This window comes from Desmodus rotundus, chromosome 7, assembly GCF_022682495.2.
Source record: "Desmodus rotundus isolate HL8 chromosome 7, HLdesRot8A.1, whole genome shotgun sequence".
NCBI lineage: Eukaryota > Metazoa > Chordata > Mammalia > Chiroptera > Phyllostomidae > Desmodus > Desmodus rotundus.
This window is the reverse complement of record NC_071393.1, coordinates 107,384,198-107,960,913: the sequence shown is the minus strand read 5'-3', so window position 1 is coordinate 107,960,913 and position 576,716 is coordinate 107,384,198. Positions and strand designations below refer to the sequence as shown.

The 576,716-nt window shown below is 39.2% G+C and overlaps 2 protein-coding genes across 2 annotated transcripts; one reads left to right on the top strand and one right to left on the bottom strand.

The window, feature by feature from the left end:
- Nucleotides 1-12,280: 12,280 nt before the first annotated feature.
- On the bottom strand, nt 12,281-85,254 carry RHOJ (ras homolog family member J). The gene is made up of 5 exons (XM_045202071.3): nt 84,596-85,254; nt 31,304-31,362; nt 22,445-22,609; nt 20,341-20,436; nt 12,281-12,686 (listed from the first exon to the last, which is right to left on the bottom strand). The coding sequence occupies exons 1-5, from the start codon at nt 84,840-84,842 to the stop codon at nt 12,540-12,542; spliced, it is 714 nt and encodes a 237-aa protein (XP_045058006.1). The 5' UTR covers nt 84,843-85,254; the 3' UTR covers nt 12,281-12,539.
- Nucleotides 85,255-167,907: 82,653 nt separating this feature from the next.
- Nucleotides 167,908-413,067, top strand: KCNH5 (potassium voltage-gated channel subfamily H member 5). Its single transcript, XM_024567911.3, has 11 exons — nt 167,908-168,144; nt 185,206-185,329; nt 192,724-192,830; nt 197,613-197,741; nt 206,516-206,631; nt 210,303-210,695; nt 240,926-241,352; nt 324,419-324,618; nt 351,354-351,606; nt 362,526-362,722; nt 412,120-413,067. The coding sequence occupies exons 1-11, from the start codon at nt 168,072-168,074 to the stop codon at nt 413,065-413,067; spliced, it is 2,967 nt and encodes a 988-aa protein (XP_024423679.1). The 5' UTR covers nt 167,908-168,071.
- The last annotated feature ends 163,649 nt before the right edge of the window (nt 413,068-576,716 follow it).

Genomic DNA, 576,716 nt, shown 5'->3' with positions numbered 1-576,716 from the left:
TAAAAACATAAAGCAAAATTAGGATTGATAGTCAAGGAGTGGGACTTGAGGTGGACATCTGGGAGCAAAGACCATGAGCAAAACCCGGTCCAACCTTTGTATCCATTTCAGTCGCCAAGAAGGTCAACTCTGACATGAAAAGTAGCTGAGTGCCCTGGGCCTGTGCTGGGGCGGTGGGTGGTGATGGGAGTGATACTGGGCAACACCGCTTGGGGGTTTTCAACACGTCCCTAGGAACGTCCCTCAGGAATTTTTGAGAGAAAGGAAACTTAGGGGAAATGGGCAGAGCACATAAGGGCTTGCCAGAATCTGAGGAAAGACCAAGCGTCAATAAGCGTCCTGGCCAGAAGCAAATGAGACACTGCAGTGGGGGATTGAGGGGAGTTGAGCAGAGTGAGGGAAACCGACAGGGGCTGTGAAACACATCTGAACGCCTGTTTAGGAGCAATGGGCAGCCCTAGGCAGACAGAACAAGAAGAGGATGTGATTATCAGACCCCAAAGAAGAGCCTTGTAGGAAGGGGATGCATAGGAAGATGCAGCCAACACCACATCAAGGCCTGGTGGGGAGGAGGCTCGCAATACCCCAGCGTCACTCTGCTCCCCTGCCTGGATCATCTGCTGAATCCAATGGGAAGGCAGAGAGTGAGGGAGCCCATTGATTCCGTCCACAAATGTTGGCCTCCTGGGAAGCAGGTTGTAGAAGGGTTGGAGAGGGGATCTAAGGGGCAAAGGAATGAAATCCAGCATAGCTATCTTTTGGGAAGCTTAATGAGGCTGTTTGCCCCAGGCAGTGCTGTGGGCCGTGGGAGCAATGAGGCATGCCGTAGCATCACAACTACTATGATGAATTGGGAGGGGATACACATGGAAAAGTAGGTACTGGCTAACACAGTATGACACCATTTGAGAGGTGTGGAATTATGGTAATGTCCAGGACCGTGGGATTAGTTGGCTGGTAAGAGTAATCAAAGCACTCGGGGCATGGTAAGAAAGCTGAATTTGAAAAGATTCTCTTCTCCTAAAGCTGGAAATCAGGCCTAATTGGGAGTGCTGCTGAATTATTAAGAAGGCTGGACACACCACACTAGCCATCCCCTGTACTTAAGTCAAGGGCCTCCTAGGGAAGGAGTGGGGCACAGAGGCCTGGAATGGGGACAATTAGAGGATGAGGCTGAGTTTCCCTTGCAGAAGGGGCCACTTCACCTTGCCAGAGATCAGCCTCCAATGCTTGGAGGTGCCATCCCAGGAGGATGCTTTCCAAGGCTGCCCTCCTCAAACACTGCCCACAACCCCTGTTGGTTCTACTTGGACAATTAGGGTCAAGTCTCAGGATGACCCGGCTGGGGAAGGACCTTCCCAGTGATGGGAGGACTGAGATTCTCTACTGAAGCTGCCTCACCAGTTGACTAGTGTACACAGTGATCAGTCGAATGAACTTGGGGGTGGATCTGAGGGTGTCAGACTGGGATGGGGGGTGGGGTGGCAGAGTATAAGACTGGATAAGAGTTTCGTCACATGGAGACATTCTCTCATGACTCAGGATTTCATATCCTCAAAAGAACACCTGGATCTGGTCCCCATGTGCTGTTGGATGACTCCTTAAAGCTTGGGGAAAACAGTGGCTTGCATTAATGAAGAGAAGATGCCAGCACTGTCCTGGGAGAGTATTTGAGGACAAAAGACCCAGAAAGGTGGGTCTTCTAGAGTGGTTTATTACATGAGACCAGAGAACTCGCCAGCTGGCTATGGTCATCTGGCGGGTCCTGCGCACGCACCCTTCGATAAAGCAATATAAGGAATGCACCGCTGAGGGGCGCCCGCGTTGTAGGAAAGCTGCACAGTGGCTGTCCTTTGTCGATGGGGTTTGATGGCAGGAGAAACTGCCCTGAAACTGGGCTTCTTGGTGTCAGCGGAAGGGACAGGGGTCTAGAATAACAGAGACCAGGTGGAGACATGCAGCTGTAAGAGGCAAGGTGACCATAATTGCTGTACCTGGCAGCAAAGCTCACGGCAACCAGGGGACTCTGATGGGCGGGGTCTGTGGGCCGTACCTAGTCCATGGTGCTCAAAATACTTCTACAGGAAATACATATTATGATTAGAAATGTTATTAATTAAAAGGAGGAGACTATGTCTGTCGGTGCTAAACTTGAATCTTTTCAAATTTCTCACTTCCCATTCTCTTTCTAATTCTTGCGTTAACTCCACTCTTAGGCATTGTTGTTACCATTCTCCAGATGATGAAACCAAAGCTCAGAAAGGTCAGGTAACTTGCCCCAGAACAGACAGCTGATGGACAGCACGGGCCAGGTTTCCTTGACCTGGAACCCAATTCTCCCCATGGGAGCATGATGCCTCTTTGGAGTGCTCCTTCCAGGTCAGTCCTGCCTGGAGAAGCCTTTGAATTTACTGATGTCTGCCTCGCTTTCACCATTGATGAACACGTTTGCAGTTCCTTCTGGACCTGGCCCAAAGCAGACTTGGGTTGTTTTATGGAGATTGCAACTCTTCTCTAGTTTCTTGCCTAACCTCTAGGAAGACAATGTTTTGCTGAAGCTCAAATCAAAGCTTACTTCAGGAGAAACTGAGGGTGAAAAGGAGCTGAGCCTCAAAGGGAAATTCAAACAGACTGCAGAGTTGAATGTGGTGTGCTCGCACCTCGCACCTCGTTTCCCAGGTAAGGTGAACTTGGGGTGCAGGGGAATGATGCTTCAGTGCCTTTGAGGGGAGCTCTAGATAGAACTCTCAGCAACTCATTACTCTTGGAAATATGTTTATTTTTGCAGTTAACAAAAGGTAAGGAGAAGTTGAATTTCCTAGGTATTTCCCCACTATGAGAGCACTTTTGAATGAAGAATATAATTTCTCAGAGTTCATCTACTTCTGGGTTTATTAGCTCCACTCATTGAATTCCATTTCCCTTCTCCCATTGGTTAGGAAATGAATGAGGCACCAGGAAAGTATCAAATTCTGCTCAGTGACCCAATGAACTCCTCCAATTAATTGGATTTTCAACTTAATAAAAAACATTCCTGAGACAACAAATGAACTCTATATCTAATTGAAAATAATGTAGCATGGTAAAACAAATTGTATTTCATAAAGTTTTCTAAGAAGGACTGCTATCTTCATTCAGGAGATGTTTTCTCAAAAATAATGTGCACTTTATCCTTTTGGCTTTCTTCAAAACATTAAATTATTAAGAAGTATCTTTTAGACCATTCTTTAGCAAATTCTGCAAATTTTATTTTCTGTTGACATTTTCTACTAGCAAAACAGTTCACTGGAAGTTCGGTCCTCATTTGCAAGATGGATCTTCTGGTGTTTCTTTTACAGCAATCTCCCTTTGTTTTAATGAGTGTGATTGTTTGCATTTGGAATGGAGAGGTCAAGCGTAATGGGTGGTTGTGACCCTGGAGTATGCAAAGCGGGTGCTGAAGCCCTCTGAAGTGGGGATGTGCATTAAAGCAACAAGAAATAGGGAAAGGATGAGAAAAGAGGAGCTCATGAAAGCACTGTAATTGGTAGGGTAAGGCAGAGACTTGTAACGAATTTAGGGGGATTATTCTATTCTCTGTTCCAGGTCCTCATTATCCCAAGTAAAGTAAACATTTCCTAAGCTTTTTGGCTTTATATTTGACTCTAAGTTCCTCCAGGTGTGCCATTTCTTTAGCCCACTGGGTAATTGAGTTAACAACAACAAAAAAGGCTTCCTGATACACAGAATCGATTACATGCTTTGAACTTGCTTGTTAAAAAATGGGGGCTTCTGAAGTAATGCAAACCCCCAATAAAACAACTTCCTGAAAGCCAGCCGACCAACCAAACAACATTCCCCCAAAGAGAAAAAAAGGATTTTGCTTTAACAAAGAATATCAATGTTACTAAAATGAAAATGGTAACTTTTGGTGGGGGGGTGACGTTGAAAATAGGATTTCCATCAAGGAATAAATGTAAATATCCCTGAGTCTCAAATAACATCATACAACTTAAAGTCACTTGAAAGAGTATCTGTTCACTTAGCATATACTATGTACACACAATAAAGGATATAGGTACGTTGTGAACAGTCATTATCTTGAGGAAGTATACATGCAGAATTATGCACTTAAAATAGAAATTCAATCCTGTTCATTTGCAAGTTCTTCCTACAGGAAATGCATGAACAATTCATGCTTTCTTGGTCTCACTGCATTGCTCGAGCAGATTCCTGGGATGACTGCAACATGGTGAGGTGCACCTTGGAAGACAGGCAATCTCAGCTCTAGGCTGCTTTAAACTTCCATCTTCCATTTCCCTCTTGGAACCTGCATATTGAAATGGAACTATTTGTGGGGAACCAATGTTACTAAGTGGAATTAAGATATCCAGCATTTTAAAAGACGTTGCAAATGTTTTTAAGAGGAAGATTTTGTTCAGCTTTTGGCTCCTGCTTGAGCAAGCTCAGAAGCTAACGCTGAAACATCTCCCCTTTGAAACATAGCACCAGTTCAAAGTCCAGTTGAAATCGGCTGCAAATTTCAGCATTAACAAAATCCAAGCCAACTTCCGGACAGAGCCAAAAGGAACTAACGTAGCATCAGTTCACTCATGCCAATCTCTACTGTCAGCTGCAGACAGGTGGGGAAACAGAAGCAAGATGACTCTGATCAGGGTTTTTTTCTTCTTTAGCACTGACTTATTTCAAGGTGCTTCATTCAGTGGAAACGTTTTTATTCAAATGAAGAGAGGCCCTCAGATATCTTGCACTGGGATTTCATGTTACTGTTGCAAGAAAAAGTCGGTGAATCAAACATTAAAAAAATTACAAGTAAATGGATTTTGAAGGGAGATTCAATATTGATGCAAGTTTTCTTGCCCTATTTGTTTCTTAGGAAGAAGATAAACAGACTTTATCCTGTGGCCAGGGGAAGAAAGTGAACGTGAGGGTGTGCCGTGCTGTGCAGGCTGTCGGAGGACAGGCAGTCCCTGGTGTAAGAAACACTTTTTGGCAGCTTGCACCAGTGGTTATGAGCAAGAAAGCAGGGATGCATTTGCGATGATGAAAATGATCTTTGGTAAGACTCTGTTTTTGGATTTGACTAAACCCTTCCAAGAATGCTAGCCATTTTGGGTAGCCACACTGCTCCCAGACAGAAAAGCTGTCCCAGGTTAAAAGCTTTTCACTTTAAAAGTATCTTGGGCACACGTGCGTTCCTGAGCCTAGAGCAGGAAGGAAGACTCCTGATTCAAATTACCAAAGTCAGAACTGCCTGCAGTGCACGGGGAGCCTGCTTCAGGGAGCAGAGGCGGTCCTTCCCAGAGCCCGTGGTGCCTTAAGGACTGCGTGTGCCCAGTGACAGCGGGTCCTTATTCTGCCATTTTCAGGTACAGAGAAAGTGGTAATCCTTGTGCACTTTCTTTATTTGTTTGAAGGTAGGCACGATTTGCCTTCAGAACTTCTTTAGCAGCAGTGGTACTCAAATTAGATGACAGGCTTCAGTGCGTGTGTGCGCATGTGTACATTTTTTAAGGGCTCTTGTACACAAGATGAGATGTGGGCGGGGAAAGAAAGCCTGGTTCCCTGGGATGTTTACCAAAACATGTGGAATAAATGAACACAACTCCGATCTGTGCCCAGGACAATACACACAGAAATCTGTGGAATGCCCTGTTTAGAGGACAAGTTGTTTGCAGTCCATCTTTATTCTGGTGTCTAGAGCACGGTGTCTTAATGAAGCTTCACTGAAAGTTTTATGCCACAGAAACTTGTTTTATCTGCGTTTTATAAATTCATGTGATATGAATCTTCCTTATTTCTCCATGGAAAGCCATTCTAGGGGGGCATTTTTCTCTCCTTTATAAACACGAGAAAGACTTTCAGAACAGAAGTATTCAATCCTTCAGAGTTAGCAGATCTTTCCAACCAGATGCTGCTTTTCTCTTTTGATTCCAAAATATGCCTTTTCCTTTTCTGCAGCTGGGCAGCACATGACAGGAAAAAGAAAGGACTTCCGAAAGCCTTATTATCTATCCCGTGAATGTGAACAATCAAATATTAGCCTAAGGAATACCCAAAATGCAGCATCTGAGAGTCAAGTGAAGCTGATGGTCTCATCATCAGGCCGTAGCACGTCCGGGTGTACGGACTGGTGACAGCCTTGGGTGTCTCACAGATCAGCGTTCTCACATTTTAATGCACACACAAGTCACCTGGGGTTTTTTTAAAATGCAGATTTGGGTTCATTAAGCCCGGACTGGGCCTGAGATACTATCCTAATCCTGACTAACTCCCAGGAAATACACACGCTGTTGGTTCCTGCACTGCACTTTGAGTAGCAGAGGGCTAGACAATTTTTCCGTTCTAACAGAGGCCTGGGGAAGGCAGTTGCCTTGAGTGGCTGCTGGAGACACCCTCGGATAAAACAGAAATGGCAGTAGGGGAAAAGACAAATGACTTAAAATTCAGAATATGGCACAAAATAAAGTTCAAAGTTAAAGAGTACGTGAAAGAATATTCCATTAATTATGATAAGTATACGTTGAAAAGTCATGGCCTAAGAAACAGATTGCAAGAAAGCCAACCGTGAGTAGGCTAGCCCTCCTCCCTCGTCCTATCATTTCCTCTGCGCAGATTGCATAGGGAGAAACATGGACTGTTTCAGCTGGGATGAGATTCTGCTGAGTGTACTCAAACAGCAATTACTGTTCGCTCAGAACAAAAAGCGGTTTAAGCTGGGTGATGAGAAGAGTGTGGAATTTATTAACCTCCTGGCCACGGCTCCTCTAGAAAGGGACAAAACCCAATTCCTTAAAAAAAACTGATTTAAAGCATGTAGGTGGTGATATTTTTAAGTGTGTATTTACAGAGCTTGGCCACAAATATATCGTCCTGCCATGAAAGAGTTTCTATTATTTCTCCAAAGAATTAACATAAACTCAAAAGACTGACTTGTTCAGGGTCCCTGGGAGGCTACGTGTGCCACAGTGGCTTCTAGAGGGACTCAGTTCTGGGCCTTGGGGACTGTCTCCTCAGATTGCCCCAGACATCATATCCCCTAAGACACTCATCCCAACCTGTTCACCAAAGATAACCGCATAGACTGGAAGGCTTGGCGGACATGGCTGAAAATGCAACAACATTTCTTCAGCTAGAGAATGCCATGAAGTTTCTGAGTCACCAGAGAACTCAGAACAAAATGCAATTACCAGAGTAGAACATGTTGAAAACACATGCACAAAAAGACTCTGGATTGGGAAATAATACTCCCTAAGGAGGAAAAAAATAGATTGTGACGAAGATTAATCATGCATCTTTTACTCTAATTTCCTGTACTGGAAGTTGAAAGCCAAGAACTGTGGATGAACTTGCATCCCACGACTTCGGAGATGAGCCAGCCCCACCTTGACTCATTCTGCCCTAACCCAGAGAGCTCTCCAAGGAGAGGGCCAAGCCCCTCATGCCCGGAGTGCCTCGTGTGGAGCTGGGCACTTTCATTTCCTTTCTGGTCTTTGCTGGCCGTGGAAGCACCATGAATTGTTGCTTTATCTCATATTTTTGTACTCCATTATTGCTGCTGTGCATTTTAAATGCAATCTTTCCATTTAGATACATTTCACTGAAGATAATTAAATACCATTCATACAAGGAACTGTCTTTCCAGCTATCTCAGTCATCCTTTTCAGGTTTTACATTATGTTCACTCCCAAGGAAACTTTCAAAATAATTTATTCCCTCATATTTCTTGGTCAGTTTCCCTTCACTCCCTGTTCTATGTTAACAGAGAGAGTGTGAGGGTGATGATCTGCATGCTTGTTAAAGAGCCTCCCTCTACCCTTCTAATAAACAAACAAACAAACAAATGAAAAGAAACCTAAACAGCATTGTCCAGAATTTTGTCTGGTTTTAACGAATCATGAGGTAGAATTATCTAGGACTATCACACAGCTAGCCCTGTTGGTTGCCTCTGTGTAGACACCGAGAAATGTGAAATGCTCTTCGCATTAACAGTCCCCTTTTGTTCCCTGTGCCTGAGGGACAAGGCGGACATGAACAGTTCTCTGGGAGAATTGTCGAGTATGTGTTTTTTGCCTTGTATGTGGTTTCAGTTTTCTCCCCATTCTCTAAATGTTTCCTTTAAAAAAGTAGCTACCTTCCGTTTAAGAAACTTAGTTTCCCTGACCTTCTCTTTTTCTCTGTGTTCCTAATGGTCCTTGAAATGAAAATGGTTTGTTGAGTTTCCCGATTTGTACTTGGGACTCCTACTCAATGATTCTTAAGAGAGTAACTGGTGACCCGTGGTTTTCTCTGTTGAGGGAGAGCACACACTTTGCATTCTGGCATCTCAACATAGGGGTAGATTAAAAACCAAAGGCATGCATAGTTAGATAATTGCCTCCAGCATGGAATCAAGCATTCTTTTAAAGCCAAAACCTCAGAATCCAATCTTCCATTACTTTGGTCTCCTGGATGTGTTTGCCTTTAGGAATGCGATACTACATCGTTAAAGTATTACCTCACGTCAAATATTTCTTCTTGAAGAGTCTCCACATTGCGAGTTTGTTGCTCACAAAAACTTAACACTCTAAATAATGACTTTTTTTGGCTTCAAATTCTGGGTTTAAATTTTCTCCTAAAATTGTGAATGTGGTTGTGATTGTTCCTTTACTACTATTTAAGTTTTATTTCCTTTTGGGTGATTCTATGAAAATTGTGTATGGTTATGTCCACTTCATCTGGCACTTACAGACCAGAATCTTCCGCACGGTTCTTTGTATACCACAATCAGACACATTGTTATCGAAGTCTCGGGACTCATACTCCCTTCCTGGCATTGGTACATGACCTATTTTTTCCTTTCTCAGTTTGGTGCTTCCTGGTTTAGGGTTGCTGTAGTTAATTGTAGTTATTCAGTAACTTTTCTTTGAGTATAATTTTTCTTTGTAGAAATTAGCCCAGATTTCTTACTGATGACATGGCTTTGACTTATGTCTTAGTATTTCGTGTTTCTAAAACAGCCCAGATAGTCCATTAATTCTACCAAACAACCAATCTGATTGAAAAAAAAATCTGTCAAACTAGTTATCGGAACCATTAGATTGGGAATAGGTTTCTGAATACTGTGCGATTAAATTGGGATTCTATTACATTGTATACTATGGACTCTAGGCACGTCATGTGTCAATTCTTATCTCTATGTTATGACTAGTTTGATGGGTTATCATATTTATAGTGGCCTAAGTTGTGTGTTTGAAATTCGGCTGGGATCTGTAGGAAAAACAGATGCTATTCCAGTGATTACACCTACAAAAGTCAAACTTACTGTATGTGGTAACAATATAGTACGGAGTTGAAGGGCACTAGGTGGGAAGTAGAAAAGCTGAGATCTGTCCCAGCTCTGTCACAAAACGTCTTCTTTAACCATCTAGGCTTAAGTTTCCTCATCTGTACAATGAGGGGATTGGACTATAGCTCTTCTAGCTCTGAAAAGTTAAGACTCTACCTTTAGATGGAGATCGGGTTATCCTTTCTTGACTTTGGAAAATGGTGATGACCACTAAAGACCTGTCTTCAGATTTCTGTGTCCCTTATCTTTGGTTTCAGGTTAGCACTGTATTGAATCTTAGGGCCGAAAACACTTTTTCAGGAAATGAACTATACATCTTGCCATGAAACAGGATAAGTGATTAATTTGGTGTCATGAAATTAACTCATTTTGGTTGCTTTGTTCTCCATTATTTTATTCAATAATTAGCTCCTAAGAGCTCCAGGAGCCTGTGCTCCACCCACACACGAACAGTCTCCCCAGGTTCTTGTTCCAGGAAGGAGTGTGACCTTCCCACTGTGACCAAGTTAATTGCTGCAGCCCACTGGGGAGGTGGTGACCTTGGGAACCACTTACCTGTCGAGTATACACATCTAGATGAGTCTCCTTGGCCGAGCAAACGTCCTGCTCTCAATTTTCCATCCACATCAGTGAAAAGTGAGGAGCAGCCCTCTAGCAAGATGTAACCATGTGATAATGTAAGAAAACTGGCTAACAGTACTTCACTTATTACAGAACTAAATGTTCATTATTGTTTGTAAAGGAGGAATTCATAACCTCTGCAGAGTTAAGTTTTATACATGGTTGATTTCCATTTACAAAGGCAGAAAGTCCTTGTTTTCTTGTCAGGCTCTGACTTACAAAACTGTTTTCTTTTTGGTTGGTGTGTGTGTGCATGCGCGTGTGTGCAAGTGTGTGTGAGTATTTAAGAGAATGTTTAGCAATTAGATGGGGGAGAAGGGAAATAGAATTTGAAATGTGAAAGAGGGAAAAACACATTCAGAAACTCTAAAAAACCAACCAACCAACCCCAACACACTGAGGGGGTGTCATGGAAGGCCTTGACAGAGAAGACTCCCACCATAAGCTCCTGTTTTTATGCGCTCCCTCCAGGGGCAGAAGGGCCTAGAGAGGCTGGATTTTTCTAACAGAAGGCATGTGAATCTGGAAATTCTTGAACTAAAATTGGTGTAATTTCATGCTGCAGGGAAGCATTTTGCTTATGCAATTGAAATAAAAAATAAAGTGCCTACCTGGGTGTTTGTAGGATAATTGTCAGCAAGTGAGACTAATTAGAAGCCTTAGCAGCCTGTAATTAAAAGCTAGAGAGTAACTTCCTCTGTGACAAAATATCCCTGGACATTTGGGAGAGTCGTACGGAAAGGGCCTTACAGAAGGACACGAAACCTTCTTGGGGGCTTTTTCTCCCCCTAGGCCAAAGTCCCTGTTCTGTGCAGCATGTCGCTTTGAAAACGGGATAAATGGATCCAAAGCTTTGTACTCACAGATCTAGCCCCTAAACTCACATCTGGGCCAATGGCTATGGGAAATAGGGAGGGGCAGTATTTCAGTACCAGTTGTACTTGGAAAATGTCATTTACTGCTAAAAGGAATGGGAGTGTACATGCGGGAAGCTGAGAAAGTACAGTAGCACCCCCCCCTATCTGTGGGGGATAAGTTCCAAGACCCCTAGTGGATGCCTGAAACCAAATCCTATATATATTATCTTATTTTCCTATACATACATACCTTTTCACTTGAAGGAAGCACTTTACAGCTTCTCTTTGGCATGCCCAAATGGCCAACATCACCACTCTTGTGCATTGGGGTCATTGTTAAATAAAATTAGGATTCCTTAACACAGGCACTATGATACCCTGAGAGTTGATCTGATGGCCGACAAGACTCCTGAGTGACCAGCGGGCAGGCAGCATGTACTGAGTGGAGAGGCTGGACAAGGGGTGAGTCATGTACTGAGCGGGATGGGGTGGATGGTGTGAGATTTCATCACAATACTCAGAACAGCAGGAAATTTTAAACTTATGAATTGCTTGTTTCTGGAATTTCCACTTAATATTTTGAGACCACAATTGACTGTGGGTAACTGAAACTGTAGAAAGGGAAACCACAGATAAGGGGATGGGGGGGTACCTGTACTTTCAGTTGAAGCAACAGAAAAATTGAGGCACCTTGCTTACCTTTGGGGGACTTTCAAATGCTTGCTTTTTCATGCCCTATGGCCAGACCCTTCATTTAGATCAGGTTCTTACTGGGCATGGGAGAAAGTGTGAAGTCGGGGGAGGAAAAGGGGGTGCAATGGGGAAGAAAAGTTCACTTTGCTGAATGAAGAATATTTAAAAAGATAAGTGTGGCATATTCTCCCTCCAATAATTTGATTGAAAAGCAAAAATACAACTTTATTAAACACAGTTCATTCTTAATTTGTCATGACAATATATAATACAGAAAAAATAAGGCTACTCATCAACGTAAGCATTTCTAGGGTGAATCTTTGGCAAAAATGTAGCCTGCGACCATTCAGATAGCGTTTTCTTTCAACCGGGTTCAAAAACCATGGCTCTGAAGTTTCCAAAAGTTCTAAGTTTTCTTATATCTTCTCATAGTCAGGCATTCAGAGGTACAAGTTGGTTCTAATAGCTTTGGTAGAAACAGGCTGAAAATAGAAATGAATATAAAACACGTTAGGCTAGTTTAGTATGGATTTGTAAGGCGTGAGTAAACTGGTAAATTAGTAAATTTCTTAAAATAATACATATGAATGTAAGACACGTAGGAGGAATAGCAGATGCAGAAAAAGAGGTTAGTGTCGTTTCCCATGTTTTGTAAAGGACATCAAGGAAGGCCACCGGAACAGGAACCTAGTGCCTCTTTTAGTTTTCCTGCGTCGATTCCTATCAGCTTCACGTTCATGGGAGGGACAGATGCAAGACAGGCTTTGACTTTGTTCCAACGTGTCAGCAGCGGCACTGGCTGAAACCCCGGCTCAGCATTCTTGCAGAGTGTGCAATATGGATTCTTCTGGCTGGTAGGGAAGGCGAGGCAGTCGGCTGGCTAGTGGGCTGTGCTTGGGGGTGCTCACGGGGCGGAGAAGGAGCCTCTGTGTGAAGGGACTTCCTCTCTGGTCGTGTTGTCCTTATTGGCTTGAACTTGGTTGTGGAAGCTGACTGCCATTCTCACCCGTAGATGGGGTGGAGGTGGGTCTCCGGCCAGCTCAGATGATTGAACAGCAGCCGTGACACTCGGAGCAGTGTTTCTTCTTTTTCTTGGGGTGGAAAATGGTGAGGATTGCTTCATCAAACACCGCTTTGAGGCCTTTCTGAGTCAGGGCCGAGCATTCCAAGTAGCACTGTGCTCCGATCTTCAACACAAAAGAGAGAGAGGCATGAGAGGAAGGACAGAGAGAGAAGCACGGTGATGTCAGCCCTCTGCCCAGCCAAGTGCCGCTGCTGTGTGTTCCACAAACAGCCTGGGGGTTGGTTCACATGATGCTTTTTATATCTTTCATTTCATTTTGCCTCTGCTATCCTGATTTTTTGTATTTTAATATATTTTTTACTTTCTGTCTTTAACAGTGGGTGGTTCTGGATCCCTTTTGGTAAGCAATAAATTCCTAAAGTGATCCATAACCTTGTATTTCTAATATCAGAATATTAAAATATAAAAATTAATAGAGAATCTGGTAATCAGGATGCTCACAGAAATCATTGAGGATGGTTGCAGAATAGAGGAAGAAGTAAAGGCTATAAAAAGTGAAATAAAGGAAAATATACAGGGAACCAACAGTGAAGGGAAGGAAACCAGGACTCAAATCAAAGATTTGGAGCAGAAGGAAGAAATAAACAGTCAACCACAACAGAATGAGAAACAAGGCTTAAAAAAAAAAATGAGGAGAGGCTTAGGAACATCTGGGACAATTTTAAATGTTCCAACATCTGAATCATAGGGGTGCCAGAAGGAGAAGAAGAAGAGCAAGAAATTGAAAACTTACTTGAACAAATAATGAAAGAAAACTTCCCCAGTCTGGCGAAGGAACTAGACATGCAAGTCCAGGACACTCAGAGAGTCCCAAAGAAGTTGGACCCAAGGAAACACACACCAAGGCACATCATGATTACATTACCCAAGGTTAAAGATAGGGAGAGAATCTTAAAAGCATCAAGAGAAAAGGAGACAGTTACCTACAAAGGAGTTCCCATAAGGCAATCAGCTGATTTCTCAAAAGAAACCTTGCAGGCAAGAAGGGGCTGGAAAGAAGTATTCCAAATCATGAAAGGCAAGGACCTACAACCAAGATTACTCTATCCAGTAAAGCTATCATTTAGAAAGGAAGAGCAGATAAAGTGTTTTCCAGATAAGGTCAAGTTAAAGGAGTTCATCATCACCAAGTCCTTATTATATGAAATGTTAAAGTGACTTATCTAAGAAAAAGAAGAATATCAAAACAATGAATAGTAAAATGACAACAAACTCACAACTATCAACAACTGAACCTAAAAACAAAAACAAACTAAGCAAACACCTAGAACAGGAACAGGAACAGAAATGGAGATCACACAGAAGGTTATCAGCATGGAGAGGGAGGGGGGAGAATGGAGGAAAAATGTACAGGGAATAAGAAGCGTAAATGGTAGGTACAGAATAAATGGGGGGGGGGAGAGGTTAAGAACAGTATAGGAAATAGAGAAGCCAAAGAACTTATGTGCATAACCCATGGACATGAACTAAGGGTTGAGAGAGAATGGTGGAGGGAGGGGATCCAGGGAGGAGGGGGAGAAAGGGGAGAAAAAATGGGACAACTGTGATAGCATAAAATGTACACAAAAAAACTAAGCATGAAATAAAATTGTTCTGTTTGGGTCTAGATATTATGTACTTTTTTTTTTGCTGTAAAGAATGATTACTATATGAAGGAAACTACCCAAAGAAAAGATGTTGGATCTTGAAGATCTATTTTATGGCTTTCATTTTGGTCCTGGCTTAAACTTTGAATTAGATAATTTTTTTAAAATAATGAAAAACAGTTGGATGCAAGAGAGGGATAAAAGGAAAAATTTTCCTAGTAGTGTCGTGAAATGTCATTTGCTACATGTTGGGATTGCGCCCAGCGCTCGATATGAACACATGTGAAAAGCACATTACTCTAGTGAATGTGTCATCTGAATGACTGCTTGTAATGCGCCAGCTCTTGTCAGTCATCCGGCAGAAAGTACCCAGAAAGTGCTGTGGGGCCATTCTATCCAGAATACCTCCCCACGGATGATCACAACCCTCAGTGGATTCTGGGAATCACAGGAGAGCTGGGCTGAGCTCCGCTCATCTGTGGGTTCTGGGCCGTCTGGTCCCACAGGATGGGCCAGTGCACCCTCGGTTTGTCCTCCCCCACAGCGCTGCTGACAGTGTGTGACACACTGCCTTTTGATGGTACAGGAGGAGCCCAAACTTGTCTCTCCCAATTCAGACATTTCTGAAGACAATGAAAGAGTAGATCAAGGAATTACTGTGCAACTGGGTTATTATAACGTTATTTTGTTCTCATAGTTCTAGGAAAAGCAGCACAGTCAGATTAGGGTGTGATCTGGGAAATGTGTGTGAGCAACAGAACCCAGTTATAAGGCGAGTATTGGTAACCACGTACCAAATGCGCTGAGGATCAGAGAGAAGGTTTCAGCCTTGTTACAGGGATTGCTAAAAAACAAACAGACACCCCCCTCCCCAATGCCCCCAAGCAAAAGAGTCCATTTACACCCACGCGGATGTGAAATGGAATACTGTCTCAAGGAAATACTGCTTTTCTTATGGCAGTGAGTTCCTCCCTCCTCTGAGCAAAGTGACCTGAGCAGCCAAATACTTAGAACCAGCCTGTAAGGGCTCGGGATCTGCGGATCCTTGTTTAGATACACGTGTCGGCAATCTGGAACATCCTTCACCAGAATGATTTACTTCCAAAAAAGAAAAAAGAGAGAGAGAGATTGAGGAACGTAAACGGAGAAAACACTTTCCTAATAATTTATAATACCTAAAATTTTGAAATTAATGTGGGAACCATATAGCTTTTGTGAGTCCTGTGCAAAGAGTGAAATGATTTTTTTCCTTTTTCCCGCTTATTGAGAGGGAGTCGGCATACACCGCTGCGGGAGGCTAAGGCGCACAGCATAATGGTCTGACTCAGATACACTGTGCCGTTAGCGATGTGCCGTTACTGTTCGCTTGTTTTCTGCTTATAACATTAGCTGTTTATTATAGCAAGTTGGTACAATATAAAAACAAGTCTTACTGTCCTGAATCCTGGTGTTTTACAAGCTTATCCCAATGTATACATTGTGGTACCCTTCTTTTTTCATAAAAAGCTATGTAAAATGATTTTCCCTTTCCTTAAAAATCTATTGTCCCAAACCTAGGAAATTTACAAAACATACAAGTATCTGACAAGAAGAAATAAAAAAGAAACAAACCAACAAACAAACCCACACTGACTAACCAAGCGGAGAAAACCTAGTCCTTCTTCCAGGCTGTCCTGGCAGAGGTGGGACAGGGTGCAGAATAAGATAGTATGTAACTGGAAGGAATAGAGGCGGAGGGGTTTTTCCCACCGTAGACATGTCTGAGAGGGAACACGGATTCAATAACTACTATAGTTTGCTGAGCTAGACCTCACGTTCAATCAGCTAATTTGTCCACAGGAACCTTATGAAGTCAGTCTATCACCATCCTCCTTTGCAGCTCAGAAAACTGATGCCCAGTGAGGTTAGGTAGCTTCCCTCAGGCCACAGAACTAAGAAAACGGCTGAGATTTGAATTCGTCTGTCTGCAGAGCCAGGGTCTTCTTAACCGCTCTGTCGGGTTGCCTCTAGCAAATGTAAGAAAATGTGGCTGAAAGAGCAAAAGTAATGAACAAGGGGAGAAGGAAAGGGAAAGTAAGACATATCCTATACATGGGGAGGAGAGATGAGGTTAGTGGAATGAACAGAGTCAGCTGGACTCCAAAGAAATGGCTAGTAGCAGAGGAGTTCTTTATTTCTTACTTAAGAATTAGAAAAGATACACAGGGGAGGGCAACTTGAGAGTCAAGAAAAAGAAAAAGAGTCTAGTGGCTTGTGCAAGAAAATCCATCTCCACAAGTCAGAACTGTGATCAAATTGCTGAAAGAGGAAGAGCGTCTCTAACGGATAGATTTGGTGTTGACTTCTCCAAGACTAGAGGAGTGACTGCCCTCCCGGGGTGGGTAATGAGAGTGCGGAGCCTGAGGGCAGACAACATGACAGGGTGGGTTTGTGGAGAGCCGAAGGTCTCGCATCTTGTCTAAAAGACAGTTGAAAAGTTGTAGTTGATCTGAAAATGCTGGCTAGTTTTGCCAGATCTGTTGTTGTAGAAGCCAGAAATGTATATATTTATGTAAAGTTTCCAAACTGGTCAATGTTGGCCACTAACTCACATTAAAAATACCCGTGTGGACTGGTCAGAAGATTTGCAGGTTAAATGTGGCCCATCGCTCACCAACATGCTCCTTAGGCTTTAAGGGAGGCCTTTGCATGTGCTGCTCGCTCTTTTTGAACATTTCCTCCCCAGCCCCCTAGCTTTGTCCACCTGCCAAATATCCTTGTCCTTAAACCGGACTCAGATGTCCACTGCTCCAAGCATTTTCCTCTGAATCCTTCTCCCCTGAATGCGCCCAGCACTCCCTCCTCTCTGGTGCTTTGCACTTGTGTGTTGTACTTATTCAGTTGGCTCGATTTTCTTTGTCTCTCTCCTTTTCTAGCCTGTGGGCCCTTTGAGGGCAGGGGCTCTCTCTCCCTCATCTCTAAATGCAGACCTCAGTGATGAAGGGACAGGTTTCAGTGAGAACAGGAGAGAGAGGAAATGACTGGCGTATAAAACAAGTCAGGACAAGAGTGTTCGGGACTACGGTTGGTGAACACGGTCGAACATTGATTACGGCATTTTTGCAGCAATTTTGCTGCTTTAAACCTCACCGGGAACTGTTATAAACCCAGCAAGAGTGAGAACAACAATAAATAAGGCACAAGGTGAAGAAGATGGCAGGAGCAGGCAAAAAGAGGCCAAAGGCTGAAAAAAGAAAAATGGTAAAGTGTTTTTTATCAAGAAATGCCTTAGGAAGTATGAACTTAGAAAATCATATGTAGGTTGTAACAGATGGAATTGGGAAAGAGAATGCACAAAGAATTATAATCTCAGAGCTGAAGTGTGACAAAGCTTCTGGCACATATTGCATATTCGATCGATTATTTTTGCATAAATCTAGCAACAGGGACATACACAAATGAGCAACGGATGGGAAAAGTAGGCTGGAGATTAAAGAACACAATGATGAAAGAAGAGGGAGGATCAAACAAGTATAGGATAACAATGAGTATTTATTATAAATTGATACAAAGTATGTAATTTTGGAGTGCAAAGAATTGTAAATATGCACGATGTAAAGATGTCCTGTAAAAATAAAATGCCATCTGAGAGCAAAAAGAAATGATAGATGAAAAATGCTTTGGAAATTGAAAAGTATTGAACAAAAGGAATCAGATATGAAAACTCTGAATTCAGAAAGTGTTTAAGTTATGGGGAGAATATGCACATTAAAATATTGGGCTTCACCATATGAAAAAGAAGCCCCAAACCTAAGGCTTTCCTTTCAGATTATAATAGAAGGGGCAGGAGAATGGCTGGTTAAAGCTCACTTCCATATCTCCGCTCTGCCACCTTCTAGTGGTGTGACTTTAACTACCCCCCGAGTCTCAGTTTTCTCTAGGAGAGTGGGGATAATAATATGCACACCCCAGGGGGTTGCTGTGAGGACTAATTAAGACAAGACATGCAAAGCACTTGGCACGAAGCCTAGCACTGCAAACACTCCATAAATGCCAGCTGTTATTATAAACTCCTTGATAGGAAAGTCAGGGAGCAGAGAAACTTAAAGCATCTCTATAATTACACGAATTGTGATAAAACAAGTTAAACTCTTGCTTGGTTTTCTTCTAAATTGGATTTTATAAGCTAAACACGATTCTCTCTGTATCTGAGAGCAGTTGCTAGGAGAAACTGGCAAAAGGCAATAAAGTGGTGAACTCAGCCATTGTTCCTAAAATAACTATGACATGAGATGGGAGGCCTTGGAACGACTTCTTTTCAGAGGGAAAAAACAACTTCCCAAATGAAGAGTCAGGCTAGGACGCCGATGGTGGCGGGAGATGGGCCCAAACAAAGCAAGGGACGCAGAAGCCACACTCTTGCGAACAGCTGGTGCTGGGCCTCCAGGACCTCCTTGCTGTGAAAAATGTATAGCTGGGGATCACATGCAATTATTTATGGAGCTATATCTTTATGTACCTTAATAGGATAATTTAAACTGGATGTTTGAGGAAAAGAGAGAAGAAACTATAGATGTGTACCCATTTTATAGGAGGAAAAAGAAATGGTTGGAAGAGACAGTTTACACAATAGTCAGGTGCACAGGTGTGATGTCCACACAGCTGGAATAGAATCGTTTATGTGATTATCAGCTGCACGACTTGAACGTGATTATCTTTCTAAGACTCTGTTTCCTCATCTGCAAGATGAGACAAACACTGTCTGCTCAGGAGAGTTGTATCATGAGGCTGAGATGGGACAGTGCAGGCTTGTAAAGTGCATAGTATACTAAGCACTCTGTGAAAGGCTCACACGGGTAGTTCTGACATTACTAATTCACAGAAGTAGGAAGCATTCAGTTTCTCAAGTATTTGTAAGATGTTTTCATGTACCATATCCATAAAAACATAACTTTATTGAATTGATTTCTATTCAGGTGTATTGTTTTGGTACCTATAAAGAAGTTTTAGTAAGAGGAATGCATACACTTTTGTAAATGAAGCATTTGTAGTTAATTAATTTTTATTTATTGATTGATTTTAGGGAGAGAGAGGAAGAGAGAGAGGGACACAGAGAGAAACATGGATTTGCCGTTCCACTTATTGATGCATTCATTGATTGCTTCTTGTATGTGCCCTGACCAAGGATTGAACAGCAACCTCAGCATAGGGGGACGGCACCCTGACCAACAAACTACCTGGCCAGGACCTTAATTCATTCTTGTTCAGTTTAAAAGGGTGACTCCTACTCCTCTTGGGCATGCATTGGCAGGGTTAGTTACTTTAGAAAGTAAAAGAAATTTCTCAAACCTCTGGCCTAGGTTGATAGATTTGTGGCTAAATCAACAAAGGGAGGATTCAGGTTATGAAAAAACATGTATGATCCTTCTCTTGCAGAAAGTACCTTATCCCTTGTATTTATTTTTTGTGTCTGCTTTTGCATACATTTTGGTGGTAATCGGGAGACAAAGATTTGGTGTCTGGCAAAAACTTATAAAGTATTCCCCCCGGCCCCCCAAATCACTATTCATGTGAGGCTCTCAAGAATGAGAAAGGTCTGTTGAAAACAATTCCAGCTGTGAGCAAGTTGCTATTATCTGCAGCTTGGATTTTCCAACTAGTTACTTTTCGGTCTATCTTACTCTTCTAGACGCTGTTTGTGACATAAGCCAGCTTCTCTAAGTGGTTACACATTATTTGGTGAGAAATACTGAACAAATATAAGCCTGCCAGGTGCTTTACCTAAATTTCTCCCAAGAAAACCACAAAGTGCCTTTTATGGGGTCATTTAAATGAGTTACACCGATAATAACCAGTGAGATTTACAAATACTTATCTAATGACTCTGTTTATTCATAATAAGTGTGGCAAGTAGATATTCTAGAGGTTGCTAAATCAAATGCTAAGTGCCTCAGCTGTTTGAGATTCACCCAGTTTCTTTCTTAATGAGAAACAGATAATGCCGGCTGACAAGAACGCGAACCAAATGGTCCCTCCTGGCCTGATTACAACAGAGGGGAGAATATGAGGCAGAGAGAAGATTCCGAACACAATGCACTTCAAAACCAAAAGCCTCCGTAGCTCACGCATTCCAAGGCATACACCAAACTCTTCTCAGCGCACATTTAAAATTAAATTCACATCTGACCGTACCGCTTTTGCAAGCTTCACACCATGCTCGTACGTGAGAGGTTTTTCTTTCATATACAGCAAACGGGCCAAGGTTTTGGGGTCATCACGGAGATCAATCTGGCAAAAAACACACAAGTGATAAACTCATTCCTTTCAGGCATGACCAGGTATTTTAAACTCTGACATAAGAGAGATCCTCCCCCTTAACATCTATGAAGTTGCCAAATTTTCTTTAAGGAAGCCCATATGCATGCCCCTATTATGTCTAAAAATTAAAGTGGCTTCTTTGTACATGTGTGCATCAGGCTTTTCTTGTCCTCTCCCCTTCAAAGCAGTTACCCTGGAAGCTGAGGACTTTCTCCAATGATTCTGTGGCTGTCTCAGCTGTTTTTGGAATTTGCCATTTATTCATAGAGCATTCTTACAGGGCAGGGCGTACAAGATCAGTTTTATTCCTTTACAGTGATGCTCATTTGATCCCAAATTATACCACTCATTTTAAATAGTTACTTCCTGGTAAAATAGATAGGATTTGTTTCTAAGTTTACCCGAAGGCCATAGTGTAGCCTAATACATAAAACGTTAGCTTAATTCTTTTCTCCTGAAAGAGTTTTCAGAGTTTTCTCTTGGCTTAATTGTTTTGGCTTTCCTAAACCAAACGTTACCCTCAGAGGGATGAAGCTTTGCTGCCTGTGAGGATGTTCTAACAACTGTGCTGCGGGCTCTGAAGGCAAGTCCCGAAGAGGCGCTTCCAGAGAGTTTGCTCAAGGAGTAAGCATTACTCTTTTCAAAGGTGCTCTGAAAATAGCATGCATGTTTGCATTAGGTTTTATAATTTAATTAAATATTTTAGTTGCTTTACAATCTCACTGTGTATGAGAACCCACACGTCCGTGGATGGGTGTGACCCCAGTGGGTACGTGCAGGCTTGTGCTTTAAAGAAAAACCAATATATTCCTATATTAGTCTCCTACTTCTGAGCACATTGTGCAGCTTTACTAATCTGTGTCGGTTTTTGGTTTTGGGCTTCAATTGTTCAACTTAGCACTGGAGTCATAGAGAGATGTCCACGTGCCCCATCACATAACGCGGCAGCAGGGTATCTGGGCTGCATCAATACGGCCAGACATTGTTATCGGTATTCAGGGCAGAGGACTTCATTTAAACAGATAATTAACTTACAGAGCAGAGTCATCAACCACATTATTATTTATAAATGTGCCAGCTATATGTCCATGTCTTCTCTAGAAATTATTTTTTCTTTCTTTTATGTTTTTTTAAAAATTTATCTTTGTCAAGCAGAATACACAGTGAAAAAGAGAAAGCAGCAACCTATGAAACAGACAACGGAGCCCTTCAGTATTTTTCCTTTCTATGTCCTTGGGATTGTAAATTAGGTTGAACATAGCAAAGAGCAAAATCTATTTAAAACGATACACACATACAAAGTTGGAACAACATTTAAAACCTTTGTGCAATTGCTGTTGGAAATTCAAACAGTGGACCTTTATTAGCTTTCAAAACACTTTTAAAGGCTTTTACAGTTGCAGTTTTGTTTATCTGGTCTATCTGGTTTCACTTTTGTTCTAAGTTCTGGAAGACCAAGGGGCTTAAAGGGGATGGAGAAGAGTGAATTTCTGAATTCCCTACCCGAGAGTGTTACTAGGGAGTTCCTGTCATAATGTGACCGTTCTGATTGCTGGGGTCATTTTGACATTCGCACCTATTTTGTGGCTTTCAAACAATCATGGGTTTCAGGTATGAACCATATTAGGTGATAGGTGTAATTGACATCCCCACGTCAATCCTCTGGCTCAGGGCTGCAGACGGGTGCCTAGTTCAAAAATTACTTTGTGATTTAAAATAAAAAGTCGAGAGATTATTTTTTAAAGGTCACACCAAAACTTCCTGCCTCACATTAAATAGCTCTACTGTCTTTTTGACTATGGCTAAAAATTATGCAGATCTTAAGAATGTGCTGCTCATGGGATTGGTGTCTCTGAGATTCTCTTCTATAGGGTTTGGTAGACTCGGGTGTTCAAGAGATCCCTAAAGGCTCTTCCTCTTTTGCCACCCTCCCCCATTCTGCCCACCGTGCCCTGGCAGCGCCCACGTTTTGTCTAACCTGGGTCCCTATGAGGACGTAAGGCACGTGAGGCAGGCAGCCCTTCAGCTCTGGGACCCATTCCTCCTGGACATTGTGGTAAGAGGCAGGATTGACAACGGAGAAGCAGATCAAAAACACATCAGTGTTGGGGTAGGAGAGAGGCCTCAGCTGGTTGTAGTCCTCCTGTGGGAAAAGCAAAGAGTTTGTGCAGCCTGGGTGAGGTGGGTGCCATGCGGTTCAGGGAGCGACACGGGCAACCTTCCACTGCGACCCGCTCCTTCCCCCGCCCTGGGACCTGGTGCTTCCTTATATTACTAGAAATTGAAGAGCCATCGGTTAGAAAGACCTTTGTGTTGTGTAAGGAGATTATATATTGCTCTCTTTTACGATGAACTTTCAAAGATATAGTTTTTAATAGCTTTAGTGAGATAATTTACATACCATAAAATTCACCCATGTAATGTGTATAATTCAATAAAGATTATTGCAATTCTACTATCACGTTGCAACTGTGTTGTATGGAATATGGATTTAAATTAGTGGGCCATTGGCCAAGGCACACGAATTCTCTCCTTTACAATTTTTAAAAATCGCATTCAAATTTAGCATTATAGAAAAGCTAACTAAAATGCAAAACAAGAGTTGTTGCCAAATCAGACACCGAAATAGTCGAGGAAATATACTGTGTGTGGGTTTAGAGCTCAGAATTTGGGATTTGTTTCTAAGTTTACCCGAAGGCCATAGTGTGGCCTAATAAATAAAACGTTAGCTTAATTCTTTTCTCCTGAAAGAGTTTTGTGCTGTGCTAGTGGAGGTGGTGAAGACACAGTGAGACAGTGGGCCATCTGAACTCTGGGAAAACGTCGGCAAGTACCTTTTGTCACATACAAAGTGGATGAGGAAGTTCCGAGGTAAAACCTGCTATTTCAATAGAAGATTTTATATATTTTCATAGAATTTAGTAACATATAAGCCAAAAGTAATTTTTTATGTATTTGTACATACTTTTACTACATATGTGTGTATACTCTGCATACCTACATGTCCTCACGCACCACAACAATACATGTTCACACACACCAAACATGCTTTATACATATATACATACTACAAACATGTATGCATACAAGTACATAGGTACAACCAAACATCTATGTCCACACTTATCATATACATTTGTACATAGATGTGGAGCAACATGTGAATTCATTTTTTTATGACAACACCTGCCCTCTGCCACTTGCTCCTCCCTCTGGACTGTCAAACAAGCCCCACTTATACTCTGTCCACAGCAAATATTCCATAAGTACTGCTGACTGATGAGCTGACACTGGTTCTTCAGTGACCTGCAGCTGAGTACAGGGCTCTTCCATGGGCCACTTACTGCGGTAGAATCGCCTGAGGAGTTTGAGAACAAGGTGATGCCCTGTTAGCCAACCGCTTGCCTTTACCCTCTCTCCTACTCTGGGACCAAGTAAACTGGAATCTCTGGAGAGTGGGCTTGCGTATCTGGGCTTTCTCACTTCGTTGGCCTGGAGCTGAGAACCACTGACTTACATCGTCATCATCATCTTCACCACCAACCGAAGATATATCAAGGGTTTATTCCTAAGGGCCAGGCCTTGTTTCAAGCACTTAAATGCACTATCCTGTTGAATCCTCACCACTGGAAAGATGGTACCACAATATCCACATTTCATAGAAGAAGAAGTTAAGCTTAACAGAGAGGTTTGGTAATGGGTAAATATCACAGAACTATTCAATATCAGGATGGGGTAATTAGCCTGAATCCAACTCTAGCTCTTCATTGTGACCACACTATTTTCTTCAGAATTTAAAGTGGCAGGTTAAGCATTTTCTTGAATATTCAGTTATTCATGAATCTTAATACAGACTCATGCTTTTACGTAGGGATCTAAGAAATTTAAAGACGCCTGAGGTATACGATCTATTTCATAGTCTGCATCTATCAGAAACTACCACCAGATGGCAGCAGACACCGTATATTTAAAATATCAAAGCCAAAACACAAAACAATTGGGGAGAATGTCACAGCTAGATGATGTACTCAATAGGAGCATATAACTGGTCGTTTGAAAGGATCATGTTTATTTGATTGTTTCCGCAGAAGCTATGACAGGAGTCCCTCCAGCGGAGTGACTTTGGAGTGGGTCCTTTCTCGGGCCTATCCTGCTCTGACTTCTGATCTCTCTGCTGTGGAAACCTTAGTCTTGCTGGGCTATTCCACTGGAAAAGACTTACTGTATTAATTGCCTTGTCTAGCACTGTTAAGAATGTGTTATGGATTATACAAGGCGAATAAGAATTGGAAAGCCAGTTGAGGGAAGGGAATGAAAATAAGGGAAACAATTCAATATGTGGAAGGGAGATGGGTGAAGATTTTCTCGTTCTTTGTTAGCTCTCTGATAATAGAATAATGTAGAGTATTTGTTTGACTGAATTGGAAAAATACAGTTTCAGGGTTGGAGGAGGTCTTACAGATCAGTTAGTGCAGTGGCTCAAGAAAGTATGGCCCCTGACCGGCAGCACTGGAATCGATTGGGAGCTCGGCAGGCACGTCCACTCCCAGGCCCCACCTGGCCCTCCTGAAGCTGAGGCTCTGGCGGAGGGGGCCTGCACCATCTGCGTCTCAACATGCCTTCCAGGTGACTCTGTTGCAGCTCAAGTTTCAGAACCATAGGTTATTGAGCTTCCCTTTCACCTCAGCCAATTTTATAGTTTAAGAAACTAAAGTCTAGACAGACTAAGCGATTGCATTGGGACTACTGAGCAAACATACCTTTAAAGAAGCCTCATACCTGGGCCAGCTGGGCTCCTTTCAGCCCCCATTTGCCACTGGCTGCAGCTGTGAAATGTGGCAGGGGCTTGAGGGTTAATAACAGGAAGCATCCCCTGAGGGCTCAGAGCTGGGCAGTGGGAGCTTGAGGGATCTGTGCCAGTTGATAACTTAAGCGACTTGTGTGTGTGTGTGTGTGTGTGTGTGTGTGCGATGGAGCACTTTTTGAGCCTAGGTTGGAGGCTGAGAGAGGGAAAAGGGCTGTGAGGAGTGGATAAATAGTATAGCTTGTATTTGAAACCGAGAGTGGAAGACCAGTGCTTGAGTGCTTCTTGAAGAGACAATGTTTTAATCTAAAAGAACAACTCAAATGGGGCTTTGTGGGGGGTGCAGTTAAAGTGGACAAAGAGGCTGGGGTGAGAGTAGGGGTGGGGAAGTGAGGGGGTGGGTAAGGAAGGATTTGGGGCAAGGTAGGCTTTGACTACTTCCCACCCAACTTCACCCCAAAGGCAGGAGAGTGTTTGGTTTGAAGGCAAATCTGCTGTTCTGGGGTGACTGTGGGAAAATTTCAGGCCCAGCTTCAGCATCAAATGCACAGGTGAAGTGTGACACCGTGAGACCAGCCCTTCTCAGACTTTATGTACATTTGGACCCCCTGGGATCTTGTTAAAGTGCGGATCCTTCTTCAGCAGCAGGTCTGGGACGAAGCCCAAGAGTTGGCATTTCACACGGTTTCCGGCCGTGCTGACACTGCTGGTCCAGGGACCTCACTCTGAGCGGCCAGGACAGTTGCTCTGTGTACTCCTCCCCCTCCCCCTGCCCCTTATCCCTCATACCCACAGTTAAGTGGAAACAGAATTGCTCTCAAGTCTTCTTGGGTTTAGTGACATTTATCCCGGATTTTCAGCACGCCTCACTTTCATGTTGTCCCATAAGTACACTCCTATCTGTCAGGCTTGGTCTGGAAAGTCTGGGCAACGGACCTAGGGCGGCAGTGCAGCACAGCGCCTACGAGCATGGGCGAGGGAGGCGCGTTCTCCAGGTTCCAATCTCAGCGCTGCCTGTGACTAATGTGTGATCCTGAATAAGTTCTCTCTGCCTCAGTTTCCTTACCCATAAAATGAGGTTGATAATAGTGCTGACCTCATAGGACTCTTTATGAGCATAAAACGTGTCAAATTTGTAGACCTTTTAGAACAGAGTCTGGAATATAGTAAGCTCTGTAGTGGTCAAGAGCCCATCCTCTCTCTGTCCTGTGTCAACAAGAGCTGCTGTGTCCCAGTCCTCGTTGGGTATCAGGGCTGAAACTGAACCGAACTTTCTCTAAACTGAGTAGTAATGAGACCCACATGTTTACATGCTCTGGCTGAATCTCTGATAATGTCCCTACAGATTCATTTTTCTTAATTTGGGGACAAGTAAGACGGTGTCCTAAGGTTACCTTTACCAATAACTTGTTGTGTGGGCAAATTGCTTCCTAACCCCTGATTTGCACGTTTCCAAAACCACATTAAGAGGCATGTGAGCAAGAAAGGGTGAGTTGCTCATTGAGGAAAAACACGTGTTTTGAGGTTTTAGGCAAACTTTCCATAGAGGATTGATGCCAGGTTCTGTGCTCCAGATGGCCTCACTGGGTGAGCCAATAGCAAAGGGGAAGCCTGGTACCCTTCCAAGTGGACCCTGGGTTGCCAGTAATGCACCCCAGATGCACTTGCCCCACTGCCTGTCTCTTCAGTACACTGGGGGCAAGGGGCCTCAGAAATCAGGGCCAGTGACGACACGGTGTGCAGCCCTGGCTGAGGGGAGCAGCCGATGGCCTTCCTGATCCCACGCTCCGACGGTCACTGGTGACGGCTAAGCTGCTGTGGGCTGTGGTTTCTCAGTGACAGTTACCATTGTGTGTTTCCCCTATGGGGCTTGTGTGCAGAGGACTCAGGGGATTACCCTGCTGAGAAACCAGGCCCCTGACACCAAAAGATTCTTGTTCCTCCCTGGCAGGGCCACTAACTACCACTTTTGCAAATGTTGCCTTTGAGATATGTCCATCCTGGAGTTTGGCCCAAGAGGCCACAATTTGAGCAGGGCTTTGCCCACGCTGCTCACGGATGCCAGGGTCCAGTCAGAGAAGGATGCAAGATGTCTTAGTACCACGGCTGGCTCCAACTCTAGATATTGGGCAGGGGGTGGGAGGGTGCTGGGCTCAGAGCCGTGACCTGGGAAAGACCCCTCTCCTAGTTTGGCACTCCTCCCCTGGCGAATGCCCAGGCTCTGCTCCAGCATCCCCACCCCAGCATCCTGCTCTCACTTGGTCTCCCATGACGCACTCTAAACAAACTGGCCTGTGAGCACGTCATGGAAAAGTCAGCTCTTGGACTCCTTGTAGCTGAGCCAAAGCTCTGAACTCTAGAGATCCCTTTGAGAGAGACTTTCAGTAATGTGCTCCAAGGGACATGTGCCGAACAGGATGAGCTGGCAAGATGTAAAGAGATCTGGCTTACAGGCCTGGCCTCATTGCCTCCCCAGTGTGAGCTGAGGGCTAGTAAGCAGAGCCACCTGAGAAAAAGCCCTCACTTCATTGCCTAACCTAATGTTTGGAATTCTACCTAACAGATGAACTAGAGTTCTGTAGACTTTGTCTTTGAAGGACTTCACTCCAAGTTCAAATATTAGTGTGTTCCGGAGTTTTGGGGAGAGAGCAAAGTGTCATAGCTGCTGCCATGTGCTGCCAGTATGTGCATGTGACTTCGGTGACTTCGTTATAAACTGTCTTCAGCAAATGCTTGGCTGACTTGCGAAGGCTGGGGGCGGGTCTCCGACGGGGCCAGTGAGGTGTGCAGTTGTGTCCAAGGCTGACGAGGGGTGGCCAAGCAGTGGGGACCTGGTCAAATGATTTTGTTCAGGGGTAACTTGGAGGGTAGAAATAATGAGTTCCTATCACTTTACCTCTCAGAACACTTGTGCTTCTTGAGGTTGGTTTCATCAACTCTGACCCACAGTTGGCTCAAGACAAAGGAGAGAGACACTGCTCCTTGGTTTATTCATGAAAGAAAGTCTAATGATTCACAGCAATATGGAACTCTGTAGCAGGGTTCAAAGACTTATTTTCCTTTTTCCTTTTTTGCAGGGGCAATCAAGTTTGAGATTACCTCTTTCTTATTAGTAACTCTGGCCAAATAAGTATTTTTGAGTTAGTTACAGATGTTCCTTAGCTATGTGACTATAGCAACATTACCAGAGTATAACTGAGGAGGGTGGACTATTCTACCTGAGGCAGGGAATGGAAATTTTGAGACAAGGCTTCTAAATTAAATTTGTTACGGAGTCTTACTGGCAGAGTCATAGAACCATGGGAATCAACTCAGGTAATAGTTATTTCCACCACCTTTGAATGTTAGGAGCTGTGCTTCAAGCACCAAAAACTTCGAGAGTACTGCTTCTCAAATTTTAATGTGCATAGAGTCACCTGGGGATCTTTTAAAATAAATTTTAGAATTTAGTAGGTGGGGCCTGAGATCTGCATTTCTAATAAGATCCCTGGTGACGTCAATGCTGCTGGTCATTGGCCCAGACTTTGAGTGACAAGCTTCTAGAACGGTGGTTCTCAAAGCATGGTGTACAGACCAGCAGCAGAATCACCAGGAAACCTGTTAGAACTGGAAATTCTTGGACCCCACCTATAGAATAAGGAACTCTGGGGCTGGGCCCAGTGACTGGTTTTTTTTTTTTTTTTTTAATTTTTTTATTTTTATAAGGCCTCCAGGTGATTCTGATGCCTGTTCAAATTTGAGAACCACTGGTCTGCAAAATGAACTACTTGTCATCCTTTAGTGTAACAAATTCTGACATTTAATAATCCTTTACTGCTGAAAGGTCTCCCTTAGGTCCAGCCTCAAGTCATTTTGCTTAATTTCTCCATTTCTTTTAGGCTTTCTTGGAGTTCATCTTTTAAATGTCCTAATCACAGAATCTGAGGCCTAGAAGAAACTGTAGGACATGTTCCAATTCCTTTTCCTCATGTTTTATGGCCCCGTGCAAACCTTGTCTACCTCTGAGCCTTCAAGGTAGCTTCTGGGAAGGATTAAAGTGAGAATGAAGTTGAAGAAATACCTAGAACCCATTTGTTATTGTATTTTATCACCCCTGTCCCCTTTGTCAGAGGACTGGGTCATTAAAGACGTTCTTTCACTGCCTTAGAGTTTCAACTCCTATACTAGTGTTATTTAAAATTATTTTCTATAAAGGACAGAGCAGTAGGAAAGAAAAATTAAACTATACTAGAGCTTTTAAACCATTTTATTGAATTTGAAATTAAATAGAGGCCTGGGGATGTTGTCCTGGGGGCAATTAATGCACAGGAGCTAACAACCGCCACAGATTGCTGTAGGAGCAGGGAGAGCCGATGGGCCTGAGGGGCACAGAGAATGTTTTAGAAGACAAGGGGAACAAAGAGAGTCAGGCAGTAATTCTTGCCATATTAAACTGTTCAAACTGGATTTATTATCTGTAAAATCTTACTGTTGGGGAGAAGGATGTAAACTCCTCTGCCTTTAAGGCTGTGAGTCCCTGATGAAGGGGACAGCCCAATGGTTATGTGATTGAGTTAGGCAACTCCAGCCCAAAGAGCAGTATTCTCCTAGTGCTGAAATGCTTTCTGGCGGAGGAGTAGCTAAGTGTGAGCTGCCCCGAGACCCTTGTACTTAGTTCAAAGGAACCAAACCAATTTTCTGGGCATCTGGGAGCATCCTTTCTTAGTTGTGTGTCTTGGTAATGATGTGAGTGAGCTCCCCAGGTCCAGAGAGGAGCTGGCCCCAACAGTCATCTGCTGATGAGGGGAAACTGGATGCTCTTAGGAGCCTTGGGTCTCATGCTAGATTTTCCAATTTCCCCACTGTGTAGACCTGCCCAACACCAGCCTTTGACGGTCCACAGATATTTCTATAGTGGTCCTTGCAAATGCATACAGAGATCCCAAAGAAAATGTCACTTACTATTTTTTTCTAGAATGGAGATTTCAAGTTGAGCAAAAAGACATATCTCCAGATAACTGTGAAAAAAAGGCCTAGACGAATGTGTAACTATAAATAACAATGACTAGGAAACTCACAGTGGGAAAGAACATGGTCAGACATTCACTCCAAAGGACTTAAGATGCAAAACTAAACAACCCGCTGATTTTGACCTAAATAAGTAAGCCAAGACATAAGGTAACACAAGGTCTATCAAAGAAATTGGCCTACAGTGATCGATTGCTTAACCACTTCCCCTGCAACCCATGAACTTACAATGTTAGAAACTCTTCACAATGGCATGTAGGGTATGAGGAAGGAAAAATAAAGTGGCATTTTCATTCAAGTAGAGCGTGTGCTAACTGATTAAGTGTTCAAGGTTCTAGTTCATTGCCTTACACTATTGGTTGGCCTGGTTTTCCAGCTTGAAGAAACATATCTGACACAGTGAGAATATTTCAAAAATCTTAGAGAATTTAGAGATAACCTCTAGCCATTTGGAGGTTGACCTTCACTTTTGGAAAACATCTAGTTCTGGATTTTCTTCCTCCCAACACTTATTCCTTCTTCCTCCTACCACCCAGCTCCCCACCCCCTACCTCTTTCTGGACCTTTGCACAGTTCATGAGACAATTCAAAGAAAGGTGGGCAAACAATATTACAAGAAAAAAATGGGTGAAACTCATATTTGTGAAATAGACTCAGTAATCCTAGATCTGGAGTTGACATGGGTAGGAAGAGTCTAGAACGGAGAGTCGTGGCCAAATATATTATTTTGGTTATTGTCAGTCATCAATCAATGAATGAATCATTATTTGCCTATCAACACCTTGAATCATGTAATGGTTTAATTCTTTGTAATTATAAATATTTTTATGATATTAAGAATGTGCTTTGGTTGTCATTTGGGTAGACAATGATCAGAAGAAGTAATCTCCATTGAATATCTATTTATTCAATATCTACTCAGATATTGAATGATATCTGAATGATCAGAAGAAGTAATATCTATGAATGAATCAAGATAATGAAAATGAATCACGATAATAATAAATGAAGGTAATGAAAACGTACCTGTCCCGCGGTGTCATACAGTCCAAGCAGGTGTTGCTTGCCTCCCACTGTCACGGTAACTAGAGGAGGAGAGGAGAGGAGAGGAGAGCCCATAAATACAAGCTGCGATCAGGAGCCCTGACGTTTCTGCAGGCCAACATTTCCCTGGACAGCGAGGATAAGCATATGCCCCATCCATGTGTATTCTGAACCAAGGTGGCAGCATGATTTCCAAATGAAAGACAACCTTGGGCTTTCATTTGGAAATCAGTGACAGTAGACGAGCTAAGCCAAGTCCAAATTTCTCAAATGAGATGAATATTACTGGAGCTGCTAAGGCTCTCTGTAGGCTGCTCATTGATCCTTGTTAGCCCTAAAATATCAAGCTCATGAAGGAAAAGAATGCTGAACTTATTCTTGGTTAGGTTCTCTTCTCCTTTCCTTTGGTTTGAGTCACCTTTCAAGACACAGAGTTGTGTAAACAATTTCTCTGTTAGAAATCTCCATTTATATCGGTCTTTGAAATGTTAATAACCCCCCCCAAAAAGAATATTAACCCACATGCATATTTTATAACCTATAAGGCAAAGCAAATAATGAAATGAGATGGAATTCATATTTATTTTAATAAGTTCTTTTTAAATTGAGTATTCCTGTGCTTTAGCTCAACTGATTCATTGCAATGTTGAACCTTAGTTGAAGGAGGACATTGCTGTACAGGTTCAGGTTCACATGCTTGAAGGGTGTATATGGAATGAAAAGTGGAGAGTCTGACTTACAAAGCAGGCTTACTGCTTTGTGAAGCAATTGTATCCAAAAGTGGGACTTGATAGAGGGATGCCAACCGCTCTGTACATGTCTGGAAAGGAAATAAACTCTCAATTTGAAACTAAACTCAGATTGAACAGATTGAATGCAAGATTAATACAATTCTCTTGGTGAGTGGAAAGATCAAATTTAAATTTCAAAAAAAAAATCACTTTTTGGAAAAGAGAAGTAAAATAATAAAGGCGAATGTGTGATTTTTCTTAGTTTATTGGAAACTGTAAATGCAATGTAAAGCTGATTTTTAAAAAATTGACTTTATTGGGGTGACATTGGTTAATAAAATTATATAGGTTTCAGGTGTACAATTCTATAATACATCATCTGTATATTGTATTGTGTGTTCACCATCCCAGGTCAAGTCAGATTTTCGATGCTTCCTACTATTAGCTGTGCAGGAAATGAAAGATAAACTAAATAAGCAACCCTTCAAAGCCGTATTTCCAACACATGCCAGCCAAATTCTCTAGTCTGCAGCTCGGAGTTGCCGATTTGGGACTGATTTTACTTTTGTTTTCAGGTTCCTGGGCTGCATGTATGCAAAGTACTTCTTAATGGCTCATTCTTTGCAAAGCATTTGTTTAAAAGCATTGCCTCCACAGACACTGGGAACAATGTTTCTGTTTACTCAGATCAACGTGTGTTCAGCTTAATAACATGGTTGTAGCCATTCAGATGACCTTTAAATTTGTATTTTAAAGTGTTCACGTGAACCCAGCTCCATCCAACCTTAGGGACAACGCTGACAGAAGAGGGGATTTTAAGTATTTTTACTTCCTTTCAAATATCAGGCTAGCAATGGAAATGAAGCTGAGACCACGCTGCCTGGACCTCTCCATCCTATTCTATTTTCCTCTTCCTACATACTTTTGCTTAAAAGTCCAGCCAGATGTTCCTGACATCGGCCTAAATTAAAAAAAAGTTTTTATTTTATTGTATTTTTTCCCCTGCCTAAATTGGTTTAGTGACCAATTCACTGCCTAGTTAAGGATCTGGAAGAAGGGGAAGAAATCCAGCACATGGAATTTTCTGCCTGGGGCGAGCTGGGCCTCCTGTTCTGGAGACCCCCTCCGACTGTGCCTCCACACACAGGCCCAGAGCCATCCGTGGCGTGAGCACCAGAAGCTGAGTCACCCTCGGGGCTCCACTGGGTACTGCAAGTATTCCTCAGCAATGGCTCTGACCTTTGTCACTGGAGCCCTGAAGCTCCTGTGTGAACTTTCTCAGAGAACAACCATTGCCTCCCGCCTGCTCGTCCTCAGGATGCACCCTTTCTCTCTTGGTAGATTTTGACTGCAAGAGCCGTACCAGGCCCGAGGCCAGCACCAGCCTGGGAAGGGTGGGCTATGGGCTGAGAGCCTTCTTTCCTCTCTGGCCTTCCTTTCCTCCAGGGTTTGTGGAGCTCCTGGACAGCTCAGGATTTGGGAGTAGCAAGACTCCTGCCCCGAGGCATGGAGAGGAGTGGTTTATTGGCAAGGTCTGGGTGTGATGTAGCAAATTCCAACCCAGGGAAATGCGGAGGGGCGTGGGAGCTCGCAGTGGGGTAGTACTGTGCGTGCGTATGTGTGTGTGTCTTGCGCGTGCGTGCTGGGGGGACCTGGGAACACCGGAGGGGCACGGCTCCATGTGCGCACAGGAGCTGCTGGCGCGTGGTCAGGGAAGGCAGTTCCTGGCCGTACCTGAGCTGAGTCCCCGGGATGGCCTGGAGTTACCCAAGGTGTGTTGGAAGAAGGGATAAGGGTGCCCCAGGAGCTCTGTGGGTTGCGCTGGGGTAGGTGGTGCAGGAGAGGTGGACATGCAGGCTCGGCACACTAATTTAGACTTGACTTTGAAGGTTTTGTTTAGCAACAGAAGTCCCGAATTCTCCTTCTTCCCGAAGAAAGCGAAAGAGAAGGAATTAAAATAATTTCCGTGGGTTATGGCAAATGGTGACAGGAGGGAGGGTGACATGTTGGGGTGGAAGCGCTGTGACTTTCAGCTTTGCTGCACAGTGGCTGTGTGCGGTCAGCTCAGCTGGAGGAATCCAAAGCAGGGGACCAGAGCCTGTGGCCCTGCCTCTGGAAATCACTCCCCCCACCCTAAAAGCTAATGTTGTCTTATTTAGTTTTTCTTTTCCTTTATGTTTATTGTTGACACTATTACAGATGTCCCCATTTCCCCACCCCCCCTCTTTTGGCCTCCACCCATACCTTACACCCCCTTCCCTCTGGCCCTTACTACACTGTTGTCTGTGGCTGTGAGTTATGCGTATGTGTTCTTTGGCTAATCCCTTCACCTTTCTTCTCTCATCTCTGCCCTTTTATTTTCCCATTTCATCGGAAAGAAGATAAGTGGATCACTCAGTTGATGCTAGAGAACCTCTAGGGAGAGCCAGAGACAGATCCAATCGTTAATCACAGATTGTGGGTTGTCCAAATGGCTTTGTGAGTCCCCTTATCTTGGACTAGCAGTGGATGCTTATTGTTGCCAACAGGCTGCAGTGTCCTCTGAGGCCTCTCAGTTTGGAAGTGAATCAGCCGCAACAGCACAGAAGGCAGGTGGGCCCTAAAATGCTAATGGCAAATGTAGCGAGGTTGAAAGAGCAGGATTTAAGTCAGATGGTTCTGCTTTACAATCCTATCTGCTATTCACCTTCTGAGTGACCTTGGGAAAGTCACCTGGCATCTCTGAGCCTCTGTTAAAGTGAGGATAATATTATGTAACAAAGTGAATACTTGTGGGGAGGCAATTAAAGAGAAAATGCCTGGCACACAGTCTGGCCCATAGTGGGTGCCGAACAATTGTTATTTTGCCTCCTTCAACAAATGCTTATTGAACTTCCTTTAAAGACCAGTCTGTCTCGCTCTCCACTGTATACCCCGTGCACATTAACTGGCACATAGTGGGATCTTAATATTTGTGAATTACTGGTCACTTTCTACCCTAAAGATAGTTATTTAGTTCTTTGTATTCTATCGCCCACTGGACAGGAAGACCCTGAGCACAGAATTTTTATACCCAATGTCTCACATAGTACACAGCCCAGATCCTGGCGGACGTAGTAGATACTGGGTACACAGCACAGAAACGGAGCACCAGGGGCAACTCAGGCAGAGGAGAGGCCTCCAAAATGGGCAGACCAGCAGCGTGAAGCTCCCTGGCCAGACACGAACTGCTGGGAAGTGCCTGCAGCCAGCGAATCTGCCTGGCAGCCAGTGGCCAGGCTAAAGTCCCAGATCACCTTCTATTCTCAGAGCAATTATTAGAGTTGTTTTCTGAGTTTAGAGAGGTTTTAAAGAGAGTGGCTGATGGCTCAGATAGTTCTCTCCATAAAGTGTGGAAAGTTGTCAGTGACCTGTTAAGTACGTACAATGAAGGCCTTCGTGCCAAATCCTTTAAACTCTTTGCTTCCTGGGCTTCTTCTTCGTGTAGACTGAAGTGACTCATTTTGTGAGCTGAAGTGAAATCTAAGTCATGGGTTTGGTCTCTTGGAGGTCAGTTAGTTTCACCCAGAGAAGAAGTGCCCCAGGCAGGAAGACCTGAGCTTGCTCCCCTCAGCACTTCAGCCACCTCGCACAACTGTGTGTCTTTTGCAAACCTGGATGAGGATGTGTTGATCATCCCCTGTACACCCGCTCAGCCCACCAGTCCGGCCCATCAGCAGCACTAGGAGCCTGGTTCCAAGTCCCTTCCTTAATGGGTGGTGGGCTGGCCCTCGCAGCTACCAAGAATGTCTTTTGAAATCGATGTTACAGATATATGATGAATCACAAGAACGCGCATGGTGAAAACGTCAGGCCAGTTAGGAGGAAGCCTCCACATGCCCTTCTGTTCCCAGCACATAAGACAGCTGTGTGCATCACTTATGTCGAGTGTATTCTCTTTGGCTGGTAGGATGAAGCAGACCTGACTAGGTGTGTGGGTGCAGTACCATAAAGGTGCTACTTTGGAGGAAGAAACACTAGATTATAGATATAGCATGAAATGGAATTTTAAGAAAGTAACATGGCTCTCATGTAAATATAGGATGAGGGTATATCAAAGATTTACTCACTCAGTAATGAGAGACCTAGTAAGCTCATAAATCTTGTTCAAAGAGCATTTTGAGGAAGTGGGCCTATATAAAGGGGTGACCCCAAAACACCGGAATTACCTTTCAGAGGGCAGGCCCCTTGTAGTACAGACGACCCTGCTAAGTAAGTGTTGTAGGAGCCCTTCTGTATCTGTATCAGCTGGTGTGGTTGTGAGAGGCTGCATTCGGCTTCTGTGAATTTTTTTTGAAGACTCCCTTAACACGTTTGCCCATTTCATGATGGCTGATCTAGGGGGCTTCAAGAAATGGGGCACTTAGATGGAAATCCACAATCCTGACCCCCAACATACTTGCTGACTAGACATCTTCAGCAGCATCCACTGACCTCGTTTGTTTCCCCCCCTCTCTGAACTGACCCTCATCCCCTGCTCTTCCTCCTTTCTAGAAGATCTTGTCTGGGACAGTGACTCGCCTAGCTCCAGTGCCCACCCTTTGGGGCAGCCTGTATGTGTGTGACCATGCAAACACACATGTACGTTTTATAAGGAACCAACCCAAAATAAGTCAAACACAGTCTGAAACTAGACATAAACAATACATTTCCGTAAACATGAATGGTGGTGAACTCCTTCCTGGTGTGCTTTCATCCTTCGCATGTATGCAATCCCCTTAACATGGCTTAAAACCCTTCTCACTCGTCTGCACAGCTCGCCTCAGCCTGCTGTTTCCCTTCTCTGCAAAGGACCCTTCTTGTTTCCTCTGTGTGTGTGTGAGTAAAATAAGTGCTGCTTGGGGAAGTCTCTTACTTGATGTGCTGGCATGAGGTCCTGTTTCTGTAGAGCAAAGACTGAGGAGGAAAATCCAGTGGGCTTCCTGAAAACCTGATAGGACTCTGGGCTGAGGGCTTGCTTTTGTGAGGTCTGCATATTCTTCCTACAGTAACGAGAGTCCATATCAACAGGCTAACATGAACCTTCCCTCCCTGTTCATGTTCTTTGCTCTGCTAGGTATGCCTGTGTGACAGGGCATTTGGCTTGTAGTTGTTCCACGTTGTAACTGCCCTGGATTTTAAGGTGGGAGAGCTGTTTGGAGCCCTTGACTTGCTGTGGAAGAACTCTAGGACCTTGAGACAGCCACAGCTCCCTATGTCTCAATTTTTATTTTTAACTGGCAAAGTGCAGTTTATTTGAGGATCGGAGGAGGCCATGAATGTGAAAATTTTGTACAACAATGCTTACCCAAATGCAAGGTGGCATCACTGAGCGAATGGCTTCTTACATAACAACACTTTTGGGAACAGAGCTTCCTGGAGTGAAGTTGCACTGGATCTAGGTGTGGGGTGGCTGTTCAGGAAATATCTTTCCTTGCCAGTACTTGTTTGGTGATGGAAGAGGATCAGGAAGGCGGGTGAAAGAAGGAGAAGGGGGACTTGGAAATGACTGGGGGTGGGGCCACACCAAAGACAGAGCCTTGATTCCATGACATCCACATCCTGGCATTTCAGAGTCTTGCTTGGCCTTACTCACCCTTCCTCCCTCAACATTCATCTGGTCTCTGCATCCTGCCCATTCTACCTGCTAAGTATCTCTAGAATCAAACTCCTCTTTACCATCCTTGTAGCCATCTCAATGCAGCCCCTCACGCCAACCTTGTTCATTGCAAAAGGCTCCAAATCCACCTTCTGTTCACCGGGCCCCATCTTCTGTGCTGCTTTGTCCTCGCGGCCACCAGTCCACACAGCCATGGCTCCTAATCATCTGCAGCATACAATTCAAATGCCTTCCAAGAGTGTATGAAATCTGTGTAATCTGGCTCCTGGTTTACCTTTCTAGATCTCTTTTTTTTACTGTCCTACAATCCAGACCGATTGCAGTCTTTTATACTCATGATGCCTTTGCTTAAGCTGTTCACTCTGGAATTCTGGAAAAGAAATTCTAGAATACTTTCCCTACCCTTGTCAGCCTGGAAAACTCCCATAACCTGGAAAACTCACTTCCATACTCCTCTTTGATGCCCGCCAAATACCTTAAGCCTCTTTTCCATGCTTACTTGCCCATTGGGTCATAAAGTGCTGTGTGGTATTTATTCTCATGTCCCAGCATCTAGAATGGGCCTGGCATGTAGCTCCATAGATACTGGTCAAGTGGCTGCACAGCGCACTAAACTCCAGCGCCACTGGAGGTTTTCTTGGAGGCATCTGCTTTCTCAAGATTAGTCTTTGGCCTTTTCCAAAAGGTCACCATGAGGTTTTCTGGACACTAAGTGGCAGGATGGAGTCACCAGCAATGCCGTCCTGCACTACAGCTGGCCTGCCTGTTCTCAGGGGGTGCCGTGGAAATGTGGTTCCACTTTTCCAGGCAACTTTCCCCAGCTATAGGGCTGCTGGGCTCCAGGCCAGTGGGGCAGGGCCACTGCCAAGGTGTCGTCCTGAGGCTCACTGTGGCCGCACAAGTGATAGTAGTCAGGCTCCCTGGTGGTAGCCACAGAGTCCAGGGGAGCTGTCCTTTACTTAAGACGTGGGAAAGAAGTGACTGAATTATAAATAGCGCCTGAACATGGAGGCTTGTGGTCTGCAAACTAGAGCATACTTTTGCAGGATCCCCTGTATAAAGAAATACTTAAAAAAATGTCAGCTCCTTTAGTTATATTCACATATTACTAGAGACTCACAAAGTCAAGCTGCTGTTGAGGTATGGTGAAATAAGTAAATATGTTTCATTTTATCCTGGACTTTGACTTGGCGATCTAAATGTTTTGTAGCAGCCACCGGGGGAGTGAGTTAAAAACACAGATTCCCTGGTTTCACACCCTACCCCTAAGATTCTGAGGAAATAGGTCAGGGGTGGGGCGCCGAAGTCTGCATTTTTATCACACTCTCCAGGTGAGTGATTCAGACCTGAACCTCAGTTTCTTCATCCTTAACGTGAGAATAAAAACTCAATTACTTTATAGTATCCAATCCACTGTAGACAGGTTTTGCGAACCATAGGTGAAGTAATATAAAGGAAAAGACTTAAAATTTATAAAACCTTACACAGACACTTTTGGTCGTATCTGCCAGGCGGTATGAAACCAGGCGGTGTGTTTGTAACAGCACCCCCGTCCCTGTCTGGAGGTAGTCACAGAGGAAATTCAGACACTGAGGTGACTGGAACAGTGGAACAGTGTGTTCCTATCAAGAGTTTTCGAAGAATTATTAGGCTCATAAAAATTCTATCAAGAACCAGCTATAACTAGTTAGAAAATATGATGGGAAATATGATTTTCACTACAACGACAAACACTATAATGTGTCTAGTAATGTGCGAGACCTTTACGAGAAACCGCGCAGGAAGCACTTTGCTGAGATCATAAAAGAAGACAGATGGGAAGCAACCCATGGTCTTGGGTCGGAAGCTCTGCATTGTAAAGGTGTTGTACCTCCCCAGTTTAGTAAGTGTAAAGTAATTCCAGTGGGAGTTTTGAGTAGGGAACATGACAGAGGGATTATCTTTGATACATAAGGGTGCTTTTTAGTCAGTAAGGGAAATAATTTTCAAAAGAAAATAAAGAATTAGGCAACTTAGAAGTAAAAGGCCAATGAATACTAGAGTAAAAAACAAATCCAAATTGGACAAGATGCAATCTTTGGCCTACCCAACCGATGAAAACCATGACATCCAGTGCTGGTGAGCATGTGACGAAGCAGCCTTCACGCACCACTGCAGGAAGTGTAGGTGGGCTCACGTTTGCTGGCAAAGCGCTAGGCAGTATGGATCAAACGCCGAAACGTGCATCTATCTCTGACTCAGCAAGCCTGCTTCTGCAGTGTATTCCCAGGAATAGTCATGCAGGGGCACACCAACGTATGCACGTAAAGGCTGTTCATCAGGTGTGTATGATAGCTAACAGGTGGGAACAACCTAAGTGTTTAATAATTGGGGATTGGTCCTCATCAGTTATGGAGCAATCTTACTATGTAACTTTTTAAAGAATATGGATGAAAGTGGTAGAATATTGAGGATATCATGCTAGATAGTAGAGATAAAATTCTACATTGCATAGGTAAAAATATTTATAGAAAATGCTTTTAATTTTTTTCCATACTTTGTTACCATGAACATGTAAATCAGAAAAAAGACATTTGGGTGCCCAACAATTGTGGTATGTTCTTCTTATTACTGTTATATACAGATTGGACTCAAGGTCATCAAAGTTGTCTCCCGGCACTTCAATTCGACCATGGCTCCTTGGTTCACTCTCCGATTTTGCCTTGGGTTTGCCCAGATTTGTTTTAGGCGGTGGGACAAGCATCTAGTTTTAGGAGTAGGGCCGCGCGATGAATCGGTCTGCTGCAGTGGAGTTTTATCAACTGTGCATGGCAGAGCAGCTTATCTTTTTCAGAGAATTATGATGAACCAACCACTCATGTTTTACCTATACTTGCTTTTCAAAGGTACCAAGGAAATATTGTGCATTTGAAGATGCTAGGATCTGTCAAAACATATTCACTGTAAACCGACAGAAGCATCTGAGCTGTAAAGACAACAGCAGTAAATTCGTTCTAAAGAGAGCCCTTTCTTGACAGTGTCTAGGCCTCGCAAAATGAACTAGCCAAGTGAATATTTAGAGTGTGTGTTTCTGCTCTCAATGACTTATTTTCCCAAGTATTGTGAGATTATTTGGAGAACACGAGGCGATTTTTCTGTTTTCTGCATGGTTGTTGTCCTAGATTGTATTTACTTGTCTGTCTTGTTGCCCCTCAGGATCCTAGGATTTTCTGTACTTGTGGGTTTTTCTCCTTTATTTCACTTATCTTAGTCTGATATCCCTAGCCGGAATGGGTGTTCTTTTCAGTTATTATTATTATTATTATTTTTTACTTCTTAACAAGTGTCAAGAAATATTATCTGCTGGTTAATTATGTTTAAAGAAAGATGTACATATAACAGTTTGAGATAACACCGTCCTTGGATTTTTTTCTGCGGTGAATATCTGGAAGCCCATTTTGTAACTTTATTAAGTATTTTCTCAGAATTTTGGATAGGGTAACATCTACCATTGTTATGCCCTTGTTCACATATTTTTCCCAATTGTGTTTCCTCAAACAGCTAAAAATAAAAGTGTAATTTTGGGATGCTTATTAGCAATGTAAGTTCGTGGCTAGCCAGTCCTGTTAAGGAGAGCCAGTAAAGGGATGTGCTGAGTATTGGCTCCCGGCAGAACTCGTGGTACACATGGCCACTCAAAGCTAGAAGGCCTTCTGCTGCGCTTGGCACCTGGGGTCAACCGGGGCAACAGATTAGCAACCTGGGGCTTTGAATTCTTATTCTTTTTTTTTTGCTGATGCTTTTCCATTAGGTTTTAGGTGAAGTACAATTAATCTAGTAGAGTTTCTGTTGATTTTCAAAGATTTGAAAAATTTAACAGGTAAGTGGGGCACCATGTGGTATGGTCTTAGTGTGATTTCACATTCAAGGACATACCACACTAACGACCCAAAGTCCTTATAAACCATTCTGGCTTTAAGTGAAAGATTAAGACACCAAAGGGGAATTCAAATCATAGACCATAACACTACTTCTTACTATCATCTTCTCAGTATTTTTCATAGCCTAGTCCAGCCTCGAAGCTTTGCCCCTACCCTCCATTCTTCACCACTGTAACTATACCTCCTGTAAATATTTTAGTCTTTTTTCTGCCAACATAAGAAAGTCCAGTGTTTGGCTGTCTCTCTCCTTTAGGGCTTTGGAAGAGAGCGAAGCTTAGCAGTGAAAGGTGCTTTCTCTCTTCAGCAGAAGTGGGGAGGATTTGGGGGAAGGGAAGGGTCATAGACATTTATAATTTAATACCCTTTTGTGTGTCTTGGACACATTTATAATGCAGGTAATTATAGGTCAAGGGGTCATTTGTCAAATTCTCTTAGGATACTTAGCATCATGTCTTTGTCCTGGAAACTATAGATACTCAGCAGTTTATACTACCACATTGTCAAGGACACTCTGGGTCCTTGGGACTGCAGTCCCTGCTAGACCAGAAGGTTAAAGGCTCAAGAGTAGAAAGGGGAATTAGAGACAAGATGATGGTCCTCTTGCATCATCACTAATTGGTCAGAAGAAAGATGAGATTGTACCAGCGGGAGCCATGTGGACGTAGGATGCAGACTGCATGCGTGGAGGCCTGTGGAATCATCTTTACTAGATCAGTGCCACCCTTGTGAAGTCAGGCATTTGGGACCTTGTGTGGCAGTGGAGCTGTAGCAGAGGTCTGTTCGGTGGTTTTGCCAGTAACTACAGAGAAATTGTAATATCAAAGAGGAGAAAAAGAAGGCAGATTTGCTGGAGACAAGGAGTTGTGGTAGGAGTGAGAAAGAAGATGGAGACGAACGAAGGGACTTGGGGAGGGGTGGATGCTCTAATTGGAACCAATCTTTGGAAGCTCAGTGTGGGCTGCACTCCAAGGCAGACTCCAGGAGCTGATTTAGTCTAGATATCTAGGCTATTTGGGTTACCTTAGGAGCTTCCATGATATCTCTAGGGTTGCCCTGAACTGGCCTTGTCACCCAGGTTGCTTCTGACCTGTGGCCTCTCTGTACTTCCCTTATTCTTGACCTGTGGTCCTCCAAAGGGAGAACCCAACCTGTTCTGAAGGGTTATGAAAGTCTTGGTTTGAGCTGGCTGTGGCAGGAAGAGTGATTGGGCTGGGGCTTGGCTCTTTAGTGAGCAGCTGTCAGGGACTGGGACTGGGTGATAGAGACTCTTGTCATTTCTGTCCAGCCTGTTCTTTTCTGTGTGTAATTACAGGCTGCTGAGCCCTGTCCTCCATGAGGGCCCTGGTAAAGGAGAAATGGTAGACCGAGGATGCTGCAGAAGACTGCAGTGTTGGCGTGGTGAGGAAGGTTGCACCAATATGTCTATAACCTTTACTGCAACTTGGGTGACCCCCCTTGTGATGCTGGTGCCTCTCCCTCCCCTCCCATCATGAATTTCTACTAAGGGCTGTGATAGTTAATCCTACATGTCAACTTGACTGGGCTGGGGTGTCTAGATATTTGGTCCGACATTATTTTGGGTGTCTCTGTGTGGATGTTTTTGGTTGACAGTAACATTTCAATCAGTAGACTATAGCAGATTTCCCTCCATAATGTGGGTGGGCTTCATCCAATTAGTTGAAGGCCTAACTAGGAAAAAGAAAACCCTGACCTTCCTGGGAGTAACAGGGAATTCTCCAGTAGACTGCTTTTGAACTTGGTCAGTGCTGTCGACTCTCCTGGGTCTTGAGCCTGCTGATGCACACCGCAGCTTTGGACCTTCTGGCCTCCATAATCATGTGAGCCAATTCCTTAGAGTAAAAGTCTCTTCCTCTATACTTGTATATTCACATCCTATTAGTTCTGTGTTTTTGAAGAACCTTGACTAATTCAAGGGCTAAACGCACAATCTGATCTACAGGCTCTTGGTTAGAGACAAGTGTCTAGCACAGTGCTTGGCCCACTATAGGGATTCAATAAATAAAAGGGTAGTCACAGAGTTTGTTAGGTGAGACCTGGTGCCAGCGCCAACTGATGTGTTGTGTGGTGAGTGAAGGACACAGAAATGAGCTATCAAAGCATGAGGCTGATGAATTAAGGTGCTAAGATGATTTTCAAATGCCTCGCTCACCAATGACACAGACCACAGACCATGGTAGAAGAGGCATCCCTTAATGAAGTCAAGGCAAGAGCCACTTCTTCAGGCACCAGGAAATGTGTCTCCAATACAGAGATAGAAGAGATAGCCCATGAAGCGGTGGCCCTTCAGTTGAATGTGACATGGGAGAGGACAGGCCTGGAGGAGCAGTTTTCAGCCCCTGCCACCATTAGAAGATACACTGGAATCCCAAGGATGATGGGGAGAGATGGGGAGTTGGGCCTGGGTGGTGTTGGTGGTTCTTATTAGGTAGAGTGCAGACTCTGAATCAGTTGGTCTGGGTGGGGCTTGAGAATCTACATTTCTCATAAGCTTCTAGGTGGTGCCCTTGCTGCTGGTCTGTAGGCCACACTTATGGGACAAGGCTCTCATCTGTCTTTAAATGTGGCTTCTTTGAGCCCATCAGGTGGTTGACAGATAGGAAGTATAATCTGCTAAAGAAGTGCGGGAAGGAGCAGAGTCTGGACAGCAGCAGCAGGACTCACTCTCCTCTGCCCACTCCCCGGTCTTCAGAAATTAAGAGGGTGGGCGGGTCATCTCCGTGTAAGTCCTGCAAAGAGCCCAAGGCTTCTGCTCTCAGGGGGCCTCTGAGAGGGCTGCCAGTTTCCTCAGTGGAGGTTTCAGGCCTGGAAGGAACTTGGGCCAAAAAAAGGGACTGCAAAATGATGAAATTATAAACAAAGTAATTTTGAGGCCCGGAAAATGTTGTCTCACTCCCCTGGGTCATTGCTGAGGGGAAATTGACCTCAAAATGTGAGAGAGTGAGGCAAGGGCGGGAGGCAAGCAATTTGGGCAAATGAGACCATAAAAAGGGCTGATTTTCTCAGTCATTTATTTCAATATTTCAGTAAATTGTACCCAGCAGCTTGGAGCATAATAAAAACTAATGTGCTTTCTTCTGTATGGGGATTTCTGAGTATCTTTTTGAAGTTCTGTGACCTAATTTATGAAAGTGTGCTCCTGGACCTTAGGAAGTGTTTGCTCTTGCTGGTCTGTCAGGCCTCCGTAAGGGCCTGCGTGGTGGGCATGGTGGACATGGTGGACTTTACCAGGAGCAGCTGGTAGAGTCAGATTAGTTCATGTTCTCGGGCAAACTCTCCTCATCCCAATGCCTCCTCCCTGGCACTGTAATTGGTATCCTTCTCTCCTTTTCTTCCTGATCAAAATCTATCTTCTTTGCTTTTCCACACACACCAAAGTTCTGTAAATGATTAATAACGGACTAGACTGTGAATTCCTTACATGAAAAGACAAACTTCTAAGGCCCAGCATAATGTGTTGAAAATAATGGGTATTCAGTGAACGGGTATTTGTTGAATGAATGGATAGCTTTAGGTGTGACCACCCTCAAAGAGGGTATACATTTGAAAGAGGGTCATGCCAAACTGCTACAGCTCTCAGTGGGATCTCAGCAGCTGGTAGGCTGGCGGGGAGTTGGTGGAGACCTGCAGCTTTCTCAGCACTCAGGAAATCACAGCGGGAGATCCTGGTGGTACGTTCTGGTATGGATGCCAGGAGATGCGATTGTTGAACTGAAAGTGATCAGTTCTGGAAAACAAGGAAAGCTATTGAGCCCATGGCCTGGGCTCACTCCAGGACAGACAGTGATGGAGTCTTTGCCTAATTCCCTGCACTGACAATTGACACAACACTGATTCAGTTTTGAGTGACAAAAGCAGCCATAGAGGGTGTCAATTTCAGGGCCTACAGGGTAGGGAAGAGCAGCCCAAGCCCTTGACCCTAACCACTGCCGGGGACTGACTGGCTGCATCACCACTCTCAGCACCATGCTGCTGGGAGGACTGTGGGGAACGGTGCAAGAGCTGTGGTCTCTGCTTTCAAATCTGACTTCCCAGAGAAGCAACAGAGAGAAAAAGAGAAAAGCACACCTGCTAGTTACATTTCAGTTAAATATAAACTTAAATTAAAATTAGTGAGAATAAATGAACATCAGCTATACCTCTTCAGACAAATCTAGTTTCTAGTTTTCCTTTTTTTTTTTTTAAATCATCAAATTGGCTGACCCTTGAGTGAGGGATTAGCAAAAAGTTTTCTCTTAAACTTTGGTCCGAGGGTCAGGTCTTCTGCCTCTCTGCAACGTATGGCATTAGGAACTAGTTGTTTTTGTTATATGACCCCAGGAAGAGTGAGAAGGGGGTAGCCCATCACTAAGTGCTGACCCATGTCAAAATAGAAATGGCTGGAGGAAAGCAGAGATTGGTAGGCAAGACGGGGTCTTTTCAGTGGTCTAAACCAGTGAAAAGAAATACTAAAGGAATGATTTAAAATATCTAAAACCTGTGTGCTTTTGAAGTACAGTTGACCCTTGAACAGTGGTGGGGGTTAGGGGCGCCAGTCCACTTATACTTGAAAACCTGTGTGTAACTTTTGCTCTGCAGTCAACCCTTCTTACCCAGGGATTCACAGTTGGGAATCTGTGCTTGGGTGTGTGAAAATACTGCTTTCCATCTGGGGTTGGCTGAATCTGTGGATGCAAAACCCATGGATTTGGAGGGCAAAGTGTATTTATTGAAAAAAAATCTGCCTATAAGTGGACCCACACAGTTCAAACTCATGTTGTTCAAGGGTCAGCTGCCTTTAGGTGAGTGTACCTTTAGAAAGAAGATGAGGGGATTAAGAATTGGCATTTGCATGCCCTGGCTGATGTGGTTTAGTGGATTGAGCACTGGCCTATGAACCAAAAGGTTGCCAGTTTGATTCCCAGTCAGGGCACATGCCTGGGTTCGGGTCCAAGTTCCCGCTTGGAGGTGTGAGAGAGGCAATTGATCAATGATTCTCCCCCTCTCTTTCTCCCTCCCTCCTCCTCTCTATAAAAATAAATAAAATTTTTTAAAAAAGAGAGAAAAAATTGGCATTTGCAGGCAAACTGCAGCTGAATGCTCATGATTAATAAAAAAAATGTATCTATTGACTATCCCTTTGCATGACATTACCCTGGATTCTGAAGGGCTTTCACGTTGAGAATTATAGAGGCCTAGACCTTTTGGTCAAGAGTAAGGAAAGGCAAGTGGAATAAACAATATGTATATATAAATCAGAGTGAGGGCCAGGGCTAGAAAAATTGTCTAACAGTCCAGCCAAGTGCTTATTAAACAATTATAGGGAATTTCCTAATTTCTCTGTCAAACATTACCTCTTTACATACTGGTCTTAAGAAATGTTTCCTATCCCATCCTCATGTATTTCTTCTGGTGCTGCTGCATTTCTGGGGAAGGGAGAGGAGGTGTGAAGGGCAGGTGGGAAGTGCTAGGAGTGTGTGTGTGGTGTGCAGTGGGCAGGGAGGGTTTGGGGGACCACAGAGAGGGTGGTGAGTTCCAGGCAGGAGGAAGAGCAAAAGAGCTTCTTTCATCAAAGCTGCATGCTAGACGGCTGTTGGTTAGGAAGCAGTGATATTTTTCTTAGAGTTCAAAGAAGCTTTCGAAGTATCCCCGGACTACGATTCCAAGGTGAAAAAGTATTTTCTGTCATGTCTTTGGACTGAACTGTTGGGATACATGAATTGGCTTGAGTGGATTGGTACCAGACTGGGAATGGTTCTTCAATATGGTTTTAAACACGTCCCCAATTCATACTTTGGTATTCCACAGGCACCTAATTATTTAATGCAGCGATTTTCAACCAGTGTGCCAAAGCACACTGGAGTGCTATGAGAATTTTTAAAACGTGCAATACCTGACTATTTAGTCAGGGGCACTGACCTCTTTTCCCTTAGACTGTCAAATAAAAAAATGACAACAGCCAACACAACAATAATATATTTTGGGGGGTGCTGCAGAACTTTAGTAATTAGTTTATGTGTGCCATGAGGTAAACAAGGTTGACAATTGCTGATTTAGTGTAACACCGGTGGGTAGAATAATCCCCCCCCCAAATATCTACCTTCCAAAAGGGACTTTGCAGATGTGATTGAATTAAGGATTTTGAGTTGAGGAGATTGTCCTAGATTGTTACTCGGTGGTCAGAATGGAAGCCGAATTTGAAGGGATGTGAAGGAGGCCATGAGCCAAGGAATGAGGGCAGCCTCTGGAGTCTAGCTGGACGAGGCAAGGAATAGATTGTCCCTAGAGCCTGCAGGAATGCAGCTCTGCCCACTCCTTGATTTTAGCTAGTGAGACACATTTCTGACCTCCAGAAATGTAAGGTAATAAGCTGTCATAGTTTGTTACAGCAGCAGTAGAAAACTAACACAGGAAAATTTGTTATAAAATATCTACTAGCTGAAATACATGCTTTGATGTCATGATGTTTGGGGAGAGAGGACATCCTTTCCCGTGGCTTAACGTTTCCATGTGAAGGGCATCACTCAATGTTAACACTCCAGACCTGACTGTTCCCGGGTGAATGATTTGCTTGGTGAATTTGGGAGCAGTAACGATCATGCATTACTCCACTTTTCCCCCCTTCCCTTTTGAATCTGTCTGCCAAGGAATTAAAAGCTCTGCACGTGCTCTTTCTCTCTCTCTCTCTCTCTTTCTCTCCCTCTCCCTCCATAGGCCTTTATTTTCAGTGCTTTTTGTGGTGGATTAGGAAGCTCACTGTTACCCATGGTCCTAAGCCAATTGTGGTCTTTTTCTGTTTGACTCTCATTTCTGTCTCTCTAGCAGGGACGAGAGGTGTCATTTACTGAATCCCCTGAAACATAACTCATCGCATAGCTGCTCTCTCTTTTCCTTGAATAACTTATTTGCCATTATTTAATTTATTTACTCTGTCTTACTTACTTCTAGAGAGTAAAGATGGCCTATAAAGATGTTATAATAAATGAGGAGCATAGGGGAAATGAAGGAAGGATTCATTGGATGAAACTGGAGTGAGGTTAGAATACAAAACACGTGTTATGAGAGTGTTCTGGTGCTGACAGCAGGTGAGCTTAGGCGGGGTATGTGGTCACACATTTGGCTCTGAGCCTCTTATCAGTCAAAGCACAGAGGGAAGCCGAATTGGTTAATGATTTGTAGAATCATTATAGAATCAAAATCAAATGATTTATGGAATATGGAAGCAAAACACCAACTGGTTGCTCAAGAGAAACATAACTATTCCTAGAACTGAGACTGTGAAAAACTCTCCTGAGGATCTTTATAAAGAGAACACTTATGGGATGTAGTCATCTTGACTATCTAAACTGTTTCTTACCGTATTCCCCACTGTACGTAAATGGAACTATAAAAGCACTTCTTCCATTGATACTGAGAACTTATTGAGAATGTACTCTGGGTTGGGGCAAGGTTGGTGCTGGGGCAAACACGGTGAGCAAAGCAGAGTCATTCTTGTCTTCAGGGAGCTTATGGTCTAGAGGGAACCAGGTACCATACCCATAATGCCACACTCTGAAGATGTAAAATCAGGCACTCAGGGAGTGTTAAACAGGGGACTCACTTTAGATTAGGGGTCAAGGACAATCTCTTGGAAGAAGTGACATATAAGTTGAGACCTTAGCAATGAATAAAGTAAGCAAAGAATGTGGTGTAGTGGGAAGAGAGCAGGTGTGGTGTGGGGTGTGTGCGTGTGTATAGAACATTCTAGGCAGAAGGAACAACACATGTAGAAGCCCTGAGATGGAAAAGATATGTAGGAAATGAAAGGTCCACGTGGCCAACCTGTACTGGATGAGTTGGGGGATGGGAGTGAGCAGAGAGTGGCCTGGGGAGCTTGTGTATTCTGTGGCATAAGCAGTGGAAGCCTTTGAAAGTTTTTGAGGAAGGAAATGACACATTATATTTTAAGAAGCTCAACTCTGGCTGCCGTGTGACAGTAGTCTAGAGAGAGTTGGGAGACCATTGCAGGGGCCAGGGTGAAGATGACGGTAGCTTAGGCCAGGTGGTGGTAGTAGAGATGTGGAGATGCGCCCGTGGTGGCTGGGAGAAGAGGAAGCACAGATAGGTGGCTTGCTCTTGATCTAGGGAATGTTTCTCCCTATTTCTGAACTTGATTTAATTCTAAATCAATTTTAAATTTTTCTTAACTGACTATAACATTGAAATTAGTTTCAACATGCAAATTAGGCATGTTGCCTAGGAGAGACATATCTGCATCTCGAACAAGGTTCTGCGTAGAGCAGTGGTTCTCAACCTTGGCCATACCCTATACCAGTGATAATAGAATTTCTGCGGTGGAGACTCAGGCATAGGTATATTCTAAAGCTCCCCAAGGGATCCCATTGTGTGGCCAAGATTGAGAACCACTGATTGAGAGCATTAGATTGATAATGAGGTGTGACATGTGAGGTTAGAGTTAAATCCAGCATTCAAGGTTGTAAGTAGGTAGAGAAGGAATATTTCTAATAATGCGAGGTTTGAATGGACCACTTACAGTTTTCTTTAACCAGCTCTGTGTGGGGAAAATTGAATCACGATTAGCCAAGGAAACTAACATCCTTGAAAACATTGTATTTCAGCATCTCTTGTTGAATTTTTCTGAAACCTTGAACTTTATTATATTATTATTATTTATTATTATTATTATTATTTTATTTGAAACCTTGGACTTTAAAGGTGAATTCTTAGGCACTGCATGAATCAAAGTGTGGGCTAACTGGAAATGAAAGGTTTTGTTTCTAAATCACTGCCAGAGGCCATTAGTTTTGTGCACATAAAAACTGCTCAGCAGCAGTTTTTAACAGGGCAATCAGCCTGCATCCTGTTGCTATGGGAAGATTCCCAGGGCTATACACTTATTAGCCTTTAGATATCAGAAATGATTCATGCATGCACTGACTTGGTGGATTCCCATCATCCTGCCAATTCTTCAGAGGCTACTGAAGGCTTCAATACAGAGGCTTCAATAAGGACAGGGAGTGTAATATATATATCTTGTTCCTTCCAGCATCAATTTCATGTCTTCCTCTGTTTCCTAAAAGTGCCCTGAGCTTTTCAGCATGATGCAGTGGGCTCTGACTGGTCCTAACGGTGAGCTGTGATTACCATAGGCCTGTCACATATATCCCTGATCACATTAATTGGTTGGGAGTTGGTGCATGGCCCAAGACAGAGCAACTGGGACCAACAAGACTCAATTCCATGTCTTTTATTTGAGCTATTGAGGAATGGACCATATTTCTGGCTGGGAGTGAGTGGATACAGAGGTAGCTCCAGAAGCTGCTGGTAGCTATTTAGGAACTGTGAAAAGAGTTCTCTCTGAGAAAGGAGCTAGTCCGGAGAAGGGAGGGCTGAAAGATGTTGCGCGAGTCACGTATAAAGCTTCATCGAAGCCAGGACTGCCCTTGTAACGTGCAATGATGTAGAAACCATGGCTCCAGCATGACCATAAATGCTGAGTGAATGAACGGTAAGCAGAGAAAAGAGAAAAATGTTAGAAAATAAAAATCAGTATTGAGTGTATGTAATTGCAGAAGAAAAGACCATTATCTAAGAGGCCAAACTCTCATTACTTTTCTGACTCCAAAATCTACTTAAAATAGCAAAATATGGAATTTCCTTCTGATTACTTTATGATGACAAAGGGAACTAACATGGAAAAGAGCAGTGATAAATAATAACTCTGGCCATGGGATGGGTGGGAAGGGGCAAATCCTTTTTCCAAAACACTAGTATCGAGGGAAATATGAGTCAGATTTAAGGCGTGCAAGTCAATGTCTTCTCAAACTGAAGTGTTTGATTATTTCCTTAGCTTTCAAATGGTTCACTTCATTTAATCACCTTTTCCTTGATTTAAATTATCAACATTTTGCCTATATTTGGATTTGTAGAATCACCATATCACGAAATAAAATATGTTCATATGTTTTAATGTAATAATAGAAAGATAAAAGTACCTAGTCAATGACCTATATCATAATTTGTTATATGATAATTTATGGGGGCTGCAGCTACTTTAAGAACTCACACGACTCCACTCCAGGAAGACAAACAATTCAATAAAAAAATGGGCAAAGGACCAGAACAGATACTTCTCTGAGGACCCAGAGACATATGAAAGGATGCTCAGCACCACTAGCCATCAGAGAGATGCAAATTAAAACCACAATGAGATACCACTTCACACTGGTCAGAATAGCCATCATAAACAAATCAATAACCAACAAATGCCAGTGAGGTTATGGAGAAAAGGGAATCCTAGTACGCTGTTGGTGGGATTGCAGACTGTTGCAGCCACTGTGGAAAACACTATGGAATTTCCTCAGAAAACTAAAAATGGAACTGCCTTTTGACCCGGCAATTCCACTGCTGGGATTATACCCTAAGAACCCTGAAACACCAATCCAAAAGAACCTATGCACCCCAATGTTCAGAGCAGTACAGTTCACAATAGCCAAGTGTTGGAAGCAACCTAAGTGACCATTGGTAAATGAGTGGATCAAAAACTATGGTACACTTACACAATGGAATACTATGCAGCAGAAAGAAAGAAGGAGCTCCTACCCTTCACAACAGCATGGATGAAACTGGAGACCATTATGCTAAGTGAAATAAGCCAGGAGGTGAAAGACAAATACCATGTGATCTCACCTATAAGTAGAACCTAGTCAACAAAACAAACAAGCAAAAAAAATATAACCAGAGACATTGAAATAAACAAACTGACACTAACCAGAAGGGAGGTGGGAGGGAATAAGGGGGGAAAAGGAGGGAAGGGTCATCAAGGAACATGTATAAAGGACACATGGACAAAGCCAAAGGGAGGTAGGATAGAGGGTGGGAGGTGTGGATGGCTGGGGTGGATGGGAGTGGTGAGGGGAAAATAGAGACAACTGTACTTGAACAACAATAAAAAAATAATAAATAAAGAAATCTGTCTCATTTCACACATAACATGTGGATGAGAAAATGGCAAAAGAAAGGTCTACCAGTGACCTTTCTGATGATTTTTACCCAAGAATGTATTCAAATATGGGAAAGACACAATTTACTTTTGTAAATGGGGGGAAAAAAAGATAGCTTGTATTTGCCAATAGGCGTGTAGGAAAGAAGGAAGAAGAAAAGACAGATACCATATGATTTTACTCATATGTGGAACCTAATGAACAAACTGAACTAACCGGCAAAATAGAGGCAGACTCATGATAGAGAGCAGCCTGACAGCTAACGGAGGACAGGAGGGTGGTGGAGGGATTGAGGAAAAAGGACTCCTGGACAGGGACAAACAGTGTGGTGATTGCGGGTGGGGGGCACGGGCAGTAAAAGGGGACTATGTGATAATGGAAAAAATACAATAAAAAACCAGAATGATAAAGAGTAGGTAGAATCTGCAAAGGGCAAAAGTTTTAATTTCAAATTTCATGCTTTGGAAAGTCATTTACATTTGGTGAGCAGGTGACCATCGTTGGGGAGGCTGCTTCAGAGCTACTCACTAGCTGTAGCACGTACCCTTGTAAGCCCACTGCTTCAGAGGCTTGTTGGGGGTCTGAGGAGACAGTGTGATCCTGAATGTCTACACTGAGAGAACCTCAGTGTATTATTTCAACACAGTCTTCGATCTGGCTACTCCATCCTTCACTTAACGGGACAATAAGGGCCAACAGCCATATGTCTGTTGGGAGCCTCCCTGATTATCTCTAATTCTTTCTGATCCTAGCCTTGTTCCCTTCCGATTCTGTCTCCAGACCTGTGACATGGAGCTTGGTAGAAACCCAGTTAACAGTTAAAAGGACTTAATCGGTCTATTCCTACTAAGGGCTGGCTCTAAGTCTTCTCTTGTAAACCTGTAGCAGATTGTGATCTGAATTTGTCAAGCTGCGTTTGCAGCTTGGAGTATATTCCCCTCATCCCTCAATGTTTAGGTTTCTAGGCTAGCCCACAATAGCACATAATAAAAGCTGAATTTTTATGAGTGTATATAAAAAAACAGCAGGAAGTTTTATTTTTTAATTGAGTTTATTGGGGTGACATTGGCTAATAAAATTATATAGGCTTCAGGTGTACAATTCTATAATACATCATCTGTCTATTGTATTGTGTATTCGCCACCTCAAGTCAAGTCTCCTTCCATCCCCATTTATTCCACCTTTTCCCTCTTCTACCTTCTTACTCTACATACTGTTACAGAAAAAGAATTGTTAGCAATGTGCCTTGAATCTTAGTGGTGAAAAAAAAGCTAGGTGTAAGAAATAGGAGGACAATTACAGGACAGCGACCAGCTAACATTCCTGCGTACTTGCTAAGTAGGCACTGTGCTAACCTGCTTTACCCAAACTATCTCATTTAGTTTCTCACTTTAACAGTGAAGGAAAGAGAGCCTCAGGGTAAACAGTTTCCCCAGGACACATGAATAGTCAGAGTCTGAGCTGGGATTGGAATGTTGGTTGGTCTGATATAAAAGCCCAGGCTTTACCAACTATGTGGTTTTTGTAGAGATTCTGGAGAAAATTCTGGAAACTTACCATGCTCTTGATGTCATTGGCTTATTATTAAGCCCAATTTTCCTAAACACTCAAGACTTTTTTGATTTTTTTAAATTGTGTGTTGTGCTCTTTTAGCTTACACATGAAATGAAAGAGGAGAAACTACATGAGAAGTATTTTGAAGACCAAGATGAAAGGTGGGGTTAAAGGTGAGTGGTGAGAAGTGAGAACATGAGGAGAAGGCAGGAGGGGAAATGGGTACTTGAGAAGGTGATAGTAAAGGGATATGGTGTTGGGCCCTTCCCTGGAGTCCAGCACAGTCCCCTTGGTTGCTGCCAAGAGAGAGCTTAGTGGGAGGGGAGAGGGAGGAGTGAAGTGTAAGATCTCCTAAGCTGGGTGTTTGAAACTTGGGGGATCCTTGCACTAACTATGGGGTCTCCTTTAGGTTTATGAAATGGTTATATATCATCTAGTAGTAACATAAGCTCCACAGTTGATTGGTGACAAAACCAGGATTAGAATCTAGGTCTGTGCCAATCCAAAGGCTTGGTTCTCACCACTTTCTTCTTTTGATGTCTCTGGTAGTCTGAGTTCCTATGTGTGACTGCGGATGTCTGGGTGTCTTTTTCGATGCTCCTGCCGTTGGTGGTTATGGATTTTATGTGTTCCAGACTCTTCATAAACATCTACCCATGCAGAGATCATAGACCCAGACTTATACACTGATGTACACTTAGGTTAGGTTTGGACAGTTTAAAAATGTGCATATTTTCTAAATAATATACTGTGTGTGTTAGTGTAGCCAACTGAGTCTTCTACTTTTCTTTCCAAGGAAGCAAAGCCATCGTGGACTTTCCATGATTGAGTTGACACTGTGGCGACTCAAAGGTAAGGCAAAGTGAAGGTGAGAAAGAACAACACTGAAGGAGTTCAGGTTGTGTCGGTACCTTAGTGCATGCAGAGCTCTTTAGAGCTAGGAGGGAACACTGTGGGGTTGGTATGTCCACAGATGTGATTGAGGTGATGAGGAAATGTGTTGTTTTTGGTCATGCAGTGACTTGATATTATGTTGTGCTGGATCAATTATTTACCAATAATTGATAAATTATTCAATTTGTTCTTTGTGTGTTCACTATTATACTTTTCCAGCAAGAATCTGAAGGAGTTTGCTAAAACAAATATAAGGTTTTTTTCAAGTGAGGAAATCAGGGTGAAAATAAAGTTAATAAAGGGAAAATTGAGTGATGGCAAAGAAGATGTTATTATACAGAATTTACCGTCTAAGCTCCTGTACACTTACTAACGAGAGGTGGGCATAAAGTTGGTCCTGAGGCTCACAGTTGACGTGAACAGAGTCAGAGGCTAACTCACAAGTCTGTATGAGGCTTTTTGTAGTTAAGGGCACTGATGTGCAAAGACAGTCACACAGCTAGTAGGTGCTGGACAGTGTGTGTAAGTCCCTGTCTGCCCGACCCCAAGGCTCATGCTCTTTTCAGTGAGCTGTGCGGCTCTTGCACATGCACAAATACCCATGTGTGAGTGGGCTCAATCAAAGATGAGGGCAATGACATCAAAGCTAAGGCTTTGCATGCCTGAAAACTCCTTTGTTTGTGGAACATTAATTTTCATGTAGTTTTATGACCTTGGGAAAATTAATTAATGTATTTGAGTCAGTTTCCTTGTTTTTGAAATGGGGACCTTAACATCTTTGTGTTACTGTTGTAAGGGTTGCAGATAATGTGTCTATGAACCGCTGATTTAATGCCTGATTGAAATTTGACAGGTGTTCAAAAATGGTAGCCATTAGTAAATTCCAAAGCCGCGCACTTTTAACCAGGCATTACCTCGGTTTGATCACATTTGTAACAGTTTTACTGATGACGAGAGTAATAGCAGTAACAGCTAAAATAGATTGCCTCCTTGTAATGTGCTAATAGCGAAGCACTTATTTCTGAGTGTGTGGTGTCTCACGTATTCCTCCCCAAAAGCCCATGAAGTCAGAGCTCTACCATCCCCATGTTAGAGAGGATGAGACCGAGGTGAGAAGTTAACAGAACCATCTGTGTGGAAAGTGAATGTTGTATGTACTCTGAGTAGGAATAGGTGCTGTTAATCAATTGATGTTAGTCAGTTGTAGGAGTTCATGGATAAAACATGCATGTACCCTTCTAGCATCACATCAGAGATGGCACCTTTTATGCAGCCATGTAAAATGATTGCTATTTTCTCAGAAGAGTCTGTGGCTCTCACAGAGTTATTCAAAAGCAGAGCGCCACTCCAGAGTAGTCACTGTTATTGCTGTGTTCCCCTCATTATATTTTAAGGAGTCATGAGTTCATCCCTCCTCAGTTGCTGTGGGGTGCTTTCATGGCGATATTTTTAAGGGTATCCTTGCCATTAGGAAAAATACGATGTGAGTCATTGGATCAGAACCATTACTGGTGCATCAGAAATACCAAGTTGCATGACAGCATTGTCATTCCAAAGAGCAGGGGAGTAGGAGGAGCTAGCTTTGGTTCTCATGGGTGGATCATTCCAATAGAGACACCAGTTAATAGTGCCATCTGGGCTACCTGGAGACACACAGGGAAGAAATACTTTTTTCCTTGGCTTTTCTTAGGGCTTGTTCAGATTGGGAGTGGGGAGAGACTGAAGTTATATTTTATCACCTTTTCCTTGGAAGTTTTTTTTTTTCAGTTCATTTTTAGTTTAAATTTAAAAAGAATTATGAGAAGCTGTAAGCACTATAGTTCTCCATTTGGACACCCCATTGTGTTGAATATTTCTGTGTCGACAATATACATCCCCACGTCCCCTGGAGTACAGCGGGGTCTCTGTGTTTGGTGACGTGGATGACGTACATATGCCCTCTATTGATTTGAACTGGAAAAGTCAATAGCAAATGAGTCCTACTTTTGAATTGTTTGTCAGAACTTTTCATTTATATAAACATAATGTATGTAGCAAATAACTGTGGCCATTTCATTTTGCATCTCTGACTTATCTGTCTCGTGTAACTAACTAAAACGTAACTGCTTGCAGGGGTCTGTGGACAATTGAATTTACTTTGGATGAGAGCTTATGGATTTTTCCCACAAAATGGGAGTGGGGAATGGCTTACTTATAGGGAACTATGGTGAGAAACTTACGGTGATTGCTAATGTAAGCCATTCCATCAGCACTGGGCTTCTCGAACAGCATCAACTCCCAATAAAACAACCAAATAGCACTTCATTTTCACATTAATGCAAAGAAGGGTACGTTATGGGATGGAATGCCAAATTCATAAGGATACTAGAGATAAAACATGGGACTTCAGAGAAAGTTTTTACTTGCCATTGCCGGGTGTTCTCCCCTGCATTCCTTTCCCACTCGCCACCATTTCCAGTGGGCTCACCTCCACTTTGGGCTTACCATTAAAGGGTTTACTTTGTGGTCATTTCCACCAAAAGAGTACATTTGGTGGAAAAGTTTGAGAGGTACTGGTGATTCTACCATGACCCTTTAATTCACTTGAAGGTAATGGGGTCTTTAGAAATAGTATCCTCAGAGCATTTATTCATTTATCTTGATGATGGACTATGGACTTGATGATGGACTTCAGGCCATGGACTCTCCTGGCCTGAATATAAATTAGCTTGACGTTGAGCTACTGGATCAACCAGTGCCCACAGGGGCTCACTCCTGCAGACCCCTTGCAGGCCTCAGGCTGACTCCCCAGTCAGCCCTGAGTGCCAGCCTGCACTTCTGTCCTCTTCAGCTCTTAATGCATAACTAACTGCTCTGCAAAGTTACCTGGGTATTGATGTCCCTGTCATCGACAGAGCTACCAAAAGCACATAAAGGTAGTTAATATGAGTGTCTTTTGCTCATACTTGCTTTTCTTTATATCAGTAAATGCTAAACCCTTTGGAGTGACCAAAACAGCCGACAAGTCATTCTTCTGAATGTGTGCCCAGAGACAGGGAGAACAAGTATCTGTTTAAAATATAAAAATGAAGCTGGCAAGTTGTTGATGAGATTTGAAATCTTTTCTCTCTTTCGCTCTAGTGTTTATGACTGTATCAAAGACCTGGGAGGATGCTAAGGATTTTTGGTCCTTACTTTCCCAGAAGCCTAGAGGATAGAGGATCAATACAGCTAGGATGCTATTGCATTTTTGACTTGCTGTTTAAAATCCACATCAAAAAAATAATGTATGTGTCCCATGACCGTGGGACAAATACACACAGGGCGTGGCCTCCCGGTGTGCTTGGCCTGTCCCTGAGCAGCATTCGGTGAGCTGCTCTGGCACTGATGACCTCAAAGGAACTTCCCTGCACAACATCCTCGATGGTGGGGAGTTATATAGATTAGTCATGATTTTTTACGAGCACTCTGGGAAGAAAGCAAGTGAAATATTGAGAGAGGACTTGCCAGGGGCTGAATTGGAAAGCAAAAGCTTTAGACACTTAGTCCACCGTTGAACACGTTCTTAACAGAATAGTTTCAGTCTCATGGAACCATTATGGGAAAACAAATACAAATATCCTGTGATAAATGTCTTAGTTACATGGAACGAGTTGAACAATTTTCCTTGAAAATTCTAATTTCATGGGGAAAATCCCGATGCAACTTGATTTTATTATTTTTTCTTGTTCTGTAAAACTGCTAGGTGTTTGTGAAGCATCCACTGCGAGACTTAATAACAAGATCCTGAAGAGGTGCTATGGTCCGTGGGCTTGGTTGTTTTTTCTTGACAGCTGGGTATTGATGGGTATTGATCATCTGCTTCCTCCCTCCCTCACCGTGTCTGTCTTGTGTCCAGTGTAAATATTCTAGTATCTTTCCATTTACTCCCTATTTCTCTTCTGCTGCCTGGAGCCTTCCACATCTCCAGCCATATCATTTTTTTTCCCTCTGAGATCAATCAACCAGCAAGTATTTATTTGTTATATTGTTGCTGTAGCAGGCTTTACAGGAATTAAGCTATAATTCCTAAAGGAATGGAGAAGATTTCAGTCCAAATTGCTCTGCATGACAACTAATATAGTAATATTTCATGCCAAAAAGTACTTAATGGTTTTGGTGAAAATGATAAATACCTACTTTAGAAAAGGATAGGATCTTTACATGTGGTTACTTTTAAACACAACCACACTTAGGCTGTTCTAGAAAGAAAGTATATTCACATACTCTGAATATTAAAACATGTATGGTTTTGTTTATTTATGAGTAACCTCCCAGCCTTTGTTTCTTTCTATTAACCAAATCCAACTCCTTCAGGGTTTTTCAATGGCCCTATTTTCAGTTTTATAAGCTACTCATTTTATCATTCTTCCATACTTTCAGAGTACTTATCGTACAGAATAAAATATAAAATTCTGTGACACTTTATAAAGGAAATGCCAGAGCCATTGCCCCTGAGGACTGGAAATAATAGCATTCAGATAGCTGCAAGGTTTCTATTTTAGTTCTTCCGAATTTCACATCTGGTCTTTCAGCATAGAGCCAACTTGCCTGATATTCTCCCCTTTCTGCTGCTCTTATTTCCAGAAAATATCACACAGATTGGTAAAGAACTTTTTCGTCCTCTTCCTCTGCTCATATTGAGAGGTCTGCCATGTATCTGTCCTGCAAGTAGACAGCGGTGACCATCACAAAATTACAGCCAAGGCACCCAGACCTGACTCTCTTAGCCCCTGAACCAGAGACAAGCCCTTGACAGGTGCAGTAGGTCGGTCAGGTTGGCTTCTGACAATTAAATTAGCAGTTCTAGTCAGTAAAAGGGTTTGGACTGCTGACTTCTAACATTTTTAGAATGATGGGGGGACCACAGAAATTCTGTGAGGCTCCCCCAGAGTTTCTCTGGTAACATGGGTCAGATTTGTTGGATGAGCTCTTCTTTCTATTTCTACTTTAACATGATTTGCTCTTTTTTCAAATCCGTTGCAGTCAGCAGTGTGGAAGGACACAGAAAGACCATGGGCTGAGTTTGGGCTGCCATAACCCCCGGCACCCAGCCCAGGGTGATAGCGTGCTTTTATTGTCTGAGCAAAGGATGGAGTGTCAACTCCGCTGCTTCTCCTGTGTAAAGCGGCTGTGAACACGTTTCCTAATTGTGTCGTATTGTTCTCCCCTCCAGAAACGAAGAGATCACGGTTACCTCCCAGGATCACCATGAAAAGGTTCTGGTATATGTGAACGGTCTCATCACAGTTCCTGAGGCAGGACCAGTGGTCCATAAACTCCAGGATGGTTGTATTGTCATTCTAAGCAGGACAAAGTACACAGCTCAAGACTTGCCCCGGCCCTGGTTTTGAAAAGCTCATTTTACACCATGTAGCTTTCTAAAAGGGTCTGGTCTAAACTGTTTTTCCTATGCCTGAGGAAAACAAAGAAACAGGTGGATAAGCAAGCAAAATACTGAAGTTACCTTTAATAATGCTTCTAAGATGGACTTCAGCTTTCTAAATATACCTGAATCTGCAGGTTTTTTTCCTCCTCATGTCTTACTTATGAGTTACCAAGAAAAAATTTTCCCTCTGTGAAAGATTTGTTAAGACATGATCTCCTGCTGGTGGAAACCAAGGCCAAGAGGTGGGCCCATCAGAGTGAGTCTAAAATGTGTCATGGAACGTAGCCTGCAGCTTGCCAACGCTCAGGCGGCTGTAGAACCAGCAGGATGGAGCAGGGTGGGCGAAGAGCCAGGCTTCCGCACCAAGGAAAATTCCTTTCACACCTAAGTCGTGCTGGCTGGAGAATGAGAAGCATGTGAAAAATCCCTGGACCTCACTGTGCTGTGTGCTAACAAGACCAAGTATGATAGAGATGGTCTGGTGATACACATCAATTAATTCAGCCTAACCTTCAAATGCAGTGGTTCCTAATAAAATCGGATTCACAAGAGGTATACCCACATTTTCATCAGCCTTTCTCAGTTCTGTCTCCTGTTTCTGCCGTATGTGGATACACTGGGACAACCAAACAAGGCATTCCCCTTTGGAGCTGGATCGGGCGGAAACTTAACAAGTGTGTGGTTGGAGTTTCTGACTGACTGATCGCTGACTGAGTGCCGCGTCACACACCCTCTCTTGCTGTTGGCCTAAAAGGGAAACCAGGAGAATGTAAGAAATAATCGTGACTCTCAGGAGCAGATATGTTTTAATGTTTAAAATTAAACATTCGCAGGAACTGGTATTGATCTGACATTCGTACTGTTTGTGTAGAGTACTTTGGAAACTAAAGGAAATTATTCTTTTTAAGTTTTAAAGTCTTTTCTCATGAGATAAACTGAGTTGGTTAGTGTTTTGTCAGATCATACTTTCGAGGTTATGTCATCTTTCTTCCTGCTGGCGAACAATAGAGAAACTCTGATTTTTTCCTCTTGCTCATATTTTCTCTTATTTCTATAGGCAAACTACATCTCATGAAACATCATCTTTTGTCTACTCAGTGTTCATTGAAATAAAGTTTCCCACTGTGTGTGTGTTTCAAACTTCTTTCTACAAAGAGAGAGTTCTGGCCCCTTCACTGCTTTTTGGCTACTAGGAAACATTCCATGCCACATGCGGACTTGGGAAAGACTATCCCCAAAGGCATTCAGCTGAGTCATCTGCCACCACAGCTGGTTCACGTAGCAAGTTTTGTTGACAAGGCTTTGTTAGAGGCAAAGGTACTATGTCATTCGATTCACGAAACTTGTATCTTCTATGGGAACCGGCAGCTTCTCTTGGAACATGCTGGCCATTTAAGAGACTTTGTGGAGTCACAGTAAGGAGAAAGGATGCAAAAGGGGAGATTTGACATGCGTGGAGAAATGCAGAAACAATTTAAACTCTTTGTGAATGCTGTGTTTAGCTTTTAAAACATTGCGATAATGAAGAAACATTTACGAAGGAAAATTTCTTTCATGTGTCTCAGATGTGCACTTTTGGGAAAATATTTAAGCAAAACAAGGATATTTTTAAAGAAAGTGATAAATATTCATTTTGATAATTCCTTTCTGTGTGAAAAAATTCTAAGCTCAAGTCTTTTGGTCGATTCTAGAGTAGGATTAGAGAATTTAATCTTCTAATTTGAACACAGGTCCAGATATAATAATCAGAAACAAGTTGCTTCTGTAGTGCCAGCTTTAACAACACCCTTCCTTATGACTAATGCGAAATGACCATCTCAATTTGAAAAAGTGTGTGTTGTAGCACAGGCACAATTAGTACTTTTTTAAAAAAAACTTCCTTTAAAGAGGATTTTATCCCAGTATTTTATTTTGAAAAATTTGAAACATACTGAAAAGTTGAAAGAATGAACACTCTCTATCTCCCACCTAGATTGAACAGTATTAACACTACGTCACATGTGCTTTGTCTTCCTCTCTACGCATACAATTATTTCCCCTTGAACCATTTGAAAGTAAATTGCAGACATGGTGGCATTGTACCCGTAAGTACTTTAGCAGCATCTCCTAAAAATAAGGACATTCTCCAAATAATCATAATGCCGCTATTGCACCCAAGAAAACTAACATTAATTTCCTCATAGAATGTAAAGTAATTCACATTAAAATGTTCTTATTTTCTTTTTTAAATCAGGACCCAATCAGGTTAAAACATGGCATTTAATCTAGAGTGGTCTCTACTTTTTCCCTTACCTAAGATATTGCCTTTTTTTTAAAGAGTCCAGGCCAGTTTTCTTATGGAAAGAATCACATTCTGGAACTAGTAATAGTTTTGATATGCTTTATCACAAAAGAAGCTTAGGCTTAAGAACTTACTTCAGTATATTAGTAAGGAGATAGTTACCAAAGTGGTGAGTGCTTTCACAGTATAGCAGCCCCAGGAGATTTAGATAAGAAAGAATAGATTCGGCAGGAAACATAATAGTATTTTGGGATCATGATGTTTCCAAGTTTTCTGGTTTTTAAATATTCTAAATCAAAAGAAAGGCAACTGATTTCTTTACCAGGTCATCATTCCTCAGTGGATATGTTTAGCAAATGGCCAGGAATGCCAGTTTGAAGCCTGCAAGAGTAGCTATGGTTCCAGAGGCCAGTTATTTGTACACAGTGGATGGAAATCTGTGGGGACAGGGAAGTTTGCCTTTCTTTCCACATGCCCAAGTTCACATACATTTTTTAGGAAAAAAAGTGAGAAAAATTATCTTACTTTAATGGTTTATTTCATTTGTTCTAAACCCTTTCATGTTCAAACATGAAAGTGTGTGTATGTGTGTGTGTATTAACATCCAACAACTTCAGATCCGAGCAACCACAAAGCTGGCATTACTGTTACTAATACCAGTAAGACACTTCCCTTCTATAGCACATCTTTTATTTTGAAGTGAAGGGATGGTTTGTAAATAATGCAGACAGTATTCAGATAATCTCTTTAGTTCTCTCTTTTTTTTAATTTGTCCAAAGAATTTGTAAGCACCTACAATGTGTCAAGCAGTGTATTGGGGATGCAGAGGCAAAGATAAACAATAGAACATGATCCCTCTTCCCAAAGGACCTGTGAAGGAGATAGAAATTTCATAACTGCATGACTGGATATAATAAAGGGGCATACAAGGTGCTATGTGCTTGACATTCCATAAAGATTTGTTGAATAAATGGATGAATGAAGGAAACATAGAGGAGGAATCATCTAGTAGGACATTTGGGGAAATAGAGAAGGTTGCAAGAAGAAGATGGAGTTTCTGCTGGGTCTTAAAGTAGGTCCAGGAGTTTTCCACGTGGACAAGGATGGTTGGACGTACCAAACGGCTGTACAATCACGGAAGCAGGAGTATGAGGACTACACCTGGTTCAGTTTGGCCCAATCTTGGGATCACATGGGCTGCTGGTGAGGGGATATGGTTGAAAAGAGGAGTCCAACACAGAAAATGAAAGCATTTTAAGCCTTTCTGGAGATTCCTAACTCTGTTCTAGAAATGGTTGGGAGTCACTGAACGACTGAGTGGAGGATGGGCATTCTTGGATTTCTGTTTGGAAAATGTCTCCAGTCGTGGTATGGACAATGAGTTGAAGGGGAGAAGGCAAGCTGGTTAAAAGGTTCTTACAATAGTCCAGGGAAGAGACAGTGAATAAATCAGTGACAGGTAGAATGGAGGGTGATTTGGCCTATTGGCCCGTTGTTACTTTAGCTGTTGGGTAGAACTCTGCATATGCATTCAGGGACTGAGAACTGTGATGAATTTTCTAAGGGTTAGAAACAAGTCTGCCTCATGTTATTTCAGTTGTTACCTATTATCCAGTTTCAATTTGACTTCTATAAGCAAAGAGATCACATTAGTATTTTTGCTTTTTTCTGTTCTCAATTATATTTTATAGCTTTTAACATTGAGATATAACTCATATGCCATATGCTTCATCCATTTAAAGTGAACAATTTTTTAAAAAGTGTACAGTTCTATGATTTTCTTAAGTATCATCACAGAGTTGTACAACCATTACCACAATCAGTTTTAGATTATTTTTTAGCACTCCAAAAAGAAACATTGTACCCTTTAACACACACTCCCCGCTTACCCCTTTCCCTAGCCCCTGACAGCACCTATCTACTTTCTGTCTCTACGGATTTGCCTACTCTAGACATTCCATATGAACAAAATCATACAATATGCTGTCTTTTGTGACTGGCCGCTGCCTTCACCTTTGCTCATGATTACAGCCAGGGAGTTGGGAATGGACCGAGAAGTAGAGAAAGCCTTTGAGATTCTCTCCCCTCTGAAGGTTGTAGAGAAGGTACAGTTGCTTAGAGCTGCATAAGAGGTCAGATAGAAATAAATACTTTTTCAGTAAGGATGTCACTTCTAAATTATCATAAAATATGTAATAGTATTTCCATGCATCAAATCTTGTTAGATGCTCTATGTACATTAGCTTATTTATTTCTTATGACACATCCATGAGGTAGGTATTTAATTTCTTTTGCAGGTGAGGAAACTCAGTATGGGCAACACATGACTTGTTTCATATCCTACTTTGTATAAGCTCCAAAGCCATACTGTTGACCATGGAGAGAGAATACAAACCACCTTATTTTTTTCTTCCCAGGTAACTTTCCTATCTCTTTTTTATGTACCACTTTCTTAATCTTCATATTTTCTTCAACCTGGAATGGCTTACCTATCCTTTGGCTACTGGCCTCACCATTTAAAGGACTAAGAAAACTCATGAAAATATCTCTTAATTCTTAGAGGAACCAGGAGATGGTAGAACCAAAAATCTTATAGTTTCCACATCCTTTAGATAGGTTGGTGGTAAACTCCATTTGGAGAGTGTTTCCTGCTTGATCATGTAGCCAAATGGGTCAGACTCACTACTTGAAAAGCATAGTCATTTTTAGAATTATTATAATTACAGAAGTCATGTTTTATTTATTATTTTCTGTCAGTGTTGTACAAGGAACATGATAATCTGACTTAATGTCAAGCCAACTATGGGTTATTGAGTTAGGTTACAGACTGCCGTGAAGAGCTGCCCACAGGGCGCCAACTGTGCAGCACCTGTAGGTTCTGCATCTGCCAACCCTCCTTAAACTGTTGTGCAGTGGAGTGTCTCTAAGAAATAGCCTGTTGGTTTTCCTCGTTGCCCACTTCCCAGGCACCCAATGTGTCTTTCTTCCTTCTGATGCTGTCTGACTACTCCTTGGGGTGATAATATAGCTAAGTGTAGGGGAAATAAGATAGATTTTCCTATCCTGCATTTAAGTTTAATAAGCACCTATGAAAATTAATCTTTTCAAGAATCAAAAAGGAAGAAAGTGTGCCCAGATACCCAAGAATGTACAAATTTACTGGAGGCAGGCAGTACTAACTCTCTAGCTGAAAATAATTTGATGAAACTCACAGCGTGGGAAGGCTTTAGCAAGAAAAATAAAATGTAGGTCTAGAAGGGACCCCAAGAAATCATTTCATATCTTCTGCTTCAGGCACATCAGTGTCCTAACCATCTACGTACCACGACTTTCTGTTCTCTTTACGAAGAAATCCTTGTATACGTACACTCCCTAACCCATATCCTCATTTCAGTGTCTTATGAACCAAACCAACTAACAGCAGTCTGTATTGGTTTAACCTGTGGACTTTTTGTGTTGTGCACTCATCCCTGGACATTGGGGAACGGACCATAGTCAGGGCAGATACAGTCTCTGAGATGAGATGTTACAGAAGGACACAGAAGTTGGATCAAGTCCTCTCCCACATGAAAAAAGCAACAATAAAAGCAAAAGCCACTGACAATTATTCAATGCTGATGCGTACGTTGACATATTGGCTACCTTAATCCTCACATGTCCTTGAAGAAATAAGTTCCGTTATATCCTCATTTTACAAGTGAAGGAACTATAGCTTAGAGAGTTTAAGTGAGGCCAAGAGGAAACTGCCACTGAAAGACAGAGCTGAGTGTCTGATTTAGGTATGTTTGATCCAAAGGCTGTCCTCTTGACTGCCTGTGTGCATCCTTTCCTACCATGGCTATGCAGCAATAATTATAAGATGAATTTTATAAAAGCACGACTAGTTCTTTGCCCACACAAGCAGGAAAAACAATAGTTCAAGTGCGGCATGTTATAAAGAAAGTAATTTTGATTCATTTGACTAGCAGTTAAAGTCACCCAGCAAGATGGTTGGGTTCACTGAATTATGAAACTGTTCAAATTTTCTGTACTTATTTATAAGTATGCTCTGATATCCATTATAAAGGACTCAAAAAATCAGAAGGAAAAGGTAAAGATGAATACAAAAACAATTGTTGGAGTGAAGAAAGGACCCAGATATAAAAATAACTAGAAAGCGAAAGCATTAAGCTTTGTAAACTATAGTAATTTACTTAAAAGATACTTGTTGAGTGCCCGGCACTCTCTTCAATGCCAGGGATAGAGCCCTTCATCTTAATGGATGGTAAAGGAGTGTGCTTTGTAGTGCATGCATGTACGTGTGCAGTATATTATGTGATGATAAATTCTACAGAAAATAAAGCAGGAGAAGTGGAAGTAGTTTATTATTACGCAGAGTGATTGGGAAGACCTTGCTAATTAAGTGACATTGGAGGAGATCCCTGAAAGAAGTGAGCAGACCAGCCATTTGGCTGTTGGGGACAGAGTGTCAGATAGTGGAGTCAGCAAGAGCAAAATCTCTAAAAGGGAAATTAATTTTTTAAAAGAATTTATTTATTTTTATTGAGAGGGGAAAGGAGGGAGAAAGAGAGGGAGAGAAACATCAGTGTGTGGTTGCCTCTTGAGCGCCCCCTACCCGGGACCTGGCCCACAACCCAGGTATGTGCCCTGACTGGGAATCAAAGCGGTGACCCTTTGGTGCAGTTCTGGCACTCAAGCCACTGAGCCACACCAGCCAGGGCTAAAAGGGAAATTTATTTACAAGGAACAGCAAAGAGACCAGAAGGAGTGGAGGAGAGAGTACACTTTTAAAAAAATACCGCTAATATTTTCCTTGTATCCGAGTACTTCATCCTGTACCTCCCATAAAATGTTAAATAACAATGGTAATATGGGAACCCTTGCCTTATTTCTGACTTTAGTGGAACTATTTATAGCCTTTTCTATAGTATGATTAAGTATGATTCTGGCTTTTGGACTGAGATAGATATATAAACAAAATACTCATATGTTTAAGTGGTCTATTGCTGCATGAGAAGCTATACCAAAGTTTAGTGACTTAAAACAGTAATCATTATCTCATGTTATGTGGGTTTACTGGGCTTGGCCGGGCAGCATTTTTACTTTGCAGTATGTCAGTAAAGGCTGAAGAATTCTGGGGGCTTGACATGGTTGGAGCTTCCAAGATGGCCCACTTCTATGTGTGGTAGCTGGTGTTGACTTGGGGAGCTCTGCTGGGGCTGTTGACCAGAGTGTTTTAATTCTCATTTTGGTCTTTCCATATCGCTTAGGCTTCACAGTGTTGACAGCTGGGTTCTAAAAGAAAGGAAGTCCTGGGCTTTAATGTACCAGAAAATCAGTTCCTCTTCATTCTCTTGGTCTAGAGGGTCACAGGACCAGTCCAGATTCAAAGGTTGGAGAATGAACTTCACCTCTCAAGAATGGAGTGACATATTTATAGAGGGAAGGGAGAAATTTGACAATGGTCATCTTTGGAGACCATCATATCATCAATTACCTATTTGGTTATTATTTAATCAAATTGTAATGATTAATTATTATAATGCTTTTTCAATCTCCATGAAGATGATCATAATATTTTTCTCCTTAGACACATTAATCAGATGAATTTTATGAATGTTTTTCCTAACATCAAAGTATCCTTAAATACTTACAAAAAACCTCTTTTGCACATGGCTTTATCTGGTTCTTAATGGGGTCCTTAGTTTCTCTAATCTGAACCTATTCTCTTTTCTGGGTTACTTTATATACATGGGATATAGACCTTTTCTCTTTTAGGTGAGTCCCTCACCTTCTTCGTAAAGAGTATATTTTTGTTGGCAGTTTTTGACACCTATTACCAGTAGGTTCTGTCTCCTCAACTTCTTTCTACTCCCTTCTTTTCTTCTGTGAATTCTGCTGTTTTGGCATCCTTTTTTTTAAAAAAAAGATTTTATTTATTTATTTTTAGGGGGAGGGGAAGGGAGAGAGAAAGAGAGTAAGAGAAACATCAATGTGTGGTAGCCTCTTGCTTGCCCCATACTGGGCACCTGGCTGACAACCCAGGCATGTGCCCTGACTGGAAATCGAACCAGCAACCTTTTGGTTTGCAGGCCCATACTCAATCCACTGAGCCACGCCAGCCCACGCTGTTTTTGGCATCCTTTTAAAAATATTTTGGAGTGTATGTCCTGGTTGTACGGAAAGTATAGTTTGTATTTTTGTTTTCCATTTTTTCTTTTGGATGGTTTTCAGGAAGAGGAGAAAATGGGATTTATGCAATTATGGTTACATCAGAAGTCCCAATGAAATATGATTACTTTTACAGAAGTAAATATAAAAATATTAAATTGATTTTCACAAACTCTTAATAAACATTTTAGAGTTTAAATTGCTTGAGAAGTAAAAGATTTCAGTATTTATGGCGCTGGGGACAAAATTATTGTAAGTTAATTATTTATCTTCTTTGGTAGCAAACATAACCCTCTCCTGGAAAGCTAGAGGCAACTTATATTGCTCACACGAAAATTTTTCTCCCCCCCAACTTCCATCTATAGCTTAAAATGTATAAATGATAATTGTATAAGTGATAAGAGTTAAGTGGTAGTTGGATGCAATTGGGGGAAATACTTTTTCTTAATGGGGTTCAGAGCCTGAGGAGGAACAAGGCTGGGAGTTAGCAAGAGTCCCCCAGGGTGTGGGATAAGCTGAAGCATGCTGATAAGCATGGTTCAGGGATAACCTGAACCATATGGTTATCACCCTTATGGTTAAGGGTGGTAACCATAACCACCCTTAATGGTTAAAGGGTGACCATTAACTTCAGAAGTCAGAGAATGCTGGGGAAATCAGGAAAGAAGCAGACAAAGTCTTCCAAACAACCAACTTCTGTATCTATCCCAGGAGGGACTAATTGTACTTATTAACTACTCTGAATTTGGTATAAAGTAGGCCTGGATTTTCCACTGGGCAATAAATTGTTTAAGGTACATTACCAACAGTAAACAGTAAAATTACAATTATGTCTTTAGAATAGAGTGTTTTAATATCCAAATGTTCTTCTTGTGAGTCTTTTTAAGGTAATAAAAATGGATTTACATGCTTGATTAGAAATGATTTCTCTGGTACTACAGCTGGATGATTTGGGCTGTGGAGACCCCCACACCCCTCCCCACATCTGCTGCCGAGATAATGCCAACAGTTCTGAGTCATTCCCACCCATAAAAGGAACAAGCAGCCTGCATGCACGAATTACAGTACACGAAGCAGAGACCTCCGGTTCTGAGCCCTGTTTCTGGCACTCATGAACCCATATTGCTTAGACACATGTGAAGGAATAAATAAGGATTAACTGCATTCCTGGAGACGCAGTACTGGAGAAAGAAGCTGTGTTTGGTTTTATGTCTTTGCTGTACCTTGTGGTTAATTACATCTTATGTCATTCTACACTTGTAGTGCCTTTAATAAATAAAATAATTTATTACTAATAAAAATAGCATTTGATATTGCTTTCTAGCACACAAAATACTTTCATGTACATTATATAGTTTGTAATTTCTTAGGGATGTTTGGCTAGTACAGATTCGTTACCGGGGGAACCTCACAACGTTGTGACCAAGAAGACAGGTTACTGCCTAGATATCTGGGTTCAATGCAAAACTTCATGTTAGAGCAATAGTCATGGTAAATTTGCTCAATAAGATATTTTTAGAGGTACTCAAACTAGAGTAAAATTGAACTATAAGATGAAACTATAGAAACTTTTAAAGAGTGTTTATGGATAATACCACCTTCTCTTAAAAACAACCAAAACATGTTGAGGTCATTTTGTAGGAATGAGACTGAACCCTAATCTGGAAGAGCAGAGTTGTGTAAGGGAAATACCCTAGGAATATATTAATATGCACATCCTTCCTTCTGTCTCTGTCTCTCTGTCTGCTTCTCTCTCTGTCACGCACACACACGCACACACACACGGCTCTTTTCTAGGGATGTCCAGCTATCTCGTGTTGTGTGCCTGTGCTGACTCAGTGAAACAGGTCTCCAGGCAGCTTCCGCTTTTAAACAGCACTTCTTTTGGGGAGTGAGGTGGAGTTACCTCGTCAGGGACCCCAGGGACAATGTATTTCCTCTGCTGGTCTTCATCCCTACAATATAATAATCTTCTTGTTTCTGAGACTTGATAGTAAAACAAGGAAAAAAAAAGCAGAAATTTGGAGAATAATAGAGGAGGATCGTTGTCTGTACTGAAGAAAGGATCCTTTTGGATCCTAGTGGGAAAAGTACAAGGATTTGAGACTCCTTGAAGAAGTACACAGAAAAATTTTACTTAATTTTCTCTTTCCATAAATTTGATAGACATTGCTCAAGGGTAGACTTGGATTATTCCTTCTGAATCGCTGATTAATTCACCAAGGAAGACGTATTCAGCCCTTCTTCATTCCTCTTATATCACAGTGTAATTTCCATAACTGAATTATTGTGGTTCTCACATATACCATTAAAATATTTCTTAAGTTTTCTTTCTTAATAAAGGATGGCATTTAAATGGTATTAGCGGGAAATTAAGTTAATCAGGAGCTGCTTGTCAAGTTAATATATCACTGTCTTTCTTTTAGAAGAGGGGCCTCCCTTTCACATAGAATTCACCAGATAAAGGTACCTCAGAGGGAGTGGAAACTCACATTCACACCAAAGCAAGTTTAGGACCCTTAAAGAAAAGAAGTTGGAGAACATGAAAAGATTAAGTAAGAGCAAAAACAATTCTAGCGAGTCTCTTTCTTGAATATGTCATCTATCTTTCAATAGCAGATTATCGATTTTAAGAACCACTAAAAGAAAAAAAATTGTGCATTAAATCTTCTGCAGTCACCATTTTCAATTACTTTGCTTGAAGGTTATTGGTGCCCTTTTACAAAGAAATAGAAAATGTGAACAAGTTCTGATGTAACAAATGGATCATTCTGTGGGCTGCTTCTTCTCACCCGCAAACTGCTCCACGTGGTGCTCTTTTTCTCTGGGCTCTGAGTTAACTGCAGGGTTCGTGAAAGTAAGGAGACTTTGGCTATGGAAGTGGACTTAAATGTGTCTGTCAATGGAACAGAAACCCCCTTCCTCATTTTACAGGCAGCAGGCTTCTAAACTGTTCATGACATGGTCAAAGGTGGGTAAGTGGAGGCAGCGATGAGGTCAGACGGGAAATCTACAATGGACTTGCCGGCTCCTCGTTACAGTGAAAGCAAATAAAATGTATCCCCAAAAGTCGTGTGGACCTTTGGAGGCTACACATCAATTAATCTGTTTTACTGACCCCTTCCACAGCCTCCCCACTACTTTAAGCTCTAACACTTGAATATCAGTCAACATTTTGGAAATGATTTGAGGACCCACATGTATAAATAGACACAAGGTGAAGTAATCTCCTTTCCTGTGTAAATACTTAAGGTTAGTTGATAATACAGTAGGGTCTAAAATAAGTTATGACCTCTTGTAGATACTTCAGGGTTTATTTATAGCTTGGCACCTAAGATTTCTTTCTGTGTCCAGAAAAAGCCACTGAGTTCTAGAGGACACTGGGCCTTTCCTTCTGTGAAACTGGAATTGAATTTGTGATAATTGGTGAGTTGCTAAGTAGGATGTTTGGCTGATGTGCACAACTCTTAAGAAGCTTTTAATGTGTTAACTGGTAGGAAGTGAATGAAACATAAAAGTCATTCAGAATGATTTGTAGTCTACTCTATCCTAAATCCTTGTAGGACTAGCTTCTCTGTTGCAGGGGCAGAGTGAGTGCTCAGTTCAATAAAACACACTGATCTATGGTAACCACAGGGACCAGCATATTTCCTCTAACACCAAAGCATGTGTCAACTTAAGAGCGCATTAATTTCCTAATAACAAGGGGGTAATAGATAAGATAGTGGTATTCAAAAAGATTATGTAGTCTAGACCTCCACACCCTGTTCAGACTGCACCTAACCATTCCTACCAAAAAAAAAAAAAAAGTTACAAAAGCTACTGTGTGCTGGTTGTGAATTTGAAATATAACTTGTTTGTGATTGACTTGAAGTGAATTAATGAGAAATTGCCCTCTAAAAATGGGGAAAGAACAAGAAATATGTTTAACGGGAGGTAGAAAGATCTGGATGTATTTATTATCTGAGAATGACAAGGATGAAAATTTCCTTGGTCTTCAAATACATTAAGACCCATTATTCTGAGGATGCTAATGAGGGTTTGTCCAGCTTTGTTGGACTTGAGAGAGAGGAAGTGGCTTTGATTTTCAGCCTGATAGATTCAATTTACTTAAAAAGGAGGATGGTATGGAGAGTTCTTAAGAAGGTAAATGAATTAAATGAATAGAGTAAAACCTCTATAGCAAAGTTAGTGCCTAATATTGACACTTAATATTGAACATTAACTCTCTCTCTCTTTTGAAAAGTTTGGTTAAAACCTGTTATTGAAAATTCTTAAGCCTCTTATTTATCACCTTGAACTATTGCAAGTGTCACATGAAATTACTTTTAGTTGAGGAAAGCAGCATGCAGGACTCATAGTGCAAGCTAATCCAATATGAGCAGAGGGGAGAGAAAGCAGAGCCATTTCTCCCCTAGCAACTCTTATTTTGACAAGTATAAAGTGCCCATTATTAATATGTATGCAAATGTTCATTGAATTTCCTGCAAGCATACTAGCTGAAACTTAGTCCACTTTGTAGCAAATGAATGGGTTGCAATTTGTAATCATCATTCATAATTCTTAGAAGGTTTATACCTAATATACATTAAGGAGATTATTGACTTCTTGTTTTACCTCATTATTTGAAAAAAAAGTTATACAGTACATGCTTTATGAGTTTAAATTTCTCTTTTTTGCCTGTAGTATATGGTGGGGAGAGAAACCTAGCTAAATCACTCAGCATTCACAAGTTTGAAATTTGGAAGGTTTTTTTAGTAGTAACTTATTTTTTATTTTATTGTTGATCAAGTACAGTTGTCTGCCTTTCCCTCCAACCCCCCACCCCCACCCCAGCCATCCCCACCTCCCTCCCCTGATTCCACCCCCAGCCTTGGTTTTGTCCATGTGTTCTTTATAGTTTTTCCTGAAAATCTTTCTCCTTTTCTCCCCATTCTCCCCTTCCCCTTCCCCTCTGGTTATTGTCAGTTTGTTCTTTATTTCAATGTCTCTGGTTATATTTTGCTTGTTTGTTTGTTTTGTTGATTAGGTTCCACCTAAAGGTGAGATCATGTGGTATTTGTCTTTCACCACCTGCCTTATTTCACTTAACATAATGCTCTCCGGTTCCATCTATGCTGTTGCAAAGGGTAGGAGCTCCTTCTTTCTGCTGCATAGTATTCCATCATGTAAATATACCATAGTTTTTTGATCCATTCATTTACTTATGGGCACTTAGGGTGCTTGCAGCACTTGGCTATTGTAAATTGTGCTGCTCTGAACATTGAGGTGCATAGGTTCTTTTGGATTGGTGTCTCAGGGTTCTTAGGATATAATCCCAGCAGTGGAATTACCTGGTCAAAAGGCTGTTCCATTTTAGTTTTCTGAGGAAATTCCATAGTGTTTTTCACAGAGGCTGCACCAGTCTGCATTCCCACCAACAGTGCACGAGGGTTCTCTTTTCTCTACATCCTCTCCAACATTTGTTGTTTGTTGCTTTGTTTATGATGGCCATTCTCAGTGGTGTGAAGTGGTATCTCACTGTGGTTTTAATTTGCATCTCTCTGATGGCTAGTGATGCTGAGAATCCTTTCATATGTCTCTGGGCCCTCTGTGTGTCCTCCTTGGAGTAGTGTCTGTTCAGGTCTTTTGCCCATTTTTTAATTGGGTTGTTTGTCTTCCTGAAGTGGACTTATGTAAGTTCTTTATATATTTTGGAGATGAAACCCTTGTCCAAGGTGTCATTGGCAACTATGCTTTCCCATACAGTTGGTTCTCTTTTCATTTTACTGCTGTTTTCTTTAGCCGTGCAGAAGCTTTTAATTTGATGAGATCCCATTTGTTTATTCTTTCCTTTATGTCCTTTTCTCTAGGGGACATATCAGTAAAAATATTGCTGTGTGGAATAGCTGAGGTTTTCCTGCCTACGTTCTCCTCTAGGACTTTCATGGTGTCATGACTTACATGAAATTTGGAAATTTTGGAAGCAAAACCTTTGGAATTTTTTTCCTAGAAAAATAAAATAGTTTTATCTGTTGTAAACAAAGCCAATGCAGAATTTCTGAATGCATGTTCATGACGCTTAGGGTATATCCTTTTAGGGTGTGGGAGGGTCAAATTCAACATAGAAAATTGTCCTCACATTTCACACAGGGTGCTTAACTTCAGTATAGTGCAGTGGCTAAGACTCTGAGATGCTTGGATGTCCTTCATTTGCTCATTCATTCATTCATTCATTCAGTCAGTCATTTATCCAGTAGACATTTCTGGGTGTCTGTTGTGGCTCTTTCCCAGGCACTGGGGACATAAGAGTAAATGAGACAGAAAGAACTTTGCCTTCATGAAGTGTACATTCTAGAGGAAGACAAGCAATGGGCAATTAAATAAACAAGACAGTAACTACAGAGGAAATAAGCAGGTTTTGAAAGGGAGCCCAATTTAGTCAGGGTGGTCTGGCCTCACTGAGGAGATAACATCTGAACCAGGTAGAGTTGAATGCCACTTCTGCCACTTGGCCGTGTGCTGGCTGACAGGTTACCTCTCTGAGCTTCAGTTTCTTGTCTGTAAAGTGAAGATACTTACTACCTGGAGATAATGTGAGGCTCAAGAAAGATGGCAACAGTAACACAGGGCTTGACACGCTAAATAATTAGCTAATTACTATTTTTATTTATAACATGTCAATATCACTGAAGTTTTGTCCAATTTTCTAATTTGTTTTAAAACAGATGGAGAGACTCCAAAGCAAGGCTTGGTCCTCACTAGCAAGGATGCTTGTCAACTGGTTGTTCAGATACGGGTGCCTGAGCCCCAGTTATGAAATTTCTGCCTCTTCCATGATTTACACGCTATCTCTTTCAGGAACCAGATTCTAGTCCAAGTACAAACTTCTTGGACTCTGAGAAACTGAATTTTAGGCGACTTTCCATTTTCTTTGTTTTTTTTCTCCTTTTCCCCAAAGCATGAAGAACAGAGGGATTTGCAGAAGGGGAACAGATGTTTTTGTTCATTTCACAATCATAGAACTGGATGGATACGGCAGACCAATAACAGCATCCAAGACAGAGATGTACCAAACCACCCCAAGGATTCCAGGCTCTTTCCTGTTTTTAAAGACTCCTTTGCTTCAGAGAGTAGGTGTTCTCTGATTTCCTTCAGTGACCCATCTGGAGGTCTTACAGTCGTGCTGATTATTGTTTTACAGACGGCAGGGTCAGCCAACAGCCACTCATACTTACGAAGCTTTGCTAATCATGACGGAGGCTTTTCTGCCAGCAGAGCATGCTTGGTGCACCCAAGTTTGCCTGCTGCTGTGGTTTGCAGTTCCCACTTCTCTCTCTGCTGAGTCTCCAGGGCTTCTCTCTCCTCCTCACGCCAGCCTTCTCCCAACACTCTCTGGTTCTCTGCATATGTTCTCTTTCTTCCAGGGTCCCCCTATGCCCCAGCCACGGGTACAGACCTCATTGCCAAGCACTCTGGTTCCTCATGGAGGTATTTGCTAGCTGTTTTTGAGCAACTCTGAAGGCCTCTTCTAGTCTCACACAATTTCTCCTGTTAGAAACTACCAAGTCAAGAAATTATATGTATGTATTTTAAATTGCTTTTTACTGATTGATGATTGATTATAGAATTGTTCCTCTTAACTTGATTTATAGGCACTGTTATAGCACAAAGAAGGGTTTTCTGAACTTGCTAAATTACATTAGATCAAACTATGTGAACTTACGATATCCAAATGGTTTTGAACTATAACACGGGAGTTTCATTTGATCAGAAATGCCTAAGGTGCTTGTAGAAATTTATATTTACAGCTCTTTTTCTTAGTGGGCCTAGTATATCAGCCCTGGCATGGAGCGAAGAACCTGCATTTTTAACAGGCAGGTGTTTCTGATGACTGGCAAACTGAAGAAATACAGGCATGCCATTTGTAGTTGAGTAAACACCTAATTCCATGTAGTGCTTCGGGCACTTTATGTTGTTTATGTGGGTCTATTGTGTTTAATGTAAAACCTATAAAAATCTGTTCTCTCTGGGCATATAGTTAACCTCTCTTAAAATTATGTGTGGCCAAGGGTCTAACTTCCCTCCAGTGAAATGTGAACAGGACTGATAAAGCTGCCTGTGGACCTGGCCCACCCACCACTCCGTGTCTTCTCTCCTTCATAGTTTCATCTTCGGCTGTCTACATACAGGGCACCACAAAGTCCCAAGCAACAGCAGAGTTACAAGATGGAAAAAAGTTGATCTATGAGTGACCACTTGGAACAAACGACCTCACCAATATGAATCTTGCTCAGGTTTGTCATATGGAAAGAACTAGAATTCTTTTTTTTTCTACTTTATTTTTTTTATTGTTCATTCTATTACAGTGTCCCAATTTTTTTTCCTTTTCCCCCACTCCACCCAGCCCACCCTTCTCTCCCATAGTCAATCCCTTCTCTGTTGTCCATGTCCATGAGTCATTCATACATGTTCTTTGACTAACCCCTTCCCTTCCTTTCACAATCCCCCTTCCCTCCTCCCCTACTATAGCTATCAGTCTATTCCATGTTTCCATGTCTCAGGCTCTAAGAAATAGAATTCTAATAGTTTAAAGCACTGCGTACTTGAATCCGTTTGTTACAACATCCTATCCTATCTGGTGAGCTGCCATCATTTAAAAAACCTTAAAAAAGTTTTGGCTTAGCCATTAACTGGTAGGTGGTAAAAAAAAAAAAAGCACACAGAAAACAAAAAACAGAGCAGCCTGGGAAGATAGAGATCTGTGTACTATCTAACTATGGAGAAATGTTCTGCAAAACTGTTGTCTGTGAAACCTGGAAGGTGAACCTAGTTCTTACAGAGTCTATTGTACTAAAAAAAACAACAACAACAACTGGGAAATGCCAGAATTATTATTGTGTTTAGCCAGATGTTAAAAGAAAGAGCTGAATTTGTTTTTTTTAAAGCAGGGGTTGGTAGAACACATATTTATGGCCTTTCAGAGTTAGAAAATTGATTATTTTTGGATCCCACAAATAGGAGATACAATTAAGAAAATATTTGAGCAGCAAATATTCATTTAAACAGGAGACTCATCTCTGTGTCAAAGACGAAATCCAGCCTATCATCCTCCCATCTAAGTCTACTGCCTCCTGCGGCCTTCAGGTGGCTATTGTTGATCTGGCTGGAGGAAGCAGACAAATGAAGCATGTTTAAAAAGTATGTGTACGAAAGACACACTTCAGTTTTGGGTGTGGTTCCTGACACAAGGAACTTGCCAGAAGCCCAGTAAGTTTTGGAGATTGTATTTCCAAACAAACTTCAAGCTTGGACTAAATGTGCTTATGACTATAGTAAAAAAAAAAAAAACACTTGAGCCCCCAAATTGCACAAGTAAGAGACAGGCTCTGAAGTTGTGCAGCCCCCAAGGAAGACATACTCTCAAAGACCCAATTCAGATGTGAGTCCTAGAGCATAACAGACAAGGAAGGAAAGCCTTCCAGAGAGCCTCGGGGCTGGGGGGGGGGGGCGAGAGTCAACAGTGATGGGTGAAGGGATTCCTCCCAGAGAAATTAGGATTAATTCAAGAAACTTCCCCCACTGCCAGGGAAGAGGTCTTCCCTGGGTTTGCCACCAGGGGCCTGTAATTGCCAGATGTCTCATTCTTCCCTGTCCTGAAAGGGGGTTTGAGTATTTTGGTTATCCCATCCCCATTCTATTGATGTCCGAGGGGTGATGGTGCATATAAGGCAGATAATTAGCCTTCTGTTGGACCATAAGGAGTCACATCTCCATTGAATGGAAAGGACAATGTGTCACCTGCAGATGCCAGACTTTGACCTGCTTCAGTCACAGAATGGGATCCTGGGTAGTTCCTCTTAGGAAAAAGGTGGATTTGTTTTACATATGGGAAAAAGTGTACAAAGATATTTGGTGGCTGGAGAGTCTGCTGCAGACCGAGATGGCTGGTTTCCATCAAAATCCATTCTTCCCCCTTTATTTCCCAGCCTCAGGTAGAGTGAGGTGTGGCCTTGTCACTAAGTTGTCACCTGTGGAGTATGACTAGAAATGATGTCTGTCACTTCCAGACCTAGTCCATAAAACTTTCCACTCAAATTTCTCCATGTTCTTTCTCATTATTCTGGTTGGATGCAGATAACTGTGAGATTCTGGGGATGGCAGGGCCGTAAGGTGGAAGGAGCCCACATCCGTAAATGACCACATGGAGAAAAGCAGCCCCACAGACTTAAATAGCTGCCCAGGACCATAACATTCATGAGGAACACACCGCCATGGTGTTAATCCCTCACACGTTCGGGTCTATGTGTCATAGCAGGTTAGTGTACCCTGGCTAACACTGGCTTTGTGATTAAGGTTATTAGCTAAAGCCTATACACTGCTTAATTGTTTGTTACTATTTCATGACCTTCACTTGCTCCATTACAAGGTACTTAACCTTGGGAGAATTGGGAAATATCTTTGTGCCTCAATTTCTTCATTAGTAAAATTGGGAAAATAATAGCACCTCATGGGATCATCACGAGGAGGCAATAAATCAATGTACAGAAATATAAATGTGCCTGACAGGCTGGGGAGGCATATAGCTGTTATTATTGTTGTTAATACACATTCTTGTGGCATTTGAGTGCCGTAATTAATACTACCTCATAATGAGATTGGGACCGAATAACACCTAAATAAAAGCTGCATTGTGAACCAAGACAAAATGCTGAGTGAATTCACACATGAACCAGCTCTTTTTGTTTCGTGAAGATTGAACACATCCAAAAAGTTCGGAGCATTCAGCAATGACGCCAGCCCACTCTATGACTCACAGATGGTCCCTACTGAATTCATGATGGGATTTATCCTGTGTTCCACCCAGAAAATTAACTGTCTGGATTCTGTGAACTAACCCAAGGGTGGTGTGGTTTTTTGTTTGTGGGAAGGTAAATTTTCCACCTTGTCAGAACCTGTGTCCTTGCACAGAGGGTAGGGCGTCCATACATCCTCGTGATCTTGTGCTTGTGACTGATGAGGAAGATGGCTTCTGCTGCATTTTCTTCCCTGCCCTTTGCTGAGAAGCCTTATGTTTGTTGTCCACCTCCTTGGTGCTTTTGTAGACCAGGCCACCTCTATCCGAAAACAGACACCCACTGTACTGAACGCTCTCTGAGCCAAAGTTGCTGTTTGACTCACAAGAAGAGAAAGAGATGTCAGATTTTGAGAAAGCTATCACACAAATAAAATACTGTTTACCCGAAGCCCAACCTAAACGGGCAGTTAAGTAGGAAAATTTATGATGCATTTCCTAGCCCAGACAGTGAAAGGAGCCAGGCCCCATGGTACTCAAAGCCTTGGTCACCAGGAGCCTGTCCCCTGCAGCCTGAATTGGTCATAGTCCTTGGTTTGCAGCCAGATACAGCTGGGGTGCAGGAGGGTTATGGATGCAGACGCAGTTTCTAACCTGGGAGAGCATGGCTTTCCTTGGGTCACTTTGGTCACAGATACTTAATTTTCTTTTTTTCTTCTTTCTTCTTCTTTTATACACCTAAGAGAAGCAGGTCAGAACTTCCCACCTCTGCAGTACACTTTTGCTTTCTGAGTTTACTGTCTATCCCTGGCGTCTCTGCACTCAGTTGCTCTCATACGTAGTGCAGTGTAGACTGTGGAAGGAACTCCGCGTAATTCCTGCCGCTATACCTTTGGTGTCGTCTCTACAAGTCCAGAGGAAGCATTAGACACACACCACACTGCCTCACAAAAGAGATCTGGGGGGTTGGGTCTCTGCGAGTCTGGGTTTTATGTGTTATTGCACTGAGAAGGGACGGAGTGAATGATTCCCTGGCCCATTCTTGTCTCCTCTTTCACAAACTTCTTTTATATTTTTGTCTCAAGTTAAAAACCTGCTGCTCTATTTCACAGTCCCAAGAGAGGTGTTTTGGGTTTCCTTTTGTCTTACAAAAAAATGAATCTCACCCATTCTTCAGAGACTCTCAGGTGTTTTCAGCCAGAACAAAAGAGAAACTACTGAGTAAATATTCCCAAATGGGCAGAACTGTGCCACAACCGTTTATAGGTCTGGAGCTTTGTTTTTATTCACTTTTTATTCTTTTACGTTATTTTTTCCCCATGTGAATTGGACTCCCCCTCTGCTCTGGCCATTAAGGTTGTCACTGAGTCTACCTGGAACCAATCACCATTTAACTAGGTGGAAAAAGTTAGAATTGACTTTAACCTCTCTGTGAAAACTTCTTTTTGTATCACTCAGTTGATAGAGCAACTAGATTCCGCACCCCCCCCTTCCATGAATTGTGTTAATTTCCTGCATAGGCAGCCTAAGTTTGCAAGTAGTGACTTAAAAATGAGATCCCAAACACAGGTGCTTTCAACAAACTCTAGGAGGGATGGGTGATAGAAGGAAGCACTGCCGACAAAATCAGCTCTAATTCTGAGGGTGATGGAAATGGTGCAGGAGGTGCATCTTCCCAGGCTTCACCTGAGTGGGATTATTGCACACACCCATACACATAAACATACAAACCACTGACATAGTCTAACTCAGCATGCAGTCCGGCCAAGCTCAAAATGGAAGTGCTTAGCCGGAGTCCTTTTATTGTCATGCCATGTGAGATATTAATTGACAGTACTTTCTCAGTGAAGGGTCTGCTGCAAAACTCAAAGCTAAAGATAGGGTAAAGATAGGATGGAGAAAGAATGCGGTGGTTCCATGGTAGGCTGTGAAAGCTCCAGCGGCTGTTAGGGCATCTTCAGTCTTCCAGAGAGGAGGAAGCAGGGCACAGAGATATTTCTTAGGTACACTTGTAAAAAGCAAAAGTGGCCCTTTCTATCATCATCCTACTGCCCCCATTTTTAGTCCTAGTTCTCAGCTGAACTTGAGACTGCTCTGGAAGATGCTCTTTATATAAGAATTTAAGTGTTTGAGTGTGCCACCCAACATGTAGGCAGGCTTTTGGATATGTGGAGGAATTTGAGTACATCTCATTTGTTACCAAGTGAAATTTACACATTTAGAGTTACATGTTTGATAGATTTGATATTGGACATTTAGGTCAAGAAAATTCAGTGATGTATTACAGTTCCAGTAGAGATAAAATAATTATTTCATATGTGAACAAAGTAGATCAAAAACATAATACGTGTATTAAATATTTTTATATGTTCATTCCTAAAGAGATATCTATTGGACCAGCAATTTGCTCATTTATTCATCAGAGTTTCATCGAATCAGGAAGTGCCTCGACACTGCAGGGCCGAAGATGATTAAAACACACTAATCCATTTATTCACTGACTGCCTATGTATTGAGAGTCTATATATTGAGAGTCTGGGCTCTGTTTTAGAAGATGGGGACAGAACGGTGAATAAGACAAAGTCCTTGCCCTTATGGAGTTTACATTTTAGTGTGGATAAAAGTGGTAAGAAAATAAATAGAAACATAATGCCAGGTAGTGTGAAACATTATGCCTCTCTTTAGCTTGAACTGCAATGTTCTAAAGACTCAGTAAACCAGTTGCATGTAGCTTGTCATTTCAGAATAGTCTGGTAGGACCCACATATTGGACACTTGTTGCTTCTCTACATGGAGAAGAGAGCATTCGATTTCTTACAACTGGCTGTAGATTCTCACATGACTGTGTGGAAATTCGGCTCACGTGTTTAGAGGATGGTGGTCAAAGGAGGTAGAGTCTTTGTGATGGAGGAGATACCTCCATTGATGGAAATGTTCACGTCATTACTATTCTAGATGCATGCGGCTCATGTCTTCATTTCCTCTATAGTCTAAGTGAAAGCACATGACAAGATCACACGCTTAAAAAGGTACAAGGTATAAACTGAAGCAATGATGCTTGGCAATGCCTGCTGTGTGCAAATTATTGCTTTGGGTGTAGTGGCTGTGATTTCTTGAGAGCTAAAATCGAATAGCCAAAATCTATAAGAAGCTCTGATGCTCATAACAAAAAGTATGTACACAATTGAAATTTAATATAATTTGACCCCAGGGGTGGTGGATTTCTAATTTTTTTAATAGGCTGACTTTACCTATAAAGTTGGTTTTATTCTCTTTGTGACACTACACTGTAATTGGTCCGCCCACTAGATGGGGATGGGATACGTAATTTTCAAAAGCACTTGAAACCTCTCCCTTCAGTAGATTTGGGGTTCCATCTTTCATCTAAAAGTTTTTGGAATTAAGTACTGGCCAGTTTTCCTTTTTTGGCAGGAAGAGGGTGTAGATTAAATAACCTTTGCTAAAATGTTTACAGGTCAACTATCCTAATAACTTTCTTAAATTGCAGACCCCCTAATTTCATATTTCATTTTTTCCCTCAAAGTGAAAGCATACCTGTTCTTCTCTTTATTCTGTTCTCATTAAAATATTCTTCTCCAGGCATAGTCATTATATTTTTAGAAAAGCATAAAGGAGTCAGTATTCAAATTTGCTTTTAATTTCTACACATATAGAAAAGCCTGCTAGGAAATGGATACTATGGTTCTCTCCTTGTCTGCTGTGTCATATTGCCATAAATCATGTAAATGGGGGAGGGGACTTAGGTGATTGTTTAGCTCTGGAAAAGAAGCTACTTCCTGCAGAAAGAGGATTTCGAATGGCTACATACCAAAGCCAACACACACACAGGTTTCCTGTGGGCCATTTCCCCATTGCTGAATCTGACCCAAAGCCCTGGTGAAGGAAATTTTCCTCTTACAAAACCTCCAATCTATGGATCCAAGTTGATCACCAAGCTGATCACTATGTTAAAAAAAAGTTATAAAATCTAGGCTATTGTAAACTTCTGAAGAATTTAATGAACTTGCTTTTAAGAAATTCAATAAGATTTGTTTTGGAAATTAAGAGAAAAAGGAAGAGTAAAATGGAAAAGTTTAGATAAGGTATCACACAGATAAGCTGTCCTACTATAAACTTTTGAACACTTAAAAATAATACACCTGAAGAAATTAAATTATGCCTATGGTATGTCAACTGTCATACTTTAAAATATTTTATCCCAAATTTTGTTCTTTGGGGATGTATTTTAAAGTGTCTCCAACTCTATTTTTATCTTTATTTTTACTTTTTAAAAACTATCAATTAAAAATGTCTCTTTTCCTTCAAGATACAGATTGCCTAATAGATATTTAAACTCTTATAATACTTTCCTCCTGCCCACAGTCCCAGGGAAATTAAAGTACAGTGGTACAGAACCGACCGTTACAGAAAAATGAAAGCTTGAATGTTTATTAATTACAGCATTTTCATTTATGAATGGCATGAGATGAGTATAGGACAGTGGTGGCAAGAACACGTCTTTCACCAGCTGTGTGATTAGTGGAGTTGTTTTTGGTTTTGTTTTTTTTGTAAAAAACAACTGTGATGCAATTACACTACATTTTAAAATGTTCACAATAAAAAGTTGATAGATCTCAGCACATGTTGAGTAAAATCTCTGGCCCTAAAGCCTAGAGGACATTTCAGGGTACGTCCCCAGTATTATTCATTTGATTTAAGGGGGTAGAAAAAGTGTTATGCTACAGATCGATGTACAAATTTTTCTCATAATAATTGCAGCGAAGTCCTTGGTTGCGTGTTAAGCTAAGCTACCTGGCCTGCACCCAATACTGACATGAGAAATCAGCCAGGCCCCTGTGCAGTCGGGGTGTCACCTCCTGCATCACTCCCCCCGTGTGCACAGACAGATCTTCACCTTTTCTTACCTGCATAGTGGTCAAACACAGTGGGCACATACTCCTCTGGGAAGGCATCATTGGCGTAGCTCATCAGCAGGCAGGTTTTTCCCACAGCGCCGTCCCCCACCACCACACACTTCAGCATCTTCTTCTCCTCGCTGCCACTGCAGCTGCAGCTGCTGTCATTTCCCTCCTTGCAGTTCATTCTCGCGGCTCCAGCTGCTGTGACTGTGCTGTTGCTGTTGCTGAGTCTCCTGCTTCTCCCAAAGCCCATGAAACGGTGGGAAGCCAGAGCCAGGCTGAGATCACTTTGCCTTACTTTGGGTACCTGGGACCATGCAGACTTGTCCGAGGCAGCTGGCACATGCCCTCTCGCTTCCCATGCTGGTGAAGAAAGGTAACACACACTTGGGAGAATTATTAAAAGGGTCTGTCCCTTTCCCCTATCAGATTGAGTTCAGAAACCCTCATTTTCACCGAGTTCTAGAGGCTTCCTAGAAGTCTGGAAATTTTTAACAGCCTGAGGGTTTCACTCTGCTCTCCCCTTCTCCAGCCTGGCTGAAGACAAGGTGAAATTTTGCTGAATCTTCCCCATTTTCCACTTCACATCTAACATGGAGGAAAGCTGGGCTTTTTAATGGAGTTTTCCCCTTGCTTCCTCCAGCTTGCCGAGTGTCAGGAAATCATGGGTTTCCTGCTGCATTCCATATTAGGATCAGTGGGCTGGGGAAGGCTGCAACAATGGAGCTCTGTGTGTGCGTGTTTGTACTTCTGGGGAACACTGCCAGGACATGGAGTGGGAAAACACTAGGGGTCCCGCTGCAGACTCTAGCTGTCAGACTTCCTGTTTCGTCCACTACTGGGAGGCTGTTTGCCTGTGGCTGGCTGGGAAGAGGCTGACGAAGGGATGGAAACTGGGGAGTACTGTCTGCCACAGAAACAGGGGAATGGTTTAAGTGAGCAGGGAGAACCACACCAGCTGTGCAGGATAACATATGACATCATCCCTCACTCAGTCACCGGTTAAAAGCTCTGTAAATTAAAATGGACTGTTCCTCACGAACTTAAATGAGAAAACTTCAGCAATTCCTCCCAGCAATAAAGAAAAAAAAAACCACCTCCCACAGTTACATTGTTTCAAAGGGAAACATACATCATAGGTGTAGTATGTGTGATCAGGTTTATAAGTTGCCACAGTTGAGCACAATGCTCAAACAAATGTGTATTCCAGACACAAACATTTTAACGGTCATAGCACATAAGAAATCAATCAGATGTGGGACATTTGCATCTTCTTATTAGTGAGTAAACATGCGTGTGCTTGGCTCACCCTTACTCTTGGAAATGAGAGTGTGGGACGGCTCTATTGGTTTGTTTTAGGCTCCCAAGTGCTGCTTTTACTTGGACAGTTCCCTTTTTGTTTAGTCCCATCCCCTTGGGTCAGCCTGGCCCTCTTCAATTACAAAGGAGCCATTGGCAGCTAATTGATTTGTCTGTCGGATCACTCAAAATGAAGCCCCTTGGAAGCTCTGTGCTTGTTTAATGTACTTGGTCCTAAAAAAGAAGTGGAACTCTGCAAATGACTTTGACAAACGGGTCAAGCTCCTTTTTGATGGGGGAACTCTGTCTTTGAGATTTTTGAACACTGATTTTTTAACTATTCAGAGTATTATCTAATTGATTTGAAGATTTATTTACATACTTATTTTTACTGTGGAGAGGGTGGGAAAGAAGTCTCTCTCTATATATATCCACATATATATGCTACTAGATAATACAACAGATACAGCCCCAGATTCTTCTGTTTCGGATTATAGTAACATTTGCCATAGTACTTAATGTCCCGATATCTTTCCTATGAAGGGTTGGTGTTTCAGTCAGGTTATTGTGCACCTACTAGCTTATGTTGCCATAACAAATGACTCCCAGTGCCCAATGATATAGAATAATGTGTGTTTCTTGCCTATGTGTCTATATTGTGTATTTTCATCACCTGCATTCAGGCTGGTGGAGCAGCCACATTGGGAACATTGATGGTCACCGTGGCAGGGGACACTGATGTGGTGGGATGGCACTGGCTTTCAGTGCTTCCTTTTGGAGGTGGCACAGCTGTCATTCGTTGTAAAGCAAGTCACATACCCTAGCTAGGTACGACAGGGTCAGAAGTATAATCCTACCACGGGCCAGGAAGGAGAGAACTAAATATTGGCGAACAGCCTAAATCGATTAGAGATGGTTTAGAAAACCAGAGCTCACTTAGTTGAGGTTGAGTTAGCCATGCAAAAGTTGAATGGTTTATGCTCAGTGCCATTCTGAAGCATCTGAAGGCACCCGTAACTGCATGGGATTTATATAACTGTATTTTCATCTAGTCTACCCGAAACACTGGAATAAGTCGTAATGAAACTGCGATCTGACGACTTGGATGTTTCTTCTAGGAAATAGGCTCAAGTGTGAAAATGGCAGCCAAGTATGTCTGTGCAGGTGAAGGAGTGACTGACAGTGTCCTAACTCCATCCTGAAGATGAACAGGACCTCTCTGAGCACAATGTGATGATGCGTGTTTGGCAGACCATTGACGGTGTTCTGCCTTTGACCTTGTCCCTGAGATGAGGCAATAAATGTGGCACGGGGTAAATTCGCCATTCAAATATGGAGTTCTCTCAAACATGGCTGCCCAGCCGGTATTCCCACATTACCGGTACGCTACGGCCCAGCCCCCTGACCACTTGGTCTAAGAAAAAATTGAGAAATTGGATCGGATGAAATTTTGCTACATCCGTATATAGTCTAAGCCTAGACACAGATATTTACGTTCATGCCGATTGCTCTGTGGACTAGAGTGAAGGATGCTTAGGAGACTTGCTGCACCCGGTTATGGGTCTTTTCAAAGGATTGCTACATCTGCCAGATTGGATTGTATACAAAGAAGGGTCAAGGCTATTGAGAAAGTTGCCTATATTTCTCAAAATAAACTTGTTTAATCAATCTTACTGCCCCCCCAACTGAATATTTATAGGGAAAAATATTTGAGACATTTTAGTACAAATGGCAAAAAAGTTAAAAATTTAAAAGCCTGCTCATTATATGGATCACTTTGTCTATGTGAGAATAAATCGTTTTAAATATTAAAGGATAGACCTGAAGCAGAGTAACAGAATTAAAAAAAAGAAAAGACAGTTCAGCATTGTTCTTATAGGTCCATGAGTTCATAGAATTGTGATTACTTGTCCTGGCAGAATGGTCGAGAATATACTTGAACCGCAAATGTTTATAGGTACGCATTTAGAAGTGGCATGCAGACCATTCGCCGAACTGTTCTTTACCAGATGCCTGTACTTTAGGGTCCTGGGCCAAGTGAATGACTAAGCAGCGGTTTCAAAGCCATTAATTATTTGGTTTACCTCAAGCACCAAGTTTACACAAACTTACCAGTACATGGCGGAGTCCCGCTGAGTGGCGCTTCCTGCTTTTTCTAAGAGATTTTAAGTCCTTGGCTCTGTCCTGTCCTCTGAGCTTTGGCTTCACATGAATTTTGCCAAAAGCTGAGAGAACATCTTTGTGTATAATTCTGACTCCTCTGATTGTTTCCAGTTTTAGTGTAACACACAAAAAAAACCCCAAACACACAAACAAATAAAAAAAACAAAACAAGAGCCTGGACTTTCCTCCTGTTTTTTTGTCTTTTGTATTTGAAACTCGAAGCTACTCAGGGAAATAATGCATTGGATCAGATACTCTGATGCTGGATCAGCCTCTGCAGAGGAGACTGCTTTGATTCCTGTCCGAGGATGTGGGCTGTGCTGCGGTTACTATGATCCTGGGTGCCCAGCCCAGTCACCCCCATTCCAGAGGAAGTGCTCTCTGAGGCTAGTACGGAAGTGAGGCCTCTACTGGTGGTGGATTTGGTGTGAGGCAGGAGGGGCTGCTAGTTGCAGGAGTTCTGACCTAAATCTCCCACTGGGCCTAAACCTCAGGATTAGTCGGGACACTTATAAAACTTAACAGACTGTCCTGGGACTAGCCTGTCCAGGAATCGCCCTTCTCCAGGGGCGTGGGTCATTGCCATCAGGGACACTCATTCCTTAAGCCTTTCCTTAACCCCAGAAACAATTCTACAGTCGACGCTGGTGTAACCTAGCTCCTCTCACAGTTATGCTAGAAAAATCGAACGAGTGTTCTGAGAAGCGGAGTTCTTTTGTGAGGCAGTAGTGTTAAACCCAGTGTTAAAGCCATTAAACCCAGGGAGGCAGACTCTCTTCAGATGCCACCCAATTCCCCTCCAATGCCAGGGTAAGCATGGCGCCCGCTCTAGCTGAGTCTGGACACGGCCGATGAATCCTTCCCAAACCTGTGCTCCAGGTGTCTGTCACAGACTGATTGGCATGTAAAGTAAAATCCTTTCCTAACCCTGTTCAGCCTTCCCCAGATACAGAAAGCAACTCTTCCTGTATAATCAAGGAAGAAAGAGAAAAGGGAGATGGATCTTCTAACATTTAACAAGCAACTGTTGTGTGAAAACTTGTGCACACTTCCTACATTCAGTCCTGTCAAATCAGAGGGGTGGGCGTCATGACTCCCAATGTTCTAAATGGAAAAAGTCGCGGGCCCACAGTCGCAGAGGTGGGAGGTCAAGTGATGGAGCGGGATTCATGTCCAAGTCTGAATCTGAAGGCCACATCACACTTGCTCTTCAAGCCTTTGGAGAATCATTGTTAATAATCAATTAGTTGTATGATTTTAAATGTATAATGTAGGGATGGGTAATGGCTGGGAATAATTTCACAGTTTACTGTGCATTTATTAATTCCTGCAACAGATGTTTATTGAGCACTTCCCAGGTACTGGGGGTATTGTGGTGAACAAAGCAGATAAAAAAATTATGGCCCTGTGGAACTTACATTCTAGTGGGAGGAGGTAAACAATTAACACTGCACATAGTAAGTGTGCAAATTATCTTCATAGGCGATACGTACTATGGGAAAATAAGGAGACTGTGGCAAGAGGAGGATAATTGGCCTGGAAAGAGGGGCAGGTTCTCAAAGACTGAATGTTTAATAAGGAGTGTCTGATACGTGGGGGAAGATTATTTTATTTTATTTTTTTAAATAACTTTAATTTTTTATTGTGATTCAATTACAGTTGTGTGCCTTTTCTCCCCATCCCTCCACCCTACCCCAGCTGAACCCCCCTCCCTCCCCCACCTCCACCCTCCCCCTTGATTTTGTCCATGTGTCCTGTATAGTAGTTCCTGTGGGGAAGATTATCTTAGACAGTAGGACTAGCCTGTTCAAAGACCCCAACATGAGGGTATCCCTAGAATGTTTGAGCTCCAGGGTGCCTGGAACACAGTGAGCGAGGGATAAAGTGATGGAGGGCGCAGATTGCCAGGCTGAGGAGCCTCTTAGGTCATGGTATGGACTTCGGCCAAGTGTGATGGGGAGCCACGGAAGGGCTGGAGCAGAGGAGTGAAAAAGGCTTCATTGCTGAGAATTTGGTTTTTTCCCTGGAACATGATGGTGTTCCTCACCAGACATATGGAAAAACAAAACAAAACAAAACAAATGCCCAGATTATGTATTATTGGGGTAGATTTGAAAATCCTAAGTGCTATAGGAGAACCTGAAGAAATGCTCTCAGAGTGGATTGGGAATTGGTTCAAACTGCTAACCGTTCAACTTTTCTGTGTGATGTGTTCCCTGACTTAGCACCTGACAGAGCTTTGAAAGCGGTCTTCGGTAAAAAGTCACGCTGTGATTTTTGGATCCTCTGCTTAATTCAGTGATGAGCTCTCTGAAAGACCCATCCTAGATTGCCATTCCTGATGTCCACAATTGTGACTTAAGATTTTAAAGTTTATTGGAAATGAAATATCAGAAAATAAACCATCTAAATGTGGATGGAAACTGATCTAAGTTGACATGACATTGGATGCCTTGGTGAAACAGAAGTAGAACAATATTCTACTTCTCAGTTATACATAACCACTGTTGTTTTATTTTTAAATTATATTTTTATTATTTAATATTGAGGTGAACCTTTGTTTCTTTTCTTAACCTAAAATTCATGACACTGTGTCACCTGACTGCCCATCAAAAGCCAGGGTTACCCTAGGCTAGATCACGCATATAGCCTTTGGAAAAATGTTTGGACCGTGTTCAAGGGTCCTGGGAAGCCACTGGGAAGCCACTGGCATGTGGGGAATGACATGCTCTTGTCCGTGTTTTTAATAAAGATCCTCCAGTTGTTGTATTAGGTGGAGAGTTACAAATGTGCAATTGGGGAGATCAATAAAAGGCGGGTGTACTTGAGAGATGATGATTGCTGGGACTGAAGTGGTATCAAGGTAGACAGTAATATCGAACAATTATTGAGTACTTACTGTAAGAATCCTATGAAATAGAAATCAGTATTGGTCCCAACTTTACAGATGAGGTAACAGGCACAGTGAGGCAAAGTACTAACTTATCCAAGGTCACACAGCTCTGAGGTTGGAGCTTGGATTTCAATCCAAGTAATCTGATTCTACAAATTGTGACTTTAGTCTATATTACCTTGCCTCTCTTAGATGGAGATGAGAAAGGAAGATAAAGACGTATTGGAGATAGGATCAAGAGGATTGGTAACTGATTGGCTGTGGTGGTGAGGAAGGTGATGATGCAGAGGCGACACCCATGTTTCTCCCTGAATCGACTACAGGAGTCAATATTTATTGAAACAGATTTGGAGGGGAAGATCAAGAGTGCAGTTTGGCACGTACAGGTTACGATGCCTGTGAGACAGCTAAGTGAAGATACTTAGTAGGCTGTGGCCCATGTGGCATTGCAGCCAGGAGAGTTCTGGGCTGGAGGTACCCTCTGGGAACCAGCAGTTCACTGGAAACTGTGCCTGTGCTTTCAGGTGGCCCCCCAGCGATGACGTAATGATAGGTAACAGGTCCCAGTGCTATGCTGATGGAGTGGACTAGTAGAGGAGCTGTGGATCTTTGGATCTGAGGTGTGCTGTATATTATAGTATGGACTCGTGCCATCCAAAGTTTAGCTTTCTGGATGTAGGTGGTTAATAATGTTCACTGGAAACAGTCTCACGCCTCAGACATTTCCAATGAAACTACTGTGAAAGAAAAGCACTCTGAAAAAAAATAGCCACTTCAACCATGTGCATGAATACTTAAAATTGTCTCTTTAATGAATAGCTCTAAGGATCTGTATTCTTAGTTTGCTAAGACATAAACATCATTTTTTTAAAGTTCTAGACCTCACCAATATTATTAATCAAGATAGTATTGAAAACAATAACTTATTTTATGTTTTAATAACCTCATGTTTTAAAAGTTACATTTAAGCATTTTTAAATTTATTGAATTTAAAGAAGAGTTACAAGAATAGTGCAAAGAACTCTTATAAATCCTTTACCCAGATTCACCAATTATTAACACTTTGTCACATCTGCTTTATTATGCCTCCTCTCTTCATACGTACACAGTATTTCCAGAACCTATGCTGCAGACATTATATTCAATTACTTCTCAATACTTAAGCATATATTTCCTAAGAATGCACTCATTTAGCAAAGTCAGGAAATATAACATCTTGGTCATTTGCAGTTTATATTCAAATTTGTAAATAGCCATAATTGCAAAATAAAAACAATTATTTAAAAAGTCCCCCAAATCCCAGATTTCTTCATAGCAATTTCCCCCTTAATAGGGGATCCAACATTTAGTTATCCTGCCTTTTTAAATCTCCTATAGTTTGGACAGTTTCTCAGACTTTGTCTTTCAAGGTGTAAATTTTGAAGCACATGGGCTAATGTTTTTAAAATGTGTCTCACTTTAGGTTTGTCTGATGGGTCCCCAGGGTCAGACGCAGGTCATGCATTTCTGGTAGGAGTGCTATGGAAGTGGGGTTGTACTGTTCTCAGTGTATCGTGTCTGGAGGCAAATGAGGCTGTTTTACCTGATTTTTAACGATGTTGTCTTTGGTACTTGGTTGAAGTGGTATTTGCCAAGTTTCCCCACAATAAAGTTATAATAACATTAATTAGTCTAAGGCAGTTAAATTTTAAGGTAAAACTTTCCCCCTAAAAGCTATATTTTATAACAAGATCTGGTTTGCCAATTGCCAGATCCCTAGGAGGGAGATGCATTAGGAATCTAGCAGCCAGCCAATGGGATCCAGGACCGATATTTATTTGTTTAGTATCTGATGCTCTGATTTACATCTCTCAATCATGCCACAGGGCTGAGTTGGAGGGGTGGTGGTACAAGATCATGTTCACGATGTGGTTCCAGCCATTCTTAGAAGAGAACATCTGGTCTTAGCACCACCCCAGCTTTCCCTTACAATCCAGTTCTAAAGAGAGGCTACCTGATTTTTATTCAATGTGCACCCAAATTATTTTATATAAATTTTCATTGCCTTATTTTCCCCCTTTACATGGATTCTAATATTCTTAATATCCTGAAATTGGGTATTAGCCTTTTTTCCTTGTCTCTTATTCCCTACATTTATTAATCTTAGAATGCCAAAATAGACCTTAAAACATCAAAAATCTACTCATATAAACATGAAGAAATATACAACTGGATTTATTTTCATTTTATTCTTGAATTAAATGATTATTCTCTCAGTCCTGTTACCAGTTTTAACACCAATTCTGTAACAACCACTAAAAGCAACATATTTGTGTAAGGCTTTATGCGTATTTCAATCCATTTTTATTTTATAAACTTCTAATGAGTCATCCAGTATGAATTTTGGCAGCCTAGTGTAAAATAGTACAGTTCTGTGATTTTCCAGACTTTGGTAACATCGGGACACATTTTGCCTTGTTCCACATCTCTTCAAAGCTCCCAACAAGTTGACCAAAATTCTTGCTGCTTAAGGACAGTAGATGAGATTTCAGAGAGAATTCCTTCCGGGCATAAATATTTAAACAAAGCATTTGTTCTTAATTCCCTCCCATAAAAATTAGCTTTCCAGTTCTCTGTTTCTAGTTATTTAACCCTCAAATGAACTTCATTGGGTTAAAGACAATAAAGGAAAATTTATTCCATTTAATCATTCCATGATTGACCCCCAAGCTAATGGAATGAACCACAACACAGAAAGTGTGTTTTATGCTGTTAAGTAGTGTATCAAATTCAGTAAAAAAAAATGTGCCTTATTTACAATTAGTAAATAAAAAGATACTGAATCTCCAAGTTGAAACAGGAACCTCATTTGGCCAAGAATTGAAACTGTACACTTGAAAAACACACATTGCTACCATGAGCAACTGCTCTTAGGTTGGACGCTTCGAGTGCTCTTAGAATCCTTTCCAACTAAAGTCACAATTGTGTAAAGTATTTTTTCACAGCCTCGAATACATTATGCCGCGTAATAAATTATAAGAAATTCTCTTTCACGACATTGTTTTAGACTATCTTATAGTGGTCAACTTCAGCAAGACAGTTTTCCTGTTGGGGAATACTGAAAGACACTAATAATTTTTTAAAATTATTTTATTGTTGTTCAATTACAGTTGTCTGCATTTACCCCCCACCACTCCCTCTCCACCCCAGCCATCCCCTCCTCCCTCCCCTGCTTCCACCACCCTTTGGTTTTGTCCAAGTGTCCTTTACAGTAGTTCCTGAAAACCCTTCCCCTCTTCCCCCCATTATCCCCTCCCACCTCCCCTCTGGTTACTGACAGATTGTACTTAATTTCAATGTCTCTGGTTATATTTTGCTTGCTTTTTTCTTTTGTTGATTATGTTCCAGTTAAAAGTGAGATCATATGGTATTTGTCCCTCACCACCTGGCTTATTTCACTTAGCATAATGCTCTCCAGTTCCATCCATGCTATTGCAAAGGGTAGGAGCTCCTTCTTTCTTTCTGCTGCGTAATATTCCATAGTGTAAATGTACCACAGTTTTTTGATCCACTCATTTGCTGATGGGTACTTAGGTTGCTTCCAGCACTTGGCTATTGTAAATTGTGCTGCTCTGAACATTGGGGTGCATAGGTTCTTTTGGATTGTTGTTTCAGGGTGAAAGACACTAATAATTTTATAATGTTCCTATCATTTCCCCTTTATAAAAATGAATATCAACAAATTCCAAATTGGCCTCAAGCATTATTTAAAACTAAGGCACAGAGGGTTTATTAATTAGGTTAAGACTAAGATACCATAACAAAGAAACTGTGAATAATACTGTGATTTGAAGAGCACAGAAGCATATTTCTCTTTCTGAGTCTAGGCTGGTGGGCATGTTGGTTCTATGTACTTATTCAGGACACCATGTTCCTCTCACTTGCTCCTTTACTATTTTCTAGGATGTTGTCTGTTTTTGCTTGGTTGAAATGAGGCTTTGGGCCCATCCGTGTTCCAGTCCTTCAGAAAAGGAAGAGAACCTGAAGAAGTGCATGTCTGATGTCTTTAAGGTCCAGACCAAGAAATAGCACACAATTTGTCCTGCTTACCACATTACCTTCCTTAATCACATTATTACTAAATGTAAGGGAGGCTGGGAAATGTAGTCCAGCTGGGCAGTCTTGTACCCATTGAAAATTGTATTACTGTGGAAGAAGGGGTGGGCATCTAGCTCCCCAGAAAGGCTGGGTAACTTGCCTAAGGTCACACAGCTAGTAAGTGGAAGATCAAGTGGAATTCAAACCCAGGCAGTCTTGTCCTTTAAATAGTGGCCTTAAATATTGTTTCAGTTCTCATTGCTGTATAACAATGATCATAAAATGTCTGTCTGTTGGCTGGGTGGTTCTTCTGTTGCCTACAGACTCTCATGTGGTTACATTCAGCTGGTGGACTGGTTCAAGACTGGGTGCAGCTGGACCCAGTCAGAGTGAGGCACCTTCATTTTCTTCTTGTGGCTTCTTGACTAGCTTGGCCTTCCCTTACAGCACTGTATTCTCAAGGAAGCATTCCAACAAGGAATGTCTAGGAGCATGGATATGGAAGCTGTAAGTTCTGAGAAAGTCTGGCATTGGAGCCACACATCTTCACTTCTACTGCATTCTTTTAATAGAATCAAGTCAGAGGGGCCAATGCAGATTTAAGGGGGTGGAGGCTCCAGAGCTTTATGAGAGTAGTGGAAAACTCTGATGTCAATGGGTATATGGGGTGGGAACTACTGTTGTGACTATCTTGCTAAACATTTTACAAAAAATACTAGGCAATTCCATTTCTCAAAATCCAGGACTGATGAGTGCCTAGGGAAGTTACGGTCCGAGAGACGCTCTGATTCAGTTTTGAAATTCAAATAACAGATTTATAGGATCTGTGGTCTTCCCGTTTTCATTCTGCCCTAGGGGAAGATCATGACAGAAAGTGTGCAGGGTTAGGTTAAGAGACTAAGAAAGAATGGTCTTGAATGGGCCATTGCTTTCCTTTGATATAATATGCTACATCTGAAGTGAGTTTAAGGAACTAGGAAGCTTCATGAGTGGATATGTGTTAGTTTTGTTCTTAGACAGCACTCCAGGTTGGGAATGAGCTCATCTGGGGAAAACAGGAGAAGATGCCCCCTGAATTAAAAGACCTGGATCTTAGGGCTAGGATGCCTCTAACTTTAGAAGGAGAGTCTGTGAGAAGCAGAGAACCTCTCTAGAGCAAAGTAGAGGGACCAGAGTTGTTTCAAGTAAGAGTCAGGGATCTGGACAGCAGTCAACAGTGGGAAGTAAAATTCACTGGGTGTGATGGGCAAAGGGATCACTTGGGACTGGGAGCATGGAAGACGAGGAGAGTGAGAAGAGCTGAAGGCTCACATGGAAACCTGAGATAAGTGACTCCTGAAATCTGCATGGGCGGTGAATGTCTCCCATTTACACTCACATCCTTAGAGGCAAATTAGTGTTAAGCATGTGGTAGATACTCATAAATGTTTATTTAAGTAAAGTGATTTTAAACTGAAGAAGTGAGAAAATTCCTAACTAATAAAGTCTAGCATAGTGGGTGTTAACAAAAAGGAGACTAGTTGGTAGTGAATGGTCAGAATCTGTGATTTTGAAAATTGAGGGAAGGGGGGATTTGTCTCTGCATGTGATGTGGGGAGGGGTGCTTGAAAGAGCCATGGTAGCTTTCTGCTCTGGTCTCTGATCTGATGGGGAATACAGTCTCTATGTGCCCGTTCCTGGGCTCTTGTAGGACATAATTTGACTCTCAGTAAAAACCAAATTCATGAAACAGTGGGGCATTTTAAAGATGCTTTACTAAATTGTATAGCTAAATTTCCAAATCTCGAAGGTGGATGTTCCCAGTTGTGCTATATTACTGATTTTCAACTAGCTCCACATTTTTAAGTCTCTTTCAGTATGGCCATACTGTTCTTAGCACCGATTCTGTGCTTCCTCTTTGTCCTCAGGTTTATGTGTGCTATCAAATCTAACTTTTAAATTTCCTCCTTTTTTGTCACTGAGGTTTATCACTTTAGGCAAAGTAAAATTCCCTGTAGGTTTTAGTGAGTAGCATTTTTAGCAGCTGTTAGTTGGAGCTTATGTTATACCGTATAGTGTTTAAGATTTGTTGATTATATCAACCCAAGAACAAAGATGCAGCCTGAGTTTTTGTATAAATTGCCTTTGGAGTTCCAATACTATATTGCAAGGATATATATCAGAATCAGGGTAGAAAGCCTTCTCCTTCTGGTTATGATATAGAAGAATAGTAAAGATATTTGCTCCTGTGGTAGCAATCACTAAAATCCCAGATAAAATTAAAATTATTCTTGTATATGCGAATAATGAAGAGAGTGACTACAGGGAGCCTTGAAGAACTTAATGGGGGAAAAGTAAAAACAAAACAAAACTATTATATTCAGTGTTTTTTTATACACATTGTCTAGAATGCAATAAAATACAATAACAAATTGAGAAGTGAAAAATAGCAAAAGTATTTGACTTATAATTAAGAAAAAAGTTGACTCATAATTAAGAGCCACAAGACACAAGTTAATATATGACTTAGTGAAATTGTCAGGCAAGGACATCAAAACATCTATCATACATATTTAAAAATAATTTATAGAAAGGATGGATATAATATGTGAAGAGAGGGGATTTCAGGAGAGAAATAGAAATTCTAAATAAAAGCCAAATGAAAATGATCAAATTTAAACATGAAGTTTCTGCAATTAAAAAATAAATAAATAGTATAGGGTTAAACTAGATTGGGCATGTGGAAGAAAAGATCAGTCAATTTAAAAGCATGTCAGTAAAAAGTTACTCAAAAGAGGCAGAGAGATTAAAAAAGGTTTTAAAAAAGTGAGCTGTAGGGTAGGATTAAGCAGTTGACAGTAGTGCTGTAATTGGAGTACCAGAGGAGAGAAAAGAGAAAATAGGGCCAGGAATTTTCCACATATGATGAAAACCATCAACTCATGAATCCATGAGGCTGAAGAAACCTCAAACAAAAACTCACCTGGATGGTCTAACTCCTGAAAACCAATGATAAAGAGAAAATCATTAAAGTAACCAGATAAAACAGCCAACGATAGAGAAAAATCAAAGCCCAAATTGGATCTTCGAGAGGATGAATAAGATCGGTGAACTCCAAGCAAAGTCAATGAAGACAAAAGTCCTCCACAAATTATTAATAGTGAGAATGAAAGACTGAACAAAACAGATCTTAAACATTAAAATTATGGGAGAATATTACAAAAAACTTTGTGCTAAGATATTTTACAATGTGATTGAAAAGGACAAGTTCCTTGAAAGACACAACTCGTAAAATCACATAAGAGATAGAGACTATAAATAGGTAAAACACTAAAGAACAAAATTGGAATTACATTATCTGATTTCAAAGTTAACTATAAAGATACCGTAATCAAGACTGCATGATATTATTAGATCTATAGATCTATAGATCTATTATAAGAAACTGGACAAAAGACTTGAATAGTCATTTTACTAAGAAGGTGTGAAATAGACAAAACATAGAAATGGTCAACATCATTTGTCATCAGGAGAATTCAATTGAAAACCACAATGAGATGCCATGTCACACCTACCAGAATGGCTAAAATAAAAAGACTGACAAAAGCCCTGACTGGTGTGGCTCAGTGGAATGAGCACTGGCCTGTGAGCTGAGGGGTCACTGGTTCAATTTCCTGTCAGGGCACATGCCTGGGTTGCAGGCCAGGCCCTGGTTGGGGGTGTGGGAGAGGAGCTGATTGGTGTTTCTCTTGCACATTGATGTTTCTTTCCCTCATTTTCCCCCCCCCCCCTCTCTACGAAAATAAATAAATCTTAAAAAAAAAAGACTGACAACATCAGATGTTAGTGAGGGTGTGGAGCAACTGGAACTCTCATACTTTGCTACTGGGAATGTAAAATAGTACAACTATTTTGGAAAAAACTTTGGCAATTTTTTAAAATAAAGTTAAATGTATAACTACTTTATGATCCAGTAATTCTGCTCCTGGGTATTTTGCCAAGAGAAGTGAAAAGTGTATGTTCACAAAAAGATTTGTATTAGAGAGGATGTGGAGAAAAGGGAACCCTAGGGCACTGTTGGTGGAATGCAGACTGGTGCAGCCACTGTGGAAAACAGTATGGAATTTCCTCAGAAAACTAAAAGTGGAACTGCCTTTTGACCCAGCAATTCCGCTGCTGGGGTTATACCCTAAAACCCCTGAAACACCAATCCAAAAGAACCTATGCACCCCAATGTTCATAGCAGCACAATTTACAATAGCCAAGTACTGGAAGCAACCTAAGTGCCCATCAGCAAACGAGTGGATCCAAAAACTATGGTATATCTACACAATGGAATTCTACGCAGCAGAGAGAAAGAAGGAGCTCCTACCCTTTGCAACAGCATGGATGGAACTGGAGAGCATTATGTTAAGTGAAATAAGCCAGGTGGTGAGGGACAAATACCATATGATCTCACCTTTAACTGGAACATAATAAGTAGAAGAAAAAAGGAAACAAAATATAACCAGAGACATTGAAGTTAAGAACAATCTAACAATGGTAGGGGGGAGTGGGGAGGGGACAGTGAGGAGAGGGGATTACAGGAACTACTATAAAGGACATATGGACAAAATCAAGGGGGAGGGTGGAGGTGGGGGAGGGAGGGGGGTTCACCTGGGGTGGGGTGGAAGGATGCGGAGAAAAGGCACACAACTGTAATTGAACAACAAAATAATTAAACAAACAGAAAAAAACAAAAAGATTTGTATAAGAATGTTTATAACAGCTGTATTTATAGTAGCCTCAAACTGAGACTAAACCACATGTCCATACACAGGAAAATAGAAAAATACTCATACAACGGAATACTGCATAACAATGAATGAATGAACGATTGCTAATTGTAATGTGGGCAAATCTAAGAGCTATAATGTTGAATGAAAGTAACCAGCCAAAAAAGAGCCATAGTACTGTATTATTTCTTTTATATGACATTCAAGAACAAGGACAACTCATCTACAATAGTAGAAATCGGAATAATTATTACCACAAGGAGGTGACTAAATGGAGCAAAGTAAACTTTGTAGGGTGATTGAAATGTTCTATTACTAGATTGGGGTTAATTGGGCTTATATAATTTCAAAATTCACCAGAATGTACACTTAATATCTCTGCATTTCACTGTGTGTAATAATTCAATTAAAACAGAATCACAGTAAGGAATTGAATGTTACAAAGAAAAATAAGAGAAAACGCTCTTGTAGCCCATGTTCTATAATACAGTAGATAAAATTTGTTCAAATTTAACCTGGACTGGTAATTTATTTTATTTAACAAAAGTGTTTTGAATACATCCCGTGTTCATGAGGCATGTTCTAGGACCTCGCAAACAGAGCAAAAAGTAGCCTGGCTCCCATACACTTTACATTTTAGCAGAGGTAAAGAATGTGTGGGGGTGGGGTGGAAGAAGAAGGAAAACTATAAACAAACAAACAAACAACTCTATACATAAATGATTTCGGGTTTGTGCCATGAAGAAAACTGACTGGGAGGAGGAGGGGGGTAGAAATATTTTAGATCAAGTAGTGAATGATGACTTCTTTGAGCAGGTGACACGTGAGCTGAATCTTAGATGATAAGAACGAGCCACCGTGTGAAGATGTGCAGGAAGAGGGTTTGGGACAAAGGGAAGAGCCGGAGTGCTTGCCCTCCAGTGACCGTAAGTGTGGCACATTGAAAGAACAGCAGGAGGCCTGTGTGACAAGAGCATAGCAGGTTAGGGAGTACATGTGGGCGATCTTGTATCGGCTCTGTATGCTATATGGATTTCATTGATTGTTTTGGATATAAATATTCCTAGTTAGTATCCAGATCATTTTCTGCATATAGAGTTTGCATGGGAATATGCTTTGCAAACTGAAAATAACTAAATACTGGATAGTTTTGCTATTATTTCTTAAGTATATTTTATTGATTATGCTATTACAGTTTTCCCAATTTTTTTCTCCCCTTTTTCCCCCTCTTCTCTGCACCCCCCACACCCTCCAGCATTCCCCAGCACTGTTAGTTCATGTCCATGGGTTGTACATATAACTTTTTTGGCTTCCCCACTTCCTATACTATTCTTAACCTCTCCCTGTCTATTTTGTGCCTACCTATTATGCTTCTTATTCCCTATACCTTTTCCCTCATTCTCCTTCCCTCTTCTCCCCACTGATAACCCTCCATGTGATCTCCATTTCTATGATTCTGTTCCTGTTTTAGTTGTTTCCTTAGTTTGCTTTTGTTTTTGTTTTAGGTATGGTTGTTAATAAGTCTGAGTTTGTGGTCATTTTACTGTTCATAGTTTTTGATCTTCTATTTCTTAGATAAGTCCCTTTAACATTTCATATAATAAGGGCTTGGTGATGATGAACTCCTTTAATTTGGCCTTATCTGGGAAGCACTTTATCTGCCCTCCCATTCTAAATGATAGCTTTGCTGCATAGAGTAATCTTGGATGTAGGTCCTTGCCTTTCCTGACTTTGAATACTTCTTTCCAGCCCCTTCTTGCCTGCAAGGTTTCTTTTGAGAAATCAGCTGATAGCCTTGTGAGAACTCCTTTGTAGGTAACTGTCTCCTTTTCTCTTGTTGTTTTTAAGATCCTCTCCTTATCATTAATCTTGGATAATGTAATTATGATATGTCTTGGTGTGTTCCTCCTTGGGTCCAATTTCTTTGGGACTTTCTGGGATTCCTGGACTTCTTGTAAGCCTATTTCCTTCACTAGATTGGGGAAGTTTTCTTTCATTATTTGTTCAAGTAAGTTTTCAATTTCTTGCTCTTCTTCTTCTCCTTCTGGCACTCCTCTGATTCTGATGTTGGCGCATTTGAAGTTGTCCTAGAGATTCCTAAGCCTCTCCTCATTTTTCTTGAGTTTTGTTTCTTCATTCTCTTCCAGTTGGATGTTTTTTCTTCCTTTTGTTATAAATTGTTGGTTTAAGTCACGGTTTCCTTCCCTTCACTGTTGGTTCCCTGTATATTTTCCTTTATTTCATTTTAGGTAGCCTTCATTTTGTGACTGAATTCAACCATTTCTGTGAGCTTACCAGTATTTTGAACTCTGCATCAGATACGTTGTCTATCTCCTCATCGCTTAGTTCTTTTTCTGGAATTTTGATCTGTTCTTTCACTTGAGCCATATTTCTTTGTCTCTGTGTGCCTGTTACATGCCTTAGTTACATGTGTGCCTAAGGGGTGGAGCCTTAGGTATTTGCCAGGGCAGGGCAACCCTCTTTACTGCATTGGGGTGCTGTCTGTGGGAGAGGGGTCAGAGAGGCAACAATGCTGCTTGCTTGGCTCTCATCCCACTTTCCGTCACTTCCCTCCCTTCCCACAAGTGAATTGTGCCATTTCAGGTGGTGATTCGCAGGTGGGTGGGTTTGTGTATGTTTTAGGACCCTGTCAGTCTCTCCAACAGACTCTGGTGTGAGACTGGGAGTTTCCCCTGCTGCTGCAAACCCCACAGATTTTTACAGCCAGGGGTTTTGAGTCTTTAGATTCCTGCACCGGAACCCTGGGTTTCATGGTTTTCTCGCTCCCCTGTTGTTCCTCACAGCCTATCTGTGCATGAATGTGGGATCACCTGCATGGTCCACCACCTTGCCACACATCCTCTCCGCCCTGGCTGCCTGTCTCTGCCACTCCTGCCAGTCAAGGAGTTTCTTTAACTCCTTGGTTGTTGGACTTCTATGAAAATGATTTTCTAGAAGTTCTGGTTCTTTGTTTTTACATTGGTTGTTATCCTTCTTTTGGTTGTGTGAGGAAGCAAAGCATTTCTGCCTACATCTCCATCTCGGCCAGCACCTAAAACAGTCTGTTTTTGCTATTATTTTTAATTGTTAAATATCTGTATGTTTTATCAATGAACCCTACTTGTAATAACTCTGCTTTTATATTGCTTAGTAATCTATGTTATAGTGGAGCAATTAGAAAACCACAGATAGAGTAAAAGAATAAAAAAAGTAAAGCCCTGCGGTTGTCTTACATAATTCTGGACATAATCATGTACATTAACCAACCATGGTGTAGTGTTCTTAAAATTGATAACACTAGTCTATTTCCATGGCACTTAGTATATATTACTTTAAAGGCTACATAGTGAACTGCTACACAAACATAATGAATCTTGAATATTCGGGTTGTTTTCTACTCATCATTATATACAAATGCACATCTTTGCACTCTCCCCTAATTATTTTTAGGGCCGATTTCTGGAGCTTATGTTCCTTTTGATATATCCTAATTGACTTTCCCGGTGTCTGCTCCAGTATAATGACCTGTTTCAGTGTAACTTTTTCCTTTATAAAAGTTACCTGGAAAAAAATGATTGTCTTTCTATTGTTTCATAGGCACATTCTAAACCAGGAAATGTACTGTTTTGGATTTTATGGAATCAAATCCAAGACAAAAGCTTTGTTTTGAAAAAAGGAAAGGTTATGTGATCCAGCGGAACAGTCATGGGTCGGGTTGACCAGGATGCTTTCCTCTTCCTGTTTGGCTCTATGTTACTGGAATCATTATGTGGTTGAATTATGAGGGGAAAGAAGGAGTAGGAGATTGTGACTCATAGGATGAAGGGAATAGATGGAGACAGAGTCTAGGAACAGGGCAAGGGAAATTGAATGAGCCTGCTGTGGTAGGAAGAATAGTGGCCTCAAAGATGTTCACATCCTAATCTCCTGAACCTGTGACTGTGTTACTACATGTGGCAAAGGGAATTTTGCAGATGTGATTAAGTTATGGATCTTGAAATGGGGAAATTATCTGGACTATTTGCTTGGGCTCAGTGTAATCCTGAAAGTTGTTGACTGGAAAGAGGAAGTTGGGAAAATGGGATTCAGAGGAGTGAAGGTCAGAACCATGTGATTGCTGGCTGGAAAAGGGCGGCCTCCAGAAACTGGAAAGGCAGGGAGACCAGGTCTCCCTGAGAGCCCCCCAAAGGAACCAGGCCTGCCCACATCTTGATTTTTAGCCAGGGAAATCCATTCTGGGCTTCTTACCTCCAGAACTTGAAGACAATGAATTTTTAAAAAATATATTTTATTGATTATGGTATTATAGTTGTCACATCTCCCCTCCCCCTCAATCCACCCTGCACACCCTCTCCCTCCCACATTCCCCCCTATAGTTCATGTCCATGGGTCATACATCTAAGTTCTTTGGCTTCTGCATTTCCTATACTATTCTTACCCTCCCTCTGTCTATTTTCTACCTACCATTTATGCTACTTATTCTCTGGACCTTTTCCCCCTCTCTCCCCCTCCCACTCCCCTGTTGATAACCCTCCATGTGATCTCCATTTCTGTGGTTCTGTTCCTGTTCTAGTTGTTTGCTTAGTTTGCTTTTGTTTTTGTTTTAGGTGTGGTTGTTAATAACTGTGAGTTTGCTGTCATTTTTACTGTTCATATTTTTTATCTTCTTTTTCTTAGGTAAGTCCCTTTAACATTTCATATAATAAGGGCTTGGTGATGATGAACTCCTTTAACTTGACCTTATCTGAGAAGCACTTTATCTGACCTTCCATTCTAAATGAAAGCTTTGCTGGATAGAGCAATCTTGGTTGTAGGTCCTTGTCTTTCATGACTTGGAATACTTCTTGCCAGCCCCTTCTTGCCTGTAAGGTCTGTTTTGAGAAATCAGCTGACAGTCTTATGGGAAGTCCTTTGTAGGTAACTGTGTCCTTTTCTCTTGCTGCTTCTAAGATTCTCTCCTTATCTTTAATCTTGGGTAGTGTAATTATGATGTTCCTTGGTGTGTTCCTCCTTGGGTCCAGCTTCTTTGGGACTCTCTGAGCTTCCTAGACTTCCTGGAAGTCTATTTCCTTTGCCAGATTGGGGAAGTTCTACATTATTTGTTCAAATAAGTTTTCACTTTTTTGTTCTTCCTCTTCTCCTTCTGGTACTCCTACAATTCAGATGTTGGAATGTTTAAAAATGTCCTGGAGGTTCCTAAGCCTCTTCTCATTTTTTTGAATTCTTGTTTCTTCATTCTTTTCTGGTTGAATGTTTCTTTCTTCCTTCTGGTCCACATCATTGATTTGAGTTCCAGTTTCCTTCACATCACTATTGGTTCCCTGTACATTTTCCTTTGTTTCTCTTAGGATAGCCTGCATTTTTTCATCTAATTTGTGACCAAATTCAGCCAATTCTGTGAGCTTCCTGATTACCAGTGTTTTGAACTACGCATCTGATAGGTTGGCTATCTCTTCATCACTTAGTTGTATTTTTTCTGGAGCTTTGATCTGTTCTTTCATTTGGGCCATTTTTCTTTTTTTTTTTTGTCTTGGCGTGCCTGTTACGTAAAGGGGCAGAGCCTTAGGTGTTCATCAGGGTGGGATAACACTCATCGCTGCACTGTGACATTGTATGTGGGGGAGGGTCCAATAGGGAGTGATGGCGCTTGCTCCACTCTCTGCCGGTTTTCAGTCACTCCCTCCGCTATCCACAATCAAATTGGGCCCCTCTGGTGCTGCTTCCCAAGTGGGTGGGTTTGTGTGCATTTTAGGACCTTGTGGGTCTCTCCAAGGAACTCTCATGTGAGGCTGGGAGTTTCTCCTGCCACCTCAACCCCCACAGGTGTTTTCAATCGGTGGTTTGAGGCTTCATTTCCCCATGATGGAACTCTGGGTTGCACTGTCTGTCTCCCAGTCCACCAGCTGCTGCCTCGCCAGCCAGCTGCAGCTTTGCCCACGCGCCACCTCGCTGGGTCCGCCAGCCACAGCCTTGCCTCGAGTCCTCTCTGCTGGGTTGCCCGTCTCCACCTCTCCTACCTGTCAGGATGAATGTTTCTTCTTTATCTCCTTGGTTGTCAGACTTCCATACAGTTCGATTTTCTGTCAGTTCTGGTTGTTTTTTGTTTTTAAATTGTTGTTGTCCTTCTTTTGGTTGTTCGAGGAGGCACAGTGTGTCTCCCTACACCTCCATCTTGGCCAGAAGTCCTAATTTGTTTTGTTTTGAGCCACTAAGATTGTGGTAATTAATTACAGCTGTAGTAGGAAAGCAACAAGTGTGCCAAATTTAAATGCTGGTGGTTCATGGGCTGTGCCTTGAGTAGTGAGGAGCTAGATGAACTCTAAGGCTCCTTCTAGCTTCAGTGTTTTCTGCTGTTGATATCACCAACCTGCTGGTTTACCAGGCTGTGTATGTATACCTTGCAGTTTGCGTTGACTTTTTCTTCCTTCTCATTGCCTAAATCCAGTCTTTTTTCACTGATTCTGTTTCCTTTTGGAAAATGTCTCTTAAGTGTCCACTGAATCTAAATATGTTAGAATGATTGAGAAAATTGATAAAACTACTCAATGATATAGCCTTTAAAAATTGTGAAGAAGTATATAAATGTCCAATCACCATGCTGCATACCTGAAACTAATATAAAACAATAGCGAATGTTAACTGTAATTGAAAAGTAAAATTAAAAAAGAAGTGTTAACATGACAAATTTGTAAAATTTGTAAACCATGAATATATCACATATGACTATTATATCAAGAGGAGAACATACCCCCTGCCACCTGAGCATTCATATACAGAGGATAAAAGGGTAGGAAGGAAGTGCCCCAAATAGGCTGAATTTGGATGGAAGAAATATGGTTCTCCCTAGGTATGTATTATTTTTTCTTTTCTATAGTTTCTTCAATAAATATGTATCATTTGGAAAATAAAAACATTATTTAAAAAATTATCAGATTGGAATCCTGCCAATGTAAAGGTATTTCTGGAACCCTGAGGGATGGTTGTCCTCATTTCTCTTAAGTATCTGTTTTTTCCTCATTTGTTATCTTCAGGCTTCACTGACAGAAAAGTCCCTACTCTCCAAAAGGATTTTTCACTTTATCTCCCCTATGAACAGAAATTATTTCCCCCCATGTCTAGCCTGATGGAAGGGATGAACCTCTTTCCTAACCGATAGCATGGTGCAGAAGGCTGGTCCCCACACAGCCGTGTCTCACTTCTAGCGGCTACTGCGGGCTTAGGCCCAGAGAGCTGACACTATACAGAATCCTTTGTTTTTCTTTTTAATATTTTATTTATTTATTTTTAGAGAGAGGGGACAGGAGGGAGAAGGAGAGGAGAAGAAATACTGATTGGTTGCCTCTAGCATGGCCCCAGTTGGCGACCTGGCCTTCAACCCAGGCATGTGCTCTGACCAGGAATTGAACTGATGACCTTTTGGTTTGTGGGATGTCACCCAACCCAATGGGCTACACCAGTCAGGGCTGTGCAGAATCTTGCCCTGACTTCTTTGGGGTCAGCCTCATGTGAAAGGAGAGAGAGAGGCTGTGGAAGGATGGAGTGAAATGTCCAGAAGCAACTTGAGATACAACTCCACAGCTGGGAGGTAAGCCAAGCAGCCAGCCATGTCCATAGCTGCTGAATTTCCAAGGGGAACAGAGCTATAGCACCAGATGTTACTTCCAGAAAAAAATTGCTGTGTGAAACTTGGCCTCTGAATGGTGCATCTGTCTAGCTTATCATCCACTTGGTCATAGATAGGAAAAAACAAAGAAGGAGCGTAACTTGACAATGAAAAAAAGTCATGATATATATATATGTCCTCAGCAAAGAATTCATTTTGCAGTTTCTCAGATTTCTCAGCTTGAATTCATATTGAAATGTTTTTTCCTGGGAGGAAAAATGTCTGTTGACCAGCTGCTAACGCATGCTTTGTTTGATTCTGCATTCTATGTCCCATAAGGTATAATGAGGAGGCTTGGTCCTACCTTAGAGGACTGAAGAAAATCCCTTCCCTTGCTCCAGATTCTAGATCTTCCCAGAATAAACCATCTCTTACTATTATGCCACTGTACTTTCCAGGTCTGCTGGGTGTGGATGATCAGGTTGTTTACTGCCTGAGGCTGGCTGAGTGATGAATAAGGAGGAGGCTAGAATCTGGCCTGTGTTACATACACTAGGCCTGTGCCTTGCACAAATCTGTGTTCAGCTGGGAGGAGTAGCTTTTTATAAATAATACAAAGATGCTGCCCACTTGCCAAGCACTGTGCCCACAGCTTTACCTCTGTGCAGATGGATGCTTTTTCCTGCGTGAGTGTTATAAAGTGTTGTATGGGCTTATAGCCCCACCTGACCCCACCTCAGGCCTTCAAACTGGGACCACTGCTAGCAGTACCCAAGTTCCAGGATGGCTCCATCCTGACCACAAACCAGAGAGAGCTTGTAGGGTTCTGCCCTGGTCTGGCCCTGAATTTGTTTCTCCATTCTGATCAGGAAGATTTTGCCCTGAGACCCAAGCTCTCCACTTATACATGAGATAGATTCTTGTCTTATTTTCGGAACTAAATTGATATCTCAGATACATGCCTGGCATCTTGGTCCCTTTAGAGGTAGGGACCTGTCTTAGTCTGGTCATCTGCATGCCAGGTATTTGACAGTTCTCCTGCTGTCCCGCCTGGTCGATGCCCCTAGTTTCCCCAATTTCTTTTCTGCTCAGATCTGAGAATGTGACCCTCTCCACGATGAATCTCCTTATTCCACTGGCTTGGGCGCTTCTGCCAATTTGTGTTATGTTCTGGAAGTCAACAGCTGCCTGAACCACTTCCTAAATCGGTTGCCTTAAATCCTCTGCCTACTGTATTCTGTTTCTTTGGCTGAACTTGTCCTTGAGGCCTGGCTCTCTCCATTGGTAGGTCTGGTTCAATGTCTTTTCTGTCCTAAGCTGCCTCATCCTGCTCAGGGAAGAGGGCACATACCTGTCCATCCTCTGAGAAGTAGCACTTAGCTCTTGGAGGGGATAACTTTATGTAAGCAAATAATCACTTATCTGTTATAATGAATACTCCTTCCTAAAAATATCTCCCTACGAGGTGCACAGTGTCTGAATTTCTGCTAAAGGCATTGCTTCCTCTAGGAGTCCTCTGAAAGGGTCAGGGACAGTGACCAGTCAGTCACAAAAGCCTATGGCCATTAGTTAGTAATATCATTGTCTTTCCTGATCGTAGGGATCCAGGGCAGCAGGCTGGCGCAAGAGGTCAAGGGAGAGCAGAACAGGAGGGACCTACAGGGAACATGTAGATGTAAGTGCTGAAGACAACTTTCCCCATTTTCCTGCCTTTATCTGGTCCCAGTTGGGGGATAGCAGCTCACATAACTTTAGGCTTTTGTGGTTTGGCACATCATGGGTGTTGAGAGAATATTGGACAAAAACATTTCCCTTTAGGGTCATTGGAAAAAGAAACAGAAACAGGATTTAGGTATTATTTGGAAATGGGCAGAAAAGCTGAGGAATGAGCCATAACTGCACCAATTCATAGATTATAATGTAAAATAGAGACCAAAAATACAGCCAGTGTCAGCCATGAGTTAGGAATAAAGGTCAGCAAAAGGATGCTGGGTCACAGGTAACTCAACTGGCAGTGAGGTTGCACGTCATGCCCATTAAACTTTGACAGGCTGGAGTACCTCACTTCCCCCATGGAAATAAGGGCAGTAGAGGCTGATGGGAATTGCTTAAAATCTGATTGATAGGCCACTAAGCAGGAGTTGAAAACCTTCAGCTGATTTTCTTGAAGCATTAGGGTTGGGTGGTGGAAATTAACCAACCCTGGGAGGTGGTGATGGGAGTGGCTGGAACAGGGCTTTGCTCAGCCAGGACTGGGTTCTTTCTAGTCCTGGCTCAACCTTTTACTAGTTGTCTGTGCTTGAGTGCTTAACCGAAGCCTCACTGTCCTCATCTGTGAACTGGACACTATGTCAGAGTGTATCGAGAGAACTGCATGGCATCATGCTGTTACATGATATGATGCTATGATGCTCCAAATAGGATGTCCAGAGGAAGGTTATGCATGGTGCCTCTGGGAGGAATTCTCTATTTTCCCATAAAACAACCTGGAATTCCTGTCAGCAGTTTCTGGTATGTCCAAAGAGGTCAGAACACTTTCATTTTTGAGTCTTCTGGGATGTGAAAATGTGAAATATAGAAGTAGATAATATAGTTTACATGGTTACATTTTACAAATCTATGCTGTTCACGTACACACACACAGCATCATCCGATATGATTGTGTTATTCATATGATCCCGGTGCGCCATAGGGTGGTTTGGAAGGGACCCAAGTTTAAAGTTGTTCAGGGAATGTCTTTCAGTTCTGTTTGTGTCTTCCTATAACTGCATGTTTAACCTTATTTGGAAATAAAGTGAAAAGTCTAAATTTGAGGCTTGGGCCATTGGCCCTCCCAGGCCCTCACATGCGGAACCCCGACCGCCAGAGAAATCTGGGTGGCACAGACCACTGTTCTGTTTCGGCAGATAGAAATCCCAGAATGTCTGCTACTTTCCTGTCAGTGTAACACACGTGGTTTAGGCTGAACTTGTCTTGTTTCTGGAAAATCGTGGTGTGGAAAAAACCCCAGACCAGGAGTGAGGTTAGAAGGTTTGAGTCCACGGACCAGCATTGGCAGATGAGGGGAGGTGCTTCTGTTCCCAGGCTTCGATGCCCTGTCCTTCTAAGGAGAGGGCGAGGATTAGATCTTCCTAAGGTCTCTGAGCTTCTGTGACCTCGTGTGTGAATGGAGTTTGCATTGGGCATGGGATACACTTAAAGGCTGACATGATCTAGCAGAGTGAAAGATTTGATCTCACAATTTTCAGACCAACTAAGTTAACTATAAATGTCAATAAGTTGGTAGTTAATCCCTCCATTAATTATAATGATTCCTTGAAATAATCAGTTAGTGGTTATCTTCAGATCTCTTGGTTTCCTCACAAGATCTACAACATCCGGGGAAATAGTGAATCTGGAGATAAAGGGAGCAAGGAATCCAGTGTGAAAAGATGGACAGTTGGAAAGGGACAGGTCTGGGGTAAAACCCAACAAGGTCTTTGGTTACAACCCCAGGGCCCCATCAGATGTTTCTCCGTTCAGCCCTTACTTTATTTTCCCACTGGGCTTCTTTTTTAGCTTTATCTTCCTCTCTACCTATTTTTGACCATCCACTTATTCCTCTTTTATCTTTTCCTTTTTTATAAGTTCATGGTTTATAGTGTAATGACGTAAATATATTGTGAAATGATTACCAGAATAGTTAACACCCATCACCTCATACAGATGCAAAAATAAAAAGTTTTTCCCCTTGTGATGACAACTCTTAGCATCTACTCTCTTGCAGTTTAAAACTTATATGATATAAGGTTTAAAATTGCCAATGCTGGAATATTCTCGGACAAGAAGAAAATCACATCTGTGAAACAGTTATGACTTCTTATTGTTTCTCTCTGCCAACAGCGATCAATTGGAAAGTAGAAAAATATTTTCCAGTAAATAACTCACATGTTTGGATGTGCTTAATTGTTTACATGAGAGATGAGGAAAAAGTGTAAAACTTTATTTAAAGGGAAAATTAAAAGTCTATACTTAAGGCCTTCTGTAAAAGTGAATAATGCATTAAAAATAGGAAGACGTGTGTTCAGGGGAAACCATTAGAAAGGAAAAATAACTATGCTGTGATTTAAAATGTTTGAGAGATAAAGAATATAGCAAAAGATATTTAATAGAGTTAATTTCTTTAGTTTACTTGAATAGCAATATCTTTTAGCTGGAGGAACAGATTTGCTTATAAAACATTATTCACATAAGTTATTCAAAGATAGTGGGAAATTGACTATGATTCTAGATGAAGACAGAATTTAGGGTGGATTATGGGTGTGGCTATAGTGGTTCTCAAATTGCACCCTTAAGAGTTTTATTCCTTTAGATCCTGAAGATCTTCTGTTCTGAAGTCTCCAGTAGAAATGCAGATATTTCTGGAGGGTATGTTCCTTTATGTCCTTTATGGCTTTTTTTTTTTTTTTTTTTTTGAGGGCAAGGCAGGGCCTGGAGGAGGAGACAAGGGGGCATAATCCCCTGTATTTCACCAGTGTAGCTTGAGGGCTGTTACCAGGAGCTGTGTGGAAGGCTAAAGGCTGAGACACAGAACAATGACTTTTTAATTCAAATTCAGAGGGTTATCTTGATCAAAAGGGCAGGGAACTCATTCTCGGAGAGTGAATGCATAGATTCCAGTGAAAGGAGTAATGACCCCAAGCGCCTGGAATACTTGGCATCACCATTCATAGAGGTTTCCTTTGTTCAGAACTGAATCCAACCTACTGTTTAGAGAAGTCACTGAGTGAATCCGGGGAACTAAAAATTCAGTTCGTGCCTTTGCCTACGGGGTTACTGGGTATCTTTCTCCACCTAGTGGCCAGTGCCTCCCAGTCACAAAGCTAAAAGACAAGTGGTTATTATGGCAAGGAAACAAGTAAGGTTTTTTTGTTTTGTTTTGTGATACTAGGCTTTTAAATCCTAGAAGGAAGATGGTATTTAAGCATATGTTTGGCAAAACCAGTGGGCGTGTTGATGATTAGGTTGGCTTGCAAAGCTTCCAGTGTTCAGAGGACATGCTTTACATTCTAGTGGAGCACAGTCAGTGAAGAATGCTTGCTGATTGAGTCATACAAATGGAATTAAGGGTCGAGGCCAAGTTCGTCATATCAGATTTTTACACCGTAAAACCCACCGTTTAAGGACAGGGAAAGAGGAGAAGAGATTTAATCTTTAATTATTAGTTTTATGTGAATTTTTTAATATGAATTTTGGGTTATCAGTCTCAGTTTTGATCTAGTATACTATAGGTGCTCAATAAAAGCACCCGTTGAGTTGAATTTGATAGATGCTGCTGCACCTCAATTTTTATTTTATTTATTTATTAAAAAAAGTTTCATTTATTTATTTGTAGAGACAGGGGAAGGGAGGGAGAAAGAGAGGGAGAGAAACATCGTTGTGTGAGAGAACCATCCATCAGCTGCCTCTCACATGCCCCCATCCTGCACTGGGGACCTGGCCCACACCCCAAGCATGTGCCCTGACCAAGAATCAAACCAGCAACCTTTTTGGTTTGTAGAATGATGCCCAACCCACTGAGCCACACCAGCCAGGGCTGTACCTCTCTTTTTAAATTGCTCTTATTGTTTCTGCTTTCCCAACTAAAATCATATTTCTTTAAAAACAAAACACCTTTTAATAATATGCATATATTGAACAATTTTCATTGGTCCTGGCAGAATTTGACACTGTTGAATATTCCTTTTTTCTAGAAACTGTTCACTTCCTCTCTCCTCTTGTTTCTGTGATACCACCCTCTCCTGCTTGTCTCCTACTTCCCTGGCAGCACTATTTTGTGTGACCTTTCCAGCATCACCCTCCTTTCAAGGTCTCTTAACACTACCATGGCCTGAGGGCCTATTCTTAGCCTTCTTCTTTTCTCCATCAGCATGTCTTCCTCCTCGATCACATAGGAACGTTGGTCTCTAATGTAGATGCGGGTGGTTCCCAAGTCTCCATCTCCAGCTCTTACCCATCTCTCCTGAATTCCAGACCAGACTTTCTGTCTGTCTGTTAGACAGCTGCACCTCAATGTCACGCAGGCACCTGGAACCCTGTGAAATCCTAACTGAGCTCATTATTTTGCACCCTCTGCTGCTTGCACGCCTGCTTGCATTTCCTGTGTGAGAACCTGTCATTATTATTCAGTATTCAGGACCTGAAGGACGCATGGTGTTTGTTTTCCACACATACTGGGCTTGGTATTTCATACAATGTATCAGATAACTTCTGAATCTACGCCTTATTCCTATGTCAGCTGGGTGTTAGTGCAGTTATGGTGGAAAGTTCTGTGCCTGTTGCCATCTTCTTAGTTCAAGGACAAACCTCCACTTCCCTGCCTCAGGGCTTCCTCTGAAGCTGGGGAAGGCTGGCCAGCCAGTGAAGGGCCAGCCAGGTTGTGAGAAGTTAAAGCTCCCAGGAGTGAACCTCAACAAATGAGGAGTCGGGGTTAGTGGGTGAATGCCCCAAGCTTCCCGTCCTTCAGAGGCACAGTTTTGAGTGCCATCTTTAAGGTACTTCAGAAGGCCCCCTGCAGGGTTAAGCCCTGGTGGCACCATCAACAACGTGTGGCTAGTTGGCTTGACGTTTCTCTCTCCCTTGCCTCATCTCCCTGCTCCTGGGGAGCACCTCCTTAACAAGCTGCCTGAACCCGAGTTCTGTCTCAGGCTCTGCTTTTTGGGAGAACACAAATTGAGACACACATGTAGTCCTCACAAAAGGCCTTCCTTTGGGACAATACTATCTTTAGCTCCATTTTATAGTGGAGAAACTGAGACACAGAGAAGGTTAGTGAACTTGACCAGGATTATTCATCCTGCTAGTTGAAGAGCTGGAATTTGAGCATGGGTAGTCTTAACTCCAGAGCCTTCTGGCTGCTAAAACTGAGACCTACGGGGCAAGGGAGAGAATAGCTGGGTGAGTGTAACTGGCCTTGATGTCCACATATCATTGTCCCTTCAATGGCAAGAGATTTTGTTTTCCCCATCTTTTTCCAGTGTGGTGATGAGAATTCTCAGGAGATTTTTGATTTGATGTCAGTAGAATGGGAAATTCACAATTTAAAAGAACTGGACATCTCAAAAAAAAAAAAAAGTAGATGCGTATTTTGACAACTTTAAAGGATGTTAATGTTTTACAAGGAAAAATATGCATCACTTCAGAAACTTTTGGATACTTGAAGTTAATGCTTGGATGTTCTGTGAATCTCTGCTTTAAAAATAGAGGCGTCCAAAATGTTTCTACAAAATGAATAATCACCTTCATTGTTAAAAGGCATTTTTAAATGTAGATAAAATGTGACCATTTAGCCCTGGCTGGTGTGGCTCAATGGATTGAGCACTGGCCTGTGAACTGAAGGGTCACTGGTTCGATTACCAGTCAGGGCACACGTCTGGGTTGTTGGCTAGGTCCCCAGTAGGGGGTGTGCAAGAGGCAACCACATATTGATGTTTCTCTCCCTCTCTTTCTCCCTCCCTTCCCCTCTCTCTAAAAATAAATAAAATCTTTTAAAAATGTGATGATTTATATTAATGTGTGACAAGAATTTTAGAAACATTAGTGGTTCCTCCTGTGATCTTACTGTTTCAGACAAAAGGAGAAGGGTGGGAATTCATTTTACTTTAAAGCAACAGATGGGTTTGGGGTATTTTTTGAAATTGGAAATAGAACAAGGAAAAGGAACCATGTGTCGCCTTGGGTGCTTTAGCTATGCGATCTTCTTCCACTTTCAACAATCCTGTAAATATTCTTGTCATGTTTCTCATTCTACAAATGAGGACTTAAGTTGAAGGGATTGGACAAACTCCCTTTAAATCATAAGTTATGAAGTGGGGAAGCTGGGATTTAAACCCGGGTGAGTGGCTCTTCACACCATACTGTCATCGCATTGCCTGGGACATAGAATGTATGATCAGGGTGTAAGGATTTTGTAAATGCAAATTGATAATGAGAAATCAAAATGGATAAATCTTTCCAGGTTATGATATGTCACCTGAGGCAGAGGATGTGGTATAGGATATGCTCAAGTACCATTTTGGTGGACTTTAAATTAATGCAGACAACGACCTCCCCTGGAATAGCTACCTCCGAATTTCCTCTAACAGTGTTCCCAGTTTGGAGCTGTCTTTAGAGCACAGCATCTGAGTTAAGTAGCAGTGACAGAGACCAGATGGCTCTCAAAGCCTGAAATATTTACTGTCTGGTACTTTATAGAAAAAGTTTGCTGACTCTTGTTCTATACTGTTTGGTGGCTGAGGGTGAGACTTGGAGCATTGGTTTCCTATGGCTTCATTCTAAAAAATCCTTAAAATATTCAATGCAAATCAGTGTACACCCAAATACTAATGTGCTTGCACATTTTGTTTATACATGTTACATTTGCTTCTGTACTTTCAAGTTAACGCTATCTTGAAACTTTTATCTTTCCGAGTGGGCTGTAATAGTAGAGAAATAAGGATGTGAAAACTGAATTCATACCAGGACTGAGTCATTCTTTGAAAGCAATTTCCCTTTGAAAGGGATCAAATTAACAGTGGTAATAATGTTGTTGTTTTAGGTATTAGTTTTATTGATTTTCTGTTTTAACTCATTTATTTCTGCTTTGCTTTTGTTAATTCCTCCCTAATGCTTTCCTTTGGTTTACTTTGTTATTCCCTTGAAATTTTTTTGAATCCTATGCATTATTTATTTTCATGTTTTAATGATGTATATATGTAAAAGCCAGGAGTTTTCTTGTGTTCATTGCTTTAGTTGTAACCTATAGGTTTTGATATGTAGTGTTTTCATTACCATTGCTTTCTAAAAATTCTGTAGTTTCTCTTTGCATTACCCATTTGTCTTATGAGATCAGGAATTTTTTCTGAGGTAGAAGAGTCCTTATTTTCTGAGTTTGTAATTAATTGCTAGTTTTCCTTCATTATTATTAGCTAATATTATCTATATTCTTTTTACTCTTTGGGGATTTATTAAGATGTTCCTAGTTGACTAATATGTAATCAATTTTAATGAATGTCCCATGGGCACATGAAGACACGATATGTTTTCTATTTTCAGCTACAAAACATGGTAATATATCAATCAGATTTCCATTACTGATTATGTTGTTTAGGTATTCTGTGTTCTTACTTTTGTTCAAATTGATCTTAGGCAAAGAAACATAAATGTAAATCTTTCGTTAGTATCTCATTATATCTTTCTGTAATTTCTGTTTTATGAAAGTTGCTACTCTGCTTTTTTGTGTATAGATATTGAGGGAAAAAAGAGCAGATAATTGGGGAAAAAACCCCAAAATAAAACAGCCCCTGAGAGCTGACAGTACCTGTCTGACTCTCACAGCCAGGCAATGATGTTCTGCTGTTGAATTCACAGTTTCACAGAATAGCAACATCAGACACATGTTGACCATGATAGGTTAGAATAAGATGAAATAAGACCATTCCACCATCACATATGAGCAAAGGCAAAAATAAGAACATTGTACAAGTCAGAAAAATGACCACACATGTCTGCCTTCCCCAGCTGACACGAGTGACTGCTGTTTCACTACTGTATTAGTGAGGGTTCTCCAGAGACTCAGAAACAATAGGATGTCTATAGATGTATAGAAAGAGATTTAGTGTGAGACACTGACTCACATGGTTATGGAAGGTGAGCAGTCCTATGATCTGCTGTTAGTAAGCTGGAGGCCCAGGAAAGCCAGTGGTGTATTTCTGGTCCAAATCTAAAGGCTCAAGAACTTGGGGGCCAATGGCATAGTCCTGGTCTGAGTCTGAAGGCCCAAGGACCAGAAGCACCAATGTCAGAGGGCAGGAGAGGATGTATGTCCCAGCTGCAGCTGAGAACAAATTCACCCTCCTTCTACCTTTAGGTTCTACCTGTGGATTGGATAACCCCCATCTGCATTGGTGAGGGTGATCTTCTTTACCCAGTACACAACTTTAAATGCTAATCTCTTCTGGAAATAACCTGCACTGATGCATATACCCAGGAATAATGTTTTACTAGCTATCTGGGCACCCCTTAGCCCAGGCAAGTCAAATAAAATTAGCCATCACAATTACCAATGAAAGCTTTAGCCTTATTGTGAATTCTCACCTCCTAGATGAAATAGCATTAAGATACCTGGTCAAAGAATTGTTCCCACTTGGAGACCCCACCCATCCAGAGCTAAACCATACCTCCTTAAACCCTCCTCCCAAACACCCAACAGGCCCCAATCCTGTAACAAGCCCTGCATAACTCACTGGGACACCTGGGCTGTGGCCTTCCTTGTTTCAACAGTGTCAGTAAGCTCTATGTGGTTGGTGGGTGTAAAACACGTAACTGTTATGTCTTCATTGTGAATTGTACCCTTTAGAGACACAGTACCATTCTTTGTCTCTTTTGATGCTTGAGCTGAATTCTACCTCGTGTAATATTATACTTACAACCTCTGCTTTTTTGTGTGTTTTCCTTTACTTTTAATTGCTTAAAAGTAGTTTCAGGCATGTCTGCTGTGTACAGTATAGAACTGAATTCTGTTTTGTGATACTATCTGAAGACCTTTCCCTTTTAACAGCTCCCTTAAGCTTATGTACATGTATTGATAGAAAATGTATGTTTGGTCTACTGTCATTTCATATTATGTTTTATGGTTTATTTATAAAAGTTTTTACAACTTTTACTATATGTACCCCTTTTTTGACTATAGTCTTTTTGACTATAGACTATAGATATTTAGGAAGTTTTAATTTTATCTGATTAAAAAAAGATTTTATTTACTTATTTTTAGAGAGAAGGGAAGGGAGGGAGAAAGAGGGAGAGAAACATCACTGTGTGGTTGCCTTTCACGCCCCCTACTGGGGACCTGGCTCACAACTCAGGCATGCGTTCTGACTGGGAATCAAACTGGTGACCCTTTGGTTTGCAGGCTGGCACTCAATCCATTGAACCACACCAGCCAGGGCAGGAAGTTTTCATTTTAAATTCAGGGATTGCCTTTACCTGATACTCTTATTCCCCTCTTATTTAAAATGATAAATATTCCCACATGAGACGTAATGAAATTAATTTCTGTTCTGTTCTCATACTTCTCTCTTCACCCTCTAATTTTAATTAATCAAATTCTCCTTTCAGTTTGTTGGAGTTTGTCCTCTACAGGTTTCCTAAAGAAACTTCCATGTGAACAGTATTTCCTGAACTTTAGAATCTTGAAAGCTATAGTCAGTTCTGCTAGTTTGCAGATTCTGTATTTGAGAATCGCTTACTTGCTAAAACTTATTTGTGAACCCACCTTCACGCTCGTGGTGACTTGCGGTCACTGGTGGGTGTGCGCAGTGTCGAGCAGTTTGTCACCTGACGTGCTCATCCCAGGAGAGGGCAAACGTGGCGGCACTTTGCCCTCTTGTTCTAGCTCTCATCTTGCAGCCTATTTAGCACCATCTTTTTTGCATTTATGTGCTTTTCTTGGTGATTTCACTGTTTAAAGTGGCCCCGAAGCATAGAGATGAAGTGCTGTCTAGTATTTTTAAGTGCAAGAAAGCTGTGAAGTACTTTTTAGAGAAGGTTACCTTTGTTAGATAAGCTTCATTCAAACATGAGTTACATGCTGTTGTCTATGAGTTCAATGTTATATAACCTTCTAGTCCTGACTTTAAAAATATGTGTTTTTATTTAGTCATTTTCCCCTCTTTTTATTTTATTTTTGATTTTCTCATTTCAGTCCTCTATATCCTTACTGTGCTTTTTATGGTGTCTGTTCTTCCTTTAATTCTTTATCATTTAGTCTTCATTTCTGAAATGGCTTTGTTTTTTCTACTATTTCTTTTTTGAGTTGAGTTTTGGCATTTCTCCTTTATAGTCCCAATTGCTGCATAAAGGTTTAACATTCTTAATTGGAATGTTAGGTTGTACTTTTTATCTTCTTTATGTCAGTAGTTTTCTAGTGTTTTCATTGTTTTGAAATTGGCCAAAGAACTTACATGCTCATGGACACAGACAACAACGGTGTGAAGGCTGGGGGCAGGGCTGGCTGGACAAGGGCAAAAAGGGAGGAATGGGGGACATCTGTAATAGTGTGAACAATTAAAAAAAAGAAGGCTTTCTTGCTCTTGTCATCTTTTATTTTCTTTGTAATATCTTCGTGTGAATATAGAGAATGTGTCTTCGTTGTTAATCATGTATTAATGAGATAGGATTTGTGATATTTAGCAGGAGGTCTTGTGGAAGCATGAGACCAGGGTAGATTCTAGGCTTCATAGCCCAAGGACCTCCTCTTCTGTTGCCTTAACAAAAGATTCAAAGTAGTCCTCCTCTGTGGTCCCATCTTATTTCTCTCATCAGCCTTGGGCGCACCTAGACAGTAATCAACAAGAGAAAAAGCCTTCCAGGACAACCCACGCTTTTATAATGCTGATTTTGCTGGCTCCTTCTGAGATTATTCCTCCTCAGGCCTTCTCTGCACTCCTTATCCCTCCCTTCTGGGTCTGCTCCATCTTTGGGGAGCGATTATTTGCAGTTTGAAGTTTTCTGATTTTTCTGTCTCTTAGTTTCATTGAAAATAAAATTTATGAGTTTATTTTTCATTTTCCTTGCTGTTCTTGATGGTGGAAAGATTCAGGACTAAGCCGCAGCTGTGTTCTTACCAGACTCAGAACTCTTCTGGGTTGATGGTTCATTAGAATCAGAATCAGTATGTACGGTGGCACTTGTTAGTCCTCAGGTTCATTTGGGCCCCAGATGTGATTCCTCATTTCCCACACCTGCAGCTTGTTCTCAGGCCACAACTGAGATGCTACCCAAAAGTTGCTTATTCCTGTCTCTATCTGAAATTCCTGTTGCCACTTAAAATTTTTGTCTCCAACCTTGAGATTATTGCCATTTGACACTATGCCGTGGAATCGCTTCTGTTGGTCTCATCTTCCTCCTAACCAAGTTTCTTTGAGTAGCAATACATGTTTAAGCCTTTCTGGCTTGTTTCACACCTTCCTTTGATGACTCTCAGCATTTGTTGTACTTTCCCAATTTGATTTCAGACTAGTTTATACCTTTCTTTACCAAATCACAGTGTTATCTCCCATGTTCTGGGCCCCATATAGAGTGTACGTCCTTCAAGGACAGGCCTTTGTCATGTATATATTTTGTGCCTATCTCAGATCTTAACAGAATCTGTTGGTTCACAGCTATTCCATAAAACTGCTCAGCAGCTAAATCATAGTTTCATATAATATCTCCTTTTAGTTGATTTATCTATGGTTTCTCAAGATTATTTTTTTAGATGTTATTGGTGTTCAACCTGACTTTAATTCTTTCCGTAAACGATCTGAAGCACAAAAGCTGCTCCAAGGATGCTGTGAAAGCTGTCGCTATCAATTGCCCGTGTAGTGCTATAAAATAGGTTTTCCTGACATTTTCTCATGACCTTTAACTTCAGGGATTTATAATTGCAAAAGTGAAGTAGAATGTAAATCAAACTTCAGAAACTCATAATGCTGTTTTGGAAACAGAGCTAGTGGTGTACTATGCAGAGTTAGTGGTGTACTATGTTGCAACTTGGAGAAAAATGAGGCACTGGGGCCATTTGGTGTTTTGACTGGGGTGATGGTGATGGTCATCCTGCCGTGCAAAGCAGCCCTCATATGTGTTCCATTAACCTTCTGGGGTTGGTCGTCCTGTGAGCAGATTAATTGCAGTAGAAAGTGTGGATGGTTTATAATGAAACTCAATTTATTCTGGGAATGAAGACCATATATGAATATTTTTCTTCTTGTATTTCCTGATAGAACAGACAGGATAAATGGAAAGACAAAGATAAATGTTAGGAATATCTAGAAGTTGGTCCTCGAGGTTGATTGCAAGCCCTTTGAATTACATTTCTGTTGACATTAAGGCTATCTCTTTTGTCATAGATTAGTGTTCCCTCCTTATTCATACAAAAAAATTAAAGAGAACATATAAATATAAAACATGTACTTTTCATTAATCAAAGATTTAATTCATCTTTTTTGTAGACCTTAAAAGCCATAAATTGCTGGTGGGAATTAGAATTATGTAATACAGCTGCTATGAAGTGGGTGGTCTTATTTTAAATGCATGAAAGTTTTTATGGAAATCTTTATTCTCATGCTAGATGAGGACTTGTGTGATGGGTGATGATCCTTTTCCAATGAGAATCTTTCTTTGTGTATAAGCCTAATTTTTCCTTCTCTTGGTGGGAATGAGAAAAGTATTTGGTTGGAATTATTAGCCACGGAGAGGGGAAGAAGGTGCATCCAGGTGAAGGGAGATGGAGCTAATTTATTTTGGTAATACAGTTAGAACTGCAGTGCTGTGAAGGACATTAGAGATGATCTGTTCATGATTCTTAATGTACAGGTGACAAAAACAGAGATTTAGGGTAGGACCGGACGTGCATGAGGTCCTACCAACAGTCTGCTGATCAGGGATATAACCAGGAAAGCTGCTTATTATCACCTCATAAGGGTCACTACCCACACTCAGTACTCAGGCTGTTCTTCAGTAGTGGGAGTTCCCCTAACCCTCAGGGTATAGAGGAAGGGTCGATGGGAGGAATTCCTGCTTAGGGTGTTCCATGACCCAAGGTGACTAGGGCATTCATACTTTTAAATATCTAATGACAAGGTACAGTAGGTCAACTGAGCACCTACATGGTGCCTCATTCTCATGCAGGCTGCCTGCCAGTTCCCCTCCAGCTACCTATCCTCGCAGTGGTGAGCCAGGTCCCATCTCTAAACCAGGGGCGCAGCTCACATGAGATTTCCCCAGAGATAGAAGTGGAGGTAAAGGCAACACTGATTCTTTTTTAAAAAAATTTTTATTGAATTTATTGGGGTGACATTGGTTAATAAAATTATATAGGTGTCAGGTGTACAATTTTATATAATACATCATCTGTATATTGCTGAATTTTGCTGACTAGTGCCAAGCGGTTTGGGTGTCCGGTATTTTAAAAATGTGAAAATTATGAAAATGATATATAGTTGAAAAAATTTAAATATCATCCAAGAAATCTCTTACTCTACCCTCCCTTCTTTGCTCCATTGTACCCCCCTGACATCAGACTGATGACATTTCAGCTTTTTCTATGTGTATACAACCCAAAGCATTAGGTTTTTGTTTTCATAAAAATGAAGCTCTATTCTGCATCCCTGATTTTTCATCCTCAACAATCTCTCTTGGATTGCACTCCATATAAGTACCAAGCTGTTGCATATAATAGTCCATAGTAAGAATATTCTATTATATAGTGTAACACTTCTGTGTATTATTGCCTCTAATTTTTTACTCACAAGTAACCACTAGAATGAACATACTTATCTACGTGAATGTGTGTGAGCATTTCCTTTTGCTAACTCTGTAGAGGCTGAATATTTTGTGGTCAATGCATTTAGGTATTTAAAATTTTTCTAGGTATAGTCAGTTCTTCCTGAGATTTGATGCAGAGGTGAAAACCAAAGTAATGGGGTAGATGTATGCAAAAGTCTGGAGTGTGCTGAGTATCAAGAGTCCACAGGTAGAGAGAAACTAAAATGACTGGCTTCTCTCACTCAGTTTGAAATTCACTGAAAGTGGCTCTGAACCAGAGCTCCTCAAGACCATTCTCAGACTTGCTGATTTGCTAGGACATACAAGATTCAGAAAAGCTGTTAGGCTTCCAGTTGCGGTTTATCACAGTGAAAGAATACAGATTACAATCAGCAAAGGTAAATGGCAAAAGGGTGAAGTTCTGGAGAAGTAGCTTGAGGTTGTCCTTTCCTGGTGAGGGCCACAGACAGTCTTAACTCTCTCCGCCATGCTGTGTGACCACCTGCACGAAGTGTTGCCAACCAGGGGAGTTGCCTGAGCCTTGGTGTCCAGGGATGTTAGCTTCATGTTTCCAGTCAGTCTTAGGCACAGAGCACCTGGGTGTCTGACCTCAGTGACTCAGTTCCCAGTCTGTCCGATGTCAAACTGGTACAGCATGGCCCAGAGCCTCAGGCAGACAAGGGCATGAAGGGGGGATGAAGCAAAAAAGAAAAAAAAAAAAACCCAGAGAGAATTCATGGACACAGACAACAGTGTGGTGATTGCTGGGGCTTCGAGGGATGGGTGGAGGTGGAAGAGGTATGGGGGGGGATAAATGGTAATGGAAAAAATACAATAGAAATGCAAATAGAAACAAAAATCAAAAAAAGACATTTATCGTAAGTCACATTGCTAGCACAAACCATCTCGTCAAAAGGATTGCAGCCCGGCTCAAAACTTCAGGAATATAAAAAACACTCTTGTCTGGCAGATTGTTCTAAGGACTCAGAGGCTGTGTCTCCAGACAGGGCGAATCTTCCTGAGGCCAGGCCGTCCTTTGGAATGCACAGGTCTTGAGTGAGCAGGCCCGAGTTAACCCTTTACTACACAGCCTCCTTGTCCTTTATGGGAGTGATTCTGTGATCATAGATCTTGATCTATGAAGATATTAAGCCTCGGAGAGAAGGAGATACTAAGGCCACTTCGAGGATGTTTAATCATTTCTTTATCTTAGGGCTGAATAATTTCTATTGCTTCAAAAAGTGGAGCCATAATGCACATGGTGAAGCCAGTGTCTGACCAGGGCCGCCATACTTGATTTGAGTTCTAGGCTAAGCAAGTCCTGAATTTGAATCTGGAGTGACTCACTATTCCAGTAAAGATCAGAGATTTGCCCATTGGTGCAAGACTTTCCTGGGATGGAAAGGTAGTGATTTGAGTCTGAGGGAAGCTGTACTTTTGAGGTGTTTATCCTTGGTATGGTACGGAAGAAGTGATGTTAGCAAGTGCTCAATATCCAACACCAGTTATTAAAAAAACACAAACATTTGTTGTATACCTACTATGTGCAGGCACCATGATATCCAAGTGGGGGCAAATGGCGAAGATGTTTAAGCTACCCAGTCTGGTACTTTGTTACAACAGCCCTATGAAACCAGCGTACCTCCAATATCTGCCTCTTATGGCATTTCATGGGCCTTTCTATTTTTATCCTTGTCTTATATTTTTCTATCCACCAGTCCTTCATTAAAGTACATGTATTTCAGTCAAAACAATAGGTCAATACCATGTCATATTAAGTAAATAATTGGATAGCTGGGAGGTAGAATGTAGCCTAGGAGTCAATGAAGGAGAAAAATACAGAATACATTAAGTAGAACAAAGTCCATCATGAAAACACAGACCCATTCAAGACTATTCAATTTCAAGTAGGTCACTAGTTGGAATAATAAAGAGGGAGAGAGAGAACTGATTTTAAAATCTTTGTCCTGGGGTAGTTTATTTCTTCAGTGAATAGGTGACTGAAACAATCTTCTATTGTATTAACACTACATTACTGAAATGTTTTGACAGGTAGTGATTTTATTTTTGTTACTGTCAATCTGAAATAATATTTTTGATCAGTTTTCCTTCTTGACATGAGGTGCTCCCAGTTTGATTCCTGGTGTCTAGTAGACATTCATGCGACGTGGCTCTTCCGTGCTGAAGCAGGATCTTATTGTATTTTTACCACCTTTGATTCCACGAATCGTTGTGACACATGAACATTTACAGTCCCCAGCATCGACTGCATCCAGAGCTGCTCTTCCTTTCCCTACCAACCTCCAGGGTTTCACACTGAGGGCTGTACCTCTCAGGATGAAATGCACTGCTCCTGTGATCCTTTCCACCTTCTCCCTAGTTAGTTGTTTCCTTGAAGTTGCAGCCTCCCGATGTGAGTGGAAAGCGATGTGGTACCGTTTGCGCAATCTGCAGAGTGGTTTCTCGAGTGAACGACTGCTGCGGGAGAGAGATTTGCTCAGACTTTTCCATTAATACAAAATCTGAATTTTTGATCCGATGCCAACAGTGGGTAGAGTGGGCGTTATATTTGCCATCTCATTTTGTATTCTCTCCTTTTCTGGTATCAAACTCAATTTTTTTTTCTTGAAGAGAAATACCCTTTCTCTAGTATCCAGGGCTTATATGGTGTGGGAACAGGGAAGCAATTATATCACTAGAGCCCATTTTCCCAAAATGATGCCTTCTCAGAAAATCAGATCCATTGAGAAAGTGGGCAAGGTGTAGCTTTATGTATTCTCACTCTCCTGTTGGTAGAACCTGGCAGTAGGTGATGCTGTTCTACAGTCCCTGTGCTTTCAAAGGAGTGCCTCTCCCCTGGTTCTAGGGGTGAGGCAGGTGGCTGTGGCAAGGCAGATCAGAGCATTGCATGTTTCCCTGGGCAGCAGTTATTTATTCAAAGATGAGATGTGACCAAGGCACAGCCAGCCAGACAGAATGTTCCCAGGCTGAGAAAGAGATAGATGTTACTTTGTTCTGTATCTGAGCCCAAGAGAATATGATCCTGGAGATGGTAGGGGCCACCACATGCAGCCAGGGATCCATTCAATTCAGCTAACACAAGAAAAACAGTTAAAACACGAACAGGACTTGAGTCCTAATGATTTTATACAATCCTCTAGGTTAGTCTCTGCCTGAACTTTTATGCTAATTTGAGTTGGATTTCTCTTATTTGGAAGCAAAGAAGCATCAGCTGGTATAGTGGGAAAGTATCTCTCTACCTTGTTTTTGGTCTTGTTCTTATACTTCTGGTAGCAAAGCGTGACCCATAACTCACCAATTATTTCTTATTTTTACTTTTATAGCCTCACAGCTAGTTGAAATTCCTTTCAAATTCTTAAAATAAATGAAGGCAGCCCCAGTTGTCTCTTTCAGGTCCTTGTAAATATTTAGTGGGAGACTGAGTGAGAGTTAATGAAGGGACTCTAAGATGTATTTTAAAATGGAACAGTGATGCTGATGGCTGAGCTTTACCATATTCTCCATATTCTCATTTGACAATCTTTCCCAGTCATCTCATGCTGATCCCTTATTAATTAGGCTTCTTCTTCTTCTTCTTTTTTTTTTTTTTGTTTGTGGGGGTAGGGGGTTTGGCCTCATGTAACAGAAAAACCAAGTGAGAGTAGCTTATCTAATTATTTTTTCTCATGTAATGTAGGGTTGGAGGTAGGCAGGTAGGGATGGCAGGATGTTGTTAGGAACCTATCTTTCTACTCAAATATTTGAAGCATGGATTCTTAGTCTTAAGGACTCAGGGTCTTGACACAGAATTTGAGACAGAGAAGAAAAAGACCAAGGAACAATTATCATGTGTAAGCTGAATGAATCCTTCAGGAGAGCCTTCTTGGAAGTCCTACTGAATGACTTCTACTTACTTCTCATTGGCTCAGGTTGTCACATGGCCACCCCAAGCTGCAAAGGCTGGAAAGTTCAATTTCTTAATTGGATACATGGGTGCTCTTAATAATGGTATTCTTTAGTAAGAAGGAAGGGGAGAGTGGGTGTTGGGCTGTCTCATCTATGAGAAGAACAGATATTGATTGAATAAGTAACTGGAAGTCTCATCCATGGAATCCATAATGCAGCAACCCTTTCTGACATACTAACTGCCCTGTATATTCCTGTGTTTATTGGTGGTTATAAAATTCTCTGAATTTTTTTTTTTTTTGGCCTTGTGTCTCTTACAGTGCTCTGTCTGCTGAAGTCTGTAAAGCTCACACACACTCATATGTTGGAGGATACCAGTGGACTGCCTGTTACTTTTGTTCAGGATGGTATTTTACATATTTACGCCATGAGTGGGCCATTGGTGTGCTGGGTGAAGCCAGCTCTGCTATCCCTTGAGAATTGGTTAATTTTTCAGAAATTTGGTAAGTGGGCTGTTAAACAAAGCCAAAATTAAATAGTAAATTATGTAAACTTAAAACAAAATGAATTACATTAAGAAAACAGGAAAAAATACTGAAAACTCATCATTTCTTTAAAAAAATTTTTTTTAATCCTCACCCAAAGATATATTTACTGATTGAGAGGAAGTGGGGGGGAGGAAAGAGAGAGAGAGGCAGACAGACACACATGGACATGAGAAAGAAACATTGATGGGTTGCCTATGTACACATCCTGACTGGGGATCAAACCTGCAACTTTTTGGTGTGTGGGACAACGCTCCACCCAACTGAGCCACCTGGCCAGGGTGAAAACTCATCACTTCTTAATTATTGTACTCTGTAATTACTATCTATGTTCTTGACATTATTGGTGTATATTCTATCTGTATGGTAAAAATTAAATTAATAGTGTGATAGTACATATCTCTTCCCAATTTTGCGTGAAAGGGTATCATGTGGGTAGCTGGAAGGGCCACGATGGGAGTATTTATACTGTAGAAATCAGTAAACACTGAAAATTAAGGTTTGAGGTACTTTTGTTGATCATTTATCTAGACCTAAAAAAGTGATGGAGAAAATGTTAATAATTCAGATTAAACTTAAGTGTGTAGTGTCTCCAGCTGTTTCATTGTGAATGGCACGAAAAACTAAGAAAATATTCTTTCAGTGTTAGGAAATTATTATCTTGTTCAGCAAAGTTCACATAAATGACAAGTGTGAAATTTCAACATCTTAAATTGTTTCACATTTGTCTTACTCACCTAACAGTAACCAAAACATTGACCGAAGCCATCAGAACTGTGCCCAGAGCGCTGGTTGTTAAACATTCGCCAGCGCACAGTGGCTGTAACCTGGGGGAAGGAAGTCACATTCTTGACTTCTAGAGTTGGTGCACATTAGAAAGAAACATCAAGAACCCGCTTTACTTGTGGCGCAAGAGGCAGCACAGCATCACTAGACCTGGGCTCTCCCTTCTGCCTGCCTCTAGTGCCCAAATTGAACCTGCCTCGCACCAGGTTCGCTGACTCACTTCTTTAATATTTCTTACTTTGTGTGTGGTTTTCTTAAATCCTGTTAACCTTATTTAATACTTTAAACAATAGATGGATTGTAGTTGACCTCCCATGCGGTGTGCTTTTCAGACAATCACTAGCACCCACATAACCAGAAAAGCCATTGTTTCTGCTGCCTGTCACCTACCAGGCCCAATAAGCAGAGACAGGGGTTGGATTTTTATGGGCGCTTTATTCAGACGATTGGCAATCTGCAAAGATGGAGGGTTTGTACCCTAACAGACCATCTTAAATTTATTTTAAACCAACCCTTTTTCTAAGGAGGAGAAAAGTGTAGGTATGGGGATTGGAATTCATGGAAAAAGTTAATCAAATAAAAAGCTGCAGCATTCTTTTTGTGGTCTTTCCCTGGGTCCTCAGGGAAGGGCGGCTCACCCTGGAGCACAATGGCTCAGATCCCATCCTGATTGCTTGCAGTCCTCCTGAGACACAAAGGTGGAACTGCTCATTCATGGTCTCCTGGCTTCAAGGTGGGTCACACCTTCAGTTCCTGAAACAATAGCTTTTAACACCCATTTATTACTAAGCTTATTAGCTATTACCTGAAACTAAAACATTTCCAACATTTGAGCCCCCCATCACCAGTGCCTCTTATCTTCCACTACTTACTGGGAGGTTGGCATGGGCAGAGCTAAGAACAAGCATGCAAATTTGTGTTACACCCACCATATTAAGCTGAATCCTTATTACAGTGTACCTGGGTGCTGCAGCTTCTCAAGGAGTTATTTGCTCTAAGGGAAAGTATTGAAACCAAGTTGAAGTTTGGAGTTGGCTATTCTGAAGATAAGAGATGCAGCAGGAATCTTTAGAACACTGAAAGGGTAGAGAAAATTGGGCATGTTCCACCAGCTCAGTAAAATAATTTTACTGAATCATTTTTCTTGCCAGCTTATGATATTGTTAGCTACTAAACTGGTGGTGTTTTTCAAATAAAGAGAGACAAATCTCCTTAATTTAGACGCCACTAGTATGTAATTTGAACAAAGGCTGGTTTGGAGTTTACCTGTATGCCATTCCTAAAGAACAAAGATTACTAAATGAATAGTCAAACAAAAAGAAGGAAGTAAGAGTACACAAAATTTTCAAGTTCTTTAGCAGAATACTTGTAAGTATTATATGTTACACATTTATAAATTATATTGGAGAGGGTGTAAGAATCAAATCATGATGGGGCTTTCAGGGCCTCTGAGGAGCTGAACTTCATCCTGTAGCTGTAGAAAAAATTGTTAAGAAAGAAAATAACTGTTTTGTTTTAGAAATATTATTGTAGTTGTAGGAGGGAGGATGGACTATAATGGGGAGATATACCGCCAAAAGATTTACTACAAATCAAAACAAACTAGATAAGAAATAATGAGAGAATTTTGCAGGAAGGAAGGTGGAAAGGAGTTGGTTTGAGAGAGATTTAGGTCTTGAAAATGACAATATTGGCAACTTTTGGGGAAAAGGATGTGGAAAAGGTACAGGGAATAAGAAGCATAAAAGGTAGGTACAAAATAGACAGGGGGAGGTTAACAACAGTATAGGAAATGGAGAAGCCAGAGAACTTACATGTATGACACAAGGACATGAACTAAGGCAGGGGGCGGGGTGGCGATGCTGGTGGGAGGGGGTTGCAGGGCAGAGGGGAATAAAGGGTAGGAAAAAATGGGACAACTGTATAGCATAATCAATAAAATATATTTAAAAAAACAGATAAATTAGAATAAGGTTAACTATGTTACTAAATAATATTTGGCTTTATGAAAGAACTCAGCACAGAACAAATAGCCAGTGATCTCTTCAAAGACAAGAGAAAATTTTATTAAAAAAATTTTCTTTGTACAACTTTACAGCTCTCGTACAGCAAAGGCCCATCAGCCCCACACGCAACACTTAGTGTCCCCACTTCTCTGAAGCCCAGGACTGCACCGCTATATCTCATTTCCTGTAGCTGAAGGCAAGGAGGGGCACACACAGAGGAGGGTGCAGACACAGGTAATGAAAAGAGATTAATAGCTTGTGCAGGTAGTTGGGTGGCTGCTTTAGGGGAAGCTGAACACTTGATAGGATAAAGATATTATGATAATGATGGTCAAAATCTGCCCAGGGCAAACAGACTGCTTTTATCTGTGCTACTGTTGGTTGGCAAACCATTAGACTGATTTTTGTGTCTGTTTCTTTATTAATTCTCCATTAAACTTGGATAATACTATGATCATAAAGAAGCAAGCTTAAAATTAGAAAAATTTTTGAATTTACTCTGAAATCTTATGGCACTATATCATAAAGGAGAAGAAAAAGCAAAATCAAATTTGTCAAACCTAGCCATTTTGCCAGGAAAAATTGGGAGATTCATAATGTAAAACAAAAACATTCTATTTTGATAGTCTAAGATTCGGAAGAAATGGGGATAAAAGACTCTAGGTCTTAATGCTCATTTAATAACTAGTTCAGAGTCTATGTTTTAGGAATGCGGAGTGAAGACTCGCATTGTGAAATGGGGTGTGTTCTTTGGGAATGCCGGTTAGTTTCTCACCTGGCCCTTGTTCACCATGAGCTTTATAGACTGGAGGTGCACTGTGTTGTTTAAAGCTTTTGCTAAATTGGATTTTTTCATATGAATCTTATAGGGGGATTTGTGGAATCCTTTCTAGATATGATATTCCATTATTGTAAAAGCTTTACTCCTCTTATCTTTGCAGTCAGAGGGTCAGAATGGACTGCATAGGAGGATTAAAATCAGCCAGCCCAGGAGCAGAATCAACTGGGATGTGGATTACACAGAACATTTTAACCAACGCTGGAGGTCCTGGCTTGCCGTTATCTATTACCTCTGAGATTTCAGAAAATGTTCCAAGAACATCATTTGGAGGAAAGCAGATATCAGATGTAAAATTCCAGTTGCCACCAAGGCTGAACTTACATAAAATATTGATTTTATTTTCAGGAACCACTTAACTTAAAAAAAATAATAGTAGAAAATTTTTTTTAGTTCTTCCTGCATTGGTGAAATAGGGCTCCACCCTATACTCTGCTCTTCCCCTTTTGCCTCAGAGGAGCTCCTATCCTTTCCCTAGCATCCTAGGTAACCTGTAAGTGAGGGTCTGGGCAGTGTCCAGCCACGCCTCTGAGCTGGTCTCGCATCCTGGGGCCATCCTACTGCCTATGGTGTTCTAATAGGAAGTTCTAGAACTGCCTGTCATCCCATGTGACTAAAACAGACCAGTCCCTTTGTTACCAAATTTTTATTGCTAAAGCTTTGGTGGGAAAATGTTAACTCAATATATTAGTAACATGGTTTGGGATTAATATAACACTTTTTCTCTAAACTGTTACAACCTAAGAACTGTATTGGCCTGCCATTGGCTGGTGAATTAGTAAGAGTACCTCTTTCCACCTCTGTTCAAAAAGACAGATGTTTTCTGTGCATTTATTTAAAGTATTAGGAAGTTGTAAATAATTGAAGTATTAGTAAAAGACGGTTGCTTTAAAAAAAGAACAAATTACAATGAGCAGCATCTGACTATTAAAGTATGTAGAATAATTTACATAGATGGGAAAATAAACCTCTATCTGGGAGCTGATGCCCCAGATAGAGGGAAAGAAAGAAGGAAATAGGCCTTTGTCCTCTCTGGGTACGTAAAGTGGGAACCTAGAGAAGGTGGTCCATTATTGAGCAGAACACATGGGTGAATCTTAGAAAACCAGTGATGTGCTCAAGTCAGCCCACAGAGAATGGAGAGCTAAGGTGTTTTGCAAACTAAACAGGGGGATGAGTCTCCAGAGGATTCCTGGAGGAGGAGAGCTGGGGAGCAGAGAAGCACGAAGTCTTCAGGGAATATTGAATGTTCAGATTTCGTTAGCCATACAGTACATGGCACGCAACCTTCATGCCTTGTGTTCTGGGTGGAAATCAAAGAAAAGGGGGCTGCGTCCTTTCTCTGCCTCAGGATAGGAAGGGCAGAGTAAGTGTTACTAAAAAGACAAAAAGCAGCCTCTTCGACCGTTTCCGGCCTCCCAGTCCTGCCTCAATTATGGGGAATCCCTGGCTGGCATGGGTGAGGGAGCCCCCTTTCACTGCATGAGGGACGGTGGTCGGGAAAATGTCTTTGTAATCTCAAAGTACATCTGAGTTACACTTGGCGGTAGGTGCCATCTTGTTAGGCATTTTCAAAGGGAATTCTAGAACTGGTAATGAAGACTATACTTAGAGAATAGTCTTTGGAGCCACCCTGACCTGGGCTTGAATCTTGGATCTGAAAATATATGAAGTCCATATGACTGTGGGCTAATTTTAAGACTTAAGACAAAGTTTGACTTCTCACCTATGAGATAAGGGTGATGATACTTTTCCCAAGGCGTTGTACTGAATTATATAATATTTGTCAAGCAAGTGGCACTGAGTCTGATACATGAGAGGTATGCAGTCATGGCACCTTGTATTGATGTCAGCAGATTGGGCTTCTATAATTAAACTTCAGGACGTGCTTGAGCTGAGGCACGAAGAATCATGGGAGGTGGCTCATGTATTTCTCTTCTCCCCTCTTTTCTCCTTTTTCATCTTCACTGTCATCTGAACCCCCGGTTCTGCACTGGCGCTGATGGGGAGTAAGAAATGAAGTCGGGAGGTAGTTGCAGGTGGGTAAGGAATTACTAGCAGAGAGAACAAAAGGAAAAGACATGCAAGATGGGCACTTGGTCTTCTGGTCAAGGCAGCACTTCCTGTGCTCATTTGACTGATAGAGAGGGATGCTCCCTCTGCCTGACCCCATCCCAATCCATCCCTCCCCCTCAGGGTAGCTCCCTATACCTCTGTCTCAGGCACTGTGCATTTCTAACAGATGCTTGTTGGATGGAGGTGTGAGGAAGGACCAGCCCATCCTGTAGTTATTGGGTCCCAGCTGCAGCGGGCTCACCTCTCAGGTTGCCCTGCTGATTCAACAAGCAAGCATGTCATGGCTTTCCGTCCATGGTGTCCGCTTCTGCTCTCGGTGGCCATTTCCTGCCCCCTCTGGGTCCCATGTTCAAGCTTCACAGAGGTTTCTCATGGTTTTTGGCCTTCTGAGTTCTGTGAACTTCTTCCTGCTTTTGGGCATCTCCAAGGCTCAGTTCAAGGACGAGAAAGTCAACACTCTGTGTGTGTCATTGTTTCTCCTAACTCCCTTTGGAAATGTTCTTTTTTGCATCTGTGATTCTGTTCAGATGTTACTCAGCCTATTGAGACATTTAATTTTGTAATAAGTCTTTTAGATTTGAGTCTTCTCAGTATTGTGGAACCTTACATTGGTTACATTGAATATGTAGGAAGGGAGGGATGACTGATTTCAGATAAGGAGAAACTCCTTTAGGTGCTTGCTCTGTGTATTGGAGAGATATTTTATAAACTGTTAAATGAATCATTTAAAAAACTCTTGCAAATTGTCCCACAGTATAATTAGAGGAAATGGCAGAGTGTCAAGCTTATCACTAACTCTATACGACATGTATTACTAAAATCATAAAGGTAGAGGTATTATGACTTTTTATTTTAAGATCACAATAAAATATTCTCGATTCAAGAAAGAATAGAACCTAATAAGAGCCTTCATCACGATGTGCAAATAAGCTGTCTCTAGTGGTGGCAGAGGTGAAGAATGTGGCAATTCGGTTGATTTTGTTTCCTTTCTCCAAGGGAGAGTTTGATCACCGAAGGCACTGTGCGAAGGAAAACATTGTAATCACAAATCATGTTTTTATGAGAAACAGTGAAAAACCTATTCAAATTGGCTTTCTTGCTACATCAGCTTCTCTGTGCTATGAAACTTCAAAATGTAATTACTGGGCCAAGCAAAGACAATGAATTAAAAAAAAAAAAAGAAAAAGGCCAAGCAACCAAGACAGGCACACTTCCCAGTGTTTCCTTGGTGATGTGTAATCTGTACCGCTCCCACAAAACAAATAATCCTTTGGGCTTCCTACACAGTAAATTAAATATCACTAGAGAAGGATTATTTTCCCTTAATGAGTAATAATAATTGTTCTGTGCTGGCTTTTCATGGCCACTATTCTCCAAAGAACTGATGATCTGTACTTCTGTTACACTTTTGGGTTTGAATTTTTGATTTTAATTTTTATGTTACAATATTTTAATGAGATTATTTCCATTCAAATGAATTTATGAGACTAGAGGACATGACAGTAAATGTTAGCTGGGTGGTTTACAGATCAGCTGTGTTATCTTGGTCAGGTCATACTTTCATTTCCTTACCTGTAAAATGGGAATAATAACACTTAACGTATGGAGTTTATAGGAGGTTTAAAAGAGATTATGAATGTGAATGTAGTTTTTAAAGCATGATGCAAAATACAGATATTTTAAAAATGATTCATAATAAATAATAATCACTATTATTTGAGAAATGTATTTCTATCACTTACCGAATACTCTGGCTTTTAGAACATTCTACCTGGACTCAATGGAATGTTTACCAAACACACACACACACAGTGTTAACAGTACTTGTTTCTAGTTTGCGCTTCCACAGTAGCTTCCTTTTGACAGCTCGGGCACATCCCACCCATGAAGCGTCTGAGGGAGAGGAAGTTTGATGCTGTTCCACACACCCTACGGCCCTCCCCTGGGATGTCAGCCCTTCTGTGTGTCTAGCTTTGTGAAAACATCTTTCTCAATAAGTGACCTAAATGACAACAATTTGTTTACTTTTATGAAATGGATCCAATTTTGGGGGACTTGGTCTACCATCAAGGCTCCAGCTTGGGCTTAAGATGCTATGTTCACTGACAGCTCTGAACACTGTCATTCTGACTGCGTCAATCGGCGTCAGGGCCCAGGTTCAGGTGGTTCCAGTGGTCTCCTATGTAGCATTTTTGCCCTTATCTGTGATCACGGTATCCCAAAGGCTCGAGTCAGTCACTAGCCGCAAAGGTTAAACTTGGTTAACTCCTTAGGTTTGTTGGTGGGACAAATGGCCTTTACAAGATGAATACCAATGCCAGTTGCTTTTCTTGTTGTTCAGTTGCTCTCCCCCAAGTTCAGGCAGTCTTCAAGAAGCTTGTTCTATGAATTTTGTTGCTTTGGTTTAGGCTTGTGAACCCCTGGACATTGTAACAATGCTCTTTTAAAATGATCGAGGCCCCATCTATCTGACCTGGGACGAGTCACTACAAGCCTGAGTACAGTGAGATTCACCATAGTTTAGAGACACCACCTAACCTAGTGATTAAGAGTATCTGATCCGCTCAAGAATGTCATACAAAACTGGAAAATAAAACACACCACAGCACCATCAGGTTCTTTGAGAGTTTTCTTTTATGTTCAGTATTGTGACTTTGTAGAACAGGGTCTCTCTTTGATCTCTCTGTAAAAAAAAAAAATGTTTACAGATATATTCCACGTGTTCTGTGGGAATTTAACAGATCCTTATGCTACAAGTTTCAAGTTGATGAAATATGAACTCTTTAAATCTATGCCTTAAAGTAAAATGTCTCACAGAGATAAATTGCTAAGAAAGATATACTTTAAACTGAAACTTGTGATCTATTTTCATAGGAAGACAGCCAGGGTTATTTTGACTTTAGATCATCTTATTCTGAATTTCTAAATATTCTCTGTGGTTTTCCAGGCACTTGTATGCTTTTGCCTCCATTTATTCTTCAGTATTTTTTTCAGTATGAATTGGTAGCCTACCTACTTGGGAAGTCATACCTTGGTGAACTTAATAGTACCTTTCATTCTTCTTAGATGAAGGGGACTAACCTTCATTGAGTAAGTAGGTGCACTACCTACATTATCTTATTAATCTATAGGAAATGCATTCTTTTGTCATTATACAAATAAAAAAAAGAAAGAGAGGTTTAACACCTTGTCCCTGCATAACTGTAAACAGACTAGTAGACGACAGAACCTGAATTTGAATTTAGCTGTTGGACTCTGAAGTTCATGAACTTTCTACTATACCAGATGTGGTAAGAATGCTTTAAAAAATCATCAAGTTATAGTGAATTACCACAGTGTACATAAATTTAATGTGTATATTTCATCATGGCCTGCCAACCTGCAAGTAGAGAAAGTTCGGTGAGCTAACTCAAAATGCCAGTATGCTTTGAGACCGCAGTTGCATAACCTACACATGGTCATGGTCTAAGGTTCGCCTGCACCCCTGCTTAGTCAGCATGGCCATGGTCCCCTCGCATGACTTTGGGAGCAGAGATCTCGTCTTTAGGTGTTTTCCTCTGCTGACATCTTCCTGCAAGGGTATCATTGCTAAAGAATGCAAACTTGGCCCTGACTGGTGTGGCTAGGTTGGATTGAGTGCCAGCCTGAGAACTGAGTGGTTGCCCAATTGATGTGGATTCCGGCCTGTGGGATCCGTGTGCTGTGGCAGCAATGGACAAATACACACGGACTACAGAAATCCTGTGGAGAAAAAGGAATGGCATGGCCACTCTCTAAGTGAGAGAGAGGGTGAGAGGGCCAGAGAGAGCCCGACCCCTGCCTGGACAGGCTTTTGTTGCTTTTCTGGGCACATTACATGGAGGATGGTCCTCATTTACTATGCACAGGTTCACTGTAGGTGATTACCTTTTACAGACAACAAAGGAAAGAATGCTGCTAATTACTTCAAAGAGAAGGTTGTTACAGCTCAAGGGGGAAAGTGGTTGAACTGGTTACACTCCATACTTGGGAGGTTTAGCACAGACCTTAGGAAGTTAAAGATACTCAGTAAACATTTGCTGCCTCGATTCAGGGTGAGGGAGTGTTAGCAAAAGCAAGTCTCATAGCAGCCTAGGTACAATGCAGGCCTGATTCCCCACGGGAGAACCTGTCCATGGGTGTGGGTCCTGCCTGCCGGACCTCACTCCCACTGGCTTTTCCGAGTGGGAGCTGGGCTACCTTTCCCACGTGTGGAACAGTTCCCTATACCCAATTTGATTCATGGTTGAGACACATGCCTGGGATGCTGGCCAGCTCCCCAGCTGGGGGTGTGCAAGGGGTGGTCGATGGATGTTTCTCTCCTTCTTTCCCTCTCTTTGCCTCTTTCTCAAAAAAAAAAAAGAATACAAATTGGAAGTTGGAAAACTCTAGGTTACCATGAATATTGGTCCTGTTGTGTGACTTTTAACCACCATGGGACTTGAAGTACATAAAGTTAATGTAATCAGCATGAGATGAAGCCAGTGGTCTAGTTATGGACAGTTTAGAAGTCAGCGCTCAGGACCCAGCACTGGCAGGGGTCCAGTTCCATCTCACTTGGAAGCAATAGGAATCACCAAGTGTGAAACAAAGGCAGGATTAGGCCTCTTCATGATCGCTCAGGTTTTACACAGAAGATTGTAATAAACAGGGACTTAGGAAGTGGAGGCTTTTCAATGGCTCTGAATTAGTAAGGTGGTATATAGCTAAAATAACCCGGACAATCTGCTGTACAAAATTGTTACAAATCTGCTTTTGCTGAATGGAGAGGAACTGATCACATAAAGTATAGTGGCTTCTTGGCAGGGGACATTATATGCACATATAGATTGGTAGACAGGTGGATCCATTGATTTGTGTGTAACATAGAAAAATTAAGAACTGTAATAGTGAAATGGAATAAGTAGTACTAATATCTGGATAAGAAGTTAAAGGACCTCAATACCTGTGGTGACTCCAATGAGGAATTAATTTTCCTGGCCTCTGGCTCTTTGGTGCTTTTCATCCTTCATCAGCAGAACAACGGATCCATGTTTTCGTAACTCTCAAAGAGTCAGGAGTCAGAAGTTCTACTTTTACTCCTGAAAGTTTCTCCACCTGCAAACAAAATGGTAAGTCAGAGGATCCCTAGATCCCTGTAAATAGCACAGGATAAATGGAAAGAGCTAAGATTTAAACACCTGACCTATGTTTGAGTCCTGGCTTCATTCCTTTCTAGCTATGTAACTCCTCTGCGCCTTGGATTTTGTCTGTAAAATGAGAGTGTAATGCTGTTTCATGTGGTTGATGGAAATATTAAATTAGAATAACAAAAATGGCTTAGCACATTGTCGATAAGCAAGGGTTTTTTTTAATGCCCTCTTTATGACTCTTGAGGACTAATTTAAATACTAAAAGTTAGTATTATTCTTACTCTTGACTTTAACAGTTCAGATGAAACTGGTGAAACATTGAATATTAATTACATGGACCCATAGACAAATTCATTGCAACTACATTACAATAAGCCATGGTTAAGAGAGAAGTGTCTCACTGGGCTGCTGTGGAAATTAAGTAAGTAAAATATTTAAAAGTGATTTGTTGATTCCTCCATTCAAAATATATTTAGCGAAACAGTCTGTGAGCCTCTGCCATGCTGGGTGTGCACCGGTGTGCAAAACCTGAGGAAGCTCCTGACTTCAGGAAGCTTATAGTCCAGAGAGGGGACACTGTTGTGGTCAAAGAAGCACACTGAAGGGGTGCTCTAAAGTCCCTTGTCTTGGGGCTTAACTAATTTGGAGAATTAATCCAAAGAGATACTGAGTACGGCAGGCTTCTGGTTACTCAGTGTGAGTCAGGGGAGTGCACGTGAAGTGAAGTTCTTTTGGTTTAAGGAATCGGGAGCTTCACTCAAGACTCTGCTCACCCCAGGTTTATCATGGAGATACCTGTGAGCGGTAAAGAAAAGCAGTCAAGAACTGAGGTCACCGTGCAGATGTGAGGAGACCCTCTGCCTCCTCACGGCCTGCCATGATCTCTCAGCTCATGGAGTCTTGTTTCTTGCTGTGGGATTTTTGCCTTATAACATTGACTTTCCATGACCCACTAGACCCTAACAAGATTTCCTGGCTTTGTTCCAGCTTGTACTCACATTAGCAGCCTCATTATCTTAATAATGTCTAATTAAAATTCCTGAGAGAGGCAACTTGGATCAACTCACCTTTTTTCTTTGGGTCACACGGAAGTCCCTGACCAATGTGCGGAATGCTGCTCTCCAGTCAGGGGCACATTTTTATTCCTTCTGCTGTGGCTGGGGCTGCTGGACTCTCAGAGGAGCAGCGAGTAGGAAGGCCCTGGGGTGTCTACTGTGGGTCAAAAGGCCTCAGCTTAAAGCCTGGATATAATATTTCTCCAGACCATCTGCTTCCTATACTCACCAAGCAGCCTTCTGTTAATGTACGTGTCTCCTCAGGCACTTGACCTTGAGAACACAAGGCTGTGGATAAGTTATGAAGGGAATGGTTGCTGGAATGTAATGGTCGCTCCACTGAAAATTAGCACCTGGATATTTGATCAGTAGACTCTATTTTTTGTTGTCAGTGACCACCTTCCTGATCAGCTTTAGGTGTAATGACAAAACCGAATGTGCGAGGTGGAGGGTAATACTCTGAGACGGTAACCTCTCCAAGAACCAGGTTTGTTCTTGCAGTCTTACTCACTCTCTCAGTATCTGAGGGTGGCCGCACTATTTCAGTTCAAATCTGAGAATTAATTAATACTTGAAATCACCTCTTTATACAAAAGCAGTACAAATAAACAAACAAAATATAGCAAATAAAAGCAGCTGTAAGCCTGCCACTGAGAAATAACTACTATTTAAATTTTTGTGTTCATCATTCCACAAAGGGGGATTGAATGTGAGAAAAGTATATGGACTGCTACATTTATAAATTGTATTATTCTTTTCATACCTTTGTAGCCTGTTCACCTCACAATATTTATGGAATTTTTTTTCATTTCTCTAAGTGGTCACCCACCATATGTTTCATGGTTAAGGGCATCCTGTTATATAAACAAAACAATCACTTCCTAAACTGTTGGGCAAGTAAGTGTAGTTCTTGTTATCACAGACAATATTGTAACGAGTGATTTTAGCTAAATATTTACTAATCTCCATGAGATCTTTTTTCAGGTACCTAGTAGTTTTGGTTGATGCCCTGCCCAAGCCCCCTTAAATAAACAAGTACATCCAAGCCCCCGTGACTGTGTTTTGGCTGCTAAGGACTCACAACTACTCTCTTTGACCAGACAGATAACTACTCTCAGCCAATGGGAAACTGTTTGCCAGAAAGGTTACAGGTGCAACCACTGGGGGAGTTGCAGCCAAAGACGGACCAACTGAGGGCACAGAGAGACCAACCCTCTGGATTTCAGGGGGGCAGTTTAGGCCCCAGAACTCACCTTTATCCTTGCTTGACTCTTTATTCTACTGGAACTGCAGTCCTTACTCCCTTAATACATTATACTCACTAGAGTCCAAGACTCTGGCTCTCCAGGGAACATGAACTAAGACAATGATGAAAACTTAGATGGTATGTATAAGAAAAAGGGCATCCATGAAAGACCATGGATTTTTAAAAAATTACTTCTTTATTGAGAATAAAATTTACACAATATACTATCTACCCTTTTAAAGGGATTAAATAAATCAAGTGTTCTAAAATAGTCACAGATAAGTTGAGCATCACTGCAATTTTTGAACATTTCATCACCTCAAAAAGAAAACTCTGAACACTTTAGCTGCACCCCTCTATCCAATGATCCTCCCCAGCCCTAAGCGAGAACTGATCTACTTTTTCTCTTTTAGATTTGCCCAACTTGTATATTTCATATAAATGGAATAATATGACATGTGGTCATTTGCAGCTGACTTCTTTCACTTAGCATGTTGTCAAGATTCATCCATGTTCATATTAAAATTTCATTGGTTGATTGACATCAATCTTAATAACTGTGTTTTCCTCATTCTAGTTCAGATTCATGCAGTGCATTTACACGTTTAGGATTGCTGATTTCCTGGCAAATTGATCTGTTTACTATTATGAAATGTTCCTCAAATATATATTTAAAAGTTTTATATATATATATATACATATAATTATTGAATTTGGAAGTTCTTTATATATTCAGGATTGAAGTCCTTTGTCAGAAATTATGTATTGCAAATATTTGTTTCTGGTATGTGGCTTCCCTATTCACTTTTTTAAAGGAATCTTTTGATGAGACGAAGAGTTCATTTTGATAAATTCTAATTGACTATTATTTTTATTTTAAGATTTTCCCTTTCTATTTCCTAAGAAATCTCTCCTTATCTCCATGTCTCCAAGAAATTCTCTTATATATTTTAAAATTTTGTTTACTGGCTTTATAGTTTTAGCTTTTACCTTTAAATCTGTTATCCATCTCAAATTATTTTTGAGTTGGGGATTGAGGCTTAATTTTTTTTTTCATATGGATATCTACTTGTTTTCAACATCATTTGATTAAAAAAACCAAAAAAACAAAAAACTTTTCTTTGCCTATTAGGTTGCTTTGGCACTTCTGTTGCAAATCAAGTGACCACAAAATTTGGGTCTATTTCTGTGTTCTCTGTTCTTTGTGTGAGTCTCTTGCTTTGTCCTTAGGCCTGTTCTCTGAGCTCAACTATAGTGCTTTATAGTAAGTCATAAATTCAGGTAGTTTAAGTTCTCCAACTTAATTCTTCCCTTCCCAGACAGCTTTGGATATTTTAGGTCCTTTGCTTTTTCATGCATATTTTAGAAAGAGCTCACCAGTTTCTACAAAACATCTGCTGGGATTGTAATTAAAATTGTGTTGAATTGCTATATCAATTTGGTAATAGTGCACATCTGAATATTTCCAGTACCTGAACATAATATATTCCTCCATTTATTTACTTTATTTTACTTCTTAAATCTCAGCAGTATTTTAAATTTTCATTGCAGGTGTCTTACGTCTTTTGTTACAATATTCCTAATTATTTAATTTTTTGATGCTCTTCAAAATGATATTTAAAATCCTTTTTTTGCCCCAGTGGCTTGCTGCTACTATATTCATTTTATTTTTATATATAGACTTTCTACCCAGAAGCCTTACTACATTTATTTAGGATCATTAGGATTTTCTACTTAAGCAGTCTTATAATCTGTGAATAGATTGTTTTACTTCTTTCTTCCCAATCTTTGGGACTTGTATTTACTATTTACGCCTCTTCACACTGGCTAAGACTTCCATCCAGTGTTGAATAGATGTGGTGAGAGCTTATTATAAGTTTGGAATGCCGACATCTAAATGATTAGTGAGAGAAGTGTTGAAATTTGCATGGATTTATACATAAAGAAAAAAAAAGGCGTACACATCCTCTATTGCAAATTGTCACCTAGATTAAATTCACAAAAACTAAAACTAGAATTTGAGGGTTTTTTTGTTGTCTTTTATGTAGCAAATTTATTCTATGTCCAGATAACAGATTTATTTTATTAACAAATTGTTCTAACTGTGGTTTTTGAATACTCTTAAATTACTTTGAAAAAAGGATTATTTTTTTAAAGTCAGAATGTTCAAAGCCCTGGCTGGTGTGGCTCAGTGGATTGAGCATGGGCTGTGAACCAAAGGGTCGCTGGTTTGATTCCCAGTCAGGGCACATGCCTGGTTTGAGGGCCAGATCCCCAGTAGGGGCCACATGACAGGCAACCATGCATTGATGTTTCTCTCCCTCCTTTTCTCTCTCCCTTCCCCTCTCTCTAAAAAGAAATAAAATCTTTTAAAAAAATGTTCATAGTTACAGTTACTTGTTTAAAAATATCACATATAACTATTGTTTTATCTTTGGACTTATGACTTATGTTCTTGTCTTTTCTGAGTAGTCTTCTTGATTTTGCCATTTCCAAGTTCAAACCCTAAATTCATAATAATAAAATTATTCAGATGGCTTTTATGTTGAAATGATCTTGGAGTTTCTTGGAATGGCCACTAGGAAACACAAAGATTTTCTCCTTCTTTATCTTTATAAAAGAGAGTACCTAGGAATAATTATGCTTGTTTGACACTCTCTGCATTTTAATTAATTCGAAACTATTGTGAGAGCTCTTTTGTTTTCCAGACATACAATAAAGGAACAGTATGCAAAACCAACAGATCAAGATGGAGTTTTAGCCTTCCTAAGTTATTTATGCATAAATAAAACGTGTTAATATGAATAGATCTCAATGATTGTATGTCTTTCATATTGAAATAAACATTATCACATTCATGTAACAAAGGCTGACACTATCTCCAGAAAGATTTTGTTTCTAGGTTTTAATACTCTTGTAAATCAGGGACAATTATAACACAGTTTATAGGATAAAGTAAAGGCCTGGAGTTTTGTCAGTTTTCTTATTTTTCATAATATAATCTTTATCCCAGTATAATCAGTGGCTAAATCTTTATAAAATTGATTATGTGTTATAGCTCAGTAGAAGGTTTCATTCCCTTCCATGCTGATACAGTTAGTTGTTATAATAAATTAACTGGAGTACTTGGCATTTGATTTTATAATCCACAGAGGTTTCTGCCACTTTTTTTACATTCAACTAAAGACCTCTGATGTAAGATTAAGATCTAGAATGTGTGTTCTGGAAGAAATACCAAAAGAATCTGAGTAAGGGACTACAGTAGGTTCTCTCTCTCCTCTCCTCTCTCCCCTTCTTCTCTCTCTCTCTGTCTCTACCTTTCTAGACCTTCCTCACCCTCTCCACTGTCTCTCTGACCCTCTCAGGATGCCACTCTTGGAAACCTGTGACCATGTTGTGAGGAAGCCAGGCCACATATATCCAATATATGGCCAATATCTCCAGCCAAAGTCTCAGTCCATGGCTGGGCACTAACCATTAGACAGGTGACTGAGCAAGCATTCAGATGATGACAAGCTGATGCCCAGTAAATCCATGAGCAGTCTTCAGCAAGCCCCTGCTCAGATTACAGGTCCATGAGCAAATTAACTGTGGGACTAGTTTATGATGCTGTCATAATAACTGAAATTGATTTAAGTGCTGGCATATAGTAGCAGGAGCAGATAATATAGGCAATACATTTATAGGTATCACTGATATTACCACTACCACAAGGTGCCTGAGTCAAGATTTCAAGAGGTATTTGGTTTCGGAAGCAGAAGGACAACATAAAGCATAAATCTTTGGCACAAGACATAAAGCATAAATCTTTCGCACAAGACACCCAGATTCCAAGAGCCACTGATTGTCCTGAGCTTCTTTTCATGTTTTTGTTTTTAATCCTATTTTTTATTGTTATACCTTTATGAAAAAAATATTAGTAGGCAATGCTCTTCTTTTGACAATGACCAGATATGTGACTAATTCTTTAAAAACTACAAAGTTGAACAACTCATAACCAAATTAAGGGGAAGGCCAATTGGTTGTCTAAGGAGGATTCAAATAGATTATGGGAATATATGGGATATGCTTCAAATTTTAATGAAATCTTTGTCACTGGAAGTAGAAATCCACAAAAATGATTTTGATATATTGGAAAATTATTACCCAGGGTAAGTACTACAAGAAATTTGTGGAGGACCATTTCTACATACTGGAATATACATGGAAAATACATAAACTAAGCATAGCTTAGTCAATCTGTTCAATACAAACAGGTATAAATATTGTTTAATTTGAATTTAGTTGATTAGCACCTTCCCCAATGTCACGCTGTTCTGAGCGAAGCCAGAACAGTGGTCTGAGGACTAGAAGCGGCTCCAGTTTCTGCCTTTGCCTTCTCTCCCTCCCTTCCTTTTTTCCATCCTTCCCTTCTTCCCTCCAGTGCCAAAATGGCTGCTTTAATTCTTTTTTCTTTTATTGTTGTTCAAGTACAGTTGTCTGCCTTTTCCCCCTACCTCTCCACCCCACTCCAGCCATCCCCACCTCCCTCTCCTGATTTCATCCCCCTTTGGTTTTGTCCATGTGTCCTTTATACATGTTCCTTAATGACCCTTCCCCTTATTCCCCCCGTTATCCCCTGCCACCACCCCTCTGGTTACTGTCAGATTGTTCTTTATTTCAATGTCTCTGGTTATATTTTGCTTGCTTGTTTGTTTTGTTGATTAGGTTCCACTTATAGGTGAGATCATATGGTATTTGTCTTTCACCACCTGGCTTATTTCACTTAGCATTATGCTCTCCAGATCCATCCATGCTGTCATGCAGAGTAGGAGCTCCTTCTTTCTTTCTGCTGTGTAGTATTCCATAGTGTAAATGCACCACAGTTTTTTGATCCATTCATTTACTGATGGGCACTTAGGTTGCTACCAACACTTGGCTGTTGTAAATTGTGCTGCTCTGAACATTGGGGTGCATAGGTTCTTTTGAATTGGTGTTTCAGGATTCTTAGGATATAATCCAAGCAGTGGAATTGCTGGGTCAAAACGCAGTTTCATTTTTAGTTTTCTGAGGAAATTCCATAGTGTTTTCCATAGTGGTTGCACCAGTCTGCAATCTCACCAACAGTGCGCTAGGGTTCCCTTTTCTCCACAACCTCTCCAATAATTGTTGTTTGTTGCTTTGTTTATGATGGCCATTCTGACTGCTGTGAAACAGGATCTCACTGTGGTTTTAGTTTGCATCTCTCTGATGGCTAGCAATGCTGACTGTCTTTTCATATGTCTCTGGACCAATATAAAGTCAATATGCTTTAATTGTAAGCTTCATAATCTACCAAATAGGTGAGAGGGATAAAGCTTCTTCTTCACAAGAGTGTTAAGCCTTTTCAGAGCTCTTTAGTTTTAAGTAATATGGTCATCTTTAAATCGATCATTGTGGACAAAGTGGATCGGGAATGCTGACTGACAAACTAAACAGACTCCTCTCTCCTAGAACTGGTGGTGTTGTGATTGTGCTGATATATTGTATACCATATGACTGATTTGAACGATGAATGCTGTCAAAGGAACTTAGGGTACAATTGAGAAAGTGGGGGGAGGCTACTGAGGAACACATTATGAAGAGGGATGAACAAATGCATACCATTCATCTCCTGAGAATTTCCTTGTACTTGGCACTGGGATGGTGAATACTATTTGCTTGGCAGCACTGTTGGCTCGCTGTCTGTTTTATAGGTAAAACCTTGGACAGATGAGAATGCTGAGAGGTTAGGAGGGGGATATTCTTTTTTTGAACATGCTAAGGAGGACATATTGCTAGCATTATCTTGAATATTGTTGAGAGAGAATGAACTTGCTTGTAATTTAGAATAGTCTTTCATTTGATTGTTGTTACCATGGGTGGCTACGTTTTGTTAGGTGTTTGTCACCTTGGGAAGACACCTTTTCTCCAGTTAGGCAGTGCTTTCTGTTTCCTTCCATATGGGATATAGTTTAAGGCAGAATGGATTTTGAGCATTCCTGAACAAAGTGAGTGGAATTTTTGAATATGACATATGGAAAATTGTTTTAAATCTTGTAGGTGGTTCCAGCTTTTTAATCCCTGATTTTATTTGAGCCTGATTCACCTCATTTCACATAAGACAGAGTTATTTGAGGGGTTATTAAATATTGGGCTGGCAAAAAAGCCCGTTACTATTTTTTCTGTACTATGGCTCTAGTAGTGCTTAGTTGTCTTTAACTTCATTTGAAACAATTTTGTTAGATTGTGTTGTGACAGCTGTCAGATCAGCATGCATTAAAAAAAACTTATCAAAATTGGTAAATTTTGTGCAGTCATTTTAATATTGAAGATGGAAGGAAATATACATTTTCAGTGTATTATGCTTTATTATTTCAAGAAAGGTAAAAATGCAACTGAAACACAAAAAAAAGATTTGTGCAGTATATGGAGAAGGTACTGTGACTGATCGAACGTGTCAAAAGTGGTTTGCTAAGTTTCTTGCTACTATTGACATTTTGGCCAAATAATTCTTTGCTGTGGGGTTGTCTTATGCATTGGAAGATGTTTAGCAGCACCCTTGGCCTGTACCCATGAGAAGCCAATAGAGATAGCTGACATACTCAAAATATCCAAATCAATAAAGTTATTGGTGAAAATGAAAAATGTGTCTTTTATTTTATGGAAAAAACTAAATGGACTTTTTGGCTAACCCAACAGATTATAAAACTCTATTCTGTTAACCAATATAATCTCACTCTCTGTAAATTTCATTCCAAGTTCTCCTTCCCAAGGTTCCCAAGGTAGTAGAATAAAAATTTCTTCATTTTTTAAAATTACATTTTGCTCAATTTTTCCATATTTTGAACATAAAGCATAAAAGTATGTGTAATGTAGTATCTATTTTATAAAAAGGTAAAAGTAATTTGTTAATATTTATTTATGATTATCAATAATTATTTTCTAAGATATTTCTGAATATCTGGTTCGAATTTCACAAAGAAAATTTGAGACATCAACAGTAAATCACAAAATAAATGGGAATCTTACTACCGAAGTTTTAATTTGTGGATTCTTATCATGGGCTGAATTGTGTTCCCTCAAAACTCATATGTTACTTATAACATCCAGTACCTCAGAATTGTGATTGTGTTTAGAGATAGGGCCTTAAGAAGGTGGTGAGGTTAACACTGCGACCCTTAAGGTGGACCCTAATACAGTCTGACTCGTATCCTTATGAGGAGATGAAATTGGGATACACAGAGGCACCCGTGGTGTGTGCAGGCAGAGGGAAGACCATGTGAGGGCACAGTGGGAAGGTGGCCATCTGCAAGTCAAGTGGTAAGCCCTCAGGAGAAACCAAACCTGTTGACCTACACCTTGATCTTGGACTTCCAGCCTCCAGAACTATGAGCAAATAAATTGTCTGTGGTGTTTTGCTACTGCAGTCTTAGCAAAGTAATATAATCTTCTATAAAAGCCAGGTCATTTCCTTATGAGTTTATTGAGGTCAGGGAATAAGATGGATTCATCTATGCCTCCTCATCATCTAACCCAGGCTGGCCCAGAGAAGGTGCTTGGGAAATGTTTGCTGAATTGAATTGAATAAACACAAACTATGTTTTGATCACGGCAGTGGCGGAGCAGCTGGCTGCCAGTCTGTCTCTTCAGCTTTCACCTGAAGTTTCCAGACTGTTGTTTGTCTGGTTCTTCCTGAATGGAATGACTGTTTTTGTTCTTTCTGATTATAAAGACAGATGTAAAAAGTATACACCCACATACACATATAAATATGTGTTCATAGTAAAAATAATGTGGTAATGCATTTTAGTATGAAAAAGATAGTAAAAACCCAGGATCCCACCACCAAAAGTAACCACTGTTCAGATTTTGTTTTTGGTGGGGGTTCATATCAATTTTGTTATTAATTTACCTCTCTCTAAATGACATGTTTTATATAGCATTTGTTGTTTACATCACTTTGTATCCGTCTCCCTCTCATCACTTCACCCAGACCCCACTTTCCTAGGGTTTCTTTAATACCCCAGACTTTTCCTCACCTGAGGCCTGTTAGGTGAGCTCACCCCTCCATCTGGACTGCCCTTCCTTCTCTTCCTTTCAGGCATAGCTTCTTTCCTTGCTGTAGCTTGCCACTGAAACATGACCTCCACAGAGAGACTGTTTTGAGCACTTAATCTGAAATGTGTCTCCCTGTACTTTTTTCTTTGATTTTAGTCTCTTTTTTTCCTTTCTTAGAACTTCTTTCACTTGCAAATATCAATATTTTACTTGTTAATTAGTTTTCTTGCTCATTATTTGTGGTCCTCTTCTACAAGTCCATAGGCTTAACTCCACTCAGAGGCTGAGGCAGTCTTGGGACCCATGGAAATATGTCCCCACCAGATGTGGTCTTGCTGCCCCACGGCCAAGGGGCAGTGACACTGAAATGACTGCCAGGGCTCATCTTGTCTCCTCTCCCCCGAGCACCTCTTCCATATGATGAGGCTTCTGCTTCCAGTTTGAGTTTGAATTTCAGTTGCCAGCTAGGACTGATGGTTCCTTAACTATGGGCCATCCCAGCCCCTCTCCCCGAAACTAGCCTTGTTCCCAATTCCATCCCCAGCCATTGGCTGGAGTGCTGCCTCTAACCCGACAGAGTCCTTCTCTGCTTGTCCTCCCTGACTGTTTCACCCACCTGACACAATATATTGCCACTATTTAGAGTTTCTACCATCTTTCACTCGCAGGTATAAAGGATAGCTTACATGGGAACCAAGCTCACCACTGTCCCTTTGGATATTAGGATTTGAACTGTTTGCTCTCCAGTTTCATTGGAGCCAACCTATGGAAAAAGGAGTCTGTAGCCAAATAGTTCTGAATTTGAATTGTGGTTCTGACGCTTACTAGCCGTATGACCTTGGGCAAGTCATTTGCTTTTCTGAGTCTCAGTTTCACCATCTGTAATGTGGGCATATATAGTATCTACCTTGGAAAGGTGTGAGGACTAGCGATTACCTATGACAGCAGCTAAGGAAGAGCCTAGTACTCAGGCCTCCCCACCCTGCCAGCTCTAGCCCCTCTGTTCTAGAGTCTGGCTGCCCGTGATGCAGATTCTGGCCTATGTCCACAGAGTTGCGTGGGCTGTTTCAGGCTGTTTTTTCTTTCTTGATCTGAGTTGAGCTGACTTTAACTTTCTGAGTTTCTGTTTTCTTTTGGCCCATATCTTTTAAACAAAAAATCTTTTTTTTAACTGCCTCTGGTGTACACATCTGAGCCACTTTGATCTATTTCTTTCTAGCATAAGAGCCATTTGTTCGCTTTTGAATGTGAGATGCATGCCATAGTGTTTTCAAAGGACCCTATGGTCATCTCCAGAGAAGATACTGGCCTGATCTCCCAGAAATACTATATAGGTAGGGCGAATGGCTTTTCATTAGGTTCACATGCAAAAAATGTTCTTATAATAGGGGGCATTTCTTGCCCAATTTTAAGGTTATAAGAGTTTTTTTATACTACAAATGGAATGGCAACAGAATGGCCCTTTATGATAAGAATATTTTTTGCAATGACTTTTTACATGCATAATTTTTTTCAAGGTTACAATTAGAATTACATGACCATATGACTTCTCTGGAAGGCATAAAGCTGCTCCCTGGAGCACAGTCCCTTCAGACACCTTGGCATGAGTAATTTGAAAAATGGCTGGGATCCCATATGTTTCTTCATTCTGCCTAGACAGCGCTGACATTTGGGGATTTTATTCTTAGAGTTTGCCTCTTTGAACACGTTTGGTTCAATTAGCCTACTGAAGCTGAGGTGGCATAAACTGTTTTTGAAAGTGGCGGTACCATATTCAGGACAGGATGCTTGAGACACAACAGATGGGCTTGTGATCAGGCTAGATGACCATTTATCAAATTTAGAGTAAACTTAAGTGGATCCACAGCATCTAACCCAGTTTCTTAAAAAGTAGATGCTCAAGAAATGCTGGTTAAAAGAAAGAATGAATTATAAACAGCTAGTGGCTAGAACTCTGCTGACGTCTTAGGGAAAGGAGAAAATTGAAATGAGTGGGAGATTATTTAACTTTAGAATGTCAGATGTACTACAGAGTAAACTGTTGCTAATTTTATTTCCTGAGACTTAAAGGTGAGAACAGCTTTGCATGATAGGGACTACTATTTACTGAATATCTACCATTGTGGCTGCCCCTTGTTTTTGCCCAGCATCACTATTCTTTTTGGAGAATGGTACCCATCTCCACAGTCAGTGAGATTATGAAATGTGCTAGTGCCCAGCACATGCCCCAAGCTGAATCAGTTCCTGTACTACATTCTCTTTGCAATTGTTCTTGGTGTGGCCATAGACATGGGACACAGGTAGACCCCATCAGGGTGGTCCTCTGGATTGATAGTTAGCTATTCTGAAAGAGGTTTCTATTTGCATTGGGATTGTTAAACTGAGAACTGGTGAATCTGGGAACTAGCATTGGGTAAATGTTCAATTGCTGACTCTGGCTGACTTTCAAGAAAAAAAATGTATCACATATATATACATGCAAACATATTTAAATATATTATAATTTCTACTCATATAAAAGGCATGTAGCACATAATTATCAAGTAACATTAAAATATTCAGCATTCTTTATTGTAAACTCCATGCAGCCATTGACTCTCAGAGGATACTTTCACTGATTTTTGCCTGACTGTTGAGCTTGTGGCCAATCTATGGTTGTCACTGATCACACTGCAGTTCCAACATGAACGTTGGCTGGTATTTTCACTTAATAATAAGAATGAAACAATGAAGATGTATGCTAGAATTCACATGCTTGCCAATGATGTGAGTGGCTTTTTTGTTGAATTGGAAAATAGTTTTTGAACACTGGTGGAATATTTCCTCAAATATTTTGTTGTTATTTACAGTATGCTAGCCATACACTTGAATACTCTTAAATTTAATCTGAATTATTTATAATCTGCATCTTCTCGATCATGTTCTTAGGTCTAGATAATCAACAAAGCAATAAACCAAACCCTGATTTGTAGCCTTAGTCTGTTTCCATGACTGACTTCAAGTTTCCAATGGGACATCACTGAACATGGGCTGGAAGTTGCTGTGCAGTGAGCAGCGCACCGCTGTAGAGAATTTATGCTGCACACACACAATAGGCGTCAAGAAGCCCAAGAGCATAGATGGTTGTAAAATGTAGTAATGTAATTAGGAAACAATATGTTTTGAGTATTGATTGCCTTATTTTTAATACAATTCATTTAATTGCAAATTAATATAATTTAATTCTTATTAATGACTATGTTTAACAACCTAACCACAAGATCTCTGAAGATTTGAAAGTTGACTCTCATAAGCTGGTCCCAGCACACCACTGAACATGGGGCTGTTTTGGGGTAGACACTTCCCCCACCAGGTGGAGAGCGGGCCTGTCTGCTGAACAAAGGCTGCTCCAGGGAAAGCCGTACTGAGAGAGACCAAAGAAGGGATCGTACCCAGGGGTTATCTCAATTTTCTTTTCTGCTCTAGCTAGATGGACAACTATTATTATCAATACTTCCATTTCTTTTTTTAATGTACATTAATTTTTAAAAATTAAAAAAAATTTAATTGTCATTCAATTACAGTTGTCCCAATTTCCCCCCCATTACTCTCCCCTGCCCCCTCCCCTCTGGTCACTGTCAGTTTGATCTTTATTTCCATGTCTTTGGTTATATTTTGCTCACTTGTTTGTTTTGTTGATTAGATTCTGGAATACTATGCAGCAGAAAGAAAGAAGGAACTCTATTTCTTTTAAAAAAAGATTTTATTTATTTATTTTTGGAGAAAGGGGAAGGAAAGAGAAAGAGGGAGAGAAACATCAATGTGCGGTTGACTCTTGCAGGCCCCCTACTGGGGACCTGGCCTGCAACCCGCGCATGTGCCTTGACTGAACCAGCAACCCTTTGGTTTGCAGGCCTGTGCTCAAACCACTGAGCCACACCAGCCAGGGCGGAACTATTGCCTCCATTTTACAGGTGCAGTATTTGGGTTATTACATGCTGCCTCACTGAATCCTCAGAAGAGTCTATAAGCTTTCTGGATACCTGTTTTTCTTTGTTCTCATTTCCCTGATAAGCTATGAGAATAGACTTGCTCTGAGGTGGGTTTCAAGCCCAGTTCTGTCTGACTGCAAGGTAGCTCCCTCAGCTGCATTCTCAGCAAATGCAGGGTTTCTTAGCAGTAAAGAGATCAGCATCTATACAATGACTAAACTTCAGGTCAAAGAAGAATCTGTTCACTGGCTTCCTCTACTTCTCAGCTCCCTCCCCAGTCTACGAGGGTCCCTTGATGCTCCTTTTCTGTATTTCTCAGGTACTTCACCATTTAATCCTCATGTTCTCTCAAGCCAAGAGATTTTGGGGGGTGAGTAGAAGCACAGGAGGGAGGGTGGGTTTGGCTGGGGTGGGGGGGAGTGGTGGGGAGAAAATTCAGACAACTGTAATTGAACAACAATAAAATTAATTTAAAAAAAATTTAAAAAGATTTTAACAGCTTAGGGAAATAAAAAGTGGCTCCTCCCCACTAAAGAGAGTCAGTTCTAACCTTCTTTCACAGATGAGCAAACTGAGGCATAAAGTTACATGCCAGCCTCCAGTCACGCAGGCACGCAGAGCCAGACACACTGCCCTGCCTTCTAACTGATGCCCATTCCCTCTGGCTGACTGCTGGTAGGAAAAGAACTTGAAAGTACCATTGTGCCTCCATAGATGAATCTTTCAAATGCCAGAGGAAGTTATGCTTTGGCCATTATTAATGCCCCATGACTCAAAGTGTATGGGGCATGATAATCACCTGGCAAGTTTATCACCCTTTCTGTCAATACCTGCAAAAATCATGCCTGAATTTCAAAAGAATTATCCTGAGTAAAAGGAGGCAGAGAAATAGGAGCACACACTGTTTTATTCCACTTGTACACCATTTTAGACAGTGAATTAATCTATAGTGACAGGAAGCAGATCAGTGGTTGCCCGTGGACTGGGAAGGAGGGTGGACTATAAAAGGGGCATAAGGAAACTTCTGGGGTGATCGATACGTGCAGTACCTGAATGCGGTGACTTTTAACATTACATATGTCAAAACTAGTCAGATTCTACATTCTAGTTTTAAAAAAATATTTCTTTTTAAAAAATAATTTAAGAAATTTTCAATAACAGGTGACATATAATATTGTATTAATTTCAGATATATGATTATTTATGTAACTTACAAAGTGCTTACCCCAGTAAATCTAGCACCCACCTGACACCACACATAGTTATTACAGTATTATTGACTGTATTCCCTGTGCTCCAGTTCTCCATTTCAAATATGTGCAGTGTACTGCATGTCAGCTATACCTGGATATTTTATGTGGGTATGTGTGTCTTTTCTTCCAGCCAGACTTTTGCATTGTTTTTCAATGATCTACTTAAACATCTGACAGTGAACCTTGAGTAGAAACATCAGAGTCAGTAGTAACATGAAATATTAGTAGGTGAAAAGAAAAAATTAAACCCCGACCCTGTAAATCATTAATAAGTCATAAAATCTATAGACTTTTCCCATGCTTCTGCTTACAAGTCAACATATATATTATAGAAATTGATGAATATATAATATTTATCATTATATATATTTTCCACTGACCTGTACTTTTAAAGATCTTTCCCAAATTCCTATATAGTCCTTGATTTATCAATTTTTAAAAAAATTCTACTGCTGAGCATATGTATAATACAAATACATCCACTTGCTTTGTAATAGACATGTATAAGAATGTTATAGCAGTGCCCTGGCCACGTGGCTTAGTTGGTTGGAGCATCTTCCCATACATCAAAAGGTTGTGGGTTCCATTCCTGGTCAGGGCACATACCTAGGTTGCGGGTTCCATCCCTAGTTGGGGTGTAAAGGGGAGGCAACTCATCAATGCTTCTCTCTCTCTCTCCCTTCTTCTCTCTCTAAAATCAATAAAAACATATCCTCAAGTGAGGATTTAAAAAAAAAAATGTTTTAACAGTTTTATTTATAGTAGCTCCAAGCTGAAACTCCCCCAAAGCTCATCAATAGTAGAATGAATAAATTGTGATATATTGACACAATGAAATACTATACAGCAAAGGGAATAAATAAGCTATAACTATACTCAGTAATGTGGATGATTTAAAAAAATTATTAATTCTATTAGGGTGACATTTGTTAATAAAAGTATCTAGGTTTTAAGGGTACAGTTCTATAACACATCATCTGTATATTGCATTGTGTGTGAATTTGTCAATGCAAATGGAATTTTGCTTATAGTTAACATACCATGATCTGCCTGCTCATTTATTCATATCTAAATATTTGGGTCACTTAGGTTTACTAGTAAGAATACATACTTTAAACCATTTTTGTAGATTCAGTTTTTCATTTGAATTATCCCCTGGCCAATGTGATCTGGGGGAAGGACACTGAACGAGATGCCAGAGCACTGAGCTGGCCTTGACTTGCCACTCACTGGCCGAGGACCTTCAAGAAATCCCTTAGTTCATCTGGGACATTTTTAAGAATGTGAGCAATAGGAATAATTATACCCGTTCTGGCAATCTCACAAGGTGCTATTGAGAATAATGACACATTTATAACTATGGTTATTATCCATTAATTTTTTTGGCTGTGTGTTTATTGGATTCTGTATAGATCCTATCTTGTATAGGTCTGTGTTCATACCAAGCAGATTTTGAAGAAAAAATGTTCCCCAATAAGATTAATTATGAATGATTTTTCTTATTCTTTTAAATTCTTTATGTACATTATGCTCTGTGTGTGCAGGTAATATAGGTTTGACGTGATCAAACCTGCTTATCTTGTTATTTTTACTTTCCTATGCTTTAAAAATAACTTAGAAACCTATTTAAGTAGTTTTAAGTGTTTAACTTGGTAGCATATTTGGAATTTATTGTGGTGTATGTTGTGAAGTGTGGGTAGAAATTAAAACTTTTAATTCTGTACTAAAAATTTCCCCAAAGCACTGGATAATTAACAAATCAATTTATTTTTGTGGCCTGCATGTTCTGGACCCTGAATCAGAGCTAAAGAAACACATAAGGAAGATGCTATCTCTGACCTTAGGGAGTTCACAGTGTAGTCAGTGAGGGGGTCAGATAGGTAAAACCAATAATAAATGTGATATAATTTCACTTTCTCTGCTTCCTGGGTGACCTCTAGGGCGTGCAAGAGTCATTTTATTATGTTCATGTCCACATACCCACAGCGGTCTGGGGAATCTCTCTGTGCTAATTAATGGCCCATTTCTAGCCACACAACGGCTTGTTCCCCTCTGCAGTCTTACTACCTCCCTCAAATTCTACCCAGGAGATGGGGCAGACCATCCTGTCCTGACTCCCATAAACCTATTGGTTTTATTGTTTGTTTGTTTGTTGTTTTGCTTGGAAATCCAGGGCTCTGCCCACATGGCAGCAGAGGCAGGACTTTCTTCCTCTGCTTCCTCTCCAGCATGTCTCCCTTCCCTTAGCACAGGGAAATTTTTTTCTCATTGAGGCTGGAAGTGGGAACATATGAGATAGCTGGTTTGTTTGTTTTTTAATCTCCTCGTCTGAGGATATTTCCATTGATTTTACAGAGAGATGGGGAGAGAGAGAAAGAGAGACAGACGGACTTCTGTGTAATAGAGAAGCATTGATTGGTTGCCTCCCATATGTACCCCAACTGGGGATTGAACCCACAACCTAGGTATGTTGTGCCCTGACCTGGGGGTTGAATTCACAGCCTTTAATTGTATGGAAGGATGCTCCAACAAACTGAGCCACATGGCCAGGGCTGAGATAGCTAGTTCTTGTTAATTTTTTCCCAGAACTTTTGGGAAATAGTATGGTGCAGTGGTTTGACAGGATGGCTAAGAATCTGGGCTCTGAAGACAGAATACCTGGGTACATAAGCCTCGCTACAGCACATACACATTTTATGACACTGTGCAAGTTTCTTACCTCTGCCTCAGTTTCATTTCATTAATTAAATGAATAGTTTCATTTTGGTAATTTAATAGAGTAATTTTACTCTATTAAAATTAAATGACTAAATAAGAAATTGCATGTACCTAGAACAGTGTCTATCACCTGGTAAGAATACAGATAACCTTTATTGTAACAATTTTCTTTGTCTTTTAAAGATCTTATTTATTTGTTTTAGACAGAGGGAAAGGGAGGGAGAAAGAGAGGGAGAGAAACATCAGCGTGTGGTTGCCTCTCACGCACCTCCTACTGGGCACCTGACCTGGCCCACAACCCAGGCATGTGCTCTGACTGGGAATTGAACCAGCGACCCTTTGATTCGCAGGCTGGTGTTCAATCCACTGAGCCACACCAGCCAGGGCTTTTTAAATTCAAAATCCAGGAAGAAGTGAGCATGGTGAGGAGTGATGGTGCAATGACAGCAAGAGAATAACAGTAAATATGAGGGTGGGGGAGTATTTATTAATGTTTCAAAACTATCCTCCTCATATGCAGGGTTCTCTTACTGAATTTATCCAATTTTGACCTTTTCTCTCCTCAAAGCATCTATTTTTCCCCAATTGTGTTATAATGGACATACCACATTATATTAGTTTCAGAATACAACAAAATGATTTGATATTTGTACATTGTGAAATGATCAGCACAAGTCTAATGAACATCCATCACCACGCGTAGTTACAAGTTTGTTTTGTGACGAGTTTCCGAAGCATCTTGTGTACCAATTACACACAGATGCCATCTCCTAAAATGTTATGCCACTTCTTCCCTGAAGACACATCTTTCATTGCTTCAGAATAAGCCTAAACTCATTAAGTTGGCCTTATATGTCCCTAACTGTTCCTCCAATTCTATCTCCCATTTCTCTTTGTTAAGTCTGGATTACCTACTTTCTGTCATATATCATACACTTTTCTATTATTCTGATGTTTTTTCTAGTTCTCCCACCTAGAAAACCTCCTTCCTTCTCCCCCTCTGGGGGCACCCATCAAGGGAGCAAATAGAAGCTGAAATCTAGCCCATAATCATCTCGCCAACTGGTGTCCTCCCTTGACTGTCCAAGGAGACATCTTGTCCCAATCTCACAAAGATGCCGGAGTGGCCAGTGGCAGCTCTGGTGAGGTGACGCCTAGGGTTTCAACTGTGTTTGTCATTTGTTTTCTTGTTACAGTGAGGTAGTGCTTCAGGAGAGAGAGAACACTGTGCACTAGAAGAAGACCCAGGAAGGGCACTTGACCAAGTCTTGGAGAGTCAAAGAAGGCCTTTTGGAAAAACAAATCTAATCTATGATCTGAAGACTATGCTTGGTGATAGAGGACATAGGTGAAGGAACAGAGAGAGAGCAGGGTAAGTATAGTTGACCCTTGAACAATGAGAGGGTTGGGGTGCTGACCACCCCCCACAGTTGAAAATCCATGTATAACTTTTGATTCCCCTTAAACTTAACCAACAGCCTACTTTGATCAGAAGACTTTGTGTCAGTTAACACGTATTTTGTATGTTATATGTATCAAATACAATATTCTTCTCATAAAGTAAGCTAAAGAAAATGTTATTGAGAAAATATATTTATAGTATTTATTGAAAAAATCATTTAAAAGTGGACCTGTGCAGTTCAAAACTGTGTTGTTCAAGGGTTAATTGCACAAGGAGTAAAAAGGAGGGTAAAGGGCAAGGACTTATGACAACGTGAGGTTACAATGGGGAATGATGAGACTTGAGACTGGATAGGTAACAGGAGTCAGATAGGAAAGGATTAAAAAAAGGGTAGTTAAGGGCTTTAGACTTTCAGCTGAGGGAAGCGAGGAACTTAGAAGGGTGACATAAAGATTTTTGCTTTTTAAAAAAAGTATATTTTATTGATTATGCTATTATAGTTTTCCCAATTTTCCCCCCTTTATCCTCCCTCCATCCTGCACTTCCCAACCCTCCATCATTCCCTCCTCCTTAGTTCATGTCCATGGGTTATACATGTAAGTTCTTTGAGTTCTCTGTTTCCTATACCATGTTTCACCTCTCCCCGTCTATTTAATGCCTACCAGTTATGCCTCTTCTTCCCTGTACCTTCCCTGCCATTCCTCCCTCCCCCTTCCCCTCCATTGAAATCCCTCTGTGTGATGTCCATTTCTCTGATTCTGTTGCTGTTCTAGTTGTTTGCTTAGTTTTTGTTGTTTTTCTTTCTTTCTTTTTTTTAGGTTCATTTGTTGATGGTTGTGAGTTTGTTGTCATTTTACTCTTCATATTTTTGATCATCTTTTTCTTAGATAAGTCCCTTTAACATGTCATATAATAATGGCTTTGTGATGATGAACTCCTTTAACTTGACCTTATCTGGGAAGCACTTTATCTGCCCTTCCATTCTAAATGATAGCTTTGCTGGATAGAGTAATCTTCATTGTAGGCCTTGCCTTTCATCACTTTTAATACTTCTTTCCAGCTCCTTCTTGCCCACAAGGTTTGTTTTGAGAAATCAGGTGATAGCCTTATGGGCACTCCTTTGTAGGTAACTCTCTCCTTTCCTCTTGCTGCTTTTTAGATTGTCTTTGTCTTTAATCTTGGGTAACTTAATGATGACATGCCTTGGTGTGTTCCTCTTTGGGTCCAACTTCTGTGGGACTCTTTGGGCTTCCTGGGACTTCCTGGAAGTCTATTTCCTTTGCCAGATTGGGGAGGTTTTCCTTTATTATTTTTTCAAATAAATTTTCAATTTCTTGCTGTTGTTCTTCTACTTCTGGCACCCCAATAATTCAGATATTGGAATGTTTCAAGTTGTCCCAGAGGTTTGTAAGTCTCTCTTCACTTTTTTGAATTCTTGTTTCTTCATTCTGTTCAGGTTGGATGCTTATTTTTCCCTTTTGTTCCAAATGGTTGCTTTGAATCCTGGTTTCCTTCCTGTCACTGTTGATTTCCTGAATTTTTTGCTTTATTTCATTTTGGGTACCTTTCATTTGTTCTTTTATTTTTTTGACCAAGCTTAATCATATCTGTGAGCATTTTGATTACCAGGGCTTTACATTCTCCATCAGATAGGTTGTCTGTCTCCTCATCGCTTCGCTCTCTTTCTGAAGTTTTGCTCTGTTTTTTCATTTTGACCCTATTTCTTTGTGGCACCTGTTAGGTTGTAAGGGCGTGGGTCTTTAGGTATTCACCCGGGCAGAGCAACCCTCTTCGTTGTGCTGCAGCTCTGCCTGTGCAGGAGGGGCCAGAGAGAGAACAGTGCAGCTCACCTACTCATCTCTAGCCCACTTTCCAATGGACTCTCGTGTGAGACTGGGAGTTTCTCCCACCTTGGTAACCTCCGTATTCCACAGCCAGCTCTGAGTCTCAGTTTCCCTTTAAGTCAGCCCTTCCCATGAAGCCTGTTCCCTCACCACAGCCAGCCCCGCCCACATGGTCCACTGCCTGGCCTCTCTGTCCGCAGCCTTACCAGTCTGGTTGTTCTGTTTGACTGTTTCTTCAATTCTGTGGTTGTTACAGTTCCATGCAGTTTGATTTTCTGGCACTTCTGATTGTTTATTGATTTTAGATTGATTGTTATCCTCCTTTTGGTTGTGCAAGGAAGTGAAGTGTTTCTACCTACACCTCCATCTTGGCTGGAACTCCAACCAGACTTTCGCTTTAGGAGCTTTAGTTATAGTGCAGGGTGGAGAATGAATTGAGGTGGAGCTTGGAGATGGAGATTGAGAGAAATATGGCAGCAAATACAGGAAGCAGAGAGACAGGTTTGAGGACTCTTGTAGTAATCCAAGTGAATAATGAGATTCTGGTGCTGTTTGTTACTGTGTCATATCCTAATCTATCCTAACCGATACAGATTATTAACTTGCTTTAAGTACAGGAAATTAGGGGGATAATAATTCTCAACCCTGACTGCATAGGAGAGGACTTGTCTTCCAGCAGTGCCAACAAGGGTAGTGACAAGCAGCTACTTTTCAGAGCTATATGGGAGGTAGAATGAGCTGGATTGGAGGTGGGGTAGTAGAGATGCACTGGCATTTCTGAGTGAGACAACTAGGTGGATGGGGGTGGTGCTCCTGAGATGAGAGACACTGGAGGGGGAGAAGGTCTGGGCAGGCTACAAGATCACGCACTTGTTTTGGATATGTTGAATTGCCATATAGAGAGATCCAGTTAGCACATACATACATGCGTCTAGAGTTGCAGGAAAGAGATCTGTATTTTGGAATTCAGAAATCTGTGGATTTCTGTATATTTGCATCTCCCCTATCAGAATTAGGGCCAGAAATCCCTGTTGCTGCAATCTATGCAACAAAACATATCAATATTCACAGCAAATGGAATAAAGAGTACAAATAGCTTCATGACAATTCAGGTCAGGCTTTTCTGGTGAATTAGTCTGTGATAAATTTATGAAAAGTTTAGGATTTCAGAGTTCTGCAGGTTCAGAAATGTGGATACAAGACTGTCTACCTGTACTATCTCAATTAATTCTTCCATCAATCTTATGAGGTAGACACTAGCACTATTCTCTCTCTCTCTTTTTGAAATCCTTACCTGAGGATATGTTTATTGATTTGAGACAGAGAGAGAGAGAGGTGGGGGGAGGGGGAGGGAAACATTTATGTGAGAGAGAAACATTGATCAGTTGCTTCTTATATATGCCCTGACTGGGGATTGAACATGCAACCTTTTGGGATGAGGTTCCAACTAACAAAGCTACCTGGCCAGGGATATTACTCCTCTCTTTTTACAGATATACAAAACTCAGGGACAGATAAGTTAACTAAAATACTGAGGTCACACAACCAGTACTCAAAACCAGGCAGTCCAAGGTATGAAGAGATGAGTGGAAACAGGGTCAAATGTCATAGGCAGGTAGAGTAAAATAAAAATGAAATTGCCTGGATCTGGCCATTCAGAAAATGGCTTTTGGGAGGCAGTTAGGAAAATAGTGGAGTGGAGGCCAATCTGTGGTGGGTTAAGGAGTGTGTAGGAGGCAAGGAAGGAGCGACACCTACTACAGAGTACTCTTCGGAGAATTGACACGAAGGGGTGGGAGAGATGGAGCAAACGCTAGAGCAAACAGCAAAATTAAGGAAGTATTTTTAAAGCTTATAAAATGTTGAAGAGAGAGGAACCAGGAGACGATCAGTAAAGTGAGGTCCCTGCAGGGTCACAAGAGAAGAGGATCCCGAGAGAGCGCTGGTGAGGTGATGGAGAGGGAAATTGCTTCCTGCTCACCTGGAAGGGAAGGAAGAGAGAGCCCAGGCAGGGAGTCTACTGACGGGCAGCATGACCCATTCTCTGGGAGTCACCTTCTGGGACATCTGAAGTGTGAAGAGAGGGATTTGAGAAAGCTGCTGTAGAGTACGGAAGGAGAGTTGAGTGGGGATGTGTAGAAAGACTGGGCTGCATTGAGAAGGGCAAGTGGAGTTTGAAGGCCTTGACTTTACGGGGCATCAGCCTGGGGGTTTTGTGATTCCCTCTCGAGATGTTCAGCAGCTGCGAGTATGGAGAAACTCAGAGCTGGGTATGTTAGGGTTGGCTCTTTTGCTGGGTAGGTGTAACCTACCCTTGGGAGTTGAGGATCTTGACACAGTATCTCTAGGACAGTGATTTTCAATCGGTGTGCTGAAAGAATTTTTAAAACATGCAGTACCTGACTATTTAGTCAGGAGCACTGACCTCTTTTCGGTTGGACTGTCAAATAAAAAAATGACAATGGCCAACACAACAATAGCCATCTGGTGTGAATGAATCAAAATTATACCTATTTTTTTTGTCAGATTGGCTAAAATATATTTTTTGGTGTGCCACAGAATTTATTAATTAGTTTATGTGTGTCACGAGGTGGAAAAGGTTGAAAATCGATGCTCTAGGATGGTGGTTCTCAACCCTGATGCATAGTGAAATCACTTGGGGAACATTAAAACTATTGATGTCTGAGTCTCGTGCTCAGCAACTCTGATTTACTTGGTCTGGGGGCTATGGCCCTCAGATATTGGGATTTTTATAAGCTCCCCAGGAATGTGCAGGCAAGGAATTATCATTCCCCTAACTTCCTGTACTTAAAGCATGTTCATAACCTGTGCAGTCAGGATAGACTAGGTTGCAATACAGTAACAAATAGTGCCCGCATCTCAGTGTCTTAACACAACAGACGTGTAAATCCTGGTTGTACAATGTCAATGGCAGGTCTAGGTAACTTCCGTACAGCTGTTTTCCTTGCGTTGCTCAGTATTCCATAGTCATGAGGCAGAGGAAGAGGAGCACTGAGAACTGAGCCCTGGCTCTCACCTGCTTTCACACATCATCTCCATTCCCATTTCATTGACCAGAGCTAGTTTATGGCCACTGCTAATTTCAAGGAGGTGGAAAAGACATCTGGATATTGGTGAACATTAGTAATGATCTACACCTACAGCTTTCACTGGAAATAAAAGTAGAAGGGAATGAAAAGGCCTATTTACTTTACAAACACTTATGGGGTACTTGTTACATGCCAGATAGCTTTTGAATATGAACTCATTTAATCCTCATAACAGGCCTATTAAATACGTGATTTTTATTCCCATTTTATAGAATGGGAAATTGAGGCTAAATAACTGGCCTTAGGCCATATAGTTAGTAAGCTGCAGAGGCAAGATTAAATTCTAGGCAGTCTGGGTCTAGAGTCTAAGCATTGAACCTCTCTCTGTGCAATATTGCATCTTTTAAAAAAAGATTTTATATTTAGAGGGAGAGGAAGGGAGAGGGAAAGAGAGGGGGAGAAACATCAATTGGCTGCCTCTCACCTGCCCCCAACTGAGCACAGAGCCTGCAGCTCAGACATGTGCCCTGACTAGGAATCAAACTGGCAACCTTTGGTTTGCAGGCCAGCACTTAACCCACTGGACCATACCAACCAGGGCCAATACTGCATCTTTATTCTGCTTTCTCTCAACTTAGATTCGTTGGGGGTGGGGAGATTGGGGAAGGAGGAAGGTTATAAGTTTATAAGTATAAGTGTGGGACTTGGCGCATGCAAAGGAATTGAGTAGTGTCGATATTTCACTGCTAGAGCTGTGGTAGGGCTCTGGGGGGAGGCAGAGAGTGAGGCTTGGGGAATGGGCTGGGGAGGAGGAAGTGGTTTGAGCTGATACCACTGCTAACGAGACCAACCTGGGGGCCAGGATGGAGAACAAATTCTGGCCATTTCCTTTCTTCCTTCCTTCCATTCCTCCATCAGAACCGCCTATTTAACATCCAAAGATTGCACCTTAGACCTTTGCTGAAATTACCTCAGAAACAGAGCAGGGATAGGGAGAAAAATTATTTCCGTGGTGGGTTCTCACAGGAAGGCCATTTTCACATAAGGGATCAAATATTGTCAGGCTGGACTTATTTCTAATGCATTTCTGAGCATTTACATGTAATTGTAACTACTGACGAATAAACTACATTTAAAACTTCTCTAAGAAAGGGTGCTTGATAAAAGAATCCTTCAGCAAACCAGTGGTAATTACAAGCCATCACCTCCTAATGTATCAGTTTTCTGTCTTCACTTTCATGTTTGTTGCTGTTAAAGTGGAACACACCTGCAGTTCAGCTAGCTTTCGTTCATTTCATGGCTCTGACTTGGGAGTCAGCAAACACCCCTGGGTATTGAACTCTTGGTTCTCACAGACAACACCGTTCTAATTACAGTACCTCAAGAGAGGAGGAAAGGGCAAATGATTCTGCTTTAAAATGGAACCTTTGCAATAAAACAAACAAAAAGTAGGCCTCTGTGTGACATTGAAGCTTTTAGATTCCTGTCTCTCTCTGTCTCACCTGTTAAGTCCTGTGGTTTGGTTATAACTAACATATGGACTCTGTCTGCAAAATGCTTTTGAAATGCTGTATTGGCGCCTTGCTGCAATCTGCCAGCACCTGCCTTAGGGCCAGCAAGTCCACACATTGCTGCTCTATTTTCTTAAACTCTATTTTGTTTATGAGCTGTTTTAAGTTGTCAGGGGTTTCTCTTGTCTCTAGTGCTACAAAATGAATGATGGCAATAGAGATCACTGGATGTTGCTGGGTATTATTACACTAAGCCAAAATCAGGTTATTTTCTATTATTTACAAGGAGCTCTGGCTGTAGGGTCAGGAGACCCAATTCTAGTTTTGATGAAGCCTCTAAAGCACCATGTCATTTTGGATAGGTACTTCATTTCTCTGAGTCTCTGCTTCTTCCTCTGTGAATTGAAAATTTAAACTAGCAGATGAAGAAAATCAAGGATTTCATACTTTATAGCTACCATTTTTTACAATAATTAAAATAATCCAAAAGCTGTAACACTAGGCAGTTATTAAGGACAGAGAAGAAAGGGTAAATGTCACTTTAATTAAATCTGCAAGTGGAAACGAATGGGAAGTTCTACCAGTAACGGTGTGACTGTGTCTTAATGGGGTCCTCAAGAGTTTCCTCTTTGGGAGGCGTGAGCTAATACACCCACAGAGGAGTGATTTAGAACAGGGATATTTATATTTGATGGGAAATGCTGGGAAGCCAAGATTTTATATCAATAGCCAGAGGCAAGAGTGGGCAGCTAGCTGGTGAGGTACAAAATAACATACAGAATTGAAATATTTCCTATTTATGTTGATGATGGATTTATCATATCATATTAGAAGTCTAGGGTAGCAGTCTATGAATCATATTGGTGTATATTTTAAAAAGATTAGCTTGCCTGTTCACCACCCCAGTCTCTGAATGGCTGATTAGCCTATGGCAGCAATTTTCAAACTTTTACAAAAAATCTCATGGCACACATAAATCAATTCCTAAGATTCTGCAGCCCACGGAAAAATATATTTTGTGCTGATCTGACAAAAATAGGTATAATTTTAATTCATTCACACTGGATAGCTATTGTTGTTCTGGCTATTGTAATTTTTTAATCTGAAAACCTAAGGGAAAAGAGGTCAGTGCCTCTGACTAAATCAACAGTCAGGTAGTACACATTTTAACAATTCTTGCAGCACCCCAGTGTGCCGCGGCACATCAGTTGAAAATCACTGGTGTAGGACCGTGATCGGTCTGCACAATAGTCTACTTGCCATGAACATAGGTCACACAAAATTCATCTGAGGGGAAAATCCAGCTGTTAAGGATGTCTTTGCGGTTCCCCTCTGCTTCAACTGCAGGGAAGGAGCTGTAACCTCAGCTATGTCAGAGGCAGGTGAGCCACAAGGGTCCAATCTGTGCCTGAGTCCCTTGTTATTCAATTAAAGTCACCCACGTATTCAGAAGACATTCTAGCTGTAAGGGAAGAAACTTGCACCACCAGCAGTGCTTTGGGTAGAAAGTTCAAATAGTCTAGTGTTATGCCACAGTCTCTTGGTTTTTTGCAGAAAGAATTCTAGCAGAGCAAACTGTTCTTTGCCTCCAGTCAGTCTTCTGGGTTTGCTCAGCTGCCAACTGGGCAAACAGGTGGACATTTCCAAGAGCAGAGGGAACATATGACCCTAAGCTAAAACCTGGATCCTGGTTGTGCATTGATGTCTGTCCGCCACAGGCTGGGGCCCTTTCCTGGGGGTGCTCAGGAGAGAGAGCGATGGTCACTGGAGGCCAGGGACTGGTAATCTAGGCAGCAGTCGCCAACTTTTTTTTGGCACCAGGGACGGACTGGTTTCATGGGAGACAATTTTTCCAGAGGGGTGGGGGGTGGTTTCAGGATGATTCAAGCATATTACATTCACGCTCAGCTCCTGCTATGTGGCCAGGTTTCTAACAGGCCTGGACTGGTACCGGTCTGCAGCCCCGGAGGTTGGGGACCCCGAATCTAGGGGTTCCAAATAAGTCAGACACTGCCCCTCCCTTTTTTTCCCTTTGGGTCCTGGTCTGGCACTGAGCAGATGTTTCCTCATACACCAGCCCAGGGGTTCCTGCTGCCTCTGGGCAATTTAGCCTTGACTGTTTTTAACAGGGATTACCTAGCATACGAGCCTATTCTGACCTATGTAAAGAGGACTATCTGTCCAGCTTTCCTTTTGCCTTCACTGCTTCATGCTTCCCCTCACCACCAGCCTCTGACCATCTCGGTGCAGCTTTGGTCCCCACTCGTTGACCCTGCTTATGCAGTTGCCCTTTCTGGACAGGCCCAGATGGAGCTTCCCGAGAGGAATCCTTATTCAGATTAGAGTGTGCTTTTCAGATTAGAGTGTGCAACATGTTTGCCTGGAGGGGGAAAATCCACCCGTTAAGGATGGATTGTTCTAAGGATGGATAGAACAGATTGTTGCCCCTCGCCCTGCCCTTGGCCCTTGGTTCCGGGTTCCCTAGCACTGGGGTATATAGAGCCCCATCACCTGCATTTCTAACAAGTTCTCAGGAGGTGCTGCCAGTGAGGACCACTTTGAGAACCACTGTCTTAAGGAAGAAAAGCTGCTGCAGCATGAGCTTCCCTTTTCTCCACATCTCTCCCAGATGCATTCACATGTATGCCATTGTCCTCTCTCCACGGTAAATTCCGGCTTTTGGACTCTGTTTCTAACGGTTGCACTCCTCACTCCTGTCCCCGGTTACGAGTGGATGGAGGGCTGTTAGAGACGGATCCTGTTCGCACCTCCAGCCCTGCTGAGCTTTGCTCCCATCGCCTTCACTGGTTTTCCACCGCAACTGATGCCCGCTGCACCCTCTTTCGGGTGTGAATTATTCACCCTCTTTCCCTGCTCCTTGCGTTAAGTGCAACCTTTTCAGCAACTTCGCAGCCAGGCTCCCCACTCGTCTCCTGCGCTCCGCAGCTCTGGGGAAGCGCCCCTGTGTGGCTGCTGCTCTCCTTCCCCAGACCCAGCCCTAGGCAGACCCTATCTGGCTCGGACCCCGCCGCGTGGGGTAGGACCGGTGCTGAAAGCTCCTGTGTTGAGCTTTGGAAGCCGAAGCCGTTAGGAAGGGGGGTGGGCATAGCAGCGTCAGGTGGCTGCTGTGCGTCCAGTGCACCGCCCAGTCAGTCCTTGTTCCGTGCTCAGCCTCAGCGAAGCGGGAGCACTTGCAACCCAGCAGACACGTTTGAGGCTTGGGACCCCACCGGGAGACGCTGAAATGTGATCCCTCCGATTGCCCATTGCCCTCTCCGGCATCCTGCCTGCTTCTCCCACTTCCTCTCCCACTCCACGGCCCCACTGGACGGCGGGCATTTGCCTCGATCTCCAGGGAGAGAGGAACGGACACAAGGCGCACAGCCCCGCAGAAGTTGGGCTCCGAGGGGCAGTGGTGATCCAGCTGCTGCAGAAGGGTGGGCTGGGGCAACGGAAGAAGGAAGGCGCAGGAAAGGTGTCTGGGTCTGGGCTGGCAGTGACTGGAAGAGGTGATTGAGTTGGCCCTTCCCGCTCCCCTGACCTCGGGGCACCGGGCAGGGGGAGAAATGCTGAGCCCGCGCCCAGGCGGCGGCCACCACGGCAGCAGCCTCAGCAGTAGCTTGAGCATCAGCACCGGCGGGACAGCGACAGCGGGGGCGGCGCAGGCGCACTGTGCCCCGCGGAGCCTGCAGTTCCCGAGCCCCGTGTGCGGCACCGCCACAGTCTGGGCAGCTGCGGCCGGGGGAGCGCTACTACCATGAACTGCCTGGTCCTCCTCCCCAGAGCTGCTCATCCGGGTTGGGCTGGAGACACAGTCAGGGGACCCCGTCGCCGCCGCGCCCCCTCTTCTTTCGGCTCCATCTTCTCCTCCACCTTTTCCTACTCTTCCTCCACCTTCTCTTCCTGCATCCCCCCCTCCCCCGCCGCGGATCCTGGCCGCCGCTCTCCAGACCCAGGATGCCGGGGGGCAAGAGAGGGCTGGTGGCACCTCAGAACACATTTTTGGAGAACATCGTCAGGCGCTCCAGTGGTAAGAAGAGTTGCAGTTCAGAACACCCCTACTTCTATCCTGCCCACGCGTGTGCGCCCCCCATCCCATCCCTCTCCCAAAGGGGGCGGGGGATGCAGACAGCCCAGCCTGGTGGCTTCAGTGACTAGCTGGACCTGATTTTGGTTGGGGGTGGGAATGAAGTGGTGCTGGAAAGTTAGTTGTGCCTCCTCCTCAGGACGTGCTCACCCCGCTCCCACCTGTCTAGAGCCAGAAACAGGAGGAATCTATTGGGGTGGGGGGCGGGTAGGGTGCAGGTACATCTGGAGAATAGTGTTGAGTTTCCGTTTGGTGAGGGCTGTATTTCTTGTCCATCCTCTTTCTACATTTTCCCCCCAAGTAGGTTGCAGAGGCTGAACAAATTCTTAGAGTTGAATCTCAGTGCAAGGGCTTCCTTCAAGTTGAGAATGGCTGCGAAAGTGGATACTTAATAAGATTTTGTCTCTGATTTGGCTTTTGGGCCCAATGGGCACCGCTGGAAGGACCCTTGTGCTAGGGGGAGTACTTGAAGTTGAACCTAATGAAGAGAATACTTGAACAATGGGAAGACAATTACTATGGTCAAATATATGTTGAAAGTTTCTTTAAAAAAATTTGCATTGGCTTATAATGGTTCATATGATATTTGACTTGACTTAAACAGGAGAAATGTAGAAGGGGAGCAGTAGCTTCTGTGCTTTTAAAGTAACTAGAGAAAGAATGTTAAAAGTGCCATTTTTACCTTGATACTGATGTGAAGGTCTTCTTGCCTTAAATTGTCTGTAAAATGCCATCTATTTATGCATTTATTTCCTCCAATATCCTCTGAATGGGGATGGTTATATATTTCACACTTGAAGACCTAATAAACTTTTGCGGTTTACTGAAATCTCTACATCTTTCACTTGTTTTTAATTCTTTTATAGAATTTTCAGTTTTAGAAGGTAAAAGATAGGTGAAGTATGCCCCTGCCCCCCTCTTGGGGCTGGTATTCTGTTTTTAAATCCCTTGCTGGGAGAACTGTGAGAGGGACATTTCTGCGTATTGGTCACAGTAGAGCTTGGACCAAAGCAGTTCAGATCTTCTCTGCAGTTCCATAATTGTTTGTTTATTCATTCGTTTATTCATTAAAACAATATTTCAGGGGAGTGTCTTATACAACAGATACTCTGTGGGGTCCTTTGAATAAAAAAGTGATTAAGAAACTTCTATTCTGAAGAAGTTCCCTGCCTAGTGGGCAAGAGAGAAGCACACTCAAATGCTAATAAACAATTAAACACAATTATGCCCTCCCTGGGTTGGTAGCTTCGATTATATTAATTCTTACATTAGGATCTCCTCTAAAACTGGGCTTGCACATATTTCCCCTGGTTTTGAGACTCTATACATTTAAACGTCTCGAGCTGTTTTTCATAAAGCTCTGACGTGTGACTTTATTTCTTCCACAGGGGTCAACATCTGGTACTCTACAGTCTAGAGTACACTTTTTGGGTTGGATCTAATTTTAAAAAACCTGTAATGTTTTTAGCTATTCCAGTGTGATTTCAAATGTGTTTTTGATTTTTTCATGATGATATAAAATATAAATTTATAATAGTAGGCAATTTCTATGTTTATTACCTTCTTCAGTTAATATTTTTCCAGACCTAACGAGGGGTTATTATTGTTAAAACAGACAGTTTGGGATATTTAAAGGCCCTTAGAATCAGTTAACATACATTAGTCTTATTTCAGCTTTCTCATCCTCTTGAGTTATTTCAACTCCTTGTATTTTGCTCTGTGAAAGGACTTTTCAAAATAAAGAATAAAACCTATATAGGTTCTCGATTGCTCTGCAGGGCAACCAGAAAGCAGATGATAATTCCTTGGCTGAAGTTTCCTAATACAGCATCTTCAGTTGAAACTTCTTATACAGATTGGAACTATGAGTCAGTTTTTAGATTAGCTTTTATTTCAGATATACCATGAAATTAAGACTTACCTTGTGTGGCTTAGAAATACTTGCTTTTGTTGCCTCCATTTTACATCTTCCATCTAAGTTGGTGAATGTTCTATCTTTTTCACATGTTCATAATTGCTTCATTGGTTTAGTGTTTCTTTTCATGGATAACACCAAGTGCAAATGAAAATTGATCTGTTTTGGCATTTTACATACCACCTCTAATTGCTTATGGCGAACTTTTAATGCTGCTACTCAAAACCTCTGAGCTTTGTTTGAAAGATGTCAGATGCCTGAGGTGAGTATATGTGCTTGTGTATGTAATAAATACTGGGAAGTCTCAGAACCACTTTTACAGGTGCTAAAATTACACCTGTAATTTTTAAATTACACATTCATGTGGGAGTATCCCATAGGGACTGCCATTTCTATATGATTTGGCATAGGAATAGATCAATTTACTCTGAGAAATTATTTAATTGGGATTAACAGAGAAAATTCCCTTCAGAATTCTCAGAGGCAGATGGAGTTTGTCACAGTGAAGATTTCATTATTCACTAATTTAACAACATTGCAAGTGAAGTATTGGTAGAGTTTTAGTGGAAAAATAAAAGAAAAGGAGGGATAACTCCCAATATATTTAAGAATTGGACAGATAGGCTGGGATTGTCTTAGTCCATGAAAGGCTTCTCTTTCTGATACAACATCATTTTCTTGTTTTAGTGAGTCAGATGAAACAGAAACATATACATAGAGATGCACACAGACTAACATCCAGACTGACATCCACCTAGACACAAAGATAGTGCAGAAGAAAACACACTCTCTCTTGCACACAAAGACAGATGTAGAAAGTAATAGAAATACAGAGAGGAAGGGAGGGAGGTGAGTTGGGGGGGAGAGAGAGAAGGAGAGAAAGACACACACACACACACACACACAGAGGGAGGGAGATAATTGAGATGAGACATGAAAGGGAAACAGACACAAAGAGAAAACAAAACATCAGGCACTTATTTGTCCATGGATATCAGTAATGAGCTGAAATCTCAGCCAATTAGAAATCCATCAGACAACTTCTTGATGATGCTTTTAAATGTGAGGAGTTCCTAATAAAATTTCAAACTCCTCAGTTGCAATTTCCCAGAATAATGGTGCTATATTCTGAGCCCCAGAGTAGCACTATAGCCTATTTGCTGTTATTTCCCACCTCCTGAGATGGGATTTTTATTTTTCTTATTTAGTTGACTCAGTCTGTTATGGGCAGACATTTCAAATTATTGCTGGTGATTCTTAGTCTGTAAAATAAAGTAAAATAAAATCAAATAATGAGGGCTATTGAATAAGATGGATACACACATACTTTAAAGAAAAATCCCAAAATATTAAACGTAGGGAATTTATTTAGTTTTAAGATAAAAGACCAGATCATTTCAGACAAATAAAAGGAATTACAATAACTCTTGGCATGTGATTCTAGTAGGTATAGAGAGCACATTATTAGCCCAAGAAGTTGTAAAGGTCGAAAGTGTAAATACATTTTTTAGATAAGTTGGTAGGTAGGGAGAGTTTGGGAACTATGTGGCGAGTTCATCACATCTGTGCAATGTCTCACAGAGGGTCTCTGGCCCCAAGTGCTTATCGACCAAAGCTGTGTCTGCAACATTGCTAGGCTATCTTCACTCATTTAAATTTCAATTATTTATGCAAGCTGTTCATCAACATATACTGGGCTGTAAGGAGCAAGTACACTTGTGGGCAAAGGGAAAGTCACTGAAATGGAACAATGGTTTTTAGAACTATTAGATTGGATTTTAGACTCAAAAAACCAAACACTTCCAAGGCCTTCGGTGTGTTCATGTCTTTGGGCAGCATATTTTATCAGATGTTGTCTTTGACTCCTCGACAAATCAGCAGAAGTGGTTATTTTGGGTAACAGTGGACTAGGTTGCCATTTTGAAAAAGTGTAACTTTGAAAATAGTGTATATTTATTAGAAATTGAATATTGTTCTTTAATATTTTGAATATTATGAAAAACGAAGAATGTTTTTCTCTTTAGAGATAAAAGGGGCTCAGGAAAGAAGACAGTGGAGGTAATATTTTATGAACCACTTAACTTTCAAGAGAAGAAGTTCAATATACTCAATTTCTGTTTTTCTTGAGATACCCAGCTGCACCAGCAAGTTTTTTACTCAGTTATCTTTTGCTCATAGGAATATCCAAAATTATTTTGTGCTGTAATTCATATTTGTAAAAACATCTAAAAAAGAACCTATAGGAGAGGAAATAAACTAGTGATTTAAAAACAAAAAAGGAGTAGTAACTTTTAGGTATTATCTAATTTAAAAGAAATGGTGAAAAAATGGGTATTTTGGGTATAAATTTCTTGGTATTTTCTCTTGAGAGATTTTCTTTAACATTTAAATCACAATTTAGGAAATATTGTTAAACTCACATAGTGTTTTAGAAGCATTGGTTTACCCAGTCTTATAATGTATCACTTTCACTACTAAAAGATCAAAGAGGTTAAAATTATACTGACAACTTCCTAAATTACATCCATAAATAAGCCAGAGGATTGTCTCTTGCTTTAGAGCCCACATCGCGTTATATAACGAATGCAGTACTTTCCTGACTATAGAGCTGTTTACCCCAGGGCCCTCTGGGCTTCATTCGAACTGCCCTCTTTGCCTATCTTTTGCTTGATTCCAGAAGTAGGGTGTGTATGAAATCCATGTGCCTAGCCATCTTTTAACTGCCCTACTAACAGAACCATATAAAACACTATTTTTTGATAGAAGGGAGCAGCTATGATTATTTTAATTGACAGAGATTGATTAGATTTCTAAAAAGAAATCCCTTCATTTAGTCAATTATTTACCTTTGACTTTCATCGTTAATAACAGCTATTTGCTAGCGTGCACCAACAAGCTTCCACATTCTCCAGTGTCCGGCCTAGGCAAAGGTCGTGCCAATTGTTCTCCAAAACTCTGTAGTTAGGACTTACCACAAGAGGTCACTGTAGGTTCTGTCACAGGTGAGCCAAGTAGTTAATTTTGTTCTTTTCCTGTTTTTTTTTCTTTTTTCTTCAGATTTGATTGGAAGTTAAAATCAATGTAGTTAGTTGTTGCTTCACGGAGAAAATATTTAAAATATACATAGAAAAGTAAAACCAAGAAAGGTAGTCATTGCAATCTTATTGATGGTAAATGTTTTGTGACTGAATGGGATGTTAATAAAGACAGTTTATGCAAAGGAATAAATTTAAATAAATTTTAGACTCGTAGAACATTTACTTTGGCAGATGGACAAAATTTTATTATAATAAATCCTTTCAGTGTGGTGGTAAATATGTGAAATATAAGGAAAATGACATATAAATAAGGTTTGTACTAGAAAGATGACTATATAGATGACATATTATATTTCAGTAAAATTTGCCCACTAGCCTATGTCTTGGTGTAATTTATGTCAAATTGGTGCATCAGTCCATGGGAGTGCTTTGCTTTTGCTGACAGTTCACAGATTTATGGCTATTTACCTAGGATATGATTCTAGTAGTTTTCCGTTATCCAAACTTTTAAAATAAAAGGCAGAGCTAAAACTAATACTTTTCAAAGTTCTTCAAACTTACTAAATTACCCCCCAAAATATGATTGGAGGTAATATTACTTTAAGTGGTGTTTCCTATTAATCAGCAAATCTGAATCTTGGACTTAGAGATTTTTGGGGGGGGCGGGGGCGAGGGTTAGAAACTGCATGTTGAAATGTGCTTTGAAATGTGCTAAACAAAATTAGTTTTAATGGGAAAATTAAAGTGTGGCATATGGCAATTATATGAATAAAAGTGCTGTGTTGTGAAATAAAATGAACATGAATAGTAAGTCACAACCCAAAACCTAGTGGCGGTTGTTGTGGAAACTCGGGCTAAAGAAAGCAGTCCTGATGTGCTCTGTGAAATGGGTATTTATGAAACATTTTCCCTTTACCGGAAGCAGAGTCGAATTTTTAAAAAGGCCATCTTATATTTTTGTCACATACACACAAAGGAAAGAAAATGATAACTGTGAGGTAATGGATAAAATAATTAGCTTGATTGTGCTAATCATTTCACAATGTGTACGTACTTCAGACCATTAAGTTGTACAACCTGAAATATATACAGTTTTTATTTGTCAATTATAGCTTAATAAAATTGAAAAAGACACCTCAGTGTATCCCACCAAACACTCTAACTGAATAATGGATGGCATGACCCCTTTTTATCATCGAGCAATGAATGAAAAGAATTATTTAATATCCTTACTTTATGTAATGTAGAAGTTAATATTGGAAGGTTTAGTCTTGAAAAATACTTGATTGAATGAGGGCAGTAATAATTTAATCTCATAAATCAGTGTATGGTTGAGACATTTTAGTATTTGGCTGTATGAATTACTCTTAAAATAGACACATCTGTATATATTCTAGATAGTTGTTTTACGATATATTAAGTTTTCACAAGGAAAAGGTAGGAAAATTAAATAAAGAGCAGAATAATTTAGATAAGAAAGTGGTTGAAAAGCTACATGAAATTTCATTGAAATGAATTTCTTTCTTTCTTGGGAGAAATATAAGTACTATGTATGAAGTCCTGTTGATTTCAAGAGATAAGCGATTTGAGATCTGAGCTTAATGTACAATCATAGCAGTTTCTAAAGGCACTGACACATAACTGGGAAGTCACGAACAAGTTGACATATGAACTAAGCTCTGTAAGGATTTGGGTCATACATGCACATGCTTTAACATCCTCCACTGTGAAGAGCACACAGTCCTAAGTACTAGTTGAATAAATGCTTTCTGATTTTGTCTCCTAAGTTAAACAAGTCCATAATGGACTTTCCCCTCAAAACAATGCTGCTTAAATCTGTTAATTAAGCTTGTATAAGTAATTGCATAGTTTAAAACATTTCATGAATGCGTACATTTGAAAATGGAAACTGCATTGTAGAGGGCCAATCAGATGGGTTTCCTGAGAGCGTGAGAGGAGAATGTGTAAGGGATCTCATGCTCATCTGTTCCAACTTGATGTACAGCTGAAATAGTTTCTATCTCTTTGTTCAAGTCTCTAAGGGCTTAAAAGCTCAACTACTTTATGCAAGAAAGGACTTGTTAAAAGTCTATATATTCTTATTAAATTATTTTAAAAACAATTTTGCAGTTAGGAGTTATTGATGGTAAGTTTTATCATTGAGAATCGATCCTCTCCAGGTTAAGTATTTTCTGAGTGTTTTGCCCTAAGGGGCAGCTTACAGTCCTATACTGTATTTGGTGGGAGAGGGAAAATGGATTTGACTATTTAGAGACTGCAGAGCCATGGTCGGATCGCCAAGTTCAACTGAAATCAAACAACTCACTTGGACTGAGGGGCAAATTAACCTTTATCCTGACCTTTTCTATAAGTCTTTTTTTGCCTGCTGGTATGTTTTTTTTTTTTTATTTGGGGCAAATTAAAACACAATGAGTTTATTTTCTTATATTAGTAGCATTGAGAGAATAGAGGAATTTTTTGATGAAGCTTAAATAGTCCCAGAATAAAGTGTCTTAAAAACAACTCCCATCCTTTTGCTTCATCCTCATATTCTTTCTAGTTAATCATTTATTAATTCGACAGAAATTTGTTGTGTGCTTCCTGTGTGCTAGGCACTGATCTAAGCATTGGGGATGCGTAATGAACACAATGATAAAAACGATGTTTCTTTTTTTTTTATGTGAGGGCAGTGTACACAGTGGTTAAGAGCCATAGGTTCTGGGGGTTTGCATTAGAGTCCTGGCTCTGATGGCTTACTTATCTGTACCTAGTTTTCTCCTCTGTAAAATACAAGTAATAATAGTATCTAGCTTATGGTGTTAAGAGTGAGGATTAAATGAGGTAGTACGTGTGAAGTCTAAGAATAGTGTCTGGCACATAAGAGCAGTATAAGTATCGGTGCTGTTGGTTTTATTACCACTGAGATGTTTAAATCTTCGAATGCACCATCTGTAGTTGTCTTTACTTCTTGGTTGCATCTGTTTTCAACCTATTTCTGTCTATACCATATTGTTGAAGTTTCCTAGAAGGTTACATGCAAATGAACAAATGACTCCAAAGGCCTTTTATTTGTCCATACTTTTCTGGCTTTGCAGAATTCGAGACTGTGCTCCCTTACCTTTCCGTATCCATGCTCACCTTTTGATTTCATGTCTTGCACTCTCTCCTGCCCTTTTTCCTGGGTTCTCTTTCTGTTCCCTTTTTCCTCTCCTCTCATCCCCTTCCCTCCATGCTCCATGCTTCCCTCCCTCCCCTCTTCTCCTCTCCTCCCTTCTGAAGAATGAATAGTTACCCAGGTTCAACCTTCAGCTGTCTTTCTTATGTCTTCACCCTTCTCTTAGAGCAAACTTACCTTCTGTGCTGGCTTTATTCTCTCTGTGCTCCAGCCCCATATTTCAATGGCCTGTACAATTTCTCCTCTTATACTTCTCACAAGTCACCTAAAACTCCATGTGGCCAGAGCTGAATTTAGCATTGGTTTTGGCTTCAAACAGACTTAATTTCTTTGGTATTTCCCCATTTCTGTCAAAGGTATTGAGGCGTAACATCAATCCTTAGGGGTAAGGTTTGCCATGTTCTTCTTTTATACCCCCCGTAAGTGCTGTGTGCAGAGTGAGTGCATTTATGCCCATTCACTGTACTGACTCGTATCAGGGCGTGAAACATGTCCACAACTGACGTCATATGCAGCCAGTACATATAAATATGATGGACCAAAGAAAGAATGTCAGGTGGAAAGAAGAGAGTTGGGCTTGGGAACAAAACATCTCCTCTGAGAATGAGGAATGAAAGGTATAATACATTCTCCTATTTATTCCTAAAGTAGTCTCTCCCTCTACTGGAGCACCTCTGGTCAGGGTAACTGGTAATCTTTCCGGAACTCAGCAGGGCATTTCCAAGCTCAGTGGACGGTGCTCTCAACAAAGCAAAGGCGTTTCTATCTTGATGACACAGACTTCTGTCCTGCAGTGACATACCAGGACTCTCCAGAATTATTAAAACTGCTGGAAAAACTCAGTAAAGCCACAAATGTAGCAGGTCTTGTACTGTGCCTCATGATAGGAAGGGTTTAATATTATTTTTTTTTCTATTTTCTCTAAGATAAGGTTTGGGTAGGTTCCCTCTCTCCTTCCCTCCCTTCCTTCCTTTCTCTTTTATCCTGAAGAAAGCAAAGTATTTAGAGTTGAGATTTCCATAAACTGGTGGATCTGATCTTAAAAGCAGTTGGATGCACTTTATCAAGGACTTAATTAGTTGGAGGAAAAACCCAAAAAACATAAAACAAAACCAAACAGACACCCCTTCTCTACTCAACAAAAACCTACTAAGAGCCAAAGAAACATCAGTTCTCTTCATGTCAGCGACTGGCAGTGACTGAAGAAGCTGAAGAAGGCAGAAATGTCAGCCTCTTTTGGTGACTGGCCCAGTGAAATCTGGCCAAAGGAGAGAATTGCATTGAATTTGTAATCTGTATCTTGCCCTTGAACAATTAACTCCTGGTGCATAGATAATAGAAATTAAAATAAAATAGGACAAAGCTTTAGAAAATTAATTGGATTGTCAATGCATTCAGAAAAGCTTTGCTTATTTTTCTACCAGGTGGGCAGATTAGACTAGTCTTTTAATTGAAATTCTTCATTAGTTATCTTGTCATTAGTGTTCAATTGCCTTAAAAGGTTAACTTCCAAGAAAATGTATAATCCCTTCAGACACAATTCATTTGCAAAAAAAAGGTTTGTTTATTCGCAGGATTGAAAAAATGCTGCTGAATCATTAAGTGTGTAATACTTTTTCCCCCTGATAAACACATCTTGACTTATTTAGCTTTTATCTAAGATTATATAATTAGTGAATGTCTTATGGCCTTAGGTATTTTAAGAAATTTTATTGTAATAAAATCCAGTATAAAATTGTCATTCTCTGTATTCATGTAAAGGGTTTTTGTTGTATTTGGAGACTATATCTCTAGGCCATATTGTGGTTATATTTTCCTTCTGATGAGTCTGACCAGTGTCCGTTTTAGAAACCCATCTTCTCATGAACAAAACACCAACTATTAATAGTACAGACTTTGAATTGTTGAACTTTTTTGTATATAGAAATATTTTTATAACAAAATTTCTAATATTCCTACCTCTAGATCTTAGAAATATTCAGTAGCTTACGCATTCTGAACTACTTCGGCTAGATGGAAAAATAATGCCATCAAAGACACACAGGAACTTAAAAATGTACCTTTGATCTTGCAGGAGATGAAACATGGAGGCATATTTTTAACTTTGATGACAGCTGAACAAATTTGAATAAATTAACAGATATTTTTTGCATATTTCAAACTCCCACAGTGATGGTCTGCCTAATGTTGGTAATATTATTATGTAATAATTAGTCTCATTGTGGAAGGGTACAAAGTGTATGTGTCGACACACACACACACGTACACACATTTCCTTGAAGAACTGAAGGATAAAGGTGTGTTGTAAGGGCAGGAAAGATACCAGCCTTTTATTCTGTTGTTGATTTAGCGGAAGTGGGCAGTGCACCTCCCAGATAACAACAGGGTGGATGTGGCCATGACGTACACATTATTTATGCTTTTATTTAGCCACCTGTGCCAGGACTTTAGCCCAATTAAAATGTGTTACATGTGCTTCAGTAATGGTTTTGTTGTTACTGTTCTATGAAACTTAAATATATCTATAGATATAGCTCACCCAGAAGACAAGTTTAAAAAATAATATCTATTCCACGATTTAAATTCACAAGTGCAGGGAAATCTGTTTAGGAATATATATATATATATATATTTTTTTTTTTTTCTTTTAAAAATACAGTTTATTTACTTATTTTTAGAGAGAGGGGAAGGGAGGGAGAAAGAGAAGGAGAGAAACATCAATGTGTGGTTGCCTCTTGTATGCCCTGCACTGGGGATGTTGGTCCACAACCCAGGCATGTGTCCTGACGGGGAACTGAACCAGCAATCCTCTGGTTCCAGGTCAGCACTCAATCCACTGAGCCACACCAGCCAGGCATATATATATATATGAACTAACAGAATTGTCAGTTCTTTGAAGAGGAATACTTAGCATGATTCTTACCTATATTCTTGACAGTGTCTAACATTGCTCTAATAATTATTGATTCCCGTATGACTTTACACAGGAATCAGAATTGTTACATTTGATTTGATCATTTGACAAACACTCGTGGGTGTACAGTGATGAACAAGCAGACGTGGTCCCTGACCTCGTGGGACTTGGAGTCTGGTAGGGAAACAGGCATTCAGGTGACTCATATCAAATATATAACTGCAAATTTTGAGCATTTTGAAGGAACAGGGGAGGGTGCTATGATTAAGGGTAGGAGGGACTCATTTCTATTGGGAGATCATGTCAGGGGAGGCCTTTTTAAGGAAGTAGTGTTAAAGCGAGACCTAAAGTAAGAGGTAGCTAGATGGTATGTGGGTGGAGGAATATTTCGGGCAATGAGAAAATATGGGATCAGTCCTAAGGACAGAAAAAGAAAATGGCTGGCTGAGTTTGTGAAGCTTAAATGCTGGTGCAGTTGGATTGCAGTGGGCAAAAAAAGAGTAAGATGGGAAGGAAGGGTGGAGGGAGACAGTTATGGGCCTGGCTATTCAGGGCCCATAACTGAATATTCTAGTGCCCTGGCTTTTGCATTATATTCTAGTGCCGTGGACAGATCTGGCTAGAAGGGTTACTTGTTGTGTAACGACAGGTTGGATTGGAGGGAGGAGGAGTGATATTAGGGGACCAGCTTAGGAGACTCTGACAATAGTCCAGGCAAGGGATGACGGTGACACGGCCTGGGATGGTAGCAATAGAGATGAAGAGAAGTGATTTGTTGGTAGAGTCAGTGGGGTATTGAAGGCATGAATGAAGAAGTATGAGGATGACTTTCCAGATTTTGACTTGAACATGTGAGTGTAGACACAGGTGGGGAAGACTTCCCTGAGAAAGGGGAAATTGGGAGACAGCCAGATTGGACTGACACTGTAGTGATCACCTGTATAATCACCTTGTCATCTAGCTCCCCCTTTATTCCCTTGAAGTAAAGAAGAATGCAACCAAAGGGAGCTTAGAGTGACTGTGTCCAGAGGTGATGTCTGTATTCTACTTACAGACATTCGGAAAAGAGTATCACAGGCCAGGCAATTAGCTTAGTCAGTCTGTTCTTGTGGATTAGAAACGTGTAGCTTCAGATGTTAATAAGAGCCTGATTTGGATGAGAAACAAAGTAAATTGTTAATAAAACAAAAATCCTAAACCAAAACCTAACTTTATAATGAATATTTGACAATCAGCATTGTTGAAAATATTCAACAATGCCCCCTTCTACCAACCTCTTAGAAAATGTTAGTGGTTATTGCTACATGGATTTTATTGTGTTGCTTTTAAGCTTCAAATTTCCCTTCTTGGTTGCTGATGTTGGGAATGTGCATTCTTTAGCTCCTTGAATCGGAGGCTTGTGGAGGTTGGGGTAACACAGGTCCTTCCTCAGGGAAGGCGGATGGTCTGGGAGAGCAGCTTGAAAGAGCCCGAGCCAGGCTTCCGGTTTCTGCCTGCACTCCACCTCTGCTGGAGCAGCTCTGTGCCTGGGTTTTAGGGTTTTTGGAATAAAAGCGATGATTTCTGGCTGGTGTGCTTCCCCAAAGGTAGGACTAAGTGAATACAATCAGAGGAGCATCTGATCGGCTTTCCTTAGAAGTAGTCTTGAAAAACTTTGGAAAACTGTAAAGTAATGAAAGTGTTTTATTCAGTGTTTTGGTTTCTTTTTGTGAAGTTCTTTGCCTTCACCTCAACTCCATGTCTTCTCTCCTTGTCAGCACCCTAGAATTCTTTTGTGTGGCTTAGCACTTCTGAAAATATTTTAAAACTTCTCTGTGCTAGTGCTCTGAAATATGTCCCCTAGGGTTATTTGCATTTAAAAGGAGGAGAGGATGGGAGGGGGAGGGGAGAGAGAGATGTAACCGCCCCCCCCTTTACCCATTGTTAATGTCCATGAATTTCTGGATCAGAATACACAGTTTTCATAAAAACAAAAAAATAAGCCAAAAAACTGTCCAATCATTTCAAATACAGGTAGTGTAGGAGCAGCTCAGAGGAAAATGTTCTTTTCTTGGAATTGCTGTGGAAAGGGAAGAAATATTTCACATACTTTTATATTATTTTCGTTGGCTGAATATAGCCTTCTTCCAGAAATTCCTATCAGCCAGGATTATTGACCTCAGAGTTTGCATATGATCTTCTTTAGGAACGGGATTCATATGCAGGGGTACTGAGTTGAATGCAGTTATTTTCCTACTGTCTGAAGGAATAACGCTGTAAAAAGGAAGTGTTTCCTTTATGTTACAGCAAAACAGAAGCTTAGACAGCAGTTCAGAAATATAGTGTGATAGAACAGGAAGTCTTAGACAGTGAGGCCAGGTTCTATGTTTTTTCTCCCACCAAGACACCCTTTATCTAAGTTTGCTGAGTTCTTTAACTTTCCTGACCTGCCTTCCCATCCATAAAAAAGAAGGCAAGGATGCACAAGATGAATGTATTCATGAACTTGGGGATCACCAGATGGTCTTGATAAAATGCAGGTTCTGATTGACCAGGTCTGGGGTGGGTCCCAGATTTTGCTTTGCTAATCAACTCCCAAGTGATACCGATACACACTTTGATTAGCACGGTACTAGGTGAAAGTTTTCCAAACCTGGCTGAGCATGAGGCTTTCCTCTCTGGCTGTATTTTGTGTTGTGCCCTGAGGGAGTCTGTTCACTGTGCCTGCATTAGGATTTAGCAATCTGTATTTTTGATACTCATTACAGGATTCGGCTGCAGCTGCCAGCATTTAGGAATGATTGTGGCAATGAATTAGTGCTTCTCCACCATCGCTACATGTAAGAACCAAATGAGAGGATTTGAAAACACATATTGGGTTGGCCAAAAAGTTCATTTAGTTTTTTCTGTATGATGGCTCATTTTTCTACAAGTCTTTTTTAAAAATATGTTTTTATTTCACTTGAGTAAATGCCTAGCAGTGAAATTTCTGTGTCATACCTGGTATTTCCCAAATAAATCATTTTCCAAAGTGATCATGCAATTTTATATTTGCATTAGTATTTTATAAAGAGTTTGAGTTGTTCCACATTTTCATTAACATTTTGTACTGTTAGTCTTTATAACCACTCTAGTGGTTGAGCAGTGATATATTGTATCATTGCACTTTTAGTTTATATTTCCCTGATGCATGGTGATGGTGAGCACTTCATTGTGCTTATTGGCCATTGTATATCTTCTTGTGGGAAATGTCTTCAAATCATTTGCTCATTTTGTTAATTGGGTCATCTGTCCTTTTGTGTACTCGGGATAGGATTCTCAGATGCCTGTGTTGTGACTATTTTCTCTTAGTCTGTGGATTTCCTTTTTATTTCTTCATAGTGCCTTTGAATGAGCAATTGATTTTAATTTTGATGATGTTTAATGTATTTATTCATATATGCTTTTATGATGATTACTGTATGAGTCTTACTAAGAAATTTCTGTCTTCCTCAAAGTTGCAAAGATTTCCTCCAATGATTTCTTTTTTAGCTTTTATTTTTGTATTTAGGTCAATGACCCATTAAAACTTTTTTATTTTTTATTTTTGTACGTGGTGTGAGGTAGAGGTCATAGTTCAATTTTTGCTTATGTGGATATCTAGTTTCTTACTTTCTATTTTCAGCAGTTGTAGTGTTATCTTCCTACTGTGGCTTTGTGTTTATCTTGCTTGAGGTTTACTGAGCTAAGATCTGTGGATTACTTTTTATGCTATTTGGAAAAATGCTAGTCACCATTTCTCCACGTAACATTTGTGCCTTATTCTGTCACTTTTCTCTCCAGACTAAACTACATATATTTAGACTGCTTGATATTGTCCCACAAGACATCTTTTAAATCTATTACTCTTTTTTCTTCAGTTTGCAATAACTTGCATGGATATGTTTTTAAATTTGCCTTTATGTTTTTGTGGTCTAATTTACTGTTAAACCTGTTCAATGAGTTATTTTTTAATTTCAGAGGTTGTATTGTTTATTTCTATGTTCAAAGCATTGACCTCTTAATTACTTGTTTATCCTGATTGTTGTCATAGCTCTCTGCGTTTTTCATGTCTCATGTTTCAATTGTATACTGAGCATTGGGTTGATACATTGTGGAGAGTTTGGATTTTATTATTTTCCTCTGAAGAGGGGAACATTTTATTTTAGCAGGTAGTTAAATTATTGGTGGGTCATCTTGATCATAATTTTAGCCGTGTGTGTGTGTGTGTGTGTGTGTGAGAGAGAGAGAGAGGGGGGGGGGGGGAAGAGGGGAGAGGGAGGAAGAGAGAGAGAGAGGGACTTCTATGCTTTTAATCTTATTTCCAGGTCATAAACCTTTATCCTGGAACTTACTTCTTACTCCTAAAGCATGTAAATCTTGAGGAATTTACCAAGTTTCTTGAGCTTGATAGGACTTGAACTCTGAAATGTATCATGTAGCCTTGAGGACGTAGTGAAATTTCTGCCGGCCTCTTAGTCTTCTAGTCCTTTCTAGGGTTGATGAGTTCCTTTGCAGTCTTATCCTGTGTGTATACAGTTCAGGTCACAGGTAAGGATTTGAGATCAATTCTATATAGGTTTATGGCTCTATATGTCAAAGCATCTCCTACTTTCACTTTAAGCTGCTCTGGCAGCCCCAAATTGTGACCTTTCACTTTTCTGCTTGAATTCTGTCACCCGTGAACTGTACAAATTGGGAAGTGCTCACAAGGGAATGGACAGTTAAATGAATAGCTCATTTGATAAATCTTTTATTCAAGAGTTTGTATTTTTCAGTTTCTGCCTACCTTTGTTTGGTTTTTAGTGCCTTGAAACAGATTATTTTCTCATATTTCGTACTATGATTCTTGATTTAACATCCATTCTGCTAAATTGTAATGGGTTATGTAATAGTTTTTCTTAACGTGTAAGTTTGTTGAGAGTAAAGGGTATGTTACATTGATCTTTATCGTACCCCATTTGTTGAATTGCTTGTGATTTTTGTGCAGACCAACTGTGAGTCAGGATTTCTACTCATCCTACTCATCAAGTTTTCTACTCAGAAGTTAATTAATCTTTTCAGTACACTACTCTGAATATAGTTCAAAGGAGATTATTTTAGGTAGACATTTTGAGTATTTTGAAATGTAGTATTTCTTTAAAAATTTGTACTGCTAAAATATTTATTTGAAGAGTAATTTTATTTTTCTGTTTTAATATTTTAATTTTAATTCATTTTATTATTAACATGTTTATCATGTTATCTAAATATTGCTAAAGTTATTGTCTAAGACTATTGTATGTTCAGCCAAGGTTGATACAAAAGATTATTTTTGTATTTTTATACATAAAACAAAAGCACTTCTTTATGTAAAATAAACTGGAAATGTTTCTTTATTTAGACTAAAGATAGTTTCCAAATTTTGTTGTAGCACATGGTTGAAAATAATGTATTTGAATAATTTTATTTTAAAGAAGAACTCTACAATGTTATTTTAAATTAGACTTCTTAAGGTCAATCAAATTTGTTCCAGCCTGTCCAAAATTCTATTAATAGAATTTTTGGAGGAATCATTCAAGATTGCCTCAGTTATTAAGTCTAATATTCTCATTTTGTGGAGAAGTGACTAGCTCTGATACCTGTCTTTAGGTATAATTATTATAGTCATTAACACTTATTTAATATTAACCATACTTTGTTTTCATAGCTCAGAGTATACATGAGTAGAAAGAGGTATTATATAAACTGGTTTCTCTTCAATGGAGTTTTCAGTTTATATGCAGATCTTGAACTTAATGCAGGTCTCATTTGATGATCTTGCTAAACTCATTGTATGTCACTTTCAAGAATAGGTTTTATCATTTGTACCATATTACACCATAGTTGCATTTGTCTATCTTTATGAATTTATTTTTTTGATTACTTGAAAGAAGTACATTGCTGAATGAAGCTAAAAATCTTCCTTTTTTTCTTTCTTCTTTAGAATCGAGTTTCTTACTGGGAAATGCCCAGATTGTAGATTGGCCTGTAGTTTATAGTAATGACGGTTTTTGCAAACTCTCTGGGTATCATCGAGCTGACGTCATGCAGAAAAGCAGCACTTGCAGGTAGGTAATAGAACAGCTCAGGAATCTTTTCTGAAATTTAATGCTGAATGTGTTTAAAAGGCTTAAACTAACTTAGACTCACAGTGATATAATGGTATATAATACACATTTGGTCTTCAAACCAGGTCCTGGCACAGAGCTCCTGAAAGGCTTCCAATTAAGATAATAAAGGTGTCTTTTGTTATGTTAGTGAGATGACTATTGGAAAGCCCTTAGGCATAACCTGAGGAGCGGGGCTGGGTGCTGGGGAAATCAACCACATGATTAGAGGGGTAGAACTGTCAGCACCCCCCACCCCCGTTGTATGAGGGGCTGGAGCTTGACTCAGACAACATTGGCCAATGATCTCATCCTTTGAGAGTATGTAATGAGGCCTCCATAAAATCTTGGAGTGGACTGGGGGGGGGGGCGAAATGGGACAACTGTAATAGCATAATCTATTAAAAAAAAAAAAAACTTGAACAAGGTTCAGAGAGCTTCCTGGTTGGTGGGTATGTGGGGGTGCCGGGAGGGTGGTGTGCTCCTCACCCTTTCTCTATACCTTGCCCTGTGCATTTTTTCCATCCGGCTGCTCCTGAGTTATGTCTGTTTTAAATAAACCAGTAATTTGATAAGTAAAATGTTTCTATGAGCTCTGTGTGCTGTTCTAGCAAATTAATCAAATCCAAGGAGAAGGTTGTGGGAACCTCTGATTTGCATGTCCTCAGAAGCACAGGTAACAACCAGGGCTTGTGACTGGTGGTATCTGACCGGGGAGAGGGGGAGGGTGTGCATCTTTTAAGACTGAACCCTTGACCTGTGGAATCTGATGCTATCTCAGGGTAGATAGTGCCATAATGGAGTTGAGTCACAGGACCCTTGGTTCTGAAGCTTAGCCAGATATGAGAAATAATCTGTTTAAACATCTCCTTCTTTTATTTATTCATTCCCAGGCAATCCTCATTTTTCTCTACCAAATCATTCTCACATCGAGTCTTCACTCTCAGTCCCAAAATTAGTAAACAGAATGATAATAAACTACCATGGCCTCTCATGGAGAAACTCCTTTGGCAGCACAGATGCCTTTTGTGCCTTTTTATCTGTTGGGTAGATATTAGCTCTTGGGCTAGCATTGCTGTCAAGGTGCACATTCTAACTTCTGGGAGGTTAAGGTTTGTATTGAGCATCTCTGTGCCCTTATGTCTCAAAAGGGTTTAGGTTAGGAAAAGGTTAGTTTTACGGTAGATCTTACCTATGGAACAGGCTCTGTGGAAAGTCTAGGGAATATAGATTCTCCCATATCCATTTCCCCTTCTTGGATGTTGGACATCCCATCATCATGCCAACGCCTGGTTTCAGATGACGTCTTTCACCTGAAGGTTTTTATGATTCTCTCAGCAAGATGTGGTTTCCCTTTCTCACTCCTAAGAATTCACCATTTGGCATCATCGTCTGGACTTAAACTAACTCGCTTTCCTTTTCTGTTGGGTTCTTAATTGCTATTGTTTTTGTTGTCATTTTTGTTTGCGTGTCTGGATCTACTGTGAAGTTCTGCTGCCCTCTCTTCTTCCCATATATCTATGCCACCCCCACCCCATCCCCAGCCTGTTTTCTTTGGCAGCTACAATTTTTCCTACAGAAGGTTCATTTAAAAAATGCTGGCATGTTTTATTAGTATATTCTATCTATTCTCTAGGAGAGTTGCTTTTTCCCTCCTACCGCCAGTGCCACGTTATACATGTGTCGAAAGGAAGGAACCCATCTCGTTCACTTTTGCGTGCACTGTAGGACACAGCTCAGTATTTTGTCAGCATTTGTTGAATGAGATCAGCTCGTTTTGCAATAAACCCTACCCTGGGTCTCACATGCCTGCATATAACATCCTTGTATTTATTGTATTGCATCCCAAGTGTTACGGTATTTAAAGTGGTCGAGAGAGCAGAGAGCTTTGGATTATGTTATGCTTTTTCATTTTTCTTCGTGGGAAGATGTCTCCCCTTAACCCCTCTTCACTGTTTTTAGAGATTATTTTCAAAATGGTAATTTTATTTACATAAACAGTTATCACTTGACTGCACAAAATGCCCAGTGTGCTTACACAATCTAAACATTGCAGGAAGTTTAGTGTCCTCACAGACAAGGAAGACTAGCATCTGACATGTGAGCAAATGATACCCGAGCCCTCTCAGGTGTTCTGAGTGGCATATTTGTTTTAATGCACTCCCCCTTGAAAATTCCTCATCCCTTTTAAAAATTAAACTATACCCATTTTGTGTTTATTGCAGCAATTTTTAGAAGAAGCAAGATCTAAAAATAATCAAAGTGTCCTGTAGTAGATTTGTTAAAAAAAATATCATGGCAAAGCCCTAACTTTCTAAATCATATGTTAGAAGGATAATGCCACTGGAAAAGCTGACAACATATTATTAAGTAAAAAACAACAACAAAAAAACAAACAACCAACCAACCAAGCATAAAAACCAGTTTATCACCAATCCAAAAGAACCTGTGCACCCCAATGTTCATAGCAGCACAATTTACAATAGCCAAGTACTGGAAGCAACCTAAGTGCCCATCAGCAAACGAGTGGATCCAAAAACTATGGTATATTTACACAATGGAATTCTACGCAGCAGAGAGAAAGAAGGAGCTTATACCCTTTGCAACAGCATGAATGGAACTGGAGAGCATTATGCTAAGTGAAATAAGCCAGGTGGTGAGGGACAAATACCATATGATCTCACCTTTAACTGGAACATAAGCAATAGAAGAAAAAAGCAAACAAAATATAACCAGAGACATTGAATTTAAGAACAATCTAACAATAGCCAGGGGGGAGTGGGGGGGGAACAGTGGGAAGAGGAGATTACAGGAACTACTATAAAGGACACATGGACAAAATCAAGGGGGAGGGTGGAGGTGGGGAAGGGAGGTGGGTTCAGCTGGGGTGGGGTGGAGGGATGGGGAGAAAAGGCATACAACTGTAATTGAATAACAATAAAAATAAAAAAAAAACAGTTTATAAACCACTATCTGTATCGAAATAAAAAAAATAGTAATTCATAATTTTATAATATCAAGAGGCTAAGATTTATTTCTTTTGTCTTCTTATTTTTTTCCCTTTCTTGTCCTTTCCAACCCTTTCTCCATGAGACCAGGTGCAAAAAATCTAATTAAACATACTCTTCAGTTTGTCCCAATATTATCACTGTCCTCTTTCTGGAAGGCTCTCTGTTTCATTACTTTCCCACTTTCTTACATCCCCCATCTATAGTTACTCACTATAGCGTGTTTGTTGTATGTCTTCTAATCTAACTTCTATTTGTTTATTGAATATGTGTATTCTGAAATGTGTTGCTTTGTGTTTGTTTTTAGGGCCCATAGAATTCGTACCATGCAGTAAGGTTCACAGTTTTTATTTTTGTCACTCCACATGCTTTCGAGATTTTTATGCTGCTGTATGACAATCTGTTTCATTATGTCTGTTGTAGACTGCTGTAGGCTGCAGCCTTCACAGCCTCCGTTTTATCTACTTTATTAGTCATGGTCTCTGACTTCTGATATTTTGCTACCTCAAACAACTTGGAGATAAACATCCTCATATACGTCTTGTGACCCAATGTGAGAAGCTGTCTGTCGCTGCCCAGAAATGGGATCACTGGATTGTAAAAACATACACAGAATTCGCACACTAACCGCTGCTCTCATTGCTGTTGAGTGGCCCTCTCCTTCCACTCTCACCAGCCACGAGCGAGGGGTCCAGTTTTCTTATACCCTTGTACTTCATAGTAGTATCTAAATTTCTATTTTAATGAATCTGATGTGTTCTATTTATTGTCTCATTCTTATTTTAACTAAAATGAAAAACATTCTCTAGCCCATTTTATTGTCTGATAATTGCATTCTGTGCCTTTGGATTGTTTGGCTGTTTGTTGAAGGACACAAAAGTTACTGCATTTGTAATGGCGATGACAGGTTTTAGGGGAGTGGCATGTGAAAGCTCTTATCTCATGACCCTGACATTCAAGACGTACTATTTATTGTAGCTTAGGTAGAAACCCCATCAGTGTGCATTTTAATCTTTTATTAACCTGAAACTGTCACAGCCCATTCTGCACTGTTTCGTAGGATAGAGGGGCGACAAGGGCAACCATGGTGGGAGGGAGGGCTGGAGTGGGTAAATGCCTTCAAAATCATTTTTTTCCCTGTAAGGGCCCAGTAATAATAATCCTTTGCCCAAGCTATCAAATTAGGGAATGAAGCAGAGATATTAAGAGACAATTTATTGGATGTATTTCATAAGTAGTTTTATTAACACAAGATTATCTCAGCCAACAAGAGCACATTACATATGATGGATGTCAGTCAGTGTGGTTCCCTTTGGCTGTGGGCTCTGCTTTACACAGTGGCCCTGAGCAAAGTGTTGGCGGAGCAGAGGTGCCTCAGTGATGCTCACGCTCCAAAGGTTAGGGATGTCCAGAGCTATCCCTAGATTCCCTTAATTACATGTCATGTGTCTACTCCTTATGACTCTACCTGAGTCCTTTTAAGCCCATATAAATGAATGGGTTGTGAAACCTTTTGGTTACAATCTATTATATAAAGAAATACTTTGAATTATTCCAAACTGTGTTCTCATTTGTTTCTAAATTCTCCTTTTATTCTTCCTCTCAGACTTCTTTTTGAGCCTTGGACTATAGGTCTCAGCCCACCCTCCCATTAACTTTGCAATGTTAACTTTACTGTGGTGGCTGGTTCCAAGCTGAGGACCGCATTTACCAACTAACTGTGTTACGTCAATCTGTGCAGTTTCTGTGATGAAGCGTTTGCTAGTCTGTGAACTTCAGTCTGAAAATAATACTGTTCTTTTCTAGTGGTGACTGAATGCAATGTTTTAGTTCAGGAACATTGTTTGGCTGTTAGCAGATTAAGGTAGCTAGTGAAACTGATGATTAGGTTACACTTTTTTTTTTTAATTTGTAAGATTCCTTTGTCCCTTGAATGTCTATCAGCATTATAGCCATCCTCAGTGTGAGGTATCATAATAAGGCTTGTTTGTGAGAGTTTGATGGCAGAACAAGGGATCCAAAAACAAGTAGTAAATCCTGCTATAAACCAAAGTCACCTGTCCCCAGAAGTTTCCCAGGGCAGACTATGCTCAGAAGATGTACTGCCAACTGTTCAGGCAAGCTGGTTGTGGCTTAGGCCAGGCCGCGGGAAAATTTCTCCCTTACTCTCAAGATCAGATCTTACCATCACTTAGTTCTGTGGCAAGAAAAGTGGCCAGATTATCCAGGAGGAGACCTGGAGTGAGTTTATGCTTCAGTCTCATTGTTTAGCAAAGAAAGAAGACAACCAAAAGAATGTGCATCTCCCATAAAAACTCAGTGACCCAGTGACCCTGCCCATCAACAAGTGTCGCCCAACCCCTGTCCGGGAATTGTAGAGAAGCAAGGGAGTGGGGTTGGGCTGAATGGGCCTTCTTCTAACCCCACCCTAAGCAGCATTCCAGGAATCACTCAGCCATTGTACCACACGTTCCAATTTGTTTGCTGATGAGGAAACTAAGAGTCGGAGAGGCTACAGCACTTGCCTGTGAAGTGCAGTCCTCCAAGGGCAGTGATTCTGTTACTTCGTGACTACTCAGTATTATAGCAGAGACAGATTGCTTCTGTACGGCAAATTTGTCCTTCCAGTAAAACAAACAGTGCAGTTGTAGAAGTCATTTATAATATTGGTGAAGCAATGTAAGAAATAAGAGACTTTGGAAAAAAGTATTCAGATTGTAATAGTCTGGGACATGTTTCTTAGAATGCCTTTATATTCTTAGCATAGGAGATTTTAGCATTGGGAGGGCTAAAATAATGAAGAATATATTATAGAATTTTCATTGTTTATTTGAGAAATTGTGGGTTTTCATCTTCTCCAGAATTTTAATTGAATCAAACTTGTGCTATATCTCTTCTTAACTAGTATTACTACATTAATTTTCAAAACAGTCTCTCTTTTTAAGTTGTAACTTAAATTTCAATCCTATTAGAGTTTATTTTTTCACAATTATTATCCTTGTTGCTTGTTACATAATAGATTTTTTTTTAAACTTTTTTCTGTTGACTAGTTGTCAATACTGTGTTTTAGGTTATTGAAGTATAGAACCCTGGCATTTGGCAATAGAAATAAATTGGTTTTTCTTTTTTTTCCTTAGGACTACAAACATTCGGAAAAATTGATTGTTCTTTGACCTTTAACAATGTCAAAACATTGAAAACCCTCTTAATGTTGGTTATAAATATATGGAAATAAAAATATATGTAAAACTAATATTTAGTATACTATGGTTCAGGCCATTAGAAACACTGAGAACTAAAGTGTTTCATTTCTTTGCAAAAACTATCACTAGTCATTTGAACATGTCTTGCTTTCTTGTAATATAACAGGACATCTTTCCCCATCTCTTTGCAAATGGTCCTACTCCTTTCTAAGCCTGAATCAACTTGAACTCTTTTATTCTCCCGTGGTCACTGTTACTGTGAACTATCTCCTAGGGCTCCTTTAATGTGAAGTTTTTTGTTTTTGTTTTAACTTGTGTCCCTTTGGGAAAACTTAATCCTTTTGTGCCAATGACTTCCTTGGTGGATGTTGGTAGGTTCACCTTCCCTAAGTCCCTCTGGCGGCAGATGCCGAGTCTCTCAGTGGCAGTCCTGCCAGTGCTCCCACATTCACCTGTGTCTTCTTTCAGTTCATTTATGTGCAAATCAAACTCACCTGCAGCGTGATGATCTTCATTTTTTTTTTTGATGGACTTAAATCTTTGATGGCTACTTCCTGCTTTTGATTTCCGTGTTTGTAAAATGTCAAGTGGACTTATCACTGGGAAACAAGGAGGCAACCTAGCGGCATGCTTTGCCTCCACGTGTGAATTGAGTAACAGATGCACAATGACCAGTACTGACAGGCTTTGAAGAAGTGAGGCGATTGGCCTCTGATCACGATGTGTTATGTGTTATTTACCAGCGCTGTGTAGACTGAAGAGCTAACAGCAAAGTTTGAACTTTATGCCATTATTCACAGGTCATATTCTATGGTAACTGAAATCTGCATGGTGCTGTTGGGAAACTGGTGTTATTTAACTACACCGTAGTAACTGAAATATGTGCATGTAGGAACTGTGGAAAGCGAGGATTCCACCTTGCTTTCTCTTTTTCTGTAAGTTTGAAATAACTTCAAAAGCTAGCTTTTAGCAAGAAGTTTAACAATCATGATCAAAATATGGTTTAAACATTTTAGTTCATTTTGTGGGAGCAAGATTATATTTTGCTGCTAAATTTGATTACTTAATCAACAAAGACAATGATATGATTTTATGTAGCATTTGAAAAGCAACACAGAACTGAAACGGATTGTTTTTTCCCCAGTTTCATGTATGGGGAATTGACTGACAAGAAGACCATTGAGAAAGTCAGGCAGACTTTCGACAACTACGAGTCAAATTGCTTTGAAGTTCTTCTGTACAAGAAAAACAGTAGGTATCTAATTATCAATAAGATGTGCCAACTCTTTATTAATGTTATGTTTTGGTAAGTGGTAGTTGAGCTGTAGCGTAGAGAGTTATAAAACTCTGTTCCTTCTCCTGGCAGGGACAGGGGATGCAAGTAAAATTAGATAGCAAGATTAATCAATGATTCTGGCTATGAAGAGCAGCCTGGGATGGAAGAAAAGCGTGGTGGATTTTAGATGTGATTTTCTGTCTGTGCTTGTGTCAGGTGGCAAAATGTTTTGTAATTAATACTCATGGTAACAGTTCTATAGTTATGTGACAGCAACTAAAAAGGAGAGAAATTTATTCATGTCTTCTTTGGGTTAAAAAAAAGGTGATTAGTATCATGGATAAGTGTGATTACCTATCTATATATCATACATTGATAACATGTGAACATAGGGTATCTACTTGAGGTGAATCTTTACTAATGTAGCCTTTTGCTGGACTCAGGCTATTTTGTGTATAACTAGTGGAAGTTGTCATTACTTTTAGAAGAGGCCATTCATATCTGGTAAATCTGTATTGCTTGTTATGAGCTATCCTGTGGGTGAGATTTGGAAGTGGTCAATTGTCCATTGTGTAATAACCTATGACCTATGGTATGGATTCTCCTCAAGGGTATGGCGGAAGAACCCGACCAAACAAAAAACCAGCTAGTATGCTCATCAGCCAAGACTTCTTTCTAATTCATTTTCTTTGAATATTTACTTTTATTTATTTTTGCTGCTTTTGCAAATTGACTTTTCTTTTAACATTTTTAAAAAGACTATTTTTTGCTGTATTTTTTCCCATTACCATTTATCACCCCTACTTCCTTTTCCATCTCCACCCACTACCCTGCCTCCCACACACCACGCTACAATCCCCACAGTGTTGTCAGTGTCCATGAGTCCTTTTCCTTTTTTGCTCGATCCCTCCACCTCTTATCCCTGAGAGCTCTTAGCCTGCTATGATTCTGTCTATGTTTTGTTTGTTAGTTCAGTTTGTTCATTAGATTCCACATATGCATGAAGTCATATGGTACTTGTCTTTCTCTGACTGGCTTATTTCACTTAGCACAATGTTCTCCAGGTCCATCCATGCTTTGCCAAATGTAAAATTTTCTTTTTTATGGCTGAGTAGTATTGCATTATGCAAATATACCATTTCACCCCAAAGTAGCAGACTATATGTTCTTTGAGTTTTTTTTTTAATGAACAGATACTTCATAAGCTGGATCAATTTATTTAGTGTTATTGATATATAATGGCAAAGCCAATTCTGATCCTTAGTGGGAATTGATGCAGTTTGGGACACACTCTAACTTCAGCACAGGGACTTGTTCCATGTTCAGTGAGTGCCTGTTGGATCTTGTGGGGCATAAATTATTCTTTCTAATTTATCTCACACACTTGTTCCCATTGGAATATTTGAAATTGAACTTGTTTGTCTTTTTAAATTAATAGACCATCATAGGGATAACGACAACCATGGTTATTGCTTCACAGTAGTGCACTCGGCAATGGGAACACAGCCTTTAGTGGTTTTTAAGGAAAGTCTTAACATCTTATCTTTCATTTTATGAATAGAATTAAGGCTGAGAGGTATTTCTCTTTGAAGTCAAACCCAAATGTCTGTTGGCTCATCACCTAGAAAACAGTCCATTTTCAATGATCAGCTCTATCCTCTGCGAGAGAAAAGTCAGGCTGTGTTTTTCTCCTTTTTTTAAATGAGGCCCAAATACATACTGATAATTCATAGTAAGATAATAGATTCTTACACCAAAATAGTAGATTCTTATGCCAAAATCCCCTTCTGTGTTCATATACTACTGGTATCCCTTACATGACTTAGATATATGTCTCAAGTTTAGCAAATAATTTAAGAACACTCCATATTACTAAGGCCATATCACTCTGACCCCTAAGCAGAATAAACAAATCTTTGCTTGATTTTGAAGCATAAAAACCTGTTCATAGTTTCTGAGTTTCTCAAAAATACCTCGGTGGAAATTCTGTCTGCTTATATTCTTTAAGTCATGTTAGCAATAACTTGAATTTTACATCTCCTCAGAAGTCTCCTTTTGAGCTGGTTTAGATTGTCTGCTTTATTTAATGGCTTGAAATAATTATGTGACCTTTGTAGAGGCCTGTCTGGTTCTTTTCAGATAAGTACATATATATATTTATCTGAAAAATATACACATATATATTCTGCTTAGAGCTAGTAAAAGATAGAGCCTATAGTACCAAAGATTAAAACTCCTATCTCCTTTCTGTGTAGTATCTGCATTGATATTTTTCCCTTAATATGAAGGAAAAATATTACCCATGTATTGTAATGGAGTTCTACTATACTTACAAACAGCTTTAAAAAATCTTGTAAATAGTTAGCTGAAAGCTTTTCAACAGCAGCTGAAAAGAGTGTATTCTTGTGACTTTGTAAAATGTTAATAGAAAAATTCACATGTCTGTAGAAAACTGTTTTGGAAATGCCTGAATGCCACCTCCTCCCAATACTTTCATTAAGTAATTAGGTTAAACACCATTTTGCAAGTGGGGAGATTGAGGTATCCTATTTAACATGTGTCACGACTGACATTTCAGCTTGCAACCTCTATTCTTCAGACCTATTGCTCTGATTAGCAGGGGGTTGTTTCTGCTGCTGGCAAAGAAACAGCAGCTCTGAGATGATGATTGAAAATGGCTCTTTGTGTCAATACAAAGGGCAGAACTGTGGTAACTGGGCCCACTCCAGATAATGCCAGGGTGCTGCCTTGAATTTCCAGCAGCGACAAGCCTCTCTGCTTAACCCTCCCAGATAGCTCATCCCCCTGAAACCCAAATTCAGAATATGGTTTTTTTCACCAGCCAGTTAGTAAGTACTTAGCCTACTTGGGGAAGTATGGCCCTGTAGTTCAACTTGATAAAAGTCCACCATGATATCAGAAAGCAATTTAAAAAAACACTCCTGACTGTATGGCACCATTTGAAATGTTGCTGTTTTCATAGAAAGATATGAGCTGCAAAATTATCTAGCTCAGATTTCTAACAGATCTTGGAAAACTACTTATGTGTCATGCCCTTTTCCCTCTGTTATGATGCTGTGGCCTCAAACTCACTATGAGGGAACAGCCATAGGCCATGTATCTCTGGGATCTGGGTCTGGTGATTTGTGAAACTGTGCACATCACTCAGTTCTTGGACACATTGTATAAAACAAGAAGCAGAAAACAAAGAAAAAGCCTCTCTAGAAGATGGTATAATTGTTTCTGAGGTCCCTGTGTCATCCTATAATGATTTTGGAAAGGACCATGTCCTTCCATAGGCCTCCTGGCCTTGCAAAGAACCTGCTTGTCAAAGCTTGCCCTGACTGGTGTAACTCAGTGGGTTGGGCATCTTCCCACAAACCAAAAGGTCACCGGTTCGATTCCAGGTCAAGGCACATGTCTTGGTTGTGGGCCAGGTCCCTGGTTGGAGGCATGCAAGGGGCAACTGATTAATGTTTTTCTCACACATTGGTGTTTCTCTCCCTTTCTCTCTCCCTTCCCCTCTCTCTAAAAATAAATAAAATCTTAAAAAAGAAAAAAAACAAACAAAAACTGAGTATTTCCAAAGAAATCTTCTCTCTCTAATTCTCTGACTTCTTGAACCCAGTAGTTAAGTCATGTCATCTTGTCTAAATGGCAAATTCCATTTTGTGGTGACATTATTATGTGACTTTTTTTAGCCACAGGTACGGAGGTGCTTCTCATTGGGTTTTCATTGGTAGCCACTAACAGGCTATCAAGTCTCACCTAGAAGCTCTTTATAGCCATAAAGATCACTCCCCAAACTCCAAACCTGACAAAGGCCTACATTTATGTCTTTAAGGCAGAATATTTGGAGAGGCTTACTGCACTGTGGCTTAGAGTGATATGATGGAAAATACGTCTTTTTGTTTCTGATGGAATATTCCTTCAGTGTTTTATCATTTAATGGATAATTACTCCTTTGAAGGCATGTCTCTTGCCTTCAAATACTTATTTGACATAGTGTCAGTTCCTGATTTGTTCAGAACCAAAGCCTCTAATGTTTTGAGAGACTCCTCTGGAGTCTGCAGGAGACATTTGTTTGAGGAAACTGGTGACAGAGTTCAGCCTCCTGCTTTGAGGAGGGAGGTAGGACACAGTGGCTCATAAAGACACTTGAGATTCTCAAGGGCTGGGAACATTTTTTTTCTTTAACATTGTTTTAAAGGCTTCAGGTAGAGCTCTGTGTACATAGGGCTTCAAGTGTCTCTGGTGTGGGGGTGCAGTCAAAACCATAGAGCTATCTTACAGGTCTGTCTGAGCATTTCACATGTTCCTCCCTGAGGAATACCCGCCAGAGCATCAGGTATTATGATTGAAGTCAGTTTGAAAACACGTCTGAAGGTGAAGCCTGTAGGAGTGGTCACACTTGGCGAGGCTATAGAAAGGAAGTTGTGGAGAGCAGCTGTCGAGCAGGGAGCAAGGCCTAAAGGTGATGTTGGTGTTCCTTCAGTAGCGAGGCTGCCTTTGTGCTCCTGCATTGTGCTTTACTTTCAAATTTTGCTATTTTGGGTTGAAAAATATGCTTATTAGTTATTGAGCAACTGGTAGTTATACAAAATTAAAATTTTTTGGATTCTTTTTAGCAATGAAAATACTTTTGTTTTGTTGCTAGTTCCTGGCATAGTAGTTGGCAGCTGAAGGAAGAGAGAAGGCAGCAGACCAGCCATTACTGTGGCTTTGTCACACTCTATTGTCCTTTCTTTCTCTTCCAGGAACCCCTGTTTGGTTTTATATGCAAATTGCACCAATAAGAAATGAACATGAAAAGGTGGTCTTGTTCCTATGCACTTTCAAGGATATCACATTGTTCAAACAGCCAATAGAGGATGATTCAACGAAAGGTAATTTTCAAAAGAATTACTACACTTAAGAATTAGGCTGTGATTTAAATATATTATTATTATTTTAATAAAATCCATTGGTTAAACTTGAAGACAAAATTGCACTATGTGACCCTTATTTTGCTTTACATTCATACTAGTCTGTCCAAATCAGTTTTTTTCCATTATAATTTTTGAATGAAATAAAAAGTTAAAATGATAGTTACTTAAACTATAATAAGAAGAATTGGGAAAAGACATAAGGAAGAGATTTCATAGAACATTATTTAGCATTGATGTAATGGGGATTTCAACAACTTCTAACATGGTGAGTTTTAGAAAGCAAAAATATAACTTGTGGGATGGCTTGGTGAAGTCTTATTGGAAAACAGTTGATTAGTTGATTGTTAAATTGATTCAAGTTTAATTAGTTAACTTTTTCAGGTTACTCTTCACCTTTTATTTACTTGGCTGTTGTAGATTCTCCTGAGTAGATGTTGCTAGATTATGTAAAAGACAATTCTGTCATCAAGAGAATGTCTGGAAAGTGAAAACATTCTAATTGGAATCTCATTGGCTGTAATACTCAGAGAGGCTTCTCTATAGAATACAGTAGTCAGTGGCATGTGCTTCTACTCTCCTTTGCTCTCATTTTATTCTCTTCATTATGTTTAAACTAGAAGTTGGTGTCATATGAATGAAGAATTTCAAATATCCTTAGAAGTTTCTATGAAATATTATTTTTAACAATCTCTTAGGAGACTAAAAATTAAATGTCTTCCTTTTTGCATTTGGCAAACATTGCCTTTTCTTACCTCTTTTTAAGAAACTGCCAGGAAAGCTTTAATCTTTCCAACTGTGATTATAATTATAGAAAAATTACATTACACTTATTTTCTGTAGATGAAATTAAATATATATCACCTGCCTACCTGCTTAGTTTCCTATTAGCATCAAATCCAAGGAAAATTTTATGGTGTGCAAACCTTTGAAAGCATGACACAGAGCAGTTCACTTGTGAATGTTTCCGAAAATGTGTGTATTTAGTCATCTCCTGGAAGAATGAATAAAAGCATTCACTTTTAGACCTGCCCTACCTATTTCTAGGCCTTTATTCATCCAGCCAGTGTCTAGGAAGTTTAGGATAAATTTAAATACTATTTTTAATATAGTAGTCTTCTAATGGAATAGTCTTCTCATTAATGATCATTTGTTTCTTTAGAAATCCAAAGTGATCCATCCAATAGCAGCAGAATACATTTTCTTCTCAAGCTTACATGGAACATTCACTAGGTAGATCATATTCTGGCCATGAAACACACCTTGACAAATTTAAAAGAATACAGATCTTACCAAATATGTTCTTAGACAACAATGGAATTAAACTAAAAATCAGTGACAGAAAGGTAGGTAGAAAATCCCCAAATGTTTGGAAATTAATACCTTTCTAAATATCCCATGAGTCAAAGAAGAAACCTTAAGGGAAATTAGAAAAATATTTTGAACTAAATGAAAATAAAAATACAACTTATCAAGTATGTGGGATGCACCAAACGTATTGCTTAGAGGGAAATATGTAGCATTAAATGCATATATTAGAATAGAAGAAAGATAAAATTGATAACCTAAGCTTCCACCTTAGGAAAGTAAGCCACAGGAGAGCAATTTGAGCCAAAGCAAGCTGAAGACAATAAATAAAATTAGAGCAGAAATCAATGAAATAGAAAACAAACAAACAAAAAATTAGAGAACATCATTACAACCCAAAGCTGATTCTTTAAAGAGATTATTAAAGTTAATAAACCTCTAGCCAGGCTAACCAAGAAAAATGGAGAAGATTCAAATCACCAGTATCAGAAATTAAAGAAGGGCCATCATAACACACCCCATGGATGTGAAAGCATCATAAAGAAATACTTTGAACAACTGTACAGCCACTGAATTGGCAACTTAGCTAAAATGGGCCAATTCCTTGAAGACCCAAACTACCAGAATGCACACTAGGGGAAATAACTTGAATTGTCCCATAGCTATTAAGGAAATTGAATTAATAATTAATCAACTTCCACAACAAGAAAATACCAGGTACATATGTTTGCACTGTCAAATTCACAGTCTTTTCTGGAAAATAGAAATAGAGAGAACCTTTCTCATTCTATGAGGCCAGTACCAAATGCAGAAAAATATAATCCAAGAAAGGAAAACTACATACCAGTATTTCTCATGAGATGCAAAAATCCTCAACAAAATGCAATCCAACAATGTATTAAAAGAATTACATATGATGACCAAGTAGGATTTACTCCACATATGCAAAGCTGGTTCAACATTTAAAAATCAATCATTGTAATTCACTATATCAACAGGCTAAATAATAAACATAATAGATCATATCAGTTTGCATAGAAAAAAGCATTTGACAAAACCCAACACCTGTTCATGATAAAACTTTTAGAAAAGCAGGAATGGAGAGTAACTTCATCAACTCCATAAGGAACATCTATGAAAAACCTACAGCTAAGAGCTGATGATATCTGTTGTTTTCTCTGATTTACACTAAGTGATGTCATGGCACAGCTAATGTTGGCCAAAATGAGTACAGTACTTTTTCATAGTTTTGATCTGCTGAACATTTATGGTGGTGTCAGCAGCTTTGTAGCCTATTTATGGAAAGTGAAAGTTGGCAGCAATTTACAATGATGTTGCGGAAAGGATGTTAATATTAAGGATTGACTTCTATTTTTCAAATCAATGCTTCTCCATTCTTCTGCCTTCACCTCCATCTCTGCATCTGCACATCAGAATTACAGAGTTCTTTGCCAGGCACAGTCTCATAAATGCATAATCCATTCTTACAAAAAAAAAAAAGAAAGAAAAAGACATTTGAATACATTCCAGGCAACTTGATTTTGAACTATGTGTTTGATAGACATGTAAATTAGAATCTATAGGAAATCAGACCCTATTGTGGAAAGAATTAAACTATCTCTTTCCAGTTTTTGTAGAGGAAAAGCTTATTTTGAATAGACTTTTATTTTGAGACTCCTCCATACCTTTCAAATACACAACAGATTACTGAAGAAAGTATTGCACAAAGTAACTATGAATGGTGTATATGAGCAACTTTCTATTATTCATGTGAGCTGTAAATTTAATATGGAGAATTCAATAGAGATAAAATATTTATGCCATTAAGTAATCATCCTACCATTGCTATAAAGCTACCAGTATAGGAAAGCATGTTTTGAAACCTAGGCCAAAAAAAAAAAAAAAAAGTATCTTTTAACCTTTGGAGTAAAGGGGACCATGGAGCTTTTGGGAGATAGCAGATGAGATTTTGTGATAAGACCAAAATAGTAAAATGGATTGGGGCTAGAGAATTGAAGTTGGAGACAAGATTTACTTTTCATTTAGCCTTGGGTAACTTAACCAGAGTCACTTAACGTGAACTTTTTCATGACTTTTCTAGGAATATTTTAATCTCCTTGTTTATCTATTTTATCCATTTTGAAAACCAAAAGTATAAGTCGAGCACACAGTATGGGGCAGGCACTGTTCTAGGTCCTGGAAATAGAGTTCCTTCCCTCACATCTTAATGGGGGGACCGACAAACAAATATGTGTAAAGTGAAAGTTTTCTTCTGATTATTTGTATTTTCTCAGTAATATAGGAAACATGATTATCAACTGAGAGTAAAGATGGGGAAGGAGGTGAGGAAGTGTTGAAGGTGTGAGGAAAGAGGTGTAGTATGAATGGTAATCTCTGAGTGTGAAGAGAGTGGACAAGGGAAATCCATCAGGTTTGTTAAGCAGCACTAAGGTCTACTTGAGGCCAGTGGTCATGAGCTTTAGTAGTGTCTGTGAGCATGACTGTGTGCTTTACTCCACCCATGGCTAGTCAAAGGTGTACAAATGTAGAAGTAGGTGAAGAGTTGGGTTTAACCAGAGTTGGAATTTGCTCAGGTGAGTAAGATGAAAAGATTCAGGGAGCTAGAGGATCAGGGAGAAGGATGAGAAGGATCAGGGAGTTGAGTATGCTTGCAAGAGAGTAGGTTGAGGGTGTTTACAAATGTTGACGGAATACTTAGGAAATTAAAGTTCTGCCTAGGATATAGGAAATTGTGTCTTGGAATGCAGAACAGACAAGTGAATCCATACACTGGCAAGCCAGGATGTAACTTTTAATCCTTCAGCAAGGACATTTTACCTTCTTAATGTGAAAAGGGGCCAGTGATGAAAGCAAAAGCCCACGTCCTTTGAGGATTTGCCAGATTGGTTAGAATTGATGTCAATCTCCTTCTACTTCTGCTGGTATTTTTACCAAGAAGCTCAGACATATGATTGAAAGACTTGAGTAAACTGGCTAGTTCTGAATTTTATTTAAAAATGATACCTGGGATAGTAACTATAAAGTAAGAGCAGTCAACTAATTTGAGTGCAGCTCTTCTTAAAATGAATTTTATGATCACTTAAACTTCATCCTAGATTGGTTTTTGTCTTTAAAATGAAGGGAACTGAATGATATCAACAATACCTTTGATTTATACTGTGATGGATGTTAGCAAAAACCATTGGAGGGGAAGGAAACAAGTTTTGAAGTAGTTAACATGTATCAGGAACTTTATGGTCTTTATCGTTCCTTTCTGCAATTCTGGAAATTACTGTTATTATCTCCACTTTACTGTTGAAGGCCCTGCCATGCAAAGTCAGACTGATTCCCAACCCCATGTTATTTCTATTGCATGGTGTGCCTCATCCTTTTCCGTGGAAACTTACTGTTTGGATTTTAAGGTATTCTCCATTTTTACTACAATTTTTTCACCTTAATGGTATTCTCCATTTCCCCCTGTTCTCCTTTTTTATTAAAAAAAATAAATAATAAAGCACAAGTTGAGAATACTCTGGTTCTGACAAAAGTGTACTGTTTTGAACTAAAAGAATTTATTGATCGTAATGCAAGGGGGCAAAGTGTTTTCGTCTTTTGTTTCTGGTATTGAGGTCTTGGAACTGTTGCTCAGATAAGCGTTCAGTGGTACCTGATACATTATTTATAATAGTACAAAAATTACAGCCAAGAAATCCATTCTGTTGATTAGCCATATGTGTTCTAAAAGAGATGGCCCAAATCTCTACCCATTTATACTGTGTAGTATTTTCAAACAGATTGTGAAACTGCCAAAAACACTTACAGTGTGAAATATCCTGTGCCACATAGTCATGGCATCTTTGTGCCAATAATTGAGACAAAAAAAATTTCTGTAGGATAAAAATAACAGCAAAAATAGCAACCTTCGCCTTGTGGGAAGCCAATGATTTTCTTTAGAGAGGAAACAACAGATGAAATATGAGTAATTATACCATGTAGTCTCTTTGGCCAAGAGTATAATTGTTTATATAAGCTTTTTTTCTTATGGATTAGAATCTTGTGTTGCAGTCTAGTAGATTGATTTAACTGCCTCTGTGACTTCCTTTTATTTTTAAGATTAAGCAGTCCATGACAAAGAGGTTAATTGCAACCCAATAGAGCTAAACTAATGTTTTATTAAGAAGGGGTTGGCATCCTGAGCTTTTAGGAGAACAGATATTCTCATAATATCATGAACAACCTACAGAGCAAGTATTCGGCTCTTCATATTCATCTGTCTCTTCACATTACCCCATATCGACCACATCTAAGTAACATCAGCAAAGTGTGCTGAATAATCAGTCACACAGATAGGTCTCTGTAAAGGTGAGCTCAGTAAGCATATCACTGGGGAAGTCAGAACTGCTGATGTGTTTTTTTCTCTGACCTAGACAGCATGGTTGCTCAACTTTTTCAGTTTGTACAGTGGGGGTTGGTGGCAGATCAAATGAACTAATTTAATAACATAGGTAGTTCTAGATGCATCCAAGAGCCCAGAGAGACAGGCCTGAGGAAATTCACTGTGGCATTGTCAGTGACAATGAAAAGTCTAGAGACCACTTACATGTCCACCTAATTCTCTGAGGTGATGAAGGGGCAGACAAGAATCAGTGCCATGTGGCTAGGTGTAGAGGTGGAGAGGACAAAAGGGAACTCGAAGGCTATTGTGTTTCTTATGGCTTCTGTTTCTTCAGTAACTTATTCAATGAGGTAATCTGCTGAAAGTGAGAACACGGGGCTGGTATAATGCCCTTGGGAAAAATGCTGACTATTTAGGACCGAGGACTATAAGGAAGCCCTAAACCTAGGAAATGGGAGAACATATGCCATTTAATGATTTGTATTCTTCCATGTGTCATTGAACTTATTCCTTCAATATATTCTTATATTTTTTCAAAATATTTTCTGGATGAACCTTATTATACACAGGGGATGAAAATAGACTTGTCTTTTACTTCTGGCCAAGATGGAGGCGTGGGTAGACACACTATGCCTCCTCACACAACCAAAACAAGGACAACAACAAATTTAAAAACAAAAGACAACCAGAACTGACAGAAAATCAAACTGTATGGAAGTCCAACGACCAAGGAGTTAAAGAAGAAACATTCATCCATCCATAGGAGGGGCGGAGATGGGCAGCCGGGCATAGAGGATTCATGGCAAGGTGGTGGCTGGTGGACCCAGTGAAGCTGCAGATTGCAGACTGGGTGGTCCCACATTCATGTGCAGGTAACCCGGGAGGAACAACTGGGGAGAGAGACAGACCACTCTACCCAGGGCTCCAGCGCAGGGAAATAAAGCCTCAAATCCTCTGACTGAAAACACCTGTGGGGGTTGAGGTGGCAGCAGGAGAAACTCCCAGGCTCACAGGAGAGTTCGTTGGAGAGACCCACAGTGTCCCAGAATGTACGCAAACCCACTCACCAGGAATCAGTGCCAGAAGGGCCCACTTTGCTTGTGGGTAGTCGGGGGAGTGACTGAAAACCGGCAGAGAGCAGAGCAAGTGGCATTGTTCCCTCTTGGACCCCTCCCCCACATACAGTGCCACAGCCAGCCAGGTGGGTTGCCTCGCCCTGGTGACTACTAAGGCTCCGGCCCTTTATGTGACAGGCGCCATGAGACGAAAAAAAAAAACGGCCCAAATGAAAGAACAGATCAAAGCTCCAGAAAAAATATAACTAAGCAACAAAGAGATAGCCAACCTATCAGCTGCACAGTTCAAAATACTGGTAATCAGGAAGCTCACAGAATTGGTTGAATATGGTCACAAATTAGAGGAAAAAATGAAGGCTATGCTAAGTGAAATAAAGGAAAATGTACGGGGAACCAACAATGATGGGAAAGAAACTGGGACTCAAATCAATGGTTTGGGCCAGAAGGAAGAAAGAAACATTTAACCAGAATAGAATGAAGAAACAAGAATTCAAAAGAAATGAGGAGAGGCTTAGGAACATCCAGGACATCTTGAAACGTTCCAACATCCAAATCATAGGGGTGCCAGAAGGAGTAGAGGAAGAACAAGAAATGGAAAACTTATTTGAAAACATAACGAAGGAAAACTTCCCCAATCTGGCAAAGGAAATAGACTTCCAGGAAGTCCAGGAAGCTCAGAGAGTCCCAAACAGGTTGGACTCAAGGAGGAACACACCAAGGCACATCATAATTACATTAGCCAAGATTAAAGATAAGGAGAGAATCTTAGAAGCAGCAAGAGAAAAGGACACAGTTACCTACAAAGGACTTCCCATAAGACTGTCAGCTGATTTCTCAAAAGAGACCTTACAGGCAAGAAGGGGCTGGCAAGAAGTATTCTAAGTCATGAAAGGCAAGGACCTACATCCAAGATTACTCTATCCAGCAAAGTTTTCATTTAGAATGGAAGGGAAGATAAAGTGCTTCCCAGATAAGGTTAAGTTAAGGGAATTCATCATCACTGAGCCCTTATTATATGAAATGTTAAAGGGATTTATCTAAGAAAAAGAAGATCAGAACTAAGAACAGTAAAATGACAACAAACTAACAGTTATTAACAACCACACCTAAAACAAAAACAAAAATGAACTAAGCAAACAACTAGAACAGGAACAGAATCATAGAAATGGAGATCACATGGAGGGTTATCAACAGGGGAGTGGGAGGGGGAGAGAAGGGGAAAAGGTACAGAGAATAAGTAGCATAAATGGTAGGTAGAAAATAGATAGGGGGAGGTTAAGAATGGTATAGGAAATGTAGAAGCCAAAGAACTTATATGTATGACCCATGGACATGGACTAAAGGGGGGAATGCAGGTGGGAGGGGGTGGGCAAGGCAGAGGGGAATAAAGGGGGGGAAATGGGACAAATATATTTAAAAAAAGAAAATAGAATTGTCTTTTAATCCAATACTGAGATGTACTAAGGGGTGCAACATCACCTGTCTTAGAAATACGAAACTTCAGTAAGTATAAGATTGACTTGGAAGTTTCTAAATATATTCAACGCAATTATAGTATTCAGTTGATGTAAAAAGGAGAAGTGATTGCAAGGAAATATTTTAATATATGTTTTGCCAACATATAGTTATTATCATCTGGAGACATTCTTACCACTGTTACCCAAAAAGCAAAACCAATCCTATATGTGCAAGGGGCAGCACAGCATTTTTTGGACAGCTAGCCACTTTGGCTGCTTGGACTATATAATAGATATGAGCAAAGCCCAAAGGTCACACATAAAAATTACTTATTACTTTATAGCCACACTTCATATATATGATATCTATATAGAAGTAAAATACTTTTGATATTTGTCCTTAGTCTTGGATGTTATGCTATTTCTGGGATCATTAGAATATCATCAAGAATGTTGATTATGTGTGAGAAACTGAGACTTTCTTTTCTTATTTTTAAGGTTGGACAAAATTTGCCCGATTGACACGGGCTTTGACAAATAGCCGAAGTGTTTTGCAGCAGCTCACGCCAATGAATAAAACAGAGGTGGTCCACAAACATTCAAGATTAGCTGAAGTAAGTGTGAGACTAACTTTGCTTTCCATGGTGGTGGTGGTGGTGGTGGTCATCGCCCCCCACCCCCAAAAGTCAATATGGATATTTTTGGTTATTATTTTATAAACACTTAAATGATAATTTATTTTTCACTTGTAGATTCATAGGAATTTCAGACACTTCTTTTTATTCCCTCCTGCTTTTGAAATTGGAAAGTAGTTCATAACATCCCAGGTGATGTCTGTAGGGTGTGAGGTGTCCTTTGAGCAAATTATATAGGAGTTCATGCATTCATCCATTTATGTATGCAGCACACATGTGTTGAGGGCTTGCTCTGTACTTCATACTCTACAAAGGAAGTAGATATGAAATAAACAATGGGCTCTATCACCAAGGAGTTACAAATCTAGCAGAGGAATCTAGTAATAGAATGTGATAAATATTATGACAGGGTGCAGTGGGAGCACACGCAGGAGCATTTACTCAGACTTGGGGGAGCTACCTGCATGAGGTGATACCTGGGCTGAGTGTATCTTGAAGGAAAAACGTAAGAGGCAGGTAAAGAAGGTTATGTATACCAGGGAGGCTAGCATATGCAAAGGCTGAGAGAGGAGATAGCCTGATGACTTTGAATATTACTTCAGTGTGGGTGAAGTCAGGTGGGAAAGGAAAGGTTAAAGTGGTATATAGTGAAACAGTGGTGGTTGGTGTCCCATGAACCAGGGAAGTGACATGATCACATTTGTGCTTCAGAAAAACCTCTTAAAAGGATATTAGTTCCAATGGTTTCCTTTCTAATCCCATGTTTTTACTGTACTGATTTAAAAACTGTTCTAAGAGGAGGTCCCTAGATTTCACCAGATTGTAAAAAGGAATTCATAGCACAAAAATGGTTAAGAACCCCTGCTTGACCTAGTGGTTCTGTGTTGAATAGGTAGGTAGGGAAACCAGTTAAGAGTTTCTAGAAAGCATTCAGCTAGGATGAGCATGGCTTTAATAAAGGGAACCAGACGTAGAAGTGGGCAGATTGCAGACCCAGCAAGATCAGAGTCAACATGTTTGTTGATAGATTCGAATTGAATGTGAAATAAGGAGATGAGTCAAGGACAACTGTGTTTTTAGTGTGGACAACTAGGTAGATGGTGCATGCTATTGGTTAATAGAATGGCAAAGAGGAGGAAAAGAAGGTTTGGAGGCAATGATAAGGAGTTCAGTTTTAGACATATTTTTTTAAAAAATATTTATTTTTAGAGAGAGGGGAAGGGAGGGAGAAGGAGTGGGAGAGGAATATCAATGGGTGGTTGCCTCTTGTGCACCCCACCCTGGGGACCTGACCTGTAACCCAGGCATGTGCCCTCACTGGGAATTGAATCAGCGACCCTGTGGTTCACAGGCCGGCACTCAATACACTGAGCCACACCAGCCAGGGCGGTTTTGGACGTACTAAGTTTGAAGTGCATGACAGGAAATTGGAGTGGAGGTTTATGGGTCAGGCCCCAGAAGGATATCTGGGTTTGGGTTGCACATGTTGGTGGCATCTTCACACATATGGCTGTTAAGGCTGAGGACCAGATGGTATTACCCAGAGATGGTGTATTGAAACCAGAGAGAAAAGGAATGAGAACAGGCTCCGAGGCTGCCCAAAGCCTTGTTGTTCATGTGTCTTCTGTAATCATCATTTGTCTTACTGATATGAAAGATGCCAATGAGCTAATCAAGGTTCCAAAGCTATGCTGAGTAATTAGTGGGCATTCACAAAATATTATGAGACAACTGAGAAAAATGAAATTAAATAAATGCATGAGTTTGCTCTGTTGGAGAAAGGTGAGTTGAAGTGCTCTAGCATAACTTTCTTAACTAGCTGAAGATATTAATTGGGTTTGGAGAGAGGACTTATGTTCCCTGAATTTGAAAGATTCTGTACTTTTTCTCAGACTATACCTAACAGAGGGACTTGTATGGCTTTCTACTCTAAATAGACTTGTTAGCTTGGGGAGAGAGTAATACTTTGATGAGCAGATATGTTCTTGAAAGTCCAAATAAGATATTAACATAACTAAATATTAACATAATAATAATCACAATACTTTAAAAAGATGATATGCAGTTGGCATAACATTTAAAGTCGACAATTAGATACAACTTCCTCTTTCAATAATGCTTATTATTAAGTACTACTTGATTTTGAAGCAACTTTCTTTTTTGTCTTGAGTTGTCTGTTTCTATAAATCAAGCTGAAGTACAGGAGCTTGTTTCTATGACTGCTGACTTTTAGAGCCATAATTCCTTGTGGGTCTTAACTACATCCTATTCAGAGCCTTCTTTTTCTTTGTTAACACAATTGGACAAGAACAAGAGGAAAGGGATCATAAAGAGGAAAATTTTCTACCTTAACAGCTGAATCACTCATAATTCTTTTTTTTCCCTTTACATCAAGTGGAAAGTCTATTTTCCTTTGACAGCTCATCATTTTTACTTTTATTGTTGAGGAACTTTTATTCCTGTTTCTTCTCATATGATGTTTTGGCTTTGCCTTTTTGATTATTATTAGTTACTTTATCAGTCACCCCTAATTCACAAACATTATTCACATACAAAAGTACTTTCTGTCAGGTCTTAGGCTAGATTTCAGAGAACATGCAAAAATAACAGGGGTTTCAATACATTTAGTCAGTGTGTGCTCTTAGATCTCCAAAGACTGACCCAGAACAAGCACCAAGTTAGTACAAGGATATCATCTTTCCAGTTGTTCTCAGGGTCATATAATTTGCTCAACCTGAGTATTTGGATTTGCTATTCAATTTCAACCTCCTTTACTTTTTCCAAGACATATAAATCTTATCTCAACTCCACTGGGATTCCTAAATTTGGAGCCGATCCCAAGTTTCAAAGATCCTGGTCTCTGTGTAGGCCATTCACTAATTTTCCATATGCACTGACATCCCCCTTACTGGCTTCAGCCTTGCACTTTCGATGGTGGGTAGAGAGAAACACACCACTGTCCATGGTCCTGACTACATACGCGTCAATACTCTCAGATATTTAGAGAGAAAGAATGTCTGTATTGGTACAAAAATACATTAAAAAGCATTATTTCATTCCTCCATCCAAGCTATTGCTTATGACAATAAAAATGAAAGTGAAAAGTTGTTACTCACTGGTTTATTAAAAATAAAGCCTCAGTAAGGAAGCTAAGTATGAAGTGGTACTATGTCCATGAGAAAGATCAAAGCTTAAGCATGTGCCCCCCTCCTTTTTTTGTTGTTGCCGTTTCCCTTTTCCTCTTCCTCCTCTTTCTGTTCTTCCTCCTTCTCTTCTTGTAGCATTTTGGGATCACTTTACGTATGAAAGTTACTGTCTGAAGAATAGGGTTCTGAATGCTTAAAGAAATAGAAGATAGGGTTTTACCTCAGACTGCACTTTGTGTTCTCCAGGTGATTGAAAAAGTTCTAATCACCTGGAGAACTTTTGAAAATATAGGTTCTCTGAGAACCCACACAAGATTAATTTAATTATATTCTGAGGTGGGGTCTAGGTATGAGTATAATGGGTTTTTAAAAACTTCTTCAGATGATTCTAGTTTGTAGCCAGATTTAAGAGATACTGAAGTCTGGCTTGACTGCCAGTAAGTTCGAATTCATTACTAAATGCAGAGTTGTCCATTTCATTTATATCCATTTTCTCTCTTTTAGGTTCTTCAGCTGGGATCAGATATCCTCCCTCAGTATAAGCAAGAGGCACCAAAGACGCCACCACACATCATTTTACACTATTGTGCTTTTAAAACTACTTGGGATTGGGTGATTTTAATTCTTACCTTCTACACCGCCATTATGGTTCCTTATAACGTTTCCTTCAAAACGAAGCAGAACAACATAGCTTGGTTGGTGCTGGACAGTGTGGTGGACGTTATTTTTCTGGTTGACATTGTTCTAAATTTTCACACGACTTTTGTGGGACCTGGTGGAGAGGTCATTTCGGACCCCAAGCTGATAAGGATGAACTATCTGAAAACTTGGTTTGTGATAGATCTGTTGTCTTGTTTACCTTACGACATCATCAATGCCTTTGAAAATGTGGATGAGGTGAGTTTCTTCTTTTGTTGTTTGAGCACTGTGTATCATGTTTTGAGAAAATTAAGATAAAAGCAATTTGTAGATAATCCAATTGGTTTAGCCACCAATGAATTTTTTTCTGCTTTTCCCACTTGATTTCTGGTTAAAAATACTAATTACTAGGAGAATGACTGTGCTTGGAGGTTGTGGTGGAAGAATTGGAGGCTGTGTTTGGAAGAGGTGGAACAGGAGGAAAGCAGCAAGACTGGATTCAAACAGTTCATAAACTAGATAATGGACTGAAAGATGATTAAATAGACATATTCACTTTGGAAAACTGTAGCATTTTAAAACTCCATGCATCCATAGAATTTTGCTACCATACATAATAGACATATATGGTAACAGTGATTGTATTAACATAAAGATAAGAAAACGTTTATGGAAAAGCAGTTCTTGAGTTTTTGCCTTTTTGGTTTTTTCTTTATAGCTTTTGCTTTAAATTTTAAGTAAATTTGTAGTTAGTGATTGTATTAGATGTCTCCTGATGTCTGGTCTAATCAAAGGTTCTGCTGATTCAGTGTTACCTGCACAATAAGAATACTTAAAAGATGTGTAATATCTTAAAAGACAACTTGATCCAGTGCTTCTTAGGCTCTATTTTCGTGGTGGATAATTTCAACTTGCTACATACACCAAGCTAATAGGACGCAACCAATAATCTCAACAACAATATGTAAGTGAGGCAGTACAGAATATATGTTACTAAAATGTGTTTGTAATTATAATACTACAAACTTATTTTCCCTAAAGATTCTACTCTGTCCTGGTAGACTGTTGAGATGGAAAATTCTGCACTACATTGTCGTTGCTGTTACTGTTATTTTGTGTGTGTGTTAGGGGGTAGGTCTAAACTTTTCTTTAGTGACTTTTTTCCTCATAAATTTCTACATTCAATCAACTTTAAGAATATTAAAAAAAACCCTATTTGCCTGAAAGTTGCATGTAGACATTATATTTGATGCTCTACATGTAATTGTTACTTTAAAAATCATGGGAAAAAAAGAAATCATAGTAATTTATTTTCTAATTAGAGATTTTACCTACATCAAGCTGTTAAAGGTACATTTGTTTCTTTCCTCTTTACCCTCTGAAAAGGGTTGACAGGAGTTAATTTTGAATATTCTAATCATGTGATAAGGAGATAATAAACAATATTTTTAATAATTTGTACTAAATGGATTAATATATTAAAATAAATACATGGTCTTACTTAGGACATAGGCATAAAGATTTCAGTTAAAATAATCAATTCATAGGAAAGAAAATACATTAAATATATTTCATAATAATAAATGCATTTGGTATAATATATAAATATATCAAAAGATCCTCAACCTCATTCATATTAAGGAAAATACAAGGTAAAACTACAAACCGCAGTGACATGCTATTTTGGTTATCACAGTGTTAAGGCAAATCTGTATTAACACTAGGTTGGTGAGTATGGTGGCTAAAGAGGTTCCCTCAGGAAAACCTGCCTGGTTTGGGAAAGCCAATTGCAGCCACTCTTTCAAACTCAGCATTCAGTGAGTCATCATGCTCTCACATGGGTGGCTTGAAACTGCCCATAGTGGAGATTTACACCCAGAAAGCTGCAAATGATGTAAACAAAGACTTTTTTAAACTTGCTGTAGACCCAGTTGTTAATCATTTACCAACATACCACTGAACGCAGTTGACTCAACAGCGGCTGCATTTTCTGATCTGCTGTGGTTTACACACTGAAGCCGTATTTCCCCAAGGGCAAGGATGTTCCCAGTGAATAAATATGGTGGTGATATTGTAATTCACCTATTCCTGATCAATGAGGAACTCCCCTGTTGAACAACTTTTGCTCTGGACTCCCCATATACATGTACTGTGGTCTGAGGCTCTTCCCACCCAATCCTTTCCCTCCTTACAGATGTCAGAACAGCATTGTGGTCGGAAGGCCCCTTCCCTCCTCCCTTTATTCTTCCCAGGCATTTATCTCAGTAAAATTTGTGCATATCTAACCCTGACTTGGAATCGGTCCGAGGGGACCTGAACTGATAAAGTGATAGTGTGGACACTCTCATACAGGGCACAAGGGAGTATAAACTGGTAGAAACTCTATGAAAAATAATGGGCTTTGGGTCTAACATTTAAGTCTTTCATCCATCTTGAATTTATTCTTCTGTGTGCTGGAAGAAGGTGGTCTAGTTTCATTTTATTGCACGTATCTGTCCAATTCTCCCAACACCATTTATTGAAGAAACTCTCTTTAGTCCATTGTATGTACTTGCTTCCTGTCAAATATTAATTGACTATAAAATTGTGGGTTTATTTCTGGGTTCTCTATTCTGTTTCATTGATCTATGTGTCTGTTTTTATGTGGGTACCATGCTGTTTTTATTACTATGGCCTTATAGTATAGTTTGATATTAGATAGCATATTCCTCCAACTTTGTTCTTCTTTCTCAGGGTCACTGTTGCTATGTGGGACCTTTTGTGGTCCCATATAAATTTTTGAAATATTTGTTCTGGTTTTGCCAAGATACTGAAGCAGCCTGTGTCTATCAGTAGATAAATGTATAAAATAAGTATGGGACATTTACACAATGGAATACCACTTGGCTGTAAAAAAGAAGAAAATCTTACCCTTTGCAATAGTATGGTTAGACCTGGAGAACACGATGCTAAGTGAAATAAGCCAGGTGGTGAAAGACAAATATCATACGATCTTACCTATAAGTGGAACCTAACAAATAGGCGAGCAGAATATAACCAGAGACATTGAAATAAATAACAAACTGACAGTGACCAGAAGGGAGGGGGAGGGGAGATAATGAGGGAAAGAACTGGGTCAAGGAACATGTATAAAGGGCCCATGGACAAAGACAGTGGGAAGGGGGGTTTTGAGGATTGAAAGTGGGAGATGGGGGGTGGGTAGGGCAGGGGAGAGTAATGGGAAAATGGGGGCAATGGTAATTGAACAATAAAAAAAAATTTTAATAAAGATCAGAAACTAAAGGTAGCCACTTCTTTTTTTTTTCACATTTTTTATTGTTGTTCAAGTACCATTGTCTCTACTCCCCCCCCCCACTCCTCCCCACCCCAGCCATCCCCACTTCCCACCCTTGATCCTACCCACCTTTGGTTTTGTCTGTGTGTCTGTCCTTACACATGTTCCTGAAAACCCTTCCCCACTTTCCCTCCCATTATCCCCTCCAGCCTTCCTTCTGGTTACTGTCAGTTTGTTCTTAATTTCTTTTCTTTTTTTTTTTTTCATGGGGACATATAAGGAAGTGCTGGGAAAGACCCAGTTCCCTTTCACATTCTTTTTTTTTTAAATATATTTATTGATTATGCTATTACAGTTGTCCCATTCCCCCCCAACTCCACTCCATTCTGCCCACCCCCTCCCTCCCACATTCCCCCCTATAGTTCATGTCCATGGGTCATACTTATAAGTTCTTTGGCTTCTACATTTCCTACACTATTTTTACCCTCCCCCTGTCTATTTTCCACCTATCATCTATGCTACTTACTCTCTGTACCTTTCCCCCCCTCTCCCCCTCCCACTCCCCTATTGACAACCCTCCATGTGATCTCCCTCTCTATGGTTCTGTTCCTGTTCTAGTTGTTTGCCTAGTTTGCTCTTGTTTTTGTTTTAGGTGTGGTCGTTAATAACTGTGAGTTTGCTGTCATTTTTACTGTTCCTATTTTTGATCTTCTTTTTCTTAGGTAACTCCCTTTAACATTTCATATAATAAGGGCTTGATGATGATGAACTTCTTTAACTTGACCTTATCTGAGAAGCACTTTATCTTCCCTTCCATTCTAAATGATAGCTTTGCTGGATACAGTAATCTTGGATGTAGGTCCTTGCGTTTAATCTTGGGTAATGTAATTATGATGTGCCTTGTTGTGTTCCTCCTTGGGTCCAGCTTCTTTGGGACTCTCTGAGCTTCCTGGACTTCCCGGAAGTCTATTTCCTTTGCCAGATTAGGGAAGTTCTCCTTCGTTATGTTTTCAAATAAGTTTTCCATTTCTTGTTCTTCCTCTTCTCCTTCTGGTACCCCTATAATTTGGATGTTGGAACGTTTCAAGATATCCTGGAGGTTCCTAAATCTCTCCTCATTTTTCCGAGTTCTTGTTTCTTCATTCTTTTCTGGTTGGATGTTTCTTTCTTCCTTCTGGTCCACACCATTGATTTGAGTCCCAGTTTCCTTCGCATCACTATTGGTTCCCTGTACATTTTCCTTTGTTTCTCTTAGCATAGGCTTCATTTTTTCATCTGGTTTTCAAACAGATTCAACCAATTCTGTGAGCATCTTGATAACCAGTGTTTTGAACTGTGCGTCCGATAGGTTGGCTATCTCTTCCTCGCTTAGCTGTATTTTTTCTGGAGCTTTGAAGTGTTCTGTCATTTGGGCCATTTTTTTTCTTTTTGTCTTGGTGCGTCTGTTACTTTAAGGGGCAGAGCCTTAGGTGTTCACCAGGGCGGGGTAACTCTGGTCGCTGCGCAGTGCCACTGTACATGGGGGAGGGGCCGAGAGGGAGCAATGGCGCCCGCTTCACTCTCCTCTGGATTTCAATCTTTCACTCTGATACCCACAATCAAACTGGGCCCCTCTGGTGCTGGTTCCCGAGTGGGTGGGCCTGTGCACACTCTAGGCCCCTGTGGGTCTCTCCAACGACCTCTCCTGTGAGGCTGGGAGTCTCTCCTGCTGCTGCCCCAACCCCCAGGGGCGTTTTCAATCAGAGGTTTGAGGTTTTATTTCCCCGCGCTGAAGCCCTGGGTTGCATGGTCTGCTTCGCTCCCCGCCATTCATCCAGTTTATCTATGCGCGGATTTGGGGCAGCGGGGTGCTACCCAGTGCTCTGCCTGCCCCATTCTCTGCCACTCTGAGTCCAGCCCTCTCAGTTTATCTGCGCGAATGTGGGGCTTCAGGGTCTGCTAGTGCTCGGACTGCCTGCGCCGTTTGTCCCACACTTCACCAGTCTCAGTCCCGCCACAGCCACTCGAGTCCTCTCCACCCCGGTGCCTGTCTCCACCCCTCCTACCGGTCTGGATGAATGTTTATTTTCTATTTCCTTGTTGTCGGACCCCCTTGCCGTTCGATTCTCTGTCAGTTCTGGTTGTGCGAGGAGGCGCAGTGTGTCTACCTATGCTGCCATCTTGGTTCTCCAGTTTGTTCTTAATTTCAATGGCTCTGATTATATTTTGCTTGCTTGTTTGTTTTGTTGACTAGGTTCCACTTATAGGTGAGATCATATGGTATTTGTCTTTCACTGTCTAAAGGCAGCCACTTCAAATTGTTTGGAGGATTCTTTTATTATCTGCTTCCATGTCACCAAACAATAAGATTATGTGTCTGCCTTTTGGTTTTTCCGTTTTAGGCCTTGTATTTGACTTCTCACTATGGAATGTGAGGTATTAACCTCCCCCTTTTGAACTGCCTTCACTATATGCATGTACTGTGTTCATTACCACATTCTCACAATATGTTTATCTGTTTGGTTCAATGAAACTGGTGTTTATATCACTATAACTAGAAATGTTGTATTTATAGCTGAATTTCAGCTATAATGCTATGATTACTTCTCCATATCTGTGCTTTCCATTTTTCTGAGAGTTGATCACTGTCTGGTTTTATCATTTGCTTAGTTTTATGTACTTATGACCTCTCTATCAATTGTCTAGATCTCTTCTTGTTACATTAATGAAGACAATATTCTATCAACATCATTGTCTTAAACAGATATATCTTCTTTCTACCCACCCACCTGATGGACAGTTTGACTAGCTACAGTATTCTAGGCTAAAGATAATTTCTCCTCAGGATTTTGAAAGTCACAATGCCACTGCAGTCTAATAATAATTCCTAATTCCTAATTCCACTCCTAATAATTCTGTTAAGCAGCTTGAAGTCATTGTGATTTCTGATCCTTTCCATGTGACCTGTTTTCTCTTTCTGAAAATTGGGGGTATCTTCTCTGTCCTGTAGTTCTGAAACTTACTCATGCTATGCCTTAGTGCGGGTCTGTTTTTATTAGTTTTGCTGGGCAAAGACAGGGTTTCCTTTTCAATCTGTAAAGATCATGTGTTGATTTTTTCCCCTAGGTTCTTCACCTTTGCCCCCTAGCCCTTTTTTCTGTTTTTTCTCTTACTCATCCTTCTTTTATTTGGATATTATGCTTACTGGACATGTCCTCTAACTTCCTTGGGTTTTCCCCCGTTTCCTAGTTCCAAATATTTTATTTTTTTTGCTATATTTTCTGGAAAGTATCCTCAATATTACTTTCTAACTTTTTTGTACCTAATAATCCTTTTTTCCCCCTTAAGTTCTGTTGGCTTGATATTACTAAAGCTAAATTCAGTTTGGTATACAAGTATATATTTCTATCCCTTAACTTTTTATTCTAGATTATTATACTGTAACTGTATTTATTATAAACAGTCTATATAGTTTGAACATTTCTAACTTGTAAGTTTAATCTACATATATTTATTGAGATTAATTACACTTTGACTTACTTATAGAGTATCTTATTTTCCATACATATATTTATTGAGATTAATTACACTTTGACTTACTTATAGAGTATCTTATTTTCCATTTTAAAATGTTTTTTTCTTTGCTTTTCTCTCTGTTTGACTTTAGTTTTCTTCTTTTCTTCTATTTTTTGGATTAATTGAGGTTTTCTTCAATTTCCTGGTCTCCCCACTGGTATGGAAGTTTTTCTAATTGATTACTCTTAACATGCAGATCAGTGTTTTAGCATCAATATTTGACTTATTATTGTCTTTTCTCTTAAATAATTTAAGGACTTTTGTTCGCCTTCTCATCTTTCAAATTATTGTCTTGTATTTTGGTTCAACATTGTTTTAAACTTTCTCTTTTAATTATTATATTATTGTCTTATTTAATTTCAGTATTTATTTAGAGTTCTCTGTATGTTTATCAGCTTCTTTGCTGATACTATTTTATGTATTTTTGGCCCTTTCAGTTTAGTTCCTCCTGTATATGGCTTCTCTATTATCTATTATAGAATACCCAACTTTCTGGAACATATTTCTTTCTTTTTTTTATAGTCACCTCTAGGGTGAACTCATTTATTTATTTTGCTTTTTTTTAGATTGTTGTTCAAGTACCATTGTCTCCATTTTTATCCTACCACACCCTCCTGCCCCACCCATCCCCACCTCCCACCCTCAAACCTCCTCCCTTTGGCTTTGTCCATGTGTCCTTTATACATGTTCCTTGATGGACCTTTACCTATATTCCCCCATTATCCCTCTCCCCCCTCCCATCTGGTTACTGTCAGTTTGTTCTTTAATTCAATGTTTCTGGTTATATTTTGCTTGCTTGCTTGTTTTGTTGTTTAGGTTCCACTTATAGGTGAGATCATATAGTATTTGTCTTTCACTGCCTGGTTTATTTCACTTAGCATAATGCCCTGCAGTTCCATCCATGCTGCTGCAAAGGGTAGGAGCTCCTTCTTTCTTTCTACTGTGTTGTATTCCATTGTGTAAATGTACCACAGTTTTTTGATCCACTCATTTACTGATGGGCACTTAGGTTGTTTCCAGCACTTTGCTGTTGTAAATTTGCTGCTATGAACATTGGGGTGCACAGGTTCTTTTGGATTGGTGTTTCAGGATTCCTAGGGTATAATCCCATCAGTGGAATTGCCAGGTCAAAAGGCAGTTCCATTATTAGTTTTTTGAGGAAATTCCATACTGTTTTCCACGGTGGCTATACCAGTCTGCATTCCCACAACAATGTACTGGGTCTGGAACATAATTCTTACAGGAAGCCTTCCTACATTATTCCTAAGCAACTCTTATGAATATCATCATCATATTTTATCTTTACATGTATGCACATTAACATATTTACATTATTTTTCTTTTGTTGCTTTGTGTGTGTTCATGAGCACCATACCAGTTATGGGCTGATCCGGGTCTTATGCCTTCTCTAAGGACACACTTGTTGTGAGCCTTTGGAAGGTTTCTCTGGCTCTCAGTCATGTGTAAAAAGGAAGGAATCCCTAACTTACTTATATCACAAGGTAGTGATAAAGAATAAATGAGAAAAAGAGACATGAATGAATTTTGCTTGTAGAATTCTGCCTGTTTGAGGGGATATTATTATTATTTCATTTCCTTCCTCAGCTGATTTTAAGCCTGGGGATAGTCCAGAATGTGATCCATCTCCTTGGTAATCCTTTCTTTACTTAGTGCATATTGGTGATTTACTGACTTAAAGCAATAAAGTATTGGAAAGGTTTTTGGAGACTGTACGATAACATAAAACAAACTAGAACTTAAAAATGAGGAAGTGAGCTAGTGGTGACTAGGGAACAGGAGAGTGTGAGTCTGAAAATCACAGTTTGATCCTTTAACATGACAGAGGTCTAAAATGACTTAGAGGACTTAATAACACTTTATTTTTAAGATTGTCTCAGTTGCTGTGCTCTCTGAAGGTAATTTGAATTTCTAGGAATTCATGAACTGGATATGTGATTCTTTTTAAAAGAGAACTACGGGGCAGGAAAGACAGAGTTCATTAAAGAAAAGCATTTCTGTTTGAAAAGAGGTAACACAGAGTTCCTAGAAACCAAACAGTGTAAATGTTGTCACTGTGAATTCAAGCGATAGGAACAAGCTCCTTTGTAGTGTGCATTTGAATACAGCTCTGGGACGTCCAGAAGCTACATTTCTGGGAGACTGGGGAGAGCTGAATTATAGAACATCTGAGAAAGATGGGGAAGGTACAGATAACACACCGTTTGGTAGCATAAGTGCAAAACATAATTCAGGGAATTCAGAGGACAATGAGTGGTGACTGTAAGTGGTAAACAGGACAAATCAGGTCAATGCAGATTGAAACTGGAAAAAAGATAACTCAGGCACTGTTTCAGGAGGCAAAATGAATAGGTCAGTGACTGCAGAGTGGAAACATTGTTTATTTTCAGAAAAGATTCTGGGAAATAGTTTTCTAAAACTTTTTATGAATTATACTGGTCGAATGTCCACCTGCATCACTTCATTTTAGCATGTATGTTTACATTGCACATTTTTATTTCTTACTTAGTCATCAAAACAAGAATTGGAAATCAAAGAAGCTAATTATGTTCATAGATTTTAGTGATTTCTGTCAGCCTAGAATCTCTGGTGACTCTCAGACCCTCTGCCAAAATAGCATTTTAGAAATTGCTGTTTACTACAATTTGATTGCCACTTATTTTGCATTAAAGCCAAGAGAGAATTTCAAATAATGGTGGAGTGGTAAAAGTAGGAATTATTGTAATGTTTCTTTCTTTCTTTTTATAGGTTTTCTAGGTTTAATCTTATTAAATTCATAGAAAAACTGCCTAGTCCACCTTGGAATTGATTGACTTTTCTTATCAGTGTGTTTGCCCAGCTGCTAATAAGCTTTATTTTTAAGGGAACTTTCAGGTTCACTGCAAAGTGAGAGTAAGGTACAGAGACTTCCCTTAGAGAGATTGCCCCCACACATGCGTACCTCCCGCCTTATCAGCATCCCCTACCAGACTGGTACACTTATTACAAGCAAACCTACACTGACCCATCATTATCACCCTAAGTCCATTGTACCTTTGGGTTCAGTCTTGCTGTTGAACATTCAATGGGTTTTGACAAATGTAAAATTATATTAATCCATCATTGTAGCATCATACAGAGTAGTTTCATTGTCCTAAAAATCATGTGTTCTGCCTATGTATTCTTCGTTCCCTGAACTCCTAGAACCACCTGATCTTTTTACTGTCTCCATAGTTTTGGCTTTTCCAAATGTCATATAGTTGAACTCATATAGTCTGTAGCCTTTTCAGATTGGCACCTTTACTTAGCAATATACATTTAAGTTTCCTCCATGTCTTTTCATGGCTATTAGCTCATTTTTTAAAGTACTGAATAATATTTCATTGTGTGGATGTACCACAGTTTGTTTGCTCATTACCTACTGAAGGACATCTTAATTGCTTTAGAGTTTTGGTAGCTATGAATAAGCTGCTATAAAACATTTGTGTGCAGGTTTTTGTGTGGGCTTAAGTTATCAGTTCACTTGGGTAAATATCAAGAAGCACAATTGCTGGATCATATGGTAAGAATATATTCAGTTTTGTGAGAAGCTGCCAAAGTACCTCTCAAAGTGGCTGTCCCATTTTGCATTCCACCAGCAGTGAATTAGTGTTCCAGCATCTGATGTTGTCAGTGTTTAGGATTTTGACCATTGTAATAGATGTGCAGTGATATCTCACTCTTGTTTTCATTTGTGATTCCCTAATAGTATATGAAGTTAGATATCTTTTCATATGCTTATTTGCCATCTGAATATGTCCTTTGGTCATGTATCTTTTTAGTTCTTTTGCTCATTTTTAATTGAGTTGTTAATTTTCTTATTATTGCATTTCCATCTTCTAAAAGTTTTATAGTTTTTTTGTTTTAAATTTAGGTTTATGATTCATATTGACTTTTTTTCATGAAGTGTGTAAGGTCTATGACTATATTCATCTTTTTAGCATTCAGATGTCTAATTTTTCCAGCACCATTTGTTGGAAAGACTATCTTTGCTTCATTGTCTTACATTTATTCCTCTGTCAAAGATTAGTAACTATATTTATGTGGGTCTATTTCTGGCCTCTGTATTCTGCTCCACTGATCTATTTGTCCGTTCTTTCGCCAATACCTTACTGTCTCAATTACTGTCGCTTTACAGGAAGTGTTGAAGTCAGTACTGTCTGTCCTCTGATTTTTTCCTTCTCCTTCAGTATTGTGTTGGCTATGCTGCACAGTTTTTGCCTGTCCGTATAAACTTTAGTTTATTGATATCCACAAAATAACTTGCTGAAATTTTGAACTGACCTCTTTAGACATAAATTGTCTGTTGATACTTTGCACTGAAGAGTCAGTGGGTCTTTGGGAAGTTCCTATAATGAAAAATCAAGCCATTTTCCTGGGCGTGGTGATGGAGTCCCGGAAAAGGGAAGTCATGCTAAGGACAACCGAGGAATGGTGCAAAGCCATGTTGCCATAGACAGTAAGGTATGGTTTTAGTTCTGAGTGTACAAGCTGAGTGTGGGGTTGGACCGTTTCAGTTTTAAGACTTTTTAGTTTAGGTGGTTTCAGTGTCTGCCAGCTGAGCCCCGCTTTCTCACTTCTGAGTTGTGCCCTAGAGGAAAGAGCACAAGGAGCACAGCTCTGTGGACTTCTGCAGAGACTGCTGTGAGGTCAAATCCCGTGGAAGGAGATGCCTGATGCTGCCCCACTGCTAGTGATTTCTGCCCTGTATCCTTCAGAGTCCACTGAGAGCAAGTATGGTTTGTAATAGTCTTGTGAGTCTGAATGTTTACTTGGTCAGCACTGTAGACAGCAATATGGACTTTACAACTAAGTGCCTGGTGTGCATTTTTCAAGAAGACGCTAGTTTTCACTGTGATTTATTTGTGTTGAGATCACTGAATCAGTAAAAATCAGCCATTTTCAGTGACATTCACACAGGCTTACACTGAGTGATAAATGGCCACACTCAAAAGGCTTTGTTTGATCGTTTGCAGATATTGCAGTTGTTTGGGCCACAGTGAATAAATAAAGAGGCCTAGATGCCAGGAACTTGCACAACAACTGTTTCGTAATAACTACATATAGACTAGCAGATTTTTTTACCCAAATATAATCCTGCTAGAGTTTTAGAACCAGTTGTATTTCTTGTGTTCAATATTGACATCTAACAATTAAGTTTAATAATTACATATATTTTTAAAGGCAGTGTAACCTTTATGGCAAAGAAAGTAATCATATTAAAGAAATAAAATCTGCAAGTACAGAAGTCTGTCAGTGTATAAGATAAAGTTGTATCACCAGGACTGATCATTTCTGCTCTTCGTGTATTTTAAACATACATTAAAACTTTAAAAAGTATACGTATAATTTCAGATAGTATGCTCAAAAATAAAAATAATACAAAACAGCCCTGACTGGTGTAGCTCAGTGGGTTGGGTGTCATCCCACAGACTGAAAGGTCACTGGTTTAGTTCCCTGTCAGTCAGGGCACATGCCTGGGTTGCAGGCCAGGTCTGCGGATGGGGGCGTGCAAGAGGCCCCCACATCCATATTACTCTCCCTCTCTTTCTTCTTCCACGTCCCTCTTTCTAAAAATAAATAAATAAAATCTTAAAAAATAAGACAATAGGGAATAGATAATGACTGGGGTGATCAGGATTGAGAAATGTAGGAAAGCATGTAGTGAGGACTAAATGCAGCTCTCAGATTAGGATTTCTTTTTTTTAGTTGCAAAGAAAGGAGATTCAAGTGATCTCAAGTGCTGAGAGATTTAATATAAGCATGGACATTTAATATAAGGATGGATAATAAGCTGTGTACTTAGATTGACTTTTGAAATGTGGTCATATATTAAAAAATATAAAGGAATGGCCCAAGAAGGACTTATTTTTCTCTCTTTTTTTAATTGTTGTTCAATTTCAGTTGTCCCCATTACTCTCCCCTGCCGTACCTACCCCCACCTCCCACTTTCTCTAAATTATTCTTCAAATGCAAAAAAAAAAAAAGCCTTACGTGATTTCACCCATCCATTCATTCACCAAATATCTATTGAGTTACTTGTTTATTCTAAGTATTGGGGATGTAGCAGTGTGAACAAGAACACAAATTGTCCCCTATGTTCCTGAAACTGTCAAAGAGAAATTGGAGGGGACACTTGTTTAAAAAAGCAAGGAAGACTACTGAAGCCTATTGCAATAGGGAGAGAGATTCAACCCGACTCTGCTGAGAAAAAAAGCAGAAAGGTAGGCTCATTATTAGGCCATCTGTGTTTGCTAATTGGTGCTTATCAAAGTTAGGCTCCTACCCTCCTACAGAGACAAACATAGGGGTGCTATTTTTTTCATGATTGCATTTCAAAGGGATGGCTCCCAAATCCTTCAGAAAGTACTTCTTGGGTTGTAAAATTGATGAGGGTCTGGGAGAAGATTTATATCTCAAAGGAGCAGATAAAGAATTTGTAATTGAAAGTTTTATAAAGCACATGCTCTAAGAAAATGGAACTGAGGAGCCAAAATCAGGAAAAAGCTTGTCTCAAGTGTAATCAAGCTGACAGGAATGTTAAAACCTTCTTGATCATATTTTGGTGGGGAAAACAGGTAGTAAAATACAATAAAACTTTAAAAAGTGTGTGTATATAATTTTTAGATAGTGATACACTCTACAAATAAAATAAAATGGGGCAATAGGGGGTAGATAACGACTGGGATGCTCGGGAGTTGAGCCGTGTAGGAAAGCATGTATAGACTACATGTAGCTGTTAGGTTAGGAATTTACTTTAGTTGCAAAGAAAAGAGACTCAAGTAACCTCAAGTAATGGGAGATTTAATATAAGGATGGACTTCTTTGGGAACAATGGGACCTTAGGAAGTAGTATATGGTCCTGGACCATGGTAGCTCTGGAAACCTGGGCACAGCCAAGTTGTAATATTAGGGAAGTGAGCCTGGAAGTGGATCCTAGGCGGAAGGGAGGGAAAGCTTATAGGAATGGGGCTACTCTTTGACCACCTTGTGCACGTCTCATAGATTTTCTTTGCTATCTTTTTATTATATCCTTAACAATCTCATTGCCACATATTATAAAAATGGCTGCAAAAAGGTCACATTTTAGAAAATAATTTTGGAAGACATGAGCATTTACTCTGTCCTATTTTTTCAGACTGTGTAGGTCTTCACTTGAGTGTTGCACTATTAATGTGGTTCACTGACTGAATTCTTACCTTCTCTTCTTTATTTCTTGGCTCCCTTCCTGAATCTTTGTAGCTTTCACTAACATACAGTCCATCATGGCCATGCCAGCCTTTCTCTAACTCAGCTCTCACTGCCTGCTACATCATTTCCTCAGCATTTCTTGGATGAATTATTCACACTAGAAAACAAGTGTCTAAACCTATTTAAGGATGGGAATAGTTAGGGTAAATGTCTGAAGACGTGACATTTAAGACCAGACTTGCAAGATGAATAGGACTACACAAAAGGACTGGTTGGTGGGTTAGGGAAAGTGTTTTAAACATCATGTTTGGAAATGGTCCCAGGTAAGAAAATATGAAATTTTTAAAGAAAGGAAAGAAGTTTTCTATGACTTGAATACAGAGAGCAAAAGACAGAGATGCACAAGGTGAGACTGTAAAGGCAGGCAGGTTGTGTTAGAGTTTATATTATTGTACAGGCAGAAACAATTTATTGAAGGATTTAAAGCATCCACCAGCTAGTTTGCTTGTATCATAATGTTTGAAAACAAATCAAAGCTTTAGGCAATATACCTCCTTTTAGAGTGTGTATTTTGATTGTGCTTTATATTTTTGTGGACCCAGTGAATAGTAAACAGAAAGTCTTTTCCACAACAAGAAGCATATAAAAATTTAGTGCATTATATATGGCTGAACATCAGTGTCTATTCTTTGTCTATCTATCTGCCGATGCCACCATGTTTTGATAAGAATATAAGTTGTGCCGTGGCTGATGTGGCTCAGTGGATTGAGTGCTGGCCTATGAATCAAAGGGTCATGGGTTCGATTCCCAGTCTAGGGCATGTGCCTGGGTTGCAGGCCAGGTCCTCAGTAGGGGTTGCATGAGAGGCAACCACACATTGATGTTTCTCTCCCTTTCTTTCTCCCTCCCTTCCCCTCTAAAAATAAAATCTTTTAAGAAAAGAATATAAGTTGGCTAAAACAAGTTATTTAAATTGAGGTGCTCTGCTGAAGCATGTTAGCTAATGCATGGACTAATTAGGATTATTTACTTCTTCATGGATCTTTTGATAGCTTGATTTGGAGAAGTGAATTCTGAATAAGAAGGAGGCAATGTAATTTGTTGTCTGGGTTAGAAGTTCAGGTAACAATTGTAGTTTTCAATTTTCTTTCAGTCTTTAAATTGTGCCATACAAAAGGAAACAGAAATGGACTATGTAGTCATTCATGTATAAAATCTATTTAGAATAAGAACACAATGGTTATGAAATGGAGCTTATTATTGTTTTGTGTTTTTTATTCAGTTGTCTGATAAGGTGCTACCCGTGAAGATGGCATAACTATTAATTATTAATTACAACATCAGTGCCAGAGGAGTCAAATTACTATGAGAGATTAATGTATTCATATTTTCAATAAGTATTTGGTGTCTACTGCATGCCAAGGAGTGCTAGAGAGTGTTCAAAGAATGTTCAAAAGAATGAGCATGATGTGACAACATAGTCACAAATAGGCAAATGTCACGAAGGGAATGTCCTTTGAGATTATATGATGAATGACCTGACCGACACTGGACAGGAATGTTTCTCTGAGGAAGCAATGACTGAGCCAACATCTGAAGTATGAATCGAGCTAACTAGGCTAAGGACAGGGGCATTAAAGAGTTGTAAACCATTCCATTTAGAAATGATAGCAAGTACGTGGGCCTCGTGTTTGAGGGAGTATGGAAAATTTAAAGAATTGAAAATGGGATGCAGAGTGAGCTTAAGAATGTTTAAAGGTGAGATTAGAATGGTAAGCAGGGGCCAAACCATGCAAGTCTCTGTAAATCAAAATGGATTTTAGAGCAACGTATAGAAACAGAAGCTTAGATACATAAAACAGACTGACAGCTGCCAGAAAGGAGATGGGGGTATGGGATGAAAGATGAGGAAGGGGTTAACCACAGAACGTTTATGCAGAACCCATGGACACAGACAACAATATGGGGATTGGCTTGGGGAGAGTAGAGACTGAGGCTGGGTGGAGGTAGGGAAAGCAAGAAAAAGCAGGAACAACTGTGACAGCATCAACGATAAAAATAAAATGTAAAAAAAAGAACAATGGAAAGATGTCATGTGATTTTAAGCTAGTAGTGGTTTGGAATTGTAACTCTTCTATAATGTTAAGAACAAATTAGATGGGGTCAAATGACCGCCTGGAAAGTTATTAGAAAACTTCTGCAGGTCCAGGAGAGAGATGCCAGTGGTGTGGTCTAAGGTGGTAACAGTACACATGGAGATCAGTGGGTAAATTTGAGACATATTTAGGAGTTAAAATTAATGTTTTTAAAACAGATTGAGTATGGGGGATGTCAGAGAGAGAAGTGACAGGACTACTTTGTGGTTTCTGGTTTGCTTAACCAAATGCCTACCACTTACATTTATTTAGATACTAGAAGAAGACCAGAGACAAAGTCTAGAATGGGAGAGTGGAAGGGGGAATAATAACTTTTTTAAATGGGTGAGACATTTAAATGTCTATGGAAAGGATATAGTTGCAGGGGGAGAGAGTGGATGGAATTTTGACCAGAGTAGAGAAAGTTTGAAATATAGTGAGTAGATGAACACATAAGAAGAATAGTAAAATTGCCAGGTAGTTGAAAGATGTTTGAGATTGATGATGGTGAATTTATAGTGGAACAAGTCTGCCCTATTGTATGTTCAAAATTATGACTTTCTTGGACAGTTTTTAACACAGGCATGAATAAAGTTCATAACTGAGCCAGGATTCAGGTTTTGATGAAGTTACAATGAAGAGACAGAGATGCTAAGGAATTCAGGGTGTACAGTATTATTGATATTATGGGGCTACAAAAGGAGGAAAGGGGAGAGTAGAAAGGGTTAGTAGAGGGGGAAAAAGTAGATCTGTTAGTGGACTGGAGGGTCAGTGAAGTGTGAATACTATTACAGTTGGTGGAACCAGACCATTTAGCTTAACAGAGAAGGAGATATGTTCACACAGCAGGATCATTCAATTCAAGACTTCTCAGCTGGGAAAAGCTTTTAGGACATGACAACTTTCAGATTGTGACCGAGGGAGTTGGTGTCTGAGGGGAAGTGGACTGTTGGAGATGAATTGGTGAAGAAAAAGGCCAGATTGTTGAAAGGGTCATCCACATGGGAAATGAAGTTACCTAGGATTACGGCAAGACTTTAGGTGAGGTTAGACTTGAGAGAGATTTAGGAGATATATGAAATAATGACTTTGAGGTGTCTGTTCTCATGGAATATTCACTGGCATGAATCTTACATCAAGCATGCAATTCTGTGGATGTAAACACATAATGTGCTTTCCCCACATTTGTATCAGTTAAGATTTTCCTGTGCCTAGTAACTCCAAAATGTTGTGGTTCATAACAACCATCATTTCTTTAACTCATGAGTCTGTGGCTCAGCTGGGTGGTTCTGCTAACTTGGGCTAGGTTTGGCTGATCTCAGTCAAGTTTACACATGCATCTCTGGTAGGCTGCTGCATTAGCTGACTGGTCTGGGGTGGCTCACATGGATAATGTGGTCTCTCGTCATCCAGAGGCCTAGTGGATCTTCTTCACATGGCAGCTGGGCAGGATCCCAAGACCATAAGTGAAGGTGCTTTGTCTCTTGAGGTTTAAGCTTAGAACTGGTACTTATAAGTGACTTAGTGTCACTTATAGCACATTCTTTTGGCCAGAGCAAGTCATAAGGCCAGTCTGTATTCAAGGAGGGGGAAATAGACCTTATCTCCTGATAGAAGAGTTGCAAAGTCACATTGCTGATGGTTGTGGATACAGGAAGGGAAATAATCACAAACGTTTTTTTCTTTTCCAATGTACTGCAACATTCTGTGTGTGAGAATGCAAGATGTAGGTGAAACACCATGCACCTGGCTATTACAACTCTGTCTTTCTGCACTATCACCCCCACTTAATTGTCATGTATACTTGGACAAGAAAGTTCTTTGATCATACCTTTTCTGATTATAAAGTGAGAAGGGAAGGAGGTAGGAAAGAACATTGGCTGAGTTCATTAGTGATGATCAAATGAGAGAATTGATTTATATCTAAATGGCTTTATCATGGGAAGATACTATTTTTATGCTAATAACATCTTGCATCTCTTTAATGTGGGAATCCAGAAAAATGACTTGAAAAACCAATGACACAGAGAGTCTTCCGGTTATTGTTCCTTATGCTACTTGTCTAGAAAGGTGGAAGGCTGATGACTGAAAGTTCTCCATTAAACCTACTGTGCTCTGTTATGCATTTGATGTGTTTGTTATTCTCTTCCACCAGGAGAAATGCAGGGACTTGTGTGCTTAGAGCTCAGAGGTGGGGAAAGAGGCAGAGAGCCACTGGAGGGCAGAGGAGGTCGCAGAGGACTGGAAAGTGTGGAGTGAAATGAAGCAGAAAATGAATGAGCAGATAAAACTGGAGCAAAGTACAGATTCAAGAAGTTGTTATGAAAAGGTGATAGTGTAGAAGGAGGGAATTTTTTGAGGATGACCTAGAAGTATCCAGTATTACCATATGGGTGAAGTAAAAATTCCCAGCAATCCAAAATGTCCACAGTAGATGAGTGGATAAAACAGCAATGGTATATTTATTCAATGGAATACTACTCTGCTGTGAAAAAGAAGAAAATCTTATCCTTTGAGACAGCATGGATGGACCTGGAGAACATTATGCTAAGTGAAATAAGCCAGTTAGAGAAAGAGAAGTACCATATGATTTCACTCATTTGTGAAATCTCATGAACAAACTGAACTAGAAGCAGTTTGTTCAGTTTGAAAAATAGAAATAGACTCATAGAGAGCAGGCTGAGAGCTCTGGTGGGTGGTGTGGCTAGCGGGGTGAAAGGGTTGAGCAAAAAGGAAAAAAAAGAGAACTCATGGACACGGACAACAGGGTGGTGATAGTGGGGGTGGGGGTGAGTGGAATTGGAATAGGGTATAGGGGGCATAAATTGTAATGGAAAAAAAAATTCCCAGCAAGGAAAATGCAATTGGTGACCCAATATAAAGGTGATGAGGGTGAGTCATAAAATAAGAAAAATCTATTATACTTACAATATTGAATATAACTCCCCCCAAAATCATATGATGTGAAAGAAATTGTAAGTCTGAATTATGTGTTGTGGTGAAATGTTAACCTAACAACACAGCAGCAACTATTGAATTTTCCATAACATTATTTTTGATGTTTAAAGACAGTGTACTTGAAGAAAATTACAATGATTTTAATGTGGAGATCAAAGAATCTTCACTAAGTGAAGACACCTAGTAATTACTAGCTGTGTTAACCCCACTCTCCCTTCATAGTCACCACCCCTCTCCCAACAAAGGGAGCCGCTATTTTGACTTCTAATTCCATAGAGGAGTTCCACCTGTTAAGCTTTTTACAAATGAAATTATACAGTATTTACTTCAGTGTCTGGCCTCTTTTGTTTGACATAATACTTTTTAGATTCATTCTTGTTATTGCATATAGTTCTAGTCTGTTCATGTTTATTTTGGGGTAGTATTCTATTGAGTGAATGTGAGATAATTTACTTATCCATTATACTAAAGATGGATATTTAGATGATTTTAAGTTTTAACTTATTTCAACACATTTTAAAACCAAGCCATTTCACTTTGAGTTTTTATTATAATGATTGCATTAAATTCTTTTTGATACATAACAATGGAGAATAATTTAAAAAACTTTCTAAATAATGCTGAATTATTTGTGTATTATTCATTTTGAGTAGCAGTTTTTGAACTGCTACTCAAAATGAAACTTTGGAGTTATCTTTGGGAGCAAAAAGGAGTTAGGTTTGATCAGAGCACTGTTGCTATGCAGAGACATGGTGGGAGATGACCTAGCAGTATAGTCAGAAATGTGACTGAGGACCTTGAACGCTTGCAGAACATACTGTATTTTTAATCTGGTGTCTGTGATGAGCCCCAGAGGTTATGGTGTGTGCTGTCTTTTAGGAAGATTAATCTTACAGTGATTATTGGGGGTGTGGACAGGAAGACTGTACAGCAGTTGGTTGTCATGGGAAATGCACCAAGAATCTGTGAGACTCGGTCTGAGTGATGCTTCCATTCTTTCCTAGCTGTGTGACCTTGGACACGCTATTTGACCTGTCTGAGCCTCAGTGTCCTCATATGAACAACATGGATAAAAATTCCGCTGTTGTGAGAATGAACTGAGTTGGTTCATGTTAGAAATTACAGGCTATATAGAGTTCTAGGGCCTCCACAGTCTGACCCCTGTTGTGCCTGGGTGGGGATAAGAGGGTGCTAGTATTTAGTATCCTTTATTCGGTCATGGAGAGAATGCCCATGTTGAAGCCAATATTGCAGGTACTCTGGCGGGTGGTGTGGCTAGGGGGTAAAGGGGTTGAGTTCCAGAGGGTGTTCAGGTAGTGAAGTGATGAGGAGCAAGGGGTCTGAAGCCAGACTGCTTGTATTTGAATCTTGGCTCTTCCTTTTACTAGCTGCATAAACTTAGTCAGATTAAATTCTTATCCTTTCTGGGCTATGTTTAAATGCCACATAGAATTGTTTTGAAAATGAAAATTTTAAATACATATAAAGCTCTTAGAATAGAACCTGGCATGTAGTAATTATTCAGTAGTATTGTCATCTTTTCTGTATTCCAAGTAGCAATGAAGAATCTTATTTTCTGGCTGGTTTACTGCATGGAAGTGTATGGTACAGGCTTGTTGAAATCTTTCTTGCATCCTTCTGTGATTCTACCCCAGTTTCCTTTTTTCCATTTTCCCCCACATTGCCTAATAGGTCATACTTTTAGTTCTTTTTTTTTTAGCAGTCTTTTTCTGAATATATTTTATATATTTCCTATAGCTCTGGTCTGGTCAGTGGAGAAATTAAAGAGAATTTCTCTTTCATACTTGCTGCCATACCTCTATTCATACAACTCAAAGTAACATTGACTGTTTTGTTATCTATATTTTACTGTTAAATCACATTCAGTTTATTACTAACTAAAATCCCCCAAATTCATTTCAGCCACATTTGCTTGTGTTGCAAATTTTTTTTCCTTCATTTGTTAAATGTATTGATGGTTTAACACATTACCATACGCCAAGCATTGTAATGGACACTAGATATATTCTTCAACTGGTTTAGAGTTTCCTGGGATGCTGCGCCTACAAACAGACTTATAATAAAGGTTATGGTGATAACTGTTACAATGGAGATGTGCAAATGTGTCTGATAACACAAAGAAAGGGCACCCAAGTCTTAAGTTCAGAGAGAGAGGGTGAGGGAATGTCAGTGAAGATGGTCAGGGTAGGGGCAGTGGGAAAAGTCAGAGAAATATACCTGGGGGACAGAATGTTCATCATAAACTGTAAGACCTTAGTCACCAAGAGTGTGTGAAGCACAAACCCTTTCAGAAGAGGGAACAGCTTGTAATGTATCATGAAGCAGAATGGACACTTTAGGGAGTACGCATTGCTGAGTGCTGAAAGCACGAGGAGCAGTTGTGGGAGAGATGCTGATTAGACAGGCAGGTACCAGGTCCTGAAAGGCTTTCCATGTCCTAGTAGACAGTTAGTACTTAATCCTAAAGCGTTAAGTATTTTAGGTTAGGGAAGGACATGAGTAGATTGACATGATTTTACAAACCACCAGGTGGTCGCCTGTATAGAGTGATGTGTGAGTTAAAGGGAGTGGGAATAGTGGTAGGGTGACCGATGGCAAGGCTATTCCTTGTCCTACAAGGAAGAAAAGGCATGAAGTCCTGACTAAGGCATGGCCTTGGCAATGGGAAAGAAGGGACTTTTTTTTTGAGAGATTTGAAAAGTAGATACGTATCGGGTACTTGGGCACTTAGAATGGTAAGATCCTCAGGACTTGATCAGCAGCTGTGTATGTGGTGGGGAAGGGAGGAGCTGAGGCTCAGTCCCAGGTCTGAGGGATTGGGTAGATAATGCCATCGTTCACAAGAGTGGGGGATGGAGAATTGACTCAGGAGCAGAGAAGGATTCCCTTTGGGATCTACCACCATTGAACACAGACAGGACATAGAAAGGGAATGCATAGAAGACATTTGGCTTCTGTTTCAGGAACACATTGGAGAGTTTCGTGCTAAGAAGTGGACCTGTGAATCATCCACCTGTAGAGGTCAACTGAAACAAGGATGTGCACTAAATCAATCAGGGAAGGGCTGAGGGTGATCCTGAAGAGAATCCTTACACATAATGGGGGCACGGAGAAGGGCAGCCCTAGAAAATGATTTTGAAAGAAATGTCAGTTGGGGAGTTGGCTAAAACCAAGGAGAAAGTGGTAGCATGGAACCTCTGTCAGAGAGTTTACAAACTACTTTGTGATACTGAAGTGGTGTTGGACATGGCTGTAGAAAATGTGCTTTTTTCTGAAGTGGAGTCCAGAGCAGGTGCCCCTCAGGGTGGATCGCCTCCTTTTGGAGAATCCTGCCTGTGTCAGAGATGAGGAGAGTGTCCTCTTCTCGCTCACCGATGCCTTGTTCCACTACGCCCGCATTCTTCACATTCCAGTTGAGAGTCGGGACCATTTTTTAGTTTGAACGGATAAAGATTCTCCCGTTTTTCTTTCTCTTTCTTTTATAGATGAGAATTCAGGTCGAAATGACTTCTTTGTATTGTTTAAACAGATGTACCATAGTTCCTTTGAAATTTTTGTTAACCAAAGAACAACATCTGCAGCAACACTGTTTTTATTTTAACCCTGAGTTTTTTCATGCACATTGTGGTTTTTTAAAAACTTTATTTTTTATTGTTGTTCAGGTACAGTTGTCTACCATTCCCCCTCACCCCACCCATCCCCACCCATCCCCACCTCCCACCTTTGATCCTACCCCCCTTTGGCTTTGTCCATGTGTCCTTTATACATGTTTCTTGACAAACCCTTCCCCTTTTTTCCCTGTTATACCCCTCCCCCCTCTCCTCTGGTTACTGTCAATTTGTTCTTTTTTCAAAGCCTGTGGTTCTATTTTGCTAGCTTATTTGTTTGTTGATTAGGTTCCACTTATAGGTGAGATCATATGGTATTTGTCTTTCACTGCCTGGCTTATTTCACTTAGCATATGCTCTCCAGTTCCATCCATGATGTCACGAAGGGGAGGAGCTCCGTCCTTCTCTCTGCTATGTAGAACTCCATTGTGTTTTGATCCAGACTGGGTTTCTTTAGAGCAGAAACAAAGCATATTTATCTTCATGTTCCCAGGACCCAACTCAGAATCTTGGCTTATAGAGGTTCTCAACAAATGCTTAGTTTTGTCCTATTTATTTAAACTTTATTTTTATTGTTTACAAGATTACAGATGTCCTCATTCCCCACCTTCTCTTTGCCCACTTCCATCCAGTCCTCACCCCTGCCTGTATGTTCTTTGGCTAGTTCCTTCACTTTCTTTCATCCATTGTCCCCTTCCCCTCTGACAGCTGTCAGTCTGCTCCATGTATCCATTCCTCTGTTCATTAGATTCCACATATAAGTGAGGTGGTTACATAGTTTCATTTTTTAGGGCTTCCAAGTTCCTTTGAATCTTCTTACCTCTCAACATCTCATGTCATTCAATTGTGCTAATTCATCTTTGAATTCTAAGGCCACTCTTTTGATCTACCTGAAGTTCAGTATCCTTTTTCCTTCCCAAGTGTTCAAGTGAAATGAGAATTTATTTTAAGGCTTCATTTATGCTACAGCATTGGCGAGTGGGAATTGAAATAGAGCCAGGCTTAAGGACCTTAAGGTTGGAACAAGAAACTGTCAGGATGCTTCTGCTACTCTTTCACTTCCATAAGTTCTCCTACTTCTAGTTCTCTTTGCTTTCTTTCACTCTCTTTCAAGTTTTTATTTTGAAAAATTTCAATTTTATGGAAAATAGTATAACCAAATGCATTTTTAACCTTTTTACCTTAACTGTCAAGAACTTTGTGATGCCATAACTTAAAGTCTTATTAATGTCATCTCTGTACCACCACCATACCCAGTTCCTCTGTGTTGGTTAGAATTAGGCTCAGAGTAAGTTAGGTTAGATTCCTGTGCCCCTTCTGGGAGACAGAATTAGCACTAAGGATGTCATGGACTCCATGAGACTTGGAAGTGATGATCAGATGAGAGGCTTCCTGGGTCACTGCTCTATCTTCCCTCCTTGTATCAGGGATGCATTTATCATATCTTCCCAGTGGCTTATTATATGCTTCCAAAAAGTAACTATGGGACCTTCATTGATTGGAGAAAGTCTGTGCTCTATTTCCATCTGTATAATGCTGCTTTTGGAATTTTAAGCTTCTCAACAAAATACGATTTGGTTTGCTGCTCTTCCCTTTTTGATATTCTTTTCTGTGACTCTTGCTAGAGGATGATCAGCTTTGGTAGGTTGTGTACCCATTCGAAGTTTAACTCTTCACTTTCTCAAATTCAGTGCTTATCACGACTGTGACAGCTGGTAGGGCAGCTAACAATGGTATTTGCCTGCCTATGGGGAGAATGGTATTTCTCCCCATAGGCACAGAAATATTTTCTGTTTGCTTGCCTGTAAGATTAGGATTCCTTCTTCAGACATTTTTCTGTTTATAGCTATTATAAATTAAGAAATAAAATAAATATTTTAGAGAAAAAGTTTTACTTTTTTCTTCACCTATTCTTATATGCAGTCAGAGGCAGGAAAATCTCTCTACTGGGAAAGCTTTTTTCTACCTCTTTGTACTTCTATTAAAATACAAGAGCTGCTACCTTCCCTACACAGTCAACTTCATTGAAAATGTTTAGGATCTGAGTCATAGTGTGCACCGCAGGCTGATCTTCTACCATAGAAGTTCACACCAGAAACCCAGAGAGTCAGAACAGATCAATTTAAGAAGCAGAGGCTAACAAGAGTCTCACAAACAATGGGAAGACAAAGAAACAATCCCCAAATGAAAGGAAAAGAGGAAGCCTCAGAAAGAATGCTAAATGAAATAGAGGCAAGTCAACCATCAGATAATGAGTTCAAGTCAATGGTTATCAGGAAGCTCAGTGAGCTCACAGAGAATATCAGAAACTACAGGGAAACTATAATGAACTCACCGCAAACTATATCAACATGAAAAAGGAAATAGAAACTATCAACAAGGGCCAAGAGGAATACAATTTCTGAACTGAAGAACACAGTAGAAGGAATCAAAAGCAGGCTCAATGAAGCAGAGGATTGGATCCGCAAGCTGGAGGACAAGGTAGAAAAAAAACTCCCACAAAGAGCAAGAAAAGGAAAAGAGGCTCAGATAGAATGAAGAGGGATTGAGAGAAATGCAGGACAACATGAAATGTGATAATATGCATATAATAGGGATACCAGAAGGAGAAGAAGAAGAGCAAGGGATAGAAAACCTGTTTGAAAAAGTAATGATGGAATACTTCCCTAATTTGATGAGAGGAAAAGTCACACAAATCCAGGAAACACAGAGAGTCCCAATCAAGGGGAACCCAAAGAGGACCACTTCAAGACACATCATAATTAAAATGGCAAAATTCTAAGACAAAGAGAGAATCAATCTTAAAGGCAGCAAGGGAGAAACAGGAAATAACATACAAGGGAGCCCCGATAAGGTTAGCAGCTGACTTCTCAATGGAAATGCTCCAAGCCAGAAGAGAATGACAAGAAATATTCCAAGTAATGAGAACCAGAGGCCTGCATCAAGGCTACTTTACCCAGCAAGGTTCTCAATGAAGATAGAAGGCCAAATAAGGAGCTTCCCACACAAAAAAGTCTAAAAGAATACACCACCACCAAACCAGCTCTGCAAGAGATGCTAAAGGGACTGATTTAAGAACAGGAAGAAAAACAGTGAAAGAGAGAACACAGGTACAAAAAGATGGCAATGAATAAGTACCTATCAATAACAACTTAAATGTAACTGTACTAAATTCTCCAATCGAAAGACATAGAATAGCTGAATGGATAAGAAAGCATGACCCACACACATGCTGCCTACAAGAGACCCATCTCAGGACAAAAGACTTACACAGACTGAAAGTGAAGGGCTAGAGACAAATTTTCCAAGCAAACGGATAGGAAAAAAAAGCTGGGGTAGCAATACTCATATCAGACAAAATACACTTCAAAAAAAAGGGCCATAAAGAGAGACCCAGAAGGTCACTTCATAATACTCAAAGGAAGAATCCACCAAGAAGACGTAAACATTGTAAATATATATGCACCCAACATAGGAGCACCCAAATACATAAAGAAAATCCTGGAGGTCTTCAAGAGAGATATGGACAGCAACACAATTATAGTAGGGGATTTTAACACCCTACTGTCAAAAATGAACTGATCTTCTAAACAAAGTATCAGCAAAGATATTGTGGCATTGAACAATGCCCTAGATGAAATGGACTTAACTGATATATATAGAGCCTTTCATCTCAAAGAAGCAAAATACACATTCTTTTCAAATGCACCTGGAACATTTTCAAAGATAGGCCACATGATAGGACACAAAACAAGACTCAACAAGCTCAAGAAAATTGAAATTATATCAAGCATTTTCTCTGACTACAAGGGACTGAAACTAGAAACCAATCCCAAGGAAAAAAACCCCAAACACTCAAAATCATGGAGATTGAATAGCATGCTATTAAACAATTAATGGGTGAAAGCTGAGATTAGGGAATAAATCACAAAGTTTCTGGAAACAAATGAAAATGAACTCACAACAACCCAAAACTAATGGGACACAGTGAAGGCAGTCCTGAGAGGGAAGTTCATAGCCATACAGGCCTACCTAAAAAAGATAGAAACATTTCAAACAAACAACTTAACCTTACACCTACAAGAACTTGAGGAACAACAACAAAGACAGCCCAGAGCAAGTAGAAGGAAGGAAATAACCAAGATCAGAGCAGAATTAAATGACATAGAGACTAAAAGCACAATTCTAAGGATCAATGAATCCAGGAGCTGGTTCTTTGAAAAGATAAACAAAATCGACAAGCCTTTAAGCAGGCTCATCAAGAAAAAAAGAGAGAGGACACAAATAAACACAATCAGAAATGAAAAAGGAGAGATTACAACTGATACCACAGAAATACAAAGGATTGTAAGAAATTACTACGAAGAACTATATGCCAAGAAATTTGAAAACCTAGGTGAAATGGACACATTTCTAGAAAAATATAATCATCCAAAACTCAATGAAGAAGCAGAAAGCTCAAACAGACCAATAACAGCAGATGAAATTGGAGCAGTAATCAAAAAGCTTCCCACAGACAAAAGTCCTGCACTGGATGGTTTTACAGGAGAATTCTACAAAACATTTAAGGAAGAGCTAACACCTATCCTTTACAGACTATTCAAAAAAATCCAAAATGATTCCAAGAAATCCAAAATGATGGAAGACTCCCAAACTCTTTTTATGAAGCCAGCATCATCCTAATCCCAAAACCAAATAAAGACACAACCAACAAAGAAAGAAAACTTCAGGCTAATATCGCTGGTGAACATAGATGCTAAAATCCTCCACAGAATATTGGCAAACCGTATCCAACAATACATTAAAAAGATCATCCACCATGACCAAGTGGGATTCATCCCAGGGATGCAAGGATGGTACAATATTCGCAAATCAATAAACATAATACATCACATAAACAAAAGCAAAAACAAAAATCACATGATCATATCAATAGATGTGGGAAAAACATTTGATAAGGTATGGCACCCATTTATGATAAAAACACAGCAAAGTGGGAATAGAGGGAGCATTCCTCAATATAATAAAGGCCATATATGAGAGATCTACAGCCAACATCATACTCAATGGGCAAAAACTAAAATCTTACCCACTAAGATCAGGAACAAGACAAGGTTGTCCACTTTCACCACTTCTATTCAACATAGTATTGTAAGTTTTAGCCACAGCAATCAGACAAGAAAAGGAAATAAAAGGCATCCAATTGGGAAAGGAGGAAACAAAACTCATTGTTTGCAGATGACATGATAGTGTACATAGAAAATCCTATAGACTTCGCCAAAAACTACTCGACTTAATGAATGAATTTGGCAAAACAGCTGGATATAAAGTCAATATCCAGAAATCAAAGGCATTTGTGTATACCAACAATGAAACATCAGAAGCAGAAATAAGGAAAAGAATCCCATTTGATATAGCAAGAAGAAAAATAAAATACCTAGAAATAAACCTAACCAAGAAGGTAAAAGCCTGTACTTAGAAAACTACACAACACTGAAGAAAGAAATCAAGGAAGACACAAACAAGTGGAAACATATACCATGTTCATGGATCAGAAGAATTAACATCATTGAAATGTCCGTACTACCCAAAGCAATTTAATAGATTCATTGCAATACCTGTTAAAGTACCAATGGCATATTTCATAGATATAGAACAAACACTTCAAAAATTTATATGGAAGCATAAAAGACTCCACACAGCTGCTGCAATTTTGAGAAAGAAGAGCAAAGTAGGAGGGATCACATTACCTGATACCAAACAGTATTACAAGGCCACTGTAATCAAAACAGCCTGGTACTGGCATTAAAACAGACAGATAGACCAATGGAACAGAACAGAGAGCTCAGAAATAAACCCACGTCTTTATGGTGAATTAATTTTCGACAAAGGGGGCAGCAGCATAAAATGAAGTAAAAATAGCCTCTTCAACAAATGGTGTTGAAAGAGCTGGACAGCTACATGCACAAAAATGAAACTCAAGCACCAAGTTGCACCATACACAAAAATAAATTCAAGGTGGATAAAAGATTTAAATATAAGTCGTGACACCTATAGGAGAATATAGGCAAGAAAATCTCAGATATTTTCTGAGGAGAAAGCCCTAGAGGAGTCCTAGAGGAGAACATAGGCAAGAAAATCTCAGATATTTCACGCAGCAGTATTTTCACTGATATGTCCCCTAGAGCAAGGGACATAAAGGAAGGAATAAACAAATGGGATCTCATCGAAATAAAAAGCTTCTGCACGGCTAAAGAAAACAGTATTAAAATAAAAAGAGAACCAACTGTATGGGAAATCATATTTGCCAATGATACCTCAGACAAGGGTTTAATCTCCAAAATATACAAAGAAGTCACACGACTCCACTCCAAGAAGACAAACAACCCAATTAAAAATTGGCAAAGGACTTGAACAGACACTTTTCCAAGGAGGACATACAGAGGGTCCAGAGACATGAAAAGACACTCAGCATCACTAGCCATCAGAGAGGTACCACAGTGAGGTACCATCTCACACCAGTCAGAATGGCCATCATAAACAAAGCAACAAACAATAAGTATTGGAGAGGTTGTGGAGAACAGGGAATCCTAGTGCACTCTTGGTGGGATTGCAGACTGGTGCAACCACTATGGAAAACAGTATGGAATTTCCTCAGAAAACTAAAAATGGAACTGCCTTTTGACCCAGCAATTCAACTGCTAGGATTATATCCTAAGAACCCTGAAACACAAATCCAAAAGAACCCATGCATGCCAATGTTCATAGTGGTACAATTTACAATAGCCAAGTGCTGGAAGCAATGTAGGTGCCCATCAGTAAATGAATGGATCGAAAAAGTATGGTACATTTACACAATGGAATTCTATGCAGTAGAAAGAAAGAAGGAGCTCCTACCCTGAATGAGAGCATGTGTGGAATGGAGGCTATTGTGCTAAGTGAAATAAGCCAGGCAGTGAAAGACAAATACCATATGATCTCACCTTTAACAGGAACCTAATTAATGAAACAAACAAACAAGCAAAATATAACCGAAGACACTGAAATTGAGAACAGGCTGACAGTGACTAGAGGGGAGAGGGGAGTGAATTTCAGGGGAAAAGGGTGAAGGGTTTGTAGGAACAATTATAAAGGACACATGGACAATAATGGGGGCTGGGGGTGGAAACAAGAAGGAGGTGGGGAGAGCTGGGATGTTGGGCTGGGGTGGGGGGAAGAACCAGAAAACTGTACTTGAACAATGATTTTAACAAAATGAAGGAAAAAAAAGAGTGAAACAACTGTTAAAAAAAATAAAATAAAATATTTTTCTCAAAAAAAAAGAATAAAGTAAATATTTTAGAGAAAAAGTTTTATAGGAGAAGAAATAAAAGGCCTGAACCCATTACCCTATTTCTATTATATATTTCATTTAAGCAATTCTCTCCTTTGGTTTTTCTCTGTGCTATTTATACTGCACTTATGAAAATAAATTGGGCCTACTTAGCTAATGAAATGCTTTGTGTAAGAACTCACAAATAGCTTATTTCTGAGTGGGAAGGAATCTGCACTCAAAAAAAGTTTCTTTATAATTTCAGCTATTTGCTGACAAAGTCAGAGCTATATTATGATTATGTTGTTAGTATATAAACAGGCGATGATCAAGTTCATGAAGCTGGACCATTGTACCGTTTTTTTTTCCTGAAACTGTGTGCCTTTTCTTTTCTTCAGGGAATCAGCAGTCTCTTCAGTTCTTTAAAAGTGGTGCGTCTCTTGCGACTGGGCCGTGTGGCTAGGAAATTGGACCATTACCTAGAGTATGGAGCAGCGGTCCTTGTGCTCTTGGTGTGTGTGTTTGGACTAGTTGCGCACTGGCTGGCCTGCATATGGTACAGCATTGGGGACTACGAGGTCATCAATGAAGTCACGAACAACATCCAAAAAGGCAGTTGGCTGTACCAGCTGGCCTCGAGCATTGGGACTCCGTATCGATACAACACCAGTACAGGGATATGGGAAGGAGGACCCAGCAAGGATTCATTGTACGTGTCCTCTCTCTACTTTACCATGACAAGCCTTACAACCATAGGATTTGGAAACATAGCTCCTACCACAGATGTGGAGAAGATGTTTTCGGTGGCCATGATGATGGTTGGCTGTAAGTATCTTGCTTTTAAATTTTTTATTTACTTTTATTTTTACAAATGATTGTTGTTGGCAGTTTTCCATGCTCCAATCTCCGGCGGGATTAAAATGAAACTACTTTGTTTTCAAAAGGTGTTTAATCCATATCATTTTCATTGGTTTGATTTTATTCAACTTTAGAAAGTGAAAAATGCAAAAGAATATATTTTACTTTTTGGAATATGTTAACACATTTAAAATAGTGTGGATAGACTGATACGAGCATCCAAATGGCAACTGTGATTCAATTCTGTTCACAATGTTGTACCTGGCAGAGCTCTTTCCCAGGGAGACCAGCATCTAGACAGGCAGTGTCTGGCACATTCCATAGGTTTTGTTGGCAATGCATTCAATTCCAGAAAAGCAGACAGGATCTATTGTGAGATACATAGTTTAGAAAGTATTTTACAAAATAATAGAATTATTGAATTAAGGTTGATTTCAGGATACAGTTTTATGCAGTTTTACAATGAAGACAAGTATAAAAAGGTTTATAAATCTAATTTCCATTACAAACACTCTAAGTTGGATATATGCCTGTTTGAGATAATGTAAGGATTAGTAAATATAAACCTGTTCAGCAATGACAAGAGTGTCTAGGATTTAGCATGGGCACCTGGGTACTAAATGCCTTGAGGGAGTTCTTAGGAGTAGAATGCTCTCTAACGGAGCTAAAGGCCACGTGTTCTACACTCAGAGAGACTGGGAGATGTCAGAAGGCCAGAACACTAAGGAAATGTATACCACAGAAGTTGTTGTAAAATAAGATCTTAGGGAGTAGTCACTACTATTCATACCTTCAAATTGACTTAGATGATTTATCCAAACCTAGTTTTGATACTTAAAGTAACCTTAATATCATTGTATTGCAGTTTTGATTAGTGTTATTAGACACTGTTAAGCCTTTGGATCACAGTCATTGGTTTGGTCTAAGCCATCCTTTTTAAGTTTTCGAGTTGCAGATGTTTACATTTTGACACTGATGGGAAGGATGTTAGCATCCAGGAGTGCCAGTTGGCCAACGAAGGGTCAATATCTTGGGTTTAAGCAAAGTAGTTTTCAGAGTTCAGAATGTCTGAGAGCTATTGGAGCACCTTTGTTAATAGTTGTTCAGTTTCTGCCCCTCTACCTCCTTTGTACAGGTACAGAAACAAGAACTCACAGGTTCTATTTGCTGTTTAAAGGTAACAGTTAGAGGGAGAATGAGGATTCCAAGTGTTGTTTGCTCCAGAGGCATTTAGGAGCAAAAATATTCTTACATCAGGAGACACTGTTGCCTACATACCAAAATGGTAAGATGTATTGGCAAAAAGGTCCTTTATAAATTCAGGAGACAATGTTTTTCTAAGATGTATTTACTGCTTTACTACCTTTAATATTTATGTGATGCATTTTGCCTGAGAGCATAGATTTTTAAAAATGTATTTCAAGTAATTATACATTCACTGGAACTTGCAAAGGTAGTACAGAGAGGGCTTTCGTGTTCTTCACCTTGTTATCTCCAATAGTTATGTCTTATAACACTCCAGTACAGGATATACATTGACATTGGTTGAATGAGTATAGTTGGCTGGTGTTCTGTCACATGGGTGGATTCCTGTAACTACCATTGAAGTCAAGGTACAGAATAGTTCCATCCCCACAAAGTTGTTGTTGTAAAATAAGATCTTAGGGATCCCTCATGTTATTGGATCTACAGTCACACCTAACCATTCCCCCAGGCACCCTAACCCCTGCCAACTGTTGATCTGTTCTTCATCACTGTAATGTTTTGATTTTGGGAATGTTATGTAACTAGAATCATACAAAATGTGACCTTTTGAAATTGGCTTCTCCCACTCAGCATAATCCCCTTGAGACCTAAGTTGTTGAGTACATCAGTAATGTGTTCCTTCTTATTTCTGAGGAGTATTTCGTGGTTTGGATCTGTTTTCTACTGTCTGACCATTCATCTATTGAGGGGCATTTTGGTTGTTTCTAGATTTGGGCTATTACAAATAATCTGCTGTGAACATTCATGTACGATTTTCTGTTTGGACATGAGTTCTCAGTCCTCTGGGGTAAATACCCTGGAATGTGGTTGCTGGGACATATGGTAAGTAAGTGTATGTTGAGTGTTTCTTTTAGGAAGTTAGCCAACTATTTTGCAGAGTGGATATACCAGCATAGCTACATTTTTCACAAGGGAATAATAGGAAAATTAAACGTATTGTATGTAGAGTTGAAGGGCATCATTCATTTTGTTTTTCAAGCCCCAAACCTGGAACTCATCCTAGATGTTTTTCTCATGTGTTTTATCTGTTTGTAACATGCTCCGTTGGCTTTGCCTTCTTTCCGCTTCATAACTTAACACCCAAAACCAAGTCACTACCATCACTGGCCTGGATATTTGCCATAATTTCCTACATGTTCCTTCTGTTTTTATTCTTATTCCACAATCTGTACCCAAAGTGATCCTTTTAAAGTAAGTGATGAACTATAGAAATGATCCCTGAAAGTATAGTCTAAAATAATTTTTTAAAAAAGAATACTTCCAAGAAAAAAAAGAGTGAGATCATACCATTCCTTTGCTCAAAGCCCTTCAATGTTTTCCAGTGCGCATAAAATAAAATTCAGATTCCCTATCCCTTTTATCAAAGCCTTATTGGTCTGAAACTTGCCTGCCTCACGCTCTTCGCTTTCTACCATTCCCACCCTTGCTTATTCTACTCCATCCCTATGAGCCGTCAAGGGGGCTCCGTAAGCATCAAGCCGAGTCCTGTCTTAGGGTCTTTGTTTTTGTCTAACCTACTGCTGATAACACCCTCCTCTGTGTTGTGTCCTGAATTCATACAGGCTCACACCCATGGACCCATGAGGTATTACAGTAACTTCCCTCAACTCTGAAATTTATTTGATACACATATATAAAATATCAAACAAATGTGTCTGTTGCAGATGTTTGTGATCTTACTGTGATTTCTTTCCTACAATAATGCTAAGGAAAACAAACCAACCCTCAGTGTTTCCATAACCAATGTGTATGTCCATAACCAATGTGTATGTTAGCAGCCATAGACAGAGCCAGGGATTTAGTGGTAGTAGTGTGTGTGTGTGAGAGAGAGAGAAAGAGAGAGAGAGGGAGAGAGAGAGAGAGATGGGGAAGGAAGCAAAGTGAAGGAGACAAAACAGAAAGGTTGATGTTTTCAGTTATGCTAGGGTTCTAGTCAGTCCATGCTGGCTGTTTGAGAAGCACTCCTTGTAACCTGATAACGTAGTGACCGAGAGAAATGTTTTATCAAAAGGTTGTTGGAGATACAATACTCTGTTGAGAAACATAATCACTGCTTACAAATGATAGCCTCTTTTTCTGAAGAAAGACACCTGAAGTTTTCCTGCCTTCCAGCAATAAGGACATTTCAGTGACGGCACTTTCAGTTCCTAGGTCCCTTCTGACAAATCTTTAAGTAGGATTTATGACTGTGGCTTCCCTTTAGTTCTGCTCCCCCTGTGTTTCCTTTTGATCCCTTCCGTGTCAGCAGGATCCCAGGATATTCCCCTTACCTGTCACCTAGAAATTTCTTAGACCAAACCTTTTATGCTTACACTTGCCCAGGGTGGAGAATCCTCCTGATCAGATTCTGGAAGGTGGTTTGGATCTTCTCAATATATGTCTCCACATATATTCTTTTTATTTTTTAAGATTTTATTTATTTATTTTTAGAGAGAGGGGGAGGGAGGGAGAAAGAGAGGGAGAGAAACATCAATGTGTGGTTGCCTCTCACATGGCCCCCACTGGGGACCCAGCCTGCAACCCAGGCATGTGCCCTGACTGGGAATTGAACCAGTGACCTTGGGTTCACAGCCTGCACTCAATCCACTGAGGTACATCAGCCAGGGCTGTATATTCTTTATGTCAAATTTATCTTTTTTTTTCAGTCTTAGCATGCTCTGTGCCTTGGGTGACCTGCATGTCTCTGACAGCAGCCATTGCTCCCTCAGGAGAGTCAGCTCCCCCGCCCCATTTTTCTGTATTGTCCATTCACGAATGACCCTGACTACTCTGCTGACATTCATGCAATTCACAACCAAAGGGCTTTTGTGAAAGAGGATATTTTTGTAGTTTAGTTCTGCAGCAGTTGTGGAAAATAACATTTTTTTAAAGATCAAGATGTGGGTAATTTCTTTGCTTATTTGCTCAGTAAATACTTAATGATGCCTTTCTGAAATGTTTTTTAATCCATTTTGTTTATATAATCTTATTATTGAGCACCTAATAATTTTCTTTTTTCTAAAGATTAGCAGGCTGACTAATTCTGCTTCTATCAGAAAGCACCTTTTGCACAGATGGTTTGTTTTGGTGGCTATAAAAGGAAGGAATATGAGTATGGGATTTTTTTAATATGGCTCTCCTTTTCTCTTCATGTAGTTTAGGAACTCTCTTCTAAAGATTTATCAAGAAAATAGTGCTGACTTAGTCCCCTCTTCATTACTAAATAGTCACATAAGCTGTATTTTAGTTTAATCCAACCATTATAGAAAATAATATTTTTGTATCTTTCAGTGCAATTTTATAAAAAAGAAACATTAAATAAAGTTATGAATAACTTTTGGCCATACTAATTTGTGTTCAACCAGAAATTTGTCTCTCTCCATGTATATGAAATTTCCCCCCTCTTTACATATATGTGTGTGTGTGTATATATATATATATATAAATTTCTCTCTCTATAGTTTATTTGCTTTGTTTTGTTTTAAAGAACTATTAAATAAATCAGTAAACATGTACAGAGCATATGTCAAAGGGCTTTAAGATCAGACTTTGTATATTTACAGGGTGGGGCAAAAGCAGGTTTACATTTTTTTGTATGGTATATAATACAATAATTAATGAGTAATAGTACAAGAATAAACTCTGTTTTGCATACTCATAACTGTAAACCTACTTTCGCCTCATGCTGTGTTTTATGTACACCCATTTGTACTCTTTCCGTTGTTGCCTGCTTTGTTGTTAAACTCGGGCAGCCTGGCATGTGATATTCAGTCGTCCGAGCCTGTCCTGCTGGGTTGCCATGCACACTAAGCCTTTAAAAGTAAAACAAAGCAAAACGAAAAACTAAATAGGGAAATTGTCAGGGTGTAATTGGTAGACAGGAAACCTGGTCACAATAATGCCAATCTGCAGTTTTCAAATTGGATGTAGTGGATGATAGCTTAGACAGTAGGAGAACTTTCAGTAATTGACTGGTACCGTTTATAATGCAGAAGACAAATGGCTTAGTACATTTAGAAGTATAGCAGGACCATCTGCCAGTGGGATGGGTATGAAGGGAAATTTGGATCTCCGTGTGGGTGGTTATGTTCCACCAGGGAGCACTTGCTTACACACTGGTCACTCAGCATCACACTGAGGAGGCTGCCACGCCTTATGGTCTCCAGTTGATGAGCTCATTTAGCATCCTCTGTGAAGTTCAGATGAAAGCCAAGCTGAGATTATGGGCATTTCCCTTCCTCCTCTCCACTGGAAAAGGAAGTAACCAGAAGATGGTGAGACCCAGAGACTGGGGGAATGTAGAATAAGTTGAGAACAAAGGCCTGTGTAACTTTGCCTTTGAATCTCTCTAGGTTTTATTTTTTTTTCAATTGTAAAATGTAGGAGTTGAAATAAATGACTTTTTAAAAAAGATTTCATTAATTTATTTTTAGACAAAGGGGAAGGGAGGGAGAAAGAGAGAGAGAGAAACATCGATCACCTCTCGCACACACCCTGACCAGGAGTGGAACCTGCGACCTTTGGCTTTGCAGGACAATGCCCAACCAACTGAGCTGCACCGGTCAGTGTGAAATAAATGACTTTTAAGTCCTCTTTCGGTGCTAACATTCTATACATCTAAGATTCTGTTAGGGAACTTATGCCATGGTCCATAGAATTGGGCTGGTGCTATTGGAGATGCTATGGAAAAGAGAGAGGTGTCACTTAAAGGGTCCAGCGCTTTTCCCGTGCATTGCACACCTTGCTTTGTGGAGAGTGAGGCCTGTCTTGTATAGAATATGTTCAGTAAAGAGTTAAGAGGGGATACTGTCGGGATATTATAGGGGAGAAATATGTTTTTTGGGGAAAAAGTATTTTTCCAGATAGAGATTAGGCAGCTAAGAACACTGAAAGCCATTTGCCTCTGGGGCAGAGAAATGGGGCCAGGGAGCAGTCTGGCCACCTTGCCAGTGGGGACTGTGAGGGGTGTGTGGCCCAGATGGATATCTAGGCAGGTTTAAAAGTGAGTGGCTGCCCTTTCCCAACACTAAAAAAAGTTCCGCTATACATCTTAATATGAGACTGCAGGTGACTAAGATACAATATTGTTATATGTTAAATTGTTTCCTTGCCCTTGCTATCGTGGTGTATGTAGGAAGTGGAGTGTGAAAGTGCTGATTTTCATTTCTGGTTTTAGTTTTAGCCAGATGGAGAGAGCTTTAAGCTTAATGTTTATTTTGGAAAGTGGGTCAATTCTTTGTGTCAGCTTTACCCCTGCTTGTAAGAAATTGTCTTCTTTTTTCCTGCTTTTTAATGAGCAAAGTACCTTGTGAGGAAAAACATTTTGTGGAGTCGAAAGTTTAGGGTTATAAGTACCTTTTTTCATGGTTTAGTAGTTTCAGATATCTAGTCCAATAGTTAAAAAAGGATTATGTGATACTCATTTTAGTTCCTATTTCTTATTCAAAGTTGAACTTGTATCTTTTTCAGATCATTATTTTATACTGAAGTTTCTTTTTATTCTTCACAAAATTTTCACAAGGCCTCTCAGATTCTGTTGAGGTTGAATTTTCCCAAAAAACAACAAGAAATTTCCTCAGTGGCCTATTAACCAGCCTGGCCTCTTTGCTTGGTTTCTGGAACTACCTGTGCCCTGCGTCACTAAACATTCTGTAATTCATTCAGCACTGTCCCAGGTGTTCTGGTAGGTATTTGAAATAGGGAGACAAACTAGATAGTTCCTCGTCCTCAGTAAGTTAGTGGTATGTTGAGTGTGAGACAAGAAAATCACAGAATCATCTCTTTCTTTCTCTCTCATTCTCTCCATCCCCATTCTAAACCCTATCTCATCTTTCTTGTAAGCTAAGAGCTAAGATTTTAAGCAGGTGGATAGAGAAGTTGTGCTGAACTGTAAGGCTGGTAAGTGCCGGGTCTGTGTTTGTCCTGTTCATCATTGTGTATTTAGTACAAAGCATTGTGCCTCGTTGAAACGTTATGCTTATTAAGCCCATGTAGAATGAATGAATGAATGAATGAATGAATGAAAGAAAGAAAGAAAGAAAAAGAAAGAAAGAAAGAAACAAAGAAAGAAAGAAAAGAAAGAAATTTCATCTAGCTTAGCCGGAGGAATATAGGAAGTATTGTCAGAGAAAGTGACTCTTGAGCTCAGACTACAAAAAAGAATGTAAATAGTGCAGAATTTAGGTAGTTTTTCAGGTAAATAGATCATGTGAAAAAAACAAGAATGAAATGGCTTGGGCTTTTTGGTGGGACTCCATGTATCTCACTTTGGCTTGAGGGGAATGCAGATGTAGGTGGAGAGGAAGGAAGGAAGCAGGATGTCAAAGGCCTGCATAGCTGGATCAGAAGTTTGTCTTTTATCCGAAAGGTTGTGGGATAAATAAGAATTTCACTCTACAGTGTGAAAGATGGACTGGAGGAGGTAAAGGCTGTGGGTGGAGATAGCAGAAGGCAGTAACCCAGGAAGATGTAAACTAAGGTAGCAGGAATATGGAAAATGGTGTAGTTTTAGAACTGGCAATATCTTTTTTTTTCTGTTAAAGGGCAGGTGTTAATTCTCTTAGGCTTTGTGGGCCCTGAGGTCTCCTCTGCTGTGGTAGTGCTAAAGCAGCCATAGATGTATGTGAATGAGCATGGCTGTGTGGCAATAAAACTTTAAACAGGTGGCTGGCCAGTTTTGGCACACTGGACTTGGTTTCCCCAGTCCAGCATAAAAACATGGATTGTGAAAAGGCCATGGATTTTAGAGTCAGACACACTTAAGTTCAATTTTTTTCATTATTTATTCAGAATTTACATCCATTACCTAAACCATCATCTATAAAATGAAGATGATAATTGCTACATTGCAGAAGTATTTGGAATACTCAAAAAGAGATTATATGTAAAGTTCCTGAGACATTTTTAAAAGTTTTTATTGGTGAATGGATGACGGTGTTGGATATGGTAGAAGGGAGCGTTCAAAGGACTTGAAGATTTCTGACTAATTCAGTGAATGAATGACAAAATTCTTTTCTGTGATACAAAGGAAGGAGCAGATATTACTGGGGGAAGAGGGTAGTTCTTTTCTGGACATTCTGAGTGTGAGGGGCCTGCAAGTCATTCGGTCGTAGATCTCTGTAGGTTCGGCAGTTACAAGTGTGTTAGGGGTTCCAGAGACATGAGGCACAGAGAGATCTCTTTGGGAGTCACAGAGTAGAAAAAGTAAAACTGATGCCAAAAGAATGCAGGATAGAGTTGGAATGAAGTTGGCCGTTGGTGGACACTTGAGGAAGGAGAGACCCAGAGGGGTTAACAAGAGAAACCACAGAGCTAAAAAGGAAGCATGGCTCTCCAAGAAGAGTTTATTGCTGAGAAAGGATGAGAGAACTTTAGGAAGGAAGGCAGGACAGCAAGCCAAAGGGAGAGTGAGTCAGGAGAGATCTGGCTGACATTAGGCGGTCATTGGTGACCTTCAATGAGTAGTTCCATTGGATAGTGGAGGGGTGTTTGCCTTTATGGAATAGAAAACTTATTTTCTGTGTGAAGGAAAAAAATTTTACCAGTAACCTAGTGTAGGTATATTATGCTTACACAGAAGTTTTTACCTCCAATTTGCTTTTTTCCTGAATCATCTTTCAAGTTCAATAAAATATGTTTAAATTAGATTATTAGGTGTATTACATATACATGGAGTTTTTTTTTTGTGTGTGTTACAAATAGCAAACAAAATTGACTTGGAGAGAGGTTTTTTCTTTTTTAATGAAATCTCACTTTCTAAGAGCAGGTATTTTACTCAGGAGAATTTTGTTTACTCGTCACTACAGCATTATTTGGTGATCTTCTAGAATATTCAGTATCGATTCCTGTGACTGCGCATATTGTCTGGGACAGCTGTTACCTGGCAGGCGAAGTGGTACTGTGCTAGAGAAAAACACAGGGAGCTTATATAATCTTTTCATATGTGGTATCGAGGATCAATGGACATGATTTTAATTCTGATCAAAATAAAATCCTTAGCAAACATTTTTACAGCTTGAAAGTCTATAAAATCCATAGATGAGTATATTTAGAACACGTTAAAATAAATGTTATACCCAAAGACCTTTGTGCATGGTTTTAAAAATTGCGTTGGTGTGCTCAGAGGGGGAAATGGTTTTGGAGCAATTTCTTTTTTTTAATGTTTTTTTAAAAAAGATTTTATTTATTTAATTTTTAGGGAGAGGGGAAGGGAAGGAGAAAGAGAGGGAGAGAAACATCAATGTGTGGTTGCCCCTCACATGCCCCCAGCTGGGGACCTGGCCGGCAACCCAGGCATGTGCCGTGACTGGGAATTGAACCAGCAACCCTTTGGTTTGCAGGCCTGCGCTCAATCCACTGAGCCACACCAGCCAGGGCTGGAGCAATTTTTAAGTTAGTTCCCAAGTGACTGCTTCTTCTCTACTTATTTACTACTTACATAAATCGTGAAGACTGAGTTAGGTCTCCTTGGGAGTTCAGATGCCGGGCACATGGTCCTGGCTTTGGGCTGTGTGTGTAGGTAAGAAGATTTCTATAGGATGGAACTATATCCAAGTTGACTCTGAAAATACTGGAGGCTTTAAAAAAAATTCACCCTGAAGCTAACTCTGGAACTACCTTTTAGATCATATCTTCTTTAAAGTTGAATCTATGTTTAACGAGTCCTAAAAGTCTTCCTCTGTGAAGGTCTAATTTGGGAGCCTTACTGATTTAAAATGAATGTAAGAGAAAATACACTCATACCTCTCGTTAGACTTTGGCAAAAGAGACAGGTTGACTCTTAATGAGACTTTGGGGTGGGAGCCATGGAACTTGGTAACTTATCTTAGTGCCTGTGAGTTAGCCTGTCAGTTCCCTTAGAAAAGAATCCCTGTAGTAGGTGTGATTCCCCAACTCTTTGCCCTTAGGAAGGCCTACCTAGAGAATAACATCGTTTCCCTGGCCATGTACACACTGCAACACTCTAGATCCCATTATCCCCTGTCCTTCTGCTGCACCATACCCTGAAAAATTCTGCATCAGGATATACCCGCCTCCTTTGTCCTGTTCCAAGATCACAGAGCACTATCTGGAGTAAACCGCACAGCTGTGGGAACAGGTGTCACTAAAATGCACAGTCTCACTTATTTTATGTCATCTCCCTCTCACATCCGCCGAGCAGCTATTCTTATGCATCTCTCACATGTTTCCTTCCCACTTCTCCTAAACCTATGACCACACTTCTTCATCTCAGCTGATGGCCTTCCTTTCATTTCTCTGAAAAAGAAAGGGTGGCTGTAGCAGACGTGCATCCTTTTCATTCCTGACCCTCCTCTGACAAAGGCAGGCTGGAGGAGGGGGTAAGGGTGGGAGTGAGGGCACAGCTGAACCTCACACAACATCGTTGGCCTAAGTAGTGGCTTTTCTTTCAAGTCAGGTGGGAAGACTTTGAAAGGCTTTAGGTCCACGAGAGGCATGATTTGTTGTATGTTTTATAAAGATCAATCTACCTGCTGTGTGGAGTTTAGATTGTGACTGGTCAAGGATGGAAGAGGTCCAGGTGAGAGTCGATGGCAGAGCAAGTTAGAATTGGTTAGATGCTGGACAAATGGTTGGAACCAACAAAATATGAGAGTATGTGAGAAAACGAGGGTCAGGATTTACTTTAAGGCTTTTGGTGCAAGCAACTGGTGTGCTAAGTTGAGGACGGCCATTTGTCAGGTTGAGTGGGCGGTTAACATGTCTGAGTCTAGAGTTATGGAGTGGTCCAGGGTGAGAACATAGATTTGTTCTGCTACTTGATGTTCACACTTCTCTCTTCTGTGTTGTCCATTCTCTCTCTACTGGCTCTTTCTTGTCAGCCCATAAACATGCTCATGTCTCTTCAATCTTAAAAAAATACATATATGAATAAAAAACTCAACTCTGCACTCTCTTTACCTGTATCTGTCTACCAATTCTTCCCTTTTTAAGCATGCTTCCTAAAACATGTGTCTTTACTTTTCATCTATTGAAATTAGACTTCTTCCCCTGTACCACCTCTCAAAGTGCATTGGCTAAATTTCACAGACACGTTTTCATCCACACAGGGACATCTCCTTTGGTGTCTTTCGTTAGCATAGGTAGCTAGATATTAATAAAGGAAGAAGGCAAACAGACATTGTTGAGCCTAATGGGCTGGGAAGCTAAATCCAGTACTATATATAGCTTCTCCCATTCCCCAGGCCATCCTTCCCCCTCAGGACCTAATCCCCAACAGTGGAAGTAACAGCAGGGAAATTGCCTCTGCTGGGTGCATGCACAGTAAAACCCAAGATGCCACTGTAGAGGCGGGTCAGTCTAGCCTGGGAAAAGGACTGGATTGACTAAGGAACCCCAGCAGATCTAGGAAATGGACTGGGTAGGGGGAGGATACAACAGAAGCCCGGGAAAGCTTGGGAAGTTGCTTGGTTAGTTTAAAGAAGCGCCTGGTCCTTCCCAAGTCTGACATAACATAACCTGAGCCTAAGAAAGACAAAGCCCCCCCCCAATATGTGGTCACACCATTTACTCACGCATTCTCTCTGTAGCAGCCATGTGGCCCTAGCAACTGCACTGACTTCAAGCAACCTCCAGGCTGAGCCTGGGTGCTGGATACAGCAGTGCCAGCTGACCAGAGCCCAGTCGAGAACTGGACTAAGCTTTGCTGTGGACTAAATTTTGGCATGGCACAGAATCTCTGTACATTGGTCCTATTTCTGGGCCTGAAAAAGACAAGGCTGAACTTTTTCCACAGTAGGATGGACTAAGATGAGACATTGGAAACCTTGGGACAGCCTTCTATTTCCACCCAAATAAATCTCATCATGCCAGAGCCTCCCACGCGTGGGTCTCAGAATGCTTTCCTTGCAATCCTGTGAAAAAACATGATTTCCACCGGCAAGACTTTGATGATTATCTCTACTGCTCTGGCTATTTCTTCTCTGTTCATGTTGCAGGATTCTTATATTCTGTCTCAAATATTGACAACTGCGATATTGGGAACAAATTATTGAAAAATCAACCCTCTTGAGAGGCTGAGCAGTGTCTCCCTATAAGGAATGATTTAAGGGGAGCCAGCCAACCTCCAGATATTTCCCTGATCACTTCGTCTGGTGATCCCTGCTTTGTGTATTCTTCCCGCCCAAAGGCCCCTGTGACATTGCCATTTTAGTCTCTGAAATGTGTGTGTCTAGCCACTGTCAGCATAGCAGCAGGGACTGAGTTTCAAACTAGCTCAGCATCACAGTGAAGAGAAAAGAGAGGCTGAGACTTCAGAGGAGGGTGAAGAAAACGTTCGGAGCATGGGGTGCTTGCTGGCAGGCAGGGCGGGAAGGAGCTGAGATGCTGCTGCCAGAGGGAAGGGCTCTTTTTCTTCCCAGCTCTGTGGTGGGAAAAATAATCAGGGATTTATAATTCATGCTCCTTTTCTCTGGTGTCCTGCCATGAGAATTTTCTTCCCCAGTCTGTCTGAAGTGTCCTTGTTCTCTGTCTCTCATTATCCCTTCATTATGGTCTGTATTATATTCTTTAATTTTTTAAATGTATTTACTGCTTGTCTCTGCAACCAAAATGGGAGCCACGAAGGCAGGGAACTTGTCTATCTGGTTCAACCCTGTACCCCTGGTGCAACAGGAGCATAACAGGTGCTCCATAGATACTTTTTGAGCAAATGAATGGGTTTTGATACTCCAGATTAGAGATTTTGTAAATTCAGAGCAAAGAAAAAGCATACTAGTTTTCCAGACCTAAGTATTTTCGTGGTAGGTTTTTAAAGAGGTATACTACGAAACTTACATATATAAACATGTAGCTGGCTTCATTTTTCTCTAACAGAGCTCACTTAATTTGTGACTTCCCGTTTACTCTTTTCCAACTTTCAGTGTGTCCTGTGATGCTGTATGTGTCCTGGGGTTGCACTGCTCACTGTGTCTGTCACATCCCAGAGTTGTGGCCAGGAAGCAAGATATGCTTCTCTGTGGCTTTCGGGTTTCCTGTCAACCTATTTCAGGTTTCCTTTTTTCACCTAGATTTCCTTCAATTCTGCCCACCTTTGTTTCACTACTCCTCCTGCCCCCATATTTTCTGGGAGAGGAGCTAAGACTTCAACTGTAAAAACAAAACACAATCCAAGTACAGCAACAACAACAACAAAAAGCCATTTGCTGTCTCAAGGGTCTGGCACTTGCCAGGGAAATCTATACTTTTAAGATTATTGTTTTGGCTATGGGCTTAAAAAAAGTCTGATTTGAAACTCAGAGCTATGTTGCTTTCTTTGTTCTCAGCTGCATGGACACTCCCCTTGTAAAGCGGCTGCCACCGTTCAAGTGGGTGGACAGCAGAGGGCCCAGCAACATAGAACTAGGAATTAGAGGGACCGAAGTACTTGAGTGTGCGTGCACTTATATCTTCTCCATCTTCAGCCACGAGTGCGTGCTGGCATACGTGAACAGAATTTGCCAGACTCCCGATCTCTTTTTGTTCTTTTTGTTCATTGGCTGTAGAAGGGAAACCCTGAGAAATGGCTTCAATGGTTTGGAAACAACTGGAACCAACTGTCTGTACCATAGACAATTTGATGAGGAGGGTTTGGATATTCTATTCTATAGAGGCAACCTAGGGTTAGGACTGTTTCAGTTTGGATCAGAAATAGAAATGTCCTTTTTGTTGTTATCTGCCAAAGAAACAAAATCATATAAGTATATTTTAGAGAAATATGTAACCTGACACAAGGGTGTCCATTACTCAAAGAGAAATTTCAGTGGCTTCTGATGTTTGATGAGTGCCTTCTTGTAGCTATGTAACTTAAATTGCTAACTTAGTCTTTAGAGAGAAATTTCCAGAGAAAGAAAGGTGATTATAATAGGATGTGGTTAATAGGACACCACCAGAGAAGACAGCTGAGATAAATAGGAAGAGACCCAAGGTCCACAGAGGAAGGGGAGGAAATCCCAAATATGCTTTGAATTTCTGGTTTTCCTTGTTTCTTTTTAATTTAGTCTGTGTGGTAAGTTCGATTATCTACCTGTTTGTTTTAAATTTAATGTTTAGATCAAAGTAATACATACACATAGTTGAAAGAGCAAAATAGTGCTAAAAGGTTTATTTTTTTAAAAAATGGTTCACAGTTTTTCACTTATTTTTCATTTCTCAGATACTATTTTAAAATATTTTCACTTTCTTAGTGATATTTATCTTTTTTTCCCTTCTAAATAACATGAGTATTGGAGAGGGTTTTCCATTTTTGTCATTATCTATTAACTTCCTCTGGATGATGAAAACATAGTTCTCTTTCCTGCCTCCTATTCCTTAACGGCCAGGACACACTCGTATATACCTTTTCTAATTCCCTATCTTCTCCGTGTATTTAGACCGTAATCTGGACAGAATCAGCTCTCTGTTTCCACTATGATGACTATGCAGACACTACTTATACCTGACTCATGTATATACTATCACTATTTTTCTGAGCAACATTTGGTTTTCCCTAGGATAATTTGTCATTCAAATTTTCTTCTTAGTTTCACACGTTCTTCTCTTTATTTCCTTTCCAAACTCTCTTCTATTGTGTGACTGCCATTGCAATATGGGCATATTAGGTGGTGATCAAGTTCTCATCTTTGGAGGCATTTTCTTGGAGGCCTCTGGCCATCTCTACTCCAAATTAATCATTATAAAGCTGACCCACAGCTCTCAGCCTGACATCTCCCTTCATTTGTGACCTTCAGGAACCTCTTTGCCTTTCTCTTCCATGAACCTCATGTTTTCTGTGTCTGTTTTGAAGGAGCAAGTTTTACAATAGGCTCCAGAGAAAGGGTGCATAAAAGATACTTTTTTTTTGAGATTGTACATATCTTTATATGTCTTTAATTTATTCTTACACTTAATTGATAGTTCATCTGGGTAGAGAGTTCGAAGTTAGAAATGATTTCACAAAAGAATTTTGAGGCATTCCTCCTCATTGAGTTTTGAGTGGTATTAATCTTATCTTTTTATTTTTAAATTTTTACAATTTTTATTTTGTAAATTGATGTACAATAGACATATAACATTAGTTTCAGGTATACAGCATAAAGATTTGATATTTGTGTACATTGCAAATTATCACAACAATAAATCTAGTTAATATCCACAACCTTAAATAGTGGTAAAATTTTGTTTCTCATGATGAGAACTTTTAAGATCTACTCCCTTAGCAACTTTCAAATATGCCATACAGTATTGTTAACTAAAGTGAGCATGCCGTAAATAACATTCACATGACTTACTTATTTTATAACTAGAAGTTTATACCTTTTGACCCCCCTTACCCATTTCTCCCATCCCCTACTCCCCTCTGTGGCGACCACCAATTTGTTCTCTGTATCTATGAACTTGGTTTTTGTTTTTGTTTGTTTATTTGTTGTTTTTTTAGATTCCACATATAGGTAAGATCATATGGTATTTTTCTTCCTCTGTCTGACTTATTTTGCTTAGTCTAATGCCCCTGTGGTCCATCTGTGTTGTTGCAAATAGCAAAATTATATTCCTTTGTATGGCTGAATAATACTCTATTGTATAAATATACTATATTTTAAAAATTCATTTGTGGATGGTCACTCAGGTTGTTCTCTATTTTGGCTATTGTAAATAATTCTGCGATGAACATGGGGAGATATATAAGAAAATAAAAACACTACCTTGAAAAGATATCTTTTCAGATAAATACCCAAAAGTGGAATAGCTGGATCATATGGTAGTTATATATTTAATTTTTTCAGGAACCTCCATAATGTTTTCCCTAGTGGCTAAACAAATTTGCATTCCCATCAACGTTGCACAAGGGTTTCTTTTACTCCACATCCTCATCAACACTTGTTATTGATTATAGCTGTTCTAACAGGTGTGAGGAGATAGCTCATTGTGTTTTGAATTTGCATTTTCCTGATGGCCAATGATGTTAAACACCTTTTAGTGTATCTGTTGACCATCTATAATGTCTTCTTTGGAAAATTTCTTTTATTTCTTTATATTTCTTTTTTTAAGTATTTTTATTGATTACGCTATTACAGTTTTCCCAATTTTCCCCCCTTTATCCCCCCTCCATCCTGCACCCCTCAACCCTCCAGCTTTCTTACCCTCACCCCGCCTTAGTTCATGTCCATGGGTTGTACATATAACTTCTTTGAGTTCTTTGATTCCTATACCATTTTTGACCTCTCCCCGTCTATTTAATGCCTACTAATTATGCTTCTTCTTCCCGGTAACTTTCCCCCCTATTCCTCCCTTCCCCCTCCCCGCTGAAATCCCTCCATGTGATGTCCATTTCTTTGATTCTGTTCCTGTTCTAGTTGTTTGCTTAGTTTTTGTTTTCATTGTTTTTCTTTTTTTTTAGGTTCATTTGTTGATAGTTGTGAGTTTGTTGTCATTTTACTCTTCATATTTTTGATCATCTTTTTCTTAGATAAGTCCCTTTAACATGTCATATAATAATGGCTTGGTGATGATGAACTCCTTTAACTTGACCTTGTCTGGGAAGCACTTTATCTGCCTTTCCATTCTAAATGATAGCTTTGCTGGATAGCGTATTCTTCAATGTAGGTCCTTGCCTTTCATGACTTCAAATACTTTTTTCCAGCCCCATCTTGCATGCAAGGTTTGTTTTGTGAAATCAGCTGACAGTCTTATGGGCACTCCTTTGTAGGTAACTCTCTCCCTTCCTCTTGCTGCTCTTAGGATTCTCTCCTTATCTTTAATTTTGGCTATTGTGATGATGATGTGCCTTGGTGTGTTCCTCTTTCGGTCCAACTTCTGTGGGACTCTCTGGGCTTCCTGGACTTCCTGGAACTCTGTGTCCTTTGCCAGATTGGGGAGGTTTTCCTTCATTATTTTTTCAAATAAGTTTTCAATTTCTTGCTGTTCTTCACCTTCTGGCACCCCAATAATTCAGATATTGCAACGTTTCAAGTTGTCCCAGAGGTTCGAAAGTCTCTCTTCACTTTTTTTGAATTCTTGTTTCTTCATTCTGTTCAGGTTGGATATTTATTTTTCCCTTTTGTTCTAAATTGTTGCTTTGAGTCCTGGTTTCCTTCCTGTCACTGTTGGTTCCCTGAATATTTTGCTTTATTTCATTTTGGGTATCTTTCATTTGTTCTTTTATTTTTCGACCAAGCTCAATCAGATCTGTGGGCATTTTGATTACCAGGGCTTTAAATTCTCCGTCAGATAGGTTGGCTATCTCCTCATCGCTTCGCTCTCTTTCTGAAGTTTTGCTCTTTCATTTGGGCCATATTTCTTTGTCTTGGTGCGCTGGTCTGTTTATTCTGGTTGACTTTTTCTTTAATTCCTTGGTTGTTGGAGTTCAATTGAGTTTGATTTTCTGGCACTTCTGGTTGTTTATTGATTTCAGATTGGTTGTTATCCTCCTTTTGGTTGTGCAAGGAAGCAAATGGTTTCTACCTACGCCTCTATCTTGGCTGGAATGCTCTTTGGAAAAATTTCTATTCAGATCTGGTCATTTTTAATTGGATTTTTTTTTTTGCTTTTGAGTTACGTGAAATCTTCATGTATTTTGGCTGTTAACCTCTTATCAGCTATATGGATTGCAAATATTTTCTTACATTCAGTAGGTTGCCTTTTAATTTTGTCAATGGTTTCCTTTGCTGTGCTTCTAAATTTGAGGTAGTCCTACATGTTTAATTTTGCTTTATTGCTTTTGCTTTATTTTCTAATTCATTCAAGTCTTGATTTTTGTAAATAATAGGTCTTTTTCTCTCCTTCCTTTTTGGAAACCTTTAGAATCTTCTTTTAGGAAGCAGTATTATGAGATACTATGGGTGATGTCTTTTTCTATGGGTCTGTTTTCATTCTTTCTTCCAGATTCTCAATGGGTATTTCATCATTTAGAAATATCTCTTCTTCACTGTTAGGAAATTTTCTTCAGTTATTTTATTGATAAGTTTCTCCTTTCCCCCCCTTTATTGAAATTCCTATTTGGAAGTTGGATCTCCTGGCTTGATTTTCTAATATTTTTAGCCCATTTCTACAATATTCTATGATTTCTTTTTTTTCACTCTATGTAATAGAATTTTTTCTTAAACTTAGTTTTGAATCTGTTAGAATTTTTATTTATTTTTTTTTACTTTATGCCAGTTTCTAAGAGCTCTAGAGTTTTCTTTGTGTTCCTTCTTATAACATTCTTTTTTTGTTTCATGATTTCAAAATCTGTTCTTTCTGAGGATGTATGCTAGCTTATGTACAGTTTTTATATCCCCACATAGTCTTTGTTTTTTTTAAGTTGATTTTTGGTTTGCTGGTTTGCGTCTCTGTTTCTAATGTATAGTTTTCTGGGAATCCTGGCTGTCTTTTTAAGACTGGAGTTGTGACTATGGCTTTAATGTGGGGAGATCTGAATGGGTTATTTTGAACACTCCACATCACAACTTTTATGTCATCCTTTGGGTCTACCAGTTTCCCCAGAGAGAAAATTTTCCAGTATCCAGGCTGGAGAATAAAAGCCTTGCTTCCAGCTTCCTGGAAGCTGAGTGGGGAAATAGAGCTGGAGGTTTGACATTCAGTGTGTAAGCTTTCACATCACCCCCCTGTTTTCAGTATGGTGCCCCTACTTTCTTCTGCTCCCTCAGTCCAGAGGTGCTCTCCGGTCTTCTGCTGGGGTGTGCAGAGGGAAATTGCCTGGCTCTGAGGAATTAGGAAGGGCATCTGGGGGATGGATATCTACCTGCTTCTTAAACAGACTTTCAGCCAGTCCTCTAGTTTAAGCTCCATCTTTGCCTTCACTTCCAGAAGTAGCTGGTGGTAGCAAGTCCTGGTGTATTTGGGGGTTCTGCAGTACAAATCAGAGGGATTCCTGGCTTTCCCTCTGCTGGTTTAAGTTAGTTACTACTTATCCTATGCTTTTCAGCTTTCAAAATTTTGTGTTGTGTGTTTCTCTACTGTCTTGTCCTTGTGGACTTACACTTTTAAAACATCTATTTACTGTCATTTTCTGGACTTTTGAGAGGAAGCAGAGGCAAATACATGTGGTCAATCTTCCATCTTTGGCCGAACCTCTCTGCCTGTTTGCATGGTTCTGTCAGTTCTGCTGGTTTTTGCTTCTCTTTCCTTTGTTTATTATCCAGATTTATACAGCCATTGATCTAAAAATTCCCACTGCTGTTTACCATTTGTCTGAAGCTTCTTAGTAGGGACTATCCCATCCTGGCTAAACCCATTAATGGTCCATTGCTATATATCTGTCTCTTGAACCTGTAAAGCTACTCCACTGTCTACTTGTCTTCTCAGCTATACTGTGTGAGCCCTGATATTTCCAATTCCTGTGCTATTATAAAACCCCTGCTCAATCATTCTTTCTGGTATTCTTCCCCTCTGTATTCATTAGAGCCAGGCTTTCTTTTGTGCTATGTCAATCCTCAAGCCCATCTCCAGCACAGCATCTTACCCAATTCCTTAAATATATAGACTATCACTGTAAAAATGATCATATTCTCTGTCATTAGCTAGATTGAGTCCAGGACCTAACCTTTCATGTAGGTTGATACTTGAAAGGACAGTATGAGATTTACCAGCATGACAGATAAAGCCAGATCTAAATACCTTAAGTTTCTTAAAGTTAGGATTCTGTTACACTCTTAGGACTAGAAATGATCAGCAATAAAGGAGTGAGAGGAAAAACCACTCTCAGTACTATGGACTAAATTTAAAGCAATCAGGGCTAAAATTCCTCTTCTGCATTTAATAAATAGCATTTTATAGTCTATGGTGAATTTAGCACAGATTTTGTTGATAACCTATTGTAGGTGTTTTTCAGCTTATGTTTGGGCTGGAACACTTCATCGAGGCACTCAGTATAGGATGGGAACATACGTGCCTTTGATGAACACTGCTTTGCAGTGAAAATTACTGGGATTCCTATGAAGCTGTATATTGTGAGCATTGTTATATAAGTGCTGCCTTTACAATCTTTGGCTTGAGTCTCAAGTAAATAAATTTATAGAGAAAGGGCCTACTGGGTGAGCAGGACTGCAAATGGAATGTCTCACTACTGTGGTATGTGGAACTTCTCTGTTGCCAGATAGAACTTTATACACATAGATATAAAGCAGGGGAAGACTGAAAAGTAAAAGTCATCGTAATTAGTGGTAAAAAGTGAGCTTTAAAAGTATCATGACTGAAGGTGTGCCCTCATTAGAAGTAATCAGACTTTCAGGAGTACAGTGAAGAAGGAAAAAAATGATGTGGAATAAGGTCAGGAAGATAATAGGATGTTGTCATTCAGGGCCCTGGAGACCATGTTATACCGTGGATAGGAACCTGCAGAGGGTTCTGAGGAGAAAATGACATGAGCTGGCATGTCAACAGGGTCACTCTGGACACTATGTTGAAAGTAAACTCTAGGGTGACAAGGGAGGGGAGGGATAATTCAGGGGGGTCTCTTGAAGTAATCTTAGTGAGAAATGATGATGGCTTGGACCAAAGCAGTAGCAAAAGAGATCATGGGGTGTGGTGAGATTCTAGTTCTATTCTGAAGCTAGAACCTACATTATTTTCTGACATATAGATGCAGGGTGATAAAGGAAGAGAGAAAGTAAAGATGACTATTTTTTTGGTCTATGCATCTTTAAAGATAGAGATGATTATAGGGAAAGAAGAGGGTTATTTGGGAGGGGGAGGATGTACTAGAATTAGGAGTTAAATTTTGATAAGCCGTGCCTGTTAAGTTTGAGATGATTGTTAGACATATAAGTGTAAATGTCTAATAGGCAGTTGGATAGAGAAGTCTGTATTTTAGGGGAGAGATTCTGGCTGGAAACACACCTTTGAGAATTGTTGGCATAGACCTGATATTTAAAGTCTGGTTGAGACTGGGGAACCTTCCATAGGATTGAGTGTTGATGAAGAAGAGGTCTAAGACCTAAGCCCTGGGACATCCCAGCACTTAGAAGTTAGCAGACAAGGTGAAACCAGCAAAGAGACTGAGAAGGAGCACTTACTGATGTGGGAAGAAGCCTCGGAGTGAAGTGTCCTGTGGGCCAGGTGAGGAAAGTGTTACAAGGGTACATGAGTGAGCAGGTGTGACACATCAAACAGGATGAGACCTGGGAATCAATCATTGGATTTTGCAGTCTGGGGGACACTGGTGGCCTTGAGCAGATTTGATGGAACCATGAGTGGGGGGAAAGCTGTTACCTTTTTAAACCTCAATTTTCTCATCTCTAAAATGGAGTATCATTACTCATGTCATATGTTGTTTTGAGAACTAAACTAATTGATTCCTATAAAGTACTCAGGATAGTGCCTAGCACGTTGTGAATGGTAAATATTTATTTTGTTGCTTCTAGACACCTCTATTCAGGTGGACATTAAATGCCAGATAAAGTCCTTTTTGGAGGTCATACAAATTAATTAAGAATCCACCTAACTGAGTGAGCATCCAGCCCACACACCCCCATTTCAGACTACCATTGAAGACCTTGCCTGGCCTCTCATCAAAGTATGGGTGAGCGTGTACAGTAACTCGATCAAGCAAGATATGACATGACCTCTTCCTCAAGATCACATACCAGATATTCAAGATAATTCCTCTTGTTTCTGGATGCTTATCCACTCTAAATCTTACCCAAGCATAACACTTAATTTACCAGTGTCCTGTTGGAATTCGCTAATTTTGTTATTCTTTGAAAATTACAATTGGGTTTGCTTTATTAGCTAATGTTTTGCCAGCTCTATCTTCCTCAAACATAGGTGTCAGGGAAACAATTATTTCTTTGGCAGGTTCTCCAGTGTCTTGGGATGAAATCTGATGGAATTGGAACACATGAACACTTCTAGAGCTATTAATGTGTTTTTTTTTAATCAGTTTGTCTCCTGTTGGGTTTATGTCCTCTCTCAGTGATGCTCATTATCATCTATATTCTAGTTGAAATGCTACTCTGCTTGAAGCAGAGGACAGGCTGAGCAGAGTGGAGGGTGTGTGCCTCCTGCATGTCACCCACCAGCACAGACCCGCAGCCCAAGGAGCAGGTGCCGTGGGATGAATTGTGTCTCCCCACATACATATGTTGAAAGTCCTAACCACCATGCAACTGTGTTGGAGATTGGGCCTTTAAGGAGATAATTAAGGTTAATTAAAGCCGTGAGAGTGGAGCCTTGACCTGATAGAACAGGTGTCCTTTTAGAAGAGGAAGGGACAACAGGGCTCCCTCTCTACCACGTGAAGGCACAGCAAGAAGAAGACCTTCTGCAAGCCAGGAAGAGGCTCTCACCAGAACCCAGTCATGCTGGAACCCGTCTTCCAGCCTCCAGAACTGTGGGGAAATAAATTTTGGTTTTTTAAGCCACCCAGTGTATGCTATATGGTTATGGCAACCCAAAACAGCAAGGAGGTAGAACTCTTTCTTTCTACTATTTGTTGTCCTTAACATTTTTTCAAATATTAGGTTTTTTTTTTGGGGGGGGTGGTATTTTAGATCTCCTAACAATCTAGTTAACCATGTTCATAGGAAAAAAAAATCACCATTTAGGCCTTAAAACACTGTCAGTTTCTTTAACTGCATCCAATATAGTACTTGTGCTAAGGACTATCTAAAATTTTTATAAACTGACCAGAGCAGCTATAAAGATGCACTTGTAGATTATTAAGCTCCTTCAATGTCCTAGAAGTAAAGGGAAGGGTAGCTGATGCAAGCCTACTCTGCTTGCCTTCCTTGCAGTTTTTCCCCTTATTTTTCTTCTGTACTAACAACTAGCCTTACTTCCTGTCTGAAACATTTTGAAATGTTTACTGTATGGTATTTCAGGATACATGAAACATTCATCCAGTATTGATCAGTATGTAGCCTTTGTAATTTTAAAGCTTGCGCAAGACTATGGTGGCAACTAGAAAGCTTATCCACTGCTCTGGTTTATGCATTAACAAAAAAACACGTCTGCCCTGTGAGGTCTTTCCTCTGATTGTTCCAGATTATTTTTAAGGCGGGCATTTCTTTCTTTTTTAGTATTGTATCAGGAGGTACTAAAACATTAAGCTATTATTTGTAGTCTCTGGAAATCCATAATTGGAAATCTAATTTCAGATTCCAGAATTCCAAGCGTTGATTAGATGTTGCGTTGTGGTCACGTGATTCAGACTGTGGACCATTTCTGTCATAGAAGCACAAAAGAGGATGGCTACTCACTGAGAATGAAAGGTTTAAAGATATCAGACGTACATGGAAGGAGCAGTGGAAGGGGCCCGGTTAATACTTTTCATGTCTCTTAATTCGTTCTGTGAATGGAGAATGAATATTATTTATATTATTTATATCTATATATCTCTATACATTACCCAACTTATTATATATAAATATACATTTTAGGTCGACACAAAACTGATGTTGAAGAATGTTCATCATGGTACTCAGGGGGGAAAAATAGAACAGTGTGCTCTGGGAGAATTTTCAAAGAGGAGGAGGAAACATTCTGAAGAACAGCTACATGTGCAAGCTGCAGTCTACAAAAGGAAGCCCGTGTGGTTTAATGCCGTGCATTTGTTTGTTGTAAATTCTTTGTGGTTTATTTTCAATTTAAAATGAATATGTACTTTAATTAGTTTTGAAGTGAGCTAGGGAGGCATATGTCTTTCAGCAAACACAGAATAGTTTATGTGCTACCCTCTCCCTTATTCTTGGCCATAGGTCCGAATTCCCGTTAGCCAGCAAAGTGTGCTCTACAGAGACCCAGGCCGGTGTTTCTTAATGTATTGAGAGTGTGGTTTGGTTTTTTTCTGATTACACTTTGTTTAACTGAAAAGAAAGAATTTCTAGGTTTTCATTCATCTATTAGTCAGTCTAACACTTATCTGACATATTTCATATTAATATATATTTACTATATAGTAAATATGTTATATGTAACATTTAAATATATATGTTTATACATATGTATTTACATGTGTCTTCAATGCCTTGATATATATCTCTGCTTGGTTCTCTAACTATCAAGATAGGTATAGATACAAATAGAGATGTCTAGGCCTAAGGATATAAAATCAAGTAAAATCCTTTTCCTACTCCCTCAACCTCAGAGGTGTCAACCTCAGAGTTGGCTTTGAGTAAAACCACCTTCTGTAGTTGAATCTGGAAGAAGTAAAACTTAGACACTTGAATGTACTTACTTACATAAGGTGGAACCCAGAATGTATATCCTGAAATAAGCCAGAAAAAGAGCCCTAGTTATAAATATAATCATATACTGCCATGTATGTCACAGAGTCACTAAGAGGTCAGATAAAAAAACACATGATGAGCATATTTTAAGCTTCGAAGCACCCACAAATTATTGTTGGTATTTTTAGAATTTAGGATGTATTTTAAAATGGGGCAAAGTAGGATGTACTTTATTCATGATGTGTTGGCCCAGAAGGCTGGTAGGTGAAAGGACCAGTCCTGTCCCTTCTGAAACCAGGTCACAAGCAGCCAGGGAGGTGGGTGGGGGGCTGTTTCAGTGTGGTTCTCCGGCATCGTGCCTTCCCCGGCATGGTTGTGTGGGAAAGCATGTGTCCATGGATGAGTACTTCTAGAGAATCACTCACGGTCATGAGCAATTGTGTCGCTTAGTCAAGATGGCCCAGGATGTTGATGACTCAAAACATGATCGACTGGGCTGGAGCTGTCCCCAGACCCTTCTCAATCACACTCGATTCCTAGGTGAGACCCAAAGCATGCTCTTCTTGTTACTGTCCGACACGCACATTCAGTTCGGGTTTCGAGATTCAATTCGCAAAGTCATGAAAACACGAATCACACCTATATTTCAAAGAACAAGCTTAATTTATCTTCCATTTATTTAGTGAAGTGATAGACTTTGAAACCCCTATTTTTTGCTTTGCTTTGAACTAATGATTTTTGGTAGCAAGAGGATGAATATAAAGACCCGTGTCCCTGCAACCATGTTTATAGATCACACTAAGCCACACTGGGCCACTTTTTGCCTCTTTTTTATTATATTTATAGTTTCTTTTTCAATTTTTTTGTTTATGCTATTACAGTTGTCCCACTTTCCCCCCTTTGCCCACCTCCAGCCTGCCCCTACTTCCAGAGTCCGTCCCCTCACCACTGTCCTTGTCCGTGCATCCTTCATGCTTCATTTCTAAGCCAGTGTCAGCTTCCCCGGGCTGCCATGAAAGATGCTTTGCAGCTTCACAACAAAGGATAAAAATAAGATAAATGTTTGGGAAAGCACTTTGAGATAGCTAAAGATAGAGAGCCACACAAAAGCACACAGGCACATTTTGTCATTGGTAGGAATGACAAATTAATTGTATGTCCTTTAAGTGGTAACAGAATGATTAGTATGCTTAATTGCTTTATTGAAATAAAAAGCTCTGTTGCAGTTTGCACAATTTCTTTGTGTAATGAGAATATTTCATAAATTTATAAATGAATGCATCACCTCTGATTTAGGAAGTTTGAGTAGTGTTTCTCTTTCTGTACTTTTTAATTTTATTTTTACTTTCAGACAGTATTTTTCTTTATTATTGTGTAAATTCAGAACTGAGTTCCTAATGAGTTGTTATTATAAGAAGTTAGGGAAGGGATGGAAAGTGACATTATTTTTAAATGTCTAACAGCTTTGAATAATTCCTTGCTATTTAAGATTTCATGATTTAATGAATCTTGTTTTCAAGACTAATTTTTATTTCTTGATGGAGTAAGTTTATTTTGAAGGTTGTTTAAAAAACACAGAACAGCAATGAGTTCAGTGATTTAATAGTTGTCCTGGAGGCTTGAAGATTGCTGAGGGGTCGTCTTGGAACTGGGGTCACCTTAGAACTGGTAAGGTAGGTGAGCAGACAGGGCTACCACCCTGTGGGCTACATGAGAGTTCCTGCACGTCATTGTATGCCTAGCGCTTAGCACACTGGTGCATTGGAATAAATAAATGAGCAAGTCGATCCCCACCCCTCCATCCTTGCTTTAACTTGTGAGATTCTGTTTATCCCATTCGCTTTGTTGCACTCAGAGTAAGTTTTCCAGAGTACACTAGAGGAGTTCCAGCGGTGATGTAAAATATTATCTGTGGGCTTCTGCCCTGTCGTTGCTGCTCATCAGTGCGCTGGTTCCTCTCCCTGTCATCTGCTTTCTCTTCCCGATCCCTCTCCACATTCTCCCTAGACCTCTGGCTCCCCAGTACCATTTACCCCAGTGGGAGTTGGTGTTCTAAAATATGGTCAAGCACCAGTCTCCCTTCACCCACTGAACTGGCACAACGATCAGAAACATTGCCAAGTCTTTATGGAAATGGGCGAGCTCTCTGAAAACTGCCATACACCGTATAAATGCAGGGTGTAAGTAGTAGTTTTATATAGTGGTTTATTGATTTGTCAAAGTAATTGTATCACCTTGACAAAATTGGACAACCTCAGATATCCTGGGACTTTGGCTGCGTGGCATGCCTTCCTAAGCCTTTGATGACCTCTCTTTGTCTCCTTGGTTTGGAGATGCTATATTTAAATTTAATCATCTTTGATAGGCTATTTGACCTTCTGCATTCTGAGAAAATGATCTGTCTTCTCACAGTGTCCATGGGTGACACATGATGAGCAGGTAGGTGATAACAGTAAAGATTTTTTTACTTCTGTGAATAACTGATATTTTGTTCAGGATATCAGGTATGAAGCTAGGTGCTTTACATAATTTGATTTATTTCTTTCTCACAATAACCTTGTGAGTTAAGTTATATAATTACCCACAGGTTACAGAGGAGAGGAAATGGTCACAGAGAGGTTAAGACCAGGAATCATCATTCCCAGCTAGTGAGACATGAGTCCTGGTTAGGCAGCCTTACTACAGTACAGGATGTCCTTTTATGCTTTTTTTCTTTTATTTTGGTGGACTCCAGAAGGTTTTTCTAACTTTATAAGACATAAAAGAAAGCCCAGAGCAGTTATATTATTATTAAATACGTGTATTATCTCTAGGAAAGCATCTCTAATATTTGTCTTCTAATATAAAAAGTATTCTTTTTTCTGATTATAAAACTAATTTATACTTATGAAGAAAGAATGACACAATGCAGAAAATACAAATGAGAAATTATAATCACCTGAAGCCCCACTTCCTATAGGTATTTAAGTAAATATGCTGTCTGACATTTTTCTGTGTACACATATGTATGTGTGTATATATATGTAGTATATATGTATATAGTGCATGTTGTTTTGTGACCTGTTCCTATACACAAAATGTTTTGGCAATGTCTTTTTCATGTCAGTGATTATAAGTATATACCATGCTTTTTTTTAAAAAAAAAAAGGAATTTATTGGGATGATGTTGGTTAGTAAAACCATACAGGTTTCAAGTGTACTCAAGAAAACCTCCTCTGCACACTTGAAAGTTTACTAATATTTCACAAACACATTCTCACTTAATTTAGTTCACAATTTAACATTATTAATAATATTGCTCCGATGAGGAAAATGAGGCAAAGGGAGTAAGTATCTTACCCCAAATCACACAGCTAATGTGGATGAGAATGTAGGTTAGTCGTATGCCCAAGCCATGCTTTCAGCCGGGGCGCTGCACCTGATCTCTTAGCAGAGGAATGGGAGGGTTACATGGCCTGCCTCTGGCTGAAAAATATTCCCCTCTTTTGCTAGAAAGATTAGGAGTTGATCCTTGACTGTTGATATGATGATTCTTGTAGTAATCAGATACCAGTTCAGTCTTTTGAAAGGAATTTCAGTGGAAAGCAGTTAAATGTTAAAAGAGATGTACAGATGTTGAGGTGTTAAGAATAATGTGGGGTACGCTTCAGATTGGAAGAATTAAGAGGATGATGTCCAAGCAGTTAAATGAATTTGCGAAAATAGGTCAATGAGCGAGCACTCCATCAGAATGCTTGCCCATACTCAGGCAGCCATACTGAGCAAATCCTCCCCTCACCTCATTTCCAGTCAGTGGTCAGAGCAAGTATTAAGCAGGATTTTACATGTATAATTAGAAAGGATTTTATGTCTGGTATTATACTGGATTGTGATGCCAATAAAGTATTCATAGCATACCTTCAGTCTTCGGGTCAGACTGTAGTGTTAGAACAAAGGGGTGCATGATTTCAGTTGGTATCCCATCATTAATTATAAGCACTGTGTGAATGCGCTGATATTTTTGGCAAGCACTGTATTTGAGACAATGTGAAAAGTAAGTTTCTTTCCTTTTGTCCTCCTCTAAGGATAAATTTAAGTAGGGAGCAGTAAGCACGTGATTCCTGGTTTTACAATGAGATGACCAGAGCTTAGTCTCATGAAAATATTTGGAAATTCAATGTGGAGCAAAAGAAGCTATATAACAATGTAAAGCTACGTAACGGGAGGGAAGCAGATCTTATACTGACTATGGCAAAACAAATTGTCATTGTTTTCTGTCCATTCTCATGGCAGTTAAACATTTTTTAAACTGTAGTGTAAAGTGCTAATTTTTATTAGTCTGTATTCCCATTTCATTGGTGTGAATCTTCAAACCCTAATTTCTTGCAGTTTTAGAAGACAAGCCACACTGCTCCAACATGAATTGCCTTTAGATCTTTCAGGACTCTTTCTGAGTGATCAAGTTTATAGAAAATTGCCTCCCTGTAGCATGTGGGCTGTGCTGTTTTTACCTTCGTCCGGACCTTTTCCCTTGCAGTTGAAGTAAATCAATCATTTGCTGGGATGCAGAGCTGCAAGCGCCGAGAAGACTGTTTCTTTCTGAGCCTCAGCATTTGTTTGGTCTGTGCCACATGGAAAGAATAGTGGCATGACCCTCTGTGGAGTCGTGGTTGTTTCTCTCCTCTCTAATCAAGCCTTTCAGTTCTAGAGCGGCTCTGTGTTCGCAAATCCCATTATGTGGCAGTGGGGAAAGATTTTTCTCATCAAAAAGGCAGACAAGGCACATCAGTGGTACGACAAACTTGTTGTAGTGTTCTAATAAAAAGCTTTCCCCTGAAGTTAATTACTTCTCACATCAGGGTGGTTCTTTCTCATGAAATAAAACAGTGACCCTGAGAAGAGGCTGATTTTTTGACATGTTATAAAGAATAACATTAAGGACTTTGGATGCTCAAGACACTTTTTTGGCTTTCTTTTTAGCTGTGCTCTCCTTTCGGTAATGTTCCCCCAATTAACCAATTACTCCAGGTGTGGTTGTCAGGAATGTGAACGAATGTCAGCCACACTTGGATTCAGATGCTGGCTTTGCCACTTAACTATGTGGGTAACTTTAGGACAATTGCTTATCTCTAAACCACAGTTTTCTCATTTATCAAGTGGGAGTTGCGATACTTTTCTCTCCTTCAAGTTGCATTAAATGAGGTAATGGACATCAAATGCTTTCATTGTACCTGACATCACATAAAGTTCAATGGAAAAGAATTTAGCATCATTATTAGGCACTGATTGTTACCAAACTGTTGGTACTTTCATAAATAGCTAACCTTTATGAATGAATTTTGGAGTAACATTCGTGCCCTCCCCCCATTAACTTGTACTTTTACTTCAGTATAAATTGAGGGCCTGCTATGTGTTCAATCCTGGGATACAAAGAATAGTAATACATGGCTCTTGACAGCTCAGGAGATAATTATACCTTTTGTTTTACTTGCTTCACTTGTTTAAATATCATGTGTGGCTTTTCATGGTATCTGTAACCCTTTAAAATATCTACTGGGAAAGAGTACAAGCATACTATCTGTAACAATTCCATTACTTGCTTTGGTGTTTATTCAGCAAATGACAGTAATTTTGGAAACTCGTGTACCTTAAATACTCAGTGTGGTGTAAACTAAAACATATAGTTCTCACTTTCAAGAAATATGGACTTAAATATCATGCAAATTTATATAGTGAGTTGATAGCATTAATTTAATGCAGAGAAAATAGAGAAGCACAATTAGTTATACCCAAGTAATTTGTAGGAAAAGAGTTTTGGCCACTTAACAAAGTCATGGAGCTAATAGAGAAAAAGATCGTTACATTTCATATATTGCTTAATTGTAGCAGGGAGATCTCTGGTTGAGACCTTTGGTGTATTGATCTGCTTCCATTTGCTGAATGTTCTGTTCCAAGCACTGGACCAGCTTTGAAAATGCAAAGGTGAACACAACAAAGACCCTGACTTCAAGAAATGTAAAATCCAAAATCTAATGGGAATTTGCCTAATAATTTATGCTTGAGAATTAACTTTCTGTCTATTCTCGCTGCTCAAATAGCAAGGTATACACATTTGAAATGTGAATATTCTCCTGAGTATTTTATCAAATGTGTTTACTTTTTGTAACATCTCATATGGCAAAATAGCATTGAGTCAATTGCCAGATTCTAGGGACACTATATATTTCTACATATAAACACTACTATGTTTAGAAGTAGTGTATTATTATAGTAGGTACTTAAATATAATTCAAAATTGTCCTAATTCTGGGGGGAGGGAAGGGGAGAAAAGGCATACAACTGTAATTGAATAACAATAAAAAAGAAATTAAAAAAAAAAGAAAATATCAACACTAGAATTGCCAGTTAAAATAATAGTCACAGGGCTATAAAGCACAGCATAGGGACCATAGTCAATAATATTATAGTAACTATGTGATCAGGTGGGCTCTAGACTTATCATGTTGATAACTTTGTAAGTTGTATAAATGTCTAATCTTAAATTGTACACCTGAAACTAATAAAGTATTTTATGTCAAAAAAAATTTGTCCTAATTCTTTAATTAGTAAGAGAAAGGGACATAAAGAAAATAGAAAAAGAGCCCAGCTTAATGATAATTTCTAATAAATGTTTTTTAGTGCAACAATACCTCATGTGCAAGCTGAAAAATATCACAAATAAAGGTTGGGTAAATACATGGTATTGATATTTTAGACTGTCAAACTTTATAAGTGTTATTTCATTAATTTCTAGTCAGTTTTTAGCCTAGTACCCACAGACTGGAATAGGAACATACCATTTTTCTACAAAAAGAATAAGGAAACTGGAACTGTGTAGGCGCTTATTATGACAGCCTCTTCCACATAACCCTCTTAAGTGTGGCGGTGCTGAAAAATGGGCTATTAATTTGCACCACTGTTCTTCATCTTCAGAGCTTACTTTCTGAAATCAGAACTGCTGAAAATGGGCAATGGTTATAACCTGTTACTTTTCCTTTCTTTCTCTCCTATGTTTACTGAGCATTTACTGAACACAGGACACAGTACTAGTGGGGGAATTGAGGCAGGCGTAGAACTAATGTTACTTTTGAGGTCAAAGTAGCAGATATAATAATGTAGGTGCCCCAGTACTGGGCAGTAATAATTCTGCTTCTATGCTTCCTGGTTGTATCACCTTGGACCACTTCTTGGTCTAAGGTTTTGTTTCATATCTTAAACAACAGGTAACACTAATGGGTTGTTGTGAGACGTGTTCATTTGTCCATTTGGCAAATATTTGTGGAGCACCTACTCTATGTCGGGTACTATTTTCAGCTCTTGGAATGTAACAGTGAACTAAAAAGGATGCCTTTTCTCATGGACCTTACATTCTAAAAAGGGGAGACAGGCAATAAATAACAGACATAGTAAATAAGGGAATGAATGGTATATTAGCAGATGGAGAAAGAATAAGTAAAACAGGATCTGGGCATTTGGAGTGTGAGGGTCAGGGAGGGAGCCAGGTATGTTCATTGAGAAGGAGGTGATTGAGGAAAGCCTTGAAGGCTATAGAGTTACACTGCATCTTGTGGAAGTGCCTTCCAGCTGGAGGGCACAGCTAGTGCAAAGCCCTTTGGTGGGATTGTTCCTGCCATGTTAATATCTGAGGAATAATGAGGAGGAAGACGGTGTGGCTGCGGAAGCGTAAGTAACGTGCTCCACGAGTGCCTGAGCAATAACGGACGCTATTGAAATATATTATTAGAGCAGGAGAGGCTGAACGAGCTGAGGTAGGCATCAACCTGTTCTTGTGGAACCAGTGGTATTTAAGATGTACCTTAAGGGACAGACAGGATGTAGGCAGTGCCTGCTAATTATCCTAAATTTAGTCCTTGCACTAAAGGAGGCGAGGACTGGAGCCCAAACTGTATTGTCATCATAGCAACAGGGTCTAATCAAACTTCTCATTTTCTTGCCAAAGCTTGGGCATTTTTAACATCACTCTCCCACCTATATCCTGCACATCCCTTCAAAGAAACTTGTACATGTAATATGTGTAACTGTACATGTAACATATATGTAAATATGAAAAGGAGAGAAATGAAGAGATTTCCTTCTTGTCCAATGAAACGAACAGTTCTGGTCACCTCTATTACAAAGCTACCTTGTAACATCCTCTTTTTATGAAGTTTCATGTAAAATCACAATTTTTTAAAATCATCTTTTAATTGTTATTCTATTACACTTGTCCCAGTTTTTCCCCCTTTGCCCTCCTCGTCCCATCCCAAATTTAATTATGTTTTTAGCTGTCTCTCCGATAGAGGCAAATTTTACTTAATTTATTCAGTATTTGGAGTTCTCTGGTGGTGCAGAATTCCTGTAGCATGCTCTGCCTCTATCCCTGCACTGTTTCTCTCCTCCCCCATCTCTTTCTTTCTTTATTGCATTTTTCCATTACCATTTATCCCCCTTATACCCTTCTCCCTACCACAGTCAATACACTGTTGTATCAATGTCCATGAGTCCTCTTTCCTTTTTGTTCAATCTCTCCACCCACTAACCCCCAACTCTCCACACCCAGAGCTGTCCGCCTGCTCTCCATCTATGAGTCTGTGTCTATTGTGCTTGTTAGTTCAGTTATGCTACGTGAAGTAAGCCAGCCAGAGAAAGAAATATCATATGATTTCACTCATATGTGAAGTCTCTCATCTCTTTCAATTTAAAGGGGTGGTTTGGGGGCCTCCAGAAATTAAGCCAATGTGAATAATGATTCACCATGACTAACTTAATAGAAATGATGATTAAAGATCTCTATATTTGTAGAAGGAATATGGTTAACATCTGAAGCTCTTTATATATCATTAGCAACTTTAATTTTATATAATAACCTTTGATACATTTTTCTATTTTAAGAACACACATTAGAGTGTTGTATATATATGTACTCCAAAAGATTCTCTCTGCTTATAGCCAGTAGCAGAATTTCTGTGATTGTGTTTTCTTGTTGATAATCTCTCAGACTTAAAAATGAGTTAAAAATTAATTATTTGATTTTTATACACAGAATGAGGGATTTTAGTTGGGGAGGTTTGAGGCTAAAATTGTGGCTCCTCTCTCTAAGACTCTTAAGAGCATATTATGGGAAGAAGGCCAACAGCAATTTTGTTTTTAAACCTTAGGGATGTATTACTGCTCTCCGGTTACTTGAAAGATTAAAAAAAACAAAAACTCTTTGACAAACTATGTTATTTTAGGTAATGATTATGAATCATTAAGAAACCAAGCTTCTTCCAGTATGCATTAAAAACCATTTTGCCTTCAATTTTATAGTGTTCTTACTCCTTAACTTCTCCCGAACACTGTAATTATTCTAGGTGGTTATATAAATTGAATTTAGAGAGTTCCTATTAATTAGACAAACCATTGTTTTATTACCTCCACTTCTGATTCAGCTGCCCACCACTACTCTCCGAAAGTACGAGTTTTCAAATTTATTTTGACATGTGGTCTATTCTTTTATGTCACTATTGATTATTCACGGCTCACTTTGTATCCCAGGCCAAGAAGATGCATTAGATTTATCCTGTGGCTTCATTTGTCTTGACAAATCACTGTCCCAGCTCCTCCCCTCATAGATTTTTACTCCTCAGGAAGAAAATATTTAACTAAGTACCAATTTAGAAGTCATTTTCAGATAGATAGTATCAGAGAATATAGATACATTTTTAGATAATTCTACACAATTTAAGGGAAGAAAAATGTATCACTTTTTGCTCTGTGTACCAATTTATAATTCCAGATTTCTAGCAGGGTTTTAGTCTTAAATAGGTATACCAATCTGTGAAACTCAAAGGGAAACATACTTTGATATGTATAAATTTATTGAAAAATAGTTGAAGCTCTTTATACCCTCCCGTTTTCCTACTCAAAATGGCTTTTAAAATGATTAATCTTATATTGAACTATGTTGTATTTGTGCATGGAAGTTTGCTTTTGAGCCAATTATTACTGTAAATCAAGTTATAAGAAAATAAAAGATAATAGAGCAAGGTAAGGCTAGAGCTAGAAGACTAGATTCTGATTTAATTTAGCAAACATTCTAAGGACTCTAAGACAAAGAGGAAGAAGGTTTGATTTTCATCAATCAAATTTTAATTTATTTTAAAAAATTCTATATATTTATTTTCATATAGAGGAGAAAAGAGGGAAAAGGAGAGGGAAAAAACCATCGATTTCTCCCTCGAGAAGGAGAGGTGAGAGAAACATTGATTGGTTGCCTCTTGCACAGCCCCAGCTGGGGACCTGGCCCACAACCCAGGCGTGTGCCCTGACTGGGAATTGAACCAGAGGCTCTTTGGTCTGCAGGACGATGCTCACTCAACCCACTGAGCCACACCAGCCAGGGCTCAAATTTTAATTTATTATAAAATTGTAAAATAATTATTAGTACTAAATTTACTGAGTATTTATTATGTTAGGGACATTCTAATTGTTTTTTTTTTTACATGTACCATCTCATTTAATATAACAACCCTAAGAGATAGGTAGGCTTAGGTAAAAATAAGTTTTAGTCATATATATTTTTCAGTATGCCTTTTCCCCACAGCTCCATTGAGCTATAGCTAATATATACTAATATTGTGTAAGCATAAGCTATACAGTGTGATGAAATGAAATATGTATGCATTGTGAGTTAAACAGAAGAGTATGTAAAGCGCATTATATTTCTTGAGTTTTAAAAAATTAACTATATAAAAGCCTTCACTAACCAAAAATGCTGATTTTTCTCATATCCAGAATTTTTACACTCAATGAGCCTACTTTTCCTTCTTCTATTGCATTTTATTAAGATATTTATTTCTGAACCAATGCTGTATTATATTTATCTATACATCTTTGTAATGTATTTTTAAAAATTTTTATTGTTATTCAATTACAGTTGTATGCCTTTTCTCCCCATCCCTCCAGCCCACCCCAGCTGAACCCACCTCCCTCCTCCACCTCCACCCTCCCCCTATTTTGTCCATGTGTCCTTTATAGTAGTTCCTGTAATCCCCTCTCCTCACTGTCTAAGGAGGAGAATCTTATTTGCTTGAATCTAAGCGAATAAGATTCCAATATATATATTTTATTGTGATAGTGTCCAGAAGGAACAAAAAAGTAGGGTATTGGGAGCAAGAACAATGAAAGTGTGTGTGTGTGTGCATATGTGAGAATGCACGCACCTGTTTGGTTTGGAAAAACTTCACTGGTACAGTAAGACTTGAACAGGAGAGAAAGTGAGCCGTGCTCTATCTTGAGAAAGAGCTGCTTTCCACAGGGAACAACAGATGCAAATATCCGAGGTAGGAGCCTGCTTGACATGTTCAAAACACATTACAGAGCCCAGAGTGGTTAGAGCGCGTGGAGAGAGAGGGAGAAACATTTTGTAGTGTCTCCATAAAAGATCTTGAATATTTCCTATTAGGTTTATTTCCAGGTAGTTACAGACTTTGTTCTGAATATTTTTTATCTTCTTTCTAAAATTACCTTAGATATTGGTTATTGCTGATGTACAGAATTATCGGTTCTCGTATGTTGGTTTTCGATCCTGTCACATTTCTGAACTCAGTATTTCAACAATTGATCCTATTAGTTTTTCCACTAAGTGACAAACTGAATCCGCATAATGATCATCTCCACCCTAGCTTACAGGTTTTCTTTCTTTTTTTTTCTTGTCATATTATATTCCTAGGATACTTAGTAAAATATGTAGTAGTAGCTATAAAAGTGAGCATTTTTCCTTTCTCTAATCTTAATGAATGGCTTCTAATTTTACAATGAAGCATGATGTTTCCTATTTCATTCTTTAATGAAGCAGGGAAATTTTTCTCCTCTTTATAATTTGGTAAGAGACTTTTTAAAAGTAAAAGCTTCAACTATTATGAAGCTTGTGTGTGTGTGTGTGAGATGTTAATGTAATGAGTTGCATTGATATTGCTTCTTGTGTGAACTATTTTTAATGTCTAGAGGCACAGCAGGCAATGTTCTAGGCACTTGAGCTGAATCAATGAACAAAACATCTCCAAATTCCTAACTTCATGGAGCTTACATGCTAATGATAGGAGGCATAATATAAACAATAAATATAGTAAGTGGGGAAAGTGTGCTTTTAGTCAGAAGAGGTAAGTGTGATGGAAAGCAGAGCAGAACAGGTATGGGGGGTCAGGTATGTGGAGCGGGTCTGTACTGTGAGTTTTACAGGCAGATGTTGGGGGCTCTGAGCAGAGGACTGGCATGAGGCTCTGCAGGCTCCCTGGACTCATAGGCTGTAGGGAGGTGTGAGCAAGGGAAGAAGCAGGAGACGTGTTAAGGGCACATTGCAGCACAGAAGGGAATGATGGACACAGTCCTGCTGAATGGTTGCGGATGTGATGAAAATTTACGTCTATTTTGAATTGGAGTTGAGTAGCTTTTCTGGCTTTATAATTGCTTGTAGGGTATGAGAGGAAGAGAGAGAGGTTAAGGATTTTTGGCCTGAGCAAACTGGTCAGGGTGTTTCTTTCTTTTAATAAATAGCTTTTTGGCTTGATTTTCTAGTAGGACTTTTGTAATAACACTCCAATTAAAATTGTGCTAGGATTGTCAATTCTTTCATAAGCCTTATGGTTATTAGCCTTAGTAGCTGTTTCTATGTTTAGGAGAAGCTTGTATGAAATGAGTTTTCTTTTACTGAAAACATTGGTTAAGCTTGCTCAAAAAGTCACTTGGATCTGTGCCTTTTTTGAATTAGTTGAGCCATGTGTCAGGGGTCTCCAAGACCACCCCCAAGTGTGGTGATTTGCTAGGAGAACTCACAGTATTCAGTGTTGAGTTGTGCTCATGGCTAAGATTTATTACTGCTACAGGTACAAAGCAAAATCAACAAAGGGCAATGGTGCCTGGGCAAAGTCCAGAGGAAACCAGGCACAAGCTTCCCAGAGTCCTTTCTTGGTGGAGTCTCAGGGGCCACATCACACAATTCCTCCAGCAACAAGACGAGCACATGTGTGTGATCTTCCAGGGAAGCTCATTAGAGACTCAGTGCCCAGGGATTTCACTGGCTGCTGGTTGGTTACATAAGCACCCTCTGTCTAGCATGCACCAAATCCAGACTCCCAGAAAGAATGCCAACATGTAGAGTAAACCACACTGTTTATACAAAGTTTAGGCACAACGAACTAGTCACTCAGATAGTTTTGTATCAGTCTAGGGAACTGTTTACCAGCTGAGTTTGCAGATGCCAGCCAAGAGCAAGCCGTGCAAGCTGACCATCCTAAGAACAGCAGCCTTGGGCCTGCCCTGTTAACTCTCTGACGCGAGCAATCGGGTGTTACAGAGACAGCAGGTAGCTCACAATGATTGCTGTTCAATTTCTTCTGAATTTTTTTGATGGATTCAGATTTTTAATTTCTTCATGAGATAATTTGGGTACTTCCCCTCCCCCCCAGAAAACTTGTCATTTTAACCAGGTTTCAGTTTTATTGACAGTTGTTCATAATATTATCTTATAACTTTAATATTCTTTTCCACATTTCATTCCTGTTTTTTTACTCCTAATACTTATTTATGCATTGGTCTCACTTTTGTAAATTATACTTGCCAAACGTTTGTGTCCTTTAATTTTTTAACTGAAGTAATTATAGAGTAGCATGGCATTTTAAGAAACAATACAACATGATCTCACATACCCTTCACCCAGTTTCCCCAGTGGGAACCTTTTGCACCACAGGAGCGTAACCTCACAGCCAGTATATTGCCATTGCTGCAATCCACTGATTTCACTCAGGTTTCCCGTTTTACTTGTAGTCATTCGTGTGTGTGTGTTTATTTAGTTCTATACAGTTTTGTCACATGGCTGGGTTTGTGTTGATACTACTGAGGTCAAGATACCGGTTAGTTTCACCACCGCAATAATCGCTCCTGTTGCCCTTCATAAACACACCCACCTCCTTCCTGTACATATACCCTTCCAAATCCGAAACTAATCTGGTTTTCTATTTCTAAGAAATTTTTATATCAAAAATGTTATATAAATGGAAACATATACTATGTAACCTTTTGGCATTGACGTTTTTCACTCAGCATAGTCCCCTGAAATTAATCCAAGTTGTTGTGTGTATCAACAATTCATTTCTTTTTAATACTGAGTAGTATTTCATGGTATGTGTATAAATAGACATCTGGTCTATTTTCAGTTTTTGTCTACTTGTGAATTAAGGGATTCCCCTTACCATTATTTCAGGTTGTCACTGTTCTTAGTTTTATCCATTCTGATGGGTGTATAGTGATGTTGTGGTTTTAATTTTTCTTTTTCTGTTGGTTAATAATGTTGAGCATATGTTCATGAGTTTATTTACTCTTTGGTTATTTTTAAATAATATTTTATTTCATTGATAATTTTATATTTTACTTTATTTAAACTTTATTTAGCTTTTTATTTTCTTAGAGCCTATTTTGTTTAATTTTTAATTGAAAACATAATTCCTAATGTTAGTATTTTTATTTTCTGTTAAGAATATGTATTGCTGAAAACTTCCTCTGAGAATCTCCCGCAGGTTTCAGTATATAGTGCTCACTTACCAAGTTTCCTGTTTCCAATTTGTGTTTTATTTGTTAATACGTGACTTGTTTAAAATCACTTTATTTCTAAGTTTAAAATTTGCATCACTTGCTCATGTCATTTTAGTTGTTCATTTCATTTCATCTTGCCTAGTGAATTTGGCTCTCATGAAATAAGCTCTTTTGGAATATGAAATTTTTGTCTACTGTATGGTCAGTTTTTGAGGCTGTCTCTATAATGTTTGATAACAATGTACATCCTGTTCCATCTGTCTGTCTGTCTGTCTATCTATCTGCACACATACATACTGTATTTTTCAGACCCTAAGACGCACCTAGGTTTTAGAGGAGGAAAATAGGAAAAAAAATTTTGAAGCAAAATATATGGTAAAATATGTGATAACATAAATAACATAATATTTCACCAATGTAAATGTAAGTTACATTCAGACTGTAAGATACACCCCCATTTTCCTCCCAAATTTGGGAGGAAAAATTGCGTCTTATAGTCTGAAAAATACGGTATATAAAAACTCATGAATCATATATAGTATACATATACTATACTAGCACAGTATATATATTAACAATATATAGTATATATAGTATATATAATATAGTTATTAAATCTTTAATGTCCTTTAATATTTTGATCTATTTATTAGCTAAAAGGTACATTGCAATCTCAAAATGTGTGCAGATTTATTAATTTCTCCATGTATTTGTATTAATTTTTATTAATTATGTTGCTTACTTTATCAAGGTTTTCTGTTGATTGTTACTTTTATCGACATGAAATATTCCTTCTGGTGCTTGTTCTTGCTTTTTATATTGCTGCTGCTCTTTTCTCCTTCTTTTCCTTCCTTTTCTGCTTCATGTCATCATTGCATAGTTTCCTTTTATTAACTTTCTGGGTATCTCTTTTTCCACCTATTATCCATTCTATTGTACAATCATATGAAATTTTGGTTTAGATATTTTTGATTTCCTTTCAACAGAATTTACAAAAACTTGTATTTTAAAAGTTGAATTAATATAGTCATATTTAATTTGAATTTTACTCTGTAGGAATTATTTTGTTTGAATTTCACTCTATAGGAATTATGTTGTTTATCATGCGTTCTCCTCCCTGCCAATTTCCTGAAACTTGCCTAATTGACTATTTCTGTTGTGTTTGTTGTAGTTGTTTGATTTATTTCCCCTTTAATTGTTTGAAAATTAAACATGTCTATGGTTGGCATTCTAAATTTTGAATGCACATACTTGACCTTCTTTTTCCCAGTTTTATTGTGAAATAATTGACATGTATTGCTGTATAAGTTTATGGTATACAACATGATGGTTTGATTTATATATATTACCAAATGATTGCCACACATATTTAGTTAACATCCATCAGCTCATATAGATACAAGAAAAAGAAAAGAAAACATTTCTCCTTGTGATGAGAAATCTCAGGATCTACTCACTCCGTTAACAGTTTTCCTGTATGCCTTAGCAGGAGTGTTAACGGTAGTCATCATGCTGCATATTATGTTCCTAGTACTTTATCTTATAACTAGAAGTTTATGTCTTAGGACCACCATCCTCCAATTCTCCCTTCCCCAGTCTCCCTTCTGGTAACCACAAATCCAATGTCTTTTTTTCTACGGGTTTGGTATTTGTCATTTTGTTTTCCTTTACACATTCCACATATGAGTTCATACAGTATTTGTCTTTCTCTGTCTGACTTATTTCACTTAGCATAATGCCTCAAGGTTCATCCATGTTGTCACAAGTTGTAGGATTTCCTCATGTTTTATGACTGAATAATATTCTGTTGTTCTTATATATACTACAAGTTCTTTATCCTTTCATCCATCAGTGGGTACTTAAGCTGTTTCCATGACTTGGCTATTGTAAATAATGCTGCAGTGAACGTGGTGGTACAGATATCTTTTAAAAAGTATATTCCAAGAATGGAATTGCTGGATATAGTAGTTCTAGTTTTAATTTTTTGAAGAACCTCCATACTGTTTTCCCTAGTGTGTACCAATATACCATCCCACCAACATGCCCAAGCTCCCTTTTCTTCCTATCCGCCCTAGCATTTATCTTGTCCTTTTGATGATGGCCATTCTAACAGGCGTGTGGTGGTATCTCACTGTGGTTTTAATTTGCCTTTCTCTAGTTAGTAGTGATGTTGAGAACCTTTTCACGTACCTGTTTGCCATTTGTGTATTTTCTTTGGGAAAATATGACCTCTTTAAAAACATTTTTATTGTAGTACTTGAACAGGCAATAAACTATATATTTAAAGTGTAAAATTTTTTATTTTGATATGTATTTCAAATATATAATTGCTTTATATATAAATACATATTTAAAATACATATTCAAGCTATATAAAATATTTTTAATAGGGCTCAGATTTGATTATATGGTTTTCCCCACGGTCCAAGAAAAGAGCTATAGCATTCTTTCAATTTTGCCCCTCCTTTACTTCTCCCTTGCCAACCACCATGTTGACATCACGCAGAATTTATTTCACACTGTTGGCGTCATTATGAACAATCATTCCTTATTTACAGCTGTTGAGTCTAGTTCATTCCTCTCGATGTTGGGCCTTTGTTTTCCTTCTTTGTTTAGATGCTGTCTTCCATTGTGCAGGGATCCCTAACGGTTTCCCTGAATCTGAGGCTTGCTGAGGGTTTCTTGTCTTAGTTTTAACTAACTCTTTTGTAATTTCTAGGAATTTGGGGTGGGGACGAGGACCATAGTGTGTTCTAAGGCTGCCATCTTGACCAAGAACTCATGAGGCGCATTTGCGTGAATAGGAGGCGTGTGTGTGAAAAGGGGGCAGGCAGGTGTTTGGAGGAAAGTTGTCATATTCTGCTAGTCTCTGCTCCCCGGACTACTCACTGAGTAGTTGACCTCAGTGAGCTTCAGGTTTTTAAGCTGTTAAATGGACATCATAGACATCTTCTTCTAAACTTTTTATTGTATTATTTCCATTACTGTTTAACTCCCTTATATCCACCCCTGACCCCAGCAATCACCACACTATTGTCCATGTCCATGATGAGTCCTTTTTCCTTTTCGTTCCATCCTCCCACCTCTTAACCTCTCCCACAGCAGTCTTATGATGATGAGAAGAATCAAAGAATGACGAATAGCCTTGTGTTAGTAAATATTTGATGCTTAATAAAAACTGGTTTCTTTTTTATTTTTAGGTCAATTAAAATGACATGCTACTTTTATACAAACTAAGTTGTAAATATATGGAATCAATTACCCCTATGAGTTTGGTTATTTTTATACATAATTATACTTGAAAATAATTTATAAGGAACCTAGATCATGTATTCATAATGAAGTATTGAGGATACCATTGGGATGCTTGGGAATATATTCCCAATATTTTAAAGATGGCCTTAGTGATAGATGATATTCACCTTGCAAAATGCCCTCATGTGACTCTAACAACAGGAGATTGGCTATTAGTTGATCACTGAGCTACTTAAGATGTCATGTAGGACAGGGGTCCAGAACGAGTGTCAGATGCTGGCGTGTTTTGTACCTACCGCTTGCCAATCCAGCCAGGCGATCCAACCTCGGAAATTGCCTCCTGCTTTATAGAAAACATGTGAATGAGGAGGGCATGACAAAAGATGTGACTTAGCATCAAGATCCTGCTTGCTTTTAATTTCCAATACTTGTTACATCTCGTCTAGGTACTGACTCTCTGTTTCCCGACCCTGCGGGCATTCCCGGATAGCCGCTGCTTGGTTTCCTGTCCTGGATCTCTTTGGATTTCAGACCCCTTGTTCTATACTAATCTTGGCAGTTGCCCTTTCCTTAAAGATATGTGATATTGTCGACAAGACCATCATGCAGGAGAAAATAAAAATGCATGATAAAATAGGAAATAGTCAGTGTGGTACTATGAAGACAAATCACGGCAGACTTATTTCATTTTCTTCGTTGATAGAGTGACAGGCCTCATAAACAATGGGGAATAATGGGTACAGTCTGCGTTGCTTCCTTGTAATCATTCCTGAACCACTGCAGTTGTGACTGGACCATATTTCATGTTTCCATATAGATAAGAAACACGGGACCTTTGTCACTGGGCCTGATTAATAGTCCCATTTTTTCCGAGACCCTGCATCTAAGCCAACATGCCGGATAAGTTGTGCTAACAAAAATCAGGGCAGCAGAATTAAATAAAAACATCAAAGAGTGAACTCTGTCTATGTAGAAAGACTGGCAGCGGTTGCCTACATAGGGGAAATTACAGGAAGGAGCTGGGATTATAAGGGTAGGAAAAACAATGGATCTTGAAGAGGCAAGCTACATCTTAAATAATCCAGGAAGAATTGAGATGATATTTTAAATTGTGCCGTGAAGGACACAAATTTTATTTTTGAGACACCTGAGGGGAGATGTTTGAAACTGCTGTGAAGTAGGTTGGATTCTAATTTCCTCTTATGTCCAGTAAAATGTCTTTACAAATACATACTTTCATGGGGAAAGTGGAATGAGAAAAGATATTGAATGCCACCAGAAAATGAAACAAGAAAAAAAATTGATATTAAAGGGGAAAAGAGAAAACAAACTGTCTAATTTTTATGCACACATAGTGTGGGAGTAACATGACCTTTGTATGTGAAGGGTGGTCCACTCATTTAATCTTTATGTGTTTAACAAATTCAGTTGGAAGGCAAAGGGGGAAGCCCAGCTGTGTCCTGTTTATCATTAAACCCAGAGATATATTTTCAGTGTCCAACCTTTTTTTTAAAAGGGAAGATGGAGTATTCTCTTTCTTTATAGAAATGGTGAGCAGTGTTTACCCAGGTGAAATATAGATTTGTGTAGAAAGGAAGTGGTTTCGTTATAGAATGAGCTTTATGTTTCCTCTACATCCCAGCTCAGTCACTGTTTCAGCAGAGAAGTCTCCTGTGACCTGTGAAACTAGGTCAGCTCAGCCTGTGATAAACTCACGCCAAGTACATGTGTGTCCGTCTGTGTGTGACACTCACTTTCATATGGAGATAGTATTTGTGACTTTTTAATTTATTTAAATAGACTGTGAGCTCCACCAAACGCAGGAAATGTGCATGTTCTGCCTCAGCATTTTCTAACCAAAGCCCAACATGGTATCTGACATCTGTTAGACTTTCAATAAATGAATGAGACAATGAACTGAATGAATGTAGTCAAGATATTAGCACAGTGAAAAAAACCCCTGAAGACAAAGAAACCCCCAAACTATTAGGTTGAATAAAACTGTAGTCATTGCCCATGGAAGGAATTTTCATGTGGAAGTTTTACAGTAGGTGTGTTTGTTACCATTTTGAGTAAGGAAGGCGACTTTCCAAACAGAAGGAAGAGGCAGAGTGGTGGATGGTAGGCAAGGCCGTCACATTCTGGGTGGGTGGCCGATGCATGTGAAGTGGGCCTGGTTCCAGCTTCAGGCTCGGCCCAATTTCAAAAACTGTTACTGAACGCTTCTCTTTTATGGTGCCATTGGAAGCCTGTGTAAAAGCACCCTGCGGGTCCTTTTGATACAGCGAGTGAGAGCGATCAAAGCCCTGGGAATAGACGTCACCAGCTCCCCTTGGAGGGCTGGCAGCGGTAACACTTCTTTACCGCTCTATGCTCACGGTTGGTTTGCTGAGCAGGAAGCTGGGATCCATGGCCTAGAGAACAGAAGAAGTAACAGGGATTTCACAGCAATTGAACACATTTAGCAGAATAATTTTCTAACCTTTGGCAACTTTACAATATTGCAACTTCCATTTTGTTGGAAAAGTCCAGGACTTATCTAACATTTGCCAACTTTTTGTTAGTTTGTTTCCAGAAAGGAAAAGAGAAAGGGGGAAAAGAAATTTTAGCAAGGAAGGAAAAAATAAGATGGGAAGAATCCAAATGTTTATCTTGTAGTCATTATGAAATCAAGTCTGGGTAAGGGTGGCTTTCATGGGAGATATACGTTGAGTCTCACCTTCCATGGCCTCATTCTCTGTGCCTCATTATTTTCCATATTCATTAATAGTTTTTGTTATTAGGGTTAATATGCAAATGTTACCAAGTATTTTCCCTTTTGTTTGAAGCTTAAACAAAACAACAAAGGGTCAATTGTATTTCAAAAAGATCTGATGAACTGGTGAGGTCTGGAGATTTGGAGAGAGGATAAGAAGAGATGTTGTGGCCACTTATTTGTAGTTCATCAGAAAGGAGATATGTGTGTGTGTGTTCTTTTAGCCTTGTATGGGTACAACTCCATCTGAACCTGGATGATTGGCTTGATGACTTTTTAATGACTCCTCCAGCTCTGTGATTCTGTGATTGATGCTAAAGAAATAAACTGATACTCAGAAATGCATCTAGGTCAGTGGTGGGTAAATTTTGAATTTTACAAATAAATGTTTTTACATTGTAATTGAAGTTATTGTGTTCCATTTTCTTTTAAACATTTTCTTCATGCAAAGCAAAGCTTGAACATGTAAGCTAATAATTACTGTTGGTTTGCAGAAGCTGGACATAATGAAGTTTCAGAAGTAAGACCTCCATTTGGCCTGTGGTAGGGGGAAAATCAATTGAGGAAAGTTGGAATTCAGCACTTTTTATTTTATCAACATCTGGGATAATGATTATCATTAGCAGCCTCGTAAGCCACACTGCACATCTGTGAACAACACGAGAAATAATAAACGTGTCTAAAAGAAAAACGTTTTTTATGCAAACTAGTTTCCTCCTGATTTACATCAGGTGAGGGAAGGAATGAGACCCAACCCAGAATCTCTCCTTTTAGAAATAAAGAGGAACCATTCTTCTGAGATTAAAAAGGACAGATGGGGGCTGGAATGGCAGACAGCTCAAGTGAATGTAGAAAGAGAACGGGTATCATCAACACTTTGTATTTCTGACTTGAGTTTCATGAAAAAGATTAGTCAGACAACATATATTGTCCTCTTCAGTTCTAGCATTCTATATGCCTGTGTAGAATGCTGAGTCACTGTGAACTCAGAAAAAATAATCTGGAAACAGCAGGGAATGAGCCAGGGCCTCCTGATAAATAAATAAAAAGAGTCTTCTACAGTGACAAAGATGAAGCTACACCGCATCATTCATACAGCCTGAGGAGGTCGCTAGGAAAATAGTGAATGGATAGATGGCTGGGTGGTTGGCCTCCTTCTTGGGGCTACCAGAGTTATACAGCAGGTGTGGTTACTAATGGTATTAGAAATAGGTTAGTAATTAAAAGTTGATCTGATGTCATATGCAAATAATTTCACTATATCCTACTTGTTTATTATTCAGAAAATACTGATCATGAAGAGATCAGAAGCTATTTTCTTAAATAAAAACATCATTCTTACATCAGTTCTTAAGGAATTATAACATTTATGTGCCATTAAGAGAGTATGTTTTTCTAATATGTCAAAAATGATGGCAGTTCTATTAGAAACACTACTACTCCCTACTGAATTTGTCGCAAATGCAACCCCCATAGAAATGCACATCAACTTCATTGAGAACGCCAGTAGGTCCAAAAATAGTTGTTTCCACATTGACAGATAAATAATAGCAGCCTAAATAAAGTCTCTAAACATCAAAAATGAAGCTACCGGAATATTTACCCTTAATCACTACATTTTCCCTTCACTGGCATGAGTCTGTTCTTTTACTCAAATGATGGGTGTCCACGCTGAATTCAGCCATGATCTCTCACTTTTAAGCTACCATTCAGAAGCGAGAGCAAATGAAACCCAGTTTGTAGCAGCATAGTTAATTAGACTGCAGGGCGCGTTATGTTAGATTCTTCCCATCCAACAGAGAGACCCCTCATCAGCCCCCAAAGCACACACCTGTGTGTACATGCAGCACACACCCTGCTCCCCTGCGGTGTCTGCATAACCCACACTTTCACGTGAAGAGGCTGCCACGAGTCACCTCGCACACGTGCACACGCTCACACTCCACAGAAAGTAAGCTCTAACCTAAGGTAGGAAACACTTGGCGTATTCTCATCCTGGGGAGATTTTCGGCAATGGCCACTGGAGTGGACAGATTTGGTAGCGTGGGAGTGTGTGCTGAGGTGGGGGTGGTGGCGGAGGGGTGAGGGTTCCGTCTTTTGACAGGAACATGAGGGTGGAGTGAAGAAGGGAGGCCTTTAGTTTTGTTGGGAAAACATGTATCGGACTACTGTATTCTGCTCTTACAGCCATTTATTATACCCCACGGATGGGGCCGACATTGTCTTTAGTGTTCATAATTTGTAAAAAATTACATTATTTTCCCTTTGGCTTTGTCCATGGGTCCTTTATACATGTTCCTTGAGGACCCTGGAAAATGGAGACGACTGTACTTGAACAACAACAAAAGTAAACATACAGACAGAACTTGTGTTAACAATGTGTAGTTTCAAGTTAGAATAGAATAGTATGGGTGATTAAAAAATCACATAGTTTTCAAAAATGCCTTGAAACCATCTTATGAAATAGATATTATTATGCACAGTTTTTTTTTTTAGTTGAGAAAAGGGAACCAAAGGGAAAATTAAGTGATTTCTCTGAAGTCCTACAACGAACTGGTGGCAGAGCCAGGGTTTCAGCCCTGTTCCTTCGACTACACCATTGGGTTCTTCAGAAACAGGCTATACTGCCCTTGTCGGCCCCGACCTATACTAGAGAGTTAGTTAAATTATAATTCCCAAGCGTGTGGTTATAAATATGCAAGTAAAAGAGAAAGTATTCTGTAACTTTACACCGGTTGGTTAGCAGGATGCACAGGTGGGAGGTGCGTAACTTCTGCGGACCTGCTGCCCGGCGTTAGGCCCGCAGGGGAAAACACTGTATTGCACATTTACAACTAGGTTAAGAAGTTAGATATTATCTTAAGTGTTCTTACCACAATAAAATAGAATTGTATGTGTATTACAAGAAACGTTTATTACATATTTCTAAAGTATTATGTATTTTGGTGAGGGCAGGTATTTTAAGTGTTTTTTATTTGTTAAAATGATTCTTTGTTGTGGATATATCACACCTCCAAAAGCAGTGTTTATCAAATACACATAGAGTATCAAAGCAGTAAAATGTACTTACCGCCCAGCTTAAAGCAAAAAGGGAAACCTTACCGGTGCCTTAGGTGTCACTGTGACCCTTCTCAAGACAGTACCCTCCCCTCTGCCTTCAGATCACTCCTGGTTTTGTTTCCATACCAAGGAGTGTGGCCGCAAACAACGCATTGTTTAGTTCTGTCTGTTTTTGCACTTTATACAAATGGATTTCTGCACTATCTGCATTCTTCTGTGATTTGCTTATTTGTCTCATCATTATATATGTTGTTTAGATTTATTCTTGACGCTACATGAGACTACTTCATTTTTTCCCGCTGCTGAATAGTGTTCTGTTGAATAACTGCTGCAATAATTTTTTAGCAGTATAATGTACGGTACATATTATGATGATATCTGGCTTTTTTTCTGAACAATGTTCTTATAAACATTTTTTGCACATCTTTTGGTGCTCATGTACAAGAAGTGTACATATGCTGAGGAGCAGGATGACCATGTGCTCTGTGCACTTGGCCAACTTGATGCAATGTGAAATTTTATTGCATCCTGTTCCCGCAGCAGTAAATGGGAGCTCCCCATCCGTATCACCACCAGCTAGATGGCAAATACGGCAACTGAGTTTTCAGGTTCCACTTTCCTGATTACCAATAAGAATTTTTAAAAGATGAGAATCATTTCATGTCTCCTATTCTGTAATGGACCTTTTCAAGTTCATTTTCATTGGGTTGTTTATCTTTTTAATTAATTCATAAGAGTTCTTTCAGTATTCCGGACATATCCTTTGTTGGTTATAGGTGCTGCAAATATCTTCTCCCAGTGTTTTGCATATCTTTTTATTATCTTATGATATGTTACCATCTTTTTATCATAGTTCTAGTCTTTTCATTCTATTTAGTTTTTAGTGCCAGAAATTATGTACTATAGTGACTAAAGCACACATCATACTGAATATTTTTCTCTTATTTTCTGAAATGTAATCTTAGAATTTAACCCTCTATTATATTATTAATATATTATATTATATTCTCAAGTCTGTGTCACAAACATATGCTAAGCTTTTTTAGACCAACTATCTGGCATTTCTTATTTATTTTTAAATCCACAGTGCCTGGGACAGTTTCAAATACTTAGCAGGTACTTAATAAATACTTGTTGGCTCATTGACTCAGTGTTCAATTATACTCTTGAGTTTTCATTAAATGAGAAAATTTAACATCCAAGTTTAAATGCTTAAGTATATTATTTCTGCCGTGGTTAGTATTGGTTTTCCATGCTTGATTTCCATGGGACTAATTCAAATGAAAGTTTCAATTAGCCGGTCAAGTTGGTGTGGGAAGTAGTGGGTAGGAAGAGAGATAAAGAGAAACAATGGGGAATGCAAAAAGTGATACTGCATTTTGTGATTAGGTGAAAAACTGTAAAACTAATATGGTTCCATTTCTTCTACGTCACTATAGTCTTTACTTTTTTACGTATTGACATCTATATATAAGTTCTCGTAATTTCTCTATGCTGTAGATGAGGCAGTGATATTCCTTGGCTTGTTCTGGATCCAGCAAGGCCATGGTAAATCCAAGGCAAAATTCATTCCTCTTTTCTTTACGCATTCTCTTCTTTTCCAGTATTCCAGTGTCTTCAGGTAAACAGCTTCAGTCTTATCTTTTCCACTTGGTTCATCTAGAAAAAGAATTTCTTTCCCACTAATAAAAATACTTTTCTTGCTTTACAATATGTGATTCAAGTACAAGTTAAAAATAAACCTGAATTTTAATTAAGATAATATAATAAATGTGTCCAGATCAGACATCTGTTACTCATTCTTTATAACCTCTGGCTAAAGGCCATGCTAATCAGGAGTTATTGCTATTTAATTCCCAGACTGCTTGCTCAGGGAACTCAAACATTGTCTTCAGTCATTCTAACTTTGCTTGTGATGTTAATAACGCATAAGTGAAATCTGAAACACTGGTTGTTATTGGGAATGGGGACCCACCACCATAAACCAATTTAGTGATCAAAATTTGTCAGTTTTAACCACGGTTCTTCAGTTGCTCAAGGATAATTTGGCATTCTTACCTTTTGATAATTGTCTTCTTCTAAAGAGAGGGGGTGCTTTTTATGCATATTCCTCATATGTGGCTGCATGATTTATTTATATAATTTTTAACAAGTTTTAAATCTTCTATTGAGATTATTTATTGTATTGTAATGTATAATTGTTGGGACCCAAATGGTGTCTTCCTATGGCTTCATATAGACCTTTGTTTCTGAAAATCATTGAGTTTGGATCACAATACCTATAAAGGAAAGGGAATTCACTTCAGAGTCTGTACGCCAGGTAAGTAGGTTATTGTGTAAATTCTGTTGATGGCTGGACAACATACGCCATGTGGACCATAAAATTGAACTCTGAATCTACCTCATAGAGAGTTTTGAAAATGTGGATAAATCTCCTTTTTACTTTTCCTTTAAGGGTATTCCCCATGGTAAGAGGAAGATAGAAGGAACATTCTCTCACCATTCTCAATATTCACTGGCAATGTAAAATGAAGAATTGAAGTAGCTATACCAACAGTAGGCTATCATCTTGGATGCTTCCCTCACCCCGCAAAGCATTTTTATCATAGTTATCTGTGATTGGACAACAGTGTGGAGAAGGTCAGGGGAGAGGGAGAGTGGGGACTAGATGGAGGTTGGCAAAGAGGGGGAAATGGGGGCCATCTGTAATAGAGTCAACACTAAAGAAAGTGAATCAAATTGTTACACTATATTCATACAGAGTTATTTTATGTGGTCAGACAATGTACTTTTGATTAATTCATAGCTTATACCTGCAGTGACCTATTGGGATTACAAAAAGAAAGAAGTATTTGCTTGGAGCTACTGATCACTATTATTTCTGCCCTTTTCCACCTAGTCTGAGTATTGCTATCAGGGAAAGCAATAACCTTGGGCCTGTTGCGGTGGGTTCCCTGTTTCTGGACGTACTTATAGAGTATTGGATTGAAGACGCAACAGAGATATCCATAATTCCTGCCCAATGGGAAAGTTTACAGTGTGAAAGTGATTTCTTTCTTCTACACTCCCAAACTTGGTCACTATTTTCCCTACTATAAGAGTAAATTGAGCCTTTGCAGTATGGCTCGGTTGGTTGGAGTGTCATTCCATAACCAAAAGGTTGCAGGTTCGATTCCTGGTCAGGGCATGTGCCAAGGTTTTGGTTGATCCCTAGTCTGGACATGGGTGCATAGACCACTGGTCTGATTGTGTTTGATCCCGTGTCTGGGTGCATGCGGGAGGCGACCAACTGATGCTTCTTTCTCACATTGGTGTTTCTCTCCCTTCCCCTCTCTCTCTTAAAAAAAAGCAGTGAAAAAATTTCCTTGGGTGAGGATTTTTTTTAAAAAGAGTAAATTAAGTCTTTATATAAATCGAGTTAGTGAGTTAGTGTTATACCTGCTATAGGAATTCTTAGAAAGGAGAGTTCAGTGTAGGCTAAGAATGCATGCTAAGAAGAAGTGTTCTTAGTAATGCTGATGAACCTTTAAAGGTAACTCTTTAGAGTATAAGTTCTATCACCATATTTTTATGAGTAAAAGAAAAAGCATAAGACTTCTGGCAGTCTTAAATTTCAACGTCTTCTTGTCATATCTCTGAACTAGGAAAACTATGACTGTAGATGCTGCATATGATACATTTTGATTTGGTTTTTGCCTTTGACCTGACTTAGGAAATGATTTGCTTTATTCCAACCCTGATGCTGTATTAGTTATTGTTAACTAATGAGTTCCTTAGTTTGTATTAATAGCATAAGGATTAAATTTGCGGGATACTAGGTTATCAGAATCTTTTCTATAATTTCCTAGGAGTCTGAAGAAAATAAAACAAAGGATATTTATACTTAATATTAATACTTAAAATGTCTCAAAATAGATGTAAGAAAGAACCATCCTATCTCACCTTTCTAAAGCTTAAAAGCTTATTTGAGAGTTAATTGAGCTTATGGGAAATATATATTATTTATAATTTATCAACAGAGTCCACAACTAAAGAAAGGCTGAATGTTGTTATATTCCATTATTAAATTTAGTATTATAAATTCAAGCTTTTTTTTCTTTGTTTCTGAGTTAACATTAGATTTTAGACTTATCTATAGATTTAAAGCTATAGAAGAGAGGGAAATACATTCACTCAATTTTAGAAATTAAATTAAGGGGAGTTATCTTTTGAAGTATCTAAAAAGTTTATTATACCTTGATGAGTTTATTTTAGTGCATTTAATGAAAATCAAAGGTGGATTCATTCAGTTAAGGCCATCAGGTGGAGGAAACTTCATTGTGTGCAGAGACTTAAAGTGAGAATGAAGAATGACTTACAATTAACCTCTGGCTTCTCATTTAGCACATGGTCAGATAGAAGCGATCTAGCTTTGGTTAGAATGCTAACCAGTGCTAGGTAGTGTTTGTTTTGATACAGTGGAAATAATTACCTTGACTTCTAGGTATCCAGAGGATGCAGTTTGAATATTCAGATAAAAGTAAAGATAGAATAATTTGATGCCATAAGAACCTTGGATTGATTCAGTGGCACTGCTGCTGGTGATGGAGGAAATCTGTCTGAGCTGGATGGACACAGATGCATTTACAAACCAGCAAGAGGGCAACGAAGGGAAGCACTTGCATCCCTCAGTTGGTGACAGCTTTTATTACTTTCCAGTCTGAACTTTCCTCTCCCACTCCCATACCTCCCAGGATATACGTTTCTTCTCTTTAATACTTACACTCCGTGTGCATGTACAGGGTGGGGCAACAGTAGGTTTACAGTTGTTCATGTGGAAAATAATACAATAATTAGTAATAGTGCAAAAATAAATTCCATGTTTCATACACTCACAACTGTGAACCTACTTTTGCCCCCCCGTATGTTTCAAGGTGCAGGGGTGTGTGTTCAGAGGACAGGGGTATAGCATGAGGGGCATGATGTTTAGTTTCAAGTCTTAAGACTACTATTGAATTGATGACTGGTTGATGCATGACATTTTTATGACCTTCAGCTACTAATTTTTCTACTAACCGTCTAATGCCGTTCTGAACAAGTGTCTTCAATACTCATGAATAACTAGCTTATCTCCTATGCGGTTACATATTCCACTGAGATTCAATGGCATAATTTATTACCCATTAAAGACTGGATAATTTATTACCACAAAGAATTATTATTGTGTGGAATTTAGTACTTAATGAGCCAATTTTGTCTCATCTCCAAAACTGACATATCCAAATGTAGGTGCTGAGGTAGTCTGAGTGTCCTAATCTTCCCTGGCCTCTTGCCTTGTAGAGATTTCTTCCGAAGAATCAGAGAGGCAGAGCAGTGGGACCTGGGCCAGCACTGAAATCCCAACCCTGGCCTGTCAGTTCATGTGATCCCTGGCTGCGCTCTAGACTACTGCGTCATCTTCCCCTTGCTTCTGGGTATCTGACTCTTGGTTCTCGACTTTCCCTTTGCTTCCTGTCACTTGGCTGTGCTATTCCTTGTATTCTGCTCCCCAACAATTGAGTTGCCTTCGGTGTTGTTTCTAGACCTTTCCAGGCTGGGCCACTGTGGGCTGTTCTACTAAAATGTAAGCTTCCCAAGGGGAGGACATTTGTGTATTTTATTCAATTCTATGCCCTCGGTGCCTAGGACAGTACTTGGCAGGTGTCAGGCTCCCAGTAAATATGTCGAATGAAATTTACTGAACTTTGTCTTTATTACTTGTTTTCCTCTAATTGTCTGACCTTTGCATTTTTGTGAGAAGACTTTGTCATCGGGTATCTGACTTGTGTAGCCTAGGGGATGATACAGGAACTCCAGACAAAACCCACTGTTTCCCAGACCTCATGCACGTTTGGCCACTTCCAGCCCATGGCAGTCCACTGCATGATATACTGAAGACATTAATATTATAAGGTATTGTCACTCATTAAAGTGCATTGCAGCTGGCACCTAAGGATAAATTACAGTCTGAAAGCAACTTTGTCCTCTCCTAAGCTAGATGTTTTCATGACGAAGAGGTTCTTAGGTTTATCAAGAGCAGTTTCAAGAAACTCTTTGGTAAGTGAACTTATTTCTGTATACTGTCTAATTGATTTGGGATCAGTGATCTTTTTTGTGGCATGAGAAATAACCTTTGGGAAGAGAGACACAGATCCAAAAGGATTATGCAAATGGATGGCAGGCATGCTGCTCTCTCAGGATATCTACAAGTAACAATCATACACTATTGTGTAGGTCAAGATGTACATAAACACTTGCTTCTAATATCTAGTGACACTATTTGTGCCACTGATAATCTAGCACAGTTTTCTTAAGGGAACCTTAAAACTATATGAGTCTGAGGGATGTATTGATATACCAAATTACTTTCCAACTTAAAGCCATAGAAATATATCACAGATCGTAGAGCTGAAAGGCCCCTTAGAGATCAGCCATCTCAGACGCCTGCCTACAGAAGGAATAGGTGGAATTTGAATTTCACACAAAATATCCATATAAGACCTAAAGAGGCTGAATGACTTTCCTGCCAAGGGTGACATAGCAAAGCTTTGAGGAAAACAAATTTTATCTGTTGAGTTATAGTCCAAATGTGAATATATATTCTGATCACTTTTTTGAGCTTTTCTTTCATAGAGAGCCTCCAAAACCAATCTGCAATGTCATAAGCACATCTTCTTATAATACGTGCAGGACTTTCAAACTTTGTAGTTTTGGCTGAATGGGATTAGATGATAAAAATCAAAGGGTTTTTTTCCATTTCTTGAGGAAGAGGTTTTACACTCTTGGTGAGACAATGCACACAAATACAGGGTTGGCAAAGGCAGGTTTACAGTTGCGAGTATGTGAAACACAGAGTTTATTTTTGCATTATTATCTATTAATCGTTGTATTGTTTCCCAGATGAACAACTGTAAATCTGCTTTCCCCACAACCTGTATAATAAACTGTAGCAGGCCCCAAAGTCATCTACAGACTCTTTTAAAAAAATTAAAGGTTTTTTTCAGTTACAGTTCACCTGCAGTATTACTCTGTGTCAGTTTCAGGTGTATAGCACAGTGGTTATACTTTACAAAGTGTCTCCTCTGATATGTCCTCTACAGACTCTTGACTGAGAATCAGCATGCCATCATTTCCCTCGTATTAGGCAAAGGAAATGTGAAATGCTCTTAGAAACATGAATTACAGTTAGCAGAGATACTCATAAAATTTCACAGATAGCTGAGACTGCACATCGTCTCATCTGTCCTTATTTTAAGGAGGAAGAACTCGGCCCTAAAAAGTGATGAGACTGTGCAGGGGTTGGCAAAAGTAGGTTTCCTGTTGTTGATATGGAAAAAGACAAGCAGGTTATGAATATCACGGTAGATTTATTAACTGTTTCACGTACTGACAAATGTGAACCTACTTTTGCCAACCCCGTATATTTGACCATAATTAAAGAAAAAGTGTCTGGCTGGTGTAGCTCAGTGCATTGAGCATGGGCTGTTAACCAAAGGGTCAGTGGTTTGATTCCCAGTCAGGGCACATGCCTGGGTTGCAGGCCAGTTTCCCAGTACAGGGTGTGTGTGTGTGAGAGGCAACCACACGTTGGTATTTCTCTCCCTCTCTTTCTCTTTCTCCTTCTCTTCTCCTCTCTCTGAAAATGAATAAATAAAATCTTTTTAAAAATTTAAAAAACATAAATAAATAAAAATAATAATAAAAAAATAAAGAAAAAGTGACAAGACTCCACGTGTTCCTTGCTAGACTGACTACTCAGTGGCGAAGCGAACTCTAGAACTCACTTGTTCTGACCCCAAGACCAAGGTTTTCTCCATTTTCATGAAGTGAGTCCCCTTCTCAGAACCTCAAACCTTATCTCAGGCTCAGCATTATTTTATATGATGTGTTCAGCACTGTTGATTACATCGAAAGTTTATTACCACCTTTAAAAAATGTACCTTAATGATTTTTGAAGCATGGATGAGAGACATATTTGTCTTGCTTTTTTCTTTTTAATACTTCTGTGTTCCTACTTCTGGAAATATTCACCATATAGTCTTCAAACACTGACACTGAATTGCATGAGCCACACAACTTCTGATCTGAAGCCTCGAGCAGTCCGTATTTGTATTTATAGTCTGTGTCAGAACCAGAATATCTAACTAATGACGTTCAGCTTCTGTCACAACCGAAAACTGATCTGGCTTGTATTCCTTTCCTGCCATTGCTGGAAAGACCACGTAAGATGAGTTGTTCTGAAGTCCAGCTGGGCACATAAAACTGATTAGACCTGTGTTTTCTCAAATGTATGCAGTGATAACAGTAAAATAAACATCTAATATACATAAGATAGCGTGATAACTTATATAAGGGAAATTAGGAGCAAGGTGGCTAACTAGATATTCTCCCTTAAAATGCCCTTTCTGCCATTATCACAGATAGAAGATTAGGTAGACAAAGTATGGCATTTTGTTTGGTATTTTCTTATGTCTAGGAATGTTATTTTAACAATTTTAAAAAGTACAATCTCCCATACCGCTACACTACCAATGCTACTCATATCTAAATGTTCTGTTAGTCAGCTATCTCATCTACCAGTCTCAACTGTTCGGGTATTAGCTCCTCCCTCAGTTCTTTAAATTTTTTATACAGACATGTAGTCATTTACACAGTTTGTGCCTTTTAAAACATTCTTCATGAACTCAAACCTATTCTGTACCATAGCTGAGTCTTTGGAAGGAAACACACATCCAGCCCCGTGCGTAAGTTAGCATAATGCTCATGGCGACAGGAACCATATTTTTCCTGAAAAGCATGATTGATGAAGCCAGTTTTGCAGAGAACTCATGACCAATTCCTTTCAAGGTTCAATTCAAGTTTGACAGCATGAAGAATTTCATGTAGCAAATGGGAAATGTTCTTTTACATTTCCAACTGGTATGACAATCATTTTGGGCTTCCAAACACATCCGCGCCCCAGCCCTGGTTAAGGACATGGGAGGCACTGCTGTCCCGGAGCTCTGGTGCAGCACAGGCCTTAAAGGGAGCACGTGTCTAGCTGTGTGCTTAAAAGCATGCACCCCGCAGGATTCTGCTTTTTGTTAGCTTTAAGTGGAGACCTCATGGCATAATAATACAAAGATCAAAGTGTGAATTTTTACATGCTACAAGTATTGCAGTTTTTGACCAAACTGCTTCATGCGTGGCTGTTATCCCATGGGTTGATGGTTTTCCAGGGAAGCTAGCTGTGCAGTTTGAGATGTTTTGGTACATGTATTCCAGAATTGCAGCCTGAAATGCCAGAAGTGTGATATCTCGTGTGTGTGTATGTATGTGTGTGTTTTCTCTGCAGGTACTAAATTTTCAAGGAGAGAAGCATTCAGCTTGAGCAAACACGGCTAATAATTGTGAGATGTTTAATTACAAACAGACAAGCGTTGGTAGCATGGAACCCAAAGCAGAAATTGTTACATTACAGAAGAGCTATGGGATTTTGGGCTTCAGATCTTCCTTGCAGACTTCGCCCTTTCTTCTAACATCCTTTCTATTTTGAAATTTTAACATTTTATTTATTTGTAAAAAAACAAACCTCACTAACATATATACTTTATCTAACTTTGTACTCGATTGTGCTTCTCCCATGTGATGATAAATAATTCTGAAACCCAAAAGGATCCCAGGTAATGATCTTCACCATCCTGTTAACAGCTTATCTCCTTATTCCAATAATATTTTAAAGTACTTATTTGCTCAACTTCCTGCTACTTCTAGGGGAATCTAGCTCCTCTGAAGGCACAGGCCATGTCATTTTGTCATTGTCTCCCTACTGTCTGTTGTTATGTGTTTGGAAAATGTATGGGGAATGAATCATATCATTTTGAGTATTTATTCAATATATTTTTATACTTTAAATATATAAAAGTTTTGTCTTCAAGTGTGCTACGTAGGATAATTCTTTATTATCTGTATATGACCCTGCATATGTCCATGGTGGGAAAAAAACCCCAGCAGAGTCTGAAGTTAAAAGTTTCCTTCCACTGCCAGTATCCATCATTTTACTCTCCACAGATATTTAGCATTATTAATAGCTTCTTGGCATTCTAACATAAATTTTGTTTATCTACAAGTATACAGCGTCTGGCACAAATAACACCCCTTTTTATTACAAACATTTTTATTACAAAATCATCAGCATGTAATTCTGTAACATAACAATTTCACACTCAAGCACACCATATGACATTTTAGAGGAAATGTTCAAATTAAAACTATAAATTATTACACCCATAATATTACCCTACCAATCACACTCAAGCAGGCGTCACTTCTGCTGGACCCTGGATACTTCATTTAGCCCATCTGAATCTCAGTTTTTCTCTCTGTATATGTCATTTGCAAGTCTAGTCTTAATGAACACTGGATGGTCAGCACCCCAGTTTTAAAGTGTCCTTGTAATTATATAAAAGTTTATATCCCACGAGTAGCAGTAGCAGCAGGGGGTACCTAAGGGACTAATTCATTTACTAGCTTTCTAAACAGGGCAGCTAAATTTTCGGAGACACACCCTAGGTAACTGAATTCTCTTGAAGCTTGAAATATGTCCAGTTGTTACTCAGAAAGTTGCTTTAATTGGATCAAGCAGTTCAGTGGGCGTGGAGGATGCGGGGAGAGAGCCACACTTTAGAGAGCAGAAGGAGAGCATCTGTGGTTCATCCCCCAGGTTGATGAGCGCAGCTATTTCTGAAGAGTTAGTACTGATTAACTAATTAAACAGTTCTGTCTGTGATTCCTCCATGTAATTTTGGGCTAAACTGATGTTTAGAGACTTAAAAACTAACCACAGAAACTTATTGTAAGCTAACATCTCTGTAAAATAATACTTTAGGGATGTGAGAAAAATTTCTTAGGTAGTAGAAAGGATATAATAGAAAGCTAAAGGCTCTTGTTGTGCTAGAAGGTACTTAAAAAATTTAGCTTAGTTTTCCAAATGCTAATGAAGTTGACCAAATAGAGCTAAAGTTGCATGTTTTATTAATAAGCGCCTTGATTGGTTGTGAATCTGCATCTGTGTCTAATTCTGGAGAGTTATACTGCTCAATTAAAATCCACTCAGGAGGCATGTTCAGCATGTACAGTATTATAATGATACAACAAATTTATTAAGCTGCATTAAAAACAAAAAGGCAAGAAACGAACATCCCAAACTCTGCTGTGAAGCAACAATCAGGTGAATCAGAATGGTGGTGTTATTACTCCAGGGAGTGCGTTACACTAGAGGGTAGAGCCATGAAGGCCGGTGGCCCCACTCTCCAGTCCACCACGGGCATGTCAGCGCTGTGGACACCGTCGAGTTACAGTGTCCCGTATATTAAGCAAGAATCTGACTGGCAATGAACACATCCGGGACTTATTTTTTTCATCATCTTCTAAAAATAGATCCATGATTCTGAGATGTTTTCAAATGAACAGATACTACACTAAATTTCTACAAGACTGTTCATTATTGAAAAAAAGAGAGAAAAATAAAAATTGGGCACAGAGAGAAAGGTGCACCAAGATGATGAAATTCCTCACAACCCTCTCGTCTCTGCTTGCCCACAAGCCACTTCTTTTACCTCTTGCTCTTGTCCATCTACCTATCGTCATTTTATTTTTATTCTACAAGTTCATGACTGTATGTAGTTTCTGGAGTATTGCTGGTACTCAATAAGTTTTTTTTTTTTTTTTAAAGTGGTACTCCTTCTGGCTATAGAATGCCACAATATCCTTACTAGTGTGCCCATTCAGGTCAGTTTCTCATTCCGCCAGACTTGAAAATAAGATCTTTTTTAAAAAAACATTTTTTACATTGTGAAAGGGCTTTTAAAATTCAGTGTAGGGTTGTTTTATTTTTTTGAAAATTTTCTCATATTTTCTTTCAGATGTTTTTTCTTTTGGGAGTTTGGAGTGCTCTGTGTAAGTGCATGCATGTGCCAGTGTGCGCATTTTTTTTCAGTGCATTTTTAAGGAGGATGGAATTTATAGCTGTAATATTTAATTGCACCACTAATGGACTATTTTTCAAGTGCCATAGCCTTTTCCACAGAAGTTATAATTACATGTAAAATTAGCTTCTAATAAAGAAACTGTCACCAGGCCCTTGATTATGCAAGCATGAGTAGGAATTGAGATACAATGTTTAGTTTCTTGTCTCACATGTTATTGTCACCACCAGAAACATCTCAGACTATAAATTTAGATCAATAAGTTTGTGATAGAAAAAAATTTGTAAATGCAGCTTGTTGTGAAGCAGCTATGGAATAAACATTGCTTAGTGTGCTTAATTATATACTTTTTAATAGAAATGTTCTTATGTATCAGAAAGTGGACACGAAGTCCTGGTCTGGTTCTGTGAAGTTAAAAATTGTAACATTGTATGGGACATGTTATGATTAGAAGACATAGACGATGTTTGCTTTTGAACTCTACTAAAAGCAGAACTATAAAAATAGACTTTTCAAAATATGCAAAGAAGAAACACAAATTCTATGGAAAATGATCAGTACCACTGATAATTAACAAAAATACAATCTAAAATGGTAAATTCCAAATCAAATTGGCAAAGGTACAGTAATTTTAATGCCTGATACTGGGTTAGAGCAGAATGAGGTAACTGTATCCCACTACAGATAGGAATATAAATTGCATAAAGTTTTTAATTTCAAATTTCATACCTTTTATAAATATTCAAGTTTTATATTTATTCTTGTGGCTGTTTGATAAATTGTGTCATTCAGGAATTTATTCATTCTACCTAAGTCATTGAAGTTACTGACATATTCCCTTGTAACAATGTAGAACTGACAAAATTCCACTAATTTTTATAGAATTACAGCTTAATTTCTTGACTTCTTTGTATGTTGCAGCCTTTGTGCTAGCCATTTTATATCCATTATGTCATTCAGTTCTCCCAGAAAGGTTTATTATTCTTATTATTAGTTTTAGCTGAGAAACCAGAAACTCAGAAAGATTGACTAACTTTTCCAAGGTCACAGACTATTGTGTGGTGCTTTTGGGACTTGAATCCAGACCCATTTGATCCAGAAATCTCATGCTCTTAATTTTATCAGTCATTTAAAAGGCAAGAAACATTTATACACAAGGTACTTGTTTGCTTTTATTATGAACTTTTTGTGTAGTTTGATTCTTCTAGGGCAATCCACACACAAGCAAAGTCTCCAACAAAAACTTCACTTGTTCAGAAATGAAGTCCTCAGAGGCAAACTTTAGTCTATGCTCTATTCTTTTTTCTATTGGAGGATATTTTACTTTAAATGCAAATATTTTTTTTCATCATTAGCCTCAGGAGTTTCTCAGGCCTCAGGCATCCTGCATGCTTAAGAGTTAGTGGGTATTGAGTCCCCTAAAACACCCTGTTATGTTAGAAGCCTGGGCTCATAGTCAAAAGTAGAAAGCTAGAACCAGGTCAGCCCTTGGTGCATGCAACATCAGTAGACCTATGCATGTGCGGAAAGCACTTTGTGGTTGTGTCTGCAGAGTCCAAGGGCCGCTCTCCTTTGCAGTTACTTCTGTACTCAGTCCCATGCTCTTCATTTGGGGGAAACACATTGGGGAGGACTGGGCATTTATGATAAATGGATATGGAATTTTATGATTTTCTTGTACTCTAAATCTCAGAAGAGCAAAAATAAGTAAGAGTTAGATTTCTTTAAGTGCCTCAAAACAATAGTTAATGAAATTCAAAGGGTATTGGATTATTAAACAATCATACTTCCCAAATATAATATTTGTGATTTAGCCAGTTGGTCAACTCAATTTTTACTGAGTTCTCAGGGATGTCTAACTTATTGATACATGCCTGTATCTCTGATTTGTGTATAGTTCTCATTTGCATGTAAATCATACAAATTTACTGAAGACTGAAGCACTTATAAAATGCATTTACTTTACTCAGCATTAGCCACGTTTTAGGCCTGTAAATTGGTAAAACATCTGTTCTATAGTTGTGAATTACATTGTTAAGCAACTGAGTTTTCTAGTTCTGTTGTGTCTCCCCAAAAGCCTAATATTACTCAGTTCTTACATTTGGAACGTGATTGTTGCAAGGATGGCAGTGAGGAGGCTGTCACAGTGCCTCAGCTGAGAGACGGTGAGCGCCTGAACCGGGGCAGAGGGAAATACGGCTGGGAGGAGAGATGGATTTCTCGTGGAGAGAGAGCAGGGCCCCGGCCCATGTTTGTCAAAAGGGTTAAATGCAAATGCGAAAGCACCTGTGAATTTTGAAAGCTAGGAAATCTTAGGTGGCACGTTTCTTCTACACAGCGTTAATGACAGCTGTCAGCCTCAGTCACCCAACCTCTTCATGTAAATGTTCAGTTTTAACCTACTGTCAGTTTTATGGACTTACCTGCCAGATGCCCTGAAGATCTTTTTCATCACATGCTTATTACAGTTGACACTCCTGCCACAGTGAAGTGCCCAGTGGAATGAACTTGGTATGGCTTTATTCCATACACGTCAGACCTTGGCAGTCATGATTTATTAAAAAGGTGAACATTTGGTATCAAGTGTTATTAGGGAAAAATGAAATCTTGGGATGTGGGAGATAGAGAAGACATTAGTAACATATCATGTAGTGTTTCACGGGGTACACGGTGTTTCATGGGGTACACAGTCTTGCAAATTAAAAAGATAGGAACTATCTTTCAAATCAAGAATTAGTTTTCTTTAAAAAAGGTTTGAAACGTTTTATGAAATCAAGAATTAAAAACTTTGAACCTATTAAATCAATGGCATTTCCGTTGACTTAACAAGTTGGTGTTGGCTCCATTTATTTCAGGCAGTGAACTAAGTTTTATTTTCTGGATAAATAGACTGAGGGTGGAAAGTTTCTGTGACCAAACACTCAAATTGTCTATGAACTATAGTTCTCAGGAACCACATGTGGAGAAACATAGTCTGTCTGCCCTTTAGGTTTCCAGATGATGGACTTCTTTTTTTTAATTTTTATTGTTATTCAATTACAGTTGTATGCCTTTTCTCCCCATCCCTCCACCCCACCCCAGCTGAACCCACCTCCCTCCCCCACCTCCACCATCCCCCCCGATTTTGTCCATGTGTCCTTTATAATAGTTCCTGCAATCCCCTCTTCCCACTGTCCCCACCCTACTCCCCCCTGGCTATTGTTCCCAACCTCAATGTCTCTGGTTGTATTTTGTTTGCTTTTTTCTTCTATTGATTATGTTCCAGTTAAGGGTGAGATCATATGGTATTTGTCCCTCACCGCCTGGCTTATTTCAGTTAGCATAATGCTCTCCAGTTCCATCCATGCTGTTGTTGCAAAGCCAATCCAAAAGAACCTGTGCACCCCAATGTTCATAGTAGCACAATTTACAATAGCCAAGTACTGGAAGCAACCTAAGTGCCCATCAGCAAAAGAGTGGATCCAAAAACGATGATGGACTTTTTCATCATGTGTCATCCCATAGGTCTGTTCCTCTAATTTGATGATAATGTGATGGTCTCATCCATGATAATCTTTTGGTGATTACTCACAATAAGATCCAATTATATTTGGGGTCAGTGGGAGTGGTGGGGATAAAATGGAGAGAACTGTACATGAACAACAATTAAATTAAAGAAAAAGATCCAATTATGTTTAAACACAGGATGGGATAGTAGTTTTAAAAGAATTCAGTGAAGTGCCCTATAGTGTATAAATCCACGTTTATAGTGCATGCTTAACTTTAGTTAATTTATTGCTGCAAGCAATGCACAGGGTTCTCCTAGGAAATACGCAGTTCATGGAGAATATATCTTTCTATGATAAATTTATACTTTATGTAGAGAAGTGAATGTATACAACTGTGAGTGATTTACAAAAAAGAATTGGGAAGGTGCAGTTCGGCACGAAGGAAGATAGTACAGACTGAATACGCAGAGTGCCAAGATATGGCCAGCCCTCCCCAGGCCTCCAAGACTGCGCGAATGTAACTGTGCTAGGGTTCAGGTACTCTATCTTGCTGATTCGTTCTCAAGTCCTTTGGTTTATCTGCCAGCCCCTGCTCTATTTCTGATCCTCCTCATTGAACCTCTTCACAGACCTGGTGACCAACTGGTAGCTTATTTACCTGCCTTTAGTCTTTTTTTCATTCCAGTATAACTTGTCTAAAACCACAAGAGTAAGCTTTTTCAAATAGCATTTTACCCTTTATTTAACGGACACTGACATAAGAGTCATAAGACCTGCGAGCATAGTGGCAGGGGGAAGCACAAAAATCTGCCTAAAGACCCAACAAGCCTTGATTAGAGAAGGCACTGAGCCCTGCCAGCCCATGCGCACTGTCCTTCACCTTGCTGTCTACAATGGCCTAGTTTATATTTTGATCAAATTCAAGTTTGGCCTCACCACCTGGCACTCTTACTCTTCTTGTTCTTTCTTCAGGGAGGCATTACCTTTCATGGCCAGTTTCTTCTACACCTCAATCTGCGACACTGGTTGATGTAGCACTACTAGTTTTAGATTTGCCAAAATGGGTTTCTTAGTTGCTAGCCTGCATTAGCACGCTGGGATTGTGGCCGGAGTCCTCCTGTGTTCCGATGTCTGGACCTCTTCCCTCCTGCCTGCTGCAGTGATTGTAAAATGGTATTCCATGGAGGTATGCAAAATGTTAGTAGGTTTTTAAGGAACAAAAAGGGTTCCAAGAACAAAGAAGTATGAAAAATGGTGGCTACTACAAGGCTTCTCAGAGCTTTTGACTTGTTAATATGCATTGTGATATGCTAATGTGAACTGGGACTCTTTAAGAAGAACTAATGTGAAAGTTACTTGATCCAGTAGCTACTTTTTTAGACAAACATGTTACCATCACAGATAATTATAGTGTTTCAACAGAGTATAGTTTGCAAATTTTGAACTGCACCATCAAATCAAATTCCTTACATCTTGACCAACTCATCTTGCCTTTCTAGAAAATAGTTGTATCTTACTCATAATTTTCAAAATTCATTGTTCATTTTATTTTATTGTATTTTCATTGTTCATTTTAAATCCTCAGGGCCAGCTAAATTAGTCTGTGTACAGCCCCAGTAAAAAATTAAAATAAGCTGAAAAGATCAGCAATTTCAACTTGTTAATACTTTGTGCTCACTCAGATGAGTGTAGAAAGGAATTTTGGGAAGAGTAATATTTTAGAGGAAAGGACATAATTCATTTAGGCCTCACAGCAGGCAGTTTGAAAGACACAGTCAAACAAATAAAGTGATTGTATAATCCCTTGCTACGTGAGATAGTAGTGCTTGCACGTCAACGGGAAAGCCATCTGAGTTCAGACGTTAGTAAAAATCCTGTAACTGGCCAGACTTCTTTAGGGAGTGAGGGTCAATGTAAATGGTCATCAGAAGCCGAGACACACTGTCTCTTATATGGGGGGAAGGAGCCATAGACGGAGGAACTGAAATAATGATGGAATGACCCAGTGACCCTGGGATAGCCCTTCTTACTCTGGTTGTTTCAACGTAACTTTTGAGTATTCTTTTTTACTCTCAGAAAAGTGCTGCTTGAATTATTCATTGTACAGGCACTTAGATAAGGAGGGAGACAAGAGTCAGTTGAGGAGCATTGTATCCTAAAAGTGAAGGAGATTGTGCTATTTAAAAGGAAAAGGGTAATGAAAATTGTCAAGGGCAATGTTAAGTCAGTGATAATGAGGATTACTCAAGATTTTAATGCAGACCTGTTCCAGCAGGAAAGTAAGGCCAACCTGTTTAGTGTTGTCCTTATTCCCTCCTTCAGAACATTTTGCCATATGTATCATTATTTAATGATCAGGCTTCATATTTTGTTGTTATTTTGTCAGATTTCTGATACATTATTTAGAAGTTTTACAGAAATATGAAAAAATCATACTCATTCTTGAGCATAAAATTTTATAACCAAATTGGTTTAAGTATTAGTTAAAAATAAAAATACAAGGTCTGTCCAGAAAAAGTCCAACCATTGTTAATATAATGGGAAAGGTTTGCCCAACATCAATGTAAACTGGCAGCCAAGGAGAGTGGACTGGAATGTGCATGTGGGAACAATGTTGACTTTATTGTACTAGTCAGTGGGGGCAGTAATGCTTTTGAGTGGGCATGTGCACTGTGTGGCCGTCACATTCAAAATGACTGAGCGTGTAGAGCAACAAATCTGCATCAAATTTTGTGTTAAGCTTAAACATTCCTCTATGGAAACTATTTGGATGATTCAGAAGGCAGCAGCTCTGGGCAACTGGTGATTGGCAGCTTCATCACAACAACACTCCTGCTCATGCATCACGTCTTGTGCAGAGTTTTTTTGGCAAAACATCAAATCACCCAGTTGTCTCAGCCCCCCTATGGCCCAAATTTGGCACCCTGTGACTTCTGACTTTTCCAAAACTAAAATCACCTTTGACAAGGAAGAGATTTCAGACAGTTGATGAGATTCAGGAAAATACAATGGGGCAGCTGATGGCAGTTGGGAGAACTGTGTGAGGTCCCAAGGTGCCTACTTTGAAGGGGACTGAGGTGTCATTGTCCTAGGTACAGTGTTTCTTATGTCTTCTTCAATAAATGTCTCTATTTTTCACATTACATGGCTGGACACCTCTGCACAGACCTCATATGTATATAAAATTGCACATCTCTATGTCTCCCTTAGTGCCTAGCATTGTGTTTACGCACAGTAGGCACTTAATAAATTTGTGTTTGATATTAATGAATCCCTGACTATTGGCCACTGGAAAAGAGGCTGAATTATAATTATTAAATGTCTAATATACTATTCTTTTTTGGCAATGTGCATAAAAATTAAGTCTTCTATACTTACACAGACTCTTTGTATCATTTCATCAAGCAAGGGCCAGAATCTATATCAGTTATTATAATTTTTTTCATGTTAGTCTGAAACTTTTGTTGGTAACTCACTTTTTTGAAGAACATGCTAGTTATTCTCAAGGAATATGAAGGAAATAGATGGTTCTGGCCCTGCCTTAAAGAGCTTAAAGAACATTTATTCAAAGATGTTATTGCCTTTCTTTCTCTTGCTGAGCTGTTTGAAATTCAATACATGAAATTTTAATAAATAGTGAGATCATTCATGCCATACTGGCAGCCAGAGAGATTCGGTCATGCTAATTCTCTGTTATGCACACGCAGTCAGCAAAGCCTCACATCCCTTTACTTACAGCCGGGAGAAATTCACTTTTTAAAATTCATTTACTGGGAAAAACTCTGACTTGGTTGGAAAAGTTGGGGATGTAGATTCTCCTTTCCCATGTCTAGAGTCTAGGCAGAGAAGTACTAAATTAACTTATAGAAAAAATACAAAGTACTAAGTCTGGCACATAGAAACTTTTCCCATCGTGTGGCTCCTATGGTTCTCTCAGAGTACCTTTACCGTACAGGCTATGTGTGTACACTAAACATTTTTTAAGGAGGAAAAGAAAATCAGAAAATGTTAGTATTGTAGGCAACTTTGCCTATGGGCCACATGTAGGCTGCATGATAGCGGAGACAGGAGGTGGGGAGAACAGTTAGGAAGCTGTTGTGGTAACTCAGCCCCAGGAAGCTGAGATGAGACTCTGAGATGTGAATAGGAAGGAGGCTGAGTGAGAGCCATTCTGAAGGCAGAATGAAAGCTCTCAGGAGCCAACTTCACCAAGGGGTCCTGCAGAGAGAGGGGCCAGCAGTGGCCCTGGAAGAGCAGTGGTGCTCTTGACCAACATGTCTGCCTGATAAAACCATTCAGCTTTTCCTTGAAAAGTTGGAACTTTCTTATATTTATCACATGTAGAGTTTCTATAATTATGTATGTTGTGGAAATGCTTACAGAAAGAAATCGACAATATCTCCTCTCCCTTCCCAGCTCCAAAATGAAAACCGACACCTTACCACCCAAAACGCTGTCCATCTGGTTTGGAAGAGTGATGTTTGTGTAGTTTCCAGGCTAGAAGGAAGCAAGAGAATAGTGACAAGCAGGTGGATCTCTGGATCTGAACAGGTCATTGCTGACAAAACACATTCATTTGTTCTTGAATTCAGTGCACTGACCTAATATTTGAGAAAACAGGAGGAGCCCGGCGGACCGTGGAACCAGCCTCTACGGAGTGACGGCAGAACGTCTCAGTTGGACTGTGGTGCAAGGCCAGTGGATGTGGCAGTGGCTTCATGTGCAATTTGAGGATGGTGACGGGGAGGTTATAGATGTTAGGTTTCTGTTACTCATGTTTTCTGGGCATTTTGCCTTCTAAAATTTAGTGATTAAGTATATATTCAGTTCTTTTGAATTTTTAATTCTATCAAAATAACAAATAATGCCTAATTAATGTTGATGTGTATCATAGTGAATACACATAAGAAAAGTAAAGTAAAATTTTCCTTTTATGTTACAGAGATATTAGTAAATGTTCTTTTCTACTGTGTTAAATGGTTGCTCTGGAAATGTGGCAAACGTAGCAGATTTAAAGGTTCCTTTTCTGTACCCAACTAAGCATATCCCAGTTAGCAATGGGCCCAGAACATCTCTTGATGCGTTTCGGCTAAGGGTGCATTCTGTGTCCACTTGGTCTGTTTCATTCTGGGCCCTGGGAGTAGTTAATTCTTTGAGGTCTCCTGTTCATACCTAAGAACTTTTGGTCAGACCAATGACTGGCAGAAGACCATGTGGTCCTCTGTGGTATAGAATGATTATTATTTGCAATATCAAGCAAATAATACTCATATACATGTTAGGTCATGTCATTTCTGAGACTGAAATTGTGGTCTGAGTGTTTCCTTATATTTACGATGAGGATAAAATAGTAACACTTTATGAAGGTTTATAGCTCTACCTTCCTAAAAATGCCAACAACTTATTCTTTTTATAAAAATGGTACATACTTATTGCCAAAAATCAAAGATTGCAGAAAAGTTTAAAGGACATAAAAATCACCACAAATCCTACTACTCAAATATAACAGCTATTAACATTTTACAAACATTCTTCTAGTTGTGTTTCTATGTGTACCCATAAATCACCCCCCTCCCCCACACATTCACAGACACGTAATATTACAAAGAATGAGATCAAGTAACAGGTTTTTTTCTAAAAAAATATGTTATTAGTCTTTTTTGATACGTGCCCAGAGGCCCTGAAATCATCTTAATATCAGTTATGCTGTGTGGTCATTTGTATCACACAATATTCATTTTTGAACATCTTTCTTTTTTTCTCAGATTATAAACAACCTTTCAGTGAACATTTGACTGTACTCATTTTATTATGCTACAGTATAACTTCCAAGAAATGGGGTAATTGGGCTACATGGCACAATTTAAATTTTTGACCCATACTTGGTACAGATAAATCTTCTGAAAAAGTCTTTTTGTATGGTATTATAATATCATTTACTGTATTTTTCAGACTATAAGATGCACCCCCCAAATTTGGGAGGAAAATGGGGATGCGCCTTATAGTCCAAATGGAGCTTACATTTACATCGGTGAAATATTATGTTATTTATGTTATTAAATATTTTTCCACACTTTTTGCTTCAAAATTTTTTTTCCTATTTTCCTCCTTTAAAGCCTAAGTGCACCTTATGGTCTGAAAAATACGATATATTTATTTTTCTAAATTATTCAGTTTCAACAATTGATGTACCCAGTTTGTAATATTCTTGGGGTGGATTAGCAGGTCATTTTTATTGTAGCCACAGCCTGTGTGATTTTGTATCCTTTTATAAATGTTGCCCCTGCCCCCTGCTCTCTATCTTCACACCGTCAAGTCAGAATCCTTTGATGATATTCTCAGTCAGATTTGACCGGGGCTGGTTTTTATGTACTTGCTGTCTACTTTGTGACATAAAGAGACTTTTAAATTCAATTCAACTTCTGTTATTTATGTGTTCAGAACTATTCTATCAAAAGACAGATTTGAACAGCTTTAAAAGGCCTTGCTTTCAAGAACTTCACTATATTTATAGTAAGATATGTTAACACATATAAAGGAATTTAAAAATATGAAGCAAGGCATATAATTATTATTTTTAGAGTGATGTATTGATAGGTTATGCATGAGAATAGGAGAAATTCCTTGACCTATAACCATCAGAGAAGGTTTTATGAAGGAAATAATAAGCCCTGAAGAGTGGCTGGGATTGAGGAAGGGAGGGCTTTCATGGAGAAGAGATGTATCAGTTATCTATCACTGTGTAGGAACTGACTCCAAACATAGTGAAGGAACACCTCCATAATTTATTATTTTTCGTGACTCTACTGGTTGAGTGGACAATTGGTTCCTCTGCTCCTCTTGCTTGGGCTCCCTCTGGCAGCGACATTCAGTCAGCGCCTCATCTGGGGGCTTGGTTCCACCGGCAGCACGAGGATAATGAGGCCTCTCTGTCCTTGCCGTCCCTCAGTACAACCCAGGCATACCTCAGTACAGCCCTCTTTGGGAACGGTGGTCTGAAGGCAGCCTTACAAGAGAACAAAAGTCAAACGTGAAAGTTCCCTTAAGGTCTAGCTTTGGAAGTCACACAATATCATCTCTGCCACATTCTATTAAAAGAAATGAAGTCAAAGCCAGCACAGATTACAATAAATAGATTTTGGTGGAAGAAGCAGTGAAGTCTCATTGCAAAGAGGTGTGCATCCCAAGGTAGGAATAATTTGTGGCCATATTTTGAGATTCACCACAAGGGAGCTGCATGAACAAATATTTGGAAGCTAGAATAAATTATATGGAGAGTCAACAAGAAGACAGGTTATGATGCTATTTTTCAGAGGATAGGAGAAGCGTTTCTTGGCTACTCTACAGGTACTGTTCTCAGTATCACCAGCAGTTTATTCAGGTTGTTCGCAGTGACTCTTCACTTTCTGGATCATGGAAAAAGGATGCATGTGTCTTGTCTCAAAGGTATTTCAATATTATTTCAAGTTATTCTACTTAGTGCTTCCAAATTAATGTAAGCATAAGAGTAACACCTACTGTGTAGATATATAGAAAGAGTGAGTGATTTAATGTTATTCTCTATTTATTGCTTCTTGTCATATCCCAGTGCCAAAGATTGGAGAAATGATTGCAGGTATCATTACTGAAAAGTAAGATTTGCCAAAAGTAATTAAAATACGTATATAGTATAAAATAGAGAACAACCATAAATTTTAAAAATTCCATTTTTTAGCATAGTGAGACAATTCTGGACTCACTGCATTTTCCTAATTTTTTTCTGTAGCTGATAAAGCTAGACTTTACAACCATGAAGAGCAGGTAGGACTGTGCATTTTTGACTTGAAGGACATAGGAAAATCTCTCCATCAAATCATTTTGAGCTGCTATGGTATCTAAATCTCACTATTATAGTTTCCTTATTTTGTTTTTTTAAATAAAGAGATGCAATGTAATTTATACATACCCTGAAAATACCACTCATGTCACCAGCTACTCATCAGATTGTATCATAACGGTCCTCTGTGTGTGTGTGTGTGTACATGTGTACCAATGGAGATGGTAGAGAGAAAACGTGCCTTCTCCTAACCCAAGAAGAAAAAATATTAGAAACAAAGTAGAAACACCAAAAGCATGTTGCCAGCCACATAATTTGTGAAATGTTATACTTTCAGTTGTTTCTTGAAACTATAAAACTACCAATTTTTAGATATAGAATAAAAACAAATGAAATCTCCTTAATTGTAAAAGAAAAAGGTCTATCATGTGACCTTTCCCCAGTTGGTGTTCTGCTCCTCGTGTCAGTGCTGCCCCTGAGCCATCTTTGTGTCACCTGAACAAAGGTGCCCTATTTACCTTTTAGTCATTTGTACTCAGCTAAAATTCTATTCTTTGTAACAATAATTTTTAAAAAATGATGCCCACATGAAAGCATCTCATTTCCCTTCAGACATGTTGGAGAGACTGTGCGTCACCAGCAGTCCTGTCTACGTGCCTTTCTGCTTCCCAACCCCTCTTGTTCACACTTCTTCTACTTCTTTCTGCCCTGGTGTGAGAATTCCTGAGAAACATGGTAAAGAGTGGCCAGTGTCCCAAGGTTGGCATATCTAGGAATGCCAACCTCACTGGAGATTGTGTTTAGTGCCTAAGACAGCTTTCTCCAAATGGTTGTGTGTGTGTGTGTGTGTGAGAGAGAGACACACACACACACACACAAACACAGACACTAAGGTAGCCTTTGTATCAGCTGTTGCATTCATCTAAACACAACATACAGTTTTAATCTTTAGTTGCCTCTTGTTGCCTGATAGTTGATAGATTTTGGGAGCTTTTGTTTGACTCATAATAAGTGAGTCTGAAATGATGAGGTCATTATTCATTGAGCATCAATAATTATTGATCCTCTTATTTTAGAGGCTGTATTCTATATTGCCCAGTTTGCCTTTAACAAAGTTACCAAAACTTCTGTAGCTATATAAGCAATGTGGGTGTACTAGTTTTAGAGAATAAATAAAATTGATTTACTTACACCAAGAAAGAATAACTATCATAGAAGGATAAAGTGGAGATAAAGCTATTTAGATTCTTTGTTTTTACTAATGTTATACTTTAATTTCTCAGAATTCTTTGGAAAGAACAACTCTTCTACATCTTTCCATTTATCCCTCTCCTTCCCCTTCTAACATCTTTGATCTTGTATTAGTAATTGATTAACATAGGCTCATGATTAATTTTCTAAATTAAATGACTCTCTAGGTTATCAAATGTAGGAAAGGATATCAATAAGCCTTGCCACTTAATTATTGAGGCTATTTGAATGAAGTCGGTTTTTATGCTAATCAAGGGGTCAGCCATAAATTGCTGCAATCTGTTCGATTTATGCTACAATTAGGGAAGTTCTAAAATGTGTCCATTCTGTCTCCCAACCTATCTAACTAGTAAAGAGTTAATTCAAACAATGATTCAATCAACTTGTATTGCCTGCAATTCCTCCTTCAAAATTCCAACATCCCTGAGAGGGATAGTGTATTAAGTAGTTTTTAATAGTTAACACGTAACGTAAAGACATGAATGAGATTAGTTGTGACAGGATAATTGACGCAGTTCAGGTACTAGATGGAATGGGGCATAGAGTAAGTGAAGACTGGGAAAGAAGACATGTCTGGCTCTCAGGTGGATGCCTAGAGGATGCCTACATACATGGATCATTGCAGACGAGCAACCAGGGAAACCAGGAGCCATTATAAAGGAGCGAGAATGAGAGTAAGACTTTGAAACTGGAAGATTCTGAAGATCAGCTTCTTCACTTTGTTCTAAAGCCAACTGGAGTCATTTCTAATGTTTTAAGAGGCTGAGTGCTACACATACAATCTGTACCTTAAATATCATGATTAAAGATGGACTTTAGTGAATATAAATAGAAAGGGAAATGATGGTTGAACCACCTATGTGGCCTTAAAGGTTACCAGAAATGCATTCTCATATTAATATTTTAAATTGCTGAGGCTAGAGCCAATGATTGCTTGCCAAGACTTATAAAAGAAAGATAATTAGGAAAAGTAAATGTCAGATGTCATCATGAATAGGTATGAAAAATCTAAAGAATACAAATTACTGATAAGGAGATGAATGCATGCAGCCTGACCTCGGGAGCAAACGAAATGTGGTGACTGCAGAACATAGTTTCTTCAGAGGCCTGCACATCACCTTCCTGGTTAGCGCGAGCAACCACAGGAGTGGCGGCTGAGTTACAATGAATTGGCTAAACATAGATTTTTGTTTGACTCTGCAAATTGTTTGACCATGAGAAATAAACTGCAGTTTATATATTTGGAATGGCTCTTAAGTATATTCGTGGATTTTTGTATACTGCGGAAAGGATCATTAGCTTTCTTTCAAAAAATGTGATTTGGGAGAATTAAAGAATTCCTTTCTGTAGGAAGCAGTGGATACTTCCTGAGAGCAGAGAGTAGGTCTGTCTGTGTTATCATTGTATCACTGGTGGCTAGTGTAGTGGCTGGCACATAGTAGGTACTCAATAAATATCTACTGAATGCAACAGTGCTTGAATGAATAAAGACATCTCTGGTTTGTGTTATAGCATCCTTCAATCTTTTAACCTGTGTCTCTTTTTGAAAGCATTAAACATTAACTCATGACTCTAATGTTTATATTATAAAAATAATAGGCATTTTTGAGCTTTAAAATATAAAATATGTTAAATATTTAGAAAAGGATTTTCCAAAATGTACTATTGTGTTCTGATGTGCATCATGAGAAGCTCACTACCCTTCTCCCTCAGGTTCTCTACCCAATTAAGAGCCAATCTGTCTTTATTAGAGTTTATTATTATAGTTGCATAACTAATCAAACTCAGTGACTTAAAACAAGAACAAAATATAACCAGAGACATGAAATAATGAACAAACTGACAGTAACCAGAGGGCAGAGGGGAGGGGGATAACAGAGGAAAGAAGGAGGGTCATCAAGAAATATGTATGAAGAACCCATGGACAAAGCCAAAGGGGAATAGGACTGAGGGTGGGAGGTGGGGGTGTGGGAAAGTGGTAGCAGGAAAATGGAGACAACTGTACTTGAACAACAATAAAAAAAACACAAACAGTTATTTTATTGATGAATCTGTAATTTATGCTGGGCTAGGAGGCCATAACTTATTTCTGGTCCACATGGTATCAGCTGGCTGGCTTAAATGGGTCTGAAAAATCTTCTTCTTAATTAGCTCAGCCAGTGATATGGCTGGTAAGCTGATCTTGTCAAACTATTTGCTGCACATACAATCATTGATTGATGGAACATTTTCCTTCATATCTTACCTATCGTCATTGAATATGAATATATATAGAAAGAGAATGGATGACCACCTATATAGCATTAGTGTTACCAGAGTAGTCTTCTCATATCAATATTTTAAATTGCTCAGTCTATGGCCAGTGCTTAGCTGGGAGCTCAGTCAAGACTATTAGCCAGGGGCCTTGGTTCCTCTCCTTGGAACCTCTCCAGAAGAATGCCTGGGCTCCCACACAACATGAAAGTTAAACTCCAAGAGCAGGTGTTCTAACAGTGAGGAATTGGAAGTTTCTAGTTTCTTAAAGCCTGGGCCCAGATATTGGCATGTGATCATATTACCATATTCTATTGTTAAGACAGTCATAAAGTACATCTATATTCAAGGGTAAGGGATAAGTACGGTGCTTCTCAGTGCAAGGGGTATCAGGGAAGGTGTAGCCATTTTTAATCTATCACAATTATCTTCTAAATGGTCCCCTTATGGTGATTAAAAAATAAGATTTTTTAAATAAGATCTTTATTGGTGTGTATGCCAGAATTATCAAGACTTTAAATATGACAAGCTTATAAAATTAGCTAGTTTTAAGTTGTCTTAAGCCTATAAGGTTGTAGGAGGGCATAAAACAAGAGGCTTATCAAATTTTAACAAATTAGCCTCATTAAAGTATGTGAATTGACTATATGACATCCCATCCAAAGGGTAAAATTATATAACAGGCCTGTACAAAACTGGCCAGGCCAAGCACGGGCATTCATATTCGTTATCTTCACATGGTCAGGACACGTATCACCTTGGTTTCTAAATGTCTGATAATGCTACCTGCATTAATAATGTATATTCCTTTGTGTATTTGTATCACCAACAGTGAGACTTTGGCTTGAAAAAAATATGTTCCAAAAACCTATTTTCTAGATTTCTGGTGTGTGAATTTATTGGGAACAGTATTTGAATTCCTACTATGGTTCAGGAACTTGTCTGTGTTCTAGAAATACAGCAGTTAGCAAAAAGCCCATGGTTGCACTCATGGAATTTGCATTTCTATTGGAGAAGGTAGATAATAAACAAACACTAATATGATATGATTTAATGATAAATAAGATTAAGAGCATGGCATAGTAAGGGATTGGAGAGTGACATTGGAAGAAGAGCGTGTTTAGACAGGTGTTCTGGGAAGGGCTCCGTGCTGAGCTGGTTTCTGAGCAGAGACCTAAATGAGGAGAGGACATAGACCAGGTGAAAATTTGCAGAAGGGTATTTTAGGCAGAGGGAACAGCTAGTGAAGGGGCCCTGAAGAGTGAATGCATTCAGAATGTTTGAGTAGCAGCAAGAAAGCTAGTGTGGCTGGAGCTAAGGGAGTGAGGGATGACTGTAGAAATCATTTGATCAGTGAGGGAGGCAGTGCTCTGATTATATGTGTCCTTGGACCGTGACTAGGTTGGATTTTAGTCTGTGTGTGATCTCATATATATAATTCTTCCTCCTGCATGAAAAAATTGTTTGGAAGCTATTTTCATGATGATGATGATGATGATGATACATAACAATTCATGGATACTTTTTACTAGACTTTTTAACTTGTTTTATATAAGTTATCTCATTTAATACAGCCCCTTTGTAAAGATTTTAGTGCAATTTTAAATTTATAGGTGAGGGTGTAGAAGCATAGAGAGATTTAATAACTGGCCCAAAGACACAAAGCTAGTAAGTGGAAAAACACATTTTACTAAAGATTCTGCAAAGATGCTGGTAGAGGACGGGAGAAGTGATTGAACTGAGGTTATATTTTGAAGGTAGAGCCAAGAGGAACTGTTGAGAAGAGTGAATTGAGGGATGACTTGGTTTGGTCTGAGCAACTAGGTGTAGCTTTGCAGTGTACTAAGATGAAAAAGTGCATTTGGGCTGTTAGAGAAAGAGTGTTGTAAATTAAGAGTTCTTTTTTGGAGATTGCAAGATGGTTGTAGAATAGCTGGAAGCTCCGTCCACTTGCTTCTGGCCTGGACCAGTCTTGCAGCTAAACCACAGAGCAATCAACTCAAAAATCCAGCTGCGGGTGAGTGGGAGCAGGTGTGAGTGAGCCTGTGCCTGGACAAATGTGTGTGTGTGTGTGTGTGTGGCTGTGTGAGTGTCTGCCTGCCTGCCTGCGAGGGCACTTGGGGACGGGCAGCTCAGGCCCTTTTGGCAGAGCTGCTGCCTCTGCTGCTGCCCAACCCAGTGCATCTGTCTGTGTAGATTTGGAGCAGGGGCCACTTCATGGAATTTACAATATCCTCCTCCAGAAAGCTGCTGGAGCGGCCGTGCCTGGGCACCCGGACTTATCTCTGTGCCCTCCACCCCAGGCAGGGCTGCACACCCACCCTACCACTGCTGGAACCCAGGGTCTGGGGGCTGGGGTACTTTCCCAGGAGGGGGCTGTTACCTCCCTGGTTCCAGGAGCTGCTGGAACGGTGAACAGGACAGAATCTGACTGAGGAGGCTGTGGATCAGCTAAGGAGCTGGGAACCTGGTGGGTGAGAGAGGCAGCTTCAGCAGTGTTGGCTGCAGACACCATGGAGGGCGCACAGCGGTGGGAGCCCGAGGCGGAGACTCATTGGAGGGAGTGGCACGAGCACCCTACTACCATCCAGTGTTGCAGATTTGCTGCTGGACTCTTCCCTTCCTTTCCCTACCCCATCAGGATGATATGAGACCTGAAAGAAGATGATACATACAGGATATAATCTATTGATGTGAGAGAGAAGGGAAGAGGCATCAGTGTGAGAGAGAAGTGTTCATAGGTAGCCTCCTGTATGTGCCCTGACTGGGCTTCCAGCCTACACCTAGAAACCCTGTCAAGGCAGAGGCAGCCATGGTAGGGGTTGAGCCCCTTTGTCAGCCAGATGGGGGAAAGTTCCTGCCAATGAACAGGCCAATAACAGTCAGGACCCAAATACAATAGGAGAGTCCACATAATCCACACAAGGGGTATTCCTAGAGCATCCAGGTGAGGAGATCAAGGACTCTGCACTGTGGGGGTCTCTGCTGTGGGGAAAGATGGAAACTGCTGGAGATAAACCACCATCTTTTTTTTCTTTTTTCTTTTTCCTTAAAGAGGCAAAGCACAGGTTTTGCATTTGTGGCTACGCACCTAGGGCCCCTGCAAAAGGAGAGTGGCACAGACTTGGCATTGCATGAGGAGAGTCTGGAGTGGGAGGCACTGGGGAAAATTTTGGGGGAGTGGCTGTGGGATTCTCAGGCCCTGGATATCTGAGCTCCACAGCAGCCATCTATCTTGAGAAGAGCTAGACCCTCCCAGGGGAAAATCAGTTACCTTACCCTGTGGGAAAGAATGGGGATAGTTTAAGGGAGCTTTAGGACAACATTGAACACAATGATATTCACATTATAGAGAAACCAGAAGAAGAAGAAGAAAAGGAGAAAGGGATAGAAAACCTGTCTGAAAAAAATGATGACAGAAAACTTCCCTAATCTGATGAGAGAAAAAGTCACACAAATCCAGGAAGCACAGAGGATCCCAATCAAGATGAACCCAAACAGGCCCACTCCCAAGACACATTACAATCAAGGTGGAAAACTTCAAGACAAAGAGAGAATCTTAAAGACAGCAAGGGAGAAACAGCTAGTAACATACAAGGGAGCTCTGATAAAGCTATCAGCTGATTTTTCAACAGAAACACTACAAGCCAGAAGAGACTGGCATAAAATATTCCAAGTAATCAAAGGCAAGGATCTTCAACCTAGACTACTCTGTCCAGCAAGGCTCTCATTTTAAATGGAAGGCAAAGTAAAGAACTTCCCAGACAAAAGAAGGCAAAAAGAATACATCTCCACCAAGTCAGCACTGCAAAAAATACTAAAGGAACTGCTTTAGGAAGAAGAAGAAATAGAGAGAGAGAGAGAGAGGAACACAGGTACAAAGGGGGGAAAAGACAATGAATAAATACCTATCAATAATAACCTCAAATGTAAATGGATTAAATGCTCTAGTCAAAGGACATAGGGTAGCTGAATGGATAAGAAAATAAGACCCACATACATGCTGTCTATGACACCCACCTGAGAACAAAAGATCTACACAGATTGAAAGTGAAGGGGTAGAAAACAACCACCAAAAAACTACTTGAGCTAATAAGTGAATGTGGCAGAGTAGTGGGATACAAAATCAATATTCAGAAATTGATACCATTTTTGTACACCAACAATGAGCTATCAGAAAGAAAAGCTAAGAAAAAAATCCCATTTACTGTAGCAGCAACAACAAAAAGGTACCTAGGAATAAATTTAGCCAAGGAGGTAAAAGACTTGTACTCAGAAAACTATAGGACACTGAAGAAGTAAATTGAGGAAGATACAAATACATGGAAGCATATACCCTATTAATGGATTGGAAGAATTAGCATTAAAAAGTCCATACTATCCAAAGCAATCTATAGATTCAACACAATTCCTATTAAAATGCCAAGGGCATATTTCACAGATCTAGAACAAGTATTCCAAAAATGTATATGGAACCAAAAAAAGACACTGAATAGCCACAGCAATCTTGAAAGAAGAACAAAGTTGGAGGGATCATACTACCTGATATAAAACGATACTACAAGGCCACTGTAATCAAAGCAGCCTGGTACTGCCAGAAGAACAGACACATAGATCAATGGAACAGAATAGAGAGCCCAGAAATAAACCCCTGTCTCTATGGCCAATCAATATTTGACAAAGGATGTATGAGCATACAATGGAGTAAAAATAGCATCTTCAAAAAAAGGTGTTGGGAGAATTGGACTGGCCCATGCGAAAAAAGGAAACTAGGCCACCAACTTACAACATACACCAGAACAAACTCAACATGGATAAAAGACTTAAATATAAGTCATGATACTATAATAGTCCTAGTGGGAAAATAGGCATTAAATTTCAGATATCCCACGCAGCAGTATTTTTGCTGATATATCTCCTAGGGCAAGGGAAATAAAGGGCAAAATAAACATATGGGACTATGTCAAATTAAAAAGCTTCTGCACGGCTAAAGAAACAATCATCAAAATGAAAAGGGAACTGAATATATGGGAGAACATATTTGCCCATGATACCTCGAACAAGGGTTTAATCTTTAAAATATATAAAGAATTCATATGACTTAACAGCAGGAAGACAAATAATCCATTTAAAAAATGGGCAAAGGACCTGAATAGACACTTCTCCAAGGAGGACATATGAAAGGATGCTCAACATCACTAGCCATCAGAGAGATGCAAATTAAAACCACAATGAGATATACCTCACAGCTGTCAGAATGGCCATCATTAATAAATCAACAAACAACAAGTGCTGGCAAGGATGCAGAGAAAAGGGAACCCTAGTGCACTGTCAGTGGGAATGCAGACTGGTGTAGCCACTGTGGAAAACAGTATGGAATTTCCTCAAAAATTTAAAAGTGGAAGTGCCTTTTGACCCAGTAATTCCACTGCTGGGAATATATCCTCAGAATCCCAAAACACCAATTCAAAAGAACTTGTGCACCCCTAGGTTCATAGAAGTGCTACTTACAATAGCCAAGTGTTGGAAACAGCCTAAGTGCCCACCAGTAGATGAATAGATTAAAAAACTATGGTACATTTACACAATGGAATACTATGCATCTCAAAGAAGAAGGAATTCCTACCCTTTGTGACAGCATGGATGGAACTGGAGACTACTATGCTAAGTGAATTAAGCCAGTTGGTAAAAGACAAATACCATATGATCACACTTACAAGAGGAGCCTAATAAACAAAATAAACTAATGAGCAAAACAGAACCAAAGACAGGGAAACAGGGAACAGACTGATAGCTGCCAGAAGAAATGGGGGAGGGGGACATGGTGGACAGAAGAGGAAGGGACTAGTCAAAGAACATGTATGAATAACCCGGGGACACAGACAAGAGTGCTGGGATGGACTGGGGAAGCAGGGGTTGGGCCAGACGGAGGAGGACTAAGGGGAAAAAACTGGGGCAACTGTAATAGAATAAAGAAGAATTTGAAAAAGTAAAAGAAAAAGATCCTTTTTTGGACATTGTTTACTTGAATGTCTATTGAGCATTTAAGTAGATATGCGTGTCTATAAAAATTCAGGACAGAGGTATGCTCATCATGGAGAGAAGCTGCCTGTGGTTGCTGCAATCTTCCTGCAACTTACTTTAAAGTAAAAGAAATTTAAATATATACATATACATGTGCTTGAACCTCTTATCTCAGATTATGACCTTCTTTAGTTATCCCCAGTATAGGACTCCATACTTCCATGAAAATAGGAGTCAAAGTGGATATCTTTGTAAATATGCCAAACTTATGAGATGTTGATTACATTCTTCATTTATTAATGCTGCAAACTTTTAATACGTTGGCAGTTTTCTTTATATTTTAGTGCTTAAACTTTTCATTTGAGCAGAATGTACGCATATTTAATGTACCCAAAAGATGAAATGTGTGGTAATTTGTTACACTAAAAAGCAGTAGTAAGACACTTTGGCAAATATAGAACATTGCAAGCATCTTAGGGAGCCAAATATGTTAAATATATCAAAATTATAGGTAGTTCTGTGATATTTATTGACAACTTCTAATTGCTGGACACTATTAAAACACATGATTGTAGCATTATTTTATTCATAAAATGCTCATTATTTTGAAAACATACATTCTCTTATTTCTCTTTTCTGAAAATGTGAAATTCTGTATTTGCTACACGATTTTTTGATTATTTATTTGTTAACATTATTTCTGTTTGTTTTTCTTAATACCACAATAGTGTAATAGAGATGTTAAGTCTGTGATTACCTCTATTATTTTTTAATAAAGGTTTAAAGATCCAGTTGAGAATGTCAGCACTATATTCTTCTTATTCAGTTTTAACAAAACATCATCTATCTTGAAAACTATCCATACTGACATCAAAATTCCTAAGTAAGCAGAAAACTGGCTAAATATTTATAAAATTATAGCTTCCTGTTGTAAAATTATAATTTGTTGTATTCAGAGAACAATTGTTCTTGAAAGAAACGAATTATTTTCTGAAAGTATGTTAAGGATCTTAAGTTGCTTCCCTAGCTTGATTTTGTATCACTTCCGTCAGAAGGGATTTGTTTGATGAAATAGCAAAGTGAAACAGTCCATACTTTGTTTAGAGGAGTCATTTTACTCAAAGGCTTGGAGGATGGAAAATGGAAATGATCCTTGTCTGATATTCTACTAAATTGTCGAGTGCTTATGGGATGCTCATAGCTATAAAAATCGCATTTACTGAATATTAAGGTGAATACAGTACTGCCCTCGTTCAAAAGAGCTTAGTGTTAACAAGGGGGTAAATTTAAGGTACAGGATAGGGTGGGGTTTTGTGCAGTTGGGGGTGTGTTTGGTTTGGGGTGAACTCAGCTGCTTTTCAAAGCTTGTAGACCTGAGTGGCCTGACCAGATGTGAAGAGAAAAGGGTTGGTAATTTATGGATTGAGCGAGGAGGTCATAGTCAGGGGCATTACAAAACCCTCTCCCATTAGTGGGCTCCTATATATAAGTACACGGGTCTGCAAGCTGGCTGTCCTCTTAATTAAAATGATGGCATCAAAAAATTTACGACACTGGTGTAATGAGATGGGTTTACTACCTTGAGTTTTTAGGCACTCCCAAAGTTTTATTTTAGCTGTTAATTCCAACCGTGTTTCTCCTCAGAACCTTCTAAAAATGGAACAATTTAATCTGTCTCCATTCCCTATATTTCTTGTGCTCTGTCAACAATATTTACAAGTAGGGAAGTAGTCCGAACGCTGGAAGGTGCAAGAAGCAGTGAGAAAGAGTGTGCATTTCTGAAATGGATCATCAGTCCCTGGAAAATTCAAATGATTAGGCTTCATTCCGCAGGATGAGGCTGGAAGATAACTTAAGTCATAAGGTTAGAATTCTTTAGGTAAATTATAATTTTGGATCATTAATTCTTCACAAAATCTGTTAAGCCCACTCTCAGGGTTTGCCACATTGACAAGAGTGTTTGTTGCACGCTCATAAAATCATGTTTCTCTTACTGAAGGTAATGTTTACTGAATGAATACCAGATTCCAGGCACTCTCTTCTTAGGGGTTAACATGCATTAACCCCTCAAGTTTATAAAGACATCTCTGTCACATTTTTCATCTATTGAGCCAATATTCATATTTTTTTTCACTTGGGATATTTGTTTCATTTTCATCATTTCTTCTCTTTCAGCTCTCCTTTATGCAACTATTTTTGGAAATGTTACCACAATTTTCCAGCAAATGTATGCCAACACCAACCGATACCATGAGATGCTGAATAATGTACGGGACTTCCTGAAGCTCTATCAGGTCCCCAAAGGCCTTAGTGAACGAGTCATGGATTACATTGTCTCAACGTGGTCCATGTCTAAAGGCATCGACACAGAGAAGGTATGGGTGATTGTTGCTGTTGTTACTTATTTTCTACTTCAATCCGATCTTCAGAGGCCTGGAGTTTCCCCCTCACATATTGCTTGTATAATTGCTTCATAAATGCTACTCTATTTCAGAAGTAACATATTAATCAATCATATTATTGAGTGCTTAGGAGGTGCAAAACACTCAGCCATTAATCATCAATTAGTTCTAGTCATCACACTTAATTTAGAAATTGTGGTTCCTGAAAACAGCTAATTACTGCATTTTCATAAAACATTCTTATTACCACTCAGAGTAATTTCCTGCATTCCTCCAAAACTCTTAACAGTGTTGCCATTTCTCCTGGTCTATTTTATTCCTTTGACTTTTTGCCCATTTTAAATTTAGAAAGCAACTTCCTTGCTTATAAACTGAAAAATTATGTTTGCTATCCTCCACTTAAATCTCTCCCCTTTCTCTCACATGTTTATAAAGCAACTTATAATTCTTATTTTTTCCCATACAAATCTATTAAGTAGATACCCTCATCCCCATTCATTTGACATCTCTCATTTCTTGTTTGTATTTTCATGGAACCTTAAAAATTTTTTCCCCTCTATCTCGTATTAGGGGCAAAGAAGGAACTGAAGGTCTCCTCACAATAAACAAAACCAAATTTTAAAAAATTTCCACTTCTGCCCTGCTCAGTGGGTTGGGCGTCGTCCTGCAAACCGAAAGGTCACTGGGTCAATTCTGGTTGGATTATATGCCTGGGTTGTGGGCCAGGTTCCCGGTTGGGGGCACGCGAGAGGTAAACAACTGATGTTTCTCTTCCTTCATTTCTCCCTTCCCTCTCCTGTCTCTAAAAGTAAATAAAAATAAAATCTAAAAAATATTCCCACCTCCTGCACCCAACTGATGCACACAAGCGTTTTAGAGAAAACTGATTGTGAGCTATGTTACTTTGTAAGCATCAGTGGAGACTTTTATTTTTAGGTACTGATTTTTGACAGATGATAGTGTTTATGGCACATTACTTTCCTTGCCATTTCCCACAAATTTGATTCGTTCTCTTAATTACATGAGGTTGACTTGTTTTTCTCTAAGACTTGCTCAACAAGTACCTTTCAAAGTTAGTGGGAAAGAGCAAATGAGTAAAGTAGGTGTTTAATTGGGGGAATTTCATGAAACTGCAGTTTTTTAAGCCAGAGCAGGCATTGCTAGGAGTAGAGGGTTGAGGGGACGTATAGAGAATGAACACGGAAGGTGAAAATTGAGGGAGAGAAGTCTCAGAGGGTGTGCGGGTAATAGTTCAAGGGCAACTATTTGGGAGGATGGTGAAAGAGGGTGAGATGTGCTCCCCTTAAACACTTTACAAGATGCAGTATAAATTTTCTAGTTAAATAGCCACTTAACGTGAAAAATGTGACCGCAGAGGAGAAAAGGACAAAGTACATTTCCATGGAATTTGATTAATATGTAAATGAGTCAATAAATGGTTGGTAGGGAGGGTATCCAAAGAAAGAACAGAATCTTCCTCAGAGGGGCAGATGTGAGTCAGTGTTTAAAACTTAGATGCAGGATGTCCTTTGAGGTCCACATTCAGGGAAACTGAGATCCAGAGGCAACTATCTACCTTGTCCATCACCATCTCAGGTAGAAGCTTTACTTTCCAGAAAATACAGTGGGGTCACGTGGTAGCTGACAGAAATGTCAGTAAAATGATGGAATAATGGCCTTTTATGTGAGAAAAGAGCCGGACTTGTAGCCTGTGCCACTTCTGGGGGACCTGGTCAACTCCCTGCTTTATGACATTGTTAGGGTATGATGCACTGGCATGGGGTGTTGGCACGGCACATGCCGTGTAGCAGTAAATGATTTCTGGGTTCCTATTATTTACCACAATTTTTTGGTGTTCATAATTTGTAGTCACAGAAATGTACTTCTGATTAATAGAGTATCCACTTGAGTAAAAGGAAAAAATAGGTAGAGAGGCTAATATTAAAAGTAAAATAAAATTTTAATTCAAAGGAAAAGATTTTTAAAGAAATAAGGATAAATATCAAAATGAATTAGCTTTTGGGAAAAAATCATGCTTGTGCCTTCTAAGTGAATGGGAAGTCTTTGAGCAAACTCCCAGACCTATGTTAATTTCTTCCAGCCTATTAAGAACCCCCCCCCCCCCCCAGATGCATAAGAACTAACCATAACAGCAATGTAAATGGACAGACATAGGCCAAAGTCTGGGCCTGGGAAGGGGGTATAGGAGATTTCCACTAATTGCATAGGCAATGATGGTGAATTTAAAAATGTATTCTTATACTACATACTAAATGCTATACCAAATAAGAAGAAAACAAAAATAGGCATCTAGATCTCTGGTTTAGTAGTAGACCTAACAACCAGGGAGAAGACTTATATTCCTATTAGGCATTCAGTTATATGACTAATAAATAGTATATGAGGTCTGTCTGGAAAAAGTCTAACCATTGTTAAAATAAAGAGAACAGTGCGTGTGAATCAGTGTGGACTGGAATGCGCATGAGTGAATGATAATGACTTTACTGTACCAGTCAGCGTGGGTGATAGATGCCATTGAGTGAGCATGTGTACTCTGTAGCCATTGCATTCAGAATGACTGAGCGAGTGGCACAATGAGTCTGCATCCACTTTTGCATTAAGCTTGAACATTCCTCCGTGAAACTATTTGGATGATTCAGAAGGCAGCCACTATGCGCAACTGGTGATTGGCAGCATCATCGCTGCAACTTGCTCGCTCATTGAGCATCTCACCTAGTGTAGAGTTTTTTGGCAAAACATCAAATCACCCAGGTAACTCAGTCCACCTACAGCCTAGATTTGGCTCCCGGTGACTTACGACTTTTCTCCAAACTAAAATCACCTTTGAAAGGGAAGAGATTTCAGACCATTGATGAGATTTAGGAAAATACAACAGGGCAGCTGATGGTGACTGGGAGAACTGTGTGAGGTCCCAAGGGGCCTACTGTGCAGGGGACTGAGGCATCTTTGTCCTATGTACAATGTTTCTTGTCTCTTGTATCTTCTTCAATAAATGTCTGTTTTTCACATGACATGGCTGGATGCCTTCTGGACAGACCTTGTATAAAACACATAACTTTAAAATATTATAATAAAGTAGTGAGGTATAGACGCAAGAATTAGTAGCCAAAAGAAAGAGAGGGAATAGGTATCTCCGAACTAGACTTTACTGTGGGTAAGAACTGAATATAAGTGAAAGGACACATTGCAAAGACAGAATTGATATATTACTTAATATAATTATAACATGAGCTAAAAATCTAAGAAAATGTTTTATGAGAGTCTGTCTACATGACTTAACATAAATATCAGAGGACTGAGCGTTTAAAAAGTAAGAAATGATAAAGTATTAGAAGAAAACACAGATGTTTTTGTATGTATTAAAGCAATGGAATACATAATGAAGTAATAAATAGATTTGATTAGAAAATGTAAAACTTCTCATACCAAAAACTACGCAAATGAAAGAATTTGCAATAAATATCGTAAGTGAAAGATGAATTATCTTAATGTGTAAAGGTGATTTTGTAAATCAGTAAGAAGAACCAAGGACAAAAATGAGCTGAGCACATAGGTAATTTATAGAAGACAAAAATACAAATTACTAATAAACATACAAAAATATTGTTTTTACTTGTAATGAATTAATATTGAAACAACAAGAAACCATTTTCGATCTGCCAAATGGACAAAAAAATGCCCAGTCTTAGACAAGGCTGTAGTGACTGACACTATCATATAATTTTGGTCTGTGTGTAATTTGATAGGGCATTGCCTGAATGAAGTTTGACCAAGATAATATCCTAAACTTGGAATAACCTAGAGCTTAGTCCTGTGCCTCTTCTTTTTCTGACTATATTCTTTCCTCCAATGATATCATGTAATCCACTTATTTTAGTAATATATGCTAATACCATTGAAATACACATACTCATCTTTGAACTATTCCCTGAACTGTAGACTTTCCTATCCAATTGTCTACTCATGTCCAGTGAAATTGTCCAGAAGTGAACTCCCAAACATCTCCTATCAACCTCCTCCACTGACATTCTTTCCCAATGCAATTAATGGAAGCTCCAACCCTCGGTTGCTTAGGGTAAAAACCCCCACATTAAAACCTCCACCAAATTTTGTTGGCTCCATCTCCAGATCTTATCACCTTTATTGCTATTACCTTGTTCAAGTCCCTGTCACGCTCTATCTGGGTTATTGTATAGCCAAATAACTGTGCTTTTATCTTTGTCTCCATATAGTGTATTCTCAGCATTACAGCCCATGAGTTTATATGACTTCCCTAACAAACCTTTCTATTTGTCCATCCATCCATCCATCCATCATCTATATATCTTTTATATATTCATCTTTACTATGGGATATTTTTTTTAAATTTTTATTTATTTATTTTTAGATAGAGGGGAAAGGAAGGAGACAGGGAGAGAAACATCAATGTGTGGTTGCCTCTCACACGCCCCCTACTGGGGGCCTGGCCCAAAACCCAGGAATGTGCCCTGACTGAGAATCGAACTAGAGACCCTTTGGTTCGCAGGTCACACTCAGTCCACTGAGCCACTCCACCCAGGGCTGGGATTTTTTGATAATAAGAATGAGATTGATTGAGCCTGTTAAAAACACAAGAGTAGAAAAAAATGAAAGGCTGATGACAGTAATGATATAAATTCTGTAATTGTAGTTATAAAATCTTAGAAACATGAATGTACTTGATGATGTCACTTTAGTAAAGTTTCTCAATTTTAACAAATATTCCATATTTGAGGTTAGAGATTTCTATTAGATTTCCTATTCTTCAATAAGCCAAATACTTGTCTTACTGTATTTCTTGTCTCACATTTTGTTGATTGTTTCTTTCAAATATTTTATTAATGGTGGTTGTTACCAGATTTAACTATGGGTATATAATGAAAAAGATTGAAATATAATGTGTGAAACTAAATGCCTTTGTTCTGATGCTCCTCTTGTTACTTCTAGAAGGGCTATATTTTTTAGTTGCTAGTAAAATAGAATTTAATGGAGCATGGCAGCTAATTACAGAAAAACCTTCACCCCAATTACTGAGATTTCCTTCTATCATTTCTACATACTTAGTTTTATAGATTTTTTAAATTCAAAACTAGAAGCAAATTAATCACTGTGATTTAATTCAGTCTTAACTTGCCTTATGTGAATAATGCTTCCTCTAATACAAATTGTGGCATTAAAATCAGTGCTTATGTGGAGATTGTAGCATTTTTATCATCAAAGGTAGCCTTAGGTGATTTTTTTTTTAATTTATAGATCAGTACCTAGATTAATTTTATTTGGTTGAAAGTACTTTATTGACTATTAATTACAATTGTTGCTTTAGATTCTTTTAAAATTTAATAACCAAAGCCTATCCTCTGGGCTTTGATACTTGCTAATATTCTGTGCACTTAAAAGACAAGAGAAATGGGTGGAATGGGTGAAGATTTACAAGGGAAAGAGGAGATTATGGAAAAAATAGAAAGGAGGTCAGTTAAAGCTGAAACAATGTATCCTACAGTTTGAAATGACTTTACTGGGAAATAATTCAAATGAAGTTGATGGCTAGAGACTTTGTTTTCAGCTTTGGGAGTCATATGAAAGAATTGTAAGTGCCCATCAGTAAATGAATGGATCAAAAACTATGGTACATTTACATGATGGAATACTATGCAGCAGAAAGAAAGAAGGAACTCCTACCCTCATGACAGCCTGCATGGAACTGGAGAGCATTATGCTAAGCTAAATAAACCAGGTGTGAAAGACAAATACCATATGATTTCACCTATAAGTGGAACCTAATCAACAAAGCAAACAAGCAAGCAAAATATAACCAGAGACACTGAGATTAAGAGCAAACCGACAGAGAAGAGGTGGGAGGGGATACTGGGAGGGAAAGCGGGAAGCGTTTTCAGGAACACAGGAACATAAAGGACACATGGACAAAACCAAGAGGGGGTGGGATCAGGGGTGAGAGGTGGGGATGGCTGGGGTTGTGGGGAGAAGGGGGAATGGAGACAAATGTACTAGAACAACAATAAAAAAAGAGAAAACATGCACAACTTGTATAATATGTAGACCGGATATTTCCTTCTCATCATATTGGATTTTTTTCATCTTGTTTTATACAGTGAAGTTTAACATTAACCCTGTCATCATATTCTAATTTTTAATGTCTTTTTTTCTAGTATGTAGTTTGGAAAAATCAGTAGAAACAGCTCTTTGGTTTTCATTTCTTTTTCATGTGTTTTATAATAAGCATAAAATACCAGTGGGAAGATCCCATTATATGATAAGTTCTGGCAGAATTATGCACAATATTCAAGCACAATTATGCCTTTAGAATTTAAAGAAATTGAGATTTTGAATATTTTAAAATCTTAGTTTATTTTTAAACCTAATCTATCACAGAAGCACTCTACTTCCTCCAAATAGAGTAGGCAATATATTTTTTTCTGTAAGTAGAAGTAACTTCCTTTTAATCAATTTACTTTAATATATATTTTTAATTTAGAAAAGCATCTCTAAATATGTCTTTGTATTCATAAATGTAAAAAACAGGGATGACGTGGTTATACATACATGGCATCATTTTCTTGACTCAATGATTAAATGCTTCAAGAGGTTCCTATGGCAATATACAGCTGACCCCAAAAGTGAAGGCAGCGGCCTTCCAAGAAGAGCTCCACAGACAGATGTGCTGGGTTCAATGCCCTGCCATGTAAATGCATGCATGTGAATACATGTATAGTAGAAGGAAACTGAGTTGGTCTTAAGGTTCATTCAAGGACATTTGTCTTTGGATCTAGAGAGGTAATAACCATCCCAATACAGTCCATGTTAATACAGCTTCTAGCTGCATATTTTTTTAAATGTTATTTTATTTTTTACTGTTGTTCAAGTACAGTTGTCCCCATTTCCCCCCCACCACTCCTCCCTGCCCCACCATCCTTACCTCCCACCATCAGTCCTACCCCCTTTGGCTTTCTCCATGGGTCCTTTATACATTTTCCATGATGACCCTTCCCCTCTCCACCAGCCCCCCAGCCATTATCCCCTCCCACCTCCTCTCTGGTTACTGTCAGTTTGTTCTTAATTTCAATGTCTCTGGTTACATTTTGCTTGTTTGCTTTGCTGATTAGGTTCCACTTATAGGTGAGATCATACGGTATTTGTCTTTCACTGCCTGGCTTCTTTCGCTTAGCATGCACTCCAGTTCCATGCATGCTGTCATGAAGTGTAGGAGCTGCTGCTTTCTTTCTACTGTGTAGTAGTCCATTGTGTGACTGTACCATAGTTCTTTGATCTGCTCATTTACTGATGGGCACTTAGGTTGCTTTCAACACTCGGCTATTGTAAATTGTTCCAGCTGGCTATTTTAAAAGAAATATTATCAAATGGCCACACACACACCAGAAGATAATCATGAAGGTATAAAATTCTGGGAATCTTGTTATAAGTCTCATAGTTAAAGGAAATATGAATATTTAGTTTGGTTAATTGAAGACTTGGGGAGAATTATGACAAGTGACTTAATGTATTTGCAACAACATGGGTGGACCTAGAGAATATTATGCTGAGAGAAGTAAGTCAGTGAGAAAAAGCTAAGAACCTTGTGATTTCATGCATTTGGGGTATAAAACTGAAACTGACAGACACAGATGGCAGTAGGGTAGTTCCCAGAGGGAAGGGGGTGGGGGAGTAGTAGAGGATAAAAGGGGCCAAATATATGGTGACAGAAGATGATTTTTGGGGGGGGGGCATCTAAAAACATTGAACTTTTATTTTTTTATTTTTTATTTTTTATTTTTAAAATTTTTATTGTTATTCAATTACAGTTGTATGCCTTTTCTCCCCATCCCTCCACCCCACCCCAGCTGAACCCACTTCCCTCCCCCACCTGCACCCTCCCCCTTGATTTTGTCCATGTGTCCTTTATAGTAGTTGACAGAAGATGATTTCACTTTGCGTGGTGTGCATACGATGCAATGTACAGATCCGCGTCGTGGAAATGTACACCTGAAACCTGTATAATCTTGTTAACCAATGCCATTCCAATAAATTTAATTAATTTAAAAAATTAAAATAAGAATATTCAAAGTATTTAAAGTGCAGTGATCTATGTCATTCAGGAGAAAATTAACTCCTTACTAGTAAAGGATACAGGCAGAGTATAGTGCAGGTCCCAACACTAAGATTACATGGTTATTGTGTCTGAATGCTTTTGAGTCCTATCAGATGTTTACAATTCAAACACATATATTCAAGGGATCTTGTATAAAAAATACAGGAAGGAGACCTGACTTCAGATGGTGAAATATGATACAATATATAGATTATGTATTATGGAATTATATACATGAAACCTATGAATTTTATTAACCAGTCATCCCAATAAATTCAATACAAATTAAAAAAACTATAGAACACATTTCTGTAATAATTAGTAATTATTTCTCCCCAATTTTTTATTAGTACATGTAAATACTATAGTTTTACAAATGCAACTAACTAGTGTTTCCAAGGTGATAGAATAAATACCATCTTTAAAAAATTATGAGGACCCAGAATCCCTGAGAGGGCTAAGCTAGGCTGGGCCCATGGGACATGTCATGTTTTCCTCATAATCTTTAAGTAGATTTCTAGTTGAGCACGAGAGTCTGTGTCTAGTCCGTCATTACCAGGAACTGCATTCCTCAGCCTGGGATAGGAAAGCGTCACGCCCCAGGTACCTGGAAACCATGACTTCTATCAGTACCTAAACATGGCAGGGGAACTTAACTATTGGCACATCCACACGCACTTCTCAGTTGTTACCTGCTGAAGTATTACAGAGCAAGCAGTGTGTTATTTTGACGTTTCTCTTTCCTAGCTGACTTTCAGGCTTTATCTGAAACCTCAATTTTATTTTTCCTTTTGTGTATTAGAAGTGAAACTAAGACTCAAGGGTTTATTAGAAACATCACAAGTAGATAACGACTTTAATATTTTCTGTGATAGTAATTTGGAATATGCAAGTATATGTATAGTTTGTCGTGGCTTTTGGCATAGTTTAAGAATGCTCCACTTTAAGCTTTATTTTAATGTTAACTAATGTTAGCTAAAAAGGAAGCTTTTTTGTGTCAGGTAGTAGGCAGTATGAGTCTTCTCTATTGTGGATTATTAAGGACAGGGGAATGTTATATAACTAAATTAAATCCTGAATGAGTCAAACCTCTCTCTAGGAATTATATTAACTGCATTCTTTTTATGTTCCATGTTGAAATTACTTTAGTGCACTAGTGTGGGCTAGTTTGTATTTCATTTTCCCATCACTCTGCCACTAGCCTCTGAGGAAGGGACAAAAAACCATTTGATAATAATAGTCCGGGAATAAGAAGTAGGAGTTGTCCATATGGGGCCATGGATGACTTGCTCGGTAGCCTGGCTTTATTTAGACCATGGAGGAGTGGGTTCCGTGCTCTGTGTTCCCAGCTGTGATGGAGATATCATACCACCGCCCACCTTACTTACTTAGCTGGAGGATGAAAAGCGCCCTCATAGTGCAATTATAAGTGTTAGCAAGTAATTTAGTCTATGGTGGTTATAGTTGATTTCTCCTTTACCAGTTGTAAACTACAGGAACTAAGTCATGCCTTGCACCATATTTAATCTTAAGTCTTTACCTGGTATTTAGTACACATTGTTGTCTTTAAATATAGATGAAAATGGAACCTCATTTGGAGAGTAATTCGGGTGAATAAAATATTTCTATATACATATATACTGAATGCAAAGACACAAATACAATTTAGACTTCTAGGGAAAATGAAACCATGAATGAATCCACAGGCTGCAGACGGTGTTGTGGTATGAGGAGGTGTTTATATCTAACCTATTATTTTGTTCTGAGCGGCCTTGATTGATCCATTTTCAAACTCTCACTAGAGTAAACCTACAGAAATGGCTATTGAAACACCTATTTTTGAGTGAGATTCTAGTGCTTCCTACACAGATTTTACAGTTTACTAGAAAAAGGTAGGGTTATGCAGATGGTTGGATTTTATAAACTGAACTTTTTTTAAAAGATATTTTTATTTCTGTGATTTCTGTTGTTATTATTTGGTTATATTTGTTATATTTTATTTTTTCTTCCAGGGCTTTGTCTGCTTCCCACCTAGTCTTGCATCTGTTTCATGGTTTTTATGATAGTGCCTAGAAGCCTTCTGTCTTTTGGCTGAGGCTGATTGCTTTTGATTTTGGGTTCATTTAAATCCTGTGAAATACTGAAAAGCCACTTTTAGCTCCTTTACTAGTAATGCCAAATAACCATAGGCGTCCCTGTTGGGCACAGCAGAAGGCAGCAAAAGGATGGAGAAAATAGAGCAAAATAGGTTAAAAGAAAGTAAAAATTGTTATGTAAGAAAGAGACTCCTCAGCTGCTCACTGCGCATCAGCTCAGACAGCACTGCATGTCCTGCCCCTGGGCGTGGTCCTAGAGTCAAGGAGGTGGCCACGCGAGGGGATGGCCCGAAGGCTTTCACTCCTGCTTTTTATGAGTCTCGATCTGTCTTGAGACCTTCAAACATTCTCTTCTTTTCTTGTACAAGCATTCTTCCTCATTGTGCTTTTTTCATTTTCTTTATTGTTGTTCAATTCCAGTTTTCCCCATTTTCCCCCCATTACTTTCCCTTGCCCTACCCACCCCCACCTCCCACATTCAATCCTCTCTGCTGTTGTCTTCGTCCTTGGGTCATCTATACCAGTTCCTTGACTTCACCCTTCCCCTTCTCTCCCCCATTATCCTTCTCCTCCCTCCTCTCTGGTCACAGTCAGTTTGTTCTTTATTTCCATGTCTCTGGTTCTATTTTGCTTGCTTGTTAGTTTTGTTGATTAGGTTCCACTTATAGGTGAGATCATGTGGTAGTGTCTTTCACGGCCTGGCTTATTTCACTTAGCATAATGCTCTCCAGTTTCATCCATCATTAACAAATCAATAAACAACAAGTGCTGGCAAGGCTGTGGAGAAAAGGGAACCCTAGTACACTGTTGGTGGGAATGCAGATTGGTGTCGCCACTGTGGAAAACAGTGTGGAATTTCCTCAGAAAACTAAAAATGGAGCTACCATTTGACCTGGCAGTTCCACTGCTGGAATTAAACCCTAAGAATCCTGAAACACCAATTCAAAAGAACCTACGTACCCCAGTGTTCATAGCAGAACAATTTACAATAGCCCAGTTCTGGAAACAGCATAAGTGCCCATCAGTAAATGAGTGGATCAAAACACGGTAGTACATTTACACAATGGACACTACACAGCAGAAAGAAAAAAGGAACTCCTACCCTATGCGACAGCATGGTTAGAACTGGAGAGTATTGTACTAAGTGACAAAGCCAGGTGCTGAAAGATGAATACCATATGATCTCACCTGTAAGGGGAACCTAATCAACAAAACAAACAAGTACGCAAAATAGAATCAGAGATATTGAAATAATGAACAAACTGACAGTAACCAGAGGGGTGGGGGAGAGGGATAACGGGAAAGAAAGGGAAGGATCACCAAGGAGCATGTATAAAGGACCCATGGACAAAGTCAAAGCAGGGAGAGATTGAGGGTGGGAGATAGGGGTGGGTGGGGTGGGGGAAAGTGGTGGTGGGAAGATGGAGACAACTCTACTTGAACAACAATAAAAAAAGATTAATAAAGATAAAATTAAATGTGAATAATTTCATTTGGATTTTTCAACATGGAGTTTACTGGTGAACTCGATAAGAGGAGATTTATTAGAGTAGAGGAGACAGATGCAACATTGGGATGAGGGAGGAGTAATATGTAGTAATTAAGACAGTGTGATTTTGGCATAGGGATAACCAAATTAACATATGGTAATGATACAATTTAATGAGTTTAAAAATAACTCCAAACATATGGGGAGACCTTGTATATTATGACAGAGACAGGCCATATACATCAGTGGAAAAGACAAGACCATTCAATACATGTTATTGAGATTAATAACCCACATGAGGAAAAAAATTCAATTTAACCTCTCCTTCACATAATATCAATCAGTTCTAGACAATAAGACTTAAATATGAAAAGTGGCATTATTTTTTTACAGAAATAGAAAAATATATGTATTCTAAAATTCATAAGGAACCACAAAGGACCACGATAGCCAAAACAATCTTGAGGTAGAACAAAACTGGAGGCATCACACTTCCTGATTACAAAATATAATTCAAATATATAGTAATTAAAACAGTATGTTACCAGCATAAAGACTGACATACAGACCCTGGCACAGAACAGAGAGCTGAGAAATGAACTCATACGTACATAGTCAACTGATCTTTGACAAGGGTGCAAATAATTCACAATGGGGAAAGGATAGTCTTCAACAATGGTGTTGGGAAAACTGGATATTCTCATGCAAAAAAATGAAATTGGATCCTTACTATAAACCATACTCATAAGTCAACTCAAAATGGATTAAACATAAACATAAGACCTGAAACTATAAATCTCCTAGAAGAAACCACAGGGGAAAGCTTCTTGCCATTGGTCTTGGCAGTGACTTCTTCTATATGACGGGCAGCAAGAGCAAAAACAGACAAGTGGAACTACATCACACTAGCAAGCTCTGCACAGAAAAAGAAACAATGGAGTTTAGAAGACAGCCTACCAAATGGAAAACATATTTGTAAATGCTATATCTGACAAGGGGTTAGTAATCAAAATATGTAAGGAATTCATACAACTTAATAGTAAAAAAAAAACCAATGACCTAATTTAAAACTGGGCAACAGCTTAAGTAGATATTTCTCTATAAAAAACATACTAAAAACCAACAGGCATATGAAAAGAGGATCAACATCACTAATCATGTGGAAAATGTCAGTCAAAATCCATTTCCCTGATATTACCTTGTACCTATTAGGATGGCTGCACTAAAGAACCAAAAGATAACAAGTGTTAGCAGGGTGCATCTGTGAAAAACAGTACGGAGGTTCTCAAAAATCAAAAATAGTACATCATATTATCTAGCAACCCCACTTTGGCTATTTACCCAAAATAATTGAAATCAGGATCTGAAAGAGACATTTGTACCACCATGTTCATTGCAGTTTTATTTATAATAACCAAGATGTGGAAAAAACCTAAATGTTCATTGACAAATAAATGGATAAAGAAAATGTGGTATAGATGAGTGGATATAAAGGCTGTGGTATATTTACACAATAGAATACTACTCAGCTATAAAAAAGAAGGAAATCCTACCCTTTGCAATAAATAGCATGGTTGGACCAAGAGAGCACTGTGCTAAGTGAAATAAGCCAGTTAGAGCAAAGCAAGTACCATATGATTTCACTCAAATGTGGAATCTAATGAACAAAATAAACTAACAAATAAAATACAAACAGACTCATAGACACAGAGAACAGACTGGTGGTGGCCAGAGTGGAGGGGAGTTGAGTGGCTGGGTGAAAAAGATGGAGGGATTGAGAAGTACAGATCGGAAGTTACAAAATAGTCAGGGGAATGGAAAGTACAGTGTAGGAAATATGGTCAGTAGTACTATGTATGGTGCCAGTTGGGTCCGGGAACACTTTGTAAAGTAGGTGACTGTCTAAGCACTGTGCTGTACACCTGAAACTAATGGAAAATAATATTGAATATAAACTATAATTTTTAAAAATCTAAGAAAAAATAAATCACAGTAAAAAAGAAAAGAAGTCCAAATTGTATTGTTTAGTGAAGAAACGGCACTTATCTGTAGTAACAGAAGATAACTTTGAAACACGGGATCTGGTTAAGTTACAGAAGAAACCTATCCTTATACATTCTCTCCTTACTCACTTCCGCCTTCTACCCAGCACCTGCAGGATCACCTGTGATTGCTAGTTAAAAGAATACATCACAAACAATCATGAGCAGAAAAAAAAGCTTTCACATAAAGATAATGGAAAATAAATAAAAAACAAAACCTTTGAACACAAAAGCACAAAAAGCTATGATGATACAGAAGAAAACTAATATAAAACTCAAATTAAATTAAATATAATGAAACAAGCAATTTAAGACAGGAAAGTACTTCATAAGTCAGAAATCTGAAAATTTACAATATAGAAAGAGAAATACAGGAAGCTGATCAAAACCAGAAAATAAATAAAAGAACAAGAGATAAAATAGTCTTATAAAAAAGATTTGGCCCTGGCTGGTGTAGCTCAGTGGACTGAGTGCAGGCCTGCGAACCAAGAGTTGCTGGTTCGATTCCTGGTCGGGGCGCATGCCTGGGTTGCGGGCCGGGTCCCCGATGGGGGGGCACGTGAGAGGCAACCACTCATTGATGTTTCTCTCCCTCTCTTTCTCCCTCCCTTCCCCTCTCTCTAAAAATAAAATAAATGTTTTTTAAAAAAAAGTTTCCCAATTATTTAAAAAAAAAAAAGATATGCATGCAAGATGCCTATATTCAATGTTCTGTTATATGATGATGATTATAAAAAGATGTACGGAGGATTAAATGAGGAGAGCAAGAAGTTAATGAAACAGAAATAAAGAGATATAAAGTGTGCAGACGTGTAATAGAGAACAGGCATGAAGACCTAACATATATAATTGGTGCCTATCAAAACATGAGATAAAACAAAAATAACAGAACTAATGTTTAAAATTTAGGAAAGCATGCCTGAAACAAACAACACTCCCCAAACTATACATCTAGCCCAATACATACTGGGGAAAATGGAGCTGTTATTATAAACTCCAAGGTAATATCCTACCAGTGGGAATATGCAAATGTCAGGGAAATATAGTAGAAATGGTAGATACTGATGAGTGCCCGTTATAAGTGTATATTCATTATTTTAAAGTGAACGCTTTCAGCAGAGTTGTGTGATGTTATCTAGCCAAAGAGGGATAAGTGAGGGATGGGTTTTCATAGATATGAAGAATAATAGGAAGTGTTTATAATGATGGACAATAGGAATTATGCTATACATTCAAAAAGTGAAGACAGGAGGGGTTAATGAAAAGTGAGAAAGTACTGAGGGCGGTCAGTGGTTTGAGGATCTTAATCCAGTTAATGAACTGCTGCTGACAGTGTGCAACAATTTGCCTGTTGTAGAAGCGTCTAGAGATATTTAATTACACAGTGACTATGTTATCCACCCACCAGCCTCTTCATGTTCTATTAAGGCTCTGTATGACAATCTCTACCTTATATCAGAATGCTCTTTCTGATTCAGTCAGAAACCTTAGACAAGGGATAAGCTAAATGCAGAAATGATTGCATTTATTATGGCCGTGAGTGGGAGAAGATTAGGGTTAGTTTGAGGAGCAGAAATAAATGAAAAGATGAGAAAATTCAGGGTTAAAGGCAGGTGGCCATGCTGTTATAAATTGTTGAGAGTGTTGTCAGGTAGATTGGGTTTTTACAAAAGGGAGCGGGGTACCAATCTGAGGATCTTTCAGGAAACGTTTCTAAGAACACATTGGCGCATTCTGAATGAGACCTAGAGTGTGTTACCAGTGTGCCGCCAACTGTAACAAGTTGACCTGGGATACATTTCTGTGGTCTCTGTGTTCAGAAGCATTGTCGTGTGATAGGAAGTGCAAGAGGGCTTTAAAGTCACCCAGACCCTGGATCCTTTACTGACCTTTGTGAAATGGAAACAACAATACCTGCATTGTATACTTTCTGTAAGAATTAATTTTCATTTTCTATTTCCTTCAAAGCCTGAACTGAGTCTAAGAAAGCAATATTGAACTTCCTGCTGAGCTGTGTTTGAACCTTAGGAAAGGGAAATTTGATTTGCTGCTCCACTGAAATACTAGATACTGTGACTTCACAAGTAGGCGTAAGGCTACTGACCATCCTAGGAAAGGTATTCTTTAAGTTGCTCGGGTTATTTGGCCTTTCCCAGTATGTTGCTCACATCTCATTGATAAAATAATGTGCTTTTTGTTATGTTGTTAAAATATCTTACTAATCCAATAGACTAGAGGCTTCTGAAGGTACTGGCTGTGGGTTTTTGGTTTTGTTTTTGTTTTTTTTTTTTTGGTCTACATCCAAAAGACATAGCATGTTTCTGGCGTTCATGGGTGACCAGTGAATCCATGAACAAATGAAATAGCAAACAATGCTAGAACAGTTTGAGAGAGCTTTGAAAACTTCTGTGAACTTAGGGAAGGAGTTATTTCCTTTTCTTTGATGCTGCTGCCTCAGCTTGTTAGATCAGATAAAATTTGAAAAACTACTATACAATACATAAAGGGTTTTTTAAAGGGAAAATTATAGTTTGTTCAGTTAAAAAACATTACCGAAGGCCAAACAAACTTCTTCATCTAAATCAAAATTTCAGTACAGTTTTGAAGTGTTCTGGGCATGTAAAACGAAACTGGAATATTTTATGGAGAGCTCTGTTATAAATTATAAGGTTGCAAATTGATTTCCCAGAGCAGAGTTTTTTGGGCCAAAGCGCTTGGCTTTGTGCTAGAGGCTAAGGGCTCAAGTCAGAGTTTTGGCTTTCAGTCTACTCTGGAGCCCAGGGACAAACGACACTTGTCCCTGGTGAGATTCAGCTAATCTTCCTGTCAGGCTGGTAGATGCAAATCCAAGGCGCACAGACAGTTCTGTTGAGGGGCCTCCTCAAGAGTTGTGGGGTTTATGTAAAGCAACACAATGAAAGTGTGTTGATGGCACCAAATGCAACATCCTATTATTACTTGATGTTCTGGGGGCGCTGGTTATGGGGGAGGGCTATTGTTCTGCTCTCAAAGGGAGGAACAAAACTTCAAGCTTTTGCTAATTCAAAACTGTAACTTTTGAAAAAAGTCTTATTTTGAGATAATTGTAGATTCTTGTGCAGTCATGAGAACTAATACAGAGATTCTGTATACCTTAAGTTTCCCTCGCAGCTAGGAACTTGACTTTAATAGGAATCATCAACTTTATTCAGATTTCACCAGTTTTAAATGCACCCATTTCGCTTTCTCTCTCCCTCTCTGTTTTGGCCAAAATAACTTTATCACAAGCTTAGATTCATGTCACCACCACCGGTCAAGTTCCGAACAGTTGCCTTACCAGGGTCTCCTGTTACATCTAACTTCCCTCTTCACCCACCTTTCTAAAACCTGGCAACTACTAATTTATCCTCTGTCTCTTAGTTTTATTATTTCAAGAATGTTATATACATATAATCTTGCAGAACTTTGAGATTAGATTTTTTCATTGAGCATAATTCCCTAGAGATCCATCGAAATTATTCCCTGTAACAATAGTTTGTTCCTTTTTATTGCTGAGTAGTATGCCATGTGCTGGTTGTACCGAGTTTGTTCAACCATTCACCAGCTTAAGGCAGTTTACGTTGTTTCTGGTTTGGGGCTAATAGAGCAACTGTAAACTTTCAGGTGTAGTTTTTTGAGTGAACACAAATTTTCAGTTCTCTGGGATAAAAGCCCAAGAGTGCAATTGCCAGGTGATCTGGTAAGCATCCATTTAGTTTTGTGAGGAGTTGTCGTGCTCTTTCTCGAGTGGATATACAATTTGTATATGCAGTGTGTGAGCGATCTCATTTAGCTGTAGCCTCACTATTCAGGGTTATCACTGCTTTTTATTTTAGGCGGGTTTGATGATACCACATTGTGGTTTCAATTTGGATTTCCCTAAGGGTTAAGGATGTCGAGCATATTTTCATGTGCTTATTTTTTGTCTTGTATATTCTTGTCAGTGAAATACCTTTCCAAGCCTTCTGCCCATTTTGTGATTGGATTTTTTAATGTGAAGTTTAAAACTTCTTATAAATTTTAGATATTCATCTTTTGTTGGGTATGTGACTTGCAAGTAAATGTTTTTCCCAGTTTGTAGTTCATCTATTTATCTTTTCATCTTCTTCAAGTTTTATAATCTTATATTTTATATTTAAATCCATAATGCATTTTGAGTTAATTTTTGTATAAGGTGTGAGGTCTGGTTAAAGGTGTTTTTTTGTTTGTTTGTTTTTTGTTTGTTTCAAATGTATGTGTCCAGTTTCTCCAGCACCATTTGTTGTGAAGGCTGTCTTCCCTCCTCACCCTACTATACTGTCCTCATTACTATGGCTATACGGTATGTCATGACATTGGGTAGGTGATACCTTCTGCTTTATTACTTTACCAATGGTCTTAGCTACTCCAGATGTTGTGCCTCCTTATATAAATTTTAGAATAAGCTTCTTGTCTATCGTGATAGAGAATCTTTTTGGGAATTGCATTAAACTCATAGATCAATTTGGTGAAAATTGACATATTTACTATGTTTATGTTGGTTATTCCAAAGCATTAAAATGATATATTTCTCCATTAATTTAGGTGTTCTTTGATTTCCTTCATCAGCATTTTGTGATTCTCACAATATAGGTCCTGTCTATGTTCTGTTAGATTTATACTGAAGTGCTTTATTTTATGAATTATAAATGGTATTATGTTTTTAATTTCGGTTTCCATATGTTCATCATTACGTTTTAGGTTTTTGAATATTTGTTTGGAATTCAGCTCTCATTTGTTGCTTTTCCTTATAGTTAGCACTCTCACCTCCAGCAAAATTTCTATCAACCTGCTGTCTTTGATTTGCCATAGGCAGAAACCAGGTCATGTTTGCAGGATGTGAGGCTCTGGTAGGGTTCCTTGCAGCATTAATGACATCTGAGAGTGTCTGTTAGATGTAAGACCTACATGCTCTGTGACAGTCCATCCATTCTATTCAAGGACATTTTACTTACTCCGTTATTCATGGCTATTTTCTGGATGATAAGAATTGTGAAAGCTTTGATTTATGAAGAGTGTTACTGACATGTCTAGTTTCTCAGTTATGAAGACATTGATGACAAATATTAATGTAAGTAATACACAAACCAAAACTCATGGAGGCCTAATTTCCCCCAAAAGCTTTCAGTAATGTTAATACAATATGCTCTAGCAAAAAGATGATAATTTGGTTTCTAGGATATTGTAGAATACTAATGAGCTTTAAAGGTATCTCTTAAACTTAAAAATAAATAAATATAAGTATATAAATATGCAGTCTATCCATAAAATATCCAGTCATGCACTATGAAAAATAGAGACATTTATTGAAGAAGATACAAGATACAAGAGACATTGTACATAGGATGATGATACCTCAGTCCCCTTAAAAGTAGGCAGCTTGGGACCTCACACAGTTCTCCCAGTGTCCTTTCCACTGTTCAAAACACTGCAAAATCCTTTGTTGGAATTGCCATTAGCTGCCCTGTCATATTTTCCTGAATCTCATACATAGTCTGAAGTCTCTTCCCTTTCAAAGGTGATTTTAGTTTTGGGAAAAGCCAGAAGTTGCAGGGCGCCAAATCTGGGCTGTAGGGAGGTCAAGTCACCTGAGTGATTTGATGATTCACCAAAAATTCTGCATGAGACATGATGCATGAGAGGGCGTGTTGTCATAATGAAGCTGCCGATTACCAGTTGCCCATAGCTGTGGCCTTCTGAATCATCTGAATAGTTTCCATGGAGGAACGTTCAAGCTTAATGCAAAATTTGATGCAGATTTGTTGTTCTACACACTCAGTCATTTTGAATGTGATGACCACACAGTACACAGGCTCATTTAACAGTGTCTATTCACCCCACTGACTAGTACAGTGAAGTCGTCATCGTTCACCCATGTGCATTCCAGTCCACTCTCCTTGGCTGCCAGGTCACATCGATGTTGCGCAAACCTTTCTCTTTAAATTAACAACGGCTGGACTTTTCGTGAATGGACCTCGTATATAAATAAATATACATAAATACAGATAAATAAATATATAGATAAATATATATATATATTTCCCCCATACAGCTCAGGACGCATGCAAATAAGAAAAGTGACCTTATTTCAGGATACATATGTATGTTCAGCTTTAGAGACAGGTAATGGAAGTGCCCATTCACTTCCTCGTGCAGCCCACGTGAGGAACTCATTCTTTTAAAGAAGCTGGGAGGCTGGGAACCTCCTTTGTTGTAGGTGACTGTAAGAAGATCACGGCCGGGTTGTTGCCAATATTATTTCCACTCTGGATAACTAGTAAAATATACTTTAAAATATATTTCTAATTTTAGAAACTATGTTCACATGTTGAAAACTATTCGTATTTAATCAAATATATGCACATTAAAAAGGACAGACATGAGATTAAGACTAGAGAACAGAGAGTGTCTGAATTTCATCAGAGTCCTAACTTTGAAAAGTTAGTGTCCCCAAATATCTGCTGGTTTAAGAAATTAAAAAATGGTAACAATTGCTATTTTTTTCCCTTATTCCCTACTGCAAAACCAAGACCATGAAAAACATGATAGAGTTGGTTCTCTGTGTTTTTTAAGCAAAAAGCTTAAGCTTTTGTACATGAAGTCTATTCACAGGAAATTTATCTCTAAAGTGAAACCCATGAATTTTTACCTATAATCTCTCACTGGTTACAACAGTCTTCTCTTGCTAATATGACCTTTCACTTTTAAATAATGAAAGTTAATTTGCTTTGGTTTTATTTCATTACATTGTTCCTGAGTTAATTCCTTGGAGGTTCTGATAACCCCAGGAGTGGGCAGACTAACATCCAGACATCTGCTCTTCCTTGGTCCACGTGGCTGACTCATTTTGCCCTTTCTTCCTAATAATATGAGCTTTATTTTCTTTCCATAAAATGGATGAGAATTGAATGCCTGTAGAGAACTTTACTTCATTTGTTGGCAGTCTTTGAGCACCTCATTCCCAGGAAGTATTGTGAAAATATTTGGTGTTTAAATGTCACTTGCCTGAATCTTCCCACAGATTTTCACTAACTTAATACCAATTAATTGGTTTGGCAAGGGGAGATTAATCAGCAGTGCATAATTTAATGGCATCAAAGGAAGTAGTAATTTTGAAGAACGTCAGTGGTAGCTTCAATAATATCATTAATGCATTTATTCCTTTGTCCTAAGAAAGAAAACAGGGGACTGTTCTTCATTTGTCAATTATTGTTAAAAATAGCTGACACTTCATTACTCCTGATAGGGGATTTTATAGATAATCAATGAAGTAATTTACTTTAGAGCAGTAACGGAACTCAGAGGGAGCTTTATTTAGTTTAGTACTTTCAGACACTTAAAGTGAAATCCTTATTACCCCCATTTTCACATTAGAAATTTATTATAGATTAATTAAAGTGGCCAGTCTGTGGTCACTGAACTAGGGTGTAGTGGTAGGAGATGGCTAAAAACTGATACTCTCTAGTCTTCTATGTCATTACACTCTACAAATCTACTTTTGTTTCACATAAATTGCCTTTTCTCTTTCAAATGCAATTGGAAGATTTCAGGGGGCTTATTAAAAACACATAGACACTCTCATACACTACTGGTAGGAGTGTAATTTGGCACACCTTTTCTAAAAGGCAATTTGTAAGAGACTTAGGAGTTATTTTATATTTTGCCCATTAATTTTACTTCTAAAAAAACCTGTTCTAAATCAGATACAGGTACAAGGTATTTGTTGCAACTTGGTTTATGAAAGAGAAAACTAAAAATCTCAATATCCAATTATTATGCAGTGGTTAAATTAATTGTGTTCATTTATATAATAGAATATTATGCAGTGATTCAAATCGTACCTTTAAATCAGTATTTTATGACATGGGAAATGATTATATTATAATAATGGGTGATTATAGCAGGGAATAAACCTTTAGAGATTCAAGTTTTATGAAACTGGTATATAAATATGTGTAAATAATGGAGAAAATTTATTTTCTTCATGTTTTTTTATGTCTTCTATGTGTAAAGATTGTTCAAATACATTTTGAAGTATATTCAAAGAATGAATAAGAGAGAGGATAAAGCTGCCTTCTTTTAACTCTCTCCAGTCAAGCTTTTCCTCAGAGGATCTTGATTGAACTCATTGGCCTCTAATTAAAGTATTCAGGCTCACTCTTCTACGCTTTTTCTGAATCACTGAGACCATAATGGATGAAAGTGATGGAGGAAGGGAACTCAGGAGACTGATATTTATGAAATGTTCTTTCTATGTCAATATCTAGCTTAGGTCCTTTTCATCAATATATTAAAACTTATATTTCAGATAAGATGACTGACTTTTGGCAAATAGTAATAGGTTAAATAAATAATTTACTAATGAATCCATATGTTGTTACCAACACACTGAAACATAATACATTTACTGGAGGTAAAATTAAAGTGTTTAGAAATGAAAACAAATTTGCCAAGAAATCTAGGCAGTTCTGTGGTGGTGGTGGTGGTGACAGTGATTTCCTAATAAATAAACTATGATTTGATTAATTGGACTTTAAATGAACTTTCAGAAATCAGCATTTATATTTTTGGACTATGCAAAGAACCAGAAAACATCAGAAAATGCCAGATGCTCTATTCCATTCCTGTTTGAGCTTCACTGAGGAGCATGGCTTAAGAGTTGGAAGTCAGGAGTTTTAGGTTTTACTATTAATTTATTGAGAGGCCTTGAGGAAATCACATGACCTTGATGCTGTACAGTCGCGTTATCTGCAAAATAGGACACTGGATTAGGAACAGAGATTTTTCAAGCTATCCCTGACTGGAAGCTCCGGGGAGGCAGGCACTAGGAGAGTTTTTGCTTGTGAATCCGGATGGCCTGCGTAGTAGCCAGCATCTAACTAACACACCCCTAGCACTCGATAGCTATGAGTTGAATGAATGACTGAAAATGCCCCTCTGAAGTCCTACCTGGGAGTCTGCCTTCCCATCAGAGCTTTACCCAGCATAATTCTGCTTGCACCAGCTTTACACTGGGCATAAGGTAATACTTCATTAAAAACTAAGGAATGACTTTACTGTTGAAAATAAAAATTTGAAATCATTAAGTTAAAGTCCTTTGAACTCTGTGATAGTTTAATGTTACTATTGTGTGTTGTTATTATTTTTAAAACAATATAGATCACAACACTTCTTACTCTCATTTTCCCTTTCTATACAATACCAAGTTCTATGAGAGAGCTGCGTGTATGTTGAATTTATGGCAGAGAGAGGATGGTCTGTGCTTGGTGGATGGATCAGAGTTGACTGGGCAGAGAAGGGGATAACGGGGCATGCCAGTCAGAAGGAACAGTATGTATAAAGGCAGAGTCATGAGAGAGCACAGCAGGTTCAGAGAGGTGAGAAATATCGTGTGACTGAATGCAGGGTTGGAGCAAGGTAGTCAGGGAGGCGTCTGAAGGAGGGTCCCATCATACAGAACCTGGTATGCTTGGTTAGGACGTTGGCTTTACTTGGGGGAGCAAGCCATTGGATATTTTAAGAAAGTGAGGTAACATGATTGTATTTGTGTTGTACTAAGGGTTCTTGAGTTGCAGTGTTGAGATTAGATCTTTGGAGCCGGAGGGATGACTGTTAAGATTCCTCTTAATCTAGAACTGGTATCATAAATAATTTCAAAAGAGTTTTCTTTTCCAGACCATGGCATTATTTTTTTTCAGGGTTTGTTTACAGAATTCTAAAATGATTCCTTGTATGCAACCATAGCTCTTCCAAAGAGAAAACTTATTGTCTCAATTAAGAATCTAATTTTATATGCATCCGGGTATGAAGAGGGGATAAATAATCAACCTGAAGACTAACATAAGTCACTTGAACTTGAATATTTTCTATTAGAATGTAATTTCATTTGTTTATGACTATGAGATACCCATTAGGGACCTGACAAGAGACTGGATATGACATTCAGACAGAGTACATTGAAATTGGGATTAATAGACCAGGTCTTAGCATCATCTTGAATTATAATTTTATTTTATCACTTAAACTAAATTTTTACTATCTAAGACATTTATTAGTGCCTTCATGTTCAGAAAAAAATACTATACTCGTATTTGAATGACAGATATACCACGTAAGGCACATGCTCTATCTAGGGATGGGAAAGAGCTGGGTGTGGCTTTGGTCTATTTTAACACCAAGTTTTAACTTGTCAGTTTATGACATCCACACTTCGGTCTATTCCATCAGTCAAAGAATAAATCTGTCATAAGTGAAGTAAAACAAGAAAGGAAAGATGCACTTAAAATAACAAAAATCCTCTTTTGATACGCTACTAAACATGGGATGTTGCTAACATTGGAAGGTTTCATTTGCAGCATGAATCCTGAAAGAAATAATTAAGAAGATATAAAATGACTATTACCAAAATGAACCTAAAACAATGAAAATCCTTTAAGGTAAATGGGATAGAAATAGAATGATCCATTTTTCCATTAAGCTATTCAGTGTAATGTTAATGTGCATGTATTTTAAAATTATTTTTAATTTTTTGCTTTCCTAGCACTAATTTCATTTTCACCTTGAGATATCTTTAGGTTCATGCTGAAATATATCCTTAATTGTGCCTGGAATCTCATCAGACAGCCATGATACAGAATTTAGACAGGGGTGGAAAATGAAAAAGAGCAAATTGCTTTTGTAGGGCGCTACAGTGACAATAAACTTTGTAGGAACACTCAATGTTGCAATGAGGATAATAAAAAACAGCGTTTCTTTAGCTCCTGCCATGTGCAAGGCTAAACTGGGCTAAACTTCCATTTAATTCCTGTAATGAGCCTATGAAATAAGCACTATCGACCCATTTCACAGATGTGGTTGAGAGAGATTAAATAACATGAGTTATAGAGGTACTGATAGATTTTGTATACCTTAGGTTACAGAGGTAGTAAGTGATAGATTTGCAATCAGGCCTATGTCCTCTTGAGCCCAATCTAAGGGTGCCCTACATCATAAGTAGTGACTTATGATCTAAGCAGCACATGCCCCATGTCACCTGGCCAGGCCCTGTCATTTTTCTCATTGTATTATAGTTGTCTCTTTACATGCCTACCTCTCCCTACTGCATGGTTAGCTCCTCCAAGGCAAATACAGTGTCTTATTTCTCCTTCTAGTTCCATGGGGCTTAATGCAGTGGTGTGCCCCACAGTAAAAACTCAGTGAGTGCCTACTGAATGACTAAGTTGTCAGAGGTCACTAAAAGTTAATATATTAAAGAAAACATTACATTACTATGGAAAGCAACTGAAAGGAAAGAAAGTGTCAATTACTCCTGAAGCTCTTGTTAGGTATTCTGTTCCTCCAAGACGAGATTTTTCAGAAAGCTAGGTGAGCTGATTGCTATTGCCTATGGGAATTCAAAGGAGTATGAACCCCGCCCCCCCAGATACTAAGTATGTGAACTGATATATACAGCTTTAGGAGCAATTAAAGGAAGGGATATGGAAAGCATAATTTAATTAATGCTCTTTACATTTATGATAGGCTTGTCTTCTACACAGTGAAGTAACCAATTTTTCATTGATAGTGAGCTCCAAATAAAAAGAATAATCAGGCTCTGCCTGGTGTATCTCTGTGAATTGAGTGCAGGCCTGTGAACCAAAGGGTCACTGGTTCGATTTCCAGGTAGGGCGCATATCTGGGTTGTGGGCCAGGTCCCCAGTAGAGAGTGCACGAGGGGCAACCACACATTAATGTTTCTCTCCCTCTCTTTCTCTCTCCCTTCCCCTCTGTCTATAAAAACAAATAAAATCTTTTAAAAAAGAATAATCAGGGGATTATTTTAAGCTTTAGGTAATTCTTAAAGGTTAATATGAAATTAGTGTAAGAAAGAAAATTATTTTATATTAAAACATTATTCAATATAACTTAGACTTCAGCTTGAAGGATTTAAAGCCTAGCAAAGAAAATCATTTCTGATTATAAGGAATAGTTTACCAAGGGGATTGGGGGAAGATTCTCAGTGAGTTTGCACATGCATCTTTAGAGAGGGTGATACTGACTTCTGTAATCACTTCTTGCTTGATGATGATCTGATTAAATATGATGATAATGTCCATTTTCATCTGGGTCTTTGATTGCCCTGTCTGAAAGCTATCGGCAATTAAAGCTCTCTAACCCCGGCTCTTCTAAAGGATGCCTAGAGCTCGGATTCTGCTGTTGCCCTCAGCAGTCTTTAGGAGTCAGAAACCAGAATGCAAGGGCCGCCAGCAAAATGACGTGCCCACTTTGCCGGCTTTGGCATTTGTAGTTGCCTAGCCCTACGGAAGGCTGGTGAATACACTTTTCACTTCCTGGACATAAATTCATTTGTAAAATTAAAAAAAAATTCAGAGTGGGAAAAAACACATTAAAAGTGGAGTTATATCAGCCAGGGACAGCACGTGAAGTCGCAAGGGTGCTTTTGTTGATTGTGTTTTCTTATAACTGGTTTCTATAAATCCACCTTCAAAGTGGCATAAAGAACAGTATCCTGAATTTTCATTTAGTTATAAAAATTCTAAGACAGAAACTATACAAAAATTAATGTTAATGCCCTATTTTAGTTGGCTCTTGGGTGCAGTTACATTACACGTTTTTTTGAGACTCTTCCTGACCACCTCAAGACTGTTCTGTGGAGAGATCCACTCCCCTCTCAAAGCCTCACTATGTGGTACTGTATTGTGATAGTCCGTATGCTCATCAGCCCATCTCACTGGGTTATTTGGTCTTTGAGAGTAGAGCTGTGTCTTACAACTTTTCCTTCGGAGTGTCTGGTACAGTGTGTTGTAGACTTTGTCATAGACAATAAATATTTATTGCACAACTTTTTGTGAAATAGCCACTTTCTCTTTCCTTCTCACTTATTTATCTTTCCCTTTCTTCAGGTTCTCTCTATCTGCCCCAAGGACATGAGAGCTGATATCTGTGTTCATCTCAACCGGAAGGTTTTTAATGAACATCCTGCTTTTCGATTGGCCAGTGATGGCTGTCTGCGCGCCTTGGCGGTAGAATTCCAAACTATTCACTGTGCTCCCGGGGACCTCATTTACCACGCGGGAGAAAGTGTGGATGCCCTCTGCTTTGTGGTGTCAGGATCCTTGGAAGTCATCCAGGATGATGAGGTGGTGGCTATTTTAGGTACTGTGAACTTTCCTAATGTAGTAGCAAACACGTAACAGTTTTAGAGATTTTCACTTCTCGGGTTTCTTAAGAGAAATTTCCTTTGCTTACTGACTTCAGAAATTGGGTCACTAATGAGATGATGAATCTTAATGAAAACTAGTAATGCTACTTCAGCAAGGAACATTAGTATCCGTCACAGCTCAATGGGCTGCGTGAGGGTCTGATGAACCTTTCTTGGCAACAGTAGGATAGGACCTTTTAGACTAGAGCTCATCATAGCCTAGCGTGGCTGTACCTCCACGCTGACGAGTGTGAAAATGGCTTGGGGAGTGACTCTCAGGCTGGTAATCTAGGATGCTACTTTTAGAGGGGCAATAGAAACTGTCTAATTCAACACTTTCTTTTAAAGATGAGCAAAGGGAGGCCCAAAAAAGTTAGTGACTTGCCCAGCTAGTTAGTAAATGAGTCAGAGCTTGAGTTCAGATCATTTACTCTCAATCTTTTTACCGTATCCCAGTGGACCTAAGTGGTGAGCTGAAAGTGATGAGGAGATAAATGAATCTGACCCATTATAATGGAGTAATCACGATGTGAATAAATTTAGGCTTTTAAAGCTGGTTCTGTCCATTCACAAACCAGGAAAATTATTTGGTTAATAAATTTATTCTAGAATTCAGGGACTTGCTAGTTAGTTGTACTAGCAAAAAAGGCAGTGACAATGCATATAAATGACAAATTTTTTTAAAAAAATTCACATGTTTGGGGACAGTGTAATATGTATGTATATTGTTATAACAAATGCTAAATGATATTTTAGATTATTTTCACTCAAATATCAGCAGCAGATTCATGAATCTCACATAGATATAAAAGGAAGCAATAATGAGGTCGGAGGAGAATCAACCTAGTTTTTTTTCCTCAAGTAAAATAAGTTAGAATTGCAGGTTGTCAACTCCCTTTTGATCACATTTTCCTGGCTTGTGTCTCATGAAAAATGAGCTCAATTTTAAACTATTGGATTTTTTAGCTTCCGAGGTCAACCTAGCATAGCTTGAATGCCACTTACTCTGGTAAGTACAAGATTGGCTGATGTATTTTAGCAACTGCAAAAGCAATATCCAGCACAAGAAATGGAGAAATGACTTCAAAAAGCATAATTGCCTGGCAAAGACAGAATTGAGAACCTAGAAACAATGACCCCTCACAGGAGAACAGGTTCTGTAAAATTTGTAAGAGCTGGAGAAAATGGTTGAGGGTTGCAAATGACTGAACACCGTTGTTGGTAAGTCTTTTCTTATCTGTTTAGAAATACTATTATAGTTATCATTAAATTTCAATTAGTAACTATTTTGATTTTTGATTTTTTTTTTGCGAGAAAAATTCACACAGCATTTTAGACTCAGCCCTGGGGGTGTGTTTAATGCCACTTAGTGCTTGTTCTGCTTTGTTTCCTGGAGTATAAGGAGTTGTATATAATCTTTCATACAAGGTGTACATTTTGTTAGAACAATCCTTTGTAGTATATGCACACTACAACCATTCTATTTTACTTAAAGAAGAGGATAAAACACAAGCCCCGAACAGGTGCATTTTCTTTTCCTGCATGTTCATGTTGATGGTGGTTGGGCAAACAGATATCAAATATATTACAGTAATGTGAGGACCGTTGTGATAAATGACCTCAGCTGTGTACTCATTGCCATTTGCTTTGCCCCATATTCTTCATCACAGCTTCACCTTGGTAACTTCTTTTCTTAAAAAAAAAAAAAAGGAGAAAGCCCTGAGTGCAGTCTGGGTCTGCTAAGCTGCAATCATTTGCTCAGTGAGAAAGGCAAAATGCATTTTCTTTTCCTTTTAAAGTAAAATGGTAGCTGGTTTTGCTCAGTGACACAGTAAAAATGAACACAGGGCCTCTGGGTATTGGACCAATCTCATCACATATCTGTCACATTTTATTTCCTTGAGTGTGTGTTTTTTGTTTATCCTCCTCAAAAATCTTGGGATTCAGAGACTTTTCATCTCTGGGCTTAATGAGTCGTTATTTGTACACCTACCTCTCTGGCAACCTTTGTTTGTTTTTTCCATGGGCCTCTAACAAATATTAGTTCAGCCAAAAAGCAGTCAAAAGGTTTTTGTTTTTTTAAAAAACATTTTGACCTGGAAGTGATCTCCCCAAGGCAGAAGTAAGCAGGACTGGTGGGGGTGGCACCAGTCTGGTGGGGTTGCATCTGTGCAGTGGGACCCAGCAAAGTCCCTGCACTCCACCAATCTGTGTGATTTGGATAATCTAGGAGGAGACAGATGCAGAGACAAGTGTAGGGAACTTGTCCTGGTATTGAGCTTTCCTCCAGCCTGGGTTTAGAGGAGAGGCAATCTGAGGGGATTGTATACTAGGACTGTGGACTCCTGGCGACTTTGTGCAGGAGACCAGTATGAAGCTGCTAGAGAGAGATGACTGTACTTCATGGCCCAGACGCATGCTGTGTTCACACCATGCTGTGTTCAGCTGTCTTCCAGGCAGCTGAAGCTGGGTGCCTGCTGCTGCCTGGAAAATAGTTACTGCTGACATTTTGATGATGTCCATTCCTTTGCACCTTCTCCTGTTTTGCTTCTTCTCCTTCCCCTCTCCTCCTCCCCCTGCCCCCCGCCACCTCTTTCTCCTCCTCTTCCTTCTTCCAATTTTTTGGTGGTAGTTTTCTTTTGGAATAATTACAAACAGTGGAAAGTTCCAAGAATTATCAGGGTGCAAAATTTGATAAATATCTTTAGGTTTTCTATCGTAAGTTGATTAGGTCTTCTATACCTTTCTTATTTTTTCCTCTTCTTGATCTGTCCTTGAATAGACAGTGGCATGTTAAAGTATCTTATTATTAATGTGCTTTATCTGTGTCTCCTTGTGCCTCCTGTAGTCTGTGCTTTAGAGTGGTTGTTGCTGTGTTATTCGGTGCACAGATATTCATAACTGTTATATCTTCATTGTGAATGTGGCTTTGAACATTGAAATATGTCCTTTTTCATCTTGCCTAATGATTTTTTGCCTTGTAAGGGTTAAACAGAAATAGCATCCCTCACATCTGAGTACACTTGGAAAAATGAGACTTTGTCTACGTTGATCTGATAGGAGAAATAAGCAGGCCTTGCCCTCTCTTAATACCGATTCGTTTGCCAATTGAAAGGTATAGAAGGGAGGTCATTTTAAAGTTAATTAAGATCTTTGAATTCATAAAACAGGTGCAGTTTCATCCTTTTGGATCCTTGCCTCTAAACAGTCTCTTGGGAGGTACATAATTCTTTAGTGTGTCAAAACCCTAAGGTGTTTAACGAATGAGTTCTGAAGCATAACTAATTAATGGAAAGATTAAAAACGTAGTCAACAAATACCTTCTTTTTTTTTTTAACACTGAAGGGTGGCTTCAAGATGGCTTTCTAAATAGGGCATGTGAAGATAATTGCAGTCCATGTCTTTTTCCAACTTGAAGTTCTTTCAGTTCTTCCACCTCCACTTTTTTTGACCTTCCCCTTTTTTATGAAACACAAAGAATTCTAAATTAAGTTCATGATGCATGCATAACATTTTATATTCTTTAATATCTTCTTGCTTTTTTGTTCCTACCCTATAATTACCTAATGTGAACAGATTTATTGGTATGGCTAAAATAGCCAGGTTACTTCCAAGTGACTCAACAAAATGTATGGTACCTTTCAGAGACTATAAAAATGGCATTTCCCTATTAATAATAGACCTGCTTCCAAGATATTTATTTTGTTGCTTTTACAGTTTGTCATTGCTATGTTTACTAATTATTAAAATCATGTGATTGGAGTCATTAATCTTTTTTTTCAGTGAGTATGATAGTGCCTTTATTTATTTATTTGTATATTTTTTATTGTTGTTCAATTACAGTTGTCCCCATTTTTATCCCATTACTCTCCTCTGCCCTCCCCTCCCCTCCCACATTCAATCCTCCCCGCTCTGTTGTCCTTGTCCATGGGTCCTTTGTACGTGTTCCTTGACTTGACCCTTCCCTTTCTTTCCCCCATTATCCCCCTCCCTTCTCCCCTCTGGTCACTGTCAGTTTGTTCTTTATTCCCATGTGTCTGGTTCTGTTTTGCTTGCTTGTTTGTTTTGTTGATTATCTAACACAATCTGTAAGTATTTTAATTGTAACTTCAAATCTCAAAAGAATGTGCTTGTTCATATACATTTTGGATGGAGGGATTAGTTGTTATGGGTTGGGAGGAGGGGGCATCATGAGGAAGGAAAAAGCAGAATTAAATGAACTTCATAGTGTAAAAAGGTAATTTCTAGTACTGAGGTTGAGATTCCATTTAATAATTAGAATCAGTCCATGTCTTATAAATATTTGTGCATTATCAAAGAAAACTTATAAATTATGGTTCTCAGAATTAAAAGCTTGCTTCTTATTTGTATTCCAAAAAGAAAAAAAAATCTGAGATGTGAATGAATAATATTTTGCTATTTTGAGAACCTGTGAAAATGACTTTTATTCTGCACTTTAGATTTCTTCCTGCATACTTGCTATTAGATGTCAAGTGCTTCACACTTTACATACCTAAAAGAATTTTTCCCAAGCCCTAGAATTTTTTTTTTTGCATCCACATTTCTGTGTTTTGAAATACTGAACTATGTACCAGGTAGTTTTGCTCTCTATATTATGATGATGAACTTAATTAATTTAGACATTTTTAAAGGGCAAACTTTGTAACATTTTTTGGTTAAAAAATGCATACTTGTCTTGCTTTAAACTTCCAAGTTGTGATTATAACATCATTTATCCATGCTTCAAATGATACACGTTAGAGTTCCTCAGCCTGCAGGTTAAACTCAAACACTACCTTCTTTGTGTGGTCTTTCCTGATTCCCCTCAAATCCAAAGCAGTGTGTGCATGCGTGTGCATGCTTTGCCTGTCCTGGTCCTGTAGAACTTTCCTCCCCCTATTTTGTACATTTTTTTGCATGTCTCTCTCACTTACAAAATTAAAGAGTCTTGAGGGAAGGATTTTTATTTCTTGCATGTCTCCATCCCTGCACAGCACAAGGCACACGTTCCAGCTTAAGGAGAGTGCTAGGACACTGGATGCATTAATTCAATGGGCTGAATAGGGCAGCTGTCCTTTCTCCCACATATGAATGTTAGGTGACTTAGTGATAAAATGGACATTATTATAGGCATCGACTCCAAATGCTTTCCTGGGAAAAGAAAACAGAAGAATTTCAAGATAGAGCTGTTTTTCAATTTAGTCTTTATCTTGGATTTTTTAATAATATGCTCTAACTTCCTTAATTTGGGCACATGTTTGGGTTTCTATTTATAATCAATGTGTTCTTAATGCCAATAGTGCCAAACTCAGAATTGCCACCCTGTGTCTTACCATATAATCTACCTTTTTAAAGGTGGTTACCATCATTTCTTACCAATATAAGGATACTCTCTATTTTTTTTATGACTACTTAATAAGAGCTAGTTGGCTCACTCGGTGTGTGTGTAAACAAATCTGTAAGCTACATCCGTGGTTATTTCTAGTAGGTAGGAATTATTTACCTACGGGGATGGTTGGGGTGGGGGAGAGTTGTGGAGGGAAAATGGGGACAACTGTACCTGAACTACAATATGTGAAAAAAAGAAAAAAAGATTTATTTATGTATCTAAAAGTGTCTTTAAGCTTGTATTCAATATACTGGTAAGTTTTCAATAGAATGGCTTTGGATGTGGATCACTGAAGATTGGCAGGCATCTGTTCTAAATGTTTGAGAAGATTCTGTTCTAATCCTCCTACATAATTCCTTAATTTTAATACACATCATCTTGTTATTTCTGTTCTTTTCCTTGAAAATATCACTTTATGACACTTCCTATAAATACACAAAGCTCTTAAAGTAGTGTAATGTAAAAGCTCATAGTATTGTTCATCTATAAATGAATAAATATTGTGCATATGCATTCATACTAAAGTTTGTGAGCCTACTGCAGTAATCAACGATAGTGAAGGGCTGCCCAACACACCAAATGTATCAAGTCCATTCTGGAGAAGGATCGTCAAATAGAACCATCACTATAACCCCACATACACTCTCAGGACACCACCTAAGTAAACTTCAAATGCTCAATTTTTAGAGATTCGTTGGCTGTATTAGATAGCTGTACACACTGATGAATAACTGAGATAATTTGTATCTATTCATTGAATCCATGTCATTAACTCACCACATAATGTGCTTCACATTTTTGAAAACACTCTGGCTCTAAAACCAGCACCTCAGAGGACCATAATCCCCAAGCATGTCATTATCTGTAGTACTCCTTTAATTATGGTGTAATGCTGTTTCTGTCTCGTCTTTAAAGTTTCTATTACCTACTCTATGAAGCCTTCACATTTGCTTCTGTTTTACAATCCTGTTTTCTGTGGTTTAGAAGGGAAATACTTCATACAACTTAATGCAGAGACCTGAGAAAATACAAATAGACCAAACAACAACTTTCATGTTGAGTGTGAACTTTTCTACTAATTTTAGGGCTTTAAGGGAAGTTTAATTTTCTCAGGCTCTAAAATGTTTACAGCTAAACTGCTTGCACCCAGTGGGAGCTGACCTAAAAACTAGCATCAGATATTCCACACTCATCAAGATGAACAGGGGTTCCCAGCCCTGCAAGTATACAAAATGTTTGTGTGCAGAGAAGCGTACTTCTCTGCTGAACATTCCATGCACAATGCCTTATCTCCACAACCTGCGATTTCTGCAGATCACCCAGTGTAAATGTGTATAATACTCCTTGGAGAGGGACATTAGCCAGCTCTACTGTCGCTGGCAAATTAATTAATTGATTTATATGACAATCATCTTCTTAGAAAGGCCGTAAATGTTTGTTGTGAATCAAGTAACTGTTAGGTGATACAGAAAACTGGATAAGTGAATTTTGAAATAGTTGATTAATATTCAACATTGTAATGGGATTTGGAATTGAGGCCCTAGATTTTAAAGTTATTTTCCTCTGACAGTGAGACACTGGAAAATTATTATCTTGAAAATATAATTTGATGATTTTGAGTTCACTTAATATAGAATTATAGATGTTGAGGAACCTTAAGCTTTAGTTTTCTTTGTCCCACTCCCTTTAGAGTCAAGGGAACAGATGACGGTTCAGGCAGCTCCATGACCGGATCTAAACTACACTGTTAGTCTAGAGCGTCAGTTCTAACTCTAGCCTTACATTTCCCAGTTTGTTCTGTTGTCTCCCCTTCTCTCCTTTTCTCATGTGTGTTTGTTTCAATAAATATTTGTTGAGCTCTTGAACTGTTCTATGCATTGAGGTTAATGCTGGTAGTCAAAACAGAGAAAATTCCCTGCCCTCATGAGTTTATATTATGTTATAGTTTAATTCTGTTCCTTCTACATCATGGGTTTTTTATTTCTCCAAGATATGAAAAATAAAAATAATTTAAATTAGAATTTTCTGATAAAAATATGGCAAGGGTTTCAGTTTCATCAGTTAGATAAATTAAAATATGTAAACAGACATTAATTTCATCAGTTAGGTAAATTAAAATTGAATAGACATTTGAATGCTTCCATAGTTAAAAATGGCAAGGGGAAATTTATCTATATATTTATATATCTATAAATTACATAAGTATATAACTTATCTACATATATCTCTATATTGGTGTACACTTATCATCAATGAATATTTATTTGATATACATAGATTTATGTACATATTTAATGAATTTAGTTTTATTTAAAAGTGGAAGGAGAGACATCTGTGAAAATACTTTGCTATTTTTAAATTAGGCAGATTCATTTGAGAAAAATTTGCTAAAACATAAAGTAGAAAGAAGAAAAACAACAGACATTATTTGAAACCAATTACTGTAAGTATTTAAATGCATTCTCTTTTAGTCTTTTAGTCCTTTTGATTTTTAACACACTTTACTATCAATTGACATATTAATAATAACTTCTAATATATTATATAGAAGAACAAAAAACGCAATATACTTTGGTTTTATCAACATTATTTCTCTTTAAGAAAAAAGAGGTAGACATTTCATTGACAACTCATTTAGTCTTGCAGTTTCACTTTCATTTTTATGTACTTAGTTACAGCTGTGACCATAATCATATTCGTCTTTGGATCTTTTTTTAATGTAACATTAGAAGATAAGCATTTTTGAATGTTATTTCAGAAACTAGTTTTAATTCTGTGTGAATTAATGATGGGTAGATACATAAATTTCCATTGTTGTTGTACATTTACTTATTTATGCCAGACTACAGTGAGTAGTACATGTGTTGCTTCTAATTCTTTTGACTGATTCCCAGAAGTGGAATGACTAAGTCAAAGGCATTAATTATTATTAAAGTTACTACTATACATGAAAATCAAATAGTTGAAAACTAATGAGCACTTACACGTGGGTCAGAGGTTGTGTTGTGAGTGATAACTTGGAAACTGGTCACAGAAATGAAACAGAAAGAAATGTAACCCTTTCGCTATCTCTTCAAAGAAAACCCCTGTATAGAAAGAGTAACAATGACCATAGAGGAAAAGAAACAGGAAGTAGATCAAAGATGCCGTTTAAAAGCCTGTTATCTTCACAGCGCCAAGGACTGTGATAATACAGGGTCTGGCACAAATAACACCCCCCTTTTCTTTTTACAAAATATTTTATTACAAAATAATAAGCATGTTATTCTGTAACAACAATATCACACTCAAGCACAACATATGACATTTTAGTTGAAATGTTCAAATTAAAACTATAAATTATTACACTCATGTTATTATCCTGCCAACCACACTCAAGCAGGCCTTACTTCTGCTGGACTCTGTATAACAGTTGATCTCTTCTGTTAAAAAAAAATTAGACATGTAAATTGTAAGACTAAAGAAAATCTATCCCTTATCCCCTAAAGCGGAGAGAGAAACTACTGTTTTAATGCATTTTCTTTGTGCAGACATGTGTGTTTTTGGCAGGTGGTGTAAAGTACATAAAATGAGACCATACGTATATGATTTAATATCCTGCTTTTATTATTTTACGTAAAATGAACATATCTCTGTCACTTTTTTCAATTTATTCAGTGACTGCATAATATTCCATAATTTATTTATTCATTTGTACTTGCCTTACTTCTACCTTTTTTGGATGTTTTAAATATTATTTCAGTGAACATTTTATAAGTAAATTGGTACTTTAATAATGTAATTAGAATAAATATGTATAATTTGGCATTACTATTTTAAAGAGAATGGCATGTCTGAGATTTATCTGTGTAAGTGGAAGTAGGGTTTGTCTTTTAGATTTCTACAGCTAAAGTTTCCGCTAGGTTACTGCGCTGCTCTGTGGACAAGGTGTAGACACCTTGTTCGGGGCCCAGGTCTCTAACTACTCTTTCTCAGACAAAGGTAGAGGCATACCTTTGAGTTGTCAGTGTCAGTAACTAAAAGGAGTATCTGAGGACCCGGAAATAAATGAGATCACTCCAGATTAATTAAATATCCATTATGGTTAGTTAATGCTGACCATATGATTATATGGTGCTTCTAATCACCTCTTCAATAATACGAGGGTTTTCTTTTTCTACCTCAGATTGCCTTTGTGGTTCTCTAAGCATTTCCAAACTGCTTGTGTGGGCAAAGAATCTGTAATCTCACTCACCCAACCTTTCTTTGTTCCTTCCCCTCCCCTCCCCTCCCCTCTCCTCCCCTCCCCTCCCCTCTCCTCCCCTCCCCTTCTTTTCCTCCCGTCCTCTCCTCTTCTCTCTCTCTCTCTCTCCTCTCCTCCCCTCCCCTTCTTTTCCTCCCGTCCTCTCCTCTTCTCTCTCTCTCTCTCTCTCTCTCTCTCTCTCTCTCTTTCTCTCTCTCACCCACACACTCTTCTCTGGTCACATTTTATTTTTCTTCTGGTGGTCTCACTGGCCTGAAGTGTTATGTCTTTATCCTTCTTTTATTTCCCCATCAGTTCTGACTTTAATCTTCATGATGAGAACAGGTACTTGCTCATCTCTGTGGTCAGAGTCCAGAAAGAGTAAGTCTCTGGCAGAGTGTCTGCAGGAAGATTTTCCCATCTGCCAGTGCTAGGGGCCCTAGGAAACTGCGTCAGCAGGAAGGGCAACTAAGTGCTCTTGATTTGGGATGGGGAACTGTTGAGTTGAGGTCGAGGACTGGAATGTACTCCGCAGTGAATAGATTTCTATGTGTTCTAGAATTTAAAAAGATATCTACGTTTGACCACAGTAGACGTACTCTTTATGGGACGGTTTATGGCATAACAAATCTGGGTCTCCGTGCTTTACCCCGCCCAGCTCGCTAGCTTCTGTAACTGTGGCCGTGGAGCTCTGCAGCTGCGCCCTGAGGATTTGCATAAGGTTTGGCTTGGCAGCGAGGGAAAAGCATCCTTGGTAGAGTAAGCCATGGAGAGTTTCTGTCTGCTGGAGTACAAGACTTAGTTGCTGAATAATGCACGTTTCATATATGTTGAATCACTTCCAGATTTATAAAGGCTGTAACAGTAGATCTTGTACATTGCATTTTACTGTCATCTCTACCAGAACAAGCAGGAGAAAAGATGAAACTAAGGAGTCTCCTTTGTTTCTTCTGGTCAGAATGAGAAAAGTTAAGGTGGCAGAAAATAATGAAACTATTTGTTAAAGTGAGGTTTTTGGCTTCTCCATCTGATTTCATTTATTCATGTTGCTCCAGATTTCAATCAGGAATTGAATTCAAGGTGTATTATTTTACATATCGTATAAAAGTGTTGTAAATTGTTATATGTGTACAGATGGGATTATACACTCAGGCTCACAGTTATGCCAGGAGCTCAATACCATATATGAAACTGAGTAAAAGGAGTGTTTAGGATAGGAACTAGTGTGGACACTTAAATACATGTCTTATGCTGTTTTCCAGGAAAAGGCGACGTATTTGGAGACATCTTCTGGAAGGAAACCACCCTTGCTCATGCGTGTGCCAACGTCCGGGCGCTGACGTACTGTGACCTCCACATCATCAAGCGAGAAGCCTTGCTCAAAGTCCTGGACTTCTATACAGCGTTTGCCAACTCCTTCTCAAGGAATCTCACTCTTACTTGCAATCTAAGGAAACGGGTATGTTGTCTGGGTCCACTTTCCCTTATCATGTCCAGGGGGTTAATATATGATGCTCTATTAGTGGAGGCTTGGAAAGGCTATTTCATTTTGCAGCAATGTGAAGTGACATCATCTTTCCCTTTCTTTACATTTTGTTTACCTTTTAAGAGACGAAAAGCCCCTGAGTACATGGCTAAAGATTTTAATCATTACAATTTGAGATGCAAAATGAAAAACAGACTTGAGGAAAAATAAACAAGCTGTACTATAATTAATTAGTTAGTTCTTAGGGTGTATAAGACTGCACAAAGTTAATATTTATGTCTCTTTATTATGTGGATTTCTTTAAGCTGCTGAGGTTAATCAAACTGGTTGCCTATTTTATTTTCCTGATTCACTTTAAAACCTTCTTCTCATTTACTAATCAGTTCATAAAGGTTATTCCCCAAGAATTCTCTCCAAGCACACTATCTCAAAAAATAATTAGCCACACCGACATATCCTACAAATACATACAGGAATTCTTTACTTTGCCCTTCTGTTGCAAATAGAATCTTCATTGCCATTTTCTTTCTTATGGATGATGTAACACAGATTTAATTTGCATAAAGAAATCTCAAAGCTCTGGTTTATAGGTCATTGGACATTGGCTAGGGCTCTTTCATTGCCAAGAGTGAAATACACATTTGGATAACTACATAAACGGAATTTCATACAAAATGATTGCCTGTCAACTATCATGAAGTAGTTTGAAATAACAAAACTTCTCTTCCACTAACCCCATGAAACAGAACCTTCCCTGTAGTTAACATGGAAGGGAAAAGTCAAGCCAGGACAGAAACGAACATCTCTCCTGTAGGAACAGAGAAATGAACATAAGCAAATCAATGTAACTCCCTAGTTAGGGTTCTGCAAGAGACTTAGACTTGGAAATCATATTCATACTAGCTGTGTCACAATATTTATTCTGTATCTGAACAGCATTTTCAGTCTGTATTGTTGTTAATCAATAGCTATTGAGCACCCACAGCCTGCAAGACAAAATGTAAAGAGCTGTTGAGAGCATACAGACTAAATACAGAGAGTCCTTACATCAAGGAGCCTACAGTCCAGTGTGGATATTATGTGAAATACTATTTGTAAAACAGGTATTTGTACAAGTAATTGAAAGTTAAGGTAGTGATGAATGTGGAATACTGTTGCCAAATATTTTCTAAATGTGGAACCTTCTTGCTTACTCATTAGGGACTCTGAGTCCCTTTTAGTATTAAGCAAAATTATGTCTCCTTTGGTTTATGCTCTATCTTCTCCAATGACAAATTTCTTTTCTACAAGGCAGTCTGTTAGATATTTGAAGCTCTTATATATATTTTCCAATCTAAATTTTGCCAGTTTGGGAATCTTTTTATATACTGTAAGATTCCCAAAATACCTATGTTTTTACTGTCCTCAGCACAGATCTTACAGGTCTCCCTGAAAGCATGTTGTTTACACAGAATCTCATGTTATGTTTATAATATTCCTGTGGGAAAAAAAGAGCAGTTATTTTCTCTTCAAAATACACAAGGAAACTCAGGCCCAGAAGGATTTATATCAAATCACCAACTGGTATGTTTGCAATGAAAGGTCTCAAAGACATAATTAAGAACTCACCAGTAGAAAACAAATTTTCACCCTTCAAAATGAATTCATCCCAAAGCTCCATTGCCTTTTTTTTCTTTTTTTAAGTATATTTCATTGATTATGCTATTACAGTTTTCCCAATTTTTTCTTTCATACATCTGAACACATGCAGACTCACACATGCACACATACACGTGCGCACACTCACATGTGTGCACATACTCACACACAGGCATACACACAGGTTGTAAGAGCTGAGTGCAGATACCAGCATGCCCACCTCTGACAGGAAGAGAAGCTAGAGACAAAACGCGTGTAGTATTTTAAGGGGGCCCGGGAATGTGCGCCTGCCTCTGCAGATGCCGCTGCGTGAGTCACATCAAATGGCTTCTTCCCTTTGTCACCTGTTCCCTGTTATAACCTGTGTCAGTTTAAATAATTGTTTTCATTATTTTTGAAATCCAGGACAATCTTGATGCATTGGGCAAAAATGTAGGGACAGCTGTATTGTCAGTGTCACTTTATTCTCAGAAAAAAAAGAGAAACTATGAGAAAATGTACTCCAGTGATTCATGAGAATAGGTACCATTTTGAGAGCCCGTTATACAGCCATGCACATCAACTTATTTTATATATAATAACTAATCTTAGTAAATATCAACCACCCACGGACTACACCCCCCTGTACAATCTCTAGCTTATCGATGAGGAGGTTAAGTTCCGAGAGCGGGACAGCTAGTTGCCAAATAAACGATGAGTTGGGATGTGGATTTGAATCCATCTCTGTCTGATTCTAAAACCTGTATTCTTTACATTATACCCAGTTGCATTGGCTTGTCCAAGTAGCTGACTTCTTTTTTCCTACAACAATATCCCACAGACACACTTTCAGCAATTTACAGAGTTCCTAATTCACTCAGTCACTGTTAACTTCATTCCCAAATGAGCTATTAATAAAAAATTACTTTGTTCTCATTGCTATTATTGTAAGCATTCTTGCAACAAACATTTGTTGTGCATTATATGATTAAAACTATGTCATTAGTGTACCACTGATACCTCATAGCTGTCATAACCATAATTAAGTGTGTGCTTGCTCCTAGTAAGTTGGGGGAGCAGATTGGGAGCCCTGGTTTTCAGCCGTCATTGACTGTAGCTCCGGCCACACGAGCAGACACATGGCCAGGTGAGCGGTTTGTCTAGTGTGCAGCCCTGGGTGGCTGCCACAGGGAGGAACATCACAGTGCCCTCTGTGATGTTTAGCAGCCTCCCTTCATCCTCATTAAGGAAAACTAAGTTCTTTTGTTATGTAAATAGAGCTGTCACCAGACATCCTTCAGCTCCTCTATATAAAATCCTGGAACTAAAACTGGTAATTTCATCCAGTAACTAGAGCAGGGGTTGGCAAACTTCTGTCAAAGACCACTAAGTAGATCTTTGGGGATTTGAGGGCCATATAATCTCTGTCTCACCTAGTCCCCCTGGCCACTGCGATGTGAAGGCAGCTGTCTCAACTGCAGGCCGCCGCACAAAAGACCACAGACTGGGGGTGCTTACGCACCAGCAGTTTATTTCTCACAGCTTAGCCCAGATAAGAGGCCTTCTTCTGGAACGCCAAAAAGATGTTTATGAACTTAAGAACCAGCTGGTATGTATGGGTCTGAGAAGGCAAGCGGCACACCCAGCACGGGTGGTGTCTAAATTTTAAATGGTTCTAATCAGACCTTTAAAGAGATTTTTGCAAATTGCCTAGTTGTTGTACAATGACGTTTATCGTTTGTGTAAAGGAGTTCACGTGGCAGGCATGACCGCTGAACTTTGAGAGACCTGCTTATCCAGTGGGCCCTTGGCTGGCATCTGGGAACTTGAATTTCAAGAGAGCTCCCATGACTCTGATACGAGTGGCTTATTGTGCCCACACTACTTGTTCATACAGTGTGGTTTACACTAGACATTTACTTCCTGGAGTCTGGGATTGTGGCACCTGCCACGCCGAGGGTACCTGTGTGACCAGCCTCCAACAAAAATGCCGGCACGGAATTCCAAATAGCATCCCTGCTGGCAGCATGCCACAGCTGTTGTCCCAACTGGTTGCTGAAGGAGTTGGGTAGGGGACCTCTGGAGACCTGTGCTGAGCTTCCTCTGGACTCATGTATCTTTTCCCTTTGCTAAGTTTGCTTTGTATGCTTATGCTGTAGTAAGTCAAAGCCCTGACCATACGTCCAATTCTGTGAGTCCTTGTAGCAAACCATCCAACCTGGGGATGGTTCAGGACCCCCACTGTACCATTTTTAAAGGTTGGTCAGAAATCTGTATTCTCTGAGGTCCTGAAATCTGCACATATTTTGGTGATTTCACTATAACCTTTTTTCCATAAAGATGCTGAAACCTACTGATATTATGTTCTATGAGTATAAAGAATGAAATATTTTAAAATTGGTGGGTATATTTGTCCATGAGGCTGTCAGGAATATTCCTTTTCCTTGAAACCTAAAATAAAGGTCACAATAACTCTTCTAGCAACATTAAGTATGGCTGGGATTTTAAATTATTTCTAAACGTTTCTTTCACTTGCAAAATAGCAAGAACATATTTTCCTCCAATTCACTGTTTAAATAGGGTGAGTGAGGTGTTCTATTTGTTATTTTCTGTACCTCTTCTGGGGAGACATTTCAATAAAATGCGGTGCACAAAGTATTGGCTGGCTCAGTATATATTCAGTGTACACCCGTCACTCCCCTATTGCTTAACTATGGGGTGATGGAGATAAAATGCCAAGCGCCTGCTCTCCAGGAGCCTGCAGTCTAGTGAGAGAGTCAGGTGAATACACATAACAGAGCCAGGTAAATGCAATGAGAAGGTTACCCTCAGGGCACCAAGGGGGTGGGGATGAATCATGTCATCCCAGGAGACAGGGAGGGATTCTAAGGTGCGAAGACAACACGAGTTAGAATTTTATTTGAAACAGAGAAATATTCTAGAGCAAGGAAAGATCCTGTAGATTCTGTAGTTCCACTTGTTTTCTTTAAAGATGAGAAAACTGAGACCCAGAGAATTACATGATTTGCTTAAGTTCATTTAGCTAATTAGCTTCAGAGGTGGGATTGGAATCCACACCTTTGAATCCCATGTTGGCTGTACTTCTGCTATTTAGCTTAGAATCATTGGGTAAAAGATTCTGAGTAAAACGCAATGCTGGATTGTGTTCATTTTTAACAGAGAAGAAGGACGGTATATAGCATGAGTTTGCATGTGATTTATAGATTGATTTTAGTGCCTTTCACACTGTGATTCAGAATAAAACTAACAGTGGAGCCAAAAAATCAGCTCTAGGCCATGTTCAGAGACCGGAACAGGACTCCTAGGCTCAGCATGGGCCAGCGGGTGTGGTGTGGCCACAGCAGGTATGTCACATGCGTTGTGAAGGGTCTTGTTTTAGGAAAAGCATGCAACTTACATGTCAGTACTGTTCAAGCGGTGTTACTGAATGTGGTAAAACCTTGCTTTGCTGATAATACCATGTTCTGATACACTCTTTGCCAGCTTGTCAGTACTTTTAAGAACTATACCGGCTGCTGCACCACCTCTTATAAGCATATATAAAAGAAAATTCTCACATTAAACAAAACAGTTATTCTTTTCATCTTTGTATTTTGTTATTTTCTAAGAGGTTAGCACTTTCACATTAGAAGTTATGAAAAAAATACTGACTAGTTTACTGCCAAATATGGCGATTGAGTACTAAAATTTGTTGACTTTTAAAAATGGAAGAAGTAAAGGAAGAAAGGAAAGAATAACGTGTCTGCATGTAGAATTGGGAAATTCTCAGCCCTGGGTGGCAACAGAAACAGTCATGGAATGAGCTGGTGTTGAGAACAATTCTTTATTAGACATGACAGTTAAGATTATGATATGGCCAATTTCATAAAACCTCAAATAAATATATTGATAACTGAAATTTGAAAAAAACAATGAAGATTGAACAATGTCAGTACAGGCTAAAATTGTGTCATGTGGGGTTCGCTTTTGCGGGCCATGTCCGTTATATTAGTGAGGATAAACGCCTCTGGTGGGCATGGCCAGAGGATTATTGTGTCTTTTCATTCCATGGTTCTGCTGAATTCGATGCTGGTGTAATCGAAATTTTGTAGCCAAGTGGTTCCGGAGGAAATGTTTCTAGTACATCTACTGTTGTCCTGGAAGGGAGCCCAGTGGACATTGATCAGCAGTGTTGCCAGATTGACACTTGCCCTTTAGTTATGGTCCCAAAGAACGGCCTCGGTGTTGCCTCGGGGACCTGTCTTGCTTCTGGTTATAGTCCTTTTCACTGGATAATTCCATACCCCTTAGTTCAAGACACAGGCTGATCTGGGCTCCTTCCACAATATTCACTTAACCCTTGTGTTAGTCTGCTCAGGCTTTCACACAAAATAACACAGATGGGGTGGTTAAACAGATGTTGTCTCACACTCTGGAAGGCAGAAGTCGGTAATCAGCGTGCAGGAGGGTCGAAGAGAACCCTCTCTTTGGGTTGCGGGTGATTGCCTTCTCACTGTAACCTTGACCTTTCCTTTGTGCCTGCACACAGGAAAGAGAATGAGTTCTCCGGGGTTTCTTCCTTTGAGGACACTAATCACACTGGATCAGGGCCCTACCCCTTTGACTTCATTTAACCTTAATTGCTTCCTTGTAGACCCATCTCCAAATACAGCCACACTGGGGGTTCAGGCTTCAACATATGGATTTGGTGGGGGAGGGCAAAAACATTCAGCCAATAACAACCATGTTTGTTGTTTGTTTTTAAACTCAAAATCAAAACAGCTGAAATGGGTCTACCTTACTGGGGGTGTGCAGCAGCATCAACTTCAGTATTGAGTTTTGTAACTTCTGGGCAATGCATAATTATCAATCATAGCAAAATGTTCTTCTACTCCTACAGTGACTTAAGAAAAGATTCTCATTTAAACTTTAAAAAATTTACCCCCAGTGATTAATACAAATTGAAATTTGGGAAAACAGAACGTACAGGTACTTGCAGCATCCCTTTTACCCTATAAGGCCAGAGTCCTTTCCCATAGACGGTGCTGTTCTTAACGGAGAGCAGCTGAACCCAGCGGCAAGTTCTTAGGCAAGCATAGCACCAATCCGGAAGTTTAATGTTCCAGGAGTAAGAAATAGCGGGTTAGGGTCACTCTTGCATTGGAACAGGCTAGAATTCAGCAACCGTTTTAGTTTCCAGAAAGCGTTCTTATCATGGTGGATCCAGTGGCGCACAATGTCTTTTTTTTTTTTTTTTCTGTGAGCAATGAAGCACCTGTGTAACAATTACCTTTTGTGGATGGAAAATGTGCTGGAATTTGCTATCACACAGGCAGAGGGGATTTGTTTGGTGTCCATGTGGTGCAGACAGCATGTATTTCGGTAGCGGCATCTTTGAAGAAATGATCTAGGAAAAAGATAAGGGGACTTCCAACTTCACTCATTTCTTTTCATCCCCCGCCCCCCCCCCATAACCACACTGGTATGTCAGTTAAACAAAAGATGGGAGCACACTCATTCCAGAAAGCTGTAGTTTTTTAATCCCATGAAGAAGACATCACTTAAAACATTGTCCGCAGTCGGGACCAATGATAATATGGATTCCATAAAACTCGGAAATATTCCATAGTATCTATGCTTACTTTTCTCATAGCATTGATTGTGGTGGTTTTCTATTTATGTTTTTGGGGTTTTACCTAAACAAAGAGCTCCATGAACTAAATATTCTCCATAATCTCGTTGTTGCCAATTAAGCAGAGCAGTGCTTGCTGTAACTGAGTGAATCCATCAGTGAATGAATGAAATACATTAGTGAGCAGACATGCTGCCCAGAACAGCTTTTATCATCCCTGACTAGAATAACCACCGTCCTCCAGAAAAACAAATGATAACTTTGACAACTTTGGCAAAGAACCTTATGAAATAGGATTATGAAAATGACCATTACTAATTCTTATTAAATCACAATTAGAGTTAACTTCCAGCTGCGGTTTCTCACTTGCAGATCCTGCAGATCAAGCTGCAGGTAGCAGCTTGGCGTGTGCTTTCAGACTAGTGCAGTGGTTTTGACATCTCTGTTGAGTGAATTAGGCTCACCTGATGCCAACGGCCATGATTTCTGGAATGGTAACCTAATCCCATTCTAAAGGACTTACCACACTTGAATCTGAGCGGAGAGTAGTTATAACTCTAATAACCTCAAATGATCATCAGGATTGCAAATTCACTGCCAACTACTGGCCTTGCCAGCAGGAGCTCTGCTCACGTAGAACTTTGAACCCTCCCACTGACTACATCCAAAATGGTGTAGCTCACTGCCTGGCAGTTTACAAGACACAGGCCTTATCTCATTTGAACTTCAAATGAGGTAACCGGGAGTGAGCTAAGAGAGATGCAGAGACTTGCTCGTGGCCACACAGCTGATACTGCTCTGAGGTTCCAGCCACGAGCTGAGGTTTCCCAGCTCTGAGCTGGCTCTCATTCCACTGATGGTGGTAGAGAGAGGCTGACTTCCAGCCATCCCAGGAGTTTGTTGTGTGCATTTAGATGAAGCAGAGACCTAATTATGCAGCCTCTGAACCCTTGTGCTGCTTCTATTTAGGGCTCTCTGTTGGTCTGCCTCCAGACGGAATAGCAATTTTTCCACATTTACTAGTTACCAGGACTTAGGTTCACAGAACCCTCACTCTTCAATAACGCCTCCAAAATAGTTACTTAAGGACAGAGTTTCCCAAATTTCAGAGTGGGGCCTGGGTGATTCAGATCCCGGCCCTTGGGATCTGTGTGCTGTAGCCGCAACGGACAAATTCACATGGAGGAGAAGGGACGGCAAGGCCACTCTCTTTAGGGCAGAGCACCCTGACCCTTGCCTTGACAGGCTTGTATTGCTTTTGTGGGCACATTACATTGAGGATGGTCCTTATTTACTATGCACAGGTTCTCTTTGAGTGGTTACTTTTACAGAAAACAAAGGAGAGGATGTTACTAATTACATCAGAAAGGAAGGATATTTACAAATGTAAAGGGAAAAGTGGTTGAACAGGTTACACTAGTCCGTGGAAGGTTTAGCATAGATTTTTTAGGAAGTTACTTTAAAGATATGCAGTAAACCTTTGCTGCCTCAATTCAAGGTGAGGGAGTTTTAGCAAAAAGCAAGTCTCAAAGCAAGCCTAGGTACAATGCAGACCTGATTCCCCATGGGAGAACATATCCGTGGGTGTGGGTCCTTTGTGCTGAACCTAGCTCCCCACTGGCTTTTCCGAATGGGAGCTGGGTCCATGCATGCAGAACGGTCTCCTATAACTGGGTACAATAACTCACCAACATACTCCAATTACATTACCTATTGTTTGACAGTGCCTTTCTTCAAAGCAGAGTTTATTCTAGATCACAAGAAAATACATATTTTAGTAGTAAACAAGAAAGAAATGAATAAACATTTAGTAGACAGAAAAGTATTCATCTAACATAGCATAAGAAGTAGACATTTTATAAGTTATTTTTCTTGGGGATCCTCAATGTATCCAACAATGCACTTCCAAGTGAAATGCTTCAGCATTTGTTTTGAATTAGGGCTCTCCTGCTTTACAATGGTGCCCTCCTAGCAGCATCATAGCTGGATGCCAGCCTGTTCATTCCCAGTGTGTCTACCTCTTCTTAATTCTCAACAATGACTTTAGGGGCCACTGAAAGCATGGTGCCATATCACACCATCTTTATTTAAAAGAAATACACCTTTTGAATGAAAAGGCAAGGATTTATATTAAGCCTGAAATGCATGTATTATTTTCTTCCCTAATGCCTGTTGGTATTGATTTCAATTTGGAATACATGCAGTTTTTTAACACACTAACTCCCTTCATATGTTTCTTTTTTAATGTTTTTATTGTATTTTTCCATTACCCTTTATCTTCCTTATAACCACTCCTCTGCCCCTCAATCACCATACTGTTGTCCATGTCCATGAGTCCTTTTTCCTCAGTCCCTCCACCACGTAACTACTTCTCTCTTCTGGAAAAAGAAGTCCGTGGATATTTATTTGTGGTTGAGAAAATATGTAATATATATAGTATTAAACTAGGATCTGCTCAAGGATTTGAATTTCAGTATATTTTTGTCAGAGTGCTTTTGGAGGGGTCCTCCCTCCCCAACACATAATATACCATCTACATTTGGTCACGTGGTTTGTCACTTCTGGGAGTTCTCCCACACCTTTTTGAGCTGAATTTACTGGCTCAGCTCTTTCTGTGCTCTGAGGTACCTGAGAAAATCTTCTGCTCAGCAGACATGTATTCAAAAGGCTTCTGTGTTGCTTCTGAGAGTAGCTTTGTAAGAGTTTGCAACCATGACATATTTTGAGAAGCATTTGATTATTCAAAAGGGGGGGTTTCCAGTTGTTTACAAAGGACTCAATATTACAGTGAATTCAGACTATTGCCAAAAAAGTAAAATAAATACTGTAACAGCATGTATTAATCTACATAGAATAGAAAGCAGTTTAAAACTATGTACATTTTGCAAATGAGAAAATAGAGACTGCTCTGTCGCTGTGGTTGACAGTTAGGAGCAGAATTGTATCTGACTTCTTAGAATGTCCATTTTTTCCCTCAACTGAGAGGTACGTTTCATAGATTTTGACATTCCAATCAAGTTATCTTTTCCCAAAGGAATCAAATCAAGTCATTCTACTCAGTAGCCAGAGACACTCAGATGACCCAGCAAGACTACAGTAATTTCACCCAGAGAGTCATTCATTTTTTGCCTCTTTGTTCTGAATCAGGTTACACCTGATTCATTCACCCAACATTTTCAGACGTTTGCATTCGATTTAAGTGCAGTTTGTTCAGTGTCCACAGTTTAATCCTCTAGAGAGTGATGTCACTGGTAGAAGTTCAGTAGAGGTGCTGTCCCTTTGGAAACTGACAATCACAGTGGAGACGGCAGCGCATAAACTTTAACAGCTAATTCTGCACTTAAGAAGCAGCCAGTTTCCCCTGACTACAGCACACAGAGGTGATGTGGGGCATTGGACCCTGTCCAGGAACTTGCTTCCTTCTTTTCACAGGTGCCGTAGCAACTGCTTTATATGTGGTTGTGGACTGCACTGTAATTCCAGCAAATTAAATGGGTAATATGTCGCACAGGTCCTCTGAGAGTTAGTTTCCCTTGACAGGAAGATACATGCCTGCCCTCGAGGGAGAAAACAGGGTTTCCTAATGCTCAGAAATTCAGAAACCAGGATATACCTGCTTAGCCATTGTAGAGTGTGCTGTTACCCGAGGAAGGGTCTGTTGTGCCAGCAGAAAGTGAAAATGAGCCTGAGAGATCAGATCCACCTGCCGCATTTATGACTCCATAAGATGAGGCTGGCTGCCGGCCTGCTGATAGTAACATTTCCACACCTGACAGTCCCACACCAGGACTTTCTCTGTAGGCTGTTGGGATGGAGGAGGAAGGTGGGGAGCAACGAAAGCGCCTGACAGACCTCATCCCTTTTATTCTAATGCAGCTGAATTTTCTGAAGTATGTGCAAAGAAGGTCTTAATAGGAATATTTGCTCTCCCAAGAAAAATACGAAAGTAGATTTGGATTTGGTAGCTTTGCCAAGCTGAAAAATCTCTGTTATTGGGTTCCTATGCCATTCTGCTTAGCATATTCCTTTAGAGAGGTGTTTTTAATTGTGAACCAGCAACTCCATAGAGCTTGGCAACATTAATGGAGCTTAAGCAATGCTGAGAGAGAGAAAATGGGGTGGGGGGAGACAGAGAGAGAGAAGGATGCTTTAAGAACTTAAAAATCAATCAGAATGAGTTTGTTAGCAGAATAAACTTGCAACAAATATAATTCTATGAAAATGTATCTGATGCTTGATGAGTAAGTCAGCTTTACTATACCAAACAGAGTAAGAGACTTGAATTTCTAGCTTTTGAGCCAACTTTATAAAACAGACATACCATCTCTTTATGGATGCACCTGGTACCTCTGTATTTCCCATGGTTAAATATCCATATCCCAGGAAAAAATTTATAGTTGATGCCATAGGGTCTAGTACCTATCTCATAGAGATGTGTGAGTATTAGGTGCATGGAGACTACTCCATGTGAGGCCGTGATGTTGACAATAACGATGGTGATGAAAATGCTGACAAAAACGTGTTTTAGTAAGTGGCAGTGCCAGACTGGTGCTCAAGAGCCTCTCCCACAATTCTGGTGGAAAGAGAAGGTCAGGCTGGCGTCTGTCATTCCCTGGTGATGGTAAACTAACAGACATGTTAACAAGGCATCCAGGTCTGATCTCTTTTGAAGCTAGAAACCCCATTTTATGAGAGGGTTACAATGGGATACATAGTGGCCGGGAATTCTACACGCAGGAATGGACTGTGCTGAGAATTGTGGAAATGAACACTTCTACACTTTCCCAGAGGAAATGCCTACTTTCTTCTGTTAACAGAAAGCAGTATGTACCTCCACCTCTTTCTAAACTCCACACATTCAGCATAACCTCAATAGGAGTAAAATCATGAGTGTGGTCCTAACATTTGATACAATGATTTGGCTCATTGTATCTCTATACATATTAAGAGAACAGGCAGGGGTTGTCATATCAAATCCAGTTCATGGCACTTTTAACACAACAAACTGCAAGTCTCTAGTCGAGGTTAACGAACAAACTCCCATGCTCTGTTTTGCTGTGTATGTAAGATTAGCAGTAGCCAATTTAGCTTGACCTGAAACTTGCATTTTCACTAGAAGTTCTAAACTTACCCTAAATTATGTCTGTCGAGGTTGGCCATCTGAGCACTCTGCTATCTATTGGAAGACCGTCCCATTACCAAGCCCCTGTGGCTAGAGAAACAGAGTTATTACGTAAATGTGTTTCTCTTAATGGGAGACACTCAGGGGAAGCACAGGGGAAAAGAGAAAAGAGTTTTCCAATCTGTGTTTAGTATTAACCCAGTAGTTTTGTAAAACAAGAGCTAAGTTCACTCTTTTATTTAGAACCTCAAGCTAAATTTAAATTGCACTTTTAGAAGTAAAAGGCAACTACATTTTGCTTTCATCAAAATTTTAATCTCACCTGCCCTTAATATGATGGCATCTTTGAAGAATTTAAAATTTTAAATCCTACTTTAAATGCTATTTGCATCTATTTATTCATTTACTCATGAAAGAACATAATAAAGAGAGGCCACTAGTAGGGGAAGAAAGAAATATTGCTTTGACAAGCTCATTCCACTAGTCAAATTTGTCAAAGAAAATGTGAACTAATATCTTTCATTTTTATAATATTCCCTGTAAGAAAAAGTCACTTATTTTATTCATGTTTGACATTTTGTGGTAAAGGTAAAATTCATTTTTAATGAAAAATATTCTACAGGGTTATTAATTAAAAGAAACGAAGAAGGAGAGAACTGTCATTTAAAAAGAGCAAGTCGTGAATTAGAGAAAGTTTCCAGTCAAAAATACAACTCAGTGAAGTTCTCTCAGGGTTGGCGGCTGGCAGAGCAGTGGCAGTGAGCCTCATCCTGCGTCCTGCGTCCTGCATGCAGAGGACCTATGTCACCTCGGTCTGAGATGTTTTTACGTCAAAGCTTTGGTGACATTAGAGAAGTAGCTCCTTGAGTGTATTGCTTAGGTCGTTTATTATACTTTTCATTTTTGCTTTATTGTTCTCACCAAACTGTAAACTACTTGAGGTCAGAGATTGAGAATTATGTAATCATAGCACCTAGAGTAGCACTTTGTACTGTAATGTTCCAAAAATGTTGGCAAGTGAGTGGATCAATATTTGAGTGTCTCCTATTTGGAAGAAGACTGAATATAGTTGCCATTATATGGATTTATATTCCCCTAACATAAATAATGTCTCTAAGAAAATATTAAAGTAGCTTGATTGTTTATCTTGCTGAAGAGAAGTTAATGTTATAAAAATCAGCAGTCAGGTCGTGAGCAAATGGTACTGAAAATTTGGAAGATTTCATACTTCCCTCCCACCTCCTAGAACTTCTAATCTTGCCTTGATCCCCACTCCCTATACCTTATTCTCCACCTAGCTTTTTGGGGCTTAGAAATACCCACTTCTCTGTTGCCCCTGGCATCTATCTTTTGGGACATGGTAGGGGTTTGAGGGACCCAAGATATATAATCTCTATGGCTATCCCATATTTGGAACCAATGGAAAGATCAAAATATGACTGTCAGATGATTAGAGATCATGGCCACAGGGCTTTATCAAGTGAGCTTTCTAGTACTTAACCTTGAATCCGACAGATTTACTCTTCAGGCACTGGTCTGGCTGGTAAGCACAGCTCTCCCTAACGAGGGCAGAGCTTGCTCAGCTAAACTCATCCCACAGTACGTAGGCCCGAATGCTTCATCTCTGCAGGAAGGACAGCTTCCGAAGGGGATAGGAAGTGCCTGGGCTCTGTTTCTTCTTCCAGCCTCCCCAGCCAGAGAGGTCACTTCTTTTCTAGGGAGAAGAAAGTGAAAGATAGAGGAAAATGTTGGGAATATTCCTTAGCCTTGTAGAAGTCTCACCATTTGGATACATAATGAAGGAAGAGTATCTCCCCTAATGAGTGCAAATGGAATCACAATACCTATGAATGATTTACAACATATAGGTATAACATATGCATAAAATATGTTAACATTTGGAATGTATATAATACTATTAACATAGTTAACATATGTTAACATTAAAATGTTAACATTTATAAAATATTAAAATATTTTAACATTTATAATGTATATAGTACTATTAACACAGTATTATATACATTATATAATTATATGAATATTATATATACGTGTGTGTTATATATACATACACACATATATAATGTATCTAATACTATTTATACATAATATATATTATATAATATGCTGACATTTATCATGCATATAACACTATATACATTTATAACATGTATAACATTTATAAAAATACTTTTGTAGGTATAAATATATATGACACACATACATGCGTGGCATTTCACACACACACACACACACACACACATTTCCACTTTAAGAGATTACCCAATTTCCACCAGTGGAATTTGAGACAAAATGACTTGTATAATATGAGTTGCCCTGCAGGGAAGCAAGTGGTAAAGAGCTTCCTCTGCTAGACTCCAGGTCAGAGCCAAGACTGCATCTCAGAACTCTGCTGATGTTTCCTCAGGATGCACCCTTTGCATTCTCCCTGGTTGCTTACCCAGCTTCTCCCCTTCTCCCTTCATTGCTCCTTCTCCCCAACAGTATTTTGGATTAGAAGGTGTTCTGAAAGTTACCATGATTTACTTAACTTCTTTCCAGAGATTCTGATTTTCTAGACCTTAGTGATAGGCATAGGGTACGGCAAGAAAGTTTCTGCCGTTTTAGCCATTTCAAATCAGAGGAGTTTCCGCCGAGGGCTTTGAATGATTAGTTTGATGTCATGGTTTCTGATCATAGTGTGAAGTCTGATGCCAGTTGCTAGGGAACTCTGTTTGCATTTAGTTTTTCTACTTGTTATTTCAGAATATATAAACTCATGTGGTTATAACTCCCTTTCCTAAAGATATGGGCAAGATACAAAAAGCTCTTCTTGTCAATGTTTATTATCCCAGACCATATTAAGTTTTCAATATCTTTTTACTTGATTTGATGTCAGAAAGTCTGTTTGCCAGTATCTGAAACTATTGGTGATAGATAATATGGGAAAAACCGTACTGACAAGGAATTTAAAAATCTATATTTTATCCACAGTACCATGTCTGTCTTACCTTGGGTGATCACCTTAACCTCTTGTGCCTCAATTTCATCATCTTTAAAATTGGAACATTTGTAACATCTGACCCTTCCATAGCTCTTGCAGTTCAGAAATCTATTTGAAACGCAGTATCTTATGTGTTCTTCAGAGAACATATAATTTTCTTCATTTTATAATTGAGAGAACCAAGGCCTATATAAGTGAAGTAACTTGCCAAGATCCCTCAGTTCTAGAACCAAAACACAAGTTTGGAGAAGTTTACTAATTTTTCCCTTCTATAAATATATCTTTCAGAGTTTAAGGAATTAGTTGAGAGGAATAAGTGAGGTAGTATCAGAAGGATTTTTAAAAAAGCAATAGTTATACAAATGTAAGTTAATATTTAATAAAGCAGAACTGTTTTTTTTATTAATGAACCCCTTCAATAGTCTTATTTTTCCCTTTAGTTCCCTGAAGTTACAAGAATTCAAAGCTGACATGAGAAAACTAAATTAATCTAGAGGCAAACCTTCAGATGGCAGTTCTAAAACTTAACTTGATTCTCATTTCTTGTGTTAACAAGCGAGTCAAACCAGGCTAAGGCTGTTTGCCGGCTCTCGTACTGGGGGGGGAGGGAGGAACGGTCCTGACAGCTCCTAAGTGCACATGGGTGCTCTGCAGCCAGCCTTCTCTTCTTTGCTAAGAGAGCTTTCCTTTCACAACGCGAGTCATTCGGCAAATTTTTAGTGACTTCCACAGCTGCTCTCAGGTGAAACATTAGCCACTGTTAAAATAAATAAATGCCTGTTTTCGGTCACCCTGAAGCCACTTAGAATTGTCCATGTGAGGAAAATTTTCTTTGCAGATTGAGCTCTGCCATTTGAAGAATAGGCCCTTGTGACTTTTGGTTTTGGCCTCATTTGGAGCACTCGGTGCTCTCTGACCAGAGTGTTCCACTGCATATATCCTGTTCTTCCTGTGCGGCAGTCACCGAGCCTTTTCATCGCATCCTAGCTACTCCCGAGCGGGGCTGCTCAGCTTTTCATCCTGCTCCCCAATGTGTGACTCTCATGTACACCATGTAGCGAGTATATGTCTCAAGTATACCCTCCAAATTTGGTGAAAATTAGTCTATTTTTGCATGATGTGGTAGACAGATTCTGTAATTTTATTTATGTAGATTTTAAAAAGTTGTCAGCAAGTTTGGAAGTTCTCAGTTCACCCTAGATCGTGCAATGCATGGGCTCCCACTGTGGCTTTAAGTTTGAATAGCGAGCCTTCTACCTTTAGTCTTTTAAAGACAAAGAGACTGTGATAGATTGAAAGTTTGTGCCCTTCATAATTCATATGTTGAAATTTGATCTCTCAGGGTGTTGATATCAGGAGGTGGCGCCTTTGGAAGGTAATTCAGTTATAAGAGCAAGATCTCATGAATGGGATTAGTGTCCTTACAGAGAGTGCCCAGAGAGTCCCCTCACCCCCACCTATCACCTGAGGTCACGGGGACAAGGTGCTGTCTGTGAACCAGAAAATGGGTCCTGACCCGACACCATTGACAATCTGCTGGTGCCTTGAACATGGACTACTCAGCTTTCAGACAGTGGGAAGTAAATTTCTCTTGTTTCTAAGCCACCCATTTTGTGTTTTGTTGTTGTTGTTGTTGTTGGAACAGCCCAAAGACAGAGATCCATAGCCAATCAACCGTTATTTATTGAGTGACTACTATGTGACAAGAAGTTGCAGTAGAATAAAAAATGATAAAGTAAGAAATTTCCTTTGAGTATCAGTTTTATACTTGAGATTAAATTGGTCAGATTGGGAGTGGAGTTGAGTGGAACACACCCCAAAACTTGTCCCTGCGTGGACATAGAAACCTAGTGATCGTGGGAGCGGGAGGCCCACACTCACCGTGGCAGTGGGGCGCCGCTGCAGGTTTGCACAGAACGGCCGGTTTATGTTTCGGTACAGTTGAAGCAGAGCGTCGTGGCGTGCTGGAAAGCAGTGGTCCTTCACCCAGGCTGCGCTTGCGAATTTGGGAACTCTGAACAAAAGTATGATGCTGGGCCTTACCCCTAGACAATGTAATTTAAGTTGGTTTGGAGCAGGTAGATATCTTTCTTTTTTCTCCCTGGGTGGTTACATGTGCTCCCCAAGTGATTATAATATGCTGCCAGTGTTGAAAACCAGTGTTTTAGATCAGTGATTCTAAAACTGTGCACAAGAATCATCTGGAGGATATGGGATAAAATTCAAATTCTATGGGCTTTGCCCTCAAAGATTCAAATTTGATTGTTCTAAAGTATGCTACCTTAAATTATTATAATTTAGGTGCTTCCTAGAAAAGAGTGAGAAACACCACTTGTGAGTTTCGAGTGTTTGTAATCTGATTGACTGTCTCGTCGGAATCAGGCCACATATCTTAGTTCACTAAAAATGAGTGCCTAACTCAACTTTCCCAGGCAGCTAAGGGAAAATAATGTAGCAATTTCTTCCTTCTTTTTTTAAAAAATATCTTTCCTTTCCCCTCATCTATAAAATTATGTATTTGCTGTGCAAGAGCTTGTCACCTTTGGGACATACACTCAGTCTATGCAATCTTTAAAAGTTTCTGCTTTTGGTTTTGTGAAAATTTAATTGAACTGTTTTTATTCCCTTTATTTAGGATGTTACAAATTAAATATAATTGTTACCTTATTTTTATTGAAGTCTGATAATAAAGCTTACAAGAAATGAAGATCTTTCAAAAATCCAAAATGAGTTGAATCATGTCCTGCTGGGTGCTTTGCACTTTTGCTACTTACGACATTAGCTGTTCTAAACTTCGGAAATAGGTTGTGTGCTGTTTCTGCCCCCGGTTTCTGAATGCTGTTGTATTTAGCTCTCCCAGGCCCTTGAGAAAGATTTTACTGTTCCACTGTGTTCTCCTGAAAACCGAAATCCCTAGGGGCTAAGACTAAGTGGATCCCAAAGGTTGTGACTGTAATAAGCAGCAGAGATGGTGTTTAAACCCCGAATCTCACTTCGTGGGCAGAGGTCTGTTCTTATACTAAACTATCTTAAGCTACAGAAAAGTCACAGACAATTTTTTGCACAACAATTTAAAGTGCATTTAAAGCTTTTCATTAAAAAAAAAGCAACTTTTCCTTTGCACAGGTAGGTGTTGAAACACAAATGTAGAGGCTATTGTAAAATAAAAGCAGAAAACAAGACTGTATTACTGCATATTGCTGGGGAAGGAGGATTAGATAAGTAATGAAGTTTATGGAAAAATAATACGAAATTCTATTAGCTGAAAGTTTCTTTTTGTACTTCCTCTCTCTGGCAATAAATTTTTAAAAAGTCATTCTAAGGGAACCACAGCCATCACTTACGTGGATTGGCCTTCTCCCGGTGCCTTCCTTTGTCACGGGGTGGTGCGAGGGGACTGAAGGTGAGGTCCTGCAAGACACCAAATGAGATGCGAGGCCCTTTACAATCCAAAATCCGGGGAACTCGTCTTAGTTTCAGCTGAAAATTGACTTGGTGTGTTCAGTTCATCGAAAGGATGAGCCATGGCATGTTCCGTCGCTGTCCACAGGCAGCCTGTGTTACAGAGTGAGAGGGGCACTTTGCACTCTCGTGAGCTTTTATGAAAGCTTTCTTCCCTTGCCTAATCTGGCCTACTGATAGGGCAGGTCCTCTCATCTGAAAACATAAACAGTCCTTTTTCCCTTCTACCTCTGAAGCTTAGGTTCTTTAGAAAAGTTCTAAAGGAATAGTGCAAACCACTTCATCTATCTGTACACCTGTTTGGCTGAGAAAATTCCATTATAAACCTCTTCACATAGCAGTTGATACAGTTTAAGATTATAATGTTTGCCCTGAAAATGTGAGAGGGTTGTCTTTTACATTTATAAGGATTTTTCTTTCTTTTATACTCATAGAAATCAAGACATAAGTTTAAGTGACTTATACTTAAAAATAAAATACACCTGGAAATTAGCAGATTAAGTTTTGACAAGTAAGTAATGGAAGCCAGAAATGAGACTATTAAAAGCTTCCCATGAGTTCTTTGTTTTAAATGGCTGTACAGAGCTCATCAGTCTGTATTACTCTAAAGAGATGAGGGGAAGGCTTTACATGTTACTGGTTATTCATTTCATTCTTACTATTATCCAGAAGAGATTCCTTGACACTAAACAATCAGATGTGTAATGTATCATAGAATTGGCGAAACTTCCCTGTTACCTCCATATTAAAGATCTTTTATTTTATGCATAGCTTGTCAAAGTATATGTATACCAAGAGAAGCTTAATAAAAACAAAGAAAGGAAGGAAATCGGAATGAGGTTGAAACGTTGGGACATTATCCTTTGGGAATACATCTCTTCAGTGTTGGGCTGAACTAGCATCATAGCCTAGGAAGGTGTTTTTCAGGGTGGGATGAAAGCAAAGGGCAAATGTAGGAAACTGCAGGGGAACACAGTGGGTAAGGGTCTGGTGAACAAGAGGAGAACAACAGACTAAATAGTAGCTGGACCATGTAGTCTGACCACCTAGGCAAGAGATATTATTGACAAATACATGCACTCACCAAGGGTGGACAATGGACGGGTGGAGCATAATGACGAGAAGTGTGTCTTCATGCCGTCAAATACATCCTGACAAGTGCCCATATACATACCTTCTGTAGATTATGTCCAAGTGGTTGTTCAAAACTACATTGATATCTGAGTCTGACCCCTGCTTGGTCTTGCTTCTTTTGGTTTAACCAGAACTCACACTTGTTTCAATGTGTGCTCCCTAGGAATGGAAAGTAGCTTGACTATTTGTATGGTCTGTTTGTCAAGGGAAAGAATTCTTGTTGATTCAGATGTTAAAATATTTCCACCCCACCCTCCAAAACACCATCTTTCGTTGCTAAAAGGTTTACTTACATCTGATTATGTTTTATGTTTATGGCCTGCCTATAAAATACCTTTGAACTGCTGTTGTAAATCAAAGAAAATGTTCTCCTGGCGATGCTCGAGCTAAAGCAGCAAACTTTCCCTTCATTAAGGTCCCTGCAGGTTTATATCACAGAGAATGGACTCTCAAATCCTATGCCCTAGGTCTCTGTCCACTCGTGCCGTTTGTACAGAACTGTCTCATAGAAATATTTCACTCTGCACAATAGTATGTGCTTGAAGCTGGCAGGCCTTTGGGAGTTATACTGTCAACGAGGCACAGGACTCCCTGTTAAAAGTTTTCTATTAAGATGGCCAATGATGACATTCAGTGGACATTAATTTAGACAGTTTGTAACACGGTGACAAATAATTGTTTTTCAAGTGATTTAAGTGTTACTTTAGTACTGCCCTCAAACCTTGGCTCTGAGCACTCCTGTGTGCCTTGGCAAAAATAAAATCCTCAACACGAATGGTCTTGTCATTTTGACTAGAGGTTCTAAGCACGAGGTTCAAATGCAAGCTTTAATGACATTTATTAAACTTTTGAAATGAGATTAAAAATTTTCCATGTCCTAGATAATGTGTATTATAAGTTTTACCAGATTCCCCCAAAAGTGTGTGACCCCACAGGAGATTAAGACTTCTTCCGATTCAGTCCGTAGGAAATGCTGTATACCACTGTCTCTGGCTGTGGCACCATCGTATACTTTGTACCGGAGTGAATGTTCACTATTGACATGATTAATTCCCAAAGATTAAGGATGATCCTTAAATGTCTACATTGCCTCCTTACAACCTGCTTACAGATAAAGTTACCACACATCCGTGTAAATTCTTCTTGAACCTTATTATTTGTCCCGATCAAGTTACTCCCTCTGCCTAGCACACCCTTACACTCTCCCTACCTCTCTTCAAGACCCAACTAAAATAGTACCATCTCTAAAAACTCTTCCAGAACCCCGTAGTTTCTGTCTTTGACAATGCACTTTTTGTGTGAGAATTCCTTTTATTAAAGAGCCTCTCATAGCTTGACTTATATTGAGGTTCTATATGGCTGTACATCCCTAACTAGATTGCAGACTAGTAAAAGAGAGACCCTGTTTTATTCACCATTGCTCCCTCCACCAGACACAGTGCCTCACCCTCCACTGTGTCTAATGAAATGCTTTCGGTTTAATTGATGAATGTTAAGCTGATAGTAAACCTCCTAAGTCTGACTGTAAGATATGATAAGGAGAGGAACACAAACTATGTGTTGTCCATGGAATATTTACTTGGCAGGGGTATATTAGCTAGCATATATAAATCATAGTGGACAAGGTAAATTAAAGAAACCACTATATGATACAATAAGTCCTTACTTAATGTCATTGATAGGTTCTGTGACTTTAAGTGAAACGACATATAAATAAACCAATGTTACCGTAATTTACTTGATGTAAACAAAGTTTCTCTATGGCATCTTATCACCATTATAATGAAATGACGTTGAATGAAATGACATTATTCAAGACCTACTGTATTTTAAAATATTTTCTCTTTCCTTTTTTTTTTGTGAAGATACACTTTCTGGCAATAATGCTGAGTCTCATTCAGTCATAATGAGCTTTTTGTGGCACCCAGAAAGCTTAAATGTCCTGGGTTCTTAAGTATTTTGCTATATATACAAGTATGTCCAGAAACTCTTAGCAAGTAACAGCTATGAATAATGAACATTGCATTTGGCAGCCCTCACCTCTAACAGATATTACAGTGGTGCTGGACAGGGATTCCTTTTACATTTTCTTTCTTAGAACCTATTTTCAGGAAGCTTGCCTTAACAATTAAGAATGTCATCTTTTATTACTTACCTCAGCATATAGAAGAATCACTTTTATCCCATAAAAGTGAATAGATTTATTTTAATAATGGCTCTCCTAAGATACTGTACAGATTACAGAATACTTTTATATATAGCACCCAAGTTGTTCTGAGGATCAACTTGGGTGCTGTATAGCAGAGCACCCAATTGACCCTATATAGTAGAGATCCCAGGTTTATCTACCACTGTGAGGTAAAGTGGGTTTATTCTGCTGACTTTCACAGGCGTATCCACAGTCTCAGAGGCTGGTACGTGGTTCGGTGGGGTACAGAGCCAGGCATTCTAGCTTCAGTGGCAGTCCGTCTTCACTCTACTGCTGGTGCTTCCTCTAAGTACCAGGGATAATCCACTTACACACTCAACAGATGCACCTCGAGCATTTTTCCTGTGGTAGACTCTGTACGTTCTAGGTACTCAGCATACATCACTGAACAAAACAAACATCAAGTCTGATGAAATTACATTTATGTTGGGAAACTAGAAAATAAGTGAAGTGATGGTGATGATTGTGGTGGAATAAAATGAAGCAGGGAAAGGGATTGGACCATTTTCAGAGGGTTGCAATTATATATAGGATAAGGGGGCCACATCAGACAAACGGTGGTTGAGAAAGACCTAAAAAAGATGAAGGAGTGTGGCTTATGGATATCCAGGGGGTTTACGTAAAGAGAACAGCAAGTGCAAAGGCCCTGAAAGAGGAATTTTCTTAGCATGTTTGAGGGACAGAGAGGAGGCCAGTGAGAATAGACTGTGGCGAGTGAAGGAGAGAATAGTTGAAAATAAGGTTAAAGGAATGGAGTCTTAGAGTCCACTCTAAGGACTTTGATTTCTACTCTGAATAAAGTGGGAAACCATCAGAGGGTCTTGAATAGACTCCCAAGAGAGTGTATGGCCTGATGTGCCTTTTAAAATCTTCATTCCTGCTTCCATCTTTTATATTGAGAAGAGATTATGGGGACTAGGGGAAGAGGCAGAAATGCAGAATGAGGGAGATCAGAGAGGAGGCTATTGCAACCACCCAAGCACTGGTGGTCGCATTAGTTCTCTAGGGCTGTCTTAAAGCACCAAAAACTGGGTGGTTTATAATAGAAATTTATTGCCTTGCAGTGCTGGAGGCCCAGTGCTTGAAATCAGGGTGTCAGCAGGGCCACACTGTCTCTGACTGGTCTAGGGTAGGGGAGAACCCATTTTTGTCTCTCTTAGTTTCTGTTATTCTCCTGCAATCATTGGCATTCCTTGGCTTACACATGTATCACTCCAGTCACACAGCCATCTTCACTCTGTGACTGTCCACTTCTTTCCACTATGCATGTCTGTCTGGGTCTAAAATTCTCCTTTTCTATAAGGACACCAGTCATATTGGATCAGAGTTCATTCTAATGACCTCATTTTAATGTGATTATTTCTGTAAAGACTTACTAAGTGAAGTCACATTCTGAGGTACTAAAGGTTAGAACTTCAAGATATCTTTTTTGAAGGACACAATTCAGCTTCTAACAGGTGCTTAGACCAGGGTGGTATCAGTAGAAATAGTGAGCAACAGTATTTACTGATTACTTGGAGATATATATTATAGCATAGTGACTAATATAAGTACTAATTAGCTATTATTATTTTTGTTATTAAAATTATTATCATGGTCAGGTGATCCCACAGTAACAATACTTGTGTGAGTGATAAGAAGCCCATATTTCCTTTGGTAATGCATGAGGTAAACAGTGTCAGTGAAATTGAGGAACCTCAGGCATCAAATCCTTCTCTTCGGTTCAAAGCATCTCCAGGGTGCTCCTGACTCATCTTGCCTCGCTGTGCTCTACTGCCTGTTCTGCCCGATAACCAGAGTCACTATTGCTCCTGAGCCCATCCACGTCACTTCCTATAGCTCCATCATACTTGTCCCGTCTTTATGTCACCAACATTGATTTGATTATATCAACTCTTTCTTTGAACCCTACAAGTTCTTATGCTACGGAATTCTTCTTCCACTTTCCAAACCGAACGTCATTAAGTTTGTTTCCTGCAGGACCTCTAATGGGGGTCTCAGGTGTGGGATTGGCTATCAGCTCTGCACATGTTGACATGACATCTTCCTCAATCTGAAGTCTAGTTACAAATCCAGCCCAGTTTGCCCCAAGGACTCGTCTGCACTTTTCTTGATTTCAAGTGAATGCAGAATGTAGGACTCACACTGATGTATGGCTGCTGTGTACAATATATTGGTTCATGGCTTGGAAAAACTTTCCTATAATATGCCAGAATACTATTTTTTTCATGGATATTCAAAATGTTTCAGTGTTCATTTTCTAAGTAATGACATTGAGGTTAAGTTGTAATAAGAAGCTTGTTATCAGAGGAGGGGGAGAGGGGGGATAATGGGGAAAAGAAAGGAAAGGGTCGTCAAGGAACATGTATAAAGGACTCATGGACAAAGCCAAAGTGGGGTAGATTGAGCATGGTAAGCGGGATTGGGTGGGGTGGGGGACACTGTTAGGGGGAAAATGGAGACAACTGTACTTGAACAGCAAAGCAACAACAAAAAATAAATAAACAAAAGTTTATGTTGTGGTATTGAGAAAAAAGAGGCTTGTTATTGATTAATACTTTTAAGTATAAAAATTGATGATAAATATTTTCTTTAATTTGGGTTACTTGCTGTGCAGTTGTTAAAAGATGATCAAGTCATGCTTCCTACCTTAGAGCACTTTTCAGGTTAATAAAGTAGAGAGAGATGCTAACAGATCATTTTAATATACTATCTTACATTCTGAGAGATTTTAAGGTGTTCTAGGGGCCCAAGTGTGGACACTTATAAGGAAGTGGGAAGACAGTGGGAAGGTATAGGAAGGTATGCCAGTAGAGGAAGGCAGTGGGGTAAATAGGGGCAAGAGGAGGGGCCTCCTAGAAAAGAATGGTGCTTAGGCTGAAACACTGAGGACACAATCAAACAACATGGTCAAGAGCGTTTTAGGAAAACAAACAGTCTTCAAAAGTCATGGAGGCATGAAGTATTTTCACTTGAACTAGAAACTATAAGCAATTTTGATATTAATAACACACAAAGCACAATACATCATAGTTCCAGTGCAGGTGATGGTCAGAGCAGGGAGAAAACACCTATGTGCCTTGGAAGAGCTCCAACTAGAGCCGCTGAAGGGCCTTAAGCAGTGGAATGGCAGGGTCAGATTTTCACTTTAGAAATTTCTCTCTGGTGGAAGTATGAATGATAATTTTAATAAATCATGACTTACAGTCATGAGGAAGAGAGAGGAGTCTAGGATGACTCAGACTTCTGATTGAATACATGAAGCAATTAGCCTAGAGGAAAATAGGAGTAAGAGCAATTCTGAGTATAAACACACAGTGTCATTAGGTAAAGTGTCATTGGAATCTACAGATAGTTGTGTCTAATATATGGATAGCGAGGTTTGGACAATGTTGGGTATGTTTAATGTCTTGAGAGTAGAAGGCTTCACTTAGGAAAAGCATATCATGTTAAAAGAGCATTGGCCAAGACCGAACTATGGGAAGCACCAGTGTTTGAAGGGATAGTAGTAAGAAGAACCTGTGAAGGCAATACAAAGGGAGAAGGAAAAGGGTATCATATATGCTAAGAAGTAGATCTCCTAGAAGAATAGAGTGATCAACAGTGTAAAATGCAGAGAAAAAGTCCAGAAAGTGTGACCTGAAGAATAACCACTGGATTTGTCTATGTGGGGATCAATAATAGTGTCCAGAGAAAAAGAAAATAGTTTTAGTCTAGGGAGGGTGGGACAAAAGCTAAGTTGCGTGGGTTGATGACTGAATAGGAAGTATGCAAGTAGTGTCTATATAAACTATTCTTTCCAGAAAATTGTATCACACTTGGACCCCGCAGTAATAAAATGGCAGACTCTTACTGGATAATTCGAGGAAGGCTAAATAAAGCCTTAAATATAAAGTGTGGGCAACCCTATGGTTTCTCTGCATAAGAGATAGTGCTACCATGGGCTAGTTACAGCACACTGTTACCATCCACTGATCTAAAGAGAGAAGGAAGAGGAGAGAGAGGAGGATAGGAAGAGAGGGAAAAGGAGACAAAAAGAGAGAGGGCGTGGGGAGCAAGATAGACACAGAGAGAAACCGTATCAAGAAGGCCACCTGACAGGAGCTGTGCCAGCCCATGGCGACACCTCAAAAAGGAGCTGAGACTTGAAACACGTGTGATCCTCACTCTCCTTCCTCCTTTATGTCTCCTCTAGTGTTTCCTATTGGCAGAACCCAAGTGGAAACAAGGCTGCAAGTAAGCCCATTAATGTAGCGATACAGGCCACTGTGTCAGGGAAAAGAGCAGGGTAGAAAAGGGTGGGGAGTGGCTCTGGAGGTGTAAATGGAATATGTTCAGTATAACATTAGTTTGAGGAAGAGAGTAAGAAGATAGTAAAGTGGCTGAAAAGTCAAAGGAAGCGTTGAATTTTGAGAATGTCCTCCACCAGGATTAAGAGATGAATTAAAAGCTGAGGTGAATACTTAACAGAAAAGAAGTTAAAGCTATGGGAGGATATACAGATAATTGATGGAGAAAAGTACTGGGATATTCAGATCCTCAGCTAAAGAGTGAAAGTGAAGAAGCTGGCTTTAAACAGAAGGAAGAACATTTCATTCTCACAGATTGGAGGGAAGGGGAGGCAGAAGCATAGTGGTATTGAACACCTAGGTGGTGAGAGTCAATAAATTGAATGGGCTGACCACCCTGCCCCAATTACCCAATGAAGAAGGAATGATCGATCACCTGCAAAGAGCGAAAGGGTGGGATCTGGGTGGGCTCTGAGGAGAGTTATGTTTCTTTGAAAGTCTCTTGGGGGAACGAGTTGGGGGGAGGGCAGAAGATGAAATTGACCAAGAACAAGATATATCCACTGAAAGCCCTGATGGTGTTGGGTATCCTGAGCTATCACAAGTACCCTAATGTATGGCGGGGTTCTCTCATTCAGTGATGTGCACACAGCAGTCTGATTATGTAAGTCAAGTTGGCCAGCTGAAGGAATGACTCAGGATCCTGATTTTGTCAGATTAATTCGGTAGTGGGGCAGAACCACAGGAAATGAGGCCATTGGTAATCATCCTTCAAAATCTATCTTATACCACTGAGGTTATTTTATTTTCTCTCTCTTCTTTTGGATACTATTTTTAAAAAGTACATTCGCAACATAGTTAAACCCATGATAATGGTGTTCTTAGAATATTTCATAATACTTGTGGGTGAAATTCCCACAAGTATTGTAATTATCATGTTCATATTCAGTACAATACCTTTCTTGTGAAGGTTAAAACAAGTGTAACATAAGGCATATAAATACAACCAAGGCTTGAAGTTTAGTAAAAATTGTACTACATTTATATATCCACATTCCATGTACAAACCATCAATGCTCTTTGTTAAATCCATGTAACTTAGAGCTAACAAATTAATACTGTATTTCAAAAGGGAGAGAACAATACTGAATTACTGCTGTGACATCTTCTCTTTATTTCTTTTGTTTTTTTTCATTAATATGATTAGTCAATAATTATATTTTCAAAATTCCAAAAAAAATTATTTTTTATAAATAAAGTAAGTGGAAAAATGACATTGTTAGAATAATGTCACATACTATAGCCACTCCCCACAAAACTATACTTATTGTTTGGAATACAGTTAAATATCACCCAATTGGAAATTGCACCTTTGCAATTTTGCTCTACCTCCTACTTACCAAGGACACTCCATATGTGTGTCCTTGTGTAGGGGATGAAATGTTTCTACCAATAAAGACATATTTGAATTTGTACAGAATGTCATCCCTGTAGAAATGAAGATTTCTGTGAGTCTCTTATATTCTCAGATTTATTCAACAAATAAGCGTTCCCATGTTGTTGTTCTTGATTAGATGTGAAAAGAGGTTTCTTGATTCTGTCAATGTTAAACAAGATAATACAATTTGGAGAGTTTTCTTTCCATATAGTGAAGAGTAATAAAGGGCAAATAGAGGAGGGATGTGAGTCATGTAATTTGGTTACTATGGCATTGATTGTAGTAATTGATCCATTGTGGACATTATGCTGTAAAGTCATTGATTTTGCTCTCTTGCAATAATTTTCCCCGTAACTATCAAAGGAAATATGATAATCTTATCCATAGGAATTACTACTTTTCAGGCAATGCTCGGAATTAAATAGCTGTACTTTAGCAGCTACTTTATTTTGGCTTTGGTAAAATAAGGATCATATCTCTTTATCCTCATATCTCTTCTTGAATACATTCCATTAAGTCCAAAACTATAGTTTCATTTCCAACTGTAAAAGTAAATGCTAGAGAAACAATATATTCTTGCAAAGTCTGGAAAGAAAAAAATAAAGACCTGATTGGCATGCAGAGTGTAGATTATTTTAATTTACTCTTTGATTTCAATTCAATAAAATAATATTTATATGACACAATGAGTAAATCAAACTGGAAATTCACAGGAGGTCCCTCGGTTTCTTTGCAAAGAAACTACCAGCTACTAAAATGAAGAACCCCCAAATTTCAGTATCTTATCACAGTAAAATTTTAATTCTCATTTATGTATCAATCCAAAGAAAGTGTGTGGTGGGCAGTCTTCCATTGAGTGGTTCAGATACCCAGGATCCTTCCATTTGTTTTGAATGTATCATTGCCTAAATGCACCAGTCCTTCACTTCCTGCTGACAACAAAAGAGTGGATACTGCAGGGGAGTGATACCAGGCTAGGCCTGGACATTGCACATCATTTCTCTTCACGTTTCCTTAACTAGAGCTCAGCCATAGGGCAACTCCTCTCTCGGAAGGAGGCAGGGAAATGTCATCTAGCTTTGTGCAAGGGAAGCAGAGGAAACAGTTCAGTGATAAATTAGTCATCTGCCATGGAGATTGACTATATGTCTTACCCTTCTTCCCACACCTAGAGCACAGAGTAGATGATAGCAAGTTTCATCTAGGTACAGTTTCCGGCTTACAGTTCGGGATTGCCAGGCAATGCAATCTTCTTCCTCAGGTAGGAAAGTCAGGAGTTTGTTTGGAGACACGTTAAGATTGAGATGTCTATTGGCCATGTAAGTGGGGATGTTAAATAAGTAATTGGATATATATGGTGTCCATATGTTCCGCTTTGCCCAGGACAATTATCTTGGAATAATTATTGATAATGCTTTCTATCTCTAAAATGTGTCCACTTTAGATGATACCTTACATGGATATATGAGTCTGGATTTCAGGGAACAGAGTATAACTGCATAAAAAATGTGTCATTCTTGGACTATACCTGCTACTTATTGTAAAATGATAGAATCTCAAATACTCTGAAATTTAGACTTTGGGAAGAGGAAGAGGATACAAATAAGGTGACAAGGCTGGTCATTGGCCTGTGACTAGGTGAACGAGTAGAGCATGGAGGTTATATAATCTGGAGAAAAAGAAGAAATGGTGATTGCTCTCATGGAACTCACAGTCCTTTGAGGAGAAATGGACGTTTTAAAAAACAATGAATATTTTGAGGAGGAATGGACTTATTAGATTAAACTTCCATCTCTTAGTACGAGAGACCTTTGACTGCACGAATTTAGAACAATTCAAGGTTCTTTAGATGCCTCATGCTCTTAGTTTTCTATACCTTTCCACCAGCTCTGTCTGTGCCCACAGTTCCTAGTAGCCCATATGCCTTTGTTGGATTTCTACTCAGGATTCAAGATCCTGCTCAAAGGTTTGTGAAGCTTTCCCTAAATCTCTACACCAGGCAAAGTTATTGCCTTCACATAATTGACTATCATTTGTCAGTCCTTCCTCCAAGATCCATTTCATTTTCCTGTACCTATAGTACTACAGCCTCTCTTATCTGATGTAGTAGGAACCAGAGATATTGCTAACTAACACAACTCAAGAGAATGCAAATGATGTGCAAGCATTCTTCAAAGTTCTTTAGTTATAACAATGGATTTATTACTAATAACATTCATATAAGAAAAGTACTGTTACTATCTTTATTTGCAAATGAAGAAAATGAGGTACAAAAAGGTTAAATAACTCACCCAGAATCACATAGCTAATGAACATATGAACAACAATTTGAACCAAGTTCACTCAAGGATATGTTTAGTGAATTTAGAGAGAGAGGAAGGGGATGAGAGAGAGGAAGGGAAGGAGAGAGAGAGGGAGAGAAAGAGAGAGGGAGGGAGAGAGATAAACATTGATGTGAGAGAGAAACAATGATCAGTTGCCTCCCGTACATGCTCCAGCTGGGCTCAAACACACAACCTAGGCATGTGCCCTGACTGGGGACCAAACTTGCAACCTTTTGGTATATGGGACAATTCTGCAACCTACTGAGCCACCTAGCCAGAGCTAGAGCTTATAATCTTAGGAAATCATTTTATGTAGCTTAAAAATTAGTAGTTTAATTAAAGAATGTTGGTTAGATATTTTATTATAACTTTAATAACTTAAGGTTTTATTAAAACCTTAAAAATGTTCATTCAGTTACTAATGTTTTGAAGCATTACTAATCTTTTTAATGTAAAACATGCCATAATATAGCCTCTGAAATTTCCAATTTTGGTTTCTTTAAGTGAAGCAAGAGATTCTACTGATAAACATAGATACAACTCACTATTAATAAGCATGCACTTCAGCTGATGGAAGTAGAAGTTCACAGGTTGACCAGTCTAGAGTTTCTGGGGTGCTGTGGGCATCAGTCAATGTGTTTCACAAAGAGGATGGAAGATGATGGTCAAGCTAGTTTTGTTGATTCAGTGAAGGTCAATTAAAGAGGTACTAGTCTGTTTAGAATCACATGCATTTCTCTAACTCTGCATTTGTGTATTGTGTTGAAAATTACTTGTTTATATACCTTAATTCTTTACCATACTGCAAGCAGCAAGCTTATTTTATTCATCGTTATATCCTCAGGATCTACAAGCCTATCCTGCACATAATAAGGAGGGGTTCCGATAAATTTTTGATGAATTGTAATCCACTGAATTACTCCATTGCATTGTAGTAACATACTAACGAAAGATTTTAATCCTGCTACATCCTTGAGGATGGGAAAAGGTGTTATTAAGTAAAATTTAATTGAAACATAGCTCATACATAAATGGATTTTTACAAGCCGAACACACCCATGTAAGCAGCACAGCTTACGATGAACACTGTTGCATGTATTTTATGGCCACTTACATGATTTGGGGGGTAAAATGCTCGTTTTTCTGTTTGACTTGTCTGTCCTTTTTCTTAAAGATTCGTAACAATTCTTTATATATTCTGGGTGTGAGTCCTTCTCTATTGGGTATTTATTTGTATTGCATCGATCTCCTTTCACTCTGACTTGTCTTTTGATTCTCTTCACGGTTTTTCTCAAAGAATAAAAGTCTTAATTTTAATGTAGTTTCACTTCCTCTTTTTTCCCCTGTACAGTTACCACTTTTTGTTTGCTGTTTAAGAAATCTTTTCTTATCCCAAAGTACTGAAGATTTTTCTCTTATAATTTCTTTTAATAGGTTTAGGGTTTTTACTTTCCACATTTGGGTCTATAATTTTTAAATTTTATTTATTTATTTATTTGTTTGTTTATTTATTCATTGTTGTTCAGTTATAGTGTTCCCACATTTTCCCCATTGCTCTCCCTTGCCCCTACCCCACCCCCCACTCCCCGCTTCCACAGTCAATTTAGAGTTGATTTTGGTAGACACAGATTAAGATATATGAACCAGGACACCAAATCTGCCAGTCCTTGATCTTGGACTTCCCAGCTTCCATAACTTTGAGAAGTAAATTTCTGTTGTTGATAAGCTGCCTGGTTGATAATATTCAGTATTAGCAGCCTGAAATGATTAAGACATCTGCTAATACTACACTGTTTTAATTACTGTATTTTTAAGAGTAAAATATAGGCAGTTTAAGTCTTCTAGTTTTTGTTGTTGTTGTTGTTCTTCATTAGTATTACTTTAGCTGTTCTGCTAATTTTGCCTTTTCGTATAAGTTGTAAAATTAGTTCATTAACTTCTTCAAGAGATTCTGCTAGGATATATATTTGGATTATAATAAACCAGCCAACCAGTTAGGGAATGGTTTCTTCCATCTTAACAGTAGTCAGTCTTCCAAACCATCGACATGGTATATCCCTGCATTTACTTAAGTCATTCGTTTTTGTGTTCTCTGTGCACACTATGTGCCCAGAGCTCAGACGACCCGCAAAAATATGAATTCTCACATTCCCTCTCCTTCCTCTCTAATGTCCACAGTCAACTATGAACTCTCATATTTTCCCCCTTTTACACGCTGTGTCCCTCAACTAAAAGTAATCAGTTCTCTTCTCAGAGATTTTCTTTCTCTCAGAGCCAACTCTCTGAAGTATCAACTAGGTGAATGTAACCTGTGATTTCTAAGACAGGACGAAAACTCCCCTCAAGTTACCGATGTTGTTATTTATGTGCCTCCAATCACAGTGACATGCGGAATATGAGATTCTTCCGTACAAGGCGAACACAACCAGTTAATAAACAGAATAGCACAGTGGGGGATCTATCTTGGCTATATAAAGATGCTTCCAAATAGAATAATTCACAGATACATATATTTTAATTAACAAATATTAGAGTTGTTATCAATTATATAAATGTATTTATATAGAAAGTTTCATGTAAAGTACTCACATGTAAGTTTTGCAATTTCTGCTCCATAATGTGCAGAGCTGCAATCTCCTTAGTAAAACTTTCCAGTGACGACAGCTCAGGCTTTACTCCTGAGGCCTCTGCTGGCTTTGCTGTGTGCAATGCACATGCGTGTTTGTGGGCAAGGGTACTGACCTATCTCAACCACTTAAACAGCTCTACTCTTTTTTAAATTGCAGTTTCCAACTCTTGGCAATTGCAACACCAAAGAAACAGCCATGTAGCTTCTCATACTCTACTTTGACTAAAATAACTAATTATAGTTCAGCACTGTAGGGACGGAGTCATTAGCTAATACTCAACTCTAGACACTACAGTTCAGTTACTGGCTGGTGAGGTTTAGAAGCAGAAACCTTGGTAATTAGCAGCAAATTTCATTATCTCTCAGCATAGCATGTGAACAGTTGCCTCCAGAAGAAGCAGAATCAAAACACAAATGAAAGCTGCACATGTGCCCTAGATCCATAATTGTGATCGAGGGTCATAAAAGCATCAGTAGGGTTTGATGCGAGGAATTATGGCACCTATAAAATGAGGCAAATGTGTTATCACCTGGTAAGAAGTTATGTTAGAAATGAGTTTAATACCACGAAGTAGATTGTCTTATTTCAAAGTGGGTGTTTTTTTCACTATCAGGTAATGATCTCTTATTTCATATAGTTGAAGAATGTTAATGCTGAAAAAAAAGCCCAATACTATCATCACTATTTAAATAAAAGAACTAAAGTCCAAAAAGATGATATAACTTGTGCACAAGGTAACAGCTGAGTAGAGCCCTGGCTACAACTGGAACTCCAATTTCCAAATGACCCTTTGTTGTTCTCCTGCTAGATCTTCTAAATATCAGGTCCCCTGCAAAGGAAGTTGTCAAGGTGGAAGTGGCGCGAATCACCAATTTGCTTCTAGTAGCCTTTTACTAAATTAAACATTACACAGTGTATATGGCACACTACTTTCTAATCTTTGAAAGGCAAGGATTGTCTATCTCCTTTGCATTATCTAAATGTATTGAACAAATTCTTCAGTTGGAATAGAGATGGTTCAAAGAGATGGGGCAAAGTCACTTGCATGTCTAATTTTGCTGTGGAAAGTTCAAAAATCCAAGTGGTAAATGAAAGAGGAGAGATTTCTGCACCATGGTAAACAGATGCTAGAGTTATGCCACTTGTTAGGTGTGGCTATTGATGTCTATTTTACATGGAATGGCTATATCATCCTGGTGAAACAGAGATTCGCCCACCTTAAATAGACCTTAAGGCACACCTGCTGTGTAGAAGGGCCAAGTTTATACAGGTAGTCAGTGTCAGAGATAGTATTCGAACCCTTGCCTCCTGGCTGTCTGAGACTTTATAAAAAATTTCACTGCATGATTTTATTTTAGAATTAAGATATATGCCATGGGGGAAACGGAGAATGGATTTAGAAACCAGGAAAAGTAAGTTCTAGGTCCAGCTGTGTACCTTCAAGTGCCTCATCACTTTAACTCTTTGGAATGTCAGTTGTCAAATTCCACACAATAAGAAATTCCCAAGAATTATTCCATTTTATGTAAATTTGATTCCAATGTAAAAGATTGAACGAGCAATTGATTATCTAAACTCAATATACGTTTCTAAATATGTCTAAATGCTAATGCTCCAGTAGAGAAAAACTCTACCTACTCAGTCTGTATTTTCCAGAAGTGAAGAATTTGTATGTGGGATCTTGAGTAAGAGCTGCATTATTTTTTAGAAATCAAATGAAAAAACACATATTTAAATAAATACGCTAGAGTTGGTTTCACAAACAAAAGCTATAGAAATTGCTTTGATTATGAAGAAAAAAAGCTTTAAAAGTATTGTAACTGCCCTGCCTCAGTAATTGTTCTCCCTGAGGTATAACAATGATCTTACAGGGCATAAGCTAAGACTACTTTCGATGTGTTCCTGGGGACAAAGAAATAGTATCAGATGGCATCTAGTAAGGTTATAGAGTTGAAAGTGCATTGTATACTACACAACAAAATTACACATAGCATTTGGAATGTTGGCATAGAATAGCAGAAGGGACATTGGAATTGGCATTAGGAAATAGATTTCAGTCCCAGCGTGGCCATTTACCAGCTAAGTGAGCTTAGGCAAGTCACATAACTTCTCTGACTCTCATCTGTCAAATAGGGATTATCATAATTGCCCTGTCTGATTCATAGATTGTGGGGAGAAAATGAGGTAATATGTGCTAAAGTGGGTTGTAAAATGCATTGCATTTGCAAATGTTAAATTTTATTTTCTACTTACATACTGAAAACATCCCATTACATATTCATGTGTCTGCATCTTCTGTGTGTTGAACTTCCAGCCCAGCATCATGACCTTTGGCATACTCTACTATTAAAGTGATTCAACCTCCTTTATTATTTCACATCCTTCTCCCAGGCTTTGATCATTAGATATTTTGCCCCTCTTTTAAGTTTAGATCAAGCACTAGTCTTTGAGTCCAGTAGACCCAGGTTGGAAACCCTGCTTTGTTACCCATCGGCTGTGTAGACTGGGGAAAGATTTTTAAAATCTCTTTAAGCCTCAATTTTTCATCTATAAAGTTGATTATTGTGCAAATTAAGTGAGTAAATAATCCATGGAAAATATTTAGTACAATTCCCCTAATCCTTGCATTTTTATTGCAGTGATTGTAAGATGGAAACATGTGGAAGCAATCACTACTGTGACCAGAATAATTACGTGCACAAAGACAGTGCTGTCTAATGGTTCACTCACGGGACTCCGGCAGTCCTGGGGGCTGTATTCTCACATATCCAGAAAAGCGTAATGGTGATGGTTTTCTTTGTCAGTTTTGTTCCTTTGACCTTGAGTGTGCTAAACATTCTATGCTAAGAACTTAGGAATAAAACAATTTAATACTTCTAAATTTTTAAAATCTAACAAATAAATGGCAATTGCAATATTATTGGATATTAGCTTAAGTACTGTGAGTGGGACTCTGCCACCATTTATTCTAAAATATGTGGTATTGACTTAGCAGGAGTGGAAATAAGTAAGGACATTGACATTTCAAACTTGGAAGGTTGGAGGCAAATAGTTTTTAGTGCCAAAACATTTGGTAAAGTTAATACCTACCATTGCTTTCTAATGCTGGCTCTTTTGGAAGATACTGGAAAGCAGAATATTAGTAATGAGTGGTGATTATATGTCGTAAGCTGTGAGAAGAAACAGGTGGTCTCAGACTAGAGTTGGTTGGCTTTTATGCAAATATAGAAAAGAATCAAGAATGGGACAGGGCAGAAATAAGAATGAAAGTCATTGTACAAAAAAGATCAGATATGTATGATGTTAGAGGCCCTGGATTTTTATTTTGGATGGAGCTCTGCAAATTATATAGCTGGTCCTGCCTTATAAAGAAGAGCACAGCCAAGCTGAGTATTAAAGGATTAGCAGGAGTTCCCCAGCAGGTGAGCAGGAAAGAACGATATGTGCAACATCATAAATAGATTCTGGACCTCTAAGTTGTTAGCAGCAAAACAGAACCAGGATATTCCTGGCTATTGGCCCTCAGTTTAGCAACCTCAGTACTTGAGTTCTGGCTAAGAAAAAATTCAGAGCCAAGACTCAGATACAAGCAAAAGTTTATTTAGAAAGTCACAGAGGTAGAATAAGTGAGCTGTGGAAGAAGTGAGCCGGCTGGGCTGCATGGGCTCAGGAGATAATTTACAGAGGCAAAAGAAGGGCCCTTGGAATTTAGGAATAAGAAAGGCAGAAAGAATGTGCTTAGAGGAAAGAGAAGAGGGGAAGTATGGGTGTGCTTCAGAGAGAGAAAGAGCTCATAGGGTCCTCCATCCTGAGGGTTTTTATCCACTCTCTAAAGATGGGGACCTTAGGAGAGGATCTCAATGGAATATTCACCAGCTTTCCAGGAGTGTCCCTTCAAGGTCGTGTTGTCTACTGCTTGATCGGTGTCAAGGTGGGCGTCAGTAGTCATCTCAGCTAGTTCTGATGTCAGCCATGGCGTTGCCCCCCTGGCCTTGCTGCTTTTCTGGGCCTGGAGCTGAAACACAATTGAGGCCTAGATGTTATCTCTAGTTGGACTAAAACTCTGTCTCTGTGGCCAATGGACTTGAGGCTTTGTTCCTAAGATTATTTCATGTAGGTCAGAACCTCATCGTCTTGAGAGCTTAATGCTTAAGGGAGTGGTCATGCAAGGGCTTGTATGGAAGTCCTATGAGGCTCTTCTCCTGCCCCTTTGTTCCTCCTCTCAGGGGGTCTACCATGTGACTAGCAACATGCCAGGGAAGGAAAGGTCAGGGGAGGGTCTGAATCACTGACCAGTGATATGAAAGGTCAAGGGGTCTAAACTATATGACCTTTCTCCCCAAGAGGAGGAAAGGTTACCCTGGGGGCAAGTTCCTACTTTACAATTCCTCATTGCTAGGCACCTGGGGCTTTGTGCCCTGGTGACATACCCTACCTGGCCTGTATTTCCTACTTTGCTCATACCTGTCTAACTGCCCACTACAGAGTGACCCAGTGTGGCTGGTGTGCAGAGGTCAAGTTAAAAATGAAGGCAACAGGTTGGAGAGGCAGGTTCAACTGAACCACAGTAGGCTTGCTGACTTTATTAAAGAGTTTTACATTTATTCTGCCATTTTTTTGAGCCTAGGATGCTATCATATTTGATATACAATAGCAAAGGGTGGAATGAGTGGAAATGAGACTAGAAATTGAGGCAGGGAGGTCAAGTCATGGATTAATGCAATGTTTGAAACAGTGAATCTAAACCTTGCAGCTTTACCTTTGAATAGCTATATATTTGGATTTGAAGACCTCACCTTCCTTCTTTTACTATCGTTTTTTAAATGAAAAGCCTTTAGTAATTGAAACAGAAGAGGTATTAATCAACTCTATTTCAGGGTTATGCTAACATCAGTAATTGAGTTTATAGTCTATGTTTTGTTCCTTATGAAGAATATACTTTCATGTTTGTGATAGTCTGGGGATTTCAGATTAATGATCTTTTATGTGGTAAATAGAAATAAGGCCTAGAACATTTCATTAGTAAACTCAGGAATTATATCAGTAATTCTAGAATGTTCTGCATTTGCATCTTACTAACTACCCTTATCTACATTTGCAAAATCAAAAAATATTTCTTTTTTTCCTTTCCTCTTTTCTTCCTTCTGTGGGGGAAGAAAAAAATTTTCCTTCAACCCTACTAGGCTGAAAATAAAAGACAGATTAACAAGAGAAAAATGTTTAATAACAAGTATAACTTCCGTATACATGTATACCTCCTTAAATAGCATTTCCAGCTAACAGCAAAAGTAGGTATCGGGAGATGTGTGGAGGCCAGTTGTGGGGGGGTGGGGGTACTTAGCAAACCACAGTAAACAAGGGTAAGGTTGTTATGTAGATTTAAGTCATTGCCTCTACATTGATAAAGAATTTCTAAAGATTTAGAATCATTCTTCTCTTCCTGGTACAGAGAGGGAGATGCTCTTACAAAAAGAGATTTCCCTTGTAAATGTATATGTCTCTTACAAAGGGATGACTTCTACTCAGTTTTTAGAGCTTCTTCTGTGCCTGATGTTTCTTAAAAATAACCAGCTCAAGATAATTATTATGTCAAAGAGACATGTTTTTGGGTGATACATTTTGCCCTCCCTCCCTCCCTCCCTCCCTCCCTTCTTCCCTCCTTCCCTACCTTTTCCTGCTCTACTTACCTCCCTTTCTTCCTTTTTTTCATTAATTAATTGATTGATTAATGCCTTAAAGTTTATTTAGGACCTAACAAGCTGGACTAGAACATAACACATCCTTCTTGTTACGGAACAGAAAGAGTTCATCTACCTGATGTAACCAGGGCCAAATACTAAACATCATGAATTGTAGGGGAGACATTAGAGTCACTTTATTTGCAGAGCTCTAAGCAAGAACAATGTGAAAACTATGGCTTGAAAGGCCAAAATCCTCGATCCTGGGTTTGGGCCAGTTTTTAAGGAATTAGAGGGAACAGGTATGCAGAAGCACTGGCTGGGCAACTTTAAATGGAAGGACTTTGGAGCTTGTCCATTTGTGGTAAGGGGCTCTAGCACCAGATCTTCCTGAACAGTGGACCCTTTGCTTCTGAAAGGGCTCTGGTGTTCACATTCTAGTTTTGTCCCAGTTTTTTGGTTCCATGTGTGTGGTGGGGGCTGGGCAAGACTTTGGTGCCATGTGCAACTGGAGGTTAAAGTTCTCTCCTCTCCACTTGCTTTGGCTGCATGACATATGGTATTTTGTCTGAATGCAACTCAGGATCTAGTTAAACAGGATAGGACCATTCTGAGCTGGTTTTGCAGTTACAGTAGTCCTTGGAGAGCTTACAGATTTATGAGTGGCCAAAGTAAAGCAAGGCCGCCATATTTCAAAACAGAGTGTGGTGCATCATCCTTTTTAAAATTGTATTTTATTGATTGTGCTATTACAGTTGTCCCAATTTCCCCCCCTCCATCCAGCACCCCCTACTCCCTCAGGCAATTCCCTGCCACCATTGTTCATGTCCATGGATCATGGGTATAAATTCTTTGGCTACTCCATTTCCTGTACTGTACTTTATATCCCCACGGTTATTCTGTAACTACTTATTTGTACTTCTTAATCCCCTCACCTCTTCACTCATTCCCTTATCCCCCTCCTATCTGGCAATCATCAAAGTGCTGTCTGTGTCCATGATTCTGTCTCTGTTCTTTTTTGCTTAGTTTGTTTTTTAGATTGGATTGTGGATAGAGATGTATTCATTGCCATTTTACTGTCCATACTTTTCACCTTCTGTTTCTTAAATAAGTCCCTTTAACATTTCATATAATAATGGCATGGTGATGAAGAACTCCTTTAGTGTTTTCTTGTCTGGGAAGCTCTTTAACTGCCCTTCAATTCTAAATGATATCTTTGATGGGTAGAGAAATCTTAGATGTAGGTCCTGCTTTTTGTGACTTTGAATATTTCTTGTCAGTCCCTTCTAGCCTGAAAAGTTTCTTTTGAGAAATCAGCTGACAGTTTTATGGGAACTCCCCTGTAGGTAGCTAACTACTTTTCTCTCGCTGCTTTTAAGATTCTCTCTTTATCTTTAAACTTTGGCATTTTAATTTTGCTGTGTTTTAGAGTGGACCTCTTTGCATCCATCTTGTTTGGGACTCTCCATGCCTCCTGGATTGTATGTCTATTTCCTTCACCAAATTAGGGAAGTTTTTTTTCATTATTTTTTCAAATAAATTTCCAATTTCTTGATCTCTTCTTCTTTTTCTTTATTGTTGTTCAATTACAGTTGTCCCCATTTTTCCCCATTACTCTCCTCTGCTGTACCAGTGCTCACCTCCCACATTCTATCCTTCCCTCCACCCATTGTCTTTGTCCATGGATCCTTTATACATGTTCCTTGACCACCCTTCCCCTTCTTTCCACCATTACTCCCCTCCCCCCACCCCTCTGGTTACTGTCAGTTTGTTCTTTATTTCAATGTCTCTGGTTATGTTTTGCTAACTTGTTTGTTTTGTTGATTAGGTTCCCCTTATGGGTGAGATCATATGGTATTCATCTTTCACTGCCTGGCTTATTTCACTTAGCATAATGCTCTCCATATCCATCCATGCTGTCTTGAAGGGTAGGAGTTCCTTCTTTCTTTCTGCTGCATAGTATTCCATTGTGTAGATGTACCATAGTTTTTTGATCCACTCATTTACCGATGGGCACTGGCACCTCTATGATGGGAATGTTGGAACATTTGAAATTGTCCCAGAGGCTCCTTATACTAGCCTTGTCTTTTTGGATTCTTTTTTCTTCTTCTTGTTTGATTGGTTGGTTTTTTGGTTCTTTATGTTCCAAATCATTGATTTGATTCTAAGCTTCATCCACTCTACTGTTGTTTTTCCCTGTAAATTGTTCTTTATTTCAATTAGTGTATCCTTTGTTTCTGAGTGGATCTTTTTTATGCTGTTGAGATCCTCACTAAGTTACTTGAGTGTTCTTATAATCAGTGTTTTGAACTCTGCATCTGATAGATTGCTTATTTCCATTTTGTTCAGTCTTTTTCTGTCATTTTGACCTGTTTTTTTTCACTTGGGCTGTGTTTCTCTTGTCTCCTCATTTTGGCAACCTCCCTGTGTTTGTTTCGACATATTACATAGAGTTGCTATGACTTCCTAATGTAGTAGGTGTCCTGTAGGGTCCAGTGGCACAGCCTCCCCTATCACCCAAGCTGAGTCCTCCAGGTACATCCTTCCTGTGGGCTGAGTACACCCTCTTCTTGTAGTTGAGCCTCGATTGCTATTGGCAGGTCAGGGGAGGGGTTTACGTAGGTTAGTCAGCTGCAAGGACTGGCTATGACCACTGACCACCAACTTCTGCCCTTTGTGGAGGATCAGCTGTGCAGGGGAAGGGTTGTAGTGTTCTGAAGTGGTCTGTAGCTTTCCACTGGTTGTGCAGTCTCTGTGGTTTCCTGGGTGGTGCAGGCCAATGTCAGCCACCACCTATGTTCTGCCTGGGGCCCCCCTGCCTGAGGGATAAAGCAATCTGCAGATGGCTGCCACTGATGCTGGGCTTGGAGGTTCCCAGGCAAAGATAAGCTGTGAATCTAGGCTGGCTGCTGCTAGTGCCAGGCCTGGAGCCACTTAGCAAGAGATATGGGGGGTGGAGGCTCACTGAGGCCAGCTGTTAACAACTTGGGTGGGTTCTAATTTGGGAGAGACGTAGCCTCAGGGGATCTTCAGGATGGGGCAAACAGGGTTAGCAAGGATGATGGAGTCTTAGATATGGCATCCACCTCCTGGCTCTGTGGCTCCATTGGGGGTGGGTTTGGAAGAAGGACAGTGAGTGGCCTTTGAGTACCTTCCTGTGTGGGAAAAGGCTGTCTCTCAGCTCTCTCCTTGAAGCCAGCTACTTCAGTTCCTCCCTTGTATGCCACTTGTGCCTTTCAAGCTGCAACCCTAGTGCTAGAACTCAGAAGGAGTGAGTCTGAGTAAGTCAGTGTGTGGGTTCTTTAAGAGGAACTGCTTAGGACTTCAGAAGTTTCTTCCACCAACTCATATTCCACTGGCTGTTGCATCCAGAAGCTATGGGGACTTACCTTCCTGGCAGTGGAACCCTGGGCTGGGGGGTGGGGGCTGGTTCTGGGCTGGGACTCCTCATTTCCGAGATATTCTGTCTGAATTTTTATCCATCACATGTGGATGTGGGACTAGCACATTCCACGTCTCTGCCCCTCCTACCAGTCTGGATGGTTTAATCCTGTAGTTGTCAAACTTCCATTCAACTTGATTTCTGATGGTTATGAATAATGGTTGTTCTGTTGTTTAGTTGTAATTTTGTTGTGGTCATGAGAGGAGATGAGCTGTATTTACCTATGCCTCCATCTTGACCAGAAGTCGTGATGTGTTATCAGTACCCTTCCTTCACATATCTGAATTTGTTGGATGGCCACCAGCCACAGCTCCATCTCTGTGGCCTTTGCTAAGAAGAGCTTATAGCCTCCGATATGGATATGGCAGTGTGCTTAATAACTATAACACTTTGTAGTATTAATTTATATGGCAGTGTGCTTAATAACTATAACACTTTGTAGTATTAATTTAAATTGAAGTAGATTAAAAGTACTAGAGTTAGAATTAGTGACTAAGTTGATAGAAATAGGAAGAAAAAAAGAAACAAACCAACTAGACCCCATAGGGGCAGGGAACAGGAGCTGTTCTTTGATCATACGTCCCTATAAATTCCTAGTCAATTCCCTAAACTCACAGATATGGAAAGTCATGGGCCATTTGAGACAAAACACAGAAGCTATAATTCTTCATATTATAAAACACTGAACCTATATCATTAAACAAATGATTCTAACCCTTTTTTCCTTTCCTTTATTGGATTGCAAAGTTCAGTACATATTCAAATTATTCAATTTTGCTATCACTTTTATGATCAAATGTCCTACTTTTGAAATGGAGAGCTCAGTTGGCTATGTTTCCTATTAAGTTTAAGAAGCTTTTATCATTTAAATAAATTAAGTTTTCCAGTATGAGCTCCATAGAACATAATGAAACATGCAGAAGAAAAGCTTGAATGAAATAAACCTGTCTACTTACAGAAACAGTACAGGCTATTGTGCATTCTGGCAATAGATGTATGGCTGGAATTAGCCTGATTCGTGATTTTTCTTTTTTAACTTTGTCCTCAATTCTTTTGTCATGTTCATTGGCAATTTGATTTGCCATTGGGGGAAAAAATGGGCACAGAGCACATCAAGTGCAAAAAGCTCTAAATTTTTAATACTGAGAAAAAAACTCAATGTTAGATTTTTAAAAGCTGATTTAACACCACATTGATAATCACGTACATACATTTTTCCTTTTATTTTACATGGTTTGATTCATTTACATTGTTCTCCTATGAACTTCACTCAATTGTTTAACATTTTCTTTCTTTTTTCCACATTTTTTAATTGTTGTTCAAGTACAGTTGTCTCCATTCCCCCCCCCACTCCTCCCCACCCCAGCCATTCCCACTTCCCACCCTTGATTGTACCCCTGTTTGGTTTTGTCCCTGTGTCCTTTATACATGTTCCTGAAAAACCTTCCCCCTTTTCCCCCCATCATCCCCACCCACCTCCCCTGTGGTTACTGTCAGTTTGTTCTTAGTTTCAATGTTTCTGGTTATATTTTCCTTGCTTGTTTGTTTTGTTGATTAGTTTCCACTTATAGGTGAGATCATATGGTATTTGTCTTTCACCTCCTGGCTTATTTCACTTAGCATAATGCTCTCCAGGTCCATCCATGCTGTGGCAAAGGGTAGGAGCTCCTTCTTTCTTTCTGCTGTATTCCATCGTGTAAATGTATCGTAGTTTTTTGATCCACTTATTTACTGATGGGCATTTAGGTTGCTTCCAACACTTGAATGCCTAACATTTCTAAAATGACATTTTGGGAGTGGTTTCTTTTGTTTGTTTTCTAAAGATAAATCATCACCATTTCCATGTAATAAATGTGTAAAATTAATCTATATAGCTAATGTAGTGAATTAGCAGGGAACATTTTACTTCTGTATGGCACACTGCCCATACAAGAATCAATTGGATTATGAAAACTCTTATCAATAAGTTTGCAGATTCTTGCAAATTCCAAAGAGTAGCATGTAGGTTTTTTAATTTAAATAAAATAATTCTCTTTTTAAAGGGTTTAACTAAATAAAACTTATCAACCTTCCATTCTGTTATTAAGTTCAACCATTTTATTATGTGCATGATTAAAAAATTAAAAGTAAAAAGCATCTCTTAGAAGGAAAGATTCTGAAGAACATATTTGAGAATACTCATGCTTGTATGGTAATGTAGAATAATTGCCATGCTATTTTTGTGATGAAATGTAGCTCCTTGGTAATACAAATACATTGTTATTTAAATTTAGAGTGAAGGGTCATAACATTTATCTTCAAAACTATGAGGATTTATAGAGAAGGTCTATTACTTTTAATGTTCTTGAAATACAGTGAGTTACCATTTTTTGGGGGGGGAGTATAAGATGCACTCCCCCCAAAATTGGGAGGAAAATGGGGGTGCGTCTTATAGCCCAAATGTAGCTTACCTGGCTCGCTGGGCGAGGGGACAGTGGTGGAGCAGGGTTTTTTTTTTTCCTATTTTCGTCTTCTAAAACCTAGGTGTGTCTTACGGTCTGGTGCATCTTATAGTCCAAAAAATATGGTACTTTAGGCATCCTGTTTTATTTTCTTATTGGTGACGTATGTACTCTTCAAACAGGACAGAACAGAGAGCTATCATGCTTAACATATAAGGCATGTAGCAAGGGTGGTGGCACCTCAGTAGATTATTAGTCTTTCAACCTTGTAACCATGATTAAATCATCTTTTTTTTCTTTGGTTTTAATCTTAGTGCCCATATTCTCTTACTTCACATTAAGAAAGTTTTGCATTGTCATTAGCTGGAAAATAAGTTCTTAATGGGTGTAATTACATCCTTACAATGAAATTTTCTGACTCAAGTTCTTTAAAGACTGATTCGTGGGTTGAAGATCTAAGCCTGATGCTACTCAGAAAGCATTTGTTAACCATTTCCTTCTGCCTGGCGGTGGGCTAAGTGCTGGGGATGCCAGGGTAAACAGTTTCGTGTTTGCTTCCAAATGGGGAAATAGGAGAAGACATTAATGACCAATTATAATAATACATATAGCATTGATTCATTGTTTAGAGAGTGTAAAATAACAAAAGTAGAAAAAATCTTCCTATTTGTACTATTTTTGATTTATAGACCTATCACAACCATACATTTGCCGAATGTATGAAAAGGTTATTGAATTAATAAATGACATTTATTTATTGAGGTCTTTCAATGTAACATACACTGTTGTAGAGGCTGGAGATGCAGACAACTATCCCTGTCCCGATAACAAGCACATCTAGGAACTAGTTGGATCAAAGATGGTATTTGAGTACAGGGAAAATCACTTTCTTTGACCTTCCTCAGCCATTGCTTTTCATAAAGGTAATAAATTTAATATATGTAGAAGGAAGTTAAAAGATGATACAAGGGTTCCCTCGAAGGGAACAAGAAGCTACAAAATGGTGGCATGTATTTTGAGCACAGGTAGACAAGCCTATAGGCTTTGCCTTTGAGAATGAGGACAGTTTAAAGACTGCCTCCTTTAAGGCTCTCCTCAGCCATTTTGGCAAGGTTCTTAACTACTCAACAAGCTCAGGGCTTCAGTCTTTCATACAATTGGCTGCTTTTAGGGATGGTTTTCCAAGGCAAAAGCTCTGTGAAGGGCTACTTGCTGGGTGTAAAACTACTGTATCAGTCCCTACTTCACCCACTTAATTATCTGGGTTTGCAGAGGGTCCAGGAGAAAGTGTCAAAGTCACCCTGAGGAGCTGCAGTGGGGTGTAAACTGTTTGGAATGTGGCTCCTTGGACTTGTATCCTGGTCACTTACTAGTTGTGTGACCCAAGGCACCACTTAAACTTTCTGTGCCTTAGTTTGCATTTTTGTAACACGAGAATAATAGGACTTATTTCACAGAGCAGTTGCGACAGTTAAATTAGATAACATGTGTGCGGACATAATCTTTTTGCTGTAGGTAAACATCTTATAACTGTTTTTCAATTAGTCTTAATTTCTCTTCTGCAGTCAAAAGATAGAAGATAAATTCAGTCTTATTCAGCAAATTCCATCCAATCCAGTAATGTGTTTTAAAGTTAATTTTGGCTTAAAAACCTGGTTATGGTAAGCAGTTGATCAAATGCAAGTGTTATTATTTTCAGTTAGGCTCCTGTTCAAATTCTGTAGCTTGGGTAGGAAATTGCCTCCTGACCCTCTCTCTCCTCTTGGCCCTTCCTCTGCACCTGCTTCTCCTTTCACGGGGCTCAAGATTGCCTGTGAGCCTGTCGCTGAGAAAGGTTTGTGTGTGGGGTGGGAAAGGGGAGTCACTTTAGTACCAAGGGCGTCTGTGAGATCTGGAAGGCTTCTGGTTAATCCATAGTGTTGGCTTTTTGAACTGTCCAAGCGAGCTCTAGGGTTTTATTTATTGTGGGGCATGTGTAATGGTCTAAAAGTCCTGTCAGCAGGTATCCTGCTGGGTGTGATAACTACCTCATGGGGTACCTTTGCCTCATCAGGCTTTTGGGGGGCTGAAATTACAATTGGCTACCTTCTGTGGCTTCCTGGGCCCATGGGGATCCTAGCCATGCCCATCCAGGCTACCCAGGAGGTAATCTTTGCACTCTAATGAGGGCTCCTGCTTTTTCCACCCAGCTCTCTTGGCTCCAGAGAGTAGATGTGTAGGTTCTGTTGCTCTGCGAACTCCAGATGAGAAGTCAGGACCTGTCTCTATGTTCATAAGTACCACCCAACCTCCAGGGAGCTATGCCTAATATCACCTCATCCCCTGTCCCCTGGAGTGGGGAGTAGAGGGAACAGACCAACGTGCAACACTCTTAGGAGTCTCCTAATGTCCCAAACCTCTCTCTTTATCATTCTCAGTTCCTTTTACATCTTCTTGGTGGCAGAATATGCCAGCTCATTTCTATTGCTTTGTCCCCTGGTGCAGGCTGTCAGGCCTCTGACAGTTTGACATTTGGAGTCTTTGCTCTCAGCAGTCCAAGCACCTTTGTTTGATCTTGGCTGCTGGGGTGGGGGTGGGGCGATGCAGCTGGGAGTCAAGAAAGCTGGAAATGGCTTTTTTAAATTGATGTTTTACTTGGGCATATTATACTCTTAAATCACCAAGCATCCCGAACTTGGTAAGCACACAATAATTGTAAGCAATTTTTAGCTATTATTTTAAATATAAAGCTTCTGGCCTCAGATGTCCCCAAATCCACAGTCTTCAAGGACCCCAAATCTTTCCTAAACTACAAGCCTCACAGGGTAGTATACCTGGCCATTGCAGAGACAGTAATGACCTTGTCTGTCACATACCAGTAAGTCTGCCACAACTAGCAAAAAAATAACAGGGCACCAGTTAAATCTGAATTTCAGATAAACAACAAAAATAATGTACATTTTTTTTAGTATAAGTATGTCCTAATATTGCAAGGATGTCCTGCGTTTTATCTGGCATCCCCGTGTCCAGTACCTGCCCTCCTCCACTAACAGTTTGGAATAGATCCTCTTTTCCCAAATGGGAAGGCTACTCTCACTTACCACATTGCACTAGGCTATGTCTATGAAAGGCTAAGTAACAAACTTCAAAAACACAAGGTAAGAACTGAGTATGAAGGAGGACGTGGCCAATTATTTACATTAGTTCCTTCAAGTCAGTTCATAGAACCAAAGTGAGCGCCTTCTTGGCGATAGGGGATGAAACGAGAATAAAGTATCTGGGTTTCCATGTTTGGGTATATCTGGTCCCAGAGAGTGTTAATGTCTTAAGAGTGCGCATAGCTTGAAGTCTTAGAACAAGCTCTGTTTACTTAGGAAACACAAGAAACCTGTCAACCCTTTGAAAGACGTCTAATTAAACTGTTGGAGCTTTGATGTCAGACGTGGGGATTAGTATTACATCTTTCAAAAAGATCCAATATCCTGTGCCACGAGAACGGGGAGAGTATGCTGATCTGTACAGACAGTTATTGAATTTAGAAAATATTTATTTTAAATTTCAAGTCATTACCACATGATAAGCTGTATTTAGCGCATTGGTCTCATTTTTGGAAATGTGCCCTTAGAGAACTGCTGTCTCCCCACTTTTCTGTTGACGAGACCATCATTACTATTGGTTTCTGGTGTAAAATCAACGACTATGTGTTTCTCCTGGAAGCTGAATCTTCAAGAGGTGATGAAAATGGCTTCAAATACAAAGTATTTTATGAGAGTTCACGGGAGAGAACCAACATATTTTGAGAGTCGATTATATGCCAGGGACTCTTCTCATGTATTTCCAATCTAACCAAAAACTTAATGAGAGAGGGTGATGGAAGTAAGTAATTTTGCTGTTATCATATAATTGTCTGTTTCTGAAAGCACTTTGTCTAACTCCCCTTTGAATTTTCCTTACAGCCTTCACCTGCAGTTATTTTGTTCTTCAGAAGGACTTAGCCAAAAATCTTACACTATTAAATTCACTTCTAACTCTGATAATATAAGTGATAACTTCTTATATAGTTAATGTTTTTATTTCTCTTGATGGAATTATAAATTCCCAATATCATGTTCAAAATACATTTATTCATAAAAGTATGCTTACTTATTTGTGGGTACTCATCTAATGTCACATGCACTATGTATTAAATTTTGCGTTTAAAATTTAAAGAAAATTGGATTTTGAAGAGTTCAACCTCCCACTCAGTGAAAGTATTACATGGACAATGTCCTTCCTTCTGTTTGAATATTTCAGTGGTGTGAGGTTCATGAGCTTTCAAACTAGTCAGTTAATAGATAGCAGCTTGAAATTAAGTGTATACATAGTGTTTACCTTCCAGAAAGTTCTACTTATAGATCCTAGGTCTGCCCTCTGGGACCATAAGAATAAATGTAATCCTTCCTCATACGCAGCCCAGGTGCTTTGCTGGTAAACTGTCTAACTTTTCAGTACTTTTATTCCCTGGAAATTTTACCATCTGACTTTTAAAAAGAGGATGGTATGAAAATGGTTTTGAATCATATATATCAAAGAAAAACATACAAAACAGTGATGTATTACAAGTAAATTTAAGAGATAAACATATATTTCTTTACCCATATATGTGTGCACACACATATATTAATATATATATTTTCTCTATTAAATAGGAACATGAACTAGACAGCAAGTGCCTCTATTCAGTTGTCTCTTCTCTGCACTCTCCCTAGAATTAAGTAAGCTAAGTAATCTTAGTCAGTGGTCCCATGCTGAGTTTTAAGTACATTGCATGTGTTGAATAGTATTAGAATATTTTTCCCCTCAGAAATGACCTTGCCCTGTATTCGAGGGGTTTTTTTGTCAAACCAAGTCCATCTGGTATGGTGTCACACAATTATAAATTCATCTGTTTTCATCATATTTTTTTCATATCTCTGCCCCACCACAGATCATTTTCCGTAAAATCAGCGATGTGAAGAAAGAGGAGGAGGAGCGCCTCAGACAGAAGAACGAAGTCACGCTCAGCATCCCTGTGGATCACCCGGTCCGAAAGCTCTTCCAGAAGTTCAAGCAGCAGAAGGAGCTGCGGAATCAAGGGTCCACGCAGAGCGACCCAGAGCGGAACCAGCTCCAGGTAGAAAGCCGCTCCTTGCAGAACGGAGCATCCATCACTGGCACCAGTGTGGTCACGGTGTCGCAGATCACGCCCATCCAGACATCTCTGGCCTACGTGAAAGCCAGCGAGTCCCTCAAGCAGAACAACCGTGATGCCATGGAACTCAAGCCCAATGGCGGTGCTGACCCCAAATGTCTCAAAGTCAACAGCCCAATAAGAATGAAGAACGGAAATGGGAAAGGGTGGCTGCGACTCAAGAATAACATGGGAGCCCACGAGGAGAAAAAAGAAGACTGGAATAATGTCACAAAAGCTGAGTCCATGGGGCTATTGTCGGAAGACCCCAAGGGCAGCGACTCAGAGAACAGCATGAACAAAAACCCTTTAAGGAAGACAGACTCTTGTGACAGTGGCATTACAAAAAGTGACCTTCGTTTGGATAAGGCCGGTGAGGTGCGAAGTCCGCTTGAGCACAGCCCCATTCAGGCTGATGCCAAGCACCCCTTTTACCCCATCCCGGAGCAAGCCTTACAGACCACGCTGCAGGAAGTCAAACACGAACTCAGAGAGGACATTCAGCTCTTAAGCTGCAGAATGACTGCCTTGGAGAAGCAGGTGGCAGAAATTTTAAAAATACTCTCAGAAAAGAGTGTGTCCCAGACCTCTTCTCCCAAATCCCAAATGCCGCTCCAGGTACCTCCCCAAATTCCGTGTCAGGATATTTTTAGTGTTTCCAGGCCTGAGTCACCTGAATCTGACAAAGATGAAATCCACTTCTAATTTATATATATATATATATACATATATATTTGTTAATATCTTAAAATAGTATATACATCTATATACAGAAGTGTGTATATACAGTATATACATATATATTTTCACTTGCTTTCACTATGATGAACACAATAGGGATTTTGATATGTAAATATTGCATGTCCAGCTGGATTCTGGCCTGCCAAAGATGATTATTTAAAACATAGATGTTGCTTGTATATGATGCAGTTGACTGCATGCACACTTTGCTTTCATTTATAATCCCTAGTCTATAATTTTAAAAAGAAAGTATGATTTTTGTTAATCAAGGCGATGTACTATTTGAAGAATCAGGGTCCAACCTGCCGATGTGGCCGTGACAAATCTGATCTCAGGCTGAGTAGATCGCGCTGTCATTTCCTCACTGTTCTTTTGAGTTAAAGTTATAGATTAACGCCAAGGTAGAGTTCAACTTGGGAAACTCTTAGGGTCATTTTATGAACTCTTCCCTTAGAATATTTTTCTATAACTTAGTGTTAGGTTCTTTTCCCCAACAGGCAGTGTTTTCTCCATTTAAATGACTCTTTTGTTGCCTAAGTCAGATAGCAGTGTGGGGTATTGAAAACTTATTGCTATGGGTTTTGTGCATGACTGCATTTTTGCTCAGCTATGCCTCTTCTTTTCCCATACTATACTTAGATAGTAATCATTAACTCCTATGTAAGGAAATCCCTCTTCCCTCCGTCTTGGAGAGCAGCTACCATCTTGTAAGCTGATTTTTTCAACCCCGTAAACACTAAACTATTAATATAGTGTATATTATTATAGAAATACTGCACCACAGGGTAAAAGGGCCTTTTAATGATTTATGTTAGAGATGCTGATTTTCCAAAGGTGATAAATGTTCTAAATTTGTGTTTCTAAAACTTGTTCAAAGGTGAAGTTAAAAGGCTCTTAGCAAACAACCAAACATTTAAGTAATCATATCAAAATCTTAACTGTAATGATACAAAATAAAAAAGAATGTAAGCAGACAAGTTTTTGTAGCACATCTGTGTCTTTTAGGAAGAATGAAACACAGGTACGGAATTGCTCACACATGATTTTTTATTGTGTGTAGCAATAGCCCATGAAATGTGATTAAAAAACAACTAAGAAGTAGATATTAAGTTGTTCAACTCAGATAACTGCTTTTCTATAATTTTATTCTGGTTGCAATTTTCTACAGCTCTTTTGTACACAGTTCTACTGCTGGACTTCTGCAAAGTTGATAAATAGACTACTATGGCTCAGGCAGATCCACTTATGAAAGAGCAGTACTAGAGACTGAATTTCAGAGTTTTTTGGGTCACAAATCCTCTTAGAAAGTGCCTATTATCAACTAAAAAAAGTCACAAACAGTTGTGTATAACTAGTCCTTTAAGTGATATGTATTGGGAATCAAATACACATTTATTTGTAAGAACCCAGAAGAATTTATTGCTTTTGACTACAGGACGTTTTGTAAAGTTGATGAGTGAGACATACTTTTGAGCTGGTGTATGCATAGCATGTGACAGGGGAGCAGGGCAGTTAGTGTTTGCATCATGTGAAGATATATACCAGTAATTCGTACATTATCGGCCCGTCTGTACACATAGACTGACGACATACACAAGCTGATAGCAGAATCAAAGGAGATGTTTTGATCTATTGCACCCATTTTTATGAGCTTTTCTAACTAGCTCCCTGCAACCCTCGACAAAACCTCCAGAACCAGAAGACCAGTTATCATGATCAGACTGGGGAAGTGCAAAACAAAGAAATTTATAAAAACAGTCGATACTTTAGAATTTGTATTAGAACTTCTTCACATGCCCACAAGATGTGCCTCTTTAATCCAGGAGTCTCGGAACAGCTGCCGTGTGCCATGGGTTGCATTTTCCTTCCTTTGTGCCCATGACTCTCATCGCCCATAACGGAAGTTTTCAGGGGAGCCTGGCTCGATGCTCTGCTACAGTGTCCCCCTCCCACACGCACAGGAGACTGAGTAATCAGGGGTAAGGGGTCAGCCTTGAAATGGGGACTTTGTTGCTTTCATGGTGAGGATGGTACCTTCTTCTTGACCTCTGACATTTATTGAATTTCAGGGTATTTTTCTATTTAACCATATGTGAGACAAGTTAGGCTAAGCTTTTAAAAGTGGATGAGTGGTAAAAAATAATCTGAGTACAGAAATGGCAGTTCAGCTTTAGCCATGTGCTTCAGAAATGGCAGTTGCTGTAAAGCTGTGAGAGAAAGACTGTGGAACCGCTGGGCAGTGTGAAGTTGCAGTCCAGGCCTTCGCACGTCAGTGGTGCGTGTACTCTCTGTGTTCTGGCGTTGACTCAGAGTTTCCCCACGTCGACTATAATGTCATTCTTCATTCGTGTGGGAAAGAAACGAGCAGCTTTGAACTACTCCAAGTCTCCACAGAGGGAGAAAAACGTATCCGTTGGTTATTTATGGAGCAGTGATCACTGCATTCTTTCCCAGCCACCTCTGTTCCTGTTCGCATGACCTGATGAGCTGCTGAACGCGCTCTGGTGTTTTCAGCAGGAATGCATGTGTTCAGCAAACACTGTACATAGAGTAGTCTTTCAGGTTCCCAGATTCTACAGTTCTTACCAGTTGAACTTAACTCAGATTTGAATGAAGGGTGAGCACTTGCTTTAATTTGTGCAATAATGATACAGTCATGTTCTGTGTTGCCTCAACCAGCATAGATGGTAGATTCTCTTTGGGGGGACCAGATGACTGCATGTTTATTCTTACACTGTATAGATGCTCCTGGTGTATCCAGAATGCAATTTTTACTGTAACATTTCTGAACAATGTACTAATAGGAGTAAATAGATATGTATTTAAAATCCAAACATTTTCCAAAGCAACTTACACACCTTCAATATTTTTCTATGACAGTATATACGATCAGATGCTGTACACTGGACAGGTGGTTGTAATAACAGTGAAAGTCAAATAAAAGCGGAAATGTGAGCTGTGCCTCACAAGGGCAAGTTTTATCAGTCTGATAAAGGATATCATTGCATGGAATGTGATCTAGTAGATAGAGGAGCTCAGGATAAAAGGCAAACAGGCACACACAAGGCAGATGACAATCCCAAAGTCAATAGCATCCCACATCGACATAAGCAGTACTTAAGATGATTTAGGTATAGATGTTGAATAGAGACACATACTTCGTTGTTAAAATGGAAAAATGTCATTGACACTGGCTTCATCTCACATTAAATACATAAATACAAATGTCTCAAGTCTCAGAGCAACAGAATTAGAAAACCTGGCATTTAAAATTGCTCCTAAGAACACATATATACTCCAGGAGTACTCAGCACTTTAATAGAAATGTTAATTACAACCACTAACTAAAGTGCCATTTTGAAATTTAATCTTATTGAAACCCAAAATGCAAATCACAGCTTCACTTAAATTTAAGGGTTTTTTTTTCACCTGCGAGATCTGGCCCATATATTGTTCTATTTTAAATAACTAAATTCTTTAAGAAAACTATCTTTTTAATTAGTCTTCAGAGCAATGACTGTTTTTGAAGTGTGCCCTGGCTGGTACTGGTGAAATTATTTGTCATATTCCTAATGAATTCTACTATCTTGTATAATTTTTATCTTTGAAGGTATTTTATCTATCTCTTTTCCAAAATCTGATGTAGGTAATGAGAAAATTTGTCTAGAATGTACATATATACATGGACAACTTTGAAATATGAATTTTTGTAATTATGTGAATGTTGTGTTTTCATACTTGGTCTGTGTAAGAGTAGCTCTCTTGTGGTCTTGATGGAAAGGGACAGAGGGAGGATCTGTCTGGAAAACAATTCAATTTCTCCACCAATAAATAATAAAATGAAGCACTGCTCCCGTCTTAATATCAAGACAATGTTAGGTGATAAAAATCACCTTCCTCTCAAATGAAAATCACATTAAGACAAATTATCACTTTTTTTCTTTCTTTCATAGGAGATCAGCCAAGATGTGCATTCCAAATAGTCTACTTTTTAGTGGGAACTTCTTTGGTCAGAGCTTGGTGGAGACAGGCATGGGGGCTAACTAATCATTAACAAGTGGCATGTAAGCAGAAAACTTGAAAATTACCTGGGAATTTAGAACTACTAATCCAATAAACATGCAAAAAATGAGGGTCTTTTGAGGGAAGAGAGAAAAAATACATATGTAAGTATGGTTCTTTCTTACTCTACTTAATCATAAGTGATTGGTGAGTATTCCATCTTCCCATTTTTTGTATAAAATAATCATGACAAGATATATGGTTCCACAATGGCAGGTGTTCTTATAAAAAAATTCTTAATATATAAAGAATCCTTTCCAGTGACCAATCAATTTTTCAAAGTGTATCTTCAACTGAGTAAATGATAAGAAAAGGTTAAAAAAACCACTTGAATTACATTTAAACACCACTCATATTATTGTGTCCTAAGAAAGAGTGTTTGAATTTAAGAAATTATAATAAGTGATTAGTAATATTGGGAATTCAAGAAAGCCACTTTAACATGTCAACATTTTTTTCAAATGAGATTCATTTTGTTAACATTTGCTCATCCTGCAGAGACAGCTTTATATCTAAGGGACACACTCAAACCTGCAGTCACTTCATAGGCTGTGACCCTTTGGGTAAAGAAAACCAGAGCGCATGGAAACAAAGGGGAAAATTTTATGCACTAGAGGAGATATTTAGATCTCCTTTTGGGTGTTTTTATCTTTCCATCAAGAATTTAAAAACTGTAATACAGGTTAAGAATTGGACATTATTTTGAAAGCAGACACCATTTCTCAAGTTAAAGAAGGGTTAGTAAAAGAAATGTCTGATATATTCGAAACATATTAAAGGAGGCATAGGGGATTGGTCATTACCAACTATGACTTTTTACTATTTATTGTAATCCTTTCGATTTATTTGCTACGTGGTCAATAACATTTATATTTGTATCCATTGTGATAGGCCCATGGCATTCCAACTCACAGTTGCATTACATATGTAAATAAATATTTTCATTCAACTTGCTCTCAGTGTAAACTTTGTACTTACAGCTCAAATGGTGTTAGCAGCTTCGATAATAAACACTCTAACGACTATGGCATGACATTTAGTGTTTTTAGAGGGTTGATAAAGATCAATTTGACATTATAGGAATACTCATCTTGGTTCAGGAAAACAAACCACGAGGAAATGTGTGTAGGACTATACAATCAGAACCAAAACAGTCAGGTTTTAAATTAGTTCCAGTGCCAGGCTAACATGAGCTCACAGGAGTCCCAATCAAGATCTGCATTTCCAATTTGGAACAGATATACAAAGAGAATAGTAACAGAAGTGGCAATTTAGAAGTACGGTAATTGGTAATGCTTATGGATACAATCAGATAACTCTGGTGAGTTTATATAGACTTTCATTGTTTTACCGGTATACCTTGCTTTATTTTTTAAATTTTTATTGTTATTCAGTTACAGTTGTATGCCTTTTCTTTCCATCCCTCTACCCCACCCCAGCCAAACCCACCTCCTCCCCCCACCTCCACCCTCCCCCTTGATTATGTCCATGTTCCTGTAATCCCCTCTCTTCACCTTGCTTTAGATTACTTTTATTGACTGGTCTGTGTAAGTATGTGCAGACTTCTCAATGAGAAGGGTGGCTAAGCTTGGATCTGCCATTAGTCATTAAAAAAAAAAAAAAGGAAGAAGTGCGAATGGGCCAAGAACAACAAGGGCGTTTGAACACAAGCAAAACTATAATATTCACATTTCTGTAGTTACAGCCTGTTTTTCTAGCATGTCACCAGGCAAAACAAAAGGACAAATTCTGATGCATTCCTGTGTCAGAGTCTTTACACAGTAAATACTGTGAATTACTAAATGCAATGCTAGGACTTGAGCAAGTAACAAATTCGAACATACCTATGTTGCATACATTCCTTACTATCAGTTTTTCTCATTCTTAAGTAAAAGAGTGCTCCTGTGAGATGTTTTTAGGGTCCATAAATGATTGTGAAAATTGTAGTTTTAACAATGTAGCTACAGAACCAACCTCATTAAAAGAAATACGTGTTCAGGTTTTCCGTGCCATTTTCCTGTGAAATTTAGAACTTCCATCAAACCTATTTCTCAAAGTCTATTTATTTACACAAAGCCATCACCCACAAGCTTAATATTTACTAATATTTGTATTCTTTCTGTTACCTATTTTTCCTCCTGGAAAGGTGTCTATTAATTTTTCACAAATTTACGGGTCTTTTATCTTCTGGATTTTAACCACCTTTTCTTGTTTAGAATATTTCTACAACTAGAAATTTAGATGCTAAAAATAATGGCTTTGTTAGCAATTCTCTCCCTGGAAATATGAGTTATTAAGTATGCTTAACATTTAAAAATTAATACTTATATTAGGGTAAAATGCTTACTCAGAATTTTAGTGGTTTTATTAGCCAAAACTTAAAAAATATATTTTCTTTGTCCCTAGGTAATTTTCTACATTGGAAATAATGAAGAAAAGCTTTTATAAAATTATATATTTGATTTTCATTTTGTTTTCCATGATAAAGGAATTTAATTTTTAATTCTCATAATTTTGAAAATAAGTGTTAATGTTTCCAAATGTCATAGTAAAAATCTGTTAGAGGCCATAGAGTATGTGAAAATGAGAAGTGCAAAAAAATCTTTATTAATGAAGTAATTAATAGAATTATGATGCCTAATTATATCAAACATCAATTTGTTAAACAGTGTCCATGTTAATTGTTATTAATGAGTTTAATCTTCAAAGCTTTTTATGCCAAATAATTGGTTCTCAGCCACCCAATGAGGGGAGAAAATATTCCTCACCCAGATCCAAAGGCAACTAAAACATTTGAGAGTTCTGTCTTTATTGTTCTTCACCACTTCTCCAAACACTTAGGGGTATACACAGACACACATAACCAAAAAAAACACCTTCTGTGTAGAGAAAGGCTGGTAACTTTTTCATTCTTAGGGAGTATTTAAATTCATAAAACAGCATGATAGAGTTTGGGAATGTTTAATTGAGAAATTAAGAGAAAATAGGTAAACATTTATGTTGACATACTTGTTTATATGGTACTAGAATTTGCAGTTGCTCCTACAATCTAATTAAAATTCTGAGTCATATTAGTAGGGAAGGTGGATATAAGCTAAGTTTTTTTAATGCCTATTATGTGCCAGGTGTTTTAAGAGTATTAGTCTGTGTTTTAACTTGAAATTTTCTACTTCCTGATTTTTATGGTAAGACCAATGTGTTTGCATGCTTTCTGAGGGTCAGGACGTTTGAGGATGTGGACTGGGAACTTAGGAAGGTGATGAAGGCAGAGGCTGAGAGAAGACTGAGTGGAATCGATCTGCTGCTTTACCTGCAGGCTTAGAAGTTGAGTAAGTTAATTGAAGCTTATATATACCGAGTGCTCACTCTCTAGTTACATTATGCTAAAGACTTTATTTAGATTATCAAGTTTAAGTACTACACTGCATACCTATTGAGTGGTTGAGATTCTAACAGAGCCAGGCAAGCTCTAGGGAGAAAACTTCATCTTACAGAATGCTGACATTGCAAGGCTGTCTAGTTCAAAGGCAAATTCCAAGACTTTCAAGACATGTACTTTTAAAGGTTCCTGAACTTAAAATAATTTTTAAAATTTTTACTTTGTAATGTAAATGTAAATGTTTGCTTTTTTCATAGTAGGTTAGAGTAAATGACAGAGATTGAAGTCACAACCTTTACAAGCACAAGGTGCCCCATCCAATAGTGGAATTTCCCATTACTTCTCCCACCAATTGAAAGGCATGGGGGAAGGTCAGTTGCCAAATGTGGTTATTAGTAAGAGGCTAGTTGTAGTCACTGGTATTTAGCATTTCCTTTTCCAATTCAATTTTAAACCTAAAAAAGTAATGCATGGTAGTCAAGGAAAGTGAAAGATATTCAGGATTTTTTTCCTATAATTTCTTTTCACTTTTAATATTGGGATGTAGATGAGACTCCAGAAAGATTTTATTTTTAAAATTTATTTTTTGACCCACTGAGTTTTAAGTAGATTAACACAGATCTTTTTATTGATTACACTGATGTTGGCTCCTTGGCCAAACCACTATTAAATGCATTCACCGAATAAACTATTTCTGTTTTGAATGGCAATCTGTGTTATTTCCAAATTTAACGAGCCTGTGAATATTTATTTCAGAGAGTTTAACTAATTTTCTCTAATGAAATAACTTAATTTTCTGAATGTGATTTGTTTTTTCCATTGCGAATTTTCAAAGCTAATGCCTATAGATAAGGAGAAAAAAGAGGGTATTCTGTACGGTATCTCACTCTGGAATCCTCAGCCCATACGTCTTGTTTTCCCTTTGATGTTAACATAGCCAGAGATAAGCAGGAAAAAGACCACTCTGCTTTTTTCATAACAACTGCGGAGGACCTCAGTGATGCTATAGGAAGCTTTTTAGAGTTAGCTCACTTTCATTTCTGGCTGTTATATTGTTATGGTATTATTGTTTAAATGAGGTCATGACTTGTATTGTATCTAAAGGCAGTTGGTTTAAGAACAATTGACCAAAAAATACAGTTTTTGGTCAGAGTTCTGAGAAAAATGAAAGAAATAGGCAGGAATAGCAGTTGCTTTCTCGTAACGTGTTGCATGTGTGTGTGTGTGTGTGTGCTTTTTAATAGTTTTTATTTATTTATTTGGAGGTAACACATTGTCATAACTGTTGTTCAGATTTTAATGCAACGTTAGGAAGCATTTTGAAAGCTTGTCAAATATTGGGGGATATATATATATATATATATATATATATATATATATATATATAATCTTACCAACCAAGTTTAGAACCTCTATTTCTGACGTAGAAGCCCAGGCCCATAAACACTTGGCTGGTTGAACTGTGTGCATAGAGTAAAGCCAAGAGGATCTGACCAGTCTCTCCTTCATGAAGAACCACTGACTACTGAGTGAAAAGACCGCACAAGGCTCAGATACCCACACTGATGCCTGAATAAACCAGATTGAGTATTCATAGTAACCGATTTGGTTAATTCATTGTCAAATATTTTATCCTCCCTCTTTATAAATCATCTTTGATAGCATGAAGTTTAACCATTTCCTTCCATGGTCAGACTCTTTATTGAGTTAGGGAAATTGGACTTTGTGATCAAAACAACATAAAGATTATTGTTGATCATGGAGCTATTGGTGTCACGGATCCCTCATTTGCTCCTCAACTTTTTCCAACCAAAGTACGATGGGAAAGATTTCTGAGGAAATTCCATACTGTTTTCCACAATCAACAAAAGAAAAAAGCAAACAAAACATAACCAGAGACATTGAAATTAAGAACATTGTAACAACAGCCAGAGGGGAGTGGGGAGGGGACAGTGGGGGGAGGGGTCTTTAGGAGCTACTATAAAGGACACAAGGACAAAAATCAAGGGGGAGTGTACAGGTGGGGGAGGGAGGTGGGACTGGCTGGGGTGGGGTGGAGGGAAGGGGAGAAAATGCAGACAATTGTAACTGAATAAAAATAATTAATTTAAAAAAAGATTTCTGGTGAGGCTGAGATTGAGCAAACAGAAGAAGAGTAGCTAGCAAACTATGCAACTTCACAATAAAGGTTCATTTTGAATTCCGTGCGGAAGAAGGTTTGATAGACCCAGTCTTTAATACCAGTACCTCACGTCACATCCATGAATTGTTAGTTAATACAAAACCCAAACGTGTTTTCATTTAAAATCAAGATTAAGATTATTTAACCTATTCCATGTTTAGAAAATAGTGGGAGGAATTGTGTTTTGATCTCTACGTGAATGTTTTCATGTTGCGATTCTTGAGATTCTTCTGCAGAGAGGGTATGTGTAGTGTTCGTGTGCCTCGTTTTCGTTGGAAGCACTGGCATCTTCCCCTAAGCAGTCATCTTCCGCCTTAGAACCCATTCACAGTTAAAGCAAGACAGAGCACAAAGTTCATCCTGGGACAATGTGATTGTTACCACATTGGAACTGGGAAACAATTAGAACCATTTCTACCCTGAAACATCCACTGTAGTTTATTGAAAAAGCAATGACTCCTAAAAGTGCTTGGTACTAAAACTGCTTGGTACTCAGACATCACAAGTTAAATGTATGTACTTATATATATTGAAAATTGCAAATTTCTTTTTGTTCTATGTTCTAGTGGCATTGGTTACACTAGTTGACGGCATTTTGTGTAGCATAATGCAAATTCCTGGCTAATGTTACTATGGGAATTAGTTTCAGAAAACTCATAAATATCTTTGCCACTGCAACTATACTGGTGGGAATTGGGGATATTAAAGATACCTCTATCTATAATGGTTAATTTACTGGAGACAATTAATTCACATATTGGCAAAGGAAGCAGTGCAAAAACTTCATGTGATGTTTTTTAATACCGTTCTGCTAAGCAGCACTTGTTTGCTGTTTTCAAAATCTAACTCCTGCTTAGCAGGTCATTTTTTTTCTATTTAAATGAAGGTATTGTAATGTGTAATACAGAAATTTTAACCTACTGTTGACAATTACCTGATTGCTGAGGGAATGTGTGAAAATATCTTAACTTTGTGACTTAGGGTCAATTCTGGAATATTTGTGATCAAAATTGGATTGCTTCTGGGGTGTTTATGGTGGTTATCACTTTATTTCAAAATTTTTCTCCAGAAATCATCATTTTAAAAAGTGAATTTGCATTGGTTTTTAACCCCCAAATTTCTGGATTTCAGCACAATAAACTATATTTCATCAGGGAGGATTAACTTTTTTTTCCCGCACTTTATTTAAATGTGAATATTTTTTCATGACACAGAATAAAATGTGCATTTTATGGAACTTGTTTGAATTGAGTCTTTGTTGAAAGTTACTGTTTGGAATCTGGTTTATTCAATGAAAAGCTCCTCATTACAAAAATATGAAACAATGTTCAGATAAATCAGTCTTTTGATACATTAGCTCTGATAATGTTACTCTAAACTTCTATAATACTTTGTCTTTGACAAATTGTACTGTGACAGTATAAGTAATAAAATTAAAGAAATGTTATATCAGAAGTTAAAATTTTAAACCCCAGCAGTAAATGTGCTTCAATTAGAAGAATTTTCTCTTCCATGAAAGATAATGATAAAGGCTACATAGAATTTTGGAGAAGTTTTTATTTTACAATGGAGTTTCCTTTAATGTTTCTTAATTCTATTAACCTGTCATCAATTTTATTTTCCTGACATTATGGGTTTATCCCAGTCTGTGAAACTTTGAGGCATGAGGGCAGAATATACATGGAACAATAGAATGATTTCATTTTTTAGAAAAAAGTCGCAAGTGGGTTTGCCACTAAGCCTTGAGGCATTAAATGAGCTAAATGTGTATGTAATATAGGAGGACATATATGAGAACTGCAGATTTTTCCTAATTAAAGAAACACTAGTTTAAGGGGTGCACTTTTGATATAACTTATTCACATCTACTGCTTTTCTGTGCAATATAACACTGTGGGTGGAGAACAACTAAATAAAGCGCTGTCTTTGTTGTAGGCATAGTAGGGTGTATTTACAGAGGGTAGGGATTCTAGAGTCAGCTCTCGTTTATACAGGAGTCCCGGAGATGATGATCACCCGTCACTAAATGGATCATCGGTGTGGCCTACTCTCTACACAAACATTCAGTGATTAATACTCACTCAACTTGTTCTCCTTTTTTCTTTCTTTCCCTACACACGTGGGCACACACATACACACTCAACAAAAAGTTATACTCTTTTCTTGGAAATTCTGTGGTAATGAATCAGTTGAGAAAGATACCACTTTTCAAAACACGATAAAACATCCTGTATCTGTTTGGGTAAATACTCAGGTGCCAAATACCATTAAAAGAAGATGAAACAGAAACGTTTGTCCCATGGAATGTTTTCTCCCAAGAGTGTGATGAAGGACAGAAATGGTCGAACCTTCCACCTCTCAATCTTGTGTCAGTGTGGCTCTGCTCCCAACCAGCAAGGAAGGTCTTGCTTTCTGTAAGCTTGTTGACATTAATGATACATCATTTATCTCTATCGTGTCGGATCCGTTTTGTTTAATCCAGGCAAGTAAGCATAATGTGCTTTAATTGGATTAAGTAAAGACCTGCCCAATGTGAACAACCTGGAACAGACATTTTACAACTGGAAGGGACTCTGGAAATGAGTCAAGGCCACACCTACTTGGGGAAATGAAGAAACCAAGGATCGGAGAGGGTAAGCAATTCTCCAAATGTGTAGTTGATGGAAGAGCTGGGATTAAGATCGAGTTGTCTTGACTCCAAGTCCAGTGTTTTTTCCGCTGTATCACATGGTTGTGTAGGTTTCCCACAGTACAATACCACATGCGCTTGTGCTCACACACGTGCACTTCAGCGGATGCTACTGACAATATCGCCAGCCTCATCTCTGAGTGTTGCTGAAAGGACAGTTGTGTGTTCAACTATGCTACTTACATGAGGGTATGTGTCTTTTATTTTATTTTTATTAAATCAAAAAATGGTATCTTATATAAGATGTATACGCCCTTTGAATTGAGATTGTTATTTAGTATCCTACAATCATGATACCTAAGAGTTTTAGAAACAGAATTAATGGATCATCCATTTGTTGTATCTGACTAAAGCTGCCCAGTTGGGAAAGAGTTCAAAAAGATTGAAAAAACACTGACTGGCTGCCTACCACCCCAAATCACTATGGGAGGAGCAGAACCAGAACTTCTGGGACCCTTGTCTCCTGCAGGCCCATGTGGGTGCATCAAACACTACTTTCTGTCTCGTCTGATTCTACTGTTTACTGATGCCCAAACGTAAGTCTTTTAAGTGTGTGTGTGTGTGTGTGTGTGTGTGCGCGTGCGCTTAGGGAAGACATCCTCTTGGTTCTTAAAATGGGACTATGGTCATGGTTCAATACGGCCAGTGGCTAATGTAGAGTGTTAGCATCCTGTCACCCGGAGTTATCCAGCCCATCAACAGATAATTGCTTCCATGTACGATATGGTGACCATACTAATCAAATTCAATTGCACCCAATTGTGGCTGCCAGTGTTGTCTCACAGCACTGAATATCCTGTTCTAAGACCAACAAGATCCTGTTGAAATGCTTTGTGCTGATGACTTGAGGGAGGCAGTTTACTGATTGGCAGGAGTTCCAGGAACAATAACCAGCTTTCGAGAGGGAAGAATTTCAGCTCTCTTGTGCCTTCTAAAAATTTTCATTCTCTCCACTCTTTTTTTTAGTATATTTTATTGATTATGCTATTACAGTTTTCCCAATTTTCCCCCTTTATCTCCCCTCCCCCTGCACCCCCAAACCTTCCAGCATTCCCCACCCCCTTAGTTCATGTCCATGGGTTGTACATATAACTTCTTTGAGTTCTCTGATTCCTATACCATTTTTCACCTCTCCCCGTCTATTTAATGCCTACCAATTATGCTTCTTCTTCCCTGTACCGTTCCCTCCTATTCCTCCCTTCCCCCTCCCCACTGAAAACCTTCCATGTGATGTCCATTTCTCTGATTCTGTTCCTGTTCTAGTTATTTGCTTCATTTTTGTTTTTGTTGTTTTTTTCTTTTTTTTTTTTTAGGTTCAGTTATCGAGAGTTGTGAGTTTGTTGTCATTTTATTGTTCATATTTTTGACCATCTTTTTCTTAGATTAAGTGAGTCCCTTTAACATTTCATATAATAATGGCTTGGTGATGATGCACTCCTTTAACTTGACCTTATCTGGGAAGCACTTTATCTGCCCTTCCATTCTAAATGATAGCTTTGCTGGATACAGTAATCTTGGATTAGGTCCTTGCCTTTCATGACTTTGAATACTTCTTTCCAGCCCCTTCTTGCCTATAAAGTTTGTTTTGAGAAATCAGATGATGGTCTTATGGGAACTCCTTCATAGGTAACTCTCTCCTTTCCTCTTGCTGCTTTTAGGATTCTCTCTTTATCTTTAATCTTGGGTAACTTATGATGGTGTGCCTTGGTGTGTTCCTCTTTGGGTCCAACTTCTTTGGGACTCTCTGAGCTTTCTGGACTTCCTGGAAGTCTATTTCCTTTGCCAGATTGGGGAAGTTTTCCTTCATTATTTGTTCAAATAAGTTTTCCATTTCTTGCTGTTGTTCTTCTCCTTCTGGCATCCCTATGATTTGAATGTTGGAACATTTCAAGTTGTCCCAGAGGTTCCTAAGCCTCTCTTCATGTTTTTGAATTCTTGTTTCTTCATTCTGTTCTGGTTGGATGTTTATTTTTTCCTTTTCTTCCAAATCATTGATTTGAGTCCTGGTTTCCCTTCTGTCACTGTTGGTTCCCTAAATATTATGCTTTATTTCATTTTGGGTATCTTTCATTTGTTCTTTTATTTTTCGACCATGCTTAATCAGATCTGTGAGCATTTTGATTACCAGGGCTTAAATTCTCCATCAGATAGGTTGTCTATCTCCTCAGCACTTAGCTCTCTTTCTGAAGTTTTGCTCTGTTCTTTCATTTTGGCCCTATTTCTTTGTTCAGGGCACCTGTTAAATTTTAAAGGGGCAGGGCCTTAGGTATTTACCTGTGCAGGGCAACCCTCCTTGCTGTGCTGTGGTGCTGCTTCTGGGGGAGGGGCCAGAGAGGGAACTGTTCAGCTCCCCTGATCGTCTCTAGCTCCCTTTTCGATGAACTCTCAATGTGGTGAGACCAAGAGTTTCTCCCACCGTGGCAACCACCATAGTCCACAGCCAGCTCTGAGTCTTAGTTTCCCCTAAGTCAGCCCCTCCTGCACAGTCTGCTGCCTTGCTTCAGGTTCTTTCTGTCCTCCGCCTTACCGGTCTGGTTGTTCTGTTTGACTGTTTCTTTAATTCTGTGATTGTCGAATTCTGTGCAGTTTGATTTTCTGGCACTTCTGGTTGTTTACTGATTTTTAGATTGGTGTTATCCTCCTTTTTGGTTGTGCGAGGAAGTGAAAGGTTTCTACCTATGCCTCCATCTTGGCCCAAACTCTCATTCTCTCCACTCTTAATACCCTTCCCTGAAATTTTAGGCAACTAAAAACAACTCAGGCAAAGAGAGAAGGGTACAGATTTTCAAGATCCTGGTTCTTTTATAGTGTATGCTATGTGCACACACTACAGTTTCCCTCTAGGCTCAAAGAGGCAAGAGAAGAAACACTCTGCAGGTGACCTTGAGCTAGTGGCTGTGTGGCTCCCTGCCTGTTTAGGGAAACAAAGGAAGAATAAAACAAGACACCCAACAATCCCCATTAAACACTCTGAAAGGTGGGATCAAGGAAGGAGCGGGGAGGGCCTTTGTCTCTCAGCACGTCAGCAGTGAACAGGACAGGTCTGTGCTGGTGGAGTTGTCGGAGACTCTCCTCTTCCCTCTGCTAGTGGGTACTTTATTCTTTGTGTAGCTAAAATAGGCTGAGACCAGATCAAATGATGTAATAGCAGTAAAATGCTCTGAAAAATGTAATGGGTTATACAAAATATGGGGTTCTCTCTATTTGTCATTGATTTTCCAGTGTTAAGGGCAGATTCTAAAGGTTATTGAGAAGGGCCCATCAATATTAATAACACACATTGGCACCCAGCTTCTAGTGACATTCTAGGTTTTTCTCACTTATATAGAGAGACTATCGGGCAAGATCAAAATGTGTTCAGGTGTGGCTAGCAGCTGGGGTGCTTTTATTTCCCCGTCAACCATAAAGTCAAACCAAACACTACACATGCTCTCTCCTGCCCACCACCTCCATTCCTGGACATAAAATATTTTTGGAAAAACTCATTAACTCATGGGCAATATAATAAACATGGCTCTAGCTTCATTTATCATAAATTCTCAAGAAAGCAATACTATTTAACATTTTTTTCTTTCAGCATTAGTTATCAATATCCTATGAGATCGGTTACACAGGTTAGGAATTAAATACTGTTTCTGAGTTCTTCCTGATTTATGATTCAGAGCTATAGGATGAATTTCCAAAGTTAATGTTGAAGCAGTTAGTTTAGGACTCACCCAATTTATTTGGATATAAGTGAGGAAACAATGCTGGAGTCGGCAACTTACAGAGCTCATGCCAAACAGTACAGAGGTCAAAAGTCAATACCAACAACTTCATCCTCCCCACTGAGCCTTCCTTCCACATTTTGACAGGATGTTTGTACCTTTTATAGAACTACATTTGTTGAGTTTTGCTGCAGTTGTTATTGTTTTACTTGAATTGACTTTGATATATGACCAAGATTCTTACTATTTTGAATGTTGTATATAGATGGACAGATGGATGGATGGATAAACAGAATTATCAACTGCCTGTGAGATAGCATCCTAGTTACTTTCACATATAACACTCCCAATTACTCCATTAGAGAGACCCTGGGCTCTGGGTGACTAAGAGCCCTTTCTACACTCATATAGCTAAAAGTATCAGAGTTTTCAAATCCAGAGCTCTGACTCCAAATCAAGTTTTTATTTGCTTCAAAGTGAGTTTTAGACATGCATTAGCTATCTGGTTTTTGTATTAGAACTTGTAGAAATAAAACAAATGTTAATATTTTGTAGGAGAGGACTTTTTAGTGGTTCATGCTGTTATAGAAAGTTATCTGATTTTTCATGGTTTGACCTTGTTCTGTTTCTAAGGCAGGAAAAAATACTAAAGTTTACCTTTATATAAGGCCTGCCTACTCACAGATGTGGAATACTGCAATTCATAGCATCACGTGAGTTTCTCCTTTGCATGGTTGTCTATGCAGAAAAGCCCACAGGAGCACTGAGATCAGTGGGGGACGCTCTGGTGATGTAGACATGAGCTACTTAAAGGAAAGGGCTATGTTTTCTTCTTCCTTTATAGTTAGTTCCCTGAAGTGCTTACAAGTATGTGCCATACCCAGTAGAGTAACAACAATTAAAAATCTGGAAAGAATGCTCGGAGTGGTTTCAGATCTATTTCTTTTAGATGCATCTCTGTTAAAAAGCTTTAACACAGCTCACGCATGCAGGAAAGATATACCTCCCATTTGGTGCTCTCTTTGCATTGAAGATGAGTGAGCCATTGTAAATCACTTCTGTCTGAGAATGTGTATTATAAGGTTTAAAATTCTGTATGCTGCCTAAATATCTTTGTGCCTTCCAGGGCCCCAAAGATCTATCTGTGAATTCCCCCCATCTCCTATGAACCCCCTATGCCAAAGCAGCAAACCCTATGCCCCATCCTTCCACCTGGCTAGTTCACTGTTAGCTAGAACAGCTGCATTTCACCTGGTCCTCAACCTCATAGAATTTCACTTCCCTGCCAGCCCATGAATTTTTTCAGACAACCCAATCACATCCTCATGTGAGAACCGAAGGTCACCTCACCCACTTGTTACTACCAAGGCTCCCAATCTCACTCCAGCCACTGCTTCCTGTTCCTGAATGCAATTCCAGTGTGGCTCTGCATGGTATGCAGTGTTGTCCTCTCTCTCACCCACCCATGAGTATAAGTGACTAATAAACTCCCGTCTGTTTCATCTGTCCAGTGTTTGGTGGTGTGTGTTTGACCATCTTGTACTCTTTGGAATGGGGCATCCCTCTTTCTTCAACGAGGTAATAGAATGCAATTAGAACAGAATGTTAATTCAATTTATCGAAGATAATGTCTATAAACTAGTAATGCTCATCAAAAGTAAGCACATTATGTCTCTTCTCACTTTGATGGTTTAATTAAGTGATGATATTTGTATACAGTGGGGCTTTGTAGTCAAATGTGATGATAAAATTTGGGTATACATTTGGGATATTGTCTTTTGACATGAAAATATTTCATAATAAAGGTAATTTGTTTAGCATGGAGGTCAGCCGTGTAGTAAAAATCAGTCTCCTTTTATCCATTTTGAAATACTTAGAACAAACTCATTTCCCTCCTTTGCTGTTTTTGATGCTGGAGTTTGCTAATGACATAAAGCCGGAGTACTGATACGTTCTTTCCTGCAAATATCTTCACTTTCCAGGATACTAGCTTAGCATTTTCTAGGTATCAACAGATATATAGTTACCAGGACAATTCATTGGCACGAAAAATTATACTTTTTCAAAATTCTTTTACAATCTAGAGGGTTTGGACTGATTATTTAGACCATTAGTTCTTAACTGGGGGCAATTTTGCTCCCAAGGGAAATTTGTCAATTTGGGGGGACATTTGTGGTTGTTTAACTGGGGCAGGAGTACTATGGGTGTTTACTCTGCAGAGACCAGGGATGCTGCTCAACATCCTACATTGCAAAGGAGTAACACCCCCCACCCCAATACGGAGTTATCTAACACACTATGTCCATAGTTCTGAGGATGTGTGATATTGTGAATTATAACTAAAAAATACGTATTTATCTTCACTCCATTTTTGGCACAAAGCTTCTAAAACTCTTGGAATTTCCTAAGTAATGAGAGTATGTATTTTGTTAGGTTAATGAGATGACTTTGGGACCACACATAAGGGTGGAAGCTATTGCCATTGGAGCCACCAATGTGACTAGTGAGTTGGAACTTTCAGTCCCACCCCCAGCCTCAGGGGAGGAAAGAGTGGAGAGGGGCTGGAGATTGAGTTCAATTGACGGTTGCCATCAATATGCCTAGAAAATGAAGCACACATAAAACCTGGAGGACTGGGTTCCAAGGCCTTCCAGGTTGGTGAACACATGAGGATTCGGGGTGAGTGCTGTGCCCTTTCCCCATACCTTGCCTTATGTATCTCTTCCATCTGGCTGTTCTGGAGCTATAACCTTTTATAATAAACAGGCAGTTGTTGGGAACCACCCTGCCGGGTTTTGGGTTTCCAGGGCAATCGGGCCTAAGAAAAGAATGCATGAAATCCTGTGAAACCTGCTTTGCTAATACCCTCAATTTAAATGATAAGGGCCCAAGCAAAAGATGAGTTTGTTTCCCAAGTTTTAAGGCCCTTTGGCTCTCTGACCCTGACTCAGAGTAAGCCCTCATAGTTCTCTGAATGTTATCTATTGTTTGCTCATTACTACCTGACAATGACTGAGCTTTACCTGTAAGCCTTGCATTCCTATGCAAATTAAACCCAATAAAAGCCTATTGAGGCTTAGGCTCAAGGTTTTTCTCCTCTGAGAAAGCAGCTACCTTTCCTCCCCAAGCAGATCATGTCTTCGTAGAATTTTGGTAGAATTATTCTCATCTGTGAAGAGCACAGCAGAACGCCCCGCCCCCAGGCAGTCTAATAAGTAAAATATTTCTCTGAGTTCTGTGGGCTGCTCTAGCAAACTAATTGAACTTAGGGAGGGGACTGTGGAAACCTCTGATTTATAGCTAGTTACAAAAAACATAGTGTGAATTAATTTGACTTGAAATAGGGTCAGATATTGGCTCATTCAGAAAGCAGCCCTTGAGAACATTGTCCAAAATGGTCTGGGGGCTAGGGGATGGCTGATCCACGATTTTCAACCCTTTTAGCCTGTATATAATCTCTGCACTGATTTTCAACCCTTTTAGCCTGTATATAATCTCTGCACTCAGCCGTCCCTCCCCATCCGTCTGAACAGACAGAATCAGATTCTGCCAGGATGGAACGGCAGTTCTCAGTCTAGTGCTATAATTTTCAACTCAGTTTATCCCTTACAGAATACTTGTACCCTTTAATTTTTAAATTTTCATATGTTGGGTATGTATAATAGCCTTTTTCAGTCAAAATGTGTAAAAGAAAACTTTATAAATTCATAATTTTATTTTGGAAGGAATTCTCACCCTTCAAATGACTTTCAACTAGCTCTCAAATAATAAATTAGCCTTTTTAAAAATAGTACCTAGGATATTATAGCTTAAATTTTAGGAAATAGAATAAATGTTGGCCAAAATGTCTTCTCTGGAGTCATTACGATAATTGTGAGAGAAAGGTACTATGTCTTAATTATTTGGAATCCTTGACCTTGCTCGTCCTCTTTCCCTTCTAAATTGTACTCAGCTGTGACAGGCTCATTAAACAATCTCTGGAAGAAGAATCTGGGTTTACAGGCAGAGAAATTGTTACAGAACAGACAGAGGGTGGTTCACAATATACTATTAGGGAAAGAACCCCCCTTTCTCTCTCTGGGGGTCCCTCCCACACCTACTAGGTTTACCTTGCCCGCCTCCAGACGAAAGACGACTCAATGCCAGAGACTGGTGAAAAGGAATTATTTATTCAACAGTTTACAGACTTAGAGTAATGTCTTAATATCTTCATTAAAATACTAAAGTCCTTTAGAATACCCACAGATGCACACAGTCCTTCCTTCTCCCTCCGCCCAGTCTGGGGTACCATATCTCATGAAAAGAAGTAGAAGTCTGTGATTCAGGCTCCTGGCACCATCAGCTGTGTTGCCACCACGGGGTCCCCACTCTGCCGAAGCCACGTGGTCCTCTCTCTTCACTTCACCAAAGCTGCGTGGTCCTCTCCCCTCTCCTCCAAGACCACATAGTCCTCTCTTTTCTCCTTCAAGACCGCGTGGTCCGCTGTCTCTATGGCTGCCACGCCTGGGTTTAAATCCCAGCGCCAGTCTTCCTCTGCAGCCCCATTTCCGACTCCTCCTACAACAAGTTACACCTGCCAGAATTCCCTATTCTTCCAGTTTTACTGGGCTGCCATAGTAAGTCTGGGCAGGTGTGTGGCCCCATAGCATGGAGCCAATCTTCTCCAAGCTCTCACGCAGGCGCTGTAACCAGGGGGAGTTGCTTCCCAGTTACATCTTGAGTGGAAGTCACTCCCAGCTCCCTGGCTCAAAGCATAGCCACAGCTATTTAACATATCCATGAAACCAGTTAAAGGTTGTAGATATATTAAATGACCACTCCAGAGGTTAGCTGTGCAGCTGTTGCTATACAAAACAGCTCTGAATGGCCCTACTCCATGTGTCCCTTCCCCCAGCTCAGGCTTGTGGGGGTGAGGACATCCTATATATATTTTTCTAATATTTCCTGGACACCTTGAGTTCTGGACCCCATTACAAATCCCTATTTGGAGCCCTCCTCTTGACTGCACCCTGTTACAAAATGACCTTGCCTATTACATCATTGAAAAAATCATTGAGAGCCCTGCCCACGTTCACGTTTCCGTTGCTATTATTATTGCAATTCTGACTGAAGTGATGGCTCCTCCATACTGAACACACACGTACATCACATATGAGTGAGTGGAAGAAGCTTACATATGACCTTAACTGATTGCCGCCGCTCCCATTTCTGTGGGAATGAGATGATTCCTAGAAATATTCTTGACTCCAGCAAGTTTGTCTTCCTTAGCCCTTCTAGTGATTCACAGTTTGTTTACAAATTAGTTTATTCTGCTATTGGAACATTGCTGCCAGGTGCAGACCTATTGGAGAACCTGTCATTGGAGAAGCTTTATTGCCTCTTTACAAATAACTTTTTTGGAAATATAATTTAAATAGCATAAAATTCACTCATCATGTTACAATTCAATGATTTAGTAAATTAATATAGCTGTATAATCACCACCATGATCCAGATTGAAAACATTTCCATCATCTTGAAAATGTTCTTCGTGCCTATTTACAGTCAATCCTCCTTACCAACCCAAGCCTCAGGCAATCACTGATCTGCTGTTTCCATAGATTTGCCTTTGCTAGAAATTTACATAAATGGAATCATGCCATATGTCGGCTTGTGTGTCTCACTTGGTTCACTGACAGAATGTTTCTGAGGCTGATCCATGCTGCTGCACGTGTCAGTACTTGGTTTTCATCGCTGAACAGTATTTCAACGCAGTTATGTCTGGTTTGTCTGTCCATTCACTAGTTCATAGACATTTGCATTGGTTTCATTTTTTGGTGGTTGTGACTAATGCTTCTCTAAACATTTCATACAAATCTTTGTATGGAGATAACATTTTCATTTGTTTTGAGTAGATGTTTAGGAGTGGAATCACTGGGTCCTATGGTAGCTGTATATTTAACTTTTAAAGAAAATACCAAACTTTTTTAAAGTTACTATTCCCTTTACATCCTCACCAGAAATGTATATGATGGCTCCAGTTTCTCCACATCCTTGCCAACACCTAGTATTATCACTCTTTTTGACTTTAGCAATTCTAATAGGTCTATAATGGTATGTCTTTGTGGTTTAAATGTACATTTCTCTAATGACTGATGAAGCTAATCATCTTTAATGTGGCCTTCCTATATTTCCTTTGGTGAAATATCTATTTGAATATATTGCATTAAGAAAACACTCAAATCTCTTGCCTTGCCTTTGCCTCTTGGTGCCACTAATTTCCAGCTCTATAGGATGACAATTGATCTGTGAGCTATAAGAGTATATTCTTTTCCAGTATTTTAGTGAGTTGATATAGATAGGTAAGAGATGGAGGTAAGAGACACTAGCTCTTGTGGGAGGTATTAACGTGAAGTTACAAAGCTATGTTAATGCTTAATATGTTTTAATATTCCAAGGAACCCGCTTAGGCTGTTTAGAGGTTCATGCCACTCATCACTCTACTTGCTGCTCCATGTATACCACGTTCAAGGTTGCAAAATTCATGTTTGGAAGCATGTATTTTCTTTTGGTGTGTTTTTGTTTGCTTGTTTGTTTGTTTTTTTAGTTAAGCTAAAATAAAAATATTATTTTTCTCTGTAAATCAGGTGATATGGCTATATAACAGTGTTCTGTTTAGAATAGTCATAGTTTGGTTCAAAGCTTAAGAAATACAGTAATATAGAATTAACTAATATACTTTTGCTGGTTTGTATTGCAAACTTATTCCTGAAATATTATGAAGAAAATTTTTTTTGACTTGTTAACTGTGGTTCATTTTCCTAGAATAGCGTAATAAAAAAGAGCTTGAACAATTCAGAGCAGAACAGACTTAGAGGGAGTTAGAGGGAGGTAGTGTTGCTCCAAACCAAGTCTTTTGGCTCCTTTCCCCTGCCACGTCTCAAGCCACAGCAAATCTTTGAAAGAAGACACCCATTGAAAAGCGCTTCAAAATCCTGGGACCCCATACTGTGCTGCTTCTAAATATATTTGTTCTGTGCTCATAAAGTGCAAGCTAGGCTCCCACTAATTTACAAAAATAAATCCTCTTCCCAATGAACGAAGTTGTGACCTGATTCTGTGAGGGGTAAGACCACATTTCCTGGACACCCTTGCTTCTCCAGGACATGGAAAGCCATGCATATGGAATATATTCTCTAATTTAGTTGTGGAGTAAAAAACATTGTATGTTATCTTAACGTTGTTTAATGTTAACACTGTGAAATGTTGAGTGGATGAATATCTGGTACCTCACTGGCTTACTCCCAGAGAGACTCTCTTCTAGCTCAGTATTTTCAGGTTTCTTTAAATTTGTTCCTTTTGGTGCAGTATAGTTAAATGAAGAAACCAGCATTGTGTATTCTGGTATGGTGCTAATAACATTATAGAATATGCGTAATCACCAATACATTATTGTGCCATTACAATTCTCCTGTAATTATTTAAGTATATTTCATTGTAGAAACATGCACTAGATTTTACTAGTATAAAATCTAGTAAAACTACTAGATTTTGTGTTCTGTGTAAAACTACTATGCCTACAAGGGGAGAGCTACAGAGGTGAACCAGAGAGAGAGCTTGCCTTCAAATGAACTTAGAATTCAGGATAGGAAGCAGAGAAAATGCCGGCTGTGGAAAGAATCATCCTGAAAGTTCCAAATGGGGACATCAGGGATAGGGCCCAGATTGTACTCCCAGGAATGTAGAGCTGTGGGCAGGAAAGCAGATGGACTGAAGGCACTGCTCCTGAGTCCCAAAGGTGTGGCTAATGGTCTGAGTGCACCCAGTCCCAGTGCAAGGGAGCTGAAGGATGTTAGTTTGACATATCCAATCTCGAGACCTGTCACATTAATTTTTCTAAGCATAGATGTATTAATTTACTGTATCACCTGCTTTTTCCATAGTCTATTGATAATTGGTTTAAGATGAAGTATATACAAACCATATTATTTTAGTGGATAGAAGTTAGATTAAAAATGTATGGCCTGTAGAAATAAAGAGGTACGATTTTATTTTCTGACTTTTGGGAGTGTTGTGCTGCTCCAGTTTCACAAGTAGTATACAGAACACCCCACCATCTTTATTGTCTTTAGTGAATAAAATTCATCAATATTTAGTAGGACTCTTTCAAGAACAGAGCTGCAAAGGCTGTTGACTCCTTTTCCATTCAAACTGCACATTAAATTCTTAACAGTATATTCCAGAACTTATTACTTAATCTTTAAAAAATTTAAACTATAATTTAATATTTTTAAATTAAACTTTTAATTTTGCCCTGGCTGGTGTGGCTGAGTGGATTGAGTGCCAACCTGCAAACCAAAGGGTCACCAGTTCAATTCCCAGTCAGGGCACATGCCTGGGTTGCGGGCCAGGTCCCCAGTAGCAGGCCGGGAGAGGCGACCACACATTGATGATTCTCTCCCCCTCTTTCTCCCTCCCTTCCCCTCTCTCTAAAAATAAATAGATAAAATCTTTAAAAAATAAATTAATTAAACTTTTTATTTTGAAATAAATTATAGATCTGCTGTTAGTTATGTAGTACAGAGAGGTCCTGTGTATCCTGTACCCAGTTTCCTCCAAAGATTACATCTTACTTAATTATAGTGTAATATTAAACTAGGAATCTGACATCATCACAATCTGTTTATAGTTCCAATTCCAACTCATGTAATCTCGTGAGTAGTTTTATGTAACCACCACTGTAATCAAACACAAAAATATTTTATTACCACAAAGATTTCCCTTGTGCTACTACCTATAGTCATATCCTCCTCCCTGCCATTCTATACCATCCCCAATCCCTGGCAACCTCTGATTTGCTTCTCATCCTGTAATTTTGTCACTTCAAAATGTTTTGTGAATAAAATCATGCAGTATGGCACCTTATGAGATTGACATTTTTCATTCAGCATAATTCCCTGGAGATCCAGCCAAGTTGTTGTGTGTATTAATAGCTTCTCTTTCTGTTTTCTGTACAGTGTTTCATGGTATGAGTGTAGCACACTTGTTTTATCATCAAGCGGCATTTTAGCTGTTTCCAGTTTTTGGCTATTATACAAAGTAGGCTCCTACGAACAGCTGTGTAGATACTTCTATGGGAACATTATTTGTTCCCATTATTTCTTATCTGAGATAAATGTTTAGAGTTCAAATTGCTGAGTCACAAGGTAAGTTTTTGTTTAATATTTTAAGAAATTGCACTTCTGGCCAAGATGGAGGTATAGGAAGAAACAATTTGCCTCCTGGCACAACCAAAAGAAGGACAACAACAAATTTAAAAACAAAAAATAACCAGAACTGCCAGAAAATAAAACTGTATGGAAGTCCAAAAACCAAGGAGTTAAAGAAGAAGCATTCATTCAGATTGGTAGGAGGGGTGGAGTTGGGGAGCTTGGGTGAAGAGGACACGTGGCAAGGTGGTGGCTGGTGGACTGGGTGGTCCCACAATTGTGTGAAGATAAACTGGGAGGAACAACTGGGGAGCAAAATAGCCATGCAACCCAGGGTTCCAGTGGGAAAAGAAAGCCTCAAAACCTCTGGCTGTAAAAACCTATGGGGGTTGCGACAGTGGGAGAAACTTTCAGCCTCACAAGAAAGATAGTTGGAGAGACCCACAGGGTCCTAAAATTTACACAAAATCACCCACCCAGGAATCAGCACCAGAAGGGCACAATTTGCTTGTGGGTAATGGGGAAAGTGACTGAAAGATGGCAGAGGGCCCAGCAAGTGGCATTGTTCTTTCTCTGAACCCTCCCCCACATACAGAACCACAACACAGCAATGTGGGTTGCCCCACCCTGGCAAATACCTAAGGCTCTGCCCATCACAATGTAACAGGTGCGACAAGACAAAGAAATATGGCCCAAATGAAAGAACAGATCAAAACTCCAAAAATAGAACTAAGTGACGAAGAGATAGCCAACCTATCAGATGCACCATTCAAAACACTGGTAATCTGGATGCTCACAGAAATGGTTGAGTATGGTCACAAAAGAGAGGAAAAAATGAAGCTTTGCAAAGTGAAATAAAGAAAACTATACAGGAAACAAACAGTGAAGGGAAGAAAACTGGGACTCAAATCAACGATTTGGACCAGAAGGAAGAAATAAACATTCAACCACAACAGAATGAAGAAAAAATAATTCAAAACAAATGAGCAGAGGCTTAGGAACCTATGAGACAACTTTAAATGTTCCAACATCCAAATAATAGGGGTGCCAGAAGGAGAAGAGGAAGACCAAGAAATGGGAAATTTACTTGAAAACAAAACGAAGGAAAAGTTCCCCGATTTGGCAAAGGAAATAGACTTCCAGGAAGTCCAAGAAGCCCAGAGAGTCCCAAAGAAGTTGGACCGAAGGAAACACACACCAAGACACATCATCATTAAGTTATCCAAGATTAAAGATAAAGAGAAAATCTTAAAAGCAGCAAGAAAAAAGGAGAGTTACCTACAAAGAAGTTTCCACAAGATAATCAGCTGATTTCTCCAAAGAAACCTTACAGGCAAGAAAGGGCTGGAAAGAAGTATTCAAAGTCATGAAAGGCAAGGACCTACATCCAAGATTACTCTATCCAGCAAAGCTTTCATTTAGAATGGAAGGTCAAATAAAATGCTTCCCAGTAAGGTCAAGTTAAAGGAGTTCATCATCACCAAGACCTTATATATGAAATGTTAAGGGGACTTATCTAAGAAAAAGAAAATGATCAAAAATAGGAACAGTAAAAAGACAATGAACTCACAACTATCAACAACTGAATCTAAAAAAAACAAAAATAAAAACAAACTAAGCACACAACTGGAACAGGAACAGAATCACAGAAATGGAGATCACATGGAGGGGTATCCGTGGGGGAGTGGAGGGGGAGAAGGAGGTGGAGAATGGGGGAAAAGGTACAGGGAATAAGAAGCATAAGTCATAGGTACAAAGTAGACAGGGGTTGGTGAAGAATAGTATGGGAACTGGAGAAGCCAAAGAACTTATATATATAACCCATGGACATGAACTAAGGGAGGGAATGCTCGTTGGAAGGGTGTGCAGGGTGGAGGAGAAAAAAATGGGGCAACTGAAATAGCATAATCAATAAAATATACTTTTAAGAAAGCTCAAAAAAAATGTGCAATAAAAATGTGTTACCCCTCCCAAAAAAAGAAATGAAATGAAACAAAGTATTTTAAGAAATTGCCAAAATGCTTTTTTTTATTTTAAAATAAAATGTCATTTTATTTTACTTAAAAAAATTTTAATCCACCCCAAGGATATGTTTATTGATTTTAGAGAGAGGGGAAGGGAGAGAGAGGAGAGAGGCATTGTTGTGAGAGAGAAACATTGATCGGTTTCCTCTCATGCACACACTCAGACCAGGGGTCGAACCCACAGCTAGATATGTGCTCTGACCAAGAATCTAACACGCAACCTTTTGGTGTACAGGATGTTACTCCAACCAACTGAGCCAGGGTTGACTGTACCATTTTTCATTCCTATTAGCCATGTATGAGAGATCCAGTGTCTTTACATCCTTGACAACATTTACTGGTAATAGTGTCAATATTTTTCTTCTCTTTTTTAAAAGAATTTATTTATTTTTAGAGAGGGAAAGGGAGGGAGAAAGAGATGGAAAGAAACATCAATGTGTGGTTGCCTCTCACATGCCCCCTACTGGGGACCTGGCTGGCAACCCAGGCATGTGCCCTGACTGGGAATCAAACTGGCGACACTTTGGTTTGCAAGCTGGCACTCAATCCACTGAGCCACAGCAGCCAGGGCTAATTATGTCACTATTTTTCACCTGAGCTGTTCTAACTGGTGCAAGATATCACCTGGTGGCCTAAATATGCGTTTCTCTAATAGCTAGTGATACTGAACATCTTTTCAGGAGCTTATTTGTCATTAGCATATTCTTTTCAGGGTAATATCTTTTCATGTATTTGTCATTCTTTATATTTATTGTTTTCCATTATTCATTTTTTAAATTGAATTGTTTTTCTAATATTGAGTTCTAAGAATTGTGTCTTTTAAATATGAGTCCTTTGTTGGATGTGTGGTTTGCATATATTTTTTCTCAATCCAAAATGTGTCTTTTCACCTTCTTATCAGAGTCTTTTGTAAAGCAAAAGTACTTCATTGTGATTAAATTCAATTTATAGACTTTTTAAAATAATGCTTTTAGAATCTTATCTAAGAACTTCTCAGGGAGTTCTAGGCCCTGAAGATTTTCTTCTGTCTTCCAAAAGTTTTAGATTTTTGTGTTTTACACTTAAATCTATGGATCTGTGAGTTAGTTTTCAGGAAAGATGTGAGATTTAGATTTACTTTTTTGACTGTAGTTATCCAATTATTCCAAGACCATTTGTGGAAAGTTTATCCTTCCTCCACTGAATTGTAAAAACTCAGCTACCATACTAATCTATCCCATTTATTTATGTGTCTGCTGTTCTTCTAACACCATGTGATCTTGATCACTGGGGCTACATAACGAGTCTTGAAATTGGGTAAAGTGATACCTTCCAATTTATTATTATTTTCCTAAATTATTCATAGCTATTCTAGTTCCTTTGCCTTACCACAGAAGTTTTAGAATAATCTTGTCTATATTTGTATAAAATCTCATTGAGATTTTGATGGAAATTTCATTCAACCTGTATATAAATTTGGGGGGAATTAACATATTTACTATGTTGCAGTGATTTTCAACTAGTATGCCATGACATACTGGTATGCTGCAAGAATTTTTAAAACATACAATACCTAACATTTAGTCAGGAGCATTGACCTCTTTTCCCTTAGACTGTCAAATAACAAAATGATGACAGCCAACATAACAATAGCCACCTGGTGTGAATTAATCAAAATTATACATTTTATGGGCAGATTGGCAAAAAATACAATATAGGTTTTGGTGTGCCACAGAATTTTAGTGTTTAGTTTGTGCCATGACATGAAAAAGGTTGAAAATTGCAGCTATGTTGAGTCTCCCAATCCATGACTATTTATTAGAGATTGTTTGATACCTTCAGTTATTAGCATTTTGCATGCAGCATGCAAGTGTTATTGGAGATATGTATATATCTCCAATGAATATGTTATTTGTTTATATTTAGTGATTATAAGTAGTATTGTATTCTTAATTTGGTTTTGTTTACCTTGTATTCTGTGACCTTGCTGAACTTACTCACTAGTTCTAAGAATGTTTTCATGCATTTTTCAGGCTTTCTATGTAGACTACCATAACATCTGTAACTGGGGACAGATTTGCTTCTTCCTTTATTTCTTTTCTTGCCTTATTGCACTTGCTAAAACCGTTGATGAGGAATGAAAACACACCATCTTCAGGGAGCAATGAGAGGTATAACTTGGCAAAAACAAAGTGCGCATCTAGGTTATCAAACTATTGTATTACACTCTCAATACAAGTGGAGGAAGAGACTGGAGATTTGTCTCACAGTCACGATGAGAAAGACCCCAAATGCCAGAGTGAATTTAAAAGGAAATTAAGAAAGTAGTATTACATGTTAAATGCAAAAGCTACAAACAACAGCTTTTCGTATTTTCTTTTTCTGACCTTTCCCTCAAATTAGAAGGTACCACCCATATTTCACCTTTTGAAATGTATTAGAATTTTATTAAACAGACGCAACTGTACTTGAACATCAATAAAAAAGAGAAAAAAGAATTTTATTCTCATTATGAAGTCTAAAGTCTAAGATTTTTTAAAAAGTTAAATAGAAAGGTGTTTTTTTGGTATTGGATTTGAAGTTTTTGTTTTTTAAAGCAAAAACAATTGCATTTTGTTATTTTAAATTATTTTTTAACTTTTCACCTTTTCATTTTTCATCTTTGTTCAACAATAAATCTATGCATTCTTATAAATTCTTCTTGCCCAGATTTATCAAAACTTTCCTTTATAAAAACATATTTTAGAGGATGTTTGAAGGAGATTCCTCAGACAAAATCAAGGATAAGTGACAAACTAAAATATTTCTAAGTAACTTCTAAATATTGACAAGTGTTAGTAACCCTCTTTCTCAGTCATTGTAAATAACAGTTGCTACAAGCAAGCCAGAAATAAGGGCTACTTTTAGCATATTTATTAAAGAGCTATGTAGGTGGAAATTTGTGTTAAATGTTAAAAAACATTTGCAGGCAATAGAGATGCTGGAAAATGGGGTTGCAATGGGTGGTTGAAGCATCTTCCTGTTAAATAATGTCTTGAATACTTCTTTCACATGCAGACTTGCCTCATTTCTTAGGGGATTTTGTTGTCATGACAACAAGTTTTACAAGAGCATTTGCAACTTCCATAGTTAGAATTACAAAAAAGATTTTGATACAATGAATACAGGTGAGCTTTAGTTATTATATTTGGGTAAAAGCCCCATGCTTTATCATAGGCATATCCTTGAAAATATTAAAAAGTTTATTTTTATCCCAAGTAAATGAATTTAAGAGGCTCCAATTTTTTCTCAGTTTCAATACTAGTAGATTGAAAGGTAATTTATAATGAGTAAGACATGATGACATCCAATACATGAACAGACTTTGAAGTTATATTTTATTTCTTCTAGAGATGAATTTTGAAGAGTACTCGTAAGCCACATGTAGTTGAAAGCATAAGTTCAACATGAAAATACTGTTAAGAATATGGTGGTAGTCTGCATTAGGCATATTATTGTATATTATGTGAAAATCTCATTAATGTGAAAAAAAACCTCTGGATTTTGTTTGTCTTTTGCAACCAGTTTCAAGATAAATGAAAACTCTTTTTTCATGTTAAATTCAAATTCATACTCCTATAATATTGTTTTGTAGCTATGTGTTTATCGGTAATCATGTTCAAAATAATCAACACAAAGTTTTAGCTTGAAATGTTTATAATCCCATTTATAGAGAGATGAGGTGACAAATCAGTATTTTGTGCTTTAAAATATTTTTAATAGTCAAACTTCTTGAATAATTACAAATTGTCTTTATCATAGCAGTTTAACTGGACCCAAACTTGAGTGCCTTTCTCCCCATCTCCATGTCACATTAAGAATGCTTTTCTAACCTCAGATATGACTAATTTTACCTTATTAGAAATACTAATGTTCTCAGAGGACTTAATATTTTGTATGATCAGCCAAGCTATCAATTAGAATATCGTGTACACTACATGACAAATCGTAGCAACAGCTTGAGGAGACGATACAGTACGGTGGCTAAGAACTCCCCCCGGGGAAGCCCTGGTGGGTTGTCCAGCCGTGCTCTCTCACTGAGCAGGCTATAACCTTAGGCAAGTTTTTTCTCCTCTGTGCATCTTGTTCCCTCTTATCCAGAATAGTAATATGACTCCTCTAGGGCCTTGAGCAAATCATGTTTCTTTTAGTTTCCTGATTTATCATTCCAAGGTAGGACTTTAATTCTCATTGTAAAGGTGGTTACTGGAGCCCCATTTATTTCATCTGCTTTAAAAGTAGCAGATCTAGGGGAAAATGGTAGGGGGAGAAGAAAGGTGCCCTAACCTTTTAAGGAGACTGAATAGAAATACTACACAACATTTCTGATCACATCTCATTGGCCAAAACTTAGTTCCAGATCCTGTTTACCTGCAAGAATGACTAGAACATGTTGAGTTTTAGCCAGATGGCAATATGGCTGGCTAAATAGACTGGGTTACTTTTGCTAAACAGAAACAGAAGAATGGGTTTGGGGAGATGATTTCCAACACAAACTTCTGGTAAAATGTTTATGTTGATGTTTTGCACTTACTATTTCACTTAAAGTATAATGTAAAAGAACTGAATGCTTCAATTAGGAAAAGACTTGGCAAAATCATACTTTTTCTCATTGTATAAAGGCACGTGGCTAATTAACTTAATGGGTTTATAGAGCCGTGCTAAAGAAAAGAAGGTGGTCAGTAAATTAGCTATTAGTCCACAGATAAAACTTTTGCCAATCTCCGCTTAAATCTATCCTTGAATCTCAAAAATATTTATTCCAAATCCATCATTTGTAAATTAAAAGTTTGATTCTGCTAGGGCTACAGTAGTAAGATACTCTCACCACTTTTATTGGGAGAGGAGGTTAAATAACTTGCCATTATTTAAGGCATGATATGGTAAGTTCTATCAAGGAGCTATAAAGTGTATTTGGAGTTTAAGGGAAAAGGCAGTGGCCCTGAATTTGGAGGAATAGTTTAAAATAGCATTTCAGTGGATACGAGGTTGAAGGGTAGCATTGGAGAAGAAGAGCAAATAGATGATGTATCATAAACAAAGGTACAGATACGGGAAATTATAGCATGATTTTGGGGAAATGGTTTGACCAGACTGTCCATTTATTAGAGCAGAGGACATGAAGCCTAGGGAGGCTAGAATAAAGAGGGCCTTACATGCCTTACTAAATGGCAAATGTGTTCTGAATTAAGAAAATGGTGGGCCATTAAAAGTGTAAGCAAGAGTCATGTGATTCAAGTTATCATAGGATAATGAATTTCACTATAGTGTGTAAAGTGGAGACAATGAGAAATGGAGCCAAAGAAATTAAGTTTACAATTACCCTAGTTCCAGGAATGTGCATTAGGAATGACTAAAACTTGGGTGAGAACATCTTTGGAATCAAAGATTTTGGACTTGGTGACTGAAATAATGGCATTATTATTAAATCAAAGTAATGGGGAAACAGGTCAAATTATTTAATATGAAAATTATTTCTTGATACTCTGGATTTTAAAATTACAAGTGAGATTACCTAAAAGGTGCTGGAAGTGATAATTCAGACCAATTTTGCAGATATTTATAGAGCCAAACTCTGTGGGATTAAATCCTCATTGGCCAGTTGCTAATGGTGTCAACATGGACAAGTTAATTAACCTCACCATGTCTCAGTTTTATCATGGGTATGACAATAGCACCTGTCTCATTGGGTTGTTATGAAGATAAAATGGTTGAATACCAGTCTCTAGTTTGTGGTAAATAATTTGTGTTAGTCATTATTATAATGATTATCATCATCCTTATTTGTTAGTTATTCTCATAGTGATTGTAGGGGTCAAGAAGAAAATGAGGAGCTGGCAAAGAAGACAGAGAAAGAAGAACAATGAAGGGAGCGCAATGGCCTGGAGTCCATGGGCAGAGTTCCAAGAGAGCAAGTGGGTGTCTAGGGTCACAACCTTCCCAGAGAAAGAAGAGAAAATGCTAATAGACTTGGAAAGTAGAACATCTGAGGTAGCAGATTTGGTAGAGGAGTAATGGCAAAACCCAGACTATAATGGGTAAAGAGGTAAAGTGAAAGTGAGAAAGTAGAAGCAAAATAATTTATAGTCCTTGTTTAAAAATTGATATTGAACACAAGGAAAAGAATAAAGTTAAGTAGCATAAGCTGACAGTAGAAGGGAGAGAAACATATTTGAGATTGGTTTGGTTGTTTCTGTAAGTTATAAAAAGGTGAACATGTTGATTGATTATTTTATACTGAGAGCCTTTTTCAAGACTTTTAGGAAAGCATTTTACCAGTGAATCTGCATATACACAAAGATGTGGGTTTGTTTGTTTAATGATTCAAAACATCGTTTAGATGAAAGGCACCAATATTATTATATTTACAAATGGAGGCTTATGGTAATATTTTGAAGTGTTTATATGTGTAAGTTAAATCTGTATTTTCAATAAAAAATAGATGACAATCTAGCAGTGTTCTGTGTTTCAGTGTTCAGTGTTTTCACAGTTATTTTTCATTCATGAACCAGTAAAAGTTTATTGATTCTTTACTTTGTGTAGGCATTGCTGGGTGCAGTGGAAGACACAAAGAAATAAAGGATTTCTCTTTCACTGTGTTTATGAGACAGGTGGAATCTGGGTAAACACACTTTCTAAAACCCTGGAGAAATATACCTATGTTTTTTTTTTCAAAGCATGATTTGTGTTTCTGTCCATTCATTTATTTTGGTAGAAGATTCATATATTTTACTAAGAGACTTTAAATTACTTCAGTGATGTTTTATATTTTCATATAATTAATTTATTCAAAAAATTTAAGAGTGCTACAAACAGATATACATATACACACTTTAGAAATGTGACTTACTTGGGGAATGTCCTATCAGAATTACAGAAGTATCTTAAGAATTATATTTTTTATTTTCAAAAAGCTATCTTGATTATAATTCACTGCTAACAACATTTATAAGTAGAGTCCAATGGAAACAGTAGAGTCCATTCTTTACACGTGACTTCACATTTCTTATTATTTGCCTACCAATAGTCTGAGGCTGAATCACAGAGCTACAAATACGGAATTATCCTCATCAACAATGTCTTACTGCATGTTGACAAGCAGAAAAGTGCTGTGGTCCTTTCTTTGCAGGTATGACTGATGGTGATTACTACCTGTGTGAGGCTGTGGCTCAGAGGGTCGATACCAAGTGGCAGGCCTCACCATGCTGTACCCATGTGCCATTGATCTTGGATTTGTGGTTGAAACCATTGTCCACTAAAATTTTACATCATATAAATTACATACACACTTTTGTGGTTGAGAGTTTCTGATAACTCTTTTTCAGAATCTGTCTTCTCAATATTTATGCTGAAGAAGCCAGGTTGTAACCAAAACAGTCTGTGGCTAAATATTCCTTTCATATGAATGAGCAATGAGGCCAGTAGGAAGCCTGGAGATGCAGGCTTCATTAACAACACAATTGCTCACCATCACAATTCTTGCAGGCTTACTCAAGGCCCAAAAGTAAGGCCACGCCCCACTTCTGTCTGCTCAGTTGGCTACCTGTGCAACCCCTTGACCAGACCTGAGCCCAGAAACAACTGTTTGTAAGCAAAGCATGTCTTTGGTTTTCCCAGGAGCTCCTCCTCTTTATATTCTTTCTCTCCTTCAATACTAGCCAAAGGCTTAGTTTCCACATAGATATTCACATCAATGGGCAGAAGTATGTGCCTTCTTAATTGAGAACATCTTTTATATCCCTCTTTAAAACTAAACCAAACCACATCAAACCAAGCAAAGCAAAAGGTATGCTTATTTTCATGAAGCTGTAGTTTTCTGTATGTATGTTTACACTATAGATGCACATATATGTATATATAGTGTATATTCCACATATATATGTAGTATTCCACATATGTGTGTCACTATGTCTTGAAAATATATAAGAACTACAATATTTCTTCTTAAGCTGAAAGATCCAAGTTGAATTTATGAAACCTCTGTGCATCCACATAGAGACATCTGAATATCTTCTCATCCCTTTCCCAGATTTTTTTTTTCTGTGAATTTTCAGGTACTGTCTTCATTGTTGACCGTTGCATGCCTCAAAGTAGTCATTTTAGAAGATATGTTCAATAATGTTGTCAATTTCTCTCCATTTTCACTTGAAACTTCTGTCCATTGCACCAACAAAATATGTAGAAACATGTTTCTTGTTAAGTCCCTCAATTCCTTTCCAGTACTTTAGCAAGAGCAAGATATTCCTTGTTTAAGAGCACTCCTTGTGCTCTTGCTTGCTCTTGCAAACTTCTCCTATTTTCTGGATCCTTCATTCTTCTTTCCTCCTTAGTTCAACTCTTACAGTTTAACAATGATTCTCTAGTACCTAGGGTAATTATTGGCTTTTGTAAGAGAGACTTGGGAGGCTCTAGTATAATCCCCTGAGAGACAGATGGATGCCACCTAATATTCTTCCTTGACCTTGTGTCCCAGTTCATGTTTCCAAACCAGGACCCTCCTTTTTTCAACTCTGTCATTCCTTAAACCCGTGTCCTAGACTTGATCTGCCTTCATTCCTGCCTTCATCCCTGCCTTGATGTTGGCATTCTCTTCTTGTTGATGAATTCCTGCTCTCAAACTCCAAGCTACTGCAATGGTCTTGCTATCTGCTGACAAATTTCCCACTATCCCATTACCCAGCTCCAAACTCCATAATGCTCTGTACATTGAAGAGATACTGATTCATCCAGATGCTAAGGCCAATATGTTGTTACCTTTAACTCTTCTTGCTCCCTCACTTAACATATTCAATCATTTGGATTCTTTCTTCACCATGTCTTGAAACTATTCCTAACTTGATTCCATGACTATTACTCTGATTCAGGCTCCCATTGTCTCCTATAAAGTATTACAATACAATTGGTCTTATTAGCACTGATGTTCTCTTACTCCAGTTGGTCTAAGTTAATGAACTTAGCACATCATCTTATGTGTATATATTAGGAAGCAGGCAGGGGATATTTGAGGTCAAAGGCCAGGAGAGGCAGTGGGAGGTGAGGGAGATGGAGGAGCCGAGTGGAGGATTGTTTCAGCTCAGAAGAAAGCAATGGATCGTAAACTATGAACTCCTCACATGTCCTTTTGGCATGGGAATGCCACTACTACTAACTGGACACTAGCATTGTATAAGGAATTATATGTAATTTAGTAGATACATCTATTGAGTTGGCTTAATGTCAAGAGATTGGAAGAAATGAAAGGAATGTAAGAACATACAGAAGAAAAATATTTCTAAGGGAAAAAATTTTAATAAACTCAAATTTTCTCTCATAATATTTACTCATGGGATTAAATACGACAAGGTTGAAACCAGAACAAAGTTTTAGTTAAATTCTTTATCCAAATATGTTCTAAAGGTAGATTAATATGTAAAACTCTTTCCGTTGTCACCAAGAGAAACATTACTCTAAAAATAGTGACAATTTAAAAATGTGTTACACTATGTATAGGGAACCTATCCATGTGGAATGGCAAATGTAGCCCAGCCCTATTGGAAAGCCCATAGGCGTGTGGCAGCACACAGGATGCCAAACCCACGGATCACCTCTCCCATGGGAAACCAAGCCTGCATTAACCTAGGCTGCTTTGAGGCTTGCTCTTGCTGAAACTCCCTCACCCTGAGTTGAAGCAGAAAATGCTTACTGCATATCTTTAAAGTAACTTCGTGAAGTCTGTGCTAGTTCTCCCAAGGATTGAAGTGTAACCAGACCAGTTATTCTTATCATTCCCTTGCATTTGCAACATTTTTTCCTTGTTAATCTGTAGGAAGTAATCAGGAACATCCTTTCCTTTGTTATCTGTAAAAAGCAATTACCTAAACCAAACCTAAGCATAGTGAATGAGAACCTTCTTGGATATAAGCTATTAGAAAGACAATAAAAGCCTGTCAAGGCAAGGGTTGAGGCACTCTCTTCTTGAGAGAGTGGCCCTGCCGTCCCTTTTTCTCCATAGGACTTCGGTAGTCTGTGTGAATTTGTTTTTTCTCATCCACAGCACTGTAGACACTGCTGGCCAGAGTGTGCATCACCCACCCACAAACCGCCCCCTCCTTAGTTCATGTCTGTGGGTCATACATGTAAGTTCTTTGGCTTCTACATTTCCTATACTATTCTTAACCTCCCCCTGTCTATTTTGTACCTACCATTTATGCTACTTATTCCCTGTACCTCTTCCTCATTCACCACCCCCCACCCCTGCTGCTAACCTTCCATGTGATCTCCATTTCTGTGATTCTGTTCCTGTTCTAGTTGTTTGCTTAGTTTGTTTTTGTTTTTGTATTTTTTAGGTTCACTTTTTAATACTTGTGAATTTGTTGTCATTTTACTGTTCATATTTTTGATCATCTTCTTTTTCTTAAATAAGTCCCCTTAACATTTCATATAGTAAGGGCTTGGTGATGATGAACTCATTTAACTTGACCTTATCTGGGAAGCACTTTATCTTCCCTTCTATTCTAAATGATAGCTTTGCTGGATAGAGTAATCTTGGATGTAGGTCCTTGCCTTTCATGACTTTGAATACTTCTCCCCCCCCCCTTCTTGCCTGCAAGGTTTCTTTTGAGAAATCAGCTGATAGTCTTATGGGAACTCCTTTGTAGGCAACCCTCTCCTTTTCTCTTGCTGCTTTTAAAATTCTTTCCTTATCTTTAATCTTGGGTAACTTAATGATGATGTGCCTTGGTGTGTGCTTCCTTGGGTCCAACTTCTTTGGGATTCTCTGAGCTTCCTGGACTTTCTGGCAGTCTATTTCCTTCACCAGATTGGGGAAGTTCTCATTCATTATTTTTTCAAATAAGTTTTCAATATCTTGGTCTTCCTCTTCTCCTTCTGGCACCCCTATGACTTGGATGTTGGAATGTTTAAAGTTGTCCTGGAGTTTCCTAAGCCTCTCCTCATTTTTTTGAATTCTTGTTTCTTCATTCTGTTGTGGTTGAATGTTTATTTCTTCCTTCTCGTCCAAATTGTTGATCTGAGTCCCAGTTTCCTTCCCTTCACTGTTGGTTCCCTGTGCATTTTCCATTATTTCACTTTTCATAGCCTTCACTTTTTCCTCTATTTTGTGGCCATACTCAACCAATTCTGTGAGCATCCTGATTACCAGTGTTTTGAACTGTTCATCTGATAGGTTGGATATCTCTTCATTGCTTAGTTGTATTTTTTCTAGATCTTTGATCTGTTTTTTTCATTTGGGTCTTTTTTTTTTTTTCTATCTTGGTGCACCTGTTGTGTAGTAAGGGGCGGAGCCTTAGGTGTTCACCAGAGTGGGGCAACCCATGCTGCATTGTGGTACTGTATGTTGGGGAGGGGTGCAAGAGGGAACAATGCCACTTGCTCCACTCTCTGCTGGCTTTCAGCTACTTCCCCTAATACCCACAAGCAAATTGGGTCCTTCTGGTGCTGACTTCCAGTGGGTGGGTTTCTGTACATTCTAGGACCGTGTGGGTGCCTCCAATGAACTCTCCTGTGAGGCTGGGAAAAATTGGGACAACTGTAATTGAACAACAATAACATATTTCATAATAAATAAATAAATAAATAAGAAAGAAAAGAAATGCAGTAAACAAAGATTTTTACTTTAAGAAATATTGGATCTCCCCCATACAAAAAATCAAACTTTTGATCTGTTGAGACAGGCTAACTATTAAAAGTGATAACTTACTCATGGCATGCACTGAACTGATCATATCTGTGCCTCTGAGAGCCGTTTCCAAGCTAGTTCAATTTTATTTCTCTGCACTGAGTGCCTGACACTCAGGTAAACCATAGTCTAGGAGCATGTCTTATTTTAGGCATGGGATTAGGGTATTTGATCCCTGCAGCAAATCACTTTTTAATAACTTATTTCTCTGTAGGACAAAAGTATTTATGGTAATAATAATTTAATGGTTGGAAATAATCATTATTTTTAGACTTTTTCTGTCATTTTATAACAAACAATTAACAATGAAAGTGAAAAAAATTTAAAGGACTTATTCAAATTGCAGTAAAATATTTTGTCTATGAGATTAAAATTTGCACTTACCAAAAAAAATATTATATTGTTCACACTTTCTCTGTTTTAAGATAAACACAAATAATAACAAGTTGTATACATAAATTAATACGAATATATAGTTACATAATATATATTAATATATGTCGTTAAAACAACAGTAGATGCAGGATTTATTTAGAACTTAGATGAACAAATTTTTTTTCAGAAGAGTATTTATCACTGCTGTGGTTAATTAAGGAATGCCAACTAGTGATGCTAATAATTGTTGATTCACTCTCAGTTGGCTTTATTATTATTTTTCAATTATGTAGAGTCAAAGCATCCTCTTATTTCTTCCTATTGCTGCGCAGGGACAGACCTCTCCATCATTGACCTTGGTATCACCGTGCTTGTAGAGAATTCCTGGTAGCTCGTATTAGCATCTACTATTTCCTTCCATAGAACTGGAAGTATTTTAGCCCAAATAAGTACTTTTTGGTGCACAGCAGCCAGTTTTTCTGTGCCCCCACCCCCACTCACCCATTCAGGCCCACCCACATTTCTTTCCAATGACAATGTAAGTGATCTTCATGAGATCAGAAATTTTACTATAAATTTCCCTGAAACTCCCTGTGAAAACTAGAGTTCTGTTTGATCTAACAGCTAGCCTGAGGATAATGGATAATACCAGCTATGATGTGATTTCTCCCCAAATTCCCTCTGGAAATCAGCCTAGCCCAATTCTCTACAACCCATCAAACTGTAGTATCAAGACACCTAGAATTTCCTCTCTGCTACTAACTCAACTGGAGGACAGGTATTCCTGGTACATATTAAATGCATTAAAATTACGTATAGATGAAACTGTAATGATGTAATATTCATTTTAAAGCTGTTCCTTCCAGTGAAGGGGGACAGAAAATAGAATATCTGAAGAAAGGGACACGCATGATTATCATGTTAATGGCCTTCTTGTTGGTAGGACACAGTGTGCAAATAAAAGTGTGATAATTCAGAAAGACAGAAGATATTGAAATGAATCATGAGCAAAATGGGGCCTAAGCCAATATTGCTGAAGTAGCTTCCTTTGCAGCTTTATCATGTCTTGACACTGGGAGTTTTATTTGCTGAGTCTCAAAGATCTGTATTTACAGAAATTGTTATTGTTAAGCAAGAGATCTAATAATCCAAGAGCCAGAAAGCTGTCATTATTGCATGTTTTTTAAACTTTTTCTTACTGGCTACAAACAGTGGGTAGCTGTGTGAGAGTCCTTTTAGAATTCTTTGAAAAGCCATATGTGGAAGTGTGTGTGGTGGGGGAGGAGCAGCAGCCAGATACCCACCTATAAACTCATTAGCTTTGAAATCTCCTTGTGTGAAGGTCAGAAGTATTAGGACCTCAAAGCCAAGTTAGTCAACTTTAGTTGTCTATTTACATGTTTATGGCAAAAAATAATGAATTTTCAAGAATCTGGGAAACCACAACCTAATGGATCTCTATAACTACAAATGAGAAAAATCATACTCACGTGAATTATTTTACCTCAGTGGAAGTGGTTAAGGAAAAACAAATAGTTGTTTGAACTCAGGAGCTTCATTCAGTTAATCACCAAACCCTTATACTCAACTCTTCTAAATATAATAGTTATGAAAACGGGCTCAACATAGCTTCTCTACATATAAAGAGAGGGGGTATGTATGATCTCTCTTTGTTACGTACCTCTATACAATAAGTCCTTTCTAACATCGCTAGGCTCTGCAACTTTAGGCAAAATTACACATAACAAAACCAGTTTTACCATAGGCTGATTGATATAAAAAAGAGTTAAGTGACTACGGCATCTCATTGACATAAAATAACGCTGAACACAATGATGTTATTCAAGCCCCTGCTTTAAACAAATATTGCATATATAAATCATATATCTAAACACCACAGGTAAGTCAGTTAATAATCACCCATTTTGAGGTTTAGGATTTATTTATAGTTTATACACACATTAATATAGAGTTTGTTTTTTAATCCTACAGCTTTGTCATCCCTTCTGGTTCCCTGGGTTTCCCAGCTGCAGGAATCACTTGACCTCATGTTACCACACTGATGGGCCTAACTCTGACTTCCAGAATCTTAAGGAAAATGCTATCTAGTTCAACATTGAGTCACTGGGGCTTGACTCGAGTCTGGCTTTGAGATCGAGTCCTCAAGACTGGCTGGATCCTCATCATTCTCCATGTACCTCAGTCTCAAGATCACTCATGGGCTTAGGTCAAGCTCCATGGAGAAGGATTCTTGGTTCAACCAAACAGCCCAGAACTCAAAGCATAAAGGCCCATTTCCTGAATCCATCCCCCTGAAAATTTCTGTTTCTTCAATCCCTGAATCTGGTTCTCAACTCTTGGCTTGCTTTTTCCACTTCACTCTCTTTTGAATTTCTTTGCCTCCAGGTTTGTCTTACACAAAGTAAGCTCATAGATTGTTTGATATCCCAGTTTCCAAAATTCTAGAGCTTCTTCCTTGCTTGATCTCTGAACTTAGTATCTTCTGGTTCTTTTTTTTGCTTATCACTGGCCCCAGTCTTAACTCTTCTTCTATGCTGTGAGGGGTTGTCTTCCTGGGAAAGCTTATTGAGAATCCTTGGTATCCAAGGATTGAGAACTTATTTCTAGACCCTTAATTTTACCTTGATCATCTGCTTCTCAGGTCTAATCAATCTATTTCCTTCTAGTCTTATCATTCCAGCCTGACTCTTTGCTCTGAATTATTCACCTTGTCACTGACATTCCTAAAGCCAATGTTTAATGTATTTTGATTAGGAAGGAGGAGACTTCATCAAGCTATGTGACAGAGAGAAAATACCATAAAGCTTGAATTTGGTGCCTTAGAAACTCATGTAGCTTTACAAATGTCACCTAATTTTTTATTCCAGTGTCTTTAAAAATGAAGCTGTGTGAGGTTTTAATTGGACAATGTATGGCAATGCACTTGTCACAGGGCCTGGCATACCTGCTGTCTCGTTCAAGATTTGATCCAAGAGGCAATACTATCAGGAATGAGATAAAATAAGGGGTTTATTAGAGGGAGTTGACATTGTACAAGTGTGAATGTTGGTGAGACAATTTACATACGGCTTTTGCTTTTTCATCTGCTGCTGGGCCAGAAGTGAGCAGAGATTGGGAGAGAGACATGGTGTAAAATGGAGGAGAGCAAGGACAATCTAGGACCCAGGAGGACGAACTGGAACTTACAAGAATAAGCTGGAAACTGAGTTGATTTGTCACCACCTCCAGTCCCGTTACTTTGATGAGGTAGGCAACCTGCAGGAGAAGCTGACACTTTCTATCCGTATACTAAAAATGCACCTGGCCCAGGAGCTGGAGAAGAGCAGAGAGCAGATCAGACAGGAGTTCAGAAGGAAACCAACTTATCTGCAATAGCATGCATGAGCTGCACTAGCGTCAGGCACTACACTGACCTGTTAGGCTAAAAACACTCCTGATTGACTTCTGGAATCAATTTCTCCCACAAATTTCAGTTGTGGGCAACCCCAGTGCAGATCATACAGAGAGGAGAATTCTGGAAAATATGTTTCAAGCTTAGCTAAGCTGAAGACACCAGACCCCTTCCTTCCCACCTGAGCCTCAAGTCTATAGCTAAAAAGTTGTGTTGAAAAATTATATATAAATCATTTAGGTCTTGTTTAAATGACCTAATTGAATTCATCATCTCTGATTCGATCAGCAAGGGCACTTTATTCTATTTGTCAGGAAACTGAACATCTGGTCAACTTTATTTTAGTCTTTGTTCTTTAAGCTGATCAAGATTTCCATTCTCTTTGCCACACTTATCGTGTGTCTAGGATACCAAATTACCTTTGAGTCTACAGCTACAGCAATTTTGCACTTCTTTCCAGCGTGATGGGGAGATAATTGGTTTATGACATAGGAGGCCCTTTTAAGCTTCTTGGGTGAGTGTAGGAGGATCATGCCATGAAATGTTATAACACTGTTCATTTAATTGTTTTACTCATCCAGGTCCACTGCTGATAACCCTGATGTGAACGCCATGCATTGTTCTTCCAAGGACAGGGTTATTTTAGTTTTAAAAACGTTTCCAAAGCTTCCTAAGCCTGTTTGAGCTCTGAAGGTCTGCAAGAGCAACACATTTTTTCACCACGTTAAATAATACATTCAAGTGTAAATGGTCTTCAAAGTGAGAAACTGCAGAAAAGGGCACAGGATGAAGCAGTTCTTGCTGTGTCTCCAAGGTGACAGTTTGTCACATAGCAATAGGCCTACCCCCTGACAAGGCTAACAGTGGTCTTGGAGAGGGATGGTGTAATCAATAGCGCCCCCTCTAAAGCTGTCACTCACAGACTAGATCTGACCGAATGCCTCAAAACACTGACTTCAGGTCTTGGGAAAAATAATTTGTTTCTGTGGCAAAAAAGGAAATAGCCCACTGCTTGTATCAACCTCTAAATTTAAAATCAAAGATGATCTATTAATTTACTGAAAATGAACCTCTTAAGAACTCAGGTTTGCAACATTTGAAACAGGAGAATAGAATCTTTAAATTCTACTTCAGCCATTCAAGTATCTCAGTATCTTTTTCCCTAAAAAAAAAAAAAATCAGCATTTCTTCGAATACTTTAGAATGTCTAATTAAAGAATTTCTCTCTCAGCTCTGTGGATATTGAATCTAAGTACCACATGAACATGATTCCAATGGAATCATTTCATTTTATTTCTAGTTTCTACTAATTTCATCTTATTGTACATTTTATTTTATTTCTAGTTTCTATATCTTCCAGCATAAAGTCTATAATGTGTCATCTAATCATTTATTAGACATAGAATACTACGTTAGCATTTCACTATGGTGGAACACAAGCCCGAGGAAGACCGTTAGTAGTAGCCTAGAGGGAAATGAGAGAACCTGAAGTGTGGCGGTGGGAGCCGAGAGGAGGGGATGGCAGTGAAATTTCCAGACTTTGGTGGTTGGGGGAGGCGTAGAGAGAAAGCCAATTTGAAGGTTTCTAGCTTGGACCATTGGGTACATGGTAATGCAATGATCTGAAAAAGAAACTGCAGGAAAAGAAGCAGGTGGGAGATGAAAAGATCAGTTTGTAACTAATATCTGGAACTAACAGCCGGCATCACTGGGTACATCTGTGGAAGTTCTTAGTGGCTTTCCCATCAGTATCCATCCTTTGGAGCAACAAAAACACTCTTAACTTCTCACCATCTGCTTTGAGTGAGGGGAGTTGCAGCTGTGCTCTGAGTCTCCACAGTTGGAAAACCCTGCGATGCTGTCAGCATTTCAGTGGTTGGTTGGCACTGGTTTAACTCGTGGGCGGATTTTATTGTTGATAATAATAGCGGTGTTGGCTGTTTGCAGGGCCAGTGATATTTCCGCTGCTTGGCATATGAAGCAAAATTGATGAAAGGGCACCTGGGGGAGCATCTTAAAATTGTGTCCTTTTAAAATGTTAACTAATGAACTTCAATTTGATATTTTACCAGAGCCTGTAGGATTATGGGTAATAAGAACTGAAAATGTGAGGTTGAGGTGCTGGACACAGTGACAGAATTTGCTTTCTGTGCAACTTTAGAAAATGCACTAATGTTTCTGGTCAGGCGGCCCAGCTGCTGTCATGTGTTGGCATTTTGTCGCTCTTACACTTCCTCCTCTGATAGGATTGTGTTTGTTCTGATTCTGAATGGCAGTAGGCTGCTCCTTATTAGAATAAAATATACTTAGTTCCTCAATACTGAAATAAATTCATCTGGGCATTTTAATGCTGGTTTTTAGTCCAGCCCCTTGCTTTTTATGCCCGAACTTAATAAACTCAGATGCACGGATGCATTAAGTGACAGTTGAGATGTTCTTTACATTTTTCATTATTACATAATGACAATGGGGTGCCATGAGTATTGATTTATTGTGTGGGTGTCTTTTAATGTACATTCATTTTTTCCTGTCTACACAGTAAAGAATGTGTTTGAGTAGACTGGCTCTGTCTTTGCACACTTACTTTTGTATTATTCAGAATTTCTGCCTACATGTAGTACACATTCAGAACATGGTATAGACGTTGCTCTCTAATTGAAGAAAAATGCAGTGAGAAAGAGAATTGGGCTTTCTAAAATGTTGATTTGGAAAAATTAAATGGAACTATATCTTTAAAAATAGCTGAACATGTCATCTTTTAAAACTTAAATTAACTCTATGGTTTTTGCCCAAATTATCTTATTGTAAATAAAATTTTGATTTATATACTTATCTTCAATGCTCTCTTTGGTGCTGTGCACATCCCTTTGCTTCCCTGGAGAGCCACTGCACATTTTATTCTTGATTCAAATGCTCTCTCTATCCATCATTTCTTTCACAACCACGTACCCAGTTAGGTCTTTATTGCATCATCTCTGGAACACCTGACAGGCTTTTTACTTTTTATTACTTATTTTTTAAAAGATTTTTTAATTGTTATTCTATTACAGTTGTCCCAATTTTTCCCCCTTTGCCCTCTTCCGCCCATCCCGCCCTTCATTCCCACAGTCAATTCCCACACTGTTGTCCGTGTCCATGGGTCACTCATACATGTTTTTTCATTAGTCCCTTCTCCTTCTTTCCACCATTACCCATCCTGCTCCTTGTCTCTGGTCCCTGTCAGTCTGTTCTATGTTTGGTAGGACTTCCTACTAGTGTATCCATTCCTCGTCATTTTATACCAGATTAATCTTCTTTCAAATAAATTCCTTTATATTATTCCTCTTTTGGAGAACTGTCAGTGGGTTCATATTTCTTACATATGAGGTTGAACTTTTTTAGTGTTCCTGGATTTTCACAATTCAGAACTTTCTCCCAAGTTCAATATTTGTACCATTTATCCCTTACAAACTAGTGTTTAAATTTTTCAACGTATCTGCTCTTTTCTTTTCCCCATTATGTTCACTTGACTCAAAGGCCCTCTCAATGCCTCTGCCTACCCAAACTCTACCCTCCCTTCAGTATCTTGCTTCTGGTCTCATCCCCTCTTTGACATTTCCCTCAAACATTCTCTGACTTAGTAGTCTCTACAATGTGCTTCTGTACTGAACTAAGGAATATTTTAATATATAGCACTTTGAGGCAGAAATAAATTCTCACTATTTAAAAACTTTTAATTATGGAAAAGCATTTTAATAATTGTAAACGTAGATAATTTAGTAAAATAAGTATCTATATATTCATCGCCTGGCTTCAAAATGGTCAACTCATGGCTAGTCTTGTTTGATCTATGCTCCACCTATTTTCTCTCTCATAATATTTTGGGGTAAATCTCAGGAAGCATGTCATTATATTTGTAAATATTCATAATGTAAAATAAGCTGTTTTAAGAAAATTAATTTAATTGTAAAATTTTCTTTTTATTAAATTTATTGGGTGACATTGGTTAATAAGGTTACTTAGGTTTCAAGTGAACATTTCTGTATTACACCATCTGTATGCTTCACTGTGTGTCCACCATCCATAGTCAAATCATCCTCCATCACCATATATTTGGACCCCTTTACCCTTTACTCCCACCCCGTCTCTCTCTGATAATCACCATACTGTTGTCTGCGTCCATGAGTTTCAGTTTTATATCCTACGTGTGAGTGAAATCATATGGTTCTTTGCTTTTCCTGCCTGATTCATTTTGCTTAGCATAATACTGTCACGGTCCACCCATGTTGTTGCAAATGGCAGTATTTCATCTTTTCTTGTGGCTGAGTAGTATTCCATTGTATGTATGTACCACAAATTCTCCATCGAACCATTCATTGCTCGAAGGCCGCTTAGGTTGTTTTCATGTTTTGGCCACTATGAATAATGCTGCAATGAAAATCGGAGTGTATATATCTTTGTGAATAAATGTTTGGGGTAGATACCCAAAAGTGGGATTGCTGGTTGATATAGTAACTCTATTCTGAATTTTTTTTTGAGGAACCTCTGTACTGTTTTCCATAGTGGCTCTACCAGTTTACATTCCCACCAGCAGTGAATGAGGATTCCCTTTTCTCCACCTCTTCAACACTTGTTTTTACCTGTATTGTTAATAATAACCATTCTAACAGGTGTGGTGTGGTATCTCATTGTAGTTTTGATTTGCATTTCCTTAATACCTAGTGAAGCTGAGCATCTTTGTATACACCTGTTGACCATTTTTATGTCTTCTTGGGAGAATTGTCTGTTCAGGTCCTCTATTCATTTTTTAATTGGATTTTTTGTTTGTTCGGTGTTGAGTTGTATGAGTTCTTTATGTATTTTGGATATTAACCCCTTGCTGAAGCTCCTATTTGCAAATATCTTCTCCCATTCAATTGGTTGCCTTTTTGTTTTGTTGGCATTTTTTTTTCCTGTGCAGAAGCTTTTTAGTTTGATATATCCATTCATTTATATTTGCTTTTATTTCCCTTGCTTTTGGGGTCAAATTCATAAAATCCTCTTTAATACCAGAGTCCCTAAGTTTAGTACCTATGTTTTCGTCTAGTAGTTTACAGTTTCAGATTTTATGTTTAGACATTTGATCCATTTTCAATTAATTTTTGTACATGGGGACAAACTGTAGTCTAGTTTCATTCTTTTGCATATGACTTTCCAATGTTCTCAGCACTATTTATTTATTTTTTTCCCTGTGGCCAGTGGCAGGAATCCCAGAAGGCCACATTTGGGGGACCCACCTTCCTTTATTTCATACATGATTAAGGGTATGAATGAAAAGGGGCCACATACTAAGCCTGACAAGCCCCAGGGAGGTCTACATAGGATGGTCTGAAATTAAAACTCCTTTTTTCAATGTTCATTAAATAATTTTTATTTTTATTTTATTTTTTCCTTTTTTTTTCTTGTTGTTTAAGTACAGTTGTCTCCATTTCCCACCATCACTTTCTCCCGGCCCACCTACTCCCACCTACCACCCTCAATCCTACCCTCCTTTGGCTTTGTCCATGGGTCCTTTATACAAGTTCCTTGACTTTACCTTTCCCTTTCTTGCCCCTGTTACCCCCTTCCCCTGCCCCTCTGGTTACTGTCAGTTTGTTCTTTATTTCAATGTCTCTGGTACTATTTTTCTTGCTTCTTTGTTTTGTTGATTAGATTCTACTTATAGGTGAGATCATATGGTATTTGTCTTTCACCACCTGGCTTATTTCACTTAACATAATGCTCTCCAGATGCATCTATGCTGTCGCAAAAAGCATATCCATATTCATAACCATATCTATAACCATCTCTATATCTGTATCTATATTAACATGTATATTTGTATCTATATTAACATCTATACATTATCTATGTAATGAATATATCTATATCTATATCTATGAATATATCTCTATATCATATCTCTATGTTTATATCTATCTATATATTGGAAGGCGTTCACAATCAAAATATTTGTTAACAAAATCAACCTATGTTGTGGAACAAGAAGACTTCACATTATACTATTCATTTAGCACAAGCATATTTAGATATTAAATTATTATATCTTTTCCACATTAGGCTTCTTATATTAGTTTGCTTTCTCATTAAGGAAACAAGCTTAGTCCCCAATTAAGGAATTAGTGAATACCTTTAATCAAGAGTCTACTCTGCTTCTGGCTGTGTCTAGTTTCCTTTCTTCTTAGCTTATGTAAATTATACAGATCCTATCTGAGTGCCCCATGCTGCACTTGTCCCACATAAAGCTATCCTGGGATGCTTGGTAATTTTATCAGGGCCCTTACTAGGTGTTCTTAACTAATATATCAATAAATACTCCAAATTCACTTTTATACCGTTAGTCAACCATAATAGTAAGGACGTTTCAGGACCGTGTAAGATGCTCTAAAATAAAAACATTAAAAAATAAAAAACCAAAAAACACTGCCACTGAGTACTCTTGGAATGACTGCTCTATTTGTATCTCACCAGAACCAAGGATGATCTGAAGTTGACGAAGTTTTTGGCCAGAAGCTTTTTTGTTCCACCCTTCTGTTTTCTGTAACTGTATTTTCTAATTGGCAGATAAAAGATGTTTCTTTAGGTTAGACGAATAACTTCCTGATTAGGCTCTCAGCTGACAACAGTTGTCCCCATTTACTGGAAGGTAGAAATATGGAGATCATGACTATTTCAGCTCAGGGTATTCCTGTTAACACACTAATATGTACACTTTTCTTAGGGGAGCATCTTTGATGGTATTATTATATCCCCAACTCCTTCTCTGGCAGCAAGTGTATTTCATACAATCCAAAGAACATTTCTGAGTACCTACTGTATGCCAGATATTTTGTTAGATGCTGGGTAGTTTGGATTTTAAAAAGGCACCATCCCTTTTACTGAAAAAAATCTCAGTTTAATATAGTATCAACTAGGCCATTTTTCTTAAATTTATCTTCATCTTACCATCCTGTGTGATTACTCTCCCTAGGTTCCTCTGGCCTCTCTGACCATTCCTCCTGTGTTCCCACTGCAGGCTTCTCTCTGTCTGTCAATTCTGTGCGTGTTCGTGTGCTCCAACACTCTATATTTTATCTTCTTCTCTCTTACTCTACGTGTCCTCCCAGAGTGACCTTATGTTCTTCATCCCGGTGGCTGATAGAGGTACTTCTAACTAAAATATGTCTCTTGCATTCCAAACCTGTATTTTCCAATTTACTGGACATCCTTTCTTTTCCCACTAAATCTTTTACTCCTCTTCCATTGGCACCTTGTGTCTCCACCAAAGCCTGGCTGTTAACCCAGCATGCCCCTCCACCCCTCCTCTTACTCCCTACATGCAGCTAGTGGTAAAGCCCTACCAATTCTTTTCTTTATTTCTCAAATCTTTCTCCTGATTTGCTTCAGTACTTCAACTACATTAGCTTTGGCTCTCTTAACCTCCTCCCTGAGATATTACGCAAATCAATTAGACCTTCTTGTCTCCTCTTACCCTCTCCAATTCATTCTTTACACCAGAAAAATCTTTATCAATCATTCCATAAAACATAAAGTCAAAAAATAAAACATAATATTTCTCCAATTAAAAACATTTAAAGATTCTCTAATGACTATGTGAGAAACTAAAATTTCCTGCTTGGGTCAGGCTCTCCAGATTTGGACTCTATTTGCTTCTGTAGTTTTATTTCATGATTCCACCTCTCCTGACTCTCACCTCTGGCCCCCAGTGACATATACACATCACTCATTTCCAAATCACATGTAACTACTTCGATGACTTTCCTCGTGCCAGGAAATCCATTCCTCTTTCCCAAGAGAACACATCTTCATTTACTAAGACAGTTCATCTACTTTTTTTTTTATTTTTAGTTTTTTTCCTGCTTAGGTAAATTTGTCCCCTCACGTGTCTATGCCTCCACTGTGCTGGGTACCCAATTTCATGAAGCACCCAAGCTACTCTATTGAATTTTCTGTTTGCACATGTAGCTTATTCCACTATAACATGAATTGATTGAAGACAAGAACAGAGTTAAATTCACCCGTGAGTTCCCAGGACCTACCAGGGCACCTGGTCTATAGGAAACACTAACTGCATGTGTATTGACAGATGGAATGAAAGAATGATAGAAAACTTTGTATTTATTTAATGTTACTCAGCTACACATTTGTATGTTTATAAACTTTTTTCATTTCCCCCACTTGTATTGAGATATTATTGGCATACATCACTGTATAAGTTTACGGTATACAGCATAATGGTTTGACTTACATATATTGTGAAATTATTACCGCTGTAAGTTTAGGGAGCATCCATTATCTCATATTGACACAGTAAAAAGGGAAAGCAAACTGATTTTTTTCTTGTGGAACTCTTAGGATAATATAAACGTTTTTGTGGGCATAAATATTGATTCTCTGAAGAATCTGTACTAGTTGATTCTCCTTAAATTTACTAATACTGTGATATGGACTTGGTAATTAATTTTACTCTTTTAGATGTGGTAACCTGTGTCAAAAATTAGTTAGAAGGAATCATAATTCAAACTTCTTGTTGGATGTTACCATGAAATGTGGTGAACGCAAGGATGTTTTGACTGCCCAGCATCTGAATCCCCTTCCTATGTTTTCTTAAATTTTATTTTTCAACTACGGTTTCTATTCAATCTTATTTGTATTAATTTCAGGTGTTCAACATAGTGGTTGTACAATCATATAATTTACAAAATGATCCCCCCAATATTTCAAACACCCTCTGGGCACCATGCGCCGTTATTACAATATTATTGACTATTTCCCCTAAGCTATAGTTTCCATCCCCGAGACTATTTTGTACTAATCTGTACTTCTTGTCACCTTTCTCACCCAGCCTCCCAAACCTCCTCCCCTCTGGTAATCATCAGTCTTTTCTCTGTATCTATGAGTCTGTTTCAGTTTTGTTTGTTCATTTATTTTGGTCTTTAGAGTCTACGTATAAGTGAAACGATATGGTATTTGTCTGTATCTGTCTAACTTATTTCATTTGGTATAATACCCTTTAGGTCCATCCTGCTGGTGGGAGGCAGGGCGTGAATCCTACCAAACCTCCAGGAAGCCCAGTTAATTCAGATTCCAACTTCTCCCATGAATGAGATCTGGGCTTTGCCGACAACATCAAGTCCTCCTGTTATTCTGAATTTAAAGGCGTGACACAAACATCAGAGACAGTGGGCTGCATTCCTTTGTGCAACAACCACACTCATTTCCCAGGTGGGTCGTGGCAGCCAAGTTCATTCCTGTCCAGCGGCAGAGAAACAGTGACTTCACCCAACAGTTCCCATGGTCCTGGCACCTACCTGGCGTTTCCTTCTTCCTGCTCATTTTCCAGGCCTTGTGCTCAGTCTTCTGAGGAGTTTCCCAAGTTACACCAATCTTTTTGATAAAATCCTTCAGCTTTAATTGGCCATTCAATTTCTGTTTCTGTTTCTGCTAACACAATCGACTAATAATTATTGATGAATTTTACTCATGCAAAATAGTTTAAGTGGAAGGCTATGTGCTAGTATGCCTCTAATTTAAAAATGAATGTATTTAATTCACTAAATACATTGGGCACCACTCTCCCAAGTAATGAATACAAAAGCAAAATGTTCTTCTAACACAACACCAGGGAGCAGACTCTGCGGGTAAGGGACATAAGTAATTTATGGGCAATAAGCATTGCTTTGCCTTCAGATATTTCTTTATCTCTTTTGCCTGCCTTCCCCAGGTGCCATCTGAAAGAGGAATTATAGGCGGCTAATGAAGGTGTTCTCTGTGGAATTATAGGCAGCCTCTAGAATAAGGAATAGAGCAATTGTCTGCAGTCATAACCAGATGTTGCAAAGCTCTGTAAGCCTTAATGGCTGTTGTTTCAATACAGATTTTTAGGAGGGAAAAAAATCAATAACACTAAAATAAGTTATCTATGGGAAGCATTTACTGGCCATTTTTCATGAGAAAATTACTGTACAGAGACTTAATTGTGCTCTTGGTTATAGTTTGAAAGTTAAAAAGCTAAAGGATTGTGTTTGTACTTGCATGTTTGGCTTTTGAGGGAAGTTTTATGAATTATCACTAAGATATCTGTAGAGCATTTGCTATTGAAAACTGTGTGTGCTATTGGACTTCAAGCAACTTAAATATATGAAAGAAAAACTACATCCTGTTCAGCTGAAAACATGTAGTACAAAATGGAACAGATGTAGGGCCTCAAGACTTGAATGTGTCAAAACTACAGATTCTTTTCTCTTTTTTAAATTGGACCTGTAGTGGCCACAACAATGAGCAATCTGTGCATAAGGCCATCCAGATATTTTCCTCCTACTAGGATATCAGATTTCTGGACAGGACAGGCTGCACATAACTAGGAGATTCTGGCATCTTAGCCACGTTTTGTCTGTGAAATCTGGTAGCCTCTGCCAGTGTTTTCCAAAGAATGGCCCTTGGACCACATGCCTTGGAGTAGCTTGCGGTGCTTATTAAAAGCTCAGATTCCTTGGTCTCACCCTACACACGTTGAACCTCTGTGGGGATAGTCTGTACATCTGTCTATGATGCTTGCTGGGCAATCAATATACTCTCTAAGTATTAATCATTGATAACAGCTCTCTCTTCTTAAAAGTCCTCCTTAGTACCAGAGTTAATTCTGGTCAAAATGTGAAGTCGGATTTACAGGAAGAGCCTTTACTCTCTCTCCTAAATACCTCCCTTCCCAATTTATTTGGCAGGTATCTCTTAACCACTCCTCTACGCTTTTTTACACAATTCATTATCTGGTGCTTTCTCGTAATGCCTCGTTTTCTGTGATCCCAGAAACTCAGAATTTTGCCATCGTATTTCTTAAACTTTTCTTTTCATTAAAACAGCTGGTCTGGATTTCATCCCTACAGCCAACTTATCTAAAGCATTTAGGAGCTACTGACAAGCTACTCTGTATTAATATGAACAGGCTGGAGATAATTCCCCAAATAATCTTTCCTTGAGTAATACACAAGCATTTAATAGACCCTCCCTTGTGCACAAAGCACCTGGTTGGCTGTCTCTTCCAAGGGAGTCAATTGAATAAGATTTTGCAGCTAGTACACTTTTTATAAATAAATATTTGTTAAAAGGGTGACGAAAATTTCAATCCAGGTTGCAGGGAATGGTACCGTGAGTGAGAGAAAGGAAGCCTCTAGTTCGTAAACAGTCAGTGAAGAAGGCTCATCAGTAGAAAGGTAAATTATTTAATCGAAGGGAACTCAGAATGTGCTGTACCGACTGCTCCAAAGAAGTCAAGTAAAACAGAGAGGCGTCTACTGCCTGAGCGAGGGGCGGAGGACGGGAAATACAGTGTGCGGATGTGGGTGGTGCAGCGGGGCAGGATAATTTTTATAGAGAGTTGGCTCTTGAACAACTCGGGGGTCGGGAGCACTAATGCCCCACCCCTGCCCTATGCGTCAAAAATCACATGTAACTTTTGACTCCTCAAACACTTAACTACTGATAGCCTACTGCTGACCAGAAACCTTACCAATAGCATGAAGTCGATTAACTCATATTTTTATGTTGTATGTATTATATACTGTAGTCTCACAAAAGTAAGCTAAAGAAAGGAAAGTGTTATTAAGAGAAAATACATTTAGCGTACTGTACTGTACTGTGTTCTACTTATTGAAAAAACCTGCCTATGGGTGGGATTGTAGAATTTCACCACAAACTGTGCGACCCTGAACAAGTCATTTACTTCCCAGAGCCTCAAGCTTTTTTGTGTCAAATAAGGAAAACACCACTTGCCTTAGAGAGATGTCATGGAAGTTAAAAGTAAGTAGGTAAAAACTCCTCACAGAGGTGTTTATCCTTACGACTTCCACGTTCAATACATGTGACTATTATTCCATATCACAGAATGAAGGTGAGAGAGCTGGGGTCAGGTCCCTTACGCTGGCCCAGGGCACCTGCTCCAGCCCACTGTTCTCTATGCCGGGCCCTGACCTTGCAGAGCATGCTCTCCCCCCAAAGGCTTCCTCCCTGCCTTTCCTTCTGCAGCCCGGAATTCTCTTCCCCAGTTCATCACGTAGAGCCTCTCCCTTGCATCCTTAGGTCTCTGCTCATCTGCTCAAATATCCCTTATCACAGATGCCTTCCTAAATCCTCTGGGTAAAATGGTAAAGCCATTCTCCCCAAACTTTATCTTCCCCTCACACAGCTTTTTCTCCATAGAGTTTGTCACTCCAACATTCAATATGTTTGCTTCATGTTTGTCTGAATACCTGAAGTAGAACGTAAGCTCCCAGAGGGCAGGGGTGTTGTCTGCTTTACTTCCTGTGTACTCCTGGGCTTAGAGCAGTGCCTGGCACACAGGAGGTGCTAAGCACATATTTCTTACAAGAATGAACACACACCCCAAGCTTGAGAGCAGGGCCTTTCTTTATTGTTTTATTCTCTGACAGCCTGACACAAAGCATTATTTTGCATTGAGTAAACATTTCATAAGCATTTGTTCAAATTGTACAATTAAATTACTTTTTACAAATGGCAGTGTTTATCTGGTACTTAAAGATCAACCGACTGTATTTTTATTGTTTAGCAAACAAATCCAAGATTGTGTTTAACTATAATGAAGCGATAGGCTGCTTGGTCAATTTGGCGGGGAGAAGAGCAAAACAGGAAGGGCCTGGCGTTGGACTTGTAAAGGTCTAAACTGGAGATGGGGAGGAGAGAACGGGCACTGGAGACGTCGAGGGGGAACAATGTAAAGGGAACTGACTGCAGCTGCATGTGAGTGTGCAGGCAAGGAGGCCGACTGCTTTCCAGTCCAGCGACATTAAATATCTTTGCAGGTGGAGGGTGTTAGTAAGCCTCATCCTTCCAGAAGTCTTAAAACTATTTTCTAAGTCTTGCCTCTGCACAGCTGGGACCGCTTACCTTTTAACTCTCAAAAATTAGTGAAAACGCTACTCCAATTTTCCATCTTTTAGTTATTTGCTGAAAGCACCCATGTGGTGATTGTCTTATTATTGGAATTGCCCAAGTAAGATTTTCAGGAAATGGAGAAAAGGTGTTTGCTTTTCCTTTGAAATGTGAAGCATGAAATTCTAGGTTATGGTAGGAACCAAAGGCCCTGGATTTGATTTCCTTCTGCCACGGATAAAGAACATCATGATTGTTTTGTTGCTTTAGTGAAGAAGAAAATGTTACCTGTAGGCAAGGAACTTACAAGAAAAAAACCAAGAGAAACATTATAGTTATTTTACAGATAAAGAAAGAAGACAAACCACATTTGGGAGAACCCATCCTTATCCAGGGGACATTTCATGTTAAGTGCTGAAGTCTGTTAGTTCAATAACAAGATTTAGGGGGAAAGCCTACTATCTTTATTTTTTCCTGTTTTTAAAAATAATTAAATTTATCGGGGTGACACTGGTTCATAAAATTATATAGATTTCAAGTGTACGATTCTACAACACATCATCTGTATATTGCATTGTGTGTTCACCAGCCCAAGTCAAGTCTCCTGCCATCACCATTGACCCCCCTTTACTCTCTCTTGCCCCCTCCCACCCCCATTTCCCTCTGGTGATGACCATACTGTTGTCTGCCTGGAGATGTTTTTTTGTTTTGTGTTTTGTTTGTTTGTTTGTTTTTAGTTTTCCTTAATCCCTTCGCCTTTTCCGCCCAGTCCCCCATCCCCTTCCACTCTGACAGCTGTCAGTCTGTTCTTTGTATCTATGAATTGCTTTCTATTTTGTTCATTAGATTCCACATATAAGTGAAATCATATAGTATTTGTCTTTCTCTGACTGGTTTATTTTACTTAGCATAATACCCCCTAGGTCAATCCAAGCTGTTGCAAAGGTATGCTTTCCTTATTTTGTGTGGCCAAATACAATAGTATGCTATTGTATAAACGTACCCCAGCTTTTTATCCACTCATCTACCAATGGATATGTGAGCTGCTTCCAAATCTTAGCTATTGCAATGAACATAAGGATGCATATATTCTTTTGAATTAGTGCTTCAGAATTCTTTGGATATAGTACCAGAAGTGGTATTGCTGGATCATAAGGCAGTTCTGTTTTTAATTTTTTGAGGAAACTCCACAATGTTTTCCACATTGGCAGCAGCAGTCTGCATTCCCACCAACAGTGCATGGTTTCCTTTTCTCCACGTCCTCACCAGCACTTACTGTTTGTTGATTTGTTGACGGCAGCCACTCTGACCGCTGTGAGGTGGACAGCACACCGGAGCATGGCAGGACGGAGACCCAGCTCCACGGGCTCCCGTGTCCACATCTCCGCTGTGTCCCCCTCTGAGAGACAGGAATATGCTTCTGAGTGTTATTTGTCTGCCTTTCTTTTTACTGCTCTTCTCAACACTATTTGCTCTTTCCTAATAATTATTTTGAGGCCACTCAATTGCTTGAATTAAAGCATTATGAATCTTAAACTATTATCTAGGAGAAAACTTAATAACAAAATGTAGCTCCTGAGAAGTATGATAAAGAAAATGAATCTTCACCTATTATTATTACTTCAGTCTCGGGATAGCCTCCTGTTAAACATTAAAAATATTACTCAACATTAATCAAAAGGCAAGCAAGCACTGCACTTAGTATTTAAAAACTTCATGAAAACTTTTAAAATTTAAGTTTCCTATAATTTAAAATTTCAATCACTTGAAATATCCTAAATATAAGTCAGCCTGAAGCTAGCAATTCATGGAAAGCTTGAACAAAACCCTTCATATTTCTAAATTGTGATATATATTAGTACATCTTAGTTTAAACAGGAAAAATTGTCACCATGATAGATGACTTGCCTAAAGCCAGTTGTATCTTTTCATTGGATCTTTTGAGCCAAAAAAATGAATAGAAACTATGGATTGAGAATATACTAGTATTTTACGAGAACACTAGCAGGAAGAGATCAGTTGTTGATATGAGATGTCATGAAGCCTCTATTCAAAACCCTTGCATGATCCTATCGAAAACACCAAAGCACCTTGTTAATATAAGAAGGCACATACATGTGTCAATCAAATAATATATGGCGTGATTACCATGTCTCCAAATGCCATCAGTTATCTCTTCTTTCATGGCTCTAACTTTCAACTTCAATGTTCCAAACTGACCTTCACTGTGATTTTCTCTCGATATCTGAGGGAGGTTGGCTCCAGGACTACCACCCCCCACCCCACAGGTACCAAAATCTGTGGATGTTAAGTCCCTCATATAAAATGGTGTAGTATTTGCATATAACTCATGCACATTCCCCCATATGCTTTAAATTTTCTCTAGATTACTTACAATTAACACCTAATAAAATGCAAAAGCTATGTCAATAGTTGTCATCCTGTATTGTTTAGGGAATGATGACAGGAACAAAAGCCTATGCCTGTTCAGAACAGACACAACTGTCATAGGCCCAACTACATACAGTTCACAGCAGCAACAGCGTCACATTTTCCCCCAAATATTTTTGGTTTGCAGTTGGTTGAGTCTATGGATGTGGAACCCATGGACACAGAGGACTAAATGTACTTGGATAGCACTAGCACAGCATTTCAAGAAAATTCTGTCTCACTTTGCATTTTCATCAAGTTCAGATTTTCAATGCACCATCTCTTTAATTCGTATTTTGCTCTACACAGTTTGAAGAAAAAATCATAACTACAGGAGGACATGGAACTTAACTCCTGCACAGTGTATTATTTGTAGAATTATCTACAAGGTCCTATCCTGCTGGGAGCTGTCCTGCCTGGTTTCAGGGACTGTAGCCTCATTAACGGACAAAAGAGTCCCATGGCTGGGGCTGAGTGAAAAGGCCTTCAGGCCATGAGCCACTCACAGAACTTATCCTGCTGGCAGAAGTGCAGCTCCTGCCTCCCTCACTTCCCCCTGCTTGGCCTGGGCAGATGATTGGTTAGCCAATGATGGGTAAGATTCTTCAAGGGAGGGACAACCTAAGACAGGCATGGTCTCAAAGGGCCATAGGGGAAGGACTTAGGGATCTACAGAGAAGGGGCAGAAAGACCCTCACCCCTCGGCTTTGTCATAGCTTATGTCCTCATTCTTTCTGTAAAAGTCTCCTAATCTCTTGGCTGCTTTGCTCCCCCTGCCTGACTCAGCCTGAAAACAATGCCAGAGGCAGCTGTGGCCTTATACTGGAACAAATGGCTCCTGGGGGCAAATCTGGCCTGAGAAACAATGTACATTTTGTCCTTTGAAGCCTGCTGTGCATAGCATAACCCTGTTGCTTACAGTGACACCACTGCTTTTGGTTATGCTGCCATAACAAACAAAAAAGGGGGAGATATTGGTGACTGCTCTGTGTGGTTTCCGAGACTGTAGCCCCATGAAAGCAAGCCCTGAAAAGAGCTGTAAGTCTCCCTGGAAAACCAGGTAAAAACGCAGGTGGCAAACATGACTCAACTCTATCACCACGGGTTCCTGTGAGAATCAGGCCTGATAAATGCATTGTATCCTTTGAAGCTTGCTCTGCTTTGTTTTGTACAGCCCTGGTGATATAAACCGGATGCGTAAGTTCAAGGCATAAAGAGTAAACTCCTTATCTCATGAAATACATCTGAACAACCATCTGGCATCAACATGACTAACAGACCCTGACCTATGACAAATCTCTGTGTTCTTTTGATTGTTATCTATAGATAATACCTGTTTTTGTATGACTATGGCCTTTTTGACACTGATTGATGAACTATGCGTGTATATACACCTACACATACCATTCCCAATAAAAGCCATTTGGGAGAAGGGCTCAGGGTGCTCTCCATAGAGGGAACTGCCACCCTCTTTCTTGCTGGAACAGCAAGATTGTATCTGGGATGCCTTATTTCTCATCCACGGCAGATGGGAGGATTCTGCAGGCCGGAGTTCCTCCCACACTATCCCAGGAATATATATATATATATATATATATATATATATATATATATGAGAGAGAAAGAGAGAGAGAAAGAGAGAGAGAGAGAGAGAGAGAGAGAGAGAGAGAGAGAGAAACTGTCATACCTTTCAGTGAAAAAGCCTTCTTACCCTCATCCCCCTCACCCCACCAAAAGCAAGAATCACAGACACCACATTATCTACCACGCTGCATTCTAAACCCCCCTGCTGGCAGGATCAGCCTGGTGTGTTTCACTTAATTGATTCCTAGTTTCATGAACATTCTTTTGTCCCCATTGAAGAGCACCTTCACCTCATGCTTTGATAACGAATTCACACCAAGGTGTTAGGAAAGGTATTGTCCTTTTAAAGCAAGGCATTGCTTAGTGTAAAGAAGTGGAAAATAAAATTGTAGGCATTGTGGCACGGTGAGAAGATATTTATGAACAAAAAATAAGAGCATTGCCACATGTGCATAACTATCCATTCTTTCTCTAAATACCATCTGTAGAAACTCTTCTCCATGACTTGCCTTACTGGCTGTACTTCCTCATCGAGCTGTGAAGAGGGGTATGATTGTCATTGGTCTCTTCCAAGCATTCGTGTACTTTCCTTTCTAGACAGAGAGCACAATTAAACTTTCTCATTTCCTTTGAAGTTAGAGGGGATCGTGTGACCTGCTTAGGCCCATGAACTGTGAGCAGAAGAGTCAGGAGTCACAAGCAGCACATCAGTCACCATACTCCCCTTTCCTCACCTTTGCAATCATGGCAGTGCAGAGAGAGAGACTTCTTAGCCCAGGTCTCTGCATATGGAGGCTCTGGTGGGGTGTCCAACCTTTTGGCATCTCTGGGCCCCACTGGAAGAAGAAGAGTTGTCTTAGGTCACACATTAATTACATTGCGACACATAATCACAGGAAAAATCTCACAGCGTTTTAAGTAAATTCACAGTTTGGTGTCGGGCTGCGGTCGTAGCCATCCTGGCCTGCGGCCAGCCCATGGGCTGCATGGTGGACACCTCTGCTAGAGCGAGGTCCCTCCCCAGTGACTCATGACAGACAAGTAGCACGAGCAAGAAATACGCCTTTGTGGTTTGAAGCCAGTGATTTAGAATCTTTTTCTTATTGAAGTACACATAAACAAATTACTAAAATTTTGTGGCATACCAAAGAATATAATTTTTGCCAATCTGACAAAAATTGGCATAATTTTGATTTATTACATTGGATGGCTATTATTATGTTGGTTTTTTTTTGTTTTTTTTTTTTACAGTCTAATGGGAAGAGGTCAGAGCTTCTGACTAAACAGTCAGGTACTACATGTTTTAAAATTTCTTGTGGCACATTGGTTGAAAATTGCTATTTTAAGCCTATGATATTCTTGAGTGGTTTGTCATTATAACAAAAGCTATCCTATCCTAACTGGTGTAAGAACCACATTAAATAAAATGTAAAATTGTTTCAAAAAGTTTGAAGACCATATAAATATAAGCTCTCATTTTCATGAGAGATGCCTCTTGTTATTCATGAGACAAGTTTTAAGTTTATTTGGTTCATTGTAAGCAATCTGAGTTGTTAAGTTCACTCTTGATATTTGTACTTTATAAATCAACAAGGGTTTTTCTAGTAAACATATTGATGAGCAGAGAATTCTGGAAGCTGCTTAAGTGGCTTCCTTTTAACATGTGGAACATGTTATCACAGAGAAGCAGGGCAAGCCACTTCGTGGACCTACATAGTTCTAGGGTAAAAATCATTCTGATTTTTCATACTGGGGTCCATCGAGACTCATTAATGGAGTGAGAAGTTTCAGACAGCTTTGCTGGCTGTCCCAGGAACCCAAGGCAATTTGACCCTCATGTGACTTTGTGTCCCATCTCATTGCCTTCAGGTTTTTTGCTTGGTTACCCAGTGTGGGTCCTGATTAGGTTGCAACAGAATTTAGGGTGAAAAGCACTTTCAGTGAATGGCTGGACTATAGTTCTAAGCTATATGTAAAGTCACAAGTAAAAGCTATTTGGAGGCCTAGAATAGGTAGGAGTTGCATAACTTAATAATTGAGAATATAATGATTAAAACCCTCCTAAAATACACGTGAAAAGCATAAAAGACCGTAAGATATTTTTCCATTATGTGCTTCTGAAAGGCTAGTATTTTCCCCTTTCTTTTCCCTTTGTTATATTTCCATGTAATTGAATTTTACCTTCTGCTCCATTAACCTTCAAAGGAGCTATGTAACAGGTGCTCCTCTCAGGTAACCAGGGCCCTGCAAAGATGCATTAACAATTAACCACTCATCAATGCACTAAACATTTTTAAAAAGGACTGTTAGTAATTAGTGATGTTAAATGGTCAATATATGGGGAAAATAGTATTTGTAACTGTTACTGACATCTTGAAAATAAGCAACATATTTATTGATCTGACCTTACAAAGTGAACTTCTAATTAGAGCAATAATTTTGCTCTAATAATCTAGTTAGAGCAATAATTTTGACTCAGTTTGTAAGTACTGCTATGATTATTTGATACTAAGCTATGGGACTTCTTACATCCTACTGTTAAGTGGCACCTAAACCATAAGTAGGCTTTTTTTTTTCTAAAAGTATCTCCTAATATATAGGTTTTAATTTCTACAGTAGCTCGTATGGGTAGAATAAGGTAGCCAAGGAAAGTCACGGTCTCATCAGAGAGCAGTCACTATTTTTAAAAATCATACTCTGCTTTATTTGCAAAAAAAAACCCCTCAGGCACTTAGTTTGATCCCCCCCCCCTCCGTGTGAGGGAGATTAGCAGAGTACACGTGATGTAGAGTGCCCTATTTCAGGGCTTTTTAAGGACAGTATTCTGATCTGTTAGGCTTAACAAGCAGCTTTTTTAAAGCTTGAGCAAGCAATAAAAGCACTCCTTCACTGGGGGGAACCGGAGTCTGAAGGGATCAGCCGTCTGCACCTCGGAGGCGTTCTGCTCAACCTGAAGTGAAATGCAGAATCAAGAAAATAAACCTCCTGGGCGGAATTAGGGGCAGCATACACATGAGGTGCTCAGCTAATAAAATCAGTGGGAGAAAATATTTACACATTTTAATATGCTTAGTGTTTTATTTTTGTTTCTTACAGTGCCATCATGGGTGTGGAAGATATCTGCTTAAACATGATGATCTGCTTGAAAAATGTATTTAAAATATGTATAATGAGTGTGTATGTATATATCAACATGCACACATACACATACACTCAGGAAGAATAGTATAATTTTATTTTCTCTCCTGAAGTTTAAATGTTTATGATCCAATAAACTGATAGTTTTTGACTCCAAACTTCCAGTTGACTGCCCTTCCTGAAACATCCTTTGGGCTTCTTTAATCTTTAAGCGGTTTGCATTTTGCTTAGCTAGTCATCTCAGTTTTTTCCTTTTCTCTCGGTTTTTGCTGGAAGAAAAACTGGAATGGGGCCAAGCTCGATGATTCAGGGGACTCAGAGAGAGAGGTGTTTTCACACAAAATAGCCATTCTACTTCTTCTGAGAAACCAGGGTGGTTCCTTTCATATGGGTCCAGGTGGATATTGTCTTACTGTAAAATTTCAAAATTGTTCGCGTTTTGAGATGGAAAACTATCTAAGTTGGATACACGGATAACTAGTTTAGCTGAGAAAGGAAAATGAAGCCCATCGCCAAGCATAATTATAAGAATGTTATGAGGAAGGAGTTATAATTACAGCCTGAAAGTACCTCAGCTAAAGAGGCTGCAGATATTGATGAGTCTCACCGTAGGTCACTGGTGAGATCTATGTCACCATAGATCATTTCACTTGCCAATCCATTTTTCCCCTGAAAATGCTATTTCCTTACTCCAATAGCCAGACTATTGTAAGCTTTAAACGCTAAAGGGCCAAGGTGAATAAAAATACTTGAAATATGTTCATTAAATAGAAAAAAAATACTAAGGCATTATTATAATACCAAATCACAAATTAAAAGCTATCTCAAATGCGATGTAAGACATAAGATATTTTTCTTGGCCCTTGACATAGTAAGGAGGTATGAGAAACATGTCAGTTGAAGGGCATTATTTGATTACAGCAGTTAAGAATCTGCTGCGTGTAAGACAATTGCAAGCTACTGGATGCACCATTGTATGTGCAAATGAAAACCTATAGAAACAATATACATGCTTCATAAGTTTACCAGGGCCTTCCAAGCCAGCATTGACTCAATAAGGGCATTAACTCCAATGAGCAATCAACATTTACTTTTTAAATAATTCTTGGAGGCAGAACCAGAAAAATAATCTTAAAAGAGAGGATAAGAAACTCTGTAAAGTAAATCCACAATAGTTAATTTACTATATTGTTTCAGAAAAATACTGTCGATCGTGATCAAACTTATTCACAATTTACTGACGTTGTAAAAACAGTAGATAGTATAGATAGCAGTTATCTTCCACTGGCGAACAATCATTGGCACCTGGTACATATTACTTGTACACTCAGAACCTCGTGTTCCTCACATGTGAAGAGGGGAAAGTAATAATCCCTATTCGATAGAATTAATGTGAGGACTGGCTGGAATGATGCGCCATGAAGCAGTAAGGCAAGTGTCCTGGCCATAAAAAGTTCTTTCAAAAAATAGAACCTGAATCACCTTTCTCCCCAGTCTTCCTACTTGCACTGCGAATAAAATCTAAACCCTCTATCAAGGCCTGGCCGGCCCCAAACATCTGCCACCTGCCTACAGCTCTGTTCTCACCTTATCCCATGCTCCCTCTGCTCAGGGTGTGCCAGCCACACAGCCTGGCCTTCTGCTGGCAGCTTGAACGTCAAAAGAAAGTCTCAGTTTAGGATCCCTGCATCGCTTGCTGCCTCTTGTAGGCGTGATCATCCTCTAGGCCTTTTTTGTCATAGCAGGTTTATAAGGGTGAAAGCCTGCAAACAAGTGAGAAATTCGACAGGAAAATGGACACACAAACTGTGATACATTCAAACATTGCCCAGCAATGAAAACCAATGAATGGCTGCTACATGCACCGATGTAGATGAACCTCAGTCACCAAGGAGAGCAAGTGGGTAAGTCATAAAAACTATATACATACTTCCTTTACATACAATTAAAAGCATGCAAAATGGAACAAGTTATTGTTATTTAGGTTCAGTGTTTTTAATGATCTAAAATTCTGCTGAGAAAAACTAAATCATACTAGTGTGACTAACACATTGAAGTGAAAACTTTCTATGGTTATTTGCTACAAATCTCATACACTGAATACATTTTTTGATTTTAATTCAGTGTGCTTTACTTAAGGGAAAAAAAAACATATATATATACAGACTCCTATCCTGGGATGTGATTCTAGAACACACAAAACTTTGCCTTTTAGGCAAGTAGAAAAAGCTTGCCAAAATATCAAAACATGTTAATAACACTTTTCTTCACTTACTCCATGGCCTTGTGACAAAACCTGCAGTACATACATTTAATAGTCTCCATTTTTATTACAATAATTCTACAAAGTTGATTTATGTGTGATCATATTTAATATTAAAGATGCCTCATCAAAATACCCTACTTTTGGGGGGGGGAGTAGTGGTGGGAAAATGGAGACAACTGTACTTGAATGACAATAGAAAAAAGTTAAAAGAAAAACAAATACCCTACTTCCACAAATGTCCCAAGGACATCAATTTCTTTTTTGCCCTGTGTTGCGGAAGCTCCTCGTTGTCCTCAAAGCTTACTGTTCTACCCAATTTATCATTTCTTAACTCCCTATTGCTATTGTTTTCTTTTTTTCAGCTGAAATCTTCTCCCTCCCATGAAGTTCATTTTATTCCAGCTGTGGTATACCACAGGTGTTCAGAGCATACAACTTTGGAATGAGACATTCTGGATCTTACACCACACTTTGACACTCACTTCCGGTACCTGAGGCTTGTTAGATTCAGGCTAGATGGTTGCTTCTTCTTACAGCATTGCATGCATGTTTCAGCTAAAAGAAAATAAAAGACCAAAAGTATGAGTCCTTCTAGCCAGGTGTTATCTCAAAAAAGATGCTTTCTTCAGGGACCTCTGCTTATAATTCATTGTCTAGAATCTTAGATTAAGGAATGGCTTGGAATTGGATTATTTTGTCACCCCTATTCATATTAGACAAAACAGAGAGATTGAGAGAGGCGTTTGTAATACTGCCACTGAATCACCCCTCACTCTCTGACACGGGAGGTATCTCTTAGGAGGTGTGGGAGTTCCACCAATGCAGAAGGCTCGGTGTGGCACCTTTATTCATTTGTTAGCTTTCAGTATACTGCCATGTATTTAAGCTCACACGCTCTTGGTGAGGCATAGTTATAGGTTATATTATCTTAGTAGAATGAAACCTCACATAAAAGATGTCTTAAAAATAACTCTTGCAAGGAAACCATGAGATGAAGATGCTAGTAATAATCAAGGAAATACAAACTACAAGAGAAGGTTATTATCACACACATTCTGTGATTAAAATGATCACATTTCAAACAAGTCAGACTAGAAGTCAGACGAAATATGTTGAAATTATCTGAGAGACTATGGATAATTATAACTATATGGGATCTTGAAGTACAAGCATGAAACCATTATGGTTTGTTTGAAAACACTCAGAATTTACAACACATAAGCACCAAGCACATAGAACATGAAAACAACTCTTTACAACTGTTTTTTTTAGCAATGTTTAAATTTATGGGATTTTTAGACTATCACATTTTGCAATGACTCTTATAAATATTTAGAACTTCCTTCTGAAGTTTTCTTACCTAATAGGAAAAGAAAAAGAGACAGCAGTAGAGAGACTATTCCTTTTCCACAGCAATGTTGGCTGAAATGATATATGGAAAATAATATGATGATAAACTGAAATGCATTTCTCTGCCAGCCAGTACTATTAAAAACTCACGAGGGAAAATATTGCTGCTGCAGATTTGGAGAAGATCGTATTTGAATAAATTATCCAGTGTGGGAGAATATCTGTAGAGCTGGATAAAAGCTAAAATACTTTACTATCGCTCAGCTTAAAACTTTTTTTTTAGATTCTTTACCAATACTGACTACACAAATAATTGTATCTTTGTGAACCACTAAAGGAATGAACTCAAAATTAGAGTGGATTAGTATATCAAATGTTTATTTCTGGCTGACACTAGGTTTTCAATAGGTTTAATGGCGTCTTCCCAAGTGAGCTGTCTTCCAAGCAATGACCTAGAGATCCACCGTGACTTCACTCCTGTGCTCCATCATCTCAGCACAGGCCGCCAGGTCCCTGTAGCAGGACCAGAGGGAGAGGGGCTTTCATCTAGGGGCTTTATGGTCTTGGGCAGGAAATGACTCAGGTCACTTCCACTTACATTCCACTGGCTGCAACTAATAGAGGGCTCTGTTAATGGCAAGAAGGTGGGAAGTGTCATTTCCTGTGTGCCCAGGAAATAGAAGAGAAATAAATAATGATAACCACTAGTAATTTTTCCACATTTAAGCAATATAAAATTTAAAGAAAGGAGTGTGTAACAGTGAGCATTAGGGGATAGTTTCTTTGATAAAACAAGGAAAATATTCCAGAGCAAGCTTATGAGATAGTACAATATCAAAATAATGTATATGCAGATATGGAACTTAAAGATGAATTATGCATGAGAAAATAAAACTGCACTGGTTTCCCATCTGTTGATAATTCCTGTGAGGACAAATGGCTGTTAGTTTTATATTACCCTATATCCGTCACATTCAAAATGACTGAGCGAGTAGAGCAACGAACCTGTATCAAATTTTGCATTAAGCTTGAACATTCCTGCATGGAAACTATTCAGATTATTCAGAAGGCAGCAGCTATGGGCAACTAGTGATTGGAAGCTCATTATGATAACATGCCTGCTCATGTATCACACCTCGTGTAGAGTTTTTTTTGGCAAATCATCAAATCACCCAGGTGACTTGACCTCCCTACAGCCCAGATTTGGTGCCTGGCAACTTCTGGCTTTTCCCAAAACTAAAATCACCATCGAAAGGGAAGAGATTTCAGACCATTTATGAGATTAGGGAAAATATGACAGGGCAGCTGATGGTGACTGGGAGAACTGTGTGAGGTCCCAAGGTGCCCATTTTGAAGAGGATTGAGGCTTCATTGTCCTATATACAATGTTTCCTGTAGCTTGTATCTTTGTCAATAAATGTCTATTTTTCATATTACATGGCTGGAAAGCTTCTGGACAGTGCTTGTATATTGTTGGGAACAAAACACTTAGACTTTCAAGAAAGTTATACATTTAATGTTTAAATAATAAACGGGAAAATAATTACTTTTGAAAAAAATCATGCTATGGAAAAAGTATTTTGAAAATATATATAGTGATGTAAAAATATTCATTAAAAGCATCATAGAATTACTGTCTACATATTCACTCATATCTGTATATTTAAAACATTCTAAAATAGATCTCATAAACTTCTAAAGAATTAAAACAAAGACCCCTGAAAAATTTGTGAATGAGATTTAAAATAAATATTTTGAATATTTATTCTGAATATTTATATTATAAATATACACATTATCTAACACATTTTTAAATTAAATTTATTGGAATAACATTGGTTAATAAAATTACATAGGTTTCAAGTGTATAATCCCATGATACATATCCGTATATTGCATTGTGCCCACAACCCAGAGTCAAGCCTCCTTCCATCACTTGCACCCCACCCCCTCTACATTTCATACACCTCCATCCCCCTTTCCTTCTGGTAACCACCGTACTGTTGTGTATGTCCATGAGTTTTTGTTTCTTTGTCTGATTTGCTCCTTTGTGGCTTTCAGTTTTATATCCCACATATGAATTAAATCATATGTTTCTAGACTTTTCTGTCTGATTTATTTTGCTTAGCGTGATACTCTTGAAATCTACCCGTGTTGTCACGAATAGCAGTATTTCATCCTTTCTTATGGCGGAGTAGCATTCCGTTGTATAGGTACTGCATCTTCTTTCTCCAGTCATCTATCCGTGGGCACTGCCATGGTTTCCATGTCTGGGCCGCTGTGAATAATGCTGCAATAAACAGTCTTTAAATATTTATATGTGTGTGAAGTGTCTTTTATTGCTTTAGTGACCATTAAAACAACATATCTAAAGGAACAGTCTAGAGTAACTTAGTGCCCATGCAGAAAGCACCCAAAAAGCAGGTGTGGGGTTGATAGCACAGCAACAGGACAACCTACTTAGGTGACAGAGACCCATGGGGGCAAGTGGGGTTGCAAGCTCAGAACCAGGAGACTGACTCCTGGAAATCAGTAGTCAGATCACTCTAGTGGACAGTAAAGTCATGGTTCTGACAAAAAACATGAAATATACATTCATTCAAGCATTAAGCAAGACTCTCTTAAACACCGACTTTATTTTAGAAATTTCTTTAGGTATAAATAGCCACAGTAACAATAATACTACATTCTTCAATACTTATTATAGGCTTAGCACTTTTCCGTCTGTGAACTCATTTATAATTCAGTCCAGTGGCTTAATATGTGGCCTTTTTCCACATATTCTTGTATCAAGATTGCAAAACAGCTGCCTCAGTTCCAGCGTCACTCCTGTATTCAAGGCTGGTATAAAAGGAAGTATGAAAAGTCAAGGACACTCCTATTATTTATTAGCAGAACACTAGTATCATGCAGCAGGAAAATACTACCTTATGCAGCCTCAGGGTGGCAAGATGATTAATTAGAATAATATTCTTCCTAGACTTCCTTGTAGCTATGGGAGCATACAAGCCAGTTGTAGCCAAAGAGATGAAAGTGAAAAATTTAGAATTAAGCTTTTGGGAAAGCCCTTTAAAGAGCATGTTCATGTACCTTTGAAATTTTTTTTCTCATTCTGAAGTTTCGAGAGTACTTCTTCATTCTAGATATAAATTCTTTGTCAAGACATGTGATTTGAAAATATTTTTCTCTCCATAGTGGCTTATAATTTTTCATTCTCTTGAAATGTTTTTTCAGAGCAACATTTTAAAATTCTGATAAACTTGTATATGTCATCACTTTCTTTTATAAATCATGCTTTTGTTGTCATACCTAAGAACCCTTTGCCTAATCCAAGGTTACAAAAGTTTTATTCTAAAATTGTGTAGTTTTATATTTACATTTGGACCTGTGCTCTATTTCAAGTTAATTTTTACGTCATGGAGAGGTCTAGGTTGAGATTTATTTTTGTTGTTGTCATTGTTGTTTATGGGTGTCCTGTTACTGCAGAACTGTTAGTTGAAATGATTATGTTTTCCATTGAATTTTCTTAGCACCTTTGTGTAATGTCAGTTGACCATATTTGTATGGCTTCTCTCTGGACTGTCTATTATGCTATTGATTTGTGTGTTGGTTCTTGCATCAGTATCTGATGATTTTGACAGGGGAGAAAAGAAAGCAAACCATGGAAGCAGGGAACCATACAAAATATTTCAGTGGTCCAGGCAAGAAATGATGATGTTTTGACACATGCGGTAGCAGCAAAATTGAAAATAATTGATCAGATTCTGGAAATATTAAGAAGAAAAAGAGTGTGTGAGATTTGCTTAAAGATGCAGTATAGAGTGTGAATGAATGTGAGAGTAAAAGAGCGAAGTCAAGAATTTAAACCTAAATATAGAAGAACACTCTTTCCATTTTCTAAGACTGGAAACACTAGAGGAGAGGCAGGTTTGAAATGAATAAAAAGACATGTTCAGTCAAGGGCACGTTAAATTTGATAGTCCTAATAGAGTGGAGTGCAGTAGAGTGGGATGGAGTGGAGTGGAGTGGAGTGAACATGTCAAGTAATCAGTTTTTTTCTTTTTTTTTTTTTTGAGACCAAAGTTTAGGGTAAAAATTGTTGCTGGAAATATATATTTGAGAATTCTCATCAATATGATACTATCAAAACTCATGGGACTGAAAGAAGCAATCTAAACTATTTATAAAAAACAGATGTGTGAGACCAAGACACAAATATTTAGAGGTCTGGGAGCTGGGTAAGTATTAGGAAAGTGACTAACAAATCATAGGAAGTTCTATGGAAAAGCAGAGAGAATGGTATTCTGGAGGTTAGATAAAGAGTCAGCCATGGATGGGCTATTAAGTTGCTTCCATTCTCATGCCATTGAACTGTTTTCCTTTCCTTTGGGTATGTACCCAGAAGGGGAATTGCTAGATCATATGGTAGATCCAGTTTTAATTTTTAAAGAATTTCCATATTGTTTTCCCTAGTGGTTAGACTAACTTACATTTATACCAACAGTATATAAGGGTTCCCATCAATGGATGAATTGATTGAAAAAATGTGGTATACACACACAATGGAATATTACTTATCTATGAAAAAGAAGGAAGTCTTGCCACTTGTGACAGCATGGATGGACCTCAAGCACATTATACTAAGCAAGATAAGTCAGAGAAAAACAAGTATTGTATTATACCACACATATGTGAAATCTAAACAGTTAAACTTGTAAACAAACAAAAAAGAGAGTAAAATGTTGGTTATCAGGGGAGGAGGGTTGAAGGAAAAAAGTGATGGTGTTTCAGGGTACAAACCTGTATCAAGTACCAAATAAGCCATAAAGATTTAACATATAGTATATTGAATATAGAAATAATAGTATACTATAAGTATGTAATGTGATAAATATCCTTATAATGCACCCATATACAATATATAAATGTATCAAAGTAATATGCTGTTCATCTTAAATTTATATAATGTTACATGTCAAATTTATCCAATTTAAAAAAAGAGATAGCCACTGTATCTATTAAGGGTGGCTGATTAGCTGAAGAAGGTGAAGCCTGAGAAGTGAAAGTGATATAATATCTTTCGGGAGTCAGTGGTGATGATAATTGCCTGCTTGGATTTGATTCAAGAAATAATGAGAGGAGATGCAAGTGAGATAGTAATTCCAGAGTTTTGCTGTAGCAGGAATCACAGATATGTGTACTAGCTGGGGTAGAATACAGGGTCAAGGCATTTCCTATTGAGGTGAGATAGATTAGAGTGTGTCTGTATAACTTTGAGAATTACCCGGCATAAAGGTAAAAATTGGTGATGCAAGTGAAAAGTGACAATTGCAAGAGAATATGAGATTGAGTGCTCAGGTGGAGGTGTTGACAATAGGCCTCGCAGAAGAATCAAAGGCATAGTGCATGCAAGTGAGCTGATACATTTGGCAATGGTAGTATGTTGATATTCGCTTCCAGTTGCTTTTATTTTCTCAAAGAAATAACAAGGAATTTATACCAACTGAGCTTGAAGTAGGTAGCAAAGCTGTTGAAAGTCCAGGAAAAAAGAGACTATATGAAATGACCTACTAGGAGAGTGATGGAATGAATTAATGAGAGAGTTTGGAAGATTTCTGGGTATCACTAAAGGCTTGGTGGACCATTGAGCTTGCTGTGTGATTGGTCCTGTCGTGCTCACCTACTCCAGTGCAGGTGTAGACGAATTGGATTAACCAACTGTGACAACTATGATGGCAAGAAAGAGAAGTCACAGAGTAGAGGGGGATGCCAGGGGTGATTAGAAAGATATGCCATGTTATATATCTGGGCAAAGAGCAAGGTGAAGACATGGGGTTAATGAGTGGAAGTGTAATAGGACTTGCAAAGATATAGACCTGTAGTTTGAAAAATATTTTATTACTGAATTATGAAGGCAGTTTAGTGCATCAGGGTTCACCTTTTTAAGACTAAACTGAGAGGAAGGGGATGGGATGGAATACAAAACACCAGACTGAAACATCACGGGTAATGTATATACATGCTGGGTTGCAATATAAAATGCATTTTTTCATGTGGTTCAAAACTCTTTGTAATCTCCCTATTTAAGGGAGGAGCTTGGTAAAGCCCTGGGGCATCAGGCTCATCTATTACTACAAATGCAGCTTTGCTGCTACAATTTATAACTCTTCTGTTTGGGAAACAAAAGCAATCAACTCTTCAACTCTATTAGGCTCCAAATTATGGGCCCCTAATTCAATTTAGATTGCAGGCAGGGCAGAGAACATTTCTTTTTAGCAGTGCTATATTTCTTTCTATCTTAGCTTTCTGACTGATGAGGTCTAGTTTAAGCTCATATTTTTCTATCAAGACATTCTTACCGTAAACGACAATAGTCAGCACACACCAAAAATACAAAAGAAACAACCCCCCCCCCAAAACCCCACCTAGATTTCCTGCCATTTCCCCTAACGCTGCAGCTTTAATGGGAACATGGCTTGTGTTTCAAGGTACAGCAGGTGAAAAATTGGCCCAATGTTTCAACCGCCACATACAAGTCAGCAGTTCTCTAGTCTATGGTGTGCGTGTCCTTGCTCCCAGAGCCCTGCCAAGACGATTCCACATGGTAGCACACTCCTTCCCCTTACCGAATTCTGTTTCAGACAGGGATAGTCATTAGCTGGATGCGGCAGAGAACACAAATAATAGTTATTGAAGCCAACGGAAATTTTATTTTACTTTTCATGAAACAGAGTAGACCGGGTCTGTTCAAGCAACTCCTCAATATCATTGACATCCCAGAATCTATCCTCCTACCCAGCCATCTTTAGTTATTTTTCTGTGTTCTCCCACTTTTATGCCTATTCTCTACGTAGCTCTGAACAACTGGCACTGGGATTCTGCAAACTACGTTTCCCAGTTCTTTTGGCAGCTGGCTTCTTGTTAAATTCTGCCAAGAAGGATTCACTGATGGGAGATTTTAAAGTGGAAGGCAGGAAGACCGTTCTGGTTCTGGCTCTGAAAGCACAGGCAGTTGCTCGGCAGCTGGCGGTTGTAAGAGCAGTGAGCAGGTGGCGGTGCGTTTCCTCCAGCAGCCGGCTCTGCTCCTGGGTCCCCGCTCAGGCAGGGGTAGCTGTCTCTGCAACTTCCAGCCCCTGTGTACTAGACCCTGCATGCAAATGGGTTCCATTATACAGATGATACCAGGGTTTTGTTTTGTTTTGTTTTTGCTTTTGTTTTACTTTATGATGACATTTTTTCTTTCTTCTGCTCCTCCAGTCCTTTCCACACATTTTAACTGGTTTGTTTGTTTTTTTTAGTAAATGCTCTCTGCTTGAAATATCTGATACATTGTTTTCCTTTGTAGATCTTGGTTGATACTTGGTCCAAGTGAAAGTATCTCAGGAAAATATTATAAAAAATAAGAATATGAGTGGACTTGAACAAAATGATGAACTCAGTATCAGCAGAAAATATGATGCTGATAGCCCATGATGGGGTTAATTTTCACAGTTACTGTAAGTGTAATCTGTGAAAACCTGGGAAAGAATGCCTATGAAGACAGGGCTGGGAAACCAAGTGGACATTGAACTAGACCATCACAGTGCTAATGATGGGATAGGATGGTGAGATGACTTGACTAGTTCTGACTGCATCAGAGAGCTTCCACAAAGAAAATAGCAAGATCAAGGCTTACAATTTCCATCAGTAGGGCTGAGACCTGAAATTCTGGAATACTCAGAATTTGTTTTTATAGTTTGCAAAATACAACAGAAGTAGCATTCATACACTTTCCAAGTCTCTCATGTGAAATTTAAGTCCTCAATTGGTAAGGAGGGAGAACCTTACAATTGGAATGGAGCAGCAGTTGGGTAAAATCTGAGAACGACGAACTCACTAATTTGCAGAGCATCCCTTGCCAGTAGAAGAAACTCTTCCCCCTCTATTAATGCCACTTGAAGAAGGTAACTTGCAAGAGGATGCTCATTCTCCCCCAGATCCACTCCACTACCCTTAATTACTTCTAGACCCATAACCAGAATCAGAGTACAGAAATATCTATGGGAAAAGAACCCAACCAACTAACCTTAACAAGGATCGCACTGAATTTAAACTAAACAGTAGAAAAATATTAATTTAAAATAGTGGAAACTTGGAAAATATGTGTTGACATGGATTCTAAGGTCTTGATGAGGGTTTGTGGAGATCAGCTGCTAAATGGAGCTGGACTGAACTCCATGTCACAGTGGATCCAATCACTCTGTGGTTATTTCCTCATTCCTGGTTACGGACTTGCAATAAAGAAATGGCAAAATTGTCACATTGTTCAGGAACTTCCCCTCTTTATCAGCATGTAAACCAGAGTCAGGCTTTATACATAGGGGTACTAGAGAGATTAATGCCCTCATCCAATGCTTGAGAATTTAGGGGCGATGGCGCCTATCCTCACTTAACTGCCCTGTTTGGCAAGTGGATGACAGAGAATGACAATGGAGTATCATAAATCCAGTTAGGTGGTGATTTCACTTCACAGCTGCTGCTCCAGGTGCAGTATATTTATTGAAGCAAATTTTACAGCCCTTGACAGCTGCTGTGCGTATTGACCAGTTAAGTGATTTTTTTTCTCCATATTAACATCAAGGACCACCAGAACCTGTCTCACAGGAGAGGGAGAAGGCCATATCACCTCTCCTCCTCTGAGTCACAATGGAGTGTGGAGAAGCTGGGTTCGCTCTACGTCCCACAGACAGTTCATTATCCTGACTCGACCTGAGGAACAGTTCATGACAAGTCTCCTAGCAGTGTAAATAAGACCATGAAAAAGCATGGGTCTGTCTCTTTAGAAAAGTTTCTAAGGGTTCAGGTGTCTGGGATTTGTTGGGATACCCCTTCCAAAGCGAAGGACAAGTTTCCTGCCATTAAGAAAGAGGCTCGACCATCATTTGAATTTTGGAGACAATATATACTAATATGAGTGTGCTGCTCTCATTTGCTGAGTAACTGACAGTTGGGTGAGACCGGCAGCAAAAGAAGGTCTGCAACAGGACCAGATTGTACTGCAAACTACTCTACCACTCAGGCATTTGACCCAGCTAATATAATGGTGCTGAAGTCTGTGCAAACAGAGATGTTGTGTGGACCTCTGGCTCCTGCTTGCCACTGGGCCCAGATAAAGGCTTAATGTCTGACCATGGGATACCAGATGGCGATAGAATCTGAGCTACACATCACGAACTAAGCGATACCTAATTCACAAAACCATAATGAATATGTGGAAATTGATGCTCTGTTATTAAGTGGAAGTGGTATATACAAGGTCTATAGGGAAAAAGTCCACCATTGTTAATATAATGAGAACACTTTGTGTGACACCGATGTAACCTGGCAGTCAAGGAGAGTGGACCAGAATGTGCATGCGTGAACAATGACGACTTCACTGTACTAGTCAGTGGGGTCAGTAGACACCATTGAGTGAGCATGTGCACTGTGTGGCTGTCACATTCAAAATGACTGAGTGAGTAGAGCAATCAACCTGCATTAAATTTTGCATTGAGCTTGAACATTCCTCTGTGGAAACTATCCAGATTATTCAGAAGGCAGCAGCTATGGGCACTAGTGATTGGAAGCTTCATCACAAAAACACTCCTGCTCATGGATCATGTCTTTTTTTTTTGTATTGTTATTCAATTACAGTTGTCTGCCTTTTCTCCCCATCCCTCCACTCCCCATCCCCACCCCAGATGCATCATGTCTTGTGCAGAGTTTTTTTGTGAAATATCAAACCCCTCAGGTGACTCCGCCCCCTATAGCCCAGACTTGGTGCCCTGTGACATCTGGCTTTGCCAAAAACTAAAATCACCTTTGAAAGGGAAGAGATTTCAGCCCATCGATGAGATTCAGGAAAATACGACAGGACAGCTGATGGTAACTGGGAGAACTGTGTGAGGTCCCAAGGTGCCTACTTTGGAAGGGACTGAGGCCTCATTGTCTATGTACAATGTCTCTTGTATCTTGTAACTTTTTCAATAAATGTCTTATTTTTCATATTACATGGCTGGATACCTTCTGGACAGACCTCGTCTATTCTGAGCCAATGGCTAGAGTACAGTACTTTTTAATCCCATAACCAGATTACTAAAAGTTCAGGAGCCAAAGAATGGGAGTAGAAGAGGTTCTTCTCATTACTATTTTTAATAGCATGCTCTCCAACATATTGTTTCCTGTTCCTTAAAATTTGAACTCTACTGACTCAGAGACCTTAGTTTCTAATGCAGTGTACGCCAGTTTTTATTAAGTGCTTCAAGTCTCTCAAGTAGTTCCCACAACAGCTTGGTGCAGTAAGTAAAAAGTCCCCTCTTTACAATGGTGTTCCGTTATTAGCCAGAGGTTACTCAGCTAGTAGTAGGAGGCAGTGCTGGGACCTGAACTCACATTCTTCCACTTCCACAGCCTGCACTCATACCCATTAAGTAATTATAGGTTCAAAGATAACTGCAGAATGTCACAACTCAGTGTTCTCAGTACCAGAACACTGAATACTCATCCCCAGCACAGTGGAGACCATGTCTTGTCGACAACAAGCCCATTTGTTCTAGTACCTGTTGCTGTGTAATAGCCACCCCAGAACAATGAAAGATTTTAATTTGTTCATGAATCTGCAATTTGGGAGTGGGTTGGTGAAAATAGCTCTGCTTCACTAAAGTCAGACTGAAGATTGAGGGCTAGAAGCATCGGAAGTCTGTTCACTCACATGTCTGGCAGTTGAGGCTGATATATCACTTTCAACCACAGCTGGGGCTATAGACTGAAACACCTATGCATGGCCTCTCCATTGGACCTGGGCTTCCTGACAACATGATGACTTGTTCCCAAAGGGTAAGCATAATAAAGCAGAGAGAGGCAGGCAAAAGATGTATGGCCTTTGATGACGCAGCCTCAGAAGTCACAGAGTTACTTCTGCTGTGTTCTATTTATTTCACAAAGGCTGGCCCAATTTAAAGAGGAAGAGACATAGACTCTACCTCTTGGTGGTAGACTGGAAAGTTTCTTGGAGAGCATGTGAGGCCAGAATTGTTGCTAATGAGTATTTTAGAAAATCTAATCTGCCATACCATTACTAAGGCTAATTGAGTAGAAGCACTAAAACTTGCTGATATATATTCATAGTCATGGTTAATTCAGAAACTGTGGTAGTCTTATTTCTAAGTATGGGGTCCATGGTGAATTCAGCTACAGGAAGTGGAGAAGATGAGAATTGCTTATAACCTGGAGAACAGGTTTATTATTTATTTTTTAGCTATAAAAAATTCCTTCATACCTCACCATCCACTCTCCTTACTACCATAAATAAAAAAGCTCACTCTACCCAATTTATCATGGCTATTGAGTATAGGGCCCAAGAGTTTTAGAATGCAGCAATGAATCTTTCCTGCCTTCTCTGAGTGAGATAATACTAAATGTCACAAAGATAATTTTTATGAGAAAATAGCAGCACCTTGCTCCCACTGTCATAATTTAAAAAAATAAAGCTATTATTAATTACCAAGCCATTTTATAAAGTCACAAAACTTAAGAAAATATGAAGAATGAATGTTATATAGAGAGGGTAAAAATCATTCTTACCATCATCCTTATTCCCTCCTAAAAGATGGAGATGCAATAGTTTGATATATGACATGCTACGTGAGCACTGGCACACTAAACAAAGAATAGGGATGAAACAGCATCAGCATGGTGAATGACATTCCGTGATCACCTCAGTGATTCCCTAACCTGGTGAAGCCAGGTTTCCCTGGGCTTTTGATAACCTGCCTGGCTCTTGACAACCTGCCTCACACAATGACTTAATCCCTCCCAGCTCCGTAACTACCTCAAATGTCACGGGTGGTCCCGAGCAATGAGGGTGGGAGCAGAGGATGCTTCATGTGTTTGTAGACGGTTCTCTTATGGCCTACCTCCTTCTTATGAGAACTCTCATTTCCACATCAACATTGTTATCTCCCTATGCTCCCCAAATAGCAAGACCCTCACATGTCGTGTGCCATGTGATATGTATAGCACGGGGGGAAAAGACCTCTGCTAACCACCCAGACACATGCAGCCACTCTGCCTCTCACCAGAATTCCCCATGAAACCAGCTTCTTCAGTTTTCCTGCATTAACCCTGCACACATCCAAAAGGTTAAACTAGAGACTGATGGCAGAGACTAATGCTTCCAGACTGTTTTTTCCCCTGAGCACCCTACAGGCATCGCCCACAATGTCAGCTATGCCCTGATGAGTCTGAATAGCAGTGAAGGCTCAGGAGTGGGCCTCTATTATAGTACTTACATTTTACAACCTCCTTAAGTCATTCCAATGTTCCTTAAATGTCATGCTGGGTCGTGGGTAATGATGAGATTTGGTGAGACTGGCATGACTCATGACCTGGAAGAAGAGTCTGAATTATGGACTCAGGGGTTATTCTGGGAGAAAAAATGTTGGAAACAAGGGTAAGCCACAGATGAGATAGTCAGAGAATGCAGCTGGAGGCCTAATCAGATATGCAGGAACCAGTCACTGAATAATTACTTCCATTCCTTCTTCAGCCCTTTCCTTTCAATATGGAGAGCTTGATAGGGACAGAAGTGGATTTACCGAGTACAAAGGTTAAACATTTCTAAAACTTGAATTTTATCGTAGCGATCCTTGAGTCACATCTTTCAGCAACTCCCCATTGTCTTCTGAATAGAAGCATAAAGTCCGACACATGGCCAGACAAGGACCTGCCTAATCAAGCCCTCACCTGCCTTTTCAGCCTCATCCCTTGTGTTGGTTTGCTAGGACTGCCAAACAAGGTGCCAGGCTGGGCGGCTTAAATAATAAATATTTATTCTCTCACAGTTCTGCAGGCCAGAAGTCCAAGATCAAAGTGTCATCATGATTGGTTCCTTCTGAGGACTCTCTTCTTGGCTTACAGATGATCCTATTCTCCCTGTGGCTTTTCTTCATTGTAGGTCTGGGTCCTAACTTCCTTTAAGGACAGTCGTTGTATTGAATTAGGGCCCACCCTAATGACCTCACTTAACCTTAACTCTACAATTCCTTTTAAAGATCCTATATTCAAATACAGTCTCATTCTGAGAGGCTGCTGGTTAGATTTCAACATACGAGGTTTGGGGGGACAAAATTCAGCCCATAATACCACCTACACCCACAGAAACACACACAATTATTTAGTTATACCTAATGTTTCTTGGGATTTTTTTGCACATGTTATTACTGTGTTAGACAACTCAAAAATCCTTTAACTCAGCTTCCTCAGAACCCTTCATTGCAATTTTGTTTCTTGGATTATGTTCCCAAAGAACCTTCTGTGAAGTTCTACCACGTTGCCTATGATTTGGAATTGTACTAGTTCTTCTCCTTATCTTTCCTCCACTAGCTTATCAAAGGCATATTCGACTTCTTTCTGCACACGGATGTCCCACAAGTCTTTAATAAATGAATGAAATGTCTATTTTTACTTTATGTCTAATAACTAGGTGATATAATAATCAAGTTAGGAAGAGGGACCACGAGCAATATCCTAGCCCCCAATTTTTCCCATGGCCAGGGTCAGGATGAGTGCTACAAGGAACAGATGTAAAGGCTGCTGTTTGATTGAGAGTCTGACACGTAGGAGCAGGGTAGGGGCAAGGCATCGTGGAGGAGGTCGAAACAGCATGGACCCAGGCTTGACTGAGTCTGGCTCCTAATGCTGTTTCTACTCTTCGGCTCTACTTCCTTGGCGCCTGCAGCTAAATTACCTGACTTTTCTGAACTTTAGTTTCCTCCTCTATGAAAGTGGTATTAAAAAGGCCTATTTTAAATTGACATTGTGAGAATTCATTAAAATAAGAAACACAAGTTTAGAAGATAATCATTATTTAGACTTTAAAAAGATATTGATAAAAAGAAGTTCTCATGACATGGAAAATTGTAGCATTTAATGTGAAGACAATAGAACAACGTCATAAAATTAAGTCTATAATAGGAGCTCAATTATGTAACAGAAATTACACACATGTATACACATGTACAGACATTTAGAAAAAAGACGGAGAGCAAATACACCTTTATGTTAGTTGGTATATTTATGTTAGTATAGTTATATTTATGTTAGTATATTCTTCCAGAGAGCAGACCTCATGATGGAATGAGGAATGTAAGGTCTTCATTTGGGGGGACTTGGAGGAATAATACCCGTGAAAGAAAACAAGGGGTTGGAAGGAAGACGGGGCAGGAATAGTCTTCAGAGCACTATGCAGACCTGATACTTATGAGATGAAAGAGTGGAGAAGGACCTGACAGTCTCCATCCACCCAACAGGGAGCTCCAGAGCAAAGGTCGACCATTGGAGGAGCTCCTTATTGGGCAGAATGGGCTGGGAAGAGGTATTTCCACCATGCTCAGTGACTGGCGGGGAAGAGCATGACCTCAGCTGCAAAGCTGAGAATTCCTGAGGTCTTATGGCTGGAGGCTAATCAGCTAATTTTATTCCTCACAGCTGCACTGAGAGTTCTTTCTTGAAGGGAGTTCCAAGGGGCTTATCTTCATAGCTGCCACACTTATTGCTCTTTAATGAATGAGAGTAAGAACTACTTTCATTTCCTTTCTCATAATTTTCTATATTTTCAAAATTTCTTATACTGTATCATTCATTTTCTTTTAATCAGAAACAGTTTTTCAATTATGCCCAGAAAAGAACCTTTACATTTCTTTTATAAACAATCATATTCTTTAATGCTGAAACAGTAGCAATTTTAATAGTAACATTTGTAATAATTAATATCTTATTAAAGTACATTATATGCCGGTCAGTATACTAAGTGCTTAACCTGTGCTTTCCTATTTACCTTGGAATTGTATTCATTTTCCTACTTCATCTGTCAGCCTTCTTAGAGAGAAATGGTAGAACCTGACTTGGGTTAACTTGGAGAAGAAATATGTTGGATAGAAATGGAGAATCTAACAGAGTCTGCAAGAAGGCTGAAGTATGGGTAGGGAGCTGGGGCCCAGAGGTGGGAGCAGTGAGGCCAGCCCAGATGTTGCCTATGGGCCCACTGTGCCTGGATGCTGGGCTCTTGGCTGGCTCTCCTCACGTGTGTGCACTCCCACCTCCAGAGTCTAAGTCTCGGTGGAAAGAATTTTTGGCTGAGACTAGGTCACACGTGGGAGCCCTAACTTCAGGGTGGAAGGGTTGAGAGGATATCTGGCCGCTTTGGCCTCCATGATGGAAAGACTTATAAGAAGTAGGTTCCTCAAAAGGAAGGCTGTGTGATGCTAAGAAGAGGAAGGAAGGGAGGGAGGAAGAAAGGAAGTGGAAGAGGACAGATGAGAGAAAAAGGAAACAAAGAAGAGAAAAAAGAATAGGAGAAAAAATATCCTTTGTTCTGATTTTACAGATGAGGTAACAGGAGTTAAATAACTTCCTCTCAGACTTACAGATGATCGGTAGTAGAGCCAAGATTCAATACCAGGCAGCTTGATTTCAGATTTGGTGCCTTTAATCATGCTGCCGTTCTCGCACTGCAGACTGACAGACCGGAAGCCTACACAAGAGTGCACTAAACTCAAGTGTCGGCTTTTCCAAGGTCACTTTGCTTCCTAGACTCTGTAGCAGTACTCCAGACTGAGTGCATAATTGCTTACTGGTTCAATTTGAGCTCTACCTCTGCTCCTTAAAACCAAACCCAATCAAACAAAACAAAACAGAACAAAAAATGTACTATTTGAGAAAACGAAGCACTCTGCACACACAATGCAAGCCAGAGAGGAAAAAAGGCTTATCCTAACTGTACAGAGGAATATTTTAAGGTAAAGCCCACTTGCTAATAAGCAGCTTTCTCAGCTCTAGCTTATAACCCTTCTTGCTGTGTGCCCTCCCTGCCCCCCGCCCCCACTCTGATCAGGTAGAAGCAAACATAGCCATGACTCTTGCTTTAATACTTCAAATCTGTTCCTTGCATGCATGAGCTACATAGAGAAAAAAAAAAGCACAAACAAAAAAAGCCTTCTGCTTTTCCTTATTAGACTATGACTTTTCTTGTTCTTTTTTTCACGTTGATACAATAATCTACCTTCCTGCAATGTTTAAACTAAATACTCGCTTTTCCAAAATAAGATATTGATACTGGGATATTGATTTTCTTGGGTTAACAAGAATATTCCTTATCTCTTTTGGTTACTCAATGTATTGCTTCCTATAGATTTTTTATTCAAGATCCTATTTGTCACTTTCTATGTCTGTTGCTTGGACTTTCCTCTCATAAAGAGAGGGATGCTATCTATTTGACTTTCCTTCTCCTTCTAAGACACACTATCACTGTTTCTGTTCCATGTGGCTCATATTCTTTTCAACACAACTAAGTTCCAGAAAGAGCAGTTTTTTCCCTGGTGTGCTAAAAAAACTTGAAGACAACTAAAAGTAGGATGTAAACAATCATCTCAGGAATTGGGGTTAAGAATGCCTTGGAGCGGGGAGCAGGGGGGCCTGCTTTGGATTCTGGAAAACTGGGTTAGAACCACAGCACCATCACGTATCAACTGTGTGACCTTGAGCAAGTCATGTATCCTTTCTGAGCCTTGATTCCCTTGTAAACGAGAATACTAAACTGTGTTTCCCCTGGCGAATGTGAAATTCAAACTGAATAATGTATGTGGCTGAGATTGGAACTGGCGAGTGATACATGAATAATGCTTTTTCTTTCGTTGCTGTGAGCATTATAGAAGGAGTCTTGAAAGCTGGAAGACTAGCTCCCAAGAGTAGCTTCCAAGTAGCCTTTCTGTCTTGCAACAAACATTAACTTTTCTTTTGACAGGACTGAAACATTAACTTTTCTTTCCCAGGCAGTGGCCTATCACAGATAGTTCTGGGACAGGGCAGGGGAGGGGGGCATCCCTAGCTCTTAGATAGCAGGATGCTCCCCAGCTGGTTCCTGGCCAACACTGCAATGGACCTTGGCTCCCGCAAAAACAATGGACTTCTCTGCCCACAGTGGGGCTAATAAAATGTTAGCTCACACCATTTCAGGGATCCCTGCTCTGCACATCTGTGCCAGGGTCAGAGGTGGGGAGGAAAATGCTAATTAACACTTTATGTTCTCACATTCTGTTCGCATTGAAGTTCACTGAAGGCATGGAAGATGTCTATTTTTAACACTTTAGGGTTCTTTATGAAGTGTCTGTTGTAAAGTAGTCATGGAAGAAGAATATGCTGAATAAATTTATGAATAGTAAGTAAAGTATTCTTGGGAAATTCAGGAATTAAATGGAGTAGTACCAGAGTGACTCATCTTGTACAGGAGTATTTCCCTGTCCTTTCAGTATCTGGTAGTGGTGAAATCATAGAAAAGGGAGTTAAGAATGGATATGGATATAAGGTTCAATGGAAACTTGTATTTTCTCTATTACACATGTCATCAATTATTTGAGTAGCTAATACTGACTGAGGTAATGTATGAAATATACAGCAATGGAGTGTTCAATCTTTGGTTTGCTCTGCAAAGACCCTTTGGGAGCACTGTACTTTTAAACAAGATCCCACAGTCTCGGGGACACTGTTGCAAAAGTCTGTGACTAACATTCGCCTTTTGGGTGGGGAAAGAGACCGGCATAGAAACAGTGGGGAGCCATTTATAGGGTGTGCATAAATATTTCCCAACTTACTTTCCTTCTTCTGTGTACAGACAATTCATGCAGCTAAGGACATATACATTTTGGAGAACTGTTTTCTGCAAAACATATCCAAAGAGTATCTACAACTTACCTCATCAGGCAAGAAATATTTTTAACAACTTTTTTTGGTTGTTAAGAACAAAAAATGCTTTCTCAACTTTAGTCTGGCATTGATTGGAAGGGAAAATGGATTTCAGTAGCTCTGAGACACATTTTACCTTGACCATTCTTATTAAAACTCCATCAGGATTCAGGATTATGATTGTTGCATGAACTGGATTAATCATACAATCGTGACATAGTGCTTTGGCAGGCCTCCGGCAAGCCCCACACCAATGGTTTACCGTTTTCGTGCGGCTCCAGCGGGGACTGATGAGAAAAGCTTGAGGATGTCTGTTAAAGCAACTGGAACACAAAATAAGAAAACCAAGTTGAGTATTCTGTCAGAGATAAGGACCTGATTTAATAGAATAGCTGCGGCTTTCCTGACTCTCATCCAAGGCATGTAGTGAGAGGAGGCATTATATAAATGATGCTTGGATACAGCTTGGGCTTTGGCCAAAGTGCTGGCAGATGTGAGAAGAAGGGAGATACAGCAGCAAGTCATGAAGGATTTTTATCACAAATATATAGTTAACATCTCCACCCATTTGCAGATAGGCATGCTTATTTTGAAAATGCTACTGGATTTATCTTCAATACATGGTAAAGCTGAAGCTATTCTTTCCACGGTTATCAGGCACACAGAGTATGCCAGATACTAGCCTAGACATTAGAGACCAAGATGTCCTGGTCTCGAGAAACTCAGTGTAATTAAAGAGGATGTGAACAGACTACGCAGTGTGGAAAGGGAACTAGACTAGACAAAGTGCTTTATAGGGGAAGAGCTGTGTCTTCATCTTTGTATATCTCTAGCTCTTAGCCTGATGCCTGACCCACGCATTCAGTTCTTAATAAACGCTAAAATTGGTGAGAACAGGAGTGGCAAGAGCTTCATAATATAGGAGCTCAGAGGAAGGGCTTCTAATCCAGTCTAAGTGGTGGGAATGAAGAAAGGGTGGGAATAAAAAGACAACTTTCCAGAGGAAGTGACATTGAACAGAATTGTTAATGACAGGTAGGGGCTAAACAAGCAAAGAAAGAGATCAAGAACATTTTAGGCAGTGGGACAAATTGTCCAAGAGAGGGAAGGCAATGAGAGCGAGGCAATTCCTAGAATGGCAAATACAACAGTTTGCTACGCCTGCCGTGCAAGGTGGGTGGTAGAGGATAGTCAAACATGGGATTGGACAGGTGGACAGGGACCAGATCTTGGAAAATGTCATGCTAATGAATTTGAATTTTAACCTTAAAGCAACTGTAAAACCACTGCAGAATTTTAACTAGGAAACTGACATGACTGGATTTATAGTGCTAAAAGACCACTATGATAGCTTTGTGGAGAATTACTTAGAGGGGCAATAAAATTGTAGGAAGAGTGCTGGTTGGTGTGGCTCAGTGGTTTGAGTGCTGGTCTGAGAACCAAAGGGTTACCAGTTCAATTCCCAGTCAGGGCACATGCCTGGGTTGTGGCCCAGGTCCCCAGTTGGGGGCGTACGAGAGGCAACTGTTGAGAGCTAGGAAAGAGGGCTAGACAATTATAAGCATTGCTAAGCAGAAAACCTCTTGAAGGTCACTAGAATGGATAAGGAAGAGAGACAAATCGTCATCCGAAATAAGCTTATCAACAGGAGACAGACAGATAGTTCCTCCTGAACCCAGAGCAAAACTCCTCCAGAGCTCAGAGCTATGCAGAGATAACAGCAACTCCCGCTTTTGTAACTTGCTTGCTTGCTTCTCACTGTATAAAAGAGCTAGCCTGTGAGCGTGCGGCGCGGCACTCATTTGCAGCTCTACGGAGCACCGTGACTCCGGTCACTTTGGGAGAGTCCGCCCCTGCGCAGGTAAAAGCTTTGCTTGGCCAATAAACCATCTATAAATCTCTTAAGAGTCAGAGTCTTTCGGTTCCTAGAGCGAGAACCCTCGATCTCGCATATAACACAACCACACACAGATGTTTCCTTTTCTCCCTCCCTTCCCCTCTCTCTGAAGATAAGTAAGTAAAATCTTTAAAAAAAATTGTAGGTAGAGTATGACTGAGAGGCTTAGAAATGATATAGACAAAAATTGATGGGGACTGGAAATAATGCAGTATCTACGAGGATGGAGATATGTGGATTAATTTGAGAGATATATTCCGGGTAGAATTGGCAAACCTGGTGATTATATGCAGAGGTGAGACAGAAAAAGGCATCGAGAAAAATGTTCAGGGTTCTGACATGGTCACCTGGGAGAAGGGTAACAGTACCCACTGAGGTGGGAATGACTGGAAGGGAGAGGTTTGGCCAAGGTGGATAATAATGGGTACTTTTTTTTTAATGAGATGAGCTTGAAGTTGAGAATTTCAAGCTAAAAGATCCAAGAGGCAGTTGGATATTTAGATATGTAGATTATAGCTCGTAAGGGAGCTCCAGACTAATGATGTAACTTTGAGTCCTTGGCCCATAACTTGTAATTGTAGCCTAGAGGCTGGATGAGAACAGGTTGAAGAGTACGTAGCGTGAGAGGAGAACCTGAAACAGAGCCTACATAATCAGCAGAGGGAAAAGAAAAGCTTTTCTGAGTAGCTTGTCTGAAAAATAAAACGCTGAACAAACAGGGAAAGAAATGTGAGCATCTGGAGTAGATGTGTGTCCATTAAAGGAGCAGCACTGCAGCGACGACAAAAGTTAAATGAAGGATGGGTCCGCGTTTTGACTCTAGGGATATTGTTTAATCTTATACTTATTGTCTCCAACATCCAGCATTCTGATACCGTAGATGAAACACCCTAATTGCATATTCATTTTTTTCTAGTGCAAGTGGCATCGGAATGTCATGTTAGATGACAATAGCATGACAGAAGAGCCCCTAGAGAAAAATATGTCCCACTTGGGAGTCAGGGACGATGGTAACTCACGCCTACCTTTCCTAATGAAGCTCCTGCTGCTTATTTTGTGTTCTTAGGGTGATGGGGGTGGAGTGGATGGAGTCTAAGAGAAGGAAATTATAAAAGATGCCATGAAATATAGAAGGACTTAAACTTTATAAATCTTTTAAAAAATCTATTCCTTGTAAAGGTTATTTTGAGATTTGCTCCCACTATGCCTGGGGCGGCGATGGGCACCGCATGACCAATAAATAGGGTTGCCGGCTTCGCCTCAGACCCTGGGGGGTTATGGCTTTCCTTTAAATATGTTTTCTGAAACTTTTTATAATGCTCTTTCTCGAATTAATTTGGGTATTTTTCTTTGCAAAGTCCACTTTATTTGTCAGCCCTGGCACTTAATTCAATGCCTATATTCCCACATGCAGTGACATTGGCAATCATCTTTAAAATGGAGATCGCCAAAATGAATGTAGATATTCTACCTGTTTACGGAATGCAGTTGGGGAGCCTAAAATGGCCATGTTCAAGGTGGATCTAGTGCTGATTAAAAACGATATGATTCCTGGCTGATTCTGTTAATAGGATAAATGCTTATTATAGATGTTTTGAGATGTAAACATTTAGTTGTATACTTTACCTAGAATAAAAAGCAGTATACTATAGATATGCATTAAGATAGAATATTGAGGTCTTGAAACAAGAAGGAAACTGACAAATTTCCTCCAAGAAATGTACTAAAATAAAAGCAAAAATAAAAGTTTGAGAAACAATATCTTTAAGTAAAGTTATTGGGTTTTTTTAAAAGAATCTTTCTTAAAAAATTTGAAGCACATTTTATGAAATCCTTTGCACTTATTTTGTGGTCTCACTACCGGCCCTTCCAAGGCAGGAGTTATTGTCCTCACTTTACAATGAATAAATGGAAGCGGGGAGAGCAAGCATCTTTACCAGGGTCAGAGCTGGAGAAGACCAGGATTCAACACCAGGTCTTCTGTAGTCACCTGCCAGAAATCAGTCTTTACCCCAGGTAAATGGAGAACTGGTGATTTACAATTCCCTTATTTAAGAAATAATCGGGTTGGAGGAAAGATGGCGGCAACATAGGTGGGAGCGGAATCCACTTCCCCTCAGCGCCAGGGAAATACCTAGCTGATCTGAGGAGCAGAGCGAACAGCCAATAGTACTCCAGCATATACGAAGATTAGAGACCAAAGATAGAGGACATTGAAAGATCTGACGGTAAGAAGAGTGCTCAAGGACAATAAGGTCCCCGGGAACCGGGACCGCGCGGTACAAGGGCTGCAGAGGCGCCAGCCCTGGCGCAGGGGCTGCTGCAGGAGTCCTGGGAGAGGGCCAGGCTGCGCTGTGAGCAGCCAGGTGCTTGATTGGACCAGGGGGGCTTGAAAAGGAGGAATTTCTCAAAAAGAAAAAGAAAATAGAGACACTCAGGGGCTAGTTAGAGAACTCTCGGTGGTGGCCGAGGCCCCTGGCGCCCCTCCCCCCTCCGCCCCTGGACTGCGAACGCGGAACGCTGGATAAGCAGCACCGGCGCTCACCTGAGGTCCGGTTGCGCGCGGTCCCGCTCGCGCGCGCAGATTAGCGTACGGGGCCCATACATGAAACCCCGGAGGGGCGCCCACACCTGAAACCTCCGAGATCTTTTGGAGCAGAGACTAGCTGCTCCACCCACAGACCCAAAACCTCGGAACCGAGTACCGCGTGATTCGGTCCCAGGGCGGCCCCGCCCACCCGAGAGTCTCAAGCCCCGGGCGGCTGGATCGGGCCCCCAAGCGTAGAGCCTCTGGCTCGGCGGCGGGCTGCGCGCTCACCAAGCGTAGGGCCGGCTGGATGCGCACTTCCCAAGCACAAAGGGGCTGGCGAGAGTCGTAACACCAAGGCGGCTGAACCAGCAGCTTGCAGCGCGCCAGCCTCCCTAGCCTGGGCGGCTCGATTGGTCGGCCTGCTGCGCGCTCAGAGCCCAAATAACGTCACAAACCCGAAGCGGCTGGATTCCCCTGCTGCGCGCGCACGCGTCCGGAGCCAAAGCGGCTGGAGCGGCCACTCAAGAGTCCCAAGAACAAAGCTGCTGGATTGGCTGATCAACGGCCTGATTGCCTGCCAGGGACCACACCTACAAAACAGTGAAGAGTGTGACCCAGGAAGGAAGAAAAGTGAAACCAATCCTTCCAACCACCCCCTCCCGTTGCACAGACAGGACAACAGCAGAAATAACCTGAACGGTTTAAAGCCAACAGAAGATTTTTTTTTCCCTTTTTTTTTTTTCTTTTTTTTTTTTTCCTTTTCCTTTCCCCCTGAACTCCTTCTTCCTCTCTCTCTCTTTTTTTTTCTTTCATTCCTTCTTCCTCCCATCCTTTACCATTTTTATGTCTTCTTCCTGCCTTCTTTTATCTATTTCTATGTTTTAATTTTTGTTAAAATTCCTTCTTATCTTGCCTCCGATCTTTCTTTAATCCTTCTTCCCTCCTTCCTTCCTTTCCTCCTTTCCTATTTCCTTTTTCCCTCCTTCCCATCTTTGGTTTTTTTGTTTGTTTGTTTGTTTGTTTGTTTGTTTGTTTTTTCCTTTTCTTTCGCCCCCCCTTTCTATTTTTCCCACAGGTGCGACAACAAAACCTGGAGTGCTGAAAAGACTAGAGTTAGACCGTGTTAAACACATAAACGTCAGCTCAAGACCAGTGAGCACAGGAGAGTAAGGAGACAGCACCACCGAATCCCATTGGCATTCTACCATAGAAGTTCATATCATAAACCCAGGGATTCAGAACAAAGCAATTTAAGAAGCAGAGGCCAACAAGAAGAGCCTCACAAACAATGGGAAGACAAAGAAACAATTCCCAAATGAAAGGAAAGGAGGAAGTCTCAGAAAGAATACTAACCGAAAAAGAGGCAAGTCAACTATCAGATACTGAGTTCAAAGCAATGGTCATCAGGAAGCTCACTGAGCTCTCTGAGCTCAAAGAGAACTACCAGAAACTACAAGGAAACTACAATGAACTCACTGCAAACTATATCAACATGAAAAAGGAAATAGAAAATATCAACAAGAGCCAAGAGGAAATGAAGAATACAATTTCTGAATTGAAGATCACAGTAGAAGGAATGAAAAGCAGACTTGATGAAGCAGAGGATCGGATCAGCGAGCTGGAGGATAAAGTAGAAAAAAACACCCAGAAGGAGCAAGAAAAGGAAAAGAGGCTCAGAAAGAATGAAGAGGCAATAAGGGAAATGCAGGACAACATGAAACGTAACAATATCCGTATAATAGGAATACCAGAAGGAGAAGAAGAAGAGCAAGGGATAGAAAACCTGTTTGAAAAAGTAATGATGGAAAATTTCCCTAATCTGAGGAGAGAAAAAGTCACCCAAATCCAGGAATCACAGAGAGTCCCAAACAAGAGGAACCCAAAGAGACCCACTGCAAGACACATCATAATTAAAATGGCAAATTTCCAAGACAAAGAGAGGATCTTAAAGGCAGCAAGGGAGAAAAAGGAAGTAACATACAAGGGAGCCCCAATAAGGTTAGCAACTGACTTCTCAATGGAAACGCTCCAAGCCAGAAGAGAATGGCAAAAAATATTCCAAGTAATGAGAACCAGAGGCCTCCAACCAAGACTACTTTACCCAGCAAGGCTCTCAATCAAGATAGAAGACCAAATAAAGAGCTTCCCAGACAAAAGAAGTCTAAAAGAATACAGCTCCACCAAACCAGCTCTGCAAGAGATGCTAAAGGGACTGCTTTAAGGAAAGGAAGGAAAAGAGAAAGACAGAGGAACACAGGTAGGAAATAATGGCAATGAATAACTACCTATCGATAATAACCTTAAATGTAAATGGATTAAATGCTCCAATCAAAAGACATAGAACAGCTGAATGGATAAGAAAACATGACCCACACATATGCTGCCTACAAGAAACCCATCTCAGGACAAAAGACTTACACAGACTGAAAGTGAAGGGCTGGAAACAAATTTTCCAAGCAAACGGACAGGAAAAAAAAGCAGGGGTAGCAATACTCATATCAGACAAAATAGACTTCCAAAGAAGGGCCATAAAGAGAGACCCAGAAGGTCACTTCATAATACTCAAAGGAAGAATCCACCAAGAAGACATAAGCATTATAAATATATATGCACCCAACATAGGAGCACCCAAATACATAAAGAAAATCTTGGAGGATTTCAAGAAAGATATTGACAGCAACACAATTATAGTAGGGGATTTTAACACCCCACTATCAAAAATGGACAGGTCTTCCAAACAAAAGATTAACAAAGATATTGTGTCACTTAACAATACCCTAGAGGAAATGGACTTAACTGATATATACAGAGCTTTTCATCCCAAAGAAGCAAAATACACATTCTTTTCAAGTGTCCATGGAACTTTTTCAAAGATAGACCACATGATAGGACACAAAGCAACCCTCAACAAATTCAAGAAAATTGAAATCATATCAAGCATCTTCTCTGACCACAAGGGTCTGAAACTAGAAACCAACCCCAAGGGTAAAAACCCAAAACACTCAAAATCATGGAGACTGAATAGCATGCTATTAAACAATGAATGGGTCAAGAATGAGATTAGGGAAGAAATCAAAAACTTCCTGGAAACAAATGAAAACGAACTCACAACAACCCAAAACCTATGGGACACAGCAAAGGCAGTCCTGAGAGGGAAGTTCATAGCAATACAGGCCTACCTTAAGAAGTTAGAAACAGTTCACACAAACAACCTAACCCTACGCCTACAAGAACTGGAGGAACAACAACAAAGACAGCCCAGAGCAAGCAGAAGGAAGGAAATAACCAAGATCAGAGCAGAACTAAATGACATAGAGACTAAAAGCACAATTGTAAGGATCAATGAATCCAGAAGCTGGTTCTTTGAAAAGATAAACAAAATCGACAAGCCTTATCAAGAAGAAAAGAGAGAGGATCCAAATAAACAGAATTAGAAATGAAAGTGGAGAGATTACAACTGATACCACAGAAATACAAAGGATCGTATGAAATTACTATGAAGACCTATATGCTAAGAAATTTGAAAACCTAGATGAAATGGACACATTTCTAGAAAAATATAATCTTCCAAAACTGACTGAAGAAGAAGCAGAAAACCTGAACAGACCAATGTCAGCAAAGGAAATTGAAGCAGTCATCAAGAAACTCCCATCACACAAAAGCCCTGGACCAGATGGTTTCACAGGAGATTTCTACAAAGCATTTAAGGAAGAACTAACCCCTATCCTTCACAGACTATTCGAAAAAATCCAAACTGATGGAAGACTCCCAAACTCTTTTTATGAAGCCAACATCATCCTAATCCCAAAACCAGATAAAGACACAACGAAGAAAGAAAACTTCAGGCCAATATCGCTGATGAACATAGACGCTAAAATTCTCAACAAAATATTAGCAAACCGCATCCAGCAATATATTAAAAAGATCATCCACCATGACCAAGTGGGATTCATCCCAGGGATGCAAGGATGGTACAATATTCGCAAATCAATAAACATAATACATCACATCAACAACAGCAAAGACAAAAATCACATGATCATATCAATAGATGCGGAAAAAGCGTTCGATAAGATACAGCACCCATTTCTGATAAAAACACTCAGCAAAGTGGGAATAAAGGGAGCAGTCCTCAACATAATTAAGGCCATATATGAGAGACCTACAGCCAACATCACATTCAATGGACAAAAACTTAGAGCTTTCCCACTAAGATCAGGAACAAGACAAGGATGCCCTCTCTCACCACTCCTATTCAACATAGTATTGGAAGTCCTAGCCACAGCAATCAGACAAGAAAAAGCAATAAAAGGCATCCAAATTGGAAAGGAGGAAATGAAACTGTCACTGTTTGCAGACGACATGATAGTGTACATGGAAAACCCTATAGACTCCACTCAAAAACTACTCGACCTAATAAATGAATTTGGCAAAATAGCTGGATACAGAGTCAATACCCAGAAATCAAAGGCATTCCTGTACACCAACAACGAAACTGCAGAAACAGAAATCAGGAAAAAAATCCCATTCGATATAGCAACAAGAAAAATAAAGTACCTAGGAATAAACCTAACCAAGGAGGTAAAAGACCTGTACTCAGAAAACTACACAACACTGAAGAAAGAAATTAAGGAAGATACAAACAAATGGAAGCATGTACCATGTTCATGGATTGGAAGAATTAACATCATCAAAATGGCCATACTACCCAAAGCAATTTATAGATTCAATGCAATCCCTATTAGAGTACCCATGACATATTTCACAGATATAGAACAAACATTGCAGAAATTCATATGGAACCATAAACGACCTCGAATAGCAGCAGCAATTTTGAGAAAGAAGGACAAAGCAGGAGGTATCACAATACCTGATATCAAACTGTATTACAAAGCCACGGTAATCAAAACAGCCTGGTACTGGCATAAAAACAGGCTCATAGACCAATGGAACAGAATAGAGAGCCCAGAAATAAACTCAAATCTATACGATCAATTAATATTTGACAAAGGAGGCAGGAGCATAAAATGGAGCAAAAACAGTCTCTTCAACAGATGGTGTTGGGAGATCTGGACAGCTACGTGCAAAAAAATGAAACTCGATCACCAACTTACGCCATACACGAAAATAAACTCAAGATGGATAAAAGACTTAAATATAAGCCGTAACACCATAAAAGTCCTTGAGGAAAACATTGGCAGGAAAATCTCAGACATTCCACGCAGCAACATCCTCACAGACACATCCCCTAAAGCAAGGGACATAAAGGAAAGAATAAACAAATGGGACCTCATCAAAATAAAAAGCTTCTGCATGGCTAAAGAAAACAGCACCAAATTACAAAGAGAACCAACAATATGGGAAAGCATATTTGCCAATGATACCTCAGACAAGGGCCTGATCTCCAAAATATATAAAGAACTCACACGACTCCACTCCAGGAAGACAAACAACCCAATTAAAAAATGGGCAAAGGACTTGAACAGACACTTCTCCAAGGAAGACATACAGAGGGCCCAGAGACATATGAAAAGATGCTCAGCATCACTAGCCATCAGAGAGATGCAAATTAAAACCACAATGAGGTATCATCTCACACCAGTCAGAATGGCCAACATAAACAAATCCACAAACAAATGTTGGAGAGGATGCGGAGAAAAGGGAACCCTCGTGCACTGTTGGTGGGAATGCAGACTGGTGAGGCCACTGTGGAAAACAATATGGAATTTCCTCAGAAAACTAAAAATGGAACTGCCCTTTGACCCAGTAATTCCGCTGCTGGGATTATACCCTAAGAACACTGAAACACCAATCCAAAAGAATCTGTGCACCCCAATGTTCATAGCAGCACAATTTACAATAGCCAAATACTGGAAGCAACCGAAGTGCCCATCAGCAAACGAGTGGATCCAAAAACTATGGTATATTTACACAATGGAATTCTACGCAGCAGAGAGAAAGAAGGAGCTTATACCCTTTGCAACAGCATGGATGAAACTGGAGAGCATTATGCTAAGTGAAATAAGCCAGGAAGTGAGGGACAAATACCATATGATCTCACCTTTAACTGGAACATAAGCAATAGAAGGAAAAAGCAAACAAAATATAACCAGAGACATTGAAGTTAAGAACAATGTAACAATAGCAAGGGCGGGGGTGGGGGGTGGGGGCGGGGACAGTGGGTAGAGGGGATTACAGGAACTACTATAAAGGACACATGAACAAATCCAAGGGGGAGGGTGGAGAGGGGGGAGGGAAGTGGGTTCACCTGGGGTGGGGTGAAGGGATGGGGGAAAAGGCATACAACTGTAATTAAATAACAATAAATAAATTAAAAAAAAAAAAAAGAAATAATCGGTAAATTATGCCCTTCCAAAGTGCGTTGAAAGCCTCTGAGTTACTTGAGCCATTGAGTTACAAAACTTAGGGAACAAATCTTGTGCAAATAAAGACTCATGTAGAGGTGTGTGTGTATGGTATCCATTAATTAAATTTTTCTTAATAATAAGTATATTATACTGGTGAAATCCAACTATTCTACCTCCCAAAAGTATTTATTAAATAGTGTAACAGGAGCCCTAGTTTAATATTTTTTTCTTTCAAACAATGTGGTAAACCAAACAGTCCTGTTTCTCATTCTTACTGGTTTTATGAGCTTATACGCTGTGAATATTCCAAGAGAGGCAGTTCATTGAGTTTGCAGTGATCTCACTTGCACTGAAGCATATTTTAACAAACATTTTTTGTCAGTGACAAAATGTTTTTCTAGCTAGATGTGAAGGTTTCCTTTAAATATATTTGTAATTCATATATAATACACTTATGTGCATATTCTTTATATTCTTATACATAAATTTATATATAGGTAAGTGAAGAAATGAATATGTATATATAATATATATACATACATATGACAGAGAGAGAGAGAGGACAAGGTCCAAGACTCAAAGAGTACAGGATGCTGAAACATTCTCTCTGTTATTCTGAACAGTTTCTTATTATTCTAACATATCAGATCACTTAGATCTATTCTAGTCCAATACTAAACAGGAAAAAAAATCCAATCAGATTCTATATTATACTAAATATTGAGATGTTTATTCATTTCCATGTGAAATGAGATATATGATCTATTTTAGAGCAGGTTTTTAAACAATCCTTTGTAAGAGTTTAATATTTAATGCACACTGTTAGTTTAATCACTGAATTTTACTAAGCTTACTGCTCATTTAAAAATCAACCCAAATTTTTGCTCATTGAATTCACGGCTGACCAGGCATTTTCACATTAACCTGTCTTCCATGCCACTCTCCAATCCAAGAAAAATGTTTCAGATTTAACTTAAACCCATCTGTGTTATTGTGCTATTGTGATGTTTAGGCTAAGGTAGCAAAGTCGAGCATAAAATATTTCATGTAACATATTTTATATTGACACTTTATCAACCTTGTTTTTTCCAAAATATAATTTAATTTTTGGTTTAAGATAATATAATTGATGTTATTTTGAGACATGGACTTCACATATTTCAATTCCTGGAAATTTGGAAACCACTGTTTTACCAAGTCATCAATATCCTTATATTTTAGAGTTTTTCCAAGTATTCTTATATTTTCCATATGAATTATAGAATCACCTCATCCCCCCAAAATTCATAATACTATTTTTTACAGTTAATTTAAGTATAATTTACATAAAGTATACCATTTTAAGTGAACAGTTTGGTGACTTCTGATAAATACATATAACTATATTTTCTTCACCCCACAAAGTTCCCTAACAAATTATTTGCTCAATTCCAGTACCCTGGCTCCAAGCGACCATTGATCTGCTTCTATCACTACAAATTAGAATTTTATATAAATGGAATTCTACTACACAGACTCTTGTCTAGTTTATTTTTTTCAGGCTAATGTTTTTGGTAATCATGCATGTTCTTGTAATAGGTATTTTGTATCTTTTCATTGCTGAATATCATCCCCTTGTATAGGACTACCACCTATTTGTATTCATTCTGGAAGCACAAGAGAATTTCTTTTTCCGATCTTTACAGTAAACACCTGGTGGGATTCCTAGAGGTAAAACTCATGAAAGTGTAGGGACCCCATTAAGACTGGGCCCCCTTGGACATTTTTACTCTCAAGTTACTCTACATTTAGTGTCCAGAAATTCCTCAACTACAGCTTAAGGTATCCCTACTAAAAACAAATAGTGTTCCCACTGATACTGGCTCCAGCTTTGGGCTTCTACTCTCTGTCCCATGTGATTCTCTGTAACTGCCTCTTCAAATTTCAGGGGAGCCATTTGTCCTGTGACTTCAGTCTCTGACAGATCTAAGAAAAGTTATTCATCTTTAGATTGTTTAGTCTTTTTCATTTTTTGTAAGATGGGAACGGTGACTTTTAAGGTCTTCACATATCAGCTTGGAAACTGGACGTTCTCATTACCCACGTTTTAATTTAGTAATTTGCCCCATTAATGCATTATAAGAGTTCTCTACATATTGTGGATAGATGTCTTTTGTTAGATACATGAAATTCAACAAGTGTCTTTTTTAGTTTCTTTTTTTCAATTGTGTACTGCTAGTATACATTAGGTCTGTCCAGCAAGTATCCAGCCATGTACTATTAAAAAACACAGACATTTATTGAAGAAGATACAAGATACAAGAAGCATGGTACATAGGACAATTATGCCTCAATTTCCTTCAAAGTAGTCCCTTTGGGACCTCACACAGTTCTCCCAATCACCATCAGCCGCTCCATTGTATTTTCCTGAATCTCATCCATGGGCTGAAATCTCTTCCCTTTCAAAGGTGATTTTAGTTTTGGGCAAAGCCAGAAGTCGCAGGGCACCAAATCTGGACTCTAAGGGGACTGAGTCACCTGGGTGACTTGATGTTTTATAGAAAACTCTGCACAAGACATTATGATGATGCATGAGCAGGCGTGTTGTAAAGATGAAGCTGCCAATCACCAGTTGCCCATACCTGTAGCCTTCTGAACCATTTGAAGAGTTTCCATGGAGGAATGTTCAAGCTTAACACAAAACTGAATGCAGATTTGTTGCTTTGCTTGCTCAGTCATTTTTAATGTGATGGCCACATAGTGCACATGCTCACTCAGTGGCGTACTGCCCTCCCTGACTAGTACAGTGAAGTCGTCATTGTTCACTCATGCATATTCCAGTCCATTCTCCTTGGCTGCCAGCTTACATTGATGTCACGTGAGCTGTTCTCATCATATTAACAGTGGTTGGACTTTTGCCAGACAGATCTTGTACAAAAAGAAGAAACCCCCAAACCTTAATGTCTGTATGTTAACCTTGTGCCCTGCAAATTTTCTAAATGAAATTATTAGTTCTAATAGAATTTTTGAAGACCCCTTTGGATTTTTTATATACATCATGCTGACTGCAAATAAAGACTGTTTTACCTATTTTTTGCTATCCTTAGGCCTTTTCCTTTTTTTGACTTTAATTCAGCAACTTTCCTTTTAAATATTTTAATTTTTTTATTGTTGTTCAGTTACAGTTGTCCCAATTTTTCCCACTTTGCCTCCCTCCACTTAGTACTCCCATTCCTTCCAGCAATCCCTTCACTTAGTTCATGTCCATGGGTCATGCATGTAAGTTCTCTGGCTGCTTCATTTCTTATACTGCGCTTTACATCCCCTGGTCTATCTTGTACCTACCGATTTGTACTTCTTAATCTCTGCCCCTTTCATGGACAACGTTGAAGTTATAAGAGCACATATGCTTGTCCATTCTCAAGCTAAAGAGAGAGAGTTTTTCATTCGTCCATAAGTACAAAGTTTGCACAAATGTCTTTTATCAGGTAGAGTATACCCTTCTATTCCTAGTTTTCTGAGAGTATGGTTTTCAATTTTGACAAATATTATCTTTGCAACTGTGGAACTGATAATACATTTCCTTTACTCTGTTAGTATGGTGATTTACACTGATATTTTTACATGTTCAGCTAATCTTGGGTTCTTGCAATAAATCCAACTTGATCATAATGAATTATCCTTTTTTATATAGTGCTGGACTCAAGTTGTTAAGGAATTTTGCATCTATATAAGAAATATTTGTCTATAACTTTTTCTTTTAATCTATTTGTCTCATTTTGATATCACAGTAATGCTTACCTCAATAAACTTGTTGACATTGTTCCTGATACCTCCAAATGCTGAGTTTACGTAGGATTGACATCATTTATTCTTAGATGTTGATAGTTGGTTTAGAGTTTTTTTGTGGAAATCACTGAATTATAAATTTAATTTCTTTAATAGCTATGGGGTTATTAATATTTTCTATTTCTTGTGGTGTCAACCTTAATAAGTTGCACCATTTGAAGATTTTTATCAATTTTATCTAAATTGACATATTTATTGGCAAAATTTGAGCTCAATTGTCCTTATTATCCTTTTGATGTCTATAGTATCCACAGTGATGTTCATTCTTGACTCCTATTATTGCCAATATTTGTCATTTTTGTGTCTTCTCATTTCTTTGTCCTTCCCTTCTTCCACATCTTCTACCACCCTCCCCCTCTGCCCTCTCTCTCCCCTCCCCTCCTCTTCCCCCTCCTTCTTCCTCTCCTTCCTACCTCCTCCTCCTTCTCTCTTTCTCTTTCTTCTTTTTTTGCTAAGTCTATCGATATTTTTAAAGACTGTTTTGTTTTCATGTTCTTATTTGTTCATCTTTTTCCAATATATTTATTTCTTTCCTTTTGCTTACTTTTTGTGTAATTTTCTCTTTTTTTCCAAAGATTTTAGGGTGTAATTTTAAATAATAAATTTAGGCCTTCTTTTTTATTCTAATATAAGTATTTTAGGTTATAAATTTTTCTCTAATTCCTGCTTTAGCAGAATTCCACAAATTTTGATATAATATATTTTACCATTATTCTTCCCACAATATTTTTGGAATTATTTTATTACTTACTATTTGATCTATAGGCTATTTAAAAAGTTTGTCATATATTGTCCAAGTATTTGTAGATTTTGAGAAATATTTTGCTATTTATTTCTATTTTCAATCTTTTATGATCAGAGAATATACTCCATTATTATTTCAATATTTTAAATTAATATCTTCCAGACACACCACAGTGTAACATTAAATATCTACAACTTTTGTATGCCAATCATACTTTGATGAAACAGTTATAACCCAGCAAATGGTCTATATTGGTGAATTGTTTTATGTTTTCATTTGAAAAGATTGTATATTCTATAGGTGGATCGTCTCATAGATATCAATTAATTCAAATTTTTTTTACATGATAACATGGTTTTTCTCTTTGTCACTAGTTAAGTAATTTAATAACAATACCTGTTATTGTGCTTTTAAAAATGTTTCTTGCTTGGAATTCACCAAGTTTCTTGAATACTAGGACTAATCGAGTTTGAAAAATTTCAACATATAGTTTTCAAATACTTTCCTTTTTCGGCTTGACACTTTCTCCTTTAGGACTCTAATTAACCTTATGTTAGCTCATTTATATAGTCCCATAGGTCACTGAAGCACTATTTTTTCCCATATTTTTACTCCCTGTGCTTCTATTCTATACCAGTTATTCTAAAATGTCCAGAAGCCTGACATTCCCCTATTACTCTTTTATTTCTATATATTTAAATTTTAAATTATTACTTCCCCAAAATATGGGTTTTATTTTTTAATTCATATTAGGAAGTAAGAATATTAAAGGAAGAAAATATTGTGCAATTTGAAAATGGGACTTCTGTGTTTATTAATAAACATAGTCATATTTATTTCTTCAAAAATATTTTTGTATTATATATGCATGCCAGTTACTTCTTATTGATCATTATAAATAGGAAACCAAAGATCACCAAATATTTGAAGAAAATAATATTTGAAGAAAATAATATTTGAGGAAAATAAGCAAAACAAAAGAAGTCCAATGTAAAGCCACAGAACAAATACCCATGAGAGATTAGAGATAATTATTGGAAACAAAAATATTTCAAATTGGTATGTTCAAAGGGATTTGAAAGGATACTGCAGTCTAAAGACCAAGTGAACTGATCTGAAAATAAGGTTCTCAGAAAACAAAGAAAAAAGAGTTTTGAAATTAAAATATTTGAAAAACAAAAAATTCAACAGATGGGACTAAAAACTGCAGATGAACTGCTCTGGGGTTTGCTTCAGTATCCTCGTTCATGCCAACCCTCCTGCAAATATGGCAAAATGGTCACAACAGGACTGCTGTTCAGTGGTTGGCTCAGCTCAATGTAAATTTATTATCATGTTTATTACTGTGGAAATAACCACAAAACTTCTTTGGTTGTTCAAAGCATCATTTTAGTAAAGAAAGGACAACACACTGCAAAGTATTTTGAGTAGCCAGATCTTCTCCCTAAATTCATGTGTGTTCTATATTTTCTAGCTGTGCATTCTTTGAGCTATTTCCAATTTTACTGTTCTAGTGAGAAAGGAGAAGTCTTTTAAAATTTAACTCAAACCAGGAAAGTATTGTAACTTATTTATTTAAGACCAACCTTACATTGACCAGTCTCACTACATCATGAGCCAGCGTTTAAATTCATTTTTATTTAATTGCCTGTGCTTTTTAAAGTAAAATTGAATAGCAGAACTGGAAATTTTGCTTGCATATAATACCATCATAAAATTAGAGTCAGTCCATTCATAAATAATTTTTTAAAGGTTGATAACAGAAGCAATAAATTAATTCGATTGCCTGGACTAGATTAATGAGCATGGAAAGTTTGCTTTCATAAAATTTAATTATATAAACAAAACACTGATGAATGGTTAACACCAGACTAATGTTTAGACTAAATCAAATCAGTTGTACTACTGTAGACACAAGCTAATAAACTAGACTAGATTTTGTTTCTTTAGGATGGTTAGGATAAGAATGTCTATCATGTTAAGTATGACTGATAATTACTTTTTATGAATCATAGTAATGAGCTTAAGTCATCAAAATGTCTCAGATAATCATCATTAGCATCTAGCATTTTATATATGCAGTCAACGTTTTTTGTTTAAATTACTGCTCCAGGCGTTCTTGTGTCTTAATTCAATGTTAGTTATTGCTGGTTCCCAAAAACAAAGAAGTTATTTTTCACAAGTTTGTTTCAAGGATTTGAAAATGACAATGTTTAAAATGATGCCTTTGTTCAAGAGTTTTCTCATCACAATTATGAAAATAATATGGCTGAATACTAAAACTATTATTTTCTGTCTCTTTGGGATATTGAAGACTCGGGAAGAATTGCAGTTGTGTGTGTAATCCCTTATTTCTACTCATCCCAATTATAGAATTACTTTCAGAAGTAAGCCAGTCAGAGAATGACAAATACCATATGATCTCACTCATATGCAGAATCTAGTGAACAAAATAAAACCAGAGGCACAGATAATGGATACATGGAACAGACTAACAGGTCTCAGAGGGGAAGGGAAAGGGGATGCCTGGAAGAGATAAACCAAAATATATATATGCATAGCCTATGGTCACAGACAACAGTGTGGTGAAGGCTGGGGCCTGTGGGGAGGAGGGGGCAGGGGGTAGGTAGTGGGGGATAAAGAGGGTGAAAATGGGAGACATCTGTAATAATGTCAACAATAAACAAGAAAATTTATTTTATTTATTTTTATTTTTTAAATTGTTGTTCAAGTACAGTTGTCTCCATTTTCACCCTCCCAGCCCCTGTGCCCCTCCCATCCCTGCCTCCCACCCTTGAACCTACCCCCTTTGGCTTTGTCCATGGGTCCTGTATACATGTTCATTGATGGACCCTCACCTATTATCCCCCATTATCCCTCTCCCCCCTCCTCTCTGGTTACTGTCAGTTGGTTCTTTATTTCAATGTCTCTGGTTATATTTTGCTTGTTTGTTTGTTTTGTTGATTAGGCCCACTTATAGGTGAGATCATATGGTATTTGTCTTTCACCACCTGGCTTATTTCACTTAGCATAAGGCTCTCCAGTTCCATCCACGCTGTTGCAAAGGGTAGAGCTCCTTCTTTCTTTCTGCTGTGTAACATTCCATTGTGTAAATGTACCAGTTTTTTGATCCACTCATTCACTGATGGGCACTTAGGTTGCTTCCAACCCTTGGCTATTGTAAATTGTGCTGCTATGTACATTGGTGTGCATAGGTTCTTTTGAACTAGTGTTTCAGGAATTTAAAAATGTAAAAAATAAATAAATAAAAAGGTAAATATGTCCTAATTTGGCTTTCTATCTCAGTAATGGAATAACTGATATCAATGGTCAGGTTGAATCTGTTTGGGAAGCAACAGTCCTTACAATTATCCTGGAAACATGCACATACATATTTTGAATGTCAGGAATCAGAAGAAACTTGTTTTTTTTTTTACTTTAATATCATTTAGAAGGGAAGTTCAAGGACATGAACCATATAAAGAGAAGTTGTAAACCAGGTACCTGCAGGGGATAATTTCATCAAGCCACAGCCTAGGATGCTGGTTTTACCTGCAAGAGGCCTGACTGCTGGCCAAGATCCTTCCTTTCATTCCTTTCTTTAAAACTTCATCTTTGTACCCAGAATTTCCTCATGTTTTTCTTGCCCTCAATCCCTTCTCAATTCCTTTTCCTGTCAAGTATGTTAAATGGGATCAAATAAGTAAAAACTATCACAAAGTCAACAAGTTTATAAATTATGTTATTCTGAAGCAAGTATCTGAAAGCATAAATTCCCTCCTCAAGTCTTTTCATTCTCTACCATGTGTTGTTCTCCAAGTCTTTTAAACACCATGAACACTGAGCTGATTCTCACTTTGTCTCTCTTCTTCCCATTCCCTTGACTTCTTTCATCAGGTGCATTTGTCTATGTTGAGTCTCTCTAGTTTCATAGTATAATGTTCATGTCACCATTGGCATGAGTGAAAATTGGACTGCCAACCCATACATACTAACCAAAGTACTTATACTACCTCAGGTATTTCATAGTTGACACATATTGTGCTGACCAATCGCAGCAGAGGGGTCTGAGCAGTTAAGTGCCTCTACCTGGGAATAGTCAGCAGGCAGATTAAGAAACATAAGGAGCTTAAATTCAAATTTATACTGGGAAAAAGTATAGTGTGGAAGAGGCTATAGTGACTTCTGGCTGTTAGGGAGCTAGGTTCAGATTTCCACGTTTTAAAATGTAAGCTGTCAGATCTATGTCATTTCAAATTACTGGAGTACCTTATGCAACATGCTTAACTGGGTACCATGGAGAATAATAAGAGAAAAGCTGTACGAGATCTTTATCAATAAAGGGCCTGTCATCTAGCTGAAACACTGAGACATTTCGCCAACTAGTTCAATACAAAATGAAATGTCAAACAAAATGCTACCAATTTCCTATGGTTTTAATAAGAACTAAATTTTATCTGGACAGTAACTATTTTATAATATAAATCTTCACTGACCACAGAGTGAGAGAAAATAGACATAAATTTAAGCCAATGGTTTGACTACAATAAGCACGTTATGAAACAGAAAATGGCATCTATATTTTTCCTAAACAAAATAGCAGTAGCTTTGTTTTCATTTTAAAATTGAAAAATACTATTTTGTGGTCCCTTTGAGTCCTATATTTTAAATAATAATAACTATTGATTATTTTTATCATTATCCTTATTTATAAAAATAATTTAGTCATGTGTTTCAAAGGTGACTAATATCCTGGACTACTGATCCATTAGTTAACTATGTTATCTTTCTTTAATGTGTTTAATTTGTTAAGGCATGCTTATGTTAGAAAACAATAAACTATGGAGGGTAAGAATTGTATATAAATAAACATTCATATACAATTATATGAATCATAATGAGTATAATAATAAAATAAATGATTAGACAATATAATGCACATTTAATGATGTACAATTATTATACTAAAGATGAAGAAAATAGGTCTTCTATAGTCTATGTAAATGGGAAATTCATTGTTTTTGAAAACTAATTTCTTTTATGTGAACAAATTGTTTTTTAAGTAATTATGATTTCCTCATCTCTCTTCTCTCTGTTGCTCTTTTTCTCTCCCTCTCTCTCTCAATCTTAAAAGCACAAACATCAAGAGCTAGTGACTACAAGCAATTTGCTGCCATTTCACTTTTTAGATAGACATGTCTAGTTCTCTTATAACCTGTGCATTTTTATATATAGGCTTTAATGTCATTATATTTATGTCACTGTGCTTTCTAGTAGGTAGATGTTGAAATCTAATGGACAAATACCCCTTTCTTTACAATGGAGTGGTCAATTAGATAAAAATGTATGCTTTGTTATGCTTTTACTTGCACATCAAATTATGAATTTGAAAATAAATAGGAATAAAAATGATCTAGTTTTAACATATAATATTCTAAAGGATTAGATTTAGATCAAAATGAAGAAAATATAGACTTTGGTCTGATTATCTATGTTTCTTGATAAATCCAAGTAACTCCAAGTAGTATTTATCTAAATTCTGACCCTCTCTTAAAGTGCAAACCTCCAATTTACTCTAAAAGCCAAAATATCAAAATAGAGAGCCAAGCAGATAGCCATAATGAGGCACAGCACACAGTGCTACTGTGGGGTTAGGGATGATTTGAAAACAGTTTGTATTTATTAGAGACTTACTACTAATCATCAGAGAAATACCAATTAAGACCACCATGAGTATCATCTTCCACCTGTCAAAAGAGCAAAATGGCTATTATCAATAAATCAACAAACAACAAGTGTTGGCAAAAAGGGAACTCTCATGCACTGTTAGTGGGAAAGCAGACTGGTGCAGCCACTGTGGAAAACAGGATGGAGTTTCCTTAATATATTAAAAGTGAAACTGCCTTCTGACCCAGCTAATTCACTTCCATGAATATATCCAAAGAAACTTGAAACACTAATTGGAAAGCATATTTGCACCCCTATATTCCTTGCAGTGTTATTTACAATGGCCAAGATTTGGAGGCAACCTAAGTGCCCACCAGTAGATGAGTGGATAGAAAAGCTGTGGTACATTTACACAATGGAATACTACTCAGCCATTAAAAAAGAAGGAAACCTTACCTTTTGTGACAGCATGGATGGACCTGAAGAGTATTTGCTAAGTGAAATAAGCCAGTCAGAGAAGATAAATAAATACCACATGATTTCACTTATATGAGGACTCTAATGAACAAAATTAACAAACAAAACAGAAACAGACTCATAGATACAGAGAATGGTCTGACAAAGAGGGTAAAGAGGGGATAAATGATGAGGGACAGAGACTTGACTTCAGGTGATGAACACACAGTACAATATACAGATGATGTATTATAGAACTGTACACTTGAAACCAATATAATTTTATTAGCAATGTCACCCAAATTGATTCAATTAAAAATAAAATTAAAAATTAAAAAAGAGATACCTAGTACCCTAGTACTTACAGTAAAATTTTTAGATCAAAACCCTGGACCAGAGTCAGAGAAAGAGGCTGAATGAATTAAAGTAAGAAGAATGATAGGTTAAGACTCGCATTATGTCAGATGCAGCACAGAAAAGAACCATCAGAAGAACACACATGTCTGGGAAAGAATGAGTCGTGGTGACTGCACTGAGCAATTATCTGAGAACCTAACAAATTATAAGCAAGAAAACAAACAAAGCTAGCCATGAAACTGACTCAAGTAACAATATCAAGATAAGATATCCAAATAAGGCAGTTGATCTCCCTTGGGTTAAGTGATTTTTATCCCTATTATTTAGAAACTGCATTGTCCATTATCATAGCTACAAGCTTCATGTGACTATTTAAATTTAAATTAAGTAATATTTAAAAAGCCAGTTATTCATTTGCACTAGCCACACTTTAAGTGTTTAATAAGTGCATAGGGAAAGTTCTACTAGATAGCACTGACTTAGAAATATGAATTAATTGGATCATCAAACCTAAGTAGCTATAAAGAAAAAACTACTAGACTAGTCCTCTTCTTATAAGTAATCATAAAATTGAACAAAATATATGAAGCAACAGTATTGAGGCGCTGCACAATAGGCAATACAAGATAGCAGTCCTTGAGAGCTGAGAAACTGAAGGGGAGATCCATAATCAGACCAGCTACCTGCCTGGGCTTAATATTTTGACCACAGCACTATGAGCCAGAGTCCAAATAGAGCATGGCAGTTTTGCGGAACTGAGGAGTCAGATGTCAAGACCTCTTGGCAGCTTAAGTGATTGGAATATATGGGGAGAGATGCTTCTGGTGGGTTCTTGGCAACAGGGTAAACTGTGCCTGGGCAAGACAAGGCCACATGAGGCTTAACCCATTGCAGCTGCTAGGGTATTGAACCCAGCCAGACTGTAGAAACTTGCAAACACAGCAGGCATTCACCTGAAACATCAGAAAACCCCAACCTTAAAAACAAAAAACGAACCCCCCCCAAACCTACTTTAGATCTGCCCTAGTAAAGTCTAAAACCATGACCTGCCCAGATATCCAAGGAAGGCAGAGTTTAAACATTGATTTCTATCAAGTTAGAGGGTTTGGGAAAGGTAATGAGCTTACAAGAGATCTTCACTAACGAAATGTGAGACGGAGCATACACAAGCTTAAGGTGTTCAGCCAGTAGCTGAACAGCGTACCAGAACCAACACTACCCAAGGGAAGATCACAGAAGTCAGAGTTTCCAAAATCATTTATGCTGTCCAATGCAGAGCAAAATATTAGTAGACATTTATGAAATAGAAAGCTGTGACTTATACTGAAGCAAACAGAAAGTAGTCAATAGAGACTGACCCATAGTGACCCAGATGTTGTATTAATAAGACAAAGAGTAAAACAGCTATTATAAATAAAAATGTTCAAAGAATTAAAGGCAAATATGTTCAAAGAAGTAAGGGGAAATATAGTCTTATGCACATATTTATGTTAATTTAGAAATTAGAATAGACTAAAATAATGAAAAAATTATTGAAAAGAACAAAGTTCACTTCAAGACTAACCATAAAACTGTGGTGATCAATATAGTTTGCTATTTATATATATGTATAGGTATATAGATCAATGAAATAGAATAGATTGTTCAGAAATAGACCTACACATACAGTGATTTTCCATCTTTCCCCTGAATGACACCTGTCCTGACCTTCACTATTGTGACATATGATATCCACCCAAAAAGGTCAAGGGGACTTACAGATTTCATCAATAGCAATGTGGCGTGTTTGAATGTATAGCGGAAACAGTGATACCAGATATAAAATCTGGGACACAAATAGTATCACCCAACTACATGAAGGCACTGGATGGTCGGTCGGTCATCAGTAGCAGGAAGAATCTTCCTGCTACTAGAGGGGAAACTTCCTTTGATAGAAAAGATGAGACCTGGTTATAAGCTGTAAATTTAAAGCTTTTTTGGTCTGATAAGCTCCTCAGTCTTCCCATGGCCCAGGACATCAAAAAACTGTTCTGGGCATCAGAAAACTACAGATTTACTGGCTTTATATGTGAGAAGACAACATTTGAGACTGATAAAGCAGAGAAAAATTAGGAGTTGAAGATTCTTAGAAAGAAGGAGCCACATAGATGGAAACTCCAAAATCTGTATGTAGAACATAAAAATCATCAAAATCCTTGAATAATTGCTCAACTATGCAATTGTAGAGAAGACATAAGGGTCTGCAGAAAAGCAGTAACTTTAAGTTAAAGAACTGAGCAGAACTGGGGATATATAAGCACGGAAGGCCAAGTTTGAAGTACGAACCTAGCTATGCTGGTTTTCTGGTAGAATAAGAGTGAATCTTCAAAGGAAGCTAATCGAATTCAGAGCTTCTGCAATGTATCTGTCATAATGTTCAGTACACACACACACACACACACACACAACACTGACTATATGAAAGAAGAACATTTAATCTCAGGACCTGCAGTTGCAAAATTTTGAAAAAACACTGCAAAAAACTATACATATGAAAAAATGAACAACATCATTAACTCACATCAGGAAAGTGACAATTAAAATCACAATGAGACTACTATATATCCACTAAAATTTCTGAAAGTATAAATCTGTGTAGAAATAATATTGGCATTTTATCACATAACCAAAACCTGGAAAGAGTCCAAGTGTTCATCAATAGAAAGTGGATAAAAAACAGTGACACACTCATTTACTAGGGTGCTGCTCAACCAAAAAAGGAACAAACTATGGCTCATGCAACAAAATGGGTGAATCTCAAAAGCATTATGTTGAGGAAGGAAGTGTTACACAAAAAGTATATACTGTGTGATTCCATTTATGTGACATTCTAGAACAAGCAAAACAAATCACTGTTGAAAAATATACCAGAACAGAGCTTACCCCTGGGACCTGAATTGGTTGAGAAAGGTCATGAGGAAAGTTTCTAGAATATTCTGTATAAAGAGGGATAGAAGTTAGATACCATTTTTATCTTTCCCTATTTTATGCATACTAATTATGCTTCTTCTTCCCTGTACCTTTTCTATTTTTTCCATTACCATTTAATCCTCCTACACTCCCCTGCCCCCAGCAATCACCACACTGTTCACTGGTTTATTTCTTGGATGTAAGGACACATACCTTAAGACTCAAATGGATACAGCAAACAATGCTTGTTGGGGATCTTCTCATAAATAATACATGAAATATTTTCAGAAGTTTATAGTCATCTATTCTACTTAAAAGTGAAAAGAGGAGAAGTATGAACTAATTTTTAGGGGGCAGAATTTCAGGGTTCTCTACTGACTCACTTTATAAATTCATTCTTTTGAGCCTCTCTTTGGTTATACAATGTAATGGCATATACTGCCTACATTACTATTGAGTGCTAAGCTTTAAAACAAAGAATTTGTTTTAGGGGATGCTTTTGTCTTCAGGGAAACATAAGTCTGCTTCACAAAGTGATAGAGTTTTTAAAATATATCTATTAACATTGTGTGCATTTGTTGTAATGTAGGACATATGTTGTATTAGTCACTTGCTATATTGTACAAACAATTTACATAACAGAATAACATAGCACATTTACAGAGTTATGCATGTACCAGGTTATACATAAATATAAATCTGTACAAAAACATATGTTGACATTGATTTTTTCTTGTCTTCCTCCACCCCCAGTTTGATGCTAAGTAGGCCAGAGAGAAGGCAAGTTGCAAGAAATAACTTAAAAGGAAAAGCCTCACCAAGGCTGGCCTCTCTGTGACTAGTCATACAAGATGGTGCGGATTCATGGGAGAGAGAGCACATAGCATAGTAGGCAGGAAAGCACAGAATATGAAACAAAGTGAATGAAGATTAGAAGCAGGCAGTGGAGGTCTTCTCAGTGGAGTTCATAAACTCAAGTTCCAGAAAGCCCAGAATGAAGAATCTAAATTCTGAGAAATAAGCTACCAAAGACGCAATGAGAAAATTGCATGGGACAGTGACAGTTGTCATTGTTCTACAACTTATCCTCCTGAAGGTCATAGATGCTTAGATTCCCAGTGCAGTACAGAGGAGTGAGAGGCCTCTAATGTCAGCCCAAACTCAGCCCAGAAAATTTTCACAAAGAGATTATTAGCTTGGTATTACTTTATCTTCTCTAGTCTCCTCCCTATTTCTTGTCCCCTTTTATCACCATGTACCCAATATTAAAGTGAGGAAAAGAAAATAACTCTGAAAACTCTGAATGTTCTTATTCAGAGTTTTATTATTTATTTAAAAAATTGTTAAATGCTCTTGTATACTATGTGTTTGATTAAGCAGTAGAGATACAATTATGAGCAAAGAAAAGCTTGATCCATGCTTTCATGAGTTTGTGGAGAAAGGCAGAGATTAATTTTTAAAATCTCACTAATAAGTAATTACAAATTGAGATTGTCCAAAAGAATGAACTTTATGGTATGTCAATGAATTATATGGTACCTGGTCTAGATTGTGGAACTAAGTGACTAGACAGGTGGCTAGAGGTGAGATCTGAGGGTGGATAGGAATTAATGAGGTGAGGGCTAGTGGTAGGAAGGTTTAAGAAAACTATGTTAAATCTCTGTAGCAGGAGGGAACATGGCTCACTGAGGAACTGAGAAAGAAAAGAATGGCTGGAAGAAAGAGATAAAGAAAATTGGCACAAGCCTGGACAAATAGAAAGATGATTTTGACCTTTCTAAAGACTTTGTCCTAAGATCAATGGGGAGCTCTTGAAATGTTTTAAATAAGTAGGGGATGCAAAATGATTCTGACTCCTGTTTTGAAAAGATCACACCTTCTGTAATTTAGATAAATAATTATTGTGGGGAAGATTGTCAAAATAAAAAGTGAAACACCAGTTAGTAGCCTCTTGAATAGTCCCAGAGAGAGATGATGATGTCCAGGACTAAAAGGCAGTGGAAGAAACCAAATGGAATGGATTGGGAGTTAGCTGGAAAGTTAAACTGACAAGTATCGGAAACAAATTGATTATAGCCAGTATAATATTATACTGAGGAAGGCAATATTATAAATATCCTCCAGATTTATAATTTTCACTTGGATGAATAAAGGAATCTTTTAAATCAGGGGTGTCAAACTCATTTTCACTGGGGGCCACATCAGCCTTGTGGTTGCCTTCAAAGGGCCGAATATAATTTCAACTCCTCAACAGTTAAGGAGCAGTTACATTTATACAGTCCTAAAATTACTTCAGCCCTTTGAAGACAACTGCAAGGCTGATGTGGTCCCCAGTGGAAATTAATTGGACACCCCTGTTTTAAATATATAAAAAATATCAGCCCTGGTTGGTGTGGCTCAGTGGATTGAGCACCAGCCTGTGAAGCAAAGGGTCACTGGTTCGATTCCCAGTCAGGGCACATGCCTGGGTTGTTGGGCAGGTCCCTAGAAGTGGGTACGTGAGAGGCAAACACACTGATGTTTCTCTCCCTCTCTTTCTCCCTTCCTTCCCTTCTGTCTAAAAATAAATAAATAACATTAAAAAAAATAAATAAATAAAAACTAAAAAAAATCAGAAAAAAGAAAAAGAACCCCACAAAAGGTCTTACTAGATTTGGGGGTTGGGGAGAATCACGAGAATCTTGGATATTTTGAATTTGAAGTACTGATGTGACATCCAATAAAAATATCACTTAACTGTTAGATATGTGGACCCGGACCAAAGGTTTACTTTGAGAACCATTAGTGTAATGGGAGTTTTTGGAACTATGGGTTGGAAGACATTGCCTAAGGAGACTGGATAGAGTGAGATGAGAAGGCAGCCAAATACTTGTCCTTGAGGAGCTCCAACATCTGATACCTGGGTAAAGGAGGACAAGCCTGCAAAAGAAACTAGGGAGGGGGGCTGTGAAAGAAAGGAGGAAATCTAGCATAATGTGAGGTCATCAAAGCCAAGGGAAGAAAGACTTTCAAAAAGGAGAGAGCATTCAACAGTGTCAAATACGCTTGGTGCCACAAGAAATTCTTTTGACTGACTTTTCAAGGAATATAGAAGTCATTAGTGACCTTTGAAAGAACTGCTTTGGTAGATTGATAGGGATATGGATTGAGCAATGAATGTAAAATAAGAAAATGGGACAGCGGATATGTACAGCTATTTCTTTTAAAGTCTCTGAAGGGGAAAAAATGAGTTAACGCAACAGGAGGAGGACCTGTGATTGAAGGGAGGTTTATCTGTGAGATCTGAACACGTTTTATGTGACCAGCAGAAGGATCAATACAAAAAAGAGAAGGGATAATGGGGTACAGTTACTGAGAAGGGGTAGCAGGGGCATATCCAAAGCACTAGAGGAGGAAGTGGATTTAGATAGGAGGAAAGACACTCGTGTGATGAAATAGAAAAAAGAAAAGAGATGATGAGTGTAGATGTAGGTTGGAGTGTTGGTTTGGATGCAGTGTGAGCTGATGGAGTTCCCCTCTGATAGCTTCAATCGTCCACGTGATGTATGAGCTGAAGCTAACTGCCAAGAATCAGGAAGGGGCAGGGGAGATGGTGCATAATTCTGAAAAGAATAAAAGGGATATCATTGCAGAAAGTAGGACAGTGAGCTGATCAGGAAAGATTGCATGCTATTACCAAGTACTTATTTAAGATTGGTCATTGTGAATTTACAAAAAAAAGATAGTTGCCCTGTTTTGAGACTTGCTCAACTTAGGACTGGTCTTATTCTTTGACCATTGTATGCCCTCCACACACAAGGCCAAAATTATTCTCCTCAAATTCTCTTCCTTATGTTACGAAATCATCCTCACTATCATCATTATCATCACCATCACCAACAGCATCCTAAATCACATATATGCAGTGAATAAGAGAAGAGAATGCTTCTTTCTTTTCCCTTTTATCACAGTTTTATTACTCATTGCAATCCATCCCCACTCCAGTCTCCCTAGCCTGGAAGCCTTCAGACATCAGCAAAGGCATTTCTCAAGTGGTTATTGCATAGACACTCTTTGTACACTTTGATCCTTCCCTTCTTATCGCTTCTCATACATCTTTATTCCCTCCTTTTTTCAGTTTTAGTTTTTTCCACTGTTTTCTTATTTCCTGACTTGTAAAAAAATAGTAAATTGATTGTGCAAATTATCTGTTTCAGACAGTTATTTTGATTTAAGGAGATAACGTTGTAGCTGACAGGAGGGACAGGGAGAAAGGCCTAAATGTTTTCCAACCTGATTTCAATAAAATTCAGTTTACATCTTAGCTCTCTCTATGCTTAATATCCAGTTTCTGAAGCACCACAGCTCTGCAGCATTTCAAAAGTTAAGATCTTAAAAAACTTTCAACAAAATAAGAAAATGAAGAGAGAGAGAGAACAAACACATGTAGAATTATGTAAAATGCTTTTTTAAAGTTCTAAGTTATTAAATATAATTACTTGGCCACAGTCCAGATCTGCAGTCCATAATCCTTAGCCTTTTAAAAAAGTTGAATTTGAGAAGGCTGTTTAATTTTGCTGCTCTCCACACAAGCGCCAAAATTAGAGAAATGCAAAGGGAATGGAGTAAGAGAAGAATCTTACTTCTGAGAATACGTATAGCACTTTTTTAAAAACTTAAAAAACTTATTTATAAAGTTTTGAAATAAATCATTTTATACATATAAAAGATTAAATATAACATATATGGTACAAAGAATTTAAAAACTGAATATTCATGAACCTATCACCAGCTGAAAAAACAGCATTCTGTTCTAACTTTTTCACTGGCATCTCTGAAGATATCTTCAGAGAAAAGGAAAAAGAAAGATTTTTAAAAAATGGAATTACCTGAGACCAGCTCCTGCCCTCATGAAGATGACCTCAATTACCCAAGAAAGCTCTCAGCTTAACCTACAAAGTAATATGGCAGCCTTCTTAAATTACATGCCTGAAACAGGACCACCGGGAAGGAACCAGCCTCAGGAAATGTGTCCCTTGAAGCTGCAGAGAGCCCTGAGGCTCCCGGCTCCACCATTTTTTTCAGATTCTGAACAAACTTGGTAGAAAGTAAATTTCAGGTGAGATTCAACAGAAAGGGTCCCTTGATACTGGTCCTGCTGGAAGAAGCCAGGATGGAACCCTGGGTTAATGACTTGAACACCCACTCTGGAAGAATGCTGTTTTTATTGCTGCCCAACTGTTGACATATCCTCTTTTCCATAAATGAGAAGGAAAGCATGCCAGGATTTAGTATGAGTTTTTCTTTCTTTACCTACGTACAACTCTAAACCAAATAAAACAACAAGCCTACTCTGGCAGAAAATACTTAAGCCCTTCAGAGACATTAAGCCCAAATTCTTCACACACCAACTTACAAACGAGAAGTTTCTGTGTAGGATTTTACCACTGAATCCCAAATTAAAACATGCTTCAGATAAGAACAGTTCTGTATTGCTACTTTTTCTGTAGTGCCTGACTGTAATGTGGGATATGTCAAAAGCTCCTTAAATATCCAGACTGCAAATTTCAACTAAATAATTAATACTATCAAAGTATGTTTTTTTCTCTCCAGTAATTCCTTTAAGTCTGATTTTCTTTTTTTCCACTCTGAAGGACTCCTCATGGTGTCTAGTTTTGAGGAAGCTGGAAGGTAAGATAATGTTCATGCATTGAAAGATTGTCTTGGAATTAAAAGAAGCAACTGGTGGACATTGAGATATTATCAAAACTGTACCTGAACAATAAATTAATGTGTAAATATTATACATTGAATTTAACTGTTTATAAAAACTTGAGCACTGAAAACATATCTTCCATATCTTACCCCTTTTATTTGTTTCTTTTAATATATATTTTATTGAATTTATTGGAGTTACATTGGTTAATAAAATAATATAGGTTTCAAATATACAATTATATAATACATCACCTATGCATTGTATTGTGTGTTTACCACCTTACTCCTTATTAACTCTTAGTAACTCTACCTTACTCCTTATTTAAAAAAATTCAAATCTTTATCTGAACAGAAAGACAATGTAGTATGAGAATTGCAGTAGAAAGTGCTCTGGGTCAGGATTTAGAAAATGAGGATCTGCGGTCAGAGCAGGATTCTTCATTGGCAGAATGGGAAAAATGCTTACTGCTTGAGTAACTCCAGGGCTAGACTGTGCAGCTCCAAAAACATCACAAGGTGTGGGGAAGTGCTTTGGCCATTGCAAAAACATGACGTACACATGGACTATAAGAGAGACTTCACCTTTCTATTCTTATGCCTTAACTTTCATCTTCATCAGTTAAACTAATTCTCATTAAACTAAATTGACTTTTGTGCCTTGAAGACATTTATCCAATGTAATTGCATTTATGAAAAAATAAGCAGGAACAGAAATTCATATTAAACTTTTTAAAGTATATTTTATTGATTATGATATTACAATTATCCCTATATTTTTCTCCCCTTTATCCCCCTCCACCCTGCACCACCCTCTCTCCAGCATTCCCCTCCATCTAAGTTCATGTCTGTGGGTCATACATATGAGGTCTTTGGCTTCTCCATTTCCTATACTATATTTAACCTCCTCCTGTCTATTTTGTGCTTACCAATTATGCTTCTTATTCCTTGTACCTTTTTCCCCATTCTTCCCCTCCCCTCCCCACTGATAACCCTCCATGTGATCTCCATTTCTATGATTCTGTTCCTGTTCTAGTTGTTTGCTTAGTTTGTTTGTGTTTTTGTTTTTTAGGTTCAGTTGTTGATAGTTGTCAATTTGTTGTTATTTTACTGTTCATTGTTTTCTTTTACTTAGATAAGTCCCTTTAACATTTCATATAATATGAGCTTGGTGATGATGAACTCATTTTTTTACCTTATCTGGGAAGCACTTTATCTGCCCTTCCATTCTAAACGATAGCTTTGCTGGATAAAGTAATCTTGGATGTAAGTCCTTGCCTTTCATGACTTTGAATACTTCTTTCCAGCCCCTTCTTGCCTGCAAGGTTTCTTTTGAGAAATCATCTGATAGCCTTATGGGAACTCCTTTGTAGGTAACTGCCTCCTTTCCTCTTGCTGCTTTTAAGATTGTCTCCGTATCTTTACTCTTGCGTAACTTAATTAAGATGTCTCTTGTTGTATTTCTTCTTGGATCCAATTTCTTTGGGACTCTCTGTGCCTCCCGGAATTCCTGGAAGTCCATTTCCTTTGCCAGATTGGAGAAGTTCTCCTTCGTTATGTTTTCAAATAAGTTTTCAATTTCTTGCTCTTCCTCTTCTCCTTCTGGCACCCCTATATTCGGATGTTGGAACATTTAAAGTTGTTCCAGAGGTTCCTCAGCCTCTCTTCATTTTTTTTGTATTCTGTTTCTTCATTGTTCTCGTTGCTTATTTCTTCCTTTTGTTCCAAATCATTGACTTGAGTCTCAGTTTCCTTCCCATCACTGTTGGTTCCCTGTATATTTTCCTTTGTTTCACTTTGTATAGACTGCACTTCTTCCTCTATTTTGCGACCATACTCAATCACTTCTGTGAGCATCCTGATTACCAGTGTTTGAATTCTGCATCTGATTAGTTATAGGTTGTCTATCTCCTTGTGGCTTAGTTCTTTTTCTGGAGTTTTGATCTATTCTTTCATTTGGGCCATATATCTTTGTCTTGGTGCACCTGTTATGTTGTAAGGGGTGGAGTTTTAGGTATTTGCTATGATGGGGCAGCCCACTTCGCTATGTTGTGGCACTGTATGTGGGGGAGGGGTCAGAGAGGGAACAATGCCACTTGCTTGCTTGCTTGGCTCTCGCCCCACTTTCTGTCACTTCCCTTGCTTTGAACAAGTGGATTGTACCCTTTCAGGTGCTGATTCCCAGGTGGGTGGGTATGTGTACATTTTAGGACCCTGTGGGCCTCTCCAACGGACTCTCTTGTGAGACTAGGAGTTTCTCCTACCACCTCACTCCCCACAGGTCTTTACAGCCAGAGGTTTTGAGCCTTTAGCTTCCCATGATGAAACCCTGGGTTGTGCAGTCTGTCTCACTCCCCAATTGTTTCTCCTGGCTTATCTACACATGAATATGGGACTGCCTGGTCATCCAGCCCCTACCTCGCCTACATGGTCTACCACCTTGGGGCGCATCCTCTCTGCCCCCAGATTCCCGTCTTCTTCCCTCCTACCTACCAGTCTGGATAATGTTTCTTTAACTTCTTGGTTGTTGGACTTTCATGCAGTTTGATTTTCTGGCAGTTATGGTTGTTTTTGTTTTTAAATTGGTTCTCATCTTTTTTTTGGTTGTGTGAGGAAGTGAAGCGTTTCTACCTATGCCTCCATCTTGGCCAGAGTTCCCATATTAAATTTTTGAAGGTAGAAAAATGTCTATGTTTTCATGTGTATGTATGTGTGTTCATACACACCAATATCCTGCATGTAACCTGGTAGAGATAGTCTATTAGAGAGTTATCCAAAGAAAGAGGACAGATACCAGATACCAGGCAGATATATAAGGCTGAGAAATCTGCAAGTTGGAGATCCAGGAAAGCTGGTGGTATAATTCCAGTCTGAGTTCAAAGGCCTGAGAAACAAAAAAGCCAATGATATAAATGCTAGTCCAAAGACAGGAGAAGACTGATGTCCCTCATCAAGCAAGCAGGCTGAGGGCAAAAAAATCCTTTCTTCTGCTTTTTGTTCTGTTCAGGCCCTCAACAGACTGGATTTATGTCAGCTTACATTGGGAAGTGAAATCTACTTTACTGAGTCAAATGCTGATCTCATCTGGAAACATCCTCATAGATACACCCAGAAATAATGTTTAATCTGGGTACCCATGGCCCAGTCAAATAGATAGATAAAATTAACTGTCACAGATGAAAACACCAGTTAGTTAGGTTTTTCTCTTCTCCCCATCTGCTCCTTCACCGATCTTTGGTGACTTCAACAACAAGGTCTCTTTAACTAAACTTCATTTAGCTTCATTTCCAATCCTTTCTGCCTGCTTCCAAATGTATTAAGCTTAGACTTGGCCATCACCTGAAACTACTGTACTTCCCAGTTATGGAACTTTGTAGGCTCTTTTTCACCTACCTTAAAATCTCCATTTTCATTATTTCTATCTTGCCAAAGCAAACTGTATGGTCCACTTATGTACTTACCCTTACTCTTCTTAGATCCTCTCTCACAGATTTATTCTCTGCCCCAGATTTCCTTGACTTTCATGGACATTCTCTTGTGTCCTTATTTCTAAAAAAAAAACCAACAAAACTTCTTTGACTCTGCTTCCCATTTAATATACTCTCATCCTAAATCCCAAGTGTCACAAAAAGTCATCTCTGTTCACTGTTTCTTCCTTAGTGAGTCTTTTACTCCCCAATCTACAGAAGTTTGGATTTGGCCAACACATTGTCTTTGAATCTGCTCTGTCAGTGGTCACAGATGCCTATGAATCATTAGTTCTTCCTGTTTGTAATCCATCTGACCAGGCTCCCTTGCAGCCTGGATCAGCCTTTCTGTGCTCACTGTGCATGCTGTCTTGATGGCTCCCTTTTTAAGCTGGCTATTAAATACTGGTGTTATCTAACAGATTCTCTCCCTAGTGCTTGTTAACATTTTTTTCTTTGGGCACCTTTGTCTGCTCCTATAAACCCAACACTAAAATTCTAGGCAGTGAACCACCAGGTCTACTTCTACAACCTTGACTTTTCTTGATGTGAGATCAGAATTTCTAATAGTTTACAAGACATCTTCACATCTGGCCTAAAATTCAAACTACTAACACTGCTACTATTTCCATTCCTTCAGTATTACTGACATCTATTTCTTCCCCCATCCCTACTGTCACTGCACTCATTTGAGATTCCGTCATTTCTTGCCTGGACTATTGCAATAGCCTCTGAACAGATCTGTCTCTATCCCAAATATAGATACAAGCATTATTTTCCTAAAGCTCCGTGTGACAAACACTGCTACTGTTTCCCTCCTGCTCAAACACTGCTAATGTTTCTTGATTTTCTACAAAAATAAAGTTCACATTAGGTGGCATGTTATTTGAGCCCATTCACTTTGTTTTTATCTCACAGTAAAATACCTCCTTCCTCTACCCTTACCCTCACACCAGAATACTGTTTATTATTCCCCAATTTTTCTAGTCTCAGGGCCTTTTGTTGCATCTACTGATACTCCTGCCAGAATATGCCACCTTATTTATTTTATAGATCCACATCCAGGCCCAGCTGTGATCCTCTTAAATGATTCCTAATTATCCCAGTTGAGTTTTCTTTCTCTCTGTTTAGTACTTATAGAACAGTTTTGCTAAGCAGGAATAATTGCGACTTAAATTTTATTGTGTATATTTCTCTTTCTATACCAGATTCATAGCTCCCTTAAAGCAAGAATTTTAAAGAGATGAATCTAATTCATCATTACATTCTTACATGGTACACATATTTTGTACAGCAGAAAGTTTTGAGAAATATATTTGGTTTTAAAATGTCATTAATGGAAAGATTTTGGATATCCCTGAGCAACACCACCAAATGACCTTGCTTAATAGTTAACAGACTGTTCACATGTGTACAGAAAGGCTAAATGCTGAAATCAAACCCTTTTTGGCTATGGCACATCAAAATTTCCTTAACTGATAAAGTTCTTTAGTTTTTCAGGTGCATGTTAGCATTGCCATTAATATTATGTTAGTAATTGCTGAACAAATATTTGTTGAACAAATGTCAAGTGAATCTATTGACACAAAGGTTCACTTAAGTTGTTTTTTTTTTTTTTTTTTTTTTTTTTTATGTGCTGGGCCAGAGTGTGACTTAGCCCCACCTCTGCTCCTGCAGGGGTTGGGGAGCTCTCTGACTTTCTTTTTATTTATTTATTTATTTATTTATTTATTTATTTATTATTTTTTAAATATATTTATTGATTATGCTATTACAGTTGTCCCATTTCCCCCCCACTCCACTCCATCCTGCCCACCCCCCTCCCTCCCACATTCCCCCCCCATAGTTCATGTCCATGGGTCATACTTATAAGTTCTTTGGCTTCTACATTTCCTACACTATTTTTACCCTCCCCCTGTCTATTTTCCACCTATCATCTATGCTACTTATTCTCTGTACCTTTACCCCCCTCTCCCGCTCCCACTCTCTTATTGACAACCCTCATGTTCTAGTTGTTTGCCTAGTTTGCTCTCGTTTTTGTTTTATGTGTGGTCGTTAATAACTGTGAGTTTGCTGTCATTTTTACTGTTCCTATTTTTGATCTTCTTTTTCTTAGGTAACTCCCTTTAACATTTCATATAATAAGGGCTTGGTGATGATGAGCCTCTTCAACTTGACCTTATCTGAGAAGCACTTTATCCTCCCTTCCATTCTAAATGATAGCTTTGCTGGATACAGTAATCTTGGATGTAGGTCCTTGCATTTAATCTTGGGTAATGTAATTATGATGTGCCTTGTTGTGTTCCTCCTTGGGTCCAGCTTCTTTGGGACTCTCTGAGCTTCCTGGACTTCCTGGAAGTCTATTTCCTTTGCCAGATCGGGGAAGTTCTCCATTATTCGTTCAAATAAGTTTTCAATTTTTTGTTCTTCCTCTTCTCCTTCTGGCACCCCTATAATTCAGATGTTGGAATGTTTCAAGGTGTCCTGGAGGTTCCTAAGCCTCTCCTCATTTTTCCAAGTTCTTGTTTCTTCATTCTTTTCTGGTTGGATGTTTGTTTCTTCCTTCTGGTCCATACCATTGATTTGAGTCCCAGTTTCCTTCTCATCACTATTGGCTCCCTGTACATTTTCCTTTGTTTCTCTTAGCATAGGCTTCATTTTTTCATCTGTTTTTCGAATAGATTCAACCAAGTCTGTGAGCATATTGATAACCAGTGCTTTGAACTGTGCATCCGATAGGTTGGCTATCTCTTCGTCGCTTAGTTGTATTTTTTCAGGAGCTTTGAAGTGTTCTGTCATTTGGGCCATTTTTTTGTTGTTGTTTGTCTTGGCGCGTCTGTTACTTTAAGGGGCGGAGCCTTAGGTGTTCCCCGGGGCGGGGTAACGCTGGTCGCTGCGCTGTGATGCTGTACGTGGGGGCGGGGCCGAGAGGGAGCAATGGCGCCCGCTTCACTCTCCTCCGGATTTCAGTCTTTCACTCCGCTACCCACAATCAAACTGGGCCCCTCTGGTGCTGGTTCCTGAGTAAGTGGGCCTGTGCACACTCTAGGCCCCTGTGGGTCTCTCCAACGACCTCTCCTGTGAGGCTGGGAGTCTCTCCTGCCGCCCCAACCCCCAGGGGCGCTTTCAATCAGAGGTTTGAGACTTTATTTCCCCGAGCTGGAGCCCTAGGTTGTGCAGCGGTCTGCTTCTCTGCCCGCCATTCGTCCAGTTTATCTGTGGGCGAATGTGGTGCCGCAAGGTGCTACCCGCCACTCTGCCTGCCCCACTCTCCGCCACTCTGAGTCCGGCCCTCTGGGTTTATCTGTGCAAATGTGGGGCCGCAGGGTCTGCTAGTGCTCGGACTGCCTGCGCCATTTGTCCCACACTCCGCCAGTCTCAGTCCCGCCACAGCCACGAGAGTCCTCTCCACCCCAGTGCCGTCTCCGCCCCTCCTACCAGTCTGGATGAATGATTATTTTCTGTTTCCTTGGTGTTGGTCCCCCTTGCTGTTCGATTCTCTGTCAGTTCTGGTTGTGCGAGGAGGCGCAGTGTGTCTACCTACGCCGCCATCTTGGTTCTCCCCACTTAAGTTTTTTATAAAGTAAAACATATTGCCTAAGAGAAGATTAGGAGGGAAATTTTTAGCCTACGTTTTAGAGGAGGCAGCTCTCCTTTTACACCTAATAAAGTGTTCTCAGGCTGACTTCCAAGAACTGTTTTTCTTGTCCCACAAGGCAGCTACTCTCTAGAGAATGGCCTCATTTTCTCACAGTGGTCATCTCTTAACCTGATTTAAAAAAATCAGATCTATGGAAAAGCACACCTGCTTTTCTGCAGGTACATGGGGGCAGGCTTTAGTTGGAGCCAGCAGGAGTGGCTTCCCTTGTGCCATCACTTCACACAGATCAGCCAAGACTGCGGAATGGTGCCCTCTCCACTCAGCCACCGTTGAGTCCAGAGTGTGCATTTCAAAGCCAGCGCATTGTAATGGTCACTGCTTGTGACATCTCACATCAGCCTAATTACCAGGTTGGAAATGTACACTCTGTATTTTGAGTTTCTGGTTAAATCCAAGTTTTTTTTCTTCCAGCCACCTACTGTTCAACAAAATGGAAACATATCATTAGCAAGAAGAATGACTTTTTTCTTCTATTTTCAGCTTCTTGAGAATTCTTCAAATAAAAATACTAGCAAAACCTGATTTTCATTTCAGCTCATTGTCAGGTTGATTCATCTCTCTAAGCAGCTGGTGAATGGGAATATAGAACAAGTAAGAAAAATGACATTCCACTTTTCCTTTTTTTTTTTTAAAGAACACTTTCATTTTGACTTCAAGAAAGCTTCTTCTCCAATAAACCAAACTATTTGACCTACTAGGGTAGATCTAAAATCACCGAAGTCACCCTTTAAAGAGGATTTTACCAATTTTGCTACTAAGAGATTTTTTCATATGAAGAGTTGAGATATGAATATATATTATACGTGGGTATATCATTGTGTATATATGTGTATATTCACACATACACATAGTGTGTGCATATTTATACACTAAAATGTAGTCACACTATTTCATACTGAAACAAATTTTAAATAAACAAAAATAAGGCAAAAATATTGCCCTGATCCACCCAATATTTTATTGCCCTCATAGCTCTAAGGTCTTGGACATTTTACTGCTCTCTCAGAATCAGTTGCTTGATCTATGAGAGAAGGATACTTTTACTTACTGCATGGCATTGTTATGAGCACGAGGTGGTAACATGTAAAGCGGTAACATCAAGCTTAGATCACTGGGTAGCCAGAAAATGTTAATGATTGTAAGGGTTGGCATGTGAAGTTGGGAAATTCATGTGTAACATGCATCTAATAAGGAGAGTCTCCATCCTAGACCCAAGCTGCCCTCTCACAGTATGCGCTCCTCAGTTTCTGAGGTTACATGACCAACAGCAGAGAAGCAGCTCTGCTCTGAGCATTAGAATGGTCAGTACTCAAAGCTGTAAGAGAGCTTGAGATCATCTAGCCCAAATGTCCACCTATCCTCTTCTATAGAAGCATCAAGTAAACTTCTCAATTGAAGAACTGGCATCCAGTCAATATTGTTTGGCTTTACATTGTAAGAGATCATTAGGAAACCTAAGAATCAGTCCTGATTTTTAAATTTCTTTCCAACAGCCAGTCCTATTTAGCTACATTTCTAAGTTATTTCAGTAACCTTTATCATCACTTCTGCTGCTACCACCCTAGACAAAGCCAAAACCATTTCTCATATGGGCTCCTGCAACAGCTCCTGAATTTTTCTGTTTCTTTCTAGTTTTGCCTCCTTAAAGTCCATTTACCATACAGCAGCCAGAGTGATTTAAAAAAAAAATTATAACATGGCAGAATCTTAATGGCAACCTCCTAATTATTTTTCAGGGTCCCCATAGCTTACCAGGTAGCTTATATAGCTTATAGAATCAAATACACACCCCTCATTCTCATTTGTCCCATCCATTATTTCATTCACCTGATCTAAACACGTCTTCTTGTTGTTCTTCCAATAGACCTAGTTTATTTCCGATTGACCTTTCTTGACCAGTCAATTTTATTGCCCTCATAATTCTGGTCTCTATCATATTACTCTGTTTTGTATTCTTGATTCTGTTTATATGTTTTTATTTATCTTGTCCTTGCAGTATGTAAGCTTTTGTTTCCCACTGTGATCTCAGAATTTGTAGCAGTACCTGGAACATGCAGTACTTAAATATATGTCCAATTAATAAATATATAAATGCTTGACATTTTAATTTTAAACACTTTATTAAGTCCCCCAAAGATAAATAGTATATTTCACCCATGTAAGAATCTCCAGCACCCAGAATTATGCTGTAGGTCCTTCCCTCATCAATTATATTTTGTGGGTGACATAGAATGTAAATGTGTAAACAAGGCAACATTCAGAAGTATTATGGAAAACACAGTTGTATTAGTTTCTTGTAGCTGCTGTAACAAAATACCAAAATCTGGGTGGCTAAGAATGACAGAAATTTATTGTCTGACATTTCTGGAGCGCAGAAACACAAACTTAAGGTGTTGGCAGGGCCAACCTCCCTCTGATGGACCTGTTTCAGCTCTTCCATCTGGCTTCTGGTAGCTCCTTGACTGTGGCAGCGTAACTCCTGTCTTTACATGCTGTTCCCGCTGTATGCCCATTATAGTTACCTTTCCTTATATACTTAGACTCTCTTCTCAATTAATCTGCAAACATCTCAAAGTCAAGACTATGATGATGCCTTTCAGTTCATCTAGTGGGCCCTTAGTACCTGTCTTTTGACAACAACAATAGCAACAGTTTTAGAGCTGAGTTTAGGCATTTTAGAACAGAGGGCTTTTTTTCCCCTCCCCTTTTCTTGGCTTTACCATGCCATGGCAGTCTCATGGGGTTGTCCTTCACACCTATGTCAATAAACCCAATGATTGTAAAGCACATACTGTGTTCTTCACAGTGCTTGTTCTATCACTTGGGTCTTCCCATACCCCTTCTCTTATTAACTCCTTATGTTCATGTGATGAATATATAGATAGAAGTCAATGGGAGTAAATTGCTCATTAGAGGAAATGGTATTTTATGACACAGAAATTTGCTTTAAACACTTTAATATATAAATTTTGATGTGAGAAATAGTAACAGTAGGTCAAACAAACTTGTCGAACAGATCCATTGTGCAGAGGTAGACAGACAAAACCTCTCAAAGGACATGCCGTACCTTCACACTTTCTGTCACCTCTCAGTGAACTGACTTGATAACAGGGTTCTGCCGTGCTGTTAATTTGAATTATATTGAAGTAATCAGCAGACAGTGTATTTCCCCACCATTTCATGGTATTCAGAATGCTGTTGCGGACTTTTGGGTTTGCCACTCTTTGGAATGACCTTTCCAGAGAAGGTAGACTGGGAGGATGGGGCAGTAGGGACTTTTAAGTTTAGAAATTCAGCTTTAAGTGTCTGAGAACAAAGTCCCAGGGACAGTTCTGTTTTTTCAAGCTCTCCTGGGACAGTTTTCAGCAGACGAGCACATTAGTCACACAGGGCTACTGCGGGCCATGGAGTGACTTTTGCCGCACATGCTCACTGAGGTACTTAAACTCGGGAACTCAAACAGCATTGTTAGTGGACAGTTATAGCAGGTGGCCATAAATATGGAAACTTAAAGAACTTCTTCATGCATCTATGCATTTACAGATTGAAGATGTCCTTCATGACATTCTATATATTTGATTATGTTTTCCAGACTTTATGGATCCTCTGTTTTCTTCTGTAATTTTGCTGAGTTTTCCAGGAAGTTGTAGAGTTGGGTTGGGGGAGGCATAGAGGTGGAAGAGGATATAAGGGGGATAAGTGGTAATCAAAAAAATACAATGAAAATAATGTAAAAAAAAGAACAAAAAGAACTAATATTATATTTAAAATCATGTTGCATATTGCTAGGGAAATACATTTCTATTTTAATTAAAAAAAGAAAGATTAACTTTTTTAGTATAATTTCATTTTTAAAATAGTTTCTATGGTGTTTATTGAATCCTAAAACTTGTACTATCTTTCTGGAGGGCAATTTGACTATATGTATCAAAAGTCCTCTACACCAAGGGACGTAGAGGAAAGAATAAACAGATGGGATCTCATCAAAATGGAAAGCTTCTGCACAGCTAAAGAAAACATCAGCAAAATGAAAAGGGAACTAACTGAATGGGCAAATATATTTGCCAATGATACCTTGGAGGTATCATTGGACGGTTTGATCTCCAAAATATATAAAGAACTCACACAACTCTACTCTCGGAAGACAAACAATCCAATAAAAAATGGGCAAAAGACCTGAACAGACACTTCTCCAAGGAAGACATACAGAGGGCCCAGAGACATATGAAAAGATGCTCAGCAACACAAGCCATCAGAGAGATGCAGACTAAACCACAATGAGATAACCGCTTCACACTGGTCAGAATGGTTATCATAAACAAATCAACAAACAGCAAATGCTGGCAAGGCTGTGGAGAAAAGAGAACCCTAATACATTGTTGGTGAGAATGCAGACTGGTGCAGCCACTGTGGAAAACAGTATGGAATCTCCTCAAAAAACTAAAAATGGAACTTCCTTTTGATCTGGCAATTCTACTGCTGGGACTATACACTAAGAATCCTGAAACACCAATTCAAAAGAACCTGTGCACCCCAATGTTCATAGTAGAACAAGTTACAATAGCCAAGTGCCAGGAGCAACCTAAGTGCCCATCAGTGAATGAATGAATCAAAAAACTGGTACATTTACACAATGGAATACAATGCAGCAGAAAAAAGAAAGCTCCTACCCTTTGCAACAGCATGGATGGAACTGGAGAGCATTATGCTAAGTGAAATAAGCCAGGCAGTGAAAGACAAATACCATATGATCTCACCTATAAGTGGAACCTAATCAACAAAACAGACAAGCAAGCAAAATATAACCAGAGACATTGAAATAAAGAACAAACTGACAGTAACCAGAGGGGAGAGGGAAGGGGGGATAATGATAAAAAGAAAGGTAAGAGTCATCAAGGAACGTGTGTAAAGGACACATGGACAAAGCCAAAGGGGTGTAGGACTGAGGGTGGGAGGTGGAGGTGGGTTGGGTGGGGGACAGTGGTGTGGGGAAAATGGAGACAACTGTACTTGAACAATAAAAAAAAGTTTTAGCCTGTTGTTATCTCCTATGAATTAATAATTATGTCTTTAGAAATTTGCCCTGGCTGGAGTGGCTCAGTGGATTGAGTGCCCACCTGCAAACCAAAGGTTCGTTGGTTCGAATCCCAGTCAGGGTAAATGCATGGGTTGTGGGCCAGGTACCCAGTGGGGGGCATACAGGAGGCAACCATACATTGATGTTTCTCTCCCTTCATTCCCCTCTCTCTAAAACTAAATAAATAAATCTATTTTAAAAAGAAATTTTTCATAAAGACATAATCATGGATATGATTAAAGACTCAGCTATACATATTTGTTCATCAAAGTCTTGCTTATAAGAGATAAAGGTTTAAAATATCGTAGGTTGTATTTAGCTACAAGACATAGAAGATCATGTTAGGAGTATGGGACAATATATTCTTGGTTTGTTTTTGTGACCTCACCGAGAAATTAGTCTCTTTCTATCCTTCTCTCCATCCTCATTGGGCAGCATTTTCTATCTTATTTCTCTTGGCCATAAAGTTACAGCCAAATGTCTAAGCAATATGCTTGGAAAAGATTAAGTCGAAGGTAAATGCTGTCCAATTTATCATGGAGAGGGGGCATATTTCCCAGAAGTCTCCCTATATCAGCAGATTTGGCCTTCTCTCTCATTTACCGGGAGTGGATTACCTGGCAAATTCTAGCTGCAAGTGTGTACCTGGGAAAACAGACACAATTTCCAGGACTGATTTGGAAAACTCTCAAATCATTATCTCGGGGCTAAGCACACTGCAACCTCAAATAAAATGAGGGTTAAATTAGCAGGAAAAGGAGAAAGAGTGGTTGTTGAGTGGGGACTAACAATGTTTGCCCCTTAGGTGTTTAATAATTATACAGAGAAACAAAGTCTTAAAATTAGGTTTTAAAATATAATACATTTACTACTATGGAGAGTAACTGTCATATTAAATTATACTTATTATAACCTGTACTTTGGAAGATTCAATTAAAAATACTTTCCTAGACTCATGTCATAGGAAAAAGAAAGGCTTTGCACTAACGTGCTTCAGCGATTATCTCTGGATAGAGGGAATTGTTAAGAACCAGAAGGAGATTACAGTGCTAGCAAGCAAGTAATACAAGAGTCTCGTCCCATCTTTCAGCCATTCTTCTACACAAGTCCTCCAAGGGACACATTTGTTATCTGCAAGGATATCTGAAATCCCAATGGGCAGGTGCCCCAGGATAGAGACCTAAAGGATGTCTTCTAAACCCAGTGCCCACTGAACTCCACTTCCCTCCATCCTCAAGCCCAACCTTCATATTGGGACCTTCTAGGTTTTTGTGGTAGAACATAAGATAGAGGGGTGCAGACTGGGTCTCACAGAAGGTCTGGTTTCACATACACCTACTACCTTTGGTTTTTAGGTATGAAGGGAAAAAATCTGTTGTTTAATTTTTTTAAATATGGCAATTCTGGCCAAAAAAATTGCAATAAACATCATTTAAGACTATCGCATGTAATACTAATCCTCTGTTCCAGAAAGTGAAAGGGGAAGAACGGAGAGAGGAAATAATGTTGCCCTTCCTTCATCCACAGGGTGATTTACATTTCATATAAATCTACATTTTCTACAATGGACATATTTCAATTCCATAATAAGAAGAAATCGTGTAATACCATGACATTTTTAATACAAGTTGCATACTTAATGAGGTGTTATCTCCTGAAAGAGTGTTTGTTTTTCACTCTTTGCATTTCTTTGGTCATAATTTTTATTACAGTAAATAACATGCAGCAATAGATGCAGAGGTAGTAATAGATTTTATAATTGACATGTATAACAAACAAAGGGAAATAAATCAAAACTTTATAACTAAAAGGAATAGAATCAGGAAACGCATTAAAGCAAAGGAAATGAAATATGATGAAAAATAGTATCTTAGATTTGAAATAAAGTTTACAAGTAATCTTATTTCAACATTTCACTATCAAAAAAGTAACCACCTTGAATGCTTTCAGTAACATAGTATTCACTAGTATTTATATTAGTATAACTATATGACCAGTATTTCTTCATTACTAGTCATTTCGCAGGTTGTGACAAAATCTTTTGCATTAGGAGCCTGCCTCCCCTCCACCTCAGTCTTAACTTCTGAAATCCTCCCAAAATGTGTCAGGTGATATGGGTACACAGGGATGACGTTCTTTTTAAAAGTTTTACATTCTTTATTTGTTCTCAAAAGATCAACTTTTCTATACAGGGGTAGGCAAAAGTAGGTTTACAGTTGTGAGTGACTTCCTTTTGAGTTAACCCTACTGTAGTCACCAGAACCTGCACGCCTTTTCCCATACGAACAACTGTAAACCTCCTGTTGCCCACCAATGTAGTATTCAAACCACCAGATTTTCAATATTAGGTGCAATTCTAATATTCTCTACTTCATTCTTACCAGATAATTTTCTTGATTTTTTCTTATATGCATAATTTATTTTCTTTTTATGTGTCTTGCAAGTTCTGTCTCTCCTTGACTTTCCTATTTCTCTAAGTTAATTATTTGTCTTTTTATTCTCTTTCTTGATGACTTTAGTTTTCACTTTTTTATTCTATTATTTGCTATATTGTTGTCTAGTTATATCACAATGCAGGACAGAAGTGCTTTGCTTAAGTTTTTTCTTTCTATAGAATTCTGACTTAGTCAGAAAGCCCTGATATTAGGGAGCTAGTTCTACCTTCTTGCCAAATACAGATGGAAGTCTCCATGTCTTATACAAATTTGTCCTAAAGGAAAGGTCTGTCTCTACATAGGGTATGCAAGGATATTATATATAATATTTGCATATATTTATATATAAAATAACCATATATATATTTATATACGATAATCAGAATTTATACTGAATTTTGCAGAACAGAACTGCTTATTTTATTGAATCTTTAAGATTCAATAAGAACTGCTTATTTTATTGAAATCCCACTTGATGTGTGATCTCATACAATTTACTGAGCTTTTGCTTTAGTCTCCCTGTCTCTGAAATGGAGATGCTAATATCTATCTTAGTATTATAATGAGAATTATATAGAATCATATACGAAGTACTTAGCTTGATGCCTGACATATACATTTTTGTCATTATCATCAGTGTCAAATATGGTTCATCTCCTACTCAACATTCTACTGGAAGTTCTAGTCAGAGCACTTAGGCAAATAAGAAAAAAAGGCATCCAAATTGGAAAGAAAGAAGTAAAATGATTTCTGTTCCCAGCTAACATGATTTTATATGTAGAAACCCAAAATATTCCAGAAAATGTTAGCACTATTAAACAAATTCAGAAAAGTTGTAAGATATAAAATAAACAGGCAAAATTCACTAACACATATATTAAAGAAGACATACATAAATGGAAAGACATCCCACATTCATGGATTAGAAAACTAAACATTGTTAAGATGACAATACTACCCAATATGATCTGTAGATTTAATGTAATTTCAATCAAAATCTTAACAATGTTTTTGCATAAATAGAAAAATCTGTTCCTCAATTCATAAGGAATTTCAAGGGACCCCGAATAGCCAAAACAATCTTGAAAAATAAAAACAAAGTTGGAAGACCCACACTTCTTGATTTCAGAACTTACTACAAAGCTGTAATAACCAAAAGACTGGTATTAGCATGAGAACGGGTATTTAAATGAACGGGATAAAATAGAGTCCAGAAGTAAACTATTGCGTAATGTGGGCAACTGAGTTTTGTTAAGGGTGCCAGGACCAATAATAGGGAAAGGACCTTTTTTTTTTTAAGAAATGGTGCTGGAAAAACTGGATATCCACATTCATAAAATAAAATTAGACCCTTACCTTTTACTATATACAAAAGTTAACTCAAAATACATAAAACAGAATGTTAGAACTAACATTCAGGAGAGAAAAATATTAGTGACATTTGAGTTGCCAATGATTTGAATAGGATACCAAAATACAGGCAACAAAAATGGGATGTTATGAGTACATTTGAAATGGCTATCAAAATGTGGTACATGAAACACATTTTATCCTCTAAATTTTCTACTAGTAAATTTTACCCTCTGAGTGTGCTACTAGCAAGTTGCGGGTAAGTGTGGAGTATTTTTGTTTATGTTCTTACCTAGAACTAGAATTCATTCATAGTAATAACTGCTTTAAATAACATTAAAACTCAAATTTCCATCATATTCTATTAAAGATGACAGTTCTAGTCAATTCTTTGTTCTCAGGAAACATGCAGTTTTTTATAAGGATGAGCTTAACCTGAATCATTATAACACTGCTAACATAACACTGCTTGCTAATAATGGAAACTGCTATCATCTCTTATAATTATTACATTATAAATTGCATGTTGAACCACAATCATCTGATAGATCATGAGTAATAAAAGTAGATTGTAGGTGTAGCTATTATTATAACTTTGCTTTAGGGAGAATCAATTTTGTAATATTCAAATTTATGTTAATGTGAGCTTAAGTGGCAACGTATACTATGGGCTTAAAATGCTAAAATCTCAAGGACTCTCAGGAATACAGGGGTGGGTAATTTAGTTGTAAAAATTAGCTGTAATACAACTAAATAATACAATAATTAATAAATAATAATATAAGAATAAGCCCTGTTTCCCATACTCACAATTATAAACCTACTTTTGCCCACCCCTGTATTGTAAATTCTAGAGTGTTCTTAAAAATAAGATTTTATTTCTTAATATAGGAAAGTAAACGTATGGCAGAGCACTGTTCTTTAGAAGGATCTCATTGAGAGCAGTAGATTTCAGGTCAAGATTTTAGTCTGGCCCCCATGTAAGGCTTTGCTCCAGAAAGTGCCATGAGAGGAAGATGTGATGAAAACCAGGTTCACTGAGTCCTAGAAATGCCTGCCCTTCACCTTCCAGGGTTTCCATTTCTCAGGCTGGTGACTTTGGTTTGCAGCAGGAATCAAGTCACAGTTTTTCTTCTCAATAATAGAAGGACATTGTTTATAGGATTTCTTCCACTTCCTATTTATTTTGCTCTGAATGCCAGAAAATGAGTTAAGTGGTGTATTCTAAATTTTAGGCATGAAAATAGCTACTGGAGGAAATTACCAGCATAACATTTCTTTTTATGCAGCAAATCCAGATTCCTCTCAATCTGTATTTAAACTAGTGATATAATAGGCGGCTGATGATAATTCTGTGATTGCGAGCAGCTAGATTTTTTAAAGTTATAATTCACTTAAATGTATAATAACTATGGCAACAATACAAGCTAAATACAGTAATAAAATAACATAATAAACTGTATTTACAATCAGGTCAGAGCTCTGACTAGAATTAAAACGACAGAATATAAAACCTAAATTTACTCTTGCAGCTTTCTGTAACTTCGTAGAGCAGAACCCTGAGCTCTCACCTGAAGGATAAAGCGTGCCACTTGAGTGACGTGCTTTTAATTAGATCTGGCCACCAGGTGCCTGTTCATCAGAGCTTATCTTCCACTGTTGTTCTCCTGACCTCGCCTGGAAAATAGTCCAAACTTCCTCCTTTGGTTCAAAAACAGACATATCCTGTTTGTAAAAATAGTGTGTGATGTTAACATGATTTCAACTGAATTCAACGCTCACTGAGTACTGTTCTATGTTAGGCACAAAGCCAAAACCCTGGGCCACAAATATGAATAAAGCACAATCCTTGGGTTTAAAGAATTCAGTCAAATATTGAAGCTGAAACCGTCGGCACTAACTGCAAAGCAAAGTGATGACCATGTTTAAAAAGTAAAGATGCATATTTATGTTATCACAAATGATCTTCATTTAAAGGTATGATTTCCTTTGTCATGTTCTTATGTTAACGGAAAGATTTATGAGGCTGTGCTAGAAAAAAAAATGTTGAAGACATGCTTATAATGAAGCTAGCAATATCCCCTTTGCCAATAACAAATCTAGGTAATTTTAGCTCCTGATCACTCATGCAAAAGGAAATTGATTAAAAAAACAGTATGAGGAATAGATGTGAATAATACAAAGTAACTCAAGGAAATGGGAATGGACCGGATTATTCAGACTTTGAATGGGACTGCTAGCAAAGGTGGCTTTGGTCCCTTGCCATTGCCTTTTGAGCTAGAGAGAACAAGATGGTTTTAGTATTGGAACTTTAAATTGCTTATACATACATTCCTTTTCATCCTCAGATCGGATGAAAGGAAAACCACAACAACTGAAAGCCAGTCTTAGAATCTCAGACTCCCTGTTATCTCTCACCTTGTCATGCCTGACTTTCCCTGGCCATTGATCTTCCAAACTCTTGATTCAGGCAATTTTCTTGGACTCATCTGAAGTTTGATCTGACCTTTACTTTTCAGTTTCTAAATGAATAGCCTTTTCAGGAGTCACCCTAAATTAAGCACATTCATGAAATTCTACGTAAGGGACATTCTGGTTTTCTGAATGGGCACCCACCAAGGAGAATGTCATTTGAAATAATTAGCTGAAAGTAAAATTTCCTATGATAAATCTATCTTGTGGATCAAGTATGAAGATGCCTTTTGCTGGTTTCTGTTTCAACTGTGACTTAATGCAGACACTCACTCCCTGTGAGATCACAGCTCAACATTAGACACGGAAACAACAGCTTATATAGGCTCCTCCAAATGCCCCTAAAATTGTATAATGTCCAGCCCCTAAAACAAAGTCTTTATTCTATATCACTCTAGTTATTCTGCTTCTGTGATATAACCATGATTGGTATAACTCTCTGATTAGGCAAATTTAAGTATGTCTTAATTTCTAAAATAAGGATGCATATTTGCTTAATATGCATCTGAATCGCTCTGTGAGAATCAATAGAGAAATCTCACATGGAAAATTTTTGACGAGTATAGAGCACACAGATAAAAAATATTATATGTGTGTGTGAAAAGACACATGTGTACATATTTTTACATACAAATTGGTGTATTGTCAGTGAGCTTTGCTTTATCTAAGAATAAAATAACTACTACTGTAACTGAAGCTTTTTTTATCCTCACCCAAGGATTTTTATTGATCTTTAGAGAGAGAAGAATGGGGAAAGAGAGAGAGAAAGAGACATCAACATGAGAGAGAAATATTGATTGTTTGCCTCCCATACCTGCCCCAGGTGGGGATTGAATATGACCCCCTAGGTATGGGCCCTGACAGGGAGTCAAAGCTGCAAACTTTTGGGGTAGGGGATGACGCTTCAACCAATGGAGCAACCCAGACAGGGCTATAATTGAAGCTTTTTAAAGGCTGAAATTAATTTTAAAACTTTCAAACAATTGATCTGATCAATTTCCTTGATGCATGCAAATAATATTAGAGATAAGTAATAAGATAATGTAAAACTATGGCAGTGACTGGAAATGCAAAATATTGTTCAATTGACAGATTACTGTTTTATTTTTATATCAAATTTGATTCTGCACAGTAATTGCATTTAAGATTTGATTTCTGACATTAAAAGACAGCTATTATTCTTGAGTTTTCCCCCTAGGACTTTCTGAAGATCCACAGCTTACCCAATCTCTCATCCCTCCTAAATGAAGGAAATGAGATATTTGTATTGGGTTGGCCAAAGGGTTCATTTGTTTTTTTTCCCATAAGATGGCTCTGGTAATGCTTAGTTGTCTTGAACTTCATTTAAAACAATTTTGCTAGGTTGCATATAACAGCTGTCATATCAGTGTACATTTAAAAAAACTTACCAAAATTGGTGAACTTTTAGTAGCCATTTTAATATTGAAGATGAAATATGCAACAGTCTTGGCATATTATGCTTTATTATTTCAAGAAATGTAAAAACACAACTGAAATGCAAACAAAGATTTGTACAGTCTATGGAGAAGGTTCTGTGACTGATTGAAAATGTCAAAAGTGGTTTGTGAAGTTTTTGTCCTAGAGATTTCTCTCTGGACAATGCTCCATGGCCTGGTAAACCACTTGAAGTGGATAGCGATCCCATCGTAACTTTTACTGAGAACAATCAACCTTATTCCATGGGGGAGGGGACTGACATACTCCAGATATCCAAATCAATAAAGTTATTGGTGAAAATGAAAAATGTGTCTTTTATTTTACAGAAAAAATATATGGACTTTTTGGCCCACCCAACACTTGTGGAAAGTCAGGTTCAGCACATATAGAAATCATGTCCGGCACATGATTTATACTAAGTTACATTTGTTAAATAAATAAATGCGTGAGTTAACCAGTCGGTCAATCAGGTTCCTTTTTCTATTGTGTAAGAAGAGAAAGCACATAACTTCTGATAAACTCCTGCCTCATATTCTAGGCTGAAACTTTGTCTTTTTTTCACAGACTTGTTTTAGTTAAATTGGCCTCAGGGTAGAAAGTAAAGACAACTGTGCGCAGAGGTGTTCTGATGAACAAAACAGGCCATGGGGTGAAGACAACCTGGAAAGAGCAATGTCCTGTCTCTGTGTTTTATCCTTTTTGTAATTAATTACACCTACTTAGATTCATCAGTGGCTTTTACTTGATAATATAAAATACCGAGTGGAGAGGCCGGACTATATAACCTTGTGCATCTGGCAGAAGGGCTGAATAAATTCATAAGTATGAGCAAGGAATATTCTAGAGGCAGGTGATTTTTAAATGAGAAGGATAAAGATCTTCCAAAATGCCAACTCCTCTGATTCTAATTACGCAGATTTTTCTTATTTCGGAAAGTCCGAGAAAGTCAGAGTCATGGAAGACTTTAGTTGGCCCGTAATGAAAGGTGTAGGCAGATTTTCTTCTGGCGGATGGCATGTGGCTATCAGCTGGAAGTGCAAGTGTGTGCTCATTATAAGGAGTAAAAGACGAGACAGAAATTTTCATTATAAATTCATACTTTATGTTCCTGTTGTGATACCAACGTGGCTGTCATGGATGATGGGTAGTGAAGTTGAAATAAGTTGAAATGTACATGTAATCCAAGAATTTTATGTAACAACATGTCATTTAAAGACTGTTCTTTAGGACTGAGCAGTCCTTCAAATACTTAAGGCTTTTATTTTCACATAAAAGCCCTAAACTGGTCAGCTTTTTAAATAAAAATGACTGGAGGAAAAAACCAAAATTTTGCCTTGATGCACTAGTGTTGTTATGAACATTTTGTCTGCATGTTGATGTCTTGTGTTCCCAATTAGGCAGAAGTAAGATGAAGAATGCAGGAATTTTGCAGCCACCGGGATGACGGTTACGGCAGACGCAATGTACCTTTTCACCTGTGAGAATGAACACAGTACTCCGATGGTATATTTGTGCTGAGTGATAGATACAATGAAACGTTTTCCATTTCAGGTCCTTTATGGGGGCAAAGAAGTCAATTGTCTAATGGAAAAGTTCCGAGAGCAGAAGGTCAGGTTGCTTACTCAAAGGTCATACCATTTAGTGTAATTGATTTAAAATTTCCCTTGCTTTAATAGGCAACGGTCAGGAATGGGGACTAGCTGAGCAGAACAGAGAGACTTTGTGTACAGAGAAGTTGGATATTTAGAGTATGGTCCAAACTGCTATTGTAGGAGAGCAACAAGGCCAAATAGGAGATGGTTGAGATCGCCTCAGTGCCACATTATCTGGTGTGTAAAAGTTTCTGATAATAGCTATTCAAATTTATACTATAGTACTTTCACCTCAAGGTGAGAGTAGTTCCTGAAAAACTTCTTAGACTTCATGGCTAAAAACTTAAGACCTTATTTTAAAAGTATGATTTTAGAAAAGCCAAAGTGGCCTTGGCAGCAGGGTAGCGCACTAGGTTAGAGCAATGCACAGATACTCCAAGGTTGTGGGTTCGATCCCCAGTCAGGGTACATACAAGGAACAACCAATGAATGCATAAAAAAGTGGGATGACAAGTCAATATCTCTGTCTCTTTTCCTCTCCTCTCTCTCTCTTTCCCCACCTCCTTCCCTCCCGCCTTCCCCCCTCTCTCTAAAATCAATAGATTTAAGAAAACCAATGTCATTATGGCACTTTTAAAGCATAGCCCCAAATTTATTAAGAAAGTGGCTCTACCCATGCCTCTCCCCTTGAACTTGGAAGAATTTGTGACTACACAGGACACGATGGTTAGTGACTTCAGAGGCTAGATCACAAATGAAGCTACTGCCTTGCTCACTGGCGCACTTGTATAACGCCCTTAATTGTCCACACTGTGAGGAGTGCAAATAGCCCATGCAGAAATCACATAGACAAGCCCCAAGACTGCTTGGGAGAGACCCAGAAGTCTGCCAGCTGCTCCAGCCCCTTCTTTTCCAGCTGTAATAGCCACCATCCAAGTGCAACTTCATGAAAGACACCCAGGCAGAACAGGACTCCCACACTCTTTAGGAACTTCTAACCTTCAAAAACAGAGAGACACAACAAAATAATTGCCATATTTAACTATTAAACTTTGAGTTACTTTTTCACGCAGCAACAGATAACCAGAAGAAAATTTGGTATCTGGAAGTGCAGTGTGTCCGTAACACAAATCTCTAACAGCTGACATTGGCTTTGGGCACTGGTGGTAAGCAGAAGCTGAGTGAATCCGAGGAGAATGTTAATGGGAGCTGGACATGTCTCAAGGATTTTGTTCATGAGTCTTAAAGGAAATTGAGAAAAATGTTATTTAAAGCTGGAGGAAAGGGGATTCATTTCATGTAGTGGCAGAATGTTTTGCAAAACTCTTAATTGTAGTAATATTAAACATAGACTATGTACCTCCTGAAGCGATGGGTCCGTTTAAGATTTGGGGGCAGAATATTGGAAGTGTAAGCTCTTTTAGCCATGTATAAGTTATATAGACAGATGAGCCACAAAAAGGAATTACTTGGTTTTCAAGCAAATTTTAAAGAAATATAAAGAATCCAGACCTTGCTGTGTTATAAAATAAAATATTTTTTCATTCCCAGTCTCTCCAGATGACAAACACAAAATAAAATGATACAACATTCAAATTAAGAAATAGCTTCAGAACAAAAACTAAATGCAGGTGAGCCTGTAAGACCCCTTGTTAAGACCTCGGAAAAATTAACGAACGAACTGACAGTAACCAGAGGGGAGGGGAGAGAGGGATAACGGGGGAAAATAAGGGAAGGTCCATCAAGGAACATGTATAAAGGGCACATGGGCAAAGGGTAGGTTCTAGGGTGGGAGGCGGGGATGGGTGGGGCGGGGGGCCGAGGTGGGGTGTGAATGGAGACAACTGTACTTGAACAACCACAAAAACATTTCAACAGATAATATAGTAAAATGATCACTGAGGAAAATGTCATGAAAATTTGATAAATAATGAGTAAACATATAGAATTTAAAAAAAAGAAAAATTTAACTTTGCGTCACAAAGACCCTTTCAAACAGACCATGAAAGCCTTCTAAGAATTTTAAGAGTACGACTGGCAGACACCTCCATCCTACTAATGTTAAACATGGGGTCCCAGGAATTTTACGACTGTTTCCCTAAAGAAGCCTCAGAGGGAACTGAAGGTAGAAAAGACTTTATTTCTAAAAGGTTTGTGGGTTTGAGCTCTGTCTAATGGAATCAATTATAAATTGCTACACAGAAGCCCATATAATTTTGAAAGTCATTGTATCAGTGTGGACAGACTGGAACAAAGACAAAGTAGCATTTTGGATCTTTGTTAATGATGGCCATTCTGACTGGTGTAAGGTGGTATCTCCTTGTGGTTTTAATTTGTATCTCTCTGATGACTAGTGATGTTGGATCTTTGAATCGCTACAGATAGGAGACAGTGTGAAAAAATGACTCACTGGCACATACATCCTCCTTTTGTTGTGAAAGGGAGGCTAACTCAAGTGACAGAATCATGACCCCGCAGAATGGAAGCAAGACTTCAGGAGAGTCAGCCCCAGGGAGCAGAACTGACTCCTAACTGGGCAGGAACCTTAACTGAGTTTCAGAATTGCTTTCTGTCAGTGACCTTCTTCATGCTTCCCATTTCCACTCTTTAAAAAAAAATTTTTATTGTTGTTCAAGTACGGTTGTGCCCATTTTTCCCCTATTACTTTCCTCTGCCCTACCCACCCCCACCTCCCACATTTAATCCTCCCTTCCCCCTGTTGTCTTTGTCCATAGGTCCTTTATACATGTTCCTTGACTTTACCCTTCCCCTTCTTTCTCCCCGTTATCCTCCTCCCTCTCCCCTCTCGTTACTGTCAGTTTGTCCTTTATTTCCATGACTCTGGTTCTATTTTGCTCCCTTGTTTGTTTTGTTGATTGGGTTCCACTTATAGGTGAGATCATATGGAATCTGTCTTTCACTGCCTGGCTTATTTCACTTAGATAATGCTCTCCAGATCCATCCATGCTGTTGCAAAGGGCAGGAGCTCCTTCTTTCTTTCTGCTGTGTAGTATTCCATTGTGTAAATGTACCACCATTTTTTTATCCACTCATTTACTGACGGGTACTTAGGCTGTTTCCAGCACTTGGTTATTGTACAAAGCACTGCTATGAACTTGGGGTGCATAGGTTCTTTTGAATTGGTGTTTCAGGATTCTTAGGGGACAACCCAAGCAGTGAAATTGCTGGGTCAAAAGGCAGTTCCATTTTTAGTTTTCTGAGGAAATTCCATACTGTTTCCACAGTGGCTGCACCAGTCTGCATTCCCACTAACAGTGCATTAGGCTTCCCTTTTCTCTACAACCTCACCAGCACTTGTTGTTTGTTGATTTGTTTATGATGGCCATTCTGACCAGTGTGAAGTGGTATCTCATTGTGGTTTTAATTTGCATCTCTCTGATGGTTAAAACATAGATGCTAAAATCCTCAATAAAATATTGGCAACTGCATCCAGCAATACATTAAAAATAATGTACACTATGAACAACTGGAATTTATCCCAGGGATGCAAGGATGGTACAATATTTGCAAGTCAATAAATATATCACATAAACAAAAGGAGAGACAAAAATCACATGGTCATATCAATAGATGCAGAAAAAGCATGTGATAAGGTACAGCACCCGTTTATGAAAAAACACTCAGCGAAGTGGGAGTAGAGGGAGCATTCCTCAACATCATAACGGCCATATGTGGGAAACCTACAGCCAACATCATACTCCATGGACAAAAACTAAAAGTTTTCCCATTAAGATCAGGAACAAGACAAGGGGGGCTGCTTTCTCCACCTCTTGTTGAATAGTCGTGCCTATAGCACGTAACCTACGCCTACCTTACAACTATGTACTGGATGTGTAGGAGGCAGATGACTCCTAATTTAAGCCAAAAACCTTAAAAGTCAGAGGAACCTACTTCAGGGGATGTGTCCAAGGAAACTAATCCAGGACCCTTCCAATCTGTAATGAAATGCTGGGCCTGAGCCTGATGCTATAATAAGATCCAACTTAAGTGTGACTATATTTTGAATTTGGGAATAATGCAAATAATTTTGGCCAAAGTGTAGAATGTGGAGACTTTAAAATATGGCCCCATATTATTTGATACCCCTTCCACTGAGAAGTGCGTTCTACCGGGCTTATTCACCACTACTTTCATGCCGGAGCCCTGAACTCACCAGAGCTGTGAGGAAGACCAAATTAACTCACGCAACAGACAAAATGGAGAAGCTCTGGGGCCACATAATGAGGGGCACGGGGAGAGAGAGAGAGAGAGAGAGAGATACCAGCCCCTAGATGTTACAACTCTTCTGTTCGAGCTCCAAGTAGTTGTCTGATAGCTACTTCATGAGAGACCCTGAACCATGATATGACTGTTCAGTCCAGTCCCTCCCAAAGTTCTCACCTTACAGATGATGAAAGATGACGATAACATGATTATTGATGTTTTAAACCACCACACCTTGGGATCAATTGTTACAAACAATATATAACCAAAATGGTCATGGATAGATCAAATAATGCTCTTTTATTTGTTGCCCACTGAAATGCAGAAGTAATGCAGTCCATTTATAATTAACATATTATAGTAACTTAAGTTAGAAATTCTAATTGTTATCCAACTGTTTTTCATTTACCATACACTGCTCACTGAAATATTGCAGCATTTCCCCTCTACTGTGTTTCAATGTCATGCTGTACATTCTTTCTGCACCTCAGTAGAAATATGCAAACCATAGATATATTATAATGCATGTAATTTTCCATGCAAACACTTAGTGCGTTTCTTTCTGATTTCCTCACTTGAAGACGTTAATGTCTAACCCAGTGTCCATGTCTCAGAGATAGTAATGTAGAGAATTTTAATGGAAAAGACATTAAAATATTTATAAGCAGTATCCCAATAACTATAACCTGAATATAAACTATAGTGGAACTGAAATCCTAGAAAGTGAGAAATAATACAGAAGTGGTTATTTGCATAGGTTAGACTTTTTCCAAGGAGAAATTCAAAGCTACAAAAAAATTGATGAATCATGACTAATAATAAAGTTTCCAAAGTCTATTTCTTGGAAAAATAGAACCCCCAAACCTCAATAGTTTTGAACAGCTCATACCTACCCACTCACGTCCCAGATCAAAATAGGAAACAGACATCAGACGTGTGTCTCAAAACTGCACAGAGAAGGGAGATGCAGTTCTGGAGGGGTTGTGATGTGGCCAGATTCTCACTGGAGATGTAGGATGTATGAGCTTCCAGGCTCATACGGCGCAGTAACCATGTTTCCCAAAATGTGTCTGCCTCATTTTGAAATGGTGTGATAGCAGAGGCTGTTGGTCCATCTCCCTCAGAGACAGATGGAAAGAAGTAAGATAAGAACATTCCTGATGGTGCTACTTTAGCAGGAACTCTGAAGACTCAGTATGCTGAATGTAACAGAAAATAGCAGCAGTGGCAACAGCAGTGAAGAGAGTAATTTGGGGTGAGGGCGCAGTTCACAGAAGTAGGGTGAGTGTGACATATGTGAGGTTAACATGAAGCAGTGGGAGGAAGGAAGATCTCTGACACATTCACACCTTAGTTATCTGTCATTGAGCAGGAGTATTTGGTGTGAGATGAGAGTGGGGGTGGGGGATGTACCAGTGAATTTAACATTACTTGAAAAAGAAGTGCAGGGCGGAGAGGGGAGGAAGAGTAAGAAAGGAAGGAAATAGGTTTGCTAAAAGAGAGGGATTACTTATAATCCCTTGACTTCCTTGTGGGTTTAGGAAACTCTATGATATTAACATATAGAGAAAATGAATGCTTTTCCTTCTTCCTTTCTTAATTGAACTGGAGAAATGAACAGACCGTCCATGGAAACAACAAAGGGAAAAACTTAAGAAAGCATCCATGCAAATCACAGGCCCTTTAACATCAAAATTCACTGTTGTCCATTAGCAACCTTACTGAAATCTTACAAGCAGACTTGCTTTTGTATCGTATCTAGTGGGTATTTCTTTTAAGTTCCCTTTATTCTCTTTTTCTATTGGTATTCTACTGTGCCTTAGATGTGTATAGCAGTTTACATCCACAGGGCCCAAAACATTATACAAACCATTTCATTTATCTTTAGTTCCCAGAATTTTACATCCATGTGAAAATTTACTAATCAGATCCTATAAATTCAAAGATGTACCTTTGTGTGTATTTACCCAAGGGGCTTTTAGAAGATGAGAGCTGTCAGGAACTATTTTTAGAATAGAGGAAATGCAGCATTTCTAAAAATAAGGATTCCATTGACCAGAGCCCTCTGCATTGCTGAAAGCAGCCTTTGGAGCCGAAGTCATCGGCAGGAACTCGATAATCCCTGGGCGGAAAGGCCACACAGTGGCACAGTGACTGGCTTTCTATCTTAGCAGTTGGTATGTGAGGCAGATGGCTCCAAAGTTAAAGGTGTATTCTGCCCCATTTTTCTGTACTAATGGTACAAGGAAGTGTGTCACTTTTAAAATGGCCTCTAAACCTACCCATTTACTACCATCAGATTGCAATTAGCAAGAAGGAAGCTAGATGTGTCGTAAAGAGTTTGGACCTTAGTGAGAAGCCAGGCTTTAACTGTTACCAGCCCCTTTAAAAGGGGCAGGGTGGGGGACACAACAGGAAAACCTGCATCTTGGAGTGATGCCAATGAGACTGAATTGTTAGAGCATAGTGTGAATGTGGAGAGGATGAGGGGCAGATGAGCGTGGGAAGGTAAACCGTGGCCAGACAATCTATGGTATGTTGAAAATTCTGGATTTTATTCTGAAAATAAGGGAAGTTAGTGAAGTTTTCAGCCAGAAAGTGCTGGCCTACCAATTGGAAACGGAGACTATAGTAATCCTGAAAGACAACCAACAAATGCCCCCAGCCAACCCCGTACATATCCTTACCCTCTCCCTTCAGACCACACCACAGACGTCCTGCCTCTAACCACCACGTTTCTTCTCTTGGCCAAGTAGGTTCAGTTCATAAAGTTTTCTTCATAATGTCTTTTTGAATTCCTTCATTTGCCAGATTTTCCTTCTTTGAATGAAAGCTAATCTTTGGGCCTCGGCTTGCACAATGTTTTGCTCCGCTGCAGGCCAGATGGCACCATGCTCTCTTCCGACCGCAGCGTAGTAGAGCCTGCTGTCCCACCAGCACTCATGTCCCTGTCACTTGGGTCCCGCCATATGACTGGACCACAGCTTTCAAGCAACAAACCAATTTCTTTCTCGGTCACATTTATGGAGTTTCCGAAGGCAATGGAGATTACTGCCAGGCACAGCAGAACCTCTACGTGTACAAGTGAACTGTAGAAATTCATCACTACTCCATCAAGATGCCCCCATAAGAGCAGGTAACCTGGATACAGAGTGTCAAACTGAAATCTAAAGAACCGTTTTCCAAGGTTTCTGACCTAGATGGAGGGAAGCCTCAGTATTACTGGGTTGAAGGATTGTCGTTTCTTGTTAGGAAGTTTATTTTGTTTCCTATTCCTTCTAGCTTCATATTCAAAGCAGCAGTCTCAAGTGGAGTTTACTGAAATAGGCTAGTTTCTTTATATCATTTCTGTATTCAATTTTTAAAATTCTTTCATAACCTTATTGTATATTTTGAACTAAATTAACGTGGCTCAAACAAACTGCCCAGGCTCTGTGGAAGTCACATACAAGAACATGAGATTTCTGATTACATGCAATCTAACCAGACAACCTTAATCAATTTATGGAGACTTTATGAAATAAGGAGTTACCACAATAGTATAGCACTGCCCTTGTGCAGAAAAATGGCATCCGTGTTCTCAATGGGCCTTTTGATGCTGCTGCGCTGCCATCCAGCCAGGTGGTCGATGACTGGTTAAGTCTTGTAAACAATTATGTTTGTGAAGAACCTGGCTGTTGTGTTGCTATTAAGTTGTGGGTCTTGGCAGACCTCCAGTACTTGTGGTCCTAGCATTACCTAAAAGTGTAATGAAACATGAAGATATAGTGCAGTTCGTAAGACACAAGTGGTATGGAACTTTAAAAAGCAAGCAACTTTTGTGTTAGGACAAGTAATTTCCTAAAATGTGGATGTGCTTTAAAATTCCAATGGCCATAGAAACAACCCTTATTTTGTTTTATATATATATATATATATATATATATAGAGAGAGAGAGAGAGAGAGAGAGAGAGAGAGATTATTTATTTTATTGTTATTTTATTACAGTTGTCCTAATTTTTCCCCCTTTGCCCTCCTCCAACCAGTCTGCCCCCCACTCCCAAGGTCAATCCCCACACCATTGTCCATGTCCATGGGTCATTCACATCTGTTTTTTTTTACTAATCTTTTCCCCTTTATTTATACCATTATCACCCCCTCCCCATCCCCACCCCCTACTGCCTCTGGCCTCTGTCAGTCTGTTCCATGTTTCCATGTCTCTGGCTCTATTTTGCTCATTAGTTTATTTTGTTCATTAGTTTCCTCTTATAAGTGATATCACATGGTATTTGTCTTTCACCAAATGGCTTATTTAATTTAGCGTGCTATTTTCCAGTTCCATCCATGCTGTCACAAAATGTAGGAGTTCTTTCTTTCTTTTTGCTGCATAGTATTCCATTGTATAAATGTACTTAACCTAATTCCAAAACCAGGCAAAGATATCACAAAGAAAGAAAATTACAGGCCAATATTACCAATGAACATAGATGCTAAAATCCTCAACAAAATATTGGCAGTCCACATCCAGCAATATATTAAAAAGATCATACACCATGATCAATTGGAATTGATCCCAGGGATGCAAGGATGGCACAATATTCACAAATCAATAAAATAATACACCACATAAGCAAAATGAAGGACAAAAGCTGCATGATCATATCAATAGATGCTGAAAAAGCATTCAATAAAATCCAGGACCCGTTTATGCTAAAACACTCAGCAAAGTTGGAATAGAGGGAGCATACCTCAAGCTAATAAAGCCCATATATGAGAAACATGCTGCCAACATTAAACTCAATGGGCATAAACTAAAGCTTTCTCCCTTAAAATCAGGAACAAGACAAGGGTGTCCACTTTCACCACTCTTATTCAACATGGTAATGGGAGTTCTAGCCACAGTGATCAGACAAGAAAAAGAAAGAAAAGGCATCCAAATTGGAAAGGGGGAAGTAAAACTGTCATTGTTTGCAGATGACATGATAGTGTGCATAGAAAACCCTACAGTCTCCACAAAAAACTATTCAACGTAATAAGTGGATTCTGCAAAGTAGCAGGCTACAAAGTCAATATTTAGAAATTAAATGACCTCATTTACTCTAGCAATAAGAAAAATAAAGTACCTAGGAATAAATTTAACCAAGGAGGTAAAAGACCTATATTCAGAAATCTATAGAACACTGAAGAAAGAAATTGAGGAAGATACAAATACATGGAAGCATATACCCCGTTCATGGATTGGAAAAATTAACTTAAAATGTCCATACTACCCAAAGCAATCTATAGATTCAATGCAATTCTTATTAAAATCCCAATGGCACATTTCACTAATATAGAACAAATATTTCAAAAATTTATATGGAACCAAAAAAGACCATGAATAGCCTTAGTAATCTTGAGAAAGAAGAATAAAGTTGGAGGGATCATAATACCTGATATCAAACTACACCACAAGGCTACTGTAATAAAAACAGTCTGGTACTGTCATAAGAACAGACACACGGATCAATGGAACAGAATAGCCCAGAAATAAACCCAATTCTTTATGGTCAATTAATACTTGACAGAGGGGGCATGAGTATAAAATGGAGTGAAAATAGCCTCTTCTATAAGTGGTGTTGGGAGAACTGGACTGCTACATGCAAAAAAAAAAAAAAAGAAAGGAAGGAAGGAAGGAAGAAACTAGACCACCTTTTTATACCATATGCCAGAGTAAACTCAAAATGATAAAACACTTGTCATGTTACCATAAAAGTCCTAGGGGGAAACATAGGCAGTAAAATTTTAGATATTTTACCTTGCAATATTTTTGCTGATATATATCTCCTAGGGAAATAAAGGAAAAAATAAACAAAGGGGACTACATCAAATTAAAAAGCTTCTGCATGGCTAAAGAAACTATCATCAAAATGAAAAGGGAACCGACCATATGGGAGAACATATTTGCCAATGATACATCAGACAAGGGTATAATCTCCAAATTATATAAAGAATTTATATGGTTCAATACAGGAAGACAAACAATCCAGTTAAAAAATGGACAAAGGACCTGAATAGACACTTCTCTAAGGAAGACATACAAATGGCCCATAGATATATGAAAAGATGTTCGACATCACTAGCCATAAGAGAGATGCAAATTAAAACCACAGTGAGATATCACCTCATACCTGTCAGAATGTCTATCATTAATAAATCAACAAACAAGTGCTTGTGAGGATGCGTAGAAAAGGGAACCCTAGTGCACTGTTGTGGGAATGCACACTGGTGCAGCTACAGTGGAAAACACTATGGAATTTCCTCAAAAACTTAAAAATGGAACTGCCTTTTGACCCAATGATTCCATTACTGGGGTTATACCCTAAGAATCCTGAAACACCAATTCAAAAGAACCTATGCACCCCAATGTTCATAGCAGCACAATTTACAATAGCCAAGTACTGGAAACAGCCTAACTGCCCATCAGTAGATGAGTAGATAAAAAAACTGTGGTACATTTACACAACTGTTATTTTCAATAGAACTGCTATTGCCTTGAAAGTGGAGCTTGAGACAGGAAGTAATTTGTCACATATTAGCCACAACGGTGGCTTGGTGAATAAGTCCAATAAAAATTCCATCGGAGTACTGAAAAAGTTTTCTCAGGTCACAAGCTTGACATAATTGTTTCAGTGACAATCCATATATGGATACTTATCAAAAGATTCTTATTGTTCAGCATTCAAAACGCACTTATCATTTTTACTAGTTGAATCTACCTTTCCTGAAATCATGCAGAATTGAGTGATAAGTCTTCTTTAAATCTATTCTCACATCAATCTTACCAAAAAGGTACAAGAAATTTATAGATATTAGGTGCCAAAACATTGAACACAATACTTGCATATTTTTACTAAAACACAGAACTAGGTTCTCAAGAACTATAAACTTTCTAGACCCTGTGTGGTTTATTTATTCAGTTACTGAAAACACTAATAGTAGGGCCTGTATGGTTATTTGCCTGCTCACTTCATGTTTCTGTCTCCCAGATATGTACCAGTACACCTCAAGTTTGCACAGCCATTGATTTCTGTTGGATTTTTGCCAAATCTTAGGGCAACTGTTCAATGCCTTGGTGTAAATTTCCTTTTGTGTTGTAATGAAAAACCTCCTCCATCTTGAAAATCTACGGGTACAGGAGCACGTATTTTTAATGCCTCCAGACCAAAAAACCAAAAACCCAAAACCAAACACCAAACCCCTTACAGCTAATTTAATGTTTTCACTTTGTGGTGCAACTTAACTGGGAGGGTTTGAAAAGAAACTTTTAAATATGTTTAATTAAATGTTGTCTTTGTCTGGTGCAGAACGTGTAGAATATGCCTTTTAATTTAGAGAATACTTTTAAAAGGTAGAGATGCTTTGCTATCATACTTAATTTTCAATCATCAACATTTTTATTGTTGTTCAAGTACAGTTGTCTCCACCCCTCCCCCCACTGCTTTTTTAAAATTGTTCATCATTTCCTATATGTATTGGAAGTTGTTCACTAGCTATTATTTTTATTGAAAGTGTAATTTTTCCCTTCTCAACTTCTCTTGTAAAACACAAGAAGTGAGTTTCTGCTAAGAAACGGGGCAGGCATTTAAAATTTCATATGCTTTTTCTGTTGTTCAGCTCATTCCCCACATGATCTCAAGTATCACAGTTTTATGTATCTTAGGACACTAACTTTTTCTTTAATTTTTAAATTATTTTATTTTTGTTAAATTACAGTTGTCTACATTTTCTCCCCACCCCAGCCAAACCAGCTCCCTCCCCTGCTTCCACCCTCCCCCTTGATTTTGTCCATGTGTCCTTTATAGTAGTTCCTGAAAATCCCTCTCCCCACTATCCCCTCCCCACTCCCCTCTGGCTATTGTTAGATTGTTCTTAACTTCAGTGCCTCTGGTTATATTTTGTTTGCCTTTTTCTTCTGTTGATTATGTTCCAGTTAAAGGTGAGATCATATGGTATTTGTCCCTCACAGCCTGGCTTATTTTGCTTAGCGTAATGCTTTCCAGTTCCATCCATGCGGGACACTAACTCTTAATTTATATCTCTAGCCCACCAAACTTGTGTACTTGACTTCCTACTTAGAATTTACATGTGGAACAGTATCTCAAACTTAATACTTGCAAAACCGAATTCTTAATTCCCCCTAGTTTCTGAACCTGCTAGTTTCAGATTTACCTACCTCTTAGCAAATGGCAACTCTATTCTTCCAGTTGCTTAGCCTTGGCACTGGCTTTGACTACTGTTTTCACAGAGCTAGTCCTTTAGCAAATCTAGGCAGTTCTACATTCTCACTGTCTCCACCTGCTTCCATCCTGGTCCAAGTCAATGCCATCTCTAACCTGCATCATTGCAAGAACCTGCTCACAATCCTGGCCCTCTACAGTGTATGTTTCACATGGTTTCCAAATTATTAATTTCAAAATGTGAACTAAGTGGTGTTACTCCTCCACTGAAAATGAGGCTGTGCCTCCCGTCTCACTCATATTAAGATACAGTCTCCAACTTTCAAGGCACTGTGTGATGTAACTGAGTGTTTTAAGGGCTACCACTCTTTCTTGCTTTTTATTTCTTCAATAGCCTCCTCCTCATTTTCTTCAACTATTGAAAGCATACTCCTGCCTTCAGATCTCTGACCACTGAAACTTACTCTTCCTTCTACCTGAGTACCCTTCTCGGAGATGGCTGGCTCACTCATTATTTCCTCTAGGTTTCAGCTCAGATGTTGCCCTATCAGAGAATCTTCTCTGACCATCTGATATGAAAACATACTCTCTGCCACAGTCCCTGTATTGCATTTTTCTTTGTAGCACCTTTTAAATATCTATTAAGTTTCTGTGTTTGGCACTAGATTTTTCCAAGAGAGCAGAGATGTTTGCAGATACACGACTAGTACTGGCACTCAGTAGGTACCCACAGGCATTTGTTGAATAAAATGAGTGAGAGAAACACTATAGTTACAAACGTTTCTGATCTATGATGTTAGTTACCAATGTAGCTGCTACAAAGTGAGCCCTGGTTACCAGGTGAGTTGTTAAGTCAGAGCATTCTTCTGAGGTTTTCTCAAATATTCTTCGAAGATAATTAGTTGAGCCTTAGGCGTTTATGTTTTTCATTGTTTGTTAGACCATTGAAGGATATAAAACAATACAAACAATCATCATTCAGAAGTACTTTCTTCTCATGATTCCAAGGAAAGGAAACTTTCTTCCAACTGAAGAAAATCTGAACTTTAAGTTTCCAGGGTGCGAAGAAAGATACTATTTTCAGTTATTTGCTAATGATTTGACTAGGGCAAAATGATCCTAATCATCACAGAAGAGCTATTCAGTCAAGCACATGATGAAAGTATTCTGTCAATGTCACAAAAATCACATATTTTTCTGATTTGGTTTCAAGCAGAAAGGCTCCTTCAATTTTTTTGTAGAAAACACAGCTCCATCAACCTGATTTAATTCCTTTGATCTCCAAAAATATTCTTTAAATGTAGGTCTTATAATTTATGAAATATTGAGTTTGAATATTTGTTATTGTTTTTTGGTTAATGAAAATCTTCCTCCTTGTTGGGAACCGCCCTGCCTGGTTTCAGAGGCTGTAACCCCCCATGGTTAAGGCTGAGTCAGAGGTGGGACCATAAGCCACTAAGGAGACAAAGCTTATCTCCCTGGCAGAAGTGCCACCTCTACCCACTTCACCCTGCTTGGCCCTGAGATTGACCAGTTAGCCAATGACGGGTAAGAATCCTCAAGGGAGGATCAACCTAAGACAGGCTCTGGTCACCAGGAATAAGCTCGCAGGGAAGGACTCGGGGGGGCTGTGGCAAAAGGGGGTGATGGACCCTCGCCCCTCGGCTTTGAAATAACCTGAGTCCTCATTCTGTCTGCAAGAAGTCTCCTAATCTCTTGGCTGCTTTACTTCCCTTGCTTGACTTAAGCCTGAAGCAGAGGGTGGTGCAGTCCTGTGCTGGGAGGGGCGGATTCCCTGGGGAATCAGGTTTAAGAAAAATATGAACACTCCTGTGAAACCTACTTAATTTGTACCCTCAGTTTAAAAGATAAGGGTCCAGACCTAAAATGAGTCTGGCGCCTAAAGTTTTATGGCCCACACCCTTACTGGCTGACAATGATTGATGAGCTTTATCTGCATTCCTATGCAAATGAACCTAATAAAAGCCCATGGAGGGAAAGGCTCTGGGCCCTTCTCCTTTGAGAGATCTGCCACCTCTCCTCCCCAAGCAGATCACGTCTTGGTAGATTTATTCTTCATCCGTGGCGGACTGGGGTGGGGGGCTGCATTAAAGCCCCCCCCCACCTCCTAGATTTCAACAACAGAATCTTTAACCGAGACAATAGTAACAAGAGTGCCCTCTGGGCTAGGAATGATGTGGGTTCTTGTGCTGTAATGGATGATTTCTGCTGTCTCTCACACAGAGATATCTTAATAACAGCCATCGTAAAGGAAAACAAATCTAACTTTTTGCTCACATACCCTTTCACATAACAGGAGAATTTTTAGACTAAGAAATATTTTTTGTTTTTCACACATGTATTTGGAGATATGCCCACTTTTTGTAGAAAGTGTTTATGGCATATTTCCAAATAAAAGAGGAAGATAATCTTAGAACACACACAAACATATTTGAATTAGAGACTAATTAAAATTAAAATTTAGTTCATTATAAAGAATCATCATTTGTAGTCTCATAATTATACTATAAATAAATGTTCCTTTAGTATTTACTTTTAGAAACCCTGTTTTCATCTAATACTTGATTGTACCTCCATCTAAATCTTGTAAGGCAGCTAGCATAAGAAATCATTGTTCCTATCTTCCTGATAAGAAAACAGGTTCAGCTAGGAAAAATGATTCTCCCAAGGTTATGGAATTAGTTCCTGTGCTTCACCAACAATTATGGAATGTTTTTTCTGGTGTGTAACAGGCAGGAGAAGTCACCGAAGGGAGACCCAATTAGACAAGAACGTAACAGGAGATGTCAGGATCTCCTTCATGAATCTCAGGCCACCTGTCGGCTTCAGCTGTTCAACATTATGACCTTTTGCTCTGGTGAAAATAGGAAAAGCATTTATGAGACCTTTTGACTTTGCCTCAGCAAGGGAATGAATTACATCAGGTAAAAAACCAAGAGAGAATTGTTGAGCTTTGTAATGCGAATGTTTGCCTCTCTCGAGTTCACAATGCTTTCTCCAGGAAAGGAAACAAACCCCATTAGTGAGAACACTTTCCTCTGCTGTAGGTCATAGACACAGAATCACAAATGGGTAGTGCATGAGCCAATGCTAGTTAGTGTGCTTTCTGTGTCCTAGCCACTAACACTCTGTGTTACGGTATACCCACTGCTCTACAAACAGGCATGCCTGTCTGCACCCTGAAGGCCCAGATGACCCATAGACCTTCACCACCACTGCGCTTGGCTTTTCCTCACTGGGATGTGGATCATCCATCCCTTAGATTTATTTTACCTGTGACTAGAGTTAATGCCACACTGTTGACCATACATCAATTAGGAGACTCGCTGCCACATTTAATAAATGTCAGCAAGAATGCCTCCCTCTAGCATTACAGAAAGCTCCTTTTGAACAAAACTTATTTTTAGAACTGCAACATAGTGATTTTTTTGCTACAAGTAAAGTTTGAATTTCCATTTTATTTAGAAGCCCTGAGGACATTGCGGCTGAGGAAATGCATTCTTCAGCCAAGGGACTCGATCATATTGTCCTTCCAGATGACACTGGGTATTTTGCTAGAGTAAGGATAATAAAATTAGACCTGTCACTCTTGTTTGGGTATCTGAGAAGTGAGTATAAGGCGTGAATGATGCTGGCTCAGGCTTTCAGACCCGAGCAAGAGGAGCAACAAGACCACTTTTTCAGTAGCTGATACTAGCTGCCCTTACTGCTTGTCCTGGGTAAAGCCACTAGTCAAGATCACAGTTTTTATTTTTCCTCAGGAAACATGTAGAGATTTTAGCATCTGTTTTAGATCTATTAATAGTAATCATTTTCTACTGCATCCACGTCTCATAAAATACAAAATGAGCCCTGGCTGGTTCAGTAAACAAACGTGAAAAATAAGCCTTAAGCCTGCACTTTGCTCTGGAGGTTGTCTTGACATCAGAACTGATCTGCTGGAAAAAAACACAAGAGTCTGTTTTTTTTTTTTAAACTGGTTTTCAGTCTGGGGGAAAACTTCAGGTGAGAATACTGGACCCATGCAGGACTGTTGCCTCAGTGAATATCCTTATTTATGTGCTTTAACAAAAAAGTTTCAAAAGTGTAACAATATGCATTGTTGCTCATTGCCGTAATTTACTCTCTATGTTTGAGTATGAGTTTCCTTTCATAATAAAGAGATCTTTCTATAGAAACAGATGGTTTTTATAGTGCAAACCTTTAGGTTCATGTATACTCTGCCACCCATACTCAGGAGCTTACTAGAGTAATGTGGAAATGTGAAAAATGGGTGGCACATGAAGAGGAAAATGATTTCCACATTTTACTTATATCTCGACCTTGTACATGATGCTGTTTTCAAAGAATTGTAGCTTCTATTATGAAATTTCAATGTTTCATATGCTCATGAGTTTGTAATAACAATCTTATGCCTATTAGCTTTACATACCTCCCCTGTAAAAGTATATGGAGCTCATGCTTATTTTGTCCACCAATTCTGAACAATAGGAAAATGAATAATAATTTTATTTGGGTTCACACAGTTACGAATTTACTTAAAGGACTGTGCTTTAAAGGGACTTTATAAAAACAGCAAGTGTTTTAGTTAATAACGACTAAACTCATGACAGAATCAACTATCAACATAAAGAGGGAAACAAGCAAATTTCTGGATAGGCATGTGCATGTACACACACATGCTAATACAATTACAATGAAGAGCCGTGTGGGACTTCGGGGTTAACCACACATCCTTCTTCACTACTGCACTGACGGATCCCTGCAGATTGACTGGATATGGGAAATTACTTTTTTCCTCATTACCCTTATTCTGGTACCTGGTTATTTTCCACTGCACTCATGGAAGTCCAAATTAGATTCATAACTTCCTTGCATTAGAAAGTACATGTAAACTATAAGTTTGGTTAGTTTCTGTTGCAAGTGCTTAAACTTTAGACTTCTTAAGGACAAATTATTTTAAAAGGTGTATTTGTTTTTGTTTGATAATACACAGATTTGAATAAATGAAATGACTTCAGGTTAAAAGGCTCTCTTCTACTTGCTACAATATGTCATTTTTCTTTTTTCTTTTTTGTCATGTTTAGGAAGGGATTTATAATCCTCCTTGACTCTTGACAGAAACAGGAAACATACTGGTTTCAGAGTTTTTAAGAGAGTTTCCTCTTGAGCATCTATTTCTTAATTATTTCTTATATTACCTCCCCCGCACCAAATAGTGGTAGAAGCTGAGATATAAGACTGTCAAATTTGTATCTCTAGAGTGTTTTGCTATTCAACTATTTTGTTACTGGTATGAAAACTTCTCTTCCCAGTGGTTGTAGATTTTTAATTTTTTTTAAGGCTTTAGTGTAACTTAGGAGAGATGCCAGTCCCCTCCCCGCCCCACCCCGGGAAATCTCTGACACTCCGAGAGTAGGGTAACGTCCTAAAACAAACACACAAGCAAACAGTCTTTTACAAGGATGATTAGGCACAACATTACATTTTCTCTTCCAGTTTCTTACTAATTCTTCCTTGACCTGCATCACCTTTGAAATTTAGATAACAAAAAAGACAAGAGAACTTTGTAGTGCTAATATGACATAAGAACTTTTTCACCATTTCAGAATTATAACTTTGCTATATAAACTATGGCTAGATCACGGAGTCCTGTGGTCCAAGAATTAAAAATTCCAACTCTCCCACATTTTGTATATTAGAGAGGAGAAACCTGCATTCTTCACCTTTACCTATACATTTACATTCTCCTAATTGACTCCAAAAGTATACAGCCTCAGACCCACAGAGAGCATTCTGAATTGATTAACTGAAAACAAAAGGAATGGCATGTCTCTATTTCATAAACATAAGGCCAATTAGACTTTGAAAAGAGAATGAAATGCCAGGTCCCTAAGAAAAAAATGGAGAAGGGGCAGATTCAAATGTTTCTATTCTACTCTTTTTAAAGTACATTTTATTGATTATGCTATTACAGTTGACCCATTTTCTTCTCCTCTTTATCCCCCTCCACCTTGCAACCCTCTCCCATCAGCATTACCTGTCCCCCCCACCCCTGGTTCATGTCCATGGATCATACATATAAACTTTTTGACTTCTCCATTTCCTATACTATTCTTAATCTCCCCTGTCTATTTTCTGCCTACCATTTATGCTTCTTATTCCCTGCACCTTTTCCCCCATTTCCCCCCACACCCCTCCCCACTAATAACCCTCCATGTGATTCTCCATTTCTGTGATTCTATTCCTGTTCCAGTTGTTTGCTTAGTTTTTGTTTGTTTGTTTGTTTAGGTTCAGTTGTTGATGGTTGTGAGTTTGTTGTCATTTTACTGTTCATTGTTTTGATCTTTTTCTTAGATAAATCCCTTTAACATTTCATATAAGAAGAGTTTAGTGATGATAAACTCCTTTAACTTGACCTTATCTGGGAAGCACTTTAAATGCCCTCCCATTCTAAACGATAGCTTTGCTGGATAGAGTAATCTTGGATGTAGGTCCTTGTGTTTCATGACTTGGAATACTTCTTTCCAGCCCCTTCTTGCCTGCAAAGTTTCTTTTGAGAAATTAGCTAATAGCCTTATGGGACTTCCTTTGTAGGTAACTCTCTTCTTTTCTATTGCTGTTTTTAAGATTCTCTCCTTATCTTTACTCTTGGGGAATTTAATTATGATGTCTCTTCGTGTGTTCCTTCTTGGATCCAATTTCTTTGGGACTCTCTGTGCCTCCTGGACTTCCTAGAAGTTTATTTCCTTTGCCAGATTGGGGAAGTTCTCCTTCGTTATGTTTTCAAATAAGTTTTCACTTTTTTGCTCTTCCTCTTCTCCTTCTGACACCCCTATGAGTCAGATGTTGGAACATTTAAAGTTGTTCCAGAGGTTCCTCAGCCTCTCTTCATTTTTTTGAATTCTTGTTTCTTCATTCTTTTCTGGATGAATTTTTATTTCTTCCTCCTATTCTGAATCATTGATCTGAGTCCTGGTTTCCTTCACTTCACTGTTAGTTCCTTGTATGTTTTTCTTCAGTTCACTTTGCATAGCCTGTACTTCTTCCTCTATTTTGTGACCATAGTCAATCATTTCTGTGAGCATCCTGGTTACCAGTGTTTTGAACTCTGCATCTGATAGGTTGTAGGTTGTCTATCTCCTCCCCCTGGCCTAGTTCTTTTTCTGGAGTTTTGATCTGTCCTTTCATTTGGGCCATTTTTCTTTGTCTCAGCTACCTGTTATGTTGTAAGGGGCAGAGACTTAGGTATTTGCTAGGAGAGGGCAACCCACTCCCTGCACCGTGGTGGTATTGTATGTGGGGGAGGGACCAGCGAGGGAACAATACTGCTTGCTTGGCTCTAGTCCCTCTTTCAGTCACTTTCCCCACTACCCATGAGCAAATCTGGCCCTTCTGGTGCTGATTCCTGGGTGGTTGGGTTTGTGCATGTTCTAGGACCCTGTGGGTCTCTCCAATGAACTCCTGTGAGGCTGGGAGTTTCTCCCACCACCGAGACCCCCCACAGATTTTTATAGCCAGAGGTTTTAAGGCTTTAGTTTCCCATGCTGGAACCCTGGGTTGCATGCTCTGTCTTCCTCCACAGTTGTTCCTCCCCACTTATCTTCACACAAATGTGGGACTGCCTGGTCTGCTGTCTTGTCACATGTCCTCTCTGTCCTGGCTGCCCATCTCTACCCCTCCTATTAGTCTGGATGAATGGTTCTTATTTAACTCCTTGGTTGCTGGACTTCCATACAGTTTGATTTTTCTGTCCATTAAAAAATGGACAAAGGATCTGAACAGATACTTTTCCAAGCAGGACATACAGATGGCCCATAGATATATGAAAAGATGCTCAACATCACTAGCCATCAGAGAGATGCAAATTAAAACCACAATGAGATATCACCTCATACCTGTCAGAATGGCCATCATTAATACATCAACAAACAACAAGTGCTGGTGAGGATGTGGAGAAAAGGGAACCCCAGTACACTGTTGTTGGGAATGCAGACTGGTGCAGCCACCATGAAAAACAGTATGGAACATCCTCAAAAAACTAGAAATGAAACTGCTTTTTGAGTCAGTGATTCCACTGCTGAGAATATACCCTAAGAATCTCAAATGACCAATTCACAAGAACTTATTCATGCCTATATTTATAGTGATGCTATTTATAATAGCCAAGTGCTGAAAACTAAGTGCTCATCAGTAAATGAGTGGATCAAAAACTGTGGCACATATACACAATGAAATATTACACAACAGAAAGAAAGAAGGAACTCCTACCTTTTGTGATAGCAAAGATAGAACTAGAGAATATTACGCTAAGTGAAATAAGCCAGTTGGTAAAAGACAAATAAAATATGATCTCACCTATCAGAGGAATCTAATGAACAAAATAACTAATGAATAAAATAGAATCACAGGCATGGAACCATGCAACAGACTGAAAGTGAGCAGAGGGGAGAGGTGTGGGGGATAATGGTAGAAAGAAGGGGAAGGGACTAAACGAAGAACATTTATGAATGACACATGGACATGGACAATAGTGTGGGAATTGACTGTGGCAGTGGGGTTGGGATGGGCAGAAGAGGGCAAAGGGGGAAAATTTGGGACAACTGTAATAGAATAACAATAAAAATTATTTTTTAAAAAAGAACCAATTAATTTCCCAGCCTTTCACTGGCTTTTTGATAGGCCCTCCCCCTAGCCAATCCACTGTTCCCCAGGCTAGACTGGCAGGCCTCCATGGTCAAGCACCTCCCCATTAAATTCCACCAACAATCTGGTACTAGAGGGGGGAAGGAATGAGTACTAATCCCCTTGCTGGAAGAATGCTGTGATACTTTGGGAAGTTAAGCTGTAGCTTCCTAGTGAAGCACCATAGGCTTAAGCTCCCTAGTTTATTAACCTCAATGTCTAATTCCCTTTGCCTCCTTTTTCTTTATTAATAATTAGCTAAATACCAATGGTAACAGACCTTGTAAGCATTTGTCTGAAAGCAAAATCTGTTTGCTTGTCAGCTAATATTTTAAAAACTTTCCCAGAGTTTAAAAACTATGAATTCAGTAGAATTTATACGATCTACCTGCACAATAAGACCAAGGCTGTACTAGTGCTTTAGGGGCTGTTTCAATTACTTGCCATAAATATATCATGTCAGAAAAACCCCTAATGACGCACACTGTGCACCTCTCACAAGAACCTCTGTATCTCAGTCATCTGCCACTGAAAAGATTTAAGCACACAAGGCTCCACGAACATCTATGATTTATATTCTCTGCAATGAGCCACCTGCTTTGTGTCCTACAGGCATTTTCTCTGAGCACTCACCATGGCTGTCCCTTGAAGTTCCTGAGTGGGAACTGATTAAAGTAATGAGACAAACTTAACTTCCCCAAAGTCCAAGGTATGACAATGACAGAAAAGTTCTGAGTAATAAATGTAGACCTGCAGTCACAAGGCCACACGACAGAAGTTTAACTGGGGAATTGTCAGGATCCTAGTCATGGCTGGGTGCCTAGTTTGGGATAAGAAGTAAAACGTCTCCACTACATAAACCACTAATAAGTAGGATAGACTACTTTCCCTTAACACAACCTATCTTGATTTACTTTCTTAATTTTATAGGACACGGAGGGTGCCAAAGACCAAAACTTTTTGCTGAAATAGAATCTATATCCTATCTTCATGAAAACGAATCCAGTCGAAACAAGGCTAGACTCCTTTAATAATTCAGTTTCATAAACAAGGTGGAGGCCATTTGATAAGTCCAGAACTACATTAAAAATTCTCAGGCATATTCGTCCTGGCTGGTGTGGTTCAGTGGATTGAGCACCGGCCTACGAACCAGAGGGTCACCAGTTAGATGCTCAGTCAGGGCACATGCCTGGGTTGCAGGCCAGGTCCCCAGGAGGGGGTGCGTGAGAGGCAACCACACATTCATGTTTCCTTCTCCCCCTCTCTTCCCCTCTGTCTAAAAATAAATAAATACAATCTTTTAAAAATTCTCAGGAAGATTCAGAATATATTCGGAGGGATTTACTTCCAGGAGAGTTATCTAGGGTATGGACCTTTTCCTTTCTGGAACCCTGAATTGTCTCTAAAATCTCTGTATCTAAATCTCATTTACTGCTTCTTGGTGAACCTTGTCCTATAACTTCCAACTACTCTTATTTGATCTTTGACTTTGATCTTGTAATACAAGCACTGACAGTTGATTTTTCTTTCTTACTTTTACTTTTTGCAACGCAAGTGTCTGACTTAATGTCTGATTGCCCAGACACCCATTTTAAAGAGACACCCACTTCAAAGATGGCTGTTGTGCATAAACACCTTGTCAGCCACAGGACCAGATAAAGAGCCAGGTTGGTCCCCACTTCCATCTCCAAGCTCCTTTGTTTTAAGATGTTGATTGATTTTGACATGTGACCACTTGGGTTCTTGGTTTTCTCTTCTCATACTTTAAATTTCTGCTTTTATGTTTTAAATTCATCAAAAAAGAGTGAGCCAGTGAAACACTAGGCCCCCAGCCTGAAACCCAATAAAAATACATCTTCAGGCCTACATATAATTTCCCCCACCTTTCATACCCTGACACATGGGTGGCCTGAAGTCTGTCCTGTAATTTCTAGGATCGGTAAATGATAAGCGTTTTTCTTTTTTCTTTTATTTTAAATTTCCTAATGGTTATTGCTGTGGACAATCATAATGAAAATCACAAGGGTCAGTCCAGCCACAGCATTGGTTACTGATAGGCTGACACCTGCTCAAAACAGACCTCACTATTCTATCTTCAGAGAACTCATATTCCCCCTGCTTTAATCTCTAGTCCTCTTGATGCCCCTTAGGGTCTAGTTCCAGCAGGTACTATAAGGTATATTAACTGAGAATACCATCTCTTTCCTTCCCTGTATCAAAGCTCTTGTATCAGAGACACCATCTTAAGAAGTATCTCCGATTCTCCTAGAGGTTAAAGGAAGTTAATTGAAAAGGAATCTAAATGTGTAAAACAGAGGCATTTGGTTCATTTATTGTCATTAGTATATCCTTCAACTATTCAATGAAAAGAAGCCACATGAACTACCCCATAAAGTTTCCAGTTCTGTACTCCAAGGAAGAAACCCTCAGCTAGGCTGACCAAACAATTAATAGGTCTCAAGGATTTGCTTGGACTTTAGAATGGGTTGATCTGTTTACAAATAATCCTAAACCAATTAAGATTAAAGACATAAACTTTACAATAGGACACTTGCACTTTCCTACTTAAATGAAGAGATGTGGATAATGAAGTAGAGGCCTTGAGGATTTCTGGGGTACCGTGTCATGTGGGGATTTCTGGAAGCAGAGAAGAATCATGGGGCTGACCAATGGAGGCCCAGAAGCAGTAAGAGAATCCTCCAGCTGCGGCTGAAAGTGGAGGTCCAGGCATCTATTCTGGAGTAGAGAGACTAGCCAGGACAAACTTTCACAAGCAAAAGGGGGAGAACAGGATACGAATCTCAGTATTCATGTGAACAGCCTGATGACTCAAAGGAACCACATACCCAAGTCATACCATGGAATCTGAAGCAAAGGGCATCAACTGAGTCTTGGTATTTGGCACAGGCCAGTATTCAGCTGCTTTTCCAACTTATTTTGAAGAGCTGTCCTAGTACTTATTAGTAATTTTTTCAGAGTAATTTTCAATGGCCTAATTTAAGATATTTAAGTTTAGAATTAAAATCATACTAATAGAGTTAAAACAGGAATGACGTAGATTGGTACCAACGAAACTTATGAGATTGTTGTGAAACCTTTGCTGAACACGACATGAAGACTAACCATAGTAATAGTGGTGTTGTTATTAAAATCATTTGAAAGCTGAGTGTTTGGTAAAAGGCAGTTGGCTAGCCTGTCTTTGTGTGTGTGTGTGTGTGTGTTTGAACATGGAACCTTCATTTTACTTGAGTCCTATCAGTGCTACTTCCTTAGAGAAGGGATTCTTAATTAAGCATTCAGGTAAATCTCACCCCTGAAATGTTTGCAGTTTTGTGCATGCACTTTTTAAAATATTAATGCTGCCTATAATTATTATTTAAAGTAAGAACAGTTTTAACTACACAAACTGGGCAAACAGCAGTTGAAAAACACCTTCCTGATTAAGTGTGCTCCTAGCAGAGGCAGGAGGAGTGGGTGGGCAGGAGGAAGGCAAACGTTTTATCCTAGCAGTGATTCTGCACGTGTGTGCCGCAAGCAAAGGAGGGGGAGTCTGAGGCTTGGCCGACCTGCCGGCTGGCGTGGCGGGAGGTGACCCGGTAGCGGCCATAACTGATGCAGGCATAGAGCAGGGCTTACGGGGGAGAAGAACGTGGGTTTGAGTCTCAGGACGTGGTGATGGCACAGCCTTGACTCTTCAGACACAAGGGGGCGTCTGGCCGCTGTTACCTGTCTTGAAAGTTGTTTACATCCCTACAAGTCAAACGATTCGATCAACACAGCACTAGAAAATTTTCACCTTGAATAAATCAGTCATATGAAAAATGTGAAGACTTTGACTTACGGTACCTCTGTACATACATCTAACTGGAAACTTAGGTGACTTCCTTAAATGTTTAGGTCTATGTGTCTTGCAAAGATCTTACATTTGGTTGGTGCTGGTTTTTTAAAAAATGATGGAAAACGTCTTTCTTTACATCTCTATTTCACTTGAACATCATTAATAGCTCCTTCTTTATCTGTAGGAATAAAGGCTTAGCAATATCACAAGTGATTGTTTTAAATAAACTTTTCATTTTAGCCAGATGCCTTACTGTGCAACAAACATTAGAGACAGGTAACATGTTGCTTATTGCTTCCTGCAATATCAGGTTCCTTGCAAAACAATGCATCCCATACCCTATTGGTTTCTCTTATTAAAGAATGTATCATGTAGAGGAGGCGAGACAGGGTGCTGTTCTTACAGAAATAGTGCTGATTAAGAGCTGCTGTTCAGTTTAACTACCTTTCCAAACCAAGTGTGATAATGGGTGCTACAGTAGAGTATAATATATAGCTCTTAAATACTAAGGGAACTCAGAAGTTTGTTTTAAGCAACTAACTACAATAATAACTTTCACTGTTCTACTCCTCTACAGACTGTAACTGGAGGGTGTTACATGTAACAATCCTCTGTATGATCTTAAAGAGAGAGATGTCTAAACTAAGTACTTCAAATGATGGTATTTCTGTTTTGCTCCAAAACAGCTTTAACAATATCATTTTCACAGTTTTCCCATGAGAGGTGAGACTATACTGCACAGATGTTTTCTGTTTCAAATACTCATCAAGTGAACGCATGTACCCGGCGCTGCCTGGTTCTCTTTACCACTCCACTTCACCAGTTGAAGGTCCATCTGATACGAATTGAGAAGCTGAAGTACCAGCTGGGACAAATTACAAAATGCTGCAGGTAGTCATAAAAGACTTATCGGAACAAGTAGTCAAATGTTTCCTCCCATCCTAAGGATTTTTGGTGTGCTTTGGAACAAGTGGCTAACTTGAAGAATACATGACCCAATCTTCGATGGGTACACTAAAGCACTCGTTGAAAAAAAAAGACTATATTTGTACTTATTGTTCAGATTAGGGAAAACTGCAATTACACACTTCAAAGTTTGCATCTCTAACCTTTCCACTGTCATTATTTTTTCTTCTTGTTTTGACATTCTCTCTTAACTATTAATGTTTATTAGGCTATCTGCTCTCATAAAATTAGTTGGTTGATCTTGTTTACCCTCAGAATTTCAAATTACTGAGTCTCTGCAATCCTTTACCTCAAAATACAATGTAAAACCTCAACCTCAGCCCGTCTGCTAAACACATGGATATACTGTAGCCACTGCAAGCATGAGAATAAAGTGGTCTGGAGAGGAAGAGTTCAGCCAAGAGTCATTAGAATGATTTGGGGAGAGATGGTCAGCACCAGAACCAGGGTAACAGCAATACGAATGGAGAGGAGGACTCGGAGGAAAGAAATATTCTTAAGACTGAAATTTTATGACTTTGAAAAGTCATGGACATGGAAGAAATGAAGAGGCAGAGGAATGGGTCTGTGATGACTCACAAGTTTCTCACTTGGCAACCTGAATGGCTACAGGCAATATGGGGGAGGAGATACAAAAATATCGGCCAGATAATGGGAACACTTCTGGAATCAGGGATTTAGATGTCTTGAGGACGTGCAGGTGAAGACATCCATTAACAAACAGAATATAGGAGCCTAAATCCAGGACAGATAATTTGGGGCTTGAATAGAAGTCATGGTCATACAAGGTATCACCCTGAGAGAACAGGTAGAAAGAAAAGAAAATGAGTAGAAAATCCAGCACAGGACCCCATGTTTACCACTCCATTATAGTCATTATCTAGTTGTTTTTTAATTTGTTGCAATTGCCTTTATCTTTTAAAATATCACAAATTCTTTATACATATATGAGTATGAAAATAACTAAAAAGAAATATAACCTTATTATAATATTTACAATATGCAATAAAATTATTTCTATCAGAATTAGAAGTGACGCATGTTTTACCAATCTTTCACAGCCACGCTCAAAGATAAGAAGAAATTAAATCACAATTACCTGGTTTGGAACTTTACCAGACCTCTGACGTTAACATTTTCCTCATATCCAGGGATTCAGATGAATCATCCCTATCATCAGGGGCAAAACCAGCAACCAATCTGGGCATCTCCAGGGCAGGCAGTATTCCTGCCAACGCACTCACTCACGCCATCTGCAAGGGTGCACCATCTGCAAGTTGAGTGCAGAGGAAGCTGCCTGAAAGTTCTGAATACATGTTTTTTTCAGCACGCAATTGAAGTTCTCTAATGCTAAGCTTCTGAAATGGGTAAAAAGATAGTGCTGTCGCCAAACCATTGGCTTTATTCCCTCCATTAAATCATTAAGAGCTCCATCATCTATTATAGTGCGTCAGCGCTGTTGGATAAATTGGCCCCTTCAGGGCAATGGAAGTGATCAGTGATTTTCTCATAACCACGGATGCACATGGTGCC

What these genes read in the sequence shown, in the direction of transcription:
- RHOJ (XM_045202071.3), bottom strand. Translation starts at nt 84,842, where the DNA reads ATGGGCTTTGGGAGAAGCAGGAGACTCAGCAACAGCAACAGCACAGTC. An exon ending in TGTATGACACCGCGGGACAG is followed by an intron (nt 22,610 to 31,303) that starts GTACGTTTTCAT and finishes CTTTTCCCACAG; the next exon opens with GAGGACTACAACCAGCTGAG. An exon ending in ACGTCCTCATAGGGACCCAG is followed by an intron (nt 20,437 to 22,444) that starts GTTAGACAAAAC and finishes GTTTTTTGCCAG; the next exon opens with ATTGATCTCCGTGATGACCC.
- KCNH5 (XM_024567911.3), top strand. Translation starts at nt 168,072, where the DNA reads ATGCCGGGGGGCAAGAGAGGGCTGGTGGCACCTCAGAACACATTTTTG. An exon ending in CATCGTCAGGCGCTCCAGTG is followed by an intron (nt 168,145 to 185,205) that starts GTAAGAAGAGTT and finishes TTTCTTCTTTAG; the next exon opens with AATCGAGTTTCTTACTGGGA. An exon ending in CAGAAAAGCAGCACTTGCAG is followed by an intron (nt 185,330 to 192,723) that starts GTAGGTAATAGA and finishes TTTTTTCCCCAG; the next exon opens with TTTCATGTATGGGGAATTGA.